General features: G+C 34.5%; 64 protein-coding genes, 10 long non-coding RNA genes, 1 other non-coding gene and 1 pseudogene across 105 annotated transcripts; 39 read left to right on the forward strand and 37 right to left on the reverse strand.

The window, feature by feature from the left end:
* Positions 1 to 5,270: 5,270 nt before the first annotated feature.
* LOC149743389 (uncharacterized) lies at positions 5,271 to 10,345 on the reverse strand. Its single transcript, XM_089875029.1, has 4 exons — positions 9,410 to 10,345; positions 8,996 to 9,239; positions 7,668 to 7,937; positions 5,271 to 7,378 (listed from the first exon to the last, which is right to left on the reverse strand). Exons 1-4 carry the CDS (start codon positions 9,593 to 9,595, stop codon positions 7,122 to 7,124), a joined length of 957 nt encoding a protein of 318 aa, XP_089731155.1. The 5' UTR covers positions 9,596 to 10,345; the 3' UTR covers positions 5,271 to 7,121.
* Positions 10,346 to 11,951: 1,606 nt separating this feature from the next.
* On the reverse strand, positions 11,952 to 19,820 carry LOC149743390 (ER degradation-enhancing alpha-mannosidase-like protein 1). Its single transcript, XM_089874862.1, has 13 exons — positions 18,809 to 19,820; positions 18,418 to 18,490; positions 18,172 to 18,275; positions 17,564 to 17,735; positions 17,091 to 17,274; positions 16,676 to 16,767; positions 16,303 to 16,385; positions 15,836 to 15,956; positions 15,136 to 15,306; positions 14,448 to 14,618; positions 13,817 to 13,978; positions 13,205 to 13,353; positions 11,952 to 13,115 (listed from the first exon to the last, which is right to left on the reverse strand). Exons 1-12 carry the CDS (start codon positions 19,108 to 19,110, stop codon positions 13,255 to 13,257), a joined length of 1,734 nt encoding a protein of 577 aa, XP_089730988.1. The 5' UTR covers positions 19,111 to 19,820; the 3' UTR covers positions 11,952 to 13,115; positions 13,205 to 13,254.
* A 5,099-nt stretch (positions 19,821 to 24,919) lies between these two features.
* On the reverse strand, positions 24,920 to 41,839 carry LOC149743391 (uncharacterized). Its single transcript, XM_089874790.1, has 27 exons — positions 41,698 to 41,839; positions 41,097 to 41,248; positions 40,563 to 40,723; positions 39,953 to 40,112; positions 39,290 to 39,467; positions 38,697 to 38,914; positions 37,960 to 38,142; positions 37,573 to 37,662; positions 36,832 to 36,997; positions 36,349 to 36,452; positions 35,561 to 35,722; positions 34,964 to 35,117; positions 34,406 to 34,525; positions 33,199 to 33,374; positions 32,684 to 32,850; positions 32,186 to 32,373; positions 31,686 to 31,802; positions 30,998 to 31,078; positions 30,473 to 30,637; positions 29,761 to 29,869; positions 29,343 to 29,454; positions 28,483 to 28,611; positions 27,877 to 28,010; positions 27,344 to 27,472; positions 26,835 to 26,982; positions 26,207 to 26,387; positions 24,920 to 25,766 (listed from the first exon to the last, which is right to left on the reverse strand). Exons 1-27 carry the CDS (start codon positions 41,762 to 41,764, stop codon positions 25,693 to 25,695), a joined length of 3,825 nt encoding a protein of 1,274 aa, XP_089730916.1. The 5' UTR covers positions 41,765 to 41,839; the 3' UTR covers positions 24,920 to 25,692.
* LOC149743392 (ubiquitin thioesterase OTU1-like) lies at positions 41,810 to 43,190 on the reverse strand. The gene has a single exon (XM_089875053.1). The coding sequence runs from the start codon at positions 43,090 to 43,092 to the stop codon at positions 42,193 to 42,195; it is 900 nt and encodes a 299-aa protein (XP_089731179.1). The 5' UTR covers positions 43,093 to 43,190; the 3' UTR covers positions 41,810 to 42,192.
* A 1,156-nt stretch (positions 43,191 to 44,346) lies between these two features.
* Positions 44,347 to 49,902, forward strand: LOC149743393 (uncharacterized). Of its 3 annotated transcripts, XR_016385761.1 has the most exons (4): positions 48,370 to 48,465; positions 49,043 to 49,084; positions 49,140 to 49,260; positions 49,770 to 49,902. It is a non-coding gene; the product is annotated as an uncharacterized LOC149743393 (long non-coding RNA). The 3 variants fall into 3 exon arrangements; XR_016385760.1 differs by lacking the exons at positions 48,370 to 48,465; positions 49,043 to 49,084 and adding an exon at positions 44,347 to 44,436; XR_016385759.1 differs by lacking the exon at positions 48,370 to 48,465 and having other exon boundaries at positions 48,830 to 49,084.
* LOC149743394 (uncharacterized) lies at positions 46,967 to 48,346 on the reverse strand. Of its 2 annotated transcripts, none has more exons than XM_089885696.1 (3): positions 47,933 to 48,346; positions 47,373 to 47,502; positions 46,967 to 47,088 (listed from the first exon to the last, which is right to left on the reverse strand). In XM_089885696.1, exons 1-3 carry the CDS (start codon positions 48,089 to 48,091, stop codon positions 47,027 to 47,029), a joined length of 351 nt encoding a protein of 116 aa, XP_089741822.1. In that variant the 5' UTR covers positions 48,092 to 48,346; the 3' UTR covers positions 46,967 to 47,026. The 2 variants fall into 2 exon arrangements, with proteins under 2 accessions (XP_089741822.1, XP_089741831.1); XM_089885705.1 differs by lacking the exon at positions 47,933 to 48,346 and adding an exon at positions 47,558 to 47,713.
* A 756-nt stretch (positions 49,903 to 50,658) lies between the features above and the next one.
* LOC149743395 (uncharacterized) lies at positions 50,659 to 51,799 on the reverse strand. Its single transcript, XR_016385768.1, has 4 exons — positions 51,763 to 51,799; positions 51,345 to 51,383; positions 51,172 to 51,289; positions 50,659 to 50,780 (listed from the first exon to the last, which is right to left on the reverse strand). It is a non-coding gene; the product is annotated as an uncharacterized LOC149743395 (long non-coding RNA).
* A 741-nt stretch (positions 51,800 to 52,540) lies between these two features.
* Positions 52,541 to 53,402, forward strand: LOC149743396 (uncharacterized). The gene is made up of 3 exons (XR_016385767.1): positions 52,541 to 52,716; positions 52,772 to 52,901; positions 53,186 to 53,402. It is a non-coding gene; the product is annotated as an uncharacterized LOC149743396 (long non-coding RNA).
* An 891-nt stretch (positions 53,403 to 54,293) lies between these two features.
* Positions 54,294 to 55,015, reverse strand: LOC149743397 (uncharacterized). 2 transcript variants are annotated; one of them, XR_016385766.1, is made up of 3 exons: positions 54,862 to 55,015; positions 54,692 to 54,806; positions 54,294 to 54,426 (listed from the first exon to the last, which is right to left on the reverse strand). It is a non-coding gene; the product is annotated as an uncharacterized LOC149743397 (long non-coding RNA). The 2 variants fall into 2 exon arrangements; XR_016385762.1 differs by having other exon boundaries at positions 54,294 to 54,424; positions 54,687 to 54,806.
* A 1,175-nt stretch (positions 55,016 to 56,190) lies between these two features.
* On the forward strand, positions 56,191 to 58,007 carry LOC149743398 (cleavage and polyadenylation specificity factor subunit 5-like). The gene has a single exon (XM_089885692.1). It carries the CDS (start codon positions 56,826 to 56,828, stop codon positions 57,540 to 57,542), a length of 717 nt encoding a protein of 238 aa, XP_089741818.1. The 5' UTR covers positions 56,191 to 56,825; the 3' UTR covers positions 57,543 to 58,007.
* A 502-nt stretch (positions 58,008 to 58,509) lies between these two features.
* Positions 58,510 to 60,739, forward strand: LOC149743399 (heparan sulfate glucosamine 3-O-sulfotransferase 1-like). 2 transcript variants are annotated; one of them, XM_089885687.1, is made up of 6 exons: positions 58,510 to 58,715; positions 58,877 to 59,066; positions 59,177 to 59,348; positions 59,414 to 59,618; positions 59,682 to 59,836; positions 60,085 to 60,739. In XM_089885687.1, exons 1-6 carry the CDS (start codon positions 58,547 to 58,549, stop codon positions 60,175 to 60,177), a joined length of 984 nt encoding a protein of 327 aa, XP_089741813.1. In that variant the 5' UTR covers positions 58,510 to 58,546; the 3' UTR covers positions 60,178 to 60,739. The 2 variants fall into 2 exon arrangements, with proteins under 2 accessions (XP_089741813.1, XP_089741814.1); XM_089885688.1 differs by having other exon boundaries at positions 59,429 to 59,618.
* A 781-nt stretch (positions 60,740 to 61,520) lies between these two features.
* LOC149743400 (homologous-pairing protein 2 homolog) lies at positions 61,521 to 62,398 on the forward strand. The gene has a single exon (XM_089885694.1). The coding sequence runs from the start codon at positions 61,631 to 61,633 to the stop codon at positions 62,261 to 62,263; it is 633 nt and encodes a 210-aa protein (XP_089741820.1). The 5' UTR covers positions 61,521 to 61,630; the 3' UTR covers positions 62,264 to 62,398.
* LOC149743401 (coiled-coil domain-containing protein 150-like) lies at positions 62,389 to 74,266 on the forward strand. The gene is made up of 23 exons (XM_089885668.1): positions 62,389 to 62,574; positions 62,899 to 63,011; positions 63,124 to 63,185; positions 63,248 to 63,366; positions 63,569 to 63,747; positions 64,139 to 64,295; positions 64,592 to 64,774; positions 65,037 to 65,191; positions 65,630 to 65,741; positions 66,305 to 66,490; positions 66,773 to 66,931; positions 67,370 to 67,504; positions 68,106 to 68,282; positions 68,434 to 68,604; positions 69,333 to 69,443; positions 69,742 to 69,929; positions 70,295 to 70,508; positions 70,669 to 70,845; positions 71,089 to 71,283; positions 71,702 to 71,800; positions 72,144 to 72,275; positions 72,864 to 72,968; positions 73,241 to 74,266. The coding sequence occupies exons 1-23, from the start codon at positions 62,518 to 62,520 to the stop codon at positions 73,328 to 73,330; spliced, it is 3,276 nt and encodes a 1,091-aa protein (XP_089741794.1). The 5' UTR covers positions 62,389 to 62,517; the 3' UTR covers positions 73,331 to 74,266.
* LOC149743402 (F-actin-capping protein subunit beta-like) lies at positions 73,755 to 78,902 on the reverse strand. Of its 2 annotated transcripts, XM_089885689.1 has the most exons (8): positions 78,756 to 78,902; positions 77,311 to 77,519; positions 76,757 to 76,870; positions 76,200 to 76,341; positions 75,421 to 75,537; positions 74,841 to 74,986; positions 74,325 to 74,435; positions 73,755 to 74,266 (listed from the first exon to the last, which is right to left on the reverse strand). In XM_089885689.1, the coding sequence occupies exons 1-7, from the start codon at positions 78,759 to 78,761 to the stop codon at positions 74,345 to 74,347; spliced, it is 825 nt and encodes a 274-aa protein (XP_089741815.1). In that variant the 5' UTR covers positions 78,762 to 78,902; the 3' UTR covers positions 73,755 to 74,266; positions 74,325 to 74,344. The 2 variants fall into 2 exon arrangements, with proteins under 2 accessions (XP_089741815.1, XP_089741816.1); XM_089885690.1 differs by lacking the exon at positions 74,325 to 74,435.
* Positions 78,903 to 79,467: 565 nt separating this feature from the next.
* Positions 79,468 to 84,584, forward strand: LOC149743403 (O(6)-methylguanine-induced apoptosis 2-like). Its single transcript, XM_089885686.1, has 7 exons — positions 79,468 to 79,707; positions 79,845 to 79,966; positions 80,539 to 80,640; positions 80,896 to 81,084; positions 81,404 to 81,515; positions 81,758 to 81,917; positions 82,238 to 84,584. Exons 1-7 carry the CDS (start codon positions 79,632 to 79,634, stop codon positions 82,503 to 82,505), a joined length of 1,029 nt encoding a protein of 342 aa, XP_089741812.1. The 5' UTR covers positions 79,468 to 79,631; the 3' UTR covers positions 82,506 to 84,584.
* Positions 82,593 to 83,504, reverse strand: LOC149743404 (large ribosomal subunit protein uL22m-like). The gene has a single exon (XM_089885693.1). The coding sequence runs from the start codon at positions 83,502 to 83,504 to the stop codon at positions 82,815 to 82,817; it is 690 nt and encodes a 229-aa protein (XP_089741819.1). The 3' UTR covers positions 82,593 to 82,814.
* Positions 84,577 to 88,631, forward strand: LOC149743405 (uncharacterized). Of its 2 annotated transcripts, none has more exons than XM_089885684.1 (6): positions 84,577 to 84,718; positions 85,102 to 85,280; positions 85,476 to 85,622; positions 85,985 to 86,084; positions 86,729 to 86,901; positions 87,342 to 88,631. In XM_089885684.1, the coding sequence occupies exons 1-6, from the start codon at positions 84,612 to 84,614 to the stop codon at positions 87,668 to 87,670; spliced, it is 1,035 nt and encodes a 344-aa protein (XP_089741810.1). In that variant the 5' UTR covers positions 84,577 to 84,611; the 3' UTR covers positions 87,671 to 88,631. The 2 variants fall into 2 exon arrangements, with proteins under 2 accessions (XP_089741810.1, XP_089741811.1); XM_089885685.1 differs by having other exon boundaries at positions 84,682 to 84,809.
* LOC149743406 (uncharacterized) lies at positions 88,136 to 90,866 on the reverse strand. Its single transcript, XM_089885695.1, has 3 exons — positions 90,616 to 90,866; positions 89,632 to 89,753; positions 88,136 to 88,593 (listed from the first exon to the last, which is right to left on the reverse strand). Exons 1-3 carry the CDS (start codon positions 90,692 to 90,694, stop codon positions 88,399 to 88,401), a joined length of 396 nt encoding a protein of 131 aa, XP_089741821.1. The 5' UTR covers positions 90,695 to 90,866; the 3' UTR covers positions 88,136 to 88,398.
* A 169-nt stretch (positions 90,867 to 91,035) lies between these two features.
* Positions 91,036 to 101,358, forward strand: LOC149743407 (heat shock 70 kDa protein 12A-like). The gene is made up of 14 exons (XM_089885678.1): positions 91,036 to 91,931; positions 93,143 to 93,261; positions 93,605 to 93,854; positions 93,937 to 94,004; positions 95,414 to 95,579; positions 95,932 to 96,003; positions 96,105 to 96,225; positions 96,539 to 96,655; positions 97,061 to 97,165; positions 97,997 to 98,113; positions 99,057 to 99,416; positions 99,682 to 99,858; positions 100,311 to 100,602; positions 100,881 to 101,358. The coding sequence occupies exons 1-14, from the start codon at positions 91,903 to 91,905 to the stop codon at positions 101,279 to 101,281; spliced, it is 2,394 nt and encodes a 797-aa protein (XP_089741804.1). The 5' UTR covers positions 91,036 to 91,902; the 3' UTR covers positions 101,282 to 101,358.
* On the forward strand, positions 101,337 to 113,856 carry LOC149743408 (membrane metallo-endopeptidase-like 1). 2 transcript variants are annotated; one of them, XM_089885680.1, is made up of 16 exons: positions 101,337 to 101,636; positions 102,296 to 102,385; positions 104,668 to 104,829; positions 105,595 to 105,675; positions 105,937 to 106,142; positions 107,933 to 108,094; positions 108,474 to 108,724; positions 109,053 to 109,275; positions 109,600 to 109,886; positions 110,633 to 110,786; positions 111,147 to 111,244; positions 111,564 to 111,624; positions 112,046 to 112,111; positions 112,330 to 112,431; positions 113,127 to 113,203; positions 113,432 to 113,856. In XM_089885680.1, exons 1-16 carry the CDS (start codon positions 101,477 to 101,479, stop codon positions 113,538 to 113,540), a joined length of 2,289 nt encoding a protein of 762 aa, XP_089741806.1. In that variant the 5' UTR covers positions 101,337 to 101,476; the 3' UTR covers positions 113,541 to 113,856. The 2 variants fall into 2 exon arrangements, with proteins under 2 accessions (XP_089741806.1, XP_089741807.1); XM_089885681.1 differs by lacking the exons at positions 101,337 to 101,636; positions 102,296 to 102,385 and adding an exon at positions 103,820 to 104,006.
* Positions 113,857 to 114,131: 275 nt separating this feature from the next.
* On the reverse strand, positions 114,132 to 117,056 carry LOC149743409 (uncharacterized). Its single transcript, XM_089885683.1, has 3 exons — positions 115,947 to 117,056; positions 115,358 to 115,692; positions 114,132 to 114,656 (listed from the first exon to the last, which is right to left on the reverse strand). Exons 1-3 carry the CDS (start codon positions 117,003 to 117,005, stop codon positions 114,296 to 114,298), a joined length of 1,755 nt encoding a protein of 584 aa, XP_089741809.1. The 5' UTR covers positions 117,006 to 117,056; the 3' UTR covers positions 114,132 to 114,295.
* Positions 117,057 to 118,904: 1,848 nt separating this feature from the next.
* LOC149743410 (prominin-1-like) lies at positions 118,905 to 138,328 on the forward strand. Of its 8 annotated transcripts, none has more exons than XM_089885673.1 (24): positions 118,905 to 119,072; positions 119,441 to 119,552; positions 120,354 to 120,424; positions 120,805 to 120,837; positions 121,873 to 122,081; positions 123,001 to 123,185; positions 124,835 to 124,924; positions 125,482 to 125,690; positions 126,942 to 127,083; positions 127,500 to 127,659; positions 128,385 to 128,537; positions 129,351 to 129,477; positions 130,195 to 130,292; positions 132,490 to 132,636; positions 132,943 to 133,030; positions 133,366 to 133,467; positions 133,930 to 134,067; positions 134,849 to 134,998; positions 135,315 to 135,404; positions 135,787 to 135,902; positions 136,753 to 136,800; positions 137,004 to 137,042; positions 137,317 to 137,346; positions 137,877 to 138,328. In XM_089885673.1, exons 1-23 carry the CDS (start codon positions 119,037 to 119,039, stop codon positions 137,336 to 137,338), a joined length of 2,565 nt encoding a protein of 854 aa, XP_089741799.1. In that variant the 5' UTR covers positions 118,905 to 119,036; the 3' UTR covers positions 137,339 to 137,346; positions 137,877 to 138,328. The 8 variants fall into 8 exon arrangements, with proteins under 8 accessions (XP_089741799.1, XP_089741796.1, XP_089741801.1 ...); XM_089885670.1 differs by lacking the exon at positions 137,317 to 137,346 and adding an exon at positions 137,608 to 137,625; XM_089885671.1 differs by lacking the exons at positions 130,195 to 130,292; positions 137,317 to 137,346 and adding exons at positions 131,814 to 131,905; positions 137,608 to 137,625 and having other exon boundaries at positions 118,906 to 119,072.
* Positions 138,329 to 139,272: 944 nt separating this feature from the next.
* LOC149743411 (transmembrane 9 superfamily member 2-like) lies at positions 139,273 to 149,034 on the forward strand. Its single transcript, XM_089885682.1, has 15 exons — positions 139,273 to 139,462; positions 140,921 to 141,085; positions 141,352 to 141,479; positions 141,985 to 142,114; positions 142,495 to 142,622; positions 143,209 to 143,326; positions 143,581 to 143,769; positions 144,062 to 144,166; positions 144,691 to 144,838; positions 145,194 to 145,251; positions 145,754 to 145,913; positions 146,793 to 146,944; positions 147,227 to 147,338; positions 147,909 to 148,080; positions 148,528 to 149,034. The coding sequence occupies exons 1-15, from the start codon at positions 139,343 to 139,345 to the stop codon at positions 148,593 to 148,595; spliced, it is 1,953 nt and encodes a 650-aa protein (XP_089741808.1). The 5' UTR covers positions 139,273 to 139,342; the 3' UTR covers positions 148,596 to 149,034.
* Positions 149,035 to 150,408: 1,374 nt separating this feature from the next.
* LOC149743412 (type I iodothyronine deiodinase-like) lies at positions 150,409 to 152,331 on the forward strand. The gene is made up of 3 exons (XM_089874272.1): positions 150,409 to 150,658; positions 150,931 to 151,131; positions 151,598 to 152,331. The coding sequence occupies exons 1-3, from the start codon at positions 150,479 to 150,481 to the stop codon at positions 151,964 to 151,966; spliced, it is 750 nt and encodes a 249-aa protein (XP_089730398.1). The 5' UTR covers positions 150,409 to 150,478; the 3' UTR covers positions 151,967 to 152,331.
* Positions 152,332 to 152,826: 495 nt separating this feature from the next.
* LOC149743413 (uncharacterized) lies at positions 152,827 to 156,725 on the reverse strand. The gene is made up of 2 exons (XM_089873743.1): positions 156,562 to 156,725; positions 152,827 to 155,737 (listed from the first exon to the last, which is right to left on the reverse strand). The coding sequence occupies exons 1-2, from the start codon at positions 156,629 to 156,631 to the stop codon at positions 152,979 to 152,981; spliced, it is 2,829 nt and encodes a 942-aa protein (XP_089729869.1). The 5' UTR covers positions 156,632 to 156,725; the 3' UTR covers positions 152,827 to 152,978.
* Positions 156,726 to 158,510: 1,785 nt separating this feature from the next.
* Trnae-cuc (transfer RNA glutamic acid (anticodon CUC)) lies at positions 158,511 to 158,582 on the reverse strand. The gene has a single exon. It is a non-coding gene; the product is annotated as a tRNA-Glu (tRNA).
* A 4,918-nt stretch (positions 158,583 to 163,500) lies between these two features.
* Positions 163,501 to 164,512, reverse strand: LOC149743415 (uncharacterized). Its single transcript, XR_016384457.1, has 3 exons — positions 164,346 to 164,512; positions 163,999 to 164,081; positions 163,501 to 163,657 (listed from the first exon to the last, which is right to left on the reverse strand). It is a non-coding gene; the product is annotated as an uncharacterized LOC149743415 (long non-coding RNA).
* Positions 164,513 to 165,595: 1,083 nt separating this feature from the next.
* Positions 165,596 to 177,920, reverse strand: LOC149743416 (uncharacterized). The gene is made up of 25 exons (XM_089881865.1): positions 177,464 to 177,920; positions 176,945 to 177,128; positions 176,286 to 176,358; positions 175,786 to 175,941; positions 175,113 to 175,388; positions 174,605 to 174,858; positions 174,110 to 174,317; positions 173,696 to 173,805; positions 173,454 to 173,524; positions 172,992 to 173,112; positions 172,642 to 172,716; positions 172,265 to 172,384; positions 171,940 to 172,017; positions 171,787 to 171,885; positions 170,783 to 171,156; positions 170,132 to 170,411; positions 169,725 to 169,842; positions 169,136 to 169,370; positions 168,698 to 168,968; positions 168,420 to 168,548; positions 167,808 to 167,909; positions 167,256 to 167,432; positions 166,818 to 166,981; positions 166,421 to 166,498; positions 165,596 to 166,174 (listed from the first exon to the last, which is right to left on the reverse strand). Exons 1-25 carry the CDS (start codon positions 177,865 to 177,867, stop codon positions 166,039 to 166,041), a joined length of 4,293 nt encoding a protein of 1,430 aa, XP_089737991.1. The 5' UTR covers positions 177,868 to 177,920; the 3' UTR covers positions 165,596 to 166,038.
* A 144-nt stretch (positions 177,921 to 178,064) lies between these two features.
* LOC149743417 (echinoderm microtubule-associated protein-like 1) lies at positions 178,065 to 186,534 on the reverse strand. The gene is made up of 12 exons (XM_089882000.1): positions 186,439 to 186,534; positions 184,942 to 186,375; positions 184,205 to 184,391; positions 183,346 to 183,425; positions 182,865 to 183,147; positions 182,448 to 182,555; positions 182,244 to 182,384; positions 181,841 to 181,972; positions 181,422 to 181,585; positions 180,748 to 180,981; positions 179,941 to 180,055; positions 178,065 to 179,767 (listed from the first exon to the last, which is right to left on the reverse strand). Exons 2-12 carry the CDS (start codon positions 185,028 to 185,030, stop codon positions 179,642 to 179,644), a joined length of 1,659 nt encoding a protein of 552 aa, XP_089738126.1. The 5' UTR covers positions 185,031 to 186,375; positions 186,439 to 186,534; the 3' UTR covers positions 178,065 to 179,641.
* A 1,131-nt stretch (positions 186,535 to 187,665) lies between these two features.
* LOC149743418 (gamma-aminobutyric acid receptor subunit rho-2-like) lies at positions 187,666 to 198,569 on the forward strand. Of its 5 annotated transcripts, none has more exons than XM_089881958.1 (14): positions 187,669 to 188,116; positions 188,333 to 188,466; positions 189,190 to 189,318; positions 189,833 to 189,900; positions 190,264 to 190,387; positions 191,014 to 191,116; positions 191,550 to 191,632; positions 194,575 to 194,739; positions 195,411 to 195,563; positions 195,942 to 196,003; positions 196,372 to 196,533; positions 196,668 to 196,756; positions 197,061 to 197,187; positions 197,592 to 198,569. In XM_089881958.1, the coding sequence occupies exons 1-14, from the start codon at positions 188,034 to 188,036 to the stop codon at positions 197,769 to 197,771; spliced, it is 1,662 nt and encodes a 553-aa protein (XP_089738084.1). In that variant the 5' UTR covers positions 187,669 to 188,033; the 3' UTR covers positions 197,772 to 198,569. The 5 variants fall into 5 exon arrangements, with proteins under 5 accessions (XP_089738114.1, XP_089738107.1, XP_089738084.1 ...); XM_089881966.1 differs by having other exon boundaries at positions 187,671 to 188,116; positions 188,336 to 188,466; XM_089881981.1 differs by lacking the exon at positions 196,372 to 196,533 and having other exon boundaries at positions 187,667 to 188,116.
* A 477-nt stretch (positions 198,570 to 199,046) lies between these two features.
* LOC149743419 (gamma-aminobutyric acid receptor subunit rho-2-like) lies at positions 199,047 to 206,045 on the forward strand. The gene is made up of 14 exons (XM_089882031.1): positions 199,047 to 199,132; positions 199,407 to 199,450; positions 199,734 to 199,841; positions 200,278 to 200,345; positions 200,698 to 200,821; positions 201,305 to 201,407; positions 201,653 to 201,735; positions 202,389 to 202,562; positions 203,102 to 203,254; positions 203,936 to 203,997; positions 204,322 to 204,480; positions 204,829 to 204,905; positions 205,288 to 205,408; positions 205,799 to 206,045. The coding sequence occupies exons 1-14, from the start codon at positions 199,107 to 199,109 to the stop codon at positions 205,952 to 205,954; spliced, it is 1,458 nt and encodes a 485-aa protein (XP_089738157.1). The 5' UTR covers positions 199,047 to 199,106; the 3' UTR covers positions 205,955 to 206,045.
* LOC149743420 (uncharacterized) lies at positions 200,288 to 202,543 on the reverse strand. 2 transcript variants are annotated; one of them, XR_016385473.1, is made up of 5 exons: positions 202,414 to 202,543; positions 202,021 to 202,189; positions 201,286 to 201,349; positions 200,706 to 200,818; positions 200,288 to 200,429 (listed from the first exon to the last, which is right to left on the reverse strand). It is a non-coding gene; the product is annotated as an uncharacterized LOC149743420 (long non-coding RNA). The 2 variants fall into 2 exon arrangements; XR_016385467.1 differs by having other exon boundaries at positions 200,288 to 200,445.
* LOC149743421 (rho guanine nucleotide exchange factor 26-like) lies at positions 206,005 to 214,743 on the reverse strand. Of its 2 annotated transcripts, XM_089881945.1 has the most exons (14): positions 214,502 to 214,743; positions 213,375 to 213,489; positions 212,602 to 212,764; positions 211,759 to 211,895; positions 210,601 to 210,761; positions 209,833 to 209,991; positions 209,446 to 209,575; positions 209,113 to 209,196; positions 208,970 to 209,053; positions 208,452 to 208,606; positions 208,004 to 208,109; positions 207,581 to 207,700; positions 206,985 to 207,038; positions 206,005 to 206,492 (listed from the first exon to the last, which is right to left on the reverse strand). In XM_089881945.1, the coding sequence occupies exons 1-14, from the start codon at positions 214,585 to 214,587 to the stop codon at positions 206,310 to 206,312; spliced, it is 1,737 nt and encodes a 578-aa protein (XP_089738071.1). In that variant the 5' UTR covers positions 214,588 to 214,743; the 3' UTR covers positions 206,005 to 206,309. The 2 variants fall into 2 exon arrangements, with proteins under 2 accessions (XP_089738071.1, XP_089738075.1); XM_089881949.1 differs by lacking the exons at positions 212,602 to 212,764; positions 214,502 to 214,743 and adding an exon at positions 214,098 to 214,466.
* Positions 214,744 to 215,430: 687 nt separating this feature from the next.
* Positions 215,431 to 220,241, forward strand: LOC149743422 (beta-1,3-galactosyltransferase 5-like). Its single transcript, XM_089882066.1, has 7 exons — positions 215,431 to 215,787; positions 216,587 to 216,700; positions 217,394 to 217,552; positions 217,625 to 217,764; positions 218,063 to 218,153; positions 218,603 to 218,729; positions 219,890 to 220,241. Exons 1-7 carry the CDS (start codon positions 215,446 to 215,448, stop codon positions 220,153 to 220,155), a joined length of 1,239 nt encoding a protein of 412 aa, XP_089738192.1. The 5' UTR covers positions 215,431 to 215,445; the 3' UTR covers positions 220,156 to 220,241.
* A 43-nt stretch (positions 220,242 to 220,284) lies between these two features.
* LOC149743423 (uncharacterized) lies at positions 220,285 to 224,758 on the forward strand. The gene is made up of 9 exons (XM_089882008.1): positions 220,285 to 220,424; positions 220,484 to 220,626; positions 220,927 to 221,107; positions 221,528 to 221,691; positions 222,028 to 222,184; positions 222,662 to 222,813; positions 223,077 to 223,169; positions 223,473 to 223,658; positions 223,860 to 224,758. Exons 1-9 carry the CDS (start codon positions 220,365 to 220,367, stop codon positions 224,290 to 224,292), a joined length of 1,569 nt encoding a protein of 522 aa, XP_089738134.1. The 5' UTR covers positions 220,285 to 220,364; the 3' UTR covers positions 224,293 to 224,758.
* Positions 224,526 to 226,205, reverse strand: LOC149743424 (rhodanese domain-containing protein CG4456-like). The gene is made up of 4 exons (XM_089882117.1): positions 226,027 to 226,205; positions 225,648 to 225,793; positions 225,168 to 225,315; positions 224,526 to 225,098 (listed from the first exon to the last, which is right to left on the reverse strand). The coding sequence occupies exons 1-4, from the start codon at positions 226,062 to 226,064 to the stop codon at positions 225,023 to 225,025; spliced, it is 408 nt and encodes a 135-aa protein (XP_089738243.1). The 5' UTR covers positions 226,065 to 226,205; the 3' UTR covers positions 224,526 to 225,022.
* Positions 226,206 to 227,595: 1,390 nt separating this feature from the next.
* On the forward strand, positions 227,596 to 240,301 carry LOC149743425 (protein FAM13A-like). 2 transcript variants are annotated; one of them, XM_089881926.1, is made up of 15 exons: positions 227,596 to 227,919; positions 228,257 to 228,375; positions 230,533 to 230,763; positions 231,712 to 231,912; positions 232,461 to 232,747; positions 233,038 to 233,263; positions 233,433 to 233,874; positions 234,798 to 234,922; positions 236,095 to 236,171; positions 236,359 to 236,548; positions 237,136 to 237,239; positions 237,639 to 237,792; positions 238,206 to 238,391; positions 238,868 to 238,976; positions 239,425 to 240,301. In XM_089881926.1, exons 1-15 carry the CDS (start codon positions 227,803 to 227,805, stop codon positions 239,566 to 239,568), a joined length of 2,712 nt encoding a protein of 903 aa, XP_089738052.1. In that variant the 5' UTR covers positions 227,596 to 227,802; the 3' UTR covers positions 239,569 to 240,301. The 2 variants fall into 2 exon arrangements, with proteins under 2 accessions (XP_089738052.1, XP_089738059.1); XM_089881933.1 differs by lacking the exons at positions 227,596 to 227,919; positions 228,257 to 228,375 and adding an exon at positions 229,780 to 230,188.
* An 841-nt stretch (positions 240,302 to 241,142) lies between these two features.
* LOC149743426 (receptor expression-enhancing protein 1-like) lies at positions 241,143 to 250,781 on the forward strand. Of its 4 annotated transcripts, XM_089882113.1 has the most exons (11): positions 241,143 to 241,311; positions 241,650 to 241,684; positions 242,313 to 242,385; positions 244,040 to 244,116; positions 244,693 to 244,813; positions 246,069 to 246,276; positions 246,680 to 246,853; positions 247,508 to 247,618; positions 247,834 to 247,919; positions 248,532 to 248,607; positions 249,355 to 250,781. In XM_089882113.1, exons 2-10 carry the CDS (start codon positions 241,653 to 241,655, stop codon positions 248,589 to 248,591), a joined length of 942 nt encoding a protein of 313 aa, XP_089738239.1. In that variant the 5' UTR covers positions 241,143 to 241,311; positions 241,650 to 241,652; the 3' UTR covers positions 248,592 to 248,607; positions 249,355 to 250,781. The 4 variants fall into 4 exon arrangements, with proteins under 4 accessions (XP_089738239.1, XP_089738240.1, XP_089738235.1 ...); XM_089882109.1 differs by lacking the exon at positions 248,532 to 248,607 and having other exon boundaries at positions 241,145 to 241,315; XM_089882102.1 differs by lacking the exon at positions 248,532 to 248,607 and having other exon boundaries at positions 241,146 to 241,311.
* A 519-nt stretch (positions 250,782 to 251,300) lies between these two features.
* LOC149743427 (uncharacterized) lies at positions 251,301 to 255,559 on the reverse strand. Its single transcript, XM_089882089.1, has 7 exons — positions 255,399 to 255,559; positions 254,789 to 254,890; positions 254,133 to 254,332; positions 253,688 to 253,850; positions 252,297 to 252,518; positions 251,881 to 251,967; positions 251,301 to 251,744 (listed from the first exon to the last, which is right to left on the reverse strand). Exons 1-7 carry the CDS (start codon positions 255,429 to 255,431, stop codon positions 251,556 to 251,558), a joined length of 996 nt encoding a protein of 331 aa, XP_089738215.1. The 5' UTR covers positions 255,432 to 255,559; the 3' UTR covers positions 251,301 to 251,555.
* Positions 255,560 to 256,143: 584 nt separating this feature from the next.
* On the forward strand, positions 256,144 to 264,323 carry LOC149743428 (tyrosine-protein kinase Src42A-like). Its single transcript, XM_089882020.1, has 10 exons — positions 256,144 to 256,409; positions 256,947 to 257,066; positions 257,633 to 257,771; positions 258,854 to 258,975; positions 259,301 to 259,464; positions 260,063 to 260,231; positions 260,574 to 260,732; positions 261,774 to 261,952; positions 262,380 to 262,536; positions 263,283 to 264,323. The coding sequence occupies exons 1-10, from the start codon at positions 256,304 to 256,306 to the stop codon at positions 263,492 to 263,494; spliced, it is 1,527 nt and encodes a 508-aa protein (XP_089738146.1). The 5' UTR covers positions 256,144 to 256,303; the 3' UTR covers positions 263,495 to 264,323.
* A 142-nt stretch (positions 264,324 to 264,465) lies between these two features.
* LOC149743429 (tyrosine-protein kinase Src42A-like) lies at positions 264,466 to 269,034 on the reverse strand (the record flags this gene model as incomplete). Its single annotated transcript, XM_089882116.1, has 9 exons — positions 264,466 to 265,510; positions 265,742 to 265,901; positions 265,964 to 266,142; positions 266,500 to 266,658; positions 266,749 to 266,926; positions 267,377 to 267,540; positions 267,627 to 267,751; positions 268,335 to 268,473; positions 268,848 to 269,034. Coding segments are annotated over 9 exons (1,479 nt in total), but the record flags the coding sequence as incomplete, so codon positions are not given.
* A 2,460-nt stretch (positions 269,035 to 271,494) lies between these two features.
* LOC149743430 (uncharacterized) lies at positions 271,495 to 273,861 on the forward strand. Its single transcript, XM_089882053.1, has one exon. It carries the CDS (start codon positions 271,590 to 271,592, stop codon positions 272,877 to 272,879), a length of 1,290 nt encoding a protein of 429 aa, XP_089738179.1. The 5' UTR covers positions 271,495 to 271,589; the 3' UTR covers positions 272,880 to 273,861.
* LOC149743431 (lysoplasmalogenase TMEM86A-like) lies at positions 273,616 to 278,440 on the reverse strand. The gene is made up of 6 exons (XM_089882115.1): positions 278,292 to 278,440; positions 277,747 to 277,901; positions 276,662 to 276,783; positions 275,499 to 275,712; positions 275,119 to 275,251; positions 273,616 to 274,833 (listed from the first exon to the last, which is right to left on the reverse strand). Exons 1-6 carry the CDS (start codon positions 278,343 to 278,345, stop codon positions 274,591 to 274,593), a joined length of 921 nt encoding a protein of 306 aa, XP_089738241.1. The 5' UTR covers positions 278,346 to 278,440; the 3' UTR covers positions 273,616 to 274,590.
* Positions 278,441 to 279,172: 732 nt separating this feature from the next.
* On the reverse strand, positions 279,173 to 282,705 carry LOC149743432 (LRP2-binding protein-like). Its single transcript, XM_089882078.1, has 7 exons — positions 282,397 to 282,705; positions 281,814 to 281,927; positions 281,473 to 281,615; positions 281,025 to 281,182; positions 280,335 to 280,506; positions 280,002 to 280,167; positions 279,173 to 279,408 (listed from the first exon to the last, which is right to left on the reverse strand). Exons 1-7 carry the CDS (start codon positions 282,616 to 282,618, stop codon positions 279,343 to 279,345), a joined length of 1,041 nt encoding a protein of 346 aa, XP_089738204.1. The 5' UTR covers positions 282,619 to 282,705; the 3' UTR covers positions 279,173 to 279,342.
* Positions 282,706 to 283,011: 306 nt separating this feature from the next.
* Positions 283,012 to 288,779, forward strand: LOC149743433 (enhancer of mRNA-decapping protein 3-like). Its single transcript, XM_089882044.1, has 9 exons — positions 283,012 to 283,310; positions 283,823 to 284,076; positions 284,761 to 284,926; positions 285,348 to 285,487; positions 286,059 to 286,212; positions 286,475 to 286,619; positions 287,034 to 287,106; positions 287,496 to 287,647; positions 288,064 to 288,779. Exons 1-9 carry the CDS (start codon positions 283,147 to 283,149, stop codon positions 288,250 to 288,252), a joined length of 1,437 nt encoding a protein of 478 aa, XP_089738170.1. The 5' UTR covers positions 283,012 to 283,146; the 3' UTR covers positions 288,253 to 288,779.
* A 799-nt stretch (positions 288,780 to 289,578) lies between these two features.
* LOC149743434 (solute carrier organic anion transporter family member 2A1-like) lies at positions 289,579 to 305,899 on the forward strand. Of its 2 annotated transcripts, XM_089881908.1 has the most exons (21): positions 289,579 to 290,285; positions 290,582 to 290,712; positions 291,214 to 291,388; positions 291,649 to 291,695; positions 291,958 to 292,157; positions 292,508 to 292,591; positions 292,894 to 293,085; positions 293,244 to 293,366; positions 293,614 to 293,778; positions 293,943 to 294,080; positions 294,393 to 294,577; positions 294,964 to 295,055; positions 295,321 to 295,484; positions 295,915 to 296,029; positions 296,999 to 297,135; positions 300,501 to 300,754; positions 301,209 to 301,280; positions 301,459 to 301,473; positions 302,660 to 302,707; positions 302,981 to 303,100; positions 303,245 to 305,899. In XM_089881908.1, the coding sequence occupies exons 1-21, from the start codon at positions 290,037 to 290,039 to the stop codon at positions 303,566 to 303,568; spliced, it is 3,030 nt and encodes a 1,009-aa protein (XP_089738034.1). In that variant the 5' UTR covers positions 289,579 to 290,036; the 3' UTR covers positions 303,569 to 305,899. The 2 variants fall into 2 exon arrangements, with proteins under 2 accessions (XP_089738034.1, XP_089738041.1); XM_089881915.1 differs by lacking the exon at positions 301,459 to 301,473 and having other exon boundaries at positions 289,582 to 290,285.
* LOC149743435 (uncharacterized) lies at positions 292,855 to 294,025 on the reverse strand. Its single transcript, XR_016385483.1, has 4 exons — positions 293,899 to 294,025; positions 293,604 to 293,699; positions 293,234 to 293,324; positions 292,855 to 293,039 (listed from the first exon to the last, which is right to left on the reverse strand). It is a non-coding gene; the product is annotated as an uncharacterized LOC149743435 (long non-coding RNA).
* A 1,274-nt stretch (positions 305,900 to 307,173) lies between the features above and the next one.
* Positions 307,174 to 326,528, reverse strand: LOC149743436 (uncharacterized). 3 transcript variants are annotated; one of them, XM_089881886.1, is made up of 16 exons: positions 320,342 to 320,883; positions 319,689 to 319,800; positions 318,742 to 318,911; positions 317,983 to 318,086; positions 316,420 to 316,462; positions 315,597 to 315,717; positions 314,910 to 314,988; positions 313,756 to 313,902; positions 313,130 to 313,364; positions 311,462 to 311,589; positions 310,701 to 310,900; positions 310,246 to 310,322; positions 309,819 to 310,057; positions 309,063 to 309,557; positions 308,220 to 308,614; positions 307,174 to 308,153 (listed from the first exon to the last, which is right to left on the reverse strand). In XM_089881886.1, the coding sequence occupies exons 1-16, from the start codon at positions 320,758 to 320,760 to the stop codon at positions 307,893 to 307,895; spliced, it is 3,225 nt and encodes a 1,074-aa protein (XP_089738012.1). In that variant the 5' UTR covers positions 320,761 to 320,883; the 3' UTR covers positions 307,174 to 307,892. The 3 variants fall into 3 exon arrangements, with proteins under 3 accessions (XP_089738012.1, XP_089738020.1, XP_089738005.1); XM_089881894.1 differs by lacking the exon at positions 320,342 to 320,883 and adding an exon at positions 326,368 to 326,528 and having other exon boundaries at positions 307,174 to 308,614; XM_089881879.1 differs by having other exon boundaries at positions 307,174 to 308,614.
* A 6,486-nt stretch (positions 326,529 to 333,014) lies between these two features.
* LOC149743437 (tetraspanin-4-like) lies at positions 333,015 to 336,195 on the reverse strand. The gene is made up of 7 exons (XM_089893884.1): positions 336,068 to 336,195; positions 335,032 to 335,170; positions 334,817 to 334,869; positions 334,522 to 334,665; positions 334,158 to 334,256; positions 333,697 to 333,783; positions 333,015 to 333,453 (listed from the first exon to the last, which is right to left on the reverse strand). Exons 1-7 carry the CDS (start codon positions 336,116 to 336,118, stop codon positions 333,268 to 333,270), a joined length of 759 nt encoding a protein of 252 aa, XP_089750010.1. The 5' UTR covers positions 336,119 to 336,195; the 3' UTR covers positions 333,015 to 333,267.
* Positions 336,196 to 338,596: 2,401 nt separating this feature from the next.
* LOC149743438 (dnaJ homolog subfamily B member 14-like) lies at positions 338,597 to 340,267 on the forward strand. Its single transcript, XM_089893882.1, has one exon. The coding sequence runs from the start codon at positions 338,733 to 338,735 to the stop codon at positions 339,873 to 339,875; it is 1,143 nt and encodes a 380-aa protein (XP_089750008.1). The 5' UTR covers positions 338,597 to 338,732; the 3' UTR covers positions 339,876 to 340,267.
* Positions 340,268 to 342,252: 1,985 nt separating this feature from the next.
* On the forward strand, positions 342,253 to 350,173 carry LOC149743439 (acyl-CoA synthetase short-chain family member 3, mitochondrial-like). Of its 3 annotated transcripts, none has more exons than XM_089893880.1 (14): positions 342,253 to 342,451; positions 342,812 to 342,945; positions 343,293 to 343,437; positions 343,778 to 343,861; positions 344,277 to 344,386; positions 344,867 to 344,996; positions 345,352 to 345,570; positions 345,981 to 346,076; positions 347,046 to 347,197; positions 347,600 to 347,799; positions 347,932 to 348,077; positions 348,442 to 348,664; positions 349,188 to 349,360; positions 349,773 to 350,173. In XM_089893880.1, exons 1-14 carry the CDS (start codon positions 342,347 to 342,349, stop codon positions 349,842 to 349,844), a joined length of 1,989 nt encoding a protein of 662 aa, XP_089750006.1. In that variant the 5' UTR covers positions 342,253 to 342,346; the 3' UTR covers positions 349,845 to 350,173. The 3 variants fall into 3 exon arrangements, with proteins under 3 accessions (XP_089750006.1, XP_089750007.1, XP_089750005.1); XM_089893879.1 differs by lacking the exon at positions 345,981 to 346,076 and adding an exon at positions 346,305 to 346,400 and having other exon boundaries at positions 342,257 to 342,451; XM_089893881.1 differs by lacking the exon at positions 345,981 to 346,076 and having other exon boundaries at positions 342,255 to 342,451.
* Positions 350,174 to 350,510: 337 nt separating this feature from the next.
* Positions 350,511 to 352,120, forward strand: LOC149743440 (sulfotransferase 1C1-like). The gene is made up of 3 exons (XM_089893885.1): positions 350,511 to 350,673; positions 351,461 to 351,611; positions 351,862 to 352,120. The coding sequence occupies exons 1-3, from the start codon at positions 350,644 to 350,646 to the stop codon at positions 351,981 to 351,983; spliced, it is 303 nt and encodes a 100-aa protein (XP_089750011.1). The 5' UTR covers positions 350,511 to 350,643; the 3' UTR covers positions 351,984 to 352,120.
* Positions 352,121 to 353,378: 1,258 nt separating this feature from the next.
* LOC149743441 (splicing factor 3B subunit 5-like) lies at positions 353,379 to 354,742 on the forward strand. Its single transcript, XM_089886434.1, has 2 exons — positions 353,379 to 353,637; positions 354,389 to 354,742. Exons 1-2 carry the CDS (start codon positions 353,505 to 353,507, stop codon positions 354,514 to 354,516), a joined length of 261 nt encoding a protein of 86 aa, XP_089742560.1. The 5' UTR covers positions 353,379 to 353,504; the 3' UTR covers positions 354,517 to 354,742.
* LOC149743442 (chaperone Ric-8A-like) lies at positions 354,638 to 360,693 on the reverse strand. Its single transcript, XM_089886422.1, has 13 exons — positions 360,507 to 360,693; positions 359,758 to 359,805; positions 359,395 to 359,587; positions 358,893 to 358,978; positions 358,591 to 358,811; positions 358,429 to 358,534; positions 358,259 to 358,353; positions 357,730 to 357,892; positions 357,230 to 357,322; positions 356,527 to 356,674; positions 356,061 to 356,208; positions 355,613 to 355,732; positions 354,638 to 355,169 (listed from the first exon to the last, which is right to left on the reverse strand). Exons 1-13 carry the CDS (start codon positions 360,603 to 360,605, stop codon positions 355,067 to 355,069), a joined length of 1,623 nt encoding a protein of 540 aa, XP_089742548.1. The 5' UTR covers positions 360,606 to 360,693; the 3' UTR covers positions 354,638 to 355,066.
* Positions 360,694 to 361,356: 663 nt separating this feature from the next.
* Positions 361,357 to 361,801, forward strand: LOC149743443 (cytochrome c oxidase subunit 6B1-like). Its single transcript, XM_089886616.1, has one exon. The coding sequence runs from the start codon at positions 361,427 to 361,429 to the stop codon at positions 361,682 to 361,684; it is 258 nt and encodes an 85-aa protein (XP_089742742.1). The 5' UTR covers positions 361,357 to 361,426; the 3' UTR covers positions 361,685 to 361,801.
* Positions 361,802 to 362,365: 564 nt separating this feature from the next.
* On the reverse strand, positions 362,366 to 375,844 carry LOC149743444 (uncharacterized). The gene is made up of 12 exons (XM_089886444.1): positions 375,450 to 375,844; positions 374,844 to 374,923; positions 374,114 to 374,190; positions 372,749 to 372,842; positions 371,640 to 371,785; positions 370,073 to 370,215; positions 368,165 to 368,252; positions 367,523 to 367,646; positions 366,909 to 367,063; positions 366,324 to 366,478; positions 365,329 to 365,735; positions 362,366 to 363,808 (listed from the first exon to the last, which is right to left on the reverse strand). Exons 1-12 carry the CDS (start codon positions 375,749 to 375,751, stop codon positions 362,871 to 362,873), a joined length of 2,709 nt encoding a protein of 902 aa, XP_089742570.1. The 5' UTR covers positions 375,752 to 375,844; the 3' UTR covers positions 362,366 to 362,870.
* Positions 375,845 to 376,453: 609 nt separating this feature from the next.
* LOC149743445 (uncharacterized) lies at positions 376,454 to 377,095 on the forward strand. Its single transcript, XR_016385839.1, has 2 exons — positions 376,454 to 376,592; positions 376,923 to 377,095. It is a non-coding gene; the product is annotated as an uncharacterized LOC149743445 (long non-coding RNA).
* LOC149743446 (kinetochore protein NDC80 homolog) lies at positions 376,876 to 386,017 on the reverse strand. Its single transcript, XM_089886468.1, has 17 exons — positions 385,912 to 386,017; positions 384,197 to 384,355; positions 383,420 to 383,532; positions 382,730 to 382,896; positions 382,370 to 382,472; positions 382,131 to 382,181; positions 381,774 to 381,870; positions 381,406 to 381,500; positions 380,611 to 380,715; positions 380,130 to 380,231; positions 379,717 to 379,860; positions 379,159 to 379,317; positions 378,511 to 378,600; positions 378,284 to 378,376; positions 377,850 to 377,980; positions 377,394 to 377,541; positions 376,876 to 377,051 (listed from the first exon to the last, which is right to left on the reverse strand). Exons 2-17 carry the CDS (start codon positions 384,333 to 384,335, stop codon positions 376,998 to 377,000), a joined length of 1,791 nt encoding a protein of 596 aa, XP_089742594.1. The 5' UTR covers positions 384,336 to 384,355; positions 385,912 to 386,017; the 3' UTR covers positions 376,876 to 376,997.
* On the forward strand, positions 385,477 to 386,345 carry LOC149743447 (ubiquitin-conjugating enzyme E2 D3-like). Its single transcript, XM_089886591.1, has one exon. It carries the CDS (start codon positions 385,616 to 385,618, stop codon positions 386,063 to 386,065), a length of 450 nt encoding a protein of 149 aa, XP_089742717.1. The 5' UTR covers positions 385,477 to 385,615; the 3' UTR covers positions 386,066 to 386,345.
* Positions 386,269 to 387,159, reverse strand: LOC149743448 (leucine-rich repeat and calponin homology domain-containing protein 1-like). The gene has a single exon (XM_089886580.1). It carries the CDS (start codon positions 387,087 to 387,089, stop codon positions 386,601 to 386,603), a length of 489 nt encoding a protein of 162 aa, XP_089742706.1. The 5' UTR covers positions 387,090 to 387,159; the 3' UTR covers positions 386,269 to 386,600.
* Positions 387,160 to 389,102: 1,943 nt separating this feature from the next.
* On the forward strand, positions 389,103 to 389,960 carry LOC149743449 (uncharacterized). Its single transcript, XR_016385837.1, has 3 exons — positions 389,103 to 389,273; positions 389,360 to 389,391; positions 389,813 to 389,960. It is a non-coding gene; the product is annotated as an uncharacterized LOC149743449 (long non-coding RNA).
* Positions 389,961 to 390,844: 884 nt separating this feature from the next.
* LOC149743450 (sialate O-acetylesterase-like) lies at positions 390,845 to 395,871 on the forward strand. The gene is made up of 9 exons (XM_089886481.1): positions 390,845 to 390,991; positions 391,187 to 391,524; positions 391,800 to 391,938; positions 392,535 to 392,721; positions 392,922 to 393,049; positions 393,696 to 393,829; positions 394,202 to 394,362; positions 394,759 to 394,951; positions 395,414 to 395,871. The coding sequence occupies exons 1-9, from the start codon at positions 390,910 to 390,912 to the stop codon at positions 395,666 to 395,668; spliced, it is 1,617 nt and encodes a 538-aa protein (XP_089742607.1). The 5' UTR covers positions 390,845 to 390,909; the 3' UTR covers positions 395,669 to 395,871.
* Positions 395,872 to 396,030: 159 nt separating this feature from the next.
* LOC149743451 (uncharacterized) lies at positions 396,031 to 398,211 on the forward strand. The gene is made up of 4 exons (XM_089886555.1): positions 396,031 to 396,297; positions 396,844 to 397,033; positions 397,424 to 397,633; positions 397,954 to 398,211. The coding sequence occupies exons 1-4, from the start codon at positions 396,084 to 396,086 to the stop codon at positions 398,000 to 398,002; spliced, it is 663 nt and encodes a 220-aa protein (XP_089742681.1). The 5' UTR covers positions 396,031 to 396,083; the 3' UTR covers positions 398,003 to 398,211.
* Positions 398,212 to 399,271: 1,060 nt separating this feature from the next.
* LOC149743452 (glutathione S-transferase 2 pseudogene) lies at positions 399,272 to 399,946 on the forward strand (annotated as a pseudogene).
* A 1,976-nt stretch (positions 399,947 to 401,922) lies between these two features.
* On the reverse strand, positions 401,923 to 411,437 carry LOC149743453 (nicastrin-like). Its single transcript, XM_089886456.1, has 18 exons — positions 411,283 to 411,437; positions 410,532 to 410,648; positions 409,814 to 409,937; positions 409,349 to 409,473; positions 408,598 to 408,746; positions 408,071 to 408,200; positions 407,473 to 407,582; positions 406,927 to 407,085; positions 406,343 to 406,426; positions 405,896 to 406,021; positions 405,339 to 405,502; positions 404,870 to 404,972; positions 404,344 to 404,442; positions 404,009 to 404,115; positions 403,429 to 403,570; positions 402,905 to 403,037; positions 402,565 to 402,656; positions 401,923 to 402,227 (listed from the first exon to the last, which is right to left on the reverse strand). Exons 1-18 carry the CDS (start codon positions 411,332 to 411,334, stop codon positions 402,120 to 402,122), a joined length of 2,124 nt encoding a protein of 707 aa, XP_089742582.1. The 5' UTR covers positions 411,335 to 411,437; the 3' UTR covers positions 401,923 to 402,119.
* A 796-nt stretch (positions 411,438 to 412,233) lies between these two features.
* On the reverse strand, positions 412,234 to 413,331 carry LOC149743454 (uncharacterized). The gene has a single exon (XM_089886531.1). The coding sequence runs from the start codon at positions 413,237 to 413,239 to the stop codon at positions 412,355 to 412,357; it is 885 nt and encodes a 294-aa protein (XP_089742657.1). The 5' UTR covers positions 413,240 to 413,331; the 3' UTR covers positions 412,234 to 412,354.
* Positions 413,332 to 415,288: 1,957 nt separating this feature from the next.
* LOC149743455 (prolyl 4-hydroxylase subunit alpha-1-like) lies at positions 415,289 to 420,492 on the reverse strand. Its single transcript, XM_089886495.1, has 12 exons — positions 420,164 to 420,492; positions 419,932 to 420,086; positions 419,350 to 419,487; positions 418,896 to 419,077; positions 418,721 to 418,809; positions 418,297 to 418,405; positions 417,805 to 417,981; positions 417,187 to 417,357; positions 416,649 to 416,705; positions 416,543 to 416,587; positions 415,940 to 416,105; positions 415,289 to 415,446 (listed from the first exon to the last, which is right to left on the reverse strand). Exons 1-12 carry the CDS (start codon positions 420,388 to 420,390, stop codon positions 415,355 to 415,357), a joined length of 1,608 nt encoding a protein of 535 aa, XP_089742621.1. The 5' UTR covers positions 420,391 to 420,492; the 3' UTR covers positions 415,289 to 415,354.
* Positions 420,493 to 422,571: 2,079 nt separating this feature from the next.
* On the forward strand, positions 422,572 to 428,214 carry LOC149743456 (claudin-19-like). The gene is made up of 5 exons (XM_089886518.1): positions 422,572 to 422,842; positions 423,308 to 423,396; positions 424,423 to 424,587; positions 426,915 to 427,040; positions 427,401 to 428,214. Exons 1-5 carry the CDS (start codon positions 422,709 to 422,711, stop codon positions 427,868 to 427,870), a joined length of 984 nt encoding a protein of 327 aa, XP_089742644.1. The 5' UTR covers positions 422,572 to 422,708; the 3' UTR covers positions 427,871 to 428,214.
* Positions 428,215 to 428,485: 271 nt separating this feature from the next.
* On the reverse strand, positions 428,486 to 431,326 carry LOC149743457 (ubiquitin-conjugating enzyme E2 T-like). The gene is made up of 5 exons (XM_089886569.1): positions 431,157 to 431,326; positions 430,231 to 430,406; positions 429,693 to 429,791; positions 429,279 to 429,362; positions 428,486 to 429,047 (listed from the first exon to the last, which is right to left on the reverse strand). The coding sequence occupies exons 1-5, from the start codon at positions 431,263 to 431,265 to the stop codon at positions 428,862 to 428,864; spliced, it is 654 nt and encodes a 217-aa protein (XP_089742695.1). The 5' UTR covers positions 431,266 to 431,326; the 3' UTR covers positions 428,486 to 428,861.
* Positions 431,287 to 433,059, reverse strand: LOC149743458 (SET domain-containing protein 9-like). The gene has a single exon (XM_089886543.1). It carries the CDS (start codon positions 432,942 to 432,944, stop codon positions 432,180 to 432,182), a length of 765 nt encoding a protein of 254 aa, XP_089742669.1. The 5' UTR covers positions 432,945 to 433,059; the 3' UTR covers positions 431,287 to 432,179.
* Positions 433,060 to 433,334: 275 nt separating this feature from the next.
* LOC149743459 (uncharacterized) lies at positions 433,335 to 434,421 on the forward strand. Its single transcript, XR_016385838.1, has 3 exons — positions 433,335 to 433,462; positions 433,704 to 433,838; positions 434,104 to 434,421. It is a non-coding gene; the product is annotated as an uncharacterized LOC149743459 (long non-coding RNA).
* Positions 434,422 to 437,276: 2,855 nt separating this feature from the next.
* LOC149743460 (PAXIP1-associated glutamate-rich protein 1-like) lies at positions 437,277 to 439,091 on the forward strand. Its single transcript, XM_089886603.1, has 4 exons — positions 437,277 to 437,366; positions 437,985 to 438,103; positions 438,422 to 438,594; positions 438,871 to 439,091. The coding sequence occupies exons 2-4, from the start codon at positions 437,999 to 438,001 to the stop codon at positions 439,004 to 439,006; spliced, it is 414 nt and encodes a 137-aa protein (XP_089742729.1). The 5' UTR covers positions 437,277 to 437,366; positions 437,985 to 437,998; the 3' UTR covers positions 439,007 to 439,091.
* A 149-nt stretch (positions 439,092 to 439,240) lies between these two features.
* Positions 439,241 to 441,650, reverse strand: LOC149743461 (uncharacterized). The gene is made up of 4 exons (XM_089886509.1): positions 440,677 to 441,650; positions 440,536 to 440,607; positions 440,029 to 440,175; positions 439,241 to 439,552 (listed from the first exon to the last, which is right to left on the reverse strand). Exons 1-4 carry the CDS (start codon positions 441,541 to 441,543, stop codon positions 439,373 to 439,375), a joined length of 1,266 nt encoding a protein of 421 aa, XP_089742635.1. The 5' UTR covers positions 441,544 to 441,650; the 3' UTR covers positions 439,241 to 439,372.
* Positions 441,651 to 443,041: 1,391 nt separating this feature from the next.
* Positions 443,042 to 448,677, forward strand: LOC149743462 (solute carrier family 61 member 1-like). Its single transcript, XM_089893872.1, has 12 exons — positions 443,042 to 443,242; positions 443,958 to 444,102; positions 444,484 to 444,544; positions 444,794 to 444,901; positions 444,976 to 445,068; positions 445,408 to 445,570; positions 445,888 to 446,030; positions 446,395 to 446,520; positions 446,887 to 446,989; positions 447,331 to 447,398; positions 447,727 to 447,806; positions 448,130 to 448,677. The coding sequence occupies exons 1-12, from the start codon at positions 443,095 to 443,097 to the stop codon at positions 448,197 to 448,199; spliced, it is 1,308 nt and encodes a 435-aa protein (XP_089749998.1). The 5' UTR covers positions 443,042 to 443,094; the 3' UTR covers positions 448,200 to 448,677.
* Positions 448,056 to 450,968, reverse strand: LOC149743463 (pre-mRNA-splicing factor 18-like). Its single transcript, XM_089893874.1, has 7 exons — positions 450,791 to 450,968; positions 450,304 to 450,489; positions 449,859 to 449,993; positions 449,361 to 449,486; positions 449,095 to 449,163; positions 448,790 to 448,999; positions 448,056 to 448,587 (listed from the first exon to the last, which is right to left on the reverse strand). Exons 1-7 carry the CDS (start codon positions 450,863 to 450,865, stop codon positions 448,342 to 448,344), a joined length of 1,047 nt encoding a protein of 348 aa, XP_089750000.1. The 5' UTR covers positions 450,866 to 450,968; the 3' UTR covers positions 448,056 to 448,341.
* A 1,102-nt stretch (positions 450,969 to 452,070) lies between these two features.
* Positions 452,071 to 454,409, forward strand: LOC149743464 (gamma-aminobutyric acid receptor-associated protein). The gene is made up of 4 exons (XM_089893875.1): positions 452,071 to 452,255; positions 452,313 to 452,391; positions 453,042 to 453,160; positions 453,850 to 454,409. Exons 1-4 carry the CDS (start codon positions 452,166 to 452,168, stop codon positions 453,913 to 453,915), a joined length of 354 nt encoding a protein of 117 aa, XP_089750001.1. The 5' UTR covers positions 452,071 to 452,165; the 3' UTR covers positions 453,916 to 454,409.
* The last annotated feature ends 1,722 nt before the right edge of the window (positions 454,410 to 456,131 follow it).

Below are 456,131 nucleotides of genomic sequence, written 5' to 3' on the forward strand. Positions count from 1 at the left end.
GTACGGATAACAATTTAAATAACCCGTATTTTTCTCAAGAACAAACACACCTACGATGGTAGCAGCATTGAGCGTCGAAAATAGAATGAAAATGTGTCCCAACTTACCCCACCCTGCTATACGCCTGTTGGACATTGTTAATATATATAGTAGGGTTGAGGAAGTCGGGACACCTTGATCACAAAATATCCAAATATCCTGATCGTGTTTTAAACGGTCTTGGGAGTGGTAAGGATACGGTTTTATAATTGTTTGAATAATCTTCGTGTACTAATACATGGGCACTGAAAATAGAATGAAAAGCTGTACCATCTTCCCCACCCTACTACACGTGTGTTCACCAAATGAACAAAACGAACAACCAATTGGAAAAAAACGCGTCATAAAATATATTCAGAGTTATACAAACTCATAAGTAATCGCTCATCTGTCATTTATATAGACGAAAATTCCGCTATAGACTGAATACATCACGCATGTCATTCTTAATCGTCACATTGTATGCAAAACTATACATCATACATGATATCACATCGCCCTGTCACGCCGACTGTCACTTTATAATGTTAATCTCAACTAATCCTCAAGTTAACTGTCCAAGAAACTGTTGTTTCAATGAACTAATGATGATTAAGTTCGTCTCATATGTTATTGGGAACTGGGAACTAACGAATAGGAAACGTTTTTTTCAGGCGTGACATAAAATGGCTATTAGTTAACTTGTCAGGCATTAACCTTTTAAATGTTAATTATTTAAATCCACCAATGGGCAGCAAAGAGATAGTTGGAATATCATAAACGCTGGCAAGATAGTCGCATGTTCTAAGACCGTTTAAATATGACCTTTCAAAATACAAAAACAACGTTTTAGAATTAAACTGAATTATTTATAAAATCAGTAATATATAGATTAAACACGTAATTATTTTAAAACTTGTGTGTTAATTATACAACTTTATTCGTAAAATTTTTGTGTAGCGACCACGCTTTTTATTTCCAACTATGAATTTAAATATGTTTAACTATAAGCATGTTTTATCACTAGTTGGTTTGTCCCTATATCCTGCTTTTCGTTTAAAATATTTTTAAATCTTCGATACCGTAATCGATGAGACAAAGAAAGTTATTATTATTATTATGATTAATTTCCAATTATTTTCTTTGTAGGTGTGAAAAATGGCCGCATTAACTGACTTTTTAGTTCGCAAAGATAAATTGATAAATGAATTGCGAAATAGCTCTGCCAAGTTTAAAACATCTATTTAAGTGAATTGAAACGGAAAATATTGAATAAGTTTTGGTTGCTCCTAGCGATACGGTGCGTCACAGTCAGATGCATCACTAACCTGTTATTGAAAACTAGTGTCAGCGGCTGATTCAGCAGGTAAACCAACTTTTTAGCTCTTGTGTTTCGCCTTTTTATCGTGAGTTGTTTATCTTTGGTATCAATACACCAACAGGCGTGGTGTGGTCTCTTCAATGCCCCGAGCATAATCTTGCGATGCTGGTTTTCACGCAAATTATGGAACAGTGTCCGTATAACAAACATTAGGATAAGTTTAACTTTTTTGATGTGTTAAAGTATATTAAAACCGTGAACACATTTGAAGCATTTTTAACGTACGGTAATGAGCACCAAGACTTGTCACATTGATTTACCGTTTGCAGCGAAAGGTATTTGTGGCCTTCAGCTATACCTCCTGATTATAAGTGATAACGGATGCTATGGGGCGTGACCAAATCTCGACCGCAAAGGGAAATAGATTGTAAATTTGTTTTGTTTGCTTGTTAAAATTTTGTACAACAAATTAGGATACAAATTGTAGTAAACACTTTTTCCCAAAAGGGGGTGATTTAAAGCACCCCGCAAAGGAAGCAAGATGTAAAAGTAAACAGTTTAATTACTTCAAGCGAGTCTAGCCAAATCGAAATTGAACTATAAAACTAATAACACCGATTAACGTAGCGCGCACCGCTTCTTCGCTATACGGAAAACGCCAATCAGCAAACTGAACGTGACAATTTACAAATTGTTTCGAATCTGACAACGTCCTTTATTGGGTCTTTGCACGCGAGGACGTGTTGTAGGGACACTACTGTATTGTGGCCTGGCCAGTATGACACAGCAAACCGAAATCAATTTTCCTAATAGTGATTGGCAGTACCTGAAATATGTCGCGGTCAAATTAATCAGTAAGCGAAGTACTTTCAGACACGATTTGGCCACTGCACAAGAGCAGTTTAGGAACAAGTGTTATTATTCCTTTAACTATACCACATATTAGGTGTCATATAAATATGCATGAAACATTTTACCTTTTTTTACACAATACAAAATTATGCCTTGTAAGTTGATGGAAATATTTTTCAAACAAATGTTTTCGTCGCGCTACGAACGATTGTGAAACGTGCATTGAGCAGAGGTTTCGTTGTATATGGTTACTCGAACAATCGCTGTTTCACGCTATTTACATCATAATGCAACGTACAAAGGGATAACTCGGGCCAAGTGTACTTCAGCCTTACATCCATTGTACTTTTAACAACCGCTCGGAAGCCGAGGACCGATCGTGTCTATTTTTACACCGATTATTCCCGTGGCCACTCAAGAATAATGTAAGTGCAACAGCAGGACTACAACGCGTAGGAAACTGCTATACCCCAATGTGGCAGATTTGCGTTGCTTGTTTTGCAGTAAGCGCCGGTAACGCGATCTCTGGTTGCCTGAATTGCTGTTGGCATAACACCTCGCATGCCGATGTAAATGACGCCACGCCTGTTGCTACTATTTTACGCGGCAGTTTTATGTGACCTTTAAATAAAGCGTTGGAACGAAAATTGCCATCTTTGTATATAACAGGGTGGGGGAGATCGGACAACTTTTCATTCTATTTTCTTGTCCTATTTGATGGAAAACAAAGAAAAAAACAAAAAAAATATAATTTCATATCCTCACGACTTCAATATACCGTGGTTAATTGTTTTTTTATAACACGATCAGGATACTTGTATATTATGTGCTGAATGTGCTGTCTTCCCCCACCCTACTATGGTCACAGTCATCCATCGCTTGTGTTTTGTGCATGAACCGACTTGATTTAAATTCGTGCGCCAGAAAATAATGATCATACAATGCAGTGGCTGCATCCTTGTTTATGCGCTTTCTGTATTGATTAAATTAATTTCCATTGTGGCCGAATCCTTTGTTGTTTGGGCGATGGTTGTTCGCCATTGTTTGCTCACAATGCCTGTCATTATTCGGCTCATAATGGAGGGTTGGAGAACCATTGAAATACTCTGACGTGTCGCATTGTTCACGACAATAGAGCAAAATTTGAATAGCAAAGGATACAGGGAGCCGTGACGTGCAGGATTAGAAAAGGAAACAAACGACCGCCATTGTTAGAACGTCGGCAGCGCTGTTCCACCACGAAACAATTGATGTTTATTTGCAGATCATCATCGCGTTAAAGCAAATTTAAAAAACAACAACAAAAAACAACAACAAGCAAGTGTGTTAAAAATCCTATACAAAATAAAATGAACAACATATTGAAAGCTTGCTTTATACTTTTGTGTATTGTTTTCCATTGTGTTATGAAACTTTGAAATTACAAGAATCGCTATTGCGTAAAGCGATGAATCAGATTTAAGCTGAAAATTTCCGCGGTCGTTCTCACAAGTTGACAGCGTTAGACAATGAGTGTTTGTTCTCGAAAAAAAGTTCGCATATAACGCAACAATCAACTTTGTCGAACCGCAAACGTTAAAGCGTTCACCGCATTTAAGTGTTCGATCTGCAAGTCCTGATCACCGAAAAAGGAGCGGCAAAAAATCACCGTTTGCGGGAATTCCTGTGTCTTACCACAACGTTAATGAAGAAAGAAAGTTCGGAAACCTTTCAATTTATTATTCTGTACCATATTGTGAAAGTTGTATAGAAAAACAATAAGGAACAATCGTATTATAACGACGGTCGTTGCCCCTTCCACACGAAGATAAATAATGTACATTCATTCATTCAATACTATATGTCTATTTCATTATTTTACAACTAGCCCGGGAGCTATTGCCCCACTAAAATACAGCCCAAAAACAGCGTCAAAATTCTTGCCCACAAATTGCGAAGCAAAAATACCAATGACAAATCTGCTCAAAGTTTTTTGATAAACAGTTTTTAATAATAATCTAAATGCAACGACAGTTCATACCGAACAGCAAAATTTTCAATAAATTCGGCCCTTTAGCAAAATTATACTTGACATTTACATCTCTTTTCGCTGCGGGGTCGTTTTTGCGGCAGGCACATCTTATAAGATTTTCGTATTAGCGGAATTCCGCGAATTACCAACACGTTTAAAAAAACACGTCGCTAAAACTAAGCGTCGGTGTTTCAGAAATAGCGGGCAGATCATTAAGTATTTATAGCCGAATATATACTTTCATTGTTTACAGCTGTTTTATCTGTGTACCTTTATACTCGTAATTACGATATCCCGCCTCCGAGTAAGAAGCGAAATCTTTCCTCTGTGGTTTCGCTCTTCGCACGCGATCCAGTTGATACGCACCGGTACAATGTGATTCTGATTGGTGGCCACGCTGAATCACCTGTGTGACATCATAATAGAGCCGACACGGGCATAACAAACTATTACATCGGCCACGATTACTACACACCGTAGTGTAATTGTTGGCTAATAATGAACGATTTATGTTCCGGAATATTTTCTATTTTGGCGTGCGCCGAATTGTTGCACCGTCACTGCGGTGTCCTATTTGAGACCGACGATTAAAATAGTGCGCGCTGTCACTGTCGATCGGTACAAGTCACCAAATTCTTGGGCACGAAAAGAATTTTTTTCAAGCATTTTTTTATTTTTTGGCAACGTCAAAATGTAGAACGGTAAATGTTTCCGTTTACTGGACTTAGATGGCATTTTAAGATTCTAAAACCTGCCATGCATTATACGAATATATCTTTTAAGTAGCCTAGGGCTATATGTTTCACAATACGTTATACCAGATACCTAAGATGTTGTCCTTGCCTGAAAACCGGATCCTAAATAATTTAAATAAAGTAGGGGGGGATGCGGCATCTTTAGCACATAATATTCAATAATCGTGTTTTAAACAATTATCAACTGTCTATAGGAGACGTGAGGATATGGTTTTATAATTCTTTGAATATTCTTTGTTTACTACCAAATTTAGACGAAAAATACCAAAAAATGCGTCCTATCTTACTTTACAAATAATAAAACACATGTGAGTCAGCTCTTCGATTTTATTTTTTCGTTATTCAAAACATCGTCGGCAGAAAGAAAATAAGATTTAAATAAAAATTCGACTTGTTCGGAAGTACGAGAGATTTTGTTGCAGCATATTGGTAGCAGCGGGGTTTAAAACAGAAAAAAAAACGCAGGCTGATGTATTATAAGCGGTTCAAAGGGTTAAAGTGTTACCGTTATAATGAACTGAAGAGAGCTAAAGCGCGGTAAAGATAATTGCAATGATGGTAATTGTTACGCGGGCGCGATAGTGCCTGTATTGTTTTACCGAACTGGATCGCGTGACAAGAACAAATTCGGCGAGGATAATCGCACTCAATCGCCGCGGTAAGTTCTAATCAACGCCGGTGATTCATATTAATTAAAATCGACCGAGGCGACGGATTGCGTGCGAAGGCTGCGACGCTTTTGGGGCATTTCGCTCTTCTTTGTAAAAATAAACAGATTTCGAGCGCTTGGACGCCGCGGGCGTATTCCACGAGCGAACTGATCGAACTTGTGGTGTCTGTGATGTCATAAAGCTGTAACTTAAACCTCCTATCCGTCGAACGCGCTTTGAGCTGTAACAAAGGCACTTATTCGGGAATAATAAATCGTAGGCCGCGTATCAGCCGGTGAACGACGCAACGGAATTATTCGAGGATTAGCCCGAAAATCCACACCGGTATCTAGTGCGATATCGCGTCCTTGCACAATGATGTCTTCCCCCTTAAAAAATTAAGGTTTTTGAAACAGGTCGTCGGTTAAAAGTGAATTCGCAACTCCGCTGAAGATGAATGTTTACGGCGGAAAATAAGCGGAGATGTGTGCATGAGCGGTGTAGCGGAACGGCGAAGTTCAGCGCCTGACGGTAATTGAATTAAAAGCGACCTCAGCGCGCCGATGTTCGTGCAAAGCAAGTAACCGCGTTTAGGTGTGGCCATTGGTGCACACAACAAACAGTCGACCTCTAGTCGATGGTGCATCGCGTTGGTTTGGTGTGGTATGGCATGCCTTTCCAGATTCTCTTCGGTGAGATTGTGTAAGTAGCTTTGACGTGTTGATAACAAAATGCGAAACAAAGGAGTCCCGCGCACGTTATGGGTTAATTCAAGGTCGATTTACAAGCGCTGATTCGCATTCATCCGATTATTCGCGTGGCTTTGTACAGAGAAAGCTGGCCAAGAATTAAGTTGGAGCCTGCTTGCAAATAGCGCGGAATAGCGGGTAGTAAATAAACACTGAGATAATGAACAAGATTGAAGCAAAAAATGTCACCCACCAAAAAGAGGTTATTATCAGCGCAGAACGCTTTGTCGAGGACACAGTAATATAGAAGGTGGCCTGAAGGTCTTGTGGTTAAAATTCATTTCGGCACGGCAATCATAATGCGCGTTGGTAATATGGACGCACTTGAAGGCAAAAAGCATTTTGATTACACACGACGCTGCCAGGCGACTGTATACCAGTGTTTTGGCAACCGACATGTTTATATGCTAAACCTTCAATAAGGACTGTAGGCAGACAACGGCACGCGCCTTCAATAAAACTTTAAGCACTTGACCTCGGACCACGCGTCATTTAAAATTCACCCTTGTGATTCCACAACGAGTAATATCGTACCGCGATTGTTAGTATTCGAGTCGAGTAGCCCAGTAAGTTGGGATCGTAGCGAAAGGTTATAAACACCACCTGTTTACACAAGTACAATATTGGAAACTTATTGGCTGATCCGAGAGCAGATATTTAGCGTCTATCCTGTAGAAGAATTCGCCTCGCCTTTGCCGCACGCGCGATCAGAGGAACTTGCTGGTTACCGACCGAGCCCGGTCTTTTCGGCGGATTTCCGCCCGCCTACATCGCCGGTAAGGGAAGCGGGGAAAAGTAGTCGAGTCCACTTTTTAGCGGGCTGGCTGGGAAGGGCGAAGACCCTGGCACCAGTATGTAGGCAAAGGGATTCTGCATTGATAGGGTTGGGCTTGGCAGGGAAGGCGACCACGAGCCAGCACCTGGTGTGTTCATCACATAAGCGCTGTTCATAACAGCGGCTGCCATGGCTGCTGCTCCTGGAGACGGAGGCGAGTGAAGTAGTGATCCACATCGGGAGGCGCCTGCGAAAATTATGGGTTTCATATTTTTCTTCGGTTTCATTAAATGTATATAGTAGGTTGGGATAAAGGACACTTTTTATTTTATTTGCTCCTATTAGATAGTAAACAAGGAACACTCAAAGAATTATAAAAAAATGTATCTTCACGACTCCCATCAGACCGTTGTTAATTGTTTAAAACACGATCAGGATATTTGGATAATATGTGCCAAAGGTGTCCCATCTTCTCCCACCATACTATGTAATAAAGTTTAATGCGGAAAATGCCATAAGTTTTAACATGTGCCTACCTGTAGTAGCAGGAGGAGAGTAGAGACCGTTGGATGGTGAGTACATCGAGTTTGGTGTACCTAGGTCACGTGCCGCTGCAACAGCTGCAAGCCTGCTTTGAGTGATGGCTGCTGCGAGGCTAACTGCGTTCGATTGTGACGTCATACTGAGGGGGTTCAGACTTGGGAATGAAGTCGTCGTTAAGGATTGTGACGTCGAGTAAAACGCGGCGGCCGCCGCAGCTCTTGCCTTCTCCACCACAATAGGGTCCATGTTGAGATGAGCAGCAGCTGGTGGGGGGAAAACAAGTTTATCACTTTTATATTGGACACAAACGTGCTTGGGTTGGGTTAAGATGGGTCATTCTTTCCTTTTTTGTCCTATTTGGTAGTAAACAAAGAAAATTCAAACAATTATAAAACCGTATCATTACGCCCCCCATAGACCATTGATAATTGTTCAGGAAACACGATCAGAAAATTTGGATATTATGTACTAAAGTTGTCCCATCTTACCCTACAGTACTATATATATATGCTGATGTGGGGCATGTTATGATTGTATTGTAAAACAGCTATTCTGGTATTAATTAGCGAAATGACATTTCGATCTGGTATTAATTTGCGAACTGACATTTTGTCATAGACAGGTCGTTTTCATTAGAGTAATTGACACTCAGACACGTAAATAAATACCAGAACAAAGCAACGAACATGTGTGATAATTTTTTGGCAAAAAAACAAAGCCACGTTTTTAACAATTAACGCTCACTTAGAGTGCGAGAAAACGGTTATATAATTCTGTAAAAAATTCTTGTTACTACCAATTGGGACGAGAAAAGAGAACAAAACCCATCTTACCCCAACCTACTATATGTTGTTATACCACGAGGTATGTTATGTGAAATAGATGGCAAAAATATGATCACACGTCGGACAATTGACAATAGATTTTTTTTGCACTTAAATGACATTAGGCTTTAAATCTGTTTTTTCGTCTCATTTGGTAATGCAAAAAAATAATATTTACTATAACCGTAGCCACGCGACTCCAAAAGAGCGTTGTTAGTTGTGAAAAAGATGATCCGAAATATGGAAATCAGGTGCTAACGGTATCCTATTGACCCAGGGTGAAATATTGTAGGGTGGGGTAAGACGGGACACCTTTAGCAAATAATATCCAAACATCCGGATCGTGTTAAACAATTAACATTAAATAGTCCATGGGAGTCCTGAAGATAGGGATTTATAATTCTTTAAATGTATTTTTTACTACCAAATGGGACGGAAAATGGAGTTAAAAGGTGTTTCATCTTCCCTACCCCACTGTATTATATATTATAATTTACCTGCTGCCTGTTGTATGGCTAATGATACGGTGGATGCGTCGTGTGTTGGAGAACTCATTCCCGAGCTTGGGAAGAGAGGAAAAGCAAAGCGATCTTTTGGCTTGATGAGGCTTTTGGGTTTCCTCCGGGGTCTGTATTTGTAGTCCGGATGTTCCTTCATATGAAGAGCACGGAGACGTTTTGCTTCGTCGATGAATGGCCGCTTCTCGCACTCGTTGAGAAGCTTCCACGAAGCACCGAGTCTCTGTAAAAAGAAGACGAAATTTCGTCACACAAGGTTTTAGCAAACGATTTGTAAAAAAGAATATAAGAAGATTTACATAAAATGGTGAACTTTGAATAATTTTATTAGCATTTTATTAAATGAGAATTTACGTTTAGCGAAAATTAGAAATTTAATAAAGTTCTGTTTACCTTTGAGATCTCGGAGTTATGCATTTTTGGATTTTCTTGGGCCATTTTTCGTCGTTGTCCTCGCGACCAAACCATGAATGCATTCATTGGTCGCTTAACGTGGCCTGTGTCGATGCCGGATTTCAACGTCATTTCCTCTGACGTCACCGGACTGGGAGTTTCCCTCTGAAGATCGGGGCTTTCCATAATAACGTGTTAGAATATCTTGAAACTTTGCAGTGACGTCACGAATTTATGACGTCAGTTGGGGTCGTCGAGTAGATTATACAGTGGTGACGTAAAAGAAGGTTATTCGTAGCCGATGAATTTAGAATCGAGATCAACACAGTGCACTAGTTGAGTATCGCGTGAAATTTCAGTCATATAAGTTATACGACAGGCTACTGAAATAAAGAGAGTCTGTTACACATTTGGCTTGTATGTTTATACGACAATATATAGTAAAGAGTCGTAGGGAAACGGTTTTATAATTCTTTGAATGGTATTTGTTTACTACCAAATGGGACGAGAAAATTAAATGAAAAGGTGTCCCATCTTTCCCCACCCTTCTATATTGTATGTAACATGAAACCAAATAAGTCTGAAAAGTCCTTATTTTGCTTTTTACGTTATCTTCTGACCTAAAAATACTCGTCTGATTTGATTAAAACTCAAAAACGCACTTTACACGAAACCGCACCGATGTATCTCCTCATGCGAGAAGATAAGAAATACACGAACTAGGATTACAAGGTTTTTCTGTTACGAAAATAAAATACCACAGAAAAATCGTTAAACGTCTATTCCAAACTAAGTTGACGTATAAAATCCATACACCTGTTTACTGATCTTTTTCTGTTAATAAACAAACAAGTGAAATCTAAAAAAATAACTGGTGCTTTTTAGCGACCTAGTCAGTTGTGCTGTAAATTGTGTCTGACGCAACAAAGACCTTTTCCACTCCTTTATTTCGTAACAATGCTCGAACTATCGCGTGCAGTGGTTTCGCATTGAAACTGGCCATTATTTCTGTCTTCCGTCCGTTTTTCTAATTTCGACGTTGCCTTTCTCACTCGGGATATTGTTTCTCACAACGCTTCGCGCGGCGCGATCGTTGACGATACAAAATTGCGGAAAGCGCAATTGTTACGAACAATGGCGACGCTGGTGCGAGTGAAAGGACGATTAGAGCGCGGGTTCTATTATACTGGTGTACTAAGCGTATTCCATTGTTCATATGCGAGAGAGACTAATCACTGAAACAATTTATCGTCACTCTCTCGCCCGAAAGCGATTTGTTCATTTAATTTGCGCGGTTTGAGCTCGGTAGTTTGTATAAGCTTGGAATTGTGCTGCCGCTGCAAGGTCCATATGTCTTGTTTGGCTGTTTACCTCCACTTTAAGATAGTGGGTCCAAAAGGGGCCTGGCCTTAATGCTTGAGTGCTCTCTTAAACGCATGTGTTGACGGTTACGTTTAACAGCGTTTGTCTTTCACTGGTGCGTCCCCGCTGTTTGTCACGCAACAAAGGGGGGCGTCACGTGACAACAAAAACATGAAAACAGTTCGACTGCGCGGAATTTTCGACCAAATTTAGACTTTCAAAAAACTGCTGAACGTGGGTGTCACCAGATTAGTGGAGAGTGCTGAGCACAATTTTAAAGATTAAAACGAAAGAGAGAGCCGAGAACACTGTACGCTCTACCTATGACTTAAAAAAATCCGAATATTTTACTTCGCTTAAAATTGTTTGTGTTTGTTTGAAACGACTGAATTTGATGCTTAAAATCAACAAAAAATTGATTAAATTTTGGTTAACGTTTTAAAAAATGTTTTTTTAAAAAAACATTTGTGTTACAGTTATCATAAAAAAAACGACTTTACCGAAAGACGACCGTAAAGGCCATTTCCCTTTCGTCAGAAAACGTCACACAGCTAGCCTACTTTATATTACTCAATGATACCATCTAGCGACGACATAGTTGAACATGTGAACCAGACATTGCTTTATGACGTCACTTGCGTGTGTGGCTGATTCGTCGAATTTGTTTTTTGTTGATTGATTAACAAGCATTTGCCGATAATACAGTACGTTGGGGTACGATGAGACACCTTTTAATGCTGTTTTTTTTTTCGTCCGATTTGGTGGTAAACAAAGAACATTTAAAGAATTATTATAAAACCGTATCCTCATGACTCACATAGACCGTTGTTAAATGTTTAAAACACGATCAGGATATTTGGATATTTTGAGCTAAAAGTATCCCGACTTCCCCTGCCCTACTATATACAACGTACGGTGGGATACCTTCAGCCAAAGTTAGTATAGACGTTGCCTTCAGCACATAATATCCCATACTATACCTCATAACTATCTTGTGTTTGACAAATAACTCCTATAAAGTTGTAAGGATGCGTTTACGTAATTCCTAATGAGACGAGAACACAGAATGAGCACACGAGCCATCTTTTCTCTAAATTTCTCTACGTACTTACCAGGCTAGAAAAGCTGTCCCATATTCCTCACCCTACCATATATACCTGACTAAAAATTAATTTAAAAATCAGATAATAAGTTTTATTCGCACTATTCGCACCTGCAATGAAATAAACCAAACACTTCAAAAAACGTGCAGAAAAAAACGTGACTAAGAAGACATTGAAACGAACACGGGTACTTCCGCAACAGAATTGCACACGGTGTGACATTACAGGATGATAGAGAGCGATTGTGACGTCATAATGATACGACAACACATATATTCATTACGTTGACCTATCACGCAGGGTCGGAAGACGTAAAAGTACAATGGGGTAAGATGGATACCTTTAGCACATAATGTCCCAGATTTCATTTTGATAAACAAGAGTCGTAAGGATACTATTTTTTATTATATATATTTTATTTATTTTTTTTTTCTTTAAATGTTCTTTGTTTACTACCAAATGGGACAAAATAAAATAAAATATACCATCTTACCCAACCTAGTATAAATAAAAGATTTGGCCTCAATAAAAAGATTTAGGTTTAAAAAACATCGTATTATATTTCATGAGTATTTTGTTCAAGATTGTGTAAAGGGAAAAAAAAGACAAAACTTTCGCAAATAACAAACAAACAAAAAAAATAATGCAAAAAAACGTACTTCTAAACCTCTTATTTTTCGATAATTGTCACATTTCAAGGAACAAAGTAAGTCACTACTGATACCAGTTGTACAAAAAAAGGCACTCAATATATACAACATATTGCACTTTTTCTGGGGACAAACGGTCATCTAATATATGAAAAACCACCTATACCTTTTACATGCATTAAAGAGAATGCTAAAAGCTAATAATGATTATAGTAGGGTGGGGGGAAATGGGACACCTTTAGCACATAATATCCAAATATCATGATCGTGTTTTAAAAAATAAACAACGGTATATTATAATTCCTCGAATGTTTTTTTGTTGACTACTAAATGGGATGAGAAAATATAATAAAGGTGTCTCATCTTTCCCACCGTACTGTATATATACAGTTTAATTCCAGGATTCGAAATATGTTTCAGCAGTACTGTTGTATAAGATGCCAACAAGCATGTATGAGACTCACTAACACCATTGATAGGTAGATTACTTTGGTAGGGTTTGAACAAAATTCTTCAACAAAATGATAAGGTTTTTGAGAGGGCGGTTTTAGTTTTTGGAACAATTTCAAGTCAATGGGACGATATATGGGTCTGTGGAAAAAAGGATATACATGATAATATCCAAAATTAATTAAAAATTTATTTAAAAAAACATTTCAACTATGCTAATATTTACTTACTCATATTTAGTGGTTGTGTTGTAACAGTGACCATTTATCCCCACGTTATGTCACGTGACCCCTCCCACCATCTCATGCACTTGACGAAGGTAGTCACGACGCAGTGGGAGCGAAAATCTGCGTTCCAGTGGAATGAATTCACATTGCCGCTGTGGTGTAGGAAGGTTTATGATGCAAAAAAAAGAAAAGCAGAATACTGTGTTATAATAACTGTTGTGAATGAATGTAACTTTATTATAATTTTAAAAAAATGATCCACAAAGTTAGGGCACAAGGTATATAAAACAGAACACCCGTGTTATGCTGACTGTTTTTTTCTAGCCACACAAGGATAAATAAATTGTCTATGACTATGTGGTAAAGGTAACTCGTAAACAGGCACGAGATATGTGAAATAGAACACTTGTGTTATAACGACTGTCGTTTTTCCGCTATGGGAGAAGATAAAACAAATTACTGTTGGAAACTTGTATGCGGGCATGAGGTGTATGAAACAGAACGATGTGTTATAAAGACTGACTTTACCCTACCACTCAAAAATAAATAAGTTACGTTCATTCATACAACTAACACAAATACACAATCAATTACAAATCACACCAGAACACTGACTTTGGACTTAGAAGTTGTTTTATTGCCAGTTGTTCCTGCATAACAGAAGTCGAAGTCAGACTCCCAAGGTTTCTTTAGATTGACAGGAAGCAAATGACCTTCTGTGGTGAAGACACTCAGCATACCACTGCTTTTGTGAAGAGGGTTTTCAAAATCGAATAACTGCAAAATACCAAGAAAAATTAAAAAAAAAAATATCTATAATATATCAAGAAGCATTAAAAAAAACTGTATGTCTAATGTCTATATTACTATATATATTAGGAAGATTTTAAAAACATATCATAGCCTGCTTTTATATGCTTCTGTGTCCTTGGGCAAGCCAGCAATTGCTCCAACCCAGGTCCCTTATGGGTTGTCTAAATTGTCAGCCACACTTTTAAAAATAATTAAAAAATCCGCACCAAAATAAAACATACATAGTAACTCATAAGCGGACACGAGGTGTATAAAACAGAACACCCGTGGTGTAACGACTGCCATTGCCCTGCTACGCGAAGATAAATAAGTAACATACATGGTAACTTAAAAGCGGACACGAGGTGTATGAAACAGAACACCCGTGTTCATGTTAAAACAACTATAATTGCCATGCAATGATAAATAAGATACTTTTAACAAAATAACTTACCAGGTAAAGATACTTGCACGTTTCACTGAGGAAGAAAGATTCCATTCTGTCCTCCTGCGTCTTGTCGAGCACATTGTGCAGCGAGGCGTAACCACATTCAGTTTTGGCGTGTCGCTCGAGCGAATCAAGTATCTCACGGCCCACGTTGAGGTAGAAAGGATTTTTTGTGGCCTGGGGTTGAATTTATTGTTTCAATATGAATGAATGTAATTTCATTCTTGAGTTTGTGTACTTACTTCCAAGTTGTAAGTTACGAGAAAGGTCCTTGTCTAAAGGCTTTTAAGCCCAGATTTGGCCAATCATCCCAACACCCACAAAAACACAAGTAGTAACTTACATAAGAAAATTTAAATACTGATAGCTTTACCTACACAAAAACCAGCGGTTTGTATTAAATATTGAACCTGGTAAGTGACAGACATAACTAGAATAAAAAACACCACACATGATCTTTATGTATATAGTAGTGGGGGGGGGGGATAGGACACCTTTTCATTCTAATTTCTTGACCTGTTTGGTAGTAAACAAAGAAAATGCAAAGAATTATAAAACCGTCCTCACGACTCCCATAGACCGTTGGTAATTGTTTAAAACACAATCAAGATATTTGGATATTATGTGCTAAAGATGTCTATCTTTCCCCACCCTACTATATCTATATATTTATATGAAATACGGTCTCTCTTACCCTGTAAAGTAGATAAGTGCTCTCTATAAACTCAGGTCGAAGTGGATAGAACCTTACATCTGGAGCTTTTAATCTCCAGTTATAACGCTCAGGTAATGCCTCGTAACGCTTCCATATTGCATAGTACAACGCATGGCAACATATAGCTTCCTCTATATCGCCATTAAGAACCTATACACAAAGACAGGAAATACAGAAATGATTTGATTGTCATAACGCCAGACTATATTAATAGAGTTAATTACATAGTGGTGTATTCTACTAATATTAAGTTTGTCTAATAAAAAAGTTTTGAATGGCCTAATCTGTTTCGTTTTTTAAAAATTTATTGGTATTTTTAGATCACAATTTCTATCTATAACTTAAAATTTTTAATTGTTTTGAATGACTGCAATTTATTTACCCACGCTTAGCTGAGCGAAAAACAGTCGTGAGTCGTTACAACACAGGTTTTCTGTTTCATACACCTTATGCCGACTTACAAGTTACTATGTAAGTAACTTGAGAGTGAATTTTTTGGTCGGTATAGCTCAAAATTTTGACAACCCATCAGTGGCCACTGGGTTGTAGCAATTGCTGTTAAGTGTTTTGCCTTAAAACACATACACATACAAATCACAATGGTAGCAGTGCAGGCATTGAGTTGAACACATAAACTTCTTGTGGATAATTTTATAAATTTAATAATCAACCTACATACCAATAATCCAGGTAGGAATGCTTGCAATGAATCCACCCACGTGTTGATCATCATTCCATTTGATAAATCAACATTTACATAAATAGGGGGGTCGCCTGAACCACTGTTGCAATGCTTACGTCTGCAAAGAAAATCCGAATGAATTATTGTACAGGATTTTCGGAAGTTCACTGTGTACTGTTGAGATATTTTTTTTAAGACATTCAGCAACACTCTTCAAAATAAGTTTGTTTATAATGTTTTTTAGCCAAGTACTTCATGCAGCTTTGTGGACATTGCAATCTTTTGTTGCTACTTTTAATCAGTTATATTACAAGTTGTTCGGAAAGTCACTGTGTACTGTACTGATAATTTAAAAAAAATATATTTTTGTCAAAGCAGCATATCATAGCTGTAGTATAGTATTACATACAATTTTTTTTATAATTAAAAATTCCATTATAAACAAAGAGCAAATTGTGACTTACCCTCGCCTCAGATGTTCTTTGATGCTTTGTAACGCTTCATCGAACACATCAAGGTCTCTTTTCTCTCCAAATAAAATGTAAGCCTATCAATAACAGACCATTTAAATTATGGACCTTATATTGACTTTATATTTTAATTGACTTCATATAAAAAACTTATTTTAAGGTGTTCCATCTTCCCCCTTCTACTAAATAGTATTTTAGAATATCTTAAATCAAATATCCAAACCTGATTATATCCAAAATACAATTTTGTGCATTTATATGTATAAGGTTCTGAGTTAAGGACCACTTATTTATCATGTTAGAATATCTTGAATTAAATATTCAAATTCAGTAAGATCATTAGTTCCATTCATTTTATCTTTCCTACCTTTAACAAATATTCAAGATATGAATCTAACCCAGCCCCTACACCACTTTGTTTTCCCATCCACTCTCCTGTTACAACATCTATAGCAACACCTGTGTGTGGAAGCGACATTTTTAATATTTCATGAGGAAAAAAATTGCATCGGTACCAAAAAATTTATTAAAATTAAAAATTACCAAAGTCAAATGTTTTATCAGAAAAAAATTGAGATTAAAAAAAAAAATTGAGATTAAAAAATAGCAAAATCATAAATATTTTGACAAGCCTGAAATAAAATATAGATACCTTAGACAAAAATACATTTCCAGTACACTGAGTACAGCCACACCGGTATTAGACACTAGACTATACACACACATTAAATACACATATCTATGTCATATACAATGTTATATTTATATTCGTATTATTTTACCAAGCAATCCTGTATCTGAGTTTTTTCTCATCCAAAGTTCATGCATTGCGCGGCGTGCCACATTTTCAAACGTGGGATCGCCAATTAATCGACTGAGGGTCCCAAACTCGAGCAGAAGTGATCCTGCACCAGCTGTAGCAGTGTGTGTGATTGTTGAATTAGGAAGACCGTGACGTAAATTAACCTGTATAGTAAACTGGTATCAATGTAAGAACATTTAGGAAAAAACTGGTATCAATGTAAGAACATTTAGGAAAATAGTACCGGATCTTCATGACTCCCACATAGACCGTTGTTATTTGTTTAAAACACAATCAGGATATTTGGATATTATGTGGCAAAGGTGTCCCATCTTTCCCGACAGTATTATACATTATTTTTGTCCAAATAAACTTTCTGAGTCATACATTATTTTCGTACCAATAAATGCCCACAGATTCATGAGATCAGGTCACCGGTATTTATAAACGTACCCTTGGATATGGAATTCCAGATTTTGTATTTTCAAAAGCTGGAAGTAAACGCACAGCAAGATCATGAGCAAGAGAGAGGAGTTCACCATTATAATCATGAGGGCGCATGTCTCCAAATGGTTGGAGAGGATCAGATATTATAAGGTGGGCAGATAATAAGGAACCTAGAACTCTGGACAGAAATGTTTACTTTGTATTTCAAAAACTTAATTTTGATAATATAAGGCAACCTTTATTACAGAAGGTCCAAGTATAAATTACTGGGAGAACCCGCGTTCTGTACTTTATTTAACATAGGCTTGCATTAACCAATAATAGTTTTATTTTATCTTTGATCTAATGATATTAAAAGGGAGTTATCTACTTGCAGAAAAGTTAAGACTCATAAATTTCTGAAGAATACTGCTATATAAATTTATTGTCACAATAAATAATTTTTTTTTAAATATGCAGCTGGCTTTGCAGGCCGCACAACTTTTCTTTGGGGACCGCATGTTGCACACCCCTGCTATAAATTACTTCGAAAGAAAAGTCAGGCGACTTATGCAACTTGCAAGACTCAATTTCTAAAATTAATATTTTCAACTTAACATAGATAAACGAAATACCTGATGTTGGTTTCAAAAACCTGAACCGTTGAATCAAGATCAAATGAAACTTGGTTTAAAACAACTTCAACTGCGTGTTTGAATTCGCTGGAGTTACCCATGATCTGAATGATTTGGAATTCTTTTTTAATACAACTGACAATTCAGACACCCTGTAAGTGGCCACTGGGTTGGAGTAATTGTCGCAAAGCAAAGTGTCTTGCCCAAAGACACATATGCTCTTTTAAATATCAATTTTCCACTTACGGCAATCGTGTCCAGTGAGTCAATAAGTGTAAGAGAAAAATTGCCCAAGACATCGTTGATGTTCAAATTCAATCTAAAACGAAAATTTGATTTTAAAGATTTTATTTACATGGTCGAATATCACTGGGAAAATGTATGATGACAGACGAAATATTGTCTGTTAAAGTCATTTTCTTAAGCATTAACTCTACATAAGGCATAAAACATAAATATATTTTTGTCAAAACTTTCGAAACCATAATCTAAAGTTAAGTTAGTTAACTTTACAAAAAGTGGAAAATGAAAGAATATTTTGGCCAAATAAATAAACAAAAAATTTAATCGGACAAAAATATCAAAGTAAATTTTTGTTCGTTTAAGAATATTTTTGTCAAAATAAGTAAATACTCACGGATTCATGAGATCAGGTCCTCGGCCACAGCAAGCAATCGGGTTTAGTTCATCTTGGGGAAAAGCATATTTCATATAGTTGTCATATCCAAAGTAGAACATGTTCCGAGCGTCTTCTTTTGCTTCAAGGCGTTTTGACTCCGGAAAATGGAGGTACCTCTCCCCATAATAGTTTTGCCAGAATTCGGATTGAAAAATTGTTTTTTCATCACTTTTATTGTTGAGAAAAGATGGGAATCCAACTGGTATGAGACACATAAAAATGTGGGCAACCGTAATTAGCCCAAAGGAAGTTCTGAACATAATTGGTTTATTGGTGCCAAGGCAGGGGTGCAGTACATTTTCCCTTGGCCCTTGCTAGGGAAATAAATGTTTAAAATTTCATCACAGCCCCTGAAAACAAGTTTTATTTATTAAGGAAAGCAAAAGTCTTACATTTTGAGAAACAAAATGAAATCGCGTGCATTTCTAGAAACCTTCCGCTACAAGTTGTTAATACCCGTTAAAAGAAGAGTAAATAAACCACAGTTTAACAATATTTAAACAGAAACGAGCTCACAGAACAATGATCAAAATGTAAACTAAAGCATCGCATCGTCATCACTTACTGACTAATTTACATATCATACATAGACAAGAGAGCACAGCACTAAAGAAAGGGCATGTATATTACGTTCGCATTTTGAAATTTAACGTAAACGCGTTATATACATCATTCATGAATCTCACTTCTCGATTTAAACTGCAGAAGTGTGAGATGGTCATGTCATATATTGACGTATCTTTCTAAATTGCGCCTTTGTAAACATGCTGCTGTGTTAAAGATATTCTCTCTTGTCAAGCACGTATGCCGGGAAGAGTTTTCTTTTGACAGTAAAGCTAAACCATTTTTAGTTTGTTGTATAAATTAAGCTACGATCGGGCAAAAGCTTACTTGACGGCCAGGCAAGGGCTCGTAAGAGCCCGCCATGAGCTTAGACTGACCTCGAGGTCTCAGTGCCGATAGAGGCGCTAGTTGGGTAGTCCTCGTTATCGTTTTTGTGTTAAGGCGAAATGGAATTATATACCAGACAGAATCACGTGACAGCAGTGTGACGTCATGCGATTAAATAGAAGCGATTTGAGCCTGTCAGCGGCTGAACGGGATATCATTAACCTCGTTCAACAGGGGGTTTGTTTTCATGAGAATAGCCTCCCATAGGAAAAGCGGTATCCGCAGTGTTGACATTGAATAATGAAGTATTGTGGTTGGGTAATGTGACGTCAGCGTCGAGTTGCAACAATACCTCCTTTCGGCAATGAGAAATTTATAAGCGAGTCCCATGTAACTGAATAATTTGTTGAAACTCGACGCCTACAATATAGAAAAACGATAAAGATAAAATAACGAACGCGGGGCAAATAAAAGGCGAACTACAAGCAAAGTAAAATACACATGACGTAAAAAAAATACAAAGAAAGAACACAAACAAAAATTAGGTTGGGTTGGGTCAGCGATATTATGCTCCGTAGCTTGGAGCGACTCAAGTTGTGGACTTTCATTGGGTAAAACACAGGTGCGCGTATTAAAGTTGCTCGTGCGATAATAATACGGACATTGGATCACTTATTGCTGTGAGCCCGGCAACGCCGGCAGAATAAGTCGGCGATTGTGGCCCAGGTCGCCCTGCGAGAGTTTATGTTAGACACCAGTTACGCACACCTGATATTTGTCCGTGCTGCTTTACCTTGACTTGTGATCGGTGTTGACACAGACCGGAAAGTTGTGTAGACTGTGGAGGATGCTGCTTGTCCTCGATCATATAACCTTACAACATTCTTCCACAAGATAAATCGTATCCGCAGTGTTGACATTGATTGGATTAATGAAGTATTGTGGTTGGGTAATGTGACGTTACTTTAAGCGTCGAGTTGCAACACGTTATTCAATCGTTTTAGTATTGAGCACGTAAGTGGGCATATAGATTTATTTTCGGCAAAAACAGTTCTTGTTCATTGAAATTGATTTTTTGAAATGGTTTGTTTTTAGCCAAGCTTAATTGAACGTGGCAAAAAAATGAACTAATGAAATTAGAATTTTAATCAGTTTCACCGGGAGCAACAAAATATACAAATCAACTGCGTTTTAGGTTTTAATTTATTGGTAATGCATTTAAATATAACGAGAATACCATTATAGCAGTACAATAACATTAGGGCGGTGTAAATTAAAGAAAAGTCGCTAAAAGCCTCCGGGAGTAATTGCCTTCTGAAAAATTAAAACATGATTAAAATACCTTCATAATTAATATGGCTGGCGTTGGTGGAAAGCCACTACGGCACGACAAGCCCCCAGCCAATGGTAGTGGGTTTCTATTTAGGTGAGAAACCCTTGCGGGATGTTACTGTCCACGCAGGTTAAAGAAACCCCAATAGACAAAAATACTACAACAAATGCACATAAACATGTGCGGACACAAATAAAAAAAAAAAAAATATTACAACAATGTGCAAAATACAAAAAAGTGCAAAATTCATGCAATACACACAACAGCTCAATCAAATCCAAAAATGGAACGATTACAAAAAATAATTAACGCGGCCATAATCATTGAAACATGTTCAAAGAAAATATGGTTTAAATCCTGAAGGATAATCAGCTGCAGTGTACAAATTATTAAATGTCCGACCACAAGGAGTCGAAGCCAGTAACGGCTCCGCATGTCCCAATCACCTGACAAGTCGCCATTTTGATACCGCGATACTCTCGTCGTATCTTCACGCAATATAATATCGATCGGATGTTAAGCACCGCTTCGACCGTCATGAAACTGCATCAGGTTGTTACGAACCGCACTAAAAGTGACCTAAATAACCGAGCGTAGCATCACTGTACCGGTAGTGACCTAAAAGTAGCGTAGCATCACTGGCGGCGACGTCTACGCAACAACCCAACCGTAACGTAACTCAGTCTAAAACAGTGACATAACCGCACCGAACGCTGGGATTTAAATACCCATAGACGTTTAGCGTAATTGTAACGTGGCCAGCGTCACAATTAAGCTTTTGTAAAAAAAGAGTTTTAGCTAGGTTAAAAAATAAGTTACAGCTAGGTTAACGGGGACAATCATCTAATGAAAAATGAGGGATATCAAATATAAAAGTTTAACTGCGTGTATATTATAAAGCGTGTGGATATTAATCAAGTATTTGTGTACCAACATGTCGTTCTTATCGAGTGATTAGGACAATGCAGAATCGCTAAAAGATTCGACCTTTGCAGAAGAAACACTCAATGACGTGTACAACAACAAAATCCGATCCAGCAAGATGTTTGCCATAGTTTCACTGCATATATTTCATAGACATGCAAAATGCACTAAAGTAGTGACTAACTAAAAAGCTGTCCACGTTAGGTGCAGCAAAGATGAGAGACAAGCACAAATCCGGCAACACTGTAAGAGTGCTCCAGCAACCACACCCCAACAACACGCAACTCCTAAGCCTAAGCAAAACTTCAAACCGGCATCCTTAATCGTCGTCTTCGTCTTTGCTCTTCGTCTGCAAAACAAATGTAAATTAGGTTGGGGTAAGACGGTTCGTGTATTTTAATCGTACAATTTGGAAGTAAACAAAGAATAGTCAGTATAACCGTATGCCGTAGAAAAGAGCGTTGTTAATTGTTAAAAACTCGATTATGAAATAGGAAACATTATTTGCCTAACAGAATCCATCTTGCTGGCTCTACACTCTACTGTATAGTATTATTACAAACGATACATCTTATCCTCACCGGTTTATTTTATAGTAGAGTGGGGGAAGATGGGACATCTTTTCATTCTATTTTCTCTTTACATTTGGAAGTGAACAGAAAATACTTAATGAACTATAAAACCGTATTCCCACAATGGATCATTGTTAATTGTTTAAAACACAATCAGGATATTTGGATATTATAAAGGTGTCCCATCTTCCCCACCCAAATCTAATCTATAGTGATGTACAAATTGTTTTAAACTTCTAATAAACATTAATTACTTTGGGAACTAACTTTGGCAACATAATGCCTTCTTCGTAGTAATACTAATGGAAAACATACACTACCTTGCGCTTTTCTTCTGCAGCTTATATGCTAATCTGTAATGATATATTTGTTAAAAGCCGGTTAATATTATGTCGTCACAATTACCTTCATTCCCAAATCGCGCTTAGTCATCTTGATTCCAGTGACGTCACATACCAGGTTCTGAAACCAAAAAGTGTTGTTTTACAAAATAAAGATTGTGACGAAATCAAGCAACTTACGAAGTGGGTTCTTCTGTTGCGTCATCACCACTTCGTGACGTCACATCGTTGATGTCAACTAGAAAAAACTGGTGTACGTAACAATGTCTATTGTGATTTATACTTTACCAAATCTTTCTTCTTCAAGCTTCATTTCAACTTCATTACATTACAGCACAAATATATTTTAGAGTACAATTAATATGAAGTAAAATTAATGTGCTTTGCGACGACACAAAGCGCGCATGGGGCCCCATGAAAAAATGTCGCGAAAAGCAAGCGCATAGAAAAAAACGCAATGTGACGTCGCAAACGTTTGCTTTCGAGCGAAAACCGGACTATGACGTAATAAACGCTAGCGATGGCGAAGCGTTTATGACGCGATGTCATACAGACGTAATTGTGACATAACGCAGCGATCGTGTAAACTGTAAACCGATGTCACGTTGCAAGTATTGTGACAAAATTAAGAACCGAAGCAAAATTCCGGAAATAAGTTTGTTAAATTTTAAAATAGATTAAATATAAAATAAGAATATCAATCGCAAGACAGAATACTAAAATTATAGTAATAGGTTTATACATACTTATGTAATATACTCATAAATAGTCTTATTCTATTGTAATTACATTAAAGTTTATAATTAGGAACATAAAATAATTAAAAATAAAAACATAGTTTATGATTGTGTATTATACTAAACAGTACCAATAGTACTTAACTTTAACTCTTGTAAAAGAAACAAATGTAATCCTGCACTAAGTTCATCCAAACAGTGCTGCTTTGTCGCTGCTTGATCCAAACTGGCTTGTACAGTTGCAACGTGTTGTAAGGACGGCGTTTTACATGCCCGGGGAATCATCGGAAAGCGAGAGACGTCGGCTAATCAAAATGATTAAAATTCCCCACGTTTCACCCTGTGTGTGTTTTAGCACAGAATAGTTGAGCACGCAAGGGGCCGTGTAGATCCATTTTCGTCAAACACTTGTTATAGTTGAGCACGTAAGTAGTCATATACATCCTTTTCGTTGGACAGTTGTTCCTATTCTTTGACAAGATTATTCCACATGTCTCAATTTTTAATTTTTGCGTTCATTCTTTAACAACATATAAAAAATTAACAAATAACACATATAGAACGCGTTATATTTATTATTTAAAACTTTCTAGTTAACAGCATAGAGAGTGGAGACATGTCATTCCGAAACTGACAATCAAACTCATGATTAATGTTTACGTCACAGTAAATATATAAATAGAAGATCAGAACAATAACTTTTCAATATGTTATCAAATGAAAATAAATAAAAAATATTTGGTTTGCTGGGCGAGCTTTGAACTCAGTATTCTCACTACTCCCATAGACCGTTGTTAATTGGTTAAAACACGATCAGGATATTTGGATATTACGTGCTAAAGGTGCCGCGTCTTCCCCACTCTACTATTTCATTAATATTAACTTCTAACAGTACGTAATTACAGCGTGATTAATAAATGTATTCTACCTACTGCTACACTGTCTCATACTACTGGTTTGTTTTTAATCAAACTTAGTTGACCGTTGTAGTGAAATTGTTTATTAAAATTCTGCTAATTTTAATACTTTTTTTCTAAGTATTTATTTAATTTTCACATTGTATCGTCTGTAGGGTGTAACGGTCATCGCCCTTTGTCCGAAATATTATTTCGTTTCTTTTTATCAGAAAGTGTATTTTAACAACCGTTGTTTACCTTTACTACCCGTCTTTTCGCTTTTGTCAACTCTCTTGTTCTTCGTTATCGTGACCAAAGAGACGAAACAAATTTCATTCATTGATTAAAACGTGCTGATTCATTAGACCTGTGCTCTCTTGTTTGAGAATGAATAATTTATTTTACATGATTCACGAATTACCACACATGCTAATTCTGGTTTTGGAATTTTTCTACCACCGAAAAAAGTTCTGTTTAACTTAAAAAGAACATCATTAAACATAAGCAACACTATTTGGCAAATCATGAAAATCACCAACACAATTTAAAAGTACAATTACTAAGTAGTATCACTACATCACCGTTTTACAGAAATATTATAGATAAGTGAATACATATTTACTTTTAGTTGCATAAATAAAAATATTGAACTTGAATGACCTGCATAGTACAAAACACCGGTAGGCTACAGTAAAATATGCTTTTTCTTGGTTAAATTGCAAAAAATGGCCAAAAAATTACAGCGTGCAGAAAAATATTGCCACAAATATCCATCGCGTAAAAATATTGCATCGGTAAAAGATTGCCAAAAAATTTTACTGTGTAACATTTACATTGGCCAAGTATCTAACAGTAATATTAACATAATCAAGGTGTGATGCAGTTTTTATATTTGTTACTTCTATTTCATAACTTTTAAATGTAAGGTCTTTGCGTTGCAGAATAATTTCTACTGGTTAATTGGTACTGAATTGACCTAAAAAATTACACAATGTAAGGCTAGGGGTAAATACACATTACACTTTAAACTTAGGGAATTTATACTTAATGGAACTTAAAATACAAATGAAAATTAGATTTTCTTACAGCGGTGGCGTGATAGGATTATTACAGAATGGAAATAGAAATCACGAGCATAATCATGGTAATTAATGAAGCGTGAAGTTGGTCACGGGATCCAGTTTCACTAACTCATGTAACGTCTCAACTGTAGCAGGGAATTCTGAAAATTAAAACTTTATTTGAAATTTTTTTTTTGGAAATTAAAAAAATTAAAAACAATATTTTTAATCATTATGTTTATTTAGCAAAGAAACATGCGGCTAATATGTGGGCGAGGTTTTTCAAAACAGAACAGTAACTGTGTAATTTTTATTTTGACCAAAAATAATGAATTTTTAAACTTAAGAACCCAGTGGACAATTGTCAGAGAAAAAAAACCAACACCCACAAAGTTACACATGGGTTGCTTCTGCTTTGGACCAAGATATAAATTATAGAAACAACTAAACAATTAATGACGCTTGCTTTATCCTAACATGGCCAAGAAAAGACAGTCATTATAACACGGGTGTCCTGTTTCATACTCCTCGTGCGCCAGAGATATAAAGTAGAACAACAGCTAAAATATAACAAAACACATAATTCATTGCAGGCACTTACTCAAAGGAAAGAATCCTGTTATTCCGTGGTCAGCTCTGCTTGATGTTAACGCTTGTTTCAATGCAAATGGAATAGAAACTGCCATACACATGGGGGGTTCACCTGATGCTTTAGAACGAAGCACTCCCAGTGGGTTAGGAGCATCTTTAAGCAGCTGAATGTTCCAGTTAATTGGGATGTCCTGTGTAGTTGGTGTAACTTGATTAAGTAAATGATAGCATTCTCGGAAAATGACAGTCATTATAACTCATTGGTGTTCAATTTCGTACAGTCTGTGTCAGTTTATGAGTCACCATAATAACTGAATAAATAAATATAACTTTAAGTTATTCATCCTCTGTGGTTAGGCAATAACAGTTGTTATAACAAGGGTGTTCTGCTTCATACACCTCGTGCCAGCTTAGGAGTTACTATGTTTGTAACTTTGTGGGTGTGTTTTTCTGTATGGCTAACAACCCAGACCACCCATTAGTCACCCCTGGGTTGGAGCAGTTGTCATTAAGTGACTTGCCCAAGGACACATACGCCCACAATAGATAATTTTCAAACAATTTTCTTCTGATAACTTTCTCCGCACGACTTCATAAAGTTTTCTGTGTTTTATATTCCACAAATAAATGGTTCCTACCTTAGTTGTTGGGGGTTTGTACTCCCATGTTCCATCAATAAGAAGTTTACCAGTATCTGCGTCCCTTACATACCTTTCCATCAACCAGAAGCCAATACCCATAACAAAAGCTCCCTCTACTTGTCCAATGTCAACTGATGGGTTTAAACTGTGAGAAAATTATAATAGTTTACATTTTATCGGTTGAAACATTTTGCAAATACATGCTGTTATAATACAATGGAAGTTTAGTTAAACTATATTCTTAGGACAAATAGAACAACTATGTTATTTGGATTAAACTAAGTAATGTAAAAATTCTACATATTCTACATATGGTTTGAATATTTTTTTATAGTGAAAAATTCTTTGGATTATTTTTTTATCTGTTCAACATGCATAATAAATGGCATGACTATGCAATGACAATATAGACTAACTTGTATTACTCATGTACTGAAGCAAAATGTATTGAGCAACTATATAAACACAGCACCAAATAACTCCACGTTAATTCATACTATACTTGCCTGATACCACAATCAAAAATTGTGTCGACTTTTAATATTTGATGCTCGCCTGTCAATACATCGTACTCCACCTCGGAGGCTGTAGCGCCGTACGAGTTGTAACGTATTGTTCCGCCATCTTTAGTTACCCTGCAAATACAGTGTTTTTATCTTTGTTATGTTTCTCACAGTATAGTAGGGTGGGGTAAGATGGCTCACTTTTGTGGGGAAGGTGGGAAACCTTTGTGGGGGGGGGACACCTTTTATTCTATTTTCTCATTCCAATTGGTGGAAAATAAAGATTATTTAAAGAGTTATGAAACTGAAAATTCCGCATAACATATAAAAACAACAACCATACATAATTATAACTACCCTTTTAGAGGCTCAACTGGTATAAAACGTATAAAATAGTGTATTTCTGCCGTGTCATGCCTTGATGAAGTCTTGTGGATCGCAGACTAATCGTCGGAAAAACACTACGTTTTATACCAGATGAGCCATTAAAAGATTATTTACATTATGCCTGGTAGCAGAAGTAACAGAATACATACATATGAGACACCACAAGATCAATATCATCCTCATAACATTTGGCAATAACTTCTTTCCATGTAGAAGCAGGATCCATCTTATCCTTGACTGGCTGGATACGGGACTTCAAGATTTTGCAAGCCCCTATCACTGCCTGCATGCGGGGATATAACAATGCTAATTAACCGTTATCAAAATGCAAGTTATTGGATTTAGTATCGAAACATATGTAACTGAGGGTATATTTCTATTAAACAAATGCATTTTTAAGAAAAATGCAGAAGTGCTAATAAAATAATATTTAGTTTTTTTTTCTCACAGATAAAATATTACAAAAAGTAATTTTTGTTTTTGCCAACCAGAATGTTTTATTTAATGCATGACTCTGTGTTTCTGTGGTATATTCTATTTATAGCTCAAAATTGAACACACACAAAAATGGTGCATGGAGCATTCAGAAAAAAATTACTCCAAACTTTTATCTAAAAAAAACTCCAAATTTTTATGAATGTAAATAGCCTTTTTAGTGGCTCTTGGCATAAAAACTTCGCTAAAAGATTATTTCCAGCTAAAAAGTGACTAATGCCTTGCAGCAGAAGTAACAGAATACTCTCGGTTATGATTACCTTGCAATTGATTTCACTTGTAATACTTCCGCCAGTAACATCGCTGTTCATTGATGTAATGTTAGTTGTTCGTTGAACTATTACATTGTCCATAGGTATGCCTAACTCATATGCAGCAACTTGTGCAACCTGTGTGTGGATCAACATGAAGTGATTTTTAATTCATTTATGTCCTTGGTCTTTTACCGGTTTATTTGGTAAAAAACGTAGTGTATTTCCAGACGTTTTGTCTGTCATCTGGCAGGACACTACGAAATGTAACGCAACAATACATGCAAGCGAGCAGAAGTAAAAGAGTATCAATTTTTGCTATTGGTGTAACGTTAGAGGTGCAAGGTGTGGCGTGCTGCCTCAATTTTTGAAACAGTGGTGATATTTTTATGTTTTAGAACCCCACTTTAAAGCTTAAACAAGTTTTACTCTGGTATTATGTTTTTATATGGCCTTGGAAAAAGTCACGCTAACCATTATTAAAACTAAATGGTTCTTAATTTTTTTTAAAATCCTTTAAATGTTAGTATATTTTTTATATTTAAACCAAATTGTTTGGGTAAGTATTCCTATTATTACAGTTTGTCTTATTTTAGTATAGTATTACTAGCAAACATGCTCAAAATAAACTAATAAATCTAATAAATCTAATAAATTAAGTTACATTGGTTACATGAAAGACATACATAAGTGGCCTGTGTTTGGGTAATGGGCTAAATCAAAATACCAGGCCTTTGACAGGAACCTTACTTATATAGAACAGAATTAACGACCTAGCCCACATAAAATAGGAACAAGGACCTCACCCACATAGAACAGAAGCATTAACCTAACCCATATAGAATATAAATTTGATTCCAAAATCGCACCTTTGTATTAATCCCTTGTCCTGATTCAATCCCTCCATGTGAAACAATCACGCTTCCATCATCTGAACATATGGACACCAACACTGTGTGTTTCATCCAGCTCCATGATACTCTGTTCAACAAAAACATACATGTTTTAGAACAAGGGTTCTCAACCTTTTAGGCTGATAATTTGGACAACCCATAAGCGAAAACATAGATGATTTAAAATAGTGGTTCTTAACGTTTTAGGCTGATAATTTGGACAACCCATTAGTGACCACTGGGTTGGATCAATTGCCGTTAAGGGTCTTTCCCAAGGACACATACGCCCACAATGATAACAGCGATAAGCTTTGAAGCGGGCACGTTAACCACTTCGACAGAGCGCAGGATTTATGTATTTTATATGTAGTTGTAATATACAAAGGTGACCTACCCCCACTTTATTGGAGTGACAGCAAGACCTCTCTTCTTCCATTTGTTGTTTTGATTGTAAGTTACAATAGCAGCTTGTCTTTCAGCGATGTTGTATTCAGACAACAGATCTGTCAAGATATTATTATAAAACTAATATATATATTGTTTTAGCCACTAAAGTAGAATTCTCCAGTTCTGTACAGAATAAGCTGGTGGAAAGTGTTAGAGGTTGGTAGCGGTTATTAGCTAGGGGTTAGTAGTTAGAGGTTGGCAGACAACATAGGGGGAGGATTCTTCACTAGTAATTATTTTTATGTCATGCACCAATATGTTTATGAATTGTATACAAAATTGTTTGTACAAAAATTAAATCTAACAAAACACATGGTATAATTTCGAACTTATTACCATTTCTGCAGTAAGCACATACATTATAGTAAATAGCAAGTATTCGGCCAAAAAAAGAAAAGAATTATAAACAGCAAAAAAATGTTTTAATTTATAAGTAAAAAATATATTTCTTTTAATCCTATTTACTGAATTTTGTTATACATCTCGAAAATATAGGGAAAAAAATTATGTTTTAAATAATATGCAAAATCATACAGTTCTTATATTCTATTTTTAATTTTGTCACACATACTGTTATTCGTATATTTTAAAAAATGTATGTTTTAAATTAATTTTAAATTAAAAGGCAAAATCACATATTTCTACTATATAAGACTTACTGTTATAAATATCTCTTATATTACAGAACAACAGTTGTTCATTGTAGAGGTTATGCTGGCCTTGTTTATATAGATTCACTTGCTTTACTTGTATTGGATCAATGTTAAGTTGGTCAGCTATGTGCTCAACCATCACCTCATTAAAGGCAATCATCTGTAAGCTGACTGTGTGTAGGGGGGGGGGGGGGTTAATATATATATATGTATATTTAGAATAACTTTATTTTTTTGTGTCATATAAAAAATTATATCTATTTTGATATATTATAAAATAATTATATTACTTTTATATAACATTAGGATGACAGAAGATGGGCAACTTTTCGTTCTATTTTCTCGTCCCATTTGGTAGTAAACAAAAAACATCCGAAGAATTATAAAACTGTATCTTCACGACTTCCATAGACCGTTGTTAATTTTTAAAAACACGATCAAGATATTTGGGTATTATGTTCCAAAGGTGTCCCATCTCCCCCACCTCACTATAATACCTCTATTATGTTATGTTTAATGTTATAAAAGTACCTGGTGATCTACACCATGTTGGGGAAGGTATGTTGGACTTGCATGCAACAAGTTTGTATTTACGATTCTCACAGAAGTAAGCTGAAAGATAAATTACAACTTCATTAACAGAAAAAAATGATTAACAATAATATAATACTTTTAAAAAAAGCATTAAAAATTATTACAAAAAATAAAAATTGTTTAAAAATATTTAAAACTGGCAGATATAACAACTTTAATCATAACCCCAACAATCAGAGTTCAATGCTCTTCACTGACTGGTATATGTGTCCTGTCCACAGCAAAGTAAAAACTAGAGCATGAGTTGCATGTGAGTCATGCTCTTTTTAGATGTATGCAAACTGTCTGGGTGTTTGGGTAATGGCAAAGCTTGGCCTAAATCCCAGGTCTCCAAACAGGAATCTCACATTCTCACCCATATTGAAAATGTGTGTCATAGTCATAGTGTTAGGGTAATGGCCTAAATCTGGCATAAATCCCAGGACTTCAGATCTCACCCATATTAAGTATAATGTGGGTAGCGTTGGGTTCATTGGGCTGTATCTTGTCTAAATCCCAGGTCCCTGACAAGGACCTCAGACCTCACCCATATAGAATAGAATGTGTACAGTGCTGGGGTAATAGGCCATGTCTGGCATAAAATCCAGGACCTCAGACCTCACCCATTTAAAAATACCATACTTACCACTGTCACCAAATGACTGAAGATCTCCCAAGTCTGACTCATTGTCCATAGTTGTCGGGCCACTGTTCGTGTAAATTGTCCAATCAAGGCCTTGGATTAATCCAGTGTCATCGCAACCTGTGTGATATTTTGTTTACAATTAATTCAGAAAAATATTTTAAAACGTTCATTCAGAAAAATATTTTGTGACGTTTTATTCAGAATTATTTCACAAAAATATTTTATGATGTTTTATTCAGAATTAATTCATAAAAAATATTTGGGAGTAAATTAAATAAGCATTATAGAAGCACCTAATTTTGTTTTTTGAACAGCTTATTTAATACAACTGGATGAAAATGTATTTTTATAAAAAATTCTAATTTTGTCACAGAGTTGTGTTACAGTATTCACGATTCTGTTGGCAAAATTTATGCCGGAAAAGCGAAAATACAAATTGAAAAAAAAAATTCTGCTGGAAAAGCGAAAATACATTATTGATATTACATATATTTACATACCAACTGTGTACTTAAGCAGATATGGTACCCTTGCTCCATAAGTTGACATGCATGTCTTCAGATCCGCATGGAAACGAACAGGTTTCCTTGTACAATAAGCGGCAAGAGCAGCAGCACAAGATGTAATCAATGAATTTGTTGATTTGCCGCCATAAGCTCCTCCTACCCGCTTGGTTGCCACTTCAATTCTGAGAAATGTGAGGATTTAGATATGCAGAAACAAGCTAAATAAAAAAAAACTATAAAACAAAGGGGCAGAGCATGGAACACTTATTTGGGACGTTTTCAATACAAACATGATAGTCCATATGGGTGTTGTATGGCATTTGTGGTCTCAATTTGATAAAAAGTTTGCCCAATTTGCTTGTCAGAATTGCTATGGCCCCCCAAATAAAATGGGTCAGCTCTGACAGGAATCCCAGGTCCCCTGGCATGCCTCACCATAGAACTTCACCCATATTAAATCTTACTAAAAATAGCAAAGTTTTGTTATCATACTTGTTACACGGCAAGCTGTATGCATATGCAATGGCATTTTGAACCCAGGATTGTCCTTGAGTTGCAGCTTCAATGCTAAAACCGCCTTCCTCGGTTGGCTCAGCTCTACAATACTGTGTCTCCATATAGAAGTGATATTGCTGTCCAAGCTCACATTCTCCTGTTACCTATGCAAATGTTTATATATCACGATTCGAATGAATATAAGTGTTATGGTACGGTGGGGTAAGATGGGATACTGTTAGCACCTAGATCCAATATTTTCTGATCATAGTTTGAACAATTAACAACCATCTTTTAAAGTTTTTGCAATGTTTGTACATGAAATGAGTAGCGAACATAAAACATTTATTTTAATCAAATTGTTTTAAATATCCAGTGTTTCCAAACCTAAATACTGTTTTAAACACAAAGTGTTTCAAACTTAAATACTGTTTTAAAAAACTAGTGTTTTGAAACTTAAATACTGTTTTAATTACCCAGTGTTTCCAAACTTAAAAATAACAAACTCCCACCTTATGCTTAGCATCTGCAATAGCTTGATCAGGATCCCCCATTTTAAAGTTGTTTTCTGCACTCGGGAAAAATGAACTTGCATCAATTGCATCTTGAATGCTGATAACAGCTTTCTGTTTGTTCTTATAACTAACTTTTACAGCAGCAGCAATTCGACGTGCTTGCACATCGGATTCTATGTAAAAAATAAATTTGTTAAAATATATTTAGTTAAAAATGCACCACTTAAAATTAAAAAATAGATTTATAAAATTTTATTTAGATAAAACATGCACTACTTACAATTATGTCATAATAAGCAATAGTGAATAATAAACATTGATATTGAATAAAAACCTAACTAATATAAATGGAATAGAAAGGAGTTAATGAACACAAAAGGCAGGCCAACTCATTATTTATGTACAGCATGAAACTTTATGTGATATTTTAGCATAAACTTTGAGAAAAAGGTAAAACTTTGTTGCTTGTCAATGCTTAGAAAAGAGCCATTAATAATTATTTACTCAAAGTAAAAAGTATTTCATGGTATAAAAAACTAACATTGTTCGAATGTGGGATCTTTTATAAGTTGAGTCCCTACAGCATATTCGGAAAGTCACTGTCCACTTACATATTTATTAACAGACATGTTTCAGTATAGAATCCAGAAGGTAAGTATGAATGACAATTATAAATGATGTTGAAAATGACTCCCGCTGGCATCAATACAGAAATAAAAAAAAAATTAAATCCGAACACACTAACTTTTTATAATATAAAAAAATTATCAGTACAGTACACAGTGATTTTCCGAACAACTTGTATTATTACTGATTAAAAGTAGCAACAAAAGATTGCAATGTCCACAAATCTGCATGAAGTACTTGGCTAAAATCAACATTATAAACAAACTTATTCTAACAAGTTTTGCAAAGTAAGTATAGTCACCACTTTTTATTGAACTCCAGACAAACAAATACTGAAAGACAGTCATATGAAATTTGTGTAATAGGGCAAACTTAAAATTATTTATTTATTAAAAAATGTTTTTTAATTATATTTATATAAAGAATATAGTTTTTTTTAGAAACTGTATGAAGTTAAGTGCTTTTTAAAATTATTATTATATATGCCCTTTTAATTGAAGCAGTTTTGTTGGCAGAGCAATGACAATCGTTCTGTTTTATAAACCTGTGCACGAATTATTTACAGTATTTTATTTACCTGCTACTACAATAGCAAGTGGTTGTCCAGCAAACTCCACATGATCAGTAGCAAGCAATGGTTGGCTTGTATCAAAGGGGTACAGATGCGTGTTCTTTACCCCGCTTGGAAAATTAGTCCCTACGAATAAAAATATTAAAAAAAAGTTAATATATTAATATATATATATGTATATATTTAAATATATATTCAAACATTAAAAAAAAACACAGATAACTTGTTAAATAATTGTTTTTAAACCGAGATTCTTAATTTTTGACTGCGGTACAATAGGAGTGCATGAAAATTTATTTTGTTAAAAAATGTATAAATAATAACAATTTAAAACAACTAAATTGATTAAAAACTAACAAAGAAAAGTTTTTTACAGTTCAAAAATGCCAGGTTTTTAAACTATATGCTTAATATATGAAGTCTCAGAAGTCATACTTACTAAGTAACAGAAAACTGTATAACTGCTCTTATGCTCAATATATAAAGTTGTATTATTAGGTATAAAATAAAAATGTATGAAATACCTTATATAGGTGTATGACATAAAAAATAAATGTGATTAACCTGTTATAATCTGTACAAAACCGGGCATCATTGAAGCATCTTTATCATCAATTACATCAATATCTACGTTCCCATCATCTGATGTAACAAAAGCACAATGCAACTCATCCTTGGTAGGAAGTCTATCACTTAAGTAATAAGCTTCACCAGATGCCTGTTGGATTGAATAAATTAAATTTGAATAATATTTCTATTGCCCATTTGGTATGGAAAAATGTGGTCTATTTGACGGTTTGTCTGCCATTCGGCAAGACTCAGGAACTGTGATAAGTATTGTTGAATGGCAAACGAAACGTTGAAAATATGCTATGTTTTTTTTTCATACCAGATGAGCCATTATTTTTATTATGCTTGGTAGCAGAAGTAACAGAATATAAGAAATCCTATTTTGTATCTAAGTTATTGCTGGTTTTGGTATTTATTAGATATTTTTTTACCTTCACTTATATCTAAAGGCTTTATAAATTTGATTGGGTCAAAATAAGAGATGAATGAAACTTTTAACATGCTGGGATATTGCTGGCTTTGGTATTAATTTAACGCTACTATCACATGAAAAAAATTGAGTGTTTTTTTTTGTTTTTTTTTATTACAAACCTGCAGAATCCCAGATAGTTTTGGGATATCTTGTGATACAGGGTAAGTGGTTGGATCCGGTTTGAACGTCTGTGTACCGGTGGAAACCGGTCGCTGCATTGGAGTAATTGCACTCTCAATACCAGGACCTAACTTGCTTGGGTCGTACAGTGAAACATAAAACTAAAAGAAAATAAATGCAGGGCTGGTTAGAAAAAATACAGGGCTGGTTAGAAAAAAACAAGGGTAGGCCTGCCCATCTAGCCACCCCAGGTTTGGTGCCTATTCTATTTCTATAGAATCGAATCCAACATATTGGTTGTAATGTTTACTGATTATTGCAGTGCAAAAAAGTTCCAGGGTAGGCCTGCCCACCCATCCACCTCAGGGTTGGTGCCTACGCAATTGGATATATTTTAAGTAAACATTACAACCAATAAATAAACATGAAAAATAAACATCACATGTTGAAGCATTGAAACCTTGTTTATTTTACAACACAAAACTTACAATGCAAATATAATGCACCAGTCATGTGCTTTGTGCAAACATTGTAAATAAAAGGTTGGTAAACATGACTTTAATGTTTAGTGTATGTTTCATAATGCAGGAAAGTTCAAAAGTTTAAAGTCAAAGCACAATGATACGAATACAGTTTGTAAGAATAAAATAAAATGAGATTTATACAATTATACAATAAAAAAATAAGATCACATTTTTATGTAACTTTAAAAACTATCTTTACCAACTGGGGGATAGTGTAAAACCAGAGAAAATTTAATTTTTAAATATTTAAAAATTACAAATACCTTATAGAAAAGTCCAAGGGCCAAATTAAGCTTGTATGAAACACTGGCATCAACTGGGTCTTGTTGAACTGGTGCCAGCTCTTGGGAAAGCAACTTAATAGATGCTGGAAAAATTACAATTTATTTAAAGTGTTATTTTACATGTAGTCCTATTTCATATACGTTTTGATACATGTTGCTTTTTTGATCAGGTTTGCACTAACAGTTTTAATGCTAAAACAGGTAATGGGTTCAAGGCTTAATGCTGCTACTATTATGGGCGTATGTGTCACGCGAGGATAAAGTAAGTTACACTCATTCACCCAGCTGCTAGGTGTCTATACAAACAAAGCCAATGTATGCACATACAGCATTAAACACATTAATCAATGAGGTTCACTTTGTTTTGTGTAACAGCATTATTACAATGTCACTGCAAATTTTGAGCAAACGTTCTGCATATTCTATACACTAAACATGTAGATGCATTAGACTTGTGCTTACACGTAAGATTAGCATCTGATATTTCTTTTCCAACAAGAAAGTTCTCTGTTTCGGTTGCTCGAGCAAAATCAGGTCTAATTCCTCCATAAACAATCCTTATTTCACTTGATGGTTTGCCATTTATGACTTCAGTGTAAAAAGCTGCGTTCACATAGGCATGGGCGTTCTGTAGCGGAGAAAAAGTTTTTAAAAAATTAATTTCATCATTATTTCAAATATGACAACAAAGATCAAACTCAGGATCTGATGCTACAAAATACGTAACAGATAAACATCAAGTCCAAATTGTATAATATATAGTATGGTAGGGAAAGATGGGGGACCTTTTTATTTTATTTCCTCTACCTATGTAAAGAACATTCAGAATATTATAAAACCGTATCCTCACAACTGCCATAAACTGTCGATCAGGATATTTGGATACTATGTACTAAAGGTGTCTCATCTTTCCCAACAGGTCTATAAAGACCATAATAGATATATATTTTACCTAAATGGTATCGTCAGTTCCTTTATCAAATAAAATGAACGCTACAGTCACAGAATTTATTACAATTTCAACAAAGAATAAACTAGGGCATTATTAAAAAAACTCTTATTTAAAGTGATGAACAATCAGGAATTAATAAAATCTAACAGCGATTGTGTAACTTTTTACACACTTTTGTGCAAGAAATAAAAAGCAAATTACTCTGATTGTATCAGGAAATATAGAGTTTATAATTCACATTGAAAATCTACCTGAGATCTTGGCATGATCTTGTAGGAAATAAAAACATGATTCTTCCCACTTCCATTTACAAGTTTAGGAATTTCCAATGACACAAGCACCTGAGACATAAACAAGCAAAAATGTGAAAATTATTTGTTTGAAATTGTTTATTTTAATTTAAAACTTGAAATTAATTTAAGATTCAGAGGAATTAGACTCACTTGTGTACTTTTGATATAGTACATTCATTCAACCATTGTGGGCAAGTAAAAACACTATTGAAAAAATTCCATTTGATATTATTTTTAATCCTAGGACCTTAATCCTAGGTTTTAATCCTAGGACCCATGGCATACCGCGCTACATGACCCCACCCACATAGAACAGAATTTAAGATTTAGTGTAACTTGACTCACTTTCTTGCTCATATCCAAGCTCATAAGTCCGTTTGTGCCGAACACAGAGCATGTGGTGGTGATACCAGTGTCTGCATTGAGCACGTTGACTTTTGCACCAGCTCCTTCCATTAACACACAGACATCAGAAGGAAATTCTCGATGTAAATGTTTTACCATCATGTTGCCAGCCCATGATGCAGCCTGGGGGTAATACAACAATGAAAATATACACAGAAAAAGTCATACAGGTTTTAATGCTCCAACCCAATGGCCATAATGGGTTGTCTAAATTGTCACCCACAACTAAAAAAACCAAACACCCACAAAGTAACATATTTTGTAACTTGTAAGCTGGCACGAGGTGTATGAAACAGAACACATATTATAACGACTGTCAATTCCCAGCCACGCGAGGATGAGCAAGTTCTGTTCAATTCAAGTGATATATTATGCTGTTGCAGACAGGTGTATTATAATTCTGAAAGAATCTCTAAGAGTCTAAGGCAACTGAAAACAAACAAATATCTACAAAACAAACTATTGCCAGAAAACCTCGTTAAGTAATAGGTACAATAATAATATAATAATAACTTTATTCGTCTCTTCAGTTACAGTGGCGAAGGTTTAAAAATATTTTTTACATGAAAAGACAAGATATAGCGACAAAACAACAGTTGTTAAAACAATTGACAACAATTGTTAAAACATTTGACAATAGTTGTTAAAAATAATTGATGTATCTGACAAAATCTTACATTTCTAACAGGGAGGCCTGCAATTTTGAGAATATGTTCCACAAGTGGTGCGAAGGTGACAGACTCGCTTGTCTTTTCTTTGAGCAATTTAACAATGCTGCTAAGTGTGATGCAAGAGCCAAATTTGACCATAGTTGAGTAGTTGAATGTGGTGGTCAGATCAGGAACAAAGTTAATGTCAACCAAGTACTTGGGAAAACTAGTTGGTTTAAAAACACCTGTGTAGTTTATTTTGTGTCAAATATTAGCATCTGATTTTGTATACTGATGGTATTCAAAATATAGAAAGATTTGTTAAAATTAAAAATATTAAATACGCTTAAGCCGAATTTTTAATATTTATATTATTTTGTTTTATTGTTAGGTAAAATTTTGCAGCTAATTTTGTATACTCAACTTATTTTTTATTGCATAAAAAGATTATTGTTTGTTATTTGTATCGTTCTTCAAAGAACAGTGACAAGTTAAACTGCCTGATTTTGCCAGTTTCATAAATATATATCATATTTTCCTAATTTCTGCAAAACGAATGACATCATCATAAACGTCGCCTCTTCTGCAATTTAAAAAAATCAGCGCCTATGAATATTTACCTGATGAAGTATTGCCACAAACCAGTTTAAACTGGTTTGAATCGGTTCCTTGCATAATAGAAACCAGGTCTTGCATGGAAGTAGGTTTCAACCAAGTAGTAGCATCACTGCTCACTTTAATGGACCTTACTCCAACATTGGTTTTGCAGCTGCCTTTACAAGGTGCTTTACCAATATCCTGGGTGAAAACAACATAAATGTCAATATTTTTTTATGAATTTTACAATGCAGGGGGGCAGGTACAGTTAGACGCGCTGTTAGATGTCTATACAAACAAGCAGAGCCTAAGTATACAGTAGTCAACACATTAAACAAGGTTCCCAATGTTTTACAACTATGAGTGTATTCTATTCTATGTGGAAGAGGTCCAGCAACGGTATGCCATCAATACTATGATTTCTGCAGGAACAATGAGTGTAAATGTGAATGTAACACCCTAAACTATGAGTGTAACACCTCCATAGGCGCCAAACTTGGAGTGGCAGGGTAGGCAGGCCTTGCTCGAAATTTTCTGCATTTCATAAATTTGTAAACATTGCTTTTAAATTTGTTTTAAAAGAATGCACATCTAACTATCTCTGCCTCCCTTACGTTTTAAAAAGCTTGGTGGCTATAAACACCTCAGATTTTGACTTTTAGTGCCAACAACCTACGTGTCAATACCTCAATATCCTTGCACTGAGCAAGCAGATTAGGGTCAGCATCACATGCGAAACATTTCATAGCATCGAGTAAGGAACGGTAACCAGTGCAACGACAAATATTTCCATCGAAACTATCCTCAATCTTCTGTTGTGTGGGGGCTGGGTCTTCACTTAAGAGACTGTTAAAAAAAAAGGTGTTAAGGTGTATTAAGACGCATACCAATAGAAAATGAAAATATTTATATGGATGGAGATGCACAAATGTTATTTTTTTGAAACTTTGGTGGTGCCTATAGATCTCATTTGAGCAGTTCTATCAACAAACAAATTTTGATTTTTGTTGTATGATCTTTTTTAGTATTAAATACTTTGGCAAACTTAACGAATACTGAGGGTAAATCGACATCGAAGAAGTCATTTTCTGTTTCTTTATTTAAATGTAAACAAGTGCCTTTTCGTTTTTCTAAATTCAATTTTACATTTTGTTAAAATCTGTTATTTATTTTCAGTTTTTACGCATTTGTAATTTTGTAGTATTTAAAGGCCTATTATATATATATATATTGTTTAATTTCATTAAACCATGGTTGAAATACAACAAGAAACCAACTGATCAAGGATCAACTAACCTGTACATGTTCATTACAAAACCAGGTGTGCAGTATCCACACTGGCTTGCACCAAACTGAGCAACATTAGTTTGTATTGGATGATAACCATCTTGTTGGTTGCCTAATCCTTCAACAGTGGTGAAGGTGCAGCCATCAGCAGCACACAGAGGCATTAAGCACTTAAAAAAATGTATAAGTAATAAAGTATATTAAAGGCGTCTTCACACACACGCTTTTTGTTTCCATTAAGTTTAACTATAATTAATTCAACATTAAATGGCTTGTTTGTCTGCTTAGTGTAGCGACCATGCTTCTTTCTTACAATTACTATTAAATTTAAACAGGCATTTATCCGTAAGCGTGTTTTAAGAATTGTTGCTTTGTTGGAATGTCTCTTGACTCTCGTCTTTTTTAAATATTTATCTATTTTAGTTACCATTAATTTTACACTGTAAAAGTACAGAATTATACATACAAATATCCAAAAATACCGAATCATTCATAAAAGTTCTTGAAAAGCAACAGTGCGAACTGTCAAATAATAAACCTTACCGAGTTGACCGCCTTTGGAGTCTCGTTTGGTTTTTGCAGCGTGACAACACAACACCCACACCCCCCTTCCTCACACATCACTTTTACTCCGGTCAGTTTTGGTTGAATTCTCATCCATGAGTTTAGGGATGTTGTAGGATCGGGATCTTGGACTATGTGAATTTAAATGTTCGTTACTTAGCTACCAGGCATAATTTACTAGTAAATCTATACAAAATATAAAATTATAATATTTATAGCCCATACAACACTAAAATTGTTTTTTTTATACTACAGTTATTTTCTTTATATAAACATATTAAATACTGTTTGAGTTTGAGTGGCTTATCTAGAATGAAAAAGGTAGTATATTTCGAGCGCTTCATCCGCCATCTGGCTAGACTTTATATCCAATTGAATATCGTCCTCTTATGGAGTCTGGTTCAGATGGCCGATGGAACGTCATTATTACACTGCGTTTTTATACAGTTTCTATACAAGGTGAGCCAATAAAAAAATCGAATGTGTTTATATAGAAAATCAAGACTGAAGTATAAAAATACAATTTTAAGTGACATGTATGGAAAACTGAAGTGGAAATATTAAAACAGCAAAATCTTACCCACATAATCTTTTCCATTAACTTTAAATTCAATGCTGTTGCCATTGGCTGGCTCAAAGTTCTTCATATTTACATGAAAGTTGCATACACAGTTCTATTATTTATCACAACCTCTATAAATTAAATAGAAACAACTATCAAGAATAGTAGTGGTCAAGCTGTTTCTAATGGTGCAAGGTATTTTGTTGTACAAGTATAAATAAATTCTAAAGGTAGAGAACAAAATAATCCCACAGATATTTAACGTTTCAGTATATTAGCAGCAAGCTTCAAACAAAGAATAAAAACACAAGATAACAGCATAAACGGATAATAAAGAATCTGAATATTTTTTGTAGCATAGCGTAGGTAATGGTACCATTTGTTCAGAAATTTCTGTTTGTAGGATGTTATCTATATAAAATAATATATATGTGACCACTATGGGGTAACGCATGCATTTTATTTAAGTGTTCAAAAACAATATTATTTGAGCTTAACTTTTTTATATTTTTTTTATTGAACTTCCCCAAAATTGCCATGCCCTGTCTCTTTAGCATGCTTTTGTGCACCAGTTTGGCCAGATAACAGAGTGTTGCATGTTAAACAACGCAAGTTAAAATTTGCTGTGTCTGTGTATAGTCTCGCTTTATGGCACCCCTCTGCCACTTTTATTGCATTCGAGAGAGCAACGTCATCGGATGTTGTAAAAATAGTTTGGGTGGGTAAAGAAGGGTTGCCAGAGTCCAAATACATTGGGTCATAGTGAATTCCATCATAGAGAAGGAATATACGAGTCAAGTAACCGGCGTTTTGACCATAGTTATCAACCCGCAAAGTTTGAATGTCCACAGCTGCGATCTCGACCTGGTAAATCTTAGATAAAATAGAAAGTTCAATCCCCCCACCCCAGGAAGAATCACATTGAATCCAAACACTGTACTCGTCAGCCGTTTTACCCAAAACAGCCTCCGTATATTCCTCAGGGTTTGACCGAACAACATTTGCAATGTCTGCTCTCAGTCGTTTGGCTTCCGGGTAGTCATTTTTTGTTAATCTTCCCTGCAGGGCATAAAATACACTGTAAAACAGGCATGAATTGTCTGCAGGTACTTCTTTTCTTAACATCCGTGGCTCTACTACAGTTGCTTCAACAGTTTTGTTTTTCTTCTCCTTGTTAACAATTGTGAAAGTATCTCCAGACCGAATTTTTAATTCGTTTAATGAGACAGATGAGTCAGACAAGTTTAAGGGCTTTGGTGGGTAACCTATCATGATTTTGAGGCAGTTACTGTCCACACCAATTGCTTCTTTGATTGCAAGTTGCAAATCACCTAATGTTGAAGTTCCAAACAACTTTGCATTCAGTCTATGAGTCCCTGTGTCTGTTTTACATCTTAATTGGAGTGCCGCCATTTATCAGAATTGCAGATACACAAATATTAGCAATCTTAATAAATCCAGACAGTATAACTACAAAAAAATTGCGTGAGATAATTGATATATGAACAGTACTGATATTCCTAGGGACTCAGTGTGGATTATTAGAATACAAATTCCACCGATAAAGATACATTTATCAATTGTGCTCCAACCAAGTATTTTTCTTTCAAACAGCGCAACGTTAAGCACTTTATATAATTTCAAATGTTTTGTTTTGTATCTCTCGCTCGCCCACGTTTCTCTCGGCGCATTTAACTTCTTTCTCTTTTATAGTTAACGTCCTCCAAGCGCACTCTCTTTTTCTTTAACAGATGAGAGATAAACACACGACCCCTGTTGCACGACTGAATGTGCACTTGAATTTTAGTGGCAACAATCAAAAATAGTTTATTGATGATTTGTAAACAGCCCATATAAAATTTCTGAAGCATGGGAAAACGATCGTGTATGTTTTCTGTCCGTATACATATAATCGGTAATGTAGCTTGGATATAAACCACACCGTAAGCCATTAAGGTTATTCAATGCCAGAGCAATGAGTGTTTCTATGACACTTTTGAATCAGAGTACACTAAACAAGTTACGACATACTTGTTTAGATGGCTATACTCAATGCTACATCTCCGAAAAAATGGAGTTCTCCTTTTGTTCCTGGGTATGCCACCTCCTGGCCTTTTGTGTACACATGTAAACTGAATTTGAAAATTTTAACCTTTTATCTGGTAAGCCCTCACGTTTTCAAACAATTAGGGTTATTAGTCGGCACATGCGCAATAGCGCAATTAAGGTATAAATTCAACCAATGGTCATCGGAACAAATATATCACGAATCCGCCGTCAATAAGCGTTAATTTGCATTAAGTTGAGTAAGTGATAAATTTGGCTGTGCTATTTCTTAGAATTTATTATAAAATGTTTAAACGTCCCTCGTCTTTCGATACAAAACATCCGCTTTTTGTCTGACGAAAACGTTTTGGCGACTTTCATTTTGGCTTCCTATATTGCCATGTTAAGATAATAAATCTTGATTGACAGGTTGCAAGCATCATATAATTACTTGCATTTACTTGCAACCTGTCAATCAAATGTTTTAAATCACAACACACGGCAATACAGGAAGCTAAAATGGAAGTCGCCAAAACGTTTTCGTCAGACAGAAAAGCGGATGTTTTGTATTAAAAGACGGACGACGTATGGGGAAACGTTTTTTTTTAATTATTTTAAACAAAGCAATTATTCAAAAACTGTTTATGGTCTTATATAAGGCACTGTTTCTGTTAAACAAACCACCAGTCTTCTACAGACCACAACGTAAAAGTAAGTGGCTTGTATAAGCGGTGTATCGTTTTACTTACACGAGTTTATGTTGCAGATGAACAAGTCAGCACTTCTCCTTTTGCTCGTCATCGGACTCCTCGTTCTCACTGAAACCACTGATGCCGGCTGGGGTCGTCGTCGTCGCAGATTTGTTGTATAGTAGGGTGGGGGAAGATGGGACACTTTGTCAGACGAGACTTTTTTTTAATTTTCTTTTTACGGACCCCTATTTAATGATAATCAGAAAAATAAGGTTACAGAATTATTCGACAGTATTATCACGACTTTATAAAACGCCTGTCAAAGCTGATTACTGTTTTTAAATATTAAAAAAATGTGTAAAATAGAAATGGTATACTTTGAACAGGTAAAATAATGCGAAATAGTAAGGTGCTATTTTTTAATGCTCGCTAAATCATAGTAAAGCCAATGAATTTTTTTAGTTTGCGTGTACGAACGATTAAACTAGTTTCATAGCTTCATAAAACAACCTTGAATTTTTCGTACAGTTTGATTTTGTCTCATAAAACTATAGTTTTAGTTTTGTAAAAAAACACTAAGATATAAGCATGAAGAAAATAGGCAGGGGTCAATATGACTTTAATTTGAGATAAAAACAACAAAAAAATATCGGTTTAACGTTATATATATGAAGTTTACATGGCAAAGAAACTAGCACAGCCTGTTAAATTCGGTAGGTTAACTACAAGTTGTAGAATACTGCTAATGTAAATATATTTCAATTTAGAGTCCCATCTTCCCCCACATTGTTGTTTTGTATGTTTTCACCGCCAAACTTTGGAAGGTTTGCTTTTAAATTAGTAATTTAAACCTCAGGGGATATTCAACTATAAGATACTGATATAATAAAAAAATAATATTTTGAAAATCTATTCGAAATTTGGTCATTTGCACTTGGTGATAATTTATGAGAAGTGGCTTGTGCCAAAAACAGAGTAGTAATACCCAATTTGTAACAAAAATAAAAACTTTATCAATAGTTATAATCAGTTTTCTGTTATTACAAGTTCATATACACTTGTTGGATACAATATTTATTCGTTTATGTTGGAACATTTCCCATTGTCGTTCAAACAATACCAATTGTTATGCAATAATATAATGCATATAGGTAACATGTTAAAAACTATAGCAGTAGAGCAAGAAAAAGAATGTTTAGACTTAATTTTAATTTTCAAAGAGTACAGTAGTATTTTTTAAAACCGTCATCTATTTTGATTTTGAAAATATTAGGCAATATGTGCTTAAGGGTCCCATCTTCCCCCATTGTAGCCTACTATATACAACCAAGATTCAGCAAGCGGTAAGCAGTTATTTATTCTTTATCATGTGCTTATAAAACTTATAAAAAAAGAGTTTAACCTCACGATACCACTAATAAGCTGTCTAAATTGTCAGTCAGAAAAAACATCACCCACACAAGAAAACTTTACTCACAAAATACATGCATGGTAACTCGTGAGCGTATAATGAGATGTATATGGAACAAATCACCCATGTTATTTTAATTTTCAATTTCCCGCCACGCATGCTGGACAAATAAGTTACATTTATTTACATATTCCTATTGCATTTTATTGGGTAGAAACTTGTACCATTCTAATTACATTTACAGATGAAGAAAATGATTCAATGATGGATGCAGTGAGAGATGCAGTTATGTTATGCCAAAGCTGAGACAACAGGATGATTAATTGCTTGCCCATTCAGTGCATTATAATTTGTTAATTTGAATAAATTCAAAAGCAACATTATTTGGCTTGTTTTTACATCTTCGCAATGGCCAGGCAAATATTTATGCTAGAGAAAACAAGAGAAATTTAACCAGATAATTATTGGAAATACGATTTAAAATATTTCTGTTCAGTAATCTCAAGGAATTTTTGTATGCGGTGATTGCAAATCACAAACAAACTGAACTAAAGTGTTATTTTTGAATGTTACAACCATGCCATGTTTTAAATTCAAGTAACAAATCCAGTCGTACTGTGTTCATCTTTCGTTTGTATAAGAAAAAAGGGAATGCGTTCGGAGGGCCTTAACTAAAAAAGAAACAAGATAATTGCGCCGAGGGAAACGTAGTCTATGGGAGAGATAATCACACGCTACTTGCAACCTGTCGTTATTTTTTTATTTAACATTTAAATTTTAAAAGATTTTCGAAATATTTGCTTTCTCCAAACATCCCTCGTCTTTCGATACGAAACATCAAATTTTCTGTTTCACCAAAACGTTTTAGCGGCTTCCATTTTGTTTTCCTGTTTTGCCGTGTTGAGATTATAAATTTTGATTGACAGGTTGCATGCATCATGTGATTACGCAATGTTTGTCAAAATATTTTCAAGTAGCCGTTTATTTTTAAACACCTAAAAATATAACCGAAAGTTTAAGGAAAATCGGCCAGTCTCCTTTATCCTATAACCAAACAAACTTATTTTAGTTACTTTTAATTTTTTTCTATGGTACAAATATTTGCTTGGTCACTGCGAAGATGTAGAAACGCGCCGGATATTGTTGCTTTTGAATTTATTCAAATCAACATATTATAATGCACTGGATGGGCAAGCAATTATTCATCCTGTTGATTGAGTTTTTGCATAATTTCATTCATCATTACATCATTTTCTTCAACTGTAAATGTAAACAAGGATTACATAATTGAAATGCAATATATGTGAATGAATGTAACGTACTTGCCTTATACACGCGTGCTGCGACAACAATGTTTAAATAACATGTATGTTTTGTTTCATACATCTCATATACACATTTACGAGATACCATGTATGTTACTTTATGGGTGAAGTTTTTTTCTGTCTAATTGACAATTTAGACAGCCCATTAGTGATATCGTGAAGTTAAACTAATTTTTTTATAAGTTTTATAAGCACATAAATAAACAAATAACTGGTTACCACTTGTTGACTGTTGGTTGTATCCCCCCAAACGATATCTGCGACGACGACGACCCCAATAGGCATCAGTGGTTTCAGTGAGAACGAGGAGTCCGATGACGAACAAAAGGAGAAGTGCTGACTTGTTCATCTGCAACATAAACTCGTATAAGTAAAACGACACACCGCTTATACAAGCCACTTACTTTTACGTTGTGGTCTGTAGAAGACTGGTGGTTTGTTTAACAGAAACTGTGTCTTATATAAGAAATCTGAAGCTCAACGTTTTGGCGACTTCCATTTTGGCTTCCTGTATTGTCGCGTGTTGTGATTTGAAACAATTGATTGACAGGTTGCAAGCAAAGGCAAAGTAATCATATCATGCTTGCAACCTGTCAATCAAAATTTATTATCTTAACAGAGCAATACAGGAAGCCAAAATGAAAGTCGCCAAAACGTTTTCGTGAGACAAAAAAGCGAATGTTTTGTATCGAAAGACGAGGGACGTTTACACATTTCATGATAAATTCTAGGACATAGCACCGCCAAGTTTATTACTTACTTAACTGGATGCTAATTACCGTTTGACGGCGGTTTCGTGATACTTGTTCCGACCGTTGAGTTTGGACCTTGCCGTGGTATTGCGCATGCAATTTTTTGTGTGCTGGCTGATAATTCCAACAAGCCATTAATAACCGCTGGGTTGAAGCAATTAACGTAAATGTCTTTCTCAATAACATATACGCTCACAATGGTAGCAGTGAAGACCCTTGATTACCTATGGGTTATATGCAGACGCGCTAACTTGTGCTAGACGGCGTCGGACAGCTAAAAGGTTAGAAGTTACAATACCACTTCACATATGTACGCAAATGGCCCAGGATGTGGCGTACCCAGGAACAGAAAAGACAACTGACATTTTTCGGAGATGTAGCATTGAATAACGTAAACTACGGTGCCTAATATCCAAGCTACATAAACCGCTTATGCACATGGAGAAAATACACGACCAGTTTCTTAGGAACGCTGTCTCAATGAGTTTTTGTATGCGGTGGTTGCAAATCCTAAATAAGGCTAAATTAAAAGGGTTGGTTTTGATTGCAACTAAAATTCAAGTACACATGCAGTCGTGTGTTTATCTCCCATTTGTAAAAGTAAAAGAAAATGCGCTTTGAAAACGTTAACAATAAAAAAGAAACAAGTTAAGTGCGCGGAGAGAAACGTATACATATATAGGCTAGGAAGAGATAATCACATTCTACTTGCTACCTGTCATTTATTTTATTAAAATTCATGAGAAAGATTTTCGAAATAATTTGCTTTCTCCAAACGTCCCTCGTCTTTCGATACAAAATATCAACTTTTCTGTCTCACGAAAACGTTTTAGCGACTTCCATTGTGGCTTCCTGTATTGCCGCGTGTTGTGATTATAAATCTTGATTGACAGGTTGGATGATTGCTTTGCATTTGCTTGCAACCAGTCAATCAAATGTTTTAAATCACAACACGCGGCAATACAGGAAGCCAAAATGGAAGTTTCCAAAACGTTTTCGTGAGGCAGAAAAGCGGATGTTTTGTATTGAAAGACGAAAGACGTTTAGAGAAATATTTTCTTACTTTAAACAAGCATTTCAAAAACTGTTTATGGTGCCGTGCATGAGCCTCAGATTTCTTATATAAGTCTCTGTTTCGGTTAAACAAACCACCAGTCTTCTCTAGACCACAACGTAAAAGTAAGTGGCTTGTATAAGCGGTGTATCGTTTTACTTATACGATTTTATGTTGCAGATGAACAAGTCAGTACTTCTTCTTTTGCTCGTCATCGGACTCCTTGTTCTCATTGAAACCACTGATGCCGACTGGGGTCGTCGTCGTCGCAGATATCATGGATACAACCAAGAGTCGACAAGTAGGAAGCAGTTATTTAATTATTCTTTATCATGTGCTTATAAAACTTATATAAAAAAAGTTTAACCTCACGATACCACTAATAAGCTGTCTAAATTGTCAGTCAGAAAAAACATCACCCACAGAAGAAAACTTTACTCACAAAATACATGCATGGTAACTCATGAGCATGTATATGAGATGTATAGTAGAGTGGGAGAAGATGGGACACCTTTAACACATAATATCCAAATATTGTGATCGTGTTTTAAACAATTAACAACGGTCTTTCGGAGTCATGAGCATACGATTTAATAATTCTTTAAATGTTCTTTGTTTACTACCAAATGTGACGAGAAAATAGAACGAAAAGGTGTCCCATCTTCCCTCACCCCACTATATGAAACAAAACATCTATGTTATTTTGATTTTCGATTTCCCGCCACGCATGGTGGACAATTGAGTTACATTTATTCACATATAGTGCATTTTATTGGGTAGAAACTTGTTTTATTGTAATTACATTTATAGATGAAGAAAATGATTCAATGATGGATGCAGTGAGAGATGCAGTTATGCAAAAGCTCAGCCAACAGGATGAATAATTGCTTGCCATCCAGTGCATTATAATAAGTTGATTTGAATAAATTTAAAAGCAACATTATCTGGCTCGTTTTTATATCTTCGCAATGTCCAGGCAAATATTTATGTAATAAAAAACAAGAGAAATTTAACTTAAAAAGTTAATTTGCAAATACGATTTACAATATTTCCGTTCAGTGATCCCAAGAAATTTTTGTATGCGGTGATTGCAAATCATAAACAAACTGAACTAAAAGGGTTATTTTTGAATGTTACAACCATGCCATGTTCAAATTAAAATTCAAGTACACATTCAGTCGTGTGTTCAACTCTCATCTGTAAAAAAAGAGAATGCGCCTGGAGGATGTTAACTATAAAAAAGAAACAAGATAAATGCGCCGAGAGCAACGTAGGCGAGGGGAGATAATCACACGCTACTTGCAACCTGTCGTTACTTCTTATTCAATTTTAAAAATTTTAAAAGATTTTTAAAATATTTTGCTTGCTCCAAACATCCCTCTTCTTTCGATATAACATCCACTTTTCTGTCTCACGAAAACGTTTTAGCGACTTCCCTTTTGTCTTCCTGTATTGCCGTGTTGAGATTATAAATTTTGATTGACAGGTTGCATGCATCATGTGATTACGCAATGTTTGTCAAAATATTTTCAAGAATACGTTTATTTTTAAAACATCTAAAAATATAACCGAAAGTTCAAGGAAAATCGGCCAGTCTCCTTTATCCTATAATCAAACAAACTTATTTTAGTTACTTTTAACTTTTTTCTATGGTACAAATATTTGCTTGGTCACTGCGAAAATACAGAAACAAGCCGGATATTGTTGCTATTGAATTTATTCAAATCAACATATTATAATGCACTGGATGGGCAAGCAATTATTCATCCTGTTGCCTGAGTTTTTGAATAATTTCATTCATCATTACATCATTTTCTTCAACTGTAAATGTAAACAAGGATTATACAGTTAAAATGCACTATAGTAGGGAGGGGGAAGATGGGACACCTTTAATACATAATATCCAAATAGCCTGATCGTGTTTTAAACAATTAACAACGGTCTGTGGAAGTCGTGAGGATACGGTTTTATAATTCACTAAATGTTCTTTGTTTACTACCAAATGGAAAGAGAAAACTAAACGAAAAGGTGTCCCATCTTTCCCCACCCTATAAAATGAATGGAACGTACTTGCTTTATACACGCGTGCTGCAACAACGACAACAAAAAAAATAACATTGATGTTCTGTTTTATACATCTCGGTCATGCCATTACAAGGTAAACTGTTTTTTGTTATAAGTTTTATAAGCGCATGAATAAATAACTGCTTACCACTTGTTGACTCGTGGTTGTATCGAAGCCATCTGCGACGACCCGAGAGGGCGTTAGTGGTTTCAGTGAGAACGAGGAGTCCGATGACGAGCAAAAGGAGAAGTGCTGACTTGTTCATCTGCAACATAAATTCGTATAAGTAAAACGACACACCGCTTATACAAGCCACTTACTTTTACGTTGTGGTCTGTAGAAGACTGGTGGTTTGTTTAACAGAAACAGTGCCTTATATAGAAATCTGAGGCTCTTCATATAGAAATCTGAGGCTCTTCACACCATGAACAGTTTTCAAAATCCTTGTTTAAAGTTAGAAAACGTTTCTCCAAACGTCCCTGGTTCTTTGATACAAAACATCCACTTTTCTGTTTCACGAAAACGTTTTTGAGACTTCCATTTTGGCTTCCTGTATTGCCGCGTGTTGTGATTTAAAACATTTGATTGACAGGTTGCAAGCAAAGGCAAGGTGATCATATGATGTTGGCAGCCTGTCAATCAAAATTTATAATCACAATACTTTCTTAAGTATACGATGCTCCAAGCGCATTCTATCTCTCTTTTACAAATGAGAGATGGACATGCGACTGGATGTGTACCTGAATTTTAGTTGCACCAATAAGAAGTAACACTTTAATTCAGTTTTCTTATGATTTGCAACCACCGCATACAAAAACTCCTTGAAACAGCGTTCCTTAAGGACAGAGGAAATATGATAGTGGATTTTCTCCATGTGCAGCGGTATATGTAGCTTGGATATTAGGCACCGTAGTTTACGTTGTTTAATGCTACATCTCCGAAAAATGTCAGTTGTCTTTTCTGTTCCTGGGTATGCCACATCCTGGGCCATTTGTGTACATATGTGAAGTGGTATTGTAACTTATAACCTTTTAGCTGTCCGACGCCGTAGCAGCACAAGTTAGCGCGCCTGCATATAGCCCGCAGGTATAATGTATTCAAGGGTCTTCACTGCTACCATTGTGAGCATATGTCCTTCGGCAAGACACTCAAGTTAATAGCTTTAACCCAGCGGTCATTAATGGCTTGTTGGAATTGTCAACCACACATAAAAATATTCGCATGTGCAATACCGCGGCAGGGTCCAAATTCAACGGTGGGAACAAGTATCACGAAACCGCCGTCAAACGGTAATTTGCATCAAGTTAAGTAAGTGATAAATTTGGCGGTGATATGTCTCAGAATTTATTATAAAATGTTTAAACGTCCCTTGTCTTTCGCTACAAAACATCCGCTTTTCTGTTTCACGAAAACGTTTTGGCGACTTCCATTTTAGCTTCCTGTATTGCGGCGTGTTGTGATTATAAATTTTGATTGACAGGTTGCAAGCATCATGTGATTGCTTTGCATTTGCTTGATCATATGATTACTTTGCATTTGCTTGCAACCTGTCAATCAAACGTTTCAAATCACAACACGCGACAATACAGGAAGTCAAAATGGAAGTCGCCAAAACGTTGAGCTTCAGATTTCTTATATAAGACACAGTTTCTGTTAAACAAACCACCGTCTTCTACAGACCACAACGTAAAAGTTGGTGGCTTGTATAAGCGGGGTGTCGTTTTATTTATACGAATTTATGTTGCAGATGAACAAGTCAGCACTTCTTCTTTTACTCGTCATCGGACTCCTCGTTCTCACTGAAACCACTGATGCCTATTGGGGTCGTCGTCGTCGTCGCAGATATCGTTCTGCATACAGCCAAAAGTCAACAAGTGGTAACCAGTTATTTACTTATTTATGTGCTTATAAAACTTAAAAAAAAAACAGTTTAACTTCACGATATCACTAATCGACTAATAAAATTATCAGCTATACAGACAAAAACTTTACACATAAAGTAACATACATGGTAACTCGTGAGTGTGTATACGAGATGTATAAAACAAAACATACATGTTATTTAAACATTGTTGTCGCAACACGCGTGTATAAGGCAAGTACGTTACATTCATTCACATATATTGCATTTCAATTATGTAATCCTTGTTTACATTTACAGTTGAAGAAAATGATGTAATGATGAATGAAATTATGCAAAAAATCATTCAACAGAATGAATAGTTGCTTGCCCATCCAGTGCATTATAATATGTTGATTTAAATAAATTCAATAGCAACATTATTTGGCTTGTTTCTATATCTTCGCAGTGACCAAGCAAATATTTGTACCATAGAAAATGATCTTGAAAATATATTTTGACAAACATGGTGTAATCACTGGTTAGTTTTGTTTTAAATGAAACTTAAAGTATATGGTTGATGTGTTAATAAAATGAAGTACGTTTATTTTCAAAATACCCAATAATGTAAAAGAAAATTCAGGGAAAACCGGCCATTTTTTACTGTGACGACAACCATGCGTAATTACATGATGCGTGCAACCTGTCAATCAAAATTAATAATCTCAACACGGCAACACAGGAAGCCAAATTGGAAGTCGTCAAAACGTTTTCGTGAGACAGTAAAGCGGGTGTTTTGTATTAAAAGACGAGGGACGCTTGGAGAAAGCAAATTATTTCGAAAATCTTTTAAAATTTAAATAAAAAATAAACGACGGATTGCAAGCATGTGAAGATTATCCTTCCTAGCCTACGTTTCTCTCGGTGCATTTAACTTGTTTATTTTTCTAGTTAACGTCCTCCAAGCATTCTCCTTTTCTTTTTCCTGCGGGTATGCCACCTTCTGGGCCTTTGTTTGTGTACATATGTGATCTGAATTTGAAGCCTTTAACCGTTTTTTGGTAAATCCTTATGTTTTTAAACATATACAGGCCTATTAATCGGCGCATGCGCATTGGCCTCCAGTCCAAATTCAACTGTCGGAACAAATATATCACGAAAACCTTAGTTTGCATCAAGTTAAAGTAATGATAAATTTGCAGGGGATGTATCTAAGAATCAATAGTAAATTGTTTAAACAAACGTAAAATGTCTTCTTTTTTTAAAAAAATTTGTCATCTCGCTGCCAATTGAAGACCTATAAGCCACCACATTACTGGACAGAATTTGTAAACCGTATTCCCAAATTAACTTTTTTGATTAACTTTTAGTCTTTTGTTTTCTATGACATAAATATTTTCTTGGTCACCGCGAATTAAAACAAGCGAGATAATGTTGCTTTTGAATTTATTCAAATCAACATCTTATAATACACTGGATGGCAAGCAATTATTCATCCTGTTGGCTGAGCTTTTGCATAACTGCATCTCTCACTGCATCCATCATTGAATCATTTTCTTCATCTGTAAATGTAATTAGAATGATACTATTAGTTTCTACCCAATAAAATGGACTATTAGTAAATAAATGTAACTTGTTATATCCACGCGTGGCTGGACAACGACAGTCAAAATAACATGGATGTTTTGTTTCATACATCTCATATACACGCTTACGAATTACCACGTATGTTATTTTGTGGGTGATGTTTTTTTTATGACGGCAGACAATTTAGTTAAACTCTTTTTTTATATGCTTATAGCATTTAGATAAATAACCGCTTATCACTTGTTGACTTTTGGTTGTATGTATGCCATCTGACGCGACGTCGCCACGCATCAGTGGTTTCAGTGAGAACGAGGAGTCCGATGACGAGCAAAAGGAGAAGTGCTGACTTGTTCATCTGCAACATAAACTCGTATAAGTAAAACGACACAACGCTTATACAAGTCACTTACTTTTACGTTGTGGTCTGTAGAAGACTGGTGGTTTGTTTAACAGAAACAGTGCCTTATATAAGAAACCTGAGGCTCTTAAAAAATTGAAAAACGTTTCTTTAAACGTCCCTCGTCTTTCGATACAAAACATCCGCTTTTCTGTCTCACGAAAACGTTTTGGCGACTTCCATTTTGGCTTCCTGTATTACCGTGTGTTGTGGTTTATAAATTTTGATTGACAGGTTGCAAGCATCATGTGATTACGCAATGTTTAACAGAAATATCTTCAAGATCAACCGGGTATGGAGTAAAACGTTGGTTAGTTTTGTTTTAAAAGAGACTTAAAGTATTTATACGGATGATGTGATAGTTGAATGAATTACGTTACTTTCAAAACACCTAATAATATAAAAGAAAATTTAGGGAAAATCGGCCAATTTCTCTTACTCTGATGACAAACATTGCGTAATCACATGATGCCTGCAATCTGTTAATCAAAATTTATAATCTTAACGCGGCAATACAGGAAGCCAAATTTGAAAGTCGCCTAAACGTTTTCATAGGAGAGAGTTTCTTCAAATGGAGTAAAATGGTTCCTCCTTTCTGCACGACTGTGGAAACGCTTTTATTATTTTTCGAAAATCTGTCTTACGAAAACGTTTTGGCGCTTTCATTTTTGCTTTCTGTATTGCCGTGTAGCGGTTGAGGGTGCTCCGAGCACAAATATTTAATATATATAATTATCTAAATTTAACTTAATGCATAAAGATTGAATTTTGCGTTGTGTAACTTTAACAGCTGGCCAGCTGACATAATGTGTATGCGCCTAGATTGTTTCCTGTAACCCATGTATAACAATGCTTCTTTATATACAATGCTGGGAGACTTTGCCCTGTGACAGTGCTGAGAGACTTTGCCTTGCTGTATAATGTGTATAATGTTTTCTCGTGTATAACGCTTCTTCTCGCCTTGGGAGTTCTCGCCTTTGAGTTATCTCCTTTATAAGCCCTGCCCTGTACTGTACAGCTAGGCAGTGTGAGCCTGGACCAGCCAGTTGGAGGCCGGAGAGTATCGTGACGTCGTTGTTGTTTTGTCGTTGTAACCCGAACTGTTTTGTTGAATAAACTGAGTTGTGAACCTGGACATGTTATGGAGTCGGACTGTGGGCTAACGGCTTATCACTCGACGCCCACAGCCGTGTTAAGGTTATAAATTTTGATTGACAGGTTGCAAGCAGCATGTAATTAAGTGCAGTGAATGCTATATCACCCCGGTAGTATTACACAATCCATACATAGTTTTTATCCTTTAAATATTGGTTCGTTTGCATAACCATAAGTATTAATATAAAAACACGTACATCTATAAACGTGGATTCCCTTAGTTTTGCGCACATAAGGGAAACAATAAACGGGTTTAATCGATTAGCGGTTGTTCGCAGTTTTAGATGTTTTTTTAGGGTGTTTACTTTTACATAATTAAAATAATTCAAACGCCGGTTAATTTAACGTTTACAAAAAGTAAATAACCTCAATTGATTTTTAGGCGACACATGCAAATGGTACATATACGTGCTCTTTCATTAAAGGTGTGCTTTCTTGTTACAATGAAAGAACCCAACCGTAACGAGAAATCCCGGGCAAAACGTGCAGAATTGAGTTTGCTTGCTTTAAGAGGTTTGTTTTCTGTTGGAACATTACGTAAAAGCGTGAGTTTATTGCTACATTTGCCTCATTGCAACCTTTTTTATGTACCATATATATTACAGTATGATACATACTACATACATAGCATTGATATAATAATGATAGAATAATGTTGTAATTGAGATAATCAAAGCACTTCTGTATTACTATATGTGTCTATACTCTATATCTTCCTGTACATTTCAGCTTATATGTGCTATTTATTTGATGTTCATATTTACATGCGCAATACTAGCCACCTGTTAAAAGGATCTCTGGTGTAAAACTTGTGTTACAAAAATGACTGCAAGAAGACAAAGCAGCGGCTCTGGTTGGCCAAGATATCAGCAACAACAACAACAACAGGGCTACAATGATGTTAATAACGCTCAAGGAGATACAAATTCTACAACTAAAATCAGCCAATACATCAATAGAGGCATAAACTTGTACCCGCTTACAAATTATACATTTGGCACAAAAGAGCCGTTGTATGAACGTGACAGCACGGTACAAGCACGGTTTCAACGAATGAGAGAGGAATTCGACAAAGCGGGGCAGAGGCGATCTGTCGAAGGTGTTCTGATAGTACATGAGCATGGTCTGCCCCATGTTCTGTTGCTGCAACTTGGAACCACATTTTTCAAACTGCCAGGGGGAGAGCTGCATAATGGAGAGAACGAAGTGGATGGATTAAAGAGGCTAATGACGGAAACCCTGGGAAGACAAGATGGAGTTGCACAGGATTGGGTCATTGAGGATTGCATTGGAAACTGGTGGAGGCCAAACTTTGAGCCACCGCTGTATCCTTACATCCCTGCCCACATTACAAAGCCAAAAGAGCACAAAAAACTGTTTTTAGTACAACTCGGTGAAAAAGCCTTGTTTGCTGTACCACGTAATTACAAGCTGGTCGCTGCCCCATTATTTGAACTTTACGATAATTCCAATGGTTATGGCCCAGTGATTTCTAGTTTGCCTCAGTTACTAAGCCGTTTCAATTTTGTTTATAATTAAGTTGATGTGATAAGTAATGTCATAAGCATATGACTGATCATTTCAATGTGAAAAAAAAGTATATATCAATGTCAACTGCGACAATTATGATCCTACAGTGAACAGTTTGCTCCATACGGTCATGCTGTACACATTTGGTTCTATTTTTTAAACTGTCAATCATTGTTTTGTTCAATTATAACCACATTGTAAGATATGTGATATGGTTGCATTAATAAATATTAGCAAATGTAAATATCAGTACTGCTTCGCTATTTCTTTTACTTCGTCACCCATTTGTTTAAATATAAAAATGAGAACCAACACATGTGTTTATGTAGCAATTGTGTTTTAATAATTTCCTTCATTAAGTGTTTTCCACCTTTCCAAGCTATAAATGTACACAAAATAGATAGATAATTTCCTATTAATGAAAAAAAAAATGAAAATGAATGTTCAGAAATAAATGCTGTTACAAAAACACAAGTTTATTGTCCATGAATTGAGCAAAACAATCTTGCTTTTGCACTGAGTAGGGCAGTATGTAACCTGTTTAACAGATGCACAAAAATTGCCATTGAAAGTTGTGTCCCAAATATATTACAAAATGTTCTTTTTATTCACCATTGTGCAATTTTTGTAAGTTCGATTCTACTTCCAGTAAATGTCATTCGATCTGGGGAGACTCTGCATACCATGGTAATATTTTCATGGGAAATACCTACATGTTATAACGTAAGTTACCTGCTTATTATTATTTGTTATTTGATTACACAATTCAATTACTGTTTATTCATTATTTCTAACACTGTAAACTTTATAATGCCGAACCAAATTCAATTTGTACAACAGAATTCCATTAACAGTTTATGCAAATCATGTTTAACCTGTACTGTATTACGCTATCTTTCTGTACTGCTGTACTACAAATTGTAATTCACTGTCTACATGTGTTTCATATGTCACTGTGCTTTATTCCATGATTTTTACACTTTTTGATACATTTTGATCTAAAGTTTAGGTAAATGATGCAAAAACAGTTGAGAATCATTAACTATTTGGTAATAGTTGGAATTGTTTATCGAAACATAGCATTTTACAAATCTAAGCTGTGGGACAGTTACCATACTAGTGTTGACAACATAGTGGACATATTGTTCGATGCAGTGGCAGATGAAAATTATTGTCTTCATGGTATAAATATTGTTAGTATAATGAAACTTATGTATCTTCCTCTTAATTTATTTAGTTAGACTAATTACTAATTATTATCACTGCATGATATTTCTGGTTTATAGTTTGATGGTGCCGAAAAAGTTTCATAAAACAAATAATTGTTTTTGTTGAATTTACAGGAGGTCCTTGTGTCCCGAAAAATTATGTTTCGATGTACAAAAGTCAATCTTATCCAGATGCGATCATTATCGGCTGTAAGAAATGTGGGACGAGGGCCCTGATTGATATGATGTGTTTGCATCCTCAAATTAAAGCTTTAAGAAGGGAAGGCCATTATTTTGACGATTTTTATGCACTAGGAGATTATTGGTATGTCTTTGAGTAATTCTATCAGAAAAAGTAATGTAAGTTAATGAGGCAAACATTTTTTTGGAATATCTTTGTCTCATTTCCACTTTATGTTTTGATCTTCTATTAAGGTATAAAAGCAGAATGCCAATACTTGCCGAGCATGAAGTGGCAATAGAAAAGACTCCCTCATACATGTTATCAAGACTTACTGCAGAACGAATTTATAACTTTAACCCAGATATAAAACTGATAGTCATTCTACGAAATCCTGTGGACCGATTAATAAGTGATTACCTGCAGGTAATTAATGGAACACTAAACTGTTTTTAACTGTCAAGTTAAACTAACCCTGAATTCTGAGGAAGTTTTTTTTATCACAGAAACAAGCTCGTTTTCCTAAAGCTGTTGTACTTTCAGTAGGAGAAACTTATATAAAAAATAAAACCAACACAGTTGATGAGACTAAAGTTCATGTACAAAAAGGTTTGTATGCAAAGCAACTAAAACCTTGGTTGGAAATCTTTGGCTCCAAGTCTATACTTATTGAAGATGGCAATGCATTTACAAAGGGTAATTATTTGATCTGTTGACAATAAATGTGACTTGACTACTCCGAAATCCCATCTGTACTAGATCCTCTTCCTACACTAAAACGTGCACAACAATTCCTTGGTTTAAAACCACACAACAATCATGTTTATTTCAATAAATCAAAGGGATTTTACTGCTGGTTGGAAAACAGCCAGACCAAATGCCTTGCTGGTGCAAAAGGAAGAAAACACCCAAAGGTAGCTTTTAGTTATTTAAAGTAGGGCTTCCCAAATTCGGGGGCGCGTGGTGAACTATAGAAGTTGCCGAGGGCCCGAGAGTATACCAATTTAAACAAAGTAGTACTGCATGTCTGGTTATAATATACTATTAAACAAGAACGGTCTAATATACTATTAAACAAGAAAAATTAAAAGGAGTAACAAGAAAAAAGTTTGGGAAGCCCTAATATAAAGTTCATAATCAAATTTGACGAGTTTTGTTTCAGATTCCTTCACAACAGATGAACATATTAAAATCATATTACACCAAACCAAATGAAGACCTTTTTAAAATGATTGGAAAACGATTTGATTGGTAGATCTAAACAATCAATTTATCAGTATTATAGACTTATTAATATCACTGTATACACTAAGACATCTGTATATTTTTTTCTATTATGTGCAATGTAAAACTTTTTATAAAACCAAGTATTTCAGCTTGATTTTTGTGAAAACATTATGAAGGAATTCTAAATGTATTGGCGTATTCTTGTTAATCCACTGGGTAAACACTTACTGATATTGTTCATATTAAAAGACTTGGCATCAATTTTAACGCTGATCATTAGAGATATTGCAATCACAGTGATTATATTGATTATTGCACTTCATTAATAACACGCTTGTATATTTGCCGCATGCATTTATGTGTGTCCTCCATTTTTTCTCCTCGAATACGCTCCAACACAAGCAAGTAAACCACAAATTCCAATAACCAGACCCAGAGTTAAAGCGATCCCATCTCCAGCATCAAATGCAGATGCTCCAGGAATTGTGCCCGATAACAATATTGAGAGCACCAACAGAATCATTTTATACTGTAGTTCGCAAATCATTATCACAATTTCTTTAGTTTATTTAACAAGATACAGCAGAAACCTGTTTTTTTCTGATTAGCCAAGAGACCAAGTGTAATGTATAAAGGTATGGACGGCTGGAAATATACAGATAGGATGTTAAGTTCCGGAATATTTAAGTATACTGAATAATACAGTAAATGTAATTTTTTTCTAAAATGAACCAACACACTGCTGCAGCAGCAAACCTAAATACTTTAGGCAAATCTAATTTCAACTACGTTTTACGGTTTCTGTTTTACTGATACAGAACCACTACGTCTATACAGACACGAAAATCACAAGACTCATTTTACATCAAAACGTTGCACGAGTCGCCGTGATTGTACGACAAAACAAACTACCGGATAGGGCGCTATAACCTATAATTTTGTACACGTGTAGCGTAGCTGTTGGATTAGTAAAATTGCCGAACTCTAGCATGAACATTAGGGCAATTTTAGGTATTATAGTTATGATTTATTTACACTTGGACTGCGGCTTGTGAACAACTTTATTTATAAATCGGCTGCTTCAGAATTTTTATACACCTTGAATCTTCGTTTGCAAGTATCCAAGATTAAATCTGATACATTGTATATTTTTAATATTTTACAATCACGCAATCATACTTTGGTATATGACGTGACATTTCGAAATAAGATACAGAAATATTTGATTTTTAATAGATCACGATGTCTATTGCAAATGTTTACTTTGGAAATCAGCGAGCCGTGGAAACAGCGGTCGCTGTTCGAGTTTCGAAATAAAAATAATTGAATGATGATATTGGTAGACATTTTGTAGACAGAATATTTTGTGCACAAATGTGATACCTTTTAGCTAATTGTAAAATACGTTTTTTTATGTTATACTGCCTGGGTACTTTATATATTTTAATAATTTTGTGACTAACCCTTTTTTAGATAATCAAATGGCAAAAAAAGTTGAAGATGCCGTTTTCGAGTATATGAAAGCTCAGAATCGGCCATATAGCGCTGCAGATATTTTTTCGAATCTACACAAGGAGCATGGAAAAACTGCCGTGACAAGAGCTGTTGAAACCTTGAGCCAACAGGGAAAGCTGCTTGAGAAAACGTATGGCAAATCCAAGATTTATGTTGTGCACCAGTCTCAATTCCCTGCAGTAAATAAGGAAGAAATAACCAAACTTGATGCTGGAATTAAAGAGCTCACTGAAAAAGTAATGAGTTTGCAGACAGAGTATCAGAAGAAGTCATCTTTACTTGGCCAACTAAAGTCGTCGCTCACTACAGCAGATGCATTGGAAAAAGTAAAAAATCTAAGAGAAGATGTTGCAAAGATGAAAACACATTTAAAAAGCTTAAAATCCATGTCTGGAACGATTGATCCGGCTCAAAAGAAGAAAGTATATGAACAACACAAGACGTATGTAGGGCATTGGAAAAAGAGAAAACGAATGACTTCTGATTTAATGAATGCGGTTTTAGAAGGATACCCCAAGAGCAAAAAAGTTTTTATGGATGAAGTTGGCATAGAAACTGATGAAGCCTGCTCAGTTACAATTTTTAAGACTCATGTCTAATTTTGAAGTGTCATTTGTTCATTTTTACTGCACAAAGATTTTGATTTTTGTATGATTAAAGCGATCTTTCATTCATTTACCTTACTTAAAATTTAACTGCCAATTTTAAATTGTTGTTTATTTTAATTTTTACAGCTATTTTTTTTGGTTCTTGGATTTGCTTAAATCAAATCTTTATAGATAATTATACAAAAATTACAGAACATCTATACTTTATTTCTCTATATCAAACGTTCATGGAAAATTAACTTAAAATGTCTACGGAAAACAATTCTCCATTACCGCAAACCATGTCAGAAGGAGCCCTAAACGTGAGTAAATTTGTAAACCTTAACAATAAATTGTAAATGTTATGCATTAAAATTGAAACAGAAATAAGCTAAACGTATTTTTATATTTACCTAAATAAATATAACACTACCATGCCGCCTGAGTTTTTTATTTTATTATTTTAATAACTGTCCTTGTGTGTCCAACGTCTTTAAATAGACATTCCAACAAAACAATCAAAATTTGTGTATGGATAGAAATGCACAAATGTGATATAAAGGTACCACCAAAGTTTAAAAATCTTTTTGAAAAAAATCAAAATTGTTTTTTTTTAATGATAAATGTTTATGTTTATTTTTTAACAGCTGATGCAAGAGAGATTGACAGGAGCTGAAACGGAGACAAAAGACCTCGCTAACATGCTCATGGACCTTGGAATAACTCCTAACAAAGATCTACTTGATGACCAGGCTTACCAGTAGGTTTTTTAATACATATCTCTATTTATATTATAGCTCTGGCCTCTATTATTTTTAATATAATTGACTAATTGTTCTGCCTTTCATTATAATGCTTTATTTATTTTCCAGGTTGACATTACAGTCTCCTGAATTCCCAACATCTGTAAGTGACTGGTTGAACAAAGGGGAAGGTATGAAATTTGTAAATCCTATTCAGGACAAAATATTAAAGTATTGTTAAAATTAAATAAAGAAAAGAAATCTGAGAAATCTGTTCGATTTGGAGATGTTCCATTAGAAAGATCAACCAAGACTTCCCACCATCCTATATTAAAGAAGCAAACACCAATTCAACCATTGAAAGTTAACTTTGTAAGCAATATTTGACTATATACAGATAACTTATTTCATTTATTATACACTTTTAACAAAATTGTACTCTAATCATCAATGCATCCAAACATTTTTTTTACACAATAGGGGGGTTCTGTGAAACCTTGGTGGCTGTGCCAGTACTCATATTTGCAACTCGTGTCAATAACAAAAATGTCAATAAAAAAAAAAGATCTTTCAGAACACAGAAAATACAGGAGGGAAGAAAACGTCTTTGAAAATAAAGTCCGAGCAATATCAGAAGTTGGTTACCAGGTTGTGCAAGACAGAAAGCGTCATTCAATCTTTGAAATTAAGTCTTTGCTCAATGCAGACAACACATGAGACTGCTGACCGGGAAAAGAACATTGTCATTGAAAAGTAAGACTGATTTTGCTGGTAATACTTCATATTTTTTTTTATTATATGAACATTTAATTAGCTTGTGATTACATTAATATTATAGTTTATATTTGTTTTTTATAGGCTACGTAATAGTTTATACTTGTTTGTTCCTGCTGTGCATGAAAATGTGTTTAAAACTCTAAACTGTTGCCTACCTACAGTCTTGAGTTAGCATGCCACTAAGAAAACACATTTGGCATACCATTGTTTAAAAATCGGAAATACCGTACTAAATACTTATTATAACTTCATCTCATTTGGTGGTAAACAAAGAACACACCTTTGGTAATGGTTTAAAACACAATTAGGATATTATGTGTTAAAAGTGTCCCATCTCCCCCCACCCTACTATATAGATTTATTTAAGATTGAAAGAAGAGATTTCTCACCAAGAAAATAAAATAAAGAAACAAGAAGAGGAGATAAACATGGAGAGGAGAAGCAGGGAGGATGTTGATCAACGTTGGAAGGAGGCCGAGATGGAAGTTAAACAGCTTCTTGAAAAACTTGATCAAGCTACCAATGTATGTTTTAATGTAAAGTTAGTTAAGTGTTTATATTTGTTTTAGGTATACACATATTAGGGTGGGAAAGATGGTACACCTTTTTATTCTATGTTCTGGTCCCATTTGATAGTAACAACTGACAACTAATATTTAAAGAATTATAAACCGTATTCTCACGACTCCAATAAACCGTTGTTAATTGTGATCACGGTATTTGGATATTATATGTTAAAATTTTCCTGCCCCCCCTTACTATATAAACAAAAATGTTTTACTGACTATAATATATTTTGTGCTTTATTTTGCTCAAACAGAGGAACACTGTGTCCTCTTCTGAAGATGTAGTTGCCAGAGACAAACTCATCCGGAAGATTGAAGAGTTAAAGAAAGAATCCTCCCGGGAGCAAGAGATGAGGGAGACAATCGAAAACTCTCATCTTTCTCTTTTATCCCGAGTACAAGATATTGAAGATGAGTTGCAACGCGAGCGTGCACAGGTTAATAACATATCTTTAATTTGGATAAATGTAACTTTATCTTTGCTTGGCCGAAACTGGACAGTCGTTATAACATTTATTGTTATTTTATGTATAATAAAATATACTAAAAATTGTTAGTAAAAACATTTTTTTATCCATTTTTAAAAAATACATTATAATACATATATGATATATAATGTAATATTTATAGATTATATACTAAAATTTACCAACAATTATTAATACCAATTTTTTTCTTCATTTTTGTTTGTACACACAGACTGATGAATTAAAAAAAGAAAACATGAATTTAAAATCATCAAGTGAAGCGCACAGTAAACAAACAGAGCAATGGAATGTTAAAGCAAGAGAAATGGAACAAACGCTTGCGATGTTTAAAGAAGAATTAGATGCAAAAGAAGAAGCTATTCGAAGGTTTTTCTGATATTAAATCATAAATATATATAAACACACACACATATATATAAATATATATATATATATACATAATTTGTTTAAAAATATCTACACACTTTAAATTACTACTTTTTTTTAAAAAAAAGTGAAAATTAATCTTAAAAAAAGCATATATATGATTTGTTTAAAATATATATATATATATATTTTTTTTTAATATTTATGGGACCTATTTTATTTCTGAGATTAAAACTTTTACCAAAAAGCATAAACTTTAATTAAAATTCTATTAAACCATTTAAAATTTGTTATTGATTTTTTAGGGTAATTTTTTTTGTGTTTTAGTAAAGTTTTAGTCAAACATTATTTTATCTTTTTACAATTTTAACACTTTTTTAAACTACATTTTGTGGTAAATATATTTTGTATTTTATTCAGTTAGTATTTTAATTTCAGGTTAATAAATGAACAGCAATCACATTCTGTTGAAAACGCTACAATCGCTTCACAACAGAATGCACTGCAGAAGGAAATTAAGGAATGTAATATTGTACTTGAAGCACAAAAGGTAAAAGTAGAACTGGTAATATATATGAATGCAATTCTTATTTATTTTTGTTTTACTTTGGTCTGAATGGTTAGGACCAATCAAACATTAATTATCATGATGAATAAGTATTAAACTAATAAGCGAATCCGAATTAGGACAATGATATCCTTTCATATATACTTTTTATATCAAGGAAATACACTTTATCGGTAGCAAATGATTGTCAATTTCTATCGCCTAAACAACTTTGTGGGTCTATGTGTCCTTGGGCAAGACAATTAACAACAGTTGCTACAACCCAGTGGTCACTTTTGGTTTGTCTAAATTAAAACTAAACATCCTTCCAAAATAATTACCAACAAAGTTACATATGTGGTAACCCGTAAGCGGGCACAAGGTGTATAAAAGAGTACACCTATGTTACGACTGTCGTTTCCCCGACACGCGAGGTTAAATTAGTTACATTTATTCATTATATCAAGAAATACTTTTTACTTAAGTAAAGGATTATGCCCAAGCTAATTTCTTGTATTTGAAATTATTTTTTGCCTAAATTTACAAATTATATTTTCCTTCCTTAGTCTGCGTTCACACAACTACAAACAGAGAACCGGGACTTGCAAGATGCTCTAGAGGAGGAAAGAGCAAAAGTAGAGGATTTGGAGGAGGATTTAAAAAAGAAACAAGAAGAGAACATGGAGAGGGGGACTGTGGAAGAGAAACAGAGAAAAGAACAAGAAAATAAATTAAGATCAGAAATGAGACAGGTAGTACTCTACCTGTTCAATAGTAATTTTAAAACTAAATTAGTATTTTTGGGTTTGTTGATTTTTCCTTTTCAGATTTCCTAATTTTTTTAAAATTACAAACCCCATAATTTTGACAGTAAAATCTACTGTAAGATGCTAAAGCTAGATTTGTTTTAGAATTGTTACATGTCTACCATGTATGTATAGGCAGTAGTAGACACTACAAACTTTATTTTACATCTTATTTTTAATCATTCTGGTTTCAACAAATAAATTTGAACAATTTGAATTTTGGTATAGGTTTTAAAAAAAGAAAAACAGAAAATGTCATCGTTGGAAGCAAAAAATAAAACTCTTGAAAGTTGCTTAAAGAAACAAGAGATTGCTCTCAAAGAGAAGGAGGAGGATTTGGAGAAGAAAGAGCAAGAGTGGGAGCGAATAATGAATGAGGAGAAACAGGTGAATAATATAATAAATAGTACCATAATAATTTTATTTGTCTCTTTGATTACGGTAGCAAAGATTTAAAGTATTTTAAACGAAAAGACAGGATATAGAGACAAAACAACAGTTGTTAAATTTACGATGTCATAAATGTGTTAAACCAAATTTATATTTTTTATACTTAAAATGTTTTAGATTAATACCTATAGTTTAAGACATTAATTGTTGTCATTTTTGAGAATTTGAATTTTGGTTGTTTCTTGTGATATAGTAGTGTGGGGGAAGATGGGACACCTTTTTATTCTATTTTTTGTCCCATTTGGTAGTAAACAAAGAAAATGCAAAGAATTATAAACCGTAGTTAATTGTTTAAAACACAATCAGGATATTTGGATATTATTTGCTAAAGCAATAATTTACCTGTATTTCAAACTCAGCTGTTATATTATACAGAACACAGCACTGGCAGTTAAAGAACGAGATGAATTGATGAAAACTCGTGAAAATCATATGAAGGAATTGAACAAAGCAGCAAGTGACGTAACAAGAGAAAAAGAATTTTTACAACAACAACTTGAGGAAATAAAGGTGGAATAATTTTATTTGTTGTTCTGTTTATTGCCATGTTAAGTTTCCTTTTAAATATTCATGATTTTCATAATATATTATTCAAATCCTGGAACATTATAATGAGTAAGCTGCACAATTTATATCTAAATAAAAAGTAGTAAAAATATGATTAAGAATTATTTAAATTATATTTTTAACTGTGAGTGGGGAATGACATGATAAAAATTTCCATAATCCAACATTAGGTTCCATATTTCTGACAAAATGACTCTTCTTATTTAAACAACTCAAAAATAAATCCATTTTTGATTTTGAAATTTGCTTCCAGACATCTTTTTTACTAATTGGTCACCTAAACAATCTTTTAGTGAGAAATTAAAAAGTGTAAATAGGAAAACATTTTTTTAATATCAAATATCTAAAGTTTGACATTTCCAAAAAATATATATTTATTAATTAATTAACACTTAAAAATTCAATTCTTGAAATTAAAATAGTAAAACTAAAGTTTTTTAGTAGAACCCAACGCAATGAGTATTAAGAAATACCGAAAATTCGACATTCCTAAAAAATTAAATAATTAATTACACTTAAAATCATCAAATTTTAATATTAAAAGTTGGAGCAAGATATCTTGAAACGGGAAAAAGATCAGTTGGAAGAAGAAAATGTGAGGTTAATGGACCGCGTTGCATCTGTGGAACAACAGGAAGCGATTTATAAGCGAGCTCAAGACCTTGCAGCTGCGTCAAACCTTGCAAAGGGTCAGCTTTCGTATGATAACGGAAAGTTAAAGGTATGTGCCGCTTGGCAAATTTTCAATGTTACCCTATTTTACACCTTGGTTTACTAAAAAAAGTAATAGCAATTTTATTTCTAAATACTTTAATTTTTTTGTTTCAAAATTTTTTTTTTAGATTTTAAATATTTAAATTCTTTTCTTCCAGACTCGTGTTGAACAGCTAGAAGAAGAATTACGAAATATAGCCTCAGTGCAGTCACAAGTTGTTCAACTGCGCGCAACCAATCGCGCGTTGGAACAAAAATATTCGCAAGTTGCTACAGAGGTGGCAAACTCGAGAGTGGAATCGAACAGAATGCAATCTCACATTAAACAGGTGCACGTTTCTATATTCTATATGGGTGAGGTCCTTGTCAGAGACCTGGGATTTAGGTCCGTTTTTACCCATTACCCCAAAAAACTACTCATATGCATTTCTATATGGGTGAGGTCCGAGGCGTGAGGTCCTTGTCATGGTCCTGAGATTAGATTTGGCCCAATTACCCAAGCACTACAACATTATACATATTCTGTTCTATTTGGGTGAGGTGTGACTGAGGACCTTGTCAGGGTCCAGGGATTTAGGCCAGATTTGGCCCATTAATCCAAAACTACACACATTCTATTCTATATGGGTAAAGCCCTTTCTATAGCCCTTCAAGGTTTCGGGCCAGATTTGATCTATTACTCCAACACCCAGTATTTCACCTATTACTCCAACACCCAGTATTTCACCTATTACTCCAACACCCAGTATTTGACCTATTACTCCAACACCCAGTATTTCACCTATTACTCCAACACCCAGTATTTCACCTATTACTCCAACACCCAGTTTTCAATTGTTATGAATGATTAAATAAAACAAAAGGGGTGTGTTTTTAGGACATTTATGGTTTAATAAATATTAGGTTTTTAATAAAATACAACCGCTATCGTGTTTACCACAGCATTGTATATTAAATATATGCTCCCATTGTGTGCTTGGTAAATTTGAAATACACAATATATGGATTTTTACAACAAATAAAATATACACCTTTTCAAATATTTTTATTCATTCAGCTACAACATGGCATGGAAAGAAAAGAAGCGGATTTCAACTTAGCTATAACTGCTCGTGATGAAGCTGTAAGAGATAAGGAGGTAGCCATGGCACAAATAGAAGTCACAAAGGTGATTTTGTAAAGATTAATATTACCTTGTAACATTATACACTTATTTTATGCTTCTTTTCTTTATATTGTTCAGAATTTTTAATTTTTGGTGGTAAGTTAAATACACATATACTAGCAGCGGAGTAAAAGCTGTTTTTGCTAAAAATGCTGTCACCCCTGTTTTAAAAGTTGAGTTCTACCCCAAAGGTTGCATCTGTAAAACCTAGCCTTGTATGTACCATATAGTTTACTTTTATGGATAGTCATTTTTCTGATTTTAATAATTTTTTTTTTCAAAATTCGCTCTCGGACTTAAGGACCAGGAAAAAAGTCGGGTTTCGCAAATGAAGAGAGAATTATCAGATTGTCGATCAGACAACGCTCGTCTATCATCCACGATAGATGACATCACAACACGACAAGCGCAACTACAAGAGGTGTTGGATCAAGTGCAAACTAAACTTGGGAGGAAGGATGGACAACTGGCAGCTCTTACTGACGAAAAGTAATTTGATTCAATATTTTGCAAGTTAATTAGAGCAGTTTTTAACTGTTTAAAACTTGATTAGAAAATATGGAATATAGATGCTACTGTTATCAGTATCCCATCTTACCCTCCTAGTAATATAAATATTTGTCTTAGAATTTTTTTGATTTTATTTTAAAAAAAATTTTTTCTTAAGAATTTTATTAAACTTTTGAATTGTATTTTTTGTATAAAGAATTTTTTCATTGTTTTAAACGCATTTTGTCTTTAGATTTTATGCATTTTTTGAATGTTTATTATTGTGTTAGGAATTTTTGATTTTTTAAGGTATTTTTTTTGTCTTAACAATTTTGTCATTATTTTTAATGTATCCTTGTCTTCAGATCTCAGCTTGAACACCAAGTTCACATCCTGAACACAGAGATTGCAAAGTTAGAATCCACATCGCATAATCGTGATGCTCTTGAACAATCACGTATAACCCCTGCATTGGAAGCGTTAGAACGAGCGCGACACGATAACGTGAGGCTGGCTGCTTCTCTAGATGATGTTTTACGAACCAATGCACAACTTAAGGAGGATCTTGATAAATGCAAGGTAAGGATTTGTATGTGTAGGGGTACTGTCCTTTTATCCTAGATTTGTGTTTTTTCTAGCTACATAAAAATTTTACAAAAAAATGCGAAACATGGTTGAATCTAAAAATGTACAGTCCGTACCGTTTTAACTAAATGATGAGAATTTTTTTTTTATTTAGACGGATCTTGAAATCCAGCGTGAGCGAAACGAGACGATTCTTCGTCAGCAGAAATCCTCAGAAGAAGAAGCTCTTCTCACATCCCGGAGCAACAATGATCGTCTCCAGCAGATGAAGGATCAGTTTAATCGAGAAAGATCGGCGATCAAACGACAACTAACTACGCAAGTTAATGAGGTGAGTGATTTCTTTCTTTTTTATGAATTTTATTCTGTTATTATTTTTTTAATGAAAGAAACGTGGGAAATTTTCTTTTTTCTTTTATGAATTTACTTTCGATTGTTTTTAATGATTCTTTAATGAAAAAAAAATTTTTTTTTCTTTTCTTTTTTTATATTATTTTGATTTCTTCTTTTTTAATGTATAGTATGGTAGGAATGTACAGCAGGAGTATTCATTCAAAGAAATATTACCTTACAGTTAAAGAAAACAGCTGAATCTGCCCAATCACGCAACACACAACTTACTCGCGGAAATTCCGAGCTTCGTTCCAAACTCGCTGATCGGGAACAAACAATCGCAAAACAAAAGGAAAAGATGAAACAGCAGAAAATATCCTTGGATCGGATGCAAGCAGAGAGGAAGAGCAAGATCTTCACTAATCAGAGGATTAAAGTTCGTTTGGTTTACTAATACCCTTTTTTTGCATGGCCAGAGTTCAAGGTTACAGGTTTAAGACTTGTCTTGCTATCATTGTGGGTGTATGTGTCTTTGGACAAAAACATACCGTCTATTGCTCAATCTATAAAACCCTAATGTGTTGTCTAGGTTATCCGCAATACCTTGAAAAATGTTGGCATGAGGTGTATTATACTTTTTGCATGGTAAAATATTTATGCTAAAAGTGAGACTGCCTTCCCACCATATTTCGATTTATTCGACAAAGATAACGTGAATATGACGAAATGCATGTAAACTTTTTTTCCAGCTAATTATGCGATTACTTACCTGCCTAGTAGTTACCATGCAAAAGGGTATGTTATATGAATTTATTACTGTTTTTATAAAAAACTTACTATTTCCTTTTTTCAAGGAAATTGACAGTGAGTTGGGAGAATTGGAGAAAACGAAGCAAAGTTATATCGAAAAACATAAAGAACAAGCTTCCATTATCGCAACCTTTAACACTGAGGTGATACATTTGATTACTTGGTACATAACAATTTGCATGGGCTTAAAACGAGGTTTATGTATAGTAGGGTGGGAGATGGGACACCTGTAGCACATAATATATACATATTTTGATCGTGTTTTAAACAATTAACAATGGTCAATGGAAGTTGTGGGGATCAATTTTAATAATTTTATGGCACAAATTTTTTGTTTTGGTTTTTGGAAAAAAATAAATTTGTAAAAAAACAATATATGTTTTTAAAAATGTTTTAAAAATTTTTGAAGTAGAAAACAAAAGTTTTTGTTATTGGAAAAACAATAAAAATAGTATACCAAATGTGTAAAAATGATCCACAAAACAGGTATCATCACTGCAAGAAGACATAGCAGCACTCAGTCATGCGCAGAAGTTATCCCGTGAAACTAGCTCTAAGTTGGAGTCAGAGCTGGGGAAAGAAAAAGCGGAAAAAGAAGTTCTTATCAACAAAATACAGGTAGTATATATAGTACTGTAGGGTAAGATGGGATACTGTTAGGACCTTAATCTCATGTCATAATAGTGTTTTAAACAATTACAATGCTAATTTAGAATTGTGGCAATATAGTTAAATATAAAATTTAAAATGTCCCATCTTACCCCACAACACCATATGTTGTAACTGCTAGGTGTATAGTAGGGTGGGTTAGAATGGGACAGCTTTTCGTATTATTTTTCTGTACTACTTGGTAGTAAACAAAGAACATTCAAGGAATTATAAAACCGTATCCTCGCAACTACTATAGACCGTTGTTAATTGTTTAAAACACGATTAGGATATTTGAATATTATGTGCTAAAGGTGTCTTGTCTTCCCCACCCCATTATAAACCCAAAGAAATCTTTTGGGAATAGTTTGATCTTTGCGATTCAGAATATAGATTATGATTAGATTTTTACCTGTATTTGTTACTGTTTTAATCATTTAGGCAGTTATTTTACTTGATGATTTTCTTTTGTAAAATGTTAGCAATTAATTAAAGGACATTTTTAAGGTGTGTGGAGTTATCTGTAATAGTCTCTAAAAATGTATCCTCACAATTTAGTCGCTTGATGGCGCCCTTAAGCGAGCAATCAACGAGAAACAAACGGTGGAGGAAAAACTAAGGAAGGTTCAAGTTGAATCTATACAAGTACAACATAACCTACAGGTCATCTGATCTAACATTATATTAATATATATAAAGTAGGGTGTGGAAAGATAGTAAACAAGGAACATTCAAAAAATATAGAACCGTATCCTCACGACTCCCATATAACAATGTTATTTGTTTAAAACACGATCAGGATATTATGTCCTAAAGGTTTCCTGTCTTACCCACCAGGGCAGGCCGACCAGTTTAAGAACCACTGATTTAAACAGTGCATGATAAAAGTGTTGCATTTACCTCTTGATTGGTTTAAACATCATTTTTTTTCACAGGAAGCCCAATCCTGGTTCAAAAATAAATTTCAAGTTTTAGAAAATGAGCTTCCAACCAAACAGATGTCTGCTGGTGATACGAGGCATTGATGGATATTATGTTTAACTCAAGTTAGACAACTTCCACTGTACTTTGTTTCATCCATTGTGTGTATGGGCTGTAGGGCCAAATCTGTCCCAGGTTCTCAAAGATATCACCCATTATGTATTATTTCCTTATATGGTATAGTAGGGGAAGATGGGACACCTTTTTATTCCATTTTCTTTCCCCATTTGGTAGTAAATAAAGAACATTCATGAATCATAAAACCGTATCCTTACGACTTCCATAGACCGTTGTTAATTGTTTAAAACACGATCAGAAAATTTAGATATTATGTGCTACAGGTGTCCCATCTTCCTCTACTGTATAGTAGTTTGTCTTTAAGTAAATATCCTATGTTTTAACAGTATTAATATATACTTGATTTACTGTGTAATAATTTTTTACTTCATCACCACGCGAAAGTTTAGATTCTGGCTACAAAATAATTTTATTTTTCCAAGAGATAAAATTCCAGCTAATATGATCAGCATATTTCAATATATCGTAAGTAATCACAGATCAGGAACATGTGTGTTGCTGCAGTCTTTCATATTTTGTAAATTTGTGGTCTTGGTTTATAACATTAATGGGTATGATACATTTGCAAGCATGGTGTAGCATGCGTAAGGTGTAGCATGCGTGATTTGCACATGAGAGAAATTATGATAAAGAATATATAGATATAGATGGGACGATGCAGAGATAAAAGAGAAAATTCCCGCATCCAAATCATATCACTTCCACAATTGTTTATATTAAAGATATTTATTATGGTAGCAAACGGTTCCGATTTTAGACCGCTGCCATGCACAATAGCATGGCTCAGTACTGTTTATGGTTGAGCAGCAGTTTAGACAGTGGAGAATTACTTTCCAAATTTGTTTTTCAACTCGTTTGCAACTGTTTGTCGTTTGTCTTTTTCAGATGCACAAGTGAGAGACCTACAAGAAAAAAATGTTAGTTTGTTTTTATGCTTCAATTTTTAAAATTGATACGAACAGAAAATGGTGAAATAAGAGTCACATTCTGTTGTTCCTTGTGAAGCCAGCGGAAAGCTCCATGTTGAGTTTCTTTCGATGGTCGTGAGAATTGTGGCGAGAAAAGGAGTAGCTGGAGATAAGTGTTGATAGGAATCATAGGGAAGTGAAAGAAAGTTTGTGGTTCAGTTGAGTAAAGGGAAAGCAGAATAAGGCAAAGAAAGAATTTGTATATAAGGTGTATTAAAGTTGTAATATTTGTATCATCAAAAATGTGTCATCTTTTTTGTACATGAGGTACATCGAAGTTATAATAAATGTATTATCAAAAACGTAACATCGAAAAAAAAGTTATATATTAAGCTTGTATATTAAAATAACATTATTTTTATTTTTCTCTTAAAAACATTAACGAAAATCATATTATTAAAAAAAAAGTTTTTACATTATTAACATGTCATAATTTTAGACATGTCTCTTCGAAAACAGTTGCGAAAATCATAATATTTAAATAACGAGGAGAAGGGAATCAACTTACCGTAGCTCTTGCACAATATCTCTTGTTTTCCCGAAATAAATTTCATTGAGAGTATGTCTCATCTTATTCTCCATCTCTTCAACCAATCTTCCAATGTTAGCAATATGGGAGTTGCTTCCTTCGTTCAGAGATGAATCTTTTTCAACCTGGAAAAAAAATAGTCTACAATATTTATTAAAATCTTTTTTAATATTTGTCTAAAGAGTTACTTTTGTTAATTTATTTTTTTCCTATTTTTAACAGTGTTGTAAACCCACATTGATACTGAAATACTTTATTGTATACCTAGAAATAGTCTACTAGATAATATACAATTGTAATTCGACAATGACATTTAAAACCAACTGTTACTGATTTTTTTAATGCTTTACTTACCTAAAAAAACACAATTAAAGTAATTTTAAATTACTTCAAACTACTTTTGAATGCTAAGAAATAGCCTACTACAGAATATACGATTAAAACTCGACAATGACACTAATGTTTTTAATGCTTTACTTACCTAAAAAATCACAACTAAAGTATTTTTAAATTACTTCAAACTATATAGATGTCATTAATATGCAATATAAAAGTTAACCTGTCTAGTTAAACTTCCCCCAAGGTTCATTGTTCCTGATGCAGCTTTGCTTGTTTGAAGCCACAGCATAACAGTGGATGTAAGTTTGTAATGAGCATTACGACCTCCAGACTTTTCCTGCATAAAAATATAAAACATGTTTGCAAGCAGGGAAGTATGGCTTATATTCTATAGGGGTGAGGTTATATAGTGGTTAGATTTAGTACAGAGTTGGCCACAAGCACCAAACTTTTTAAAATGCAGGGGAGGCAGGTTAAGTTAGATGACCGTTCCTATGGAAAAAATTGATTGCATTGTTTCTTGATTAATGTAGGGTACAAACTTCCAGGGTTGGCCCGTCACTCCAGATTTGGCACCCATGAAGTTGGCACACTATCCTAAAGTAGGAGTTTCTATAGTTTTTTCATCTTATTATTAGATTATACAAAGAATGTTTATGGTGCAGACAATATTTTTAAGAGTCTTAATTTTTAAATAACACAGTAAACAATTTATGCCAGCACTGCCATTACACACAATTGTATTAACTTGCTACTACTCGTTGCTGCTACCATTGTAGGCGTGTCCTTGGGCAAGACACTTAACAGTAATTGCTTCAACCCAATGGTCACTAATGGGTTGTCCAAATAGTCAGCCAAACAAAAAAAAAATAATCACCCACAAAATAACATACATGGTAACCCATAATCGGCTACAAGGAAACAGTACACCAGTGTTATAACAACTGTCATGCCATGAAATGGAAAATAAAATAAGTTGCATTTATTTATTGAACCTACCACAACTTCAATAACATGAATAGAATCCCAGCACCCTTTAATCTTTGGTGAAGAATCTCCAACCTTTTTAATAAGAATGGCACCAGCAAACCCATGGTCAAGGTCCCACATATACACAGAAGAAATACCACCTTCAAAGTACCTGCGTGGTGCATTTTGGTTAGTAATAGATACAAACTGTTGCAGATATAAATAAAAAGGAGGTTTTAAGCAATTTATTACAGTTTTCATATCCCATACTATATTCAGGTTCATTAGTCTATGAAAAAAAGACTTTAAAATGTGGTGCCTTATATTTACTAATAGATATAAACTTTTGTCGTTTGGTATATTATATAGAACTCAAAAAGTTCCAAAAACAACTGTTTAAGCAATTACAGTTTTAATATCTGATATACATACAGTTTGTCTTCAGAAATATTAGTGTATAAAAGTAGACTTTAAAATATCATTCAATACAAAATTCACCAATATAACAATTTTAATACCTACTTTACAAAACTTTACTACTTCTTTATTTTTTAAAATAAATAAACCTAAATCAACCAAACACTTACATTTCTCTGTATGAATCAAATGCACTGTTAGCACTGACTTCAATATCTCGCAAACTATCGGAAGGTTTTGCTCCATCACTTAAAGGTGGATCGTATTTGTTGCTCCACGGTGACCTACACAATGCGTAATGATTAAAACACAGCCCAGTCTGATCAGGCATGTAAAAACAATAATCATGCTTTTGGCAGTTCCTGCCCTATTCTGACAATCAATCGTAGACCAGTGTGTTCTAACACCATTTTTTGCTGCTATAGCTGGCCCAGCGTTCATGTGATGCTTTCACCACATAGTAAGCTAATAATATATTCGCTAATAGTTAAACATTAAACAGTAATATCTATGATATACAACGTTGCCTACTTTGCCAATTTTAATAAAAACAGGTTTTAGCAAATTTTCATGTTATTTCTACTGTATATTTACTAAAATGAAAAATAGAAAAAATGGATATATTTTTTCGAACATATATAGTTCTAAATTTATATACATTTAAAATATACCTTGATTGTATGGTAAAAAATAGTTTATATTTTAAAATTTCCACGCAACTGACCTATATGAATCTCCATCTCTGTTATAATCACACAACAAATAATCTTTTCCAGTTTGTTTATCTCGTAATACTCTCAGAGGTTGATCGACGGATGACAGAAGATCTTCACATAACTCGGGAACGAGATCAATGAGATCTGAGAGGTTTTTCTCCACCTGCTGAGGTGGGAGTCTCCTCATTAAATCCAGGGCATAATCGAGCTGAAGATCCTGAAATTTGTTCCATGTTTAGATTTAGCATAAACTTTGTTCCATGTTCAGGTTTGTGAGATCTCTAGGCTAATTTATATATAACTGCACTAAGCTTTAAATTTTATTTATTTAAATTTTTGGTTGTATATATACAGGATTGTAAAAATACCCCTTTTTCATTGATAATGTGACCGTCCGAATCGTCGAAAAACATCCGGATTTTTTAATAGAATTAAATCCTATTTATATTAAAATAAACTTTCTAACGTTCGACCAACAATATACTCTTCGGTTTCTTAGTTCAGTATTTATTGACGACTTAAACCTGCGCTCTATTTTAATCCGGATTTACAACTTTTACAATCCTGTGTATATAATATAAAATATTAGGGTGGGGGAAGGAGGGCCATCTTTTAATTTGATTTTCTCGTCCCATTTAGTAGTAGGCAAAGAGTAACAAAAAGTAAACAAAGGGGTTAAAAACAAACTTATATTGGAATCGTGCTTATTGAGAACTCAAAACTATTTATTTGTAATCTATAAGTTATGTAACATCTTTGTGTTTTCAAATTTTGATCAATTGACAGTAAATAAACTTTGTTTGTTCATAAAACAATTTCAATACGAGAATGACTATTTTAATCATGGGATAATATGGCTGACAGACAGATATACAGAAACACAACTTTTTAACACACTTGCTACTCACACAAGACTATAATGTACTGCAACATTGTAAAACTGTATCTAAATATTTTACATACTCTCCCCCACACTTTAACACAGGAAATGATTCAGTTTTGTAGTTTAATTATTTTAACAACTCCATACAAACAAAGATAAGAATAACATTGGCTAAGAATTTATAGGTCATTAAACTATAAAACAGAACACCCATGTTATAAAGACTGTCTTTGTTTCAACATAACGGTAAATGAGTTACATTTATTCAAAAGCCGACATCAGGAAATGGTCATCTTAATTTAAAATGAAATATCACACATTTGATTTAATGTTTCAGAAAATAATTAATAAAACAGTCTCAGTGTGAAGTTAAAAAACAAACAATGCAGAAATTTTTAACGGTACTTGTACTTTATAGTAAAAAGTCAGATTCAAATTAAAAGAACAACAAACTTAATCCAAGTTCAGTTCGATATTTTGTTATAATGAAGCAACACAGATAAAAATGGACCCATAACAACACAGCACAAGTTAAAATTAATTGTTTGTTTATTTGTTTACAACACTTACCGTCATAACTTACGGTCCAATTAGTTTAATAAATACTTTATACAACCTACAATATCAATCTACAGAACAAAATAAGCCAATTTATTACATACATAAAGAGAATGACTGTAATACATCACATGTAAGAGTGTATGTTAAAATGTAAAGAGGTTAGGTCAATGCTTATTTTAGAGTAATAACAAATGTTTTTAAATATGACTATTGACTGTCGCTGTGTGAATGAATATATATGGTTTCACTAGGTGACTAGACTGTATAAAATAACATCTATAGGTCCCTAAAGATAAACAGCAGGTTTTAGTACGCAAAACAACTTGTTCTGATACGCAAAAAATCGCGAAAAAACTTCCGCCCAACATAAAACCAATCATCACTGAGTATTTAGGAACCTGAAATATGACGTCATCAGAAAACAAATTTCCTTGTACAGTGAAAAACCTAGCGTGTTCAGGTTTTAAGCTGAGGTCTAAAAGTAAAATTGACGTTCATTGCGTTTAAAATCTCCAAATTACGTATTTTTTTCGGAAAACTAATTATTTTACCTCAGAGTTTAGATTTAGGTTTGGCCAAAATATTGCAATTACAGGGTAATTGTTTTCCAAAATATTATATCTTTTTATAAAAAAACGTATTTAATATTTTGTTTTTAAGTTTAATATTTAATAATTTGTTTATTTAAATGCTTAAGTTCTCAACTCAAAGCCCCAAAATTAATTACGATATTATAACAGCTTTGGGGAATCCCAATAGTGTTGCTATGGAAAACGAAATAGCGTAATTCGCAAATTAAAACTATGGTAGGCTACAAACTAAAACTATAACAAAATGACTTAGAATTTTTGTACAATCCAAATTAAAACGTTATTCTGCACATAAATGGCTGTTGATAGCATTCAACCGCTCGATTCTGTGCAAAGAATTCATTCACGCATAACTGGAAGGTTATATAAAGGTATGGCTGTTGATTTCCTTTTCTTCGTCTTTTAAATAACACAATCTGCGCAACCGTTTTCCAAAAAATAAATAATAATTATGTTATAAATTTTTTTCCAAATTAAATGCACTGTAAACTTACAAATGTTTTTTTAGGTCATGGTGTTACTGCCGCCACTGCTTCTATCCCAAGCAAATATCAGACCATTGTAACCAACAACTCTGACCGAAAAGGATTTCGAACACAAGCAAAACGTTTCAGTGATGACTATTATTTGGTACATTACAAAATAATTTATATTTAATTAATTGGTTAAATAAACCAGCTTAATAAATATGCAAAACTGTACATATATTGGGCCATAATTGACTTAATGTAATTTATGTTTGGTCCGGTGCCGAGGCGCTTGCATCGAAACCAAAGTGTTTACGGTTCGATGCTTGACAGCGATACTGATCGACGTATGTGTCCTTGGGCAAGAGCAAGACACTGTTACGGCATCAGTCACACGAAGACTTAAATGGGCTTTTCAGGTGTTGGGGTAATGGGCCAAATCTGGCTTAAATCCCAGGTGCTTGATAAGGAACTTACTCATAAAGAATAATAAAAGATAATAATAATACAATTAGGAATAAATCAAGTTTCGTTACATACATTTTGTGTATCAGGTCATATTTATATATTGCCTTAATACTATTTATTGGGTTAAACCATAACAGATGCAAAACTGTATATATTAGGCCATATATAACATCAGAATTATAACAACTTCAGTATCCTCGACACAGGAGGATAAATCAAGTTATGTTTCATGCATTTTGCATATGTAATAAAAGCTATTAATATCAGAATGACATCCCTGGTCCTGGAAACTACAGCTGCCCCCATGGAGAAATAGAAAAGAAATCAACTTCGTTTTCAAAGAAAGGAACTGGAAGTTTTGCATCAAAAGTAAATCATCATGACCTTGACCATGTTATTAAATGATTGTATCTTAATTCTTATTAATTTCTACGTGGTAGTTTTGTGGGTAGTAATTATAAGGAATACAGAGTTGGAGAAATTGCCATTACAAGTCTAACTTAGGGACACATATGCCCACAATGGAAGTAGCATCAAGCCTCTAACCAGAACAACAAAAAATATTTTTTTAAACTTTACATACAGTTATTACATTATATTTTCAACACCAAATAATAATTTCAGACATTAAGAACTCGTAAATCAATGCTGGGAGTTACACCTGGTGCTGGATCCTATAACCTACCTTCTTTGTTGAGCACAAGAAAGGAGTTTAATCGTGCTAATACAAGCTCATTCCATCAACCTATTGCTATTAAAACTGATCACATATTGGTTGGCCCGCCAAGAGCCCCAGCTCCTAATCAGTATAATGTAAGTGGAAAACCTTCTTGGTCCCTAAATTTAACTGCATAAATAAATTCTGCAAATTTCTAACTAGGATTATTAATGTTGTTGCCATTTAGGCGAGATATATATCTTTTATTATTCAATTGGTTGGACTTGATTTTTGTCTGTTACGTTTTCATAGCACCAGATCCTTACTGCATAAATAGGCATTTTTATAGCCTATTTGTTGTGTTTACATTTTAGTTGGTTACAAGTAACATTATTTAATTCTTTGAATACATTTATGCTGATCGCCCTGGTAAATAGGTGTAAATATATATATTACAAAGCTTATGTATGGCAGGTACAAAGCATTAACACAGGGAAGAACTATGGTGTAACTGCAGAAGCTGCATTTAAATCAAGGACAAAACGTCAAGGAATTCCCATTGGAAGCACAAGAGTTCCATCTCCCAGTAAGAATCAATACTCAATACATCTGCAGTTGGACCAGAGAATAAGATCATGTTTACCAAAAACAGTAAAATTTTGCTCATGCCAGGCAAAATACTGGTATTTATATTCCCCAATGAAAATTAAAAACTGTATATTTGTGCATTCATTTGCAAAAGCTGCTACATGTTAACTATGTGTTCAATTTAACTGCAGACTACGGATTATATTTTGCTTCTATTTAAATCAAGTAAAACACCACCAGGTCACTACAATATACAAAGTGGGACAAAGGTTAATGCTCCAATGTCAAGCTTCTGTTCTACAACAAAAAGACAGCTTAACAGTAAACCTGCAGAAGTGCCTGGCCCTGGTGCTTACAAACCTTTTGATGTTGTCACTCCACCTCAAAAACTCATATTACCGTAAGTAAAATATGTGGAACATATATATGTTAGTAAACGTGATGTTCTTTTTAGGATATTTACTAATCGATATATCACATGCTTTTTAAGACACCTATCTAATTTTTGTGTGTTGTTTGTGCCTTTTCTATCTATTTTATAGTTGGCAAATGTCATGCTCTTATTCTGACATTTAATAATGTTACCACTGGGTTGAAGCAATTGCTGTTATGCATCTTGGCCAAGGACACATACGTCCACAACAATAGCAGCAACGAGCCTTGAACCCATTATTACCTCTGGAGCAATTGTCTGAATATAACCAAGTAAGCCCTTTCCAGGCGCAAGCATTATCTTTGCATCAGTGCACCAGCTATGCCACTCCCAGCACCCATTGAAAACCCAGGACCTGGATCTTACGAACTCGTGGACTACGAGGGGCCACCAAAACACTATATGTCATCCGGTGTGTTCGTTTCGAATACATCTCGTTGGACGTTTGATCATCTTCCTGGCAAAGATAACCCAGGTCCTTCCACGTATAGACCAGAAAGAGTGGGGAAACAAAGTTTTATATACAATGCTCAAAATAAATGGATTCCTTTATAAAGCAGTATTACACAGTACAATGTGCTAAACAAATTTGACAATACATATGACTCTACAGTTTGCTCTTTTACCTAAATCATTTTCAACCTGCCATAATAATTACTTTTGATAATTAAATGAATTTTACAAATTTTAAAACAAAACAACAACATGTATAACATTATGAGTTACAAGCAGGTGCGATCTATATTATCTTGTACGTTTACTGTGATTTGTGATTTTTCTATTAAAGCTTTCACTGTAAAAGTAAGTTTTGCGAACAAACACATGGGTCCATGTAAACTGGTAAGAAACTTTATAAATAGGTTTTTACAATCCATCAGATATCTTTCTATTCCTTAGTTCATCTAAATGAACAATTCCAAATTCAAGTGCTGTAAGTTTTGGTCTCTTTGGAGGAGCAGGCCCTTCTCTTAGTAAACAGTAATAATTTGAAAATCTGCATTTACCCAACGCCATTCGCCCCCTGGCATGATAGATTGGAAACTTGACAGCACCGGAAGATTCTGCGAATGAATCCACAATGTGAAGGTTTGATTTGAATTCCACATTATGTTCTGCAACTGCATGTTCCTGTGCCTCACGCAGTACATCAGCTATTGTCCTTGCTGCTTTGTTGTTGATATATCCGAGATGTGTAATTGCTTCGTCTATGTTAAGACCCTTAACAATATAAGCAACATGGTATAACTTCTTAGGTGGGTATCGTACGTTTGCACGTCCGTAATAGATTTCCGCCGGTCGCACGCCTTTTTCAGGGTCCATCGGGGGATAAAGCATTTTGTTGTTTTCTGTCCATGTTTCGAGATCGGTTGTCCATTTATCTTCGTGGGTAATAGAATGAGCTTTAATACGTTTATGCTGTCCGGGATTTTTCCGCCCTTTTACAATAAACGAAGCGTGTATACTTCTGCTGATAACCGGCCAAAATACTTTGGTTTCGATAACCTTCGTTAGATTTAGTACTTGACTGGATAGAACGGCTGCATTTCTCAGCATTTTAAAGCGAACGTAATGCAGTATGGATCGAACAATAATTCTACACTCAATAACACATTTGTTGATTGATTAATTCGGATAGGTGCAAGCTACCATTGGATAGTTTTTATAAGAACATCGTGATATATTCACCGATAATTTAATTTTTACCGCTTGCTCATTATGGAAAAATTATTCTGTAAGTTTTTTTTGTTAAACCTATTTAAAATAAACTACAAAACTAACGCAAAAAAGCAGAAATTTGCACTATAAAAACCCTTCGACACTATCTAGTATCTTCTATACAGCGACATGGGTATTTCCCTTTGCCAGAATTTCTAGCAAGCACTTTATATGGAAACCACAGTTTAAAAAAACGACATTAAACTAAGGTTTAAAAGCCTTGTGTTTTTTGCAGAAATATTTATACTTGCCAGTTACTGTTTTAGCATAAAGCAGAACTGAGATTTGTATGTTAATACGTATCGTATCTATATATGGGCTGTGGTAAACAAGGAAATTAATAAAATTGAAAAACTGGATCTTTACCCATGGCTGCACTGTACAAAAGGTTTATGAAAGTTTGCCAATTCTGGCCGGACAGCACACGCTGTGCACTAGGAGGCATCATACGTGGTAAAGTTGAAAGTGGTTTCAAACACGGCGAATCAACTCACTTACAAGACCGTGAACATTGCGAAAGAACTCTACAATCTTTAGAGAAAATTACAAGCGATTACTACAAGCAAAAGTATCCCAGAAAATCGGAAACTTCATACTCAGGCTTGGACCTTTCAACACTAACCAAGGGCATGGACGAAATGCACAAAAACTCAAAATACCAATTAAAAAAATTGCAGAAAAAGAAATATGATATTGAAACTGAAACAAAATGAATTTTCTCAAATTCAACCTGTTTTATGTTTGTTGTTTAGTGTCTACTTCTTTATTTCTGTAATGTCATGCTTGATTGGGAAAAATGTTAAAAAATATGTATTGTTTTTCACAAAAATGTGTGGTATTTTTTCTAAAATTCCATACATTTCTTTGTAATCAACAATGTTGTATCAACACATGATTCATATTCCCTGTTTCTTTAAGCTATAGTGTGGGGATAGCAAATTGAATATGAATACAAGTATATGCTTTGGTCATTCCACAAGTGATGTCATTGAACATTTCTCATCTCATTTACTTTCAACTATCTCTGCAACCATCTTCAAGCTTTTGGAAAGGTTTAAGATTTATATTAAGTAACTGTTACTTTGTATGCAGTTGAAATCACTGGGCACAACAATGAGCATGTCTCCTGCCTCTAATGCAGAGGTAATGAGTTAGAGGATTGTCGATGCTACCTTTGTGGGTATATGTGTCTTCGGGCAAGGCACTTAACAGCAATTGCTCAAACCCAGTGGTCACTATTGAGTTGTCCAAATCGACAGATATGTCGAAACAAAGCCACTCCACCAAAAAACGTATAATGAGCGAAAAAGGTATACACGTGGACGTGGTAACCTGAAGCGGGCACAGGGTGTATGAAACAAAACACTTGTGTTATAACTGCCATTGCCCCATCATGCACCAATCGTGTAAAAAGAATATTGTTTTTAATTTACAGAACTCAATTGCTTAAACAACTCTACATGTTCCGACCACTGACTGATGTTATGGAATGGAAAGTTGTAACGACTGAGAACAGCGAGGATATTAACAAAGCACTGTCGTGCTTGGATGATTTTGTTCGCCAGTTCCGCTTGGACAGCCGAGCTGCTGCGTTAGAAATGCTCATGTTTGCAAGTAGGATAAAAATTTGCTTACTTTTGTTTGTATATATAAATATAGGCCTATATACGAAAATGTGGAGTAAGATCGATCACCTTTAGAACATAATATAAAAATATTCTAATCGTGTTTTAAACAATTAACAACAGCCAAGTACTTTTTTCATAGGCACAAGAACGCTACTTTACTGTTTTTCCAAACATTTTTTAGGCTCCGGAAATATGGCCGATGCCGTCACACAAACAAATTCTCCTCCAGTGGCTTGTGTGTTGGGCAGTGAGTTGGGGGGAAATGTGGAAGAAGGTACTGAATTACCTGGTGATCAGTTCAACAAAATTCACCTGGTTGTTCACAATGGTAGGATAATTTGTGTTAGTTTTTTATTGCATAAAATTCTTATAAACTTTTAAATCTAAAAAAATAAAAAAATCGAAAAAAAATGTGAAAAAATGTAATTAAAGAATTCTAATTATGATTATTTATCTGTCTTTAAGCAAAACACTCAAAGACAATTACTTCAAAACTGTGGTTTGTAACGAGTTGTCCAAATTACCTTAATCAAAAATCCACTTCACACAAAGTAACAACCATGGTAACTCGTCAGCTGACAAGTGTATGAAACAGAACACCAGTGTTATAACGACTGTCGTTTTCCTGTCATACGGCTGTAAAGCAAGATACATTCATTTACATTTAAACAAACAATTCATTTATTCCAGAGAATAGTGTTCATACCAACTTCTCCCCTCAAGAAAAATCGACAAAATGTGAAAAGAAACCAAAATGGCTGTGCAATGTTTGTAACAAGGAATTTAAATGGTAAATAAGTACACTGGTCACATGCAACACTATATGGTATAAGGCTCAGCTCAACACATCCTTAATTATGCAAAGTTCTCTGATTTGGGTCCAATTAATTATATGAAAATGTATATTTTTCTGTATTTAGTTTTCTAGGCAAACTTAAAATCGGTTGACCGTAGACTGTATTTTTTTCTGACTGTAGTTTGTATTTATATGTCTGTAAATTACCTTAGGGATTGTGGGAGTAAACAACATATTGTGTTAAATGGGACTTCGTGTGTGGTGTGTGCCCCCATTCTAAGCTGCCCCGCCACTTAAGAATTAATCAATAAACTACATTCTTTATAAGCCATAGACACTATAGATTTTTTTGTGAAATCTGGGGTGGCTTTGTTTAAGTAGAGACGCACATATTCATCAAGCATGATATCTTATTCACTTCATTGAATAATGTGGCGGATGCGGCATTTTGCTCTGCTTGTCTGTTTAGAGAATTACAAGCACTGTAAAAGCTGTTGTAGGGGGGAAACTGGATTTCTAAAGCATATTGTATCACCTATGTTTTCTAACGTTACACCTATGCTCAGACCCCACTTTGTAAAAAGACAAGCTGTGAATAAAGTTGCTTGGGTCTTAAACATACATATTTTTCTACCCAGTCAATCTGCTTTAACAACTCATGTTCGAATCCATACTGGAGAAAAACCATTTGTTTGTGAGACGTGTGGTGCTTCGTTTGTGCAAAAGCAATCACTCATATTTCATCGCAAGACACACAAACATAAAGAACACACATGTGAAACTTGTGGATTGACTTTTACTTTGTTGCGAGGTATGTTGTGCAAGTAAAATGTTCGAAATAGTAAACATTATATAGTACTGTGGGGCAAGGTGGAATACTGTTCGCAACTAAATCCCATATTTCCTGGTCGTTTTTTGAATAATTAATAACGTTTTTAAGTGTCTTAATGATGCGGTTGTACAACTTTGTAAGTAGTTATTTGTTTACTACCAAGTGAAACCATTAAATGGATTGAAAACATGAACCATTTTAACTCAACTTACTATATAAAACACTAAAAATCGTTCGTTTGGCAATGCTTGGGATTTTCCGTGAAAAAATGTTACCTAACTTTGACCGTTTGTTGTTTCCAAACCACCTTAAAATAGCAAAAACGCGTGCCAAACGGTGGCAGTAGCGAGCTAAAACTAGAATACAAGTTACACACTATTGAGCTACTATCTCCGCATTGAGCTATTAATTACATCCAGGGTTACGGGAACACTTGCGTACCCATACCGGCGATCGCCCCTTTGTTTGTGACGTGTGTGGGCGCGCCTATCTACGCCGTACCAACCTACGTGATCATCAGACCACTCATTCAGGAGAGAAAAGATACAAATGCCAATACTGCGGGAAAATGTTCCGAAAATGGTGCAGCAAACAAAAACACGAACGAATTCACGACAGCGAGCGACCATTCCCGTGCTCGCTTTGTTCGAAAACTTTTACTCAGAAATATAACCTTAAAGTACATATGCGCACGCACGAAAAATGCGATTCCAGCTCCAAGTTGAAAGCGGAATCCCCCGTGTTATGAACCTACGTCATTTGCGTTTAAACTTACCTCATTCATAACCTCTGTATCACATTTTCCGGCATAAACTTTCCCACCCGAGGGCCTGCTAATTTTAAGCAGTAGATGATTGAGATTAAATGTTTAGTGTCTATGACGCACATTCTTTGCAGCTTTTTATATTTTCGTGTATATATATAATACTGTGTGTATATATATAATAAGATGGGATACCGTTAGCACCTAAAACCTATATTTTCTGATCGTGTTTTTAAATATTAACAACGCTCTTTTAGAGTCGCCGGGCTACAGCTATAGAGTTTTATAAACTTATTTTTTGTTTTCTACCAAATGGGTCAAGAAAGAAAAAAAATGAAAACATGTCCCATCTGACCCCACCCTGTTATATATCAACGGCAATCATATTCCATTGGTCTTCGTCCCAGTTTTATGTTGTGCAATCTTAGCCGACCAAAACACAAATTTGCGTCAAGCGAAATATTTTGAACTTTATTATTTACATTCAAAGAAACAAACACGGAAAGAACATTTAAAGTTCGGAAAAAGTATCAACTGGAATGTGAAAAGCAATAACTTAATATTTAACATGTGAATTATTATTAGCAAAAAATAATGCTATAAAAACTATCTGTTTTGCGTAGCTATCCTAATACCTGTATGAGGTCCGAATGTCAAATGAAAAATTACTTTTTGCAGCAAAAAAATGCGTTTAAATTGCAAGCATACAATGCTCATGTCGCGCAATTACTTTGCTCTACTTGTGTGATATTCGGACCCGAAGTTTGCTGGTCGTGCATTTTCTGGCATAGGGAACAACGTTTGATTTCCATAAAAGTCGACCCGTTCATAGCGCATACGAATTCACCACGCATGCGGTTGCATACGAAACCACTCGGATGGGCCCTGTATATCGTCGCGCAATGGTCCTGTTGAAAGAAATAAAAAATTCTCACCCACAAAGTAAGATACGTGGTAACTCTTAAGCTGACACGAGGTGTATAAAACGTAACACCCATGTTGTAACGACTGTCGTTTTCCGGCCGCGCTTTACTGTAAAGCGAGTTATACTTCCACGCGTTAAATTAAAAGGCAAGAAAAACATCACGATTAACTCCATAGATAGAGTTTAATCACGATTATTCTATATATAGCACTGTGGGGTAAGATAGACACCAATAGTATACATAAGATATAGTAGGGTGGGGGAAGATGGGACACCTTTTCATTCTATTTTCTCGTTCAATATGGTGGGAAGCATATAAAATTTAAAGAATTATGAAACCTTATCCCTACGACTCCCATATACCGATGTTAAGTATATAAAACACGATCAGAATGTTTGGATATTATGTGCTAAAGGTGTCCCATCTTCCCCCACCCTACTGTACATATCTCGTATTTCCTGATCGTGTTTTTAAGTTTAACAATTAACAGCGCTCATTTATTTTGATAGTACTGTTATATAAATATGTAATATTTTTTGTTCACTATCAAATGGAATAAGATAAAAGAAAAAAAAAACATAAATCATTTTACCCCACTCTACTATATATATAATTCGCCCACAGTTAGCTCATTATCCCAAAAAGAGATGCTTAGTAAAGGTATAGTAGGGTGGGGTAAGTTGGAACATGTGTTCAGTCTCTTTTATCTTTCTAATTGATAGTAAACAAAGAATATTCTCATAATTTTATAACCGTAGCTCGCGACTCTATAAAAAGACCGTTGTTAGTTGATTAAAACACGACCAAGAAATGTGCGATGGTATCCTATTTTACCCCAAGGTATCCCATCTTACCTCACGGTGCTGTACATCACTAATGTGCCTATAATTTTGTCTTAGTTACCATTTAAGAAAATGGTACATTTATACAAAGTTTATTACGTGAAGTGACGTGAGAACAACACAACTAACTACTGTAAGTGGCCAGCCATGATTCAATATTCGTGACGTAAATACTTACCAAAGACGTGAGCAAACACCCGTTTGCGAGGCATCGTTTTTTATATAACCTTGGTGACCGACTCGTGCATTCGACCTCGCAGAAAGTTTCACTCTCCACTGACTCGCAAACCATGATCATTCCTGTAACGTATTATATATTAAATATTGAATTTAACCTATTTTTTCCCGCGTGGCGGGGTAATGCAGACGTTATCACACGATAGTTTTGTAGGTCGCAACTCCTGTCGCTTAGCACATAATATCCCGTATTTCCTGATAATGTTTTAAACAATTAACAACGGTCTATGAAAGTCGTGAGGATACGGTTTTATAATCCTTTGCCTTTCTTTTGTTTACTATCAAATCGGACAAAAAATATAAAATGAAAAGGTGTCCCATCCTCCTCCAAGCTACTAAATTTATCTTCCCATGGCGGGGCAACGACAGTCGTTATTATACAGGATTGTTATATTTCATACAGCTAATGTAGCTTACGTGTTACCGCATATATAAGTTTGTATACTAGATAATAAGTGGCTGACAGTTTCGATATATAGGAACACTTGAGTGAAACAATTGCAGTTAAGCGTCATACTCAAAAAGACGCATACGCCTACAGCAATTGGGCAGGACCAGGCTTCGAACGCGCCTCCATTTTACTAGCATTTTTAGTTATTTCAAAAACAACGGATTGGCCGTCATGACTTTTATACTGAGTTGAAATTGAATTATAGTGTCGGAAGTTTTGTTTGTTTAGCCATATTTATTGTACTAACAATCCTTATACACAAAAAATAAAAATATTTAGAAAATGTTTACTATTTATAAACGTGTATATCACGTTTAATACGACTAACTACTATCATTGCCCTGCCGTGAAAAGGTTAACAAGTTACATTCATTCTGACCATAATATCCACTTAGTATAACATAGACCAAATATGCCACAAACAAGAAAAACTTCATACTAATGCAAAAATATTCAGTATATAAAATAATTCACCTTGTAAGACGATCAACATCAATAAAACGGAGGACCACATATTTTGTGTCGATTTTCTCGGACAATTGTTGAAATGCATCTTTTACTATTACTTTTTTTACTAAACTGAAACAAATGAAGTACGTTACAGGCACGAAACAACTAAAACTGTAACTGTTAAGCTGTATTCAGTAATATAAACTGCTGAAACCGTTTTATACGTATCTTTTACGCATGATCTTATTACAAACAAATGAAAAGCAAAACAATCACACACAAAGTCACATACGTGGTAACTCGTATGCGGGCACGAGGTGAATAAAACAAAACACCCGCGTTATAACATGGTCGTTACCCGCCACGCGAGGATATAGATAAGTTACATTCATTCTTTCAAGACTTGTTTCCCTATAGCATGTAGTTCAACTATGCGCATTCGCACGAGTGTAGCTTATATATAGCCCACAACAAAGCGTGTTGTCGTATATATTCTGTGAAGCCGTGAGTAACCCTCGGGCCCGAAACCAAGCAATTACTACCTCACGTTTCGTGACGTCACGAGCCTGCGTGCGTTTTATGTAGATAACAATTTTGTGTTCGGTTTATCATTTACCGTGGTGTGATGAGACGAACGATGATTTTATATGACATCGGATATTCTTATCTAATAAATTTGAGGCTGTATAATATTCAGAATACACAAAATGCAGCTAATTATAAATTTGTCCAAATGTTTGTTCATACCACGCACATATATTGTTTAACTAGTAAGTTGGGGTAATATGGTTCATGTTTTTATATTATTTTCTCGTCCCATATGGTAATAAACAAAAAATATTTACAAAATTATATAACCATATATAGCCCCGCGGCTCTTTAGACAGCGTTGTTAATTGTATAAAACACGACTAGGATGGGAACTAGTTGATATAGGTATCCCATCTTACCCCACAGTGCTATACATGTTTCTATAAGTATATATTCATATTTAAAAAAAAAACTTTTTTCAATATGGTCATATAATACGTCGTACGTATATAAGTTCTTGTGTAATACCCGCGCGTTTAACCGCTGTGTGCATTTCTGGTCCAATTACGAAACAAATGTGTTTACAGCTGATTTAATTATCATACAATACAAGTTATGCCATCGGAATTCAGTTCTGTTGTTTGTAGTCCTTTATTTCAACACAGCCGCCAACAGCAGCGTGTAGAAATCCGAAACCAATCTATTGAATACTATGGAAGATATCTCTGCCTATAGCGTCCCGGCTTATCATTCTATTCTGCCATCGCAAGAACAACTAGAATGCTGAAACACTGGGCCACAATTCCAAGGTAAGCCAGCTTCGAAAATATTTTAAACTTATATATTAGGGGGGGAAAGATGGGACACCTTTTCATTTAATTTTCTCGTCCCATTTGGTGGTAAAAATCAACATTCAAAGAATTATAGAACCGTACCTTCAAGACTCTCATTTAGACCGTTGTTAATTGTTTAAAACATGATCAGGTTGTTTGGATTTTATGTGCTAAAAGTATCCCGTCTTCTCCCGCCCTACTATATTTAAAACATCCCCAATAATGGCGTACTTAATTTTAAACCGTACTGACGTTTCAATAAGCTGTTGGTAGTTTATAATTAGTATACCGGTATATAAACAGTATACGACGGATTATTTTACCCATACGTTTATTTATATTTATGCTCTTTAAAACCACTACGCTCGTATTCAAAACGTAAGTTGTCCGATTATAAAATAATTAAATCTCAGGAATCTTAATTTCTTCTTCAGCGGAGCTCGTTTCGTTGTATTTATTTATTCGTGATCTGTATCACGTTATTTCCCATATGATTGGTCCATTTCAAAATCTCAAAATACCTAGCTGAGTATGATTATTATCAAAAGCAATTATGTTCGTTTTTAGAAAACACTGAATCATTTCACGGCTGTACCAATTACTAAAAACCGCTCGATTTTCCCAGCGATCGGTCCTAGTTTAAGTCGATGTAATTTACATTTTTTACAAGTAGAACGAAAAACGTAACAGATAAAAAAGTCAATTCAACGAATATAGTAGTAAAAGAGCTACATATTCTTCTCAAATTGCATCATCAGTCTTTTATTCAAAGAAAAATATTTTACATTTACGTTCAAATATGAATAAATTACCGCCCCCCCGTTTTTCCTCCAACTAAATGTAAATACGTTTTTAACAGTAAACGCGAAATGACTGCCTTTTGTCGCTATAGATCCTGTCTTTTCGATTTTACTATTTTTAAATCTTCGCCACCGTTATCGAAACGACAAATATAAATTTGAGTAGGATGGGGAAAGTGGGACAGCTTTCCAATCTGTTTCGCCCCCCCCCCTCCCATTTGGTAGTAAACAAAGAACATTTAAGGAATTACAAAACCGTATTCTCACGACTCCCACGGACCGTTGTTATATGTTTAAAACACGATCAGAATAATTGGATATTAAGTGCTAAAAGTGTCCCATTTTCCCCCAATTCTACTATATTATTTTTTCTTTCATTTTCATTAGGTCTCCTAAGCAAGGCAAAGTGTCAGTTGTACCTGCCCCTCCCGGTTGTGACGTCACAACAAGGATTGTGCCTGTTGCTACAGGCGAGAGCGAGACGAGCACCGAAAACAGCAGTGATGGTAAAAATAAATATTAAACCGGGTTAAAACTAAAATAACCAACCAATTAACGGTAAAATCTACAAAAGTTATTGTAGTGACATTTTTACTACAGTTTTTTACCTGTATAGCGCGTTTTTACGACTGTTGTTTTGCTGCTAATTCCATTCTCTTCGCTGTTTTAATTAATTTTAGGAAAATTAAACCTTGTTTGAAGAAAATTAAACGTGTTTTTATTTAATGTATCAAACCGGGTAGTCTAAATTCCAAACGACCAGAGTTTGTCAATCGCCTTAAAGCGAAAATAACTAACTACAAAAATCACAATGGCCTTTACATCAAAATTTGGTAAACCAAATTCCAGACGATGAAAGCCTTTCAACTCTTTACGAAGCTGAAGAGGAACCGAGCACTCTAAAAGAGTCTGGTGACGTATACGACGAGGTTGATGACGTCATTCTGGACGCGACGAATTCTTCGTCCGCTGTCACGGTGATCCATCGAAAAGATGACTCTTTAGATGATGTTGAAGATCTTCTGATGACACCGAAGAACACGTCACTTTGCAGCGTCACGGAGGACTCAGTTGGACGAACGAAGCGAGTCTCACGAAGGCAAGTTGCTCTTTAACGAATAGCATGTTTCATTCTACAGTAGCGGGCACGATTTGTGATTAATGTTTCATTATCACAACAGGCTGCCAGAGGAGTCGAGTTTTCTTGGAAATTACATCCGAGGAAAATTGAAGGATATGAAAAAACCAAGTAGGAGAAATTAACATTTTATCCCAATTTAATGATGCCTTTTACTTGCTGTAATCTAAACTTAGCCTTTTTTGGTTACGAGTTGTCCGAATTATGTTAGGCATTATACGATTATGGACATACCGTTTGAACTGATTAATGGTTGTTAAAATTTATAAACTATAAAGCGTGTAAACGTAACGACTGCCGTATTATTTTTACCCTGCAACATTTAGCACGATAATTAAATGATATCCGGCCGCGTGACTCGCTTTAACAATTTTAAACTGACGTTATGTTTTTTCATGTTCGCGTTTGCGCATGTGCGTGACATTCGCTCTCTTCTGTTGGGAAAGCTGTATTTTTTCCCGATAAAACCACAATAAACGTGTTTCCCACACAAGGCAATACTCGTGGGACCGTACTGGCATGAAAGATATATCATAATTCGCCATTCCGAAATTGCCATAACACCTAATGGCGCCTATATACGACACAAAGTTCTATAAGAACACGAAACCTGATTAAATATCATGTTACATTCCTCCCGCACGCGGCTTGGCGTATCATGTAACCCTTTCGCCCTAACGTATTGTCCCCCACGACCTCTCCCAGTGTTACTGGGACCAATGGCCTCAAAATATTCATATGCGGTCCACCCAAAGTACATTCCATACGAAGTTGGCATACCGATACGTGAGCCATCATTTTTGTCACCCGATACGCGACTGATCTGTTTACGTAACTATATGTGTGACTTTGTTGTGAAATCGCTTTTGCGTCATTTTTAATATATATAAAGTCATTTTCAATATAGAGTCTGATAGCCCAACACATTTCAATATATAGTCTTAGTATAATGTGATTTTTTAACGTATAGTCTTACTTGTTCGTTTTGGGTGCACCATGTAATGAGCCAACTCTGACCTAAATCTTAGGTTCCATGGCGTGTTACGCTGATGCAGGACCTCACCAACGTAGAATACTGCTTTGTTTTATTGTGCTGAACAGCAGCAGTATGCCGCGTATGATATAGACCTCTTTCATTATATTACATATATAGTAGGGTGGGGGAAGATGGGGCACTTTTTTATTCTATTTTCTCGTCGCATTTGGTAGGAAACAAAGAAAATTCAAAGAATCATGAATTCGTATTCTCACGACTCCCATAGACCGTTGTTAATTGTTTAAAACACGATCAGGGTATTGAGATATTCCGTGCTAAAGGTGTCCCATCTTTCCCCAACCTACTATACTTTAAGAGGAATATATTGTATAAGGTCCTATACCCATAGAACTCCGTATGATTATGTTGTCAGCACGAAAGAGCTCTTTAATGCCATCCAAAGTTTAATTGTGACAATTTTACCTTTAATTGTATTTCTTTGAAGTTAAAAATTTTTCAAAATACTAATAATATTCCTGTTTAGATATTAGCAAACGGCAGAAAACAACTCTGTCAGACGAACCGTACACTCGTGACGGCCAACACTCTGGCAGAGAAAGCGTGACGTCATACGTCGATGACGTCACTGTGACGTCAGCAACAGATGACGTCACTTCTCTTTGCACATCTCGCTCCTCGCTATCTTCAGGGTAATTATACAATATTACATTATATAAGATTTTATCGCGGTGATAAAATTTTAAGCATTTTAGTACAATCAAAATATATGGTACTGTGGGGTAAGACGAATACCACAAATTGTCTCAAATTTCGTAATCGAGTATTTACTTCAACAACGTTCTTTTAGAGCCGTGATTATTCTGGTATATAATTCTGTAAGTTTTCTTTGTTTAATACTAAATAGGACGATAAAAGAGAATGAAAACGTGGCCCATTTTACCCAAGCCACTTGACGATATTTTTAGCAGTTACCTCAATTTATCATAGCTTAATCTGGCAACACTGTAAGCGGAAACTTTTAACTATACACTTTAAATACAGGTTCTTAACAAACGTGACCCCTCGACCCCCGCATTTCGTCGTTGTCGCCATTGACTTCGGTACTACGTACAGGTAACAGCGTCACACATGATCGTTTTAGAACACGATCTACACGACTTAATTTTCTTAATTGACCTACAAATTGTGATGTAATTATGGCTATTATGACGCAGTGGCTACGCGTTCAGTTTCGTCCAGGAGCCGGAGTCGGTACATTTAATGCGCAAGTGGTCGGGAGGCGATCCGGGGGTGACCAATCAAAAAACACCAACTATTGTTTTGCTTCGACCCTCCGTGAGTAGACTTTAATCGCCCTAAACTATCACTGTGTTAAATTAATCAATCTAAACATTTTCGTTGGTATAAATTCGCCAGCCTTTCAGTTAGTCATTCTTATATAGTACTTTGGGGTAAAATGGGATACCGTTAGCACTTAAATCCCATATTTTCTGTTCGTGGTTTGAAAAAAAAACACGTTCCTCGTTTACTACAATCTGGAACAAAAAGGGAATAAAAGGTTGTCTCATTTTACCCCAGCCTACCATGGTGATTTTTAAATAATTATCACGTATTCTGAGCTGGCACATTACCTATTTCGTATATACAGGGAGAGTTTCATTCATTTGGCTTCGAAGCGCGCGACTTCTATCACGATTTAGACGCAAACGAAGCGAAGAAATGGATTTTTTTGGACCGGTTTAAAATGCCCCTTCATAGTGACCAGGTACAATTAGAAAATTTAAACAATAATACGTATTATTCGTTTAAAATACCTAAATCCATCTGCTTTTCATTGCGACTATATAGCACTATAAGCTGTATATGTCTAGAAATAGTATAATGGTCCGGCATTTTTCGTTTTTATTGAGTGTATTTTCACCCTGATAAAGACGATCTGAACAAGACGTCGAAACATCGGTTTGCAACAATTTTTGTTTGTAAAGCCAAAAATACAAGTAAACCTATGCCTTGCAGCAAAAGTGTCTATACATTAAGATGGCTCAACTTTTCGTCTGTTTTCTCGTACATTTGGTAGTAAACAAAGAACATTTTAAGGATTATAAAACCGTTTCCCCACGAACACAACTCCCAAATAGACCGTTGTCTAAAAAAATCCCATATTTGACAGAACTTAAACAAGTTGACACAACTCGAATCTGCAAACGGCCGACTCGTCCCAGCTTTACAAGTCTTCGCTCATGCCCTTAAGTTTTTCAAGGATCACGCTTTGCAAGTAAGTTTTTTTAAATAGGGTTAAATATAAAACGCTTCTCGATTAGCGTGCCATTTTTGCGCAGCGGCCATGTTAACAAAAAAAAAAAACAAACAAAAAAGCGTAATTTATTTTGTTTGTCATGTGCTCACTATGGAACAGTGTTATGAGTTAACTATAGAACTGTGGGATAAGATGAATAGAGTTAGCACATAATATATAGATAGAGTTAACCGGTAAGTTAACACTGATCCGTACGTCAAAGGTGCGATTCACCACCTGGCTAATGCAGGTAAACGTAATGTAAACCCTAACGAGGCCTACCCAACACGCACGGCCATGAGTCATAGGAAATATACTCAGTTATTTGCGATAGTTTATCGGTTATGGTTCAGTATATGGGTATTTACGACCCGCCTACTGAAATGTCGCAACCTCAATTCTGATTCCTCTAAGTATTATTTTACTTTGTATGGCGCAAATAATCGTGACACATAGTTAATTGGATGGGATGGGACACCTCTAGCATATAATGTCCAAATATCCTGATCGTGTTTTAAATAATTAAGAACGTATATAGAAGTGATGAGGATACAATTCCCATAGGCCGTTGTTCATTGTTTAAAGCTTGATCAGGATATTTGGATATTTTGTGCTAAAAGTGTCCCATCTTCCCCCACCCTACTATACAGTGAAAGTAAAACTACGTATATGAAAATACATGCTAACCCGTTCAGTGTAATACGCGCTTCGAAATTACTGCGTAAACCAACGCATTAGCATTTCACCTTTTCACCGCTGTGCTGGTATATGTCACGAAAATATACATCCGTGGTTATTGGTTTATTTTAGGAACTATCAGACGAGCTTGGTACGAATATGAGAATTAACGACGTGAGATGGGTCGTTACTGTGCCTGCTATCTGGCGCCCACAGGCCAAACAGTTTATGCGACAAGCAGCTTACCAGGTATATATTTAATAAATTATTGGATGGTGCTGGTAACTCTATTCACTTTCGTAAGTTGGGGCAAAGTCAGTCGTTATAACACGGGTGTCCTGTTTCATACACCTCGTGTCAGTTTACGAGTTGCTATATGTGTTATTTTGTGGCTGATTAGTTTGGCCTTTGTTTATGGCTGACGAATCGAACAACCCATCAGTAACCACTCGGTTGGAGAAATTGCCGTTTGTGTTTATAGTGTCTTGTCCAAGGACCAATATGCCTACAATGGTAGTTGCGAATGTTGGGACAAAAACAAGACATTTACTAAATTTTCACCATTTTACATCATAGGGCTGTGAGTTCATACCTGTGAGGTGCATTAAATTGTTTAAGCCACTTTAAAGTTATGACAACTTTCTCCAAAACCATATTTTCCCAAACGTACCAAAAGTTTACTTCAGGCTAAACCAATTATAGATAAAAGCGGGTGCTTTGTATTAGAATTGCTTTTCTTCAGCTTGAATTAAGTTCAAGTGTTTTGTTTACTGTTTCGTTGCATTTTGCGACACTTAAAGTTACCTATGCCGATGGAATTTTCGAATGATTTAATTAATTTTATCACGAAGGAATTCTTTAACACTTTAAGTTTCCACTCTGTTCTGCGTGAATGAGGTCCTGCAGCATGACACGCAATGAGACCTAAGATTAGGCCAGATTTGACCCATAACCCCAACATCCAGGGTGCTACTAAATATACCTAACACAATGTTGTTGTTAATTTTATTAATTAACAACACTCTTGTATAGTCGCGGGGATACGGGTATTTGATTCTATCAAAATTCTTTGTTTACTGCTAAATGGGGCGATAAAAGAGAATAAAAACCTGTCCCATCTTACCCTACCCTAATATACAACATATTTAACTTACAAGTTATTTAAACCATCATGGTTTATACAAACTTTCAGGCCGGTTTAGCGACTGAAAATTTCCCAGAACAACTCGTGATCGCCCTTGAACCGGAAGCGGCTTCAATATTCTGCCGTAAGTCGCGATATTCCCAGCTCTCTGGCGCCTCAAGCGAGGATATGACGGTGGAGGACACACTCACAGTGGGGAGTCAGTATATGGTGGTCGATTGCGGCGGTGGAACGGTGGATGTGACGATACATGAGGTACTTAGTGGAGGAGGACTTAAAGAGGTGGAGGCGGCAAGCGGGGACGTGATGGGAAGTGTGGCTGTGGATCAGCAGTTCGAAAATCTTCTACGAAAAATCTTTGGCGGAAAGTTTATCGAGAATTTCCAAAGAAAACGACCCATTGGTTGGGTGGGTACTGTGTGGCTAAATATGCTTTTCAGTACTAATGGATTAAATTTATTTATCTCTACGCGGCCGGGTAATGACAGAAGTTATAAGTTATTACTCGGGTGTTCTGTTTCACACATCTCTCTCGCCTTTATAGGTAATATACTCTGGGATCAAGGCATGCAAGCCAACCACTTCGCCACGACGCTATATATGTATATATATATATGTGTGTGTGTGTGAAATTACATTCAAAATATGGCTTTGTTTTTCTATCTTGTAATAGGTCGATATGATGATAGCTTGGGAATCGAGAAAAAGATCGACTGGTCCCGACCGCGTTTCACCACTAAACGTCGCCCTCCCGTTTTCTTTTATCGACCTTCACCGAAAAGTTCGGGGTTTTACTGTCGAAACTTCGCTTCGAAATTTTGCTGACCAAAATATCAAGTGGTCAGCTCAGGTAATAATTGTGTAGAAAACACTACAGTGATCTGTTTCATAATGTTTTATCACCTTTTTCAGCTCAGGTTGATTTAAAGAGTAAGTTTATGTTGTTTTAAGTTGTGGTAAGATGGTCAATAATTTTATTCTCTTAAATTATGTGGTCCCATTATAAATAGTAAACAAATGATATTTAGAGAACTATATAACAGTGTATGGGATTATACGGTATTCGTCTTACCTCACAGTAATGTATGTTTGGAGACTCGCGGTTTTATAAAAAAAACAACACCAGTTAATATATAATAAATACTAACGAAACATGGTAAAATTGCAACTTGCGTATATGTACTATGTCACCGTCACTTGCAACACAGACATTTCAGTTTCCTAGCCTTTCATACAAAAGGGAAAATTTACACATAGAAACCATGTAAGTAAATTATAAGAAAATCGTTTTTTTCCTCCCAGGGTATGTTGCGAATCTCTTCCGCTCTCATGCGGGACCTTTTTACCCCAACATTGGAGGCGATAGCCGCCCATGTTTCCGCTCACATGAATGATCGGATTTCTCATCTTTTTTTGGTCGGAGGATTCGCCGAGTCCAGGATGTTGCAAAAAGCGATCCGGTTTTCAGTTGCTGAGCATGTTAGAGTTATCATCCCTCCAGACGCGAGTCTCACTATTTTAAAAGGAGCTGTTCTGTTTGGACTGGACCCCACCGCAGTGCGCATGCGCACAAGCCACATGACTTACGGAGTCGGTAAGAATAAATTTGACCAATGTGAAGATGTATAGTAAGGTGGGGAAGACGAGACACCTTTAGCACATAATATCCAAATATCCTGATCGTGTTTTAAACAATTAACAATGGCCTATGGGAGCCGTGAGGATACGGTATTCTTTGAATGTTCTTTGTTTGCTACCAAATAAGACAAGAAAATAGAATGAAAGGGTGTCCCATCTTCCCCCACCCCACTATATTTAAGGAATAAAAAGATATATACTGTAATCTAAACTAGTTACTTATTCAAAACGCAGGAATATTAAACAAATACATTACATCGATCCATCCGGTGAAAAAGAAACTGATTCGAGGTTCTTCCGTTTGGTGCAAAGATGTTTTTGACGCTTACGTAAGAGGTGGAGAAACTGTTGCCCTGGGAGACGTCGTTCAGCGCAGTTACGCCCCCGTGCGTTCGGACCAATCAGAAATCGTTATCAACTTTTACAGTTGTCCTCGCGCGAATGTGAATTTTATTGACGAAGAAGACGTGATCAAGTGCGCCACCCTACGGATCCAATTACCGAAAACTGTAGCGGTAACGTCGCGGAGGGAACTGCGTATCTCTATGATGTTCGGCGACACCGAGATAAAAATAGACTGCCTTGACGTCAGCACAGGATCCCGTGCGGATGCGCGAGCGGATTTCTTTGCCTAAATAATTGCTTGGGTACATAGTTCAATCATAAGGGTCGTAGCAATATTTGACGCTAACGAAAAGTTTGTGCAAACCCGTGCGTGTTGCGATTGGTAATTTGCTCAACCTTTGAACCCTGCAGCCTTTATCAGTTGAGGTACAACTAGGTAAGGCATCAGTTGTAGCACAGCCATACAAAGTTGGACACTAGACCAAATGGGCGGAGAAAGTAGAGAAGCATTAGATATGCAATTTAAACAGCCCAGCAAATCTTCAACAAAATGGTTAATTCTTGTTGGATTCGTGGCCTTTGCAATGACAGTAGCAACCATCGTACTTGCAGTTCTGTATGGACTTAACGTCAATCAAGCCGCACGTAGGTTTTATTTCCATACCTGATATATTAGGGTGGGGAAAAATGGGACACTTTTTACTCGATTTCTTGTCCTGTTTGGTAGTAAATAAAGAATTTCAAAAAATTAAAAAACGTATCCTCACGACTCCCATAGATCGTAGTCAATTGTTTAAAACACGATCAGGATATTTGAATATTATGTGCTAAAGGTCTCCCATCTCCCCCCACAATAATAAATAGTACAGCTACTTAGAAACTTAAGCTAATATTTTTATTGCTTGGATTTGGTAACGTATGGGATATATCATTTAGTATAAAGTACGATAACTTAGCGAAGATTGACTGTAACTTATATGCATTAATTGCACCCAAGGAAACGGTGTATGAGAGTCGACTAGAGTTATATATATAATTTACAATCTATATAGTAAGGTGGGGTAAGATGGTCCAAATTTTCATTTTAATTATTGTCCCAATTGATTGTTATCTAACCGTATCCTGACGACTGTAAAAGCGCGTTGTTAAAGGTAAAAATACGAAATATGGGATACTATGTGCTAAGGGTATCCATCTTACCCCACGGTATAAAAACATGCCTATAAAATAACTTTTTTTCTTATTTTTTTTTTGTTCTTGATTTTCCAGAACTCGTAAAATAAACTCTCAAAAATCTTTCTTAGCCGAGACACCTCCTGTAGTTACAACAACAACACCAGCACCTTCTGACACACAAGCAACTATATGTGAATCCGACCAATGTGTTAGCGCAGGTTTGCTTATTTTATGAATAGTTAAATGTATGTAACTTATTTACCTCCGCGTGGCGGGAAAACAACGGTCGTTTTAATAATAATGATCCTTTTCATACACCTCGTGTTACCGCATATGTAACTTTGTTTTTGTTTTAATTTAATTTTTAGTATGGCAGACAAATTTTAGACAACGCATAAGGAACCACTGGGTTGTAGCAATTGTGGTTAAGTGTTTTGTCCAAAGACACATACGCCCACAATGGTAGCAACGTCGAGTGTACGTCGCACTCGTAACCTCTATGCGCTAAAGGCAAGCGCACTAACCACTGTGCCACGGCGCGCGAGTTTAAATTTGAGTAACTTACTTACCGCAATGATTTGCAAAGTGTATAAAAATACTTTGCTACATTTTTTATAATGAAACACTAACTGTAATTGTACATATATGGTAGGATGAGGAAAGATGGGACACCTTATTAATTTATTTTCTCGTTCGATTTGTCAGTAAAAAAAACATTCAAAGAATTATAAAACCGTATCCTCACGACTCTCACAGACCGTTGTTATTTGTTTAAAACATTATCAGGATATTTGGATATTGTGTGCTAAAGTTGCCCCATCTACGCCCACAGTACTATATAAGAAAATAAACGTTAGCGTTCTAATTCCGGTATCTGCACGCATATGGATAATTAAATTACCGGTTAATTGAGAGGTTACTTTGACCGCCGCATGTCTAATATATCAATCAACTCGCAACAGATTCTATTATATTTAATAGGACGTGTGAAACTATACACTCCGATTGCTACTTTGTATAACTGCCAACTTTACGTGTGCAACCACTATAGCCATTACGCGGTGTGAGAGAAATCAATTTACATTCATTGAATACTTTGGCGTTGGCTTTTCACCAAGTGTTTCATCTAATGTGAATTACATTTATAGCAGGGGTGGGAACGGTGGGACACCTTTTCATTCTATTTTCCTGTCCCATTTAGTAGTAAACAAAGACTATTCAAATAATATAAAACCTCGCAACTCCTACGTTTTCAGGCATGGCATTATTTAGTTTACACTTACTAATAGCAAGTTAGATTCACGGTACCGGTACATGTACAGAATACAATATTTTTAACCTATGATAAACCAAACACGTAACGAATACCATTTGTGCGGTAAATCAGCCTAAATTAATTAATGTATTAATAATGTAATGATATTATGTGGTTCCGAAACGTATATTTGTTTTTTTCAGAGCGTTTTTGGTTTATCTTTATGGTAAGTTAAAGGGCGCGTGTTAATTGCCATTGGCACATTTCTTCGTTTTTCACATTGTAGAATTTCAGTGTTTTCCGAGGTGTCGTTAATTGGTTGATTGCGTTATTTTGCGAATTCTTCAGTTTTAGAAGGAAACAGTTGCTTTTAGATTTAGTACGTGAGCGGTAATGCGAATGTAAGGGAGAAACGCTGCAGTGTGTTATAATTAAGCTGCCGTTTTAGACCTGTATACTGTTCCGCAGCACAGTTTGTTAAGCTACTACTTTTTACTTAAATCTGAACGAATGAAGACTCTATTTTCTCTCTTCGGTCTCGATAAAGAAGATTAGAAAGTTAACAAAAGCGAAAAGACGTAATGGTAAAACGACAATCATTATAGGACGATTACGAATAAACTAAGTAAAAATATAACAACGACAGCCCATATGTTATAGATACGACTTTCATTTTATGTGTTGCTTGTGGTCCAAAAAGCTTAAAACGTTTTTGTTTTACATAGGTGTCTTGTTCATATAGTAGCATGGGGGACGATGGGACACTTTTATCACATAATATTTAAATATCCTGATCGTATTTTAACCAAAAAACATCGGAGTCGTAAGGATACGGTTTTATAATTCCTTGAATGTTCTTTGTTTACTACCAAATGGGACGAGAAAATCGAATGAAAAAGTGTCCCATCTTCCCCCACCCTACTATATTTGGACCAATCAAAAAGTCGTTGTTGCATACATCCGAAGTACAAAAACTAATTATACACCGCGCCATGTATATAGCGACCACTTTTTTCTAATTAAATGTAAATATGTTTTTAATTGTAAGCGTGTTTGAACAACTGTTGTTTTGTTGCTATATCCGGTCTTCCCGTTTAAAATATTCTAAATTTTTGCAACGGTAATCGGAGAAACGAAATTAGATAAAGCAGGGTGTAGTTTTAGTTATATATATATACAGATATATATATATATATATATATATATATTATAACCAATAAGCGTGACCGATTTCGTGCGTTTCAGCTTCTCGCATTGTGAATGCTATGAACTTGGAGGCGCAACCCTGTGACGATTTCTTCGAATACGCATGTGGAGCTTGGAACGTCGATCATCTAATTGCAGATGACCAATCTTCGGTATCCACCTTCAACGGACTCCGCGAAGATGTTGCAAAAATTTTAAAAAGTAATGATTGAATGAATGAAACTTATTTATTAGCATAGCCGGGCAACTACAGTCGTCATAACACGAATGTTCTGTTTCCTACACCTCATGTAGGCCTACGCTTACGAGTTACCATGAATGTAACTTGGCAGGCCAATGCTATAGTCGTTATAAAACGGGTCTTCCGTCTACACGCCTTTTTCTTATTTAGCACCTATGTAACTTGTTGGTAATTTGTTTTTTGTAATTTTTTATTTATGTGGCTGACAATTTAGACAGTCCACTGAAGACTGCTGAAACCAAGGAATTGTTTTTTAAGTGGAATACCTAACAACACACACGCCCGCAGTGGTAGCAGCATCGATCCTCGAACCCATAAACGCTGTTCTAAAGCCAGGCGCGCTTTACCACTTTGCATCGGCACCGTTTTTGTAATATAAATATATTAAATTATAACCAAAAATATTATCATCTATACCTTATGTTCATATATAACCAAAATCTATAACCAAAAATATTCTATACAGTAGAGTGGGGGAAGATGGGACACCTTTTAACTCTATTTTCTCGTCCCATTTGGTAGTAAACAAAGAACATTTAAAGAATTATAAAACCGTAACCTCACGACTCGCATAGACCGTTGTTAATAGTTTAAAACACGTTCAGGATGTTTGGATATTATGTGCTAAATGTGTCCCATCTTCCTCCACCCTACTATATAACCAAAAATATTCTATATAACCAAAAATATTAGCTTATATCTATAACTTATGTTTTAATTTTTAGGAGTGTTGGAGAAACCGATTACGACCGAGAGAGATTCTATTAAGAAAGCAAAGAACTTCTACAGCTCGTGTATGGATACAGGTACGTGTGAATAAATGTAACTTATTCCTAGCGTGGCCGGAAAACAACAGTCATTATAACACGGGTGTTTTGTTTTCTACACCGTGCCAGCTTACGAGTTACCATGTATGTTACTCTGCGGGTGAATATTATTGTTTTTAAAAATATTCTTTGTTTAATACGAAATGGGACAAGAAAATAGAATGAAAAGGTCTCCCATTCCCCCGCCCTACTGTACAGTGCAATGTTTTAAAAAATATTACTCCCAAATATTTATTTCAGCTCAAATCGACTCATTGGGTGCCGCACCTCTGAAAACTCTCATCACAGAAATGGGTGGATGGCCAGTGGTCGGTGATTCTTTCGATGCTTCCAAGTTCGACCTGAGCAAAACTCTGGGGAAATTTGTTTCGATATATGGGACGTATGGTCTCGTTTCTATGTGGGTGGGCTCCGATGACAGAAAATCTACAGAAAACATTATCCAGGTGATTTAAATTAAGCGGAAACGACCATGCATGTTTGCACATTGTAATGTTGGGGTAAGTTGGGACATTTAAGTATACGTATTGTCCAATTATTCTGATTGTGTTTTAAACAATTAACAACTGTCTGTGCGAGTCGTGAGGATACGGTTTTATAATTCTTTGAATGATCTTTGTTTATCACCAAATGGGACGAGAAAGTATAGGATAAAAAGATGTCCCATCTTACCTCAACCTACTGGTAAAATTCGCACGTGTCTGTAGGCACTGGCCGTGACCTACTCGTACCTGTCGATCGAAAAAGTATAGATATAACATAATACAACGGAGGGTATTAATAACCGTAACACTACTATACATTAATCCCCGTTAAAACGACTATGCAAGAGTAAACATACGTAGTAGCCGTAAATCGAAAATTTAAATGCCATATAAACTGGCAACATGCATACGCCCATTGAAAAAATATTGACTTGCGTATTACGACGCTTGTAGTTCCGTGCGACGGTTTTCAAACTTTTAACGGTGTCCTATTCCTGACCTAGCGGTTCTTACTGTGGTGTAATGGTTGGCATGAATCAGAGCGGCAAATATTTGCTTTTCCGGGCACTAGTGCAATAACAATCATTCGCGACTAATCTAATGTAAAAGCGCATTCGCCTCGTTTCTCTTTGGGTGTTCACACGTAATCATTGACTTAAAAGTTGAAACGTTTTTTGTTTAAATTTTATACAATTTTTTTTAAATATAATTTTATAAAGTTTGGATTTTTAAATTTTGCAAAATTTGGATTGTAAGTTTTATATATTTTTTTATTTTAAATTTAGTAAATTTCCTATCAAACAAAATACTACCAATAAAAATTTTCTGGGTCAAATATGTTTAGCCGACATGCGTTTTACAAATTCTCTCATTAAGAAAATTTATTTCAAACATATAGGCAGTCGCTCAATACAATAACATTATAACAAACATTTTCGTAATTTCTCATAAACGGACATTACAATTTTATTTTTCAATGCAAACATAAAAACGCTTACTCATTAATATTTGTTTGCAGGAATTCGATAATTCGATTGTATATCACACGCATGCATGACACTCGTAAACTAAACCCACAAACTTTTAAACCAACTGTTTAATCTTAACGTTACAACCTTATCGTTTCTACCTCGTAAATTTGTCTACAAATCACGACCACAAATATTTGTGTACCACCAAGAGTACGGTACCTGTGCACCGAGTAGTATCTCAGATTTACTGGGACAACTACAAGCCAACTCTGGCTTATTTTCTAGTTCCCAGACTTGATTCGATAAGAACTCACCCATGTAGAATAAATGAAAATGCATTCATTTTATTGATACATATAGTAGGGTGGGTGAAATGGGACACCATTAGCATATATTATTCTGATATCCTAACCGTATTCGTATTTTAAACAATTAACAACGATCAATTACCACTAAGTGGGATAAACGAAAAGGTGTCCAATCTTCCCCCACCCCAATATAACTAATAAATCTTTTTTGTGTGAGTATAATACGTCCAGATTTATATAAAAATTTAGTAAAAAAACATAACAAAAATACGATGTGGTATAATGAAGCAAGTGCACTAACCAAATGTGGACTCAATGACCATTATGCATACTCACTGTGTACTTTACCAGTACGTCATATGCTGTCTAGTTTACACATATTTTGGCATTATATAACCGCTTAAAATGTTAGTATAACGTAACCTTTACACCCACATTCCGCTTTATCAAATACGAATGTTTTTCATTGCAGCTCGACCAGCCAAGCTTAGGCATGCCGAACCGTGATTATTATCTTGATGCGGACAAATATGCTGCCACAGCACCATCATATAGAAAGTACATGGTCGATATGATGACTGCCGTTGCTGGAGCAAGCGCCGATGCAACCGCCATTAACGCTGTTGCAGACCAGGTGTGCCACACACTTTTGTATGGTTATGTTAAAATGAAATTAAATTGTGCTATTTTTTCAATCGCCAAAATCTTAACAAATCGTGATAAAGTGGTCAGCGGTTGTGTCTTATAGGTTCGAGGCTTGATGCTGCTACCATTGTGGACGTATACTGTCGTGTGTATTTAGCAAAACACTTAACTGCAATTTTTGCCAAACTGCGAAGCCATACCAAAACAAAAACTATTACCCACGGCCACAAAGTTACATACGTGGTAACTTGAGCTGGCACGGGGTGTGTTAAACAGAACACCCTTGGTATAACAACTGCTTTCGTTCCCTCGCCACCCAAGATTAAGTTAAGCATTCATTCATTCAACATGTTTTATTTTACTTGCAGATTATCGATTTCGAAATTGCTATTGCTAGCTCTATGGCGCCAGACAGTGAGCGTCGTGACAGCGAAGCTCTTTACAATAAAATGACGATTGCCGAATTGCAAACGACAACCAACAGTGCTATAAATTGGTCGGCATATATTAATTCTGCCATGAGCGTCGTAGGTACCACTGTTACTAGCACTGAAAACGTGGTGATATATGCGCCTGAGTACTTGAAGAATGTAACCGACATTATCAATGGAAGATTCGAGTAAGTTTCTACTCATTTATTTTATTCCTATTAAATATAAGTAGGGTGGAGAAGATGGGCGCCTTTTTGTTCTACATTTCGTGCTATTTGGTGGTAAAAAAGAACATTCAAAGCATTATAAAAACGTATCTTCACAACTCCCATAGACCGTTGTTAATTGTTTTAAACACGATCAAGTTATTAGGATATTATCTCCTAAAGATTTCCTGTCTTCTCCCATCCTGTATATAAAGATACAATCGGGCGCGAGGTGTGTGAAACAGACTTTCATAACCCAACACCTGGAATTATAAATTACATTCATTCATTCATTTTTTATTCATCATAGGTTGGTTCAAAATTACTTGGTATGGAGAGTTGTGAAAGGTCGAACCAGCTACCTCAGCTCAACCTTAAGGGCGACCAGAGATCCTTATACTCAAGCTACATCTGGTACAACCTCTGAACCGGCAAGATGGCGGACATGCTCAGATTCCTCTAACTCGAACTTCCCAATGCCTGTTGGGTCTTTATTTGTTCAAGACTCTTTCCCAGAAGAAAATAAAGCTGCTGTGAGTATTTCAACAGTGTTTGTTGGGAGATTTAGTGACTTATGACATGCCCTATATACCCCACCCTACTATATTTTACATCTAAGCAGCGTGGGGGAAGACGGAACATCTTTAGCAAATAATATCCCAATACCCTTATCGTTTTTTTTAAACATTTAACAACGGTCTATGGGAGTTGTAAGGATACAGTTTTATAATCCTTTGGATGTTCTTTGTTTACTACCAAATTGGGCGAGAATCCATCTTCCCCCACCTTACTATAGGCTACATACCAAAGTTATCTAACCTATACCCCATAGCCTTATATACAAAACGTTTTTACAGACACTTCAAATGGTGGAGGACCTACGTCTTGCTTTCAAGAGCTTTCTTCCCACCAATGACTGGATGGATGACCAAACCAAAACAAATGCCGAAACAAAAGCTGATCTTATAAATCCCATTATTGGCTACCCTGATTACATTACTGACACAACAGACAACAAAATGGACCAAGATTATGCAGATGTTACTGTTGGCGTAGCCACGTATTTCGACAACATTCAGTCTGCCGCTATCCATAATGTGAAAACGAGCTATGGAAAACTTCGACTACCTGTTGATTTCGAAGAGTGAGTTTTATGTTATTTTAGAAAAACTATTATGATTAATATTGTTATAATATGAGATGGGTTTCTCAAGTAAATGCTTAACCGACAAAGGTTTATGGGTGCCTTATATATCATTATTTTATAGGTTGGTGTAAGATGGTCATATTAGTTATTTTTTACTCAATTTTGTTTGTGAACAACGATGTTTACAAAATTATATAGCCGTTCCACCATCATGACTCGGAAAGAGCGTTGTTAATTGTTATAATCAAGATTAGGAAATATGAAATATTATGTGCTAATTTTGTCCATTTTACCCCACCCTACTATATTATGTGTGCTAAAGGTATCCTATCATTCCCCCACCCTATATTAGAGCTAGACAATCAATCCTGTATACGAACATGCTGGGTATAATGATGATTTTCTGCCATAGATGTTAGAAAATGCTTAACTTTAGCCGACAAAACGGTTGTTAGGTTTCATACGAGTTACGGCATGCAAGCTTTTTTTTTCGGGAATGTTGTATTTTTTTATAACTTATGACAGACAATTTAGACAACCCATAAGGAAACATTTGGTTGAAAATACTGTGGCTATGTGTCTTGCTCAAAGACGCACACAATGGTTACAGCATCGACCGTCGAGCCCGTTGCCTCTGGTCTAGCGGCAATGAGCCCTATGACTATTGTAATCATGGCGCCTCAATCAAGTCGGAAGCGGCTTTGTTTCACTTATGCCTTGATTTTAAACATTTCTTGCTTTAGGTGGATTACGTCACCAGCCATTGTGAACGCCTTCTATTCACCAAGTCGAAACCAGATCGTTTTTCCTGCAGGTATCCTTCAGCCGCCATTCTACGACGCTGGACAGCCATCTTCAATGAACTACGGTGCTATTGGAATGGTTATTGGCCACGAAGTAAGTTGAATAAACAGAATGTGTGGAAATGTTGGGAATTTTAAAAGTAGGTTTCTTGCTTCAATTTTTGTACACACGTAGTAACTCGACAACGAGCATAGGGTGTGTGAAACAGAACACTCCTGTTACGATTGTCGTTGTCCCCCCATGCAAGGATAAACATCACCCACAAAGTAATACATGGTAACTCGTAAGCTGGCACGAGATGTTAAACACGTGTTATAACGATTGTCGTTTTTCGGCCACGCAAGGATAAAGTAAGTTACATTCATTCTTTCAAGGTTGAAAATGGAGCATGAAAATGTACATCTCGTTTACCATGCTATAAAAAGTTTTTACAACACTTTATTTAATCTTTAGATTACGCACGGTTTCGACAATAGCGGAGCACAGTTTGATGGTTATGGTAACTTGAACAACTGGTGGAGCAATTCCTCTAAAGAAAACTTTAACGTCAGGTAAATGAAACAACCTTCTATATAACGGCCGTAGTTTACCTTAAAAATCTCACAAATTGGTAATTTGTAATTTTGTAATTTGTAAAAAAACTACAAACGTGGCAATTAACTGGTAATCAGGTAGGAAGCGTATGAAACTGAACACTTGTGTTAGTGCCCCGCCATTATGCGGGGTTAACTAAGTTACTTCTGCTACCAGGCATAACGTCATTTCCTGCTGATACAATTTTGCCGGACGACAGACGAAACTTCGGAATACACTACGTTTTTCATACCAGAAAAGCCATATAAACATTATCTAAATAAATATCTGTTTTAGGTCACAGTGTATGATAGACCAGTATTCGGCGATATCTTGGGATACGGCGAAAGGATTGCACGTAAGTGGGTATGGGGTTAATAATGGTGTAAGATTCTAATGCGGAACGTCGAGTGGGTATAGATAAGAAAACATAAAAAAGTTTTCGGATCCGAACTCGTTACCCTGTTAGTGTCACACGACAAAATAATTGCCACGGAAATAATAAGCTGATATTTATAGTAAACCGTATACATCAGTTTACCAAAAAGTGCATAAACTGTAGTATAGTAAGGTGGGGTGAGATGAGATATCTTATAGCTCATGATATCCAAATATCCTGATATTGTTTTAAACAATTAACAACGGTCTATGGGAGTCTTGAGAATATGGTTTTATAACTCTATAAATATTCTTTGTTATTCCAAATGATACTACCAAAAACGCCCTACCATTCTCCTACAATTTCTCATATATAATTTTCTTTTTTTTGCTATTTTTAGCTGAATGGAGAAAACACGCTTGGAGAGAACATAGCTGACAACGGAGGTATAAGAGAAGCTTACGAAGTAAGTTTGTTATTTAAGAAAATAATTTACTTTGGTTTTAAAAATATTTTTGACTATGGTTTGAATAAAAAAAATTAGGTTTACGAATTTTGTCCCAAGATTCCTTAAAATAAACAATATACAGTAGTGATAGTTTTTTGTTGTGATTTAAAAAATGTATTTTGTTATAGTTTGAAAAATGTTCTTTGTTGTGATTAACAAAACTTTAAATAAAACAGGCGTACAAACGATGGCAAGTAGCAAACCCAGGCGGTGACTTACGTCTGCCAGGACTCGGAGAGTTTACACAAGATCAACTTTTCTTCTTAGGTTATGCACAGGTAATTCTACTCTTTAATATCGCACTTATAGTTAAAGCTGTACAAATACCTGTTTTAAGCGAAATAAAAGGATTTTATAAAAAAAAAATTGGTTGACAATTGGTAATACTACAATTTTTGTCCAAATTTGCCAACCAATAAAACATAATAATTTTAATAAAAAAAAACAAACAAATTTCTAACTCTTAACCCTAACTGCCAAAGTTGATTGACACTTTGTCTTATTGGAACTCTCTGGCATTGTCACACAGACGATTTTTTCAATAGCTTTTTTGTTTCCTAAATCTTTGGTGGTACCTTTATAGATCACATTTGAGCATCTATACGTATATACAATTTTTGATGTTCGTTGGTATGTTCCTTTAGCATTGTTCGTGCAGGAGTACGTAGCAAAATAGCATTTTTTTCTTTTTCCGCTCTGTAACAGTGTATAGGCGGGCACGAGATGTGTTATGCAAAACACCCACGTTATAAGATTGTTTTTGCTCCCTTTTTTTAAAAAAATAAATATTTTTTTAAAATTAATTTTAATTTTGGTAATTTTTATTGTACCTTACTGGCTTACTCCCCGCCTTTTTTGTTTGTTTTTTCGTTACTCCAACAGAAAAAAATTGTTTGTTTTTTTGTTACTTCAACAGAAAACAAATTCACAAACGTATATACCACAACAGTATGTATAACGTTATATACCTCAGGTATGGTGTGGTACTTATAAAGAGGAATACGCAGTGAGAATGCTGACAACAGATCCGCACAGTCCCGGCAAATTTAGGTAAGTTTATGATTTAGTACCGTAGGGTAAGACGGGACACCTTTAACACATGATATATAACTTCCTGATCGTGTTTTACACATTCAACAATCAACGGCCAATGGGAGTTGTGAGGATACGGGTTTATAATTCTTTGAATGTTCTTTTTACTACCAAATGGGACAAGAAAACAGATTGACAAGGTCTCCCATCTTCCCCCACCGTACTATATAAATCCTCTTTTTGTAGGGTTTTAGTACCAAGTGAAAATTTCCCTGAGTTCGGAAAAGCGTTCAATTGTAAACAAGGTGTCGACACTATGTATCCCAACCCAGAAGATACTTGTAGAGTTTGGTAAAAATAAAGAAATGTTTCATACGTTTAACCACTGTATTGCGAGTGGCCAATTGACGTCATTGGCACCTTTGTCGTATTTGAAATATATATATAGGCCTCAAGCATATTAATTTATGCATTATAGTATAACCGCAGCATATTTTGGTCGGATTTTGAAATTTTTGACCATACATCTTCTTAGTAATTTAACATATCATTGTCTATTATATTGACAGAACTATGTCAGTTTTTATATAGACCACGATTTTATAGTTTCATTTTGCCAATTTGTACATTGATCATTTTGTTCATGTAATAAACTGATTTCTAGACTATAACGTATTGTATTGATATACTGTGGGGTAAGATGGGACAAGTTTTGCACATAATATCCAGACATCCTGATCATGATTTAAACAATTAACAACTGTGAGTGAAAATCGTGAGGATACGGTTTTATAGTTATTCGAATGTTTTTCGTTTACTACCAAGTGGAACGTGAAAATAGAATGAAACAGTGTCCCATCTTCCCCCACCCCACTGTAATAGCATTTGCATCGTTTAAATTTTTTAAAACTTTTTAAACATTTTAAAGACCATAGAAGTAAACCAATTTAGTTGCAAACATAAGTTCTGTTAAAATAACAAGATTTTTTCTCGAACTTTGTAACTGTATTTCAAGAAGACAAGACGCCACAAAGTCGCCCGAAAGGCGCTAAATCCAACATAACAACAAAGAGAAACATTAAGAAACCAACGACAATATGTGAGATCCAATCACAGCTCGTCTTTGGATGGCATTTCTGCTGTCTCTGGCTTTTCCTCCTTTTGCGGTTCTTCCTCTGGTAGTTCTTCGTCCTGAAACGGATCGCCTAAAAGATTGTCCAGTTGGTCAATCAATGGGAAGCTCTTGTTGTCCAGCGGGAACAACCTGCTGTTTAGATTCTGCTCCAGATGATCCACGTTTGTTGTGCAAGGCATTACGGTCACATTCATTTCCATTGCCCAGCGCAAGACCACCAAGGTTGTTGGGAGGTCGTGGTTATTTCCAATAGCGACAATGTTCTGGTTTGTAAGAACCGGGTTAACATCGCGTCCTAGTCCTTGCTCTTTGTCAATCCATGTGAAGCCGAGGGCACTGTAAATCAACATTGTAATGGTTATAAAATACTGTGGGGTAAGATAGGATACGGTTAGCACCTAAATTTTATATTTCATGATCGTGTTTTGAACGATTAACAACGCTCTTTTAGAGTCGCGGAGCTGGAGTTATAAATTCTTAAATAATATTTACTAAAGAATGTTTTTTTTACCGTTGGGCAAAAAAAGAGATCGAAAACATATCTTATTTTACCACACCCTACTATATCTACATATAGGCTGTCATGTATGTATTAAAACTGACCCAAAAATGTTTTATGCATCTAAAAATATATATAGTAGGGTGGGGGAAGAGTGGATACCGTTTTCCTGTAATTTCTCGTCCTATTTGTCAGTAAACAAAGAACATTCAAATAATTATAAAGCCGTATCCTCAGGATTACCATAGGCTGTTGTTAATTGTTTAAAACACGATAAGGATATTGAGATATTATGTGCTAAAGATGTCCCATTTCCCCCACCTCACTATACCTAATGTTAAAAAGAAACTATAGAAATGCGGAGTAGGATGGAACACTATTAGCACATAATAAAACAATTACCAACGGTCTATGGGAATCTTGAGGGCACGGTTTTAAAATGCTTTAAATGTTCTTTGTTTACTACTAAATCGGATGAGAAAATAGAATGAAAAGATGTCCCATCTTCTCCCACCTTACTATATACAAAAGCCGTTACCTGTATCCCATAAAACGAATGTTGTTCTTTGCGCAAAGCGCCCTGATTTCTCTTTCCTGGTGAAGTGGGTCGAACCAGTTCTGCACAGCGCTTATTGGTGTCTTGGCCATTTTCACAAGGTATTGAAGATCCTCAATGTAAATGTTGCTAACACCAATGCTCCGAACCAAACCCTTTGCTTGCATTTCTTCCATTGTTTTCCATGCAAGAAAAGGATTGTTCTTGCATTCTGGAAGGTCAGTATCATCCGGACCACACGCGGTGCTCATGTAGAAGTCATGGATTAGGAGAAGATCAATATAATCTGTTCTCAACTTCTTTAGCGACTCTTCCACCTGAAATAAAGATATTTGTATATTATGGTGGAGGAAGACAAGACACTATTTGATTATTTTTTCTTGTCCCATTTGGTACTGAACAAAAGACATTGAAAGAAATATAAAAACTGTATCCTCACGATTTCCATGATCTGTTATTATTTGCTTAAAACACGATCATAAATACTTGCATACTATGTTAAAAAGGTGTCCCGTCTTACCCCACCATACTATATATGTTTATGAAACGAAGTTTAAGTATATGTGAATACCTTTGCGATTGCGTTCTCTTTTTCCATGCTCTCAGGAGCGAGTTTTGTGACGATGAACAACTCTGAGCGTGGTACGTCGCTGTCCGCAATGGCACGACCAATCTCCTCTTCGGAAGACACTTTAAAGTTATTTATTTTATCTTCTCCAGTGTATATTTGAGCAGTGTCTAACATTCTGTAGCCAAGCTTCAATGCGGTTTTAACGGTCTCGTATGTTTTACTAAAAAGACGAGCAGTTCCCAGTCCGATTGGTGGCATCATATACCCAGAGTTGAGCTTGACATCGGGGATTTCGCTAATGTATTTCTTATTGCCGTCTTGCCAGACCCATGTTTCATCAACGACAGACCGCAGTGACGGCCGAGCACATTTCTTTGCCATGACTGGTAATTCATCGGATTCAAGCGTCCACGAGAAGGACGCGCTCACGAATGTACCAACATTCATAACATTAAGACAGACTCCCTTTGGCGTGAACAGCATGTCACCTCTGACGAGTTCGTACAAGTGCTTCTTCCCCATCTTTCTAACTGTCGATCTCCCAGATAAAATAGCTGTTATTGTATTCGCGTTAGTGCAATCCAGGGCGGCAGAACTTTTTCTTTTCGTTTTGCTACCGGTCAATACAATGTCACCGTGTGTTTTGAACTCTTCTTGAAGGTCACTACACGAAGAAATCATCCATGGCATTTTAAGGGATTTTGAGATAGCCGGGTCGCCGTTAAGGACATCGTATATGAAGGAAGTACCGTGCAGGTCTACTTTCACGAAATCGCCAAACGTTGACTCAAGGGGCGCGTAGTTTGAATGGTGAACCATAGACGTGTTTAGTTTGACATCTTTAATAGCTTCTAATTTCTTTGAATTATGAAGCATCTTATACAGTGGCCAATTCTTACAAGCGTCCTTTACGATAAGCGGCCTCTTCGGGATAATAAAGTTGGCGATAAGGTCCTCGGCACTGACTTCATAAGGAAGTATTGTTACGTCATCATTGTCTCCTTCAGCGGTCGTGCAGCACAGGGCCACAACGACCAGGCAAATAACCACAAACTTCATATTTGAATTTTATCGCCACTAACTAAAGAAAGAGATTAATGATTACCAAATTGTATCCAGCTGGGTATGCTGAAGCAACCGCTATTTGCCAATCACGCTTTTCCGCTTCAGACACGACTTTATTGGTTATACGCTAAAATGTTGTTTTACGCCATCAGTACACGCTTTACAATTTAAAGACAAGCATGCATTGATTTTCCATCGCACAGACATATTGCTTTCCTGGCTGTGTTAGTTTCTAAACCCTCATTTAAACCTTCTTTTAATAGCCTGAATTAGTTTAGTCTATATAAGCGTTGTTTATAAGATCACTATTACTTTATTGCAGTCACATTGAGACATCGTTTCTGCTATCCGTTTAAGCTAGTCTCGCTGATCGTTTCTTAGCACACAAAGCGATACTACACACTGAAAATTCCCACTGGTTAATCGTGCAACGTATAATGGATCACTATATAGTAAGCTGACTGCGGCTGGAATCTAAACGCTCCTAACTGTTCAGTTTCCTGGCTCGAAAGCCGATCTTCCTATATTTCCTTCTCTGCCTTTAGAATTACTTCCTTAACAGAAGGCACTCTGTGAAGATAATCTATGAAACATTGTTCACGAAACTGTTGTCTACGTGACTAACTACGATACCACATTATTACTATCGGCTTTTCCAAAGGTCTATACAATATCTAGTATGTAGCAGTGCAAATATTTTTGCTGTTTTGTAGTTTATAGGTTATTTAATGGAACTCTTAAGATTTCTTAAGTCCTGGTTAATTATTAAACGCAATATAATCTTATCTATTGCGGTATCCTATTTAAAACTAAACAGAATATCAAATACATGCTGTACTAACCGATATCCAGTTCCAAGGTTTTTCCTACACACGCGTATTACGTATAAATTCAAAATATTTCTTGTAAGAAGGTCTGCTTGTAATTAAGACAAAATCATCCCGCGAGATGTCGCCAGCGGGTTATTTGTTTTGATACTGACCAGACGAGCCGTGTTGTTTGGAGGTCTCATTCACTAGCGCATTCAACGTTCGTGTACGATGAGAAGTGCCGTGCTCGCTCAGCTGTTAAATCGTGTTTTGACGCTCTGTATAAGGTTTTAATACGTTTCGCCGGTCTCTAGTTTAAGCAACGTTGTTAAGACATAATGCGAAAAACCTACACTGTATATTACGTAGGTAGTAACTAAACACAATGGATAAATGTGTAGTTATATAAACATTTAGTCAATGTACTGTACGCATACTGTCATGTGTGTCGGTGGTCAGTTTTTCAGAAAAATTGAACTCTTGATTTTATCGCCGCTACAAGTTATTTCTTAGTAGTAAGTTTAATATTGACCGTTTACGGAAGTTTCTCAGGAGTATGTCTGTGGTTTAAGAGTGACGCGTTTAGCAGTCTATATATAAACTCAGTATAAGTTACCACAGGTCTGTGACGCATTACTGTGTAAAATTACGTCATGGATATATTTTCATTGGCGACCACGGTATGCGTTTTGTTTGTGACTGGTCAAGTGGTTACGCCACTTCATACGCTAAGTACTGAGACTGTTTTCTGGTTACTTAACAGATACAAGTATGTCCGTGAGTCCGTGACGATTATCCGGTGTAAATAAGTTCGTCTGCTGAATCGTGCGTCGATTGTATTCATGCGGAATTACATTTACCAACGTTTTAACTGATCGAGCTCTGTAAATTCAGGAGAAATGCGTGACAAGTGTTTAAATTTGATGATAATAAATGCCCTGTTATCGCAATACAGGAGAAAATTACGTTTTGTTTAAAATCGTAAACTGGTAAAACTTAAACAAGCGTTTCGCAAAGCGGAAAACAAAACGTTGGTAAACAAAGCAAAAAGCGTTTCCACACGTATTTCTTTCAATCAAAACGAAATAATAATACTTGTTTTGTATTCACAGATTTATATGTTTGTTGTACATGTTGGTATAGTTTAAATATCTCTTCTAACAAGTTCTGTTCCTACGTATTTTTTTTCTGTGACGGACACTTCAAAGCCGTCAAGATGTCTACGAATTTAACCTACCCTGACCTGCCGGAGGTATATATTGTTAATCTTACAGCTTAAAGTTACAAAAATATATAAAAGTGTTTATTAAACACAATAATTTACACTTAAAATAAGAACATCATTTATATTTTATTTAGTACTGTGGGTAAGATGGGATAATGTAAGCACCCAAATATCATGTTTTCTGATTGTGTTTTAAACAATTAACAACGTTTTTAGAATCCTAAACGTGCGAATATTTAAGTCTGTAAATATTCTGTGTTTACTACTAAAAAAAACAAAAAAAAGAATAAAAGCATTTCTCACCTTACCCCACCCTACTATACTGGTTGTTTTTTGCATGTAGAGTAACTTAAAAAATATAACAACAAACTAACACACTTATTGATTTATTACAGAATGTGTACAGTGCGGTGACCGTGGAACTAAGCATTGTTTCATTGCAACATCTTTTTGTCATGACCACTTCGTTTATTAATCTGGTGTTTCGTCCTTTTAGTGCTATTGAAGGTAAAACATTGACACATATTTTAACTACTATATTTGAAAAGCCAGCCTCTGTGCTTCCATTTTAACTTAATTATAAGAAATTTGATGTAGTATATATTTATATAACACCTAGCTAGTGGCCAATTGGGTGTAATAAAGAAGCCACTTGTTAATAAATTGTATATTTCCCACACAACATAATATGATTTTCCAAACATATTCTGAAATGTAGCCTTAGTAATTTCACAGTAAAAAAGTAATTTCACAGTAAAAACACACATGTTTTGAAACATGCCCTCGGCGTTTTCTATTTGGTTTTCTCTATATTGGTTTGGGGTTTTTAGTAGACAAACAAACAGATTTTATTATTTATTACCCAGTTAAACTTAAACCAACTTTTTTAACTACTGATTTAAGTAAACCTTGTAAAATTGTGTACACACTTTAGAAAACCAAATATAAATAAAAAGACTTTATTTTCCACTCAACCAGTTAAAAATATCTGGCCCTGTGTCATAGGGTAGAGGTAACGGGTTCAAGACTAGGCGCTACTATTAATGTTGCTGTATGTTTCCTTGGACAGACACTTAACAGCAATTGCTCCAACCCACTGGGACTAATGGGTTGTCCAAGTTGGCACGAGATATATGATCACCCATGTTATAACAATTATTGTATATCGACGCGCGGGGATAAAGAAAATTTTATTCATTCATTCATGCAATTAAAAAAACTAGGCCTATTTATTTTTTAGTTTAAGGTACTGTTTTGTAAAAATATTTCAGTGCACACATTTTTATATTGTTTCTCATTTTTTTTCAGAGTTCATATACTCGATAGCTACTTCCGGAACCACTAATTTCTTGGGAGACTTACTGAAGAATTGGCAAACAGTAAGGAAAATTACAATTTATGTATGCTTAATATAGTACTGTGGGATAAGATAGGACACTTTTAGCACCCAATATCCAAATATCCTGATTCAAGATATTTATTCCTGATTGTGTTTTAAACAATTAACAACGGTCCATGCGAGCCCTGAGAATATGGTTTTATAATTCTTTGAATGTTATTTGTTTACTACCAAATCAGACGATAAAGTATAAAAATTTGTTGCCGTATCTTCCCCCACCCTACTATTATATATATTTTTTATAATATTAGCATTTCTGTTGAATTTTAAAAGAACACCATAATATGCATCTCGATCTACATATATTTAATTCTCGGCTTTTCGAGAATCACTTTATAACCAAATTTCATTTTTCCCAAGTCTTTGCCAGGTAGACTGTTTGTCACATATAAGGTAATATCTGAATCTATGTTGACGTTGTAATATCATATATGATCATTATGTTTGTGTTGTGTGTCATCAGTCAAGGTTCTGTATCCCATTATACTCATGTAGGGTAGTTTGTAGGTTATAAAACACACTTATTGTTATATTTACTATTTATTCTGATATTTTTACACAGTGTAAATTATAGAATTTTTTGGGGGGAGGGGGTTTGTTTTAAAACCATTCTTGTGAAGTACTAAGCAGTAGGGTAGTTTGGGAATTATTTGGTTGCTATGTTTAGCCGGGTTCTATAGCCCCTGGATACCACCACACCGGTATCTAAATTTAGGCTTAAGGGGTTTTACGTTTTAGCTCCATACATATATATGTAAATGTTGTTTTTGAAATAAAGTCTTTGTCGTACCGGCCACCGGGTACCGACATGTCTGTGCTAAATTGTATAAAAACATATTTCGTTTCTAAGGTTGTTAAATCTAACAAAAGAAAATAAAGCTTTTTGTCACGCCAAATGGAGCTAAATATTTGTTCGGCTTTAGAATTTTTCATTTGTCTTCCTTGCCTTAAAGTAACGTGGTTTTATATGTAAACATGGCGGCAACCATATGCCAAGTTGACTTAGTCAATAAATAAATTTGCTTTGCACTGAGCAAACCCTTTAACAAGTTAGCATATCCTAGTACTGAGAATTCTGTTGTTTATTCATAGTTTTAAAGTGCGTTTGGAATTGTGGTACATTGTCACGGAAGTGTGATTGTAAATCTGAACACGTCGAGCTGTTGTTAAAGTCATATATACTAATGTTTGCGTACAAACACATGAACGAGAGTATACAAAACGTTTGCAAATACTCTACGTCTAAATTACTGGTCTCATGACTTGTCAAGCTGCAAGACCTCACTTACATAAAACAAAATGTAGAAATATATAAATTTTTGGATCAATGGGCCAACTCTGGCTTAAGGTCTCATGGCATGTCATGCCGCAGGCTCCACCCACGCAGAATAAACTATTAATAGTTTAATAAAATGTATTTTTCTATAGCTTGCATCATTTGAAGCTGGGTTCATGGCTTGTTTCGTCGCTGGGTGTTTGTTTATCATCCTCGTTCCATTAGTTGGCGCTATAATGTGTTGTTGCCGAACATGCTGTGACAACTGTGGTGGGGAAATGATCCAATCAAAAAGTCGAGTGCAGAGTAAATGGAGATACTGTTTCTTTGCGTCCCTTCTCATAATCACTGTGTTTATTATGTAAGTAAATCTAATACGAAATTTTATTTTTAGTAAAAATAAAAAAAAGAAGTAAAAAATCTAAAAAAAAAATCAAAAAAAATAAAGAAACTTTACATTCATTTTTAGTAAAGTTATATTTTTTGACTTGTTTTACATGTTATATGACAACTAACTTCTAAAATAAGGGTTTTGTAAGGAGAGTCCTATGTTATTTTGCAGATGTAAAATAATAGCAACGCAGTGTTTTTTGATTTACAAGTACAAACTGCAGGTGTTTATTTGGGGTAATAGCAACGCGTTTTCAGGAAATGAACATCTTGTGCATTACCATAATAGCACTTGAACAGATCGAGTTCAAAAGAATGTAGATTAGAGAGATACAGGCATGCAAACATATGTGAATCCTTATAATTCTCCATATGCCACTCTTGTCCTGTCTTTCCTGTTGTTGGGATTAACCCAGATTTCTCTCAGTAGATCTCACTACTCATTGTCCACCAAGCTATTAATTTAGTAATCTGCTCCTTACTATTAAATAAGAGCAATGCTGGAATGCATTATCACACACATACAACATAATATTTTGTACACTTTCTCTAATTTAAAAGCCTATAGCAAATAGTATAAATTCGAATAATTTTCAAAAAAAAAATGGGCTATGTAACATTTTTTTATAAAGTTAAAGTATTGTACATTAGATATCTTTAGACTATTTTTCAATGGTGCTTCCTTTGTCGAATGGTATAAATTCAATATATTACTTAACTTATAAAAAAATAGGTATGGATTCTATTTCTTACCTGAAAAACTTATTTTTTAAAAATATTTTATTTAAAATTATCCTTTTTTCTTCCTTTATTTTATTTTATGTAAAGTTAAAGACTATGGTGTAGATAATAGATATTTTTTTCTTTAACCAAGCTGTGTTTAATTCCAGGATACCATGTGTGTTTGTCTTCCTAACCAATGAATGGGTCACACAAGTTGTGAAAGTAATTCCCGACAAAACAGTCAAAGTTTTTAACGACTTTAGCAGTTATTTGGAACTTATTCCTACTCAGTTCAACTTTATCGTTAACCAATATTACACACTTGATCAAGGTCTTTCAACAGACATACAAAGTAAGTGTTTTTTTTCGTTGGTAATTAATTGTTGGCAATTAAAAATACCAGCAATTTACTTGACATTATACAATATTCATACTGGTTAATTCAATTCTAATATTGTTTCTATATTGTAATATCATGAAAACACACAAAAAAAGTTCAAGAAAAACATAAACACTACATTTTGATTCAGTGGTAATTAAAGTATTTAATATGGCGTTCTGCAAATATACTTCTGTCGTTAGGCGTTACTGTTGATCCATTTCTAATATTGTTTCTTAACTCTTGTAATTATATAATGAAAGCCTGTATTGCATATTTTCGACCCAAAATATGTAAAACACATAAAAACATAAAAAAACAACCCATAAAGAAGTACTTAAAATCATGCCAAGGCTGAAAATTGTATTGCAACACAAAACAAAAAGTCTGTAAAATCATGCCCAAACATTCAGTAGAAAAAATGTATATATATTTGTATACCAACTTTTATTCTGGCCACATGACTTCAATTACTTATGTACCACTATAGTTTAATAGGCACTGTTTTATTTGACTCAAGTTCCAACCCCTTGAAACATAATATAGTTTCTTTGAAGAATTTTTGGTTTGACACAAATGACTGGATTTAGTTTCTCAAATTGCAATAAGAATGTGCTGTAGGGTGTGTTTGCAGATTCAAGTATGTGGGTGTGTTTAAGCTCGTATTTGGAAGTATATATGACATGTAGGCAGGTGGAACATGCTGCTAGTTCCTTGTTGGTCTATATTAAAAAAAGCTATACAATTTAAACACAGAATTGTTTTAATTATATCTCTTAAAAGTCTGTGACTCCGTAAATCTGTAACAAGTTTTATGATAAAAATCATTTTAAATTCTACACATTTGGAAGTGACCAATTAAAATTTTCATGAATAAATTATTTTTTCCTGTAGCTCATGTTATATCAATTGACATTAAAAAAACTTAAAAATCAGAAACACTGTTTTTTCCGTTAACAAAATATATTCAAACTCTAAATTACATACATTTAAAATTGAAACTGGCCAATTAAAATTTTTAAATATATTATCTCTTTTTATGTCAATAGAGCCCAAGTTATGTCAATAGACATTAAAATAAGGCCAAGTTTAAATACAAGAACACTGGTTTGTCTGTTTGCAAAAGTTGGTGAAAATTGAAGCGCAAATTCACACTTCACTTATTGCCAAACCCAGTTCACCCAGAACCCCCTTCCCAGTGCACGACACTCCCTCAATTAGTGTTGATATACGCCACTCTTGCACTTCCATCTCTCTCACTTTTACTTGCTCTGTTTTGGAAATCTAGTGAAAGTCAAAACCTATGTTTTGGGAACAAAATAAAAAAAACACTATTTAAAATTCGAAATTTTAGCTGTAAGGTGTGGTTAGCTTGTGTGAAAAACATGCTTAATTTGAATTTTATTGCTGTCTATAATTTGCCTTTAAAGTTTTATTTCGCACAAATCCACACCAATGTTATGAGTTGATATAAAAATGATATCATAATAAAAATGTTAAAAAATGAGTCAGTTTTCATTACTCACTGTTTAAACTGTAAGTTAAATATTGATATATTATCAATAATATCGACAATATTAAAAAAAAATGGCCAAATGTTAACGCTTACATATTGTGCGCAGATTTGGGTACCTCAGTTGGCGTTCCAATCAGAGATACTTTCATTGCACTTGCCACTCCTGCACTCACTCTACTTACTGGAATATCCAATGGTAACTTAATTAAACAATCGTGTGTGTTTTCCCATATTTTAACTACAAACATAACGTTAGGGTTGCCCCTAACGGATGCTGTAAAGTTTTTATCTTAAATAAATGAATGTAACTTACTTTATCCTTGCGGGGCTGGAAAATGACAGTCAATATAGCACGGGTGTTTATACCCTCGTGCCAGCTTACAAGTTACCATGTATGTTACTTTGTGAGTGACTATTTTTTAAAATTATAGCTTCATTTAACAATCATATGTTAGTTCACCTTTCAATATTTTAACCATGGGTGTAAAGTGTACCGTTAGTTAGGGGTTCTTGGGTGACATGCCTACCCGATTTTTGCAGCATAGGTGAAATCACATTTATAGCCCTCTTTTTATGCTTTAAAAAGATATTTGTTTGACAAATACGGGTTTCTGCATTTTGATAATGTCACCCAAGATTCTACTAAATATTTAAAATTAGATTTCACCAATATCGACTCTCACTTTACCAAAAATGAAAGAACCTTCATAGTAAATACCTATGAATTCAACCAACGCTGTTTATTTTCACCAGACGCTGATAAAAGTTTGACAGAACTTGTCAGCATCCAACAGTCAACCGACGTTCTCATAAATGGCTCCAACAACCTTGACAGCCAACTTAGTTCTTTGAGATCAAGAATGGCGTCCTCATTAAACACAACTGAGTGTAGGGGGGATATGTACTGTCGTGGCGTGCTTATATCTATTGATTCCTTAACCACTGGTGGTGACTTCTCTGCAGTAAGTTTCTTTTTAAACTAGACATATTATATTGTAGGTTGGGGCAAGATGGGACACCTTTAGCACATAATATCCAAATATCCTGATCGTGTTTTAAGCAATTAACAATGGTCTATCGGAGTTCTAGGAATACAGTTTTATAATTCAATGAATGTTCTTTGTTTACTACCAAATGAGACGAGAAAATAAAATGAAAAGGTGTCCCATCTTCCCCCCACTGACTATATATCAATTGTAAAAATGTTGCATGTTGTTTATTATCATGATCATGCTACCAGTAATGGAACGTATGCACAACAACCTTTTATGCAGTTAGTTTATTTTTCAACTGGACTTATTATATAGCAACTGTACATAATCTGCATGTTCTATTTCAACATCTTTATAGTTCATTACGATCATGCTACTTTTAATGGAATGTTATGGCAAACTTACATTACAATTTATTATGATCATGATATTTTTAATGGAATGTTATGGCATCTTACAATGCAATTTTTTATGATCATGCTACTTTAATGGAATGTTATGGCATCTTACCAAAGCAGATTTTTCCCCAGCCTTGAGTCTTATGATTATGCAGTCAGCTCTTCAAATGCCCAGAGGTTTAGCGTGGTGTGTTTTATTATAGGAAGTGAAAGAATGTTGTGAATTTAACATGAACCTACCCACGTTTCCCTGTGTGTTAGAAGCTTTATCAATATTGCTCCCGTTTCATTATTAACCCGTTGCACATTTATTTTGATAACCTCAACTAACATAATTTCCTTGTGTGGTTTGCTAATTATTTATTTTGCATATACAGTAGGCCTATTGCATGTTTGATAGCAAAGTTTCAAAATTTCATTTCTTTTTTTTACTTGCACAATAACCAACTAATCTAATACTTTTTTCAATATTTAGTTTCCTTTATATATAGGCTATTTAAAAAAATCTTTTATTGTCATCATAAAAAAAAAAATTAAATTAATTATTGTTTTGTTAATATTAAAAAAAGCATGTTTTACATAGCATCAGTGGCATAACCATGCTTTAAAATATAAACTAAAAATAGAGGAAACAAGACTATGATGAGCAATTGACGCCTATTGAATTTTGCCAAAATGTGAAAATAAGGGAAATATGGCCATTGTCAGCCTTTTGAAATTTTGCTAAAAGTAGCTTAACATTGCCGTGACATATCTTGGTGTCATGGATTGCCTTCAACCTTTCTATCTGTCATTTCTATGATTAACAACTTCCATGTTCCAGCTCCAGAGCGTGCAGTCGCAGATTACCGAAATAAACGACACGTTGACGCAATATGACATCAATGCTGAAATTAATAAAGTTATGGAACAACTTAATGATATTCCAGAACTCGTAACCAATGGCAGTGCTAATGTTACAAAAAGCAAGTTATTTTGATACTATCTATTTTTAACAAGTTTTTATGTGCAAAAATCAGCAATTAAAATAATAATTTTTTTAATATATAATTTTTTTAATTAAAAATATTATGCTTAAAACTTCAGCTAAAAATATGTTGTGCTACTATTTATTTATTTAAAAAAAACATTTTTTTCAATATGTATGTATGTAAAATTCATACAAAAAACTAATTTTATAAAAATAAAAAAAAGTGCATTTTTAACTTCATACTACCATTTATTTTTATCAAGTATAATGTATTAATATATATAAGATAACAATATATAGGATAACGTACTCTATTACTTCATCAACATAAAAAAAAATCTTTTTCATACTACCATTTATATACATACTTTTTAATATCTAGTAGTTAAATAATTTCCTTCATAAACACAGATATGTTGAGTACATTAGCGACAATCAATGAAACCATGAGTAAAGCCATAAGTCAGTTGCCCCTCTCATCACTGGACCCTTTAAAACAAGAAATGGAAAATATTAACTCAACGATATATAGTATTGCGTATGACTATAGTACAAAATATGACATATACAGGTAATTTGGGTTTCATCCATTTTGTTTTACTGATTAAAAATCGAAACATATAGTAGGGTGGGGGATGGGACAGATTTACCTTTTATTTTCTGTTCCTATTTCCTGGCATACAAAAAGCGTTCAAAGATTTATTGTATCTTCACGACACCCTTATAACACTGTTAGTTGTTTAAAACACAATCAGGATATTTGGATACTATGTGCTAAAGATGTACCATCTTTCCCCACAGTAATGTATGTTTTTTGATGTTGCTGGTTTTGAAACAAATTATATGTTTTTTGCTGGTTACAAAACGAAATATATGTTTTATTGGCTTTGCTGGTTTCGAAGCAAATTATATGTTCCCATTTTATACAAAGCATGTTTCACAATAAAAATGAAATTTTCCAAAATTAACCAAAAGCCTATAAATATCATAATATCATAACAACACACGCGTCTCTAAGCAACAATACCTGTCAATCATTTCTATTCTTTGAATGTCTGGTTTGTTTAAAATTATAGCTGACACGTAGGGAGTAGTGTATGGAAATTCCAAATTGCACTCTATATTTTGTAAGCAGTGGTGCAGCCAGAAAAAAGTGTTTTTATTTTATTTAAATAAACATATTTTTTGTGTATATATGTATTTTTAAAAAGGGAACAGTACTGAGACCGGAACCCCCTTGGCTACGCCTCTTGTTGTAAGGTTCCCTAACCTGTAATTTTAACCCTGTGGTTACAGGTATGCTGCTGGGATAGTCCTCGGTTCTATTGTGGCTTTAATTTGCGCTCTGTACCTCCTTGGGATGTTATGTGGGGGTTGTGGCTTCAAGTCAGACAGAAACCCAGCCGACAGATCCACTTTGTCAAACTGTGGTGGCATCTCAATTATGGCGTAAGTTTCAAGGCTCAAAATCAGCAGCTTTCTTTTAATATCAGGAAATTCCCTTGTTGTTTTTATATACGGGATTTCCATGTGTTTCACACTCCCTGTTTAAATTACCCTTGTAAAATCTAAAAGCAATATTTGTCACCTAATATTAACATTATCATTACAGCAGCTGTTTTGTTTCTTACAAATCAATTCCAAGACAGCAGGTGCAAATTCCTAAATAGATTTTCACTTTGTTCAACATCTACATAACCAATTTCCCACCCAGAAGTTATAAAAATCACTCTTTCTAAATGATTTTCACTTTGTTCGACATTTGTATCACCAATTTCCCACCCAAGACTTTAAAATAAAATCTTTTGGGAGTTACCATAAAACCAATAAACCAAATAACCTCAGCGTCTGTACGCACTTAAATTCAATTCAATTCCAAGTATTTTGGAGCTAGACAATAGATAAATATTGATCTTTTCACAGTGCCGTTGCACAGTTGGTTAGCGTGCCTGCCTCTAACGCAGAAGTAATAATGTTCAAGGCTTGCCGTTGCTACCATTGCGGGCGTATGTGTCCTTAGGCAAAACACTTAACGGCAATTATCCAACCCAACATTCACTACTGAGTTGTCTAAATTATCAGCCACAAAAAAATGAAAAAATCCCTTAAAAAATAATCACCCACAAAGTAATATATTTATAACTATAAAAATATGGCACAGAGTGTATGAAACAGAACACCCTTGTTATAACAACTGTTATTTTCCGGCCCAAAGGATAAAATAAGTTACATTTATTTATTTATTCATTGATGTTTTTACAGTGGTGTGGGGGTATCCTTTATATTTGGTTGGATTCTGATGTTGTTGGTGACTCTCACCTTCACAGTGGGTGGGCATGGGGAGAGATATGTTTGCCAGAACCTTGAGTATCCTTATGAAGGAATTAAGGTATATTTTCCTTCTATATAATTTTTATTTACATGCAGTCAAATTAGGGGTGTTTTTTTGGATATTTTTGTTTTTATCCACACAGCTAAATTATGTGTGTCAGTTTTAAATATATTTTCTTCATATTTTAGGTGTTTGAAATTTAGTTTATTGTTTTCATATTTTATTTACATAGGCACAGTTACATTAAGTGCAGATTTTAAATATCTTTCTTTCATATTTTATATCCACAGCTAAATTAGGTGTTTGGGTTTTAGGTGTCTGTCTTTCATATTTATTCACAATCAGAGTAAACAATTGAATAGTATACCTTAACCTATAAACATTATTTTCACAACTACTTCTGTAATATAAATGCCAGGATTTTAAAACCAAATTTTCATAGCACTATACTGGGAATTTTAGTATTTCTGTATCGGTATAATCCTGGGGTAATGGGCCAATCCTCGCCTAAATCCTAGGACCCATGGTGTGTCACGTCATAGTACCTCACCCACATAGAATAGAATAGAATGTGGGTAGTCCAAAATAACATGAAATTTTCTTCTTTTGTCCTTGATATAAAGTATAAATTTAAATGACATGCATAGGAAAACATATTTTTCATTAAAAACTTTTAAAAACAAAACCTATCTTTAGCATTAGTTAAGCATATGCTGTAGTTAAACAACAGCCTGGTTTTTAAACTTTTCCATTTCTTTTGTTTGTCTTGCTAAGTTTTTGGACGATGTTTTATGGAAAACATATGGGAGTCTTCTTGGTATCAAACTATATACTGATTCATACGTACCACTTGACTTTAGTGGTGTATTAACGTAAGACTGCTTGTTGGTGTATAAATGTTGCATGTATATGTTGGTGGACATAGTGGGATATATATGTGTTTAAATGTATAATGGGCGGTAAACTATAGTTATGTTTTTAAGTATTAATAATGTAACATAGTGTGTAAAAAGTTTTTTTTAATAAAAAATAATAATCGTTTTTATTTGGTGATGGCATATGTTTTTCTTGGTCTGTAAAAATTCTGATAAGTGCTGTAAAAGTAATTTATTCTGTATAATTGTGACGAATACTTAAATCCAACCCTGATCTAGTGCTAATGAGGTTGGTCGCTTATTGAACGAAACAACAGTCAGGATTAAGTGTTACAAAATAGTAACAAACAAAAATCAAGTCTAACGAATTGCATACCAGATCCTGTTTAAGAGACTAATGATACCATATAGGCCAAGTATATATATTTTTTATAATATAATCCTTCATGGACTTGATTTTTGTCTGTTATCTATTTTGTAACACTTAATCCTGACTGTTAATGGACCAACCTCATTAGCACTAAATCAGTTAGATTTAAGTATTTGTCACAATTATACAGAATATACTACTTTTACAGCGCTTGTTAAAATTTTTACAATCCAAGAAAAACATCTGCCATTACCAAGTAAAAACGATTACTATTTTTTATTAAAAAAGAACTTAAAAACTGTGTGAACACTAGATCAGGCTACAATTCACTGTGGGGTAAGATGGGACACTTTTAGCACATAATATCTAAATACCCTGATCCTGTTTTAAACAATTAACATGGTCTATGAAAGTCATGAAGACAAGGTTTAATAACTTTGTAAATATTTCTTGTTTACTACCGAATGGGACACGAAAATAGAATGAAAATGTTTCCCATCCACTACCAACCTACTATACATACTCATTTTCCAAAAAAAGTTTTTAAAAAATTATTTGCCATGATATCAATTTAAGTTAATTGGTTTGTTTGCTGGGAAGAATCATTGGTCTATTGTGTGTGGAAGTGACAGGAAATGATCAATCACCTCTTAGTTAGTGAGTTGCAACAGCACAACTGCTTTACTGCAGAGTGTAACTTGTTAGGTTTATAAATAGATCTAAATCCGCACATCACAAAAGTGACGTAATACTGAATGAATACACATCTTTGGCATCGTCAGTCTCTTATTTAAGAAAAAAAGGAAATAATTATTCAAGAAAATAATAATAAACATTTTTATGCATGTTTAATAATGTGTAGGACATAGAATAGCAAAGATTTCTAAGTAGGGTGGGGAAGATGGGACACCTTTAGCACATCTGATTGTGTTTAAAACAACTAACGGTGTTCTATGGGAGTCGTGAGGATATAGTTTTATAATTCTTTGAATGTTCTTCGTTTACTACTAAATGGGACGAGAAAATAGAACTAAAAAGTATCCCATGTTCCCCCACCCTACTGTATTATAAAACCAATGATGTTGTTTTAATATTTCATTCATTTGTTGTCCTGTATGTGGTCTCACTTGTTTTGTGTTTCATTTTAGTTTGCCGATCGTATCTTGAATGCAAGTGGATTATCAATAGGATCAATAATAAATAATACAAACGTTGATCTTACAATATATGACGTTTTCATGTAAGTCAAAGAAGAAATTTAATGTTGAAAGTATTTATTAAAATTTTTGACGAATTTTATTTTTTTAAAGATTTTTTAACTAAAAGATATTTGAACCACATTATTATTCTATCTTCTTTTTTTCATGATTACTGTTCTGTATTTAAAATTAGATAAAAAGTGGAAAGCAAAATTTAAATTTAAACTGATGTTAATATTGATAAAAAAGTTAAAGAAAATAAAAATTAGTTTAATAAATACCGAAACAATTTTTAAACATTACCAAAATTAAACTTTACAGTATACAGATTTTGAATAGAAATGGAACCCCATATGCAAATTTGGTCTGGCATATTTTAACTTAACATTTTAAAATGTAAACAGAGCAATATACATAACATGCCCATTGGCGCCAAACTTGGGGTGGCAGGGTAGGTAGGCCCACCCCAAAATTTTCTACACTTTATTAATCTGTAAACATTGGCATTAATTTAAAAGAATGCGTGTCTAACTATCCCTGCCTCCCTTGCGTTCTAAAAAGTTTGGCGTCTATGAACATACCATATCACTAATGTGTTTGTTGACCATTGTTTTAATTGCCACAGTGCATGTGAAGGAAATTCTTCAATCTACACCGCTCTCCAACTTGAAGAATTATTTAATGTCACCGAGTTTATTCAGAACGCAACAGAAAATCTGAACAGTTTCAAAACCCAACTTTCTGATTTAACAGTTGACCTCTCCTCTTTAAAGTGAGTTTATCTTACTGTTGGTTAAATGCTTTTCAATAGTTTTTTTGTTAAACAATTTTTTACTAATTTTAGTTTTAGTGGTGTAATATAGTATGGTATAGGTTTTTTACCAACAATTTTAGTTCTAGTAATGTAAGATATAAGAATGTTTGGTGATAATCCCAGGTCCAAGGACCATTTTGTAGTGTTCAGATCGTTTCCTTAAGGATGAACTGACACATATTTGAGAGTCATTAATAATATGCCTGCCAGCAACAGTATATATTATATGAGGTTTTGGTGAGCTAAATATTGTTTGTATTACAGAGCTTACACTCCTGAGATAGCGAATGCTCTTAATGCTTTGAAACAGACAGGTCTTGATGGGATCGATTTTGATTCTTATTTAAATGCAGTAAGTGGAAATTACACTTTTTCCTAAACACCTGAAAAAAAGGTTTCATTTCCTTGTAGTTGTGAATTTAACATTTGTTTATTAAAAAATTATGTAAATTTTCTTTGTTGAAATTTGCATAAATTCTTTATTATTTCTGGGTAACAATTTTAAAATAACAAACAGGATTTCCGAAGTAAAATACAACAACCATTCAATAGTGTTGAAAATTAACGATTTTCTGGCAGTTTAATTTATACATAAATTCATAAATTTTAGGCATGCAGAATTAGGGAAAATTCATGCTATAAAATAATACATAACTATTTCCTTATATTTTCAATTACATTCACCAGACAGCGCAAGGCATTACCACAGTCAACTTTACATTCTATGCTCAATTTCTAAACAACTCTGCAGACAACATGACAGTGCCAGGTGCAACTGCCCCAATACTTGTAAGTAAAACTTTCTTTAGTAAGGATCTGGTGCTACGAAAACTGTAACAGAAAAAATCAAGTCCAACCAATTGTATAATAAAAAATATATATTCCGCCTAAATGGCATCGTAGGTTTCTTCTTAAAATAGAACACACATGTTCTTTAGTGCGAAAATTAAACTGGAGGTTTTCACAGCCTATAGTAGGATGGGGTAACATGCTACAGGGGTAATGTGGGACGTTTTAATTTTGTTATGGACACTTTTAATAATAAATAAACAAAATAAATAAACTTGATGAAGAAAACTAATGTTATAAAGACTGTCATTTCCACTCTACACCGAAAAATAGGTTCCATTCATTTTTGTATATCAATTTATTATAATGTTTATTAAAATGTATATGAACAATTTAATCAAAATTCCCTATCCCATCAAAATTGAAGTTCAAGTGAAAATTTCATCATAATATATATCACAGAATCTAGCAACTGAAATTCGCAAGTTCTCCTATGAAGTAACATTGATACAATCCATGTACGTTGATCCTCTCACACCTGCCCTTGATACACTTACCACGGATATAAACTCCCTGCAGAAAACTGCTACTGGATTGAATGTAAGTTAATATATGTAGTATATCGTAACCCATAGGTTTCAATATGTCATGCTTTGTATGAGTTTAATGATACACAAACACCCTAATTGAAAGGATGTGATATTTTTCCATGTACGCAAACATTAGTTGCGTATATTCATAAGATTAGTTGCGAAAATTCATAAGATTAGTTACATAAACTCATAAATTTTGGTTATTTTTCATTGGTTCACATATAAACCAGTGTTGTAGATCAAAGGAATTTTAGATTGGTTGTGTGCTCCTTTTCGGAGTTGTTAGCTCTCTGCTAGGTCACTATACCATTTGTTATAACTTTGTTATCTCTATTTTACTTTGTGTGGTTTATTGTCTTATTATCAGGTTTTACCACAAACGAAATAAGTTGTTTTTGTTACTTTGTGTGGTTGATTTATTTCCAAGTTTTTGTAGCAGATAATTTATGAACCAGATTTACTTTTATTGCCTTCCCTACCACAGTACCACTGATTTTAATGCTCATACATATCATTCATTGTGATAACACGACAAGTTCTATCTTCTAGTTTGCCCCCACAAATTAAATGCAACCAGAAACATCTAGTTTATTGAATAATCCACAGTTAAAGTTTATCAATAGTTTAAATAATGCTCGCACTGGTATTTCTGCAGTGTTTTCTGATTTTATTTGACGTCATGTGATTACAGCACTGAATAATTCAATACATCACTGTATCTGTGTCAGTCAACAGAGGTAGCATGTAACATATTTACTTATGTTTTCTTTCCATTTGACACTTCACAGGCATCCATAGATGAGACAGCAGCTGCACTGCAGACATTAGACAGTGTCATACAAACTAATGGATCAGCTTTGGTTTCAGTAGAAATCAATAAATATGCTGACACTCTCATTTTGAGTGTCAACCAATATGCTGCTTGGTTTCTTGATCAGGTAAAACACCAAATTTGGTTTATTTTAAAACTATAAAAAACTCAAAACTGGTTAAATTTAAAACTATACAAACTAAAACTGGTTTGTTTTAAAATTCAAAAAAAAAGGTTTAATTTAGCCTAATACTCTAAAAACACCTATTTTTACATGTGTTGTGTACATTATTGTTACATAAATTATGCTGTGTTACAATATGTTTTATAAATTATACTATAAAATAAACCATTTTAAAAATAATATTTTTTTTTACCCATGTATTTGGATACTATACACGCTTATGCAAAATCTGGATTAAATCATTTTATTATTAATGCAGGTTACCAATCACTTTGGACAATGTTATCCCGTCGTGTTGGTTTATAATCAGTTCGTGTCCATACTCTGCAGTTATTTCATGGATATCCTGGTAAGACTTTCTTTTAACCTTTTAGTTTACATAGTTATTTAAATGAATGAATATAGCTTGCTTTATCGTCCCGTGGCCAGAAAACGACAGTTGTTATAACACAGGTGTTTTGTTTCATACACCTCTTGCCAGCTTACCAGTTATTAACTATGTTATCGGACTTTAAAAAAATGTCATTCTATTTTCTTGTCCCATTTAGTAGTGAACAAAAATCATTTTAATATTTATAAAATCCTCATGACTCTCATAGGTCGTGTTAATTGTTTAAAACCCGATCAGGACATTTGGATAATATGTGCTAAAGGTATCCAATCTCCCCCCACAGTACTATATAAATAATCGACATTTTTATTTTCTATTAACATGTTTGTTTTAATAACAGAATGGTCTCTGGTTCTGCCTTGGTTGGATTACTTTCTTCTTGATTCCTGGTGCCATCTTTGGAATGAAACTTGCCAAATATTACAGACGGCTTCAAGACATGGAGAGCTATAATGAGTAAGTATTTATTGTTTTGATGGTTTAGCAGCCCTCAATAAAGAAGAAAGATGCCTAGTATGGACTTACAGGATAATTCTATATACTACTAATTCGTTGCTGTGGCAAAGTGATCAGCGCGCCTGCCTCCAACCCAGAGGTTATGGGTATAAGGCTTGTCGTTGCCACCATTGTCGGCGTATGTATCCTTAGGCAAGAAATTTAACAGCATTCGCCTTAAACCCCTAATCCAGAGGTCACTAGTAAGTTGTTTAAATTATCCGCTATACAAACAAAAATAAAAAAATACTCCAAAATAATCATCCACAAAGTAACATACATGGTAACTTGTAAGCTGGCACAAGGTGTTAAGTCTGGTCCTGTTGACTTCGCACGTACTAGAATAACTAGATGCTGTACCTCGTCTAAGTATGGATCAATTAGGGCCAGATCAACACTTAATAACTCCTTTATTAGTAACTTGACAGTAACGTAACGATACTAACTGCGAGAAGAAGGCTCCCGCCAGCCTCCAGGTTTACCACCAGTTATACACAACGAAAATACTGATACAATGTCTGGGTATTGAGCATAGTCGACAGTTCGGCATAGTCCACACACAATGCCAGTAGCTACGAGCAATAATTAGGAAACGGCTAGGAAATTGATTAGAAAATTGTGGCGCTTCCTAATCTCGGTAACGTCAAATTACATCGTGTTGTACGATCTCGGTAACTTGGAATTACAAAAATAATAATTGACTGCTTTCATACGTCGATCACTACAGTGTTTTTTCTTGTTGTTTTTTTGCCAGGTGAGGATAAGCAAGTTAAGTTTATTCATTTATTACAAAATTTATTGTAATTTTCAGTAACCATTGGAATGATATGGAGATGGATGCATTCAACAGAAGCAACAAGTTAGTATCTTACTATGTTCCTATAATTTCATATTCTTTTGCTTATGAACACTTTGTGTACCTGAATTTTGCTTGTTTTTCAAAAAATGCCAGGGTTTATCTTCTTTACTAGCATGTGCCATCACAAATAACATTATGCACACTATGGTGACTAAAATTTTTCACTGCAACAACTTTTTTTCAAACATTTTAATTTTGCCTAGTAACGGACAGCAACAGCAGAAGTCTTCAGGAAAGTTCAGGTAAGCAGATCACTTCACCTTTTTAAATGTTTTTTTGATAAAAGCATGAACATAATTTTTTTCCTTGTGAAAGTTTTTGTTTTTTCTTTCTTTTGCATGGAATGTAATTAATAACCTCTTTTATAAATTGATTATTTTTTTTTTAGTAGGTCTGTAGGTTGCAGTTTTACCTTTAGATATTTGTTTAGGACCTAAATAAGATTAATACTTTATATCTTAGTACACACACAAAAATTCTATTTTAATTTGCAACACTATTTTGACAACCTTTCAGCGACGAGAATGACCGATTTTGATTACTCAGGTTATTGTAGTTCATAGCGATTTATCGTAGTTAACAGTTCAGCAAATCTGATGCACAATAACAAAGTGTGTTGCATGTGCTACTTTTCTATTAAAATAGACTGTTTGTACAGCTCCAACTGATTAGACTGTATGTGCGCTATACACTCAGTTCTCATATTGAAAGTTGTATTCAAAGCTAACATAGATATCTGCATTGATACTACTGTATGTACAGCAATACTAACTATCTAACATTCACTAACATTTCATGCTTGCTTAGTTTTCTATCTCCACAAAGGTAAGGTTTTTTTTACCTTTTCAAACAAAAGTTATTACATAATGTATGAAATAATGTTTATTTTTGCTTTACAGTTGTTATAGTATTTTTTTGTAGTGTAAAATTTGCTTGGCGGTTTGTATGCTTGTAAAGATTATGCATGTCTTGTATTGATACACAATTCCTGTACAGTTTTAGTGATTGTTGTTTGGTGGAATTAGATGGTATTTGGACTCTTTAATGAACATTGTGTAATTATTTTTTTATTTCAGATCTGCTAAAATTCACCCCGGGGAATATTACTGATGTTGCTCAATTGGTTCGCTACAAACAGATGTAGATAATCAGGCGGCTGCCTTCAACAGAATCTTCAAACTTGGAAATTTCTCTGATTTGGTGTCACTGTGTAATGCCAGTTTATCGCTGCTTGTATCGCACTTTGCCATATAACTTGTACACCCTTCTGTACATAGCGCATTGTAAATCATTTATTTTGTTTTGATATTTTGTACCCCACAATCCCAAAGTGATAAATAATCGGTAAAAGTGCATTATTTTTATCAAGGTACCACACATGAAATTTTATTATTATTAGTATTTAGATAGTGTTAGATACTCAATTTAGGGATGTGGTCTGGGAAACTGTAATCGTTTTCTGTTTTTTTTTAATCTGCATTAGTTCCTGTCTAACTCTTTACCAAAAATAAACCATTTTTCGTCCAAACAGTGAAATGTTATTGTGTCTGATTATGTTAGTACTCTATCTAGTTTGTCCTTTTGTGTTTACCAACTGGAATCACACACAAATCTTCAGTCTTTTGTCCAATGAGAAGTGACAAAGCAACTATTATTGGCATAAAGTGTAAACAATTTAACTTTACAGCCAGTCATAATTTCCTTTCTGTTTAATTGTTTTCGATAAATGACTATTTTAAATGTTGGAAAATTGGAAAATCTAAAGCTCTGATGGTAATGGTCATCTGTTGTACCACAATCCGTATATAAGCGGGTTTATATCAGGAATTTCTATTAAAAAATATGGCATCAGATTTGTCTAACATTTAAAAGTAATGTGCTTTACATACAGTAACTTTATGGTTTTGCTTTTAATCATGTCCTACTTCTTAAATATAAAACCCTGACGGAAACAGGTGCTTGCGCTCATCCGATCTTACCATGCATTTGAGATGGAGCGTTACGTTTTGTATTGTGACGTTGCAAGGCTACAGGTGTTCTCGAATTTTTAGTACAAAGTGTGCGCTCGCAAGTACGCGATTTAAATATAAAATACGTTGATATTTTTTAGATATTATCATTGCTTAGTGTAGTAACCATTGTTTGCCTAGTGTGCCAGTAAAAGTTTAAGTATTTTTTTTCGTAAAATGTAATTCAGCAAAAATGGGTGATACCGTGTGTTTTTAGTAAAACAACCCCTTACTGTAGGTCGTAGGGTTTATGATTGCCTTAATATTATTCACAAATTTTTGAATATGAGACATAGTTAGAATAAATATGTTCATAAAATAATATTTTGAAACAGGTAGTAGGTAGTGCCGTAGTGGTAATGAAATTAACACACAGGTAGTCGTAATTAATTAATGATCCATAGTTTATAATTCTATTTATTTTACCAAAATCGTTATTATTTCATACATATAATTAATTATTTTGTTTGTATTTCATATTTTAAGGTATTGCCCAAGTAGTTATTTCCATTTTGCATTGTTTAAAAAAAATAATGCAGTTGTCTGTTATACAAGCGAGTTTTCTTCTTAACTTTGCTTCCATTACATTTGGATTTTATTTGCCTGGGTTGGCTCCTGTAAGCTACTGTGAGAAAGATAAAGAAAATTGCAAGGTTTGTATAAGCCTAGTTGAATGTATGTTGAATGTAACTTACTTTATCCTCGCGTGGCCGGAAAACGACAGTCGTTATCACACGGGTTTAACACCTCGTGCCAGCTTACGAGTCTCCATGTATGTTACTTTGTGGGTGATTATTTTTTTTGGATTTTTTCATTTTTTTATGTATGGCTGATAATTTGGACAACCCATTAGTGACCACTGGGTTGGAGCAATTGTCGTTAAGTGTCTTGCCCAAGGACACATACGCCCACAATGGTAGCAGCGACCAGCCTCGAACCCATTACCTAATGGTTACAGGCAGGCGCGCTAACCACTACGCCACAGCGCCGGATTGCTAATATCTAATCTTAGTTTGCTAATATCTAATCTTATACAGCCTTTATACATAGTGTTTTAGGATAATTTAATGCTAGGTTATTTTAAGTAGCGTTGTATAGTTAATTTATCAAGATAAATCATTTAATATGGCTGTTTATTTTGATACTAAACTTTTGTTACCCAATCTTTGTTTTTATTTTATACAATTTACTATATTATACAACATCAAACATGTATAATATATAAATGGTATTCTCATTTGGTTAATTGTGCCCCATTTTAATTTATTGAATTTGTGTATTACATTTTTAAAGTTTGGGAAATAACACTGAAATTTATGTTGAAGCACTGTATATACTTTTAAAGATATTGAGGCTTAAATAAGTATGGCCTAAAAACCATACGGTTAGATGTTGTTCAAATGTCATTTGTTTTATATATATATTTCAAATGAGTAATAAAATTTCTAACAAAAAACTAACATTTTAAAATTCTTGTTTGAACCATGCAACCATCCACCTTTGTGTCGAAGTTTTAATGTGTGACAGAGATTATATATATCCTGTTGCATTGCACGATACTCATTGTTTCATCCAATTGTCTATTTATGTATCGGTGTCAATCATCTATTTCCCTTGTGTGGTTAGAACAGTATAACTAAATACACCAACCACCTATGAATATTAGGTTGTGTAAACAAGCAGAATATTGAATATTATTACAATGATCTATGTGTGTACTAGTGCGCTATACCCAATATTATACAACTTAAATTTACGATACCTTTTTGCCAATTTTTGTATCTATGTATCTTGAAAAAATGGAAAATTACTGGCAATTACATATAGATATATAGATATACTGTAAATATGTTTCAGACAATAACGGATAATTTTATTGTTTGAAAATGTATCATAAATACACAAACTAAAATGACACTATGTATCAAACATAAAAAAGAACATTGCCTGGTGTATTAAATTCTAGCAATTCATGAAACTGAAGTTTGATAAATTTAATAAATGTAAAAATAAAATATAAGTTACGTCATGTAACTTATACCTCGCCACCCAAGTTTTCATAAGAATTCTCAATATTACTCCCATGTTCCAAACAATATTTTTGTTGACAGTCCAAGATCCCGGTGTATGTCAATCGTTTGGTCTCAGCAGAGTCGATAATCCCGTACGAATACTCAGCATTTGATTTCTGTGAACCAGCTGACTCTTCCTCTTCTCCATCAGAAAACCTGGGACAAGTTTTGTTTGGGGAAAGAATCAGACCTTCTCCTTATTCAGTAAATTATTCTCATTATTTATGTTTTGTTAAAGGCTGTTTTAATCAGTTTTTAATGTCTGTTAAATAGTCTACTAAAGTACTGAATAATAAAAATAACGTGGGCCAAACAATCTTTTTAAATGAGAAAAATAAAATGTGTAAGTTTTGCTGCGGTTAAATTTTGACTCAAAACTAGTGGTATTGATTCAAAAACATTGAGTTCTGGTCTAGAAAACAATATGATTTGGCTCAGAAAGTCTTACTTGGCTGTTTTTCTTCTTTCAGTTCACCTTCAATAAATCTGAGAAATGTAAAAAGGCTTGCACAAAGTCTTATGATACTTCTAAGAAGGAAGAAAGTGAGAAATTAAAGTTCCTGCAATATGGCATGCTGTTTAGTTATGAGAACAAATGGTATAATAAAGTTTCCTTCAATGTTGTCTTTTATTTACGTAATGTAAAACCGCATTTGTATTGTTTTTCTTTAAATAAGCATAGCTTTTTCAAAAGTGTGTATTTATGATTGAATGTATATTGTATATGCATTACTTTTCTAATGGTTTACGTTATAGGCTATGCACTGTCTTATTAATTAGTAGTTTGTTTTAGGGTGGGGGAAGATGGGACACCTTTAGTACACAATATCCAAGTATCCTGATTCCTGATCGTGTTTTAAACATTTAACAACCGTATATGGGAGTCCTGAGGATACGGTTTAATAATTCTTTGAATGCTCTTTGTTAAATACCAATTTGGACGAGAAAATGGAATAAAAAGTTGTCCCATTTTCCCCCGTCTTACTATATATATATATTTATATATATAGTTTGATATTTAAAAAAAATTGTGTTTAATTTTATATAATATATATATATATATATATATATTTAAAAAAAACCTAATGTTATTTTTTTTTCAGGATTGTTGACAACATGCCTATCGCATGGTGCTACATGACCAGCACCAATGATAATTTCTGCAGCACCGGATTCCCTATTGGTTGTTATGTTGATGAAGAAGGCAATCCCAAAGATGCATGTGTCATTGAAGTGAGTGGACAATTTTATTTTGTGTAACTTAACAGAAACAGTAACTATAAGTATGGTAGTTGCCAGACATGTTGTAACATTAACATGTTCTGGTGTTTTTTGTTTGGAAGACCTTTATACTATATGACGTATGTTATGTACCTATAAATATACTTAACTGAATATGCTATGCAATATTTGAAAACCACAGCATCTTACCTTTACAGAATAGAAACAATATTAACTGTACCTTTATGGTATACTGATACAGTAATGTGTTAATCATTGCTTTGTATAACACTTGAATTTAAAAAAAAAATTAAATAGGTTTAAATTTTGGCATTTTTAAACAGTATTTCAACATAAGTTGATATGAATGACAGTTCTGTTTATTATTATAGGAAGGATACAAGGTCCACAAGAACTCGTACATTGTGTTCAACCATGTAGCGATCACGATCTACTATAACAAAGGTGCTGTAGAAGGAGAAGGTGCTCGACTTGTTAAAGCCGTTCTTGAACCAATGAGGTAAAGATGCTGTGGATTTGCTTGGGAAATTTATAATTTTTGCTTGCTTTGTTAAAAGCGAACATAATTTCTTTCTTGATAGAATAGACACTGTCCAGCTGCAGCATTGTGAGCCTGTCTCTAGCCCACATTATTTGAGTTAGAGGCTCGGTGCTGCTACCATTGTTGGCATATGTGTCTTTTGTAACACTTAATGCTAGTTTCTCCGACCTAGTGACCCTAAAGAGTTGTATAAATTTTTAGCTGTACATTCTAAAATATCCTCCCAAACAGTAATCACCAACAATTTTTCACACAGTTACATTTATGCTAACCTATAAGGGGCCACAAGGTGTATGAAACAGAAACCGTGTTATAACGACTGAGTTGCCCCGCCATGCGAGTATAAATCTGCTACATACGTGGTAACTCGTTTAGCAGGAACAATGTGTATGAAACAAAAACCATGTTATAACGACTGCCATGCCTGAGCCACGCTAGAATAAATATGTTACATATACCTGGTAATATAATAAAAGATGTTGCCCCTCCATCTAAGGCTAAATAATTTACATTAATATTAATTCATTCATTCAATTTCTTTCAGCATTGCAACTGATGATTGTAACTTAGAAGCGAACCCACTAGTAATCCCCCATCCACCCAAAGATGGGAAACTTACTGGAAAATACGACATCCCTTACACATACAGCATCCAATTCGAGGTGACTTCATAGGTCATAGAGTTTTTTTTCTAAATGGTGATTGTAAACATCGCCTTTGAAAATTAGTTGTAAATAGATATTTAAGCAAAACTATGTTTATATATGTATTTTTGGGCATTTTTTCGAATTTAAGACCGTTTTTTTTTCTCATTTTTTGGGGGAAAGTCTAAGACTGAAGTTGTTTTTATAAAATCTAAATTTTTTATTTATTTACAATCTTTTATATTTTAAATTTGGAATATTTTTGTTATCAGGCTGATGAACAAACTCTTTGGGCATCGCGATGGGACTACATCCTTGATTCAATGGCTCATACCAATATCCAATGGTTCTCTATCATGAACTCACTCGTCATTGTCCTCTTCCTCTCAGGCATGGTTGCCATGGTCACCATTAGAAGCTTGCATAAAGATATTGCTCGTTATAATGACATGGAGTCGGTGGTAAGTTCAATTAATTTAAAATAATCTTTAAAAAAAATTTTTTTTGAACATGTTATTTAGAAATATTGTATCAGCCTGTCAGGTGCGACTCATAAGGTTTATGAAACAACACAATATTGTTATAATGACATTGGTAGCAATTTTCTGGTTATCTGTTATCCTAAGACTTATTGTACCAAGGGTTATCATTAAGAAATATTATACCATAGTGGGCATGCCCCACAAGGTTTATAAAACATAACAGTATTTTTATAATGACATTATTTTACGCTGGTTTTTATATAAATTGCAGGAAGACGCACAAGAGGAGTTTGGATGGAAGTTGGTTCATGGAGATGTGTTTAGACCTCCTTCCAAAGCAATGTTGTTGTCTGTGTTTAATGGTGTTGGAACTCAGGTATGATAACAACATTTTTCTTGCGTAAAAGTTCTGGCATATTATATGTGGGTGAGGTCCTAGAGCGTGACATAAGACTTGGCCAGATTTGGCCCGTACCCCATTTCCATTGATATAACACACATGGTACTACCGCATGGTCCTTATCATGGGTTGAAGCATGTTGCTTCCTTGTCATGCAACAAGGGCTTTCTTAGTAATAGATGGGAGATCTTCCCTTGACAGTTCATTCAAGAATAGATGCTTCCGTCTGGCACTTACATATGCTAGACATATGCCCAAGCATGTTTCATATTCTTGGCCACAGATGGAGCAGTGTCAACTTTTTTGTATTAAAGTTAGTGTAGTACCAAGTGGGTAGCTTAATTTCCCCTTGATTTAGCATCTCACTTATTAAAGATTACTTTTGCTGTTGCTTATAAATTTTCTCTACAATATAAAAAATACAGCTATTAACTTGTAGGTGCATTCCTTATACCTTAGTTCCAGTACCTTTTTTTATTTTTAAATCCTAAAATTGGCAGGTAATTTCGATGGCCTTTATAACTCTTGTCTTTGCTTGCCTTGGATTTTTGTCACCAGCGAACCGTGGGGCTCTCGGAACAACTACAGTTATTGTGTTTGTGTGTCTTGGTACTGTGGCTGGCTATGTGTCAGCAAGACTTTACAAAAGTAAGTAAATGCGAAAGATGCAATTACTGTTGCCAACAAATATAAATTGGTGCATAATTGTTAAAATTTTGGATTTTTTTGTTGTTTTAATAACCAGACGCCTAGCCAGTAATTAGGTTTATAAGGAGCGTGACATTGCTAATATGTAGTTACACTTATAGTCAGCAAACATAGGAAACCTTGTTGAATAATGTGGAAAATGTAGGGTACTTTAAATGTGCGTGTTATGCCTATAATAAAAACTAATAATATAATAAATAAAAAGTAATTAGTGCTTCTAACTAAATATTACCTACTCTAAACTGAAACGCTATCAACTGATTGTAAGTAATTGTGTTTTACCTCCTTATTCCAGCACTTGGTGGGGAAAAGTGGAAGACTAATGTGATGATGACTTCTTTCCTAATTTCTGGGTATGTAGTTTTAATTCTACTAGTATTTTTACTCTAGTTGCACTGAATATGTGCATTAAAAACTGATTTTCTTGTCACTTTTGTTACAAACATGATCTTACATATGGAATGACATGTTTGTATTGACACTGATTAAGAATATGACAAAAACTATAAACCATTGATCATTTCAATGCCCAATAACAATGAATGAACTTTTGGCTGCAATGCATAAATTAATGTAGATCGTAGAATGAGCATTTGGCCCACACTTTATCCTCCTATAATAAAGATTGTAAAAAATCATAAAGCAAGTCAATATTCCCATTAAAATTAAATTAAAAAAAAGAAGCAAACTTTAAACATTTTTTCAATATTCTGTTTTATTGTACATAACTAAGGTCCTGCAGCATGACACCCTCTGGGGTCTGAAATCCAGGCCAGAATTATCTCATTTATTTAAAAAAAACAATCACTTATAAAATTATCTCCTAAATTCCGCTCAAACTCAAATTATCTTCAGGATTATTTTCGTTGTTTTTTTCCTGATGAACCTAATCCTGTGGGGAGAAGGAAGCTCTGCTGCGATCCCATTTTCCACCCTTGTCGCCATTCTTGCTCTCTGGTTTGGAATCTCGGTCCCTCTTACTTTCATTGGAGCATACTTTGGATATAAACGTCGTGTAAGTTGATATTTGTTTGATCTTTGCAATAAAGTGATTGGCAGACTGACGAAGTTCTCACGTTTTATTTTTTCTTTACAAAAAAGTGGTTGGCTGAATTCTGACTTATGTACCAGGTACAATTCATGCAAGTCATGTTATGTTACACAGATATAGGCAGTAGATAATTAAATAACCTGTAATGTAATAACTAGTTTAATAATTTATAAACAAACACACACTGTGAGTTCTAAATATCCACAACAAGTTTCTAAAATACAAGATATGTTATTATACTTCTAAAATAAAACTTTTGTGTACTAAAACTATACCGCTAACATGGTAATTATATTAGACACTTAATTATCCATTATCTTAATATATACCTTTTAGTAGTAAGTTTATTATTTCATTTTAATTGCATTAGCTTAGTACAATGGTAATAATTGGCATCTAGTGCTCATGCCATTACAACTGTGGTCAATTGTTCCCAAGTACATGGTAATTCTTATCATAGTGTTTTACTGTGTAGTGCTGAGGTTTACAGACTAGATGATGCACTGTCGTTTGTTGTATTTTGATACTAACCTTAAATGCTTATAATAACAACATTTATGGCTAAAAGTTTGAAATACCCTAATTTTTATAATTTAAGGAAAAACACTAAAATTGGTCTGTTTTGGCAATTAAGAAAAAAAAACAGTTACGGCCAAAATACTACTTTGGGCTTACTGCCAAATATTACAAAAAACTACATGACCAAAAACTTAATAAACCCTGATTTTATAATTTAAGTAAAAAAAACAAACAAATTGGGCTATTTTGGCCAAATAGTAGAAAAAACATTTATGACCAAAATAATTAACAAAATATGATATTATAATTTAACTTTATCTCCAGCCATTGGAACATCCAGTCCGTACAAACCAAATCCCTCGACAAATTCCTGATCAAGTTATTTACACCAAACCACTGACATGTATTGTTATGGGTGGAGTGTTGCCATTCGGATGCATCTTCATTCAGCTCTTCTTTATTCTTAACTCAATCTGGTAAGTGGGTTGCATTATAATGCATGAGCTAATGGTGGGCAGTCAGTTAATGAAAAATACTTGGTTTTTATACTTTTATAAGTGTCATATTTTTGTGTCATATTTTTTAAAAACAGCGTTATATTTTTTTATAATTTTAATGAAATCTTGGGAGATGTTGTCAATTGTTTAAAACACAATCAGGATATTTGGACATTATGTACTAAAGGTGTCCCATCCCCCACCTACTATAATTGTTCCAACCTAGTGGTTAACTTTAAACCTTATATTTCCCCAACACAGGTCCCACCAGCTTTACTACATGTTTGGCTTCTTGTTCCTTGTCGTTACCATCCTGGTTATCACATGCAGTGAGACAACAATCCTTCTGTGCTATTTCCATTTAGCAGCTGAAGTCAGTTTTTTTTATTAAATTAAAATAAAGATTCTTTTTTTGTTATTTTTAAACATTTATTGCTGGTCCAATGCTTTGGCAAAATAAATAATATAAATCCACTTCAAAAAAATTTACCAACTTAGTTACATATGTGGTAACTCGTCAGCAGGCATGAGGTGTATGGAACAAAACATTTATGGTATAACGAACCTGTAACCTAAAACCAAATCATGACCTAAAACAAAAGTTTAATATGTTTTAAATATCATAGATTAAAATGACCCAAATATAATGTGACCTTAAAAACCATTAATAACCTAAACTAAGTTACGTTTTTATTATAAACATTAACCTTGTCTTGTGTTTAAACAGGATTATAGCCTAAAACAAAATTAATATGTTGTGTCACAGACTCATAAATTGAAAAGATCCAAATAAACTGACCCTAAAAAGCCATTATAATCTAACTTAACCAAATTATATTTAAATAACCCAAATAATCTGTGACCCTAAAAAGGCCTTAATAACAAGTAACAAAACCAAATTACGTTTTGGCAAAATTATTAACATTTTCTTATTTTTTAACAGGATTATCGCTGGTGGTGGCGATCGTTTCTAACAGCTGGTTTCACAGCTGTCTACTTTTTCATTTACGCTATACATTACTACTTTAGCAAGCTTGCCATTGAAGGATTTGCGTCAGCCATTATCTACTTTGGCTACACACTCATCATGACAATTATGATTTTCCTCTTCACAGGTGAGAGTGAATACTATTTTGGTGTTGGTAGTTTTAGATTGAGGGTGAGGGTTAATTTTAATCAGTGTGTCAGAGAACTATAATGCCAGCCTATAGGTAACGAATTTTGTTTTACCTTATGGGTTGGCCAAATTGTGAGTCGTACATTTAGAAAAAATAGGTAAATCCAATAAAGCATAGCCAGATATATGGAACTAGTAAACAGGCAGTATTGTATGGAACAAAACACCAGTGTTGTCACTGCCCTGCCATATGAGAATAAATAAGTTACATTTATTCATACAGTCAGTAGTAAAGAAAAAAGTCAGTTTAACAGTGTAGTTTTAGTTCAGAACGCATTGTATTCAACATTACCAGCAAATTTAGAGTGTTTTTATTATTTAGTTTTAACTTTTATGAGTAACATATCATAATGCAATCTGTTGGACTAATACTATGTTTCTACAGGAACCATTGGATTCACGGCATGTTACTATTTCGTCACTAAAATCTACAGCGTTGTGAAAGTAGATTGATAATGTGTCAAAACTACGTCTACTATGCGCTTAATATCCATATATAGGTAACGTAAAGGCAACAAGATTTTACCCTGTATTGACTTTTAGAGCTACGAGTTTTACTCGAAAAGAAAAAAACATTGTATATCTATATTATTTAAATGGTGTGTAATTTTCAACTTCCTGGACGTCAATTTTACGTTTAAAGTGAGCGCAGTAACGGTGTGTCATATTACACTTTCAAACACACATGTTTTCCTTTAATTAATATATTGTGTGTACAGTATGTAAATACTTGGCGCTATTACAACGTTTGGTTAAGTTACCACGGCCTATAGTTAGTCGTGTTGCTTATTTACCGTGCTGCATATTTACCACACATAGTTTCTTATATAATCCCGAACTGATACATATCGACTTGAGCCGCTAGGGCGAATAAAACAAAACAGTTTTGAGATTTTTGTGATTGTGTCTTGTTCTGGAAGTCCGGCGCCATTAAACATCTGTCAGGTTATGGATTCAAGGCCTCGCTGCTATCATTGTGACCGTGTGTAAAGACACTTTACAGCTATTTAATGGATTATCTAAATTATCAGTTGACAGAAAAATATGGCACAAATTTGTCCGGCGCTGTGCTGTCGTTAATCAAAGCTCCTCGCCCTACCATTGCGGGTGTATGTGTCCTTTGGTAAGACACTTAACGAAAATTGCTTCGCCACGCGCGGATAAATTAAATTCTAGTGCTGGTAAATGAATTTGCCCAACTGTCTGTTAATAGAACGTTAGGTTAGCAAACATGGAACTAAAAAAAAAACAAAAAAACACGCAGTGATTAGCAGGCATTGGTTACTTTTATAAGCAAATGTGAAAATACGTCGATTCGTTGGCCCAACTGGGGCGCCAATGTTGGAAAAATTAAAAAAACATATGTACAGTAGAGTGGGGGACAATATGTATAGTAGGGTGGCGAGAAAATTATATTTAGTAAGATAAGACACCTTTTCACTCAATTTTCTCGTCTCATTTGGTAGTAAACAAAGAACATTCAAAGAATTATAAAACCGTATCTTCACGACTCCCACGGACCGTTGTTAATTTTTTTAAATATTTGAATATTATGTGCTAAAGGTGTCGCGTCTTCCCCCACCCTACTATATATTAGTTTTACCCAGTTGTCAAGTTTATTTTTACCACAACGCAAACACTTTCAAGTTTTGCTAAATCACCCTGGCAAACAAAGTAGACTTGTTCGTGCACGGTGCTCGGTGCTCGGTGCAAGCTACAGGGAAAGTTACGGTCATTAGCATAGTACTTAGGCTACATATTTAGATGACCATACAGTAGGGCGGGGGAAATAGGATTTTATTATCCTACCTATTTGGTAGTAAACAAATAATGTTACAGTGTAAACGTAGCCCCGCGACTTAAAAATAGCGTTGTTAATTATTAAAAACACGATAAAGAAGTATTAGAGCTAGGTACTAACGGTGTAGGCTATATTCCATTTTATTCCACAGTACTATATCATGTGTCAGTTACTGCTATATGCCAAAAACAGTCGTTGCATATTTTATTTATAGTAGTGTGAGGGAAGATGGGACACTTTTAGCACATAATATACAAATACTCTGATCGTGTTTTAAACGTATGAGAGCCGTGAGGATGCGTTTAAACGTATGAGAGCCGTGAGGATGATTTTAAACGTATGAGAGCCGTGAGAATGCGGTTTTATATTTACTTAAATTTTCTTTGTTTACTACCAAATTTAACGAGAAATAAAATGATAAGGTGTCCTATCTTTCTCCACCCTATTGTATAAAAGTAAATCCGTGTCACTTTTTAGTGTTATGGAAACGGCATTTAGTTGTTAAGATATCTGTCGTGGTTTAGGCTATATTGTCATGAATTGGTTGAAGAGAGCATGGATTTTTCTGGTAGCGTATTCCAGAGGACTCTTAATGCTGTCTCGTCTTGGTGCATTATCAATTATACAGCGAATTCCTGCCCTACCTTCTATAATCTTATACTTTTGGCCCCAATCGATATTGGCTTATTTTATAAACGAGAAAAACATATTTCAGGTGTGCTTGTGAAGTTAATTTTATGTTTGTAAATTCTATGATGTTGTGTTCGAAAATTTGAAATGACGACTAATAGGTCTCGTAACAATTAGGTTTGAACTGTTAATTTAAAAAAAACAAACAAGTTTTTAATTTTTTTCATTTTATTTTTTTTCCAAGTTATAGGTGCAACGTTCAAACGATTTTTAATGTCGCGAATAGTGTCATACGTAACAAAAAACAAACAAATTTTTATTATTTTTTTCATCTTATTTTTTTTTTCTAAATTATAGGTGCAAGCGATGTTTAATGTCGCGAATGGTGTCATACGTAACGCTGATCGCAAAGCAATTACCGGCAAACCAGCTCCCAATGTAAGAGTTCATGACCTTGAAGATACATCACGTGAATGTCGTATCATGGATTTCATGAAAGGCAACAGGCCACTCGTGATTAACTTTGGTTCATGCTCGTGACCACCGTTCATGGAAAAGGTGAATTCCTTCTTTAAAGTTTGACCATTAAAAAGTGTTCTATTCGAGTTATTAGTGCAGTAAGGTATATAGATAATGTGCCCAACAGGATATTTTTTAGCGAAGCTCAGTTTTTGGACTATAAATGTATGTACAAAGGCCAGAGTAACGAAGCATTGCAAAACGGTTTAATCTTTTCTTGTGGCAGAGGATGACAATGTTTTTAAAAAGTATCTACAACAATTTTTGAGAGATAAGACTAGCTTTACTTTAATAAAAAGAATATAGTAGGGCGGGGGAGGATGGGACAACTTTTCACTCTATTTTCTCGTTATATTTGGTGGCAAAAAAACAGTTAAACAATGTTAAACCTGCATCCCCTGACTCCCTTAGACCGTTGTTAATTGTTTAAAACACAATCAGCATATTTAAACATTGTGCTGAAGGTGTCTCGTCTTTTCCCACCCTACTACATGATATTTTATAGATCGATCATTTCAAAAAGATAGTGCGGAAATATTCTAAAGAAAAGGTCGATTTTGTTGTCATTTATATTGCGGAAGCTCATCCGACTGATGGCTGGAGTTTCGCTGGTAATAAATATCAAATACACAGTCACGGTTCGCTGGAAGATCGTGTGTGTGCTGCCAAATTGTTTGCTGAACAAACAGCAGTGAGCTGCCCTATACTGGTTGATAACATGGCGAATAAAACAGCTTTAAAATACGCAGCTATACCAGAGAGATTGTACATTCTACAGAACGGGATCGTAAAATACGACGGTGCTATTGGCCCCTTTGGTTATGATCTCCAAGAAATGGAAGAAAACCTAAAAAAGTGCCTAAAAGAAGCCTAACTCATTATATATAACAATAATTGCTAAAAACAGCTGTTTTCCCAACCTGGCCAAATCAAATCTATTTATACCGTACTGTACAATATAATTTGTGCCCTGCCATTGGAAATTTGCACTAATGCTTGTGATTGCATCAGTCGCCCTGGTGATTTACTGAACCGCACTTTAGTAAGATAATATGACATACCAGGCGACTTCAAGTGATTTGAACTGATGTTGCTGCCGTTCTACAAAACAACAACAAAGCAAATGACAGTTTTAGTTGAAATTTGTGACCATAACTAGATATATATTTTGTTGTTGTTTGTTTACTAGTTGCAACACTTTTGTAATTTATTTGCAGAATCTTAAGGAAATTACTTGATAAAAAAATGAAAAAATGAAACGGAACACCTATATTATAACTGTTGTCCTGCCACGCGAGAACATATAAATAAGTTTTATTCAATCATAGACAGCATTATGCCTGTAACACGTTCTTAATAGAAAATTAGCAATTTATTTTGCAGTATTTATTGTTCATGTCTGCGAAAGAATGACGGGTAAACAACAGGTAATTCGACTTTCAAACGACAATACAGGGTATATGAAAGCAATGAAAAGAAACAATTTTATATAGTAGGATGGGGAAAGATAGGACATGTTTTCATTATTTTTTCTCGTCCCATTTTGTAGTAAACAAAGAACATTCAATGAATTATAATGTCGTATGCTCACGAATCTCATAGCTTGTTAATTTTTAAAACACGATTAAGACAATATGTGCATACGGTGTCCTATTTTGCCCCAAAATTATATATGTATATATTATATATATATATATATATATATATATATATATATATATATATATATATATATATGCGTATTTTTAATCATTAACAGAGTCAAGGTACAATATGTAAAGTACACAGTACTAATTTAAATGTTTGATTAGGTTTCTTTATTGACAAGAATAGTGAACCACTATATTGTGTAGGGTGTTGTATCACTCAGGATTGGACAGAATTTTTTATTCGTTTTCCTTTTTTCGAGTGCAAGGTCGAGTCACGAACTTTAAAGCTTTCTTAATGTTGTCTTCTACAAATTTTGAATAAATGATGGGGTTGAGTGCGCTGTTTACTGGTAGTAGGATACCAGCACTTACAGCGTACACGATCTTATTAATGTCAATTCCAGCTAAACTAATATAGGCCATGACACATATTGGCACCCAGCATATGAAGTCAGTAAGAATAAGTCTGGAAATTCGACTTTGCATGCTACGGGCGTTGTCCTTACTTTTAGACTTCATTTTCGTTCCTTTCCTGTAGATAAAAATATAGCTCACCAAAATGTACATGAACATTGTAAAGTTGAGGGAGATTAGGAAAAGGGAGTACTCCCATGTATACTCGTAAACTTTGGCGAATAACCTTGGCATGCAAACACTTGTGTCGCTAAAGTATCCAGTTTCCCCTTGGATTTTGTAAACCTCGAACGCTCCGCTTATAATTCTTCTTGTATCCGTCCAATTCGAAGGCGTCCTGTTAGCAATTCGACCGGCAAGCTTGATCATATTTGATTTGTTCACAACTCTGGTCTTGTGGAAATTGTTTGGGTACCAAACTCCAGTTACAAAATACCCTGACGATAAATCCAGCACCGGTACAATAGCAATTACCGTTGCAGTAATCCAGGCCATTGCCGTTGAGAGGGCTGAAAAACGAAACTTTACGTTTCGTAGCTTAATTGGGCATATAACACCCATTAACCGAAAGGTGGTCATAATACACATTACAAACAAGGACGTTTGAGTAGATAGGATTACGAAGACGCCAAGAGTGTTGCACAGCTTACTTGTTCTCCATTCAAGGTCATTATAGCAATAAATGCCAGAAAAATGAACGCCTTTGATACTGATTGTAATCAAGTAAATCCCCATCAAAAAATCCGCAGCTGATAAGTTCAAAATAAACCAATCGTTCGACATCTGAACTCTATTTTTGTATTTGGTCGTCACTAATTGTTTGATCGAGTAGCAGAATACTGAAAGATTCCCCACAATTGCGGCTGACCCCATGACCCAGAACGCTGCTCTTATAATGGGGTTCGCAATCATTTCAAACTGGGACGAAAAAATGGTTGACTTGTTGCTGTTCACTGGGCATTCGTCACTTCCATCTGTACAGTCTTTGATACCATCTTCAACCAAACGACGATCGACAGAAAGCGGGGTTTTGTTTACGCAATAAAACCTCTTAGATTCACACAAGGTTATTTCCTCGTCTGACCAATCCTCACAATCGACAACTCCGTCACATGTACGCGACAAATCAATGCTAACAGATTCTCCTTGCCTGCAGTAATGGCGGCTCGAGCAGTTGACCTCGTCGTAGCCAAACGCACACGGAGTCATATTTTGATTCATTGGGTTTGACGTTATGTCTTTAAAAAAATCATACAGGTTTCCCGGCAGAGTTTCGTTTGTGATTTCGTCCAAGTTGACTTTTTCCGCAAAGCTGTCCATGTATATGTACGGCTGTGACGGTAAACCGTCACAAAAGCGGATACTATAAACGGAATTAGGCCTCTGGATCCAGCACGACTGCTGTTCGTCGCAAATGGAATATTTTTCTTCGCAGCTGCATTCGTCCTCAAATCCTGGACACTCTATTACCCCATCGCACATAAAACCGTAGAAATTCGTTCCGGGGCACAGTATTTGTCCAAACCTATATTTTCGCCTGTAAGCATTCGTGGTGTAGTTTTGCACACAAGAATTATAAACCGCAGTAAAGTTCATGAAATCCAAACAACCGATTTCTTCGGAGCAATATAGCTTACCATTGGGGCAAATTTCGTGTTTATGGTCACGAACATTTTCACAAACGGTCTGGTTCTCGCACAAGCATTCATCAGACACGTCATAGCAATCAATCATTCCGTCACAAACTTGTTTAGTTGAGATTATCAGTTTTTTATCCAAGCATTGGAAACATTTCAACTTACCATCAACGAAACATTCATCGGAATTATCCGAGCAATTGATGTCTGAATCGTATAAGTTACTTTGTGGGACATAAAGGTCTTCCCGGATGCAGGAATACTTTGCTTTAGGCTTACATCGAAACCCCAATGTATTTCCCAAAATATCATTACGACAATGTCTATGATAGTTGCATGTTTCTCTAGGTTTATCCAGTTTACCATTATCGCACATTAACAGTGAATTAAAATGAGCAATCGCCGGCAAACAGTGATCAGGAGTGTGAACTAGATCAGAGAAAACGCATCTCCACTGACGTTCAGTAGTCGAGTTTTTCGCATTCCAGATATCCAACGGCCAGCAGTTTGCAGTTACATTTAGCCTCCTAAAAAACTTTAACGCCTGGTCCCTAAGATACTCAGTTTTGCACTGAGAGAAGCGATAACCACATCCATTCGAATTTATAGTGATTCCAGTTTTACAAATCTCATCACTTCCGTCTTCACAGTCGTCTATTGAGTCCAATACATCATTTAAATAAATGCATCTTCCTTCACCGTTACAAGTATCGTGGTCAAATATACATCCGCATCTAACTTCATTTGGGTCACAGTCGCAATTTTCTTCGTCGTTTCCCAAAGGGCAGTCATTAGAGCCGTCACACACGTGTTCAAGGGGGATACATTTATCTGACGCGTGGCAAGCGGGACTTGTGTCGTTTTCGCAGGCACATGTGAACCTAGAAGCTGGGCACGTACAGTTGGCTGCATCAGTATCGTATCCAGTACAATATACCGCTCCATCTAAGCGACAAAATATTTTTATTTACATCGCACGAAATATATAGTAGGGTGGGGGAAGATGGGACACCTTTAGCACATAAAATCAAAATTTGATTTTAACAAGTCTTTTGGAGTCGTGAGGATAAAATTTTATAATTCTTTAATGTTCTTTGAATAAACAATGAATTTGAATAAACAATAAAAGTGTGTCACATCTTCCCCCACCCTACTATAGTATTTGTTAAACGTTTCAACACTTTTGTAGTCAATTTATTTTACATATTTTTCAGTCAATTACTTGATAAAAAATGAAACAGAACAGCCGTGTTAGAATTTTTGTTGCCCCGCCACGCCAGGGTATAAACATGTTTTCTACAAAAAATGTGAAGTAAGATGGATACATTAGCACCTAAATCCTATATTTCCTAATCGTATTTAACAAGTAACAACGGTCTTTTAGAATATGCGCTATAAGGTTATGTAATTATATATAAATATTCTTTGTTTACGACCAAATGGGACGATAAAAGAATATGAAAACATGTACCATCTTACCCCAACCTGCTATTAAAATATTTATTAAATCGTTTATAAAGGGTTAAAGAATATTATTTCAGTAATACATCTGTAATTAACTGTTGTAATTAAGCAATAATAAACAATTTAATATAATTTATATTTTATACTACACACCCATAAAAATGTTTTTTTTGTAAACCGCAATAATTTTATTCAGTTAACCGCGTAATTTTAATAATTTCTTTTCTCTTTTAAATTAATCGAGAATAGGTTTTTATATATATAAATAAAATTTACAACAATATACGATTTAATCTAAAACTTACCATAAACTGTTCCATTTTGAGCAGCGACAAACAGCGGCAACAAAATCAAAACGTTACGGATAAAATCCATTTTTATTACCTTACACAGACTTAGAACAACAAGTACTCTATTATGCGAAGCCGTTTGATTTTATATAGATTGACTACCTTGCCACGCCCGTAATGTTTGACTTAAAATTGTAAAGGCGTGGTGGTTTTAATACTTGGATATTTATTTTATAAATGCTGAGGCAGATCCCAATCGTAGATGTTTTCGTTGGCAGGCAAAATGCACTTGTAATGAGAAAGCCTATGTTTTCTATTTTAAGCAACAACATTGCAAAATTTCGTGACTGCTTGAGCCGTTTAATGTAATCAGGCGCACGTATTCTGTAAACTGATTGTGTGAAAAAGTAGCGTGAGAAAGCCGCAAATTTCCCATCGTGTTTCTGTTTAATAATTCGTATTGCTTAAAGCAATATTCTCACGCAATTAAAATTACAAAAATTTTGTTTGCGCCGAAATTAAAACATTTTGCTGCTGCTGTAAAATCATTAAATATATACATTACGTATTTTTGCGGTATAACTAGTTACAGTTAATTAATTTTAAATATGTCACTTTCACTCATAACACTACTTTAATACTATGTTAAATATAGCTCGAGGAAAAAGATTAAAATCATGTACCATCTTACTCCGATGTATACTATACCGTAGGGTGGGGAACGATGCGATATCTTCTCAATTTTCCCGAAGTGCTTTTTACCCAGCGGCCAAACACTTTACAGTATCTTGTTAGATTTTATTTCTTCTGGTATACGCGATGATAGATTATCGAGCAAAATCTCACTTGGCGACTAGACAAGGGCCCGTGAAAGCCCGCCATGAACCTATTGACCTAGAAGCCTTCGTGCCAATATTGGCGTTTCTTAGTTAGTTGGTTCGCCAAATTGTATTGGAAAACGTCAAATTATGCACCAGATCGCAATCTAGTATTAGAATATCCGTTAACATGTCACCACACGTTGTTATTTGGTCAATCACAAAGATGTTGAAAATAAAGGCTACGGTATTTTATCGTCCACATCATGACCGTAACCTTCTTTTTCGGTCAGTTCACAAATAGGCGTCGGGCCATGAGGGTCGTATGACATACTATGGTCCTGTGGTCCCGGCCTCGCGTCAGGCTTAAACAATTGTAACACACGTCACATCATTACGTAACAAACCCTCACGCGTGACTGCACATTAACTTAGCAATATTATCGTCTTTGTACAAATCATAGGATGCGCTGTATTATGCATATATGCACCACCGTCACACTCATACCGTCGGACAAACGTCGGAAATACAACCTCGTGCCGTTTCAAACATTGGGGTAACCTGTGAATACCACACCGGCATCACCACTCACCAAGTGGTTATACAACCTACACAAACTGATCAATTTTGACCCAAATCAAGTACCCATGAAGTGCCACGCTGCAGGAACTCACCCACATAGAAAATTACGGAGACACATTCCTGATTTGAATTATACCTTGAACCACCGTTACAATTGTAATGAAATCCGCCTTTTTAAAGAAAACAGCATTCCTAAATAAATATTGTAAAAAAAACATTACTAATAGTAAAAAGTTTTCTATAATATAAAATAACCCAGGTAACTCTGTAAAATTTCCAGTCAATAAGACCCATTCACCTAATTAACAGTAAAAAAAAAACTTTTAAAATATCTTTTTTTCGTCAATATTTGTCGCAGGTAAAATCTCATTCTCCTTAACAAATAGCAGTAAAAGTGTTCGTAAGTACTACTAGATGGTCGAATATACATTTATAAAACTATTTGGGCTCGCCCAGGTTAAACCAAAACACTTCAAACAAATGCATGCAGTACACCGAAATAAATAAATGAATTGGCCGGAAATCGCGTGGCTGAAGAGGATTCTGCCACTAAACCACCAATGTTCCCAAACCGGGAATCGAACCCGGGCCGCGAGGGTGAGAGCCACGGATCCTAACCACTAGACCACTCGGAAACTAATTTCCCACTCAGGCCAACTGCTGGTTATTTGCTGCTTATTTGTAGAATTTACAGACGATTTAAAATTTCGACAAATACTCAAATTTGAGATGCAGTATACCGGTATGCAAAATTGCACTAGCCGGGAATCGAACCAGGTCCCCCGTGCAGCAGGCGCAAGTTCTACCATTCAACCACCAATCTTTCATGTTTCACACGGACTGCTTACCAAATCTAACTATCAGAAAGGAGATGTATGTTTCACCAGTAAGTTTCGTAGTCCATTTTTTTTCATAAAATCTAATATGAAAAAAAATGATCAAAAATTAAATATATATTTTAGATATTTATTTTCTGCAATGGCATGTTATATCCACTGTCAAGTTATTAAGTAATTTGAGCCTCCTTATTATATTGGAAATAATAAATTAAATTTGTTTTTAATATTGATTTTCATTCACTAACTTCTTGGGTGAATTGTGACTCTTTTTAAAATCGGGGTTTGAAACCAAACATCTTCCTGCTGATGCCTGTTACGGAGCCCTTGACAAGCTTACAAATGTTCTTTGAAAGTGAGACAATTAAGTGCGGTTTAAATTTGTGCATGTACTAACAATAACTGTCTTGCCCAGGTCGCCACGGAAACCGTTTTTGTTAAATTTTCTAGCTCTAGTAAGTGTGAAAATCAATCGGACACTTTCGCACTGTGTGTTGGTTTTATGTACACTGTGCAGTGTCGAGCTTCTGTTTTGCATTAGAGCAAACAAGTTCGTTGGTTTTGTTGTGGCATAAAAGCACCTGTGTGTGTATAGTATATGAGTGGGGAAGACGGGACACTTTTACAACATAATAACCAAACATCCTGATCGGGCTTCAAAAATTTAACAACAGTCTATATGGTAGCCGTGAGGATACGGTTTCATAATTTTTTAAATGTTTTTATTTACCACTAATCGGAACGAGAAAATAGAAAGTGTTCCCATCTTCCCCACCCTACTATATTTGGAATTACCAAAAACGTTTTGTTCACTTTTTTTATATTTTAATTGATGATCCTAATGGAATTGCACATACGAAGTCTTTGGTCAATCGTGTTACTTTATTCTGAAGTTCCATTATTTTTGTATATGCTTGTTATATCAGTCTTCAAATAAGCGGGCAACGAAATCTGTTTGTAGAAGCCTGTAAGTTAGACAAGGATCAAGTAGCCAAACAGAAATGTCAGAGTATTAGTTCTTAACCACAGACCACACAACGAACAAGTTTCGAGTGCTTGGTATCATTTTAAAATTAATAAATTGTCTTTAAAACCTGTACCTCAAAAAGTAATGTGCTGGTATGCCCGTTGTATTTTAATTTTAATTTTACAGTTAGCTTAAACTAACTTAAAATATAATTTCGGTTTTATTTTTAAATTATTTGTAGCAGTTTGTTTAGGGAAATTTTAGGTTGGTTTTTTTTTAGGTTGGTTTTTTATATTATATATACAGAAACATTATTTTGTTTAAAATGTTGTTAAAATCAAGATTTCAATTCTGGGAAGTCAATATATAGAATTATGTTTTGTGACAGAAGCAGCAGAATATAGGATGATCATGTATTTACAATTTTCCTTTTTTGTTTTACAACGAAGATTCCAACCACGCCCAGGAGGCTGCTTCGCTTGTGGTCGTTGAGGTTTTTTTACCAGGACCTCTCGCCAGTAGCCCTAGTTATACCTGGTTACTTAGCCCGCTAAGCAGCGATCAACGCCACCCAACGGTGCTAAGTGTTCGAAGCGCCGAGATCGCGAAACACGCACAATACACACGATTAAGAACTGAAATCTGGATTGACCGTCTCATAAACTGAACTTACACCTCCCAACACACCATCGTTATACGTGGCTTACCGCGTTAAGAGGCGTACTGTGAGAAATTTGACACAGGACACAAGAAATTGGACACGGCACAAACTTCTGACCTGACATTGGCTGATCCAATAAATTTAGATATAAAAATTGTAAAAGGGGTGAGCTGTAGCACCTAACCATTCGCATCACATTTGTTTGTAATTGTTTGTTTGTTTGTTAGTGTGTTAGTGTGTTATGTGTTTGTACATGTTTCTTAGTGTGTTAATGTAAAATGAAGTGTGAAACTGTATATTCTGATTCACCATAGTAGGATAGATTGGCAAAAATTACAGATGCCCAGGGGTCTAGAGGTCCAACAGTTTAGTCTTATATAGAGGCCCCAATAATGGTTTAGTCATACATAGAGGTCCAATAATGGTTTAGTCATACATAGAGGTCCAATAATGGTTTAGTCATACATAGAGGTCCAATAATGGTTTGGTCATACATTAGAGGCCCAATAATGGCTTAGTCATACATAGAGGTCCAATAATGGTTTAGTCACATAGAGGTCCAATAATGGTTTAGTCATATATAGAGGCCCAATAATGGTTCAGTCATATATATAAAGGCCCAATAATGGTTTAGTCTTATATAGAGGTCCAATAATGGTTTAGTCATATATAGAGGTCCAATAATGGTTTAGTCATATATAGAGGCCCAATAATGGTTTAGTCATATATAGAGGTCCAATAATGGTTTAGTCTTATATAGAGGCCCCAATAATGGTTTAGTCACATAGAGCCCCAACAGTTCAGTCATATATAGAGGTCCAATAATGGTTTAGTCTTATATAGAGGGTCCGCCCAATAGCTTAGCCATGTAAACATAGAGGCCCAATAGTTAAATCGTTCTACTAGGAGTTAGAGTTTAAAATCCCTAATGGGTAAATAGGCCCTCAGGGTTACTAGGGTTACTGTCACATTTTTGGAGTAGAGGTTACACATGGATTACGAACATGCATAACACCCGTACGAAATTAATTCCCCTTCATTGGCAATTTTGTGGGTAAAGAAAGACAAATAAAAAAAGGAGCCCCGCGCATCGTAAAAATTAAGAAAAAGGCGCTAGGCTAGCACGTACAAAAAAACAAAACGTCGTTAAAAACGTAAAACGCGTAAAAAATCGCGTCTAATTTCGTTAAAAAATAAAACGAAAAAAATCGCGTAAAAAAACGTTAAAAAATCACGTAAAAAAAACGTTAAAAATCGCGTCTAAATTCGTTTAAAAAATCAAAAAAAAATCGCGTCTAAAACGTTACCGAACGCCAGGAACAAAATTGCCAATGATCGGGAATTAATACGCACATCGTGTATACAAAACGTTCGACACACCATGCACCTTTTAACCGCCACCATGACAACCCCATTCAAAGACCCAACATCAGTAAAGTAGACGATAGTATAGACCATATATAGATTTATCATTTGTATAAGCAGTTGTACACATCTAAACTGTTATCATATAAATTAATTAGCATATATACTTATATTCGAACAGGCGTTAAGGTTTTAGAATATAGGAGATTGGGGAAGATGGGACACATTTTCATTCTTTTCTCTCGTCCCATTTGGTAGTAGGCAAAATCTGAGTGTTATCCCTGATGATTTCGTCACTATAATGACGTTACGGAGGTGACCACAGCATGGATTTACCAGAATATGACAGTCCACTTCGTGTATAGTGTAAGTGTGTATCAATACATACAATAAACACCACAATCCCCCAACACCACCATACCCCACCCCACCCCATACAATAAGCACGCATAGCAATACAAGCATTCTCTATGGGCCAATATACAATAATAATAAATATTAAAAACGCTTTCATTTCGCCGCCGCGAACCGTCGCATCGCGTCGCAATTACTTAGTGGTTTACGAAGTGGGGAAACTGCATAAGAACGGATTTGGGAGCTAACTATATCTTGCTTTAACGCAAGATTGATCGAACCGAGTGATCTTTTAGGAATCACTTTTTCCGCCGCAACAGCGTCGAGTTTGCGTCGCATGTTCGCGCTTGTTGTCGATTCAAAAAGGGAATGACAACATAAACTGACACCTGTAAAGCATCGGAAATAAAATTATTTACTGTTTTTAGGGGGCCTAATAGGGGGCTGACATTTTTATGTAATTTTTGATCCCTACCCTAGTCGCAGGTTTGGCGCCTAATTGTTTTGCAGTTGGAACCCACCAGCTTTCGCTGACCGGACTTTTAACCAACCGGCGTGTTGGAACATGGTTTTCGCAAACCGGGCACTGCGTGTTTGGCCTGTGTGCAATGACACGTGTTGTGTCGGCCGCGGGTGCAGTGTCCCAGTTCTATCTAACTTAAACTTCCTAACAGCGATCCCTAGTTATAGCGATGTCACTTCTATCTATCTGATGCCGACTGTCCGGCCTTGCTGATAAGTGACACCAGGAGTATGGGTTAAAGTTGGGAAAATCTGACCTGCGCGCACCGTTCTTATGCAGGTTGTTTACACACACATACATACAAACATGGAGAAATAAAACCCAAGATTCCCAACCACGTTACATTATTAACGTGTACAAAGGTGGACTTTAATTAATCGTTTGATCTCCGTATACTTCCCCACCCCACACCACACACCGTGTATCACATAAACATTCAATTTTAAACAAGCATTCAATAAAGTATAAGGGACATTTTATGCTACAGCTCACATAAGTTAGTATTTACATCGACTAAGAATAAATCCTAGTCTGTGTATGCTATGGCTCCATCTTCGTTCCTTTGCCTTTCGTCTTAACTTCTTTTCTGTAAGAGTAATAAAACATTAATTCGTTGTACGTTTCGCCGTTTTAACACAGTACACCAAGAAAAAGCAATATATGTGCACCAGACTACATGAACGTTGGATTTTGTATATTTCTGCAATCTGCCTTATAACGCAATAGTTTCATATCGTTTAGCGTAAACAGATGTCTTTATTGTTCAATATTGTAATGTGTAACAATATATGCACTGACACCAATACGTCTTTTACCCTTCAATCGTTCAAAGTTTTATAAAAAGTATAAATAAAATTTGATAAAAGTTAACTTATAATAAAACAACGTGGGATGTACCTTCGTCTTTCCTTTCTCCAGTATTTTTTTCGTTTTCCGTAACACTCTTCATTATTGTTTGCTTATAGAACCAGCTGAGTGACGTCATTTGTAGGGTGACGTCATATCTGTGACGTAAAAAAAACAAGGTAAAAAAATGAAGAGAATTAAACTGAGTGACGCCATTTTTAGTGTGACGTCATATCTGTGACGTAAAAATCAAGTTAAAAATAAAACGAAAATGATTGAATTTTGCAAGCACATGATAGATTGGTAGGATAGGACTTATTTATCCTTGCGTGGCGGGGCAACGAAGTCGCTATAACGCAAGTGTTTTGTTTTATAAACCTCGTACCGGCTAACCGAGTTGTTATTTTATGGTTGGTTTTATTACATATACAAATGTTTTAACTCAAGACGAACATACAAAAATGCAATAATTGTACGAGTTCAGTGTCTTTAAACTTACCGAAAATTTATCTGCGGTACACGGAGACAGCTTCGTACCAATATGTTCGTATAATAGCGGAGTAGATGGCGTAGTGTCTGCATCTGTAATGTTAAAATACAAAATGTTATGACAAGCTAAGAACTATATAGTTCTTTAGGCAGCCATGATCCGTATTGTAAAGTGAACAAGAGAAAGTGACAATGTTAGCTTTGTATGTACGCGTCTTTGGTAATTGGACTTTTTTTTCGGAAAAAGAATCACTATATAGTTGGGTTGGGGAAATCGGACACATTTTCGTTCTATTTTCCCGTCCCATTTAGTAGTAAACAACATACATTCAAATATACAAACTTATACAAACTTACTTTAAACTTTGCCAATCGAAAGCTGTATCGGCGTCGGTTGTCACTCAAGGCATCTTTTTAGTGAATGAGATAACATTGATGTGATTTGAACACAAGACTTCCGTCTGTATTGCTTCAGTGTAGATTCAAATAATTCAAACTTTGAACAGAAATTAATTTTAAACTATAGTCAGCTGAAAATCAAACGTTAAATATTAATATATAAATAAATACATTATATTGGTCATGTATTTCATGTTTAACATTAAAACAGCCCTCATCCTAACATACAGGTGCTTTCACTCTACTAATATGGACTACTATTAACTTCCTATTGCTTGTCCAAAACTTGGTAAATCAAATGAACAAACCGCTGCTCATGCTTACTTGCGCAATATTGAAAACGTGTTGATCACGTGGAAAGCTGGCAACTGATTGGTTAATTAAAGGAGCAACGTCGAAAATTTGTGCCGCAAAAATATAAATTACATTTCGTGTGAATTCCACGCTCAAGCAGTGTTGCCTGTAAGAAAATAAGTCTGAAAATTCCGTAAAGGGGATTTCATAGGCAGTAACTTAACATCAGGCAACACTGAAATCTATTTTTAGTAACAGCGGATTGTGTACGATTTGAGCAATAATTATTTGACGGAATTCTTGCGACTTGTGTGAAGACGTAGTAAACAATTAAGTCACAACATACTACACTAATAGTAATTCATTTCTTGGCTGTACGAGACAAAAGTTACTAAACTGTATAAATATTTATTTAATTAACATGCGAGTTTGTTAATTGTTTAAAGTGGCCATTAACTTTGTGTTAATACATACTTCTTCTTACTTTGGTGTATGGTACTGTGGGGTAAAATGGGATACTGTTTGCACATTGTACTGAGGGGCAAGATGGGATAAATATAAGCATATATTATTCAAATTTACTAATCGTGTTTTTATCAATTAAAAAAACATTTTTAAGTCGTGAGGAAACGATTATATAGTTTAAATATTCTTTGTTTACTACTAAATTGAACTATAAAAGAGAATGAAAGTACAACCCATCTTACCCCATATCATACTTTGTCGCTCCCTCATCCAAATCTCGTGCATGCTGTCTCTTGTCTCAACGCGTTTTTTATTTTTTAATGTTAAATTTTTGCCACGGAAAGTAGTCTCAAAATTGTACAACTTGAATGAGGTGCGTAAAATAACACGGCTAAAAGTTGTTTGGAGATGTTTTAGTCATATAGTAGGGTAGGAGAAAATAGCACACCTTTTCACTTTTTTTTTCACTTTTAAGTGACTTCAGTATACCTTATGCTGTAAGCTTGTTTTTACATTTATTACATTACTGAAAATAAATTTTAATTTATCTCTTCGAAACCGATAGCGAAGACCAAGTTATTATAAAAAACGTAGGTAAGAAACAATAGCAATATACCAGTCCGAAAAACACACTATATGAATAAAGGTGTGGGCAAAAAAGTTTCAGTTAAAAAGCGTGGCCATCGGAAAACACACAGTTAATGAGACTTGTACTATAGTTAAGATAAGCATTTTTAACAAAAATAATTTGTTTTTAATTTACATTTTTGTGTTCAATGAGTGGAAAATAACAGAAAATATAAACTAAAAATTTAAAAAAATGTTTTTTTTGAAAAGTTTTTTTTTAATAACTTGTCGGTCGACTTTGGTTAAGCACTGTAATTAAATATTATCATCTCGTCCCATGATCTGGGGAGGCGATTCTCCCCAATGGTTCTGGACGAGTCCCAAGTTTATGGAGATCTCTGTTCCCACCAAGCGGATCGAGTTGAACTGGTTTCACCCGGTCTTGAGCAAACGAAACTTTTCTAAAAACAAGAAATAGTACTGTGGAGTAAGATAGAACACTTTTATTGTATTTTCTTGTTCTATTTGGTAGTAAACAAAAAACATTTAAAGAATTGTAAAACCGTATTCTTACGACTCCCGTAGATCGTTGTTAATTGTTTAAAACACTATCAGGATATTTGAATATAAGGTGCTAACAGTGTCCAGCCATTCCCCACCCTGGGGAAAGATCGATATCAATGTCAAGATAAAATATGTCGACATACCTTTTTATGGAAGAGGTTTTATTTTTGGATTTTAACTGCCTCTGTTTTACGATCTCCTCGATTCGCTTTACCAATATTCTAAATCAAAATCATTAAAAGAACCTATACACTATAATAAAATATCGTAAACATATTCATTAATTAAAACTATAGTGGGGTAAGATGGGTAGCGTTTTCATTCTCTTTCGTCACCAAATTGGTAGTAAACAAAGAATAACAAAAAATTGTATGACATTAACCTCACGAATAAAAAGAGCGTTGTTTTTTGTTAAAAACACGGTCAGAAAATATGGAATTTCGGTATTATTGTTTTCCCATCTTACCCCACAGGACTATATAAAAATGTCATAAAAAATGATTTATTAAAGTGTATGGTAATTATTATATCACCACTTACCCGAACGAGGTGTTTGTTTTATTTTGCTTGTCAGGATGTATGTATCGGACCATTGCTTCAATTTCCGCTGTCGGTTGGCCAGGCAACAATAGTTGTAACGCGTCTCGTACGTCAGCATACGATGCTCCAGATGCCGTAACAAGACCACGCACTAATAACATGTCCTGTGGAAATTTTGATTAAATTATGGTAATGAAAAATGAAAAAAATCGCAGAAATGAAAAATCTGTTAAATAAATTATGTTAACTAGGCCACGCAGTAATAACGTGTTCTGTAAAATTAAGACAAATGCAAAAAACGGAAACAATACATTTAGTTCTTTCCAAGGACACACATGCCCACAGTAGCACCACTGAACTTTGAGTGCAGTGTCTGCCAGTTTATTAGCTGGCAAATAAAAGCTACGGCACCATAGTAAACTTTTTTAAACATTTCACCTGGTCGAATAATGCTTTCTGCTTTTTCATTCGAAATTCTTCTTTGATTCCGAAAAGATGTTGCAAAGTTAATCTTTCTCGTATAGTTTGTTTCTTACATCTCTCCAATGCTCTCGCTGTTATATTTAAACCAGCATGCATCAACTCTCTTGCCATGTCAAAACTTTGTGCAACTTCCTGATTCAAATATTTAAAAAAATGAATGGTACTGCGGCGAAAAATGGGACACTTTTGGCAAATAATCTCCAAATGTTCAATCGTGTTTTAAACAATTCATCATTTGGTTTACTATACAAATGGGACGAGAAAATATAACGAAAAATTGTCCTATTTTTTTGTTGCATTTTCCCTGCCCATTTGATAGTAAACTGAGAAACATTTAAAAAAATTCAAAACTGACGTATTCTCACGACTCCCATATGCTGTTATTATTCGTTAAAACACAATCAGGATATTTGGATATTATGTGCTACAGGTGCCCCATCTTCTCCGACCCTACTATATATAATAAGTAGAATTTACTAAAAAACGAAATATGCAGTTTATAATCACCTCTGCTTTATTTAAACACAACAGTCTTTTTGAAACTTCTTCTTTTAATTCGTTTTCTCGCATTTTCCTCTCATCCGAAATCTTGCCAGCAATCCCTTCACGCTGTGCGAAGCATTTTACTTTATTATTTTAAACGACATAAAACTATAGTGCTTTGGCTGTGGTTCTAACTACCGTTAGAACATAAACCCTATATTCCCTAATCGTTTTTTTTAACAACGCGAGTCGTTAGGATACTTTTCTATATTATTGTGGGGTAAGATGGGATACTTTCAGTTTTAGCACCTATATTTCAATTTCCTGATCAGGTTTTGAAAAATTTTGTAAATATTGTATATGTTCACTTCCAAATGGGCAGAGAAAAGAAATTGAATCAACAATTAACAACGGTCTATGGAAGTCGTTAGGATACGGTTTTAAAATTATTTGAATGTTCTTTGTTTACTACCAAATGAGCCGAGAAAATAAAAAAATGTCCCATCTCACCCCATCTACTATATAAGTATAAAATTAATCCCTGTTTACTACCAAATGGAGTAATAAAAGCGAGTAAGAACAAGTTCCATCTTACCCCAACCTTCTTTGTACAACAGTACCAAAAAAGCAAATTACCTGCGTTTTATATTCATGTAGAACTATCTTACACGTCTCGGGTTTAATTTTTTCTGATGACGTCATCAGTTCTAGAAACGTCATCATCAGATCTTCAACAGCACGCTGCTTGCATTCAAGGTCCAATAACTACAACGATATAATTGGTTAGGTTTCAGATCTGAGAAATTGAATTCGCTTTGTTCTAAATCACGGATGATTCAAAGTGTATAGACAACGTAAAAATTTTAAAAAAATTACATTCTGCAAAAAATATAAAATAGAAACCTTGTACTTACAGATTTTGCGTCAGAGATACGAGGTGCTAGCAGAGCAGAAACAGAATTTTGAATTCCAACTAATTGGTTCAATTTCTTGGTTTTTAGTTTTGTTTTCCCAGGTGTTCCCACGAAAGGTCCATCTCCGCAATATATCGAAAGTTTTTCTTTCAACTCGAGTCTAATTTCTTCCTCCGTCACACCTTGAGGCACAGCTTCACTCGCTTCTTTCATAAGCTGTTCCATTCGTAAGTGTTCAGATATTCGGCTTTCCAATAACTCTTTTATCATGCTGAAAAGGAAGAACATTAAAGCAGACGACTCCAGTAGACCGTTGCTAATTTTTTTAAAACACGAACAGTATATTATATATTATGTGTTAAAAGTGTCCCATCTTCACTCACCCTGCTATATATCTTTTATATACAATTTTCTTATAATTGTTTACATTATTCCTACCGAGTTTGCACATCTGACATATTTTGCGATTGTTGGCAATAAAAACAAATGGTTTCCTTGGTCCGAACTTCTTGTTGGGAATAAAATATTTTATCCAGCAGTTGAACCCCTGTGTTATCTTGTTTAACATGGCGGCGTTTCAATGTTTCAGTTTGCTGGGTCGTTTCCATTGAAGACTTCTCAAGTTTTTGTTCTTTCTTGCGGAAAACAGTCTCCACCCAATTTTTTCGAGCACCTGATTCCGAAAATATTCGTTTAATCCTAACTGAAACCCGTTACTGTTTTATAGGCGTATAAAACAGTAGCATAGTAGTGTGGGGGAAGACGGGACACGTTTAGCACATAATAACTAAAAATCCTAATTGTGTTTTAAAGAAGTAAACGATCCGTGGGAGTCGTGAGGATACGGATTTATAATTCTTTAAACAGTTTTTGTTTACGACCAAATGGGACAAGAAAACAGAATAAAACGGTGTCCCATCTTCCTTCATTCTACTTTATATAGAACCGTAGGGCAACGTTTATATTTGCCTACGGTGAAAGCTAAAACACCCAATCTTTTTATAATCAGGTTGAATCAAAAACAAACCTTTCGATATTAAAAGTGATTTAAGATTTGATTTCCCAGCTTCAATGTCTTGGTTTATTTCGTTCACCAAGTCCTCAATGTTTCGATAACCATCAAAAGCCAACCGGTCAAATGACATCTAAAAAGGGTATGCGTATTTATGCTTGACGAATGTAAGTTGGGTAAACAATGTATATTTACAGAATTGTATAACGTTTCCCTGCAAAGTTAAAACAGCGCTGTTAACTGTTCTGTTCTAAGAGAAATATAGGATTTAGGTGCTAACGGTATCCCATGTTATCAACAAAGTAACATACGTGGTAACTTGTAAGTGGGAACGAGGTATATCAAACAGAACCCCGTGTTTTTCACTATCATTGCCCAACCATGGGAAATACAAATGACTTTTATTAATTTAATTATTTTACCTCGTTTTCCCTGTCAGTTGCAAGGTTCGATTCCAACTTGATCATTTCTAGGTCGATCCATTTCGGTAAAAGTTCAATATCGCTGATACTTTGACCGCTTGTTTCATTTTCTCTTGCTTTATTCTTTTTCTTTGTTGATGCTGTTGTTGCCTCATATTCTGTGCACAGCTGTTTCTGAATTTTAAGCAACTCATTGTCAAACTTCCCTTTTGCCTCGCTCATATATGAAAGCACAAATGCGAATAATTCTTCTTTGTCGTTGGGAGATAAAATTTCTTGCCTTAAAAAAGTTGGTTTTGTTAAACTCGCTGTAAGGTAGAGTTCAAGTAAAATGGTAAAAGTAATGAATATTAAAGCTGCTCCGTTTAAAAGAAATGTAAGAAAGTGGAAAAATAAAAGACGTGTTGTCTTTAAACATAAAATTAAGACATCAGTTTAGTTAGTGGTAGAGTTCAGAGTTTGCGAATTCAAGGCTCGACATTGCTACCAATGTGGGCTTGGCTGTATTTCAGCTACACACTTAACGGCAATTGCTTTAACCCCACAAAATTACGCACGTAACTCGTAAGCAGGCACAAGGTGTATAAAACAGAACACCTTTGTTACAACTATCGTTGCCCGGAAAAAGTAAGTTACATTCATAGCTCAAACCTTTCAGCCTTTTCAATGATCTCGGCCTGCAGCATCGCTATTTGATTCCATGTTTTCTTTTTGAGCGTCCTTTCGTCGTAACGCTTGAACGATTCTCGCTCACGTGACCTCGTCCACAAAGCAATTTTCTGAACATTATTTCTCATAATTTGGTCGAGTTTTACCGACACATCGTGAACCAGTTGGGCCAAAGCAAAAGTGGATTTGTTTCTTTCCGAGAGTTTTTCAATGTCCTTCAGCAACTCGTCATAGCTTTTGTCTTCACTCGTTTCTAAATAGGAATCTGACTGCTCATATAGATACCTTAGAAAATTTTCAGAAACTAATTGGCGAGTTTTGATTTTTTGCAGTATTTTTAAAACTTCGTTGCGAAACTGAAAAGTAAAAGCTATGGGTAATACATGTGAAATTTAATAACAACGACATATATAGTAGGGTGGGGGAAGATGGGACACCTTTACTACATAATATCTTAATATCCTGATGGTGTTTTAAAGAGTTAACAACGGTTTATAGGAGTTATGAGGATACGGTTTTATAATTCTGGGATTGTTCTTTTTTTATTACTAAATGGGATGAGAAAACAAAATGAAAAGTTGTCCCATCTTCCTCCACCCTACTATATGTTAAAACGTATTACACAGTTATATTTAAAACCCAACTTATTTCCTATTTTTTTTATATTTTTAGCAAAAATTTAATATACAGTTTACGAACTGATAGGTATAATGTGTTGGCCCGTACTGTGAATTGTTGCATATTTGTTAGGTATAGTAGGGGGGGGGGGGGGAGGCCGGGATACCTTTAGGACATAAAATACAAATATCCTGATCGTTTTTTAAACAAGTAACAACGATGGGAGTTGTAAGGATACAGTTTTATAATTCTTTGAATGTTCTTTGTTTACGACCAAATAGGACGAGAAAATTGAATAAAACGGTGTCCCATCTTCCCCCACCCTATCATAAGCATAGTCAACATTTGTACATTCTATTCCGATTTACCTCTGGGTTAAATTCTCGAAGTCTTTCTTTCCAATGCTTAAAATCGACATATGGAATCGTACGAGTTATTTTTACATTTGCATGCACAACATTCCTTTTCTGCATTTTATAAACAAAATTAAAGCACCAAGATAACATATACATAAAGTCTACCTGTTTTTCTTTTAAATGGTGATCAAAATGTTCTAATAACCTATAATACTCTTCTCGTTCGGCTCTGTTCTCGTAAGTCTACAAAAATAAACAGGGCATTTATAAAGCGATATAGTAGAGTGAAGTAAAATGGGACATGCTTTTTCTCTTTTAACGTCTCATCCGGTGGTAAACAAAAATGTTAACAAAATTAAATAACCATAACGCCGCGACTTTAAAAGAGAGTTAATTAATAAAATCATGAAAATGAAATACAGGATTTAGATGCCAACGGTAACCCATTTTACCCCACAGTATACCACACTGAATCAATATATGAATGTACCGTATTATGTTTTAGAATTAATCTGAAGCCTTGACTGATCAACAGCGTTCTTGATTCTCTTATTTTGCGATCCAAATCTAACATTGCATCAAGATGAAACATTACTGCTGCCTGGCTTATCTGCGAATGTGAAAAATAAATGCAATTTTAGAAGAAAAATAACTAATTGCAAAAAATGCACAATTAGAAGGAACATTATAAAAAAATTATGGAAAATTATTTTAAAAGAAAAAGCCTATGTAGCAATTTTAGAAAAATAAATAAAAAAGTTTATAAAAATATTAAAAAAAATATTTTTAGAAGTTGTTTAGAAAACTACGTCTATATGTAGCAATTTTCGAAAAACCATGCAAGAGTACAAAAATATTTGAACTTACTTCAGTTTTAGAGTCAAGCTGAAGCATTTCTGTCATGTTTTTTGGAAGGGATATGTCGGTTGAAGATTTCTTGGTCTGGACAAAGTTGTGGGTATAAAGCTATTGATAGTTACTACAACGTTTGGATCGACATATAGTAGGGTGGGAAAAGACGGGACAACTTGGCACATAATATTCAAATATTCTGATCGTGTTTTCAACTATTAACAACGGTATATATGGGAGTCGTGAGTACACAGTTTTTTAATTCTTTGAATGTTCTTGTTTACTACCAAATGGAACGAGAAAATAGAATAAAAAGGGTTTCAAATCCTCCCCCATCCTACTATATAATATCCAAACAAACTCACTTTTGAACCAGGCCCAACCAAAGGCGTAGATCTAGGAATACAAGCAACCCAGCAAGCCATAATCAACGCTGCCAGTAAAAACCCCACCAGCAAGCAAATAATGATCAAAAGAACAGCACACCTGTTAAAAAAATAACTGTTCACAATTAAAATACAGCACTTTAGGGTAAAATGGTAACTGTTCATAATTTATACAAAGCACTGTGGGGTAAAGTGGGATACCGTTAGGACCTAAATTCAATGTTTCTGGATCATGTTTTAAACAACTTATTTTAGGGTCGCGGGGCTACGGTTTTGTAATTATGTAAATATTCATTGATTACTACCAAATTGGACGAGCCAATATAGAATAAAAACATTTTTTATTTTCCAGACTTCTAAAAACAAAACCGAATGAAAAAAGGTCCCATCTTACCCCACTCTAATATACGTAATCAATTTTAAACCCAGCTACATACGAACCAAATGCAAGTTGTTGGGACAGGGTTGACTGTCAGACAAACTGTAGCGTTAACTGTTCTCTGTAACGTCCGCTGAAAAATTAAAAAACGGAATGCGTTTAAACTCTTGTAAAATATAAAATGATACATCACGACTCTTAAAAGAGCGCTGTTAAAACATGATTTTGAAATATGACATATTATGTATTAACCGATCCATCTTACCCTACCTACTAAATATTGCCGTAAAACGTGGCAACCAACCTGCTGTGTGGTGTAATACGTAATTGATGACGTCACGAGCACGGTTGACGTCACTTCATTTCCAAAATCGCGAACTGTTGCGTCATAAACCACTTGGAAAACTGTGGAATCTGAAAACAATTTGTGATGAGCTAAATTAGTTAGAAAACTAAATTAAATTTATTTATGTTAAACTAACTAAAACGACGGGCGCCTATATAAATGTACCTTACTTTATCCTCGCGTGACCGGAAAACAACAGTGGTTATTATATTGCTTTTTTAACAAAACGATAAACAGTAATACATTATATAAAGCAAAGTATATAACCGTATACTTAATAGGAACATCTCTGCACAGCAAAAATATTAAATGTGCTTGCAGAACTGAAACCGCCGATAAATTAAGGCCACCCTATTATAAAATTAAACTGACTTGTTATGTTTCCAGCAAAAAACTTCGTAATTCCCGCATTATTTTGAACCTCAATTCTGCTTGTGTCTGTAGGTATGATATACTCTAATGCCGACAGCTCGGCGGTAGATTCGGAAACTATGACGTCATAGGCAGTGACGTAGTTGGCAAGGGGTTTACCCTGCAATGATATACGAAACACATCTGGATTTGCAGCTGTGTCGGTCACCTGAAAAAAAATTTGAGTTCATGATTTCTTCATCTGTGGTGGGTAAATTGGGGGAGGATGGGACACCTTTTTGTTCTATTTTGATGTCCCACTTAGAAGTAAACAAAGAACATTCAAAAAATTATAAACCGTATACTCACGACTCCTATAAACCGATGTGAATTGTTTAAAACACGATCAGGATATTTAGACATTATGTCGTAAAGGTGTCCCGTCTTTCTCTGAATTTGGAGGCAGATGCCCTAACCACTATGACACGGCGTCGGTCAAGGTATAATAACCATTACCTGGACTGACTTGTTCACTGATAGTTCGGGTGAAGTAACCACGACTGTTCTTTCCAATATTCTGCCAAGTTCTGTCATAGAAACGATCATCTCGCCAGAAATTTGGTCGCCGGCAACGCGAGAAGTTACTTTAGGGGCAACTTGGGCCACTATGATTAACATGTTGTTGTCGGTTTGGGGATTGGTGACGTTTCCTATCGCCCACGTGTCAGTGACGTCATCGTCGATCGATCGCTTTCGTCTGATCGGTGTAACTTGCATGGAAAAATATAGAGTTAAACGATAACATATTTGATATACAGCAGTACTATGGGGTAAGGTGGGCCTTTATTAGCACATAGTATTCAAATATTCTGATCGTGTTTTAAACAATTAACAACGGTATATCAGAGTCGTGAGGATACGGTTTTATGATACTTTAAATGTTCTTTGATTCTTTAAACACGAGACAATAGAATAAAAATACGTCCCATATTCTCCCACTCTACTATACAAAAATATGGGATACCTCTTTTGTTAAAATTCCGGGTCCTTTTATTGTTTATGATTATTTCTTTTTGTGACGTCATGCTCCCAGAATTTATGACCAGCTTCAACGAGTTTTGCTGTTGCAGAAATTCTAAATTTAAATCTAAATACACGGTGCCAGGTGGAATGGTCACACAAGTTGTAATTTCAAATCCGTCATCTGGTGTGATTGTCAAGTCAAAGTTCAAATGACAGGAGTTACACTCCAGACTTTCGGTCGGCCATTCTGTACTACTCGTTGCGTTATATGTTTTTTCTGTGTGATTGAAAATCGTTATAGTAATTTCACAGTACTGTGTTGTAAAATAGGATAACGTTAGCTTAGCACATCGTATCTCAAAGTTCTTGATCATGTTTAAAGAATTACAAACGATTTGGTATACTCGTGAGGCTACGGTTATAAAATTCTGTAAATATTCTTTCTTTTCTACTGAATAAAACAAGAAATGATTGAATGATTGAAAGTCTTACCCCAACCTACTACATATAGTGGGAAAAGACGGAACAGCTTTAGGACATAATATCCAAGTATCCCAATCGTGTTTTAAACAAATAACAACGGTTTATGGGAGTCGTAAGGATACGTTTTTATAATTCTTTATTTGTTTTTTGTTTACTGACAGAAAATACTTAAACAGTAAAACAAAGCTTACCATTAGTTGCCGTATATTCTACGATGGTTTCTATTGTGGCTATGGAGTTGAGAATGACGTCATTGGTTACGTCATAGTCATACCAAAGTGTAAGCGTTTGGTTTCGATAAACGTTGTCGATTGTAACCCATTTGTTAAAAGAAAGTGCGACAGTGTCTGAAAATGAACCAAATTACCAGGTTTGAATGCTAAATTATTTTCTTACATTTTTATAAATCTTTAAAAACGATAGCTAAGATTATTTTATTTAACAAAGAAAGGGGAATTCCAGGAAAACTACAGTCGTTAAAACACGCTACGGATAAAAGTTGTGGAAAAGTGCGTCAGTTAAAAGGCGTAACTGTTGCACCAAACATGAAAAAAGAAGTTTAAATGCTGTTTCAAGTTCTCTATTGTTTTTCAAAGTTAAGAAAAGTATTTAATCCTCTTTAGGTGCTCTTGATGAAATGTTACAACCATGTTGGTTACAACCATTGCTGTTAAAATACAGATTAACTTACCGAGTATTCCTGTACTAGATATTGCACTAACTCCAGACTTGTAGCGTAAACCTGCGCTTGCCTTTATTAGCACCTAGAATGAAATATATTTAAAGTCCAAGGACCCAAACATAAATAAAGTTTTAAAGGCACCAATATAACTTTTACAGCTATCAAATCCGCATATTCAGGTTCATAGTACTTCGCTGCTACCGTTATGGATGGGCATATGTGTCTGTGAGGAGACAGTTCACGGCAATTGCTTTAACCCAGTGGTAACTAATGGATTGTCTAAACTATAAGTCATATAGAGAAAAAGCAATCACCCACAAAGTTACATACGTTGTAACTCGTTAGCGGGCTTAAGGCGTACATGAGACGAATCAATCGTGCTATAAATGAAATCCTATCTTATACGGAACAGTAATATATATAGTATAGTTAGGCCTGGGTGGAGTAAGATGGGACACCTTTACACGTAATATCTAAATACCCTGTTCGCCTTTTAAGCAATTACCAACGGTCCATAAGGCAGTCGTGAGGTTACGGTTTAATATATTTTTGAATGTTTCTTGTTTACTACTGAATTGAACAAGAAAATAGAGTGAAAAGTGTCCTGTGTTTTCCCCTCCCTAATATATTATGTTAAACGTTTTGCCAAATATTTTCCGACTATTTACTTTAACATTTAATGGATCTTCTGTAGCATCAGGACACGACTGTACTGTTGTTTCCATCGAATATGAGTTTCCCGATCTTCGTGTGACGTCATCCTCTTGTGACGTCACAGTTAGACATGGTCCAACGCAAGTAATGATCGAAGGAGACTTTGCAGACGTAATGTCACCATTGTAGTTCTGGACACTGCGTATTGTGGACATTTAGAGCAGAGATTTTTAAATATGAATAAATAATTCAATTTCAAAAAAAATACTTTAAAGTAAATGTACGTACAAAATACTTTTAAAAGATATATTACGTTTGGGTAAAATAGATACCGTTGGCACATACTATTTCATATTTACTAATCGGATTTTTAACAAAAAAAACGCACTTTTAAAGCGGAACGGTAATGAGAGCTCTGTAAATGTTCTTTGTTTGCTACCAAAAGGAACAATTAGAAGAGAATTAAAACATGAGCCATCTTACCCCAACCTACTATATGTGACGAATCAAATGTTTTTACAAGGAATTCTCACCTGGCAAAACCTTTTACTATTATCTTGTCCCCAACTTCAATTTTCTCAGCCCTTACCGTCAAATCGAACAAAATATCTTTATTTTCTGGAAAAAAGTCAAACTTCGCTTGAATTTTCGTCCGAGTGACGTCATCATCTGACGTCACAGTTACGTCATCCAAAGCTCCAAACGGGTTTGATATTCGATACGAGTTCAACAAAGGCTGTAGTTGTCTCGTGTTTATATTCGGCCAGTACAAAGAAATATTGACATTTTTAAACGGCTCTGTATGATACAGAGAGCAGGTCAACTGGAAACTGTCCTCCGGGAAAACATCAGTGTTTCTGCATTTAAAATCCAACTCCAACGAGAGCGCTGTACCAAACAATACACAAGCCAGGATTATCCTAAATATTTCAACCATCTCCTACTTTAATAACTTAAAGCCATCTGAATAAATATTAAAAATATCATACAGTACTGTGGGTAAGGTGGTCAGTGTTTTTTTTTTTCTTTTTTTTCATTTTTTCTCGTCCCATTTGCTAGTAAAAAGTAATAGTTACAGAGTTATATAACTGTATCCACACAACTTTAAATGACTGGTAGTAATTGCTCAAAATACTACCGATAAATATATGCTAAAGATATCCAACTTGCCACACAGTACTATTAACTTAACAGCAATTATGTGCAATACAAGAAAGGCATCATATTATTAAGAAACAACGCTGAGATATTATATATGCTCAAGGTATCCCATCTTACTACACAGTAATACACACTCTTACAGCAATTACATAAAAACAAAAAATATATCGTATTAATAAGAAACAACGCTGAGATATTATATGCTAACGGTGTCCCATCTTACGCCACAGTATTACACACCTATAAAAGTTCAATACAAAAAATGCATAACAATGATGATAAACAACGCCAAATTAAAACACCCTTGAGTTTTACAGACACTCCAAACTTAATAGCTTGTCTCAACATTACTTCATAACAATTGATATCGAAAAGCGATATCGCGGTCCGGCTGTAGGGTTTAATATAATGAGAGCTTTGTTAAATCACAATGCCTCTATGGTTTACACAATTCATTGTGACGCGGTTTAGTCAACACTGTCATCGCGTTGTAGTTGAGTCGGGAAAAAGTTTTTTTTAGAATGGTCGGCAAGGTGATGGTGTAAATATAAACGAAAAATGAGCAATATATATATTTACAAATTTACAAATGAAGTTATATGGGGTAAGATGGAAAACCTTTAGCGAAACGGTTCACGTAAGTCGTGCTGAGGATACGGTTTTAAAATTCTTTGAATGTTCTTTGTTTACTACCAAATGGGACAAGAAAATGGAATGAAAATGTGTCCCATCATCCCTCAACCTACTATACGTTTATTTCGTGATACATAACCACTGTATGATGTGTATACTCATTGTAACTCACCAGCTATCACATCCAAATAAGCCAAAGCCTCGATTCCAATAACAACCCAAAATCTAGTCAGAGCACAAATGAAATGCAGCTGCAACGCGAGCATCCTTTAAGGCAGCAGCGGGAACACCAGAAATAAGAACAGCAATTTCCTTTGGCACATAAACTGTTGGTTTGAGACTGCGTATTCTAATTACCGAAACCACACAGTTCGCACTCTGGAAGTCGCATTCAAACACACAAAACGGTTTAGATTAAAATAAAAAACGACCAAGAAATATGGTAAGAACTGTAAGGCTACACCGCACAAAAACCTCACAGTTACATAACACTGGAATGAACTGAAAAGAAGAACGCGCAAGGCCAGACGAAACATAAGAAACTGAAGGAATGTAAATTGCAATTAACGTAGAAAGACGCGTGTCGGTATTCGCAACGACTGACTCAAGGAATTAAAAGACGCGCTGTAGTTTACACACATGTATGGTAGGGCAGGGAAAATGGGACATCTTTTCATTCTGTTTTCTCTTTACATTTTGTAAAAAACAAAAAAATCCAAGAATAATAAACCGTATTACGACTCACATAGACCGTTGTTAATTGTTCAAAACCCGATCAAGATATTCTAATCTTATGTGATAAAGTTGTCCCATCTTACCCCACAAAACCATATATACATATATGCAGCCATACACATTGTATCTGTGTTATATTATGATCCCAACATAGCATTGTTTTTACTTCTGTGTTCTTATATTTATTCCAACTCCCACAGATGTAGTAACGGTATTTCTTGTGAACCGCCACCTAAAATGACGTATTGTGACGTCATACAAACCGATGTTACGTCACTGCTTGAGCATTTAAACTGCTTTAGCAACTCCTGTTAAATAAAAAAAAACATTTTAACGTTCACGAATTTTAATATTTTATATCATACACCAGAATATAGTCTTTTAACTCCGTAAAACGTATTAATTCTAAATGGTTGAGTTTTTTGAGGACCTGGGATTTTAGGCCAGATTTTGCCTATTTTATGGTTTTTTACAAATTTACCTTTTTTCGAAATAGTTTTACAATGCCCCCGATTGCGCAGCGTGCACTGACGTCACCAAAGTTTGCTTGACACGTAATACCAACGTCATCAGAGCAGTCGTTTGTTCTCCACGAGCTAAAATAAAGTATTTTGATTGCTCATTTACCACAACGCTATACAAAGCTTGTTTTTTCCTGCACTGTATATAGCTTAGTGATTAAGTACTTGCATTAGCCAAAGAATATATAGTACTGTGGGGGAAGATGGGACACCTTTAGCACCTAATATTCAAAATCCTGATCAAGCTTTAAACAATAAACAACGGTTTATGGAAGTCGTGAGGATATGGTTTTATAATTCTTCGAATGTTCTTGTTACTACCAAACGGAACGAGAAAATAGAATGAAAATGTGTCCCATCTTTCCCCACCCTACTGTATTTGATTCTTAAACGCGGGTGATTGGAATACCAATACTGGCGTATGTGTCATTGGAAAATACACTTAACGAAAATTGCTTTAACCCATTGGTCAAATGGGTTATAGCACCCTGGGTTTAATACTGAGCAAAATCTATTCAAAATACCATATTCTTGGTAGAGACCTTGTCCATATAAAACACACATATCTAAATGTAGTAGGGTGGGGGAAGACGAGACACATATCTAAATATTAACCACGGTCTATATGGGAGTTGTAAGGATAGGGTTTTATAAATCTTTAAATATTTTTTGTTTACTACTAAGTGTACCGAGAAAATAGAAAGAAAGGGTGTCCTATCTTCCCCAGCCTACTAATATATATGTAAATATACATGTATACCATTTACCTTGTCAGCGGCTGACATGTCACTTTGTTTTTCTTTGTGACGTCATAAATCATGACGTCATGATCCTTAGATTGTACGCGAAGGAATTTGATGTCATTGGACCAATCCATCTGTACTATTGTACCGCTATGGAAAGGTACAGACGACTGGAGAACATAAGCACGACCGAGATCAAGTAACAAGAATATTTGAATCTTTCGATCATCAGTTGCTATGGCAACGTAAGGCGATCCCCTAATGGAAATAAAACACATATCGTAGGTTAGGGTAACATAGGGCACGTTTTTATTTTTTTATTTTTCTCGTCCTATTTAATTGGTATTAAACTAAGAAACATTCAAAGATTTATATGTGGTTCCTATAGGCCGTTGTCAATTGTTTTAAACACGATCAGAATACTTGGATATTATGTACTAAAGGCGCCCTATCTTCCCCAACTACTATAACAAAACTTGATTTAGTTTTTGTTTTAAAATACCACAAGGAAAATCAGATTACTTAAAACAGCGAAAGACAGGAAAGTGCAGCAAACTTGATTCTATCTTGGTGATGTCCCACAGCGCGGCAAACGCTATGGGTCCCAGGGTTTAGGCCAGGATTGGCCTAAAATTCGCAGTAAAACTACGCCTAATGTAGCTTAGGTATAGCGTTTAGGATTTTGAAAATTAATTTACGTTTTATTTGGGTCGTCGAACTTTACGCATGTTGCAGGAGCTGGTAAACTTCGACTGCAGACACGTTCCCCACTTTGAGATGATAAAACGATGAAGGATGAAGACTTACAACCCAATAGTACAATCTCGAAATCAAAATGTACGTCAAGGCATAATGTCTCTGACTGTAAAAACATAGAAAATTATGTTAGAATGAATGAAACTCATTCATCCTCGCGAGGTAGGGCAATGCCACTCGTTATAATATGGGTGCTCTGTTTTACACACCTCGTGCCCGGTTAAAAGTTACCATGTATGTAACTTTGTTGGTAATTATTTTGAATTTTTTATGTTTGGTAATGTACAACTGGTAATTATTTAACTTTGCTAAGATGCCGTTCTATATTTTGATATTTTTGTCAATGTTTTCACTTTTTTACCTCAAGTGTTGTACACCATACTTTTTCTTTGCACACGAGGTCCCAACATGCGACCATTCCTGTTGAATCACAACTGCATACTTGGGTATATGAAGAAAGCATTACAACTCCGTTTACTCTGGATCTGTGACCCTGTTTATAAATATTCATTAGAGGCGGCAGTAATGCCCATGTATAGTGGAGTGAGATAAGATGGGAAATGTTTTTATTATATTTTCTCATCCAATTTAGCAGTAAACAAAGATTATTTACAAATTATTTAACCGTAATCCCACGAATTTTAAAAAAGTGTTGTAAATTGTTCAAAACACGATCTGGAAATAATGGTTTAGGTCGTAACGTTATGCTATCTTACACCACAGTACTGTAGCATTCATTTAAAGTTTTAAACTGTATGTATTACCAATTGCGTAGTTGACCATGCACTTTGTAACGTGCCTTGCATCAGGTTGCAGTTTTCACTCAAACACAGCAGCACGTCATCACCACGTCGCGATGACGTCATTATGACGTCAAACTTTGAACTCCCGATTTTTCTTTTGCCCTGAATTTATAACAAAAAGCATATTATTTTTGAGGATTTTTTTAATAGTTTAATAATGCTTACTTTTGAGAATGAGTTTTCACTAAGAAGATCCCAGCTACAAACGTAACCGTCCTCGTGTGCGCTTACCAAGCTCCCGTCTGCAAGATTCCACATACAGCGTATTCCAGCCTGAACAAATTTGTCATTATATATCACCACCGATATAGTAAGGTGGGGTAAAATGGGACGTGTTTTTATCCTCTTTTCTTGTCCCATTTGGTATAAAAAAATCATTCAAAAAATTATAAACCGTATCCTCACGACTCCCGCAGATCATTGTTAATTGTTAAAAACACGTTCAGGTTACTCGGGTATTATGTCCTAAAAACGACCCGTCTTCCTCCATCACCCAATACTGTATCAACACATGTATAGTAGGGTGGGGTAAGATGGGACATGTTTTCGTTTTTCTTGTTTACATAGAACCGTATCACTTACATCAGCATGAATCTGCCTTTTCATTGAGAAAACTCCATCATACGCTTTCCTCCAAAAAGTGACATCACCGTTAGAATCCCCCGTTATAACGTCACCATTGAAGGACACCTGTAAGCACGTGACCATGTCTGGGGAATCCCCGTCGAAAATTCCACTTTTGAGGCTCTTCCGCAAGTTTCCGTTGTCGTGAACTTGCCAAAAATGAAAATAATTTGTTCCAGCTGTTACCAACCACGTGTCTTCATCTATAAATGACGTAACGCTGACGTCACCATTTCCCAACCTGTACGAGAGAAATCAGAAGTTACTTCTGCAAAATAATTCCCCCTTGAAAAATAATTACTTGCACATTTATATACGTGGTAACTCGTAAGCGAGCACGAGGTGTATGAAACAAAACACTGGTGTTATAACGCCTGTGTTTAGCTGAATGACATCAAAACAAAAGCCAATAGTGATTAAAACACAATGAGCCGTGTACCTATGCCTTGATAAAGCCGTCTCATTCCTCCAATGCCATAACGTTAGATGCTCCAGATCGACTGTCGCTAACCATTCGTTCTGTGGAAAAATCATTATACAGGGTTCAAGGCTCATCCAAGACAGTCATCTCCAACCCAGCAGGTTTTACTATATCCAAATTACCAGTCATGCATAAAGACAACATTTTTTTTATAAAAAAAATTGGAAAAAATAATACCCCCACAAAGTTACATACATGGTAACTCGTATGCTTACACAAGATGTATGAAACAGAACACCCGTGTTATAACGACTGTCTTTCACCAGCCACGCGAGGGTAAATAAGTTATAATCCTAATAATTTTCCGTTCGATTTAATTTCGATAAAGCTGGTTGAAATGATTTCTGTAGTATTGGGAAAATAATCATCTCAATCCATTGGGTATACAATATATTGTATCCCAGCAGGTAAAACTGATATACAACAGCTGTTTGTTTATAATTTAAATCACCACCCATGTAGATTACGTTGAAATGAACAGATGACGTAAATAATGATCTCTATATGGTGCGTTATATTGATTAACTTCGTGACCTATTAAACCTCACAAGTGCATTACATTGAGAGCACTTACACGAATCGAAAAAGTGTGAGGATAACGATAATTTAAATATAGTACTGTGGGGAAAGATGGGACACCTTTAGCACGTAATATCCAAATATCCTGATCGCGTTTTAAACAAGTAACAATAGTCTATAGGAGTCGTGAGAATACGGATTTATAATTCTTGGAATGTTCTTTGTTAACTATCCAATGCGATGAGAAAGAAAAAATAAAAAGTGCCCCATCTACCATCACCTTGCTATTTCAATTTACCGTTTTAGAAAATTCGACTTTTTTCACAGTTCCCCGCAGTAGACCATGACCAAATTGTGACGTCACAGCTAAATTATCCACACTCCATACTCGAACATGAGCGTCATGTGATGCAACGTCATTCATGACGTCATCGCCACTTTGTTGGCCAGAAGCCGCAAACAAATTGGAATTATGCAAAGTTAAACTGAAAGTATGGAAACAATTTAAAAAAAATAAAAATAAGAATCATGGTAGATGGTAAACAGACACGCAGTCTATAAAATTTGTCGTTGTTTCGCCACGTCGGGATAAACAAGTTTCCTTTTATTTTAAAATTAAATAAGAGACGCCGACAGTTATTATGTTTAAGGTTTAGTATCGTGGTGGGGTAAGATAAATATACAGTTAGAACAAAATATCAAATATTTCCTAATGGTGTTTTCAACAGTTAACAACTCAATTTTAGAGTCGTGGGAATACGGTTATGTTATTCTGTAAATATTTCTTGTTTACTTTGAAACGGTAAAAAAAAGGTGAACCATTTTACCCAAATCTGCTTTACCATTTTAAACATTTAACTACAAAATCAATTAACAAAAAAACTAAAATAAATAGTAATAATAAAGTAAAAAAATAAATCACCTAAAAATTTATCTTAATAAAATAACTTTATCGGTCATGACAGAAACGCAAGTTAATTTGGCTTCTGCTTCGTTGATGATTTGGCGCCTTTATAAATTATTTATAACCCATACCATGTTATAGATTCGTTGTGGCCGGTGTAAAATCTCTGGCTTTGGCGTTGTATATTCAGCAACACGACTAAGCTACCACTGGTAAACATAAGTTCTTCGTTTGTATTTACAAACACATCTCGAGACAGTTGACCCCTGGAACGAAGTTGTGTTAGACGCAAAACTATTTAACACAAAAACATAATCTATTTAATATAGGTGAGAGTTCAAAGGCAGTTTAAGAAAAAGTTTTACGTGCGAAATCCCTTTTAAAATATTTATTTTAGAAAAAAAAAGTTCAGAAGGTATATAAATAATACAGGGTGGGGCCAGACGGGACACTTTTGGCACATAATATTAAATTATCTTGACCCATGACCTACTCAATTGAGTAGACCATGTCTGACCATGTTTAAAAAAACTAACTACGGTGTATAGAGTCGTGCCAATTTTATAATTCTTTGAATGTTCTTCGTTTACTACCAAATGGGACGAGAGAGAGGAATAAAAGGGTGTCCCATCTTCCTCCATCCACTACCATAAAAGTAACCACTTGCCCAAAAATCCATTCTAATTTCATTCCGTTAACATCAGCTGGAGTCTGCTGGTGTTGCTGACTGCGCTGTTGTGATTTCGTCGCCACTTTTTCGGCCATAAAAGTTTCAAATTTTCCGTAGGTTGTAAAAAGCTCGCGAGTGCCTTTTATTTGGTCCCCGTTCTCGCTGAATAAATTGTAACTCGGGTCATGGGGTAATCCAAGAGATGAACAGATTTCTTGAAGTGTGGTTGAAATGTTTGAATCGGAGCGAATTTGAACTTTTACCTTGTCACCTCCGAGAACGATTACAGCAGATCGTTTTTGTGGTAGCAGCTCTGGTGTTGGTGGGGTAGGTAAACTTTCATTTGACCGAAAAGAAATATTTCGAAACGTATCATCTCTTTCGTGTATTGCGTCATGCAATGATAAAATAGCCATGTCTGTTATTGGCATATCTTTGAAATCAAGGTCAGAATCCGTGGGATTATTCGCAGATAAGTCGCCGCTTTGCGAAATGTCTGCTGCACTGGCGGTGTCGATATCACCTGGTTTTGTTCCAGCCGGTGACGATTTAATGATATCAACCTTGTCATCGTAAAATGTCAACGGCTTGTCCAAACTGTACGAACCCTCTGTGCTCTGTTTTAATAAGAGAGAAATATCACTCGATCGTCTCCCTTTAGAATTCTGCTGGTTTTTCCAAACCGGTTTTCCTGTCGGGGAGAGTCGGCTGTCTGGTTTAAAAGCTCCCACAGACGCGACGTAAGTTTCACCCGTTGTTATTTGTTTGAATGCAGTGATGTTCATACCATCCAAAGTATATAACCTACGAAGTTGTACTGCCATGGAGAATTTACTCGTTACTTCTGCCATCAATGAACGCCAGGTCGCATTCGGCTGGACAACTAAAGTAATAGCTGAAAAAGATTGAGAAAAAGTGATGAAAATATAATTTTTCAATTTAGAAAAAAATGGTAAACCGTTTAAATGGGGCTGGTCGTTTAGGAGAACCCGAATTCGTTTTGAACTTTCTTTTTCTTCAGTAATACGAGACTTGACATTGCTAATGCGTTTACTGGAAATACAAGGTTTTTTCTTGTGAAGAAAGTGTTTGTAAAAATTGCACGGGCAACATTGTGTTAAAAACAAACTTAATTAAATTTCAGTTTAGAACCAATACCGATTTTGAAAGTTTCTCGAAAAAAGAAAGAATGAGGTTAAAAAATCGAAAATAGTCCATTAGCAGCACATTAACACATTAGGGCGTAAAGCTCAAATATTTCAAACGCATTAACAACACTTACCGAAGTAAAACCATTGGAACGCTTTGAAGACCCTTTGTCAGGTGACTGTAGCTCGGTTTGTTTGTCATAATCATTAACTCTCTGTCGCTGTAATTCAAATCTGAACTTAATATGTTACTGTTACCAGTGCAAAGATACAGTTATGTTCTGGCAAAGAAAAACTTAAGAAAAAAGAAAGGTATAGTTTAATTAAAAAATACGAGTATTCATCAGTATTAAAATAACATGTTGTCAAAACAATAGCGGAGTATGAAAGGTTTTATGTTGAATCTGTTTTGTTTCGACAAGAAAAACATTGTCCTTTAGTTTCATTTGTAAGCAAAATTTGTAATAATAGAAGGTATTCTTAGATTTTTTAAAAATTAATAACGCTTTTTTTGAGTCACGAGGCTACAGTTATATTATTCTGTAAAAAGAATCTTGGTTTACTACTAAATGACACAAGAACAAAGAATAAAAAGGTGTCCCATCTTTCCCCACCCTACTATATATAATGTTTGTATGGTTAAACATTAAACTAGTTATTATTATGTTCTACGTATAAAAAATACGTACGCATTTTAGAGTTGATCACGTTTTATTATGTTTTAGCACGGCCTACTAGAGATATCTATATAGTAGGCCGTGGTTTTAGTAATCAATATGTGGCTTTATAATGATGTAGGATTGTTTTGTGCTATATGCTTTGGTTTAACTGTATTTAATTAGTTTTAAAGGACACCACAATTGACTAACGGGTGGCCTTTTTCTTTGACTTATCTCTTTCCGCTGTGAGAGAGACGGAAACAGCGAGAGAGGTGTAATTGCTTGTAAGAAAAAAAGGCATTCCGACTGCAGAAAGGCATTGACTTGGGATTTAGGAATTAATCTGCTTAGAAACGCGAATGAGACGAAAGCTGTCGAAAGAAATAAGTCGAAAATAAAGAAAGAATTTACTATGAAAAACTACTCAGAATGTGATCAGAATTTTTATCAGTAATTACCAAAGATTGAAAAAGTAAAGAGATTAGCGAAGACAAGAAAACGATTTGTGGTTAAATTTGGTGTTTGTTGCTGATAGTATCTGACTTGCGTAAAGCAAAGGCGATTTAAATTAAGGTTCAGAAACAAAAATACGACTGCCGAAAACTTATTTTATTAAACACAATTGCGAATTGACGACACTTTTGTTTTTAATTTTTCAATTATACTTTAAGACAGGACGAAATGTCATGCTGAAAGAAAACAACAGGTTTCTCTTGGGTTATTAAAGTTTAGACTTATATGTAAAAATGATGCCACCGCCTCGGAAAGTAACAGCAGATTTGTATCTTCACAATTTACACTGTAATGTGAAAAGCATTATATGTAACAGGTAACTTAAACGTTAATCAGCAACTACCATTAAAGTTACACTACTGCCATGCATTATTGTCGATAAGCAGTACTTATGTATAGAAGAGCGATGCGAGTGCACTATTGGGCATTCGGCATGGTTTCGTGCATTTTAAATGAACTCAAGCCGCGCCTTTATTCTAAGTGGCTGTCATGCTTGTTTATGTACGAGGATGCTCATAATCGATTGGTTCAGCAGGTTTCTACGACTCGTTGTCTTCTTGGTAATAACAGCAACTTTCGGGGCATGCAGTGAAACCGCCACTACAACAAGACACACGAAAACACGGGCACCAGACGAAAAACCTGACCAGGCGTTTTGGGGCGGAGGTCAGCTTTTGTTCTATTGTTTTACATGCGGCTTGTGGCAAAATTTATTTAATTTAATGAAACATTTTTAAAAAAAATGTAAAAATATTTTTTAAAAGTTTGAAAAATACGGTATCTGTAGAGCAAGCTATATTCGCTGAAGCAAAGTCGATATTTCTCTAATGCTCATTATTTCTTAACTAACATAAACGTAAAAATCTAATCCAGCGCAAAATCACACACATGTAGGGTATACCCAATAAATTGTTATTTTGTGTTTTTAAATTATAGGTCATGGAATATGGTATCTATGGGGTAAAATAGGATACTTTTAGAACATAATATTCCATATTTCCTAATCTGGATTTTAACAATTAACAACGCTCTTTCCGAGTCATGAGTATACGGTTATATAGTTCCATAAATAATATTTGTTTACTACCAAGTAAGACAGAAAAATAGCCCAAAAACAAGTACCTTCTTACCCCAATCTATATATAGTAGCGTGAGGTAAAATGGGATGCTTTGTTATTATATTTTTAGTCCAATTTGGCAGTAAACAAAGAATATTCGAAGAAATACAATATCGTATCCTCGCGCCTTTCACAGACCGTTGTTAATTGTTTAAAACACGGTCAAGATATTTGGATATTATGTGCTATAAATGTCCCGTCTTACCCCACAGTACTGTATAAAATATACAGTTTGTTTTTTAATGTTTTATCTTTTTAATATTTATTTCAGTATTCACGCCCCCGCTGCCACAAGATAGTAGTCGCTCTAATGACAGACATGGAAGCGAAATAACAAAACAGATCGAGGAGATGTTTCGAGACCATAATTATGAGTTGAGTATTCGGCCCAGAAACCATGGTAAGCTCATATAATACTATAGGGGTAAGATGGGACACTTTTACAACATAATATACCACATAATAAGATCGTTTTAAACAGTTAACAACGGTCTATGAGAGTCGTGAGGAAACCGTTTTATAATTCTTTAAATGTTTTTTTTTTACTACCAAATGAGACGAGAAAATAAGTTGAAAAATGGTTTATCTCATCTCTCGCCCTTTATGGTAGCAAACAAAGAAAATTTACATAATCATATAACCGTGGACTAAAAGAGCGTTGTTTATTGGTAAAAACAGTATTAGGAATACGGGTTTAGGTGCCAACAGTGTTCCATCTTACCACACTGTAATATATATTGAACGCCCCGGTTTAATTAAAGTCAAGCGGTTGTGTTATTAATCCCGATCTGAAATGATTTGTTTGTAAAACCTCGAAACCGCACCTTGGCTGCTGCTGTGTCGGATCGACACATCTTAATCGGCAGTCGCCTAAATCTTTACACGGCTTTAGTGTACGGTTTTATTGGTTGTAGGAAAACCAATACGTGTTGGTCTGGCCCTGATGATCGAAAGCATTACTGACATTTCGGAAAAGAACATGGTGAACTTGAATGTCGTTTTTTGAAAGTTTGATTTGATGTTTGTAAGTGTCTTGGTGTATGTTTTCTGTTCTTTTTTTTGTTTTTTTGGCTGTTTTAGGTAGCTGTGAAAAATACGTCTTTTCTGTGCAGTTTTTTGTGTGTTTTTTCTGTTGTGTGTGTTTGTAAAAAACACGTCTTTTCTGTGCAAATTGTGTTCACGCAAATAAACTGCGTGCTGCTGAAGAACTCTCCCCCACTAATAGACTCAAACCACACCCTAACGTACATTTTCTATAAACACGGAGGATTCTTTACATGATACTATTTGGTGCTACTTTAACATTTATTCTTACAAAATTTAAAAAAATCAAATTTTTAAACAGGACCTGACGTTTACGCTATGCATGCACGAGACCTGGACGGACACTCGGTTAAAATTTATCTCAAATTCTGACGACAACAGCATTGTGCTACCGAGTAGATTAATCAGCAAGCTATGGGTGCCAGGTAACTTGAATAAATGGATTTTACTTATTTAACCTCGCGTGGCCGGAAAACGACAGTCATTATATGCGAGTGTTTCATACACCTCGTGCCACCTTACGAGTTACCATGTATGTTTATTTAGGGGGGGATTTTTTTTATGTGTTGCTAATAAAGTGTGCAACCCATCAGTGACCACTAGGTTAAAGCAATTTCCCTTTTGTTGCGCAAGGGCACAACATACGCCCACATTGGTAGCTCCGAGTTCGAGGCAGGCGCGCTAACCACGGCGACTTAAAACCATTAATACAATTGGAGCATAAAATGTAACCATTTGACGTATAATATCTATACACAAAACATATGTGGTAAATGTCATATCTAGGCAGCTGGATTTGTACAACTATCAACATAGACTAGTATATAGCACTGTGGGGTAATATGGGAAACCGTCAGCATAGTATATCCAACATTTCTAAAAAGTGTTTTGAATAATTAACAACGTTCTTTCAGTGCGTGTGGATGCGGTTATTTATTTGTTATGATGTTTTTTTTTATTGACGACCAAATGGGGACAAGAAAATAGAATAAAAGCATGTTGCATCTTATAAGTGGTTACAGCAACCTACTTATATTCGTATATTTCGTAGATCTGTACATTGTCGGTTCAAAGAGCTCATTTATCCACAAAACTACGGTTGATAATCTTGTTTTGAGACTTTTTAACGACGGCAGCATTTTTTACAACGTAAAGTGAGTTCACTACACATGTGTCTATGTAGACCCGTAAATATTATATATAGTAGGGTGGGGGAATACAGGACACTTTAGCACATAACATCCAAATATCCTGATCGTGGTGTAAACAATTAACAACGGTTTAAAGGAGTCGTGAGGATATAGTTTTGTAATTTTTTAAATGTTTTTTTTTTGTTTACAACCAAATGGAGACAAAAAAAATAAATAAAAACGTCCCATTTTCCTCACCCTACTATATACCAAATCCACCATGATCTAATGCACTCAAAAATCGGGTTTTCTTTTTTCGCATGAAAGAATGTTAGGATACATGGCCTATATACATTATAATTGTAATTGCGCTCTATGATTCTATCCCAACTGAATACGCATTGGGATTCGAGTTCTTTTGTTCACAATAACTAAAATCAATCTTTCATTGTTATAGAATAACGACGACTGTTGCATGTCAAATGAACCTCTACAACTTTCCATTAGACATGGAAAACTGTTCACTGACATTCCAAAGCTGTAAGTATTCTAAAGGAATTGTATTTCAGAGAGTTTTATAACGGTCAAAATTATTACGACGGCATGTATTGCCATTTTCAAAAGGCGAGATTTAAATATTTTTTAAAGCGCGTCATTTAACTTTTTTTTAAAGGGCATAATTTAAAAAATATATTACACTCTGTTCGTGTTTTCGCAACTGTTATAGGCTATAAAAGTGACAACCCTAACGAGTCGGAGTATTCGCTGCGATATAACATCTGTTTAATGGACATTACGCAGTCGTTAAGGAGCGAACGAAAACAAAACAGCAGGTGTCCGTAATGCTGCTGTTTCTATTTATTTTAACACGATGTATTGACCAAAACAAACAACCATACCGCCCGAATTCCCACCGTATTTGTAAAATGTCTGCATAATTATTGGAAAGTAGTCAAATTCAATCTAATATGCATATAGTAGGGTAGGGGAAGATGAGACACTTTTTATTCTATTCTTGTCCCATTTGGTATAGTAAACAAGGAATTATAAACCTCACGATCCCCATAAACCGATGTTATTTGTTTAAAACAGAATCACATTTAGATATTATCCGCTAAAGGTGTCCCGTCTTACCCCACCCAACTATATAACTTGCATATTACAGTACATATGTGTTTTTAATACATTTAATTTTTATTACATTTTCCCATTTGGTAGTAAACAAAGAACATTCAAAAAATTATAAAACCGTATCCCCACGACTCCCATATTGGATGCTATTTGCTAAAGGTGTCTTGTCTTCCCCCACCCTAATATACTTACTTTTACACCTCCAAAAAACGACGTGTGCCAGTATACCATTTAACTTCAAATCCTATAAACTATGCTAAATTAAAATTGATTAGTTTTATAAAAAAAAACAATCAATGAAAAATCGCTTTAGTAATATATAAGTTTCATTAAAACGTGCAAAATATCCTTACATTACGATATTATGAAATTAATTACATATATAGATTTATCGATAAAACAATGTTAGGATATTATTTCATTGATGCAATTAACAGTTAAAGTATTGCAACTTCGCTTAAATGAACCTTAAATGTAATAAGATAATATTAAAGTAGGGTGGGGTAAGATAGAATATAATATTTTTTCATTCTCTTTTCTCGTACCATTTGGTAGGAAACAAAGATTTTTTACAGAAAAAACGTTGTTATAGTTCTAAACACGATAAAAATGGTGGCTTTTAGGTGCTAACGGTATCCCATCTTACCCCACAGTACTATACTTTGCAAATGCCAATGTGATTCCAAATGAACTCAAAAATGCGGTAAGACTGGTTAGCGTCGATCGAAGCATGAACAGGTCTCAATCGACCTAATTATAATACAGTCAAGTTGTGATGCATAATTTATGCGACCAATACAGCATAAAGCAGTAGCAGTGGTCGTATAATTACGTTGTGTTTCGACACTCATTCACTGCTATACCGTTGGGATTTGGACCAACACACACTACGGTCGGGTTTTGAATACATTTAAAACGACATAACATAATTTGTATTTATCTCCTTAAAACCGATAGTAGGGAGGGGTAAGATTTTTTCATTCCAAGATATTTTTTCATTCCATTTTCTCGTATATTATATTGTTACTAGCGGTTTGCAAGCAGAATTGTTATGTCTTCATAAACATAATTTTAATTTATCTCTTTGGCAACGATACTAAAGATCTTGGTAGTTATAATCTAAAGAACGAAGAGAATGAAATCAACAGCAAAACAACAGATGTTAAAACACCCTATGGATAAAACTGTTGGAAAGATTGTAAATCAAAAAGCGTGCCTGTTGCACTAACATGTCTCAATCTTGAGAAATCGACTTCAAATATCCCGTTAATGGCATTGATCGCATTGAAGTGCAATCATGAGAAGTTAATCGACCGTACAGCTTGATTTGTAACGTCTCGTAAAATTGGATTTAACCGAAGGAAAAATCCCTTAATGGTATAAAAGGTTTTTACTATACATTTGTTTATTGATCCCTGACATAAGCACTACTTCATGTTGGGTTATACGACCTAAAAATTTGTCGCATAGAAATATGGGGTAAGATGGAATACCGTTAGCACCTACACACATCACCCCATATTTCCGAATGGTGTTTTAAATAATTAACAACGTTTTTCGACTCTCAGGGCTACGGTTAAATAGATATTAATCTGGTGTAAGATGAAATACCGTTGGCACGTAAACCCAATATTTGCTGATGGTCTTTTGAACAATTAACAACGTTTTTTTGGAGTCACGAAGCAACGGTTTTATAATTTTATATGACGTGGCGTCACATAACTATTTTGACCTATGGCTTATAGGGTTGAAAAAACTTATCTTAACTAACAAACAAGTGTTAAATATTCGAGGTGTTATACGCATTGATTGGCAATCTTGAACTGACTAATGAACCCATATATATTGAGAGAATTTATCCTTGTAATTAGGTATTGATTCCTCTCCGAAAAAAAAATGTTTTAACATAACCTACTTACATGCTCGAACAAATTTACTACAGGTGTTCTCCTCCTAGTATAAACGTTGTTTAACTTTAGTAGGGTGGGGTAAGATGGGACACCTTCAGCACCTAATATCAAAATACCCTTATCGTGTTTTAAACAAATAGCAACGGTATACGGGAGTCGTGAGAATATAGTTTCATAATTATTTGAATGTTCTTTGTTTACTACTAAATTGGACGAGAAAATAGAGTTAAAAGATGTCCCATCTTTCCCCACCCTGTTGTATAAACTACTTCACAACTCCCATTGACCTTTGGTAATTGTTTAAAACACGATCAGGATATTTGTATATTATGCGCTAAAGGTGTCCCGTATTCACCATACTATATATATTTGACATAAAACCATATACCTACTAATGTAAAATATCATATTGGTGATTTGCATTTGGTATTTATTTCACAGTGGGTTACACGAGCGATGAAGTGAACTTAGAATGGATGGTCGGTAGTCACATGGAAGATTTATTTATGGACACGAGACTCGTTACCAGTATGCCTAAGTTTCAACTTGTTCATCATAATTTTCATTCACGAAACGTTACCATCACAGAAGCTGACCGTTACGCTGGTAAGTTTTGGTAAAATATGAACGCGAATTTCTTTACTTATTTATCCATATTTATTGAATATTATTTATATTCATATATTCTTTTTACATATATATCCTCGCATGACGGAAAACGACAATCCTGCTTAAGCACAGAAACCCGTAATGGTATAGCAGCATCGAACCTCTAACCCGTCAACTTAGGGCTATAGAGGCATGCGCGCTAAATGTTTTCCACGGCGCTGGAAAAGTTGCGTTGGTACAACGTTTAAAGAGTTCATTACTTTCAGTTAAACATCTGCCACAGTATATTGGTGGATCACAAATTTTCCCATGAACTTGGTTTATTTACTGAAACATGCAACTGTACTGTAATTAATGTTTGTGCGGGAGACGTTGTAGATATAGATTATAGCGCTTTGCTACCGCCAGCATTGTGGCCGCAAGTGTCTGTGCGCTACCATTTTTAATGGGAAACTCCGTGACCACTAATGGTGCAATAGACAGTTCAATATTTTTTACAAAAAAATATAAAAAAAAGCAGGCCTAAAGTTAAAAACGGACTAAATCGCTAAAGATAAAAACGTACTAAAGCGGGCATGCGCGAGGTATGCAATATGACGCAATGTTTTAATTTCTAAGGTTATATTATATAAGTTTTATTCATTTATGTAATTTTGATTTTTTTTCAGGGATGAGATCTCAACTTAAAGTCAGCTTTGAGCTGAAGCGATATTTGTTGTCAGTTTTTTTCCAATCTTATTTCCCAGCATTGATTATGGTGGTGTTGGCAGGACTTGGAATGTGGATTGATCCAAGATCTGTGCCTGCTAGAGTGGCATTAGGTGGGTTATTTAAAAATGCCATAAATCACTTTATTTAGTGATTTTCGCTCTTTTCAATAGGCGTGTTTAAACGAAAAAAAAAATATATATTTTAACGTTTATTGAACCGTGTTTAAATGTTAAAAAACTTTTAAGTTTTGTGTTTTTTAAGGGCTTTTGTAACAAGTTGCCGCAAAATGACATTGGGTTGGAAGTAAATTACCATACTTTTTGTTTAGCGTTGGTAAAAAAAATATTTTAATGGCTCGAAATAGCTCAGTTGGAGATTATTGTGAGCGTGTCCTTTGAAGTGTTTCAAAACCCTCCAAACATGACAAATACAATTGACCAGGACTCGCTTTTTCATCCTAAATAATTTCTATTACTTTATGTTTAAAGGTGTGACTTCAGTGCTGACAATCTCAACAATTATCACCGGTTTAAAAGCTTCGCTCCCTAAGGTAAGTTGGCTGAAGTTATCAATGAATAAATATAACTTACCCTAGCATAACGTGGCAACGGTAGTCGTTATAACACGGGTGTTCTGTTTCATACACCTCGTACCAATTACTACCACGTTTGTAACTTTATGGGTGATTATTTCGGGAGGGCTCATTTTATTCATGTTTTTCCTTTATATTGCTGACGATTTAAAAAACAGATTAGTGTCCATTGGGTTGGAATAATTGCTGTTACGTGTCTTGCCTAAATACTAGTAGCAGCGACGAAGCAAAAAGGCCATTGTTTCGCCGATCATACAAAGCAGTCTGTTATATAAGTAGAGATTATTATTCGTCGTCAATATAGACTGAAAATGTGTTTGACGCAGGTGTCGTATCTAACCGCTATGGATATTTATCTATGGGTCTGCTTTCTCTTTGTTTTCTCCACCGTTCTCGAGTTTTGCTGCCTTAATTTCATTATGACGGAACGAGGAAAGAAATCGCTCAAGAAATTCCAGCAAACAATTCCAGCCCCGGCACAAATTGAAGTGTTTGTTGTTTAAATTTTTGGGAAATATTATTTTCTATTTAAACAAAAAAACAAAATAATTTTTTAGGAAATATTATTTTCGATTTAAACAAAAAAATCTCTATTTCGTTTAAACAGATTTATATTTTTTAGAAATATCCAAAAATCAAGCCGAGCATCGTAAGAAACGGTATTACGTCACAGTCGAAGCGAAAAGATAACAAAGACTCGGAGAGCACGAGGTAATAACACCATATCGTATAACGCCCTAATCATGTTTGACTGAAAACTCCCTTGTAGAGTCACGGTTACATAATTTTGTAAATATTATTTGTTTACTACCAAATGGGTCGATAAAAAAGATTAAAACTTGTCTCATCTTACCCCAACCTACTATTTAAAAACATGCCCCATATTAACCCAACCTACTATTTTTAAAAACGTCCCATTTCACCCCAACTTACTTTTTAAAACGTATCCCATTTTACCGTAACCTACTATAAACTTCACATTCGCAGTAAGTTATTTGAGCGAACATTTTCACAGGTACCAGCATCATAAACTATCGGACGACGTAGCGATTATATTCCGTAGTCTTCCGTCCCTGGGCGACGGACAAGAAGACACGAAATCAACAAGTACAGATTTGACCCCAAAACACCCAAAGGGGCTTGTAAGTAGTCAATATACTACGATATGTCGTTGAACTGATTGCAACTACTTTGACTTTGCGTGGCCGGAAAACGACATTCGTTATAACACGGGTGTTAATACACCTCGTGCCAGCTTACGAGTTACCATGTATGTTACTTTGTGGGTGTTATTATTTTGGGGAGGAATTTTTCTTGTTGTTTCACGCATGGCTGATAATTAAGAGAACCCATTTGTGACTACTGGGTTGAAGCAAAGAATTATAAAATCGTATCCCCACGACTCACATATAGGCCGTTGTTAATTGTTTAAAAAACGACAAGAATATTTGGATATTACGTGCTAAACGTGTCCCATCTTCCCCCACAGCATATACAGTATCTATTTTTCTAATCGGAAGTCCTAATACAACAATATTTTTTTAAGAAAATGCAAGTTCCGTCGTCATTACAACGAATCAACCCACGAAAATGTTTGCCTTCGGACGCCGAATCATTGGACGTGTTTTTCCGCGTGGGTTACTTCTATTCATTCCTTGTATTCAACGGAATTTACTGGGGTTACTATGTAATGGCTACACAACATGAGGGTGGGGAAGAGAGCTAGTTGAAACTGAACACCAGGACGTTTTATTGGAAACTCGACACTGTGGGGACACTTTTTTCAATACAGAGTGTAACACTCGTGTATTTATGAACGCTGTATTTTAACAGTTTAAAATACAGAAAATGCAATCATGTTCTACATTATAAGAGGTAGAAACATTTCAGTGTTAGTAAATTTTACACAAATACAATTTCTACCTCTGCAGTCATAAGGTGTATGATCTCTCATAATAGTTAAAATGGAATATACCGCCTTTCATTTTGGCATGATGCTATATTTTGAGCTAATTAAGCGAATCTTTACAACTGGCCGTTATTTTCTACTCATACCAGACTTTAACTTCTAATCAATGAATTTTTTGGCCGATAACTATTTAATTGATCAACTTTTCTTGGGTAAGCGATTACACATTGCAGAACATAAACCTAACTATATGACCTCTATAGAAATATACTGCTGGTATAGTAGGGTGGAAGGATGGGACACCTTTTTATTCTATTCTTTCGTCACATTTAGTAGTAAACGAAGAATATATATAAGAATTATAAAACCGTATCCTCACGACTCCCATAGACCGTTGTTAATTGTTCAAAACACGCTCAGGATATTTGGATATTATGCGTTAATGGTGCCCCATCTTTATACAGTGTTTGTGATATGTTTCTTTGGGCCATGTATTAACTTGAATGCAATGTATCGACGTATAAACCACTCAAAGCTTTCGTTGATTATAACTTTGTGTTTTCCATCATTACAAACAAAATAAATAAAATATAGCATCTGTTTGCATTGAACAAATTTTGGTCGTGATTTTTGTATATATTTTATTAGGCATTTAGACATTTAAAAAACACTGGAACAACAGAAAGTTAGAATACATTAGACTGTCAATTAGGATATTTAGACATTCATCGTGCTTACAGGGGTATGAAACGCGAGGAAAATTGGCATTTGGCGGCTCGGGATTTAAAAATTTTCAAGACGACGTAAATTGATTGCGGGTTGCCTTTATGCGACGCTAGAACGGATAATTCAGTTTTGGATTCTTTGGCTCAAAGAAAATCCATTTCTCGCTTGGTCTTTCCCAATTAAAACCTTATAGCTATCGTTATTGAGTCGACTTGACCCTTAGCAAAGTTCAGCCAAACGCTATTTGACGTCATATCCTATACCCGAATGTTTATGATGTAACAATCGATATTCAGAGCAGAAAACATAATTAGGAAGACACTCCAGGAAAGCGTGAAAATAATTGGGTATCAGTCAATACGTTACACGAAGACTTTGTAAAAATAGTTATTGGACGCCGTGGCCAAGGACAGCCGCAAAAGAAGTATGGGAGATCCGTGCCGTCAAAATGAGTAAGTTAGACTATAACTTAAAACAGACTTATTCTTTTATAGTATGTATGTAAGTTACTACAGCGTTTTATCGTGTCTGTACTGTGTAATTTGAAATTACGAAATAATTTTGGTACAGTAATTTATCACGCTTTAATTTAGAAGGCGATCAGACACTACCGTTCCTGCGTTTTTCTCGTGAATTAGTTTGTGTATATCGGTAGCAAAGATTTGTGAGGCTGGTTCATTAGGATTTGGCGATGAATGAGTGCTTTTATAAACTATTTTTTTACAGATTTATTTTCAGGATTTTACTTTTACTAACAAGCTTCAGCGAAGGTAATTTTTTTTTGGTTTATTTAAAAAAGTTAAATAAGTTTCTTAAGTCAAGCAGCATGTATTATTATGAAATAAAATATGGATACTTTCCGAACCCAAACATTTTTTAATCGCCATCGTACCCCAGCCTATCAAATCTTACAAGCTGGGAAAAGAAAACTGAACAAAACAGTTTCTATTTTACCCCTAACAGAATGAAAGTATGTCCCATCTTACCCCAACCTACAATAGGTATTTTATTTCTTATGAAATTTAAACCTCATCGTTTTGGTTTGAATTCCAGCATCTAGACAAACAACTAAGGACCACCATGGAAATAGAATAACTCAACATATCGAACAAGTTTTTCGTCACCACTCATATGAGTTAAGCATTCGGCCTTCTCACGATGGTAAATGGGAATATTATTTGTTTATTTCTATTTTTTTTAATCAGACGTGTAAAAGTACTGTAGGGCAAGATGGATACGTTTTATAGCTCATTTTCCAATATTTTCTACTCTTGTTTTTACCATTTTACATTCATTTTGATCAATGATTCGGTTATATAATTCCGTGAATATTCTTCAATGCCAAATGAGATGGTAAAAAGAATGTAAACACGTTTTATTTTACCCCAACAAAATGTCTCATATTATTCCCAACAGTTGTCTCATATTACCCCAACATTTGTCTTATATTACCCCAACATTTGTCTCATATTACCCCAACACTTGTCTCATATTACCCCTAAGAGTTGTCTTATATTACCCGAACAAACGTCTCACATCACCCCTAATTTTGTCTCATATTACCCCCAACTTACTAGATTTATAACTTTTCTTACAGGAATGCCCACAAGAGTAAAAGTATCTTTAATGATTGAAAGTTTGACCGACATTTCGGAGAAAAATATGGTGATATAAAAAAGCAGATTATTCTTTTTTTCATGTCTCTGTCTACCGCCGGTTCAAGAACATCGTGTAAACGTTTCATGTGAACTGTTGATGTATATTACTGTAGGGTAAAACGGGTTGTCTTTAGCACATGATATCCAAATATCTTGATCGAGGTTTAAACAATTAACAACGGTATATGGGAGTCGTAAGGAGGCGGTTTTATAATTCTTTGAATAATCTTTGTTTACCAATAAATGGGACGAGAGAAAAATATAAAAAAAAATATTTCCTAACTTTCTCCGATCCTAATATATGTACCGCCTATACAATTTTATTAAAAAATGAGTACATTAAATGCCTATACATTTAGGACTTTACTTGCACATTGTGTTTGCACGAAACCTGGAAGGACGAACGGCTAAGATTCCGTGGAACAACAGCAAACCAGAGCGTTGTATTACCAAGTCGTCTCGTTGATAAGTTATGGGTTCCTGGTGAGAAGTAGTGTATGTATAGTAGGGTGGGGGAACAAGGTACATTTTTAGCATATAACTACCAAATATCCACAACGTGTTTTGAACAATTAACAACGGTTTATAGAAACTGTGAGGATACGGTTTTATAAATCTATAAATGGTCTTTGTTTACTAACATATGGGATGATAAGTAGAACTAAAAGGTGTCCTAAAAGGATATATAGTATTGTAGAGTAAGGTGGGATACCGTTAGCACCCCAATCCCGTATTTCCTGATTGTTGTTTGATCAAACAACAGTTCTATTTTGGAGTCGTGTAGATACATTTATTTAATTCTGTAAATATTTTTATCACTAGCAAACAGACAAGAAAGGAGAAAAAACCATGACCCATCTTACCCCACCTTAATATATTTTAACATATTATAAAACTGGTGCATTTACTAATTACATGTTGACTGATGGTGTTGTATAATAAATTACCTTCATTCTTGCAAAACAGATCTTTATGTCTTTGGATCAAAGAGTTCATTCATTCACAAAACAACTGTAGATAATTTGGTCATGAGACTTTATAGCGATGGCACAATCTTCTACATTGTTAAGTAAGTAACGTGCTTCATTAATATACATAGTAGAGTGGGGGTGGACGGGACCCCTTTAACACATCATACCAAAATATTCAGATTGTGTTTTATACACAATTAACAACAGTTTATAGGAAAGTCGTGACGATGCGGTTTTATGATTATTTGCATGTTCTTTGTTTATTACAAAATGTCACAAGTAATAGAATGAAAAGGTCTTCTATCTCCCCTCTACTATACCATATAACCATTTGTTTCTACAGAATAACAAGTACTGTTGCATGCCAAATGAATCTACATAATTTTCCTTTGGACGTCGAAAAGTGTTCGCTACGATTACAAAGCCGTAAGCGTAAGTAAATGCGCACAACATATAGGACACGATTAATCCATGCATATTCTAAACATTAAAACAATGCCTGAGAAAAAGTAATGATTGCGAAAACGTATCTACTAAACCTGAGATGCGGATACGTCAACTAATTATTTGAAACAAAACAAACTGTATTGGATAGCTAACTGTATAAGTTACATTCATTCACTTATTCTGTACATAAGCCAATACAAAACATACTTTATGCTTGGGTGTAACAGGCAGAATCATAGATAGAATAGTTTGTATATCACATACCTTACTTTGGCTTCTGTATTGCTTCATATAAAATCGGTTTCACAGTAAATGGCGTGAAGTTTTTGAATGGCATCCTTCTAGTAAAACACAATTGCCACAACACTGTTCTCGCACAAGTCGAGACGTGCTAATACTAAGTGATTGCGTGTCTGGAATGCAGCAAGATACGCTGCAATTAAAGAGGGAATGAAAACATGTACACAGTCTTCCCAACGTTTGCCGCAATTGTTACTTTCACAATATACAGTTTTAAAACTTAATTTGGATATTTTAAAAATTTGTTTGAAAAAAGCCCACAGAGTTAACATTTACATTTATTCTAAGAAATTCACGCTATCCTTGCTTCTGCGTTAATGGTATATTTGCAGTTGGATATACAAGCGATGAACTAACCTTGGAGTGGTCGGTAGGAAACCATATGGAGGATTTATTCATGGACACGAGATTGGTGAAAAACATGCCTAAGTTCCAACTCGTGCATTACACGTTTCATTCCACGCAATATAATTACGATGACCGCGACAAGATTGAGCGGGTTTCAGGTGAATTGTAAACCCTAATATAAAATAAAAAGGTATTGGTAGGGACACCTTATTAGCACAATATCCAAATATCCTGATCGATCTGTTTCTATTTTCCGTCCCATTTGGTAGTAAAAAATGAATATTAAAAGAATTATAAACCGTATCCTCACGACTCCCATGGACCGTTGTTAATTGTTTAAAACACGATTAAGGATATTTGAATATTATGTGCTAAAGGTGTCCCGTCTTTCCCCACCCTACCATATACTGTTGTTTAGCAATACTAATAAATTAAATTTACACACCTGTTAGTAATATATAGTAAGGTGGGTACGAAGTAAGATGGAATATGTTTTCAATCTCTTTTCTTGCCCACTTGGTAGAAAACAAAGAATATTTACAGAAATATAACCGTAGCTCTGCGACTTTAACATACTGTTGTTATCAGAAAATATAGGATTCAGGTCCTAATGGTATCCTATTTCACCCAACAGCACTTTATAAATACTGTTTTATACCTGCTGTAAGCCACATGGTGAAATAAACTTTTTTTTAAGGTGGAAAATCTCAACTTAAGGTCAGCTTTGAGCTGAAGCGATATTTGTTGTCAGTTTTTTTCCAATCTTACTTCCCAGCATTGATTATGGTGGTGTTGGCAGGACTTGGAATGTGGATTGATCCAAGATCTGTGCCTGCCAGGATATCTTTAGGTAAGAATCGTTACGTATAAACATGGTCCGCTCTCTCCGTTGTACAGGTCGCGTCTTTGAGCACACTGTCTTTTTTTTCTATTAGAAAAAAAACTTTGTATAAATTTAACACAATTTTCTCGTTTTTGTGCTAGGTCTAGTGCAGCAACAACGCTTATTTTCTTACATTTAAATTAAGTATGTAGTTTAAAAACCAGCCTTAAACCAGTTACATTAAAAGGTTACAATTATACATTACACCGCAGCACTTACATCTCAATACAAATATGCCTGACCAACTTGTAACCAACGCAATAATTAGCTCACAGTAAAACAAGCTACCTTTCGGTAACACGCAGTACCACGAGAGTTACCTCAGTCAGCAAAACCAGAAGTGAGAAAAGGCGCAGTGCGCGGCACAATGGCACGCAGCAATCAGCGGGCGGCAGGGAACTCGCAAAAACGTTAACCGGGTTGTTTACTACCAAATGCGAAGACAAACAAAAGTTATTTTGCAGTAATGTTAGCTTACTGTAAGTTAAAAAAGCAACGGTTGGAAGTTAAATTTTACATGTTACACAAAGTAACATATACATGGTAACTCGTAAGCTAACAGGCGGTGCACACCTGCGTTATAACGACTGTCGTTTTCCGGCCATGCGAGGATAAAGCAAGTCCCATTCATTCATCTGCTATTTGTAGGTGTAACATCTGTACTGACAATATCAACGGTAATTACTGGACTGAAGACTTCTTTGCCAAAGGTAAGATATATATTGCACATAATTTGTGTTACATAATGTTATCTAAATTAATTTTTTGATCTATAAGTAAAAAATAATCAAATACCTAAAAGTACTACAGTTATAGTAAGGTGGAGAAAGATTGGACACCTTTTAATTCTATTTCTCGTCCCATTTGTTAAAAAACAAAGAAAATTCCATGAGCCGTTGTCAAGTATCTCGTCTTACCCCACAGTGTGCTATACCTATAATTTTATGCTATTGCATTGACAATGATGGCCTATCTAGAATGTTACTCTTTATTGGAAACTGATATTGTTTTATATAGAAATTTATTTGCTTTAGGTGTCCTACCTTACTGCGATGGACGTTTATCTTTGGACATGTTTCATTTTTGTGTTTTCGACCGTGCTTGAGTTCTGTGTTGTAAATTACCTCATGACTGAAAAAGGGAAGAAGTTTCTCGAAAAAATGCAGTCGCGCAAAGAAATTAGATCCCGAAATGTAAGTGTTTAAATCAAAATTCAAATGAGTAAATGATGTAGATATTATTTGTGAAGCATGTTTTTTTACCAAAATGTTAAACTTTTACTACCCACCACAAATAGTACTGGTGTACCCACCTGTTAATCCCATATTTCCCGATCATTTTCTACAGATAACAACCCAAATGGGAAAAAGAAAATAAAAACATTGACCATCTTTATACTTCAACCTACCATGTGTGGTGTTTTATGATTTAACTTAATATCTATTGGTTTTTTGTAAATATACCATGGTTTAACATATCAACAAATTCTAATATATGGTAGAAGTAAATTTCGCTGTAAATATAAAATATTGATTTTTTAGAGACAAATACGGAAAGCTTACTCTAAGAGACGTACTGAAGCTAATAGATGGAGAAATACGACTGTTATCAAGTCAAGGTAACTTAAGTTTTATTTGAGTAGTTGAAGTACTATGCTGTTACTTCTGCTACCTGGCAATTGGCATAATTAAAATTCTCTTTCAACGGTCATTCTGGTATAAAAAACATAATGTTTTTACGACGTTTTATTCGCCACCTGCCAAGACTTCATCAGAGAATGCGTTAAAAAGTACTGTGGGGTAAGATGGGATAACGTTAGCACCTAAATCCCATATTTTCTAATCGTGTTTTAAACAATATGAAAGATTGTTTGGGGTCGTAAGAATGTGGTTATCTTATTTTCTAAACTTTCTTTGTTTACTAATAAATAGGCAACGAAATGTCCCATCTTGCCCCCACCCTACCATACATTTAGATACGACTTAAATGCTCTTCTTTAGGCAACAGGATAACGAGTTGGATCTATACACAACCCACAACCCTACCCCCTTGCATACGTACAAGAATTCTGCCCAGCCTAAAGAACATCATGTACAGTATATTCAGAAAAAACTAAAGACGGTAAGTTTACTCAAAAAAAATATTTTTCTAAACAAAAATGCGCATAAAATGATATTATAGAAAACAGTGAAATGGCCATATTATATATATATGTGTTCTATTTAGTCTGGATCGAACTTTAGTAACACACAGCAGCAAAAATATCGACACACAAAGTTACATATACGTGGTGATTCGTATAAGCTGACACGAGCTGTATGAACACCCGTGGTATAACGACTGTCGTTTCCACCCATATGTGAGGATAAATAAGTTGCATCGTTTATATTAATTCATTCATTTAGCATAAAAACAGTAACATATTAATATCGACTTTTCAGATATTGTATCATAAAAATATAACGAAAAAATATTTCACTTAAAAATTAGGAAATTCAATTTATTTAATAGGGATACTTCTGCACCGAGACGTTATGCTTTCCCACAAGCGCTTCCATGGACGTGAAATTTCGAATCGGATATTTTCTTACTTTTATTCTTTTCAATGGAGTTTATTGGACCTACTATGTGTTGGCCACCAAACATGCTGACGAATCCGAAGTTTAAAATTCGAATCCGAATATTAAAGTTTGAATCCGAAGATTAAAATTTGTAAATTTGTGAGGTGCACTGAATTTATTACATAACCAAGTCTGTATCCATGTGTTAAATAAACTATAACTTTAAATACTAACTCGGTGTTCACTAATGCATTATCCAAATCGCCAGTCATACATAAAACAAAAAGTAAAAAAAAAATCTCCTAAAAAATACATACAAAGTTACAAACGTAACTCGTAAACTGGCACAAAGTGCATGAAACAAAACACTCGTTTCATTACTAACGACTGTCGTTGCCCCGCCACGCGAGGGTGAATAACTTACATTCATTTATTCATTCATTCAAATATTGTTTGCGAAATTAAACCACCGTCGGTTGACCAAGGAGTCTGGCACGCCGGTATAAGTTTTGTTCTCGAACTTTGCTGTTTAGGATTTCTTTTGCGCCACCCGAAGAAAACCATCCGCGGCAACCATCGGACATTCGTTCGCCGTAGATCCAACCGTCAGAAGTTGTATATAGCACCACGCACACGTCCATGTTCTACAAGGAAAGCATTAGTTTCATGTTGTTTAGTGCCCTTGAAAAATGGTTAAAGGGGAAGAGAGGTGGGAATCTAGCTCAGAGGTTACGAGTTCAGGCTCGATGCTGCTATATACCATTGGGCCGTGGGTGTGTGCGTCCTTAAGCAAGAAATTGAAAGCTATTGCTTTAACCCAGTAGTCACTAATGGGTTGTCTAAATGGTCGGCCGTACATTTACAAAAGGGAAAAATTATAGCTTACAAAATAATTACTCGCAGAGTGATATACATTAAAACTCGTAAGCGGGCACGCGGTGTGAAACAAAACACACGTGTTATAATGATTGTTGTTACTCTGCCACGCAAGTAAAATAAAACAGGTTCCACTTATTCAGTCATAACATACACTTGATATTAAGATCAAACAGCTGGGGCTTCAAAGTAACTTAAAAAACAAACCCTGTATTTCAGAAATCCTTTTTTTTTTCAGCAAAATAAATTTTCAATATTACCTTTAATGATATCATATCCGGTTCTTCAGCTCTAACTGACTTGATAATTAAAACCTAAAGAAAAAATGTAACATTTAATGATCTATAAGATATTCAACATAAATTATGGAACCTAACGACTCCCATAAAGCGTTGTTAATTGTTTTAAGCACAATCAGGAAATTTTAAGATATTGTGTTAAAGGTGTCTTCCCCCACCTTACTGTATTCGGAAACATATTCCAATGTAGTTATATAGGTATGCCAAGTTATTGACGGAATGGCGTTTCTATATTTACGGCCCAAGTTTTTAGACGTTAAAAGTTTTATTTAGTATAGATTAAACTGCAACAGCATTATAAACGAAGGTAATATTCTTGATTTAAATGTTTATTTATTAAGATGAAAGAGACTTTAACTCATTTAATTAAGACAGTCATTTTAAATGATAAAGACAAACTATTGAAAATAGAATATTGCGTGTTTTGACAAACTTTAGCAAAATATTTATTTAGTAATCTACATGGAAAATGAACTATAGTGGTGATTAACTAAAAATAGCTGGCAACGTTAGATCCAGCAAAATAAGAACACATTAAGAAGAATTCAATCACTCACTTGCATAGCTTCTTTACTGATGGGTTGTCCAAAAGATTTATTTCGACTCAGCGCTGCCATCCAGCGGGATTTTCCATTCGGTTTATCGGCCTCTAGTTTTAGCTCTATACGCTGGCCGTCCTGTTAGTTTCAGAACTAGTATTTTTTTATGTATATTGCTTTCACCGCATTAATCAATGGCTTTCCTGTGTTTGACAACTACGTGTAACTGTATTTAAACAACGTCGCTGTGGGTTTATTTTTGAAGAATAATTAATGTAGCTTGCTTTATCCTCGTGTGGCGAAAAATCGACAGACTATATAACAACTGGTGTTCTGTTTCTGACACCTCGTGCCCGCTTACGAGTTACCACTTATGTAACTTTGTGGGTGAATGTACAACTGTTAAAACTCAATATCCTATATCAGATTAAAAATTATTACCTGCGTTCTCTCCATGATTATAACGAAAGAAAATGGGTCGTTTATGACGTCACGACTCTTTAATCTTTCCTTGTAGCAGTAATCAGTAACTGAATAACTCTCGTCACTAAAATTGGGAAAAAAACGTTTCATGTATGTTTGTATTTTTATATATGTTAGGATTATTTTCCTGTCCCATTAGGTAGTAAACAAAGTTTGCAAAATATATAACCGTGCCCTCACAACTCTAAAGTAGCGATGGTAATTATTGAGAACACGATCAGGAAATATGGATTCAGTTGCTAACGCTATCCCATCTTACCTCGTTAGGTACAACGCTATCCCATCTTACCCCTTTAGGTACAACGCTATCCCATCTTACCCCTTTAGATACATGGCTATTCCATCTTACCCCTTTAGGTACAACGCTATCCCATCTTACCCCACAGTACTAAATTTTTGTACTAACTTTTTTCGTTTCGTCACTAGAATGACGTCATTAAACAGAAAAAGATAGATCTCTTGTTTCGTCAACCTACGGAAGCCAAAGACGACATCTTCCGAAACTTTAAGAAGAGGGCCTCTCTTTACAACGTACCTCGATGCGGATACTAAAGCGAATGACTGGAAATAAAATCAAAGTTGATTGAATCGCATTTGGAATTAAAGTATGGAGGATAAGATGGTTCATGTTATTTTATCGACTTATTTGTTTTACGGGTTAAAGGCTCGTCGCTGCTACCATTGTGGGCGTATATGTGTTCTTGGGCTAGACACTTAACGGCATTTACTTCAATCCAGTGTTCACTGATGGGTTGTTTAAACTGTCCGGCATTCAGAAAAAAAAACACAGCCACAAAGTTACACACGTGGTAACTCGTAAGCTGGCACAGAGTGTACGAAACAGAACACCCATGTAATAACGACTATCGTTTTCCAGCCACGCCTGGATAAATACGTTTCATTTATTCAACATGATCTACTTACCCTGGAACATTTAAACTCTAGTTGAGTTTGCAGTTGAATCATTTCTTCAGTTCTTTCCAACGACCTTGCTTGTTCATTGCAAGTCTAATCAACGAAGTAAATGAAATTAATTAGGAAACAACTTTAACTGTAAATTGATTTACCTTTACTAAACTGGTTGTTTCTTTCAGGGCTTCGGACGCGATTGAATAATAAGGACTACTGACTTCGCAACGTTGTCTTATTGTCTGTATCAATAAAAAAAAAACGATAAAGTAAAAAAATGTTGTTTTTCTGTGGGATGAGAGAAGATGGGACACCTTGAGCACATAATATCTAATTATTATGACCGTGTTTTAAACAATTACCAACGGTCTAAGGGAGTCGTGGGGATACGGTTTTATATTTCTTTGAATGTTCTTTGTTTACTACCAAATGAAACGAGAAAATGGAATGCAAAGGTGTCCTATCTTTCCTCATCCTATTATATGTATTACGTCAATAAGGAGCGGGATTCGTGTTATCCTCTGCATTGGAAGAAGAAGGAATGAATGCAAAGGAAGTCCTGCACATTGTTCGTTCTTTTCAAGACGTCGAAGAACACGAACAAATTCTTGATTTTCCTTCCTACAAAGATTTAAGATAATGATTTTTTAAACTATAGTAGGATGGAGAAAGATGGGACACCTTTTCATTCTATTTTCTTGTTCCATTTGGTAGTAAACAAAGAAAATTCAAAGAGATAGAAAACTGTATCCTCGCGACTCCCATATAGACCGTTGTTAATTGTTTAAAACACATTCGGATATTCAGATATTATTATGTGATAAAGGTGTCCCATCTCCGGATATTCTATAGCAGTGAATGTAAAAATATAAACTCACATAAGTCTTAATAGAACACGTTGTTGATAAATTTCATTGGAGCAATACGTCACATAAGGAGCGAATGTGCCAGCCTTTACGAACTCGAGCACGATGTCGCAAACGTCGTTAATAACAACTGATGACGACTTCCGTCTTTTAGATAAAGCGTGGTGGAACCTGTAACAAAACACACAAAAATGTGTAAAAAAACACACAAAAAACTGTATCAAAACACACAAAAAAATGTAACAAAACACACAAGTTTGACGAAAAATCGTTTTCTTGTAGAACCCAATAAAAACAAACTACGCGTCTGTTCAATAATTGGACGATAATATAATGTTTTGACTTTTTACAAAACCAGTACACTAGACTGGGGTAAGATGGGACACGTCATCATTTTCTTTCTCGTCCCATTTGGTGGTAAAAAAAGAGTATGTACAGAATTGTAATTATATAACCGTAGCCTCTCGACTCCAAGAGTACATTGTTAAAAACACGATCAGGAAATATGGGATTTAGGTGTTAACGTAATCCTATCCTACATTCCACAGTTCTATATATAGTAGGGTGGGAAAAGGCACAGCTTTAGCACATAATATCCAAGTATCTTGTTTTAACAATTAACAACGGCCTATGGGTGTCGTAAGAACACGGTTTTAATAATTCTTTGAACGTTCTTTGCTTACTACCAATTGGAACGAGAAAGTAGGATGATAAGGTGTCCTATCTTTTCCCACTCTACTGTAATATTTATGGCAGAAACAGTATATATAACATTCCAACCTCCAACATGCTTTTCGAACCGCATCTATATTACTGAACAAATGATGATACTCTGTACTGGTGACTGTCGCACGTAGTTCGGGTGATGATTTATAACAGTCAACCAACACGTTTAAACTACGTAGATAGGAAGATTCCGAAGTCATTAGCTCGAACATTGCCTGTTTAAAATACATTTTTTTAATTCAGAAACCACCAGTGTCTTTAAAAAAGATAAAAATCGAAAAAACTGATAATTCTTTTTTTGCAGAGTCCATACTTTTACTCTAGCGGTTGGATTTGACACGCATTTTTTCAGAAGATGTTTCGTTTTATAAAACTTTGGTAGTACCTTAGATCACATTTGAGCATCTTTATTTACATACAAATTATGATTTTTCGTTGGTATGCCCATTTTACTTTAACTCCTTTAACATATCGCAATTTCGTGCCAAAGTTGAAATACAAATGTTTTTTTGCCAATTTTATGTTGTGTACCACAAACGTATAAGCTTCACCTAATCTATAGGCTTTTCGTGGTGGGTTATATTTTTCGTGGTGTGGCTTTTCGTGGTGTGGTGTTATAACTTTGCACTTGAATAAATTACGCTTACGTGTAAATATTTGCATCAAGTCATGTGTAAAACGTTGTGTGCATAAACCGCTAAAACTAGATTTTAGTGCCGGGTGTTTATAAGCGTTAAATCGCGTGGGAAACAACTGATTAAAATCTAGAAATGCTGTGACCTGGTATCAACGTGGTTAGCAGTATATTGGTTTATATGTGATTCTCAAGTATACATACCATTTACTATATAGTAGGGGGGGGGGGGGGGAGATGGAACACCTTTTCATTTTATTTATTTGTCCTATTTGGTAGTAAATAGAGAACATTTAAAGAATTATAAAGCGGTATCCCCACGACTCCCATAGACCGTTGTTAATTTTTAAACTCGATCAGGATATTTAAATGTTATGTGCTAAAAGTGTCCAGTCTTTCCCCACCCTACTATAAATACACCATTTAAAAAAACTTTTTAATCTAAATATTGAGATTGACATTTTTAGGCTGTGTCGTTCCTGGCAACATATTTCATAGCCACTTTACAACATTTTATTAGAAACGCCTTTCAATGCGGTTTCTCCGCCCACTGTTCGTTCTTGTATCAAACGTATTACCTCCTGCCGTTTTCGCTCCTTTGGGTTCATGGTCTCCAGTATCAAGCTTTGTTGAACCTTAGACTGAGCTCCCCAGCTGCGGCGGAAAGATTTTCTTTGCTTGTCTGATCGGTTTCTTCGCAATAAAGATTTTCCCTCTGAAAATAAAAATACGACACATGGACTGAAAACTAACGGAATATTATTTGTTAAGGAGACTAAACGGAGGACAACAATTTCCTCTTTGGATTTTATAGTAGGGTGGGGTAAGATGGAACATGTTGTTATCATATTTCCTTGTCCCATTTGGTATGGTAAACAAAAAAAAATTACAAAATTAAATAACCGTAGCCCGACGACTGTCAAAGCGTTGATAATTGTTTAAAACACGATCAGGGAAAATGGGATTTAGGTGCTAACGTTATCTCATCTACCTCACATACTTACAGTACTATACAAATTTCAAGTTAATTATGCATTAAAGGGTTTATTTTAAAATTAGGCACACAAATGAGCCAGTAAATCAATATTGTCACACAGTCAACATACGGATGCTGCATATATTTCAAAAACCCAAACAAACAATTTATTTCAATAATTTATCCATTTGTTTCCTGGACCCCGTTTAAAACCAAACGAAATTCATTATCAGCTTCAACGTTTGGTGTTTCTATCTATTGGTAAAAGGTCAATAAACGACGTTAATACCCGAAATTAGCTTTATCTGCAATCTGGTATTGAATTCGTCCATTTTTGTTTAACATTCTATAGAATTGACAAAAAAATGTAAAAAAAGAAAAAAACTAACGCTAAATAGTTCTAAAAATTCAAAGGTAAAATTGTGTACAAAATATTACCACGAACCTAATTCGTTTGTTATGTCATCATCGTTTTCTACTACGTCACTAAATATTCCCTTTTCCTTGACCTCTTGGTAAAGTAGGTCTCGTGGTCGGTTATTGTGAGATCCTGAATCACTTATATTGCAAGATTGCAGTTGAGTGTCCAGGGAAAACCTTTTTGGACTCTATAAGTATAATGCGTATGAAACAAGGGTAATTTTTTTGTGAAATCATTTGAAGGCAGGTGCAGTACTGTGGGGTAAGATAGGATATCGCCAGAACCTAAATTTCATATTTTCTGATCATGTTTTTAACAATTAAAAAAAGCTATTAAATTCGCCCAACTATGGTTTTATAATTATGTATTCTTTGTTTACTACCAAATGAGACGAGATAATAAAAATATGTCCCATCATATAGTTAAAAGTACTACACAAACAAATGCACGACAATTGGATAGACGTTAGTTTGAAATTAAATACCTCATGTTAATAAAACATTACTATTCAATACAAATTTTGGTAAACGGCATGTATCCATAAATCGCAGCTTATTTTTAGATTTTTTCCTATATGACTCTATATACAGTAGGGTGGGGGAAGATGGGATACCGTCAGCACAAAATATTTAAATATCCGGATCGTGTTTTAAACAATTAACACCAGTCTATGGAAGTCGTGAGAATACGGTTTATAATCCTTTAAATTTGTTTTGTTTACTACCAAATGGGACGAGAAAATAATGAAAAAAGTGTCCTATCTTCCTCCACCCTCCTCTTAAATATTTAACGTTTACCTGCGCTGTGGGACTTTCAGAAACCGACGAAAGATCCGAACGTTGTAGTTTCGGCGGCGTCGAAATAGCTCTGTGGTAAGAGTTAGTGCGAAACTTACGAAATGTGCCGGGTACCCTGTAAAATACATACATTCTATTTTCAATGTTTTTGTCTTCTTGAAAAGTCTCCTTGTATAAAAGTAAATCGTGCGTGGGGCGATGACGTTTTTTTTCGTTTCTGGGTGTCTACCAATGAACGGTTTGATTATTTATCCGTAAATATAGGCCAGGGCTAAGCCTGTTCCGCAAGCCTAATCAGCCCTCGAGCATACGCAGATTAGGTAACAAATGAATCTTAAGAACTAATTTAATATACTGCAATATACAGTTTGCAAGTTTGTGGGCATGACAAGAATTACGCTGTTTATAGCTTTGATCAAAAGTTAAGTTGCATTGTCACAAAAAGAAAGCGAGCTTAACAAATCTATATAGTAGGGTGGGAGAAGACGGGACAGCTTTAGAACATAATTTCGAAATATCCTGATCGTGTTTTATACAAATAACAACGGTCTATGGGAGTCGTCAGGATACGGTTTTATAATTCTTTGAATGTTCTTTGTCCACTACCAAATAGGATCAGAAAATAGAATGAAAAAGTGTCCCATCTTCCCCCACCCCACTATATATCAAGTTGGGTAGACTAGGCTTTACTAGTATACCATCTTATCTGTAGTAATGGAATACCTATTTGAGCTAAACTGACTGACAATAGGTCACAGTTGAATTGGTAAGGTTTAACAATTGTTGTTTTAGTAGAACTGCATTACACTTCTACACTTTACATTAGCCTTATGCCACAATCAGTTCTTATTATCGCGTTAATACTGCAGTATATTTAGCAGAAAAACAACCGCTTTTGAGCTATCGAAGCTAGCGTAATGAAAACAAAACTCAGCATTGACATTTTATTTCAGTCGAACACAGCGGGCGATCTACTTTATCATCGTTGTAACTTTCTTTTATTTCCTGCACTCTGAGGCTAGGCGTAAGAGCTTTATCATAACAGCAACCTCCATAAATCGAAAACCGTTTCCCTAAGCGATTATTAAATACTGTGCTAATTGATATTATCACATAATGTATATTACCCAGTTGTTTTTGCTCCACTGGGACCTTGCATCGTTGCGTCGCAATCGTCCACTATGACGTCATCATTTTCAATTGTGTCATCCATTTCGCGAATCTTGTATTTGAAACAAGGCTTTTCTCACCAACTTGTTAAAGATGTCAAGTAAAGTTAATCAGACCATTTCTGCTTTGTGCTTTCGCTAAATGAAGCAGTTTCAACAAATCACCTAGAATTGCTGCGTTAAGAGATGAAACCCTTTAGATTAGCAATACACATCCGAACAGTAGTTATAGCTGTACTTACTGGCAGCTGAAAAGCGACCTTAACTAATCTAAGTAGATGAAACATTAACTATGAAACTGTCAAATGCAAACAGAGGCGACAAATCATGGCTCTCGCATCGTGGACAAACATTTCTCGCTTCAGTGAATTTAGACAAATAGCACTCGCGCTCTCGGCGAGGAATAATGAACCTACACCTGACGTCACTTAGAGCTCATTTAGGGTCGACTGATGCCAATGGCACTTGTTAAAACGAATGTAATAAACACAGATATAATACATTAATATTAAACATCCGGGTTTTAAATTGTCCTTTAATTACTTAGTACATGTTCTGTGTTGTGTGGTAGGCTGAATGCTTTCGTATTGAAGATAGCATTAATATTTTATTTCAGTAATCCACAGCGGATTCTCTCATTTATCATGTTGCTGCAAAATGATTTAATTTGTACTTGAAATATCGCTCTAAACTCGAGGAAACTTTTCTGCAGCAAACGTGTGGTCTTTCAATTTGTCGCAATTGTTTTTTAAGTGGATTTCCATTCAAGCTTTTCACCTTTGTTGCTTTGTAAACATAAGTAATTTCCAAGCCCGTGAAAATTAGAGTTAACTAGCCTATATTGTATCGCGACATAGCCCCGGGCAAGATTTCTGTCCTTTTACTACAATATCTCTGCCGAGATGAAGGCATTTCGAAGAGCGTTGTGCAGTGAGTACATTTGTCCAAGCATGTCGAGGAAATACAAATATAACAGCCGTACTACAACGCCAGGTCATAAAACGACAGAGCGTCGAAAAGTTGCCTCTTTGGCAAGGAGAAGCCATACGCTTTTTGTGATTATCGTTGCTTTTGCGTCGGTAGTGACTTACATGACTGCAAGAATGTTACGCCACGAGCGAAGGTCAGTACAGCTGTACATGAGGGTGGCAGATGGTTCAGTGTTCCTCGAAAATGTAAGACCAAGGGAGGTTTTTAGGGAAATCGAAACTGAGCTAGCAGATATGCACAAGATAGACGTACAGGTAATCAAAAGCTGCTAGTTTGCAAATGTCATTTGCTATAGTTAATCGCAACTGTTTTTTTCGCACGATAAAGCTGTTATTCAAATGTCTACTTTTACGACCATTCTTGCCGCCATCTCCGGGGAAGCGACGCGCTGCAATACATATAGTAAGGTCCATGCGATATAGCATCCTGGATTGGTTATAGGGCAACTTACGCATAAATCACTGGATCTTTATTGGCGTCACTCGCTGTAGCTGCCATACGAAATAAAAGTAGAATCTAAAATCTAAGATCAAATTGCAAAAATTAAATATAGTTACAGGTATATAGTTTTATTTAATGTCAAGCCTACAAGTATAGTAAGTTCGTAGTACGAACCTATTACGCAACCATTACTTAGTGGTTGAATAATCTCCGTGTAATTGAAAGTATGTAATTGTTCCATCAATGCCATACCTCCTCTATCCCATGAACCCGGTAATTGTGTATAAAACCTATAATGTTTGATGTTTAAGACGCCACTTTTAAGTATCATTGCTCAATTTTTTATGCTAAAACGTAAGACCCCTCTATGATGATATTAACAATATAGACCAATCACGTCATAGCCGATTTACGTACTGTGCAGCTGTTTCTATATTTTCGCTATAGCGTCCTATAAAACAGTAAACATTTATATGAGTAGGGTTGAGGAAAACGCGACACCTTTAGCTTATGATATCTAAATGTCCCAATTGTTTAAAACAATGAACAACGATCTATGGAAGTCGTGAGGATACGATTTTATATTTCTAAGTTTTATGTGTGTTGTTTCAGGATAAATACACTGTGAAGAAAATGAAAAGTCCTATCCAGTTTCCGAGAGTGATTTTACAAAATATAACTTCAGCGGCAGAGATGATTATCAGCCCTCCAACGTCACTGTGTAAGGTCAGTTTTAAAAGCAGTTTATAAATATAGTATTGTAGGGTTAGAGGGAACACATTTAGCACATATATCCAAACATCCGTGTTTTAAACAATTAACAACGGTCTATGGGAGTCGTGAAGTCACGTTTTTATAATTATTTAATGTTCTATGTTTACTACCAAATGGGACAAGAAAATAGAATGAAATGTGTCCCATCTCCCCCTACTACATTCTGTTACGTAATGCCATAGACTAGAGCATAGACAATATATTTCATGGTTTATAAAGTTCGGAACTTTAGAAATCAAGTCATTTTACATCGTGTTGGTTTAAGAGCGAATAACGAGTATCTACAGACTATAAAAAATACGACACGGTCATTCAATTTCGGCAGCAATTTAAGGCCATTAACGAATAACGATACAACGTCTAAGATCAATTTCAAAATGGTGACTGAAGCTAGCGGAAATCTGAAACTCTTTCTAAAACTAGAAACATTTTTGCTTACTACCTCAATATTACTGCAACCTACCAAAACTTTGCGTTTATCAATTTAATCTTTTAATCACAAGTATCTCAAATGTTTGGGGTATAATGGGCCAATCCTACCCTAAGTCCTAGGACCCATGACGCCGCCGCCTTGACCTTAACCACGTAGAACGGAGTTTAATTTTTTTAACACAAGACTTGGTTTTAAAATGTCTTTCATTGCAGAAAACGCATATTTACTTCATGATATTAATCTTCTCCGAAGAGAGCAAGGCGCCATTGAGGGATATCATACGAAAAACATGGTGTAAGCAAAACAAGCATCGTAACAACTCGGTTTCCACATGCGTGTTCGTCGTGGGAAAAAGCAACTCCGACGAAAACGTAAATACTAACTTTCATAACAAACGTTGTCTTCTGTAAACTAAGCATTTTTTCAATATTTTGCTTTAATAGAACTTCGCCAAAGCTGTTACAGCGGAGTCGAAGAAACATGGCGATATTATGTTAATGCCCTTTCTTGATGACGTCAGAAACTCAAGTTTAAAATTAATTACAGCGTTTAAGTGGATACGAACAAACTGTCCGAATGTAAAGTAAGCATGTATATTTTAAACTCATGTCTTGTTTTGATTTGTTTTACATACTTTGTTTAATTAAATATTATTAATATATAGTAGGGCGGGGGAAAATGGGACACTTTTTATTCCATTATTAAACTGTATTCTTACGATTTCCATAGACCGTTGTTATTTATTTAAAACAAGAGAATATTTGGATATTATGTGCTAAAGATGTCCCATTTCCCCCCACAGTACCATATCAGTTTATCATATTTTTATTCATAAGCGTGTTATTTTTCAATTTCAGTTTTGTAAAATCTTTTAAATTTAGTTACGTCATGAGAACTCAAGATGACGTTATTGTCAACACAAACAAGTTGATGGGCACAGTGCTGACGTCAGCACCCGCCACACGATTTGTTGTAAGTATACGATAACCATACATTAACATCCTGCGGGTTTGATCTACCATTTATACCGTAGTTCTCACACGGGAAAGTTTAATAGATTTTAGGATAAAATGTATCAGGTAGAATTTGGTTGCCTTATTTTATCTTATTTGCTCCAAGCCAAACGATCAACATGAGATAAGTTCCCCTAATTCACAATTACGTCGATACTTGCGAATTGTCGCGTATACGCTGTTTACGCTGCAATAACAACTCGTAAATACAACGGTCTTATTTGATTTACAGCCTGTTATGTCGCAAAATACCCATAACCTTTACGACCAAACAACTTTATTTTAAACAGTAGTCATAAGGTTTAAACTCCCACGCTTTCTAATAATACCAATTATACGTGTTCAGTTGACCTTAACGTTACTGTAATCAAAGGGGTGGAATTAAGTAGTGTTATTTTTCTATTTTAGGCTGGTAAGTGCCAAGATGCAACCCCTCCCATAAGGAACGCCTACAGTAAGTTTTATGTACCAGAGGATCTGTACCCACACGCAAAGTATCCACCTGTGTGTTCGAACATGGGCTACATCATGTCGGGTAAAAATGTGCTTTTTATTTTCTAAATATATGTGAAAGGTATAAACTAGTTCAACATATATATATATATGAATGGTATAGGCTAGTTAAACATATATATATATATACGCTCATCGGTTTAAATAACTTTTAGTTAATAGACCATACACTAAAAACTTACTGTTTTTATCATGCGTTATATTCATTGCGTCAACTTCATTCCATGCTGTTCGCCATTGCTTTTATTTCAACAGTTTATTGCACGATTTTCACACAATCACGCCAAATTTACTTGAAATCGTTATATAGTCAAGATCATTTACATTTTTTTTTAACTTTAATAATTCCACGTCTCAAAAATCGCGCTTCTAAAAGTTAGGGAGTAAAAAAATATCTATGGTCGATTGAAGTCGCTTTAAAATCGATATTGACAAATTTATTTAGAATACTATTTAACTTTAATAATTCCGCCTCTGTAAAACCACACTTCTAAAAGTTATGAGTAAAATCATCCTTTGCTGGTTTATTCTTTAACTTTCTGTGAGGTCCAAATGGGATATTCTTGCTATACAAAATTATGCGTGTTATGCGTCAAGTTGTACGATCAGCAACCGCATAATAGCACCATATTCATTACTAAACCGATGGTTATGTATAGATAATGTAATTGGGCAATAACTGGGAACAAAGTGTATTACACAGCACTGGCTATCAAGTTTACGTTTTAGATGTACATGTCTATACGTGATAGCCTAAGGATATAAACAATTACTCAAGGGCGTTTTGAAATTTATTCACTGTAAACATTTTTCCAACAACGGTGTCAAATAAATTAGTTCGTGTTAAAAAGGTTAGTGCTGTAACAAGTTAAAGTCATAACGATTCGTTTGGATTTTGTATCCCTCTCAATCAGACAGAAGTTATTGGTAATCCTTGGATATTATTCATATGAACTCCAATACTAAACACAAATCAATATTAAAACGGATACTTACTTTATCACCTGGTTATTTATTGCATAATTTACTATTTATTACATTTCATCAAGTACTACGAAATACGTAACCGACAAAAATCAAATCCTTCGATGTAAACTGTAAAAAAAACATTTCGCCTTAAATGGCAATATCAGTTTCTTATTCAAATAAAATCACGAACGGTTTATAATTGTCATTTCTCAGGTGACGTCATTGAGATCTTGTACGCCGAATCATTCAAGCATATGACGATACCGCTGGATGACGTATTTATTGGTGTTATGTTGGAAGCGGTGAAAATCGTTCCTCAAAACATGAACCGTTTGATTTATACTAAATCTATCCGGAAAACAGAACGCACGAGTCGGTATAAAATATGCTCACATAGCATTTTACATATTCATATAGATACTGTGGCCAGCGCACGCAAGATCTGGCAGGTCATGAGAGACAAATGTAATGGGGCGTGACCACACGTCATTAGACGGTTTTTATACATTTTTGATATCTGCTGTGCTCGATTTTTAATAAATTATTCATGCCTCCGTTTGTTAAATCGTCGAAGTTTCGTTGTTGCGAAGGTAACTAAGGCTCAAGGATGAAACAGTAGCTAAACGTGGCCTCAGTTGCTGAAGCTGTCCGTGAATTTGTAGCAACGAACTTAAGGCTCAATCAAAACATGTCTACAGTGGCGTCAACGTTATCTTTGAATTCGTCAAAAAATGACTCAACTTTGAAAGTGGGTGAAGGGCTTGTTGTTTATAAAATTTAACAAGTAACGATTGTGAATTAATTCAGGTTAGCGAGAGAGTGAAGCTTGTTTCACTAATACGAGCATGGAGGGCAAAATATGACAAGATGCATACGGCGGCCCAACGTCATCGTGACGTCATAGAAACGTTGAAACAAGAAATAAAACAGATAAAAGAAGAAAGGGACAGGTAGATTAAAAAGGAGCTGATATATAGTAGGATAGGGGAAGATGGGACACATTTCATTCATTCATATTTTTTATAGAAAACAAAGAATATTCAAAGAATTATAAAATCATATATCCTCACGACCATATACCGTTGTTAATTGTTTAAAACACGATCGGGATATTATGTGGTAAAGGTGTCCCGTCCCGTATTCCTCCACCCTACTTCCTAGTTTCGTATTGAAAATATTTGTTCAATACGACCCTAAAACTTGTGTTCAATTGTAAAACTTGTGTAATATATATATGGCGTTTTAAACAGGGTAAATGGTCACTTGACTGCCGAGCTGGAAAAAGAAAAAAATGTCAACAACGCTGAAATGGGAAGACTAAGAGAGCAGGCAGACACAGCACAGAAGGAAGCTGCCATTGAATCCCGGATTCTTAAAGAGAAACTTCATAAACTACAAACTGATACTAAGCCTATTATAGACACATACAAGGTACATATGGTGCAATCTCTAGGTGTTTGACAGTTTGGTTTGTGTGTTATTTTTAAACATACTATAGTAGGAGGGGGGTGAGATGGGACACCTTTTTATTATATTTTCTCGTCCCATTTAGTAGAAAACAAAGAACATTCAAAGAATTATAAAACTGTATCCTTACGACTCACATAGACCGTTGTTAGTTGTTTAAAACGCGACCAGGAGATTTATATATTATGCTCTAAAGGTGTCCCATCCTCCTCCAACCTACTATATATACAAGGTTTGAAAGTATTGGTTTGTCCGGTATTTATGATCCGACATTTATCGAGACAGCAAAACAATCTTTATAAATCTCCATGATAGATACGGTTGTGAAATATATGTTTATAACTCTTTAAAACGTACAAAAGTGATGTATAGTACACTATACAGGAACGCGATGCAAAAATGAACTCGAAAATTGAAGAAATGACCGAAACACTGCAGAAGCTAACCGAAGAAAGACAAACTCTTGAAAAGGAACTCGAAAACTTAAAATCTGACAGTCAAAAACAAATTGAAGAAGTTAAAATTGAAAACGAAGTGTTAAAGACAAGGTTGCTATTTATGATATAATAAATAAACATATATAGCCTAATACATAAATTTCTTGCCTTAAGTTGGGACAATCGCAAAACAAGTATAACACTTTTAATCTCGATCATTTATGTATAGATCGTAGTTCGACAAAAGGATTGTTTAAGCAATAAATTAAACGGTCTATTGGAGTCGTGAGGATACGGTTTCATAATTCTTTGAATGTTCTTTGTTTACTACCAAATGAGACGAAAAAATAAAATAAAAAGGTGTCCCATCTCTCCCCACCCTACTATATTCCTTATTTGAAGTATATTCAAACATACCCAGTCTTTATTTTTTTATTTTTGTCCCAGATACCAAGATAAAATGCAGGAAGTTAAACAACATATTGCGCTCAGCGTTGCTCAAATACGCAGGAAAGCAGAAGAAGAGTCTATGACGTCACAAAACCAATTAAGAGAGGAATTCGATAGAAAATATGAGACTTTACAAACTAGAAGCAACCATTCGGTATATTGGGTTTAAACATCTTGTAAACTTTCTGTCATCGAGCCGTTTTTTAGTCAGTTGCTGTATATAGCTGCTTCTAAATAGGGTTGATTTTATTATGCTGGTATAATTAGGAATGGTATTCTCGGTTACCGACTTAAGTTAGTTGGTCGCGGTTACTATTCGTTACCGTGGTTTTTTGGTCGGTCGACTTAATTTCTGTGCATTACTTATTACAGAAGTTAGTCGGGCGAAATCGGCCGATTCATTTTAGCCACCCCAGCACAGCAAAATGCATAAGCTAACTTGAAAATTTGAAAAAAAGAGATGCGATTCGTATCTTACATATGGCTGTCATGTTTTTATGATAAGACTGACAGGATACTCGTGTTTATGTATCTAGGAAAAAAGATAGATGAGTAATATTTGATTGAGTTATAGTATTAGACTGGTCGAGTGCCCAACTTTTGTTGCTTTAAAAATGTACTTATTTTCCAGGTTAAGGTAGTCGAGATACAGCTGCAGGCTGATTTTCAACGTAAAGTCAAAGAAAACGAACAAAAATTTGAAGAACAAAAATGCGCCCTTGCCCAACATTATGAAGTTGAGTTAAAAACATGCAGAAAAAAACTCGAACTTACGAAATCGAAGTGAGTTTTATTTGGTTATGAAAACTACGATACTCGGTGCACTTTTTTGTTGGACACTATAGGGACCAGCAGTTTAAAATAATGTAGTTTATTATTGCAAAAAAAAACAGTTACAACCCATATTTTTATGATGAAACAAGTAAAAAAACATTACACACTGGTGTATATATATGCTCTTTGTAAATATGCTTTTAAATGTTTGTCCATTGCTGACAACTGTCTTTAAGTCGTATTTTACATACACTAAGGATGCACATTTACAGGTACAGGCAATCAAGTAAAGAAAACCAACGACTGCACGAAGCTCTTGCAACAACTAGAAACAAACTACAAATTATGAGAACAAACCTCGGAAGGTGAGCGGCGATTTATTAATACATGAATTTAACTTATGTATTTTTGAGTGGCATTGACAGTCGTTATAAAACGGGTGTTCCGTTTCATACCTTGTGGCCGATTACCACGTATGTTATTTTGTGCGGAAATGTTTTTTTTATGATTGACAATTTAGACAACTCATATAAGAGACCACTGGGTTGGAGCAATTGTCGGTAAGTGTTCCAAAAGACACACCCACACAAAAACTCTAGATTGGAGGCAGGTGCGCTAACCACTTCGCCACAGTGCCGGATTTATGAACGACTCGAATTGCTTTTTAGCGACGTATATGATGATGTTCTACAAAATCACCAACAACACGTTAAAGCTGTGGTTTCGAGGAAGAACCTTCTCACCGAGCTCGCAATGCGCATGCGCGAAATTCGTGATCTGCGCAGAGAGCTAGAACGACATGAACGAAACCAGAAGTTTGGCGCCGATGTCAGGTGGCAGGAAGAAGGCATAAAGTAAGATAGTACTGTAGGGTTAGATGAAATATAGTTAGCATCCCGTATTCAGTGATCGCTTTTTTAACATTAACAACGGAATCGCGGGGCTACATAATTCATTAAATGTAAAGCTACTGAATAATGGGACACGTGTCCCATATTTCCTCTCCCTATATGTGAATACTAAGTTGCTTCTTGCACGTTGTATTTTTACTGCAGGTTAGAGATTCTACACAGCGCTAAAATCGCAGAAATCGACGAGCTGAAGAAAATGATTCGGCAAAAGCAAGTGGAATCAATTTACAAATCTAGAGCTACGCTGCGACCTCAACCGATTGAAACAGTTTTAAAAACCCCGGATTTAGGTTCCTTCGTCCACAGCGATTACCACAGCAATCTCCCAGTTAGAACCAGCCTATCAGCAGGCGCGAATTCGAATAGAAGAGGCCAGGAGAGGCTGAAGCCTCCAAAACAAAAACAAAAGAGAAAAATCGATAAAACCAAAGTAGAAGACAGGTCAGCCTGGCTTACAAGGAAAAACAGCACTATCCAGTTTAATCCAGTTACTGGCGGTGAAGCGAGGCAAAATATGCAGATTCGGAGACAAATGAATGATAACCGTGAAACTACGTTTCAGCTGCAACATTTATAACATGTATTATAGTGATCCTTATTTGCTTTGCATGTAGTAGTGTGGGTAAGATAGATACCTTTAAAACATAATACTCCCTTAACGTGTTTTTACCAATGAACCAGACCCTTTTAGAGTCGGTGGGCTACGATTTTGCTTAATTCTTTAAATGTCCATTGTTTTTCACGAAATGGGACGAGAAAGTAGTATAAAACCATCTTACCCCAACCTAAGTATGATGTACCATCTTACCCCAACCTAATATAACGCAAATGTATATATTCTGATCTATACAACTTATACAAGCACTTTAGTTAGTGTGCAGCATCTTTTTTAACAATCTTCACGTTTATCTTTGCGTTGAAGTGATTATTATTATGTCATTGAGCACTGTAGTATCTCATTTATAGTGTATTTATAAATGTTTGAACAGGGTATTTTAAAATGCACATTTTTAGCAACAAATAATAAAGTAATATGAATAAAACGTTAACTACTTTTAGTTCAACGAATTTGTAACAAAACTTTAAATAGAATGAAAAGGTGCCCCATCTTTTCCCACCCTATACTATATATGGGTTTTATATTGACAGTAATATATTGCGAATATATACAAGCGTACATACCCAATAGTTAATTTCATTTCTGAAGCAATTACGACAAACTGCAACGTTGCAGTAGTAATGTTAGCATTAGGTTTGAAGCCATTGCAGAATTTATACATTATCGTCCCAAAGCGATTCATTTAGGTTTAAGTTGCGGAACGTATAACTTCATCGGGATAATTTTCGACCCAGACATTTGTACCACCGTTGTAGTGACGTGTACTGTGAACACAAAAATATTTACTTCAATCTACAGAATATACAAACATGCCATAATGAACACGTACTCACTTCAAATAATCGCAGTCCCGAAATGCTTTCAGGCCGAGGTTACTTCGCCGGCCGGACCGACAGACCAGGACAATAGGGTCGTCTTTGTTTGGTTTGTTTATCGAGTACTTGTTCAAAAATTCCACTTCGTCCATCTGAAGAGCCGTATCTACGATATAACCTCGTGTAGTATGCGCACATATATGCGTAAAGTATATATGTGTAACGGTCAGGTCGAAATGACGTGTTTTAATATATAAATAGTAGGTTGGGATAAGTTCTATGTTTCCATTCTCCTTTAAACCGCATGTGGTATTAAACAAAGAATATTTACAGAATTGTATAATCGCGTACTTAAGATTATTAAGAAGCTTTGTTATTTTAAAAATACAATTAGAAATATTGAATATTTTGTGCTGGTGCTGCTACCAATGTCCATCTTACCCCAGCACAGTAATACGACATGTTCCTTGACCTGTATACATATCCAAAACATGTTACCTATCTCTTTCAATGGGATGTTCGCATATGTTTTAGCATTTACACGCACAGAAGCAACTTCATGAGGCTCGCGAACGTCGATGATTGGAATCAGATTTGCTTCAATAATTTCTTTAAAATCTTTCAGCGATACTTCCCAATCGTGTCTGCGAAAGCATATTAGTACTACGGGGAAAGAAAGATTTTAAGCACACAACATACAAATATCCTTATTGTGTTTTAATGAGACGACAAAATAGAATGAAACTGTGTCCCATCCCTCCCACCCGATGATATTATGTATGCGAGTTTGAGAATGACTGACTCTGACACTCAACTTAAGTGTGCTATTGCTTTATAATTCACTTAAAGTACTCATATTTAATGCAAACAATCCTACTTTTCAAAGATATCCTTGTGTAATTCCGTGCGTTCCATTTCGACGTGTATATAGCTTTGACCACAGCAGTCTATAACTATAATGCTTATATTGGTAGTAATCCAACCAACAAATAAAGTGTCTAACGCTTCTGCAAACACAGATGTTTTAATTTACATTATCTAGCTTTAGCCCGACTGTTCAGTTGACACCGCGCCGACTGAAATTGAAGTGAGTTATAAATGAATTACTTCCTTTTGAATTAGAATAACTCTTGTCAGATCTGGTAGCTGGACAACGGTATAACGAACCTCGCTGCATTGAAACTCGATTCTTTGTAACCGGTTTAAATATGTATGCTGGAAATATACAAGTCATGTAATAGTTAAAACTTTCATTGCTTAGTCATTTTTTACGTGGACAGCGTCACGTACTCGTATAGTGTAAATATGCTTGGTCATCGCTACCAACAGAATCTGTGTCCAGCGATTGCATCATATTTTCCTTTTACGGAATCGGGATGGACGTTACGCTTCGGTGCTCTTTCCTGAGTGCTAATTTATAATCTGTTACAGACAAGCATATGGCATATTGCAGCGAAGCCCCTTTGAAGACTGTTTGATTTTAAACCCATTGTTATTATAGCGCAGCATGTCAAAGTACTTCGTTTATTAAATATTTTCTGGCGGCTTTAATGCGGTCCGCTTTCTGGATAATATAACTCCACTGAATGAATTTGTCTGTTATACTGGCTAATACATCCTAGCAAGCTTTCTGGATAATAACAAATTGCACTGTGTGTAGTTTTTGTGCTGGTTCATAAACTATAACGACTAACCCCAGCAAGCACCGAGCAAACAGTCGTTAAGTTGGAACGCTTATACCTTTGCATATGCACACGCAAAGTCGCCCATAATTGGAACACCCTGACTTACTCACTTGTGGGATCTTTGACCTTGGCGTATGGGCACCCTAACATACCATCTACAAAAATGTGCTAACATAGACTGAAAATGTACGCTAATTGGGGCCGTAGTGGAACAATTTCCAGTATGCAGTTACAAAGGGTGCCAAACTCCCTAACCGTGACCTGCACTTTCAAAACAGAGATGTAATTGCAAAGGGCGAAAAGCATATTTTTGAGCAGAGAGCGTTTCAACAATTAAGTTTAAACAATCGACACATTTAAACACGTCTGAACAATGGCCACCTAACTACTACTTGTAACTAAACTTGTATTGTTTTGGATCACAAATCTAATATTGTTTGAGTACAACTGATGTGGTCGGTTCCTGGGTATGAACCTGGTCTTGCAGCGTTTGTGGTCGAAATAGTTAATACATCGCAATGACGCAATCTATACGAACCAGAGTCGGTATCTGTAGATGCGATAAAATAGGTATTTAAAGGATCGGCCGCGAGACGTGTGCAACACCTTTTAGTCAGTAAATGGTTCAACAATGTTCCATTATATATCGTTTAGGTTACGCCCTGTCAAAAAATATGTTTCCGTGTTTTGAAATATTTATTACGCCGACAATCGCTTGATTTCTATTTTTTATTGCCCGACGACCGCAAGGTGGCGGATTTCAAAACACACCGTGACGTCACCTGAGAACAAAATTAATAAACAAAGGTTAAGATATCAGGTTGTCGCGTTTTGCGTGTTATTGCTACTACTACTGTATCGTCGATTGACTTTTACTTGTCTAATGTTACCTCGCCGATTGTTAGTTTCTATTTCCGAGTGGGCTACCTGATTGTGATGAAGCATTCGTCCTAGTAACCGCGGCTACAATGGACGCTGTAATTGAAAATGTACGCTCCTTCGTCGGCGTGAGAAAATCGAACCAAGTTGGTTACAGAAAGCCAGCAGCTACTGCACAAAATGTCAGGAATAAGGTTGTTTCGAAGGTAAATGTTTTATCTTAGATCAAGTCGATTTTATAAACTGCTAATTGCAGTCTTTTGCAGACATTAACACTGAGATTTTATATCTTTTTTCATCCAACACTCATAGATGTACTGTAGCGACTTGTTTTTGCAGTAAAGCTATCCAAATTTACAAAAGCTTATGAGAATGAATTGTTTTTGTTACATTTTTGTTTTATCAGTTCTATAAATCATTTTTTTTATCGATTAAATCATTTTATGAATTATTGTCTTCATCGTCATTACGTAAGGTAACATAAATATATTAAATTAAAAAACATCAAAAAAAACTGCCTATATCAATCTGCTTATTTCACAGATCTTTGGAATAAGTTTATCTGATTTATGCTCAAGTGAAGGAAGTGACGTCCCTTTTATTGTGAGAGATATTTGCACTTTCATTGAAGCTAATTATATACAGAGTGAAGGAATATTTAGGTGAGCTATTATTATATGTATGTAACGTTATTGTATTGAACTTTAATTGGTAGAGTGTCCAAATTTTATGGTCGTGGCCTCAATAGAAAGTACCGAAAAACATACCAAATGATTCTTCACTGGTGCCTAAAGTTCAATTTTGCAATGCATGTACAAACTATAGTTAGTGGACATGGTTATGGATTACTGTATTTTACTGACAATATTATGTGCATATATTGGCTATAGAAAACATTACATTTTTAATAAGCCACTCTGTAAGCCTATTAAGTTGGCTAAAAGTTAAAATCCTTTATTTAGTAAAATTAGTAGCATCTAGTCAAACTCTTTTACGTTTACGGTGTAATGTATCAGTTAAATACTTAGTTATGTAGATTCTATATATATATAAAAATATATATATATATATATATATATATAATATAACCGGAAAATAATTTTTGTTAATAAATTTGTATTGTTTTTAAATTATCACTATAAAAGTGCAACATTAAAAACAGTGTTTCAGGTCAAACCCTTTCAGTTTGAGAAAATAGGAAAAACAATTATTTTAACAGATTTAGTTGTTGTTTTCGCGCTTCGGATTCTTGTTTTTGCACTCTGCTCCCAGTGGATCCTTAATTTACTTGTTCAATTATTCTAAAAGGACCACGGCAGTTGCAGACAGCAGTAATCGGGGGAATGAATAATTAATGGGTCGTGGGGGGAGACGGTTAATGGTGGTGTTTTTAAACCAAAGCGACTGAATTACAAATTGATTCTGTTTTTGTTACACACAATGCCGTCATTGGCGTGTAATAAGTTTTAAGTATAACATCTGGACTTTACAGATGATATGTGCTAGATGATCTATTAATGTTAAAAAATTATAGTTTGTAGGCTATTCTGAAGTAATATAACATATTTGTATGGGTTTTGCTTTTGTTATATTTTTGTTTTATGGAGTGAAAACCTTTTAGCTCGTATATGGACATGATATATATTTATATATCTTATATAATTATATCACACAGCCTCACAGGGCACAGGCTGTTGACTTCCAGGGTCAATCAGGTTAGAAGTTGAATGAACTTTAATCTATTGGTTAATCCTGGTGAAAAGCACTTACTATATGTGACGCATGGCGTGGTCAACAACATTATTCTTTAATCACTAGTTCACCACTTAATTCTGTACCAGTATAGGACATTACTCCACAATCACGTAGACATGATATTTCTCCCACTATGCCTACGAACATGCGGTTTGTGTTTGTGACCGAAAATACTCCCACGCCACATAATCTTAAAACTATATTTGATTAACAATAGCAACACGTGTTGTAAACATACATACACTTAAGCTTAACTATCTTATTTCAATATTTACAACAAGTTGAAATTATTCTCTTTAAGTCTAGTGTTTTGCAAACAAATTATTTTATTCAATGTAAATTTAGTTTTGGATAAGATTTTCGGCGTTGTTACAAATGATGTAATGTTCAGCTCACGCATCTGCACCAAATCAGTTTATAGTTTCTGTGTTGCTGTTATTTGTGGTTTCAGTAGGCTATATAGGGATGGTCTATCAAATTACAGTTGAAATCATACACCACATACACCACTGTATATTTTCCCTTTGGAATATGAAATCCCATTGTCCCAAGATGGTATACCACACTATGCCCTTCTCCAGATTCTAATGACGCAACCAGGCTTCTTATAACAGCCTATTGTTATTTAAGCCCAGTAGCTCAAATTATTAATCTTAAATCAACACCTAGTGCTCATTAGACAACATCGAACTCTATGTGTGTTATGTATATTTGTCTAAGGTAAGACTTGCCTAGTTACTTAGGACTTGAGGCAGAATATAAAATACTCGTTCAATACGTTCTACATTTATTGCGCATGTACGCTGCTGTGGTTTTCAGTTTTACTACACAGTTAAGCATTTATAGAGCTCATTAATAAAACATTTTTGCGCAGCTTCTAATTTTCAATAATTTCTTTACATTCTTTCAACTAAATGTAAATATGTATTTAACTGTAAGCATGTTTTAACAGCGGTTGTTTTGTCGCAATATCCTGTCATTTCGGTATTTTTAATATTTTAAATTTTCCCTACCCTAAAAAAATATACAAATAAAATTATTATTATTATGTTATTACATTTCAGACTGTCTTCACCGTCTGCGCAAATAACGAAACTTAAAGAAGCTTTCGAGCAAAACTGTGACTACCAGGACCTCAACGTTTGTCTACGATCCAGTGTCGATGGTCACACGGCAGCGAACGTGCTGAAGCAGTTTTTACGAAATCTACCCCAGCCGTTAATCCCTGAAGAAGTGTTGCATATTTTTCGTGAATCAAAATGCCTTTCAGACGAAACGTTTGCAGCTTCTGTCAGGTATTTCTAATTTTCACAGTATGTCCATTTTGTCCGGTATTCGCTGCCGCATGCGGAACTCGGTATTGGGTTTGCATACGACTTCGCATGCGAATTCGTATGCCGGATACTGTGTACAGCCACCTTTAATCTTATAAATAAAGACTTTTATTTAGTAACAGTTAAAATCTACTGTGAATGGATAAATGCTTGAAACAAGTTGTTTCTACTGTTTATTAAGTGTATATTGTAAAAGTGAAGTGTCTAGTGTTTTCTAAACGCTTAAACAACTCCATTTCCTGGAATACTTCCATGTTAGGAAATCCAACCATGGCGTTATACTCTCACAACAGACATACAGAACCTTATGTTGCTTATATGTTGTGCATATAGTAGGGATGTGCCGAGGTTTTACAACTTCAGCACATCCCTAGCATATATAAGTTACAAAAACTTTTATATGTATATTTGATTGGTGTATCGAAGATTGAATAATATTTTAAAAGAAAAAAACACAGGATATAGCGACAAAACAACCGTATTAAAACATGCATACGGTTGAAGTACTGTGTAACCGATGTCCCGTGTATAGTGTAGGACATGTAATGGTTATTGGATTCAGGATCAATTCTTTATAATTAAATTGGCCTCAGGTGACATAGACCTTTAACATTAGATTTTATGAACTTTATATAACTAGTATTGGGCAGTAATGTAATTGAACTTAAGGCCCTTTGGGAATTTAGGTAGTTGGAAAATCAATGTTTACACATTCTGTATCACTTGCAGCAGATGAAAAATCAATTTTAGTACATGTCATTTAGATTGCTGCTTATTATCAGTGTGGGTTGCAATCGAAGAAAAAACAAATTTTTAATAAATTGAATTGAAACGCTGGCAACTGGAATTGGCATTAATTATTCATCACAATTAAAACACCGAAAAACTATTAACAGTTTGTTTTCCCAGATCTGCAATGAATGGTTGGCAAGTCCCGAACAGATCTACGCTGCAATATCTTCTCTCGTTCCTACAGCAAGTGATGCAGAATAGTCACAATCGTATGAACGTTACAGGACTTGCAGTTGTTTTTGGACCAAACGTTTTTCGAATCTCCACAGGAGTTGAAGGGTTAAGTGAACAGACAACGGCAAATCAAACATTCGAAAGGTGAGGTTTTTAAAATGATTAGATAGAAAAGCTGTTTGTTTTTAAATACATCATTACTGTATATATAATTAATTGTTGAACTTGAGGCAAATCAATGCTCTAAACTCTAGCGAAAAAAAATGACAAAAAAATAGGGGAATACGAGGCAATAATGGAAAGACTGTGTTTTTATGCAATTACTGTATAATAAGGTAGCATATGTATGTTAAATATAAATGTGCATTAACACTGTGACTCTGTGAGGAAAGTTTACAACAGGGTAAAGAAAATCTTAACAGTCCACCATGCTAAAGTGTGCACACCTATATATGTTATGTAACATGTAGTATTGAGAGTCATGACTCATGGATACGGTTTTATAATTCTCCAAATGTTCTCCGTTTACTATCAAAAAGGAAAAGAAATTGGAATGACAAAGTGTTCCTATCTTCCCCCACTCTAGTCCACTATATGTTTCTAAAACACCAGTTAACCAAATACCAACGCACGCATTTTTTTCCATTTTACCACCCTACTGTATATTATCTAACAATTTTATCTAACCCTAGGTTATTGATAACAAGTGATATCATCTGTGAAGCTCACATTGACGACCAGGGCTACCTCAAAATGGCGTCACCCACCTCAGGCCCAGCGAAACCCGCCCGCCCTGCACCCCCTATACCCCTTGAAGCACGACCCCTACCTCCCCCACCTGTGCCCCAGCATGGGTCAAGTTATAACTTCAGTTCACCCTCAGAACCCCCATTAGTTTTACCAAGGTCCCACAACCACTCGTATGCCAGTGGAGATGGTGAATCGGATTTTATGTCTACTTCAGAAGATTGCACAATAGGTGAGATTGTATTTCAATAAAATTGTGTTTTTTTACTATGATTTTTTTTATAGAAGTTGTTATTATTATTTTTCCTAGCAATATTAATATTTTTGTTTCTTTTTTATTAGAAATTGTTATTTTTATTTCTTTTTTTAGCTATTATCATTGTTTTTTTCCTTTTTTAAACTATTTTATTCATAATCAGTGGGGAATTTATATAGAGTTAATTCTTGACATACTAATCAAACCAGACCGTAGTCCCATAAATAAGTTATGGTTAACCATACAATCTTAAACCTTTTTCCCAGATGAATCTCAGGATCCTCGAATGGAAGAGGAAACCACTAAAGTCTTCGATCGCACAGTACGCCACGTCGTCCGCAAACATTTATTTAACCAAGAATCCTCATCAAGTTCTTGCGCCGATGATACCGATGTCTTCCATAATAATAATAGAGATGGTGATTCAAACCTCCTGCCCTCGCTAACTGCTGGTCGGATAGCTGGGCCTTCGAATAGAAGGAAGCCTAGCAGGTATGTGCGTAGGCAGTGGCGTAACCATTGAACAGTGCTCGCGACCCACTTTAAAAAGATACATTTAATCCGAACGAAAAAAAATTGTTTAAGAAAATTTTTTTTTTAGGCTGAACCACTGGGGCCATTTTTCTTATGACCCTAACTTTCCTATTATTCTATTGTTTAGAAAACACTCCGATAGTAATGATTCAAGTAACGGATTAAACCCGAAAGTTGCAAAAACTGTTAAAGAAGAAGAAATTTGTCCTGTTCCTGCCCAACGGAGGAAAATGGAAGTGAAGAGTGAACGTGAACTCATCACAAACGAACTTCTTCATCCCGCATCCTCAAACACTGTAACAACCCCTGACTCCGGATGCCTCACAGCGGAAGATGATCTTGTGTCTAGGAGAGTCCCGCCAAATGATGCCGAACTCTTCATCCCAAAACTGAACCTCCAGGAGGCGATAGAGGATGTAAATTGCGACGCTACGGATGTACCTCGCCTGGATTTATCTGAGGTGACACAAGTGGATGAGCTGACGCAACCAAAACCGGTGCCTTGTCACCATAAACCTTCCAAGACAAAGAAAAAGAAACGCAAAGGAAGCAAAGCAAGTCCGAACACTGTAAGTTCATGTATTCCTCTTTTTCTTATTCATGATCGATTTAGTTTAATGAGTGCAGGGAGCACTTTACTTTTTCTTGAAGTTGGAGTAAAATTCCTTCTTTTTTATTAGTGATCGATTTAGCCCAATGAGTGCATAACATCACACACTGTACATAATAAAAGTTATGAATGCTAAGTTTAATATATAACCGCCAGTGTAATGAGGTTTTACAACCAATAATTCAAAGTGGTGAAGCTTGAATTTAATAACATGAATATTTACGGATCATAAATCTGCGCTTAAATAACAAAAGAGATTAAACAGAATTAAATGTTTACGAGGTAAACAGTTAAATAATGCCGGCGTGAAATATCAACTCCCTCCTTTGTTTTCCCACTGTGTCACAGAATGTGTTATCTGGTAAGCGGTGTTTCTTTCCCATGTATTTAGTTACGGGATAACAAAAGCCCATATTGAGTTTCCTTGTTCAGTTGTTTTTCGAACATTGGTCTCCGTGTTTTGGTCACAAGTTACATGAGAGTCCATACAGCAGCATGAACGTGTATAACAGGAGAGATAGGACAATGTTTTCATAGATATGACAGCATATCAAGTTACCAAGTGTCAGATTTTCATTATGAAGAAGGGCATAGGGGTGATAGGGCTTAGGAAAATTAGTATAATATAATTACAATTTTGTCCATTGTTTTCTGAATATATAATGTGATATGCATTTGTAAATTTACATTTATTTTTATTTTTTTTTTTTTGTATATATTATATATATATATTTATTTTATTTTTTTTAAGTTATTTTTTACATTATTCATTCAATCTTATTTATGCTGTATTGAGAGAAAAAATAAATAATAATTTTATTACTGTACAATTACATCTTAGATTAACTGCATGATTAATAACAACAACACTTAAACATACAGAACAGTTCATCTAACAATAAAATGACATCTGAACCGATTAAAATCCCTGAACCGAAAAAAACCCTTGAATTTCCTGATGATGAACTTTCAAGTGATTTCTCTCCAAAAGATACTTCATCATCAAGGTAAATTGCATTTTAGTAGATTTTATGCCTGTTACATTTAAAAGCTCTAAAATATTTGCTCTTTTTTAGCAAAATTTCGTAATTCATTTTTTTTAACTTAAATTTTAATTCATTTTTTATTATTTTTATTAAACTTATTTTTTTCGCACAAAATTTCGACGGAATGGTCAATGTTGTATTTTAACTCTCACTTCTTTTAAAATCAATACAAATGGTTGGGTTTAATTCTGGATTTAAAATCCATGGTTTACCACAAAAGGGTAAATTTTCTTGATAAAATTCCTCAGTGGCGTCAATCTGCTGTGTGAAAGTATCAACAATAAGATAACAAATCCTAAAGTAGCAGAACGAGGATAAAATATTTGTTATTCACCAGCTTAAATAGGATGTGCAAAGTTCTGCTTAACAATGTGTGTGTGTGTATTGTTTGCATATTGGCTGTCAATACCGTGTTATATATTGTTCTAATGTGATAATACTATTTTTCATGAAATGTATGTTTAAATCATATTTAATTCCAATTTCCGTATAAATATTCATAAAAAAAAGGAATTTGACTGATACACAACTGATACCTTTCCCCCAAAAATTAACGAAACAAAAAAACAAACTAATTGCATATTATAAGGATTTAATTTCGCTAAAAATGGAAATTATAATTCTCCTAAAAAATTATCAAAAAATTGTTTGTACGTATGTGTTGTTTTTCTCGCGCTGTTTTTTCCGAAGGCCGAAAACAATTTTCATTATTTACACAGTTTTTTTATTACACAACGACTGTGTCACAAACAAGTTAGTGGCAATCCACAATTACATTGGTATCATGGCAACTGTAAGCTATCTGATATTCTATTTGCATTTATTCAAATCTTGAAAACAACTTAGACCAGTGCCGTGTCACAGTGGTCAGCACATCTGCCTCTAGCCCAGTGGTTACTGGTTCAAGGCTTGATGCTGCTACTAAAACAACACTAAACATCACCCACAAAAGTTATGTATGTTCATGGTAACTCGTTAGTTGGCATGGGGTGTATGAAACCAAACACTTACATTATAACGGCTGTGGTTGCTCCGAAGATAAATAAGTTAACTTACTATAACGGCTGTGGTTGCACATGAAGATAAATAAGTTAACTTACTGTTTCGATTTGTTCATTGAAGTTGTTTATCAGATGGAGAGATGCCTGGAGCACAGATGATGAGGCTGGATCACCCGTTGGAGTGATGGAGAACAACATTCATACCAGATGTGAGTTTCTGTTTTATAATGCATTTTCAATCTTGGCAAAGATTTTTATAAAGTTTTGAAATTTTTTGGAAACTTTTTGGGGAACTTTTTATTTTTTTATTTTAATTTAACACAAAACAAATTTCAAAATTTCTATTGTTTTTTTAACATGTAGTATAAATAGAATAACATTAATATACCTTTCCAGATGCACAGTATGTGTCGGACAACATGGAGGTTGCCCCTTCCTCACCCATAGAAAACCATGTATACCCTCGTTCCCACCATATGCACCATACCCATGGTCACCATCACCACCACTCACATTTGCACCATAACCATCATCATAATAATTCAAACTTAAAGCACAACCATGCCAACTATTCAAACTTGTCAAGGTAAGTGTTAAAATTTTGCTCAGTTTTAAAATTTTGGTGTTAAAATTTTACTCACAGAAAAAAACTATTGTACAAAAAAAAAAAAAAAAATCTAAACTAAAGAGAAAGAATACTTTCTTTTGATTTAATTTTTTGTAAATTTATACGAATGGTTGGTATTTTAATTTATAAATATTTTAAATTCTTAATATTTAAGGCTATTAATTTTCTACACCATTAACCTTTTCTGTTCTTTCATATAGGAATTTACAATTTAAATAAAAACCTGCTTCTTCATTCACCCATATGTCTTCTTATACTTTTTTTTGTTATCACAACGATTCTATATTTACTATCAAACAACTGATATTTGATTAAGAATTCGTGTTCAAGATTTAGCAAATAATTCAATACACATTCAAAATGGGATTTCTGCACACAACAGACTGCTGTGTTAAACAACTGTTATTTTTCTACTAATTTCCTATTTTTCTTCTTTATTTAAATCTGATCTTCGTTTTCAGTTCGTTACTATATTTAAAGGTATAAATAAAAATTTCTGTCATGTTTAATTTTTATTTAAAGTAATTTATTTTGTTTTGTTGCAGGCCAAAAATCATCAACACTCTACATGTTGATGAAAATGTTGAAAACCTGCAACAAAGTTTAGCTGAAATGGTCCTTAAACTGGAAGGTTCAAGAAAAGATAGCGGTATGTATATGTGTATGTTGTTACGATAAAACCAATACAGTGCTATTGGGATTCTTATTGAATAAGAGACAGACAATGTTATTTAGTCGAAAGTTTTATAACCTGGGTGTTATGTTTCATTCACCTCGTGTAATTTTGTGGGTGATTATTGGGAGGGGTAATTTTTTTGTATAGCTGTTAATTTGGACAACCCATTAGTGACCGCTAGGTTGAAGCAATTGCCGTTAAGTGTCTTGCTCAAGAAAACATACGCCCACAATGTTTGCAGCGCCTAGCCTTGAACCGGTAACCTGAAGAGTAGATGCATGCGTGCTAACCAACTGTAAAAGTTTGGCACCTATGTTTGAAACTATTGCACCACTGTCTGTGTGGTTCAGTTATATTCATTTCATCCCATAGGTCGTCCAGAAGACCTTACATTGATGACAAGGGAACAGATCCGAAACGAGAAAATTGCGATGCAGAAAGAGCTGTTGAGGTTCGAGGGTATGCATGGTCGACCAAGCACGAAGAAAGAGAAAGAAATCATGCGGGATATTTACAACCGATACAGGTAAACATAAAATTAATTTTTTAAATTCTTTTTTAAAGACCCAATAGATGAGATATATTTTATAATGATGAGATTTTGAATAAGGTTTTACCCATTACCCCAACATTGTATATACACATAAACACATTCTATTTTATATTGGTGGGACACCTGTTTAAATACTTGGGATTTAAGCCAGTTTTGGCCATTACCCCAACAACCAGATCCAAATTACTTTTTTGTGTGTCTGAAAGAGCATGAGATCTTTCTGTAGGCTTGTAATTTAAGCAAAATTATCCTTATGTCTTAACAGAACATACAATTTTTTCTCCATAGACTACTTAATTACAGAAAAAGTAATGCGCCAAAATATTTTTTTGTGAAAAGTAATGCCCCATTTTGCCTAACTTTAATCATTTACATGAACTTTACAGAATGGTTAAGAGGTTACAGATGGACACCATGTCGCCTCCATTTCATTCAGTTGTATCAAGAAGGTTGGAAGATTATGACGATTATAAAGATGAGAAACATACGAGTAAGAACGATACATTGAATGAGGAATTCACGGTCACTCAACTTACACTACAACCTGTGTTAGATGATCAGAACAGTGACAGGTGAGCTAGTATGGAAAATACAACTGGTACACAGCCTATAACAATATTGGAGGGTTGGGTGCGTTTTATGAAAATGTGTAAACTATATATTATTATACTGTAATGGGTCAATAATGAAAATACAGACTGGTATGCAGCATATAACAAAATATAAATGCTATAAGGATTGGGAATTAGGTATGTGTTATAGAACTATGTAAATTGTAAACTGTATATTGTAGTGGGTCAACAAGGAAAATACAGACTGGTACTCAGTCTATAACAATATAATAACAATATAATAAACTCTGTTACGATTTGCCTCTAGGTTTAGGAGTTTTATTTTATGGAACTGTGTAAACTATATATGTGAGACAATATGGAAAATACAGACTGGTTTCAATCTCAAATATACCTGCTATTGCAGTGGTTATAAGACTGGTGTTCTGTTTCATACACCTCGTGCCAGCTTCTGAGTTACAATGTTTTTAATGCAGTGACCATGTTCCGGCTGATCTTGGCATTGAAGAATTAAGACGACAACAGAAAGAAGCGAGGGGACAAAGGAAGAGATTAAGGAGGAAATTACGAGATTTCGAAAATGAGGTGAGGTGTTTGTATAGGTATTTAAAACTATTTTTAATTAAGGCAAGAATTTTTTTTTGGATTGTTTTTAGTTTTAGTGTTTGGTAAATAGTTATTTATAACTATGTTTAATTAAAACAAGAGTTTTAATTAAAAGTGTGGAATATTTTTATTAAAACACAAGTTCTATTTTTAACTACATGTATTGGCATATGCTAAGGAATTTTTTCATTAAAATAGTCATTGCAGCACATGCAGTTTGCCAAGCATTGGACCATAAGTCATTTAAAAATTTGTACAACAGTCCTATAATTTTGTTTTTCAATTTTTTTCAATTTTGTAATTTTTCTAAACATTTTGTTTGTCAATTTTTTTCCTTTTTAGATTTGTCTAAATCCTTTTCTTTTTTTTTACTTTTTATATTTTCAAAAACATTTTGTTTTCCAGATTTCAACTTTTTATATTTTAGATCCAGCAGCAGTATGACCGGCAAGTGATGCAAGCTGACCGTATCGTCATGGCAACTGAGTATGGCGATTATAAAGACTTAAAAGCAAAGTTGAGACTTTTAGATGCTCTTATCGAGAAGCACAATTCTCAATTAAGATCATGAACCCTACAGTGGTCTGATATTCAGTTTCATGCAGGTACTTACTTCTCAAGAAAAAACCTAACACTGTTATATTTCAAGCTTATGGGGTGCTAAGACGGACAAGAATTTACAGTTTATGGTAAAACTGTTTTTTAAGAAAAAAAAGTTTGTAGCGAAAACTGTTTTGAAGTTAAAAACGTTCAAGATTTTAAGTGCTGACTCTTAACATTCATTGTTGTTGTTAAGAGCGCTATTCTTGGCTGCTACTATCATTTTGTGGTGTTTTTTCACAGTTTATGTTGATTTTTATTTCTTTCCTTTTTATCGGAGTGCTGAATTTTTTCACCTTTTATTGAAGTCAATTTCTTCATACTTTTTTGTCAGTTCCTGTTTACAAGCCAGTTACGAGTGCTGATTGTACGTCCAACGTTTCATAGCTTTTCTGTGTAACTAGAAACCGTTTTCCTTAACTTGAACAAACTAAGTTTCGTTACTGGTGCCAAAAGTTCACTGAAAATTCTTTCAAATCCTGTGAAACAAAATGTGTTCATACTGTAGCATAAAATATTGTTCCAATCCATCCGTGACACAATGCTATCAGTGTATAAGCATTAAACCTGTGGCTGTTGCTGACAGTTGTTGTACACTGTCATTCCTCGTTCTTATTTTGCACCCTTAATAATAACTCGTGTCTGTTTCTTTCATAAAAGGTGTTTTGTTCGGGAATAAATAGATTATGCAAGAAACAATATAATAGTTATTAATATTAGAATTTCTTTTTTGTTTGTTATCCCACGTTAATTAAACAGAAGGGTTTACGAACGTAAGCTAGGGTTTTGAAAGTTACCATTAAAAATGGGGCTCTGTTAACCTTAATTTTCATCTGTATGAACTGATTTTTGGTAAGTGTCGTAAGAAATTTTTTTTTTTCGAATACAGCAGCGAAGACTAGATAGGCCTACAAGAAAAATATCCAGTTGACAGTTTTACGCACAACTCGACGTATATGTGTACAATCATGGTCTTGAGTAGGCCATGGTAAAACTAATAGATTAAAACCATCTCTTTAGTTTTAATCTCTTTGCCTACAACATTCACATTATTCATACTTACGCTGGCTACGTAGAATGACGTAGAATAACTTAAATGTCATTTTGACGCAAAGCAAACAACCAAACCAAACACCACGGACGGACAGCATTCTCGACTACAGTACCAAGAAAAAATAGTTAGGAATTTTGCTTAAAACTGGACCAAAAGCAACGGTAGGGAAAGGAAGTTCTACAGTTTTACAAGGTATTCAATATACTGCAAACACGTAGATACGTCATTTTGACATTACGTAGCTGTGACGTAGTAGTTCCGCTTGATGAAGTTTTAATGTGAGTGGCTGAAGCGCACAAAACAAACGACAGTTGTTAGCTCCTACTGAAGCGCAATGTCGTAACTACGGTATACTGGCAACTGATAAACTGAATGCGGTAAACTTACTTTATATTTAAATGGTAGTACCCGACAGTTAAATATACAATATCCAGTAAAGTTTTGTAAAGCGCATTTCATTCACTGCATTTAGAGACAAAAAGAGTAGAATTCCCTAAATACCTAAATGTTCATTGTTGTGTTCTCAGTTTCTAATTTTGTATAGGGATTAGATAGGTAAAGCTTATATGGAGTAATTGGCCGCAAAAAGAAAATGCGTTACACTTTAATTTTCTTTTAAACAAATTCAACTATCATTTGACAACCTAAGACAGCAGTCAAGTAGGTATTTGGTTTTATTTATAGGTTATTTAATTCGGTTTTCTGCTGTATACCTGTAAATCTGATTCTAATGTTTAAATAACATATATGAATAAAACATGTGGAATATACGTATTTAATAAATGATGGAAAGTGAAATTTAACAATCGTTTTAAAAATGGGAAAGCTTCATGTACATTACCCCATTTTTATCTTGGTTTACACTCCAAGCTAATATTTGAACTCAAACCAAGTGCTTAAGGACAAACTTACAAAACTAAAATATGACCAATTTATAATATATGTAACTGCCATATTTTTATTTATTGTTGCATAACTTTTATTATTTTATTTTTCAGCAAATGGGAGGTGCTGTTGTATCAAGATTGGTTATGTAAGCATTATAGTGAACTATACCGTAATACCAATTATGATTTTTGCTGGTGGTTCTGGTGAAGAATCCTACCAACCGTTATAACCATTAACCACCAACTACCAACACTTTCCACCAGTCTAATCTGTAACATACTGGAGGATTCTTTACCGGTGACAAATTTTTATTACGTCTTTGCCTCAAGTGACATATTTAAAACAATGATTACATTTAATATAGAACGCTTTGAGTATCAACATGCATTTAATACATTTATATATCCTGGCATAGTGGCACAGTGGTTAGCACGCCTGCCTCTAGCCCAGGCTCAAAAGGATAAAGGTTCAAGGCTCGATGCTGCTACCATTATCTGTTTATGCGCCCTTGGGCAAGTTACTAAATAACAATTGCTTTAACCTAGAGGGAACTTGTTGGTAGTCTAAATTGTCAATGTTACTGTAGTAACTGGCAATAGCGCAGGGTGTATGAAACAAAACACTGTGGTATAACGATTGCCATTTTTCTGCCACATATGGCTATACAAATTAAGGTATAGCTTAGGCTATCCATTCAATTCATTTATATGTATTAGGCCCATACCTATAGTTTTAACAGCTTTTAGTAAAAAAAAATCTACCGACATTTTTAGAGTAAGCGGTGGTTTATTGTATCCTGCCTATTCATCATACAAAGCGGTCAAAGCAGCCAATGTGAGACAATATGTAAGTCAATAAGTCATAGTTGTAATATTTGGCCAACATACAATTTATTTGTACAATGGTATACCATATGACGACACATCATCATACATGATACAATGAAGTTGATGTTCAATGAATAAGAATTATCTACTCTCTATTTTTCATATTCATTATCGTTCTGGCTTATGCTTGTAATCTATTGAACCTACTTAGCCATGGTCATCTATTTTTTCTATAATGTACATGAAAATTAATGGGTTTTTGATTAATGTATGTGCTTATCAATATATAGGCTATTGATTTTTCTGTTTGTTTTTACTTCTGTAGATGGACATGCAAATTACTTGTTACAGTGTATAAGATGTTTTGTAACATTACACCTTTGTTTTTCAATATCCTAATCTTGTTTTAAACAATTAACAACGGTCTATGGGAGTCGTGATGATGTTTTATAATCCTTTAAACGTTCTTTGTATACTACCAAATGGGAAGAAAATAGAATGAAAATGTTTCCTATCTTCCCCCTACCAAAGTTAGTATAGACCAAGTTAGGAAACGGATTGTAAAACAACGAGTCTTGTTATCCATTGTCTCGCGTCTATGACGTCATAGTCGCCACCATTACGGAGCCCACGGCATAGCATTTTATCATTGCTGGGTGCTGTTTTTCGTTTAAATATTGCGATTTTTTAAAAACCAAGCACTTCTGCGCGTAAAAATGGCTTTCTACTAATGTTATATCTTATCACAATAATAAACCTCACAAAAATAATCAACTTTTATTGAACACTCAATCGATTAAAGAGAAAAAAAACAGAAAATATCAAGTTTACTAACCAAAAACATAAAAGAACATGCTTAAAATATAAAAATACAAACAAAAACGCATAACATTACCATAAACTGGTGTATCTAGCTGCAGTTTTGCATGTAAATTGCCGTGATTTTACTTTTTGGCTCACAAACTTAACACGTATACCCGGCAACGAAACTTAAGGTATCTTTGTAAAATTTGCCTAATATCGAAGTGACATTGAGGAAAACAATACTGAGTTACTATTTTTGGTCCTCTGCTTGAATTAATAAGCTACCTTTTCGGCGTTCCGGGTCTTTATGAAATCGGAAAACGCGAACACCTTATCTGCTAGTATTTAAGCAGTTTGGAGCTGCATGTCCGCTCATGTTGGATTCTAAATGTAGTAAAGAATGGCTCTGTAGATTCGTAGGTATGATCATATACTGTTATGTAAACTAAGCTGATTGCTGCTAGTCTTAATCGCCAACGTAAAGTACCCTGTTAAACCACACTGTACGCCGAAAACCAGTCAAAATATTAATTTATTCCACATTAATTCCTAGATTTTATATTGTATAACAAGATTTATATTAGAAATTATATTTTAAATGTTAAAACAACCGCTATACGTGTTTTCTAGCTTTGTATCGCTTACAAGAACTAAATAAACACATGCCGACCATGCATTTGTATAGGCGATTAACGCTCTGTGGGCTCCGTAATGGCGGACACGAGCGCCGTTTCCTAACTTGGTCTATACTAACTTTGCCCCCTACTATATTACATAACGGTTATACAAGCATGAGCTAACTTGACACATCAGTATCCCTAATAGCTGTTACCTATATTTGTATAACTTTATTTATTTTGAAATTTAAGGTGAGATGGATAATGTATTGGGTCGTCTTTGCTTTATTTACTGCCATTGAAACCTTCACAGATGTTTTTCTATCATGGTGAGTTGTTAGAATAAAATGTATATAGAGTAGGCCTATGCAGTATAAGGTATTTCAAATATTTAAATCTGTAAATGTAAAGTCAGATATGTGATGTAGTAACAAATGTACCAACACTACTAAGAATTAAGATAATTTTTTTAAATGACATTTTGTTTTAATGTGAACAACCTATATACCATAGTTTATACTGCAGCACTAAAACTGTTGCTATGTCTTTCACTGATGTTAATGTCAGCCTGTTAACAGCTGTTATCTACACGTGGTCAATTTAATTAAATGTTAAAATGAAAGTTGTTTTTCTATTTGTTTTACATGTTTACTGTATTACAGAACTTAAACTGAAAAAATCCTACATTTTGTTGTTTGTTTGTGTGTTATTTATAATATACTAAGCCTAAACCGATTTTCATAGATAAATGAAAAGTATATATATAATGTTACAAATACATTTTTAGTTTGCTTGTGTGCTGTTTATAATATGTTCAATTTGAATTGGTTTTCAACTGCCAGAATAGTCGGATGTATAAGAATAAAATTCAACTATATGAATCATAAACAATGCTTTCTCATTAGGCTTCCATTTTATTACGAGTTAAAAATGATCTTTGTCCTTTGGTTGGCTACCCCATACACCAAAGGCTCGACTTATATCTACAGAAAATTCATTCACCCTAACTTGTCGCGTAGGGAGCAGGTAAGATTTATTGAGATTTAGTTATTTAAAAACGAATTTTGGTACAATATTTTCTCTGTAAAATATTTATTTCTTTGTGTGTGTTTTTTTTGTGAAATATGCCTGTTTATCTAATTCATAGGCGCCTAACATGGGTATGCAGGGTATGTATGTATGCCCCGTTATAGGTCATGAACTTATGCCACCATATGTGAATAGTCTGGGTACTTATAACATTAATATGTAAATTGGTGATATAACATCAATTATAAAGCACTAACATGGAATATTGTCTATAGAAAACCCTGGTTCTTTAAAAAAATATGCCCCTATGACAGCGACCCTAATCTGTTTATGAGAGTATTATACATAGGGTTATTAACTTTAAATTAGATTACCCATATGCTAGCATGGACTAATTTGACACATCAGTAAACCTGATAGCTCTTACACAATCAAGTACTTGAGGCACAACAAAGCCAAACCTCAAGAGGCTTGTAAGTCTGCTGTACAAAGTACATGACTCTTATCTATTAAGTGTCCATGAACATGTAACTATAACTACATGGTGTTAGGAAAATCACTGTGTACTTACATTTAGTAACAGACACGTTTCAGTATAGAATCTACAAGGAAAATAATAAATATGAATGAGAAATATAAATGATATTGAAAGTGACCCCCTAAGCATCAATACAGGCTTGGACCCTTTTTACTTTGTTTCTAAACACCTCAATCAGCTGTTCCTTTGGCATAGACTGAAAGAATGCTGTTATTAGAACAGTGCACAGTGACTTTCCCAACACCCTGTATAAGTTTATATCAGAAACAAAGTGAAACTTTCTGTATCAATTATTTTCGCATTACTAATATCGACCCACCTGTTTAACCAGAGTTAGTGGGTAAAGATATGGATAATTACTAGAATTTTTTCGCTTGTTATATTTTTACATTTAAATGAATTGTTGTCATCCAAAAATGAATAGCCAACTTGGTAACTTATTTTTTTCCTTAAAATGGCTTATAATGTTAAATACAATTAAACATAGGGCAACAAAAATGTCAACTTATTGTGAAAGCTGTTGTACCAGTTGCATGAAAGGCTTAAATGTGCATTCTGGGACTTGGGTGTTGGGGTATTGGGCCAAATCTGGCCTAAATCCCAGGTTCTTTAGACCTCACCCAAAAAGAATAGAATATAAACCAATTGTATGATGATTATTGATTAATATACAAAAAATGTAAATATTTTCAAAGGTTCACTAACTTTACTCAGGAAATCGATCTGTTTTTGGAGAATGCTCGAGATAAGAGTTACAAAACCATGGTAAACGTTGGTTCGAAGGGAATTAACATGGCTGCCAATGTTGTGGTCACTGCCGCACTCAAGGGACAAGCTGTTGTCACTGACAAACTCAAAAGTTACAGTGTAATGGACCTGACAAAGTTACCGGATTCAGCAGATGTACATCTTCACCAACCAAGTAATTATTTCTTGCTGCTTGCTGCAAGTTGTTGGTGTTAATACATAAATACCAAACGTAGTGTATTTGAGGGACTGGGCTGACTCATGGTGCATTTCAATATAAGACCTTACCTCATTACCCACACGCAATAAAATTAAAACACTAAGATTTTTTAACATTAAAGTATTAAAACATAACAAAATCCATTTGTTTTATAAACCTCGTGTCAACTTACGAGTTACCACATATGTAACTTTGTGGTTGATTGTGCTATATTAATACCATACTCTAATGTATTCTTAGCTTTGTTTCATACAGCTTGTGCCAGTTTACGGGTTACTACGTATGTAACTTTGTGGGTGATTGTGCTATATTGATACCATACTCTAATCATCTTATGTATTCTTTACTTTACCCTTAGTGCCAATTGCTAACCCTGCACGAGTACGAGAGATGCATCAATCTCGTTCCAACCCAACAGTTGTCCTCGATCCAGCAGAAGGTTCTGAAAGTGGGGCTGACCAAGACCCGAGGTTGTTGAGTCAGTTCAAAGCTTACTCCATGATGAACTTAAGTCAAGTCACCACACAAGAAGGTGGGTTTGAGTTCAATCTTTTATTTTTTGTGCATTACTGAAATGGGTATTTTAGTGGATATTTTTGGATATTGAAATATTATGATTCATTTTAAACTCTACATATCTGTATTGGGTGTTGAAAATAGTGGCTGTTTTTTCGATATTTGTGGATAGAAATATGCATATAAACAAGATATATTTCTGTGTGAGATGGCTGGAAAGCAGTAAAATTTAATGTTGACTTTAAACTAAATACGGTGTTATAATTATGCATTCTCTTCTATGTGCGATTGATAATAGATATACATTGATTGTATATTGCCTAACTCCAAAGAATGGTTTTACAAACTGCAATTATAAAAGTTATAAATACTGGTTGCAGTTGTAACAAGAACACCAGTTTGTGGCCTTGGGGCGAATAGTTTTGTTCATGTTTATAGTTATCCACTATAAGATTCTTTTTACTTGTAATAAAACTTATGCCAAAGTTAATTTATATAAATATAAACTTTGCAAGTAATCTTTTAACATCTATTTATATCTATTACCACGTTTTTTGTTATTTACATTATTACATTATACTGAAATATATACATATCGCCTAAATGGCATCATTGGTCGTTTATTCAAATAATAGAATCTTTGCAAATAATTTACTTTTTTACAAAACAGGTTTAAACCAGTATATACCGGATACTTCTGATGATGGAGAATTTACTTCTGACCCTCCATCGTACACTATAGATGACATGAGGATAACCAGGAGAAGCAACTTTGCGGAAGGTTGCAAAAACTTGCATGATTTTTATTTTATAAAAAATTTCAAAAAAAACAAAAAAATTTTAAAATCTTTTTAACTTCATTTTCATTCATTCTTGATTTATTTTAAATTGAATTGATTTTATTTTTTAATTTATCAAAAACAGTAACTTTTAGAACTAATGCCGCAGCATGTGTTACATCTCTTACTGCTTTGCTTACAAAATTGATTCAAACAGAAGCGGTTCCTCAGCCAGATGACTTTTCCACACAGTTTTACACAATGCCACGCAAGAAAAAAAGCTCAAAAAGCAAAACTAAACAGGTTGCCTGTTTTTACCACTTTTTTTACCGCCTGTTATTCAGTGTGATTTAACATTTTACTTAATTTGCAGTTTCATATTAAAAATGATTTGCCATTAATGTCATATTAATTAATATTTTAACTATTTCATGAATGAAAATTATACCCCTTTGTTAATTTTGGAGTTTAAGAGTGTAAATAACATGTAAAAGAATTTAACTGTTTAATTACAAAACATACAAGCATGAAGATTTAGAACATAATATTCTGCATTTAATGATTGCACAAAAATAACTTCATATCAAATAATTTTTGATTACATTTCTAATCTGTCATTACAATAACTTATATTAATTAAAGGGTGATACTGTTTGAAGTAAAACCCAATTTGTTAGGGCAGTAATACTAGTAACCACTAATCATTTATTGGGAAAAATAGAACTGTTTAACATCCAAAATGCAATTTTGTATCATTTTCTAGGGTAGTATAAAATGTTTGGGTATGGCATGTATTCTATAAAATAATATGACCTTTTTTCTTGTATCGGGGCATATTATTAAATGTAACTTACTTCATCCTCGCGTGGTAAACGGCAGTTGTTATAACACGGATGTCCATATTCAAATCTACAGTATAACATGTTGGGGAATCCAAAACTCAAGTCTTCCAATTTAACAATCAACATTGAATGAATGACTGGTGTATCGTGTATGTATAACAGAAGTAGATGGTGTCTTTATAAACAAATCTAGTTTGTCCTTAATATAGCACCAGTTCCTGTTACTTGGTTTAGTGTGTATTTGTACTGCATGGTAGACACCTGGCTCACTTCTTCCACTAACTAGTATGGTACCTGGTTATCACCACGCTTATGTAGTTCTTATCAAAACATCACTTTTTATGAAACCGATGTGGTATTTTTAGTTTGCATTAGCACGCACAACATATTTTTTCATATGTTTTACTAGAATTATTCGAAAATGATAATAGGTATTTTGGTTTTTCGGTCCTGCTTGATAATTGCATTCATATATAGCTACCTCTAAATTAAACTTTAATTTCTTGGTATGTTGATTAGAATTTCGATATCTGTAGTTTCTGTTGTGTTTTACGTATTCATTACGAACATGGTAGTTGTCGCATTTTTCTTAGAAAATGCAGTGCCTTCATTATTACGATGGCTCTTGTTGTAGCCATAACAGTGGAGCATCTAATTCATTGTAATTAAAGAATATGAAGTGTTTTTAAATTAAAGACTTGATAAAAATCGTTTTTAAAAAGTGGGTTTTTATGAAAAAGATACGATTTCATATTTTTAATTTTTGGAAAGAAAATTTAACTATATCACATTTCATCATTCAGTTAAAACACTGTACTGTCCATTTTGCTTTTTTTTAATAATATAATTATGTAGTTTATAAGTAGTTCTAAGGAGTAAATATAACTTGTTTGTAGCTCCCACCACTCCCACCTGACTCTGGTGCTTCACTACGACGATCAAAACGTAAATCGAAAACTAAAACCAGAGTCCAATATGATGAGATATCAGAATGAAGAAACAGCTTCTAAATATCTAATACTAAGATTTTGCAGCTGCTTGTAATTGGTGCCATCTTTAAACTGTTTCTGTACCCTGTAGTATAATAGGGTGGGAGAAGATGGGACACTATTTCATTCTATTTTCTCGCCCAATTTGATAGTACAAAGAACATTTTCTCTTACTCCCATATACCGTTGTTAATTGTTTAAAACACAACCAGGATATATAGATATTATGTGCTAAAGTGCTCTGTCTTCCCCCAACCTAGTATACATATTAGAAATCCAATTTCAATATTTGAGTAAAAAATTCCCTGCAATACTGATGGAAGGATCAAATTACATTCAATTTTTAAAAACTCACTAAAGAATTTCATTTATATTTTACAACTTACTGAAAATTTGTTATTTACCCAAATCTTTTGACTTCCAACTTGACTTTTATGTTCTGTATGAGTTTATTTGCCGACTGTAATGTAGTTTTTTTTAAATTGTTTGCTTCTGGTGTGTATTTATAGTACATTAATCTTAGCAGCTAATTTTAGTTAGGTAATACCATGAATTTTACTGTTTTTCAGTTATTTATGAAAAGATAATTTCATGTCTATGAAATAGATAAACTAAAATTGCAGCCATATCGCAAATTTGGTTGAATTAATTTTCTGTGATAATGTTCTAAAATAATTTTGAAGCCGAAATTACCGTGTTAATTATGTGCAATTACTGCAACACAAATCTTACCTAATTGTGAATGAATTATCACTTATGGCGATCTATTTTAACATAGGCACCAAATACTGTAAAATCACCTGCATAGGCGCCAAACCTGGGGTGGCAGGGTGGATATGTCTACCCAAGAATTTTCTACACTGTATAAATCAGTAAAATTAAGCGAATGGATTTATTCCACAGGAATGTGTATTTAACTATCCTGTCTACCCTAAAGATTGGCACTTATAATTATTACTGTTACTTAAAAATTGACTAGCTTGCTTATCATCTAATTACTTCATACATTCTGCTGCATATTAGCTCAATCTCATATGACATTAATTTTTAAATTCACATTTTTATTCAATTCATTGAACAAAGCTTTTTCACCTTTTTTTTCACGACATTACTTTATTTCATTACATTCTATTCTCATATATCTAAAACATGTTACAATGTGACATGCTCATAACCCACCAGGTTTTAATGTTTGTTCTGCAGGTTCACCAATCCATTACTGCTTGTCTTTGCTAATGGGTTGGGAGACACTGTGTTTATATTGCGGACACCACAGCATTTGCACATAGGCTTTTGAATATTTTGAAGCAAATAAATGCAAGTTTTGCTAAAAATTTGTTGATTTTTAATTAATATGAATGACTTCTTAGTGGTATTTAGGTCTGAGAGTAATTCAATACTCTTGGCGAACAAAAAATGTTTGTGACAGTCAACAAAGTGACTGTGTTAAGTGTCACAGCATACAGCTGAGTGCCTTTGATGGTGGGAAATTAGGTAACTGGCAATAAATGGGAAAGCTAATAAAATTTCTGGAGTAAGAAATAGAATTTAATGAATGTCAAGTGTGACTGATATAAAATGTTTTTGATGAAGTTTATTTAATACAGTTCACACAATCTTGATATGCAGAAACTTTTACTATTAAAGGATGAAAAATATATCTTAAAGATAAGTGGTAGAATGTAAAAAATTCAAATCATAAAGAGACCGCTAATCCTAAAATGTTTACAAGAGACATAAAAATGAAGGATAAAAAAGGTTTTGACAAACTTAAATATTTTTTGATGTATATAAAAATGTTCAAAACATTTCATCTTTCTGTCCAGCAACTAAAAGGATATCTCAAATAAAAGTCAGACTACATATTGTTTATTGAAAATCTTTAATGCAATTACTTGAAGACAATACAATTCGAATTTATTATTTCAACGACCTTGAAATACGATCGAACCAACAAGAACATTAGTGCAGTTAATTGAAACCTAACGATTCAATGAGAGCACTTTATACGGGAGTAAAAATAGATACAGACCCATTAATAATGGATGTTGACAGTTCTTAAAAGGTGGCCATCTTGGCCCCCGTTTCCATTACTAGATACATAAGCCTCACATAGCGCTCCGTGTGTACGTGGCATCAATTTGCTTCAAATTTGGCATAATGGCCATTAACCTTCTGCGGTATTGCGTGGCATGGGAAGTCTGTAGAGGATTGTGTTCCAAGTAGACGGTAATTAACTTGGGACATTTCTTTAGTTCGTCCATATCGCTCCAATCATGGATTTTGTTGTCATTTGCCTGAAATAAAGCAGGAGATTAAAAAACGTATGCACAAGAGTTTTTTTTTCTTGTGCATTTTAAATTTAAATGTTTGATCTACTTATCTTTAAAAAAATAGAATAAAAATAAAAATTTAAGTATGTATAATAATTACCCAAAACTCTTCCAGTTCTGACAAATGAGAAAGATTTTCTACTCGTGTTATTTTGTTTCCAGCAACATCTAATGTCTGAAGATTAGCCTGCAAGAAAAAACATTATAATTACAAATGTACAATCAACATATATATATATATATAAGTTAGCACCACGCCAAAATTGGGGAATACTGACAAAAAATATCCAATTTTGAAATCTGAGTGGCAGAAGTAGTTTTGGCATTTCGAATATTTGTCACTTGTGAATTAATGCATTTAGATTTTGATACTAAATGCTTTAATTCATAAAATAAATTAAAATGAATAAATGTGCAGTCAAGACTACATGATGAAATGTAATACAGTTAAATTCTTCTATTTAAACTCTAATTATTTTTCGCTTAACAATTCCTCCACAACTAAGCACAACTTACATTATTTTCCAAGCCTTCAATTTTTTCAATTGCGTTGTGGCTCATATAAAGCTCTTCCAGATTAGTGAGTGCATCAAGACCTTCAATCTTTGTTATTCTGTTGCTCATGAGAGCTAAGATTTTCAGGTTTTTCAGCTCACTGAGGTTCCCTATAGTTGTGATTTTGTTTTTCCCAAGATATAATTCTTGAAGATTTGTGAGCGTTTCTAACCCTTCAATCGCCTGTTACAAAAAATGTTTAAATAAGTAGAGATGATCCGAGTTTATTTTAAAATCACAATATATGGAGTTTTCAAAGAGATAAATAAAAAAAATGATATGTTTATTTTTAAACCCATTATTAATATGGTCTATAACTAGTGTTATTTACAGAAAAAACATTTCAAAGTCTTGTATCAATAATATTAATATATATATAATTTTTTATGTATTGTAATGTTATAGAGCATATGAATGTTACAGTTGCTTACAGTTAAATAAGTAATACATTACAATTACTACATTTTCTAAGACAGGACATATGATTAATTGATTAATCATCATGTAACATGACCTGATGTTGATTAAGTTAGGATTTGAGATCAAATGCATACAAATATGCTTATGATGTTCATTAGAATTTAATGATTATTACTTTAAAAAAGTTTCATATTTAAGGTACAAGTACATATAAAAAAATATTTAAAAAATTAAGTGAACTGTTAAGCATAAAGTGTGAGTCTGTCAATTTAAACTTAAAAATGTCAAAAGACTCTTAAAGAGCGTATTCAACAGAATTCCCTATGTTGTAGTAGTGATGATGTACCATATTTTTAAGTTGTTTTAAAGTTTAAAAAGCACTAAACTTGTGAAATTAAATATTAATGAACTTTCACTTTTAACCCAATGCAAACACTTTGCATATTCTCAAACGGGGAAATTTTGACAGGTAAACCTTTTTCATATAAAATATGTGCAGGTATTTCAAAACTATTTTATTTTCCTAACAAATGTTCAGAATTCAATTAATGTAACACTTATGACCAACCAATACAGCCTTGAGACATAAAAACTATGATATTTTTTAACATTTTAGAAGGCTTTTTAAATTTATAGATTCAACAACTTTTAATGTATGGACTATTACTACCTTTAAAAAAAATTTTCATTTAATGATAGAATGTTTTACTATCTACAAAAAAAATAAATTAAACATTGAACGTTTTCCAATATACACTAACATGCTTTCTCCCCTATGCCCATGTCATAACTTAATTAAATAATAATTTTTATAAAAAAATAGTTTTTTATCTGCATATTACTACCTCATGATAAAACATTTTTGAGCTTTAAAATTAACTTTAATTTATATATTTGTTTCATTATGTACACTTATATACTTTTTTCCTTACCCTAATACGGTTATCACCGAGCTCCAGCATAGTCAGACTTGTTAAGTGACTAAGGTTTTGAATTTTCGTGAATTTATTTGTCAGCAAATAAATTTTCTTTAATTTGACAAGGTTTTCTAATCCTTCGATAGTTCGCATAAGGTTGAATGACAAATCCAGAGATCTGGAGAATATTATTACTGGGTTACAACAAAATTGGGTCTGGAAAATAGAACTTCATTCAGTTCATGTATAAATGATGAATATAACTATAAAACTGGGGTATAAAAAATACACAGAATTTTCTGGTGAGTTTTAATGCGAGCATTTCAATGGAAAAAAACGAAACTATACATGAACTAGAAATATAATGTTATAGCTATGTTATATTAAACAATATAACAGTTTATTATGCCATTTATGATACTATAAAATTAAAAAAATGGTCGAAATATCTAAGACTTACTCTAGCAAGACGAGATCTTCCAAATTCTCAATTTTCTTGATCCTGTTATCATAAAGGTCAAGAGAGGTAAGAGTTGAAGCGAGACAACCAAGACCTTCGATTTGTTTTAGCAGATTATTTCGTAAACATAATTCTTCCACTTTTTTTAGTCGTTCAAAACCAGCAATACTTCCAATACGACAATGTTCCAAATCAACACACTGTAAATAAACATTGTTTATGAAAAGTTTTTATATGACATATTTCATATGAAAGAAAACAATTTGTATATATATATATGAGAATGAATCATAATAACTTATTTTTAATTTGTGAGGAAGGATTTTTACAGTTAACTTTATTAGTTATAAAACAGTTGTGCTATATTACAATTCAGTCACTTGAAAGTTAGGGTATTTAACTTTGTAAGTCAATGTTTTTGTGTTTTTTTGCTAATGCCAATAATTTGTACAGCCCATTAGTAATTGGATTGGAACAATGACAGTTAAGTGTCTTGCCCAAGCACACACGTTCACAATGGTGGCAGCATTAAGTCTCTAACCCACTATTCTCTAGTTTCAAGACGAGCAAACACTGTATCACAGCATCCGTCATTCTAGGAATTGAATTTACCCGGAAAAACAACTTCATTATATCTAAGTTTACCCTATTATAACCTCTGCATCTGGATCAAGCATTTTCTCCGGGTTAAAACTTTCATCTACGATTTCATTTGTTTTTGTAGGAAATGATGGCTTGTCATCATCTGATAGTCCATCCTGTAATACACAATGTAAGGATGTAAAATGGCAGTGCATTAAATGTAAAATAATTGAAATAAATTTGGGGGTACGACTGACAAATTTATACAACACATTGCAACTTTGTAGAGTGTTTTTTTTGTATTGCTGACAATTTAGACAACTTATTAGTGACCACAGAGTTGCAGCAATTGCCTTTATATGTCTTGCCCAAGGACACATAGGGCCAAAACAGTAACAGCGTCGAGCCTTGAACCCATAGCCTCTGGCTTGGAGACAGGCGCACGATAACCGGTAACCATGTTGCCAAGACACCGAACTAAACACATCCAAAATTGTGTGTATTTGTGTAAAGTTTACACACTAGAATAACAACATTATTATTGATCATAAAAGTGAAATTATAGTAATATGCAGAAAAAAATCAAAAGAATTTTTCAAGTAAACATATATTTTTAATAAACTATTTCACACTAATGATATTACACTAGGCTTTATAAATGCAAAAAAAACGTTTCTATCTTACTTCAACATTGTCGTTTTCTTCTTTTAAAGACATGCTCGAGGTAGAAACTGTTCGTCGCACAGACAGTTAGTCACGTAGTCATGAACGCAACAACAATGAGTACCAAATGAAATGTTATGAAATTCCTAGAATTCTGTCAGAACCTGGAATAGTCATAGAAATCTCAATACAAAAAAAACGAAAACAAATTTACATTCCCTTTTACGCATTTCGTAAGTACTGTCTTGAGCAACTATTTTATCATTTCTTTTGCATGACAAATAAACAAAGTTTTCTTTCTGTGTTTTTTGATGTCTATGGTAAAACGTTTTTGCTTTTAAACACGTATTTTGTCATCATTTCAATGCAGTATAATATGTGCCCATTCATTATGGTTCTGCTTCCTTGTTCTATTTATAATTTTGTCAGAATTCTGCATTTTCAAACAGCTGATCTGTAAACGCAGTGAGAACGTGACTAAATGGCTGCTGTGTGTGTAATTTTTATTTTATGATTTTTCGCGTTTACGCCATTTGTTTTACAACAAATTACGTCTTTAACAATGTGTAGTAGCAGTGTATTTCTGGTATTAAACTACAGTTACTTTAAATGTAAAAATATATTTTAACTGTAAGGAAGCGTAAGCGTGTTTTAACAACTGTTGTTTTGTCGCTATATCCTGCCCTTTCGTTTAGAATATTCGCTACCGTAATCGAAGCGAAAAATAAAATTATTATATTATTACTATCATTTGTATATTTTGTAATTCATTTCAAATCTCTTACAGTAGGTAATTCGTTTTTTTGGTTGAGACGAAACAGGACCGTACTGCAACAATTTGGATAGGATACCCTGTGTATGCTTCCATCGAAGCTGAATAAATTCTCAAGCTATTCAAAGTGAGAGCTACATGCCGTCTTGAAATAATGGGTTTTTGTTGGTCCAAGTTCTTAAGTTGCATCGGCCGCAATGTTTCATCGGATGAAAATGAATCTGTTCATTCACCACACGAGTTTCACAACATAAGGAAAAGTGAGTTAAATTTAAATCTTTTTTTTGCCTTTTCGTGGGGCAAAGTGTATATTTCTTACAGACTTACGCTCAGTATGTAATACAATGCATTACACTTGGTTTTTGTCAGTTACGTTTTTTGGCACCTATCTTTTTAATTTTAAATCTTCATTATATCGAATACAGCCATGTTTTTATTTAATTATATTAGCTAATAGGCTATCTAATATTTTTTTCTGCTTTTTTTGGAAATAAATGTTATTCACATTAATCATTTGTCAGCAATGCGTATTATAGATAACACTATTAAAACACAAATAGGGCCACACAACAGTGTTAATTGTTAATATCCATCAACCGAAATATTGTTTGTAACACAACCACACTTTAACCAATATTTTCTATTTATTTTTAAATAAAAGTTCATTATAAAGACTATTATTTTGTTAATAATTCCCATCTCTATGTTTTTTCATACCATACTATCTAGATTTTTTTTAAAATTGAAATTGAAGTTTCAAACATTGGAAAACCTAAACCTTGTCTATAATTTATTAGCTGTGCAAATTCATACGATACCTGATCGTCCGGCTCCAATGTTACCACACAATGAGGAAGTTTTTATAGCTTTATACGACTACAATGCGCGTACTGCTGATGATCTAAGCTTCCGAAAAGGTAGATTTTTGACTTCTATGTTGTAATAAATTAAATTCCAACACCTTACATGGAAAATATAATTTAAAGAAATTGGATATGGTAAATTGGACTTTATTTAGTAAATGTATGATTGTATGAATATAACTATAAAACTTGGGTGCATAAAACAAGAATGACCCAAGCTTTTAAAAAGGTAGATCTTTGACTTTTATGTTGTAATAAATTAAATCTTATCACTTTAAATAAAGTGCCAAATTCCTAGGACCTTTAAGACATGATCTTTGTTTTTGAAGAGCTTAATAAAAAATATATATGTTATTTCATGCGAATTTATGTATGAAAACTCTGGTACACAATAATTTACATTTTTAAAACCTGATCTTCGCTTTTAGTTTTGAAGAGATAAATAAAAAAGAAGCTATGTCATGCAAACGTGTATTAAAATTCTGGAACTCAATAACATCTTAAATAGGCTTATTACTCATTTAAAGTTATTTTAACTTTACTCCGTTTAATTAAAAAAGGTGGTTTAACTTTTCATTAGTTAAATTTAAAATATTTTCACCTTATTCTCGCACATTCAGGAGACACATTGTATATTCTTGACCGAAGTCAAGGAGATTGGTGGAAAGCGAGATTATTAACTCAAAATCCAACCAATAGTTGGGAAGGATTCGTTCCTTCAAATTACGTCGCGAAATATTCTTCTCTTGATTCACAACAGTAAGTCTTTAACATTTTTTTGTCACTGGTAAAGAATTTTTGGTATGTTCTGAAACGTATTAGAAAATTCTGTGTTAGGGGTTGGTAGTTGGGGGTAGTAGGGGGTTAGTGGTTTTGGGTCTTAGTCGTTAGGGGTAAGTTAAGTGGATAAGGTAGACACCTGAATAAATAAACCTTTTTAATGTTTGCTAGTTAAAAATAGTTATCTTACTAGTATGTGCGCTCATGAGGTGTAAATGTTTACTTAGTTATATCATTACGTTTAATAGAAGGCATTATATGTTATTTATATCAATGGCTTGTTAATGCACTTTCACAGTTTTTTTCCAACATAATGGTAATACCACCATAAATTATGTGTGATATCAGATTATGAATTATGTATGCGCAAACAAATCAACTCTAATTAAATATTACCCAACTTTGCCTAGAGATCAAACAATAAACAGAAACTGTTTTTCAATCGTGTTAATTTAGTATTGAATTTTATCTTGTTATGTGTAGTCCTGTTAAAAAATAAATTTAAATAAAAATGTTCCCCAACATATATTACTGTCGGAATAAATGGCTTTTAAAATAATGTATATACACCATATATATATATATATGAAGTGTCACACTTTAACAACTGTGTCAATTGGTATTGAAAAAAACAAATATAAAATGGTTGGCATTAAATCTAAACCTTAATAGATAGGCTGCTTCTTTCATCCAAGTATGAAGTATTTCAAATAATAAATCTGTGTTAATAATGGGTCAAATCATACCTAAATATTAGGTCCCATAGGGGGGCATGCTATAGGATCTAACCCACGTGTAATTGAATAATACATATATATATTATTATATACTGTACTGACATACTGTTGCTGTAAGGCAAATTTATACTATTTTTGGTCTCTCTTGCCGTCGCTTTCTCCTTTTGCCGTGGGAATAATACAATACATAAACAGAGTAAAATGACACAGTGTCATTATTTTTGCCGGGAGAGCCTCAATACACATGTATATATTCTTTTTATTATGTTACTTAGTACACAAATAATACATATATATATATGTATAATATATTCTTTTTACCAGATGGTACTTTGGCAAAATTAAACGGGCAGAAGCGGAGAGGTTACTGCTCATGCATCATAATACTAACGGATCATTCGTGATAAGGAATAGTGAAACACGACCAGATGAATTCTCCTTGAGTGGTAAGAATGAATAATGGTTTCGAGTTCGTGAACAAATTTTCTTCTTTGGTATTTTTCTTTTATTTTATCATTTTTGTTTATTCATTTTCAGCATTTTTAATTTTTTAATGTATAAAAAAAGTAAAGAGTTGTGAAAAAATTCCATGGTAAAAAATTGTAAGAAAAATTTTCCAAAACATAAGTTTGGTCAGTATTTGTAATTTAACTATCATTTAAGCAAACCCTTTTCAATATAAATGTGTGGGAGTAGTCTAGACATTACAAATCAATATGTATCATCACTAAAATCATTTATGACATCATAATTCTATTAATGTTGTTACAGTACGTCACATGGGTGAAGCAAAGCATTACAGAATACGAAAAATTGATGATGGTGGTTTTTATATTGCTCGACGATGTGTGTTTTCTCATCTAAACGAAATGGTTGAGCATTACCAAGCAAACAGCGATGGTTTATGTATAAAGCTAAGCAGTCCGTGTAAAAAAGTACGTAACTTGTGCATAATTTGTATAGCCCAAGGGAGAAATAATGGGTTTGTCTGTTATTTTATCTACTTTGTATAAACACACATGTAATGGTAGAGTTATACATAAAACAAATATTATATTTATTTTAGTGATTATTATATATAATACTATGTGGTAAGATGAGATACCTTTAGCACATAATATCCAAATATACTGACCGTGTTTTAAACAATTAACAACGATGGGAGTCCTGAGGATACTGGATACGCTTACATATTTCTTTGAATGTTCTTTGTTTACTACAAAATGGGACGAGAAAATAGAATGAAAATCTGTCCCATCTTCCTCCACCCTATTTTAGCATTATTTTTATCCAAATATATGTTACAATGTTAGACTGCAACAGTAACATCAAAAATATTATAACACAAAAGGATTCGGGATAAACAATCTTTTAGTGTTATTTACCATATTTATTTACTGTTTAACATAAAATGCTTGTATGTTAAGTTAAAATGCTTGATTTTGGATTAAAAGTCTTGAATCAAATGACAGATTACACAAACTTATGAATTCAGTCAGGAAATCCCAATTCAACACCTGTATTTCTTGACAGCTTGAGATCCCACAAACAGCAGGTTTGTCTCACGACCTTGCTGATAAATGGGAGATTGACCGTAAATCTATTGAACTGAAAAATAAATTGGGTGAGGGTCAGTTTGGTGAAGTATATGAAGGATTATGGAACAGAACAACCAAAGTCGCAGTCAAAACACTAAAACTTGGTAGGTAACTTGTTTTCAATACTGCATTATCATTTTTTATCTATCATCTATATTGAAACCTCGGGGCTATGTATAATGGTTATGTTACTGAATTTGTGTAATGGCAGACATTGATAAAATTTCTGATACCTAGCATAGTATTGAGAATGCATCTTTTCTGGCCTAAATTATAGGTCTAATGGCCGATCACGCCATAGGATCTCACTTACATGCAATAGAATACATAAATTATCTATGCTGTTGCTGCCTGGTATTTTTATACTATGTGTATTTTATTGTGACCACATTTTACAGGCTCCAATTTTGTGTAATGGCATTTTTTACTTTTATTGTTTTTTTAAGGTTCAATGGATAAAGCAGAGTTTTTACGAGAAGCTCAACTTATGAAAAAACTTCGACATCAAAAACTTGTTCAACTTTACGCTGTGTGTTCGCGTTCAGAACCAGTTTATATTATCACTGAGCTAATGTGCAACGGAGCACTTAACTCATATTTACAAGGTGCCAAAGTGTTATATATAATCATATTTACGAATATATTTACCAGACTTTTATATGCTCAGGAGGCAGGGATAGTTAAATATGCTTTCCTGTATAATAAATCTTTAATAATAAATAGTTTGTACTGTTTACTTAATAATACTACATAGAAAATTCTAGGGTTGGCCCGCCTACCCTGCCACCCCAGGTTTGGCGCCTATGAAGGGGATTTTACAATAATGACATAAATTTCCAATTTTCATAATAGTAGTACTTGGCTAAGGGCATAGACTAGGTCTATTACCCATTATGTCAATTAGGCTTAAACCTGTTTTAAAAGACCAACTTAATTAATGCCTAGACCATCATTACTAATATCCTAGTCTGGCAATGTTAAACTTTGTATACTTATTATTAATCATAGTTATAGTTACAGTGCTAACTAAGTTTAGAACAGTGTGGAAATGTTGGGAAACAAATGTGACACATTTGTTTTTAATTGTTGCTTTAAATGTTAAATGTTATTGTGTCTAAAACCTTATGATGTAACAAGATTATTGTCCAATATTATATTACATGCCTGTAAGCTAAATATATTAATATGTTTTGTGATACTTGTGATGTGTGTTTATATGCCTTTCCTATTATATAAGATTAAGAATATAGTTGGAATTAAAGTATTTTCTATTTGGTTATTGGTACAACATTGAACATACTTAAACAACTTTATATTTGTAAATAAATTCAGCACTGTAGCACAGTGGTTAGGCGCCTGTCCTTAACCAAGAGGTTATAGGTTCAAGGCTCATTGCTGCAACTGCTGTGGGTGTATATGTCTTTGGGCAAGAAACTTAACAGCAATTGCTCCAACCAAGTTATCACTAATGGTTTGTCTGAATTGTCAGTCATACAAAAAAAACACACACAAAGTTACATACATGGTAACTTGTGAGCTAGCACAAGGTGTAAGAAACAGAACACCCGTATTATAACAACTGTCGTTTTCCCGCCATGCGAGGATAAACCAAGTTACATCTAATTCAATCTGTTTATTTTACCCAGGTAAAGGCAAGGACCTGCAGATTCCCACTTTAATAGACATGGCAGCGCAAATAGCTGCAGGGATGGCTTACTTGGAAACAAGCAACTATATTCACCGTGATCTTGCAGCCAGAAATATCCTTGTTGGAATGAACAATATTTGTAAAGTTGCAGATTTTGGTCTGGCAAGAGTTACACAGGTTTTATCTTGTTCAAAAAATGTGCTTTGTGCATGAACATTAATAATCTAAATTGGAATTCAAAAATTTTGTAGTTTTAAGGGGATAGTAAGCCTTGTATGTTCTACAAAGGGAATAACTTTTTTGATTGGTGATATAATTCTTTTAACTATTATTTGGTTTTCAATTTAATTGAATAAACGTTGTGCATGAACGGAAAAAGTTACAGTTGTTATACCACGGATGTTTTGTTTTATACACCTCGTGCCCGCTTACAAGTTACCACGCATCGACGCATGTAACTTTGTAGCTGAGAACTTAGACAGCCCGTTAGTGTTTACTTGGTTGCAGAAAATGCAGTTAAGTATCTTGCTCAACTTTTTTCAACCATCATGCAATTAAGTCAGCAATCTCAAAAGGTTTAGAATTCTTGTTCTTAATTTCACAGAACGAGATTTACGAGACAAAAGAAGGAACAAAGTTTCCAATCAAATGGACGGCACCTGAAGCTGCTACAATGCAACAATTTACCATCAAGTCAGATGTTTGGTCATTTGGTATTTTACTCACGGAATTAGTTGGAAAAGGCAGAATGCCTTACCCAGGTAAAATACAGTAAGGACTTAAACACTTGGTGGTATGGCTGCTTCTTTTAGTTATAATGACTATGTTGTAACTCTGCAAAGAATGCGACCAGCTGATAGCTTTGCAAAGACGTTAACACACATAAGGCATAATAGCGAACAGTACTATTAATAATATAATAATAGCTTCATTTGTCTCTTCGATTACTGTAGCGAAGATTTAAAAATATTTTAAATGAAAAAACAGAATATAGCGGCAAAACAACATTAAAACACGATTACAGTTAAAAACAGATTTAAATTAAATTAGTAGAAAGGAATGTGTTCGCTACATTCAGCAGACAAACAACAAATTATCTTAATAAACACTCTTAGTGTAATGGTACATTATTGCTAAAAAATTAATCTCAGAAATTTCAGAGATAACAGTTCGAAGGTTAGGAATTGTTGCCCTTGAATTTATAGCCTAGATATATTGGTTTGTGTTGCAGTCTGTGCTACTGGTATCTATTTGTACATGTTGTAATTTCTGTTTACACAAAAATATTCAACTCACCCAATTTAAAATTAGAATCATTTCTTAGAATTGAATAAACCTGTTACAGGTTCTTTTCCACAAAATGAAAGTATTAATCTTTTAATGTCTATCTGGGTAAACATTTACTATTATGTCAGTTTAACTACCATTTTTATCACTTCAAAATTTAAAAAATAGCTATTCAAATTTACGTAATTCTTTTGTAGCAGTGTTTCCAATTTTTTTCTAGGTATGACAAACCGTGAAACACTGGAGCAAGTAGAGCGTGGGTACAGAATGCCCAAGTTACATGGCTGTCCTGATCAACTTTATGAAATTATGTTGGCTTGTTGGGACAGGGATCGGGAAAAACGTCCATCTTTTGAAACTCTACAGTGGAAATTAGAAGAATTTTACTTTGTAGATGACGGGATATACAGGGAGTCGGACTATATACAATAATGGCTTAGGCAGTAGTTCAGCCAGAAAACTTCTAATGGCCCCCCTTTTAAAAAAAAATTAATTAAATAAAATTTAATAAAAATACTAAAAAATGATTTATTTTTGAAATTTTACCCTTTTTTTTCCTGGCTGCGCCATTTTTTTGCAGGTCAAACTTTTGCAGTGATAAAACTTTTCAGGGTAATGGAGATTCTTGGATAAAATAGTTTAAATCAATTTCTTACATGCAGCCAAATGATTATGTCACATTGTTTTATCATTGCTGCTTGGGAATTTATTTTATAAATGCCACATTCCAGTATTTTAAAGTAAAGTGTACTGTGGCCTTAAATTCCAATAGCATTGTTATTTTTACCAAAATTTTTCAAAACCTAATGTTAGTAACTTTTTAATTTGACGATACAATTTCTTTGTAATTCATTTCTATATGCATAGCTTCTCACAAAGTACCTTTTAAAATAGTGAGATTTTTTAGTGCCAATCTTAATGATATATTTGTTTGGATTCATATATTTCAGTAATTTTTTACATGACATCTTGTACAATTAAATGAAATTTTAGTTTCATACATTTTTACCCGTTACATTATTATATTGTATATTTGTTATCACTTTATTTTCCTGAATACGTTTATTATTTTATCATTTTAATTACGCTTGTTCTGTGTTCGTTATCATGGTGCCTTTCTTCATTACCTTAAAATTCAATGTTGCAATGTGAAACTCGTGTTATGCGTTTTATTTTTACCATGATGCTTGAAATTGTGAAACAGCAGTGAAATTGTGTTTTAAACAGTTGTTGAATAAACTGTTGTTTCTCCCTCGCCAAAGACTTTTAAACTTTTCAACAAACGTCTCTCCCCTAGCCCCCTATTTCAACATACTCCCCTTTCCTAGCCCCCTATTTTAACATAACACCCTCTTCTAGCACCCCTATTTTACAAACCCCTCCAAAGCTCACACTTGGCAAATTTCAAAGTCACCGATTAGGAAAATTGAATGGAATTTAATCTTTTTGATTGAATGTTGTTTTAGTGACAACAAAAAATAAAATAACACTAGTTGTCGATTGCGGCATTTCTGTAACTTATAACATTTTTTTTATTCTTGCTATGATGTAAATTTAGTGCATTTTAAAGGTTTTGTACAAATCTAGAAGTCAAGTATGTAAAGTTTGTTAAATCATTTTGTTAAATATTTAGCCACTTCTGCTAACAGACATAATTTAAATAATTTTTTCGTGTATAAATCTTAATGTATTTCCGATGTTTTATCTGACAGGACTTCATCAGAAAATGATACTTGCATTTCCTTATTGTTTACATTCTGTTAATTTTCCAATATTGAAGAATTTGGTCCAATAGCTAAAACCAGTGCAAATAATTTTAAATTTTTATTCAGAAAAACAATTTCTGGACAGTAATAATGCCTGGACAAATACAAAATTTTGTGATTTAAAAAACTAAAAAAATTATTTATCAATAAATACATCTAACAAAAAAAATTATTGCATAATAATAACGTATATAAAAACTTGGCATAAATTAAAATTTAAAGAAAATTAGAAACAGCAATTCACCTAGCTTTAATGACTTTTAAACAAAGAAAATAATTGAAATAACAGGCACATAATACTGCCATAATTTACATGTTGCACTGTACTTGTTGGAAACAATAATATTTGATGTCGTGATAATACTGCTGTATAATTCAGTAGCATTATTTTTCTAATTATTAAATAGGCATCTGTAGAAAAAAATTTAAAAAGTCTCCTCGGACAAAGTGTCCCATCTTCCCCCACCCTACTATATACAGAAACACATTTCTAACTATTCCCAAAAAGCAGCGGAATCACAAGTTTCCAGTTGCATTACAAGACTTTCAAATGAAGGTCGCTGGTTTGGATCCTTGTGCCAACAAGCCATCATGATGTCATATAATTGTTCTGAACACTTTTCCAATTTTTCCATTCTGTATCCACGTTCTACTTGTTCCAATACTTCAAAAGTCTGAAAACCTAGTTTGTAATTTAGAATTTAAATTGAACTTGCCTCAGTAGTCAGTAATGCACTGTGAAAATTTTAATCCAAATAAAAACTCCTGACTAACTAACGCAAATGCTTTTACAGATTTCTAAAGATGAATCAACATATGTCAGTAAGACACTGAAGAAACATGTCACACATCTTTTTTTGACAGTGTTATAATCAATTGCATCAATTTAAGCTTTAATTGTACAAAAAATTACCTGCATAAGGAACCCTGCCGTTTCCAATTATTTCAGTGAGTAATATTCCAAATGACCAAACATCTGACTTGATTGTAAATTGCTGCATTGTAGCAGCTTCAGGTGCTGTCCATCTGATTGGGAATTCAGCACCAACTTTTGCTTGGTATATGTCATTGCCCTGTACAAACCTAACTTATTTATTCACTGTTGCTTTTATGTTTTAAATTAAGTTTGACGAACCTGGGTAACCCTTGCTAATCCAAAATCTGCAATTTTGCAAATATTGTTTTTTCCCACAAGAATATTTCTAGCTGCAAGATCTCGGTGAATGTAATCATTTACTTCAAGGTAAACCATTCCTGTGGCAACTTGTATTGCCATCTCTATTAAGGTGTCTTCATTAAGATCTTTTCCTTTTTCTGGATTAAAATATATGACGTACTTTATACCAGCAGTGTTCTATTTCACATACCCCGTGCCCGCTTATGAGTTACCATGTATGTAGCTTTGTGGGTGATCATACTTTGGGAATGTTATGTGTTTTTTTGTATTGTATAGTTGAAAACTTAGACATAAGAAAACACTGGGTTGGACCAATTGCTGTTTAGTATCTTACCAAAAAACACGCATGGCCATAATGATAGCAACAGCGAGCCTCGAACCTGTAGTCTCTTGGCTAAAGGCAAAGGCTTTTGTTAAACGTAAGTAAATGTTGTATATTCCTTTTAACTTATTTCAATAACATTCAATTACATTTCCTTGGAAACAAGAATCACCTCTTAAGTATTCTCGAAGGGATCCATTGCACATTAACTCAGTAACAATGTAAAAAGGTTCTGAGTGAGTGCACACGGCATAAAGTTGAACAAGTTTTGGATGATGGAGTTTTTTCATGATTTTAGCTTCTTTCAAAAACTCTTTTTTATCCAATAAATCTGTAAGAATTGTCATGGTTAAACGCCTTCTGTTAAATTAGAATGTTTTTGACTTAAATCACAGTGAATCATATTTTAAATATCACTTACCTGACTTGATCATTTTTTTCACTGCTACCCTGGTTGTTCCATTCCACAACCCTTTATATACTTCACCAAAATTACCTTTCCCCAATTTTTCTTTGAGTTCAATTGATTTACGGTCAATCTCCCATTCATCAGCAAGGTCATGAGACAAACCTGCTGTTTGTGGAGACTCCATGACCACCTTTTATGTTATATACTTTGTTTTAGATACACTGATAGGCAACCACCCAAAACATTTATGTGGTATATCATTTAGACACGAAAAACAATTTTTTTAAGACAATATTTACTAATAACTACATAAATAAATAAACGTGTTTATCCTCACGTGGCCGGAAAACGACAGTTGTTAATTATAACACAGATGTTCTGTTTCATACACCTCGTGCCGGCTTACAAGTTACCACAAATGAAACTTTGAAAGTAGTTATTTTTTTAAATTTTTTTATGCATGGCCAATAATTTAGGCAACCCATTAGTGACCACTGGGTTGGAGCAATCACAATGGTAACAGCGACAGCCTTGAATTCCCATTAACTCTGGGAGGCATGCGCGCTAACAAACTTTGCCACAGCACTGGTTAATTCATTAAGACAACATTTGCTAATTACCACATAATTAAAGCACATACTTGTTTGCAAGGTGATCTCAACCTGATATCATTTGCAACCATGTTTTCCTGATAATAACCAACTAAGTCGTTTAAGGTGGCAAACATAGTGCGATGATCAATAGAATATCCTTGACCACCCATTTTTTCTATCTTGATATGGTTCACAGTTGCACCATTTCTAACTATAAAAATATTGATTTCATTCTCTGATGTGTTTGTTCTTTACATTGATATAACTGTTACCTAACACACTCACAAACCATCTCACCACTTAAAGCATATTCATTTGGATTTGTCGTCCTCCTTCTGGCAAGAAAATCACCATGGTTGTTACAAGGTTGCATCAGTAGTGAAACTGCCTCAGAACGATCTGCTGTGTCAAACATCCAAGACCTGTCATGAGATTTGCCAAGGTTGAAAAAAAGCGGAATCAACAGCAAAAAGACAGTTGTTAAAACATGCTATGAATAAAAGATTTGGAAAAAGGCATCAGTTAAAAAGTGTGGCCGTTGCATCCAAAAGTGCCAGCATTTTAACGTTGTAAGCTTACCCTGTGTTTAGAAAGAAAAAGATGCAAATATATATGTATTTAACAAAGTGCTTCAAATATATGTATTTAACAAAGTGCATACTCATTGGTGAGCATGGGGACAGAGTACATATTGCCACAAAAGATTAACTGTTACGGAATGTATATCTAACCTAATGCAAACAACATTCATGTCATTAATTGATTAAGAATAAGAATTCAAAGTTGTTTGTGCTTTGGTTTGGTATATGCTAATTGCCAATTGTGCAAACATACTTTTGCAATATGACTAACAATATTCTATTTATAAGACCTTATATTCACATGCATTATTCTAACAAAAAATGTTCATGCTTTTGATGATGTTAAACTGTTGCAAATTAAATTCAATGTTATACACAAGAAATACTTTATTTACCCGCAATTCAATGTTTTTACAAAACTTACGGTTGTGAAACAACAGAACTCTGTTTTTTAACATAGTTTGTTGGTATGTAACCTTCTGTGACAGAATACAATGGATTGGGTTCCAATAGTTGAGCAATCGACCAATTTTCGCCTTTTTTCAGAATCACCATAGTGTCACCTTAAAATAATACAACAAGGTAAATTTAAAAGAAATTTTTTTAGGATCTTGATATCCTAATTATTGAAATAAATGACAAATGTTATAGGGTTTACTACTGTATACCATAATTATTCATATAAATGTTATATGGGTTATTATATATCATAACTATTGGTATAATGGCTTAAAGCAACGAATTTTATCAATGTATAAATTAATAAATGAATCCTATAATGATTCCACAAATGAGAAACATGAAACAAGACCAAGATTAAAAACTTTTATTTGAAAATACTGGGATTGTTTTACAATTTTCTTCCTAAAGCTATAACTCTTTTTTTTCTATGATAAATCCTCAATATTATTTAGAGTCCAAATTTGATTAAGTTAACCTTTTTTGAAAGTTAAATCTTTATTGGTTCGAGCAACATAGTCATACAGTGCAATGTATATATCTTCTTCTTCAATCTGTGGTATTGGTGGGGCAGGACGGTCTTGTATTGGTGTAGAAAGTCTTCGGTCTAATAAAAGGAAAATGATAACATTTATATAGTAGGGTGGGGAAGACGGGGCACCTTTTTATTTTATTGTCTGATATGGTAGTAAACAAAGAAAGTTTAAAGATAAAACCGTATTCTCACAACTTCCATAGATCGTTGTTAATTGATTGTAAATATGATCAAGAAATTTGAACAAAGGTGTTCAGTCCAAAGGTGTTCAGTCTATGCCACAGTCTAAAGGTGTTCAGTCTACCCACACTACTATATATATTTTATAAGTTTTTTAAATATAGTATAAAGGACAAAATAATTATTATTTTGCAAAATTAGAACGAATAAAATTGAAAATATGGTCAAGCATATGTCAGTGGTTTATTCTTCTATCCCCTCTTGAAGGTTTTATGGTGTTTAGACAGGGAAAGTTAATGATTTTGCAAAATAACTTGGTTAAATGGTCAGTATAATAGCTAGTATGGAAAATCAAAGTAGAATTAGCTGCTGGACCACTGGGCTGGTAAACGTAGATCTTTGCAGCTAACACGGTAAGTAATGAGCGGTTTGTACTGAAAACGTTAAGAAAAACGTATAGTAGGGTGGGGTAAGATGGGACAACTTATTGTTCTATTTTCTCGTTTCCTTTGGTAGTCAACAAAAAACTAACGTATCTTCACGACTCCCATAGACCGTTGTTAGTTGTTTTAAACACGATCAGTATATTTAGCTCTTATATGCTAAAGGTGTCCCGTCTTTCCCCACCCTACTCTGTACCAACTGCGATTTCTTTTGAATTGAAAACGATCAGCGAAACTTTAGTTCAGATATAAAAACAGGACACATTAGTAAAATCAGGTATTAAGAAAATTTGATGATTGGACCAAGTGAACAGCAAATGATAATTGCATATTTTTCATTTTAAGTTATCAGAATGACTGTTGGGTTCGGTCGCTTAAAACACGATTCTCGGCGTTACCATTATTGTGGGTTGTGCAGCCGTAGACAAGTCAATTAAAACTAACGCTAAACTGACAATTGCTCCATTTAACCCAGTGTTCACTAAATAATCACCCAAAAAGTTACATACGTGGTAACTCGTTAGCGGGCACGAGGTGTATGAAACGGAACACCCGTGTTATAACCACTGTTGTTGCCACGCCACGCGGGAATAAATAATTTACATTCATTCATTCATTCATACACTATGTAACTTACTTTGGGTTGGGGTTTTGATTTCATCAAATTCGAACGAACTATTTTCTTTTGCGTCTTTTACTTCTGATACGTCATATTTTTTAAAGCAGCACCGAAACAGTGACAAACATAAACCCATGTTTTCTGATCAAAACAAGAAATTAATCGCCATCATTCGAAAGGCAATCGTCACATATAGGTACGTTACCTTCATAAAGCAGGCTGCGGAGTGTTAATTAGGCTACCAAATGTTAAATATTAGGTTTGTTCTGATAAATAAAAGTCGACATGAACAGAGTGTGGCATTCTGCTTAGGTTTGCAAAGCGTCTTTGTTGTCAAACAAATTTTTAACCTGGTTAAACACATGTAAAGTACAAACATTGCATTTGGGTAGCATTCAACTTTGGCCGTGATTTTAAATATCATTATTCTTAACGACTTTAACTTGTTGCAATTGCTCGGTACCATTTACAAGTGGAGTGTTATACCAGCAAAAAGCTGTAATCAATCAGTGTTATTACATATTAATTAACATTAGCACGTCTAAAATGCCATATGTTTAACAGTACAGCAATCAAAATTTTATGTAAAGAAATTTTTGTGTTAATAGCATATATTTCCGGACGTAACAAAATACATAGTCTTACCAATATTTTGATATTACGTAGAGTGCAGCGAAAAAATGTAGTGAAAACGATGCAAGCACAACTTGCCGGTCGCACGTTGTGCTTAGATTTTTAAATACCACTGTTGCATTTGGGACATGGATATATTATTTTGTAATATTATAGTAGGGTGGGGAAGACGGGACACCTTTGGAACATAATATCCAAATATCCAGATCGTGACTTAAACAATTAACAACGGTCCGTGGGAGTCGTGAGGATACGGTTTTGTAATTCTTTAAATGTTCTTTGTTTACTACCAAATGAATCGAGAAAATAGAATGAATAGGTGCCTCATCTTCCCCCACCATACAATATCATATACTGCTGTACGGATTGTGGTCGCTATTAATAATAATGAAAAAAGGGAACGAAATGTTCTAATTTTACCAAGCAGTTAGGATATGTCAAAATAATCTACTCGGGTTTTAACTTTAAGAGCAACCGAGAGGCAAATTTACATTATATGATATAACAGCCAGCCCGAGATTGGTTTTAATCTTTTTGAGTTAGCAAAGAGGGTTAACTAATAGGGTTCATTATCAGAAAATACATATGCATTTGGGGTCTGTATAGCTAACACGATTAGTATGATGCATCGAGTTAACCAATAAAAATGTAAAGGTATATGTATTCGTATTTTTTAAAATTTTCTATGGCTTTTCTTTAAATGTTGTTCAACCGTAAGGTGGCGAAATACAAAACCATGACAACTAAAGACGCTTAGCAAATAACGTTTGAATATCAGTATAACCTTTATCCTATACATACGTTACAGAAATGGAAAATTCGGATAGTATAAAACTAATTTCAGCTTCTGAAATTGGTGATTATAAGCAGGTGATAGATCTGCTTGAAAATTTAAAAGTCGACCCCAACTCATGCAGTGATACAAGCGGCGAACGAAGGTCTGCTCTGCACAGAGCTGCAGCCTATGGACACATAGACACCATAGCTGCCCTTATACAAGCCGGTGCTGATATTAAAAAGCAAAGCGCCGCTGGTCGACTTGCACTACATGAAGCATGTATTGGGGGACAACCCGAAGCTGTGAAATTGCTCTCAGTTATGAATACGGATACGATTGACCAGCAGGACAGTAATCTTCAGACCCCATCTCATTTAGCAGCACTGCATGGCGAGGAAGAATGTGTTAAGTTGCTTCTTGAGAGTGGTTGTGACCCGTGTATTGGAGATAGAGAAGGAAAGACAGTGGCTCATATTTCGTGTGTGCGAGACAAAAGCAACATTATTAAACTACTTTTTAACTATGGCATCGATTTTGAGAACTCAGACAATAATGGAAGATATCCAATTCACGTGGCTGCTGCCAATGGCAGTTTGAACTGCATAAAAACTCTTATTAGTTATGATGGGGATGTGAATGCAAGAGATAAACTGGGCTGTCAACCATTGCATTATGCTGCGTCGCATGGACATTTGGATTGCTTGCAGTATCTTGCAAAGCAAGGTGCGAAGCTTCAGTCAGTAGATGATTATGGCCGTAGTGCGACTCACTTTGCAGCCAAGCACGGGGCAGTGAAGGTTCTTCACTGGCTATTGGAAACAAAGATTGAAACTAACAACCAAGACAGTAATGGAGAAACTCCTTTGCATTTTTCTGTAAAGTTTGCTCAGGCTCAATGTGCAAATTGTCTGCTTCAACATGGAGCTAGTTTACAAATACAAAGCAAGAAAGAAGAAGATGTGATTCAGTGTGCGAGAAGTTCTGGACATCCCAACCTAATCCTTGACGCGGTAGAAAACAAAATTCGTTGCCCACTTTGTGAAAAACAGTACCAGGTTATAAACTGGGAAAGTAAGCATCAGCCGAACGCAGCAAAGAAATTCTTAGACAGCGCTAAAGTTGGTTACTCCCTACCTAATTTAAAAGAAATGGGTAAACCAACAATTTCATTTCGGGAGAAAAATCGACAAAAAAGAGACCGCATTCTTACAGAGAAAGCTGAACGAGAAAGAAAGAATGAATTTTCTCCAAGAAATTTAGCTGCGAAATTTTATGGCCTACACCCAAAAGAAATCGAATCTAAGAAACCACGAGGTTATTGAAATAAGATTACTTAGTTTAGATATTGTTTATAATGCACCAGGGGCATGATTTACGAAGGTACAAGGCTACAGGCGAAAAGCTAATGAATGCAAGGGTTATAAAAAGTGTCTTACCATATGTGCATTATCTTTAATATTCGACAGCCATCAAATCCAAAAGTGTTAAAATAACGAATATATTGTTTCCATGGAATTATAGTACATTTGTGTTATAACGTCTGTTGTTTTTTTGCCACGCGAAGACAAAAAAAGTTGCACTATCATACTCATTATGAACAACCCATTGTGGCATTATACAGCATCAATATATTTATTAATTTGTTTCCAGTTTAAAATGATATATATTGTATTTATTATTCAAACTAATATATTGTAAACTCTTTTGCTGGAGATTTTATATGTTAGTATTTTTCCTACATGTATTAAGTTAATATGAAATGTGTAGCATATTTCTATGTAAAAGTATTGGTACTATTACTTCTGAAATAATACACCTTCCTAACTTACATAAATACCAATAACTGCTACATAACATGACTCACAGAACAGAGAGTCAAACCACAATTTAGGATTCTGGATTAAAATTTCTCATATTTATAACAGCATGGTCGCACCTATTAACTCATAAAATGTTAAAACAAACTAGTTGGCAAGTTTTCAACCAACGTATAAAGTTCATACAGTCAAAAAATGTATTAACTGAAAACTAACTACATGTTTGAACAAATTAGAAGCCTTATGTAATGAACAAGTAACAACTGGTGTATTTATAAATACCAATCTTTTGACAACAGTAAAAGTGAATTTCTAAATAAAATTATATGCATACTCAATTATGGTATGCTTGGGACAGTTTGGGACATTGGAAAAGAAAAGTAAAAACATTTTAAAATAAAACATTAGGTTAGGCCTGTATTAAGTTACCTTTTTCTTTCTTTAAAATTGATTTAATGTATGAGTCAGTACATGCTGACTTTATCTATTCAAATAAAAATTTTAAACTCAGAAAAATTTACAAAGAACGACAGATAATATACATAGCTTATACAATGAAGAGTAGTGAAAACCAAACCAAGCATTTGAAGAAAATTGTAACACTGTTTAAACACGGCAAGATGTTTTGGCAGTGCCCTTAAATTTTTAAAATTAAGTTTGCCCATAAACCATTTGGTGAACTAGCAAATACAATTAAGAACAGTATGCTTGTTTTTGCTATCACACCATTTGTAAAATAACAGCATATGTTTTTTATGTATGGTCTGTATCCATAGCAACACAGAGAAACATTGGCACCAAACCAAAAAAACTATGTTACAACAGTTAATGTTTACTCTTTTATTATGTAGCAGAGTTAAATTGCATGAGCAATTAAATATTCAACAAAACATGTTGCATTTATGGCTAATATAATATATGAGGTCCATGCTACATAGAACACTTGAACAATTACTATTTCAGTCATAAAATTGTAATAAAATGTATGTAAAACTTTTATTTTTATTAGAGTTATTTTTCACAGCAGTTGACTTTGAATTGCACATGCCTAGTGCCATTTACTAACAATAAAAAAAAATATTATGGAAAAACTATCTTTTTGAAGAAACGTGGCTAAAATGTTAATTTACGAGATAAAGTGAAACCAAAAACAGCACAGCTACCGGGAACAGCATTCAACATAACACAACACCAGCTAAATATATCAACACAAATTTTACTCTTCCTTTGCTTTACTTGCACCTGACCCTCCAACTGTCTCCACAATCCTACCACTTGATGTCTCTAGATAGCACTCGTTCTCGGAGCTGCTACCATCACAAGACAAAGGCTTTGAAACTTCCATTTTTTTACGGAGCAATCGACGTCGTTTAATGTGACGATTTTTCACTACACTCAGCGCAAGACCAAGTTGCGCGAGATAATATGTCGTCATGACAATCCATCTTTGGTTGGGGACCTGCCCACAAAAATACTGTTTGTCATTTTATATTTATATACAAATCAATGTAACTTGTTTTATTCTCGCAGGCAAGAGAAAATGACAGTCATTATAACAGGAATGTTTTGTTGGCCTGCTTACGTATTACCACATATAAACATGTTAGATTAATGAAAATAAATTAGTACAATGACAATGAATTGTATATAATACACAACAAACAACAACAGTCAGACATTACTAATAGTAATCGTACATTTAAAGGCAACAGATTAATCATAACCTAATTTAGCTATGCGTCACCTCTGAATGAAATCGATTTATGGCAAGGCAAGTATCCGAGATGCAAAACATAATCGCTCCAAGACAAGCAACGAGTTCTGTCCATTTCTTGTGACTACTGCCGTTAACACCAGCGCGCACATCTCCCAAGTTCCTAAAGTTGATAAAAAATTTAAATAAAAAAAACTGTAATAAATCTGACCCTCATCTGGTTTTTATGAAGTTGTGAGTATGTATATATATGCTTGATTATTATACAGTTTTGAATTAATTTAATATCAAAGTGAAAGTGGGCATCAGTTTCATAGAATACACACTAGGCATCTTGTTTACGCATTTGTATGAACTCTTCCTGTGGAAATCAGTAGTTTCAATAAACTGTACAGAAGACAGATAATTACCTAATCTTTGCAAGTGCCCTCCAATTCATTAACAGGATAATCATAATATATGCAAGCACAGCGAACTTGAGAACTGTGTCTGTTAATCCATTATAGATATACCAGTACACAAGGGCAGTGAGAGGCATAAGCTTGAGATAAAGGGAAGGTCGAAGTGGTTTCAAACCAAAGGCGCATATGTACATGACATGGGCAACAGCAAATGCACCAGTACCTGTTAAATAAACATTACATAACCAGTGAATAAATGCTTGCTTTATCCTTGTGTGTCTAGAAACAACAGATGTTATAACACAGGTGTTTTTTTCATACACCTTATGCCAGCTTACAAGTTAACATGTATGTAAATTAGTGAGTTACCACGAATGTAACCCATAACCTCTGGGTTAGAAGCACGCACGCTAACCAACTGTGCCACGGCACCGGACATGGTTAATAAAGCACTCTATTTAAACAATTCCATGAAAAAGTCTAATTAATCTAAATCTAATTAGTCTTGTCAATATTGTAACATGGTAATTTATGGGATGTTATACAACACAGAAATGAGCTAATCAATAAACCACTCTTGTCGTCTTTATGAGCACAATTGACATACGTGATTAAAACAAAAAGAAAAATAACAGTATACCCATGTGACCCATATATTGATCTTAAGCTGTCAAGGCTTAAGGAGATGGCAAGAAAATAAATCACTCAGGTGGCATAGCATTGTAAACAACCATGTGAGAACGTTGTTTGTTTTGGTTTCAAACTTACATACGTTTGTGTTGAATGATAAACAATAAAGAATGTCACAACAATGTACTTTGTCAACAAACAATTACTGGTATTATGACAAATGTTTAAGTTATGAGATGGTGAATACAAGCTATTCAAGAAATTTTAAAATATATATCTATCGTGCCTAACTTTTCAGTTAAAATTAACTATTCTGTTACTTCTGCTATCTGGCAAAATGTAAAATAGCTTTTTTAAGCTTATCTGGTATAAAAAAATTAATTTTGATAAAGTCCCACCGAATGACAGATAAAAAATATAAAAAAAAACTTTTATTTGTATACCAGTAAAGCTAAAAAAAGAGATCAAATTTAACTTATATATATATATATATTTCTTTTTGTTTACTTTTAAACAAAAAACTTATTTTAAATATAACTTGCCATGTAGGAAATACCCTTCATCAGCATAAACAAGACAAATATCACCCAGCATAGAAAGCGACAGGCCGGCTAATATGCAGCGTGAATACTGATTTCTTGATGTGAAACTGAATCCATCATACCTAGTAAATAAAATATATATAATTTAAAAGAAATAAATTCACACTTTCACTAAATAAAAACACAAACAAATTAATTTTCACATGACACCAGGTGCATTTATCAATTTGAATACACCAATACCCAGAAAAAAATACACGTATACACCAACTGTGTTAGCTAAATCCATAATATCTGCTATCATAGAACATTAAAAAAAAAACATTTAAAAAAAGCTGTGAGAATATGATTTTATACATTGTTGAATGTTCTTTATTTACTACCAAATTGGACGATAAAATAGAATTAAAAGGTGTCCTATCTTTCCCCACCCTACTATGTTAAGTCATAGGATTAACATATGTAGCCATTGTACTGCTTATTCCATTCATGCTTTACAGTTTAGTGGAAACTGGAAACATATGAATAAAAAAAGTCTAAAGTATTTAAAATACTTTAGACAAAAGGCAAAACATTACAGCTGTTGGAATATTAAATGAATTAAAACATCACACCAGGTATCAAAGAAATTACCTCACTTAAATTATTGATAGTTTATTGATTATTTCATTTAAATATGCAGTTTGAAAACAATCAGACAAAAACAACAACAATCAATGGAAGTTGTTTTTGGAACACAAAGTAATTTTTTTGGTTTAATCGGAAACATACTTAATTTGCTTTTTAAAATAAATCAGTTTTATAAATTAAAAGTTTTATAAATGGCACAGATTTTGTTTTAAAAAGTCAATGTGTTTGCACAGCAGTATGATACATCACACATTCGTATTGTAACATGTATATTGTATAGGTAAGCGAGCATAAAAACTAAACAGATACACAAGATTTTTATCTAAGGTTTCTATAATGTCCACTTAAATAATAATAATAACTTTTATTTGTCTCTTCGACTACGAAAGCAAAGATTTATAAATATTTAAAACAAAAAAACAGGATTTAACAAGAAAACAACAGTTGTTACTTACCAAAGTACGAATATACATAAAGATAATGTGGGTAGACACTTGAGAATCGCAACCACCATATTAGGAGGGTTAATCTCAGGCACAAGGACAAGGTATATGCACGCTGTTTTGAGAAAAGGTACAAGACGTGGTCCAAAATATGTGAATTTTGTGTGCTGGAAAATATTGCAAGATAAAAACGTTTAATTTCAAAAAAATAACATTCAATTCTATTCTATGTGGGTGAGGTCGAGCAGCATGGCACGCCATGGGTTCTACAGGTATTAATACATAATTGTAAATACAACTGCCGAAAGGTAATGACAATTACAAATATTAATTTTTAAACTATTACTATGATGTGTGTTTAGTCATGCGTAATTTGATGTGCAACGCTGAATAGAAATGATTCAACATATCATGATTTTGACTTTTAATAAAGATTTCATGACAAACAATATATCGTCATTGACGTCATATATTATACATACATAATATAACTATTATTTATACACACATTAGCGTGATCGTTAATTTTCTATGAAGTTTCTAAAAATGAATATTACCTTGCTATCATTGCAGCATGACAATTCATCATCAGAAGCAGATGAGCACGCCATTTTTAATTTAACTTACAAAACAACACTTTTTATTTTTTGTATCTTTTTACATGAAATCTATAAAACACAGTTAGGTTATTTAAAAAACTTTTCTCTGTCCCCTGTAAAATCTATCTAAAACGACTGTGGACTTTTAAATCCATCGATAAACTTTTAGTTCAGCTATTTCCAGTATATAATTATGTTTTAAGTGTAAGCTCGTTTTAACAACTGTTGCTTTGTCGCTATATCCTGTCTTTTCGTTTGGAATATTTCTAAATCTTCGCTATTGCTACCGTAATTGAAGAGACAGATAATTAATTATATTATGGTATTAATGTTACTGTTCTGTTATGGCGAGCACTGAGCAGCAATGGCTTTCGTGTGTTTACATCTTTTCAAAGCTATCAGCTGGTCGCGTTCTTTGTAGTGTTACGTCATAGTCAGCTGACTTTTTTACTTTGTATGGCAAATATTAAATACCGGACGCTGATTGGTTAAGAGGGGACCATTCAGTAGGCGTATAAGTCCACGCCAGTTGCTAACACGTTTTTACCAATGAGTCATGTATGAATGTTTGGTTTCGAAATGTGGTAATCTATATTATATTTGGCCTTTTGGACACGCTTGGTATTAATTGTACAGTCAGTTTAGTACTTTTTTTATTGCAGTTTATTTTGAAAAGTAATTGACTGTTTTGTAATGAATAAATGTTTTGCTCAAAAGCACATAGACATGCCCACAATGGTAGCAGCATGAAGCCTCTAACTTGAAAACTATGGGCTACATACAGGCACGCTAACCTTTTATCACAGCATCAGAAAAAGTAAGTAAAGTCAACAATGCAGTCATTTTGATATCACAATTTATTAAATAAAAAATATAACATCATCTATAATAGTTACACTAATGGATAAAAACTATTAACACACAATATCAAGAAGTAAATGCCTTGTGTCCATTTGTAGTAGGCCACTGCATTTAAATAAGCGTTTATTGAAAGAACAATTAGGGAAAATCACAAAATCCCATAAGCTACGTCCATGTGAAAATCGTGGGCTAAAACTGGGTCCAACTCACAAGCCTGTAAAATATGTTTAATTTTTAATTTTCCTAATAAAATTAAACAGTTCAATGATGACAGCCATTATAACAGGTATTATGTTTCACACACTGTACGCCCACGATTTTACTATATATGTACTTATGTAAACAACCGTCACAATAGCTTGCCCAAGAACACGCAGTGGTAGCAGGGTCAAGCCTTGAACCTGAATGCTCTTGGCTAGAGGCAGTCGTGCTAACCAAATATTATTACAACAGACATACATATCAGATTACAGATGTAACTTGTCAACACGACAGTAATACATATGTTGAACATGTAAAGTTCTTGTAGGTTATTAAGTTGTTAGGTCACACATGGCATGACAACATCTTTATAAATCTCTATAATCCAAATTAATCCAGATAGTAATCTATGTGCCTGAACTGTTATATTTTTGTTACAGTGAACATAATATATATATTAACTGTCTCATGTTGCTCTTTAATTTAAAAGTAGAAAAAATTTAACAGAGTGCTTGGTCAACACTCTTTAATTATTTTTATTTACTCTCATGTTTAAAATACACAAACAAATACCCCTTAAATAAAAGCTACTTTAACTACAAATACCTTTTTAAAATATTTATCTGCTTCTTCATTGTCTTGTCTCATTCCATTACCAACAGCAAGGCATCGTGATAGATAAAAGCAAGCATAAGCAATTCCCTTTTTTATGTATGTTGCCAAGCAACCTGTTTCTCTTGCCAATTCATCAATATCAGAATAGGCAACCACCCTGCAAAAATTATATAAAAACAACTAAAAGCATTCAAAATCGCACTATAGTACGCTAGCACGAGGTGTATGAAACAGAACACCTGTGTCCGGTGTTATAATGATGTCATTTTTCGGCCATGCGAGGATAAAGCAAGTTACATTTATTCAACCTTGTTTGGTTCATACCTTCTTGCCAAGTCACTTGCTTTTGTGTACAACTTCTTTTTGTAATAAAGTTCAACTAAACGTCCTTGTGCATAAACATTTCCCCTATCTGCAGCTTCCTTTAGACACTCGTTTGCACTTTCTTCACTGGCTTTGATGCCATCACCTTGTAAGTACATAACACCAAGGATGCCTGCGTTGACACAAAGTTGCTGAATTGATATTTAGAGAGATTGAGTCTTTTTCTTTAACAGCGACACATAGTCTGGGTCATGTATTCAAAAATAATACAAAAAAGTCATACAAAAACTCATGTGTTCAAACCCAACAAATTAGCATAGCATTATTGATGCAATGGTAACAAACTAATACACCACAAAGTTGTAAATTTGTATTTATTTGTATCATTGTTTAAGTTTAGGTTGGACTATTGACAGAATGCAAAACTATATATTAATTAAAACAAAATTGCCTAAATGGTATATATAACCAGTAAATAACCACATTTAGGTTTTTCTGCTTCACATTTATAATAATTTAGATGCTTAAGATAAACATATAGTAATAAATATTTTCCCAATAAAACTGTAAAACATGATTGAATCTAAAAAAGTACAGTCCAAAGCATTTTAACCAAATAATAAAATTTGATTCAGTTACATTCTTGTATTTGAACTCTGATTAATTTTTTTGTTTAAAAATTCTTATTACCTTGAGATTCAAGACTACCATTTCCACAAGCTTCAGAGTGCCAGAAGAAAGCTTGTTTCAGGTTTAGGAAGTCAGGTCTTGAATATAACATACCAAGCATAGTTTGAGCCAACACTGAGGCATTTGGGCTTCCATCATCAGCAGCTTTAATCCACCATCTACAAACATTATTAAATATACATTATGTCCTATTTACATTGTTTAAGCCATGATAAAAGTTTATGCTGGCAAAAGCATGTACATTTTTTTTCATGTCACACCACATTATTATAAGCTTTTATTTGGGTATTAGACTGATCATTGTACTATCACCACTGTATAGTGTTTATTTTAACACATGTTTGTAAGATAGGCTATTAAACTGTTCATGCATTTATACTGGGTACTCATGGGTACTCTGATTTATTATCAGGGTATATACACATGTCAGGCGCCAATGATAGCATACCTTTCAGCTTCCTTATTATTTTGTTGAACGCCATAGCCTTCAAAATATGCTCTTCCAATGTTGAACTGTGCGTGGTGTTTCAAGTGAATTGCATGAACGCTCTTTGATTCAGCAACCTTTTGCATCAATTCAAACCCTTTTTTCTACAAAACTATATCGGTTAAATTCTATACCTATACCATTTGGGTTCAAATTTATGAAAAACCTTAAATTGTTGTATCCAAATATCATTTACAAATATCATTCACTTGTTTATTGTTATAGAGGATAACGTCACAGAGGATGATTTAATATCTAGGTTTGAAAAGTTAAAGGTAGTAATAAAAGGTCGAGTTTCAAACCTCATCTATATCCATCCCAATGCCATCATAATACATTGTTCCTAATTGATATGCTGCTTGGTAATCCCAATCTTTTATTCTTTCAAACTGTATCACTGCTTTATCCAGTAATCCCTGGTAAATTGCACCATTAAAAAATAATTACCAAGGTGGTATTATCTCATTTTTTGTATTAAAATTGGTATGTATATGTATACAGACATGGTAATCCTTTAGCTGGTGGCCACCTAAAATTTTGGTTTCAAAATGTTCCTTAGGTCTCACTGATAACCACTGTATAATTTGTTTTTGAAAAAAACTTGGGCGTTCGTGTCGAAAATTATTATTGAAAGTGCGCGAAATCGTGCTGTGACAGACACCAGAGAGTGTTTTATAAATGAATGAATGAATGAATGACTTTATTTTGTCTCTGTGGTCATGAATAATAATGAAAATCGAAAAAGTTTAGAAAAGAAGGGAAGTAACAGTCAAATAACAGTTATTAAAACATGCCTATGAATAAAATACAACTCCAAAATTTTACAGGCATGACCGTTACATCCACACAATATAATGTAATAAATGACCAAGCTTTTACTTTTACCTCTTCATAATAAAACTGGCCAAGGAGAAACGGAGCAGTTTGGTCACCAGCCTCTATTTTTTCAAGAAGATGTGTTTCAATTTTCTCAAATAGTTGATCGTCTGTCACACCGCTCACGGATCCCGTTTTAGTGTTTTCTTCGACGACTTCGTCCTGTAAGGTGCTAATTACGCTTCCAGCAGGAGCTGTTCCTGGCTGGGCATCTAGCTGTAGTTTTTCCATCGTTTAAAAAAATTCCCAATCTTTCAGTATAAAGTGTTTCAGGCACATAATTTAAACTGCAAACGTAAAAAAAATATTAAACAATTTGTTAAAATTTTTAGTGCAAAAATAAATGCATTATTTTAGTAAGGGGAATTCCAATTACCATGGTAACGCCATTGAAATCTTAAACCTTTTAAATTATGTACGGGGACATTGGTATCAGTTTGGCCCCGGTATAGACCTATAGCTCCAGCGTATTTGTAAAAAACAAAAAATATTTTATAATATTTAAAGGTTTTATATGTTATTTTAAATTGTTTTGTAGAAATATTTTTTGACAGATTTCAACACAGCAATACTTTTTTGTATGTGATCTTTATGTGTGTTATGTCACGTGACATGCACAATAAATAAGAAAATCTGATCACGTGACTTCACATTTGGATTCGAAATCCGACAGTAAAGGGTTATCTTCAGCCAATTATCGGAGCCGCAGGCGAAATCAGACATTATAAACCTTGGAATTGAAGACTATCAAACCGGAAAATGACTTCCCAGTTTGTTGGGCGGCATGTCACCGTTGATCTTGGGCCAAACCGGGGATTCATTCAAGGCAGGATCAAATCAGTAAACGCGACCGACCAAGCCATCACAATTACCAACCCCCACCAATCAGGAATACGATGTAATTTTGAGGAAATAACTTTAAGGTGAGTACCAACTATGTAGAAGTACGTGTGCTGTAAGGTATATTATATATATATATTTTTTTTTAAAGAGAGTTTTAAAATAGTAAAATATAGGCCAATCGCTTGCTGACAATGTTTACCAGCTGTATAAAGTTAAGGTTTACATTCTGAAAATTACAGTAATGTATTATTATACGAGGAATTATACTTTATTTTTATATTTTTGAAAGCGTGTACTAACTTTACTTGCTTGACAATGTTTACAAATGGAGCTGTTAATATCTACCTTATGAAATTTACAATTAGGTATCGTTAGAACTTAAAGGAATATTACAACTAAACTATAAGCAACAAATGCATGTTGTTGGGGAATTTCGCTAATTAGTAAGAAAAATTTGCCCAAAAAAATCAGTACTTTTGTATAAAGCTGTAATAAATAATTTAAACGCTCAAAAGCGCGCGTAATAAATATACGCACAAATCTCCGCGTCTAATAATATTACAACTTAGTTTTTCCTATTTCATCTTTACAGTGCACAGGAAATAGTCGATCTCAAGTTGATTGATGAATTAATGGCAAACGGAGACACAAAGAAGGTCGTAGAAACAAAGAAAAATGAGAAAAGTTCCTCAGTTGCTCCAAAAACTCTTGTTGTGTCAACACACAATAAAACTACAACGCCAGCTTTTAATACGAACCCACAAACAAACTCTCCGCCAAGACCAAGCCACAGTTTTAGAGAACAAAGACATCCGTATGTGAAAGATGGAAGACCAGTATTGTCAGGTAATGAAAATGATAGAATGTGGGCTAATATAGTTGGAAGTTTCATTGCTGTCTGGTTTTGTCTAACTCAGGGCTTCCAAAATGGGGGTCGTGACCCCGCAGAGGGTCATTTAACCTGCTTCAGGGCTCGCTGAGAGACTGTGCACAACTAATAAAGCGATTGTTATAACATGTCAGAGATAAACGTTGGTTGGGCATAAATTTTAATATAACAGTCCCCTTTTGAACATCTGGTTGTGTCACTGCCGAGGCCAGAGAGCATACTAATTTTAAACAAAGTAATGCATATCTGCATATGTTATACTACTAACTGTAAAGGGTTTGAGATAATTTTAAGTGATTTAAAAGAGTAACGAGCAAAATAGTTGGCAGAACCCTGAGCTGTGTAGTATGGATTTACTAATGCTGGAAAAGCTTAGGTTTATGCTGAGAAAATAGGCCAGTAATGATATTTTTAACTGTCATGTTGTATCTTTTCAGAAATGTTACTAATTTAAACGAGTATCACCATTGAGAATACTTCGATTCCATAATATTTTCCTGATTTCACAATTCTTTACTCTTGGTATTGATTGCAAGTTGGAGCGGATAAATTATGCATAAATTCCAAATTCAGTTTGTACTTCAAAGCATTAATCCATATTAGTTGACAAATGCCATAAAATATTTATTTTATCATCACAGGGCAACCACTCCGACAAAAGTCCGGCCGAAACCGAAACGCACCGGATTGTTTTAACATTGACCAATCAGAACTTGACGAGGATTTTGATTTTGAGAAAAATTTGGCACTTTTTGATAAACAAGCCGTTTTTGATGAAGTTTATTCTGGGAGCGATGGAGAAGTCAGGTAAGAGGTTTATTTGTATTTGTTGTACATAATGTTAGAAAAGTCACTTTTTTATATTTTCTGATTGAGGTGTTTAGAAACAACAGTGACTTTCCAAACACACCGTATGAGATCTATTATAACATTAGGCGCCAAACCTAGGGTGGCAGAGTTGGCAAGCCTACCTTGGAATTATTTTTACTGCATTAATCGGTAAACTAAGAAACAAAACTTACGTTTGGCTCATGGAGTCATGGTCATGGGAATATGTGTGAATGTATCCAAATATCTAACTATTAATATCAAACTAGCAACATACATGCTTAAATGTCTTGTCTTATAAAGTTACACTTATTAAACTTTTACTCAAAATATTGCACTTTTGAAAAGTTAATTTTGTTAAATTTTTTAAAAAGTTAATTTTATCTGAATTTTACTTAAGAACTCCATTAAAAAATCGCCGCAACAAGCCAGAAGTAAAATACAGACACGATGAGAATGTATTGGGGAATGGACCTGTGGTATATCGACAAATTGTCACCCAGGAAACTTCTAATCACCATATTGCTGAATATTATACTGGTAAAACCAAGATTTCTTGATATTTAAACATTATTTTGAAACATTTTTAGTTTTATTCTTAATAAATCTAAACACGTCATTATTTTTGCCAACTAACATTTTCTTCCATTTTGTTTTTTTCTAAAATATGTTTCTATTCTTTTATAATCAAACTTTTTTTTCCTCAATTTAAAAAAGTTTTGTCTAAAAAATCTTCTCAATGGTCCACATACATTAATATTGTGAACATCTATTTGTTTGCCTTGTTACCCCCTTTAACTTTCTTTCTTCTGATGTGGTAGGTGCCACCATGTTTCAAGCGTAGGCATCTGGCATTGCTGTAACCTGATGGGTAGCGAGAAGCTATACCGGTTGTCTGGTGTAATAATTTCCTTGTGGAAATTAATGTTTTATGGTATTTGTGTTATGTTGTATATCAGATAAGGGGTCCCATATGCAGGGAACAAACACAGATGACCTCTTAGTTACCTCAAACAGAAAAGGAAAAAAGGCAAAAATTCCTTTTTCTCAATTTTTTCAATTTAGTTTTAGAGTTTTTTATTTTATTTAAATCCTTTTTTTTATTTTTTAGATGCAGGACTTGTGGTCCCGTGTGTATCTTCCACCACCCACAAAAACATCTGCAGAGTGGCAGAGGAGATGGGCATCAGCAAAACTCGGCAGATAGAGACTTTTGGAATCAACACAAGTCAAATGGCGTTCAGTATGCTTGGGGGAGCAAACAGGTAAACTTGGTGAAAATTTTTAACTTTATGCTAAAACTTTATAACAAATAACAAAGTTTTTACGCAAATAATTTTTTATTGTTTAAATAGTTATTTTCTACGCAGCTCTACTGCATCGACATTTAAAATGTTTAATTTAGACACTTTAGGCACAATTTTTCAATCATTTTCGTAACAAAATTTAAACAATTCTTTAACATTACAAGTATTTTTTTTAAATTCTCCAACCTTGAAATTAAAAAAAAAAAAAATTGTTTGATAGACTTCATCCGAGGAATGCTCACCAGCGTCCCCATGTGGTGGTTTTAACGGGGCCTCACCAGGTTGGAGCGCAAGGTATCGCGACCGCTCGTCATTTGTCAAATCAGAACTTACATGTTGATGTTTTTATGGCTGATGTTGTGAAAGTAAGTTTGTTACATTTTTTTATGTTGAAGTTTTGTTACCATTCTGTTCTATTCTATGTTGGTGAGGTTTGTGATAGTGTTGCCTTTATTTTATTTTCCCACTTTGTTAAACTAAATCTTCTGGCATTTGGCAACACTATTAATTATTTTGCGACGTGTACGCTTAAACGCGCGTCGTTAACTTTCTTATGTTTTCTTGTTTAATCCTTAGATTATTTTCTTCTCGTTTAAGTCCTACTGTTGAGTAAAGATTCCATATGTGTTTTACTGAGACTTTCGTTTTAAATTTAATTAAGCCTCGTCAAATAGATTTTCGACACCGTCCTTCTCGAGGACCTAGGATTTAATTTAGATTTGTCCCATTAATTCAAGCACCTTATCAATAAAGTATCATGTTATCCATAACTTCCACAGATGCACGATTTTCTTCAAGATGAACTCAAGTTGCTCAGCTTGACCACAGCTAGATTAAGTACCGATATAAAAGGTATTCATTTATTTGTATTAATTTAAAAAAAACAAGCAAAATACTTAAGCACAGTGGTTTTCAACCATAAAAACCTTTTGTATGAAACTGTAATAAATTCCGCGAATCTGACCATGATCTGGTGCTCATAGAGTTGAACGATTCTTGTGTAAAGAAATGCAGTAAGGATCTGCTGCTACCAAATACCTAACAGATAAAAATCAAGTCCAACTGATTGTATAATAAAAGAATTTGGTATTGTACATATACGCCGTAATCCCAATATTTAAAATTCACCACTTGTTTCTAAAATAAAAATTATCATATGAAATATATGATATGAATATATTTCGTACCCACATTATCCAAAAATAACCATTTTTATCCAAAATGACAAATTTTGATTTCAGATTTACCGACCACCCCTGTTGACTTGGTGATTGTTGCCATGGACGATGAAGACACCGTGTTTCTACGGCAACAACCGTGGTACAAGATGGCCACCAAGTGGTGTAGTTCCAACATGGCTCCAATACTTTATTTATGTCCCCCAAATGACCAGGTTCATTTTATTTATTTTTTTACGAAAAAAGAAGTATTTTCTTGGAAATATGTTAGGTTGGGATAAAATGTTTCATGTTTTTGTTTTAATTTTATTGTCAGATTTGCTAGTAAAAACTTTTTCAGAGTTGTATAATGTATTTTAAGGACTGTAAAAGAGCTTTGTTTATTGTTAAAAACCCATTTAGAAAATTTGGGATATCATGTGTTAACAGTATCCATCTTAGCTCGCACTAACACCTCAACTTGTTTAAACTTTGATTTTGTTATTTGTTATAATTTGTCATTGAAGTTTTAAAATTTCTGTTAAAAATGTCTAAAATTAAATTCTTGTGTCATAAACTTTAAAATCAAATCTGTGGGTTATCAAAATTTGAAACTTACTATTTATGTCATAAAAATTCAAATTATTTCCAGGAAGTGAAGCCCGCTATTGACATCAAGTGGTCGTTATGCAGTATCCTCCCGAGATCGCTCCCAACATCCTACGGGATGATTTATCTTCTTGATCTTAGTTTTCCTCCAAAAGTTTTCAAAAAGATTGGGATTAAATATCAATCTCCATTTTGCTCTAAACCATTTATTGCACTACATAGAAGTCACTAGAAAAACTCGAAAAAACAAAAATCTTAAATATAAACTTAACCCATTGTAGATATTTTTCTACTTATTCAACACAAAATTCTGCTGTACAAATTTTCTGTTACAAAAAAAATTAAAACAGTTTTATAATTGCACTGTAAATTTAAGTATAAAAAACAACAAATGCTGAAAATAACCGGAACAATGTTTTCCTAAACGTCTACAAAATGCTGCCCGATTTTGGTCATTTCCTACCTACTGCCTGGTCATATTGCTGTTCTAAATAATAATGCTAATATTTCGTGTAAAAAAATCACTAATGCTAACTATTGGACATTACTATTGGACATTCAATTCCATAAAAAAAAAACGTCTTTATACTCTTTTGGGGTTTTGTTTTTTTACTTTCTTATCCAGTAATTTACATAATCAATATTTCAGTTCCATATTTGGATTCTGCAAATATGATTTTATTTTTTACTCTTTTAACTTAAATCTCTTCATGTCTTGTAATAAAAACTGGTTGAGTAAAAATTAATTGTCAACTCAGATGGGTTGTATTTCTTCGGTCTGTGTTGTTTTGCTTATTTAAAGAGTCAAGTAATAAATTAAAAAAGGGTATGGTTATTTGGTTCAGTAGTTGACTGCCTTTAGTCCAGAGAATATAGTTGGAGGTTCAACCCTGCTTCTATTGAGGGCGTATGTTTTCTTAAAAAAGACTCTGCGGCAAATGTTCACTTTTGTTATCTGAATAGCCAGTGAGGTAAAGCGGGACACCATTGGTCCATCATGTTTTAAACAATTAACAACGGTGTGTGGGTGTCGTAAGAACGGTTTTATAATGCTTTAAAGGTTCTTTACTTACTACAAAACTAGACGAGAAACATAAAGAAAAGGTGTCTCATGTTCCCCCACTCTACTATATCTTTATTTCCTCTAAATGCATTAGTTTATAAATATCGTTAATTTTATCCATGTATCACTGGGAAATTACTTATCGGGTGAAAAAATAAAAGGCAACAAATAAAACTTTATTTATTTATTTCTATACTTTATTGTTAAACTGCGTGACAATATTCTTGTAGTGATTAATTATAAGCAATACTAGAACAACTAAATGTAAAAACAATTGCAATCTGCTAAAAAGAGTTCTCAACATCAGCAAAATAAACTGTACGACCGAAAAATAAATTCCACCCAAAAAAAACAAGATTAAGTAATATTGCTTGAAGACTACATCTGGAGCGGCAAGTCACAACCATCTTGCTAAAGGCAAGTATAGCAAGCGCTGCAATCAACGTCTTAAATGCTGCGTGCTGCGGCGCACCAATCAACGTTTCTGCTGCAGACTCGTACACACAACTGCGCAGTTCGAGTAACAAGGGACAACAAGTAGGTTTACAAAATGGCTGATGTTTAATTTAGGTTGAAATTAAGGTAAATACAGCTTTGAAAAGTTTGTTTTTAATGTATTCTGTGCCATGTAATATATTTAGTTTCTAACTTTACTATTCAGTTCATTAGATTAAATAGCAGATTCCCCTTATAGGACTTTGTGTAGTAGGTTGGGGGAAGATGGGACGCCTTTTCATTCTACCTTTTTATCCCTTTTTTGTAGTAAACAAAGAACATTCAAAGAACTATAAAACCGCATCCTCGCGGCTCCCATAGACCGTTGTTAATTGTTTTAAACACGATCATGGTGTTTAGCCATTAGGTGCTAAAGGTCGCCCCCACTCTACTATATCCAACTTTACTATTCAGTTTATTGCATATAAGATAGTTTGATAGTAGACCCTGTTTACAAAATGTCGTATTTGGAAACGCCTACTACCAGTGCTGGTAAGAAACCAAACAGAAGACGATGTAGAAATAGAAGTGTCCAGGATGTTCTTAGTCCACAATCAAAGGCAGATGCTCTGCTTTTACTTTCGCCGAAGTCACACACTATTACGAAGTATAGAGACGATTGCAAGTCAGAAAAGAAGATCTGGCGCTTCGTGATCTGTCTTATTGTGATGCATCTATTCACTGGAATGCTGCTGTATTCAGTTAAGGTTAGAATTCGACCTATGGATTATACCCTCACTAATGTTTGGTTTCAATGAAACCAGTCAATGAAATACACCGCGTGTATTTCGCATTGTTAATTTAATTGTACCTATATGGGGAATATTAATTTATTAAATATTTTACACATATAACGTTAAAATAATAAGACATTTTTAATAAAGCAAATTATTCAAACATTATGTATAATGTTAGTTTGTTCAAGCACCTTTATAATGTTAATATTTTAAATTATTTTTAAACTGTAAGTTTAATATAAATTTTTGTATTGGTAATTTATCAGACATACGCGACAACGATTGAACGTAGATATGGTTTATCAGCTTCAATGATTGGTTTAATAGTTGCTGGTAGCGATATCGGACATTTGATTTCACTCATTCCTTCAGCATTGGCAGCATCCATATTTCCACGGTAAGCTAGCGTTTAATATATAAAAATAATAATAATCATCCACTAAGTAACATACTTGGTGACTCGTAAGCTGGCACGAGGTGCTGAAACAGGACAACCTGTTATAACGACTGTCGTTTTCCGGCCACGCCAGGTTAGAGCAAGTTACATTCATTCATTCATTCATTCATTCATTCATTCATTCATTCATTCATTCATTCATTCATTCATTCATGTTATAATATAATATACTTGTCGTGGGTTACTTTGGCGTTAATTGTCTTGCCAAAAGACTTAATACGTCCACAATGGTAGCAGCGACGAGCCTTTCTCCTCAGAATTAAAGGCAGAGGCCGCTGGCCCTTGTCACTCGAAATGTAATGCAAAGCAAGACTGGTTCTAAAAAAAACTAAGTACATATTTTACAACAAAAATGCAAATAATATTGAATCTTGAAATGTACAGTCCGGAGAAGGACGCCCCAGTATTTTATTGAATATATTGCGTTACTGTTATACACAGCCCAATTCTGATTTCTTGCGGTGGATTGTTAATGGCGTTTGGTGGAGCACTTTGTTGTCTTCCTCACTTTCTGTGCGGATTGTACGTACCTCTTACGCACACGATGACCAACATTACTCAAAACTTGTTGGAGGGAGAGAAAAACACGCTCTATTCTCCACAAATGTGTAGAACTGTAAGCTTGTATTATAATCTTTTTTAATATATATAGTATACTGTAAAATAAGATGGGATATTGTTAGCACATAATATCCAAATATCCTGATCGTGTTTTGAACAATTAACAGTGCTACTTTAGAGTCGTTCGGCTACGGTTATATATATCTGTAAATAATCTGTGTTTACTACCAAATGAGACAAAAAGGGAAAATTGGGCCATCTTACCGAAACGTACTTTACACAAACTTTTATTGAGAGAATTATATTTTTCCGCAGGATGATTATCAATTTGTCAAACAATGGAATGACGTTGATTTTGAAAGGTAAAAACTGTTGAGACACTTTAGAACATAATATCCAAATATCCTGATCGTGTTTTAATCAATTAACAACGGTCTATGGGGGTCGCGAGGATGCGGTTTTATAATTCTTTGATTGTTCTTTGTTTACCAAATGGGACAAGAAAATAGAATGAAAATGTGTCCCATCTCCCCGCGCGCCCAATACTATATATGACTAAAAGACACAAAATAATTCTGTTGCCGATTCCATTAACTGTTGTTATAAACCGCTTTTCGATTTTAGCAACGCGTCATATCATAACCTAAGAGCCATCGACGAGACAGAAAATGCTCTTCCAAAAATTCTTTGTTCCAAGGCAGAAGTTGAAGCGATATTTTTGTTATCGACGTTATTGATGGGATTCGGTGCTGGGCCTGTTGTGACTCTGCATTTCTCTTATATTGATGATTTTGCAGCGCCTACAAAATCACCACTCTACATAGGTTGGTAATTAATATATTGAATAATAATATTGGTGCTGTGGGGTAAGAGGTAAAACTAACAACGCCATTTAACCGGGAGTCCAAAAGAGTTTTCGTTGTGGATTGTTTAAAATTCAATTAGGAAATATGAGATGATATTGAGTGCTAACGGTATTCCATCTTTCCCACAGTAGGCTACATTATCACATAAATTCGTCTCTAGAAATACTATAATTACATTGATAACATACAATTAGATTTTTTGTTAAAAATGTATATAGACTCTTTTTAGATAAAAAATTCTCTTCACTTTATGAGGCACAAATTTTCACTAAACAATAAGTAACTTTAACATGCTTAATATTAAACAGCTGCTGTGCAAACTTGTTCGATCATTGGCGTCATGTTCAGCTACGGAATCGCTGGCATAGCAAGCAAGTTATACGTCGATATCGGTAATATTGTTTTAACTTTTTTTAGTGCACATAAATTTGTCTTAGTTGTCAGCCATACCGAAAAAAACACACCCACAAAGTAACATACGTGGTAACTCGTAAGTTGACTTGAAATGTATGAAACAGAACACCAGGGTTATATAAAGACCGTCGTTTTCCAACCACGCGAAGATAAAATAAGTTACCTTTTCATTTCTTACTAAATTTTTTAACGACTTTTTACCTTTTTACGACTTTCTGCGGCAGAATCGAAAAAACACTAGTTTTCTGATATTTAAACCTGTTTATATACTTTGTTGCAGGAAGATTGAACTCGGAAAACATTGCGCTTCGTCCCGGTGACGTACAATGGGTCGGTGCTTGGTGGTTGGGGTTCATTATATCTTCATGTGGAAGTTTTGTCTTTAGTTTGCCACTCATGTGTTTTAAAGACGAGAGCGATTTCGATCTAGTTTTTGACGAGGAGACCAATTTATTACAGAGTTCGAATTTAGGTAGATTCGGTATAGGTTATTTCCCACTTCCGGTACCACCAAATATTTTGTTCAGTACGTTCATTTAAGCAACGTTTAAACATAAACTAAAACAATTACTGACGGTTTTACAATTTTTTTTTAATGTAAACGTAAAAACTGTACAAACCGATATTTAGATGTTACTGGTGTTGGGCTACATAATTCCGACAAATGTACAAATGATCAGCCACACAGTAATCGTCACCATCTATTGTCACCTGTGCGGAAAACAAGGATCAAATCGGAAGTTGCAGATAGTGGTAATTACGTTCAGTTTGCAATAGATTAAACTCAAAATTAACTTTACATTATTTTAATAATTTAAACATTTCATACAAAAAACCTTATATACTTCTAGAGATTAAAGTTTTTGTATTGTTTTATAGCTTAAAATGGTTATGTACACGTGTTTTATTTCGGATTTTTACATATATTTTTTTATTTTTCACACACCTTTACATAACTAATATTCTGTATAATGTGAAATTAATACAAACTTTGTTTCAGATGTAATCCATCCTTTACAACATATTCTGACGAACCCAGCTGTCAGCATCTCCCTTCTATCTACCATAGGCTGGCACTTTCAACCACTAACAAATGGAACATTTGTGTTAAAATATCTCCAACAAGAGTTTCTCATGTCTGTCTCGTCTTCCAGTTTGACCGTTGGTAAATATTATAACATACATTGACCATAAATATTTAATTTTTCAAATTTTTTCTATTTTTAACTAAAATTTTAGTGAATATTGAAACTATGTACCTTTCAAACTCATAATCATATCCTACCTTCAAAATCCTGAGCTAAAACAACTATTTTTTTGCCAACCGAGGTGCTATCATATGGCTGCCTGCTATTTTGGGAATTCCCCTTGGTGGATACCTATATTCTAAACAAAACTGGAGCGACAGAAAGGCAGCGTGGTTTATTGCAGTTCTCATGATCTTATCTAGCATCTACTACCCTGCCGGTAAGCGGACTTTTTCCGGATAAAGTCCCCAAAATAAAAATTACATCTTGTGACCCACTGGGAATTCCATAATTTTAATAATGTAATGCTAGGCTATTAAATGGGAATTCCAAATACCCTAAGGTGGTGAATGGAAATTTTGAGTTTTACTGACACTTTCCAAACTTGTGGCTTTCAAAATAATTGAACCAACAAGCATATACTAATTATATCATTACTTATCCATTATATCAACCTAAAAAAATATAAACCACTTTAAATTTATACAGCTCTTTTATTAATTCCTGTCTTACATTAATTTCTATCCAACAGGATGCCCAACAAAAGATGTTATCGGCTTGACGACCGTAAACATGGAAACTGACAAATGTGCTGACTCATGCTTATGTGACAATCTCACTTTTGACCCAGTGTGTGGATCTGACGAGCGAACCTATGTGACCCCATGCCACGCTGGGTGTAACACTATGAATGCTGACAATAATATGAAAGAACCAGTAAGTTTAAGATGAAATCAAATGGTTTTTAATTAAACCATCTTGTAATATAGTGTTGTGGGGTAAGGTGGGATACAGTTGGCACTTTAATATTTCTTGTTCGTGTTTTAGCAATTAACAATTTTCTTTTCGCTAGCTACGGTTATGCATTTCTGAACAATTTTTGTTTACTATCAAATGGAACAATAAATGTTAATGAAAACATGCTCCATCTTACCCCACCCTACTATATTTTTAAACACTGATTACAGTTATATAAAAACAAATTATTAAAACCTTTATTCAACCACAGCAGTATAATCAAGCATTAAGAGTTACACTATCAAGTTTTTTTGATTTGTTTTAGCATTTTGAATTATGTATTTTGAATCAAACATATCATTTAGAATTTTGAATCGTGTAAATGTGTTGGATTACTGAGTGAAAACTACAGTCAAAGCAATGTGACTGCTGCTATTAATGGATTCTGCACAAATAAGTAAGAACCACTTTGTTATTGGAATATCTAAATTTAAAATATTTAATACAAAAGGCCTAATTTTTTGTAACCTTGGTATAATTTTTAAGTAGCATTCAAAGTAACATTACATTCACAATTTATTTTTGATGTTTGCACCTTAAAGAGCTATGGTCTTTCCCATGCTAGTACACACATATATACACAACATGCACATATCTGCTTTTTAAACAAATTCTAAACATTTTCCGCATAATTTGTTTCATCGCCTTCTCTCCTCTACCAGGTGTTCCCCCTCACAACTACATATATTTGTTATCAACTTCATTCTCCGTGTATTGCTGCTCTGTATGACCTACGTCCCGTACGGGGTCTTTATCATGCGCAGCGTACGTCAGACCGACAAAGCAGTAGTCATCGCGCTTAAAGAAATCATGGGAAAGTTGCTTGGTAAGATATAAGGTGGTAAGCACTTTTCAGTGTAATCTTGGCTTCTTACACCATACGAAGCAAATCTTTTGACACATGTTTCATGTATCTATATTAAACAGTTGCGCTCTAGCTGAAAAAATCTCCCGGCGAAATCAGAGCATAACTTTTGCTGCTTTTCAAAAAAAATTTTACCGCAGGTTTTTTCTAAGTCGTTCATTGAGCTAACAAAGCGGAAGGCCTAAACCGATTAACCTACAGAGATTGTAGATTACTGCCTTGCTTATCTCCGTCTCTACAAAACGATACGATTATGCTGTTTAAGCTTCTTAACTATAACAGTTTTATCAAAGCGTTCATTCCGCTTTCCATAAAAATTTATATAACCGTGCATTTTCATGGAAAGTCGCATTCTGGATTTTTTTTTTGAACGACTGTTTTATTATGTTAGGTGAAATACCTGGCAGTATCTTAGCGGGTAAGCTGTTTGATTCGTGTTGTCAATTCTGGTCGAAAGAGGAATCTGGTGGCTGCCAGTTGTATGACCTTGACCTGTTACGTATTCGGTAAGCGAACCTGTTTCCTAAACCCGTTACTGCAGGTAAAATATGAAACTAAAAGTAACCGAACCGACGCCGAATTTTCGTGCAACGACTAATGAGCAGAGACAGTCGCGGTAATAAAGGGTTCGCGTTATCGTTTTGTAACGAAAGGAAGTTGGTCAGAATGTGATGAATGCAGCATCTGTATGTGCAGATCTGCTGCATTTAAACGAAAGTGTTGAATGCAAACTTATATTTGTTTAACGTTTTCTCATTTCATGGTTGACATTTGATCAAGCAGACGTTCAAGTTGACAAAAATAGTATCGGCTGACGTTAGTATTTATTTACATGCATCAAAATATGCTGATTCCATTCTGAAAGGCGCCGTCTAGCGGTTGCATTTAGAACCGTGGGGTTTGCGGCGTTCTTCTGAGACGTCAGCTAATAGATACGTCATGTAACGTCTTCATTCAAGCACCATATGCTTAGCTAGGCGCGTGCATTTCGCTAGCGTATGTCAAACATCTGCTGCTGTGTATAAATCACACGTAATGCTGTTTCGGGGCCACCCACACGAAATTCCCGGCGACCTGACTCACGTACGTTGCATTGCAGTCCCATACTCCTGCTGGAAATTAACGACAGTTGGCTAACGGACTTTTCCGCAACCGGTAATGTGTATTACAGCTGATGACTCACCAAATTGCCGTTTAAATAGGCTTGCATTTCGATTGCCAAGTTCACACATCGAGCGCTGAGCCTAAACGACGGTCAGAAAGCCTGCGTGGCCGGGTACAGGTAGTCTGTAAATAATCCGAGCCATAGCACTGAAGTGTAATAGACCGCAGAACTTTAGTATAATCGCAATCAAAAGTTTTATTTTACTAAACTTTTAATCTGCCTGCCACCCAAGGATTTATCCAGCGTTTTGAACTAACAGGGCCTACCTTGAGTAGGTGCAAAAAGTCAGTAAAGTAGAATTCGTTTTCAGTTTTTTTCTGATCAACGTGATCCCGTCTTCAGTGGCAGCTATTTCATTGGTAATTTCTATCAAATTTCTGAAGAGGCGCACGACAAAGTCAGAAATCCCGAACATTGTTATATCTCCCGCTACCCCTGGAATCGAAGGTAATGAAGCTGTATTGTGATTTTTATTATTAATTCTATAGCGAATAGACGTCTTAGTTGCATGTATTTTACCGGATATATTCCTAGTTGCATGTATTTTACCGGATCAGCAGTTAGTAGGCCTATATGTCTCCCCGGTTGGTACGTGTAAAATGTGTTTAACAGTGACTTGATTTTTATTATACGAGTAGAACTTTCAATATACAAGTAGAACTGTTAGTATTCTTGCCATATTTGAACATGTTTTCGCCGTTAAGAACATAAAAATAACACCGTTTAACCCTTGACAAGATTTGTGCATCAAAAGGTACTTAACACCTGAATAGATTTTTATTGGGCCTATATATGGTGTTTGATGTGACAAACTTTTTCTTAGTGTTTGAGGCATATTAACATGGGTCAAGTAACTTCTTGCTCTTACACGTTAGGTAACATGTCTGCAGCTGGAAGTTCTCCACTGTTAACTGAGCCACAGTAGCAGAATTGCGTTATCTTGTTGTCAATGTTACACAGACTCCTCGTCCAATTTTTCTTTCATTAAAATATTTGCACCATTTGAGTTAACTATTTTTCTTGAACGACAAAAAAAACAGTTTTCTGTCAGAAAATGCTATCAAATTAGGATAGAAATTGGTTCGGACGTATATGCTTGCTGAGGCGTATTTTATGAAACTGAACGCGCGGAATAAGGTTACAATCCTATTTTCTCCAAAACTATCAGTTTAGTTTGGTAGGTACAGTTGACAGGAAAAATTGCAAGTGAAACCGGTAATTTTGACTGCCGTGAATGCTTTATAACAGTAGTGTTGAAGAACTTACGAACATTTATGTGACCGCTGCGATCTAATCTGATCGTAAGGGGAAGAATATAATTCCTCAACAAAAATATATATATACCGGTTTGGAAATACTTGTGGTATGTTCTACACTCGACAGGATATTTGGTCCAATTGGGTTTAGAAGTCTGAACTTTAAATGCGGTATAATTTAGATGGAACTTATACGTTTGGTTTGTTTCTTCAGTGAAGGTAAGTAAATCGCTTTACATTTAGTTAAAAACCACATTGAAACAAAATTCAATATAGAAAAAGTATTAATGTACTCATAAAAACATAACTTAGAAAATCTATTTGTGTGGTAAAGATAAATAGGGATACAATGTCCACTGAGCAAATTCCCCATTCTTGTTTATAATGTTTCTATTGCCTGGAAATTTTGACAAATGCTAATGCAGGATTGGCGGTTGCTGCAAATTTGCAGAAACGTAACAGACTGGAATGTAGATGTAGCGAAGTTGGATGTTGAACTGCCAAAACGAGTTGTTTCGTCTACTCTATTGTAATATAGTTTAATATATGTTGCATATATATAGTAGATACGACACAGTAATACAATGTAGATAGAGAGGTATATGCGTGTAATAGGAGAGCTGAAAAAGTGAATTATTTATAAACCGCTGCCGGAATTACGAGTTACACGGGTTCAGGAAGTCGTTTTGTTTAAGTGTCATTTTCAAAACATACAATTTCTTGTTAAATTATTCGTATATACTTATTGTAATTGCTTTTTGAGTTTTTGGTATGTTAAAATAAAGGATTGCCTTGTAAGTTGTAACTTCTAACTTTTACAATATACATCTAAGAAATAGCCTATTTCAAATAGTCGCTAGTAAGGATGAGTAGAATAGACATATTTTTTATTGTCTTTTTAAAATTTTTCTCTGTTCTTTTTAGTCTGTAAGTGAGGCGGTAGGAAGTCGGTGTTATAATATTAGAATGCAGTCTCCTTTTTTGTCCCAATGTGTGACAGACCGGTTGCTGTACTGAAACCAGTGTGATACCGGGATCAGTTTTAAGAATGAAGAGTGAGCTGTTTTCTCATCTACCTCAAGAAAGCTGCATAACCCGATATTTTCTACCTCCGTCAGACTACAAAAGGAAAAAGAAAAAACTTGAGACACACTTTCTCTGGTATTTAAATTTTTCTCCTAACCTTAAGTGATACATAAACAATGTGATACAAAAAACATGTTGTTTACAAACATTTAGTCAAAACATTTAGTTAGCAAGCGATTAGATAGGTTATTACAAAGTGGAGTGTCTAAAAGCGGCTAAGCATTAAAACGTCTGTGGTTAGTTTTATATTGTATGGAAATGGCTGCAACATCATTAAAGTATTGCTTTCCAAACTTTTAGTTGGATAAAAATTTGTCTTTCATTAGTTGGATAAAAAAAATTTTAACAAGGCACTGTCCTATGCCCAAACATGGCGCTTATTGCTTGTTTCTATGTCCAGAGTGTCTCGTAGTTTTATCTTTGTTTAAATAATTGATAAAATTGATTATTGCGTATGTCAAGGCTTAACTATGGTATTATATTTTAATGTTTTGTATCTTTAGAACTGCTTCTTTACAATTGTTAAGTGTATATATATTTAGAGATATTTCAGTTTACATTCTGAATAATTTATGCACATCATATTACATATACAATAGTGCTGCTTGCTTGTATAAAGATAGATCTGATTCTGAACTATTTAACTGTGTATATTTAAACATGTGTCGAGCTGTTTGGTCGAACCTAGACAATTGGTGTGAGTAATGTCCAAAAGTGGCAGCTGATCCCTCTCTCAGGGATTAATTCATTGATCGAGCAACATTTTGCGGGTGCTTGTTGCGTGTGCCGCTGTGTGGGTAGCATTTCACCACAACCATGTAATACCATGCCGCATTTGTATCGCATTGTCACTGCAATCATGGGTAGTGGCTACTGGGGAAATGGCATGACATGGTAATGCAGCTTCATCGCTTTGTAAGCTTCTCTCTCTCTCTTAGCTATTTAATATTTAATGAAGCTGTGTCGGCCAGAATTGAATTCTGAAGTGCAATAAGACGATAGAGCTGCATCACAAACGCCTGGCCAGCTGGTCACCTCTCTTTTGTTGTTACTTATCCATAATGGCCTGACCACCTTCATGCATATAACATGATAAAGGAGTGGGCCCGTTCAATCAAATTTTAGATTAAAAATCTATGGCATTGTTGCAATCGGGTTCATGCTAACTATAGTCACTCAGAGAAGTCAAGTTGTTGAAAGCAGTGGTTAGAAAAGTTTAGAAAATTTGTTGTGTGTTTTGTTTATGCTGTTACTATAGCCCTTATTTTTTGTAAGAGTTTATGGTGTACAACGGCAATTTGCGTTTATTCATTTATTGTCTTTGTTTATTTTAAACTTTATGTTTGTTTTAAATGTATATATGTATGTATGTATACCTGTTTATAAATACAAATTTGAAGGATTCTTTATTCAATCTTTTTTATGATATTTTCAATTCTTCTTTTAAGGATTCTTTAATTCTTTTTTTAGGGATGAGCAAGAGGAAGTTAGAAGATCCGCCGGGAGGAGCTAAAAAGCCAGAGAGTGAGGAAGAGGAGGAAGGAGTTTATCCTCCCAAAATCACCCGGATCGAGCCCTCACCGGAGCTACATTTGGAAGAGCAACCGGGACCTAGTCACCGCATGTTCCCGCTACAGATTGCTGAACTGAGAGATCCATCTGCTGTTCGGGGTTTGCCTCAACCTTCGCTAAGAACCAGGGGTCCAGGAAGGCCACGTATTCATGTATGTATTCTGCTACTTTAACAACAGGAAAAGTGTAAATAATCTTTTAGCGGCTCATCTGGTATAAAATTTAGTGAATTTTCGACGTTTCATCTGTCATAGACTCCATCAGAGAATATACATTAGGTGGTAGTGCTCCATGCATGTAGTTAGTACAAATTATTTCAATATTAAAATTTCTCGCAACTTAAGATTTTTGATATTTTTTTATCTTAAGTGGCCCCCATTATCTAAATATTGATTTTCGGATACAAAAAGATCTAAAATGCGCGATAAATTTCAATGTCACACTGTCAGTAGTGTAATGAATGTCCATGTGTCAAAGGTCATGTTGTTACACTGCACTCACATATTGATGGATGAGCCATCATCAGTATTGTTAATATGGTCATTCTCGATTTCACGCTAACCACATGTTCCCACACCCATTTTACCCCATTCTATATTCTCGCAGCCTCCAAAACCAGCCGGGGTAAGTCGGCCAAGAGGTCGTCCAAAAGGTTCAAAGAACAAAAAACCACGAAAGGTAATCATCCACTTGTTCTGCTATGAATAATACATAATAATAGATGTTCAGAACACGCTTCTTGTCGTGTTCCTACCTAGATATTGCTTAATATATACCAACATTGTGTGTGTTTCACTTTTAAGTTTCGTGTGTGCGTTTCATGTTTAACATATTTTCTTACTTATTTTGGACGCAGCGAAAGGAAGTTGTGGTAAGTTGGTTTTATTAAATATCTCTGCGTTTTTAACTTATATAGTTATAATATTCCAATCTTTGCTTCTACCATGAAATATTGGCATAAATTTCTGAAAATTTCTGACCACCTATAAACTAATTCTGACCAAACGTACTATTTTCAAGCGAGTGTCATGTAACACTTAATCGTTATGCTAACACCTTAAAATATTAATGGAGTGGTTATAATACCGCAGTGTATTATTACACCGCATGTCTATAGTTATTGAATGAGAAGCTTTAATTCTAAGCTCTTAATATTTTATGACATGTGGATCATAAATTTTGATTCCTTCATAAAGCGCCATTGTTTGTTTCTAATTGTATTTTTAGATGAAATTTTTAAGAGTGTTTTGGTCAAAATATCAAATTGTATTTTAGCTGCAATTTTTAAAAGTGTTTTCGTAAAAAACTTTATTGTATTTTTAGATGCAAGTTTTTATAATGTTTTGATCAAAATATCTAATTGTATTTATAGATCCAAATTTTAGGAGTTTTTTGTCAAAATATCTTATTGTATTTTGAATGAAATTTTTAAGAGTGTTTTCGTAAAAAAACTTTACTGTATTTTTTATGCAATTTTTAAAATTGTTTCCCTCAAACTAGCTTGAGCACATTTGAGTTGACATTGATTGCGTAAAATTTGTTGTTGGCATAAAAATGAACATGCAGTGTTTGCATATTTAAAGACAGCGTGCTGCCCAAGCAAAAATTGATGGATAACAAAAGTAGAGTTGCAGGACTTCACTTGCCACTTAGTGTTCCCTACCAGTCAATATTTAATAAAGCTAGTGTAGTACCAGCCTTTAGGGACTGGACGTACAGCCTCAGTTCTTTATGTTTTCCCTTTTGGGTGGTCCACTGCTGCTATATCTCTATTGTCCAATTATTGGCCATGCCAGCGTCCCATGGGACGCACACATAGGCATTTAGGTCATTAAGGTAACTCTTATGCCAAGAATGAATAAAAACATTGACAAAACTATATTAGTGTATAGATTTAAATTATTCCAGTCATCTTCCTAAACACAGTGGTACTCTATGTTCTTTTTTGTAGCCTTATTTTTAGACCCTATTTTTTAATATAATATTTGATTTTGATATTAGTATCATAATAGATTTTGTTAATTTTTTTTAGTTTGTTAATTTTCTTCTGTTTACAGAGGGTTGAAAGGCCTCCCAAAAGGCCGAGAGGACGACCAAGAAAGTGGGTAAGTACTTATTGTCTCTTGCTTAGTGTTTATTGCAATTTGAAAATCATCATATGAATTTGTTAAAGGTAATGTCATGAAATTTAAGGCAGTCTTTAAATACAGTTGCTATTCAATCACGCATAATTATATTCAGCCTATTAGTGCAAGACAGCTGTGTGAGATTAGTAAATGAGATTAAAACCAGCTGTATGAGGGGGTAGGGAAACACAATGAGCCTGTTTTATTTGAAACTGGTTGGATCTGCTTTAAACTGGTTGAAACTGGTTTTAGCCGCCTGAAATGTGGGAGGGATTTCAACGCACACGAGAAGCTGCAGTTCAACAACAACTGAAACAACAGCAGCAACAACAACAACAACAGCAACAACAGCATATGCAGCAACAGCATGAGGTGAGTCGTATTTTGTTTTTGTCAATAAACTTAAAAATTTTAAAACTTTAGAGTTTAGAACAAGCCTCTGTAGGAGGTTTTACTATTTATTGTTGTTGCTTTTTGATCAATTTGTTTTTAACAGTTGAAATGTTACTTTCATAGATGGCTGGACCCAGTCACATGTACATGGAGCAACGAGACCCTCGTCTTCTCCAGCAAATGCAGATGATGCATCCTCACCATATGCCCCCCCAGCCCCCCATGCCTCATTATATGCAACTGCCTCTGGAAACCGAGCAACCTCAAGAGGAGATCTCTCTTCTCATGCCTCCACAATCGTTACCTCAAGAACACATGCTCCCAACCATGATGTTGCCAGAGCAGCAACATCCGGAGCAGATCCAGGAGCAGGAGGAGCTGCTATGGATGCAACAGGAAGAAATGGCGCAACACCACCCCCCACCACCCCACACTACCTCACAGTAATTACAACCAACACACACCTAAAACCTAACCTACACAGCACCAAAAATTTTCTAGCCTAACATTTTCACCCCCAAAAATTTTCAACGCTAAAAAATTTCAAGCCAAAAATTGTCTTGCCAAAAATTTTCACACCTAAATATTTTTTTCTCAAAATTTTCATGCCTAAATCTTCATGGATCAGTCAAGCCACTGTGTACCCGCATCCTGAAATCCTCCCAATCCCTTCCTCCACAGTGGGCATCAGCAGCTCCTCATCTTGTTCATCTACCTCGAATTTTTGTGAAGCCTTTCTACCCGGCCTCCCCAGTTTCATATGACGTGAATAGTTGTGCGTTTTCGTTTCTTAAAAGGGAGCGCTACCTCCATTTTACATTGCTGCCTCATACCTGCATACTGGCACAACCACACCTTATAAGAGCTGCTTTACCTAAGAATTTTCATTTTCCTAAAAGTTAAAGGTCCATTTTTCGTCTCACAAATAGACCTATTTAGGACATTCTTTTAAATATTATAATTCAGTTTCCATAAAACGCCTTTCAAATAGTTTCAGGCCTTTAAACCCTATTTATTTATAACTGTTTGAGTCTAAAAAATCCGCATTAACCACCAAACGTCATTATTTCATTTCAAAACCAAGTTTCTCATTATTTAACCCATAAGTTTATTTTCTTAAAACAGCTCTCACGGTCCAGTATGCAATTATTTTATTCCCTTCTCTTCAGCATATTAGGAAATTTGTCTTTTAGCTTCAATTTTTATTATTACTCACAACTCGCTCCTAAACGATCATGTTGCCTATATAACCCACTCTCGCTTTTCTCAAAAGTTTCATCCGTTTTTAGTTTCGGGTCGCTGTTTTTACCGAGTATTTGGTTGTCTACTGCCCCCTATGGTGCTTAAATATCTCGAGCACTGTTGTTTTTTTATTCCCAGAACCAAAGAGTCTATATATGTTCCCCTTCCCATTATATATAACGTATGCGGCTTAGTTTGCCGCATCGGTTGATAATAATTATGTCGCTTATTTTTAACCGCTTGCTTGTTTTTTTCGCCATCCCGTTTTTACGGTTCCACCCGCTGCTCGCCGCTTTCAACGCCCAACTTTCACGTATGACGCAATAATCTCGCTTATTACGCAATAAAGGCGTTCTATTTCCGTATTTATTTTATGCTCGCCTCAAATCGATGCCCCTGCAATAAATCCACGACTAACGCAGGCCTGCCATCTTACCTACTCCATGCCATAGGTGTACACGTATAAACCAAAGACTTCGTAACTCAATCGATTGCAACTGACATCGCAATGATTTATTTTCTCGCTTTTCTCGGTGAGTCAGTGAATTTTCAATTAACCAAATTTTTCCCATTACTAAATACCGAATCAAGCATTTTTACCTTTAAAAACTCAAAACCGAATCGATATTTTGATTTAAAACACACCAAAACAGACTTGCCTATCCATAAACTCCGCTTCTTTGTTTACCTTGTATGTTGCACCCATTTAACACAAAGTTTCGCCGCCCGGCCGACCGTTCCTTCCCTATGTTCCTGCATGCCTATACTTCGTAGTTTTATTTTCATTTTTGTTCCGCATTTTTTCGCTATTATACTGTCGTGTTAAAGACTTATTTTTTGTTTCTTAATCCTGTTTTATTTGAAAAAGCTTTTAACCATAATTAGACCTTTTTTTAATTTTTAATCGTCAAATTTTCGAAAACTGCATTGGAATAATGCATTACATGACTACACACTACACCACTGTGAGTTACCGTAATAAATCTGAACTACAAATAATTTTAAATTACTAAATTTTCAGCTAACCACATAAGTCGTTTTAATTCATTTTGCTGCATAACAATTTTTGTATTTCGTTGTCACCACAGTATTACGTTCGCTCGCTGTCCATACGTGCCACGCGTGTTTATTTAATCGTGTTTCCGTTGCAATTTATCTCCGTATTCAAATTGTTCGCAGTTTTATAATACTTCACCCCAAAAGTGAGTTACATTTGCCAAATGTTAAGATCGTGTCTTTCGTAAAAAATTATTTTCATGTTAAAAGGCCTTTCAAAAGAATGTTTCTCTTTTCACTCAGTTCACTCTGTATAAGCTGTACATTCATTTACCCCACACCTCGAACCGCGACACCAAAAATTTCACTTGAATGCCAACCGACACCGTTTCTTTTACACCCCCTTTTATTCAGATACTTTACTGTTGCATGCTTATGTCGTTCTCTTCATTTATCATACAGTGTTTCCATCACAGTATTATGAGGTTTTCGTCGCCAAAGAGAAATATATAGCCAGGTTCTTGGCGTTCCGATGCCTGACATACATTGTGTTTATGATTTTCAAGCAACAACGATATACAGTTGATCACAGATCACTTTTAAACTATCGGTTAAACTTTAAAAAAATTCGCTTTAATGAATTTTATAAATGAATGAATTTAACTTCCGCTCTATCCTCACGTGGCCGGAAAACGAGAAAAGTTATAACACAGGTGTTCTGTTTCATACATTTCGTGCCAGCTTATCAGTTACCATGTATGTTACTTGGTGGATGTTTATTTTTTGGGCTTATTTTCGTTTTGCTTCTGCCTTGTAAAAGATTTTTGCCCTAAAGTGAATCCCCATAAACCAATTTGTCATAGTGGATGCCATATTAATTTACTTCAAATTTATCTTTAAGAACACTTTCCTTCAGCGAAAACCTCGCGTCAGCCATCTTGCTTTTTCGGCCTACTTTGTTCCATTAAATGTCAGAAACTAAAACGTAGTTTTATACAAATACCTTAAGCGAGATTGCATCTGGCACCATTTAAGAAATCATTTTGATCATCGTCCACTATAAGTCTTATAATTTAATCACCTTAGTCCAAAATCGATCCTCACGTCGCTGGACTTTTTGGCCCCTTTTCAATTTCCTGGACAGGCCATTCCCGCGCCTGCATTTCTGTCAGCGTCGTTTTTGCTCAAACTTTGCCATTGATTATTAACATAGCTACGTAATGGCCGCCTGTTACCTAAATGAGTGCTTCGAATCATTAGTACTGTGGGGTAAAGTGAGACACCGTTAGCTCCCATATTCCATAATTTTAGTGCTGTGGGGTAAGATGGGATATACCGTGAACACCCAAAACCAATATTTAATAATCGTGTTTTTAACATTTAACATTGCTGTTTTAGAGTCGCAAAGCTTCTTTAACTACCAAACAGGACGATAAAAAACATTAACAATGTTACTCCAACCTTTATGTTTATCAGTATTTAATAACTAATATCCGGCCCAAAATGGTTAGAGCGCCTGCTTCTAACCCAGAGGTAATGGGTTCAAGGGTCGCCGCTGCTACCATTGTGGGTGTATGTGTCCTTGGGCAAAACACATAACAGCAATTGCTCACACCCAGTGGTCGCTAATGGGTTGTCTAAATTATCAGCCATACCTAAAAAAGTCCAAAAAGATTGGCTAAAAAGCATCGCCTCGTAAGGTGTATGAAACAAGACATCCGTGTTATAACCACTGTGGATTTTCAATCCCGCGAGGATAAAGTAAGTTACGTTCATTCATATGACTAAACACACGTATAATACTAAAACCACTCTTCAGTATATAGTATTTATTGTTGTTTGTGTGAAAAGGAATAACACCCTGGCTCATTTAACTGCGGGTGATCACGTGATTATGATGCAATCGTTGACGTCATGGAAAATAAACATTTGTAAAATATACAACGTGCACGGTACTTTAACACCAATTTTACGACGCATATCCAACCACGCACAGTGCAAAATAAAAAAATACTTTTCACAGTGAAAATATTGATCTATAGTAGGATGGGAATAGACGGGACCCCTTAAACACATATTATTCAAATATACTAAACGTGTTTTGAACAACTATCAACGGTCAATGGGAGTCGTGGGGACACGAGTTTATATTTCTTTAAATGTTCTTTGTACTACCAAATAGGGCGAAAAAATAGAATGAATAGGCGTCCCATTTTACCCCACCCTACTATATTGGAACAGACCGGCGGTGCCCTGTAATAAGCCCAGTTAAAATATAGCGCCGCAAACGGCAGTAACAGAACCGTTTGTTTAAAAGTTAACGCTTATGCGCTGAAACCTTACGGTCGTATCTTGTGTAAATGTTCAAATAAACGAACGTGATAGTACGTTCAAGAAAAAAACAATGGGCAATGTAAAGGAACCATATGAACTATAATGTGTTTCTTGGAGTATTTGGCAAACTCTTGCGGATGAACTCTTTATCAGCATTTTAGAGAATTGTACTTAAAACACTTTCAGGGTGTGTATCTTATTATACGGTTGTGTTTTGTTTTAGTTTCCCCACATCATCCTCAAGGACAATATTTATTACTTCGCTTGTATGTTGCATCACTCGGTCGATTTCGCTGCTCGTTTTGATTAAGTCTCGAATTGCGTCATCTGCGTCATCAATGACGTCGTCAATGTCGAACACGTAACCGGGGGAAGAAGGCGACTCTCTTTTCGAGCTCGAAAATTTCTTTGACTTTTCCGGTTTCGAATATTCGTTCAATCCTTTGGGCCTGTTGTCGCTCTGTGATTTTAAACAAAGTGGTTTTGTCTCTTCTGGACAACTTGATCTGCTAAGAGCGGAACTTACACTATATACTTGACCATTGACATTACTGTTATGCTCCGAACCGCCATCTTTATCTATTGAAGTAACTGGACTGAACTCATGATCTGAACTCCACCCTTTAACTCCGTGCACGTTTTGTATATTTCGCCGGTCAATATCTAGATCTCTAGAGGAAATAAGCGGTAGAACGTCGTTTCCCGTTGAACCTACGCTATCTTCTATTGCTCCGGGGACAGGAGGCATATCTGGTGAGGTCTGTAACTCAAAACTTCTCTCCTTGATCATAGCGAGCATCGGGGCCTTTGGGAATAAATTAGAAGGGAAGTTGTTGTGTGGACTGGTTGGCGTTCCACCGCTGTCGATACTTTGCTCTTTGTATGAGTGACTGCCGTGACAAATAATGTCGTCTGTCGTACCTGAATAAATGAATGAATGAAACGTATTTCGACATTCGGTCACAATAACGAAGAACGGCGGTAAACATAACTGAACTCTTGAAGTGCATGAAACGGCGTAATACTCAGTGGTACCATGTGTAGATATGCTGGTACTATGGAGTAAGATGGATACTGTTAGCACATAATATCTCACCCTTTTAGAGTCATGAGGATTCGGGTATATATATTTCTGTAAATATTCTTTGTTTTCCAACAAATATGACGAACAAACACAATGAAAACATGCATCATCTTCCACAACCCATCATATTTAAAGACAATCACAAATATTCAACAGATTTCCTCACGAATTCCATAGACCGTTGTTAATTATAAAATACGATCAGGATATTTTGATAATATGTGCTAAAGGTGTCTCATTTTACCCCACAGTTCTTTATATTGATATAAGTAAATCTAACCTCACCTGGCGGGGCGCTTAAAACCACCCCTGTGTCATCCGACGAAGCACACGTGCTAGCATCAAGGCTTACGAATGAGTCCACTGAATCGTCGCCGGTTGTTCGATTCCGGAAGTGAGGCCAATGCGGGCTGTGGTCAAGGAACTTCGGGGTTTCTTGGAAACTGTTTGCGCAGTCCGGAGTGTCGGTTTCCCGCGGTAAATCTCCGTTTAGGACGGCGTTTGATTCCACGGAGGTACTTCGGAACAGCTTGGTCGGGTCCTTTGATGTAGTTTGCTGGTTGGAACAATATTCTTTCACGCTTCCAATGTCGTAGCCCGAGTCAAACTCGCTTCGTTTTTCCGGCATTACCGTTCCTCGTCTGCGTGCATGAGCGCCCACTACCGTATCACAAATTACGTAAGTAAGGTCGCGTGGTGACGAACTGTTCTCTCCAACATACAACTCGTCATCGCGACTTGTAAAGCTCGGGTTCTCAATATCAAACTCATGATTTTTATCTAAAACAGCAAAGAGTTTATAAAACTGTCTATTAAAAAATAGTTTATAAGAAGGCTATAACTTTCACATATTATTAATACCAATTAAATTCAATTTAACACTGCCTGTTTCCGAAAGTGCGTTTTTTGTAGTAGGGTGGTGGGTTGAAATGTGGCACCTTGTATTCTATTTTTTAAGACTCCCATAGATATTGTGTGCTCAAGGTGTCCCATCTTACCCCACCCTACAGTATATGCATAAATAATTATACTTTCACCCACCGTGTAACCCATTGTTCTGGTTGCTGTTCCTTTCTAACCCATTATGGTTTGGTGACGTCACATTGTTTCCGACTTCCATTGTGACGTTGTATTCAGGGGGTTTCCCTAAAACTTCAGCTGACGTATCACCCACGTCCACGAGACACATTCCCGAGTTGTTTTTTTCATTTTCGCTCGCCATTTCGGCGTGACTTAGATAGGCCACGTGTTCTGGTGACGTGTGTTTGGAACCTGTTACCCTGGAAACGATGATGATTTGTAAAATGCGCGAGTGAATATGCAAAAAAATTATAAAAGGGGGCGAAATTCAAAACTTGTTCATTTTTAAAAACAAAAATTCAAAATTCCCCATATTTTAATGCACGATAAAAATTATAAAAAAGGTTTTTTGTAGATGCACGGGTTATAACACTAATAAGATTCTCACCTTCCATCAGTTATTTCAGCGAACTTTGTGATTTGGTTTCCTTGGTTTTCTATCGAAGCTTCGTTTAGTTCAATTGACTAGAATAAATGGTTTGTTGGAAATTGTATTTAGCTCGTCTTACCCCACAGCACTTTACTTTAAGTAGGGCTCAGCCACGCTTTTAAATTAATCCCCACGACTTTGCATTCATAACGCATTTTAACATCCGTCGTTTTGCTGTGGAAACTCAACAAGAAACCGGAAGCTTAAGATAAATTTAAAACTTCAAAAACGATTTGGTAAACTTTCAGAATATTACGATTTTTTAAATTTCTGACAATTGTCGTTTTGTTGTTGACTCTTCATTTGTTTATGTAATATAATCTTCTCAGTCGTTTTTAAAGAGATAAACAAAAAAATATGTTACATACTATCTAGACACCTTTAATATTTAGACTCCAATAAAAGCTTCTTACCTTCGCAAAAACGTCTCTGAGGTTCATAGTTACAATGCTACCATTGCGTTTAGCGCTCTCCAGTGCTTCTCTTCTCTTAAGCGCCTTTTCTTGTCTCTTCTGCTCTTTGTAGAACTCAGAGAAATTGTTCACGATAATTGGAATAGGCAGGGCGATCACTAATACGCCGGTGATGCAACAAATACCACCAACCAGTTTTCCTGATAGAAGAAATCATTATACTCGGCATAAACTTCATGCTTGAAGAAAATTCGGGACATGAACGGCATGGTAATGCCTTTTGTTTTATCATCGAAAAAAAGGCAACTGATAGCAAAATAACACGAGAGTCTTGCTCATCCAGTTTAAAATAATTACCCTTAATTGTCTTGCCTAATAACACACTACAATATCAGTAGCAGCACCAAGCTGTGAACCCTGCATCCTCCGATTACGACATATCCGGGCGCTTACTAATGCTCTTCCACGACGCAGATAAATTGAACGTTATGGAAACACCTTTATTCAAAGTGGTGAAACCACCTTTCTCTAGCCCAGATACTACGGATTTGAGGCGCGACGCTGCTATACCACTGTATGCGTCTGTTTTGGGACAAGATTCTAACCGGCAATTGCTTCAACCCAGTGGTCACTATTGGGTGTCTAATATTTAGCGCAATTCAATTTTTTAAAATTGCCTTATCTCACCAAGTGTTAATTGTTTTTACAGCTTAATTTATTCGGAAGATTGTATTTTTGAAAGTAGACTATCATTTACTTACCAAGTAACGTCGTTGGAGAAATATCACCATAACCCACGGTTGTCATGGTGATTGTAGCCCACCAAAACGAAGCAGGGATACTGCTGAACTGCTTCGGATTGTCATTTTTCTCAGCAAAGTAGGCGAGACTAAAGTGTTTGAGTAATGATATTAAAGAGTGGGTGTTATAACAGGTTGTTTAGGGTAATGGGCCAAGTCTGGCCTAAATCCCAGGTCCCCATGGACCTCAGCCATACAGAATAGAATATAACAGGTTGTTTATAAATGCATCACCATCGCTCCAAAATAATCACTCATAAGTTACATTCGTGGTAACTTGGAAGCAGTCAGGAAGTGAATGAAACAGAACACTCGTGTCATACTACTGCCGTTACATTTAGCACTTACAGTATATATACATATTTTAAATACTTTTTATGACTATTTTTTACATTCGTGGTATAACTTATAATCAGGACGATTGAAACGAAACGCCCGTGTTATAACGGCTGTCGTTTTCCGGTCACATGAGGTTAAATAAGTTACACTCAGCATTACAGTATACGTATTTGAACAACAATTTTGTGACTATATTTGTTGCGAGCGATTTAACGGATACATGAGCAGTGCTATTCTTCTAATTTCAGATGTGTCATTTTACTTGAGTTTAAAAGCATTTTGTTTCTTTGACACATGCGGCTCGATTTAGAAATTTATTTTTGCGCTGGTTTTTAAACTTGGCAGAATTTAATCAATAGAGCTTTAAACGTATTGACATGATTCATCCTGTAAAATTCATAAAACGACAAGCAAGCAGCTTCTTATTAATAATGAATAAGCAAATGCAATTGAACCCCTTAGTCCTATTTTTGTATTACAGCGTTATATTTTGGTATTCAATCTAAAAGTATTAGCTGAATTAAGAACCACGAAAACGATTATGTTATCCGTCGCGACCGTCGACATAATTACATTTATAAATAATACAGCGTCGGGTTTTGTATTTTAATTTATCAAGCAGGATTATAGTACTGTAGAGTAAGATGGATACCGTGAGCACAGAATCTCATATTTTCGGATCATGTTTTGAATAATTAACGAAAAATCACCGTGAAACTAGAGTCGCAGGCTAACAGTTATATAATTCTGTAAATATTTTTTGTTTACTACTAAATGTTAAAAGAGGAGGGAATGAAAACATGTCCTATCTTCCTCCATTCTAAATACTTTTCATAAATGAATCTATTTATGATGTTTGGATGTAGTGTATAGTATAGTAGGGTGGGGAAGATGGGACACCTTTTAATTCTATTTTCTCGTCCCCTTTAGTAGTAAACAAAGAACTTCAAAGAATTATAAAACCGTATCCTTACGACTCCCATGGATCGTTTTTAATTGTTTAAACTTTAAAACACGAACAGGATATTTGGATATTATTTTTCTAAAGGTGTCCAACCTCACCCCACAGTTCTATATGTTCTGCCTATAAATTTTAGAGTCGGGTTTGGTCTTATAATTTTTAGAGCAAGATGAGGTTTATGAATGAACGAATAAATGCATCTTATTTATCTTCGCGTGGCCGGAAAACGACAGTCGTTATAACACGAGTGTTTCATACACCCCGCGCCAGCTTACGAGTTACCATGTATGTTACCTTGTGGGTGACTATTTTCTACGGGATTTTTTTACCTTGAAAACATCATTATCCCGATAGCGAGGAAGAGCATGAGCAACCCAAGTTCGTTGTAACTTCTTCGGAGTGTGAATCCGAGAGATTGGAGTCCAGTAGAGTGCCTGGCCAGCTTAAGAATTCGCATTATTCGCATGATACGAAAGATCTGAATTATGCGGCGAACGTTTTGAAACTGGAGGATCTGACTGTTTGACTTGGTGAGAAATAATGTGATGTAGTACGGCAGAATAGCTGGAAAGAAACAACAGTATTACTGCATGGCGTCTAATAATATGAAGAACTGATTTCCTTGTGCATTATTTTTATCAAGCTGTTATCAAAAGCTGGCTTATATAAAGCGATACAGATTTTTGACATTCTTTCTTTTGTTCGTTTATTCATTTATTTTATCTATTCATTCATTCATTCATTCATTATTTTATTCATTCAATCATTTATTCATTCTTTCATTCAGATAATCAACCATGCTTTTATCGATCCAATTATTCGTTCATTGAAACATTCATTCATTTATTTTTTTATTGACATATTTATTTAATCACCCATTTGTTTGTTCGTTTATTCACTCAATCATTCATTTATTCGTTCATTCATTTATCCATACCTTATTTTCTCCACTTACCAAGTAAATCAATGATATTCAGCGGTCCTTTGAAAAACTTCCATTTATTTGGTGATGACATGAACCTTAATAAATACTCCATGGTAAACCATGCGATGCAAACACTCTCTATGTGGGCGAGCTGGGGGTTGTCGAAACCGTCCTTGCCTGTTAACATGTTTTATTTTTTAAAAACAAAAAAAAATAAAGAAAAAAAATAATCGCCTACCAAGTTAGAAGTTACATTATTTACCGAAAATCAGAAAAAAATGTTAACAAAAAATTTAAAAAATATATATATAATTGCCAAGTTTAAAGTTACATATGCCGTAATTACATTACAAAAAAATGACCCCACCCTTAACAAATTAATAAAAACTAATTAATTACCCATGAAGTTACATACGTACGTGGTAACTCTTTAGCGGGCAGGAGGTGTATGAAACAGAACACCCGTGTTATAACTGCTGCTGTCTCTGATCCACCATGCGAGAGTTTAAAACTTTATTTAAGTCATTTTTTTAAACAAAAAGCGGAGTTGTATATGTTTTGTTATTTGTATTTTATTGTTGTTGCGTGTGCAGCTTTCGTTTTTACTTTATAAGATCTAAAAATGTAATCATTATTTTCACACATTGCCATTTAAATTCGAAATTTCGAAATTCTACCCTGACTGTACATTTCTATTTTAGAACGAGCGATATTGCCCTTGATCGAATGAAAATATTTTATTAGATTATATTGGCCGGATTAAAATGGGAAATCGTGTTTAATAACTTGATTTATCAATCATGTAATAACAGAGTGTATGTATGCCTTTGTCTGATTTTCAAATTCGTTCGTTTTGTTTTTGACTTCCGTATGTCATTGGAATTTATTGAATGCAATTAGTATGCTTCGTTTCGTGAATTGGTAATATTGATTATCAGTCTTTGTACCTCTATATAAAGTTGAGTTCACTCTGTATTGTTAAAATAGAAATCAATAACTTGCGTTAGTGTCTGTCAGATCAGGCGCACAGAATGTTCATGTAAACCACATTGGTGCGGATAAAAATAAGTTAATCCCAGGTCCAATCAAAACATATCAATCAAGTAACGTCTAAGCTTTTGAAGGTTTAAATTATCCGAGATTATAAAGATGACTGTACGAATTGTTATTAAAGTATAACTTACCCTGCAGCCCGGGGACAGTGTTGAGTGTCAAAGCGACCGTTGATAGGACAATAAACAAGACGGATACGATCGCAATCACCTGTAAATTCCAATTGAATAAACTCATGGCAATACTATTATTGGGATATAGTGAGGTGGGGGAAGATGGGACACATTTAGCACAAAATATATAAATATCCTGATTGTGTTTTAAACAAATAACAACGATCTATGAAAATCGCTAGGACAAGGTTTTACAATTCTTTGAATGTTTTTTGTTTACTACCAAAATGTACGAGGAAATAGAATAAAAAGGTGTCCCATCTTCCCCCATCCTACTATACATGACCCACATAACTAAATAAATATTTAACAAAAAACTGTAAAACATGATTAAACCTCAAAACGTACAGCCCGCGAAGCGTTTTGTTTAATTGATGAAATGAGATATCGTCATATTCTTATATTTGAACTCTGAATAATTTTTCGTTCAAGAATCCTGCATTGTATGTTCACGACTTCAAAAGAGCGTTGTTAATTGTTTAAAACAAGATAAGCAAACATAGGATATTACGTGTTAAAGATATCCCATCTAACCTACAGTAATATATATATATAACCATTTAATTATGAACTCTAAAATCATCCGTTAAAATGTAGAATAAACATCATTTGTAAAATTGGTAAACCAAAATTTATGTAATGAACCTTTGCTGCGAGTGAGGAATTCGGTTTTTCCATGAGATCCCAGACCAGTTTTCGTCGTTCAGCACAACACATTCCTCTAAAATCATCTCCCTGTCTTTCCCTGATCGCGTCCGCTTCTCTCCTGCGGGATTTTAATAAAACCAGCATTTTAGGCAATCCGACCGCAAAGGAGAAAATTTCTCAACTCAACTGTAATCAGACAACAACCGCCAGCTGATAGCGATAACATCTTTGAATGGTGTCAAAAGATTTGTTTTTGCAACTTGAGGGTGGGAAACAAAGTCCACCGAGTATCGGGGTGTTTGTAAATTGATATCAGCATGCTGAATAATTTAAACCAAGCTTATGCATAGCCGACTTTAAAATCAAAAGTCGATGAAAATAAGATTATCGGCACCGACACCAAGGAACGGCTTTTACTTCGATAAAGGTTCTTGAAAATGAATCGTATTTACCAATTTTAAGTGACTTTTAGTTATACCAGACAGTTGGGTGTTAATATAATGCTGTTGGGTAAGATGGGACATCCTTAGCACTTAATATCCAAATATTCTGATCGTGTTTTAAACAATTACCAACAGTCTGTGGCAGTCGTGAGAATACGGTTTTATAAGTATTTGAATATTCTTTGTTTACTACCAAATGGGACAAATAACGAGAAAATAGAATGAAAAGGTGTCCCATCTTCCCCATGTGACTATATTTAACATAATTCTGCCAAATTTGCAGCTAGCAAAGATCAGTTCTCGGTTTATTATATGGCCTATACTTGATGTATTCAGTAGGCCATGCGTGTTTATACAAATGTTGGCTCTTAACCAACCTGAGTTCTTCTAAAATCTGCTCTTTCTTCTGATGATAGCGAGCTGTAAAAAAAAGATAACTAAAAAAATATTTTACAAAAACTCAAAACAGGATTGAATTTAGTACTTCTACATATTACCTGTTGAATTATACACGCAAATATTAAACTATACGTTAAATAGAATGAGAGTAGAATTTAATGAGTATACCACTTACATCTGTATACCAGTTAAATAAAAAAAACTCACAATAAAATGGCGCTGTGTAACATAACAAGTAATTTGGTATAAGGACCAGATGCCACGAAAATAAACAAAAATTAAATTATTCAGCAAGTAGAGTGGGGGAAGACGGGACACCTTTTAGCACATAAAATCCAAACACACTGATCCTGTTTTAAACAATTAACAAAGGTCTATGGGAGTCGTGAGGATATGGTTTTATATTTCTTTGATTATTCTTTTTTACTCTTAAATGAGACGGGGAAATGATATGAAAAGGGGTCCTAAATATAAAAAATATATATATATAATAGGGTGGGGGAAGATGGGACACCTTTTCATTCCACTTTCTCGTCCCATTTTGTAGTAAACAAAAAACATTCTAAGAATTCTAAAACCGAATCCTCACGACTCCCATAGACCGTTATTAATTGTTTAAAAGGCGGTTAGGCTATTTGGAAATTATGTGCTAAAGGTGTCCCATCTTCCCCCACCCCACTATATTGCCTAAATAAAATTGTCAGTTTTTATTCAAATAAAACCACAAGCAATATGGTGGTGTTTAATAAAACGCATTGCCAATCCATTGGACATGCAACACGTATGAAGTTTATAAAAAGCGACTCTTAACTTAAAAAGCGAAACATAGTAATCATCAAAACGTAAACTTGCTGAATAATTTAAACACATGCTTGGAGGGAGGAGAGAAAGATGGATTCTTTTTGTACACAAGTTATACAAGGTTAACCCATTAAAGTTTGTTATGAGAAAATACCCAATGTTTCCTAATTATATTAAACTGCGATGGTGATCTGGTTCTATACGAAAATGCAACGGATAAATATCAAGTCCAACCAATTATAATAAAAGATATATATAAAGTAAAAGAGTGGGGTAAAATCGGATTATTATCATTCTATTTTTTTTACGGAATTCTATAACCGTAGTCTCACTAAAAGGTTGCTGTTATTTATTAAAAACACAATCGGAAAATACAGAACGGTATCCCGCGTCTGAACCCAATATATTAAATATCACGCTGTTAATTATTCAAAACATGATCGGAAAGTATGGGATTTGCTGCTTCTATCACACAGTATTGTGCAACAGAAATGATACAGACTAAAAAAATATATATAGTAGGGTGGGAGAAGATGGGAAACCTTTTCGTTTTATTTTCTTATCCCATTTGGTAGTAAACAAAGAAAATTCAAAAAATTATAAAACCGTATTCTCACGACTCCCATAGACCGTTGGTAATTGTTTAAAATACGATCAGGAAGTTTGGACAGCATGTGCTAAAGATTTCCCGTCTTCCCCCACACTACTATTAGTTCTATATTAGTTATTGGTGCTCTTACCTTGACAGCAGGATTCAATGTAAATGTCGTCAATCCCCCAGTAATCAAGCTCAGCGCTAAATGCCAAAGCACAAATATCCTCTGGCATATGAAGCTTTCCCGTTCTAAACGATAGGAATAAACAAAAGCTAATGTTAAACTGACATTTGTATTTATCCGAATGAAGGAACAATTTATCATTATTATCGTTATATTAATTAACACATAATATTCAAATATCCGGATCGTGTTTTAAACAGTTACCAATGGTCTATGGGAGTCGTGATGATGCGGTTTTATAATTATTTGAATCTTCTTTGTTTACCATACCAAATGGGACGAAAAAATAGAATAAAAAGGTGTCCCATCTTTCTCCACCCTAATATACATTTTAAATTTCAAGACAGTTAGCCTAGTTTTCATCGATTTAAAAACAATCAACAGAAACCTAGATCGATTTGAGCTGGACAGGATACATAGATATAATTAATTGACCGACAGTCTTGGAGTTAATATTGTTATACAACTTACATGTTTAAATCCTTTAAACACATTTACCCTAATAAAAACTTAATAACATTTTGGGGCATAAAGTGTAATATAAGTTAAAATAGTTTCTCTGTTTTTTACCAGAAGATCTATTTACTTATATTTTACTTTTGTCTATTAACAACGACAGCATAATATTCAGTTTTTTCTCCGTTGGTATGTTTTTAAACCATTTTAAAGTTCAGTTTAAAATTAGATGCCAGCCTGTCCAAACCTAGGCGAGCAACTGACCTGTAAAAATTCAATATTGGAGTAAAAGCTCCGGGATGACGGTCAAAAAAATATTCGTTAGACGTTGGGTCGTGGTCGTCGGCGAGTCCCATAATCTCGCATCTAGTTTCACATTCTCTTAACTTGCCAAGCCTAGTGTGTGGAAGTTGCTCAAGTGTTCCCCACCGCACCTGAGGTAAAGGTAGTAATGTACAGTACTGTAAGGTAAGATAGACCTGACTACATATTGTTGAGGTGTAATATATATTTCAGAACACAAGGAACCGTTACGGCATTTGAGTGAAGATATGTGATACACCGCTTTACCTAATCGTTTTTAATAATAAAACGGTATTTTAGAGTCGTACGGCTACGGTTTATAAATATTCTTTGTTTATTCCCAAATGAGACATAAAAAGAGATTGGAACGTGTCCCGTATTACCCCACGATTGTAATCAGAAAACCTAATATATTTTATTCACCTGTCCGCTTATACGAGTGACCATATGTATGATTGCTTTTTTTTGTATGTGGACAAATTGGATAACAAATTAGTGACCACTAGGTTGGAGCAATTGTCATTAAGCCCAAATACACATATACGTATACAATGGTAGCAGTGACAAGCCTTGGACCGGTACGCCAGACCCACGATGCCGAAAGTAAAATATATCTCCTTGAAATGTTTTTTTACGATATACTTATGCAGCCTAAGTATAAGTATGGTATAACAATAACTTATATAGTTTACAACAGCACATTTTATATACAGTTATTGTTACAATCCAGCAGTTAAAAATGATTGACAGGATTTGATATGCCTATATTAGACTGCTTTGTTTTGAAACCAAGCATTATGCTATGCTTAGCACACCCGTGAGTTCGATCATGTATTTTGCTTGGAACAGTTAAATAAATTATAAAATAAATTTCCATCGTAAAAATGAATGACAGTTAATTATTTCACCTCGTGTATATATCCGCCAACGTTAAGCCGAACTCGTTGTCGTTTCTTTTGCTTTTCTTCCATGTTTTCCCCCTTCTCGCAACGTGTGAATTTTCGAGATTTCTTTCTTCGTCTGAAAAAACAAACTTGAAATTTCATCGTGATTATTTTAAGTTAGATAAATATTTTCACTTTTAGGTTTAGGTTTAGTAAAGAAAGAATCACTGAAAGTTTTTGTTTTGCGAAACCGAAACGCGAAACCGAAAACCTTATTTTCCTAATAAAAGAGAGACAGTTTATGTTGCAAATATTTGTCAAAAAAATGTTTTGTTGATTTTTGAGTTGTTTTGATTTTATGTTTATGAAAAACTTTTTAAAGCATTTCTTTTTATATTGTTTATACAGTTGGGTGGGGGAAGATGGGACACTTTTAGCACATATTATCTTAATAACCAGATCATGTTATAAACAATTAACAACGGTATATGGGATACGTGGGGATACGGTTTTGTAATTCTTTAAATGTTTTCTGTTTACCACCAAATAGGATAAGAAAATAGAACGAAAATGCGTCCCATCTTCCCCCACACTACTATATATTTTCTTCTTTAATTATATTTTTAAATGGAATTAGCTCCTGAAACGAACCATTCATTCATTTGTTGTACACTCACATCGTTTGGTGTAATTTACCAAAAGCTGAGGCAAATATGGAGGTTTTACGACCGTGTGAACGTTTCTTAGATTTAAGTTTCTCAGGGTTTGTGGTGTAATGACCATGGTGCTGTGGAGAATCTCCCGCGCACGTTGAACGTTGTTCAAACTCAGTGGGACAATCGCTCAAGGGGGAGAGATTAGGCGGAACCTCAAATTCTAAAGAGTTTTTTCTTCCCCGGTCATAATTTGCATGAAGTTTAAGATTGCTGGTTGATGACAGTTTTACTAAAGACGGGCTTTGGCAAACAATGCTGGACCTCGGGCTTTCGGTTCCAGTAATTGCAAAAGTTTTGTTTGACTTTGGTATTTTCCCGTTACATGGAATTCGTAGAGCTTCTGAATCGTCCATGCAATCGTCACTTACGCTGGACTTCATATTCCAATTGTTGTTTCAGATGTCAGTTTACACTACATAACTATTATAACTAAGTGCTACAGACGAACCGAACGTCGAAAATGGCTTTACTTTTATTATACGTCTAGGAATTTAAAATTAAAGTTGTCAAATTATTAAGCACTTGCTATCTTGCTATCTTGCTATCTTGAACTGACATTATGGCTGATAATTTAAACAACTCATTAGTGACCACTGGGTTGTAGCAATTGCTGTTAAGTATCTTGACCAAGGACACATACGCCCACAATGGTAGCAGCGACAAGCCTTGGACCCTAAAACTCCAGGTTATAAAGAATCGAATTATTTATCACTTTAAATCGACACTTCACAGAAAGTCGTTAAACTTGTCGAAAAATTAATTAATTCTTTTTGCAATCGCATTCAAAAACATGGAAGATGCATTATAAGGGGATAGTATTGAATATTCCATCAAAAAAATATTTTTTACATGGTTCAATTCCACATGGTTCTATTTTATATTTCACACGGTTCTTAACGTTTTTATTAACTTCTTTTGGAGATTTTTATTTTCAACTATCGATTACGCGACTGTCGTATCTTTACGCGACTACATATAACATACAATCCATTAGCCAGCTCATGGTATAAGAAACCAAACTACGTTACACACATATATATATAGAGAGAGTAGGGTGGGTGAGGATGGGGCACCTTTAGCACATAATATTCAAATATCCTAATCGTGTTTTAAACAATTAACAACGGTTCATGGGAGTCGTCAGGATGCGGTTTTATAATTCTTTAAATGTTTTTTGTTTATTACCAAATAAGTCGGCAAAATAGAATGAAAGGGTGTCCCATCTCCCCCCACTCTACTATATATATATATATATATATATATATATATATATATATATATATATATATATATTTATATATATATATATATATACATATATATGCATTTCAACTCTACTGCTGGCGTGGGAACTATAGTTCCTTGGCAACTCAACTAACCCTGACTGCCCGTTTTAGCAAAAGTAGGATCATTTGCGGCAAGACAACCAATGAAAAATTCATGGCGTTTAACTATGGGCTATTTTACTGGAAACAAAGCGAACCAGTGCGACTATCTATCTTATAAATACACTCTCATTTACTAAAGAAAAAAAGAGATATAGCAGCGACAATTTTATGCATGCTTCACGGTAATAAGATAACGGCTAGAACCAATAGTTCATGTAATATGTATTATCCTTCTTAGGAACTATATACGGCATATAAGCTTTTCATTACAGTGTGAAAAGCGAAAGACTAATACTACACGTCCTGTTTTGACTTAAATTATGCAAACCTGTAAGTATAGTCGTAATATATATATTTGGCGCAGAAATTTTGATGGAAAATAGATGAAAAATAGAGAGTTCGCTTTCTATATTTGAAGTTTCACTGTATAACACTATGAAAAGACTGGCTGTCTTAATATTTGGTGTATACAATTAAGTCGAATTAATCATTTATATATATATGTTAGATTTTTCTATATAGTAATGTGGGGGGAGGTGGGATACATTTTCGTTCTATTTGGCAGTAAACAAAGAACATTAAAAGACTTATAAAACAGTATATATCTTAGCGACTCCCATATACCATTGTTAATTGTTTAAAACACGATCAGGAAGTTTGGACATTATGTGCTAAAACGTCCCATCTTGCACCAGAGTACTTTACATTAAAGTACTATCGATGCTTTAATGGTTAAACCAAACCCACGAGTTCAAACACAGCTTGTACATACCTATATACAATATATGTATAAGCCTTTCAAGCCTTGCATTAAATACCCTTAGGCTATGAAGCTGGTACACACATAACGCCAAATATAAGATCGACTTTGTTTATTCTAAACTCTTCATTATTTACAGCAGGATACGCTCCATCTCATAATCTCTTATACGTTGGGTTGACCAGAAATAAACATTGTTCTGATTTAACTGACTTTCTATAGAAAGCGTTGTTAACTGTTAGAAATACAATCTCAAAAACATGGGTTTAGTTGATAACGGTATATCCCATTATACCCCACAGTACTATATTATATAGTAGGGTTGGGGAAGATGAGTCACATAATATTCAAATATCCTGATCGTGTTTTAAACAATTAACAACGGTCTATGGGAGTCGTGAGGATATGGTTTTATAATTCTTGAATGTTCTTTGTTTACTGCCAAATGGGACGAAAAAATAGATTTAAAAGGTGTCCCATCTTCCCCAATCCTATTATATATGACCGAACATTGAGACACAACAATACTCTGCGTAAAACAGCTAAAACAATAAGTTTCAAAAAAACTATCATTTGTTCCATATACGCGCATACCAAACCTAAAATTTCACACATTGTAATATTTGCATTATATTGTACAAATAAGTTGCGCAAATATCATTGAACTTGTGGTTTTCTTTAACTCGCAAAGAATGTTGTTTTTGCCGATTTTGATTGACAGGCGTGTCCATAGTGTGACAACAACAAAACTACAAGAAGAAAAAACGTTTGACATAGGGTTTCCTACTATCATAACTAACAATTAGTCATTGCTGTTTTTTTAAACACGCCAACATTAGCTTAAGATAGAAGAACGTTACATTACTATGATTTGCAGTCTATACACACAGTCGTTCTCAACGCACGATTTACGTTAAATGCATTTATTTAATGCGTGACGTTTAAAAGTTCTGCCCTTTTGACTTTGAATGCTATTGAATGCGTGTTTACAGCTTAAAATATAATAAGCTACAATTATAATATGATTAACCACAATTGACAATTATATTACACACTGCAATGTCTACATGTATAACTAAAGGCACTGCTCTCTTTGTGAGTTCTAAAACACAATACACAAACATCAAGACTCGTTTTCTAAGATAGCAAATTCTCAGCTCGCTCAGCTGTACCAGAAGGCGTCTTCTTTAATTGGCTGGCTGTTGCGACCTGTAAGCGAATCAATACAACTATGACTCAATACCTGGACAAGCAAATACTATGGAAAACGAATCAATTTCTTTTCTGGTAGCGGTTTTGAATATTCACAAATCACAATCACAAATAATTATTAGTTGAAAGAAGACACCGTTTCTCAGACAAAAGTAAAATAAAGCTATAACGTCCCACGTTAATTTGGTAGATAAATATTATACCTTTTATGTACTGCAAAGAATCTCAACTTTAAACTGTTTTTTTTTTAATATAATTCCGGTTGTTTACTAACTGTTAGTTTTCTAAACTTTCAATCAAAACGGCATAACATAACGACCAAAACGCGTGAGGTGTTAATCTCGACTGCTTTACTCAGGCGCGTTTTTAATCCGAGACGCACAGCGATTGAGACTGGATATTCGTCACGCACGAAACCGTTGTTTCGCTTGAACGATTTTACGTGAAAGCGGTGCGTAAGCGACCGCTTACGTTTACGTAAGATAAATTGAACGCCGTTTTTCTAAAGTGGACAAAGGGTTTTATGTTTTAAACGTAAACAGATACCTTTTTATTGCCTTTATGTTCGTCTATTGTTTTCCAATACCATTTATCCATGTGGCGTGTTTTAACAACTGTCGTTTTATTGTTAATTCCCTTTTCTTCCCGTTCTTTAAATACCATGATCTTCGCTACCGTTTAAGAGATAATTACGTTATATTGAAATTTGATGATTGACTGTCGGCGTGCGGAATTCTGCCAATGACTATTTGCGAGTTCTATGCGGTCAAAACTGTTGGGTTAGCATTTACTATTATAAAACCTAAAACCACATATTGAAAGGCAATTGGCAAACTACTGAATTGATGTGCATTGCGTAGTACACAACGACAGTGGCCACAATCATCGAACATAGTGTGTCCTACTTTAATTACAACACCAATACTTATATTTTCATCAGTGTTTTCGTTATACAGTAGGGTTGGGAAAGATCGGGACACCTTTTTATTCTATTTTCTCTTCCCATGTGGTTGTAAAAAAAGAACATTCAAAGAATTACAAAACCGTATCCTCACGACACCCATAGACCGTTGTTAATTGTTTCAAACACGATCAGGATATTTAGATAAAGGTGTCCCATCTCCCCCCCACACTACTATGAATAGCACCTGCAGCCACCAAAAAGAGCAGGTGCTTCTCCGTCGCCACCTGGCGATCATATTATTTAAATATTTTTGACACCAAGTTAAAAGTCGCACCTGCTTTTTAGTCATACTTGCCTTAACACGATATACTCGACATATACACGAATTCAGATCAAATTTAAGCTTTTTTGCTTTAGATAGAAATAGTTAGATGTTTGCTGTATATTGTGTATAACATCAACTATAGATTTATCAGTCAAATTATAAGACAAACATGAAATAAATAACTATTAATGCTTTTCTCTCATCTGTTTTTAGTGGAACATTCGGAAAACCACGTTTTAACTAAACAATTCATTAACAGCAAATCAGTTCATCGTGTTGTGTTTTTGAGAGAGTTTCTGTACATGGATCCAGTGAAAGAAGCTCCTGAACTTTAAAGACTCATTAATGTTTCATTAGGCAAGGGAAAACGCATGTTCGGAATATATGGGACTGCTGAATTGTACAGTGATGAGTATAATTTTGTCTTTACAATACCTGTCCTTAAAAAGACATTTAATTTTGTCCTGACTCTGGACAAGCTTTGATTCATTTTGTAATGTATATATCCAATATAGTAATATTTATGTGAATATTTCGTATTCGTATAGATCTTGCATAACCATGAATATGTCCTATTTTATTCTTTGACGTTCAGCATATAATTTATTCATAATTCCCCGAATAGTCTTTTGTCGAGTCATGCACGCTTATCCGAAAATAAGTTGCATTGGCTGTATACCTTGGCGTCTGTTTTGTACAAAATGTAAAACACATGAGCAACATATGGGTTTTACATTTTACGCACAAACGACAGTTGGAGAGATTGCTTAAACATGACTTGCGTTCTCCCGAGCGAAAAGAAATCGATTTTGAATCAATTTGGATGACGGATACTTAACACATTGAACCAACAGGTCAACAACACAAGCATTCAGACATCCGTCTCATTAGTACAAGTGCTACAGAGTATCATTAAAATCATGCGAAAAATAGAATTTAGAGCCGAGTATAAAGTGAAAGCTTAAATAAACGTAACTTGGTTTGTTCTCACATAGCCAGAAAACGACAGTTGTTATAACACGGGTGTTCATATACACCTCGCGCCAGCTTCCGAGTTGCCATGTATGTTACCCTGTAGGTGATTATTTTTCGTATTTTTCATACATGGCTGGTAATTTGAAAAACTCATGCTAGCCCGCTCAAGTAACAAATATTAGACATATAGTAGGGTGGGGGAAGATGGGACACTTTTAGCACATAATATCCAAATATTCTTATTGTGTTTTAAACAACTAACAACGGTATATTGAAGTCTTGAGATTACGGTTTTATATTTTTTTAATGTTCTTTGTTTACTACCAAATGGGACAAGAAAATAGAACGAAAAGGTGTCCCATCTTTCCCACTCTATTATATAAGAACTTGGTTATTAAATGTCAATGTCAAACACATTCTTACCTTCGATCGTAGACACCGGTATCCGATCTGTTGATGAAATTTTCTTGGTTTCTTTTAACTTTTTATAAGAAGAAGATTTCCTCGAGTAAAGTCCACGAAACAGGTTTCTAGCATTTTTCTAATTTACTAAATCAACTGAAACAGTTAATCAAAGTAGTTTAAAGGCTTTACATTATATAGAATATTCACATACATCACGCCTAGCTGCTGTCTTGCTGGGGTAATGGGTCAGATCTGGTCTAAGTCCTAGGTCCTCCAGCACCTTACCCATATATAATGGAACTGTTGTCCTGATAGGCGACAGGCATGAAAAACAATGCTTATACAACTCTCCAAGTGTTTGTCATCTAATGAAGTAAATTTAATTAAGCCTGTTGGGAACATAAAGCCACAATGTGACGACGCGATGCACTCTTGTCGTCACTTCACTTTAGCTGGTCATTAGTATACTTGCTGTACTAACTTAACGACTATGACAAGATGTAAAAACTCAGAAAGCTGTGGGGAATTCCGTCTGGTAGTTAAACATGTTTAGTCTTGGGCGCAACAGCCACCCTTTTCAACTGACACTCTTTCACAGCAGTATTATCTATAACGTTGTTTTAACGACCGTCATTTTGATTCCTTTCTCTTCCCTTCTTTAAATAACACGATCTTCACTATCGGTTTCGAAGACATAAATACAAATTATGTAGTCTTTGTTCAGTTATGTGTTTAGTAGATTATTTTATTATGGTCAGTAAAATAGATTTTTTAAGATGTTTACAACTGCCATGGGGTTCGGGCGACTCGCCTATTTTACATGAAGAAAAATCTTTAAATAACTTCCCTATATTATCAAGCTATTCCTTGCATGGCATCTAACACTACCAAAAGCATGCGACTTTCAACTGCTGTTGCATTGACGTAAATTCACAACGTTCCGCGGCGTCCCATATTATCAGCAGGCAAGTGAGCGCTTCGGTAGGTGTCGGCTTAAGCCTTAATCTACTTAATGCGGACCGAGGAGCTCATAATTAATTAAACACAACTCTTCTCCATTACCGTCGCTCTGTCTTGGTCGAGTACAGCAGTGATAATTGCTTCCGACAATTTTGTCAGAATTAGAACTCTCCGGGGTTCCTTTTAACTAAATTAAACGCTTATTTTCAATGTTAGTGGATATTTATACACACAGGCGGTTCAAGCACCCAATCTAATCTATTTTTGAATTGACATGCACAACCAACCAACGGCAAAAGAATAATTCCTTTAATTTAGAAATCTAGTTACGTCAATTTTTTCTGTCAGAACTCTGTCCTGAAACCTTTTTAATATTACCTCATTACCCGATGGATCGATATTGATTAAAATGCCGTTTCTATGTCCAATTTAGCAATACATACACTAGAACAGAAAATATATGAGAGATAAGTTTCTTAAACTCACATTAAGCCAAGTATTAATACGTAACTGCTGAACTAGTTTATTTCCTGAACGAAGCTATAGGTACCGGTACGACACCCCATACAACTAAATCCGCATGCTCTCGTTGAGAAAAATAAGTTCCATTGAAAACAATGGAAAGTAAAACATGTTGTCAGCCTACTATAGTTGTATATTGCTTAACACACGATTTGTACGGTTAGCGCAAACCGCTACCCCTCGGAGACATGGTATTGTGACGTAATAATCTGGTTGCATCTGCGCAGCATTCCATATACGTCACGCACGAGTAACTTTGAAGTCCCAATGGCCACTGCTGGTGTGAAAAGTCATTTAGGTATAAGATATCTATGTCTGGTTGTTTAGGTTGCTATATCTGCGCATGGATTATGTTTAGCGAGTTATTAGTTTGGGGTAAGATACTAGGTGTAGCGACCACGCTTATTTGTTCCAATTAAATGTAAATATGTTTTTAACTGCAAGCGTGTCTTAACAACTGTTGTTTTGTCGCTATATCCTGTCTTTACATTTAAAATATTTTTAAATCTTTGCTGCCGTAATTGAAGAGACAAATAAAGTTATTATTATTATACCCCTATTACACATAATATTCCTTTATTTCCTGATCGTTATTTAAACATTTAAAACGCTATTTTAAAGTCGTGGAGCTATTAAGTTCTTTCTATCCTTGATTATACCAAATGCTACGACAATGAAAACATGTAGCATCTTACCGCAACCTATACTAACATTATTTTACCTTCAATATCAATCATCGCAGTAGAATGAGCGATTATTGAATCAAAATTTGATGCTGGTCGACATGCTATAGCAGTGCACGCATCATAAGACCGCTTCAAACAAGTAACCCATAAACCAATGCATTTATCTAAGAGTAATATATTTCTATAGAGCCGAGTATTAAGCGCAATGTTTGTTGACCACTAAAGTAAGAAATACTAAACATATGAGAAGATATTTACTTTAAGTAGGAAGGTGTGAGATGGGACACCCTTAGCACACAAAACTCAAATATCCGGATCGTTTTTAAACAATTAAAAACGGTCTATGGGAGTCATGAGGGTACGGTTTTATAATTCTTTAAATGTTCTTTGTTTACTGTCGAATGTAACGGGAAAATAGAATAAAAGGTGTCCCACTTCTTCCATCCTATACTATACATAAACTGCTCTAAACAACTGACCCATAAACTAATACATCAAACTAAACATCCATATTACACCCTTTGTATTCCTTACTTTCAGAAAACCTAATAATGCAAATTTAAACAATGCAAGCCTTTGTATATAGAAGTTGGGTCTTAAACGTATGGCACAGCTCACTGTACTTAATTCCTGTGTATTTCCTTTTGTTTTTTTGGGCATGGTTGATTATTAATTAATGAAGGCCACTACTTCGTTTTTTAAATGTTAACACGATGACGTATTACATACTCAATGTTAATCGAAATACGCCCAGCGAAGGCGAAAGTGTAGTAGAACACACAGTGCACCTTAACACGCAGTACTTTAAACGTTTGTATAGGTTACAAATGTTTTAATATTATAGTAGAGTGGGGGGGCGTGACATCTTTTTAGCACATAACATCCAAATATCTTAAACGTGTTTTAAACAATTACCAACGGTCATTCGAGTCGTGAGAATACGGTTTTATAATTCTTTAACTATTCTTTGTTTACTACCAATTGGAAAGAGGTATAGAACGAAAAAATGCCTTCCCCGCACCCTACTATATAGGCTACATCTTAGACCGAATTAGAAATTTTCTGGCAAGCGAAACTATGGGATTTGGCCGATGCTTTTTGTCTAGTTTTGTGTGAATTCATTTATTTCGGACAACAGATCACCACAAAAGCATGTTGACCCGCAGAAAAATTAATTTGCGCATTCATATCGTAAAGATGCCATGAATTATGTATTAACTTCTTTATGCATTACCGTCCCATAGATATGGCATGCACAATGTACGTTGTATAAGGCATGCGTATATATTGACTCAATTAGTTCCGTATTAATAATTTAACGTTCGGTGTAAATCCTCCAAATATTATTTTACTGCCTTGTATGGAACGACAAGATCATATATTCAGTATGACACCAAAGTATCTGCAGCAGTAATGACGTACAAGCATTTGTATACATATTTTCTATATACAACAGTACATTTTTAGGAAATATAGTTGGGTGGGGGAAGATGGAACACCTTTAGTACTTAATATCCAGATATCCTGATCGTGTTTTAAACAATTAACAACGGTCTATGAGAGTCATGAAGACATAGTTTCATATTTCTTTGAATGTTCTTTGTTTACTCCTAAATGGGTGGAGAAAATAGAGTTAAAAAGTGTCCCATCTTTCCCCTATCCTACTGTATATACAAACTGTAATGCGATACTGTGGGATAAGATAAGAAACCGTACTAATACTGTGGGATATAGTATGCGACACCGCACCCATATTTCTTGAACATGTTTTCAACAACTAACGACGCTCTTTTAGAGTCGTATAGACTTACGTTTATATAATTTTATTAATATTTTTACCAACACCTTGGACGAGAAATGAGTAGAATGAAAATAAGTACCACTTTCCCCCACTATACTATACAAGCATGTGCATACATATATTCGCTATTTACAACATATTCGGTTTAGACCGTATTCAGTAGGTATAGGCTATATATTTACTGCTATATAAAGACCCAAAGATAAAATATATAGGCTCAAGCTATGCACTGCTGTAGTATAGATAAAACATAACGAGTACTGCATATAAATTAGCCGTTGGACTACCCGTGGTACATTCAACCTTTCTGTCTTATTAAAATTTCATGATTCTTGGTAACATAGCCTGGCTGCTGGTTTATTAGCCATGGAACCTATTTATTGTCATCAAAGACACTACACTAAAAATATTTATATATGTAGTAGTAAGGTGGGGAAGATGCGACACATTTTTATTCCATTTTCTCATTTGGTAGTAAACAAAGAACATTTGAAAATTATAAAACCCGATCGACTCCCATAAACCGTTGTTAATTGTTTAAAATACGATCAGGATATTTGGATTTTATGTCCTAAAGGTATCCCGTCTCCCCCCACCCAACTATATTTCCTAAAAATGTACTGTAGTCGTAAACGAATTCAAACGTAGACTAAGCATTTTATAAAACTTTCTTTTAACCTGATTATTTTTTCAACGAAATTTAGATTAAAGTTTTTAAGGCGAGCGCATTTCTGTCATTTTCTCTATAATCGATTTGGGACCCTGAATTTGGGATTTAGTTGCACTTAACACCTCTGTGAGCCAGCACTTAACGATTATGCCCGAGCCTCCGTTGCACATTAGAAGTTATACATAATTCAACACACAGTTTCCTGCAGAAAAAATGACCTGAAAGGGCTCTCATATCCCATAACATAGCTGTGTAGAAAAATGACCCGTATCCTGATCGGCGAGGTATAATCAATACCCTCCTCCCCCTGGATTCGAACTAGGGACCCTGATCTGACGAAACGAACTTGATATTGCGGCGAATTTAACAGGACAACATAACTTAAAGATCGTTCGTATCAATAATTAAAAGGCAGTGAATTCGAGCACACTTCTTTCCCGCCTTCAGCCTGCACTAGCTTGAAATATTAATAAGGCTCGGGACACTGGCTGATCTCTTTTACCGTTATCTTTTTTCTTTCTTTAACGCGAACCGTTCTTTAAACAAACAAAGGTAGAGACAAGAAATTGTCGCTTTCTTGCTTTCGTATCGTTTGTTAAATTTCTACCTATACTAAATGAATCACGGTGAAGTAAATGCAGTGGCTGTTAAAAGTCAACCCAACTGTCTTAGCATTTTGTTGCTCTTGTTAGGGCATGCATGATATAGTACGGTGGGGAAGACGGGATACCTTTTCGATCTATTTTCTCGGTCCACTTGGTAGTAAACATAGAACATTAGGGAACTATAAAACTATATCCCCCCGACTCCCAATAGACCGTTGCAATTTGTTCAAAATACGATCACAATATTTGAATATCATGTGATGAAGATGTCCCATTTTACCCCACAATACTGTATAGTACTTATTTAATCTCAGTTTCTAGTAAACAAATATTATTTACAGATTTATGTAACTGTATCCTTACATGTCTAAAAGAGTTAAAAAACGGGTAGAAAATATTGAACATTTTGTTGTATAAAAACAGTATTCAAATTGTTCCACCCTACTATACCTAATTTTGTATATATGCCGTTTTAACTGCGACGTTAGCAATTAAAGTAAAAGGTTTTTGGCTTTTGGGATTTCCCCTTGGCACCAGTTGCGTGTTCCCAATACACGAAGTGCTATATAGTGCTGATATAGTTATCGACTTACACAATTTTAATGCGGGTGCGTTATCTAATATCTTCATATATAAATATAAAACTTTTAAAGTCATCCGAACAGTTAGCAATTAATATAGAGTTAATAATCAAAATAAAAGCATTTAAACTATAATTCAAAAGGGTGAATAATGCCATACATTTAAGAAAATAGAAACCATTAATAATTTCAAATCAATAAAACTACATACTTATCAAATAAAGAAAGATTCTGTTTTTTTAAGATTAGGTTTACTCTTTTTCAAATTAAAAGAAATATTAAAATAACATTAATATTATAATATTTCACTCTAATAATTTATTATTACTTATTTAATTCATTAGGTTTATAATGATATATAGATTTTATAAATCGGCTTCGCAGCGGTTTTTCAGTTACGTCAATTAAATTTTAACATCTCGCAAAGAAATGGACATTATATAGTAGGGGGTGGGAAGCTTTAGCACATAATATCCAAAAATCCTGATCGCGCATTAAACAATTAACAACGGTCTATGTGAGTCGTGGAGATACGGTTTTATAATTCTTTATATGTGCTTTGTTTACTACAGACAAGAAAATAGAAAAAAAGTGTCCCCCCCAACCTCCCCACCTTATCTTATACATATAGATTTTAAAAATATACATTTTATAACTCACTCGCAGTACTTCATTGTAACAAATTACTCTAATCGCGCATTCCTATTTCAGGCAAAGTTTTTGTTGTCTTTCGGCAAATAGTTTTATGAAAATTTTTTAACTTTTTTTAGCCTATATTCATTTTGTAAATTCTGGTTTTTCTAATGCAAACCGCGTGTACATCCCTACCAAATAAAATCATTTCCACTGGCATATTAGATTCTATTTCACAGTTAGCGGTTCATAACAACACAATCATAAACTTAAAAAAATCATAAAAAAACTATTTTGATGTTTTTCAAAATGATTCTAGATATCTAAATGCGTTGGCCTACTATAAAGTATGTTCCGTATTCGACATGCTAAATGTTAAGAATAACCGTACGTGGAGGTCTACAACGGTACCAGGACACTACGATTCTGATCAGTTAGTTTAAAAACTCTTTACTGTCCTTCAGTGGCGAAATGGTAACTGGAATTTATTCCGCTTGTGGTCGCCTTCGATAGAATCACTCTCATACACTTGATTGTCGTGTTGCTGTTGGGAAACATGGTCGTTTTCGTCGAACATTCGAGATTCAACGCGGTTTGATTTACCAAGTTTAAGAAGCATAATCGACGTGACAACAACTTGGAAAATCTGTTTAGGATTTTTGAACATTTCATCAATTTTGCTTTGATTTTAATAACAAAAATTAGATTAATTGTAACAGCGAAGATAAGGGAATTAGCAGCACAACAACGGAAAAATAAAGTCCATTAACAGTGGGTAAATACACGCTGCTGGCAAACTATACTTAAGTAAACGTGTGGCTGCAAAACCAACATTTTGTACAAACCAGCTCATATTGAGTTTTATTTAATTCAAAGTATAAAACCACACCTGAATGAACAGAATTACTCCTCCGATAACAGATAGCAAGATGACGTTGGAATTAAGCCAAGACACAAGGCTGTCTTTACAGGGTGTCTGTATATAGAAAATACTAAATTACGCATTCTGAATTAGTGTTCATTAGCAAACACCAATACAGGCTACATGTGGGTAAAGCTTTAACTTATTACTTGGGTGTAAGATGGGATAGCGTGAGCACCTAAATCTCATAATTTTTTATCGTGTTTTAAACAATTAACAACGCTTTTTTAGTGTCGCGGGGCTACTATTATATAACTCTGGAAATATTTGTTTATTACCATATGAAACAGAGAAATAAAATAAAAAACGTGACCCAACTTACCCCGCCCCACGAAATGTGTCCCAATGCATCCCACCTTACTATATATGTTATATTGACTAAACTTACCCCACTGTACTATATTTGTTTATATATTTCTAATGCTTACGTCCCAATAAGTTGAATATATTAAAATGGTGACGTTCTTGCACGAATCAGGAATGTCATCTTTCCACTCGGAGACATCGTAATAACCACAACATTTAAACTGTAGAAAAATATCAATTAATCACAACAGCGCTTATTATAGACAACACATATTGAGGCGGGGAGAGACAGGACCTTTTCAGCACATGTTATTAAAATATCCTGATCGTGTTTTAAACATCAATTAACAACGGTTCACGAAAGTAGTGGGGAACGGTTTTATAATTCCTTGAGTGTTCTGTTTTTTTATCGGGACGATAGAATAAAAAGTTGTCTTAACTGCCCTACCCTACTATAAATGGAAAAAACAAACAGAACTGTGTTACCCTTTCCTGAAGCAGAAATTTCGTTTCATTTGCCAAGGCCACCCATAGGGGTTGTAGGTTTGATTGCAGGTTCTTTTTATCGGCAAACGCAAATATGACGATACCGATTTCAGCGAGAAGAAATATTGCAGTCACAGTAAGATACTGTAAAGCAATATAATGTAACAGATTTCCTTCTGCGATCGGAATGTATAGTAATAACACCGATCTCAAACGTAATAAACATTTTGTAATGAATAAAACATGTCTTGTGTCACAAGCTTGAACTTAAATATCGATGTAATAACTGTCTTACCACGATAAGTAGCCACTTCTTTTCGAAACAAGCTCCCAATGAACCGCAAAACCCTGAAATGTAATGATGTAAATCTGTTCCCAAATGCATAAACGTAATGTTATCAAAATATGCGCTATATGCCTTTTTGCGTGGCAATAATAGTTTACACATTAATATTGCAGGTTTGCAACCGCTTGTACGTTTTACGCCTTTTGTACAGTGCTTGGCCTTACCTAAAATAAGTAATAAACATCCAAGGGCAAGAACGCTGTATATGAAAGCGATGCTCGATTTTGCCAAGATTAGCACTTCATGGATAGGAGAAGCATACTGCAACCAAATCGAAAAACCGATAAGAGTTGCCCCGCCGATCTGTTGATAAAAATAAATTAAAACCAGATGATAAATTATTTATTGATACACTTTTAACTATTGCATATTTCTCTCTCTAATAACGGTTCGTTTCGGGTTTAAAGTCCACCCGCGACCTCTCAGAAAAGCAAACTGATTCTTTTTTAAAAAAATTTACCTGAAAGAAAAAATTTATTAAAAATCTTTTTATAATCCAAATAAGCAAACTTTTTGTTAAAATTGGCAACATTTTCTGAAATAGTTAACGTTTACAAATAAAGATAATATATTTAAACAACATTAATTTAGTATAGATTGGGGAAAGATGGGACACCTTTTATTCTCTTTTCCCGTCTCCTAATAGTAAACAAAGAACATTCAAAGAATTATAAAACCGTATCCTCATGACTCCTATATAGATCGTTGTTAATTGATTAAAACACGGTCAGAATATTTGGATATTATGTGTTAAAGATACGCCTCTTCCCCCACAGTACTGTATTAATATTATTTAGCGAAGGCAAAACTTTATAAAAACGTGATGATCAATGTTAAGTAGGTCTAAGTAGGGTTTGCTGATGCAACACAATCTCGTGTGATTACAACGTATGTAATTGAGTTGTAATAACATTTACAACTGTATAGTTTTACTGTATTTTATTAAATGTTAATTTAGGCGTTATAGAAGGCGAGAAAACACTAAAAAATTAAAGGTTTTCATTTCTCGTAGCCTATATATGCGAGCTAAACATTTCAACTTTATAAAAATTAAATATTGAAACTTGAAGCTTATTCTTTACTTAAGCTTTCTGTTGAAACTTAAAATATTCTATTGATTACAGGTTTAACAACAAACCGATAACGTACAACTAATAAAATAATAATGATCATTACATACAACACATAAGAAAAACTTACCAAAAACAATATATTGAAGACGACGAAGAAATATTTTAGAAACGTGTTCATTTTATTGTAATTTTTAAATAAATAACATTGATTCTTTAGTCAAATGTATAGCTATGTACACCTGTAAAACTGTATAAATTAAACCTTTCGAATCTCAATATTTATTCCGCATTTTATTTGCTTAGCCCAAAGGGTAAAAGTAGTAATAAAACGTCGTCAAATATAGACAGCCTACATACATCGTGTTCTTAACCACAGCACATAGGCTACACACCACATTCGCTAAGAGAAAATACTTGAGCTCTAACCCAGTGTCCAGCTTAAGCGCGTACTCATGATTTCATTAAGAACGGCTTAGCGACCGAATTTACAAATTAGAGTTTTAAACACTAAGCACTAAGCGACGATCTTCCGGGAAGTTTTAACAAAGTCTCTTATTTTTCTTTCTTCCTTGCTTAATAAAAGCATTCTGCCGCTTTGTTGTTGCCTTCTCTAAAGAACTTAGCGCGTTCAAGTGTAAAAAATCGAACCTTTAAACTCTCAACCCGCTGAGAAAGAATGGCATACTGTTGAAACAAAATCTAGTGTATGAAACTTTACCGCAAGTGGCTTTTGCTTAAAACAGCACAGCAGGTATTATTCATATGAATTAACAACAAAGGCATCTTTAGACGCTTACGCAAGCTTACCAAATTAACCTTACTGTGTATATATCTGAACCATGGTAACCAAGTTGAATTTATTTATAATCGAGCACATAACTGTTTTTACCTTTTTGTAGTCGAGCGCTAAAACTTATGTGTTAATAATGTTAGACCTCGCGTGGTTTAAGTTAAACATTGTAAATAGGAAGTTTAAAGGTTAACTACTATATTCATGCACTAAAAGTCTCATTATACAATGATATTATATATCTACGGTTGAGCCCTATACCAAGCCTATGTTTATTTAATACGAATCCAATTGCAATCAAAACTTAGCATGATGTATGCATAGTATCAATTAACACGCATGTCCTCATATAAAATAACAGCATAGGCAAACTTATACAATAAAAACGACTGGCTTATTTCAACATGACGCGCACTGTCTGTTTTACTTTCACTTTTCATTTACAATTTTATCTTTTAAAATCTCTTAAGTTTCAAAATCCCTTTAACCATTTACAGTCATCGTTTTAAAAGGAAGTACATTTTACCCAGCATGTATCCCTTTGTATTCTAACAGCGATTTAACTTTGCAACTTGTTTAGACTCGTTACGGTTTGTGAGTTTCATAGGGTGTGTAGGTGACATTGTGGGTGTGTTGGCATTATTGGGTTCAGTGAACGACCAAATTAGTGAGTTCTCAGCTGACATAAAATGTTCCCATAACGTAAAGTTAAGTGATGGACATTTAGGCCTTTCGTAAAAGGTGTTTTATCTTATTTTTTAACGATTATATAGTAGGGTGAGGGTTAGATGCGACACGTTTTAGATCTATTTTCCTGTTACATTTGTTAGTAATCAGAAACTATTCAAAGAATTATTAAACCGTATGCTTATGACTCCAATAGACCGTTATTAATTGTTAAAAACACGATCAGGATATTTGTAGGCAATATTATGTGGTAAATGTATCCCATCTTACCCCATAGTACCATAAAGGTATCCCATCGTACCCCCAAATTTTGTAAATTAAGTTTTACATTATGTCGTTGGGGGATAAGGTAAGAAGACAGTAACGATCGGGTTTGAAATAACACTTGTGATTTTGGACTCAAAGTACTAGACTGCCCGCTATCGAGATATATTCGTTTCGACTGATATAAGTTTGTACCGGGCGCTGTTGCGCATGCACAGTACAGTAGAGCGGAACAAATATACGAGGTCTAATAGAAACGGACCGACTAAAAAATGTTACGGTAAAAATATCACTAAACACATTTTGCACCGTTCAAAGTACGATTCTACTATTTGTCCTGTAAATCATGTAAATCAAAGCGGTATTTAAACAAAAATGACACTAAATGGGGAACAAAGGCATGGCACATATATGCCCCCTTAGTGCAGTATTATAGTATCAAACGCAGCAGAGACAAAGGCGCATTGCGGGAAGACATAAGTTCAGGATGTAAATCCTGACACAGTAACCTTAATTGCGGCAATAAATACGGTCAGAAAAATCCTAAACGAAACTTTTTATTGTTGAATGCCCGGACATTGGTAGATTCAGACCAGAGTTTGTATATACCGCCTATGATTTAGCCCAGAGTTCGTATATAAACATGTTTATATATGTTTATATACGGACTTTGATTTAGCCTGTTAAATATAAAACCTGTCGACACACACCCGCTACAACATTTTTACAAATAACATAACGCGTGTTGCGAACACCCAAAAATATACATACTACATTCTGTTACGACCTTGTTCAACTGATACAAAATGAGCTTGAAAAAGTGTTTGTTTTATACCAACGAAAGGTGGAGTATGCTTTGTCCCTAAAATCTCTTTTACTGTTGCTCTCTTGTTCTTTTGATTTCTAGTACTATGCATGTGACATACGGTGGTTAATTAAGAAGAAAAGCAAAACGTTATTAGTCTGTTGAAAATTTCGAAGAAAAAGAAAGAGCTGTACACCCGAAAACAACAAGTTTATAGAGTAATTATAATATTCCATATTATTAATTATGGAGGGAAATAAGGAGGACGCGATAAAATGTTACAGAATCGCCAGAGCCGCTTTCGATTCCGGAGATTACAGTAAAGCACGAAAGTTTGCGAATAAATCTTCAAGGCTCTACCCAACCAAGAACAATTCTGATTTACTGAACAAGATCACAGATGTTCATACTAACAGAGCTAAGGAGAATAAAAAAGCAAGCAATGGGACCATGCCGGACTTTTCAACGCTTCATGGAAGTAGTGCCAGCAACGAAAACAAGTCCGCGGCCCCAACTTTTACTGCTGAACAAATGAATTTAGTAAAACGTATTAACGGTTGCAAAGACTATTATGATATTCTTGGTGTTTCAAAAGAAGCTTCCGAAGTGGAACTGAAAAAAGCTTACCGAAAAATGGCTCTGCAGCTTCATCCTGATAAAAACACAGCTCCTGGTGCTACAGATGCATTTAAAGCAGTTGGAAAAGCCTTTTCTGTTCTAAATGATTCTGAAAAGAGGCATCAGTATGATTTGTATGGACCAGAAGGTCTCAGTTCTGTAAGAAGTCGGCGACGAAACAGTAGTTCAGATGAATATGAAAATGATAACGCAGAGTTCGATCCACAGGAGTTGTTTAATATGTTTTTCGGAGGGCAATTTCCAAACGGAAACGTTCGTATATTTAGACGCGGTAACACCTATTATTATGGCAGAAATGAAAATCGCAGACGGGCAGAAAATCACCAACGCAGGCATCATGAACCACAAACTAATTTTGGTGCAATGATGCAGCTTCTACCTCTTCTCATTCTCTTTATTGTCTCCTTAATGAGCAATATGTTGATTTCCGATCCAGTCTATAGCCTCAAGTATGGTGGCGAGTACACTCTGCATCGTCAGACACGGAATTTTGGTGTAGAGTTTTACGTCAAGCAAGATTTTACAAAACATTATAAAAAAGGAAGTGTTTCGCTGCGGCAACTTGAAGAAACTGTTGAATCGGATTACATTGAACAATTAAGAAACATGTGTTACCAAGAGAGAGTAAACAAAGAAAATTTGCGCAGAAAAGGAGTATATTTTGGTAGCACAGACATGATTAAAAAGGCAGAAGCTTACCCAACTAGGTCATGCAATAAACTTGAAGAATTATTTAAACGATCACCATAAAAATCTAAAATAGTTGGACATTTCTTCAAATAACTGAATTATTTAATGGGCCAACTGCCTCTTATGCTGTTTAGTTTGTACAACAGCAGTATAACATACATATAAATTTGCATGCCATTTTCATATGGTATAGTAGGTGGGGGAAGACGGACACTTTTATTACATAATATCCAAATATCCTGTTCCTGTTCTAAACAATTAACAAGGGTCTATGGTAGTCAAAATGAAACGGTTTTATAATTCTTTGATTACTACTTCCTTTTTCTCCCACCCTACAATACATTGCAAATTAATAATGCCTAGGAAATTAGAAAGTGTAATGAGACTTAGCTAGAGACTGTAGCATGACCCTGTGAGGTTGAATGTTGTATGTTTTACTTGTTGTTGTTATATGTTTACTGCAACTTGCAACTCAAATTAACATTTTATGTGCACATGTTTTATTTTTGTAACAATTGCGCCTTTTTCTTTAACAAGGTGTTTGGGTAAAACTAAAAATATTTTACAAACCGATCAAATTTCTAATTAGGAAATATATATTTTACTTTCTAATAAATTAATTATAAGTTATAATAAATAAATAAATAAATAAATAAATAATACACATTTTAGGATTTATTTCATATGCAAATACATATTATCTATCAATTTGTTTCCATATGTTGTTTAGTATTTGTACTTGTGCTAATTTTTTATCAATAGTCTGTTAAATAATTAAACATAATAATGAATAAATAAAATATGATCAGTTGGTTTTCATTATACCAACTATTGTTTATTTTGAAGTTATGTTTAACATTAGCAATTAATAGCAGTCATAGTTATGCAACGGAAAGTTCATTTATTAAAATGCCCTTTTTCACAACAAAGATACTTAATATCTTGTTGCTAACTGTGTTAGTTTAAATATATTTTATTCTAATGCATTTATTCCTAATTGAAATATAAGGTTAGTCACTGAACATTTTCGCATGTTAAAGGGTTTAAAATAACTTCAAATTTATTGAATGTTTGTTTAATTTTAGTTAAATTTTCTTGCACCAAACATTCAGTATTTTATTTTTGATTTTATTTATTTGCAAATTAATTGTAATTCAATGTTGTCGTGTGTGATAAAAAATAAATTCAAATAAAAAGAAGTAAAAAAATGCAGAGCAGTTACCCGACATCGTTTTTTTCTGTCGATTTTGTTGGCTGTGTATTAGTCGAAAGTTTAGTAATACCGTATAAATAAATGTAAATTATTTATCCTTGCGTGATGTAGCAACGACAGTCGTTATAGCCCGGGTGTTCTGTTTCACGCACCTCGTGCCTGCGTATTGCGAGTTACCGCGTTAATGGGTGGGTATATGTTTTATTTAATGTGTGAATGACAGTCTTGACAATCCATACTGAATTGAGCACTTGCTCCAGGACACCCGCGATTTTATCTGCATTGACGGTCGAACCCAAATAAACTCTGGGCTAGAGACAGGCGCGCTATATTCACCGTTCCACAGCTCGTAAAGCAAAATTATTCTTGCTCGATCAGCACATTTTCGGTGAGGGTGGGTTTTAAGAATCCACATTTAATTAGAATGAAGGTACAGTATGCAAATCTCATGCTTGCCTTTTCGAAGCTGTAGTTTCCATCACAAAAAATACTTGCAGACTTTAAGAGTATAGTAAAGTGGGAGAAGATGGGACACTTTTTCACTTTTCCAAATTAATCTAAACTATAAACAAACATCCAACGATTATTCTATACAACCGTATCTTTATGGTTCCCATAAGGACCGTTGGTAATTGTTTAAAACAAGTTCAGGATATTTGGATTTTATGTGTCAAAGGTGTCCCATCTTTCCCCGCCTACTGTATGGATTTTTTCCCACACCTGGTGCGCGCTTACGAGTTACCAAGTATGCAGCTGTGTAAATTTAAATGATGTATAGCTAACAATTTAGAAGACCCAGACTTAGTAGAGACGTTGAGACAACCCCTTAGTGACCACTGGGTTGGAGCAATTGCCGATAAGTGTCTTACAACGTGCATGGAATGAGCCTTGAATCCGTAACCGATAGGGGGTCAAAGACTGGCGCTTTAACAAGACTATGACCCTTCCCCATTGGTTTTGTCAAGCAGACAAGCCTATTTCCTTTTTAAAAGATAAGTAGTTACTGCGTTGTCGCGTTTATATTCGTATATACGTACTCCGCTAGTCCGCTAGTCCGCCAGTCTGCTATATATACTTGACTTTTTGAGACACACGCAGCAGATACGAATGCAGCGCAGGATTGCCGCTGTGTGTGCTGTGGCGCAGCTTACGACTGTGTATGGGTTTTGCATAGGCTCGGCTAAAAAATCGTGTAGGCTTGGTTTTCGCAACACCGATGGCAAGACTTTTAAGAAATACTTCTAATTCTGTAGTTTTTAATTTCAAACGTATTTATCAGAATCATTTAAACAACAAATAGGAGTAATATAATTTTGAAATGCTGAGAACTTTAAGTACAAAGTACCACCAGTTGCCAATCTTAAACAGAAGGCATCCTACTTTAGTCAATGGCAATATTAGTTGCATTCATCTTCAAAGCAAGGTATTTATCGTTTTCGTTTAAACATTTATGTATAAGTTCAGTGTTTTTTAATGTTTTTTAATGTTAGATCTGCCTTGTAATATAGCTGTGGATTTGCAGCTAAACTAATTGTGTTGATGAATGTAACTTGCTTTATCCTCGCATGGCAAGAAAATGACAGTCGTATAACACAGGTGTTCTGTTTCATAAACCTTATGCCAGCTTACCAGTTACCATGTATGTTACTTTGTGGGTGACTATTTTTGCTATACATATATACTTTTAGTACTGATTTTGAAAGAGTGTCTATACTTTCTGTTTTAAGTGTTTGGACCGTAATAGTCCAAGTCGAATTTATAAATTAAGTTTCTTTGATTTCAGTTGTTATACAAAACAAACTATGAGCGAAGTTTAAAAGACACTTCCGCTTATTGGGCTGAAGCTGCAGAAAATCTTGTGTGGACCAAAAAATGGGACAAAGTTATTGACAATTCAAATTCTCCGTTCACTAAATGGTTAGAATAGTTGTTACAGAAAAATATAGAAAATCATACATACACATACTACTGATACGCTATATGTGTTTAACTTTATTTGTACTAGTTTCACAAGCCATGTATAACTATTAAACTATACACGTACTAATAATGTTGTTTAAATTAATGGTTTATTACATTATAACATGTGTGTAGGCGTCATGTCTTTAATAGAATAAGTTTTGTACTTCTGTTTTCTGCATGAACAAGATAACGACTGTGGTTTTACCTTTACTGTCATTTTTTTTGCTTTTAAAAACTTTTCCGATCTTGGGTACGTGATAGAAAAGACAAAATGAAGTCATTCAACTATATGTTAATATCAGGTTTACAGGTGGTGAAATAAGCCATTGCTACAACTGCATAGATCGTCATGTGGATGAAGGTAATGGAGACAGGGTGGCTATAATACATGACAGTCCAGTCACTGACACAATTCAAAATCTTACCTACAATGAATTACTAAAGCAGGTATATTTATAAGTCCTAACTTTAAATTTAACTGAAAGGTATGTGTGTAATTCATACTCCAATTATTCCCAAAGACAATGTGCGATTTAAATCCATAATATGTATATTGAAATAAATCCAAGTTTGGGTAAGAAATTTCAATGATTGCTTTCATACAGGAATACAAACAGTTAAAAATCAAGTTTAAATGCTTGCTACCAGTATATTTTAACTAAGCTGCATTGCTGTAAAAAAACACAATAAAAAATACAGAAGACCTTGTATGACTAAACTGTCTTCCCTTACAATGCTTATCAGCCATCACATTTTGGTTCCGTAAATCTTAAATATGGTTCTACAGGTATCCTGCCTTGCTGGTTGTTTGTCTGACATGGGGGTAAAGAAAGGAGACAGAGTTCTTATCTACATGCCAATGATACCCCAGGTAATTCAAATCATATAAATAGGTTTTTTAATGGTGAATATTTCAAAATAAATATTCTAGCTCTTGTATAAGTTTGAATTCAATGTGTGTAATGTGTTTTAGGTGAAATTTAAACAACAAGAGGCTGAATTTAGCATAAACCCACTGGGATCACCCTACTGTATAAATGTTTAAGTTTAACTAATAGGTTTCAGGCATTGCAAAGTGCTTTTAATATAGATTATAATAAATGAAGGTATCTGATAGTACCAGAAGTTCTGTTTTAAAAAATCCAGCCTTGCATATATGGTACTGTATTTGAGAATATTTGTGCAAGGTTATTTAAAACTTTACCTCAAACAAAGTAATGTTGTTACAGTGTTAGTATACTATAATGGTATTGGTAATGTTCCACCTTAAATTTATTTTGTTGCAGGCAGTAGTAGCAATGCAAGCAACCATTAGACTTGGTGGAATTCATGTTGTTGTGTTTGGTGGATTCGCTGCAAAAGAACTCTCAGTTAGAATTGATAACTGCACACCTAAGTATGTATATCATGTTCTTTATTCTATATGGGTGAGGACCTAGGAATTAAGCTAGATTTGGTCCAATACCACAACACCCAAGGCCTAGACTGCTTTTTGTACTTTTAAAAATGTTTTTTTTTTAACAGAAACCACAGTATTGGTACAAAAGTAATCATACACACTGTAACAGATCTTTATCTTAAATAAGTGGTATAGCTTTAAAATTTAGTCTTCGCACATTATTGCTATATATTTGAAATTAACTTGCTTTATCTTCAAGTGGACGGAAAATAAAAGTCATTATAACACGGGTGTTCCGTTTTATAGTAACTTACATCTGTTACATGTTAAATTCTATTATACTTACATACTTGTTTTTGGCGCCGTGGCACAGTTGGTTTAGTGCGCATGCCTGAAACAGAACACTTTGGTTATATAATGACTGTCGATATCTGGCCACGTAAAAAAAGTCTTATATTTATGCATTCCACACAACAGAGCTATTATATCTGCAAGTTGTGGAGTTGAACCATCCAGGGTTGTTCGTTACAAACCAATCCTAAATGAAGCATTGGCCATGGCTTCCCATAAACCGCTCAAAACAATTATTTATCAACGACCAAACATGGTAGGTGGTTTTATTCTCGTCGTATTTGACAAAGTCTTTACAATAAAGGGGAGACCTGGGTAGTGAGACGCATTCATGTCAATTAAAATTAACCTATTGGTTCTGTTTACTGATTTATGTGGCGCAGAAAAGACCTGAATAGGTCTCCAAAATAACCTTTTCTGTATGTTCTGCCAAACCAGATTTGGCGCCTATGGTGCCAGTATATGTAAAAACAGAAGAACAAAAGCAATTTTTTTTTATAAATTATATATAAGTAAATAACAAATATTGCAGGTCGTAATTCACTTTTCAGATGGTAAATGCCCTTTCAAAAATAAATTTTAATATCTTGTAAAAAATCACTTGTTTTTAGGAACCAGCAGAGTTAGGTGAAAATGATTTAGATTGGGATGAACTGATGAACAAAGGTCGATCACATGACTGTGTTCCTGTCCCCTCAAACCACCCCCTATACCTCCTATACACATCTGGTACCACAGGACTCCCAAAAGCTGTGGTTCGGCCAACAGCAGGACATTCAGTTCGTCTGCATTGGAGTATGAAGGCAATTTATGGTGTTGACCCTGGAGAGGTGGGTTTATGTTGTAGGATTAAAATCTATTGTAATATCAGTTACTATTTTTTCTTGAAAATCTGTTTTATATTATCAGTAAAGAGTTTTTTTCTTTAAGTAGTTTGTTCTATATTAATTATTAAAAATATTTATTCTTGAAAGTATGTTTTATTTTATCAGTAAATATATTTTTTGTACGTTTGCATAAGTTATCTTGTAGATTATTTGTCTTTCTATTTTTTGACTCTCTAGTTTAATAAAAAGTTTACTAAAACACCCACTTTCTATTCTATATGGGTGAGGTTCTTTTAGGTTAGAACCTAGAATTGACCACAAAGGTTATCCCATTAGGCCTACTACATTCAGACTGCTTTTATATGCCCGAATCAAAAATTCAGTTCCCAATAACAAATTCTTACCGAACTAAGGTATTTTGGTCAGCATCTGACCTTGGTTGGATTGTAGGCCACTCATATATTTGCCATGCTCCACTAGTACATGGCAACGCCACTTTAATGTTCGAGGTATACCTGTAGTGTAGATGTTGCAACGAAAACTAATTGCTGCATTGGAAATTACGCAAATTTTGTAAAATGCTAAATTACTAGAAAATTTTTGCCTTTGAAATTGCATGTCAGAAAAAAAAATCAAATCTTATAAAATTAAAAATATTTATTTTGATTTGCTAAATTAGCAGTAGTTTAATTCTTTAATGTTGTAAATTGCATATTACTGTGTGGTGTTATACACAGGTGTTTTGGGCTGCTGCTGATATTGGTTGGGCTGTTGGTCACTCGTATGGCGTGCATGCTCCGTTTCTGCAAGGTTCTAAATCACTTTTATATGAGGTTTTAACCTAATTCTGTAATTTGCATGCTTGTTTGAAAGGTAGAACTGTATACTAGTGAGCATTTTCTTTTACAATTCCCTTTTTTTGCCTAACCCTTCCCTTTTTACACCTTAATTTACATACCTTAGTATAATGAGAAACGAATAAACTTCTTTTTCCAAATGGTTTTTAATCAATTAATTTAAAATTAAAAAGAAAATATAAATGTATAATTTTTTTGGTACAAAAACCACCCATCAAAATCAACGCCTGGCTGCACCACTGGGCACTGGTAGTGAGTAATGCTGCCAGTTCAGTGGTGCTAGTATATCGCATGTGCAGAGCGGTAGAGCATGATATTAGGAGTATATTTAATATTCATAGTTCAAATAAAAGAATGTAACTGTATCATGTTTCATAATTTAGTTTAAGCACTAGTACAGACGGTACATTTAAAGATTTTTTTTTCTAAAATATCTTTTTAGTGAATTTTCTGAATTAAAACAATTACATTGTGTAAGTGAATCTAAACGGAGTAAAATATTCAAAATGACGTGACTACATCTGATATTCACATTTCTACGGACTGTACATTATAAGTTTTATCATGTTTTGCATATTTTTGTAAGTTATATATCTTCAACTTTGTGATTTTATATTTAAGGGAAAACCGGTAGGTACACCCGATGCAACAACTTTCTTTCGAATAATTCAAGATCACAACGTTGCTGCGTTGTTTGTTGCCCCGACGGCCCTCCGTGCGATTAAACGCGAAGACCCTGATGCACTTCTTGGCAAACAGTTTGATTTGACGAGGTGAATTTATATCTTTGTTTGCTTTTCTACAGCTTTTGTATTCATACTGCAACTTACGTTCTTGATTAAATATTTGACATAATATATATATATAAAAATTTTCGCCTGCCTAATTCTTAACTAAGTATGATAGTGATACTGTTCTGCTTCTTACCTCCAAGTTAAATGTTATTCTGTATCATATTACCATATTACTAACACTGTTACATTTACTTTATGATAAAATTCTGTATCATATTACCATATTACTAACACTGTTACATTTACTTTATGATAAAATACTTTATGCTAAAAAGTACTTTATACAACAAAAAGCACTATGCTAGTTCTAAATACTTAATGTTGAAATAAGTTTGAAATGCAGATTTAACATAACAATTCCTTCTCTTATATTTCCCCCAGCATGCGTAACTTATTTGTGGCTGGTGAACATTGCGACGTGGACACTCTTCGTTGGTCCAAAGATGCTTTTCAATCACCCGTGTTAGATCACTGGTGGCAAACAGAAACAGGAAGTGCTATAACAGCGTCCTGTGTTGGATTGGGCAACCGGCTTGACCCCCCAGAAAGCTCAACAGGGTTACCAGTACCAGGCTGGGATTGTGAGTCATTTTGTTTTAAAGGAAAAAAATAGATACTTTATCAAAAATTAGATACCTTATCTTTTTGTCGAAAACACAACGAAAAAATGATTTTTTTAAAAAAACCAGCAAATTATTATTTTTTTTATTTAGTAAGAGTTGTTGATGATCATGGAAACGAAGTTAAACGAGGAACCCTCGGAAATATCGTCGCAAAACTTCCACTACCGCTTGGAACGTTCCAAACACTTTGGAATAACGATGAGAGGTTTAGGAATACTTACTTCACTAAATATGAGGTGGGTTCAAAGTCTCGTAGTCGATTTAACAAATTTCATCGCTGACTGCATTCTTCTTTATAGATGTTGTCAACTTTTTGATAGAAAATTTTTAAGTTTTTTGTAATAGCGTTGATGACATTTAGAAGTGCAAATAAATATAAAACAATATGAAAAGACAAAAAACACAAAAGATATAAAAACAAATGTCTTGTTATTTCGTCATCTGTTAATAATCATATCTCTTAATAGATTGTCTAAATTGTCAACCATACAATAAAAAATATATATAGCACATTTCCAATAGCGAATTTCATTACCCTTTTACTAGATATTAAATAAGTGTCATAACATTTTCTTTGAATAAATTTATAAATTTCTGCAGGGGTACTATGATACCATGGATGCTGGTGTACAGGATGAAGATGGGTATATTTCTGTGATGTCACGAACTGATGATGTCATCAATGTTGCGGGTCATCGACTGTCTTGTGGTCATATTGAAGAGGTGATAAATTCACATGAACAAGTGGTGGAATGCGCTGTTGTAGCAAAAGATGACAAACTTAAAGGTTCCATACCGTTCGCTTATATCGTCATTAAATCTGGTAAGTTCAGTTTTCCAGATATATCAGAAAATATATTAGGGTGGGGAAAGATGGGACACCTTTAGCACATAATATCCAAATATCCTGATTGTATTTTAAACAATTAACAACGGTCTAGGAGAGTCGTGAGGATACGCTTTTATAATTCTTTGCATTTTCTTTGTTTACTACCAAATTGGGCGAGAAAATAGAATGAAAAGGTGTTCCATCTTCCCCCAACCTACTATACTAAAATTTTAATGGAATTCCAGAAGATCCTAGTAATAGTCTGTTTTGTGATCCGAAAAACTGTGGCCAAAAGATCATTTTTGAATTGGAATAAATCTGAGTGCAACAAAATAATCTATGTGGTTGAGAACCTTGGATTTAGGCCAGATTTGGTCTGTTACCACAACAGCCAGAAATCTTTAAGTAAGCGGTTCATGAGACCAGTCCAACTACATCCACAACACAGTTACCATATACATTTAAATATTAATTTAAAATTTTTGTATTTTATTTGTTGAACGTTTGTGTTTTAAAGACTGCCGTGATCCGGAATCTGTTTTACCAAGTATTATCAAGTTAGTACGCGATGAAATTGGTCCTGTTGCTGCTTTTAAACAAGCTGTGTTCGTAAATCGACTTCCAAAAACTCGATCAGGAAAAACACCAAGAAACACATTACAAGCGATATGCAATAAAAAACCATACAAAGTAAGCTTAGGCTATAAACTCCCCGTTTTCCCCAAACCCCAATTTTACACTGTAATAGCATATGACTACTTCTTGGTATATTAAAGTAAGTCTAAGATTATATGTATGCTGTGACACAGCTCGAATAAAAATAAGGGTTGAGTTTAATTCCCCTTTGCCTAAAACCCACCCTTTTACACCTTGATTGACATAACTTAGTCTAGTAAGAAACATAGATACCACAACTGCATTTTTAAAACATGTTAAATTAAACCAAAAAATGTAATTTTTTAATTTAAACAAAAGTATATTGTACAAAAACTCCTGTCCCCTTAATCCAACCCTAGGTCGCAGCCCAATTTCTATAAGAGTTTAACTAAATGGTAATAACTTTTTGTATCTGTATATAAATTTTTAACAATTGTTATCCCAGGTATCGCCCACTATTGAAGATTCAACTGTTTATCCGGAACTTGAAAAATCTGTGTCAGAATATTCCCCATGATATCATATAAAGTTTAGGCAATTCTTTTTATTTTAACTTGGGTGTTTTAACTTGTATATCACTAGCAGTGTTTAAGTGCCTTGTAATTTTAATAATAGTACATGCGCTTATGCAAAAAATTTCGTTATTTAACTTTAATCATGAATTTTAATTTTAATTTGCTGCCTTGTTATCATTTTTTTTTTTGCCGAAATCAAATTTTTAAGGGTTGTTGTATCAATATTTTTTTACGGGTTTGTATCTTACGCAATGTGCATTCCCTCCTTTATTGCTATGCTTTTTGTTCTTATTGCAAAATCGTACGATACAATAAAATCACCAATCAGGGATATCAGCAAACTTCTTTGTATGCTAATCGTATTTGTGGGTCACTATTTTGTGAATCCCAGTGAACAAACACTCTGATCAATTATTAATTTGCTGATAAGTCAGTTTAGAAATTGATCATTAAAAGTTTATTATTGGTATTAGAGGAGTTTTACAGCCATTACATTTTAGTTTTGTTAAGAGTTGGAATTAGTCATTCATGTTATTATTAAAATTGGTGCAGTTTACGACCAGAATTGGATTAGTCTTGTTAAGATTTGAGCAGTAGTATCATTATGTCTGAAGCTATACATAGCATATGTGAGTTGTTTCCTGAAGACAGTCCACCAGATGTCAGTGAATACCTTGAATATTGGGATAAAATGAAAATGGTAGCCGATAGGAAAAAAATACAGAAGTTTTAACCTGTAGGCTCGATTTGAACCACACAATGCTAACTTTGTAAATACAGAGTGGAATCCAAAGGCAGGGGATGTATTTGTTTGTTCCTATCCAAAAACAGGTAAAAATTTTAATGGTAGTTAGATTTCTGATAGTTAAAATTTCTAAGACTTATAATGCTACATTTAAGTCATTGGTATCTAAATTAAAAAGGTAACTTAAAACTTTAATGTGGTAGTAGAATGTCAAACACACACAGCGCTACATTTAACTATTATATTAGTTTACAGTTTATTAGGCAATAAACAGGTAACTTTAATGTTTATTAATTTTAATGTGATAGTTTTTACTACTATAACTACATTTACTGCTAAAAATTTTTTAAGGGGATTTATCTTTATTCTTTGTGTATGTATGTTGTATAATATACTATCAACTTTAATGTATGTAAATATTCGTTCAATGTCTGGTATGAAAAAAAACTCCGTATTTCGAACAAGTCTTTTCCGGTAAAGTCTTGCCGGATAACACAGGAAATATCGAAAGTATACTCCATTTTTTATACCAGATGAGCTGTTAAAAGATTATTTACATTATGCTAAGTAGCGGAAGTAACAGGTATATATGTTTCTAACCGTCTTATGACATATAATGACCTGTTTTTACAACTAGATGGTATATGTGCTTTGTAACCCCAAAGATCAAGTACTTTCGTGGTATCACTTCACTCAGACCTACTCCACAGTCAAAGCAAACATTCCCCCTCACAATGAAATTTTCCCCAAGGAAATAAAATCATTTATCAACCTGGCTATAACAGGTAATATAACAGGTAATTCTATCGCTGTAAAATCAACACATAGTCTACTTAAATAAATTTTCTATTTTTTAAAATATTTTGCTTACAGGATTTCGAAAATGCTGTTAGAAAACTTTGTCAATTCGTTGAAGTTGACTTAACTTATGAGGAAATAAAACAAGTGATACAAAATTGTTCACTTCAAATCATGAAAACACAACAAGAAAATTCAAAATCTGAACACCCTATCGTCAGAAAAGGTTAAGTTGTTAAGAGATTTGTTTGATATGTTCAATTTTAAATGTTTAAAATTGTGATGTGGCATGTAGGTGAAAACATGAACTAAAGTGTAAAGAGCTTTGTTTTTTTAAAAAAACATAGTTTTTAGGCAAAACTGAAACATTAGTAAAAAGAGTTAAAAATTAGTACTTTAATTGTCAGGGTTATAAATCTTACCTAAATTTGCTTAAAGTTGAAATAATTCCAATTAGAACTAATCTGTTTTTACAGGATGTGTTGGTGATTGGAAGAATTATTTGACTGTATACCAGTCAGAATACTCGGACAAAAAAGTGGAAGAAGTATTAGGAGCAACGGATATCAAGTTTAAATACGCACTTCATTCAGAATAACTGTGTAACAAAACATTTATACCTTCATTTAAAACATGCTTCTGTTTGCTTATCAGTATTGACAATTCAATATGTAACCTTGCATGGTTAGAAACCACAGTTGTTATAACACAATTGTTCTGTTTAATACACCTTATTCCTGCTTACATGTTACTGTGTTTATAACTTTGTGTGTAATAATATTTTTATCATGTAGTGAAAACATTGTACATGTTACTGTGTTTATAACTTTGTGTGTAATAATATTTTTATCATGTAGTGAAAACATTGTGCTATCTCCAGCATTTAAAAACAACACATCAGACAACACTAACAGACTTTTTGTTATGTATAGTTAAACCAATATCTAGATAGTGACCAATAACTTAATGCATTTATCAAATAATATAAAGGTTTACGTACACTGTTGTCTTCAATAAAATATTAACTTGGAAATAATTAAACCTAAATGGCTCCTTGTTTGCCTGCTAAGTGTAGTGACAATGGTTTTTAAATTTTTTTCAATTGTTGAAGAAACAAATAAAGTATTTATTTTTATATAATGAATTTTTCTGTAACAACATCGCCGACACACATAGAAATTCTTCACTTAAGCAGTGTTGGATTGTATGGTTAATTTTTAATGCTTGGGTAACAATAAAGCATGTAATAAAATCAAGGTCGAAAGATTTAAAGGAGCACGGTTTTATCTCGCGGTTTCAATGAAACAGATTTCAATGAAAACAGATTTTTAAAAATGAAAAAATCAGATGTGTGTCGACGCATGAATATTTTTCATAAGAAAAGTGTCTCTTATTCTCTTTGCAATTTTAAATTACTAAAGAAGAATTATTTTTTTGAAATTGTTACAATGAATGTTTTTTTTTTTGTAAATACAGATGGAGTAAGATGGATAACACACAATGCCTTGTATTAAAAAAAATATATATATGAATTATTATAATTGTTCCACATTGTCAAATTTGCCCTGATAGCAGAAGAAACATGAGCATGAACAAGAGAGTAAATTTCTAATGAGTGAGCACGAATTAAAATAAAGTATTTTTTATTATATTTATTTTTTGACATTCATATAAAAAATATATACTTTAAGTTTTTTCATGTTTTTACCATGTTCCAATTTCTACCTATTTTTTGTGCGATTTTGGGGAGGAATACTTTTGTAGATTTTTGTCTAAATTTTTTTATGAACAAAACATGGGCAAAACTTGGACAAAACATTGCCAAAACATGGGCAGCACTACTAAATACGTAAATAATAAAGTCAAAATCCCGGTGATAGATACAAATATTGAGGATAAGAAAAAATCTGTAATGGTCGCTAATCTTCTCGGCTCTCGTTCTGTGTACTATATACCAGAGTTACTTTGGAGTTCATCAGCTCTGTATACTATATACTGAAAGCACTTTGAAGAATCACTACTATCCGAAATCGTGTATCAAACGTTAACCAAATTATTTTCGGCTTTGCGCAGAAACTGTTTTTATTGCTGCATAAAGGATATTTTAAGAAAAAGCAAAATGGGGGATCGCTACAACATTTTCTCACAAATGGAACATCTTCAGTCGAAGTATGTAGGAACAGGCCACTCTGACACGACCAAGTGGGAATGGTTGACAAACCAACACAGAGATACGCTTGCCTCATTCGTCGGTAATTTTTTATTTGATTATTGAAATAATGAGTTAGTGCTAGTAAAGAATTCTTCTCTTGCGTTATCTGCTAGCCAACCCCCAACTACCAACCGGAAATCCTTTAGCTGGTGGCCACCTAAAATTTTGGTTTCAAAATGTTTAATATGCCTAAGTGATACCGCAGCACGATTTCGCGCATTTTCAAAGTTAATTTTTGACACGGTGTAAAATGATTACCCACCCAACCCCTAACAACTATCCAATATAACATAACACCTAACTTAATTCCTTGCTATCAAGCTGTAACACTTTAACCAGCCTAACACGTACTGTACCGAAGGATTCTTCACTAGGGTCAATAAGTTGTTTCCTCATGTTTCTCTGTCGCTGTATTACATATTAAAGTTTACTAGGGCACCTCCCTTTAGCTCCGAAATTATGGGTTTAAGGCTTAATGCTGTTACCATTGTTGGCTAGAATGTCTTTTGGCAAGATACTTAATGGCCATTCTGCATAATATGGCAGTTTCTAACAAGATCTCATGTGTGCAAGGCAGTTTTTTTTTTATTATCAAAAGTCGGAGTTGATAAATTAATTGGCGTGCATGACCAAAAGTTTTTAAACAAAATCGCTTGTGCACCTGCCATACTCAGACTGACTTAATGGCAAATTCTCCAACCTAGTGACCATATGATTTGTCACTTGTCAGGCCTACAATACAAATTTAGGAATACCATGTTCCATAACTTATTAATTATAACTATTTACAGGTCATCATGATTTACTGAATTACATCGCAATTGCGGAAAATGAAACGAAAGCCAGAGTCCGTTTCAATATGTTGGAAAAAATGTTTCAACCATGTGGGCCCCCTCCGGATCGACCAAATGTTGATTAATTTTTTTTTAAAGTTGTGATATTTCAGGTTTTGTAAAGTGTCCCAGTAACTATAATTAAATGTCGCTGACCAACCTGTTTATCTTTTTTTCTCCCAATGATATTTGCCAACTGAAAACACATTTTATGTGTGGAATTTATTTCACAGCTGTGTATCTCATGTTTACAGCATTATAAAATGAATCACTCGAAAACATGTGTTGCACAATACATTAAAAAGTTTTTAATGTTTATCTTTTTACTGGAACAGATATATTATCATTAAAATCAGAAACAATGTGCGACTAATACTTGATTAGTTCAGCATGCAACAACAATAAGACAGTGTATAGTACATGGCAGTAGTGACGGCACAAATAAATAAAATGCAAGTGTGGGAATAATGGTAGTGTGGTACCCACATGATTTCATTTTAACATCAATTTTTATCCCGTTAAATTTAAATTCATTTAGTTAGAAATAGTAACTGCATATGGAAGAAAAACTTTACAAATAAAACACTTTAAGATTTCCTAAGGTAATTAAAATCTTTTAGTCAAATTGGAAGTCTATCAATCAGATTGTTCGTCTGTGATTTGTGTCTCGTGAACTTTTTGAGTGAGTGAAACTAGTTGGCCATCCTCCCCAACACACATTGGTTGAATGGTATTAAGTCTAAAAGGTAAATGAATGTTTCTGAAGTCAAAAATATCAATAAAAATGCTTGCAAACGGATTTTATGTTCTGCAATTGTGAAACTAAAAGAAATTGGTTTTAAATGAATCTTTAAAGTACTGTGATGAAAATATAACTGTTGATTTTTCAACAAAACCCAGTATTAATGTTTCATTTAAGTATTTTAACCTGTCAGTGGGTCATTTATATTCCCAATTATCTGCACTAATGTAAAAGCTTTATATTCCATTAGAACTAAAATAAGATTTAGTTTCTCCAATTCTTATGTTAGAGAATGGCACATAGTTTAAATGTTGCATAAAAACAAGCAATTTAGTAATTTTAAAGCGCCAATTATTCATAATTACCAATAAATTAAAGAGACATTTCCTCATAAACAGTTTTTATAGCATTTTTTTGAAGATGAATAATAACATTCCTACCTTGATAGTTGAGATATTTCCTGAGCAAGTTTAACAGCGAGATATTCCTTTTGTTCATCACTCATGCCTTCCATTGGGTTATTTTGTGGGGGTTGAACATGGCCAGTTACTGGATTAATTCTAAAATTAAATAAAAGTTAAAGCCCTGAAACTACCGAGACACATCATTGTATAGTTATAAAAATTATACTAATATTGTTGTTGTAAAAAAATAGAAATCAGGAACCGTGGGGTTCTCTTTAGGCCATGTACTCTACCTAATATTGGTGCATGATTACTTATTTACATGTTACTATGTATACCTGGATTATTCACATATGGTATCATAAACGATTAAAGAGTATGCATGTATGCTCATTTAAGGCCTATGTCAGGCATATTTTTGAATTCATTCCCATTTCAATTTAGTTAAAATTAAGATTTACAAAACGTAATAAACATGATTTACTGATGGGAGGCAATCTTGTATTCCTCTGTGTCGCTGTCAGAGTCACAGTCTGAATATTCAGTTTCACCAAAACCACCAGCCAGTAATCCTCTCGCAGCAAGTAAACCAGCTGCGTTACCATAACCAGTATACTTCACGAACCTGTCAACTGAAAACACACCAGAAAAATTAATATTAGGGTAAATTAAATTAAAAATTGAGAATACTTCGAAATTTTTTTTGGAGAAATTTTTTTTCTTAGGTATAAATATATGATTAGGACAAATTAAACCAAACACATTACAAAATTTCGTTAAATAAAAAACAAACCAGAAAGTTCACAATTAGGAAAAATTAAATTGAAAATTGATAACACATTAAAAACTTATATTTTATGAAAAAATAAATTTATAATTAAAAAAACATACCAAATTTTTACCTGAAAAAAAAAACTTTATAATTGAGAAAACATTAAGTTTATTCTTACCATTTTCCTTGCACAATACAAAAAGAAAATCTGCGATACCATTTTTCACTTCAACATTTGCGTGTGTGCAAAGTTTTACAAGTTTATTTGAAAGGGCGTCGCCATCTTCTGGTCTGCGATGAAAATCCTTTCGAGGCGGCAAAATTTCCTAAGACCCCACAAACTATTATTTAAAGTGTTTTGCGGTCTCTTTGTTTAATTAATGCATGTCCACTGGTGTTTTTATCAAGATTTAGTATAGCTGCCAAACTTTTCAAAACATAGGGAAGGGCGGAAGGCAATGTGCATTTGTTAAAAATGCCAGTAGAAATTTTAGGGTAGGCCTGCCCCCCCATATTTGGCGCATGTTATGTAGCAGACATGGTGGAACTGAACCAATTATATGGAGGCAGCAAAACTTCCTAAATCCCAAAAAATATTATTTCAAAGTATTTTGATGTAAATACTTTATCCCTTTAATTAGTTCATGTTCACTTGTGTTTTTTACCATTTCGACAAAGCAGGCATATAGTGGACCTGCACCAGTAAGGCGGCAAAATTTTCTAAAGCCCAACAAAGTATTATTTAAAGTACTTTGATAAATATATTTTGCGGCCCCTATAATTAGTGTATGTCCATAAGAAATTTTTACTATTGTGAATTAGCGGACATGGTGGATCCGCACCAATTAAAGGAAACCCATCATTTGTGATAATGTACTTACTGCTTTCAAAGCTTTTCTTACATCTGCACTACATCGACTTAACTGGCTCAGAAGAGCAAGCAGGGGTTGCAAAACATCAACAGTGATAATATTCTGTTAAAGGGAGAAACAACTTAAGACATCACATAAGATGTTGAAAATAGGCAATTTACCAAAAATAAAATTATAAAATAATATTTAAAATTGTAAAATAATTTATTTAAAAAAAAAATTATTATAAAATGTAATTTCATTCATTCATAACCAACACATTATATACATAATCTTTTTAATTAATATTTAAAAAAATAAGTTCATACATTCATAACCAATACATTATATACATAATCTTTTTAAATAATATTTTAAAAAATAGGTTTATACATTCATAACCAAATTTAAAAATATATACATAATTTTTGTAATTATTATTTTAAAATGAAATTTCATACATTTATAACCAAATTTTAAGATATATATACATAATTTTTAAATTATTATTCTAAAAATAAGTTTCCTACATTCATAACCCGATGTTCAAGAATATGAAGTAATGATTTAATCGGAGCAAATCGTTCAGTTTTTCTGAGGCTTTCTTCCTGAACCTGCTCCGATTTTTCTCCAATCAATATTTTCATCTTCAATTGCTGTGGAGGAACGCTATAGATCGCGTTCCCAGCATGACTATATGCAAGTGAATGGAACTTTTAAGTTATGATTATCAACATTGCATAAAATAAAAATGTGTGTTGAATGAATAAAAAAAATATAACATGTTTTATTCCTAGAAGGTTGGGGCAACGATAGTCGTATAACATGGGTGTTTTGTTAGAGCAATTGGCATTAGGTGCCTTGCCACATACTCCCAGTAGTAGCACCATCAAGTCTCAACCAGTTAAGTGTTTTGCTCATGAACACACTCTCACTATCCCCACAGTGGTAGCATCATCAAGCCTTGAACTTGTAACCTCTTTGTTATAAGCGGTTGCGCTAACCACTGAGCCACCCTCCAGTAAGTGTTATTGTGTCTTATTTGTAAACATGACTTACCAATGCAATGACTCTGTTCGTTTTTCATCCTCACACGCGGACAACAACACAGTTCGACACAATGATAATGTCAAGTCAAGATCACTAACTTCTTGCTGTAACAATGCAAAACTCAAGTTAAAATCCACCATTTTAAAGGTTAACTATAACTGACCAACAAATGCACTTACAGTACTATACATTGAAGATTTTCTTAAGTCAACATTCAGATGAAACAACACCTTTAATATTTCATCCACCACTTCTACTTGCTTTGGAGTAAAAACTTTCCCTTCTCTGGAAAAAAATAAAATTAGAACCTCCACGAAAATTCCATCTCTTCACAGTCGTACCTGTCCGTATCATTCACTTGGTTGATTTTATATTCTAAAAACTGAACAAGAACAGTGCGAGCATTGTGGTTTTCTATGAACAGGTTACGTCCTTTAGCACTTAATGCAGTGATAAGAAAAACCAGTCGCAGAGTAATAACTGTGTGTTCATCCGGGCGCGACTGGTGCTCAACAATTTTTTCCGTCACCGATTTTAAAAACTGATGATCTGTAAATGTGTCCTGAGACAGAATTTATCATTTAACAAATCAATGTGTGTATTGGTTGTTTGGAAGATATTACTTACACAAGATATTACTTACATTAGCATCATTGGTGATGAACAGCACATTACAAAGACATTTGCATGCAAGTAATTCGATCTTTAAGTTCAATTCGACATCGCCATCTAAACAATTAAACGTAAAATAATTTTGCAATCAAGAAATAACTTAAATTCACTACAAAAAAAATAAATAAAATTGGTGATGAACAGCACATTACAAAGACATTTGCATGCAAGTAATTCGATCTTTAAGTTCAATTCGACATCGCCATCTAAACAATTAAACGTAAAATAATTTTGCAATCAAGAAATAACTTAAATTCACTACAAAAAAAATAAATAAAAAAATATCCATGATACAAATACCACCAAATTTATTTAATAAAAAATTTTTTTTTAAACTTTATTAAACAAGAATTGTTCACCATCTGTGCACAGTGTGATTTTTTTCTAAATTTCGTTTCTAAGAAACAGGCCAAAAAATGTAATACCGAAGTTGTAGAAAAAAATAAAATTCAAAAAAACAAACTAAATTCCACCTGTATCAGTAGCAATTGGTGCGCCATTTAATTTGCTGTGTTTTAGAAGGTATTTGGTGAAGTCTGCAGATGCTAAGCATTTTGAAACCAATTCTCTGTCTCGGGATAAAAATAGAAGCACGCTCAATGCTTCCGACAAATATTTCGGTTCAGAAGAAGGAAGAAGTTTTCTCAACATTCTCTTTGCTAAAACCTTGAATTAACAATAAAAGATTAATTAAACCTTATCTTAGCCCTCTTTATTCAAAGGTTTTGATACAGGATTCTTATTTTGGTTGTTACTGGTAAACAGTAATTGGAGGTCAGGTTAAGTATGCAAGCAATAATAAACAGTTAAAGTTGGTTAAATTGATGATGAAATACCTGCCGCTTTGCTGTGTTGTTCGAGGTAAGAGCAAACTTTTCTTTGTTCTGTAAAAAAAATCAGATGTTCCATGATTACATGTATAAGTATAGCATTTGGATTTTTGAACAATGTGTTTAAATGTGTGGCGATAGGCCACTGTGTTTAAGTGATGAATGTAACATGCTTTACCCTTGCATGGCTGAACAACGACAAACAGGGGGTTCTGTTACATACACCTCGTGTCAGCTTACAAAGTTCCAGGTATGTTACTTTGTGGGTGCTTACTTTTTGGGGAAATTTTTTTATGATTGGCTGATGATTTGGACAACCCATTAGTGACCACTGGATTAAAGCAAAGAACACATACACCCACAATGGTAGCTTGAACCCATTACCTCGAACCTTAAACCCATTACCTCTGGGTTACAGGTAGGCACACTAACCACCTCTAGAGCTTAGGCGTAAGGTTACGTGCTCAAGACTCATTGTTACTGCCGTGTTGGCTTGTGTGTTCGTGGGGGGGCACAATATGTCCAACCCAATGGTCACTTATGGATTGGCTATATTGTCAGTCATACAATAAAAAAAAAATTAAAAATCTTACAAAAATGGATCAGCCATAAAGTTACATATATGATAACTCATAAGTGGGCATAAAATGTATTCAACCGCACCCTTGTTATAACGAACGCGCAACGATAAATAAGTTACAGACATTTATTTATAATTTCATATATTCAACAAACTTCAGAATATCGTGACTTACATTTTGATTGTAAAGGGATAATGCTTCACGAATTTTTTCTTCATCGTCCAAGCTTAATGCATCGACCACGGATTGTTCATCGATTTCCAAAGATTCCATATTTTGCAAATACGCGACAAGACCAAAACGTAGTGAAAGTATTAGCAGTGTTATCTACGCAGAAGTTTGCAAATAATGTTTACAAGTTGGAAGAATGTTCTTTTCACGTTCTCTCTTATTTTTGCGTTTTTCTGTCGTTCGCTTTAACTTTAAAATGTACCTAAAATTAATTATAAAATATTATCTTTTACGAAGACGAACACATAAATTTGGTTTTGATCTCACACAGTTTTGTAAATATTTTATTTTAAAACAAATTCGTAAATTGTAACAAAAGTGCCGATCTGTTGAGATTTTAAATTGGTTGATCAAAACCGATCACATATAAATACGTTATGTTACATTTTATCATTTCAAACAATATAAATCTTTTAAACTTTGTAAATGATTTTATTAAAACTAAAATGTAGTTCACGAATGAGTCATTTTTTCTATAGCTCTATTGATTTCTATGTTCGTATGTTGGCAAAATTTATTCATGACCTCTCGGAGAACAAGAATGTCGACTCTGCATTCTATTTACGAACAAATGCCGTTGACTTATATACGCATCGTATTTTGTATATTTTGCGTTACATTAGGTCGCCAGAATATTAAACAATAAATAAACTTTACATTCTATCTAATTATATCTGATTACGTTTATTTGTTAACTGATAAACCGTTTGTCAAAATAACAATTCGAATGTTTGCAGATCTAATTTTATTTTAGATTTATGTGCAAATGGTGTAGCTTGAACCCAACGTTTTGCACAATCTAATTAAACATTGTTTTAGAATCTGTTTTTTTAAGAAAATAACTGATTTTTGATTGATTGATAATGGCAACTATTGAAGAAAGAATCAAACATTTTCGAACTGCTCCGTTTGATCCAAGGTTCCCCCAGACCAACCAAGCTCGCAGTTGTTTCCAGAACTACATCGACTTCCATCGTTGTGAACGAGTGTTCAACGAAAAAGGCAAAGATACAACACCCTGCGAATACTTCAAGTTGTGTTATAATTCTCTCTGTCCAAATGAATGGAAAGACAAGTTTGACACATGGAGAGAAAATGAAACATTCCCAACAAAGCTCTAATTTAAAGATCTTGTTTTAGACAAACGTTTTCATTCAATGTAACACCCAATATAATATTAATTGACAAGAAAAAGTTCTGTGTTTTGAACCAATAAATTTGAAATATATATCTGGTTATTAATGTTTGATTGATATTTGTTTATCATTACTGCATTTGGTACGTTTATCACTTTAAATCCATATGGATTGTTTATGAAGCTAAAACACAGTGTTACAGGAATCCACCATCTTAACTCTTGCCTGGTATGAGTACCATACATGTAGCTCCGTAGTTAAAATGACAGCCTTTACATAGGTGTTCATTGCTGCTATCATTATATAAATGTGTCCATGGGCAAGACAGTTTATAGTAAATGGTCTAACTCTTAACCCAGTGGTCCTCTAATGGGCTGTCCAATTTGTCAGCCATATTTATATATAAATAACTTTCCAGAAAGATGTTGTACCACCAGAGATTGTATTTTTTAATGAGTAAATTCATGTCATTTTGTGGTTGTTTCAATCCTGACAACACCCACAACTGAGTCGTGGCAGTTACTGACCTTGTCCAAGGACACACACCACAAAAGTGGCAGCATTAAACCATGAACCTGGCATCTTCTAATTGAAAAGTAATCATGTCACAGTCACATATGTCTCGTAAATAATGGAAGTGACCAAGTTCAAACAGTTTCCGGCACATGTCTTGTAAGACTTTAATTCCAGACAAAATTTCCTTAAGTTAATTTCTGTTACAAGTTCAAGAAATCTAAATATCACATGTATCGTTATATAGATATAATATATTGGTATACCCATAAGCACACAAAACTTCAACAAAATTATACGTTGCACAGGAACTATATCACATTTCTATCAAACCAACATACAAAAATATGGCAAATGTCGATACTGTGGGATTATGGACATAAAATTACTCTCTGTTGTAATAAAAAAATATAAAATGATGCACATACAGCTTCAATAGCACCACATAAAGTTGTCATACATGGATCTGGCTTCTTTGTTCATGGATTGGCTAAAAATTAACAGATAGAACACTTATTAAAAAAAAACAATTAGCAGCTACATATTCAAGCACACTGTAAAGTATAAAAATAGATCATATTGAATAACACTGAGTACAGAATATCACTTTAAAAATGGAGAAAGTTACAGTCAATAAATTGAAGTCACAGGTAGTATATTAAACAGAACTTTCCATAGATTCTATCACTTCATCTTTTTTCACAGTAAAACTCATTGCCCTCGGAACCTTTTGTTTTGATCTTGACATAGCAACAGTCAAATTAGAGAGCGACGCACTGTAGTCTCTCATTCCAGCACTTGTATGCGCAATAGTTTTGTTTTCAGAGATCGGTTTAAGATAATTTTCCTTTCTCATTGTACTAAGGCCACCAGATTTCTGATGTGACCGCAAACCCATGCTGGAACGAGAATAACGCGGGAATGTACCATGCGAAAAAGATGGGGGAGCAGCATGTGTGGGTGATTCCTCTAAACTATGAAGTCTATTTCTAGCATGCAAATGCTTTTTTGTTGGAGTCATAGTGGATTGTGTACCAGCAAAGTCTTGAATATTATCTATTTTTTTAGGTTTGACACATAACGCTGTACTTTGTGCCATCTGTTCATGATCTGGAAGTTTTCTGTGCTCTCCCAAAGAAATCTGTCGGTCTATATTTAACTTCAGTATTGCTTGCTGGTGCTCTAACTCCCTTTTCTGTTGAATAAGCCGGGTAAAGTATCTTCGTTTCCTCTCAACTTCATCAACCCTTTGTTTTTGTACAGGTTGGTTGCTTATGGATGGTGAACTAAGCAACTTGCTGCTGGATGGTGACTGTGGTTTTATTGCCTGGTAACCTAATGCTGTGTTACGGAGGGAGTAGCATGAACAAGCGGCAGAATTGACCTCAATGACTGCACTGACACGCTTGGTACCTTCTATTGGTTGCTCATCACCATATGTGAATGCAGTCTGCGGTAAAATGTCCGAAGATGGCCGTTTTTTAATTTTGCTGTCAATTTCTTCATACGTTAGACTCGTGCTGTGCCATGAGTGGAACTGAGACGTGCTTCTCTTCTCCCTAAGGTTGTAATTGCTGCGTGCGGCCATGGAGGAAGCTTTAAAAAACAAAGAAATGTTTTAAAAGTCGATACAGACTATCTTTTATATTGAATGTAATTGGATTCGAAATAAACCTAAACCATAAAATATTTTTAATTTAACCTATAAAAACTTAGTTAATGAAATTTACCACAACATTAGGGTAATTGCTGCGGTATTATTGACTACTGTGGCATAAAAGTGTTGCTGTATTATCCACTGAGAGTGGATTGGTGTTCTTTAAAAAATGCATATTTAATATATGGGTGTGCTATTGCATACTAAAAAGCAGGCATGCCGGAAATTGCTGCAGTCCGTTTAGCTTTTATAGTGATTATGTTGCCGCGGCGATGCCAAGTGCTTTTTATGAACTGACAATTTAACGCACCCATCTAAAATTATTGGTTATTCAATTAAAAGCTAAGAGCATGCAAATTGTTTTAATTACTCTGCATATTTATTGAAAACGTTAGTTTACAATAATGGTCTTGAACTGCATAAGAACTATTTCTATTAAGTTCAATAAAGCAGATACAGTATGTTGCAAATTTAAGTGGAGCATGATTAAATAAAAGAACAGGTGCTATTTTCAATAATTTCATAGATTATAATCAACATAAGAAAAATATAGAAGATATGATAAATTAGAACTTAAATCAATTATAAATTATATGTAAAACTAATTAAATTTTAAATCATATGTTGTAGAACCAAAATCATATGTTGTAGAACCAAAATCATATGTTGTAGAACCAAAAACAGAACCAATTTGTTTATTATATTATAGAAATACGCTATGCAAGAAGTGAGATATTAACCTAATTAGTAATTTAACTATCACTACTTTTTAATCCCAACTTAAAATACCAAGTTTTACTACTCAAAAAATGGGTTAGTTTAGAATTTTAAACCCATTGTTGCTGCGTTTTAATTTTAGATTAGTTAAAACAAAGTCAATTAAACAGTCGAAACAAAACTCACTAAAACTAGTTTTAAACTATTTCACAGCAAGTACTGCCTGATTCACTCTGAAAAAAGTCACCTTCTATTTCAATTCGGTGAAGCCAAAAACTGACCAACCAGCTAAACTGAGATAGAAAAATTAAAAAATAGAATATCCTGTAAAATTAAATGAAAATCAATCGTGTAGTGATCGACCATGCTGTTTAGCGGATTACTAAAAGAGTTTTGTGAATAGACTGAAAGTTAATTGTCATAAGCAGCATGCTGCAATCTTACGAACCTCTGGTGTATCACAAACAAGTAAAGAATTCATATCCTGTAGTTCTGTATCATCACATAAACACAAAATAATTTTTTTTTTTAAATAAAAAAATTATTGTCCGATTTTTCACACCCAGAAAAATTATCTGATTTTTCACTCAATACCCTTTTAAAAGTGTTACATATAAATTAACAATTTTGTTGCAACATAAAAGTGCAAAGTGCGATGTCAAACATTAAATGCTAAATATAAATAAGACATGCTTTTCCTAACCAACATAAAAAATAACTGCATTACATAAAACATATTTACCTGTCAAGCCTGTAGCCTCCCCAGTATTGAGTTCACCTATATTAACCAGTGCAGCGTTACAGCATGGCCCACCATTAGTTGGGTGCAGAAGCATGTAGTATACCAACATGAACAAAATACCAACGATAAACAAGCCATTGACGGCAAAAACGAATCCGATCGCAATATTTGGCGCAATGCTTTCAACAGGGGCTTCTGTGGCTGTTGTTACATTAACTGCAGAGAAACTGTTGTTTGAGCCGAGTAAAACTTCAAGTAGACTTCCCCCTCCGTGCCGAAAGTAGAACCACACCATAGATATTGCAACGTTTTCCAGAAATATAAGGAAATAATAAACAGCCATCCGGTATCTGTTGTTTGAGTCTTGCTTAGAATGCACGTTGATGTATGCGAAAGTGTAACAGAAGCTGGAATAATAATAACCCAAAGTTATGGCGTGATTAAAACATATATGCTGTATACTGAAAAGCTATAAACAAAACGCAATTATTATAAGCCCCTGCAGCTCTGTATTTAACACCAGTGATACTATTATCAAATACAAATTGAGCACACATTTTAAAATTTTACCAAATAAAAAAACAGCAAGTACTGCCTGATTTGAACAAATATACTGATCATAGGCAGCAAAAATACTTTTAAACTCCCCAAAAAGAGCTATAAACAGGATGCAATTATTAGAATTTCAGGGCCCGCAGGAGTATATGATTTTAACAAGGGTGTGCACATAGGCCTTGTTGCCTCGTATGTAGCACCAGTGATACTAATATCTAAAAATATCAAAGACGAATTATGAATTTTAAAAATTTTACCACATTTTACAATTTTACCAGATAATTAAAAAAGAAAACTGTTTAAGTACTGCCTGCTTTCAACAAACTTAAATAATAAGGGTAAAAACAACTCAATTTTTAAAAAGATATTCAAAACAATGTTCACATTTACGTACTGCCTGTTTTCAATTAACTCAAACTAAATAAATATCACCAACCTACCCAATTACAACATTATAAATATATTCTTGCGCTCTTGAATTACAAAGTTTTGTGTTCTGGCAGATGATATAGATGGTGCAAATTACCCAGTGTACAGCAAACAGTGCAATCCATGCCCATACATGGACATTCAGTAGTAAAGCCAAGGCAAACACCTGCAACAAAAAAAAGGTTAGTGTTACCTAACCTCAAATTTCTCATGAAAAACAGAAGCAAATTATGCTCAGAAATAAGAAACTTCATATAGTGTGTTAAAAATTGAAACTTTTTAAAAATATACATATATATATTGCAAATTTGAAAATGCCTTTTGTTTTTCAACTTGAAACTAAACATTTTGCAAGACAACTGGTTGTTTAAAAATTAGGTTTCAATTTTGGAGTAAAATTAATTGAATTAGTTAGCAAGTGTCATTTTACTTTGATAAAGACAACATGAATAGGACGTAAAAAAAATGTGCCAAAATAGCTAAAATACAAGCATAACATGCCTGGTAGCAACACAACATTAAATGTTCTAGCTCATCTAGGTATATAGGATAAAGAAACTGGAATAAATAAAATTATTACAATATAAAAGACATACCCTTGATGTTATAGTGCATGTTCTGTATAGGAAGAGCACAAGTGATCCACAAATGGAAATTTGCTTTTTACTTTCAGGTATGGAGTCTCTTAGATGTCGTTGCCATGTAACGATCATCAGTGACATTCCAAAGATGGATACACAGCATGATAGAACTGGTAGAGTGGTAAAATTAATTTGTTAAAATCGCAAGTATGCATTACAGGTTAAGCATTGTTAACTAATCAATGCATAAAAATGTAAAAAAAAATTTAAAAAAATTAAAAAAGTTTAATACAAGATAATGATAAAAAGAATTCTTAAAAAAATAACTACAAGCTCCTGATTATTTTTTTATACTTTGAAGGCAATTATATTAGCCCAAACGTTTGTATAATTTTAAATTGTACATGTATATATATTCAAAAACCAGTTTTAATCAAAAATTTGTTTATGTTACTTTTGCTACCAGATGACCAGGCATAACGTAAATAATCGTACCGTGGTTCATTTGGTTTAAGAACAAATGTATTCCCGACGTTTTGTCTGCCATTCAGCAGGATTTGATCAGGAAATGTAAAGCAACAATACACGCAAGCGAAATATATAACAAAAGTAAAAAAACATTGTTTCACCTGTAATAAAGGGTGTTTGCATGGTAGTTACCATGATGTAGATTTGTAAAACTACTTGTGGTGCAGCTTCCAAGTAAGACTCCATCACACGCAGGAAACTTACATCGCTAAGCTGGTATTTCCACTGGTGATACAAAAGCATTTGTTTTAACGCAAAAAAACAAAAAAAAATTGACAAAAAAGGACACACTCCGTATTGCAAAGTGGAATACTGACAATGTAGAAGAATTCATGAATTAAAAATTAATCAGAGTTTAAATAGAAGAATATAACAATATCACATTTTATCGTTTAGTCCTAACTATACATTTTGAGATTCAATCATATTTTCAGTATTTTTTGTAAAATATATATTTATTTAGTTATAACTAATCTTATTACAAAAATCTCATGTATTAGAAAAAAGAAAAAACTGTTTTGTGTTAAACAAAGTTACAAAGAAGTCTAAATTAACAAACTAAACGGTAACTGTTTACAAAAGCAACAGTTTTTTTATATACTGAAATGAATACTATGACCCTCAGTCCCTCAGTCTAGTTTTTAAGCTGTTAACACACTACTAAGTTTAAATCTTTAGAATATTTTTTAATCAATATTGTTACATAAATAACGCTACTTAAAAAGTAATTTTCAACTAATCACCAGATTATTGTAAAATTTCCATCTTGATTCGTTCCCTTGGATTTCGCGCCGCCGTGATTTTAATCCGAATTGTATCGCACGAAAGTATCTGCAAAGTAAAATCAATTGAATATAATTTAATAGGGATGTGCCGAGCCGAGCCCGAACTCAAAAGCTCGTGCCCGAGCGTCTCCTTTTTTGACGCTCGGCGCTCGGTTGAAAACTGGGCCGAGCGCCGAGCCTTATGCTATAATGTTGCACGCGAGAGCGAAAAATATTAAAAATGAAAAAAAAGTGAAGCTACTAAGAGATAACGAGACTGGTCAGCGTAGCTTTCTCTTTTATTGTTTTTCGTTCGTTGTGAACTTGCTCTCTCGCAAGTAACGAATCGCAACGTCAGCTATTTGCCGGTATCGAATTACAGCCGGTGTCGAATTACACGAGCGCCCAATGTTTTCGTATCAGATTTTAAATAAAAAGCCAAAAACTCTTTAACTTTTTTATAATGAAATATTATAAATTGCTGCAACCACATGACAGCCCCCTTAACCGCAGACACGCACGCAACCAGAAAATGCTAAGACGCACACACACGCGTTGCATTCAATATAACATTCCTTTGCTTGGAATTGGAACAATTTTTCATTCAATTATTACATCAGGTGTCCTATCGCAAGGTAACTATTAATTATGACGTTTCATAATATAACAATCGGGAGGAATGTGCCCACTGCCCAAATTGGGCAGCCAAACCAACCACGAGATCAAACCATCGTGTATCAGCGTCACATTTTTACACTCTGCGCCGGCGTATGAAATAAAGGAAGACGCATGCGGTAGCATACATTCCACACGTAACAAACGAAGCAATCGTTGTGAATTTATTCTCGTGAAAAATGATGTAATGAAACTCTGTTTCTCGTGCGGTGCCATCAAACGATGTTTTTTTGGCTTCAGTCCAAGCTCGGCCGGGACGATACTTTGTAATATCATATTACAATTTATGTTGGTTCCCATTTACTGATAGCGTCGCTCACATAATCGCGATTTACCTGCATTTAAACTAATCATCAGAAACAAAAATTATACACAAACTGCAGATTGTATAGAAGCGAATGAAACACGATTGTTTTCAACAAAGTTTTCAACAATCTCGTTTGTGATGTAACGGTCGTTAAGGTTTATTCTGACGTAAATAACCGTTACCATATCCAAGATGAACATGCGTAGAAACTTGCCAGCTGCGCCACTGGCTGTAACAATTATATATATTTTTTTAATTAAATACTTTTTGTATGAATTTTACATTTTGCAACAGTAGAAATTACGAAACGAGACGCGTCTTTAACCGCAAACCACGTGTTCTGTATTATTTTGATTAGCGACGCTTTTCGGCTGAATAGGAACGCATTCTCGTACGCCTTTCTCCTTGATGACGTCATAGGTGCTCGGGCTCGGGCTCGTGCCGAGCTTTTCGTTGAAGCTCGGCGCTCGGCGAACCCGAGCTTTTTCAACTTCAGCACATCCCTATAATTTAATATGATACTGGGAATCGAGCACACACAAATTATTTTTTCTGTGTACAGTTTTTAATCTTCTAGGTGTAATATCAAAGTGATCTAGAGACAATTGTTAATTTTTGAACTTATAGAACCGTAGTTTGGTTTGAAATGTGGCTACACAAATTAGTTTTTCCAAATTATTTTGAGTAGGCCTAGTCTTAATTGTACTGCACACACAAAGACTTTAAAAGAAAAATAATGCTTCTCTGTATCATAAGCAAATGCAGATGTTTAAAAAAGAGACTGAAGTGTTTCTTTATAGAGAAACACAAGTAGTCTAAAATTTCGGTTAAAAATTTAAAAACCTGTGTGTACATTGTCGCTCATGCACTGACATTAAGCATTCCCGGGAATAAATAGTAAATACCTGTATATTGGTCCAAGCTGCAGCAGATGTACAATAAAAAGGAAAAGGTGTTTGTAACATCGTTTTTCGGCGGGTTTTCCCACATTTTTTCGTTGCTTGTTTATTTCGGAAATATCCTCTACTTCCCACCAAATGGAAAACGCCTGAGTAGAAAATGACAGATAAATGCAATTTTCGTTTAATTTTTTGACTAAGCTTCTGAATGTAACAAAAACTATACATAACAAAGAATTACAATTTTCGTTAAGTTAAATTGGACTGAGCTGTTTAATATAGTATAACGAAACTACATTTATTTTAATAAATATGGTAACAAAAACAGTAGGCTATAGATAAATATTCGTGGAAACTCCTGAGTGGAAAATTACAGATAGTTACAGTTTTTATTTGACTAAGCGGTTGAACCAACAAGAGTATGACATAAACTGTATTTATTTTTAGAAAAAAGTGATAAAATTGAATGGTCGAACAAATATTCATGTACAAATAAGCTAAAAAAACGAATAAATAGGCCTAGTCATTTTCATATACAAACTAGCTAAACAAACAAATAAATAGTCATACTCATATACTAATTAGTTACAAAAACGAACAAATGGTCATATTCATATACCAATTAGCTACACAAACAATAAATAGACTTTTTCATATTACTAATTAGCTAAAATGCATTGGGTAAAATACAAACTTGACCTAAACCACAGGTCTTTAACACAGACATAACCCACATAAAATAAAATTGAAAATGGTCATTAAACCCAGCGATTATAACTTGCCAAACAAGTTGATAATTGCAAGAATATTGGAGATCGATTGTGGCGAAACATGGGAGCGTATACAAGCGACAGTTAGTAGAACAACTAAATTATTCATGACCGCAGTTCTACTATTGATTATGCAATGGACAACTTAAAGAAACATCACGGGAGAACTAAAAATCACTACAACGCTCTTATTACAAATATCCTGCACGTTAGCATTAACAAAAAGTCTGCATATTAGCATTAGTTAAACAAAAATCACTACTGCATTCTTATTACTGTATATTAGCATTACAAAAAAGCGTGCATGTTTGCATTAATTATATACGCCAATATATAAAGTACTTTGGAGAGGATCTGGTCAATTACAACCAATTGTATGATAACTTTCATATGTTACATTTTTGTGGCAGCAGATTCTAATTCTGTGCCATTTGCGCCATCCAAATATATATCTTTAATTATACTATTGCTTAGATGTGTTTATCTGTTACAATTTGGTAGCACCAGATCCTTACTGTATTTCTTTATACAAGAATCGTTCAATTCTATGAGCACCAGATCATGGTCAGATTCACGGAATTTATTACAGTTGCTTTACCAATGATAAAAAAATCTGATTTCAAATTAAGTAACTCTTTGTATACATTTAATGCAGGATGACACACTACCATGCATACGTTTGGTAAAACTGTTAATTAAATATTTATATAATTAAACAAAAGTTTTTTTTTTCAAACTAACCAAAATAAATATTTATTAAAATTAACAAACATAAATACCCATTAAAAAAAAAAGTTTCTTACTTGCATAATAAGGGAAGGCACAACTATGACAATCATTGTGACAATGAAATAAAACATGTTGTCCTTGTTTTTATCTCTGTTATAGTAATAAGACAACCCGTTCAAAATGTCAGTTACTAAGTCGAAGAAGTATAAACCAATTGAACCTGCAGAATACAAGTATATTTGTATCAATTTTGAAATCTAAATAGTGGCATAAGAGCATGTTCAAAATGTCAGTTACTAGGTCACTGTGGAATAAACAACAGACATATAAAATATTTGTAAAAATTTTAAAAAGTAGTTGCATGAAAACATGTTTAAAATGTATGTTACTAGGTCAAAAAGGTATAAACCAATTAAAACTGTAGAATATATAACAGACACATTATTCTTAGTAAAACTCTTAAAAAAAGACATATTAACCATTTATATAAATTTTAAAATACAAATAGTGGTATGAAAGCATGTTTAAAATGTATGTTAATAGGTCAAAAAGTATAAACCAATATTGAACAATAAATAACAGACCTATTATGCTTTGTATAAATGTATAAAGGAACATATTACTATTTGTACAAATTTTAAATGTATAAATAGTGGTATGGGAATTTTATGGTAGCGTGAAAATCATGCAGAAAAGAACTTTTCGTGATAATGATTTCATGAATTATAGATGAACGCATGACAGCAGTCGAACATGAAGATGGACTGTAACAGAATGTTCTGTGGCTGTGTTTCTGACGGTCTGGCCACTTTAGGTTTATTAAGTTTAAGTACATATATACACAGTGTCAATATGTTATTAGGTATTACTGTACCAATATGGCCCCAGTAAAGTCACAAACTATTAATTATGTAAAGAAACTGAATACATTTATAATAGAAAAATAAAACTGGTTTTATTGTTTACTATCAAGTATCATGTATAATTTTTTATAGGGACTGTTATTATTTATTTTAATATTTTTACAACCAACATATTTGAAATTTAAAATTTGTAACCGTGAGTTGGTAGGGTTCAAATAATCTGTAAAGAAAATTGATTATGTGTGACAAGTCGATCAGATGACAGTTTCTTTACTAAAGTAGATGTTAGATGCCACAGTTAGGTAAACAAACATACCAACCTATGACAGACACAAGATCAAATATTGAAAACCTTGAACAAATATGTTGACACTGAAAGAGAATACAGAACGACGCACAGCACGTAATTTTGCTCTGAAATGTAATTCCACAATATCATGTTTAGTTTCAATATTTTGATCTTCTAATCTAAGATAGACAATATAACCTAAAAATTAAGAAATTAAACAAATTGATTTGGCATTTTAATGAACATTTCAATTCAAGATATTTCTGAATTATACTTCACAATAAAATGTTTGAGCATTCTAGTCTAAGATGGGCAATGGACAAAAATACAAGAATTAAACAAATTGATTTCGCATTTTTAATGTAGCCTATCTTTTAAGTTATTTCTAAGTATTTTTTCACAATAACATGTGTGACTATTCTAATCTATTTGTTCCAGTATTTTAATTTAAAGTAGACAACAAGGTATATGGAAATAAATAAAGAAATAAAACACATTGATTTGGCATTTAAATGTATCATTTTAACTTGAGTTATTTCTAAGTAATGTTTCACAATATTATGCTTGACTATTTTAATCGTTTTGATATTTTAAGATTGACAAAATGAAAAAAGAAAGAATTTAAACAAATGAATTTACAGTTAAAAATGACAAAATATACCTTTTAAAAAATAGTTCTGAGTATTGTTACAGACACAGACATTTGGTTATAAAATATTCATTCAGATCCGTTAACATATATGGAATTTTCCGGTCAGAAAAATATCAATTAGAGAATAAATCATCAAAATCTCAAGACATCAAAGCCTAATGGCTTAAATCTAAATCTGGATGAGAGATTGTATGCCAGAAATGATATATATAGCGACGAATTATTGATTTTGAAAATTATTCTTACTTAACATTAAGCTTCCACACAGTATTGAGTGTTGGAATGATAATTAAGATGAATAAGGTTTCATATTTAATAATAGGGTGGGGAAGATTGGACACCTTTTCATTCTATATCCCCATCCAATTTGGTAGTAAACAAAGAACATTCAAAGTATTATAAAACCGTACTTCACGACTCCTACAGACTGTTGTTAATTGTTGAAAACAAGTGAAGTATGATATTTGGAAATTATGTGCCAAAGGTGTCTCGTCTTCTCCAACCCTAATATATATATATATTTAATATTTATTAGACATATATATATATATATCAGATTATATGAATATGTTTTACCAAAAATGTAGAACTAGACCTAGAATTAGTAGTGTTTCAAGAAAATAGGTTTTATTTTAATTTTTTTGCATATTCTTCACTACAAATTGTATTTGCTAATGCAATACAATTGTGTATTTGTGTTTTATGTTATATAATACAATGATATTTTGGATATAAATTTCAAACCTTATTTTTACTCCCATAAGATGTACCAGAATGGATGGAGGAATTATTTGAAGTGGACAAATCTGAAACGGCCGTATCTGTAATATTGTATTAAATGTATATATATCTTCACAAATAAAATGTTATAAAAAAGATCAAATTAAAGCTTGGTTTTACAATTTGTTAAAACAACAATTGAAAGTCAGTTTTTAAAACAATGAGTTTAGCTTGCTTTATGCTCGCAGAAAAATGACCTTCATTATAACATGGATGTTTTGTTTTATACATCTCATGCCGTATAAAAAAATATCTGTTGACAAATAAAATGCTAAGTAAAAGATAAAAATTAAAGCTTGGTTTTACAATTTGTTAAAACATCGAAAAATGACCTTCAATATAACACGAATCATTGTTTTTTATATATGGCTGATAATTTGGACAACCCATAAGTGACCGCTTGGTTTGGAGCAACAGAGAATAGCTTTATAAGTTGACCCTAGGAACAGGTACAGCTGTTCCAGATTATATCAGATAGTAATCGGGAAAATACCAAAGAGAGTAATTGGGAAATACCGAAAGTGTGTGTGGCCCCAAGCTCTCTAATATTTAATGAATCATTCGCAACAACTTGGGCTTTAACACAATTTTAAAAACAACCTTAGCTTTACACCCACACTTCAGAAGTGAATAACACAATTTTAGAAATCCATTTAATATAAATCATAATTACGAGTATTAACATAATAACTACCTTGGTTTTCTTTGTCAAACAGGATCTGTCCACCTCTAGTATGACCACTATCCACCTCATCAAAATTCCCAGACCTTCCGCTAAAAGAAAAAGTGGATTTTACAAAACAAATTTAAGAAAAAGTTTTTGTATAAAATAAGATTAACAAGCGAGAATTTTATAAGTTCTAAGCAATAAGATTACTTGAAGGCAAACATTTTGATTTTAGTTTTAATATGAAAACCTTTTAGATTTTGGGTGGGCCTAGTCTATTTTTACTATTTATTGTGTAGATTACAAACGCTTGTCTACTTTCAGATGTTATTCTATAACTCTTCAAAAGCGATAGCGAAGATCATTTTATAGCTCTAGAAAACAATTTTCCCCTACGTTAATAAGTATGAACCACTAACCCCTCATCTCTATAACCAATAACTCCTAACTACCAACCTCTAACACTTTTCAACAGCCTAATTGGTAACATATATACTAGAGGATTTTTACTTGCGCCGATATTATTATAAAAATGAAGAGAAACCAACAGAAAACAACAGTCTGTAATAACTCTCACCACCCTATACTGTTTTTTAAATTTTAATGGTTAAAAACCTCAATAATAAACCTTACCATCCTTCAGCATGGGAACTTCGTCTTTGTTGTGGATTAGATGTAGATTGTTCCCGATCGCCAGCCATCAATACATCCCCAGCTGATGGTGGTTGGGGGGAATAACTGACATTAAGCAACTTCATCGGCGGATTTGTCAAATATACGTCGGTGTCGGACTCGTATGAAGACATAGATGAAAGCAATTTATGCTGATACATTTTTCTTCCATTTTTAGTGCATGAGGGGGGGTTATTAGCAGTAGCACCACTATTCAAGTTGTGTTCAGGGTTTTCAACAGACTTGGCAACTAAGTGGGACATTCAGGGTGTTCTGTACTTAACTTACAGCTATGAATTTCCTACACACCTACAGTACGGTAAAATCTTAATAGGAAAAATGATTAGCCATATACCATTAACAAAACGGGCACTATAGTAAAGAATCCTCCAATATGTTACAGATTGAGCTGGTGGAAAGTGTTAGAAGTTGGTATAGTTAGAGGTTATTAGTTAGGGTTGAGTGGTTTTAGTTGTTGTTATGTTTAGAGGTTAGCAGATAATGCAAGAGAGGTTTCTTAACTATCACATGCGCATTTAGCTAGGCAATATCATTTAAACGAAAACTGAACAATAGGGTATGTTATACAGAACAAATACCGTTTAATAAACATACGAATAACAAACAGAATACATTATATTTGCAACAAATCCAACGTCAACTTATTCACGCATTTTGCTTAGCTTGCTAAAATACAACATTCAGCGGGACAATTCGCAACTTTATATTGTAAACTGTATTTGTAAGTCCTGAGGAACTTATTAAACAACGCTATCTTTTGCGCCTTATTAAAACTACTGCTTTCATTTTATAATGACAGACTCAAAAATCAAGCCGGACTAACTAACGCAGAGATAATAATAAAGCTTCTTATCGATTAACGGGGATTCCCCTGCTTGCTCTGTCAACCGTGGTAAAAACATTAGAAGAGAAAATTGGGCACGTATTTTAAACACATTTAACTGAACTAATGCTAAACCCGTTTATTTAAATCTTTTTCCGGATGGAGTCGGCGATTGTGTTGCAACTTGCAGATGTACGACTTTATAAAGCTTAGGCCTACTGGGTGTTTGGGTAATGGACCAAACCTGGCCAAAATCACAGGTACTTAAATAATAACCTCACTCGCATAGAATACAATTACAATTTTTTAGTTGATCAGTTAAAAACTTCTTCACACACTAACTTTGCGGTACGAGATTAATATAATTTTTTAGCAAAAAATTGATACTGCAACTAAACTTGGTTCAGAAAAATATTTTTATAAGTTTACCTAAAACTTAAACTTACGGCTCAAGTATTAAAAACATGGGAATATTTAGGAAATGTTTTAAAAAATATATAAACTCAGTATAAGTTTGAAAGCTAAAAAGCACTTACACAAATGGAAAACAATATTCTACCTTTATTGTACAACATTTTTTCTTTTACCAGAGAGACTGATAGAAAATACTATGTACAATTAGATGGAAACAGAATGAAATGAAATTAAAAAGAAAGCAAAAAAGTTCAATCAACGGTAGGAAGACTCCTGGCGACTTCATTCATGTTGTCGGCGAAGTTCTAAAAACAAACTAAAATTAGGAAAGAAACTAGCGACAATAAAACTAATAGCGTACTCTGCAGTTTAATATTTACATAAAAAATGATACCAATCGTGTGAGACACACTTCATAAAAGCACTTCTTTCTACCAATTAAAAAAAACATGTTTAAACGGTAAGCGTGTTCTGAAGCTATATCTCGTCTTTAATATTTTAAAAAATATGTTTTAATCTTCGCTACCGTGGTCAAAGAGACAAATAAAAGATTTTATATTATTATGAGCTACACAACGACAATTCAAAAATGTTCATTACATTTCTACTTTGAATTGTCATGTTGATAAAACTGGTTAAAATTATACCTTATTTTGTTGAATGATATTTTCATAAAACTTTTCAATCTCCTCGTTGCATTTTATCTTAAATTCCTTCAATTGTGCGACCAACTCTTTAATTTCAGTTATAGCATCTTCCTTTTGTTTGCTAAAACTTTTTCCTTGCTTCAAGTTTCTGCATTTACAGGTAAACATAAGTAAAACCCACAAGGAAATTTATAAAACGAGAGGGTTTAATACTTTAATTCATATATTAAGGAAACAAGCAGTTCAATTATTTGGAATACGAAGTTTATTGATAACACTATCCTAAAACAGTGTGTTCTCGCTTAAATCCATAATTTATTTACAGATTTAAACAAAAAGGGATTTCCCAATCTGACCGATTGTAAATTAATAATATGATTCCTGTTTTACTAATAGTAAGAGTAAATGATAACAACTGTAAAACAGAGGATACTTACAATAAAATATGCAACTTACTCATTCTGAAGCAATTCAACTTGTTTTTCAAGTTCCTCCACAGATTCAGTGTTCATTGCAATAAACTGACATTTTTTTGTTTTTTCTTTATCCGTTTCACTCCTTAATGTTCCCACTTTCTTTGTTCTCTCCTGCACAAATTAAACAAACTTTTAACATTAAACTAACAAATAGGAATGTTCCAGAGTCATAAAAGCTGGTGCTTGTCGAGTGCTAAGCTTTAACGTAAAGTCAGGCACCAACTAAGAAGTCAACAAGAAGAAAGGCGTACGACGTACAAAAATACTAAATAGGTTCCTGTTTAGTCAAAAAGCTGATCATGCAGAACACTACATGTCTACATGCAGGTTATATAGCAAACACCATAATCAATGAGCCATGGCGCTGGATACTTGGTAGTTTGTATGCAAGCATCATATATTTATTAAACTTACCTCCTCGAAATTTTGGATCTCAGCACGAACTTGATCAGCTGCAGTTTCAAGAATATTAATCGACTTTTGAACGTCTTGTATCATTTCTCGTTCCTACAAAATAATACTTATACTCAGTGACACAGCCGGAAAAAATATAAAAAAGGATGTTTTAAAAAAAGAAAGGTACAATTAACAATGTTTAATGAAAATTTAATTCAAATAAATCCCAAATTTAAGATTCTTACCTGCAATCTACGATTTGTAGCATCATTAAGCTCTTGGTTTAGTTTACGTTGGTGAGCTAACAAACGTTCATTTAAATCCATCATAAAAGGCTGAAAAAATAAAGAACAAGGATTTTTTAGCACCAGTAAAGAATCCTATGTTAAGTTACAATTAGACTCTTATTATGTTAAAGGTTTGCATTTAAGGGGCAGTTGTGGGCCTATGGGGGTGTTAAGGGTTAGTGGTTGATTGTCACAGTTAGCAGATAATGGAGAGGATCCTACACCTTTTTGTCCAAAAAAGGAAAAGTAGAGTCAGTATGGGTGCTGTTGTGGCTCTCTGTTTCACTTGTGTTTTTGTTTTATGCATTGTCCTATGTTTTTGCACCATTACTCTAATGTGAATGTATTAAATGTAACTTCATTTATCCACTCGTGGCCGGAGAACAACACTCGTTACAACACCAATGTTCTGTTTCATACACCACGTGCCAACTTACGAGTTACCGTTACTTTGGAATGTTTTTTTCTGTATGGCTGACAATTAAAAAAACCATTAGTAACCACTGGGTTGGAGCAATTGCCACTAAATGTCTTGTCCAAGGACACATATGCCAACAATGGTAGCAGCGATGATATGTAAACTAGTCCATGCTAATTCTATCTCACTTGTACAGAATCAATTTGTTTGCTTCTGTTCCCTTCAAATCCAAGTGCTCCCGATAATAAAGCTGGAGGTTTCACGGCTTCATTTAATTCCAACCTTCTTGCGACTGCTGACCACAACTTTTGCATTGAATTGTTTTGAACATTGACGCGATCATTCATCTAAACACAATTATATTATTTTAACTTTTCTATCAGAACGATTGAATGTAACTCATTTACCCCCGCGTGGAGGGGCAAGGACAGTCATTATAACACAGCCACACTGGTGTTCTGTTTCATAAAAGTTGTGTCGTTTACGAGTTTTGTGTTTGTTGAGTGCTAATATTAGGTGATTTTTTTATTTTGTTGTCTTTATATATGACTGACGATCTGAACAACCCATTAGTGACCACTAGGTTGGAACAATTGTTGTTTGCCCAAAACACAAGTGTCTTGCCACAAACGCCCACAATGGTAGCAGCGACAAGCCTTGAACCCATAACCTCTAGTTTAGGGACAGGTATTTACACCATTGTGCCACGGCTCTAGTAATAAAGTAAACTGTATTAGGAAACTTACAGCAGTCAAAGCCTTTGCTGTTTCTATTTCCAATTCCCAACCGGTTTTCTTTAAAGTTTCAATTCGTTCAGCAGTTGATATCACAGATCCTTTAAGTTGTTCATTCTTCACTTTATGTTGATAAACATCGTCTTTGCTCATCTCCTATGACAAAACAAATTCCTTTTAATTTTTAATTCCTTTATAAAAATAATATTCTTCGAAATCAGGGGCTCAGTCAGGGGGTTTCCAGGGTCATGACCTCTTTTAAATTTTTGTAGATTAAACACCCCCCCAAATTTTGTTAATGTTGATTGACCCCCCCCCACCTTTTTTTCTGGCTGGGCCACTGTTCACAATGCTTTCAGTTGCTCAAGGAGCTGCCTCTTTACCAGTAAATTTCAAGGCTCATGTAGTAAATAATATTTTCTTACCTGCCCCGCCACTTCTGTTTCAAGATCCAATATTTTAAGTCTTAAATCATTTCCTTCTCCATCCTTGCTAGCAGTTAGTTCGTTAAACTCTAAAGTTCGAGCCTAAGAAGTAAAAGTCTTCTTTATATACGAATGAATGAAACTTATTTATCCTTGCAAAGGCAGGCAACAACAGTCAGTATAATACGAGCATTCTGTCTCATACACCTCGTGCCCGCTTACGAGTTACCACGTGTATAACTTTGTGAGTCAGTGTTTGTTTGTTTGTATTTCATATTGTGATTGATGACAATTTATACAACACATTAGTGACCACTGGGTTGTAGCAGTTGCCGTTAAGTAACTTGCTCAAAAACACAAACGCCCACAATGGTGGCAGCGACGCGCCTTGAATCCATAACCCCTGGGTTGGAGGCAGGCTTGCTAACAAGCTGTGCCAAGAAAAACATATTTACTTTGTTTTACACAAATTAAAACTGACCTGCTTATCCGAGTTATATTTGTCGATGTCATCAAAATATTTTTCCATCTTTTCAATGTTTTGTCTTTTTGTAGATATTTGTTCAAAAAGTTTGATGTTTGACGCCTGTCAATTATTTAACAAAAAGTTTTAAAAAAATAGTAAAACTTAAACCTATAGACGTTTGCAGGTGACATGCTGATTTACACAGTACATTTTACAAATTAGGTAAAAAATAGTGTAAAAATTCAAAATCTTTGGCGGGCAAATTAAAATTTTGATCAATTTTCACTATAATAAAAATAGCAGCAGCTGGTTATCAAAAATTTAGTTATTATAAATATAATGTGAAATGTATTACTGGTAAAAAATTAATGAAAACATTAAAGAAAGCATTAATACCCAAAGTAAATATGAGGTAAATAGTCAATATTGCCGAATGCTTGAAGGTATTACTACCCTTGAACTGAAGTCAAATTTTATCCTTGGGGCACAGATAGTAGTTGTACAGTTGAATATACAACTCTATTTTTGTTTAAAAAGCTATTGTTTCTTAGTTATTGTCACTTATATTTGCACAAATAACGTATACCTCACTATCTGCACCAACTATAAAATTTGACTTCAGTTCCGCTTTAAGAATAGTAACACTTTAATGCCTTCGATCATATTAACAGCTTAGCCATTTAACCTTTGATTGATGCAATTGATGCAGTTACTTCAGGAGTACCAATTTGTTTAATTTATACCAGTAATGCATTTTCATATTTTGTTTAAAAAAATAGATTTAGTTGAGAAAATTATTCAAAAACCAACTTTTTCTTCTTCATTCTTCAAAGCAGTTGCACTCAGATTCTCAAATTTTGTTTCAAGAGATTGAACTTCACTTAAAGTATCCTTATTTATTTCTCCTGGAAAAATCCAATATAACGCAAATATTTGTTTAAATATCACATACATACAGCGACGCAGCCAGAAAAAAATATAAGAGGGGATTTTCAGTCAAAACAATAAAAAGTTTAACCTAATTTTTTTTTTTTTTTTACTTTTTTAAATAAAAACAACATTTTCTCAAAGGGGGTGTAAAAAATATGCGAAGGGGTTTCGGTCTAAAAAAATCAAATTAAAAAGAAGGGGGATTGAGAGTTCTAAAACCCTCTGGCTACTGATCCCATATATCAAACCCAGCATTCTTCTGGCTTCATTCTCGGTTTCAGTAAATGGTCCGTCATTTCCAGACATAAACTCATTATAAACAGAATGGAAAAATTGCTGTTGCACCTGTCAAAAAATTTATTTTATCAACAAACCTATAGGAAACAATTCCTTTAAAAATTTTAATTAAAAAGAAACACATACAAATAGAGAAGATCTATCCTTTAACTTTAACACCCCAAAATGTATCTATACATTTATATGTTTATGGGTTAAATCAATTTAAATTAAAACTATTCCATTTGCTGTCCATAATTTGAGTTTGTATTGTAGCATTGGCCTTTAAGCGATGCAATTATAACAGTAAATGTGAAGATATGACTTACATGTTGCTTGGGTTCTAACATTTCTTCTTCAGTCCATAAATCTGGTGCAATCTAATTAGGGACCAAAGTATTATTTCGTGCTCTTGGAGTAACAAAGTCAAGAAAAAAAAATTTTAAAAACACAATGTTATTAAATAAAATTAATTTTTTTTTAAATTAAAAAATCTAAAAAACAGACAACACATAAAATTTTTGGACAGACAACAAATAAAAAAGTGTTTTATTTTCAGAAACATCACCTTAATTTGGTTTGCAAGCCACATCAGTACACCAAGTGCATGAGGCCACGAGCTCATTGGTCCCACATTGTTCAACGTACTTTTGGACAAAGAATACGGGTATCTGTAACAGATACAAAATTGCCAACAAACTACAAAAAATATTAGAGGAAAGTAGAAGTCCACAGATGGAGTATACGAAACAAGAATCAAAACTTGGTCAAGACCCTTGAGTCGGAACATGACTAGGGGGCCTCACTGTCGCGATGCACGTGACTTTTGAACGCACAAGGGTGTTAAGGTAATGGGCCAAATCTGGCCCAAATATCCAGTTCTGAAGGACCTCACCCATACAGAATAGAGAGTTTTACAAGATCTTACCCACAAGCTTTAACAAATCTCATCATGTCTTCATCTGGTTTAATTATTCGGAAATTCCCCGCCAAAGTTATTGCAAGAAATTCAAAAATTCTTTGATATTCACGATTAGTTGGTGGATTCAACATTTTTGGTGATAATGAGGTCGGATAATGCAAGTCATTTAAAAGCTGAAAATTATTAAAGGTTGTTAGAATTCAATATATTGATAGGAAATTAAATAAAGGAAAGTAGGACAAGAATTATAGTGGCAAAAAACTCTATTATGATTTATGAGGGGTTAATATCAAATTCTTGCCAGGGCAACAATGGTTAATTGGTTAATATATAAATATTTATATAACATGAGTGTCTTATTTAATACACCTTGCAACTGCTTATTGTTTTTATGGCTGACAATTAAGACAACAAGCACGCATAGTAACGGTGTATGAAAAGAAAAAAGTTACATTAAGATTCATTTTATACCAAGATGCCAAAAACACACACGCCCAGAATCATAGCAGCATCAAGCAAAAAAACTTGTTTCTAATGCAAGATCAGTAAGCCGCTATACATATATATATATATATGTATGTATGCAATGCAATTACATTTTTATGTATGCAATTTTTATTTTATTGCTTGCAAGACTTAACAGAAAAAAAAAAAATTTTAATATATATATAGATAAATACTTAATAGCCTATTTACATGAATAAGATCAAAAACACATTTTTTCATGTAAGATTTATCGGAGAGTGGGCGAGTGTCTTTGATAATCTGGTGATCAGTGTTCACATACGAGGATCTCTGGTTGCCCTTCACTGAAATATAAGCGAGTAAAATAAACCCAATTAGTGTCAAAATTCTTAACAATATTTGGAAATGTACATACTTTGCTTTTTAATGGTTGTAACTAAATTAGCAGGCTATCAAAAAAAAATCTGTTGTCTAAAAATCTAGGCTTACTTAATGCCACAAATTAAAGGGAAATGCTTGCCACAAATTAAAGATTCTAAGAAGAACATGCGTGTTATAACAACTGTTGTTTTCTGCCCCAAAATAAAAGTAAAGCAAGTTTCATTCATAATGTGACGATTAACGTGTTTATAAACCCATATTATTTATTCCCCTGTTCTGTTACGCTAGATTCTTTGTTATGGTCCTTAGTTCTGGTCTCGCATTCCTTTGTTCCAGTACTCGCCTAATTATTAGTTACGTGTTTTCGGTGCCGCACGTTTTAACGCATTCCTTGTATTCGGTTCTTTTCTCTCATGCTGCAGTTTACCGGTTAGTGTTTCAGTTCTACTCCTTGTGCAGCAAGTAGTTGTGTAGTTTAGCGTTTAATAGTGTTTCAGTTTTACTCCTATTATGTTATGCTGTCTGAATACGTCTTTTAGTTTATATTATTGTGTGTTTAATGATGATTCTATTTGAATAAGTTGAATAAGGTTGCTAATTAAATAAAGATTCGTTACAATAACATACCTGCAGATAATGGTTGTCGCTTTAAACTTGATCTCATTAATGGAGTAGCAGCACTTGAACGTTTGAGTGAACTTTGACCGGATCCACCTTGGTAAGAAGGCCGACCACTTACAGATAGTTTCCTTTGTGGACGATTCATGATAGACCTTTAAGTCAAGACTAAAAATATGAAGAAATATATAAAAAAAACAGAACAAATATTTAGTAATTAGATTGGCGCAAACCGGCTTAAAAGTATATTTAAGAAAAAACTCCACTTTTTCACTCTCGTATAAATACACATATGCTTGGAGGTGCAGCAAATTAAGCCAAAAACTTATTTACTACAATACAAATTAGAAATTATCGGCCGAAAATGTAACACATTTAATTTAAATTAATTTAAGATTAAACATATTGCATATAATTATAAATGTATTGATAAATAAAAACTCTAGTTTTGGCGCGTAAAGTTGAAGGAGAGATGCAATACATCCAAATGACATAAAGTTGTTTAATTTTTGTTCAAATTTAAAATTGTTTCCAAACAGTCAATTTAAACAGTTGCTGGACCAATTCTAAATATATTTACCTTAATTTGTAAAGAAAATAGAGGGTTTTTGGTTGGATAGCTAAGCAGCGCACTCTTTCAAATTTGCCGTATGTGTTAAAAATCAAAGTTGTAGAACTTTATAGGACAACGAACATTTAAGCAATGTTGTTTCATTCTTGCCAGGATTCTTGCTTTGTTGATGTATATATAATAGAGTTGCTTTTATTTGTTACGATTGAACCATAGAACTGTGGGGTAAGACGGGACACATTGAATATATAGAATGTTCTTTGTTTACTACCAAATGGGAAGGGAAAAAAAATAAAAATATGTCCCATCTTCTCCCATACTAATATATCGCGCCTTTGCACATACAAAGATTTTTGAAAATGCGACACCGTTGGCATTAAGTGTTAATACCAATCATATCATAAAAAAAGCTTAAGGGAACGATAGGCATACACCATACGATAACAATAAACACCAACGGACACATTTAGGACCACCGGCCTACCGCTGTTTCATGTGTTTCTTCATTGTACGGTGCATATATAGGTTATGGGAATTACGTAATATTGTTAACACTGGCAAGCTTATGCGTCACGAAGCCGATCTGAAACAGCTGAGATACACAGTAAGCATTAACTCATCGTGACGCATAAACTGTGTGTGACGTCATACAGTTAAGCGGATACGCGTCAATTGAACCAAGAATTGTTCACAACAACTATCTTTGTTAAATACAAAGCTTCAAGCAAACATTTGTAGCCAGATATATTGTTTCATTGTTAAGGTATCTCATAACGTACAGTTGATCTGGGCAGGCCTATACTTTATTATTAGGAAGAGAGCAATACAAAGAACTGGAGTTCCGAAAAGTTAACGGCATGGCCGCTAAGCGACTGAACAAGGAAGCTGCGGAAATGAAAAACGCAGAAAGTACAGCAAACTGTTCCGCAGGGCCTATCGGTGATAACTTGTACCGCTGGGAAGCTAAGATAATTGGTCCAAATGGTACGCCATACGAAAACGGCATCTTTAATCTTACTGTTGAATTTCCAACGGATTATCCCTTTAAACCCCCGAAAGTGAAATTCACTACCAAGATATATCATCCCAACATTACCTCAAACGGCGATATATGCCTAGATATTTTGAAGGGCCAGTGGTCGCCGGCACTTACCCTACTGAAGGTTCTGCTATCAATTTCGTCACTGCTTGCCGAGCCAAATCCAGACGACCCGCTCGTCCCAGCAATCGCAAATTTATATAAAAACAATCGACCAGAATTTAAATCGGTAGCTGCCGCATGGACGGCAAAGTATGCACAAACATAACGTTTGTGGCTATACTATGCTTACATTTATATACATTATTAGTCAATTATATATTTTGTTACTATTGAATGAATAAGTTTTAACTCATTTTGAGAGAGAAAATCACTCGTACTGCTCTAACTGTAAGTTATGATTTTAAAATGTTTTTAAAACATGATTGTTTAAATATAATTATTAAAAATACGGAAAAGCATATGCATTAATAAGTGCAATGCAACATGTATTTAACAAATACAATCTTTAATTTTGTGTGAAAACAAATAAAAAAAATTCTAACTGATTCAAATGTACTACAATTTTGTGAACATTAAAAAACGAGTCATATTTTTTTTATAATTTAAATCAGATATAAAATATATGGTTTTATATTATATTATATATATTTAAAAAAACTACTTTTTTAGTGTTATAATTATTAGATAATGACAATATGCACTTCCACATGATAACAAACAATCCAAAGCTCAATATGAATAACAATTAAAGTGTATGAAATTTAAATTATCTAGCATGCATCACAAAAGGTTTGGGGTTGTTAGACACGAACATGATTTAGGTGTTCAATCTTTGTTTTCGATAGGTTATCCAATTGGTTACCAACCAGAATAAATTCTTTTGAACTACTTATAATCTCTATTTCTTCTTCTCCTATTTCTGTTATTTCATTTTTCGATAAGTCAACATATACAGATGATGAAGGTAATGTTGGAATTGCAGTTAACTTGTTCATTGAAATATCAATCTTTGTTAAACACTGAAGATCTACTAATTGTTTGGGTAACGAAGTCAGCAGATTATTCTTCACAATAAGTGTCTGAACTTTGGGAAAGGTACTTAACAATTTCGGCGGTATTCGTTTTAATTGATTGTCCGACAAGTCTATTTTAGTTACTTCTACATCCTTAAGAAATAAATATAAAGCAGTAGTTGGCACCTCCATCAAGCCACAAGCTGATAAATTCAAAACACCAGTGTCCTGCGCTTCTTGGCATCTTGATGCCACAGCTGCTGCTTCTTCTGCCATAAGATTTTAAAAATTATATAAACTACCAATAAAAATTAACAAGTCTGCAAATTTTCAATATTGTCAATAGTTTAAATATGAAGCAAATAACTGGTCACTTTACCTGGATACGAAGGTAGTTTAAAAAATGCTACGACAAACACTAATGTGGCAAGTTACAAAATAAAGCATATACAGTATAAAGGCGGACAATTTAGAACCAGTAAAGAACCTTCCTGAGTTCGGATTATGTAATACATTAACGGTATAGTTTGTACTTAATTTGGTTCAGCTTGTTAATAACAGCAAGAAATGAACTTCATAACAACAATTAAATCGCAATATTATCTGCTGGCAATTTTGTAAATTTTATTTTTTAGAGAATAGTGCCAGCTGTTGTTGCGCAAACGGGCTGTTACCATTAAGGGAACTAATTTCTGTCGGTAGGTGGGGATATTTAATCATTTATCTTATTCAATGAAAAAATATGTATAGGTTAGTTTTATGCAGAAATATTAGATCTAACCATTTACTACTAAGGGTGCGATGTTTGATTTGGTGTTTTTTAGGTTTTAGTTTTAAAGACAACTTAGTAGAGCAGTTTGCGACTCCTTTAAATCTCCCAAAACTTTCTGCGACCTGTATATTACAGCGTGCTCCACAATTGAAAAAAACGTATTTACAACGCATTTTTTCAATAAAAGTATATCATAAATTGTTTTAAAATTGGTAAAAAGGCGCTTCGTATACACTCGCGTTAACTTGTATCAATGCAGTTGCCAATCATGATGAAACAATACACTAGCTTCAATTGAGATAACTCCCTGGTTCGAATAATCTTCATAGAAAGCTTAAGAAGCTTAGTACTGGGTACACATGTCAATCAAGTTAGAATATCTACTTCCCGCAACGTTCTGGAAGCAAATGTCGATCAAAGAAAACTTCCCGCAACGATTTGACGCCAATGAGTTGTTGCAAGAAATTGTTGGCTTCTTTATCCAGGACGCCTCAACGGGCCCTCGAACTATTTCTGATGAATAGTTAGTCTTACTCTTATGATGGTACCGTTCCTCGTTGTTCTATCCCGTTTTGGATCAAATGTTCCTTCGAAATGTGGATGTCCGCTTCAAAGAGACGGGAAGTTCTAGCAGTTCCATTAAAGGATTTTTGTCTAAAGAAATTTTTTTGAAACACCATTGTTATCCTTCAGTGAGAAAGGGTGTCTAACCACTGTCGATGGGAATTATATATATATTATAACTCATGGAAAATAAACATAAAAAATACACACAAAGTTTATTAGTTGAGAAATACTGAACTGGATAGTTACAATTTTGGAACATATAGTAGGGTGGAGAAAGACGGGACAGCTTTTCGTTTCATTTCTCGTCCAATTTGGAAGTATACAAAGAACATTTAAAGAATTAATAAACCGTATATGCTCATGAATTTCATATAGACCGTTGTTAATTGTTTAAAACACGATCCGAATGTTTTAATCATATGTGCTAAAGGTGACCCATCGTTCCCCACCCTACTATATTTATTTTGACACCACTTAAAATATTTGTTTTTTTGTAGACACATAAGTCACTTTTGAGTAAAATATAATTTGTCTGACATATTGAACTTTGTTCTAGTTAGAGTTGTATAGTATGAATTGAACCGAAACAAATGTTTTTACGAGCTGTAAATGTTGGATTTAGCACGTCGTTATATGTCGTTATAATACAACATTCCTATATACTTAATGAAGGGAAATTTACACTTCAATCTACGTATACTGATACTCTTGTGTTCTTTAGTTGATTTCAATTGGAATACCCAGTTGGCAAGTAACACTGTCAACTAACTGCTCACGCGAACCCATTCACACTACCACCCATATAGGTCAATGTAATTCTCATTAAATATCGGACTTTATATTCGTGCTTGGTTGCTCAGTAATCTTTATACTTTGTTGCCTATATGATACTTCCTCATTTGGAAGATAATCATATAGACGGAAATCGGTGACCTATAAATAGAGGTTCGTTTCTTCGTTCTTCACAAGTTGATCAGCAACTGGAAGATGGATCGAAAGCTTCTCATCGTTCTTCTCATCGCGCTCATCTGCTTCGCTGACCAAGGAGAGAGTTGGTGGGGTCGTCGTCGTCGTCGTCACTATTACTATTATGGTCGCCGTCGTCGCTGGAACGAACAAAGGTAAATATGATTTGTGCGCGACTAATGTTAAATAGCCTAGCCTACACCATTCGAAACAGAAATCCTAAAATCTTATTTTTTCCTAGTGGCGAGAACACGAAAGAAGAAATGGGATTAGGTAACAGAATCAAGTATTTAATTTTATTTATTTCTTTAGGTCCTTGTCAAGGACATAGGATTTAGGCCAGATTTGGCCCATTACCCCATCACTCTGTAAATCCATTTGAGTCCTTCGTGCGCCCGGTACCGCGACACCGCATTGCAGTCAGGCGTCTATTTTTTGCACTATTTTTTTATCCTCCTGTGCTTACGAGTTACCCCACTTTTCAACATAATTAAGTTAAATTAAATTCCGATTTTATATACCAGATTATATAGAACCTGAATCTCTATATATCTAAAAATAGTTTTGATGTCGTTAAACTTGAATACGCGGTCTTTTCTATTAGAACAAAACAAGCTAAAACGATCAGGATATTTGGATATTATGTGCTAAAAGTGTCCCATCTTCCCCCACCCTACTATTTAATTTATTTTAGCTGAGAACGACATGCCGACTGAAGAAGATATGCCGGAAATGTAGATGAAAGGAATGTAGCTTCAGTGACTCAATCAGAAGAAATATGTTCACTGAAACTAATTTTCTCGCATTTAAGCAATAAATACAAAATAAATGCAAATAATAAACTCGTGTATAACAGTTTTTTATACTAATTGAATTCCTGCAGATAAATAAGTCGCGATAACTTGTGTCAATGTAGTTGTCAGTCATATTAAAACAATATACTATAGTGAATGAATGAATGTAACTTACTTTATCCTCGCGTGGCCGGAAAACGACAGTCGTTATCACACGGGTTTAACACCTCGTGCCAGCTTACGAGTCTCCATGTATGTTACTTTGTGGTAGTAGGATGGGAAAAGATGAGACACATTTCATTCTATTTCTCATCCCATTTGGTAGTGAACAAAGAAAGTTAAAAGAAATATAAAACCGCCTTTCACGACTTCTACAAACCGTTGTTAATTGTTTAAAACACGATCCGAATATTTGGATATTAAGTGCTAAAGTTGTCCCATCTCCCTCCCCACAAAACCAAATGTGCTGACCATTCAAAGGTTGCACGCATTTTACATGTCTGTGAACACCTTACGTCATTTGTTTTTTATGCCTAAAGCGGTACGATACCGCCTCGTGTAGCAGTGTAATGCGGACGCTACTTCCACAGAACATTATACAAGTAATGCTTCATCACGACGCAATATGTTATAAGCATGTCTGCGGAAGTGTACGTCTGCATACAGCAGCTAAACGTCACAAATGAAAACAAGAATGGAATACGATATCAACATTTTGCATTAGCTGAAATATTTTAACAAATTACGAAGCTAGGCTTGCGACTGTTGTATGCAGTATAGTACGTTTTGTTTTGTTAGCACTCTTAAAAACATAAAAACTTTGTTTTTCATAGAAGCTTAACAATAAAACTTTCACTGATTAATAAGTAACTGATTTTGTTGTGCATAGTGTGTATTCTTAGAAGTTTATGACGTCTACCTTAGGTCAGCTACAAACATATAACTTGCTTCATTTTATATAGGAGTGACGAATATTTTTTATATATAGGAGTCGAGAATGATACGTTTAGTTGGGTTTCTTGTTTTCTTTATCTTTGTAGGTGTCATAGGAGAAAATGAACAATGTGACACCGACAACTGTAAGTTAAACTAATGTTTAAAATTTGCAATAATACTAATAATAATTTACACGTATTTGGTTTTACTCTTATTGTGTAGGTTTTTAACATTCATTCATACAAAGTATATATGGCTTTTGAATTATACATTTCAATAATGAAATAAATCGATATAAAGTCAACAAAACTACTTTAACTTTAAAAAAACATTTGCAGGTCATGTCAAGTTTGCCTTTGCTAGCTATTACCAGGACAACATGGTGTTACAACGGGCGCCACATAAATCGGTGATTTGGGGCTATGGTAAACTGGATGCTAAAGTCACAGTTCTCGTTATGCAAGATGAGTATACTACACATGTTGAACTTGGAACAAGCAATATACCAGTGTGGTCGGTCACCCTGAAGCCTTACAATTATATTGGAGGCCCACATAAGATACAAGCTATACAAGAACACAATGGTGTCAACAGCACAGCGTTGATAAGCAACATTATGTTTGGTGATGTTTGGGTTTGTGGTGGACAAAGCAACATGAAGTTTACAGTTGCAATGGTACGTGTATATACCTTTAGTAGTGAATGTTCCTATTTTATCTATGGAACCCAAAAAGAACCGCGCACGGCACTTGCATGGGCGCATAGATATAGTATTGTGGGGTAAAATGGGACACCATTAGCCCATAATATCCAAATATCCGGATCGTGTTTTAAATTCACGACTCCCCTAGACTGTTGTTAAACGTTTAAAATACGATCGGGATATTTGAATATTATGTACTGAAAGTGTCCGTCTTTCCCCACCCTACTATAACAATATCTCTGATACAGGCTTTTAACGCTAGCTACGAGTTATCGTTAGCACCGAAGTATCCGAACGTGCGAGTGATGACTGTAGGCGATGATCGATCAAATGAACCTTTGCACGATTTCAAGAACTTAGAACAACCATGGTCGGTTCCATCAAAACGTAAGATTCGTAACTTAACTTACAATTTTCTAACCGCTTGAGCAATTGTCAAGTGTCTTGTCCAGAGACACATATACGCTCACAATAATAGAAGTTATATTCTCTAGGGGTGAGATTTTATTCTTTTACATAAATAAATGAATGAATGAATAAATGAGTGAATGAATGAATGAATAAATGAATGAATGAATGAATGAATGAATAAATGAATGAATGAATGAATGAATGAATAAATGAATGAATGGATGAATGAATGAATGAATGAATGAATAAATGAGTGAATGAATGAATGAATAAATGAATGAATGAATGAATGAATGAATGAATGAATGAATGAATGAATGAATGAATGAATGAATGAATGATTAAATGAATGAATGAATGAATGAATGAACGAATAAATGAATAAATGAATGAATGAATAAATGAATGAATGAATGAATAAGTGTAATTTATTTATCCTCGCGTGGCATAAGGCACCGCCAGTAGTTATAACACGGGTGTTCTGAAAAAATCCATTGAGTACGATACCTAAACCCATTACCTTTAGATTTGAGGCAGGCGCGCTAACCAACTGTGCTTTTACTCTTGTTTAGACTCACTGACTGGTGATAACGTGGAATGGACCTACTTCTCATCGTTATGCTGGCTATATGGGAGATATTTGTACGATTTTCTTAAAGTTCCCATAGGTCTTGTGTCATCTAATTGGGGAGGAACACCGATTGAAACATGGTCGTCTACAGATGCGTTGAAGAAATGCGGACTACATTTGTGTGACGAGTAAATTGTGTTTTAAAACTAATTATGTGCAATAAAGCATTGTGGATATTCCATATAAAAAAGAGCAACCTACAGATTTGTATGTGGTAACTCATAAGTGGGCACGGGGTGTATGAAAAAACACCCGTGTTGTTACGACTGTCGTTCATGTGAGGATAATCAAGTTATTTATTCACTAAAAACCTTCAATTTCATTTTAGACCTGACTTCAAACTGGAAATGCGAAATCGAACAATAACAAAAGTTCCGCGATCAAACAGCGCTCTGTGGAATGCTATGATTCATCCGATGTTAAATATGACGATTAAAGGAGCGATATGGTACCAAGGTAGAGATTGTCAAAATACATAAAAGATTTGTTTCATTTAGTAATTATATACATTGTGAGAATATAGTTGTAAACAGACCCAAAAAAGCCAGCTCAAAATATTTACAATTTTAAATAAATTTTTGATTACGTTCAGTAAGGATCACTCTTCACAAACTTCCAACAGTTGAAACTCAACAATAAATTCTATTTTAGTCCAACTCAGTGGTTGAGGTACAACTGCTGTAACCCAGAAGATAATAATAACTTCCCACATATTTTTTTTATTTTTAATGGGTGAGGTCTTTTTGTCAAGGACCTCTGGGATTTAGGCCAGATTTGGCCAATTACCCCAACGCCCGGAAAGGCCATTTTGAGGTGGATGTACACAGTATCCGGAATTCGTCCGTTTTGTCTGTTTTGTCCAGATTTCACTGCTGCACGCGAACTCGGCGACTCGCAAGCGAATTCGCATGCCGGATACTGTGTACAGCCACCTTAAGTCCTTTATGCGACCGGGGCTGCGACACTCAGACGCGCAGAAAAAGCTTCCCACAAAGTTATTGTCTTATAAGTGGAAAGTGTATGAAATAAAACACAACTGTTTTAAAAAAGCTGAACCAAGTTGCGTTTCATATCTTTCAATTGTTTTACAATATTTCTATAGGTGAGACAAATTATGATTACCATAACGCTGAGTATGCTTGTTCCTTTCCTGCCATGATAAATGACTGGAGAGACAAATGGTTAGAAGGCACGAGAGGGCAGACGGATAAGGAATTTCCCTTCGGCTTTGTCCAGGTGCAGTAAATACCAGTGTAATGTATATAGTATAGGGTAGGAAAAGCTGGAGCACATTTTCACTCAAATTTTTTGTCCTTTTTTGTAGAATATTAAATTAATTAAAAAATCGTATCCCAACGACTCCTATAGACCGTTATTAATTATTTAAAACACGATTGATCAGGATATATTTTGATATTATGTGCTAAATGCAACGTTTCTTTAAAGTCTTGGAGCTACAATTCTGTAAATATTTTTTGTGTACCATAAAAAAGACGATAAATAAGTATGAAAATCTAACCTCACCTTACAAAATACAAAATCTTAGCGATCAATTGCTTAGCACAAATAGTTTGCATATACAGATTGTAACTTATGTGCTAACGACAGATATCTACAACGACTGAGTCTGATAGACCTAACGACGGTCAATACCCAGTTATAAGATGGAGACAAACAGCGAACTACGGTTACGTGCCCAATGAAAAGATGCGCAACACATTCATGGCTGTAGCGATGGACTTGGCTGACAATGATTCTCCCACAGGAGGGTAAGTTAGTGTAAATTATTGTAAGAAAATTTACAGCTGGCTAACATGGAAAACCTTTCGCACATAATGTCAAAATATCCTTATCGTGTTTCACACAACGGTCTATGGAGATCCTTGAGGATATACGGTTTGAATTATAATTCCTTGAATGTTCTTTAGCTTACTACCAAATGGGACGAGAAAATTGTATAAAAATGAGTCTCGTCTTACCCCAACCAACCATATTTAAATCAACCGATGAGCAAAAGTTAATTTGTTGTATAATGTTTTTCACAGTACTATGGGGTAAGATGGGCTACCGTTTGAGACGAGAAAAAAGAATAAATATAATTTGTCCCATATTACCCCACCTACCATATTTGAAAACAACCATTTTTTTTATTTAAATACCCACAGTATTCACCCCCGTGACAAGCAAACTGTAGCCGCTCGTTTGCTACTCGGTTCAATGAGAGTTGCATATGGTCGTAAAGATATTAACCCTGATGGCCCACTACCACAAAGCGCTGTCCATACTCCAGCCGGATATGTCGTCTTATCTTACCAGGATGACCAGCCCCTCGTTGTGACAAAACAACAAGACTTCGCGGTGGGTATATCTATGTACTTATTGGTAGCATAAATGTTGAAAAAACATTATACCAGGAACAGTTTATGTATATAGTAGGGTGCGGAAGAGATGGGACACGTACCTTTAGCACATAATATTAAACATCCTGATCGTGTTTAAGCAATTAACAATGGTCTATGGAAGTCGTGAGGTTACGGTTTTATAATTCTTTGAATGTCCTTTGTTTACTACCAAATAGGAAGAAAATGTCTCCCTTCTTCCTCCACCCTACTTTATATTTTCGACGTGGAAGTCATAACTAAATACCTATTTAACTGCTAATTTTCCTGTGTTTTTTTTCTGGTTAGGAGCTTATGTGCTAATTTTAGATGAGCTAAAATGACGCCGCACCCTGAGGGCATGGGATTTAGACTCGAGTGACCGAGTGACCTGTTGTCACATAGTTTATCCTTATGTTCTAATTTCAAATTTTTAATTTAGGTTTGTTGTGATGGTGAATGCAGTATGTATGATCCTACACCTTCTCCTTACTGGGTAGTCGCCCCAATCGCCTCTTACTCTAATCGCCATGTGATTTTGGACACAAGAAAGTGCTTGGAGAAAGGTGACAGCCCAAAATTCATCCGGTACGCCTGGGCTCTTACTCCATGCGAGTACAAGAAATGTTCTGTGTATAACACTCGTGGTCTGCCTGGTCCACCGTTCTACATCGAAGTTAAGAATGAAGATCCATGAAAAGTTCTTTAATAAACTTTTTTTATATTAACAATATTCTATGGAAGCCGTGAAGATAGTTGTTTTCTTAATATTTTCTTTATTTATACCACGAGAAAATTAATATAAAATGTGTCCCATCTACCCTACTACACTATATTCTAGTTATGCATACATGTGTATCTTGCTTACTTACCAATTCAGAATACATTGCGGTAAACAAACGTTTTTTTTACAATTGTTGGCCTGCGATTCTAGAATAATAAGTTTGGCGTAAACAAGCAGTCTAATTAAGTTAACTTCGAAATTTTTTGCTGAACTCTAAATCCGAACGTTTGCCGCCTCAGGGAAAAAGTTACCGGCGCGTTTTGGACAAGTATATATGCTTGATATCGAACGGCACAAACAGAAGACAATAAAACGCTGACCAAGCAGTATGTTTAATAAGAGCGTAGTTTGTTTAGTTTTAATCAGCTTCACCTGTATGGTATGTGGAGCGGGGTTGCTGGGTGGATTGTCCATGCCGCCAGACCTTGCGTTCCTGTTCCACGATGAGGGAAACCAAACCATAGGCGCGTTATATAATTATAATGCTTCAGATTCGACATTTAGAAGTTTAGGCCGATTTCCTTCGCAGGGTTTCTTTCCAGGTTAGTCATTTTTACATTATTATAGTTATGTTCACATAGTAGTACTGGGTTAGATTTTTAAACATTTCCTGATCGTGTTTTTTTAACAACACTCTTTTAGAATGATGGCCTGGCTACGGTTATATTCTGTAAATACTCTTTGTTTATTACCAAATGGGACGAGAAACGAGAATGGAAACATGTCCCATCTTACCCCACCCTACAGTATATATCTGTTAGGCAGAAAGTAACAAAACTTGTCTGGTTTAAAATACAGTAGGGTGGGGGAAGATGGGACGCCTTTTCTTTCTATTTTCTCGTTCCATTTGGTAGTAAACAAGGAACATTCGAAGAATTATAAAACCATATTCTCACGACTTCCATAAACCGTTGTTTATTGTTTAAAACTTGATCAGGATATTTGAATAGTAGGTGCTAAAGGTGTCCCATCTTCCCCCACAGTACTATATGTTACACCAAAAAACAATCGTTTTATAATTTAACCCAAAATGCATAAAAGTGTTTTCCGAATAAATCAAATGTTACGAAAAGTTCAATCCCTTGCAGGGATGCCACGCCACACCAGTGCGTCAGCCTACGTGCTTACTGGTAACGATGAGGAATATGTAACAACTTTCTTCAAAAACAAGGCCGTTTATTTTTCTAATGGAACGAACGGAGCTTTGGTTCGATCTGTCTTCAATGTTTCAATGCTGTTTACTAATGGGCCTTGGAGGGTTGATGCGGCGTTTTCAAGGTGTGCGCTTTTAAAATGTCATTTCAGTCAAATTTAGTTCAAGATTTTCCTTCTTTTACCTGTATATATAAATGACTTTATTTTGTCTCTTATTTTGTCACGGTAACGAACTGCCAAAAAGGCCGGTAAACCTAGTTTGTAACGAGAGTCGTTTTTTAACACGCCTTTTAGATGTAACAGAAGTCCAAAACCTTTTCAATAAAAGGTGTGACAGTTTCACCCAACATTGTGTACCACCACTAATGTCTTTGTTACAGCTTGCGACAATTAAACCTAAACTTGTACTGTACTCTGAAGTAAGAGTAATAAAGGTTCATACCTAAACCTTGGTACACTAACAGTAACATGTTACAGTGTATATGCCTAAACGATTACGATTTTCACATTTAGGTTAAACGGAGATCGACAAGTAATTGGAACCAGCTTTATTTTGCGACGTTGGTTATACGAGTGTGGTGGTTTCGGCAGCAGTTGCTTAAAAAGTTATATCGGTCAATTTGCCCAATTCTCAAACAGATTTCACCGAAACGGCCGAGTTTTAGCTGCTCTTGGCTTGTCTGATGGAAAGGTTGCGCTTTTTAAAAGAAGTTTGTATGCTATGTAAGTATTTCATTCATCATATGAGATGTGGGGTAAGATGGGACATCTTTAGCGAATATAATATCTAAATATCCTGATCGTGGTTTAAACAATTAACAACGTTCTATCGGAGACGTAACGATACGGTTTTATAATTCTTTAAATGTTTATTGTTTTCTACCAAATGGGATGAGAAAATAGAATGTAAATGTGTCCCATTATAGCCCACTTTATTCATTTACCTAGTATCGGCTCGGCACGGTTATAGTGCCTAGCTAAATATTAACCACTAGAGAAGTTATGTGTTGACAAAAACTTCATAAACATTCTTTATGAAACAGAGTTCACGAAAAGGGCGAACAAGCGGAAGAAAGGCCGATGCTTGCATAACAATGCTTGTGGTGGGTTTTTACCAACTTCATATACGTTCCAATACAATGAACCATATTACGACACAATGGATGGTAAAACCTTGCAGAAAATGGCTTGTTTTAAACATTTCATGCCCATGATCCGTTATTGCTGTTTTTGACGTCCAGTTTTAAACCAAATTTATTGGCACGGATATTGTAGAATTAAAACCGAATAAATGTAAAAAACATGTGGGTTTTACAGTTAATTACAGTGTTCGAAAAAATATAAACATGTTAGTTGAAAGTTAGAATGAAAGGTCAAAGGTGTGCCATCTTACCCCACCTTACTAAATGTGACGGATCGCGCAGTCGTACGTCACATGTAGGTATAATTAATGACACCGGGCAGCGCAGAAAACCAACAGCAAACGCAGCAGTTATCCACAATATACCGAGAAACACTGAATTTTACTTCCGCGTTCACTTGGTCGTAACAGGCTTGGTTAGGTTTCGAGTGGAGAACTGATATATGTGATAGAATGCGGTGCATAAATAAGAGAAGTTGATGTAGTACTTCAGAGTGATGTAACATCGGTTTTGATGAAGAGAAGTTACTAAAAACGCCGCGACAGAGCAAATAGAGATAATCGCTTACAGCGGTTCTCACGCATGAATACTTCTAGCGTTAATTTGTAAAACGAATTGACCATAGCGCTTGAATCAACAAAAGACGAATCAACGCGACAAACAAAAGTCGTAGGTGGTTTTATTAACAGATTCCATCGCACATTTGCGCTGAAACGGCCAATACAAAAGGCTAAGTCGACGGTTCTTCCGCGAAGGCTGAAACTTGAACGCAAGTGAAGGTCGCTTAGTATTGTTAAACAGACGGAAAAGAGAAAAGTGAAAGATGAGATCGGTTAAAGTGGCGTAAGTGTCCACGGTTAAAAATGAGTTAACATTCTTGCAAGGGTAAACGTAAGCAGAATAATAACTGCAGTTGAAGCCTTTGATTGGTAGGTGCAGGATTATAAGCAGCTACGCTTGACTCGCATGGGCAAGCATGTAAAACCGTTGTGGTTTGAAGAGGTTCTATATATAATTGTCAAGTTATGTGATGCGTCGAACAGACACGCACGTTGCCGAGATATGCTAGTTTACTTGGTAGTATAGAATAGGCGTCCTGTGGTGTAGCCTACAGGTATTCCATCATTTCCGCGTATTGTAGCTGCAAATTATGACGTGTATGTATATAGCTGATAAAACAGTGACTAATCGCAAGTGTGCATTGAAACAGAGTATAGCCATGAGTAAGATAAGCTTTGGATATTGGGATATTCGTGGTAGAGGGCAATCTATTCGGCTCATGCTTGAATATCTGGCATTAGATTATGAAGAAGTTCGTTATCCTCGTGGCGACGCACCTGAGTTCGACTGTAGCGAATGGCTTGCAGCAAAACCGAACTTGAACCTGGAGTTTCCAAATGTGCCATACCTAGTTGACGGTGAAGTGCGGATAACAGAAAGCTGGGCGATTATGAAGCACCTTGGGTATAAAGGTAACCTTATGCCAGAGACAGTGGCGCAGCGAATCAGATGCGATATGGCAGAAGGTGTATTGGAGGATTTTCGTGTACGGTTTGCTCGCTTGTGCTACAGCCCAGATTTTAAAAACCTCACTGAAGAATATTTGACGTTCATGAATACAAAGTTGGTTTATTTTAATAGTTTCTTGAAGGAGGCGAAATGGTTGTCTGGGGAGAAACTCACTTATGTAGATTTCCTGTTTTGCGAGGTTTTGGATCAAATCAGACTTTGCTTTCCAGGATGTTTGAAACCATACGATAACGTAACGTCATATCTAGAGCGGTTTGACTTACTGGAAGGCATTGTTGCATATAGGACATCAGATCGTTACCGAAAGTTCCCAATAAACAGCAAGATTGCTGCATGGCGGGGAATGGAAGAGCGGAAAGTGTAGAAGAGAATGCAGTTTATAGATAAACCGCAGTTGTAACTTCATCCCCGCTTTAGAAGTTGAAACTGAATGATGACACCACACTTGTGTCACCAGATTTCTTATAACAATTAAGCAATACGTTGTTTACTTTTCGTGCACGTATATGTATATATTTATAGTAGGGGGGGTTGGAAAAATGCCCATTCTATGTTTCGCCCCATATAGTAGTAAACAAAGAAAATTCAAAGGTTTATAAAAACCCATATTCCCGCGACTCCAAATGTTATTTGTTTAAAACACGACCAGGGTATTTGGATATTATGTGATAAAGATGTTCCATCTTCCCCCAACTAAATGTGTTTATTCTTAACAAGTATAGTTTTTAATGTATTTTTATTTATATCTAGTTTGATTTACGTTTATCAGCGAAAATAAACTCCGATCGAAAACAAGTTACCCTTGTATACACAATACCCCAGCTACCCCGGGTTAAAACCACAGTTCCGCCGGCTTCGAGCGCATGATCTCTCGCCGGTTTACCCTGATCTTCGATGGGCACGCAGCCACGCAGGGTACCTATTACTATATCAAATTACCAAATGTAGTGATTTGACAGACACTCAAATGTTAGGAAACACCGCTATGCTTGAAGGTGATCAGAATTTAAATGTACACCAGTTAAAAATAAAATATAGGAGTTTTAGGGACTTTTTTATAACTTCAAAAACAGCATACGCGTCATGCTATGGTCCTACAAAACCACACGCTTAAAATAATGTAGGCAGAAATTCAAAATCAGCAACAACAAAAAACAACAGTAAAATGCACGAGGAATTTTATTGCCTTAAAATACTGTTTGTATCAAATTCCAGTTGTTTTACTGATCGATTAATCGTCTCTTTCAATGCGGCATCCTGTTAATCTAAAACAATATTAGTTCAATGCATGTTAATGCTGTATCGCACCAGATACTATATGTCACAACTACAGTAGGGTGGGGTAAGACGGGACATCTTTGGCACACAAAATCCAAATACCTTGATCGTGTTTTAAATAATGAACGGTCTATGGAAGTCGTTAGGATAGGCTTTTATAAATATTTGAATGTTTTTTGTTTACTACCAAATGGTTCAAAAAATACAATGAAAAGGTGTCCCAACTTCCCCACCCTACCATATAAAAAATACGAGAAACATAAATAGTGTTCTGGAAATTCTGACAAATAAGTTTGTGGCAAATATAATATCCCTCTCCTCTTTTTGTTGAATCTTTCTTTTCACTTCATTGTAAAATAAAAACATAAAGTCTACTCAAGAAGAACTCGCCAACATTTGGACTCAATCAAGACAAGCAACAGGAAAAACACTGATTCAGTCATCTGCAAAGTAAAGTATTAGATACAATTGAATAGGTTGATAGCACAACACTTTGATCAGAACGACTGAGTTCATAAACTCACCACGGAGACGTTTATTCCATTTCTAATTTTGACGAAGACTTCCGGAGACGTTTCCAACTAACTAATCTACCACTTTGTAAGACTAAAAACTGGGCGTATGTTTTGAGCAACCAATATCACTTCATTCAAAATGTGTTTAGCGAATTTACACCGATGTCAAAAGTTGGTGCACATTTATAGTTTTTCAACACTTTTTATACAGAGCACTGGTACTCATGCATTTGAATAAAGCTTAAAAACGACTCACTTAAAACGAGAAAATCAAAAGTAAACACAATTTTTTGAACTTGTGTATGAATTAATCTAGAAACAGAAATCGAATTTAAATTTTACAGTGCTAAAGCTTTTGGTCAAAAAATAAATGAAAAATGTTCTCTTCTTACATTCACACATTTTCTATATGTGTGATGTAAATTACAATATTCTCCCAAGTTGGCATGATCATTATGCACCAAATCTTTTAGAGTATGATATTTAACATTCTGAGCAATAAAAGTTTAACAAAAGTCCTTTGGGAAATGAAAATCTGAACTGAACATAATTTGCAGTGATGTATTTTAGTTTGAAAATCTTAAAAATTTAGAAATACTGAATAACCCCAGCAACTCATAATGCACAAATTCATTAAAAAAAATGATTAACACTTTCACAGTAATCTCATGTGTGGAGATATAAGCATCAAACATCAATTGATGTTAATGCAAGATCTGGTTGTAACTGGTTGAAACCGGTTCTTCATATAACACCTGCTGGTTGGAACAACGTCTCAGCTTTGGTATCAACGATGTAAACAACTGTAAAACTCACAAGGAGAACTAACAAGCCTGCCAAAAGAGTCATACCCTACAAAAAAAAATACAGAGTAACAAATTTCTAAAATAATAATTTTAAATACAGGGTTAAATGAAACTTGCTTGATTTTAGCGTGGCCGGAAAACGACAGTCATTATGACACAGGTGTTCTGTTTCATACACCTCGTGCCAGACTAGGAGTTACCACATATGTAACTTTAAAATCGATTTTTTTAGAAATTTTTCTTTTTATGTATGACTCATAATTTGACAACCCATCAGTGACCACTGGGTTGGAGCAATTGCCCTTAAGTCTCTTGCCCAAGGACACATACGCCCACAATGGTAGCAGTATTGAGCTAACTACTTTGCCACAATATAATATCACCTGATTAACTTCATCATGTTGGAGAAACATTCTTAAATTAAAAGTTGTCGTTGTCCATCGACTTTCTGCCCATAAACCATAGTTCTCAACATCTATGAGAATAATGAATGAAAACTATTTAACCTTGCATGGTGGTGCAACGACTGTCGTTAAAACACAGAAAACTTTTTTAATTTTTTTTTAACCAATGCGCATCAGCGCACACAAACAGGAAGTTTTTACACTGTTATATTCGTTAATATGGATTTAGAAATAACTAATAGTCCTTTCTTAAAAAAAACGAAAAAAAGACTTACTTTCACCAACAGTGCAATATGCTAGCAATAATATGATGACTTACTGCTTGTAAGTTCATTATCTTCAATTGCAGGGGCAAGAGCTTTGGTTACAAAGCTGGAGGATTTCACACAAAAGTTCTCACGAGTCCCATTGTTTAATTTGCCGTCGAAATAGAAATAGGTGGTGGTTTCATCCTGTATGTAAGAGGTGTTTCACACTAGGTTAAATCCAGGGCAAAAAGAGTTGAACAGTTAAATATTATAGTTACAGAGAAAATATGCGCTTAACCCTAAAGCTATGGCAGGGCCTTAACCCTAAAAATATGATGGATAAAAAATAGAAAAAAGGTTTAGAAAGTTAAATATTATAGTTACAGGAAAAATATGCGCTTAACACTAAAGCTATGGCAGATCCCTAACCCTTAAAATATGATGGATAAAAGTATAAGAAAAAAAGTTTAGAAAGTTAAATATTAGTTAGAGAAAAAATATGCGCTTAACCCTAAAGCTATGGCAGGGCCTTAACCCTAAAAATATGATGGATAAAAGTATAAGAAAGTTTGAAAAAGTTAAATGTTATATTTACAGTTGAAAGTGATCGTTGGCATGTCGTAGAATTGTCGGGTAGATGTTCGCCGGTGAAGATAGCCAGCAGGTTACGAGATAAAACACCCCAGTTATTAATGATGGGCAGCCCGGTAGTTGACGTTTGAAACACAGTGACATATCTAGGGTAAAGTGAGAAGCGATTTTTTACATAGATACTATATTTCGTCTCTTTGGTCACGTTAATGTAAATTGAAAAAGTTTTTAAAAGCAAAAAAAAAGAAATTAACATTAAAGTGACAGTTGTTTTCACCTGCTTATGGATAAAACAAAAGCACAACTTTTTAGTTGAAAAGGGTGCCTGTTACACCTTACAAACAAAATAGTGTAGTACACCATTTATTTAAACAAGATAATATAAGTCATGTGATTAAAATAATAAGTTGTAAAATTTTAATCACAAAAGAAAATTAAATGTTAAATGAATGTAGGTTGAAAAAATTTACAAAAGCGAAACAACAGAAGTTACAATAAAATGACAATCGTTTTAACCTTCTAATCCTAATGGATAAAAAACAACTTATAATTCACAAAAGATATTTTAACATTAAATAAACAACCTGTTGTACGGAAAATTGGGTAGCTTGGTCACACTATTAGTTGAAGTGGCTTCAGTAAATAAACTACAGTTTGCTTTGTAAAGATAACAAAACAACATCTCGGTTACCTGAACAAATTTAAGATGTTAACAACTTTTTTGTTTTTTTGATGAGAACTTTTTTTTTATTTTTGATGACAACTTTTTATATATTATTTGTTGCCTTTTTTTCTTTATTTATGTTCATTTGCTTTCTCTCTTGTTAAGGAGAATGCTATTAACATTTTAATAATAATTTTTTAAAACCTAGCGTTAAATAAACGCAGCATCATTATTGTTTAAAAAGCTTTATCTTACCAAACTTGTATTTAATGAAATTTCAGGAGGTAAAATTGAAGTAGTTGCAGCTTCAAGGTAAAGCATCTTTGCAGTGGCAAGAGCAACATTTGATAGTTTCTGTCAGAAAAAAATACTTGATATGGCAGTACAGGTAAAGCAAAAATAATATACAAACAAACTCATAATCACTGTTAATCACATTTTCTAATTCAATCCAAGTCATTAACAATACTGCAAAAAGTCTTCCATTGCACTAATGCCCACAGATAAGCTTTACTAAAGTTACTATTGTCTCCAGCCTGTCGGACACCATCACTGCACATGGAGCACGATGGCTTCCTAAAGGAAGGACGATTTCTCTGAGTTCTACTTGGCAGCCATACTTCAATTATTAAAAGTAGAGCTGTGGCATGAGTTGAACTACTGATCCAAAATCTTAGCCCGTAGATTTGCATAATACTTTCTAAAAATAATCTTGTATTTGTGGGGTGTGCGCGTATTTGAAAATGATCTTGTGTTTGTGGGATATGCAGAGTTTTATTACCTGGGCAAGGGGTTGCAGTAGTTGAAGCATTTCTTCATCTGTTGTGTTTTCATTATAGTTTATATTCAGGTTTTTTAATTCATCATAACGACTGAAGAAATACCTGTTTGTAGGAAATCATAAACCAAATGACGTTTACTGGATAATAAAACTTAATAATTTTAAACTGTTATTTGTATTTTCTTTGCTACATGTCTTAATGTAAATAAGCTTTTATCAGTTTATATGATACTAAATAAACTGTATAATGAATCAAAAAGTTTTTAAGTGTAAATAATGCTATTAAGTCTTGACTCTTAACAACATACTTTATATTCTGTTACTTCTGCTACCCGGGCTTCATGCAATAAACCTTTCAAGCTAATTTAGTATAAAATGTAGAGTATTTTTAACATTTTGGCTGCCAACCAGCAAATAAAAGTAAGTACGACACTTATTATACCAGATGCGTGGCTAAAAAACAACTTACCTGTTTTTGGTTTGTTTGTCATAATCAGTGACAACAACCCCGGGAAGATTTCGTGATTTTAAAAAGGTTTGCAAGGAAGAAGGAACCAAACCAACAGAAGACGAGGCTTTTGTTGCGTATATACCTTGTGCATTGTTGTTTATTTCCGCAATTATTTGGTCAATCTGCGTCAACAAGAAAGATTTTTAAAAAGGGGAACTTAAATATTAGATTGCAAGAATAAAACTGATTTACTTAAATTATTTGAAACAGCTAAGTTTTATTAAAACAGAAGAATTTTAAGTGGTTTGTGGATTCGGCTCAAAATACATCTACAAAAAAATCTTTTTTTATAAAATCATCGAAAATTATTAAACTTGTTTCTGTGGCAGTTTAACGCAAGCGGAAAGAGAAAACAAAGAGTTTTATTTTTTTACAAGTTATTTGTTACAATTACTTAAAATATAGCTACAAATACAATTTTTTATCAAAAAGATTTTATTAATTTTTTTGTAAGTGCCAGTCGTGTAAGAATAAATGAGAACTTTAACTTTTTGTTCTAAATTCCAAGTACCTACCCTGCTCTTGTGCAAAGCTGCAGACATCGGGTCAGTATGTACATATAGTTGGCTATCCACGTGACCAAGTTCACCAATCTCAACAATACTGTCGATGTCTTCAAGTTTTACTGCAGCTGGTTGAATCTGTTTTGTAGTCATGAAAAATAGCGTTTTAACAACTGTTGTTTTTGTTGCTATATCCTGTCTTTTTGTTTAAAATATTTTTAAATTTTCGCTACAGTAATCGAAGAGAGACAAATAAAGATATTATTTTTATTATAACATGTTAGATCTATATTGTATTATAATATTAAGTGACAAAAGCTTAGTTCCATAAACTTTACAGCAATTTTTTAATTATTTTTCAAATAATTTATTTAAAACAAACTAAAAAAGTTCTTTTTAATTTTTTATATGGAATTTAGAAAAATATATTGTGTCAAGAGAAAATTTGTTTTTTCCTACCATTGCTTTGTTTTCAACCACTGGAAAATTCATGTGTTGCATATCAAACACAGTTCTTGTGCTACCAATGTTATCAAATGCTTCCTAAAACAAAAGGTCTACATATTTCCACTTGTTAACAATTACCATACTATGAGAAATTGGTAAGTAAACGGTAGTCAGCTGACTCAGTATCTTACATCTTTTTGGGTAACCTGGTTTGAATCCTAGGACCCATAGGGTGCCTCGTTGCAGGAAATTACCCACATAGAATAGAATAAGCAGAAAGTGATTTTGAGTTAAATATAACAAGATGTTGCCATGACAGTGGTGACAATTACATTAAATCAACTAAAGGGGCATATCAACAAAAAGGTAAAATTTGTGTATTGGTAGAAATGCTCAAATGTGATCTACAGGTACCACCAAAATAAAACAAAATGAGTCAAAGGCTGTATTGATGCTAACGGGGGTCACTTTTAACATCATTTATAATTTTCATTCATATTTACCTCCTGGATTCTACATTTAAACATGTCTGTTAATAAATATGTAAATGCGCAGTGACTTTCCGAATACTCTGTATAACATTATACCATACATACCCCATCAAAAAGTACAAACATAATATTCTTGTTCAATTCACTTTTCTGTTTTTCACTTATTCCACCAATAGCTTTAGCAACAGCAAGCAGAGTTATAAAACCAGTAGCAAGAGAATTCCCAGGTGCGGTATTCAACATCATAAAAGCACGACTATCCAACTAAAAACAAAATAGTGACAACCAGAAAAAAATATATTTTAACCTTTAAAGGGGGGTAGAGAGCCCCGAAATCCACCTGGCTTTACCACTGGTAACAACATGAACAAAAACTTTGTCATAGATAAAATAATAATCATAGTTTAAGATCCAAGTAAAAACATGGCAAAGAAAGTTGTTTTTATTACAGACCTAAAAACTGTAGATGCAAAACTAGCAGAATATTAATTACTGGTAGTTTAAGAAATAACTGCAATAATTTTTTAAAAAATGGTAGAAATCTGATGTTGCATACTTTAACACAAGCTAATATTTCAAAGACTAACAAGTAACAACCCAAACTGTTCAGTTTAAACCCAATTTTAAAACTTTTATTTTAGTTTTACTTACAGCTGCCGTAACCAATATTGTTGAATCTGATTTAGTTTTGTTCTTTCGACTTATAAGAGGTTTTAATGACGCAACCATGTTCCAGCCTCCCATAGCATCGCAATACATCTCTGGTGAAGGCAAATTCAACATGTTATTATTTATGGTATATATATATATGCTCTAGTTTATTCTTTATGGGTGAGGTTCACTCATAGTGTCACAATATATCACTGGTAATATATAAGGTAAATTTAACATTTTATTATTCATGGTATATTTATTTTCGATTCTATTTTTGTGATTGAGGTTCGTGTCAAGGATCTAGAATTTAGGTCATATTTAAATTTGTGTTGCAGATGTAGTTGGACTGGTCCCATAAACAGCTTACTTAAAGCTTCCTAGGTGTTTAGGTACTAGACCAAGTCTGACCTAAATCGCAGGTACTCACAAAAGGACCTCATCCCAAAGAATAAAAAAACAATTTTTAGGTTGATCAAACATTTGTTCACACACCAACTTAATGCCTTTTTTGGGGGTAATGTGCCAAATCTGGCCTAAACCCCAGGTTGTTAAACAAACCTCACCCACATAGAATAACTGTTGTCAATAATCTTACGTGGTGTTAATGTAGTTTGGTAAGTTGTTCTCCTTATACAAGTTGGTGCGTCAACAGCTCCAAACATATGAGACTTCATTTGCATCGAACACAAAGGGTAGACTTCCTTGGAGTTGTACTTGTTGTAACACTGTAAACATTACAATGCTATATATTAATATATATATACATGTAGGCAGCAAACATGGGGTGGCAGGGTAGGCAGGTCTGCCCTGGGATTTTCTGAATTGCATTATTAAGTAAACAATGGAACCAAATTTGTTCAATAGGAATAATGGGTGTTTAATTATCCCTATCTCCAAAGAATTTAAAAAGCTTGACGACTGCGTATGCCTATTGAATGTTATTTTTATGGTAGGTCAGGCAGGTGTTAAGGAAAAAGAAAACTTACTTTTATTATACACAGAATACAATATATTATACAATTTTTAACATTATTATTTAATGTGCTTAGCTTCTTACTTGCAAATTTAATCAGATTAAAGAGATAAGCCGTCAAACCAGATTAAGAATATAAACTAAGTGACCTGAACAATCTCTTGCACTGCTTCAGTTTGAAGGATGTGGAAAATTGGAAATGGAATATTTTGTTGAGTTAATCCATCACCAGGTGGGTTCCATGGGTTATTGTCGGGTTTGCATTCATATTGAGGCCCATAACTTGCATTGTATAAACCTATTAAAATACAAGGGTGTTCAGTCACGCAGACAGGGCGTTGTTAGAACCCATTGCTGACAATCTTCCTTTTTATTTTATGTGCAATGGAAAAAAACTGAAAAAAAGTTTTTACTTTCTTAACCTACATTTGAGCACCACTAAACATTTTTATCTTCCTAATTTTTTTACTTAATGTTATTACTAACATATAATTTCCTTAACTGCAAAACAACCAAAATAAAATGACAATTTTCACAATACAAAGTAGTAACAAAAGGCTGGAAAGGCACTTTGTGAATGTGAATGTAACTTACTTTATCCTCGCGTGGCCGGAAAACGACAGTCGTTATAACACGGGTGTGCACCTCGCGCCAGCTTACGAGTTACCATGTATGTTACTTTGTGGGTGATTATTTTTTTATTTTTTTTCATTTTTATGTATGGCTGATAATTTGGACTACCCATTAGTGAACACTGGGTTGGAGCAATTGCCGTTAAGTGTCTTGCTCAAGGACACATACGCCCACAATGGTAGCAGCGACGAGCCTTGAACCCATTACCTCTGGGTTAGAGGCAGGCGCGCTAACCACTATGCCACGGCGCCGGACACTTTAACTTACCAAATCTTTCCTTTGGACATTTTAGTTCAGGAGACCAACTATTAGATGGTTTAACAAAACCTTCTGGTTCGTAAACAAGAACTCCTTGTACTTTCCCACTATTTATAAACTGTTGGATCAATTTGCTAAAAATACAAAGTAAAATAAATAATTTGAAATTGTTATAATAAAAAAAAAATTACAAGTTTTGGAACATTTATTATAAAGTTTTGAATTAAACTCTTTGTAATTTCGTAACACCCAGATTGGAAAAAGTGCCGTTTTTCCTAAAAACATGCGAAGGCTAATTTAGAAAATACATTCACAGGACATTTGTAATGAACAGTGCCATAATAAATCACAATAAATAAAACAAAAATTGGTGCAAATCTGCAAAAAAAATTTTTTCCATGCAAATCCTTTAAAAAAGTTAAAAAGAACAATTTTTCTAATCTGGCATAACACAGCAGTATAGAATTCACTAACTTGTTAAAGTAATTAACATCAACCAACGGAATGTAGTTTTTCAGATGACTATTCTGTAAAAAGTCAGTGATTCTGACAGTTGAGTTGACATGATAAATTGCTCCCGTGTTCCCTCCATTCTTTGCTGTAAATATATCTTTATAGGAACATTTAAGTCAATATGACATTAATAAATGAGAACATAATGTAGAGTATTATAGGGTAAGATGGGATACGGTTAGCACCTAAACCCAATATTTCCTAAATAATGTTTTGTACAATTAAAAGGCTCGTTTAAGTGAGGATACAGTTATATGATTCTATGTTGTTTGTTTACTGCCAATTGGGACAAAAGTTAATGACAAATGTCCTATTCACTTCACCCTACTGGTTTACTTTATACAATGAAGCATTATCTCATATTCAAACTCATGTCTTTGTCGAAGATTTGTGATTTACATTTTGTCAATTACCCATGCTGCCTTTGTCAGTGGTTCACATACATAGTGTGACTCCGCAATCTTCTATTTCGTTTGACATTAAAACCATCTCCCTTTCTATGCGAATTAGCACTACCCTACCAATGCCGTGAAATAAAAAAATGAGACAACAATTTGACATCTGAATTATAGTAGTTGTTGACCTGTTGTATCAGCGCTACTAATATAATGTAAAAACATAAACATATATGTATATATATATATATATATAGCCTTTTACTATGTAATAAAATCCTTACATTGGCATCCAATCTCTGAAGTTCCATTCAGTAGTCGAATACATTTATCATAAGAATTCACATCGAAGTCCTTGTAGATGAGTTTGTAAACTTTGGATGTTTGAGAGAAGACAAAATCTAAGAATAAACAAAAATCATGAGATGTCATTCTAAACTGGATTATTGGTTAGGTAACAAATCTCTATGATGTCATATATGGTACGGTAGGGTCAAGGCCACGGGGTAAGATGGGACACTTTTAGCACCCATTATCCTACATATATTTTCCAAATTTTTTATAACCATTAACAGTATTCTATTAGAGTCGTAGACTCGTAAAGATACAGTTATACAATTTTGTAAATATTCTTTGCTTACTACAAAATGGGATAAGAAAACAGGGGCCAGGGCACAAGTAAAGAATCCTTTGTTACATAACAGAATGGGCCTGTGGAAAGTGTTAAAGGCTGGTGGTTAGGGGTTTAGTAGTTCGGGTTTAGTGGTTAGCAAATAAAGTGGGAAGAGGGTTCTTTACTAAACTGAAAACAGAATAAAAACATGCGCCATATTAATATTATCCCAACTTTACAAATTTTACAATATATAACTTTACAGTGTGTCAGTGTATAGCCTCAAACCCAATAATACAATTAGACCCAGCCTCAAACCCAATGATACAATTACACCCAGTATTTTATAATTTTTTATATAAATTTTTGTTCTTTAATTTTTTTTTTTAATCAAAATGCTGGAAATTAGTTTTTGAACTTACCACAACTTAAACAAAAGATAAAGATGGTCCACACAGGAAAAAAGAATTTCATTTCTAATATATGTATCCTTTATAAAAGTTATTCAAATCTGTAATTAAGAACGAAATTATTAAATACATGTGCGGTTCAAGAAAAGTGCAATTATAGCAAATTATAACGGAACATCTTAACTTTATTCCTTCTTTAATAATATTTAAATCATATAAGTTGTCTATGTGTAACTTTCAAGTTTTCTATGTTGATACTTTACCATAGAAATCGTGTAATTTAAAATACAAGAAAGCATAGCTGCAGCTGGAGGCCACATACCGAATAATTCAACCTACGCGTATTACTTGTATAAAGCAAACACTCGGTTATTTAGTTGTGTTTAAGTAACGAATGGCCATTGGTGTGAGATTTTCCAATCGCACACATGAGCTAATCTTAATGTGATCAAAGGTTTTTTGATTAAGTTGGCTCTGTCTGACGAAGTAGCGAAGTGGTTACAGCGCCTGTGTGTACCCCATTGTGAGCGTATGTGTCCTTAGAAAGACACTTAATGTCAGTTGCTCTAACCCATTGGTCACTAATGAGTTATCCAAGTTATCGGCAATACATAAAAAATCCTAAAAATAATCACCCAAACAAAGCAACATACATGGCAAACCATAGGCTGACAACTGTCATTTTCTGGCCACGCGAGGATAAAGTGGCCGAGATAAAGATAACTAACTGCCTCCGCCATTCGTGTCCATTTGTCCAGTGTGTTAATTTTATGGCCAAAGATGAAATTAGAATCCTAATGCCATGATGAAAACATTTATTCTAAAAATACTTAGAAACTTTGATGTCAATAGTTTTGCTACATTATTTTTCACACAAGCCAAACACCTAATATGCGCATCATCCACCCTACTATACATGAATTAGTTCGTTAATATTAAAAGAATTATACTGTACATAAATATTACCACAGCATACTAACTTACATAAGTTCTGTAAGGTAGTATTCCACAATATAACAAATCCACATAAACATGTTATAGGGAAAGGCGTATACATCCCACCACATAGGTTAAGTTTTGGTTATTAATTCAGTTTTTCAGCAACAATAACAAACAACTCAAAGACAGCTTTCATTTTGACATTCGAGTTTTCTATTTCAGTGCACCCCCAACTTTCTTTAAGCGATCTCGCGAACTGTTCACTGGGATCAAGTTCAGATAATTTTGCAGTGCGTTTTACTTCCGAGAGTTCCTTCAACTCCAATTCTTTGCTTTTCATATAAGTTTCATAAGAGTCAACTGATTGAATCATTCCTTTTGCGTCAACAAGCGACCACGTGTAATCTGTTGACAAGTTGTCAAAACGCCTTTTATTTAATAGGGGTATTTCACCAAATATTTGATTATATTTATCGCGGACATGCGAGTGTCGCTCATGGAAAACTGAATTCCACTCAGTTAACTTGTTAAAAGTATTTTTCAAAAGTTGAGTCCCAACCCCCGATAATCTTGTAACATCGCCATCCGACACACACAAGGGGACTATTTTGGGGGACCAGTATCCGAATATAACCAACCGGCCGCCGGGTTTCAAAACACGATCCGCTTCTTCGTAAAACTTCGGTCGATCAAACCAGTGTGCAGAGGTACCGGAAGTAATGACATCAACACTGACGTCATCACATGGTAATTTCTCTGCAATGCCTTGCTTGTAAGTCACGTGAGCAAACTTGTTTTGAGATCTCGCTTCTTTAAGTTGATTCTCGCTAGGATCGATGGCTAGCACTTCATGAAAGTAGGGAGCAAATATATTCACGGATTGTCCACCACCACAACCGACATCAAGCAGAAAATCTATTTTCTGTTCCTTTAAACTTCCCAGTGCGTCTTTGGCTAATTGAACTGGATAATGCGGCCGATACTTCTGGTACTTTTGCGAAATTGACTTGGTTTCATAATATCTTAACATTTTGTATTAGCTTAACCACGGTCTAAAAAGACAGAAAAATAGCAATTCGTATACCTAAACCCAGCCAAACAAAACAACAAACATTTTTACATCTCTAGTCGGCCTTTACACCAATAAACGTATAAGCTTAGATACAAACAAAAGTTAAGAAGGATGCAGTCAATTCTTTTTAATTGGCGTTTAAACAACTTGTTTTGTACTGAAGTATTTTCACGGCACCAAGGCGCATGTTTCAAACAGCACGGCTGAAGATTTCCGTCAACACAGACGAGACACTAACTAACAAACTAAAAACGTCATGCTACCCTAGTCTAACTATTTTTGGTAAGGAAATTTAACCAAGTAAGTTTCCTAATTAATGTATACGATAAATTACCAAATAGATTTCCCGCTTCTTTAGTTTTTATTTCAATACAAACATATTGATTTATTCGGCATTAACTACGACATTTTCTCTACGAATGTTTGGCTATATTTTCTCTTGTATATCATGTTTTTTCTGTAACTCGTAGGCTATCTAGTATATTTACTCAACTGGTCGCTTGAATTTTTTAGTATTGACCAACTCACTTAGAGGGGCATACCAACAAAAAATCAAATTTGTATATAATGATAGAGATTCTTAAATGTAATCTAAAGGTAGGCTACCAATCTTTTAATGAACGAAAAAACGGGTAAAAAATCAGCTGTGCAACAATGCATCGGATTTCCTATAAGAAAAAAGTCACTTTTGTCAGTGCTACGTTTGATAAAGGTGGTTTAGTCCGGGACGCTGCTTTAACGCCAATCACGGGGCCTGACTGTTGTATTTTGTTAAAGGCTGCATTAAATATGTTTTAACTATAAAAAAACGTGTAATTTAATAAAAATGCACAAAAACAAACGACATTAAAATATATACTAAACTGATACACCACACAAACGCCAACTAGTTACAACCAATATATGTCGTATAAACACCGAGTAGTCCAACTGTCGTCTTTGTGTTTCCAAAATAGAGCAAAAGTTTTTCAACCTTTATATTTGTTTTAGGCTTAAGTTTTTCAATAATTTGCCAAAAACATACATTTTTCCTATACCTACTGTCCTACTGTGCTATTTTGGACCCAAATTGACGTTCAATTTGTCTTTTACGTAACAATGGCTTGGTGGCTTGGTCTACTCTGTATTTCTATGGCTCTGGATACGAAAGCAACTCGATACGGCTTTCACTTGACAATGAAACAGTTCGTTTACAATCATACAACCTTTACTGTGTTGGCTAAAGTTTGTTTTATTGCTTTGTTAGAAAAAGGTTAAATGATTGTGAACGAACCAGAAGCTGTGTAGAGGCCCGTCTTAGTCTTACACCACGCAACTTCTTATTCTCCCCGTTATTGACCTTAATGCGTGAAGTCGCATGCTAACTTCCCATTTCCCATAATATAATAAGAATGAACGCATGATGAGATGGTAATGATAATGAGAATACGAACGGTACGAAGGATATTGATATAACGAATGTAAACAAGCTATTACTTTAACCTAAAACTGTAAAAATAATAATCAGAAAAGATTAAGCTCTTAAAAGTAAAACTGTCCTTCCAGCATATTTCTGTTTACACGCATAATGCGAGCAACAAAAAACCTCCTTCAGCGGATAAAAAGCTTGTGTCATTGTGCGTGTATATAACTTTGTCCTTGCTGCGAGTACTGACGCGCTAAGGGGTATTAGACACCCGCGAGCGCAAACGATGTCAACTGCAGCTCACCTGCAACCAACTCGTGCACTATATACCAACACGGGAGTCTTTTTCGTAGGTATGCATCTTTAATTCTTAACCGTTATTTTTTTGTGCCGCTTCTCATTAAACTGAACTGTTCCGCAAAGTAAACGGCCAACACATAACCGATGCGTCTACGGTTACTGAACTGAATCGGTTCGTGAGAGACGGACTTCTTTAAGAAGTGTTACTTTTAGCAGAGATACATAAAAAAAGATTGACAATGACGTCATTATGCGAGAGAATCGGTAATTTTTGTTCACGCTTCAATAAACAGCCAACAAAATCCGCGAAAAAATGGATTCGCCTATATTTATCATTCAGACATACATTGGCATAAAAAGCAGCGTAACTAGAATATCCGGTATTCGTGGGGCGTCTTATTATTTAGAGGGCATTGTTTTGTAAAGGTTTGATCTCCAAAGGTGAGCCACAAGTTTCCAGCTGAAATAAAAACAAAGTTTTACCTCGTATAATTGAAAGCAGTGTATTCGACCGTCAATTCGAAGCCTGCTTTTTGCCATTGCCATGATATGGACTAATCAATACTTGCCAAAAAACAAAAATCATTTAATTTAGAAAATCTTCGCTATCCGCTTGGGAGAACTTTTCAGTTTAATGGCTGGAAAGTTGAGTTGTTTGTAACCTAATGATGTAAGTTGCTTATCCTCGCGTGGCCGGAAAAGACAGTTGTTAACCACGGGTGTTCTATTTCATTCACCTCGTGCCAGCTTACGAGTTACCACGTACGTTTAGCGACCACTGGGTTGTAGCAATAGCCGGTAAGTGTCAGGACACACCCGCTACAATAGTAGCAGCGGCAAGCCTTGAATGCACTACCTCTGGGTTATAGGCATGCGCGCTCACCACTTTGTCACAGTGTTAGGCGATAATCTAAAAACAAAAGTTAAATTATCCACACAGTATATCCGCATACCCCATTTGTTCCCTAATACAACTGGACACGCAGCGTGTTCTGTTCTTTCGTCGGCGCTTCCGTCGTTAAAAACATCGTACCAGAAAATCGCACTCCCTTTGATCGGTTCGGCAACTACTTCTTGGTAAACAAAAGGTGTGTTCCCACCGTACTCAACATCACTAAACTATAAAAGTTACATAACTTGTAAGAGGGAATAATGAGGGTTATAAAACAAGATTATAACAACTATCGTTGCCCTCCATGTGAAGGTAAATTGATTTTTATTTATCCATTAAAAACATGCATTATTTATTTAAAAACACGCCACGCGAAGGTAAACAAGATACACTCATTCATATTTGTACCAAAAGATCTTTATTTTTTAATTGCCAATAATTAGTACCACCATTTCACTTTTAATTCAAACGACACACCAGCAGTCCAAAAGCAATTCACAAGGTTCATATTTTTATTCTATGTGTAGAGCCTACCGTTCTTTCATTCAAAAGGATTGCGGGCGTTGGTAATCATAATAATAAACTTAAAATAATGAAGTCCCACGTTTTATAGCTCTAATTTAATTACACACAGAATCGCAACCCAACAAAACGAAGCACTTACGTAGGTCAAAAACGTCGCGATGCGCCGTTCCATGATGTTTTCATACTGTTTATAATATTTATTAGTTTAGTTCATTTCATCACAACAAATTATATTTTATCCTTACCCCACCAGTTTCATCAATATGAGGATCAAAATGTCCACCAATTCCATAGTTTGCAACCTAATAAAATATAAAAAAGTTTGCTACAATTATATATTAGGGCGGGGAAAGACTGAACACCTTTTTTACATAATATCTAAATATCATGATCGTGTTTTGAACAATTCACAACGATCTATGCGAGTCGTGAGGATATGGTTTTATAATCTATATGTTTACTACTAAAAGGGACGAAAAAATAGAAAGACAAGGTGTCCCATCTTCCCTGACCCTACGATAAAACATACTCATTGTTTCCAATCTATAAATATACAAATATATATTTCCTATGAATATACGTTGACAGCATACCCATGATTACACTATGTTACTTTGTATGTTAGAACTTAGAAAAAATATCTTATAAATAACTGTAATTTTCTTATTCTTACGCAGGCGGAAAAAGACATTAAATTCGTCAACATTAGTGTTCTGTTTCACACACCTCGTGCCAGCTTATGAGTTACCATGTATTTTACTCTTACAAAATAATTTTACACACCTGAAGATAAATTTCCGCTCCAACATTGAGACCAGTAATGTCGGCAACTCTTGTCATAAAGTTATTTACTACAGGACTTGTAGAGTTGTCAAGCCAGGCGTTTTTACCAACTCTTTCCATTGGGTTATCATTAATTGCCCCGTCATCTCCAGTGACACCAGATCGAAACATCTGTATTATTAACATGTTTATTGGAAATGTATATGTACATACCATACTATAGTATAATATTGTGGAATGCAAAAAAAGCTTATATCCTTTTTTTGCTAATATGTTTATTTAGTTTCTTAGTTTATGGGTACGAGGCACGTCGTGAGCGAGCACGAGGAAAAACAACAACACCCGTGTTATAAAAGCTATTGTTAATTTTAGCATAAATGAATTTTCACTTATTTATTAAAAACACATATGTACTGTAATATGCAAATTATATAGTTGGGTGGGGTAAGACGGGACACCTTTTGGGGATAATATCTAAATGTGATTCTGTTTTAAACAAATAACATCGGTTTAGGGGGATCGTGAGGTTACGGTTTTATAATTCCTTGTTTACTATACCAAATGGGACAAGAATAGAATAAAAAGTGTCCCATCTATCCCCACCTATACCATACTTACAAGAGGTGCAGCCAATCTTATAATCTCCTCGCTGTCCCGATCCGACAGCACGTCATAGAAACGAACTACATGAGGAGAATCGCATAATTCCTCTGCTTTGATTGGTTGAATTAGTAAGCGCGGATTTTTCCAGCCGTTGTGAAAATAACACTTCAATTTAAGGTTGGATTTTCGCTTCTAGGAAAATGTATGTATAGGATGTATAATACTGTGGGGAAAGATAAAACATCTTTAGCCGAAAAAATCCAAGTATCCTGATCGTGTTTTAAACAAATAACAACTGCTTATATGGGAGCCGTGATCGTGGATACGGTTCTATGTTTTCAAGAATGTTCATTGTTTACTACCAAATGGGTAGAGAAAATGAAATGAAAAGCTGTCCCATCATTCCCTTCCTTATTCTAATTATAAATTACAAGCAAATAAATTTATATTAAAACAGTGAGCAGCGGAAGACAACAAATAGTTACAAATAAATGTTAACAGATTTACTATTGTTTGGCCGCGACAGTGTCTTTCATAAATTTCTGTCTCATTATCCCAATCTTTCATCCCGTAAACTCGTAGAAAGGATGTTAGCCACTGGGCACGAACTTTGTTTCTAAAGAATTATCGCAAATGTTTAAAAAAATCGCTTTTTATAGTTTTGATTCCAGAATTCTAATTAAGATCTGGTCGCTGCTATATCATCGTGGGGTGCATGTGTCCTTGTGCAAGACACAGTTCTCCCCTAATGGATTGTCCAAATTATTAGTCATTAATAAAAATTCCAAATAAAATAATCACCCATAAAGGTACACACATTGTAACTCGTAAGCGGGCTCAAGGTTTATAAAACAGAACATCCGTGTTATAACAACCGTCGTTTTCGGCCACGTGAGGACAAAGTAAGTTACATTCATTTATTCAAACTTACAGTCGGTCACGTAAGGCCAATCCACTAGACAGGGTGGTAACTTTCGTATTCTGCTTCAGCAACTGTGTAGCCCTTCGAAGGTTGCCTCTCTATGTGATAATATAGAGCACATAAACACGAAAATAAGTTTCTATTTGCACAGACCAAAAAACTTTAAAAATAAGTTTCCAATTACCTTCGCTTCACAGAAGGATAAATAATCAACGACATTTTCCACTGAGTAGTTACTTTCTGGCCGATGCTGAGCTAATGCTTCATCCAGCCATGAAACACATTGATTATAATGTAAATCCGTCTTTGCAAGTTGTCCGATTAAAAAAGCATCTTCTCCTTTCAGACTTTCGAGAGCTTCGTTACCTAGATCCAATACACCTTGTAATGTAAGATTTGTAAGTAATTAACAGTCATATAGTAGGGTAGGGAAAGATGGGACAACTTCTCATATTCCATTGACTCGTCACATTTGGTAGTAAACAAAGAACATTCAAAGAAATATAAAAGCGTTATTCTCACAGCACCCATACACCGCTGTTAATTGTTTAAAACACAATCATCATGCAGGATGTTTGAACATTATGTGCTAAAAGTGCCCCATCCCACCACCCTACTATAGTTAGTTTTAATCAAACCTTTTATCATTCCCTTCATCAAATCGTTGGTGTGTAAACGATAAACTCGTTGTATGCGAAGTATAGACCTCTGAGCACCTGTCATGTCGATATGATCCGGAAATTTCTTTGTAAGTTTGGAAAAATCAACGGCGAAACCTGTGAACATGTATGCATATATACTTGAATGTATAAACTATATAGTAGGATGGGGGAAGATGGGACACCTTTTCATTCTATTTTTTCGTCCCATTTGCTAGTAAACAAAGAACATTCAAAATAATATAAAACCGTATCCTCAGGACTCCCATCGTTTTTAATTGTTTAAAACACGCGATCAGCATATTTGGATATTATATGTTCTAAAGGTGTCCCATCTTTCCCCACCCTACTATACTTTCCCCTTGCGTGGCCGAAAAAAAGACTGTATAGTTATAACACGGATGTTTTGTTTCATACACTTCGTAGGATATTTTTTTATTTTTCTTTGTTTATGGCTGATCATTTGGACAATCCATTACTGACCATTGAGTTGGAGCAATTTTCGTTAAGTGTCAATGCTTCATGCAACGTGATAACATTAATTAGTAACTTAACTTTTACCTTGCTTGTGTTTGCAACTTTCCAATAACCTTCCAACTTCCCGCCATTGGATCGAGTATCGTTGTATAGTTTTATACAAGTTGATAGGATTAGACAAATATTTGGTCAAATCAGCCACAGCAATATTTGATATCTTTCTTATATTTGACGTTAGTCTGAAACAAACAAAGTGTTTCGCTGAGATGTCGTAAACTTATACCCAGGAAAGCGTGACAGCTAACGATTTATTTACCTCTGCAACTCTGTAAGTATTTCTTGGCTTGTGCTTTTCGTTTCGAGCTTGGTAAATTTATCCAACGAAGACAGGTACTTGACTTCATGCTTCACTAGTTCTCCGATGTCGTGCGTAGAAGAAAACCAATCACCAAAACTAGTACCCAGGAAGAAGGTGCATAAAACTAGACAGGACAGACCGAGATGAACGATAACTTTGTTGGAGTCTATCTTATTTCGCATCATCTGGTATAACAACAGCGAGACTCATGTTATAAATGATGCTTGGTTTGGTCTTACCTCAATTTTGTCTCGGTATACATAGATAGTGTATGCACACGACCACAATGTATTAATTCACTTTCTTCTAACACAACCAAGAACTATACGTGCTATCTTTCCTGCCAGCCATATGCTTTTAAACTTGCAACAATCTTACCTAAGCAAACCATACTATGTGTCCTATAATGATATATTAGGAGTGTTTATGCATAATACACCACGCATTATGAGGTTCCTTACTTAGTATAAAGTCTGTCTACATTCCACAAAAGGAAGTAATTGATTTAGTATAACTCGTTAACTGCTACGATACGTCTACGTCTCCTCAACAGGGAATGTTTGTAAGTAACATACATCTCGTAAGCTGGCACGAGGTGTGTATGAATAAACTTGTTGTAACGACTGCCGTTTTTCGGCTACCCGAGGATAAAGTAAATTACATTTTGTAAGCATTCTTATGTGTAGGTTGCTTGGTTAGTTACTGTTTAATATATTAACAATTTACGAGAAAATGTATCAATATATTGCTCGTTATCGACATAATAATGTATGTATGGTTAACAAGCTATTTACGAGCAATTGAAAAAGTATTTGCTGTTTGTAACTGACGCATTGTACAGTTTTTTTACTAACACTATTAAAAGAAAGCCTATATCCCATTATAAAACCGTATCCTCGCGACTTCCATAGACCGTTGTTAATTGTTTAAAACACAGGATGTTTGGATATTAGGTGCCACAGGTGTCCCATCTTTCCCAACAATACTATATATTCTAAATTGCAATCAAATAACTTTCATAGCATAATACTTCTGCAATTTCGTTTTTGCAAATTTGAATAAAAATTACAATAAAGGTGCCTTTGAAAGATTTTGAAAGCAAACTAAAATAATCCATTAGTTTCGTAGCGGTGATAATCGTTAAAACAAGGCCGAGGCATTCATTTGATGAACAGGACTACCGAAATCGATAGGATTTGTGGTCCGGGTAGAAGAATTCCAGGCCGACATTAAAATGAAAGAACGCACACTCAGAGAAGAAATGCCCGAGACTTCGCACTGCGGTGCTAAAAGCGTGCAGGGTTGAAAAGCACTATGATGTTTATTGCTTAGCGACAAGTTATTATTGAAGGGTCTAATTGATATTGATAGCTATGCAAAGGTTTTTTGATGCCGATTTAGACAGCACGTTTTACGCAAGAGATTTAGGTTTTTAGCACTTTTGTTTGACGTAGTATGCCTGCTGATCGGCCGCAGTGCAGTGACACTTTCCGCATGCATTAGGTTAATCAATTTCACTTGTGTCGCGCTAAAATGTTTTGAGTATTTCGTCCTCTGGGGGATGACTGAGCTTCATTTTCGCGATTGAAATGAATACATTGATCCAGAATGAAACAACTTATGGAGAGGGCTAATTACTATTGAGTTTTTCATGCGTGGTTTGAAACAAAGCGTTGGTTCAAGGCAGTTCCTAGGTTTTAACACCCAGCTTCGAAGAAACAACAGTAGAAGCGCTTGATGTGCTTTCTCAACTCAGTTTTCGCTTTGCTAAATTGGTTTTCGCTTACCGAAGCTGAGCGGTAGTTCAATAAATTAGTGCAGGTTTAATCAGTGTATAGGACGTACGAGAGAGGAGAAGTCGTTAGAATATCGAAAAGACAAACCCACAATTACTGTCATTCAATACAGAAGAAAATTCACAGCCCGCGTACCTTTGTTGAATATGCCGATAACGATTTTAGTTACGTAGTTCGCCCACGGCTATGAAATAACTTGGTCACGGAGAAAGCGCGTAAAAGCTTGCTTGGTTGAGATCGATTTTTGTGGCCCGTAGTATTCACCATGGAAAGTATAAGTGACTCGAGGGAGTCGTTTGCCCTGTAAGTAAAGGGGGAGATTTGTGAAGTTTAAAATGCATGTAAATCTTGTTCAAGGAAAATTTGAGTCTATAAGGTAGTTCAGATATTCAGTGTATAGTAGGGTGGGTTAAGATGGGATATTTTCCTTCTATACTCTGTCGTCGCATTTGGCACAAAGAACATTCAAAACAATTATATAACAGTAAGCTCTCGACTCGAAAACAGCGTTGTTCGATATTTAAAATGCAATCAGGATACTTGGATATTGCTAAAGGTGCACATTTTACCGTATATGGTATTACATTTCTTTTTATGGCAGGTGTAGGAGTGGTGACACATATACAAAAAGGGTTACTGGTTTTAGGTATAGGATTAATTTGCGAGCGAGTGGAGATTACTGTAACCGAATATATCTGCTTAATGAAATGGCCTCAAGCGCTCTTCAGGTGTTCGGATTTACCCTTGGAGTTCTAGCATGGGTTGGCATGATTGGGACTTGCGCTTCCCCGGAATGGAGGAAAAACAGTCACGGTCAAACACTTATTGATAACACGCTAAAGTAAGAATAAGAAACTTTATCAATAAGAACACATTTGCCTTTTTATTGCTTTAATTGCCTTCAAACTCTAACTTTAGTCAAACTCCGTTATATAAGAATACGATAAGAAACTTGACTGATCAGAACATAATTGCTTACTAGATGAGCTTTCGTTTTAACATGTGTTGGAGCTTTTATTTAATGAGAACACAATTGCTTAATAGATGAGCTTTTATTTTCACTGTCGCTTTTATTGCTATAAGATTTCAAGTGTTGTCAAACTCTGGTATACTGGAAATACATCTTTAAAGCTCTTTTTGTACAAGTGTATTATACTAACATGCAACTGTCTTCATTCCTAAATCTGGTTAAGGATTTTTGGTTTAAAACATTCCGATAATTCAAACATAAACATCTAATAAGTTTAAAGCTGTAGTGAGATTATTTAATGGAAAATTTTAGAAAGTTAAAAAGTTGTTTTTGCAGGTACGAAGGGTTGTGGGTTTCGTGTACAGCGTTTGTAACAGGCCAGACCAACTGCAAAGACTACGCAGAATTCTTCGTGAACCTTCCACGTAAGTTGGGTTGACTGAAATTGTGTCTCACTGTCGCAATTGCAATTCAAAGTGCATATAATTGTATATTATTCTTAAAAGATTTCACTTAGACGGTTAGGTCGAAGTTATTGATTTGCGGGAATCAATATCTGGATGGCAGTTAAGCACTATAAGTTTGGAAGTCGTTTATTGTCATAAATATTTAAGCAAAATATACATGCTAAAGCAGATATGGTGGTCACCTGACATCTATAAGCAGAAGTGATGTATATGCCCTTCCGATACGTCTTTTGCTTTAATTTAAAACTGCTGGAAAAAACCTAAAATCAGAAAAAGGCACTTCGTCGTGGTCAGGGATAAAAAAACGCGATTTTTATTGGGTAACAGTCAATTAAGCTGTCACAGAGAAAATGGCGGTGCGAATAATCTTTTTACTTCAACTTAAATAACTTTTATTTGTGGCGACCATCTCATTCTGTTCCTTATTTTAAGCTTGGTCTACTATAATACAGTAGGGTGGGGGAAGATGGGACACTATTAAACTGTATTTTCTCGTTCCGTTTATCAATAAACAAAGAACATTCAAAGAATTATAAAACTATATCCCCACGACTCCTATAGACTGTTGTAAGTTGTTTAAAACACGATTAGGATACTTGGATATTATGTACTTAAGGTCTCCCATCTTCCCCCACTCCACTATATGTGCCACGCTGCAAGTTGATTACAATGTGTTTATTAGGCTTTTAGGGAATACGAAATATTTGTATGTCCCTGTATAGTTTACTATCTATGTATATGCGAGTGTAATCTTTACTACAAAGACATGCAATGGCCGGTATCGATTAATTCCGTAAAGTTTTCGAACACGCCATGTGCTAATCCATAACCACCAGCGAATATACCCGCACATAAAATGCATGCAGTGTAATTGAAGCCTGTCTACAGTAAGCCGCTCCTTAGGCGGATTTTTTGAGATTATACCATATCCACGTGTGAATGACTCATCCAGTTGATTACTAACGAAACTCCCACTTTCTGCAGAGGTGCTTCAGATTTGTCGAGCTTTGATGATATCATCGATTGGGACTGGCTTTGTGGCCATTATAATAACCGTGCTGGGCATGAAATGCGTTGGGCTGGGCAGCAGTAATCATATCGTCAAAGCAAGAATTGCCTTGCTTGGAGGATTACTGTTCGGAATATCTGGTATGTGTGTCTGTTATCATTGGTGTTTTTTTGTAAACGGTGGGCGTACATAGCATGTTGGTGGAACATAACGGTGTTGTGGGTGTGTAGAACTATTGACGTAAAAACTTAAACTTAAGAAGAAGTTTCGCATTTCATCGTAATTGAGCAACACGTGAGCAGAAACATAGCCGGCGGCGGGCGCGCAAAGTGACTTATAGGCGAGTACTGTGGGCTGTTTAAAATGATATATAGTAGGGTGGGAGAATATAACACCTTTTTATTCTATTTCCCCTCACATTTGGTAGTAAACAAAATACATTCAAAGAATTATAAAACAGTAACCTCACGACTCTAACAGACCGTTGTTAATTGTTTAAACACGATTTTTTCCGACTTCCCCAGCACCCTTCTGCATATAAGAGTGGCAAATGAATACCTCGCCTTTAAAATTGTTTACATCCTAACTCACATCACTGGCTTATTAAACGATGTTTATAACAAGATTTGTGCGCTAAATGTAAGATTTTTAAGCCTAACCGCTGTGGCATTTAATTTGCGCATTGAATTGCTCTCTTGGGAAACATATCGCTTTATTGATAATTGATTTTTCTCAACTCTACGCTAGACTTACACAAACGTCAATATTCTGAAACCGCCATTTGTCGGATCTCTGTGCTTAATCTGTAATGCATATGTCTAGAATGCGATCAAGAAATACATTTAAATTCGACCTTGTACAGCGCATAAAACCGCGGTAAAACCATAACATCCGTTTAAATTAAACTGTGACTATATGGCAACAACAAATGGCAACAGTTACTGTTGCCCAAGTAGGCTGCCGAGACACGAAACCAATATGTATAGTAGAGTGGGGTAAGATGGGACATCTTTTCATGCCATTTTCTCCTTCATTTAGTAGTAAACAAAGAACATTAAATGAATTATAACATCGTATTCTCATGACTTCCGTAGACCTTTGTTTAAAACACGATCAAGATATTTGGATATTATGTTCTAAAGGTGTCCCGTCTCTCCCTACTCTTCCACACATAATAAAGATTCAAGAACAGTCAATAATTCCCAGATTTAGCCAAAGTGTTAAAATGTCTAGGTTTTGGGACCGCGGCTGCTTCGTACTGTGCGTACTTGTGGTCAACCAAAGACGGCTATACTGTGATGTCGGGGTTTTATGTTGTAGTGGCTACTGCATGTGCTGGCATGTTATCATCCTTGTTAGTAATCATGGGCTCATGTTGTGCTTCACTACCGGTTGATGAGATCGGTCATTCAGTTCCGGCTCGGACTTTTTCATTTCGAAAGAGAAAAAACGAAGAGAAAGTTTCCAGATATTTTGGCTGTCAGCAAACTGTTGCGAAAAACTTTGGATCGAGAAATCCGGTTTACGTGGCTGACTTTGTTTGAATTAACATACTATACGTGTGTATTGATTTTACGGGGTATTATGTTTTTGTTGTTTTAATATTAGCACACGCTGTGGGAAAGGTCAAACGAGTTTTATTAAAATGCGTTTTAGTTAGTACTGTTTTATTTTTATTTTAAATTTAAACATATGTTCAGAATATATATATCCTTACACCAAAAAAATCCTGCTTTGTAGTGTTTCTAATGTGTACATACATACATATGTGGAATATGTTCAAGCTTAGGTATATATAGGTACGGGTAGCGAGTTCATAACCATTCGTTACTGGTACAGGTTTACATGATAGTTATAGTACTGTGTGGTAAGGTGGGATATCGTTAACAGCTAAAACCAGTCGCCAGGCTACGGTTTTATAATTCTGTGAATATTCTTTGTTTTATACAAAAATGTAGAATGAAAGCATGTCCTATTTTACCCCACCCTAGTTCATTACAATAATAAACAACTTTTTATCAACTAACTTTACCAAGCTATTATGAGGTGTATTACTTGAAGTGATGTAACTTATTACTGAACGGCAAATATAATTAATTCATACAAAGCAACAAGAGCAGCGTGAAATCGATCGTTAGTTTGGCCCTTTAGTGCCGTGGGCTGACAAAACTTGTGTTCTAGTCGCTTGGGAGTTGTTGAGGTAAGTTGTCACTCAACGCATGTTGTCACGGTAAGTAAATTAGCATGTTATCCCAGCGTTTTGCATGGCTCTGTGTCGCTAGTTATTAGTGGTGTCAATTGCATGCCGTTGAATGAATCAATGTAGCTTGCTTTATCCTCGAGTGGCAGAAAACAAGTCGTTATAACACGGGTGTTCTGTTACATACACTTCGTGTCATTGCGTTTTTCTGTTCTTGAGTTATTTAGTCTAGGCGATTCGAGACTAATTATTTATATACCTATCCAGGAGTTCTGACTGGTGCTGCGGTGTCTTATTACGCGCAAGGTGTTTTACAAGATTACTACAATCCGAGTTTGCCCAGGGACTTACCAATGTACCTTCGATACGAATATGGAAATGCTTTGTTTCTTGGTAGGTATAGTTAGGCTAAACAACCATGTAGATAATTTTGAATGAATGTAATCTGTTTACCCTTGCGTGGCAACGTCATTCCTTATAACACGGTGTTCTGTTTCATACACCTCGTGCCAGCTTACGAGTTAACATGTATTTACTTTGTCGCTGATTATTTTTGTTTTGTGTATAGCTGACAACTTTGACAATCCATTAGTGATCACTAGGTTGGGTCAATTGCCATTAAGTGTTGCACAAAAGGGACACATGTGCCCACATTAGTGGCAGCGTCGAGCCTCGAACCTAATTCATCCTCACGACCACATAAATAATTATATTTTTCAACTGATATTTTATCAACAACTTCTTTATCCCCAGGTTGGGCAAGTCTAGCACTTGGTATACTTTGTGGTGTGCTCGTATGCGCCTCAACGATAGCCATCCTAGTTCGTCCGCCACGACCCCCAGCCCATTACCGCGAATTTACACCGATATCGATAATGCAAAAAGCTCCAACTACAGACCACAGTTCGCACCAACCCTACGTATTACCATCGACGAGACACGCAAGAAACCAACCGCAACAAAAACAAACACGATTTTCTGACTCCGGAGCGAATAACGGTAATAACGGTTTGACGTACGGAAGCTCAATGACGTCATCAACCGGGTATCACGTCCCAAGTGATGCAAGAAGACAACAAAACGTAACGGAAGAAGAAAGAAGGTCCCGCCGTATAAAAGATCGAATATCAGCAGACGTGCATACATCTGCAAACACAACAGATGATTCTGCAGAAGCAACAAAAGTTCACGCGGTTTCGCATTCGTTAAAAGCTTATGTTTAGAATAAGAGAATACAGTAGGGTGGGGAAAGATGAGACACCTTTAGCACATAAAATCCAAATACCCTGATCGTGTTTTAAACAATTAACAGCGGTCTATGAGAGTCGTGAGGATACGGTTTTATAATTCTTTAAATGTTCTTTGTTTACTACTAAATGGGACGAATAAATGGAATAAAAAGGTGTCCCATCTTACCCTACCCGATTATGTTACGTTTTATTCCAGCGGTATATGTATCGCTTGGAAACATTTATACCTACTTTTTTATTTGCTATGCCGCGTTTGCATGGAACCTTTGTTTTTTATTTGGTTTCTGCGTTTATTATACATTAATGAATTACCATCATCTGTCTTTTGGTTATTAATACTTGTTTATGTAACTTGCTACAGTGCTATTGGGGTAAGATGGGATCTAGATGTCATCTAAAACCGACATTTCCTGATCCAGATTGAGGTAAAATAGGACAGAGTCAGCATCTGAAACAGAAATTACCCATCAAGATTGGGGTAAGATGGGATATAATTACGGTCTAAAATTGACATTTTCTGATCGTGTTTTTAATAATTAACAAGGCACTTATGGAGTCGCGGGGCTACGGTTATAATAATTCTGTGGATTTTCGAACGAGGATTTATTTTTTGCACATTGTGCTTGCAGAACAGAATTTTAAAGTGATTTTCGAGAATAAGAAAGAATAGAAAAAACAACAAACTGGAAAAGAACACGATATTCATACGAAGCATACAAATCAATGGCACTTGGCAATGTGAAGCTTGCTGAGTATTTAATACACAACAACAAAAAATAATGCAAAAAATCTCATAAAATAGAAATACCAGGCACATTTCACAATGGCGGAAAAAATACATCTAGTAACTAGGATCAGAAACGAATCGCGTCACAAACTGAGAATCCGAAATAAATTTGAATTTGAGGGGAGTTATTAACCAGGTAATAAAATTCAAGTAAATTTCTTAGCAGTATTACTCAGGTCAAACAAACTCTCTCGGTTTTTTGCTCGCATGGTCCGTATTGTTTGTTTGCTGAAGGTCTTTTGAAAGTCTTTTTCTTGAATTTGAGGTATGCCCTGAACATTGTGGGAATTCTTCTGTACTGTTTGTTTCCATTAACTGGTCATCATCAGAAGAACAACAACTTTCTCTATGCGGATTCTGAAACTGCGTAATAATAATAACATGGTGCATTTAACACTTTCTGTATTTTTTAAGGGGATAAATGAAATGATGATGTTTAAAAAAACATGGTGTTAATAAAATAAATAACGTATGATATTTAAAAAATTAAGAAAAATTATTGTATTTTGAAAAAATAAACAAATTAAGGTAAGTTACACTAAATAAAATGGATGTTAAGTTACACTAAAAGTTGTTCAAAACAGTCGTACAAACCAGTGATTTTCCAAATGCATGTTGCCTAGTGTGTTCGATGGCTTTTTGTGTAAACATGGGTTTGTCGAATTTGTATTCTGCAGACTGGAGATCAAATACAAAGTAAGATGAAATATATACACATAACATATTATACTAAACAATTAGAAAATGCAGCCAAATTAAATTTGAATGATTTAGAATTATAAGACAGGAATAAGAAATACTTAAGACATATTGACTTGCAAGTTTCATAGTACAATGTTAATTCAACTAATCTTTAACTCAACTCAACTTACATAATATTCGTCAATTTTTTTTAAACAGCAATTTTATAAATAATATATATATTTTACAATATATTTGTTTTTTATAATTCTAAAAATATATTTTTTACATAGAAATAACAATATCCTTTCATTTTTTATAACTTACAATATCTGCCATGAGAGGATCATCAGGGTTTGGTTCTGACATTAGTAGTTGTATAGTTGTTAAAATGGAGCCAATGTTTAATGATGGCTTCCATGCACCCTGGTATGAGATTGAGGTTCAAGAAAAAAAAGGCAACTAAAAGGTGTCCAGTGTCTCAAAAGTATGAGGTTGTCTAGTTTATAACACAGTCAGCTTGATTTTTAATTTTATTAAAAGTTTTGTTTTATTGTTTTTTTAAAACTTGTTTTATACTTGTTTTGTTTTATACACCTTGTGCGTGCTTACGAGTTACTTTATAGATGGTTATTTTGGGGGAGATTTTCTTTATTTATTTTATGGCACAATTAAGACAAACCATAACCTGTGTTGTATCAATTACCATTAAGTCTTGCCGATGGACACACTAACACAAATGTCCTAATGGTAGCATCAACAAGATTTGAACCCATTACCTCTAGTTTACAGGCCATTGCAACACCCATTGTACCACAGCATCAATATTAAACCCTAGAAGTATATACATTGTTTATATACCTACCTGTGGAGGCATCTTTAATGTATCCAGACATATCCTACCACCACTATCAATGTTAGGGTGATATATAGGGGTCATGAATCTTGCTTTTGGAGGTTCGAATGGATATCTATCTGGGACAGAAACCTCTATTGAAAATATTCCCCCAGCATACGGTGTACCATCGCTTCCAATTATTTCTGAAATAATAAAACACAATATAGTAAGTAGGGTGGGGGGGAGATGGGACACTTCTTTATTTATTTTCTTGTTGCATTCGGTAGTAAACAAAGAACATTCAAAGAATTATAAAACCAAATCCTTACAACTCCCATCGTTGTTAATTGTTTAAAAAACCATCAGGATGTTTAAACACTATATGTGCTAAATATTAGGTCTTGTCTTCCCCTACTCCACTAAATGAACTAAGGCAATAGGAAAACCTTGTCCCATGTTAGAAATTGACTTGTGCCGCCAGACAGGATTAAACAAGTAATGATGAAGTGAAATGCAATGGGTTCCATACAACACAAAAAATCAAGTCCAAGTAGCAACATACAACACAGATATTTGTCAAAACCTGAGATCCATGTCTCAAGAAAAACAACAATTTAAAACTTTTTGCAAAAAAGATCAGCAAAATGAGTACCAGACCGTTTCAAGGTTAACATTACAAGATATAAAACAGAAGAAAAAAACATATATATATATATATATATATATAAAATTTTTATTTCAAATTATTAATGAGCAATGTAGACCTACTGTCTTACTGTGTATACTATCCTTTTTTATAAGTTGAATAAAACACAAATAAATTGATGAATCGAATGTAACTTTACTTATAACACAGGTGTTCTGTTTACAGCTCGCGCCTGCTTACGAGTTACCACGTATGTAAATTAGTGGGTTGTGTTACTTATTGTCCCTCACATGATAATTAAACTTACGTGCATGGATTACATTTATTTGGTTTTCATCTTGCCAGCAAGATATTCCCGGTGAAGGATTTTGAGCCAACATATGTAACTCGCGCTTTAATCGTAAACTTCTTTGCATTTTAAATTCAAATATACTTAGCTGTTATGTATAAAAAGTAGACAAAAAGTTAACAAATAGTAAATATTTATTAAACAATTGAATTATCTTTTTTAACTTGTCATGGTACTAGTAATAAGAAAAGGTAATTATACAAAAGATTCAATACCAATACTCAAGAAAATAGAACATAAATAATCAATAATAAATATATCTATATGAATTTTTTGTTATTTCTGATAGATAGTATCATATAAAAGAAAGAACTTTTCCTACAGCAATCAATTTAAATGATATGTGACAACACGTCACTGAAAGTCAATAAATATATAATATATTCAAATAAACAATTGAGTCTTTTGTTATTTGTTTTGTTATAGCACTATATAAAAAAGAACTTTAACATTTCCTACAGCAATAAATTTTTAATTGAAACGTACAAACGCATGTACAAATAAGCAAAATAATTGTTAAAATTGAGGTGATGCTTTAAAAATTTTTATTTTTGAAAGTTAAATTTTTGTTGAAACATGAACTATAACTTGAAGTTTTTCATCATTTTAATCTCAAACTTTAAATAGGCTTTCAAGTTTCCGTCTTCAACTTGTTCATCTATTAGCTTAAGTGCTTCTTCTTTCCCTTTATCTGAAGTTTTATAAAATTTCATCAGTTTTTCAGCGTGTTGAATCCATATACAGTTGGCGCATCCGCTCATACAACAAGTTCCCATGGGTGGAGGAGGTGGTTGACTGGAGCTACAAAATCTCCTTGTGCCTAAACTTGTTTTTAAGGGAGTTGGCAAAACTCTCCACAACTTGCATGGTAACACACAGCGATAAAGATTGTATACAGGCATGTTAACAGATAAGAGTGCGCAAAATGGGAATCGCATGGTGTAACTTCTGTGTTCTACAAAGGGAATTTAATTGCGATCGTTAACGTGATATAGTAAAGTAACTTGAAAGCAGTTCTTCTCCACTATGAATGTCTCTTGTCGCAATCAGTGCAACACTTCTAACAAAGTTAAGTTGAGCCGTGCAATCAAAGTTTACGTTCGGAATAAATCTATAAAGATTTCTGGGAAAATCTTGAGCAAAATCAATCTCCTGATATTGCACATTCGCTGGGTTTGATTTGTTGTGATTATTTACATACTGACCAACGTTTAATGGGCATGCAAAGCTTCTTTTTATCCAACTTATATCGCAAGCCTCAAGGAAACCAATTCTGTCTCTATTCGAACAGGAAGTAAAAACAGATTTTGAAATACCACTGTCTTTACCATCAATATACAGATTGTCTAAGCACTTGAACATGAACTGATTACCAAGAGATTGGAAAAATTTTGAATCGGCCGGCAAGTAAACAGTTCCGGGATATAAAGCAACAACTTGGCCTTTACTTACAGTTCCTTTGGATACAAACACACCAGTACCAGCTTCTTTTATACTGCTTGACTTTTGCGCTATCTGAAACCCGCAAACATTTTCTACAACATGGTTGGGATTGAGGCCTGTCTCTTGATTCTTTTCTAAAGCACTGAAAATCACCTGTAACTGTTCTAAAATGTTTTCGTCAGAGGTCAGTTTATTTTCCGTTACTGAAATAATATCTCCTCGTTTCAGGTTTAGTGCCAGCCACGGTAAAAAGCGGTATTTATAAGCGTTCCAACGCCGAATTATTTGTTTTACCTTAGACATACACGCAACTTACAGCAACATTTACCGCCGAATTATTTTCACCCCAAACAGATAGAATGTACAGTTTAGCAGTTTTACCTTACGCGTACGGTCCCGCTCATACTATTTGCAGAAAGTAAGGACAATGTTAGAAGAAAATCGTTTTTTAAGGCTTATATATTATTTCATACAATTAAAAAAAATCACTAAATTAAAAGCAAAGTCAAGAGCCAATCTTTGCGAATTAAAACAAGTTAGCGTATTTCAACAGTGTGTTTTTTTGCCAAAAAGTACTGACTTATTAAATCCACCTTTGCAAATAAATCAAAAAATACAAAAATGGGTTATACATGTGTTAATGAGTACGAGATGAAAGAAACAGCATCAATATTGGTAAACACCAAAACCGTCGTATTTATATATGGAAACACTGGTACAAGAACACGTGTTTGAAAATTGGTCGGTGATTCATTTTCCAAAAGACGCTCGGTTAGGTGGTTGCTTGTCACAGAAAAGTGTCTTTAGGGGAAGCGGTGAAGGTATGTTTTTTAATCGAAATGTATTACATGTAAACGAGACCTATGTTACTCTATGATGTACCAAGGCATTTGTTTGACACAAACAAATTTAGTGCTATACGCAAGTTTTTTGTGTACCGCACAACAATTTAATTTGAATGATTTTTTATATACCATAACGGCTGAGAGTATACATACAACTGAAGACAAATTACAAGGCACATCCTAAAAAAAACCTAACGTTTATTACATTTTGTTTCAGTGAAATTGTAAAATACAGATGTGGAAACCAGTAAATTGCCCATGAAGTCGGGTAATTCTGCCGCTGGTGAACAGTGAAAATGTTGGTCTCTACATGTACCTTAGGTCTCCATGATACCCACTGTATCAAGTTGAGGTATGTTGAACGTTGTTATTTTAAATTTCCTTAACTTCATCCCCATTTTTTCACTCTATGATGTTATTAGGCATTTGGACTGATTCTCTGGCCTTAACAATGTTCCGCAAGTATTTTGTGGTATCATTGTTAATTCAGAGACCATATGATTTTATTTTAATTACTGAGAGTGAAATCCTAAAAAGTTAGAATTAATTTATGTGCACGGATTGCAGTATTGTAAAATTAGTATACATATATATATAATTATATTGCCTGTTTACAGGGAGAACATGTCATCTGAAATACTTAAATATAATGTGGAGATTTGGTGTAAATGCTGGGTTGTTCACCAGAACAGAAGATGTGTTACTGTCATAACATGATTGAATCGTTATATATGTTTGTAAAAAGCTTGTGGGCCAGCTTGGTTTGCATTTTTGTCAATCTTTTGGTACTCTTGGAGAATGATGAAGGCTTCAATTATATATTGATATGTATTGGTTTAGGTGTAATAGTTAATTTCTCAAACAATCAAAAAGTTACCGATTAGATGCCAAATGAAACCCTACCGTGCTACCTGCGTAAATATATATAGAAACGGACCAAACGGTACATGGCGTTTAATACCGATTCTGGACTAACATCCGTATCCATTAACAGTGGGGTGGCCCAGAGTCGTAAAAACACCCAGTAGTCCAACTGCCGTCTTTGTGTGTTCAAAAGAGAGAAAAAGCGGTGACTTTCGCAATGAGTTTAAACGAACTTGTTGAGTTTTATTTGCGATTTCCTTTTGTGGGAAGGCGTAAAACAGCTTCTATTTACCTTACCAAACATTGTTTTGAAAAAATATATAATTTTACCCCCATTAAATGACTAAAATGTCACAAATCAATCGCTTCTAATTCCTTTTTTTGATACAAAAAACAAATAACACATGTTTTTTACACTTTTCAACCTTTAAATTTGTTTTTAGGCCCAAGTTTTTCTGTAATTTACCGAAAGACCTGGATTTTCCCTATACCTACTGTGTTATTTTGGACCCAAATTGCCGTTCAATTTATCTTTTACGTAACAATGGGTTGGACTACTCGGTATTTCCATGGCTCTGGGGTGGCCCACCCAATATTTTTTTTAAATTGTACGTAATTTTATTCTTGATTGTAAACAAACGTTTGTGTGGCAAGAACTCGTCCACAAAGAGATGTAAAAGTAAGGTAAGTTTATTTAATCTAGGGTATATGCCGCAGATTGATGGTTGCCATTTGCTTTATTCATAAAATACAATATCACCTACCTTAAACATCTGTTCAGTTTAATATACAGGCAGGTCTGAATTACTTTTACCAAAATGATCGAGTTTTGTATATGCCAAGTCCGCGCGTTCGGTGAACTGACGCGACTTTTCACTGTTAAAACGGTATTTACTGTTTTGTGCCATACAGTTCCTCCTACTTTCTGTTTAAATAGGGCAGTAGGAGCGTTCTCATACTCCCGGTGTCTTCAATTTGTCCGTACCAGAGTCTGTATGTAAACACGTACTTTAATGCTGTTTGTTGAATAAAACGAGTTGTCGACCTAGCGTCTTTTTCGGGGTAGTACTAATTTACGGGAATACGGAAATACGGGAACGACGGGAATTGCAATCTAATTTACGGGAATACGGAAATACGGAAAAGACGGGTAAAACTGCAAACTAATTTACGGGAACACGGGAACTTACGGGAATGTGTTTTAAGCTTGTTTTAAGCCTACACCAATTACGGGAATGTGTTTTATGCTTGTTTTAGGTATTTACCAGTTACGGGAAGGTTACGGGAATGTGTTTTAAGCATATTACAGTTACGGGAAAATTACGGGAATATGTTTTAGGCTTGTTTCAAGCCTACACCAGTTACGGGAAAGTTACGGGAATGTGTTTTAAGCATATTACAGTTACGGGAATGTGTTTTAGGCTTGTTTTAAGCCTACACCAGTTACGGGAATGTGTTTTATGCTTGTTTTAGGTATTTACCAGTTACGGGAAGGTTACGGGAATGTGTTTTAAGCATATTACAGTTACGGGAAAATTACGGGAATATGTTTTAGGCTTGTTTCAAGCCTACACCAGTTACGGGAAAGTTACGGGAATGTGTTTTAAGCATATTACAGTTACGGGAATGTGTTTTAGGCTTGTTTTAAGCCTACACCAGTTACGGGAATGTGTTTTATGCTTGTTTTAGGTATTTACCAGTTACGGGAAGGTTACGGGAATGTGTTTTAAGCATATTACAGTTACGGGAAAATTACGGGAATATGTTTTAGGCTTGTTTCAAGCCTACACCAGTTACGGGAAAGTTACGGGAATGTGTTTTAAGCATATTACAGTTACGGGAATGTGTTTTAGGCTTGTTTTAAGCCTACACCAGTTACGGGAATGTGTTTTATGCTTGTTTTAGGTATTTACCAGTTACGGGAAGGTTACGGGAATGTGTTTTAAGCATATTACAGTTACGGGAAACTTACGGGAATGTGTTTTATGCTTGTTTAAGGTATTTACCAGTTACGGGAAAATTACGGGAATGTGTTTTATGCTTGTTTTAGGTATTTGCCAGTTACGGGAAGGTTACGGGAATGTTTTTATGCCTTTTTCAAAAAAAAAAATATTACCAGTACAGACGGCCCCAATGAGGATCGAATATGTAAAATGCAATCAAAAAGACATTGCTGGGCCCTGAATTGTTTTGTGGGAGTTGGAAGTATACAGAAATGAAACTAATTATTAGTACTACCCAAAATTTTCCCGTAACTGTAATATGCTTAAAACACATTCCCGTAACTGGTAAATACTTAAAACAAGCATAAAACACATTCCCGTAATTTTCCCGTAACTGGTGTAGGCTTGAAACAAGCATAAAACATATTCCCGTAATTTTCCCGTAACTGTAATATGTTTAAAACACATTCCCGTAATTTTCCCGTAACTGGTAAATACTTAAAACAAGCATAAAACACATTCCCGTAACTGGTGTAGGCTTAAAACAAGCATAAAACATATTCCCGTAATTTTCCCGTAACTGTAATATGTTTAAAACACATTCCCGTAATTTTCCCGTAACTGGTGTATAGGCTTAAAACAAGCATAAAACATATTCCCGTAATTTTCCCGTAACTGTAATATGTTTAAAACACATTCCCGTAATTTTCCCGTAACTGGTGTAGGCTTGAAACAAGCCTAAAACACATTCCCGTAATTTTTCCGTAACTGGTAAATACTTAAAACAAGCATAAAACACATTCCCGTAACTGGTGTAGGCTTGAAACAAGCTTAAAACACATTCCCGTAAGTTCCCGTGTTCCCGTAAATTAGTTTGCAGTTTTTCCCGTCTTTTCCGTATTTCCGTATTCCCGTAAATTAGATTGCGATTCCCGTCGTTCCCGTATTTCCGTATTCCCGTAAATTAGTATTACCCTCTTTTTCGCATCTGTTTCGCGGGAAAAAAGGCAGTTGTTGGGGAATAACCCGTTCTGCGTAAAAAAATTTGTGCGAAGCATTTCGTAAAGTAGTCCGTTATATCAATGTATATATAACTACACATGGAGCTATACAGAGAAGACGGAAAAAATTTTCCGCTAGGAGGCGATGACAAATTCGTTTCTCTATTTTATGGGGAGCAGTTAGTTTCATGGTTTATACACATAAGATATAAACCCCTAACCCCTAACCCCTAACCTCTAACCCCTAACACTAACCCCTAACCCCTACCCCTAACCCCTAACCCCCTAACCCCCTAACCCCTAACCCCCAACTCCTAACCCCAAACTCGTCAAACAAAAAAACTTGAAAAAAAAAGATAAAAAAAGTATTCCACTGTGCGGGACTCGAACCCGGTAAAAATGAAACAAGGAGAGTTTACGACCGCACGCAAACCGCTACACCACAGACTCGACGACACTAAACATAACGAAAGAGCGTATATAACCGACCTAATGTGGGAAATGTTTTCTTACTAGTGTTTTATGTATTTGGAAAGGTATTTTTATTATTTAATTAATTTGTTTTACACTTATTAACACTTTGTAGTGCTGTTTTGTTCGTTTTTTCGTATTTTTTAATTTAAATAATTACCGCCTCTAGCGGAAAAATTTTTCCGTCTTCTTTGTATAGTCCCATGTTATAACTACTTAGTTATATACAAGGTATGGAAGACTGGCATGTTTCTGGTAGTGACGGAGAAGACGCAAGTGATTATCAACCCGATCCTACTACAATTGTCAAGCTGTATAATTTAATTAACAGTGGAGAGGTATAAGTGTACTATAATGTATTAAAAACTATTGTTCTAATTCTGCAATCGCAAACACGTTTGGTATTATCTATTACGAAAGATAGAGTATACGTTTTTACAGGTTTTTATCCTTTTATCGATTGTAGTGAAAAATTCTTTAATTATGGTATGTGCTAGCCCCTATAACCGCTAACACAAAACTGCTAAACTCCTTTTACCATGAACCCCTAACTTCCAACCTCCAACACTTTTAACCAGCTTAATTTGTAAACGAGGATTCTTCCCTAGTGCCCCTTTTCTTGTGTTTAAATCTATGTTTGTGTTTTTGTTTGAAAGCTGCCTCCATTGCAAACGTTTATCCATCCACGGGATAAACTTCAGACAAAGGAATTACAAGTTAAGCAAGAATCACCAGCATTATTAAAGTCCGAATCAATTGAAACCAAAACCTCACCCTCAGAACCAAATGAATTTGATTTTGATTCCCAATCTACAGCTTCTGTGAAAAGGTTACAACAAGTTTCTACCAGGGTTGTTTACCCTTTACTAGCGCCACAACAATTAATGGCAATTGTCCTAATTTTATGGTCTATTATGGGTTGTCTAAATTATCAGTGATATATAAAAAACTAAAAGTTACTTACCGACAAATAGATATACATAGCAACTCGTTAGTGAACACTAGTTGTGTCAAACAGAACATCCATGTATAACGTCTATTATCACCTCACCACAGAAGATAAATAAGTCACATTCGTTCATTGATATGAATTTTATGAATCCAGGTTTACTCCAAAAAGAACACCGAATAGACCGCAGCAAAAAAAGGTTGCCAGAATGGACAAAGTTTGTTCAAACATTTTAAAATATAAAAAGTTGGATGAAGAACAAATGCAAAAAGAGAACAAAGAAACCCCCTAATACCTATCTGAAAGTTCAATGGTGGAATAACCATAAATATCACTTAAATCATTTATGTTATGCTGGCTGCTGACATATCATGTACTGACGAACAACACAGATAGCATGAATATATAACTTTGAAACATAGAATGTATATAACTTTGGATCATTTATGTTAAGCTGGTTGTTTTTCTTACACTGCATATCATATACAAACAACTGACTAAAGTTTGATAAGATGCACAAGACAGATAGCTTAAATAATTAAATATATATTACTTTATTTTTTACTTCGCAAATAAATGAAAAAATAAACTATGTTTTATTAACCCACAATAATGATAGTGCAACAACTTTTCTCAATTTTAAGGATTGTAAAATTAACTAGCTGTTAAAAACATCCCACGAAAGAGAGTGCTCATATAACGACATAACAGAATCAAGTGGAGTGGTAACAGTGGATAATGTTGGCAAACTGTAACACTTGCTCTCCACTATCACTTTCTCCTGAATCAAATCCGGTGGAAACAAATCCATTATTTGTATTTCTTCTGAAGGACCCAACTGAAATAAAAATTTTATGTAAAGGGGGTGGCCTGCTACATTTTCGTGTTGAGTTTTCCGTTCATTAGTTATTCTTTAAAACCATATCCGATTAAGCATACTACACCTATTAGTTATTGGATTTACGATTTGTATTTTTTCTAAGTGACCTAGCTAAAATAATAATTTCGGGGAAAATTAAACTGAGTGATTTATACAATTTAGTGTTAAGTTTTCTATTTGATATTCTTTAGGCCATGTCTAAATTAACAAACTGTTGTTTATTTGTATCACACTTTAGTTATTGGAAACAAATCCATAATCTGTATTTCTTCTAAAGGACCCAGCTAAAGTAATATTTCAATAGAAAATAAAACAAAGTGATTCATAGTTCATACAGTTATGTGTTAACAGTTAGGTTTTGTATTTTTATTCTTCACCGCCAAATTAGCATTTTGGAGTTTATTAATATCACACTTATTAGTTATTACACAAACCTTTGTAAATGAAGGTCGTTTAATTCTTCGGAACTGTGTGGTTGCAGCTATATCACCTGATGAGACATCCAAGCTAACAAGGTTATTATACAAAACCTCATCAGGGTCTATATTTGTGCCTGTAGCTGCTTGTGTGGATATGTGGGCCTGGATGGAAAGTACTAACAGTTAAGTAAGAAATTAAAAATTTGTTTTAAATATATACATGTTTACTCATAGATCTCTTCTAGTAACAAATTAAAAATTAGTAATATATATATATTCACACGTGTATTTATATATCTTGTTACAGGTAATAGCTGTTTTTACCAACACTAATTGTTTTGTATTTTAGAAATTCTGTAATTTAAAGTTTGTAAAGATTTTGTTTAAGACACATTGCAACACAACAGTGCATTTTTATCGAAGTAATAAAAGTTTTTTGATGTATATAGATTATGTAAGATGATACTTTAAAATATTAACATGACCAAGAAAGTATCAGTTTAATATTTTCATTCAACTTACCCTTAAATTTTTATCATCTTCAAGCTTTTTCTTAACTGCTGTTACTGCATCGAATTCTTCTTCTTGTAGTTTCTATAAAGAAGAATGAGTAAATGTAGCATAAATACTGAAACGTAAAACAATGTAAATCCAATATGTAACCTGCAACTCTTGTCCAGCAACTAAAGATGAATGATACTTTGACTTTTCCAAGGGGTTGCTTTTTTCTTCCAAGTTCACACATCTGGATGCATGCTCATGCCTCATTAAACCAGACTTTTTCTTTAAATAAGGCTTGACATTTGGGACACTGACATCACTTGACATTAAAGTGGATTTAATGGTGATGGGAGGTAACTCCTTTCTCTGAGTAAGTTGGTCAATTTTAACTTGCACAGGTGTTGTTTTTCTGTGGCCTAATAAAGGCGAGCGGGACTTTTTCCCAATTTTCATACCTAACTTGTTTAAGCCAGATGGTGTGTCTTGATTAACTTGTAAAGATTCTTGATTCAGTCGTACGGTTTTACCTTTCATATCGCGTATAACTGATGTGGAAGACTCTTGCGAGTCCTCAAGCGTAAACTGATCATTTGAACTGGAGAACAGTGATGTAGACGTGCTTTCACTTGTTGTAGAATCAAATGTCTGTCCAGAACCAATTGTTATATCAGCTAATGGGTTGCGTTGAGTATACAAAGCAGCATTTGTGCTGAAGTCTAAAGTTTCTTCTTTCGAGGATGTGGATGTATTTTCGGATTGTTCTGAAGTCGATACACTGCTCTCTTCATCATTTGGAATATTGAACCTTACTTTGTTTTTGCATGGTTTCACCAAAGGTGATGTATTGGCTCCTGCGAGGTTGCTTGCCTTGGTTACTTTTAGCAATGTGTGAGGTTTTTCTGGAGTAAGTAATAAAGTTGGGTCCGGCTGAAACGAACTTATCCTTGTCGGAATAAAATCCAACTCCGCCTGTTGAGCAAGGACTTTTTTCTTTTGCACGTCATCATAGATAAAACCATCCTCCGCCATCTTAACTGGTCCTAAAATTTTGCAACGTTACTGAAATTATCATCGAATTTTAAAACGCGTTATGATATGGTGGTAGTTACGCAAATATGGTAAAATCTTATTTTGAACGGGAACGTATCACCCGCTGGTCTCGTAAGTAAATTACACTTGAGGTCACTAAAGAAGCCAAGAATTCGTAAGTTAGTTCTATATCTAGCTGTTTTATGCTTTTAATAAGAAAATTTGTCTTTGCCAACAAAAATACCGATCAATTGTCGCAAACAACATAATATCCGTTTTAAAATTGTGCACCAAAGTAAAAATGTCGTTATTTTCAAATAAAATCGCTTTACGCGTATATTTTTTTTCGTGCTGCGCGATAAACTTTTGATAAAAGCGGAGAGTTGCACAAAATAGCTGCTAAACTGTTATTAGAAATCGAAATCTGCACCGTCTTTATCATACATATGTTTAGATATCTATGGTCTTTATGAAATGTTTCCTTTTTGAAACGAAAAAAATCTTTACTGTGACGTCACAACATACACCAACGTAAATTTACTCAACCGTAACCGCACAACTCATTTACAAATTTGTGTTGTTGTGTTTTAATCGGCAGGGTTTATTTTTGTATCATTATTTTTTCGTTAGCTAAAAATGTATGCAAAACGTGTTTTTGTGGAAAGTATGGCCACATAACGTTATATTTTTTCCAAACAATTGAGTATTGTGTAATGAGTGAACGTCACATAGGGTTGTGAGTTTGTCTGGCGCCGTTGCACAGCAGAGCCATAGAAATACCGAGTAGTCCAACCCATTGTTACGTAAAACACAAATTGAACGGCAATTTGGGTCCAAAATAACACAGTAGGTATAGGGAGAATGTCTGTTTTTCGGTAAATTACAGAAAAACTTGGGCCTAAAAACAAATTTAAAGGTTGAAAAATGTAAAAAACATGTGTTATTTGTTTTCTGTGTCAAAAAAAGTCAAAAATTAGAATTAGAAGCGGTTGATTTGCGACATTTTAGTCATTTAATGTGGCTAAATTTATACATTTTTTCAAAAAAATGTTTGGTAAGGTAAATAGAAGCTGTTTTACACCTTCCCGCAATAGGAAAACACAAACAAAACTTAACAAGTTCGTTTAAACCCAATGTCAAAGTCACCACTTTTGCTCTATTTTGGACACACATAGACGGCAGTTGGACTACTCGGTGTTTATACGACTCTGTTGCACAGTTAGCGCGCATGTTTGTAACGCAGAGATTAAGGGTTCGAGGCTCAACTCTGCTACCACTTTGATCTATCGTGCCCTAGGAAAGACAGTTTACGTCAATTACAACTAGGGATTTCTTATGGTTGTTGGTTGTCTTAGTTATCAGTCATATCATTTACCTAAATCAACAAAAAAACATGGAGAATATTTTCTACTACTACTAGTAGTAATAAAACCATAATATCGTGTTAATAAACTACACTTTTTGATTTCACTCTGTTTTTAATATTTTAAATTCCACCAAAATGGCTATTTATATAACAGGTGTGGATCTGTGGAAGTAATAGATAAAACAATGGATATTTACTGGTTATTCTTCTGGGTTCTGCTTGCAATATGTGTTGTGTTATACATGTATACTCGTCAAGTTGTTAATGTAGTGGAAGATGGAAATTTTCTTTCATTTCAAAAAACCTACATGGTTGTTTACCTTCTGGCAATGGGTAGGTGACTTACACGGCTGGGTATATTTTTCCAGGCCCACTGATTTATTCGAGGATGTTATTGAAGAATCCTCTGCTGATTAGGCTGTTGAATAATGTTAGGCATTGATAATTGGGGGTTATTAGTTAGGGCATAGGGCTAAGAAGATAGGGCATGGGGGTAAGAAGTGTTTAAAGGCACCAGTAAAAAATCTTCTGGTACATTACAGATTAGGTTGGTGGGAAAGGTTGGAGGTTGGTAGTTGGCGATTAGTGGTAATATGGGTTAGTTGTTAATAGTTACACTTAGCTGTTAGATAAAGTATGGAAAGGATTCTTCAATACTACCTGAATTTATATTGGGATTTGAGGATACTGAGTTAAAATCTCAATCCTGCCACTGTTATGGAAGTGCATAATGTTGATCTTAGGCTAATCAGACTAATGTAAAAACTAAGTGTCCAATAATTGGGTATTTAAATTTTTTATCATAAAAAAATAATAATAATCAACTTGTGTCAAATGTTGTAGTTGATAAGCAGACAAGTGGTGTATGGCATATTGGCATAGTACAATTGTGAATGACATCGGATGCTTTTCCACTGCATATACTACCCTACCAGTATAAACTAATATAAACCAAAAGTAACATTAGTAGAAACCATTTTTTATTCCTTCACTCCTAATATATATTGATAGTTGCTTTATAGTCTTATAACATTACAATGCTTTCCAGGTGGTGATTGGTTTCAAGGTCCCTATGTTTATGCATTGTATCAACATTACGGCATGAGTTCTCACCAGATAGATATTCTATTTGTTGCTGGATTTGGGTCAAGTATGATATTTGGAACATTTGTTGGCTCTGTGGCCGACAAATTGTAAGTTTTTGTTTATTTGAATCTTTTATTTTTTAAGACTAGTAAGTTATTATAGTCATACTGTACTATGCAATACAAATATATTATTGCGTTACAAACACTGCTAAACAAATTTTTAATTTGCATGTTGTAATTCTAGCCTTATGGGAAATCTATTTTTGGACTGAAATTTACCTAAAAAGCTGGGAAAAACGTCTACTTTTTACTAAATAATAACTTAATGCAGGTCATTAATTGAGTTGGACAGGTAGTTTTAGGTAACTGTCTATACTGGCTTACCCTTTTGGCCTTTTATAATAGAATGATATTGTTTTGTAGGCTGTATAATTATAAAGATTGTTATTTGTGTTTAATTTAATTGTTCTTTTATTTGTTGGTCAGTGGTCGTCGATTCAACTGTGTTCTGTATGGAATTTTGTACATTTTATCTTGTATTACTAAAGTGAGTACAAATCCTTCTGTTAAGAGTTTTTTAAAAATTGTTTTCCTTAAGCTGTATTACCCAAAATAGCTAACGAGGTTTAAATAAAACATGCTTTGCACAAGTTTAACAGCCTCGAATGTACCTTTTAATTTTATGGACATGAAGTCCGTTTTAAACCTTATCTGTCTCTATTTATTAAAACAGTTGGCAAATTTTAACTAAGGCAAGATTTAATAATCTATATATATATAATTATATTGTGTTTAGCATTTCCCACACTTTACCATTTTACTGGTTGGGCGGTTTTTGGGAGGTATCGCTACTTCTATACTCTACAGCGCGTTTGAATCTTGGTTGATCTGCGAACACCATAAGGTAACAGGAAGTAATAAATAATTGGTAACAACAGCTGAGGATGCAGACTTAAGTGTTGTGTCGCTTTTTCACAGAGAGGATTTAATGGAGATTTGCTTGGAATCCTTTTTTCAAGAGCTACGCTTGGCAACTCATTGACTGCAATATCAGCTGGACATATTGCACAGGTGGGTATAATAAATATTTATCGTAAACTGACCCTACTCCTAGGTATAGAGCTCTGATTGATTATATTCAAGGTCCTCAAGGATATATAACTCGAAAGTGACCCTACTCTAATAAAAAAGGCAGTCTGGAAAAGATTCCAAAACGCCATCCAAATAAGTATGAGAAAAGAGCTGAATTAGATTTCCAACTTTATTTATCTACTCTATAAGTGTGTGGAAGAAATTACGCAGCTACCGACAGAAGATATTTTTGCCTTTATCACTAAATCTTTGTTACAAGTTATGCCAGTACACTGTACAACATTATTAAGTTATGAAAATTTAATTCTTCACTCACAGACATTTGCTGATCGATATGGATACGTTGCACCCTTTGATTTATCCATAGTCACACTAGTCATGATGATAGTTGCCATCATGTACACATGGAATGAAAACTATGGAGATTCTCAGTCAACCATTACATTGAGTTTTGGTAAAGCTGCTGAAGCGATAAAACAAGGTAAAAACCCCTATTCATGGTTGAGCAGTTTCCCTTTTTGTTTAAGTCTCTGTGACTGTATGACCACACCTGTACCCCAAAATAGCCCTGTTACGGTTACACTGAAATTTATAACACTGTGAAAATCGATTTGTTCTTTTCTCTTAACTAAGTCTGAACTCATTAAAAAAGAATAATTTTCTTGGAAAAAAAAAATTTTAGACTTGGTGAAATTTTATGTATAAAAATTAAAATTTATGTTTGAAAATCACCAAGTATAATTTGACTAATATTTCAGTATATTCTGTTTATTTCTATAAAAATTCTATCATTAACAGATCCTAAAGTGTTAATGCTTGGATTGGTGCAATCATTATTTGAGGGGGCCATGTACACGTTTGTGTTGGAATGGACACCAGCTTTATCAAATCCCAACTCTGATAAAAGTATTCCACATGGTCTGATATTTGCTTCTTTCATGGTGGGTAGTATGCAGAACACATATATATAATCGGATGGTGTGGTAACGCATTAGTTAGCACATTGCTCTTCAACCTTTTTTGAGTTGGTGAACCCCTAAAGTTGTTGTGACGAACTCATGCACCCCTGATTACCTTAACGAAAACTAATGACATTTCGCAATTTCCAGTGATGCAAATATGTAGAATTCATATTAAAAAAATGTAGGAAAGTGGCTATGTTTGTTTTGTAAATGTCAAAACTGGTGTATGAAACAAAAGCCCTGTGTTATAACGACTGCCATTGTCCTACCATGCGAGGATAAAGGAAGTTACATTCCTTCATCATTCATGTCATTCGTTTCCTCTTCATTTGTTTATTGGTAGGTTGCTGTCATGATCGGTTCATCTGTATTCAAACTTCTAACCAAAGTAAGGACAATTGAATCCTTCATGCGCTTTGTTCTCCTGATTGCTGCCATGTCGCTGGCTGTACCTGTAGTTCTACCAGATGTAAGCATATGTTCTTAACTATATAGTACGGCACACCTTTAGCACACAATATCCAGTATCATGATCGTGCTTTAAACAATTAACAAACCAAGTATAATAGCAAGTTAAGCAACAGTTGTATTATTTAAATATTGTTTGTATTATTTACATTATTTATTTGGAATATTTAGAAATAAAAGTATAAAAATAAAAGTATTTTAGCCTAAGAATACAAAATTTAATGCAGTTGTTACAAGTTAGCGCAGCTTACTTCAAGTATCTATTTTTAGATGCATCACTTTTCTTATGTGAAAAAGAAAGTCTATTTGCAGCCATGCGTAAATAATTCATTCTGTTTTCCTAAACTAACATTGTTGTTTCCCACAGCACACTAATGTGGTATTCATGGCGTTTTGTGTGTTTGAGATGTGTGTTGGTATATTCTGGCCATCTCTTGGTACTATGAGAGGTTCCTATGTTCCTGAACAAGGTAATTTATTCTTACAAATGTATCAAAACTTGTACAGAATACTGAGAAACTGGGAACAATATTTTATTATGGGGGCAAAGGGGAGGAAATCTGTCTCCTTTTCAATTTAAACTACCTGGAAAAATGACTAAATCTATTAAAACTAATAAAAATTAAATCTATATTTTTGAAAATATTTTTATATTGGCTACGACTTTTGACTTGTGTTTTATCCGTTGACTTGCATATAAAATAAGAAATGTGAAGTTACTGGTAAGGAGAAAGTATGTTAAAAGCAACATCCGAGATTTGCTTCCTAAATGAAAGTGAAAATGATTTTTACCTGCTTTGTTTATCCTTAGTGAGATCTACAGTAATGAACTTCTTTCGTATTCCACTTAATCTGATTGTTATAGTTCTGTTGATACAGGTAAAAAAAACTAATGTACTAAGTTGTCTACAGTAGTAGTTAGTGTACCTCTAGCTCAGAGGGTAACAGTTTGAGAATTGACAATTCTATTCTAATATACATCCAAAAAAATAATCACTCACAAAGTTACTAACACATACACGGTTTATATAAAACAGTTATGGGCTGTTTTGGTTTTAAAAGGCCATTTCAAGGGGGCTGTGTACATCCAAAAATTAATGACCCACAAAGTTACATACATGGTGGTAACGCATGCACAATGTGTATAAAACAGGTTAGGGATTCCATCAATACAATTTCATCACACTTTAACCTTTGTTTTACACAGAACTTGAAGATAAAGGTTGTTTTCACATGTTGTGTTTGTTTCCTTCTTCTTGCAACAGTTTGTCAGCATATTCTTCACAGGTATATATGTAGACAAGAGTATAATAAAATAATACAACATATATGTATATTATAATAAATACTACAGCCTATAGACTATATAGGTTATGTCCCTCTATATAGTATAGACTAAAGAGGGCAAAAACTATAATACAACTTATAACCACTAATACAGTTAAAGATTTTTATATTTTATTATTCATTTTTATTGAAATATCAGTTTATAAAAAGTATAAAATTTAAATAATGTTAATACAGTTCAAGACTATATTTTACCCCTTTCATTTTTATTCAAATATCAGTTTACAAAAAGTAATAAAATCAAGTAATAAAACTGTTTTTAGATTTGCGTCAAAACTTCCTAAAAAGGAGATTTCTGAAGCGGAAGATGAGAAACCCATGTTGGAAGTTTAAAATTTTTAGAGAAATTATTTTAAAATACACATTAACGCATTTTATGAACTCGCATATCTGCTATGCATTTTTATGTTGTGCCTTTTTTGAACTGATTCACAATAACAAATTCCAGCATTTAAACATATTTAAGAATTCTGTATCATAACGGTTGCGTTGCGTTATATTCGAGTGATTTTGAAGGGTCTGTTGGAAAAATTCTCTGACAGGCCGTCATGATTCTTTTAAGTCCCTGAATGAACTTTCTTTGCGTTTCATCGTTAAGCACATGAGCGATTTGTTGTGAGAAAATTTTCTCTCTTCCTGTACGGGCATGGATCCCCACCATTGTGACACCGATTGGCCATGGGGCATTTCCAATTGCCATTTGAAGATATATTGCACTTGCCTTTGTAAAAAAGTAATGTTGTAAAATGTAGTGTTGCTTGTTAAAACCAACCTAGCGATTAGCGTTATAATAAATATATGTTTCTGTTTCTTTTTTGTGTCAATTTATGTAAAATGCGGTGTTGCTTGTTACATGTTATACAGATATTAACCTGCTTAGCGTTTAGCGTAATATTACTACTGAATACAAATGTTTTCTGTACCTTTACATAATCCCTTGTAAGAATATGCTTTATAATTCCCGAGAGATATTCCAATATGTCGGTTGCCACAGTTTTATTCTTCAATTGGTTGAACAAGGGGCTTAGATAAGTTTGGGTTTGACGATGAATTGCCGACTGAATTTTCCATTTTCCCTTCTTGTTTTCTTCAGGAATTTCATTCAATTCTTTTGCCCAACATTTTAATAGAAACTAAAATGTAAGTTTATGTAATGTTATTGCATTTTAAGCAGGTAAGGTATATAGAACTACAAAACATGTTTAGTTGAACTGTCTACCATACATACCTTCATTGTTTTCAAGATGACGTCACAATCTTCATTGTCATTTCCACGACCAAGATTCTTGGACAATTTCTACCAAATACAAAGTCTTTTTATATAAATTAATAAAAACAGGATATAGTAGGGTGGGGAAAGATGAAACACTTTTTCATGTTATTTATAACAAAGGTGTCCCATCTTATCCCACATTACATTATGTCTTAATTAATAATATGCAGGAAAGCAACCACAATTTCAACTGTATGTATATTGTAATGTTAATATAATACCTGCAAAGATTCCAGCGTAACATCATCATCTAGTGTCTCAACTGTCACATTCTGTCCCGAGTTTCCCACTGTTTGTTGTTTAATCATTTCATCAATATTTTCTTGTTCAAGCTGATCTAATGCAACCTGAAAATGAAATCTAGAGTTAGTTGGTTGTTCAGTAATGTATAAGAAGTTTTGTGTAATTGAATAAATGAATGTTACTTGCTTTATCCTTACGTAGCTTGAAAACAACAGTCATTATAATACAGCTGTTCTGTTTCATACACCCGGTACTAGCTGTTAAGTTACCATGTATGTAACTTTGTGGGTGTGTTTTTTCGGTATGGCTGACAACTTAGACAACCCATTATGGAGAATTTGGTTAGAGAAAATACCATTAACTGTCTTGCACAAGAACACATACGCGATACACCCACAACGGTAGCTGCGACGAGCCTTGAACCCATAAGCTAAGTGGCTTATACTAAGCCATGGTGATGGACAATTAATGCCTACTTTAAAATCATTTCTCAATCCTTTGTTGATATCAGGTGCCATGATCTCCAGTTTTCTAAGTCGTTGAAATGCCTCGTAATCAGATTCCGCAAAAAGACGAATTGGTTCACTTCTTTCTCTCAGTCTCTTTACAACCTGAAAAACGTAAAACAGCTATAAGTACTTGATTATGAAATCGACCTTCTAAACATTCTATTACCATTCTCTAAAAATGTCTAAAACAATGGAGAATGAACACAATAGAAGAAAATTGTAATAAAAACAAGAGTTGTGGCAAGAGTTCATGGGCACTCTAGTACAGATGCACTCTAGTATAGGTTAATGGTTCAAACCTTGCTTAAATACCGGGTCATTGTCAAGGACCTCACTCACATGGTAGAATGTCATAGAAGATTCTTCACTAGTACCCAAAATTTCAAACAAAAATGTATCAATAAAAAATCACTTCTTGTCTTGACAAAGTCATTGGTAGTTTTCCTTCATCCAACCCTGGTGTCAGTTCATCACTTGGAGATTCTTTAACAGCAGAAGTGCTGGCTTCAGGTTCCAACCTTTTAATGTTATGTTTTGCTTCATATTCCTCTCTTTCCTTTCTTTCTAAATCTCCTCTTTTGAAATATTTCTTTTGTGGCTGCATTGCATTAAGAAGAAAATATTAATTAGTATATGGTACTGTGGGGTAAGATGGGACATTATTAGCACATAATATTGAAGTATCCGAATTGTGTATACACAATTAACAACGGTTTATAAGAGTCATGAGAATACAGTAATTTTTTGAATTTTCTTTGTTTATTACCAAATGGGACGAAAAAAAAAACCGTGTTCCATCTTCCCCTATGTACTTACATGATGCAAACTTTAAAAAATCAGTTATAACTTTAATGACTTTATAACATAGTTACACCACATAATTCAAAGTGGAAACTTACGTTTAATACGTTTTTATTCTCAATAACTTTACGTTTACGATCCACTTCAGCTTTTAAAATCGCAGCAAAGTCCATGATTTGTAATGTACGTATGATCTAATGAAGCAGTTCGACACAATAACAACAAACAACCTAATAAGCAAGCATGTGTGAATGTACACAACAAAACAAAATAAAAATTACCAAAGTATTTTCATGATTAGTTGGACGGATAAATTTGTTATGAGCAATAGTTATAATGTGAGCAAATTTGAGAGGTATATAATCATGACAAACACACAAAATATTCTAATTAAATTTTTTAGTTTATTAAATAATCATTTTTATTGTTTCATTTGTTTTTGTTTTGTTTTTATATTGCGGTAACTGAGCCATGCAATCACGTGATTCCACGCGCAACGAATAAGCAAATATATATTAGTATTTTTTTCGTAAAAATTGCAAAAAATATGTACATTGCCATTCTATTTTCTAATAACAACAATTCCCAAAGTCTATGACCTCGTTTCTTTGTTTTTTGCTTAGTTTCGACCACAGAAATAAAAAAGAATAGAACGCGCATCTCCAATGTCGGCAAAGGAGAGAGGCGATACTCTCTCTCTCTTTCGCAGGTCGTTCCCGTTTACTATTGTAGTCAATGGAGTCGATGACGTTTTATGTAGCTTTTCTTCGTTTTTTAAATTATTTTTAATTTATAGTGTAAAACAACTATTTTTTAATACATATATATTTCTAACAAACTGTTTGTTTAAAATTTTTATTTAAATTTAATAAATAATTAAATTTCCTAAACAAGTGGTAAACTGTAAGGGTTAACCTGCTAAATAACTAAACTGGCCTAATAAACTTGAATAGTTGGTGTAGTTTTTAAAATAAACAGCTAAAACCTTCCAAAAATACTATGCGCCTATCTTTTACAATGGAGACCAAGCGAAATGGGGACGGAGTTGGCGGTCACGTGATTAGAAAAAAGAATATATCACGGTTTTGGGCAGTTGCGCGTTCTACTCTTTTTTATTTCTGTGGTTTCGACGCGCAAGCTTCCGCGGATGAATATGGTCTGTGACGTCATATTGAAGTTGTATTTGTTTTGTTGTGGAGGTCAGCTGATCACCGCTGTCTTGTGATGGTGCCACTTTTAACGATTTGGAAGCGGTAGTCAAGAGCACAGTTAGTTTATATTGTATTGTAAGTTAGGTAATACGTTTATAGATGTATTCATGTTAATGTAATGGCTTTGATTATCGTAGTTGACCTTTTCGTTAATGACTTTATTTAAAGTTCATTTCGTTTTTTTTCTTTAGAAGTTGTATTAATAATTTCATATCGTACACGATTATTGTCTTATTGATAATCAAGCAAACTTTATACAAAAATGAAGTGGCAATATAAAGAAGAACATACTTTCGATAAGAGACGAACAGAAGGAGAGAAAATTCGCAAGAAGTATCCCGACCGAGTTCCTGTAATTTTTATTTTGTTTTTGGTTATTTTAGTATTTTTAATTATGTACCTTTAACAGGTCATTGTGGAGAAAGCAATGAAAGCAAGAATTGGTGATTTGGATAAGAAGAAATACCTAGTTCCTTCAGATTTAACTGGTGCGCCTACATTTATTACTAATATTGCATATTTGTAAATGTACCTGCAGAATATGGCACGTCCTGACGAGATCTCACGCATGCAGGACAGTTTTTTTCAGATGCTGTCTAAAAAAATATAAAATTGGCATGAAAAGCAGTACATTCCAAGCCATATATCCCACGTATTTTGATACAGATTTGTTCATTGTTTAAATTGGCGCGTGTGGAACAATTATGGTGTGCTGTGTGCATGACCAAAAATTTGTAAACAAGGTAGCAGGGACACGCGCAAATTTATTTACAAACTTTTGGTGTACATCTTAATTTGTTTTAGGCGTACCATTTTATTAAACAATGAACTAAATTGTTAAACTAAGTGGGATTTGTTATGTGGCTTGGAAATGCATGTGCTTTGCATGACGATTTTTTACATGCGCATTTGAAAAAAAACTATGTTATAAGCATAAGAGCTTGTTCATAACTGCCATATTTTGCAGACTGGTGCGTTTAATTGCTGTACTAATGAGTTAAAGTACAGGCTATTGAGTATTTAATTGCTGTACAAGTACTAATGAGTTATATTACTATACTGGCTATTCGGTTTTTAAACAACTTCCTAATAAACTGTTACATGTTCCCATGCTAAATGGCACTTTTTGTTTTACCAGTTGGTCAATTTTATTTTTTGATTCGCAAACGAATCCATCTTCGCCCAGAAGAAGCTTTGTTCTTCTTTGTAAACAATGTGATCCCACCAACAAGCACAACCATGGGACAACTTTATCAGGTTAATATAATGTTATGTGTTGCCAAATTATATGTTTTATTATATAAGATTTCCTTTAATGACAACATTGCTTTTGTGTAATTCATTCCATTTTTTTCTGTCCACTTTTGTTGTTAAATATAAGTAAGTTTTACCTTTATGACATAGATTGCTTTTATTTAACATTTAATATCATTCTGTAGCTTTTAGTATCTTTTAATTTAAATACCATCTTTTCGAATGACTCCTCATTTTCTATTCATCTTTATTTCAATATTTATAATTTAAATAATAACAAGTTTGTGTTACCTAAATACAAGTTTTTGAACTTTCAATCCAGTCTTTCAAATTATTCCTAATAAGGTGTTTGATCCTATATCAATTATACTGACAGTGCTGTATTACTATTTACAAAAAAAGTATAAAACTAAATGTGTAGTTTTTAAATTGGTACCTTTTCTGGTATAAATACTAACAGTACTGTTACTATAATTTGGAAAAATTACGAAACTGATTTCGTGTAAGTTTTAATTGTATTGTTATTATAGGAACAAAATTTAAACTGTTACGTGTCATTTTTATATAATACTGAATTACTGATACTTTACAATTTACAAACTTTATTACAATTTACAAAAAAAACAAATATAAAACTGTATAAAATAAACAAAGTTTACACGGTTTGTGTAATTGTTGTTTTGTTTCAACAGGAGCACCATGAAGAAGATTTCTTCTTGTACATCGCATACAGTGATGAAAGTGTCTATGGGGCGTGACTTGTCGTTTATCAACACTTGTTGATGATTGTCATCAACTATGGATTAATGATGATGTGGGCAATTATAAACTGCCGTATCCAATTTATTTGTACTGTGTAAAGTGTTTATCATTGCCGTGTATGCGGAGTCCTTTTCTTGTGTTGTGTATATATTATGTACTGATCATGTATTTCGTATTGACAATAGAAACAGGATATTTAGTTTAAACAACATTTAGCGTGGTGTAATATATATTACCTTTCTTCTTTTTGCTTTTTCTTTAAAGTAGTAGTTTAAACCTTTCCATCACATATCTCGTGAACATAACTAAAATGAGTTTGATTTTATGTTTTTTGGATGTTTATTCAACTTACCATTATTTTAATATAATAAGTTACATTAGCACTTGTGTTTTTATTGATGATTGTTTATGATGTTTCTTAAACACCTTTAACTGTTGCTGAAATATTTCCCAAAATAATTGGACTTTAAATAAATTTGCAACAAAACTGCGTAATTTATATTGCTCATACAGATCAGGTCTGCTAATAGAACGCTCTATATAAGTTGTTCAAGTTACTCATTCCTATGACTAACTGCATATCTTCTGTCAATAGTAAACGATTTAGTTGGTGTGCTGATGAGCAATTGACTGGAAAGCCGTGCTATGCTGTTTTGCGTCACCTTGCGTGTGTAGTTTACAATGTTAACTGTCCGCTAGGTGTACTGTTGAACCCATTTACTATCAATTCGGAATTTAAAAAAACAGCAAGTGACAGTGGTGCACTGCATAATTCCTTAAAAAAGAAATAACAAAATCATCAAAATACCAATATTTCTGGCCGTGATAGTAAAGTAACCACTAAATTTTGTTAAACACGTAATAACTCACGGTTGTAAGACTTTCACTATTGCTCTGCTTCCTTGTTGTCAACACGTATTCATTTAAATCTGTAGCGTTGATATTTGTGTCGTGTAGGGGTCTGCCTATGATCATTAACCCGCCTGGAGGGGAATTCAATTAACTGATTATTGTAGTGCGATTGAATGTCGAAATGATTAAACACCATATACACATGTATTATGCGTGCAGAATTCTGCATGAGTATGAATGTGATATAGTAGGATGGGGGAAGATGGGACATCTTTGTATTCGGTTTTCTCGTCCCATTTAGTAGTAAACGAAAAACTATAAACCATATCCTTAGGACTCCAGTAGACCATTGGTAATTCTTTAAAACACAGAATGTTTGAATATTATGTACTAAAGGTGTCCAGTCTCACCCCACTCCACTATACATTTGAAAGTTGTCCCCTTCGAAAAATAATTACGCGGCCGTTATTGGAGCTCTGCTCTCTTGGTAACTTTAGAGCTGTTCCCTCTTATCACGGGTTCTCTGTCTTCACTAGTAATTTACATCCTCTAACGGTCTGACACGGTCGGAATTATGTTCACATCAGCCTGTCATATTGGCGCATACGCTTTACCCGATATGTAAATATGGCCGTTTTACGATCGCAAAAATCCACGCATCGCATGATTTATCGGTGGCTGCGGTGAGTCAAATCAGTAAACCGGTGCGCTCCGCCTTTTCCATTGCCCGCCGAGTGCCCTTATTTGGGCAGAACAAAAGGCGCCACGCCGTTGTGATGCTCGAGCGACTGCCCGATGTTCTGTTTTGGTTTAATCGCCAGCGTGGCTCATAGTGTGTGTCATACGGGCTCGTCAGCTCGAAACAAGGAAGGACAGTCAAGCCGCGTCATGCATTTCAGCGTATTTTAAAGCCGTTAGCCATCAGAACAGCTTGGTAAGCTTATTGTTCCGGGTAAACAACGCAACAAAAAAGCCTATTTGGGCAACCCGGTGCTTCAGCTCAACGTATAACGAGAAAACGATTATTGAAAGTAATATTTTACCGCCAGCACCAGTAGCGTTCAGTTCGTAATTTAAATAAATTATTGATTAAGTTTGCCAATCCCACGATGCTAAAAGAGTTAATGGGTCTTAGAAGTAACCGCTACTGTTTAAATGAGCTTATTGTAATTAGAGACGGTAGTTTGCGGTACAACTAAGAACAGATATCAACATTAGACCGACATAAAAGGAAATCAAGTTCAGCGCGCAGTTCTGTCAAACCAGCCATGCTAATACGTATATAGGTAGTTTGTAAGGGAAATAAAACTATGCCATACATTGTTGTTATATTAGCTATATTCCAGTATGAATATCTTCT

The sequence above is a fragment of the Ciona robusta genome, chromosome 1 (genome assembly GCF_009617815.1).
Source record: "Ciona robusta chromosome 1, ASM961781v2".
Lineage (NCBI taxonomy): Eukaryota > Metazoa > Chordata > Ascidiacea > Phlebobranchia > Cionidae > Ciona > Ciona robusta.

Bases quoted from the DNA above. Each gene is read 5' to 3' on its own strand.
- LOC149743389 (XM_089875029.1), bottom strand. From the start codon at position 9,595: ATGGAAAGCCCCGATCTTCAGAGGGAAACTCCCAGTCCGGTGACGTCA. The intron at 7,938-8,995 runs GTAAATTATAAT...TCCCCCCACCAG, and splicing joins AGCCATACAACAGGCAGCAG to CTGCTGCTCATCTCAACATG. The intron at 7,379-7,667 runs GTAGGCACATGT...TAATTTTCGCAG, and splicing joins CTCTCCTCCTGCTACTACAG to GCGCCTCCCGATGTGGATCA.
- LOC149743390 (XM_089874862.1), bottom strand. From the start codon at position 19,110: ATGTTCAGAACTTCCTTTGGGCTAATTACGGTTGCCCACATTTTTATG. The intron at 18,276-18,417 runs GTAAGTGGAAAA...CAAATCATTCAG, and splicing joins ACTCACTGGACACGATTGCC to ATCATGGGTAACTCCAGCGA. The intron at 16,386-16,675 runs GTAGGAAAGATA...TGTTATTGATAG, and splicing joins ATCTTGAATATTTGTTAAAG to GCTTACATTTTATTTGGAGA.
- LOC149743391 (XM_089874790.1), bottom strand. From the start codon at position 41,764: ATGAAGAACTTTGAGCCAGCCAATGGCAACAGCATTGAATTTAAAGTT. The intron at 40,113-40,562 runs GTTAGTTGATCC...TTTTTTTAACAG, and splicing joins TTTGTAATGAACATGTACAG to TCTCTTAAGTGAAGACCCAG. The intron at 29,870-30,472 runs GTAAGTCTTATA...ATATCTTGACAG, and splicing joins TATAAGAGATATTTATAACA to ATCTGTTGTCTGAATACAAC.
- LOC149743392 (XM_089875053.1), bottom strand. From the start codon at position 43,092: ATGGCGGCACTCCAATTAAGATGTAAAACAGACACAGGGACTCATAGA.
- LOC149743394 (XM_089885696.1), bottom strand. From the start codon at position 48,091: ATGTTATTGAGAAAGACATTTACGTTAATTGCTTCAACCCAGCGGTTA. The intron at 47,503-47,932 runs GTAATTAGCATC...TTTATGTTGCAG, and splicing joins CACGAAACCGCCGTCAAACG to ATGAACAAGTCAGCACTTCT. The intron at 47,089-47,372 runs GTAACCAGTTAT...TTACATTTACAG, and splicing joins CAACCAACAGTCAACAAGTG to TTGAAGAAAATGATGTAATG.
- LOC149743398 (XM_089885692.1), top strand. From the start codon at position 56,826: ATGACTGCAAGAAGACAAAGCAGCGGCTCTGGTTGGCCAAGATATCAG.
- LOC149743399 (XM_089885687.1), top strand. From the start codon at position 58,547: ATGATGCAAAAACAGTTGAGAATCATTAACTATTTGGTAATAGTTGGA. The intron at 58,716-58,876 runs GTATAAATATTG...TTGAATTTACAG, and splicing joins TGAAAATTATTGTCTTCATG to GAGGTCCTTGTGTCCCGAAA. The intron at 59,837-60,084 runs GTAGCTTTTAGT...GTTTTGTTTCAG, and splicing joins AAGGAAGAAAACACCCAAAG to ATTCCTTCACAACAGATGAA.
- LOC149743400 (XM_089885694.1), top strand. From the start codon at position 61,631: ATGGCAAAAAAAGTTGAAGATGCCGTTTTCGAGTATATGAAAGCTCAG.
- LOC149743401 (XM_089885668.1), top strand. From the start codon at position 62,518: ATGTCTACGGAAAACAATTCTCCATTACCGCAAACCATGTCAGAAGGA. The intron at 63,186-63,247 runs GTATGAAATTTG...AATTAAATAAAG, and splicing joins CTGGTTGAACAAAGGGGAAG to AAAAGAAATCTGAGAAATCT. The intron at 72,276-72,863 runs GTAGTATATATA...CTCACAATTTAG, and splicing joins TTCTTATCAACAAAATACAG to TCGCTTGATGGCGCCCTTAA.
- LOC149743402 (XM_089885689.1), bottom strand. The intron at 76,871-77,310 runs GTCAGTTGCGTG...CGCATTGTGTAG, and splicing joins AGAGATGGAGATTCATATAG to GTCACCGTGGAGCAACAAAT. The intron at 74,987-75,420 runs GTTAACTTTTAT...TTTTTTTTCCAG, and splicing joins GGGGAAGTTTAACTAGACAG to GTTGAAAAAGATTCATCTCT.
- LOC149743403 (XM_089885686.1), top strand. From the start codon at position 79,632: ATGGCTGTTGATAGCATTCAACCGCTCGATTCTGTGCAAAGAATTCAT. The intron at 79,708-79,844 runs GTATGGCTGTTG...ATGTTTTTTTAG, and splicing joins AACTGGAAGGTTATATAAAG to GTCATGGTGTTACTGCCGCC. The intron at 81,516-81,757 runs GTAAGAATCAAT...AAACACCACCAG, and splicing joins CACAAGAGTTCCATCTCCCA to GTCACTACAATATACAAAGT.
- LOC149743404 (XM_089885693.1), bottom strand. From the start codon at position 83,504: ATGCTGAGAAATGCAGCCGTTCTATCCAGTCAAGTACTAAATCTAACG.
- LOC149743405 (XM_089885684.1), top strand. From the start codon at position 84,612: ATGAATACAAGTATATGCTTTGGTCATTCCACAAGTGATGTCATTGAA. The intron at 85,281-85,475 runs GTAGGATAAAAA...AACATTTTTTAG, and splicing joins AGAAATGCTCATGTTTGCAA to GCTCCGGAAATATGGCCGAT. The intron at 86,902-87,341 runs GTATGTTGTGCA...AATTACATCCAG, and splicing joins GACTTTTACTTTGTTGCGAG to GGTTACGGGAACACTTGCGT.
- LOC149743406 (XM_089885695.1), bottom strand. From the start codon at position 90,694: ATGCATTTCAACAATTGTCCGAGAAAATCGACACAAAATATGTGGTCC. The intron at 89,754-90,615 runs GTGAATTATTTT...AATACGTTACAG, and splicing joins GATGTTGATCGTCTTACAAG to GAATGATCATGGTTTGCGAG. The intron at 88,594-89,631 runs GTAAGTATTTAC...TTCTTTCAACAG, and splicing joins GGTGTTTGCTCACGTCTTTG to GACCATTGCGCGACGATATA.
- LOC149743407 (XM_089885678.1), top strand. From the start codon at position 91,903: ATGCTGAAACACTGGGCCACAATTCCAAG. The intron at 93,855-93,936 runs GCAAGTTGCTCT...TTATCACAACAG, and splicing joins ACGAAGCGAGTCTCACGAAG to GCTGCCAGAGGAGTCGAGTT. The intron at 100,603-100,880 runs GTAAGAATAAAT...TTCAAAACGCAG, and splicing joins CCACATGACTTACGGAGTCG to GAATATTAAACAAATACATT.
- LOC149743408 (XM_089885680.1), top strand. From the start codon at position 101,477: ATGGGCGGAGAAAGTAGAGAAGCATTAGATATGCAATTTAAACAGCCC. The intron at 102,386-104,667 runs GTTTGCTTATTT...CGTGCGTTTCAG, and splicing joins CGACCAATGTGTTAGCGCAG to CTTCTCGCATTGTGAATGCT. The intron at 111,245-111,563 runs GTAAATGAAACA...TATCTGTTTTAG, and splicing joins AAAGAAAACTTTAACGTCAG to GTCACAGTGTATGATAGACC.
- LOC149743409 (XM_089885683.1), bottom strand. From the start codon at position 117,005: ATGAAGTTTGTGGTTATTTGCCTGGTCGTTGTGGCCCTGTGCTGCACG. The intron at 115,693-115,946 runs GTATTCACATAT...TCTTTATTTCAG, and splicing joins AAGAGAACGCAATCGCAAAG to GTGGAAGAGTCGCTAAAGAA. The intron at 114,657-115,357 runs GTAACGGCTTTT...GTTGATTTACAG, and splicing joins ATTCGTTTTATGGGATACAG to TGCCCTCGGCTTCACATGGA.
- LOC149743410 (XM_089885670.1), top strand. From the start codon at position 119,037: ATGTCTACGAATTTAACCTACCCTGACCTGCCGGAG. The intron at 119,073-119,440 runs GTATATATTGTT...GATTTATTACAG, and splicing joins CCTACCCTGACCTGCCGGAG to AATGTGTACAGTGCGGTGAC. The intron at 134,068-134,848 runs GTAAGTTAATAT...GACACTTCACAG, and splicing joins AAACTGCTACTGGATTGAAT to GCATCCATAGATGAGACAGC.
- LOC149743411 (XM_089885682.1), top strand. From the start codon at position 139,343: ATGCAGTTGTCTGTTATACAAGCGAGTTTTCTTCTTAACTTTGCTTCC. The intron at 141,086-141,351 runs GTAAATTATTCT...TTCTTCTTTCAG, and splicing joins TCAGACCTTCTCCTTATTCA to TTCACCTTCAATAAATCTGA. The intron at 144,167-144,690 runs GTATGATAACAA...TAAAATTGGCAG, and splicing joins TTAATGGTGTTGGAACTCAG to GTAATTTCGATGGCCTTTAT.
- LOC149743413 (XM_089873743.1), bottom strand. From the start codon at position 156,631: ATGGATTTTATCCGTAACGTTTTGATTTTGTTGCCGCTGTTTGTCGCT. The intron at 155,738-156,561 runs GTAAGTTTTAGA...TTTGTCGCTTAG, and splicing joins TCAAAATGGAACAGTTTATG to ATGGAGCGGTATATTGTACT.
- LOC149743416 (XM_089881865.1), bottom strand. From the start codon at position 177,867: ATGGTTGAAATATTTAGGATAATCCTGGCTTGTGTATTGTTTGGTACA. The intron at 175,942-176,285 runs GTAAGTTAATCT...GTTCATTTTCAG, and splicing joins ATCTAGTACAGGAATACTCG to ACACTGTCGCACTTTCTTTT. The intron at 175,389-175,785 runs GTAAGCTTTGTT...TCAATCACACAG, and splicing joins AGAATATACGGCAACTAATG to AAAAAACATATAACGCAACG.
- LOC149743417 (XM_089882000.1), bottom strand. From the start codon at position 185,030: ATGTTTACCAGTGGTAGCTTAGTCGTGTTGCTGAATATACAACGCCAA. The intron at 183,148-183,345 runs GTACACGGCTCA...TCTCTCGTACAG, and splicing joins ACGGCTTTATCAAGGCATAG to GTTGGGAAATGGTGACGTCA. The intron at 180,056-180,747 runs GTAAATGGTATA...ACTTTATTTTAG, and splicing joins ACATGTCAGCCGCTGACAAG to CTCGTGGAGAACAAACGACT.
- LOC149743418 (XM_089881958.1), top strand. From the start codon at position 188,034: ATGATGCCACCGCCTCGGAAAGTAACAGCAGATTTGTATCTTCACAAT. The intron at 189,319-189,832 runs GTAAGCTCATAT...TATTGGTTGTAG, and splicing joins TATTCGGCCCAGAAACCATG to GAAAACCAATACGTGTTGGT. The intron at 191,117-191,549 runs GTGAGTTCACTA...TCATTGTTATAG, and splicing joins AGCATTTTTTACAACGTAAA to AATAACGACGACTGTTGCAT.
- LOC149743419 (XM_089882031.1), top strand. From the start codon at position 199,107: ATGGGAGATCCGTGCCGTCAAAATGA. The intron at 200,346-200,697 runs GTGATATAAAAA...CTATACATTTAG, and splicing joins ACATTTCGGAGAAAAATATG to GACTTTACTTGCACATTGTG. The intron at 201,736-202,388 runs GTAAGCGTAAGT...GTATATTTGCAG, and splicing joins TTCGCTACGATTACAAAGCC to TTGGATATACAAGCGATGAA.
- LOC149743421 (XM_089881945.1), bottom strand. From the start codon at position 214,587: ATGGATGACACAATTGAAAATGATGACGTCATAGTGGACGATTGCGAC. The intron at 212,765-213,374 runs GTAAACGTTAAA...TTATACTTATAG, and splicing joins CTGAAAGTCCCACAGCGCAG to AGTCCAAAAAGGTTTTCCCT. The intron at 209,576-209,832 runs GTGAGTTTATAT...AAATCTTTGTAG, and splicing joins CGTGTTCTATTAAGACTTAT to GAAGGAAAATCAAGAATTTG.
- LOC149743422 (XM_089882066.1), top strand. From the start codon at position 215,446: ATGAAGGCATTTCGAAGAGCGTTGTGCAGTGAGTACATTTGTCCAAGC. The intron at 217,765-218,062 runs GTAAGCATGTAT...TTTTAAATTTAG, and splicing joins ACAAACTGTCCGAATGTAAA to TTACGTCATGAGAACTCAAG. The intron at 218,154-218,602 runs GTAAGTATACGA...TTTCTATTTTAG, and splicing joins CACCCGCCACACGATTTGTT to GCTGGTAAGTGCCAAGATGC.
- LOC149743423 (XM_089882008.1), top strand. From the start codon at position 220,365: ATGTCTACAGTGGCGTCAACGTTATCTTTGAATTCGTCAAAAAATGAC. The intron at 221,692-222,027 runs GTTGCTATTTAT...TTTTTGTCCCAG, and splicing joins AACGAAGTGTTAAAGACAAG to ATACCAAGATAAAATGCAGG. The intron at 223,659-223,859 runs GTAAGATAGTAC...TTTTTACTGCAG, and splicing joins TGGCAGGAAGAAGGCATAAA to GTTAGAGATTCTACACAGCG.
- LOC149743424 (XM_089882117.1), bottom strand. From the start codon at position 226,064: ATGGAACGCACGGAATTACACAAGGATATCTTTGAAAA. The intron at 225,794-226,026 runs GTAGGATTGTTT...ATGCTTTCGCAG, and splicing joins CACAAGGATATCTTTGAAAA to ACACGATTGGGAAGTATCGC. The intron at 225,316-225,647 runs GTAACATGTTTT...GTTATATCGTAG, and splicing joins CATCCCATTGAAAGAGATAG to ATACGGCTCTTCAGATGGAC.
- LOC149743425 (XM_089881926.1), top strand. From the start codon at position 227,803: ATGGACGCTGTAATTGAAAATGTACGCTCCTTCGTCGGCGTGAGAAAA. The intron at 232,748-233,037 runs GTGAGATTGTAT...CCTTTTTCCCAG, and splicing joins TTCAGAAGATTGCACAATAG to ATGAATCTCAGGATCCTCGA. The intron at 233,264-233,432 runs GTATGTGCGTAG...TCTATTGTTTAG, and splicing joins AATAGAAGGAAGCCTAGCAG to AAAACACTCCGATAGTAATG.
- LOC149743426 (XM_089882109.1), top strand. From the start codon at position 241,653: ATGGGAGGTGCTGTTGTATCAAGATTGGTTAT. The intron at 241,685-242,312 runs GTAAGCATTATA...CGACATTTTTAG, and splicing joins GTTGTATCAAGATTGGTTAT to AGTAAGCGGTGGTTTATTGT. The intron at 244,814-246,068 runs GTAAGATTTATT...AACTTTACTCAG, and splicing joins ACTTGTCGCGTAGGGAGCAG to GAAATCGATCTGTTTTTGGA.
- LOC149743427 (XM_089882089.1), bottom strand. From the start codon at position 255,431: ATGTCTTTAAAAGAAGAAAACGACAATGTTGAA. The intron at 254,333-254,788 runs GTTATAATAGGG...GTTTATTTACAG, and splicing joins TGCTTGATCCAGATGCAGAG to TGTGTTGATTTGGAACATTG. The intron at 251,745-251,880 runs GTAATTATTATA...GCTTTATTTCAG, and splicing joins CAGAACTGGAAGAGTTTTGG to GCAAATGACAACAAAATCCA.
- LOC149743428 (XM_089882020.1), top strand. From the start codon at position 256,304: ATGGGTTTTTGTTGGTCCAAGTTCTTAAGTTGCATCGGCCGCAATGTT. The intron at 260,232-260,573 runs GTAGGTAACTTG...TGTTTTTTTAAG, and splicing joins AGTCAAAACACTAAAACTTG to GTTCAATGGATAAAGCAGAG. The intron at 260,733-261,773 runs GTGCCAAAGTGT...TATTTTACCCAG, and splicing joins ACTTAACTCATATTTACAAG to GTAAAGGCAAGGACCTGCAG.
- LOC149743430 (XM_089882053.1), top strand. From the start codon at position 271,590: ATGGAAAATTCGGATAGTATAAAACTAATTTCAGCTTCTGAAATTGGT.
- LOC149743431 (XM_089882115.1), bottom strand. From the start codon at position 278,345: ATGGCGTGCTCATCTGCTTCTGATGATGAATTGTCATGCTGCAATGAT. The intron at 275,252-275,498 runs GTAATTATCTGT...TATCAACTTTAG, and splicing joins AGGGCACTTGCAAAGATTAG to GAACTTGGGAGATGTGCGCG. The intron at 274,834-275,118 runs GTGACGCATAGC...TTTTGTGGGCAG, and splicing joins TAAATCGATTTCATTCAGAG to GTCCCCAACCAAAGATGGAT.
- LOC149743432 (XM_089882078.1), bottom strand. From the start codon at position 282,618: ATGGAAAAACTACAGCTAGATGCCCAGCCAGGAACAGCTCCTGCTGGA. The intron at 281,928-282,396 runs GTAAAAGTAAAA...GCAATTTACCAG, and splicing joins GCCAGTTTTATTATGAAGAG to GGATTACTGGATAAAGCAGT. The intron at 281,183-281,472 runs GTATGCTATCAT...TAATGTTTGTAG, and splicing joins AATAATAAGGAAGCTGAAAG to ATGGTGGATTAAAGCTGCTG.
- LOC149743433 (XM_089882044.1), top strand. From the start codon at position 283,147: ATGACTTCCCAGTTTGTTGGGCGGCATGTCACCGTTGATCTTGGGCCA. The intron at 286,213-286,474 runs GTAAACTTGGTG...ATTGTTTGATAG, and splicing joins ATGCTTGGGGGAGCAAACAG to ACTTCATCCGAGGAATGCTC. The intron at 286,620-287,033 runs GTAAGTTTGTTA...TAACTTCCACAG, and splicing joins TTATGGCTGATGTTGTGAAA to ATGCACGATTTTCTTCAAGA.
- LOC149743434 (XM_089881908.1), top strand. From the start codon at position 290,037: ATGTCGTATTTGGAAACGCCTACTACCAGTGCTGGTAAGAAACCAAAC. The intron at 290,713-291,213 runs GTAAGCTAGCGT...TGTTATACACAG, and splicing joins GCAGCATCCATATTTCCACG to CCCAATTCTGATTTCTTGCG. The intron at 293,086-293,243 runs GTAGATTCGGTA...ACCGATATTTAG, and splicing joins ATTACAGAGTTCGAATTTAG to ATGTTACTGGTGTTGGGCTA.
- LOC149743436 (XM_089881879.1), bottom strand. From the start codon at position 320,760: ATGAAGTCCAGCGTAAGTGACGATTGCATGGACGATTCAGAAGCTCTA. The intron at 318,912-319,688 runs GTGAAATAATTA...CCTTTACCTCAG, and splicing joins TTGGCGGATATATACACGAG to GTGCGGTGGGGAACACTTGA. The intron at 311,590-313,129 runs GTAAAAAAATCC...CAAACACTTTAG, and splicing joins GGGATAATGATGTTTTCAAG to TCTCGCCTACTTTGCTGAGA.
- LOC149743437 (XM_089893884.1), bottom strand. From the start codon at position 336,118: ATGAACACGTTTCTAAAATATTTCTTCGTCGTCTTCAATATATTGTTT. The intron at 334,257-334,521 runs GTAACACAGTTC...ATTTTTCTACAG, and splicing joins AATTTCTGCTTCAGGAAAGG to TTTAAATGTTGTGGTTATTA. The intron at 333,784-334,157 runs GTAAGCATTAGA...TTCTATATACAG, and splicing joins TATATTCAACTTATTGGGAC to ACACCCTGTAAAGACAGCCT.
- LOC149743438 (XM_089893882.1), top strand. From the start codon at position 338,733: ATGGAGGGAAATAAGGAGGACGCGATAAAATGTTACAGAATCGCCAGA.
- LOC149743439 (XM_089893880.1), top strand. From the start codon at position 342,347: ATGCTGAGAACTTTAAGTACAAAGTACCACCAGTTGCCAATCTTAAAC. The intron at 342,452-342,811 runs GTATTTATCGTT...CTTTGATTTCAG, and splicing joins GCATTCATCTTCAAAGCAAG to TTGTTATACAAAACAAACTA. The intron at 343,862-344,276 runs GTAATTCAAATC...ATTTTGTTGCAG, and splicing joins ACATGCCAATGATACCCCAG to GCAGTAGTAGCAATGCAAGC.
- LOC149743440 (XM_089893885.1), top strand. From the start codon at position 350,644: ATGTATTTGTTTGTTCCTATCCAAAAACAG. The intron at 350,674-351,460 runs GTAAAAATTTTA...TTTTGCTTACAG, and splicing joins TTGTTCCTATCCAAAAACAG to GATTTCGAAAATGCTGTTAG. The intron at 351,612-351,861 runs GTTAAGTTGTTA...CTGTTTTTACAG, and splicing joins ACACCCTATCGTCAGAAAAG to GATGTGTTGGTGATTGGAAG.
- LOC149743441 (XM_089886434.1), top strand. From the start codon at position 353,505: ATGGGGGATCGCTACAACATTTTCTCACAAATGGAACATCTTCAGTCG. The intron at 353,638-354,388 runs GTAATTTTTTAT...AACTATTTACAG, and splicing joins TACGCTTGCCTCATTCGTCG to GTCATCATGATTTACTGAAT.
- LOC149743442 (XM_089886422.1), bottom strand. From the start codon at position 360,605: ATGGAATCTTTGGAAATCGATGAACAATCCGTGGTCGATGCATTAAGC. The intron at 359,588-359,757 runs GTATTTCATCAT...TGTTAATTCAAG, and splicing joins ACAACACAGCAAAGCGGCAG to GTTTTAGCAAAGAGAATGTT. The intron at 358,535-358,590 runs GTACGACTGTGA...ATTTTTTTCCAG, and splicing joins CAAGTGAATGATACGGACAG to AGAAGGGAAAGTTTTTACTC.
- LOC149743443 (XM_089886616.1), top strand. From the start codon at position 361,427: ATGGCAACTATTGAAGAAAGAATCAAACATTTTCGAACTGCTCCGTTT.
- LOC149743444 (XM_089886444.1), bottom strand. From the start codon at position 375,751: ATGTCCCACTTAGTTGCCAAGTCTGTTGAAAACCCTGAACACAACTTG. The intron at 371,786-372,748 runs GTTGGTATGTTT...TGTATTCTGCAG, and splicing joins TGATCTTGTGTCTGTCATAG to GTTCAATTGGTTTATACTTC. The intron at 367,647-368,164 runs GTGATTAGTTGA...TTGTATCACCAG, and splicing joins GGAAATTTTACAATAATCTG to TGGAAATACCAGCTTAGCGA.
- LOC149743446 (XM_089886468.1), bottom strand. From the start codon at position 384,335: ATGAATCGTCCACAAAGGAAACTATCTGTAAGTGGTCGGCCTTCTTAC. The intron at 381,871-382,130 runs GTAAGTCATATC...ATTTTTTGACAG, and splicing joins TGTTAGAACCCAAGCAACAT to GTGCAACAGCAATTTTTCCA. The intron at 378,601-379,158 runs GTGAGATAGAAT...TTATTTTTTCAG, and splicing joins AACAAATTGATTCTGTACAA to CCTTTTATGATGGATTTAAA.
- LOC149743447 (XM_089886591.1), top strand. From the start codon at position 385,616: ATGGCCGCTAAGCGACTGAACAAGGAAGCTGCGGAAATGAAAAACGCA.
- LOC149743448 (XM_089886580.1), bottom strand. From the start codon at position 387,089: ATGGCAGAAGAAGCAGCAGCTGTGGCATCAAGATGCCAAGAAGCGCAG.
- LOC149743450 (XM_089886481.1), top strand. From the start codon at position 390,910: ATGATACGTTTAGTTGGGTTTCTTGTTTTCTTTATCTTTGTAGGTGTC. The intron at 391,525-391,799 runs GTACGTGTATAT...TCTCTGATACAG, and splicing joins TGAAGTTTACAGTTGCAATG to GCTTTTAACGCTAGCTACGA. The intron at 391,939-392,534 runs GTAAGATTCGTA...ACTCTTGTTTAG, and splicing joins ATGGTCGGTTCCATCAAAAC to ACTCACTGACTGGTGATAAC.
- LOC149743451 (XM_089886555.1), top strand. From the start codon at position 396,084: ATGTTTAATAAGAGCGTAGTTTGTTTAGTTTTAATCAGCTTCACCTGT. The intron at 397,034-397,423 runs GTGTGCGCTTTT...TTTCACATTTAG, and splicing joins GTTGATGCGGCGTTTTCAAG to GTTAAACGGAGATCGACAAG. The intron at 397,634-397,953 runs GTAAGTATTTCA...TTTATGAAACAG, and splicing joins AAAAGAAGTTTGTATGCTAT to AGTTCACGAAAAGGGCGAAC.
- LOC149743453 (XM_089886456.1), bottom strand. From the start codon at position 411,334: ATGAAATTCTTTTTTCCTGTGTGGACCATCTTTATCTTTTGTTTAAGT. The intron at 404,973-405,338 runs GTAAGTTGTTTT...TCCTACAAACAG, and splicing joins GACAAACAAACCAAAAACAG to GTATTTCTTCAGTCGTTATG. The intron at 402,228-402,564 runs GTGATATTATAT...TTTTTTTTGTAG, and splicing joins AACATGATGAAGTTAATCAG to GGTATGACTCTTTTGGCAGG.
- LOC149743454 (XM_089886531.1), bottom strand. From the start codon at position 413,239: ATGTTAAGATATTATGAAACCAAGTCAATTTCGCAAAAGTACCAGAAG.
- LOC149743455 (XM_089886495.1), bottom strand. From the start codon at position 420,390: ATGATGCGAAATAAGATAGACTCCAACAAAGTTATCGTTCATCTCGGT. The intron at 419,078-419,349 runs GTTTGATTAAAA...TATTGGATCTAG, and splicing joins GATGAAGGGAATGATAAAAG to GTAACGAAGCTCTCGAAAGT. The intron at 417,982-418,296 runs GTAAATCTGTTA...ACATTTTCCTAG, and splicing joins ACTGTCGCGGCCAAACAATA to AAGCGAAAATCCAACCTTAA.
- LOC149743456 (XM_089886518.1), top strand. From the start codon at position 422,709: ATGGCCTCAAGCGCTCTTCAGGTGTTCGGATTTACCCTTGGAGTTCTA. The intron at 423,397-424,422 runs GTAAGTTGGGTT...CACTTTCTGCAG, and splicing joins ATTCTTCGTGAACCTTCCAC to AGGTGCTTCAGATTTGTCGA. The intron at 427,041-427,400 runs GTAGGTATAGTT...CTTTATCCCCAG, and splicing joins TGGAAATGCTTTGTTTCTTG to GTTGGGCAAGTCTAGCACTT.
- LOC149743457 (XM_089886569.1), bottom strand. From the start codon at position 431,265: ATGCAAAGAAGTTTACGATTAAAGCGCGAGTTACATATGTTGGCTCAA. The intron at 430,407-431,156 runs GTAAGTTTAATT...TTATTATTTCAG, and splicing joins AATAAATGTAATCCATGCAC to AAATAATTGGAAGCGATGGT. The intron at 429,363-429,692 runs GTAAGTTATAAA...TTTGATCTCCAG, and splicing joins ATCCTCTCATGGCAGATATT to TCTGCAGAATACAAATTCGA.
- LOC149743458 (XM_089886543.1), bottom strand. From the start codon at position 432,944: ATGTCTAAGGTAAAACAAATAATTCGGCGTTGGAACGCTTATAAATAC.
- LOC149743460 (XM_089886603.1), top strand. From the start codon at position 437,999: ATGGAAGACTGGCATGTTTCTGGTAGTGACGGAGAAGACGCAAGTGAT. The intron at 438,104-438,421 runs GTATAAGTGTAC...TTTGTTTGAAAG, and splicing joins ATTTAATTAACAGTGGAGAG to CTGCCTCCATTGCAAACGTT. The intron at 438,595-438,870 runs GTTACAACAAGT...TTATGAATCCAG, and splicing joins TCTACAGCTTCTGTGAAAAG to GTTTACTCCAAAAAGAACAC.
- LOC149743461 (XM_089886509.1), bottom strand. From the start codon at position 441,543: ATGGCGGAGGATGGTTTTATCTATGATGACGTGCAAAAGAAAAAAGTC. The intron at 440,608-440,676 runs GTTACATATTGG...TCTTCTTTATAG, and splicing joins TTGCTGGACAAGAGTTGCAG to AAACTACAAGAAGAAGAATT. The intron at 440,176-440,535 runs GTAAGTTGAATG...CTTTCCATCCAG, and splicing joins AAGATGATAAAAATTTAAGG to GCCCACATATCCACACAAGC.
- LOC149743462 (XM_089893872.1), top strand. From the start codon at position 443,095: ATGGATATTTACTGGTTATTCTTCTGGGTTCTGCTTGCAATATGTGTT. The intron at 444,103-444,483 runs GTAAGTTTTTGT...TTTGTTGGTCAG, and splicing joins GGCTCTGTGGCCGACAAATT to TGGTCGTCGATTCAACTGTG. The intron at 446,521-446,886 runs GTAAGCATATGT...TGTTTCCCACAG, and splicing joins TACCTGTAGTTCTACCAGAT to CACACTAATGTGGTATTCAT.
- LOC149743463 (XM_089893874.1), bottom strand. From the start codon at position 450,865: ATGGACTTTGCTGCGATTTTAAAAGCTGAAGTGGATCGTAAACGTAAA. The intron at 449,487-449,858 runs GTAGGCATTAAT...TTTCATTTTCAG, and splicing joins GATTGAGAAATGATTTTAAA to GTTGCATTAGATCAGCTTGA. The intron at 448,588-448,789 runs GTACAGAAAACA...TTTTTTACAAAG, and splicing joins TTACAAGGGATTATGTAAAG to GCAAGTGCAATATATCTTCA.
- LOC149743464 (XM_089893875.1), top strand. From the start codon at position 452,166: ATGAAGTGGCAATATAAAGAAGAACATACTTTCGATAAGAGACGAACA. The intron at 452,256-452,312 runs GTAATTTTTATT...TACCTTTAACAG, and splicing joins AGTATCCCGACCGAGTTCCT to GTCATTGTGGAGAAAGCAAT. The intron at 452,392-453,041 runs GTGCGCCTACAT...TTGTTTTACCAG, and splicing joins AGTTCCTTCAGATTTAACTG to TTGGTCAATTTTATTTTTTG.